The 568612-nt window shown below is 42.7% G+C and overlaps 20 protein-coding genes, 2 long non-coding RNA genes and 2 other non-coding genes across 62 annotated transcripts; 13 read left to right on the forward strand and 11 right to left on the reverse strand.

Annotated features, from left to right (window-relative positions):
- The first annotated feature begins 1235 nt into the window (after positions 1–1235).
- SMURF2 (SMAD specific E3 ubiquitin protein ligase 2) lies at positions 1236–61963 on the forward strand. Its single transcript, XM_059485592.1, has 19 exons — positions 1236–1463; positions 28848–28886; positions 30410–30518; positions 37482–37615; positions 37786–37851; positions 41441–41525; positions 42789–42872; positions 44804–45006; positions 45178–45262; positions 47224–47382; positions 51119–51329; positions 52785–52888; positions 53759–53873; positions 54282–54460; positions 54898–55035; positions 55389–55509; positions 56791–56992; positions 57932–58007; positions 58282–61963. The coding sequence occupies exons 1-19, from the start codon at positions 1412–1414 to the stop codon at positions 58379–58381; spliced, it is 2262 nt and encodes a 753-aa protein (XP_059341575.1). The 5' UTR covers positions 1236–1411; the 3' UTR covers positions 58382–61963.
- A 269-nt stretch (positions 61964–62232) lies between these two features.
- On the reverse strand, positions 62233–79312 carry CEP95 (centrosomal protein 95). 3 transcript variants are annotated; one of them, XM_059485589.1, is made up of 23 exons: positions 78943–79312; positions 77439–77567; positions 76357–76464; positions 75376–75486; positions 74310–74418; positions 73721–73830; positions 72815–72919; positions 72154–72344; positions 71641–71710; positions 70940–71028; positions 69746–69864; positions 69296–69431; positions 69009–69123; positions 68481–68644; positions 68109–68201; positions 67568–67718; positions 66298–66458; positions 65815–65889; positions 65226–65378; positions 64089–64235; positions 63928–63999; positions 63674–63855; positions 62233–63572 (listed from the first exon to the last, which is right to left on the reverse strand). In XM_059485589.1, the coding sequence occupies exons 1-22, from the start codon at positions 79217–79219 to the stop codon at positions 63679–63681; spliced, it is 2862 nt and encodes a 953-aa protein (XP_059341572.1). In that variant the 5' UTR covers positions 79220–79312; the 3' UTR covers positions 62233–63572; positions 63674–63678. The 3 variants fall into 3 exon arrangements, with proteins under 3 accessions (XP_059341572.1, XP_059341574.1, XP_059341573.1); XM_059485591.1 differs by having other exon boundaries at positions 62233–63855; positions 69296–69380; positions 70940–70983; XM_059485590.1 differs by having other exon boundaries at positions 62233–63855; positions 69296–69380.
- Positions 71665–76495, forward strand: LOC132081725 (uncharacterized). The gene is made up of 3 exons (XR_009419730.1): positions 71665–71693; positions 74864–75040; positions 76186–76495. It is a non-coding gene; the product is annotated as an uncharacterized LOC132081725 (long non-coding RNA).
- A 3041-nt stretch (positions 79313–82353) lies between the features above and the next one.
- Positions 82354–89704, forward strand: DDX5 (DEAD-box helicase 5). Of its 2 annotated transcripts, none has more exons than XM_059485805.1 (13): positions 82354–82536; positions 83913–84078; positions 84226–84322; positions 84407–84540; positions 84663–84728; positions 85143–85284; positions 85362–85522; positions 85670–85842; positions 86028–86138; positions 86327–86388; positions 86468–86527; positions 87782–88006; positions 88540–89704. In XM_059485805.1, exons 1-13 carry the CDS (start codon positions 82505–82507, stop codon positions 88923–88925), a joined length of 1815 nt encoding a protein of 604 aa, XP_059341788.1. In that variant the 5' UTR covers positions 82354–82504; the 3' UTR covers positions 88926–89704. The 2 variants fall into 2 exon arrangements, with proteins under 2 accessions (XP_059341788.1, XP_059341789.1); XM_059485806.1 differs by having other exon boundaries at positions 82374–82512.
- A 2193-nt stretch (positions 89705–91897) lies between these two features.
- On the forward strand, positions 91898–97819 carry POLG2 (DNA polymerase gamma 2, accessory subunit). Its single transcript, XM_059485986.1, has 8 exons — positions 91898–92399; positions 92781–92928; positions 93063–93168; positions 93565–93738; positions 94717–94857; positions 95675–95755; positions 96332–96432; positions 97303–97819. Exons 1-8 carry the CDS (start codon positions 91898–91900, stop codon positions 97466–97468), a joined length of 1419 nt encoding a protein of 472 aa, XP_059341969.1. The 3' UTR covers positions 97469–97819.
- On the reverse strand, positions 97487–103321 carry MILR1 (mast cell immunoglobulin like receptor 1). 9 transcript variants are annotated; one of them, XM_059485990.1, is made up of 9 exons: positions 103258–103321; positions 103121–103165; positions 102020–102307; positions 101493–101777; positions 100880–100996; positions 100359–100448; positions 99452–99514; positions 99064–99123; positions 97487–97619 (listed from the first exon to the last, which is right to left on the reverse strand). In XM_059485990.1, the coding sequence occupies exons 1-8, from the start codon at positions 103289–103291 to the stop codon at positions 99071–99073; spliced, it is 975 nt and encodes a 324-aa protein (XP_059341973.1). In that variant the 5' UTR covers positions 103292–103321; the 3' UTR covers positions 97487–97619; positions 99064–99070. The 9 variants fall into 9 exon arrangements, with proteins under 9 accessions (XP_059341973.1, XP_059341978.1, XP_059341976.1 ...); XM_059485993.1 differs by having other exon boundaries at positions 97531–97716; positions 99064–99120; positions 100880–100993; XM_059485992.1 differs by having other exon boundaries at positions 97531–97716; positions 99064–99120.
- An 8069-nt stretch (positions 103322–111390) lies between these two features.
- On the forward strand, positions 111391–142815 carry PECAM1 (platelet and endothelial cell adhesion molecule 1). 8 transcript variants are annotated; one of them, XM_059486083.1, is made up of 16 exons: positions 111391–111678; positions 111824–111850; positions 112964–113266; positions 113951–114250; positions 114365–114634; positions 115010–115270; positions 116208–116489; positions 118324–118605; positions 119029–119121; positions 119989–120016; positions 123483–123553; positions 124210–124266; positions 125511–125579; positions 129825–129881; positions 136701–136723; positions 141277–142815. In XM_059486083.1, exons 1-16 carry the CDS (start codon positions 111645–111647, stop codon positions 141307–141309), a joined length of 2190 nt encoding a protein of 729 aa, XP_059342066.1. In that variant the 5' UTR covers positions 111391–111644; the 3' UTR covers positions 141310–142815. The 8 variants fall into 8 exon arrangements, with proteins under 8 accessions (XP_059342066.1, XP_059342064.1, XP_059342065.1 ...); XM_059486081.1 differs by having other exon boundaries at positions 111392–111678; positions 119029–119136; XM_059486082.1 differs by having other exon boundaries at positions 111393–111678; positions 119029–119136; positions 141280–142815.
- An 888-nt stretch (positions 142816–143703) lies between these two features.
- Positions 143704–155287, forward strand: LOC132082044 (uncharacterized). 2 transcript variants are annotated; one of them, XR_009419764.1, is made up of 5 exons: positions 143704–143808; positions 145895–150720; positions 154117–154366; positions 154450–154490; positions 154974–155287. It is a non-coding gene; the product is annotated as an uncharacterized LOC132082044 (long non-coding RNA). The 2 variants fall into 2 exon arrangements; XR_009419763.1 differs by lacking the exon at positions 154974–155287 and having other exon boundaries at positions 154450–154682.
- An 877-nt stretch (positions 155288–156164) lies between these two features.
- Positions 156165–202416, forward strand: TEX2 (testis expressed 2). Of its 2 annotated transcripts, XM_059485629.1 has the most exons (12): positions 156165–156313; positions 174356–176010; positions 182610–182810; positions 184435–184762; positions 185910–186157; positions 187466–187615; positions 188977–189076; positions 192640–192772; positions 196384–196506; positions 198748–198957; positions 199484–199604; positions 200408–202416. In XM_059485629.1, exons 2-12 carry the CDS (start codon positions 174382–174384, stop codon positions 200528–200530), a joined length of 3366 nt encoding a protein of 1121 aa, XP_059341612.1. In that variant the 5' UTR covers positions 156165–156313; positions 174356–174381; the 3' UTR covers positions 200531–202416. The 2 variants fall into 2 exon arrangements, with proteins under 2 accessions (XP_059341612.1, XP_059341613.1); XM_059485630.1 differs by lacking the exon at positions 198748–198957.
- Positions 202417–203177: 761 nt separating this feature from the next.
- LOC132082079 (small nucleolar RNA SNORA76) lies at positions 203178–203307 on the reverse strand. The gene has a single exon (XR_009419770.1). It is a non-coding gene; the product is annotated as a small nucleolar RNA SNORA76 (small nucleolar RNA).
- Positions 203308–203474: 167 nt separating this feature from the next.
- LOC132082077 (small nucleolar RNA SNORD104) lies at positions 203475–203540 on the reverse strand. The gene has a single exon (XR_009419768.1). It is a non-coding gene; the product is annotated as a small nucleolar RNA SNORD104 (small nucleolar RNA).
- Positions 203541–205453: 1913 nt separating this feature from the next.
- Positions 205454–237796, forward strand: ERN1 (endoplasmic reticulum to nucleus signaling 1). Its single transcript, XM_059485524.1, has 22 exons — positions 205454–205550; positions 214648–214759; positions 223154–223187; positions 224128–224200; positions 224874–224946; positions 226051–226173; positions 226782–226883; positions 227307–227568; positions 228162–228240; positions 228951–229113; positions 229939–230057; positions 230382–230573; positions 231156–231411; positions 232089–232179; positions 232488–232677; positions 233169–233268; positions 233709–233908; positions 234143–234290; positions 234736–234863; positions 235417–235540; positions 235766–235833; positions 236043–237796. Exons 1-22 carry the CDS (start codon positions 205476–205478, stop codon positions 236247–236249), a joined length of 2919 nt encoding a protein of 972 aa, XP_059341507.1. The 5' UTR covers positions 205454–205475; the 3' UTR covers positions 236250–237796.
- A 674-nt stretch (positions 237797–238470) lies between these two features.
- LOC132081678 (sterile alpha motif domain-containing protein 9-like) lies at positions 238471–247566 on the forward strand. Of its 3 annotated transcripts, none has more exons than XM_059485521.1 (4): positions 238574–238626; positions 240551–240705; positions 241164–241208; positions 241697–247566. In XM_059485521.1, exons 3-4 carry the CDS (start codon positions 241205–241207, stop codon positions 246358–246360), a joined length of 4668 nt encoding a protein of 1555 aa, XP_059341504.1. In that variant the 5' UTR covers positions 238574–238626; positions 240551–240705; positions 241164–241204; the 3' UTR covers positions 246361–247566. The 3 variants fall into 3 exon arrangements, with proteins under 3 accessions (XP_059341506.1, XP_059341504.1, XP_059341505.1); XM_059485522.1 differs by lacking the exon at positions 238574–238626 and adding an exon at positions 239422–239614; XM_059485523.1 differs by lacking the exon at positions 240551–240705 and having other exon boundaries at positions 238471–238626.
- Positions 247567–249183: 1617 nt separating this feature from the next.
- Positions 249184–270445, reverse strand: ZNF207 (zinc finger protein 207). Of its 11 annotated transcripts, XR_009419717.1 has the most exons (15): positions 270258–270445; positions 268707–268833; positions 268141–268279; positions 267436–267603; positions 266690–266765; positions 266147–266194; positions 264241–264341; positions 263049–263209; positions 262174–262266; positions 260719–260961; positions 259929–260091; positions 259590–259773; positions 259289–259368; positions 255125–255179; positions 249184–251743 (listed from the first exon to the last, which is right to left on the reverse strand). XR_009419717.1 is itself a non-coding variant. In XM_059485550.1 (13 exons), the coding sequence occupies exons 1-12, from the start codon at positions 270296–270298 to the stop codon at positions 259613–259615; spliced, it is 1521 nt and encodes a 506-aa protein (XP_059341533.1). In that variant the 5' UTR covers positions 270299–270445; the 3' UTR covers positions 259025–259368; positions 259590–259612. The 11 variants fall into 11 exon arrangements, 9 of the variants coding, with proteins under 9 accessions (XP_059341533.1, XP_059341534.1, XP_059341532.1 ...); XR_009419718.1 differs by having other exon boundaries at positions 249184–255179; XM_059485550.1 differs by lacking the exons at positions 249184–251743; positions 255125–255179 and having other exon boundaries at positions 259025–259368.
- Positions 270446–271774: 1329 nt separating this feature from the next.
- C19H17orf75 (chromosome 19 C17orf75 homolog) lies at positions 271775–278204 on the forward strand. The gene is made up of 10 exons (XM_059485668.1): positions 271775–271960; positions 272208–272288; positions 272902–273027; positions 273453–273593; positions 273792–273849; positions 274510–274629; positions 275272–275336; positions 275454–275590; positions 276131–276234; positions 276848–278204. Exons 1-10 carry the CDS (start codon positions 271833–271835, stop codon positions 277055–277057), a joined length of 1170 nt encoding a protein of 389 aa, XP_059341651.1. The 5' UTR covers positions 271775–271832; the 3' UTR covers positions 277058–278204.
- A 4600-nt stretch (positions 278205–282804) lies between these two features.
- Positions 282805–340521, reverse strand: RHBDL3 (rhomboid like 3). Of its 2 annotated transcripts, XM_059485669.1 has the most exons (10): positions 340402–340521; positions 336971–336994; positions 318410–318493; positions 303948–304106; positions 295887–296111; positions 294698–294846; positions 290324–290436; positions 288107–288207; positions 285543–285603; positions 282805–284832 (listed from the first exon to the last, which is right to left on the reverse strand). In XM_059485669.1, the coding sequence occupies exons 1-10, from the start codon at positions 340519–340521 to the stop codon at positions 284561–284563; spliced, it is 1308 nt and encodes a 435-aa protein (XP_059341652.1). In that variant the 3' UTR covers positions 282805–284560. The 2 variants fall into 2 exon arrangements, with proteins under 2 accessions (XP_059341652.1, XP_059341654.1); XM_059485671.1 differs by lacking the exon at positions 318410–318493.
- Positions 340522–345264: 4743 nt separating this feature from the next.
- On the reverse strand, positions 345265–370288 carry RHOT1 (ras homolog family member T1). 3 transcript variants are annotated; one of them, XM_059485622.1, is made up of 21 exons: positions 370139–370288; positions 366528–366586; positions 364608–364689; positions 364371–364414; positions 363544–363597; positions 363140–363192; positions 362487–362595; positions 361795–361896; positions 360309–360407; positions 359774–359882; positions 359078–359198; positions 358297–358381; positions 357795–357940; positions 357068–357168; positions 356725–356855; positions 356295–356378; positions 355434–355553; positions 354891–355093; positions 353400–353522; positions 347874–348017; positions 345265–346420 (listed from the first exon to the last, which is right to left on the reverse strand). In XM_059485622.1, the coding sequence occupies exons 1-21, from the start codon at positions 370173–370175 to the stop codon at positions 346303–346305; spliced, it is 2124 nt and encodes a 707-aa protein (XP_059341605.1). In that variant the 5' UTR covers positions 370176–370288; the 3' UTR covers positions 345265–346302. The 3 variants fall into 3 exon arrangements, with proteins under 3 accessions (XP_059341605.1, XP_059341606.1, XP_059341607.1); XM_059485623.1 differs by lacking the exon at positions 347874–348017; XM_059485624.1 differs by lacking the exons at positions 347874–348017; positions 353400–353522.
- An 875-nt stretch (positions 370289–371163) lies between these two features.
- On the reverse strand, positions 371164–377336 carry RNF135 (ring finger protein 135). The gene is made up of 7 exons (XM_059485812.1): positions 377004–377336; positions 375960–376046; positions 375250–375420; positions 373868–374027; positions 373345–373446; positions 371569–372558; positions 371164–371532 (listed from the first exon to the last, which is right to left on the reverse strand). Exons 1-6 carry the CDS (start codon positions 377334–377336, stop codon positions 372023–372025), a joined length of 1389 nt encoding a protein of 462 aa, XP_059341795.1. The 3' UTR covers positions 371164–371532; positions 371569–372022.
- A 1229-nt stretch (positions 377337–378565) lies between these two features.
- On the reverse strand, positions 378566–385812 carry ADAP2 (ArfGAP with dual PH domains 2). Its single transcript, XM_059485799.1, has 10 exons — positions 385722–385812; positions 384467–384597; positions 383696–383787; positions 383488–383573; positions 383041–383150; positions 382266–382412; positions 381465–381548; positions 380993–381055; positions 379696–379773; positions 378566–379134 (listed from the first exon to the last, which is right to left on the reverse strand). Exons 1-10 carry the CDS (start codon positions 385810–385812, stop codon positions 378925–378927), a joined length of 1092 nt encoding a protein of 363 aa, XP_059341782.1. The 3' UTR covers positions 378566–378924.
- Positions 385813–388122: 2310 nt separating this feature from the next.
- Positions 388123–403653, reverse strand: ATAD5 (ATPase family AAA domain containing 5). 3 transcript variants are annotated; one of them, XM_059485716.1, is made up of 24 exons: positions 403528–403653; positions 402407–402668; positions 400888–402271; positions 400457–400544; positions 399631–399795; positions 399310–399448; positions 398760–398844; positions 398111–398292; positions 397525–397682; positions 397101–397254; positions 396584–396877; positions 396317–396413; positions 395711–395793; positions 395476–395621; positions 395199–395349; positions 394577–394747; positions 394281–394396; positions 394104–394197; positions 393811–393875; positions 392706–392886; positions 391836–392023; positions 390721–391553; positions 389506–389670; positions 388123–389315 (listed from the first exon to the last, which is right to left on the reverse strand). In XM_059485716.1, the coding sequence occupies exons 1-24, from the start codon at positions 403597–403599 to the stop codon at positions 389237–389239; spliced, it is 5352 nt and encodes a 1783-aa protein (XP_059341699.1). In that variant the 5' UTR covers positions 403600–403653; the 3' UTR covers positions 388123–389236. The 3 variants fall into 3 exon arrangements, with proteins under 3 accessions (XP_059341699.1, XP_059341698.1, XP_059341697.1); XM_059485715.1 differs by having other exon boundaries at positions 399715–399795; positions 400888–402668; XM_059485714.1 differs by having other exon boundaries at positions 400888–402668.
- Positions 403654–404144: 491 nt separating this feature from the next.
- On the forward strand, positions 404145–419028 carry CRLF3 (cytokine receptor like factor 3). The gene is made up of 8 exons (XM_059485932.1): positions 404145–404307; positions 406731–406938; positions 408680–408767; positions 409226–409403; positions 410433–410655; positions 411907–412039; positions 415009–415121; positions 415974–419028. The coding sequence occupies exons 1-8, from the start codon at positions 404176–404178 to the stop codon at positions 416225–416227; spliced, it is 1329 nt and encodes a 442-aa protein (XP_059341915.1). The 5' UTR covers positions 404145–404175; the 3' UTR covers positions 416228–419028.
- Positions 419029–421846: 2818 nt separating this feature from the next.
- On the reverse strand, positions 421847–445722 carry SUZ12 (SUZ12 polycomb repressive complex 2 subunit). Of its 2 annotated transcripts, XR_009419758.1 has the most exons (17): positions 445408–445722; positions 442606–442652; positions 442452–442516; positions 437653–437721; positions 436046–436095; positions 434712–434797; positions 433114–433345; positions 432254–432356; positions 430846–430951; positions 429944–430121; positions 427689–427780; positions 427093–427236; positions 426316–426473; positions 425578–425776; positions 425007–425086; positions 423323–424685; positions 421847–423213 (listed from the first exon to the last, which is right to left on the reverse strand). XR_009419758.1 is itself a non-coding variant. In XM_059485997.1 (16 exons), the coding sequence occupies exons 1-16, from the start codon at positions 445709–445711 to the stop codon at positions 424340–424342; spliced, it is 2259 nt and encodes a 752-aa protein (XP_059341980.1). In that variant the 5' UTR covers positions 445712–445722; the 3' UTR covers positions 421847–424339. The 2 variants fall into 2 exon arrangements, 1 of the variants encoding a protein (XP_059341980.1); XM_059485997.1 differs by having other exon boundaries at positions 421847–424685.
- An 11482-nt stretch (positions 445723–457204) lies between these two features.
- On the forward strand, positions 457205–467818 carry UTP6 (UTP6 small subunit processome component). Its single transcript, XM_059485778.1, has 19 exons — positions 457205–457359; positions 457457–457541; positions 458205–458246; positions 458331–458423; positions 458564–458611; positions 459394–459457; positions 459883–460001; positions 460483–460560; positions 460983–461064; positions 462052–462133; positions 462755–462936; positions 463567–463646; positions 464365–464442; positions 464587–464766; positions 465581–465661; positions 466382–466491; positions 466576–466642; positions 466923–466995; positions 467550–467818. The coding sequence occupies exons 1-19, from the start codon at positions 457268–457270 to the stop codon at positions 467705–467707; spliced, it is 1794 nt and encodes a 597-aa protein (XP_059341761.1). The 5' UTR covers positions 457205–457267; the 3' UTR covers positions 467708–467818.
- Positions 467819–469851: 2033 nt separating this feature from the next.
- COPRS (coordinator of PRMT5 and differentiation stimulator) lies at positions 469852–473322 on the forward strand. Its single transcript, XM_059485515.1, has 3 exons — positions 469852–469935; positions 470447–470698; positions 472654–473322. The coding sequence occupies exons 1-3, from the start codon at positions 469911–469913 to the stop codon at positions 472821–472823; spliced, it is 447 nt and encodes a 148-aa protein (XP_059341498.1). The 5' UTR covers positions 469852–469910; the 3' UTR covers positions 472824–473322.
- Positions 473323–568612: the final 95290 nt, after the last annotated feature.

Below are 568612 nucleotides of genomic sequence, written 5' to 3' on the forward strand. Positions count from 1 at the left end.
GCTTAAACTTCTAAAGTAACATTGACTGTGGAAACGTTTGTAGCTTTTCTGGGAGCTTTTCTCATCCTTGAGGCCCCTCTGGCCCTGCAGAAAGCTGCCCATGACTTTGATGGAGCTCTCCTCATGGGAAGTGTGTTGCAGAGCTGGGAAAACTCTGGAAAAGGTCACCTTTCCCACAGGGTGGGAGTTAAATTAGGCAACATGGCATGGATGCAAGGCTTTTTATTATTATTATTATTCTGCGCATGGCAGTTCACAGAAGCCAACTGCTGATTTCTACACAGTGCAGATAAGAACCAAACTGGTCCAAAGTTTAACAGTTTCCAGGGCTGGTCTGTCACACCCTGGCCATGGAGAATACTGTCATGGATCGGCAGCACTCCTGCGTGGGACCACCCATTTCAGCCTGCCTCGGAATTCTCCTGCCATGTCTTTTCCCATTTGTACCCTCGGTTTTCCTGTCCCAACTCCCCACACAACCTCTCTGCCACCCTCTCCTCCCCACCTTGGCCATTCACCCACATTTTTCCTGATCCCCAGCTCTCCCAGGCCACAGCCATTCTCCACATCCTTCCCAGTCCCCTACTCCCTCTCAGACATGGCTATTACCCACTACCCACATTCTTCCCGATCTCCACTTCTCCTCAGGACACGGCCATTCCCCCCATCCTTCACAGGGTACAGCCGTTCCCCCAAACCTTCCCAGTCCCCTACTTCCCCTCAGACACGGCCATTACCCACATTCTTCCTCATCTCCAGTTCTCCCAGGCCACGGCCATTCCCCCCATCCTTCACAGGACACGGCCAGTCCCCCGATCCCTCCCGACCCCCAGCCCCCTCAGGACACGGCCATTCCCCCAATCCTTCCCAGGACACGGCCAATCCTCCATCCTTCCCCAGCCCTCCCAGGACACGGCCATTCCTCCCATCCTTCCCCATCCCCAGCCCTCCCAAGACACGGCCATTCCCCCATCCTTCCCCAGCCCTCCCAGGACACGGCCATTCCTCCCTGGCCGGCAGCTCCCGGCCTCCGCCGCCACCTGACGCCGTTCCCCCCCCAGGCTGACCCGAGGCGGGGCGCGGAGGGCGGGCAGGGCCTCCCCGGGGCAGGAGGGAGGGACGGAGGGAGAGCAGAGAAGCCGAGCTCGCCGCCAGCCCGTCCGTCCGTGCGGCTCCGTCCCGGCTTTGTTGTGCTCGGGCCCGGGGGCGGGGAAGCGGAGGGAAGCGGGGAAGGCTCCGCTCCTCCTCCGCGGCCCCGGCCCCGCTCATGGCGACGCTGGGCACATCCGGGCCTCTCCTCCTTCTCCTCCTCCTTCGGCGGCCGCCGCTGCCCTGAGCGCCCGGCTCGGCTCCATTCGCGCCTCCCCCGAGCCCTTGGCGGAGCAGCGGCGGGGGAGCCCCGGCCGGGGCCATGTCCAACCCGGGGGCCCGGCGGAACGGGCCCGTCAAGCTGCGGCTGACAGGTGAGGCTGGGCCGGGGGCGCGGGGCCAGCGCGGCCGGGGGGCGGGAGCGGCTCCTCCGGGTGTCGTTGAGGTTGAACCTGGGGCCGAAGCGGCCCCTGAGGCCTCGCAGGGAAGGGGAGGACGAGGTTTCCCTGCACTCGGTTTTCCTCCGCTCGGTTCCCCTCGGCCCCGGCTCGGCGTGTCCGGGCTCCGCCGCCCGCCCGGCCCGGGGCCCGCAGCCGCCTGGGCGAACTTCAGCCACCGCACCCCAACTTTGCCGTTTATTTTCCTTTCGTTTCCTCGGTGTAAACTCGAAAGAAACTGCCACACTCTTTGTTTTGATCTCTTTGTTTGTTTATTGTTGTTGTTTTGTCGGGGTTCTGAAGCGATTTCCTCAGCTAAGACTGTTGGGCACTGGAGAGGCTCCCAGGGCAGTGGTCAGAGCCCCAAGGCTGGCAGGGCTCCGGGAGCCTTTGGTCCCATTCTCAGGGACAGGGAGGGATTTTGGGGTGTCCTGTGCAGGGCCAGGAGCTGGACCCGATCATCCTGGTGGGTCCCTTCCAACTCAGCATATTCTGTGTTTCTATGATTGTTCAGTTCTTGGGTGAAGTGCCTTGTCCTGCCCTCCTCCAGACCACTTGACCTCTGGTATTTTAAAATACCATTAAAACGGTTCACCTGCATGCTGGGAAGAAAAAGAATCTGGTCTTAAATACTTAAAATTATGCCCTTTTCCATATAAAATCCCAGATAAACAGGTTTAGAGGAAAAAATACTAGAAATTCTGCTGGAGCTTTCTTTAAAAAAATTCAGGACACTTGGATCTAGCTCTTTTCTTCAAAGTATTGTTAAGTTCTACAGCACATAAATGATACTGTGTGTCCTGAAGCATCAGTACACGAAGGTAAGCAATTACAGGAGTATAGATTTTCACTGTAAATATCCATCTTTATATAGTCTAGCTAAGCAGCCTGCAAAAGAAATATTTTTTAAAATATTAAGAGTTGTTATATTTACCTTAGGTGTGTGAGCAATATCTCCAGTTTAATGCCTAATAAAGAGAGGTGTTTTCATACTGATTTTTCCAAGTATGTTATTTTCACAGGAATAGTAAAATGTATCTGCTTATGTTTTACTTTGGAATTACTCAGACTAGATTTGTAATCTAGTTTACATGGAGATTTGTGAGTGTCTCTATATTACACTTGGAAATAAAACTCCTAAAATGAGCATAGCTGCTGCTGCATGGAACAGTGCTGCCTTGTTTTTACCGAGTGTTTTGTAGCTTTCTCCTCAGGTTATTGCTTTAATACTTTCTTTCCCTGAGCAGTGAGTGCTCAGACTTGCTTATCTTTGAAACATTACAAATGGTCTGTAGCCTTATTTAAAAGCATGGAAAATACTGTCTGGAGAGTTGTCTTTCTCACCTCTGTGTTTTGTGTTCGAATTCGTTTCATATTTTATTTTTATTGAGGATTAAGCGTATATGGAAACTGTGTCTGTGACAATCTCGGTGTGTTGAGGGGAGTGTGATTGTGACCAGAAGCAGGCTGTGCTTTTACTCACTGTGGCCAGCCCCCAAATGCAGCAGGTACAACCCCAAGGAATGGTTTTGGGTGTTCTTGGAATCTTGTATTTTAGGAAGGGAATGTGCAGAGCATGGGATGAAGGCAAAATTGTCTTTTTAGGACTGTTCCAGGGTTAGCAGCTCTGGCAGGCACTGAGGAGCAGTTCTGTTATTGGAAGCTTATAGGAAACGTTGGCCTGTGTCTCCAGCTGAGCAGCTTGAGGTATTTTCTCTTTAGCTAATGGGAAGCTGTTTCACGTAGGGTCATTTGTTGTAAGGAAGCTTTACATGTTTAAGGAAAACAATGAATTTTATTAATTCAGCTGACATGTTGTCATTTCTTGCCTAGGAATAGTTTTAAGTGATCTGTGTGGTTTTGATTACCCTTTTTGATTGGAAAAGCAGTTGGAGGGCTCTTGAGTTCTAAAACTGTTTGGAATTAAAAGAATCTGTATATCCAGTGTTTTTAAAAGTTTATTCTCAAACTGACAAATGCTATTTAATCTTAATTTTCTTTGGCTCTATGAAACTAGCAGTCTTCTGTTTGGCTTGAATGTTTATGGGATTAATTCTGCAATCATTGTTCAACGCTTATCTTTTCTGTTCAGTATCTCTAAATTAGATGGTATAGATTAAAAAATGGATTTCAAGAACTGGATTCAATTAGCAGTTTTTCAGGACATAAACATTAAAGGTTTAGATGGAAAACATTGTTTTGACTGACTGGATAAATGACAGGGTAATGTTTGATGTGAGTCCAAGAACTGATCTGGAGCTAGTGCCCAACTTCTCAGTCCATCTTGAGGAGCCAAATAAAATATTTAACCTAGGCCTCATTTTGCAAAAAAGGTTGACTCTTTGTTGAGACCTTAAGAAAGTTCTGAGAAATGTTTGGCATACCTTTACACTAAGTGTTTAACAGTTTATTTAGGTCTGGGTTCCACAACAGAGACAGGCCACAGCGGTGGCATACTTCTAGTAAGTTTTTATTTAGTTTACAGTGCATCTGTGTGATACTTTTCTTACAAAAGGTTATTCTTTTGCAAAGGTTTGGCTGTTTGTTGCAAATATCACTTGAGTGTTTAGTGATACCTATGTTGATACAGTTCACATAATCCTGGGTTTAAAAAAAATCTCTGGATAATTGTTAAAATCTGAGGGTCATGGCTTCTGATGATGCTTCTAGCAGGAGGTGTAAATCCTTGTTTCTGATTAAAATATAGGCAGTGTAATTTAAATTAGCTAAAGTCTAGAATTGCACTAGTCTTCTGCAAAATTTATCTTAGCAGCTTGTAATAACAATGTCCAAGGAAGTGTAAGGAAAGCTTCTTTGACTCTCACATATTTACCAGCATTTGATCTGGTCCTATCCTGAGTACATTAAAATTCTACAAAAGCTGCAAGTGCAATCATCCTCTTCCATTCCTAGTGTGATTTTTCTCAGTGTTGTGTTGAATGTGTGGATTTGTAAATACACTACACTGTCAGTCAGAACATGCTGATTTTGTGCACCCCATTGTTGAATTGTGTTGATCTTTTATTCTTCAGAAAACTGAGAAATTACCATTGTTTTCAGTAAATATTTTATATCCTACTATGTGAATTTTCTAATGTTAAAATAGCCACATGTGGCTGCTTTCACTTAGGAGATCAATGACAGCTCTCTGAAGCCTATAAGGTGTTTTTATCAAGGAGATACTTTCCAAAATCAGTTTGAAGTCCTCAAAACTCTGTGAGCATTTGAATAAAGGTTCAGTGCAGAAGTTTATTTAGTTCATGTTTTGCAGGTAGTGTTTGTCTCTGAATTATTAACAAGTAAGGACACTTCCATAGCCACAAAACCCAGTTACACTGGGCTGGAAAAAGTGGTGATAAATATCCCATGGTAAAACTGGAATGAGCTGGAAGAGTTTTGCTGGTACAGAATCAGACGTAGGCCTGAAGAGTTGTTGGATTTGTTTTTCCTCCTTCTTACTGCTTCCAGCTTTCCTGCAGGGTTTGCTGATTAGAGAAATAAAAGCACTGGGTGTTGTGTTGTGGAAAATGGATCAGCATCTCATGTGCTGCCCCTCTCTCTTCTCTCTTGCTGCTTTACTGTCCATTCAGCCCTCCCAGTACAAAGGTGGGACTGCACTGGGAACTTTCAGTGTTGGAGGAGAAAGTGCTGCTGTTTTACCAGACCATGGAAACTCTGGTTGTAATGCTAATGATATTTCTTGCAAAACATCCTTTATTTATAAAAAGCCAGAATATTCCTGAGCTTTGTAAAACAATGTGGAATGTTCACATCAGGTTTTTGTAGTGCATAAATCAAAGTTTTAAATTAATCCAGTTGAGACAGTGCTTTACCTGAATCCTCAATTTTCCAGCAGTGGTGGTGGAAGCAGGACTGTACTTTATGGATTTGAGAGCTTCACTGTGGGACATCTGATCAATCAATTGATAAAGGAGCTCCCTATATTTGTATTGTACTTTATCATTGATCAGTGCATTGATAGAGGAGCTCCCTGTATTTGTATGTAGCAAGGCAGTGGTTTCATAGTTGACTGAAATTGTAGTGCCATTTTAGGTCAGTTTAGAATCTGAGTGCTTTTCTTTTTTCTCTTTGTAGTCCCTGGCTTCACTTTCTGGGCCCTCCCTTGTGTTGACTCCAGCAACTGTGTAGCTCTGGGATAAGCTGAAAGCTAATCCTACCAGGAAAAAAAATGGTTTTTGTATTGAAGAGGAGGGATACAGAGAAGGAGCTGCAAAGAGGGCAGGGCTGCCTCTCCCACCAGCAACCTGTAGTTAGATAGGCTTTGGTCAGCAATAAAACAATGGGGTTCCTTCATGGAGGGTATATTTGACTTAAGTACTGGTTTTTGTAAGCCATGTGTCATTAAGAAATCCCAATCAATAAATTACATAGTCGGTGGATTAAGCTGGTGCAGTCATAACAAAGTCAATAGACATGTGTCTGATCAGATGTGCAGGGACTGATGGCTGCTTGGCCCTCAGTATTTTCATCAAAGTATGAAGTGTGTGTGTAAATATATCCTTTCTTCTATACACAGTGTACAGTTATAGATATTTATATACATATAAATCAGTTGTGGATCATACAGATGCCAAAGAATTGTAATAAACAACTGAGCAGCTGTATGGAGCAGTTTCAGCTGTTTGTTTCTATGAATTCAGCTTGTACGACAAAGTTTTATTCATCTGGGTATAAAATTATATGTCTGTGTTCAAGAGTACATAATGGGGTATCATGGCAAGGAAAACAAAGATCAGAAGGGATTTGGGGGAGGAAATTGCAGTAGGGAAACAGTTACAGGGAGGGTTCAGTTAAAAGATTGCAATTCAGTTAAAATCCCACTATTCACCTGTGGCTGTACAGTCAGCACAGCATCACAAAGAAGCTGGCAGGGATTTACATGTGTAGGAGACATTGGGAAATGTGCAGGCAGTCCTAATGGTAATGTTTAAAAAAATTAAAGCTATCACCGGGAAAAACAATAAAAGTAATCCTGGGCGTGGAATATTAGCAAGTAATATTTAGAATTTTAGTTTTCAGTGAAGTTTGAAGAGTTTACACTGTACTGTAATGTCTGTCTGTGTGGCTGTACAAAGCTGAGAATCTCATCTAGTGGTGACAAATTATTTTCTGTTTTCTTTGTTAATCACAATGAAAAATCTGATCAGGCCCCAGATGAAAACATTTTGTCTTTGTGTCTTTAAGGTGAATGGGTAGATCCCTGAAAGAAGACAGCTTTTAGGGTTTTGTTCTGGTTTATCTCATGGCCTTTGAAGTGCTTCCTTGCTTTGCCATCTTACTTGGAATGACATCTCACCCCTGGGCCAGACCTTCCTTGCAGCCTTTAGAAGAGGGTGGACGATTTCTTTGGGTGTCTTCCCTGCTCTCCTCACAACAGTGACGTGAGCTGGCTTCTGACTTGGCTGAGAGGCACGAGTGCATTCCTGCCCTGGCTGTTGTGTGCCTGCTTTAATGTATAAAATGTAAATGCCCATCACACGTGCAGGGCTGAGATCATCCCATGACTCCTGAGAGCTGGGAGGATTCGCCTCAGTGCTGGAGCTGCTGTGTGTGCCTGCTGTCAGCAAAGCACATCCCTGTTTGGGGAACAGGATCAGGATCTTGAGGGACATTTGTCAGTAATATATTCAAGGAAGCAAATTGTTGATTTTTTCTTACTACTTCATCTTTGAGTACTTCCAGTGAAAGCATAAATAAGATTGCTTGTAACTTGGAAGAAGTCTTTGTTGATAACAAAGCTCAGGACAAAACTGGCTGAGCATTATCATCTGAGGTTAAGGGTGAGACTGATACAGGATAGAGAATAGACAAGCTGAAGATCATAAAAAGGATAAACCAAGTAAAGCTGGGATTTAGATCCACTATCTTTTGACATTCTGCCCATGAACATTGTTTCTTTTGAGTTTAAATCCACAGCAAAGATGGTTCTGTTTTGGGCCTTCTGAGACTGTGCACTTGGGGTGATTTGTGTTCAGTTATTGCTCATGTGCCGTATTTGTGTGCACTATTGTAGTGAGAGTCCCTACAAAATCTGTGTGTTGGATAAGTGGGTCCTAGTTATTCCAAATGAGCCACAGCTGTGAAGTCCTTAGTTGGGCAGCAGCTGTGGCTTGCAAAGATAACTGGGATAAAAGGGGGTGGGTTGAGAGCCCAGGAGGAGCCCCTGTGAAGCTATGAGGAACTGCACAGCAGAGAAGAGCTACGTGGTAGAAAACCAGCTAGAAGGTATGGACTTGAAGTAACAAGAGAATGGGACTCTAGAAATATGAAATACAATAAGATAACAACAACACACTATCAGCTGTACTTTAGCATCCTGCAGACTCTTGGGAATTGCTTTTTTTCCACTTCAAAATACTTTTTCTTGCTATTGCTTAGGCAGATCAGACCAGAGGGCTGATATCCCCAGAAATGAGTAACTCATACTGCTTTTGATGAAGTGTTATTCACATTTACAAAATTCTGAAAGTGAAAGAAAAAGTAGCAGTATGTGAGTTTCTGTGGCTGTATCCTGTTGGTGATTTTGTGGAGTGACTCTTGGCCAGTGCATATTTAACCCAAGTTACAAGACTTGTTTTCTTGGAGAAAGGGAGAGTCACTCCATGGCTGTGGGATTGTCAGTGGAACAGCTTCAGTGCTTCCTTTCTGTAAAAATTCATTTGAGTTGTTTCAAATATGCTGAGAATGTCCAGGCTGTGTAATTTACAGGTCACAGTAAAACTGTGTACCCACATTGTGCCACTGATGCTTAAATCAGCATGTGTGATGCCATCCTGCCACAAACACAGCAGTGACAATGCCATAGCAAAGCTTTCCAACCCACAGCACCAGTTTTGGGGATGCACATGTCCCTCTGCTCCATCCTGTGCTGTCAGATGGGTGAGCTGAGGAATATATCCACATTATGTCCATCTCTTGGCATCCCCCTGTTTCTCTGGCTGTAGAGGACTGTGGTGGGTTGATGTGTAAATGAGTGCTGGCTCCAGGCAGGTTCACAGACCAGCAGGCTCTTGGTGGCATTTTCATTCTGCCTTGACCCAGATTTTAACATTACTGATGGAGTTAAATGGAGTAATAACTAATTATATCTGTCATGATGTTTCTATTTAACATGCTAACCATTTGATTTGGAGTTTATATATAGATGCATACATAAATTCAATTATAGATGCAGTTGTGCTTGTATTTAACTGGAGGTGGAATCTGTGTTGGCAATATTTGGAGGCATTTTCTGAACTTGGGTCAACCTAAAGATTTCTTTCTAATACAGACAAAGACTGGGCTGTACACTTCTAAAATTATGTATGATAAAGCTCCTGCTTTGTGCATATCGTAGTACATGAGGAAAGTAGATGGAGAGTACTTAGTAATTTGTTGTTCACCTTAATAAAAGGCAATCTAATAATAAATGCAGGTATTTTTTTAGGCAAAAAATGTAAAATGTACAAAAATTAATTTTATTACTGGTGAGGTAGGAAAGATGTAGCTGGGTTAGATGTTTATGGACATGGCTAGTTAAAAAAATTTTAAATAAAAATCCTTAAGCGTGCAAAGGAACCAAACATGTCTGAATAAAATTCATAGAATTACATTCATGCTTAACTGCCTGGGATTAGAAATTCATGGCATTTATTTTACCAAGCATTTGGCTATCCTTATGGCAAATAGTCCTTCAATTTGACTCTTAACAGAAAATGTTCACCTTCTTCTGAAATTATTTATTTATAATATGTATAAATATTTATTTTCAGAGAAGAAGTTCTTCCCATTATTTTCCCTGGTGGATTATAAAATAGTTTATAGCTCTGTATAGAAGACTGTGCAGGACTAGATGAGTAATAGCATTGTGCTTAGTTGTAGTAATATTTAGGTGTCCTCTTTTGTTTAGCAGCAGAGTAAGTTCTTCTGTCTTAATTTGTAAAGGGTGGTATGATATAAGAAATTTCAAAGGATAGAGCTGGTGAAGGTGGTGCCATGCAGAGGCAGAAGGGGTCATTTGTGGAGGTGAAACAGGACAGAGTGGGGTACAGTTGTTCAAGAGGTGACAAAGGGGTGTGAAGGGACTCTGAGTTTCCCAGGTTTTGTGTCACTTTATAGTGGAAGCAGAAAACAAATGTGGGTTCCTGTGCTTGGGCTAAAATGTAAAGAAATGTACAGGAGTCCAGCTCTGAGCCAGGCTGTAATGATTCAATGATTGCACTGCCAGTGTGGAAATCTGAAGATACTGAGCATTTCTCTTCACCCTGATAATACAAATACATGTATTTTAAAGGAAACAAAATACCCATTGCTCATTGAAATAGATGTGAAGCACCTCATCCTCACATCTTCTGGAGAGCACTTGCTCAGCAGTACTAATTAAAAATGATGCCTTCTTTAAGCCTGAGTGCACTGTGTATGGCACAGAAATTGCCCACACTTAAAGAAGGGCATAATGCATGAAAAAGCAGAAATTTTCTAGGGCTTTTATTTAGGGAATTGTAGTAGAAAGTTCTAAAATGCTTTATACTGATTTTGCAGAAGGTTTTTGCTAATTGAAGCTTGTGAAGAATGGTAACAAAATTTTGTGCCATCTTTCATAATTTCCAGTGGGTTGTATATGTGGCATTTCTAAATGTCTGACTAGCAATTCTGGATGCTTGGTGAAGCACAGGGTGCTGGTGAACAGTCTTCAAATGTATATATGTGATATAGAGAGATATATATGTCTCTCACATAGTTATAATAAACTCTTGGTCAGAGATGTTGGAATGGGGAAAAACTGCTGTTGTCTTCTGTTCAAGCTTATTAATGCTGCTGCACAGGAAAAGTGCCCTTGGTTTCTTACAGAAGCAAATGCTGTCTGTAAATTCCAGGTGCTATGCAATAATTCCAATTTGCCTCAATAGTTGGATATCAGCTTTTTGTTTAAAAGTTAAAGGTTTTAAATCTTTGTGATTGTACTAATGTGAGGGGACAAGATTTATGCTGAAGTTATGCTGTCATGTAACCCTGTGGCCCTTTTGTGAACATCCTTCATGTTTGGGATTTCTTCTTAAGAGCTGGGTTGAAAGATGATTTAAAATGTTGGCTTCTGCTTTCTTCTGCAGCAGGAAAAGAGAAGGCCTTTAAGGAAAAAATGACTTAGAGTAATTTTCAGTAGTACGTGCGTCGTGCCTGGCTTGTCATAAAATATTTGTGAAGTCTTCTCTCCCTTCCTCAAGCAGTTCCCACAGTTCACAATGTTCTCTCAGTAGCTGTTATGAGGGGGGTAAAAGGAGGTTAAAACTTCTGTAGTCTCATCTACCAGGATAGACAGTAAAGTTCTTGGTTCCCCTCCCAAACAGCAAGAGGTTATTCTGCCTGGGGGAGGTCCTATGTATTTATATTTGTCTGTGTCTCACTTGCTTCTGTGGCCAGAGGATCATGAAGAAATTTCTGTTCATTTGTGAGATGTGAATGTGGCATTGTGAATACGTGCCTCGGATTTCCTCATTACAATATTTATCATTTTTCCTGAAAGTTCCTTTCCTCTGGTGAATTGTTCATCCTGTAGAATCAGTCAGCTATTTCCTGTGTATCAGCATAATGTAACTTCATCTACACTGGGCAGGACTTTGGACCCATTCAAAAGCTTTCTATTTTTCATAAGTTTATTGGAATTTAGTAACCTCATTGTCCACATTTCAACAGTTCTTTGCAGTGTGGTCCATGTCTGGAGATGCACTTGTCCTGCTCCCACCCTTGTCATTGCAGGACAGGAAAATTGTCCCTGGTCACCCTGACCCTTGGATTGCTCCTTGTCCCTTCAGCACTGTGGGGACTGGGAGCTCTGGGGCCCACACTTGCTTCTACTTTGTGTCATTTGAACATGGAATTGCTTTGTCTGTCTGAACATCTTGGCCTTTTACTTCCATCAGTGGAATTTATAACTCTGGCTGAACTTGGAATACCAAGCTGGAACTAACAATGCCAGCTGCAGTCAGCCCTTGCCATTATCAGCACTGCTCAGTGCTGCTAGCTAACACGGACATTTGTCATGCTGAGGAGCTACATCAGACCACATTTATTTTGGGAAGATTCTGCTAAACTTCAACCAGTTTCAAAAAGGATTAAAAGATTAAAAATACATTGCACATCATGTAGAAAAGCTTTGTTCTTGTGAATGCTTTATTCTGGGGCAGAGGCTCTGTCACACAGGGACACGGTGATGGCAGGTGGGGCTGGATCAGCCAGGTAAGGCTTGGGCAGCTTTAGTGAGGAGCTGGGCTCTGTCTCCTAAAGCTGAGCTCAGTGAGCTCCTGGGGTGGACAGAGGCACTGCCTGGAATGCACAGGGCACAAAAGCTGCATGAGGGAGGAGGGAGAAGGGAGTGACCTGAACAAGGAGCTGTCTGGGTAAATGGGAGGATTTTGGAGTCTGATTTTGAGGCTGGGGATCTGTTGGTACCTGGGCTCTAGTGCTGCAGCTCTGGATGTGACACAGGGTCACAGAGGGAGCCCAGAGTCTGTTCCAGCCCTTTCAACACTTGGCTTTCTGTCCAGGGAATGCTGTTTGTGCCCATGTGATGTTCTGCTGGTGATCTGTTCTATTGGGAAGAAGGGGTCATCTACAGCAGGGGGGCTTTATAAGAGCTCAAGATGCATAACATGCAAAGAATATGAGTGGTTACATTTGGAAAGAGGCCAGAAGTTTAAAAAACAAACAGGAAAAAACACCCACTCCAAAATTTCTCCCATCTGTTCCTTTGCTTCACATGTCCACCACCTTGATCCTATATAGAAGAAACGGAATGAAGGGCTGGCTTCTGAGTGGCCATGATTCAGAACATAATTCTAAAAAGCCTTGCAGATAAGATCAGGGTTACTCCTTATGTGTAGAACAAAAGGAATTCTTCAGCTTTTAGCAAACTTGAGACTTATTTTTTAAAAGACCCTTGATTGTGAGAATATCTTGGTCACTTCATTAATGCTGATATTTTCTTACTTTAAAAGGGTCAGAAATCTTGCTGTTAATTATAACTGAATTATGTAGTTTTTAAGTTTCCTTGGCTCATTTATGTGCTGTATTTTCACAAGAGTTCTGGAGTTACAATTAATGCAACTCCAGAAGTTACAAGTTTTCAGAGAAGTGTTATCTGCTGCTGAGGAGTTCATAGTATGAAAGATTTGAACTTTTTTAGTTAGAGTCAATGTTAATATGTTAAATATCAAGCAGACAGAGAAGCTATGAGCTATGGCAGTCGTCATTTGTACACTGGGATGGATCTTGCATTCTTTGTGAATATTTCTGTATAGAAGAGGGCAATTTAATTTACAGCTTAATTTTAAATTTAATTTTACGGTTTATCCCCACTGGATTTGCACCAGAGCATCTTCCAGTGCCAGGGGCTTGATTTAGTGCCCTGTGCTCTGTTTGCACTGAGTTGCCAGTGTTGTGAACCACTTTGACTCACACCACTTTTGTGTGTATGAAACACACACAAAGGAGCCTGCAAAAGAGTTTGAGCAGTGCAGGAACAAACCAGAAATCACCTGTTCTGGGCAGGTGTATCTCCAGCAAGAGACAGGCAGATGTGCAGGTTGAAGCTAGACAGAGAGAGAAGTTATGGGTGCATTCAGGTGGGTGGTTATTTTCTTTTAGAAAACTAAAAATGAACAAACTGATAAAATGTGAAACTGCAAGGTTTCATTTTAAGTAAACTGAGTATTGTCTAACTATGAAGAAAAATGAAGTTTTCAGACTGTTTTCATATTGTACAGTTATTTGTTGATGCATAACAGTGGTTCACTTTTCCCCCAATGTTTGACACTAGTCTGAAACAAACTCTGCTCCTGTGGGACTTCTTTGCCTAAATCTGTTCATTTTCACACCTCTTTGTGCTTTGGACAGTTATAAAGTTATTAAATGCATGATTTTGTTCAGCTGATCCCTTTTATCATGATTTCAGGTCAGTCATAGCCTTGTCTGCTTCCTAGGGGGATGTTCAGGATATGTTTGGTTTTTAGGTGTACACTACATGCATCACTTTCTGCTGAAATAAATATCTATTTATCAGCTTATTAGGAGAATAGTTATGTTTGAGAGTTGGGATGTGTCTTTGTTCTAAGACTATGAAATCCCTAAAAAACAGAGAACCATTTACATCAGATATGGTGTTAACTGCATTTCATAAAATTACCTTTTTCCAGCAAGATGTTTTGTTATTTGCACACATGTGCACATTTAGTGGTTTGTTTTTATTCTGAGGGCATGCTTTCTTAATTGTATTTGGCTAGAGGTTTTTTTACGTTTTAATTGAAGTATTTACAATATAGTTATTTTTGTTATAGTGACCCATTTTATTGTTTCAGAAATGAATGAATCATATATTCTAGGTTATTTTTTCCTGGCAAATATTTTTCTTTAATAGTTCCTCAGGGCTAGCTTAAGTTGTACAGATGAATAATACTTGAAATGCAGTATCTGATTCATCATGTCAAATGTTACAAAGAAAAACCTTTATATATATACACAGGTACATGTATATAAACCTATATATATATAAACCTATGTGTATATATATATATCTATATATATAGGTGTATATATATAAAAACCTATATATACTGTATAATCTATAGTGTATATACATAAAATATATACACTATAGATTATATATTATATATATTATATTTATTTAATATATTATATAATATATATTTTAATATATATATATATACAGATACAGGTGTTTTGACTTGCAAGAACATCAGCTTTACATGGGACTAGACTGGTTGTGTAGCTATTGCAAGGTAATGGAGTAATTATGTTTCTTGAGTCTGTTGTTTGCTCTACTTCACCTCCATTTCCTAAAATCCCAAGATTTTGTTCTCTTTCCCAGGTTTCTCTGCTGGCAGAGCAGCTGAGCTCCCAGACTGTGATCCCTTGGCAGGTTCAGGGTGTTTGCAGTGGTGTTGGATGGATTTTGTCATGAGAGAAGGGTCAGAGGGGATTCTCTGCTATGCTCCAAGGCAAATGAAATTTCATTTTGGTGACAGGTACAGCAGAAGGAAACCACAGGGTGGTGTGGAAGCTGCTCATGGTAAATGGTCTTTGGGTGTTGAATCACAGTTTCTGTCTGGCCTTTCAAGTCAGTCCCAGGTGGAAGAGTCCAGGTGCATTTCCTTGACTGCTCAGCATGAATTCAGCAGCCAGATTTAATGATAGAGATGAGTAAGTGGCTCCACAGCCCCCTGAGACAGCAACATCAATACTCAGTGTTTTTTGTTAGCTGAATGTGCATTCTCTATACTGAGGTTTAAAACATTTAGAAGAGTATCAAAAGAGCATCTACTCTGTGGGCATGTGTTGCTGTGAGCGCTCTGTGTGAAACCTGTACAGACCAGGGCTGCATTTTGTGTGTCTGTATAACTGATTTATGTCATCTGGAATGTAAAGGATTAAGTTCTGGTAGATTTTGTTTAGGCATAACAATATCATACACAAATTGTTTTTCCATATGTTTCACTGTAGGGAAGTTAAAAAAAAAAAAAAAAAAAAAACCAAAAAAACCACCAAACCACAAAAAACACCCAAAACAGCAAAACCCACCCAACTCTCCCTGGTTTTCTCTGTTGCCCCTACCCTGAGCTTCTGTCCACACAAATATTTATAAACAGCAAGTAATGCACTGTCTTTTGCATGCACAAAGCTCTGGGGGAAATGGGGAAATGTTTCAGAATGTGTAAGGCGTTGAAAACTTTGTTTTGCTCTGATTTATCTTTCAAGAAGTTGTGGAGTCCTGCCTAAAAAACTAGAATACACTCCCTGTGAGCTTATGTTACCTTTGTGTAAAACAATCAAACCTGTACTGCTGGAACTCAGAAATTCATGGGCAGAATGACTAGAACAGTAAAAATGACTTTTAAAAGTGATTATTGGATCAACTGGTATGAGCCCAGCTGCTGAGGATAAATTGATTTTGCTATTGCTTTAAATCTGTGATGTGTTGGTATTTTGGCAGAGTAAGAAAAACAAGGATATTAGAAAGTAATTTAGTGCCCGGGATTAGTGAGCAGCGCTGTGTTTCTGTGGCCGGGGCTGCTGGAGATGTGTCTGATAAACAGGACGAGGTCTAGTCTGACAGCTGGCAACAATAGCCTGTGCTCAAAGTCAGGTGTACCAAATTAGCAAATCTATTACAAGGCTACAGGAGAAATCTCACAGAAGACAAGCCTTGTAGGCAGAAGTGCTGCCAAATGGGAAATGATTCATCGTCTCTGAATGGGATGAGCACTGAGCAGAAGCAGTTTAAACCTCAGACTGCTTTGGCTCATAAACCACCAAATATGTGATTAACACTTTATCTTCTCCAAGCCCGGGGTTTTTATTGTCTCCTGAAGAACACTCTGTATTCAGGAGCAAAATCTGTGAGACTCATTTGTTTCTTCTAATCTCTCTTTTGGAACTTTGAATGTGTTTAGGTATTTTTTTTTATTTTTAGCTAAAGGACAAAATGTTTGTGTGTATCCTAAAAAGCATTCCTGTCCTGTGACCCTCCAGCAACAGCACCTTTTAGTGAGCACCAGGAGTGCAGGCACAGCTCCCTGAAATTATTTACTGCAGTTTATTTGCTTTTATTTAGTGAAAATACATGATTAGCTGGAGATGTAGTTTAATGTAGGACATTATCGATCACTGCATTTTGATTTTTAGTATTTTAAAAACTTGCATCACTTTAACATTTACAGTGCCATTCATAGTCTAAAATGCTGAAAGATGAACAGGAAATACATTTATGAATTTTAAAATTAGTTAATGCAGAAAGGAGGTACAGTTTACAAAGTTGGATGAAGCAATGTAAAAGGGAAAAAGCCTGTGCCCTCTTTGTCTCCTTCGAACTGATCAGGTATTTATAATTAATTTATTATTATAATATCTTATTTATTATATACAATTATAAATTGTCATATTGGCTCCAAGATACAGAAATTATAGAGAAACTAAAGGAATTAGGTAATTGGAAGGTGTTTAGTATTAAATAATTGAGATGTCAGAAGATGGTTGTGAGAGGAAATAACATTGTACTTGGAAAGTTAATATATTTGTTTAGCAAATAATTCTGTTTGGGTGCCCTGGGATAGCACTCAATTAGCAGCTGAGATGTCCAAGGAGCAGTGTGGTCAGGAAATGCATGTAAAGATTCCTCTGGGAAACTTGGTCTGCTCTTACCTTGCTTGTGCAGCCAGGTAAGAAATGGGAGAAATCAGAAGTTGTTCAGTGTAACACTTTGTGAGCAGAACTGCAGGAGGTTCAGGGTTCTGGAGTGAAAGGCTGCAGGGAAATGAGGCTTTTCCATTCCTGTGTCCCCTCAGAATCCCCATCATGTCCCTTAACTGGTGTGAGGTCCTTGGAAATACTTGGATGCCATTCTGCCTTCTGTAATGACATGTTCTTGAACTTGTTGGGGATATTTTCCTGGGTTTTTATCCATTTGCTGAACTGCTAGGAGTGTTGATGCACAAGGTTACACTTTTTGCATTCATGTAGTCACCTTACACTCTTTTCAGTCTCAGCTCCTCCCCATTATCTTTCTTAATCTTCACTCTACCCTGCTTAATGTCTTTTACTCTGTGTTCTTCTTTCTCAAAAAAATTCTTGTACTTTTACTTCTTGAGCATTGCATCTTCCCAAAAGGTTTCTGAAGATGTAGTTGAAATGGCATGGCAATAGATCCTTTATTTCCATGCACTGGTGAGCTATTTCATCTGAATCTCTTGGTGTTCTGTTTCTTTAAATTCCCTTTTATATTATTTCTTACAGTATTATGTAAATTGTACTGATTTGAGTAAATAATTTAAGCAACTTGTATAAAACCAAAGTAAAACAAAACCAAGGCTTTCCTGTAAGTTGCTTTACTTCAATAAAAATAAATAAGATTGCTCATTCAGTTAGCTCATCTCTCTTCAACAGCAGCAGCTTCTTAAACTGTTTGGATTTGTTCTGTAGGACACATCTGTTTAAACAGAGGAACCAAACTGAATCTGTCCATACTAAAGGACTGCAATAACTTATTCAGTTTATTCAGCTATAGGCTAATGATGTAATAATCTCCTGGACATGAGGCTTCATGGGTGTGGGGGGGGATAAGACTGGACTGAGCTACAGGAGAGTTTTGATGATGTTTGAATGGTGACATTGTCTTGCTTTTCCATGTGTGCAAGAGTTTTCCTGATTTAGATGATGTTGCATTTCTGCAGGTACAGACAGAATTCCATCATCAGAGGCATGACCAGGTAAAGGTGTGTGTGTAGTCCCCACACCTTCCTGCTGACCTTGCTGTATTTTTGGCAGAAACCAAACTGACAAGATCCAAAGAGAAAGAGGCAAGTTGCAGAGCTGAAAGCTTTCCACTAAAACAAATTTTCCAAAAAAAAGGTGAATATAAGGATATTGTGCTTGAATATTCCAACTGTACTAAATAAGAAAGAGGCAGGATCTACATATTATGAAGGAGACAGAAAGTCTGAAGTTGTGGATATTGATGATAATGCAGGAGGATGTAAGAGTACATTACTCATCTGTATTGCCCCATATAATGTCAGTACATAGGTGTAGTAATACAACAAAATTGTGCTGAACAAGGAGTTTGGATTAAGGGCAGATGCTTAATTAATGATTTTTGCTAGTGATAGTATCAAAATCATGACCCTCTTGAACTCTTTAACATTATTTTAAGAGGATTATTTTTTGTAAATACTTAAACATATATTGGAAATGCCAGAATTCTTTTTTTCTCCCTAATAAAAGTTGTTGCCCGAGCTTTTCTCATGAGTTAGGAATTATTTCTTAAAAAGCATCTGACAATCCTTTTGGTAGTACTGATAAAATCAATATGTCCAGCATTTTGCTGGAGTGGCATGGGAATTACTTGTGAAGGGTAAATGATGTTTGTCGTTTTGGGGTCTTTCTTTTCTTTTTTTTTTTTTTTTTTTTTTCCTGGTTCTTTTCCTTTCTCCTCTTCCCAGCAAAGCCCCAGCAGTAGTGGTGTTCCCCAGGGACCATGTCTGCAGCAGAGACAGAGTTTGGAGATTTCCTGTTGAAATCCCACGTGTGGCCACGTCCTGACAGCGCTGGCAGGGACCCACAATCCCTGACCCCAGGAACCTGACTTAGCTGCAGGTGCCTCTTGTCTGAGCCCTTTTTAAAATTCAGGGCATTTTTGTCCACTTGGTAATTAGATCATGGATTTCTTTTGTTGTTGCCTCTACTACAGCTCATTCAGAGGGTGGAGAGTTTTACTGCAGTGAAACAAATCCAAGGCTCTGCTCCTTGCTGGCAGGTTTGTCCCCAGCACAGTGCAAGAAATACATCAGGCAGAGCTATCATTTATTTCTCCCATTAAATTTTTCCTTCATTTATTTCTCCCATTAAATTTTCCCCTCCACTCCTGTTCCTATCAAAACAAACTGGGAAATAGATGGGTGAATTTCCATGGTACTTTTTTTATTTATCCATCAGAGGAATGATCCTGTAGTCCCTTAAGTATTTTACAAGTTGATAATTTTAGGTTAATTGCTTCTGTTTGGGTTAAAAACTAACATATATAAAGTATGTTATTTTATTATAAAGCAGTCTTTAAGGACTGAGGTAAGATTTTTAGCACAATTTTAAGAGTTTGAGGTAAGAGTGACCCCCTTTTCTTTGCTTGAGCTCTTAAAAACTATTTTTTTCCAATACGTATTTACTTCACTCACACTTGGATATAAAAATCACCTCTGCAGTTTGAGATTAGTTAATTCTGGTAATGATACTCTAAAGATTTTTTTATGGACTATTTTTTTAATATTGCAGGAAGGTAAGAAATAATTGAGACGTAAGAGCAAAGTTGCAGGATTCTTTCTTCTTTTTAATGGATTTCTATTTCCCACCCTGATATTGTTTACTGGAATGTGATTTTATACTTGTCACCGATATGAGAAACAGAAAGAATAACTTTGAAATTTGTCTGAAAATTGATCTTTGCTGGCTTTTTCCTTTAAAGCATTCTAATGGCTCTTAATTTAAAGCTGTGTTGTTCCCCCCACCCCAGGTGACAGCACAGTTTTGAGTCTCTGTAAGTGGTGTCTGTCCCACAGCTCCATGGTACAGTGGTGGTTGGTTTTTCAGATGTTGAAAAATGGGTGAAATGGGATGATTAGGCCATTTTGGAGGAGGGTGGAGAAGAGAAATGGAATTTATAGTGTATGAAAGTTGTGCATTGGAAACATCCTGGCTGGTCTGAGAGGCTCCATCCACCCTGAACCAGGAAATGCAGATATTCCCAATAGCCTTTGTTTTCTTTAAGTTTCCCACGTGTTACTTCTGCTTCCTTCTCACTGAGCTGTGGCTGAAGCCCTCATTTACACAGAGCCCTTATGAGCATGGTTTATTTGTATCATTCACCTTTAATTTACACATTTGGTATCTAGCTAAAAAAAAAAGGCAAACCAAACCCAATTACTTACTGAACTTAACCTGAATGAATGTGAATCTCCATGAAAGAGACTTATAAAGCTTTCTGGTAGGGTTTGCAGTGCCTAGGGAGGGCTGTTATCTTCACTGCAGAAGTGGCAGCATGATTTCTTTCCTTTACCCCTTGAGAGGCGTATCAAACACAGTGCACACATGAATAGGGTGGGTGACGTGTGTGGCAGCGAGCCCATCGCTCCGTGAGCTGGGAAACGGGAATGCAGGAGCTGCACCGAGGAGGAATTCAATGGGCTGGGGGGTTTGTGGTTTGTTTTACTCTTGGCTTGGAGTGGAGTGAGGGAGGAGAAGTGGAAAAGGAAGCCTTTTGTTTACAGTGGAACAATGCTGTGAAGTAGACATCGTGATGTAAAAACAGGAGTCTAAACATGGCAAATCTGGGCAGGCCCCATCTGGCCATGGCCACGAGTCGCTGCTGCAGTCTGGAGTCGCTTCGTGTCGTCCTTCCCTTGTGGGAATTTCAAACAGCCTTGGAGACTCTCTCCCAGAATTTTATTATTGCATGAGATGAATGATTTATTGGTGTAACTGTTTCTATCCAGTGATGCATTGCATCTTTGTTCTCTCTGATAAATGTGTGATGCTTTCATGTGGAGTTTTAAACTCCATGAGTTACATTATGTGCAAGTTATATGGGTCTGGAATTCTAAATTGAGTCACAGCACAGGCAATTCTTGTGGAGAACTTAGAGTGAGTCAGTTGAACAGAAAATGGACTGGTTTTGTGTTAAGTTCTGGCATCTTTTGCAGTAGTTTAAATTACATTGCATTATTAGGTCATTTGTCACTTCCAGATATGCATATTGCTGATTATTGTGGGTTTGTTTGTTTAGTCCCACGGAAAAATTCTGAGTTGTTGAGACACAGGTTTCTAACTGACAATGCTTGTAATGTATGTGATCCTTGGAAATGGGTTTCACTTTACATGTAGTGTATTAAGGATTTAACATCTGGCTTGTGTTGAACTTACAGAAATGTGTTTATGGGAAAATTTAGAATTATAACAATTAGTAAAAGAAATTCTTGTTAAAAGTGCTTTTCTAGTACCATGTTTATACTAATGCATATTTTAATGGAGTTTATTTTAAAGCACTTATTTAAGTGTTTGGATATCAGTCTAGCAGTGATGCTTTTATATGTCACTCAGAATATTTTTCTGCAACCTGACATGTTAGTATTAAATAGCACTTTAAAAATCCATTAATACTTCTGAATTATTCTAATGCCTATTCTTAGTAAGAGTTAGAATTAGTACATGATTCTAAGTTTGCATTCAATTTAAACGAGATTTATAAGTTTGTAAGAGAATTAGAAATTAATTTCCTACCAGTGGAAGCTGTAGGTGTGCTGGGAGGCAGCTGTGCCTGTTGAGGATGCCTCCATCCCTTCCCAGCTGCCCTGGCTCCCATCAGGAGCAGAAGGGATTGTGTGATGCAGCTCCTAATTCCCACCAGGAGAGGATTCCTAGGTGCAGCAGCCCGGGGATGGCGTTTGGGATGTACCTGGCTGTTTGTCCTGCTGCAGAGCTGGGATCCAGAGCTGGGGGAGAGTGGTTGCCTTGGCTGTCGTTGAGCAGAGTGTGGCTGAAATCAGCATCAGCCTGTCCCGTGTCCTTGGGTGAACTGGGCTCCCATGTGCTGGCACCTGCAGCTCTGTGTGCTGCCTCCACCAGGCCCTGCAGAGGGTGGAGTTTGGAGTATTGATTTAGGTGATGCTGAATTTTACAATTGGGGAAAATAATGATCCTACCATTCTCTCTGTGTGTACGTGTTTCGTACTGACTCTGGTTTAGAACTCATTGGGTTATTCTGAATTTCTGTTGCTTTGTGGGACCCAGAAGGAACAGCCTGGAGTAAGTAAAACAGAGCAGCCTGGAAGTAATTGTGTGTGTACTTAGGAGAGAAGTGCTTTTTGTGTTTTAGTTCTGCAGTTTTGAGTGTGCTTTGGGAAATGGAAAAGCTGGATGTTTAAGGAGATGACTGTGTCTCTAAAAACCTGAAGGGTGTTAACTGGTTATGTTGGTATACTGGTGGCAAAATTAATTTTGTTTTTAATAAAATAAATTTCTGCAGCTGCCAAACAGAGGCAGGAGGAAAAAAATATATGTCTGCATTGAAATGAAAACATTGGGGTAGCATTTTGTTGTATGGGGTGCACTTCCCCAGCACAACTGCAGCAAGGGCAGCTTGGCTGATCCTCCCAGCTCTGCAGCCTTGTGCCTGTGGCACTTCCTTTGCTGCAGGTTTGCACATGGCGTGACCGCAGGGTCAGTCTGTGCAGCTCTAGGAGCCAGCACTGAACTAATCTGTCTCCCCAGAAGTTAATTTTCTGTTAAGCCTCTTCAGCTTCTTGCTCTACCTTGGATCCCTGTGCTGGACCTGCTTTGGGGGAGGAACAGCTGCAGCCCCCTGCACTGCTGGGTGCAACCTGAAACCTTCCAGCGTGCTCCAGTCTGCTTGGAATAATGGTCAGCTGCTGTGTTCTGACCCATTTCATGCTGCAAGACCTTCACTCCAAACCCCTGTGCACCTGTAAAATACAGTATTTGCTAGGTTTACCTGCCTTTGTGTGTCCCCTCTTGACAGCAATCCATTGCAACCTTCAAAAATGCAGGAATTTCATTAAGCAAAAGTAAACTCTCAGTTTTACGGTCATGTTCTGTCACATTTTGTTCATTTGCAGAAAAAGCACCTTTCAAAGGAAATGGAACCTTAAAAAAAAACTCCTCAGAGTGATTAACTGTAAAATAAAACTTCATGTGAATAGTTAGGGTAAACAATTTTGTTTCAAAACCTTAATTGAGGTAGTTATTACCTCAACAGCTGTATTTGCAAAATCCATACGGCATTATTTACAGCTCTTTGCTCAATAAATAGTTGAAGACCTCCTGTTTTATATTTTCCCATGTGGGAATTCAGGCAGGTCCAAGGAGGGAATGCAAGCAGAAAAATATAAGTTTCTTGTGAGCGTGCCAACAATGGAAGAAACCAGTAGGAATTTGTTTAAAAATGTTTAAAGTATTGAGCCATCCTGCTGGAACCTGCGTACCGTGTGCTGTCTGCCTGTCACAAATGGCTTTTCTAAAAGAAATAAGTGAATTTGCAAAGAGTTTTGTACATTGCGGAGAAAAGTACATCATGTCAGCCTTAGGTTCAAACACCCGAGCAATTCCTGGGTCCCAGGGGCAGCCGTGAAGGCGAGGAGGGGCGTGAGTGTGGCTTCATTTGCCTTCCTCCCTCTCCCTCCCCCAAGCAGGCTCATTCCAATCAGCAGTGTAATTGGAATGCAACCACAGTCTGGAGGAGGAAGGGGAATTTTTGGCAAGGAGAGGCAGAGCAGTTGGGAGCTTTATTCAGATTAAAGCATAGACGACCATTCATTATCAGTACAACACACATTAGCAACAGCACAGCATTGTGTTTCTACAGCTGGGACTTATTTCAGTGATTGTATTGCCCCACATAGAACATGCAAACAACTGGGATCTGATCACAAAACCCAGCGCTAATGGCTTTCAGTAAAAGATGGTGTTTCTGTAGGGGAAGAAGGATGAAGAAAGATCTTCAAAATGAGCCATTGTGGTAAAAATTGATAGGCAGCCTGTCACTCTCCCGTGTGTTACATATGTTCTTGAACAAGTGTTTTTCTGGGAGAAAACCCCTCAGGGAAGGAAAAAACCAACAGGAATGATAATGTTAAAACTGTTGGTTGGATTCAGAAGGCTGAACTTGTTCTTCTGTGGTGATGACACGTGGAAAGCCAGAAGATTAGAAAACATAATCTTAGCTTTGGAGTGAGTGCTTTCCTCCCCCTAACCTCAGGGCTGTCTGTTGACACAGCGTGGCTTCTTAGGGATGGATGTTTGGCATGGGCTGGGGGTTCTGCTGAGCCATGTGTGGACTTCAGTGTGTTGATTGTGTGTTTCCTTGTGCAGCAGTGTGCTCACTTCCATGGACATTCATGATTGGTTTTATTTTCTTACCTGTCTTCCGTAATCTTTCTTTGATAATACTGGTGTGTCTCAAATATACACATTTAAAAACCACTTACTTAAGATGGCTTAAGCAATATTATTTTTACATAGGAATTTTAAGACTAATATATCTGTAAAATGAGTGTCTACAGCTGTAGCCCTGAGGTGTTTGTACCTCACCCTGCTGGGTACAACCACACTTAAACCTTGTCATTTGTCATAAATAAAGAGGCGCATTATAACAGATAACTGAGCGCTACAAACATGCAGGTAATGCAACAATAAAACCTACCAGTGAAGTAAAGTAGTGGTGTTCCTGATTTGCAGGTGAATGTGGTGAACAAATTGACTACAAACAGTTTGATACAGACTGGAAATACCCACCAGGGTTGAATACACAGCCCTTAAATGTCCGGGTTCCTTGAATTCACATAGCACTTTCTTTCCCTCTAATGTTGCTTCCTCAGCACTCATTCTGGTGTTACCCGGCCTTTGGAGGGGAATAGATCATTGAGGACTCTGAGCTCATGTCTGAGAGGCGGTGATTCTGTGAAATCTCATAGATCTTTATCACTTTTTACTTGTTTTCAATGCAAGCTTCCTGCATTGGAGCTCCCTTTCCACTTGGGCTTCATGTTCTTCTTCCTTCTGCGGAGACCTCTTGTTACTGATAAACTTATTATTCTGAAATAAACAGACTTTTTAATACTCATAAAAAACAATGGTAATGTATAACATAGGTTACCTTCCCTAACAACAGCCTGATGTCATTAAAAGTTGGATTTTTCTGTAAAAATGGTTCCAAAGTTAGCAGCAGTTGCAACAAGAGTTCTTCAGTAACTAGCAAAAAGAATAAACAGAGTTCAGAAAATGAGAGGGAAATATTTATCTTTCTATAAAATTGACCTTTTCAATAGTCATAGTTCCTTTCAGTTTTTATGTGAGTTGAACCAATTATTCGCCCCCTCTATAATTGCATGTAAATTTTAATAGCTAACACAGATTACAGGGGTTTGGGGATACTAAATATTTTGCATTTACTCTTAATAGTTAAATTATTTTTCAGTAAACCATTCTTTGTCAGTCACAGGAGTAATAAATAAGAAAAAGGAAATTGGCAGATGTGATTCACTTAATTCCTATTTTTGAATATTTGTGGACTGTGTAGCAAAGCTGTCATAGAAGGAGACTGGGTAGCTCATAACATAATGCTTTTTTCATGTTTCTGTGAGCAAACCTGAGTAGCATATGTTAGAATGAGATCATAAAGCATGATAAAAAAATATTTAATGTATGTATACTATGTAAAATTGATGTACTGTTTGTCTTGGCACATATATATTGGAATATTAATGTTCTCTTCTGTAGACTACCCAGGAAGTCTGTAATAAACAGAAACATAGCTATCCATTGACTCACTGATACTCTGTAATGAATACTTTGTCTACACATGTGTGCTAGAAGCCATTAATGTCATTTGATGGTGCACTTATGGTACAACACACCCCCTGCTCTTTTTCAGTGTATCCAGCCATTGGTTCACATTCTAGTTCCAGTGCAATTTTAAATAGCTTAACGTCTTGTTTCAAAAGAATTGTAACAAAAAGTGCCTTAAAACGAGCACATCCAAATAATAAATAACCTCCTGCAGTGCCCCTGTGCCTCCAGAGGATCCTTTAGTGGTGGGGCTGTGTGGATCTGAGCGTTGGGTCCAGAATCATCAAGGGAAAGAAACCTCCCTTTAGTTCTTTCTGGTTTTGAATCTTTAGCTTAAATTGAGCTTGGGATAGAGCACTCAAAGATAATGAAATCCCGTGAGTTTAGTGGGAGTCATTGCCTGGATAAAGAGGAGACCCTGGCAGTGACCTGGAGCAGATCCTGAGCTGCTGAACCAGGGAGAGCCTGGTGGGAGAGGCTCTGTGTGAATGCCCAGGGAAAATCTCAGCCACAGCCCTCAGTCAACCATGAAACATAAATCCATAGGAAACCAAACTTCCTTAGCTTTTATTCTCAAGGAACTATTAATCAGCTGGTTATCAGAATATTCAGGACAGGTTTTAATACAGTGTTGAAACTGTTAGAAAAGTGGAACAGAAACTCTGGTACTTTTCCCACCAGTGGGAAAGGTTTTGTACAAAAAAAGTCCTGAGATAGATGAGAGTGGAAGAAGATTGTTTCACTTTGAGTTGAGCTGGTGCTCGTGGGACCTGGGCTTTTTTACCTAGAAATACCTGGCAGAGAGGGGGCTGTTAGTGGAAGCTTTCTCAGCATCTCTCCTGTTTTGTTAACCTGACAAAGCCACAGTGGGTTGACATCTGACTTGCCTTAAATGTGGTTACTAGAGAGGGAAAAATTGAGCCAAAAATATTAGTTTGTTCACTCATGGCTGATTGTTGGGGAAGCAGTTATTAGTCTGTGTGCTCTGTGTGTGCCCAATCTTATAAAAATGAGACTTCAGTTAAATTGCATTGGCAGGCTTGCTTTCTTTTTGAAAAGAAGTGTTTGTAATTAGTTAATATTACAATTTCTGTCACAAGAATAATTGAACCTCTTGTGTCTTGGACATGATACAGTTTCAGGAGCACCCTGTGTGACTGTGCTGTAGATGAATTTTGACCTAAATATTGGATTTTAAGCCCTCAGCTTCACTTGACACTTTCCATTACTTGAAATGGGTAAAACTGTGACAATAATTGTATATTTTTTTAGATATTTTAGAAAGTTGCCATCTATTTTACTTTGAGCTTTTCACCACTAGATGAAAGGTGGCTGGTGAGCAATAACCTGCTGCAGTTCTTGGGCAGATGATGTCTCTTGTGTTATCATTCATCTGAGGATATTCTTGGTGTAATAAATCCTTAAGGAGCAGCAAAAGCAGTTTTTCTATTACCTCTTCTTTTTTGGATGCCTTTAGGTTGTTCTCAAAGTTCTGGATAGAGCAAATTTTAGATTGTTGGGTGTGTGGAAGCCTTTGATAACTGTGGGTTTTTTATTACACCATCCAAAGAACTTTATTTGATTTGTGGAGCAGTGATGTGACAGTCTCTTTCCTATATGTACTTGAGGGCTGAGTATCAAATACCTGAAACATTTCACTCTGTATTGGTATTTTGTTACTCTTGACTGTTCAGAGTGAAATTATTGGGTGAAAATCCCTAAAATGGAGCTCTGCTTTAGGACTACCAGTATGTCTTTGAATTGAGAGAAATTATGTTTATTATTTTTATCAAAATTCAAAAAACCCAGAAGCTACCAACCTGGAACCAGGCACTTCTTTTTCAGGGTAAAAGTGTTGTTAGCAGCCCCTTGTATCAAACTACTGTGCTGAAATTTTCCTGGGAACTTTGATGTCCCTTTCCTGTGGAATAGGTCAGTGTGAAGGAGTTGTCCTGTGCCTCCCTGCAGCCTCTGATGGGCATTTCCTTGTGTTTTATGGAGGACCAAAACTCCTCAGACCTGGGCAGAGCTGTAGCCAGATTTTACAGTGCTGAATTCCAGTGGAAAGCAGCTTCATTAAAATCAGCATCTTTATGAATGTAAAAATTGGGAAAAGATGAATTCCAGTTTAGACTGTCCAGGGTGGTGCTCCTCTGCCCTGGCTGTGGAGATCTCCGTGGGAGCGCTCATGGGTTGCCTCTGCCTGCTTTTGTTCAGGCAGGAATTGGGGGTCAGGAGCCTTGCAGGATCAGTGGGAGGCTGTTCTGGGGGGGAAAGGATGGCCCATGGTGTTTGGTTTGAGGTGGTGCCTCTGGGATGTGATTATTGGATGCACTTTTCTGTCTTTGCATTTCCTGGCAGTAATAAATATTGGCGATCTCATAGGAAAAATATCCAAGGGAATCATATAGAGAGGAATCTCTTGCAGCATCAGGTTCCAACCAAATAACTCTTCCCACTCCCCCTTCTTTTTTTTTTTTTTTTTAATACTAGCTGTGGGAATTCATGCTTTTGCTCAATCCCCAAGAATCCTTTTGTGTTATCAGTAAATATTTTAATGTTTCATGGGGGAATCTAATATTTCCTGCTTACTAAACCTGTGATTATAGATAAGCATAGTAGTTGAGCAGTGGTGCAGTTTGTGAAGAGAAGTCTTCTTTGTGTACCTTGGCACCTTTATATGAAATTTGTCCCCCTTGACCTTTTATTTATTTATTTGTTTATTTAAATTTATTCTCATAGGATATTGTTTTCCCCTGGGTGTTTTTAGTTGACAAATGCAAATGGTTCCTTCCTTTTAATTTAAACAAACAAACAAAAAAAGCCTGAAACAATTATCAGCTGCTACAAATAAAAGATATCTTTGGAACCATCAAAACTCTGGCTTTAGAAGTTAGTGTGCTCCACCCAAATGCTTTTCAGGTAAAACCTTTTATTTGTTAAGGATGCAGGATAGCAGCAAAGCCTTGGCTGCCTGATGTTCTACTTTTTATGATCAAGGCAGCTTTTGCTGGGCTGTAGAACTGAGCATGAGCCCCTGCTTGTGTCCCAGCATTAATTATGGTGAACGGGCCAGGAGTGCTCCAGGTCCCTCTCTGGTGAACTCACAGTTGGCAAAATCTTGAGAGGGGGAAAAAAAGCCACGTGAAACTATTGCCTGAGGAAAGCAGGACCATCTCACTTCCACTGTTATCTGCCTCCAGGTGCATGGCTAAAAGGTGACACTTCTAGCTCAGCTTTCAAGAATTAATTCACATGACAATATAAATAGTGAAGCAGCACAATTCATTTATGTTTGTTTTATTTTAAGCAAGATTTTCTGAAGTGCTGGTCAGGTAAAATAACGTTTTTTAAAAGTTGGCAATCAGTAACTTAATTTTTGTATTTCTGTTCTTCTTGCAGTACTGTGTGCAAAAAACTTGGTGAAAAAGGACTTTTTCCGTAAGTACATTTATACATTTATTTATAGATGGAATAAATATTATGCAAGTTCTATAGTCCAGCGTTTGCATATGATCATTATATTAAGATATTTGCAGTAAGGGGCTGAAGGCTTTGATGTTTTATTTCAGGGCTTCTGTTTTTGTCTTAGGTGGCACTCAGCACAGAATCATAATAATAATTAAAACACTGACACACTCTGTCTGTTTTTATGGGAGTGGGAAACAAATTTACCCACTCAGGCAAATTACATGTTTTTCAAATTTAGTGCCATATATTTATTAAGTCGTTTTTCACCCAAGAACCTTTTGTCTAGCAAACAGATGAGCTCCTTAATTATTAATAACCACCTCATAACACCGACGTACTCTGAAATTATATTTTAATTAATTTTAATAATGTTTTGAAAGAAGTGCTAAGAAGTAGATGAAGAAGGCAGAAAGGAATGCTGTTGCCTGTGTCCTGCATGCACAGATCACCTGCCTGCCACCTCCCACCTGGGAGCAGGAGGAGTTAGGCAGAGCAGACCTGAGCTTTGGAAAGAAATAGAAGAGGCAGTAAATTGAGATACTTCTAAAACATTGCTGATATTTGAATTTCTGTATTGATTACAAGTTCTTGGGTGTGTAACAGTTTGAAACCCCCCTCAGGATGTGCAATGTGTGATGCTGCAGCACTGATGTCCCAAGGTCCCACTCCCTTGTCCCCATGTGCTTTCTGTGACGCCTGTCCTGAGCCCTCTGCTGCCTGAGCAGCTCTGCCTGAGGCACCTGAAATGCAGCTGGGACAAAATTGCACATGACAAAATCAGCAGATGTGGTGAATGTTCCCCACCTTGGTTCCTCCAGCTGGCTCACAGCACTGATGAGGGGAGAAGAGCAGGACCTGGGGGGTCAGGGGTGGGACCATCCCTTGGGTCAGTTCAGCAGGAGGTGCTGGTCATCGTGGGCTGCTCTGCTCTCCCAGCCCTGGATCTGGAGTTCAGCACCATCTTTACACTGAGTTTTGGTGTTCAGTGTTCCTTAGGTACTGAGCTGGCAGCAAACGGAGCACAAAGCCAGCAGTACACCAAGTGTACACCAAATTTAGTACACCTAAAAGCAAAAACAACCTGTTAGGGACAATTCTCTGTTACACCAATATCAGCCAAAATTGTGATTTGATCTTAAACATATAAAGAATATAATAAGTCTGTTTTCTCAGTATACAAAGCCTTTGGCTTCTTTGTATACTGATAATTTACTCAAATTTAAATTAGGAAGATTAAGGTGTTTGGATTGTTTTTCCCCCCAATGTGTTTGACTACACAACTTTTTCTTAGTCCATATCAGTGAAATAAATTGCTAATATATCCATTTCCTCTGCTTAATACATCGTGTTATTCCCATTCATTAAGTAGGGGTCTTATTTATGAATAAAAGGCAAATTAATCTTCAAATGAAAGATTAAATAACTGAACAATGATAAAGGACTTCAAAGCATCCTGATCCACTTAGTAGCTTTTTTTCTTTTCCTCCTTGTAGGACTTCCTGATCCCTTTGCTAAGGTTGTGGTGGATGGATCTGGCCAATGCCATTCTACAGATACTGTGAAGAATACACTTGATCCCAAATGGAATCAGCATTATGACCTGTAGGTGGTAACAGTGATAACCAAAGGTTTGAAGTGAAATCCTCTAAATTACACAGACAATGTCAGATATTCTTTATCCTGTCCTATGTATGGCTTGGAAAGTATCCCAGAGTTTATTAGTTTGAGTGAAAAGTCCACCTAGCAAAATTCCACTTTCTCATTTACCTCAAAATTTAAACACTGCACTTGTTTTTCTGGTGCTGATGTCTGCAGCATGCTTACATGGACTACAGTGTTGTTTATTGTGGTATTTTCATGTTAAAATGAAGCAATAATACATAGTATTTCTCTCAAACTGCTCTTCTCTTGATGCAATTTTTGTTGGTTGTGGTGCTACAGTATCTTTTTTTCTGTGTACCTTTTGTTCAGTTTTCTCTCCTTTCTGTCATTTTCTGTCCCAAATGTTGTTCTCACTCTCAATTATTGTTATCATCACTTGAGCACCTTTTGGTGCTTCTGAGCAGTAGAATCAGTATGGCACATATATGTCATGGTTTTCTCTTTTTCTAAAGTAAAGAATATTTCTGTACAATATAAGTTATTAAAGCTTTGATTTTTATGTAGGTCTCTGTGCATGCTTTATTTTCCTTGTCTTTTATTCTTCATCTTTTTCCTTGGGATGGAAGGTGGGGAAGAGAAATGAACCATTTTGCATCATTGTATTCACCTGTTCTGATCTCTGATTTTTTCCCCATGGCTCCATTCTTTGTCCTGTATTATTAGAAACTGTTTGAGCATATTTATGTTAAATTTGGCCATCACCAAACCTGCAGCAAATTGGTGTTGGTACACAGGCAATTTCTTGTCCCTCTTTTTCCCAGTGAAGAGAAGCAGCTTGGTGGGTCTCACAGCAGAATATGAAAGGCCTGGTTTAAAGTCATGTCTTGATCTCCTCCTTATTTTAATATCCAAGAATAAATGTGTGAAGTCCTTGTTCATAATGTGTTGGTGCAGGATACAGAACATTTTCTTCTCTGCCTAAAAAAGCATCATGGCAGTTTAGTGAAATAATAATATTATGGTTTTATTATCCAAACCCAGTTCAAGCTTAGATTCTGCATGTGAGATTGTAATTCATATTCATTAGAGAAATGGATGCAAAACAAGTTTTAAGTTCATGTGTAGCAAATGGCTCTCTTTTCAATTGAAAGAATTCTAAGTTAACTTGGTTTTTTGATGGTACTAAACCTATCAAAAAATTGATTTATACAGAATGGAGGTTTCAGACCTTTCCATGTCCTCTCCAAGGATCAGAGTGGAGCTAAGGAGAAATCCCTGAAACCAAGCAGAGACTTTGATTGTTTTTTAGTTAGGTGTGTCTGTTAATGAGCATTAATGCTCAGCTTTCCAGGGATGGAAGGTGGGAAGTGCTGAGTGAAAATCCTCCTGTAATGGAAGGGAGGAGGGAGGGCATGGTTTGGCACTGTGAATTCTGTGTGTCAGGATTCTCTGTGGAAGTCACTGTTCCCTGTGGCTGCCCCAGTTCTGGCCAGTCTGGAGTGCTGTGGGACTGGAGTTGTCTGGAGTGGCTGTCAGGGAAGCTCAGGGCTCCCTGGGCTGATGATTTGATTCCCTTCTGGAGAAAAGAAGCAGAGGACGTGGGAAATGAGGGAGGATGTTATGTTGATATGCAACAAGAGTAATGGAAAAAAACTGTAAAATCTGCAGAAAAAATTCCTTTCTGGTTGTAGCTATTAAGGAAGGATGATGAGAAGGTATTTTTAGGTTGTTTTATAGAACAAGCCATGGTTGTATCTGGATGCTGTATTGTCTTTCCAAGGCTGTGATTGTAATTCACAACATATTACAAAAAGAAGAGAGAAAAGGGGGGTTCTGGCAGAAAGTTTTGCTTGAGCAAATTTGAAGCATCTCTTGCTGAATTGTCCAATGGAATTTAGACCTGTGTGAAGTACTTTTTGTGGGCGGTGGTTTGTTTTTCTCTTCTTCAGAAAACTTCCCTTAAAAATTTTTATTTTGTTGAATTAGTGTATTCTTTTCAATATAAAATCTTGTCCTCTAGGAAAAACGACTTTGCTTGATTCTGGCTGTTGAATTCCCTGATGACAGGAGTGTATCCAGTATTTCTAATCCAAAGTAAAATTCAGTTTAGTGTCAGGCCTTGTTATTAGAAAATAATCCTTTCCCTCTCCAAATTTTCTTCATAATAATTTAACCCCCTTTTTAGTGTCAACTGTTATTCCTTACTCTAGGGAAATATATTTCCATTTATAAACAGTCACATTATCTTCACTTCCTATGTAAAACAGCAGTAAAAGATTAAATCTCTTTGGTACAACAACTCACTGCCTGGCTGTTATTGCCAGGTAATTTTTTACTGTATAAAATACTCAGTGTCAGGTCTCAGCTTTTCATCTGCACCAGATATTAAGATAATTTTTTCATGTACCATATGGTGGCAAATGCAAATGGCACAGTCAGATGGAGCTGTTGTAATATATTCATGCAGTAATGTCTGAATTAAGTTGTTAATTCCAAGAGAATTTTGTGGCTTGCTAACCTGATTCAGCACAAGTGGATATTCTGTTGTATAAGAATTTTTAGAGGGACTTCTGCAGTGATCTAAAGAGCAAAAAGGGGTTGGCTTCCGCCTTATGTGGTTCTTAATTCAGCTGTTAGTGTGAAAAGGAAGTGGTTGAATTAGCTGCTTGGATTCTTCAGCCTGGATGGTGGGTGTGTGTGTAGAGAGGGGGAATCTGGGAGACTTTCCAGAAAGAAATTGCCAAATAGTTGCTGTCTGGATGTAGTTTAATGTCAGTAAAATACCATGCTTGCCCAGGATGTATTCCCCTTCCTTATTTTCAGTCTTGTTTGTGTTTCCCCTATTGTTCAGGCCTTTCCTCAGAGCTTTTGAATAACCAGCCTTGACACATTTACAGCCTTCTTGCATTCAGAACTAAACTACCTAAACCAGCAGTTCAGGAACTTAATCCCCTTTTTCTCTTCCTTCCCCTTTTTCCCTCCTGTGGTAGCCAGACCTGTCCCACATTGTCCTGCCCAGCCTCTCCAGCAGCCCCTGCCCCTAAGGCACAGCAGGTCCCATCCCCTTTCCCTCTGAAAGGTGTTTGTACCATCACCTCCACCAAAACCTGCTCTGGGCCCAGCTTCAGTCTGTGCCCCTCAGGTCCTCACCCCCCGGCTCCTCTTCTCCTTTGGGATCTCTCTCCAATGGAACCTCATGCAACTCCCCAAAACAACTTCTCCTCTTCCCAAAATCTCCTCACTGCAGCTTTTGCTGCTCTCTGGTGCCTCCATATCCTCAGGCTGCTGCGCTGCCCTGGCAGAATCACTTTTCTCCCCCAATCCTTTGACTCTATTTTGTTTAGTTAATGCTAAGGGTGCTGGATTTTTCTCAGGGAGAGAAGGCAGCAGCTCTGCCTGGTGCTGCTTTAGACAATCCCATCCTAGATGAGCTCCTAAAGAGCCATCAAACAGCTCTGGGCACCTCCTTTTCCTTCTCCTCGTGGGGCTTGAGGCCCTTTGGATGAAGTTGATGCCCTTTGCAGCAGGCAGTGAGTGCCACATGTCCCTGCCCCATCCCTGCCCCATTCCTTCTCCATTCCTGCCCCATCCCTGCCCCATTCCTTCTCCATTCCTGCCCCAGCCACAGCCCTGGCAGGTCCTGGGGACCATCCCAGAGGCTCAGACACCCTTCAGTTGCTGCACAGAAGGGAAATTCCAGGAAGGAAATGAATGAAGATGGGAGAAAAATATTGGGGTGCTGTTTTTCATTCTGTCTCTTCACACCTTCTTCTCCCCAGTGTGAAAACAGTTGGTAGCTCAAAGCTGAGATTATATTAGAAAAAAAGTCAGAAATGGGAAAATGGAGAAAAAAAATCTAAGTAATTAATCCAGGTCGTAAAAACAGTATGTGTGACAGCATGGATTAGAAATAGGGAATTCCTGGCTCCCAAACCTGAGCTCATACGTCGTGGTGCTGCATTTTTCTCTCTTTCTGGAGGGAGTATGTCTGGCTTGTGATCAGGAAGAGGTGTGTTTTTTCAGGAATATATTTTTCCACTTTCTTCATTTCACATTTCTCAGTGAGGTGAACTCTTCAGGGAAAGTGTATGTAATGCCATGGGGATGAAAAGTCACTCAATTCCAAACCTTCCTCAGTGCTAGACAAAATAACAATTGTCCCCGTGTTCTAAATTTTTATTTAAATAATTTAGAGGTTTCTACTAAGGCATTAATTTGATGGCTTTTTCTTAGAAGTGGAAGTGCTAAGAGTAGGGAAATTTAAATTTCTGAACATGCAGTTCTTAACCAAAGTCTTAATTGTAAATGTTCAGATAATATGAAAGTCAACAAAATGTCTATGCAATTGAGTTTCTATGTTTCCACTTCATTAATACTAATCTCATTATCTCTGTTGAAGTCCTGAAGCTGTGGAATAGATATTGCTGATAGGATAGAGGAAAAAAAGAAGTATAAGCTCCAAGAACTTTAATTACAAGGAGGAAGAGAGAATTATCCCACAAAATGGGGAGGTTCTGGTTTTTTGTTTCTGGTTTGGTTTGTTGCACTTTATTTTTTGGAACATACTTTTTAAATAAAAAAATAAAATTTCTAGCTCAGGCTTTTATGTTGGAACCTTATTGCCAGATGATGTAAAACAAATGTAACTTATCCACCAAATGAATTGGAAATGTCAGCTCATCCTAATGTCACTCTCTAAATACAACCATGGGTTTTTATGCCTGAAATGATGCAGAGATGTAGATGAAACATTTTGCTGTAAAGCCAGCTAGATGTTACTTAATATTTATTTTCTTCCTTTATCAAAAATTAGACATTTTTATTTGGAAAAATGCAGCTTGTCTTGCTTATTTCCTTTTAAAGTGTGAACCAACCCAGGTTTTTGGGTGCAAAAATCAAGAGTAGATTATAGCAGAATGTGAAGTTCCCACCTGCTTGGTGTGGATGGTGACTGTTCATCCCAACCCTGAGAACCTCACCCTGAAACATTACAGGAATTCTTGGAAACTGTCTTGTGTATTCAGCTGTTCTACATATTATTCAAACTGTTCTGTTATGAAATTGTGTTTAACCATATACCTTTGACTTTTTTAAAGCAACAAGGAAAACTGGAAAATTCAAGACAGGTCATGATAAGTCTTTATTTTTAAGTGCACCTAAATTGTTCTCATAAGAATTTATTTTAAGTACATAAAGCATTGTAGACTGCAGCTGTGCACGTGATTACCCATCTTCATCTCTTTTCTTTATGCAAAATTGGCATTGTCAAGGTTGTAAGGCCAAAAATCTGACCTATATTACACAATCAGTTTACTATTAAAAAAACTTGGGGGCTTTTTAATGTGAAGTTTGGGTTTGTTTTTGTGTAAATGTGCAGTGGTTACTTTTAACCATGAGGTTTTTCTGTCTTCTACTTCTTGGGTTAGTTGCTGAGTGCACATGGGAAAAAGAAGTTATACAAGTTCTGCTTTTTGAAAAAGGAAGAATGGGAGAAGTGTTAACCTGATCACAGCTGTAATTTTAAGCCATGCCAGTTAGTTCAATTATTTGGTTTGCCAACCTTGACAGTATCATTTCTATCTTTATGAAAATATTAAGATGTTTAAAAGCCAGTAAAGCCACAGTCAATGGGGAGATGTATTTAGACATTGGTTGATCAGTTTTCATTCAAAAACAAATAAAAAAGAAGCACTTGGAACTAAACTAAGGCCAGAATTTGTGGTCTGGGAAGAGAGAACTACAAGCAATTTTTGGGATCTAAGCCATAGTTACAAATTCATTTCCCTCAACTTGAAACAGCCGTAATAATTCAGTATTGGCAATCACTGATTTATCTTGAGTGTTTTGAAACTGTCCTCTGAACGTTTTGAAAACAAAAACAAGCTCACAAAGCAATTGCAAAGAGCAAAGCTTCAGACAAAAAAAGCAGAAGTAAAGCAAACTGCAGTGTGCAGGTTTCCCAAGGCAGTGCACACAGATCCAGGTTTATTTCTGTGGGAATGCTGTGAGGAGAGTCCTGGGCAGGAGGGGAAGGTGGCACATCCCAGCCCAGCCCCTGTGGCCTGGCTGTGTGGCTGTAAAGTGTCAGGAGTGTCCCAGCCATCCCTTACTGAGGGTAAATCAGCCCCCTGGGCTGGGGGAGCTGCAGCTGGGGGATGCCTTGGCCTGGCAGTGCTGCCTGCTGGGGCTCCCCGCACTCCCCGGGGCTCCCCGCACTCCCCGGGGCTCCCCGCGTTCCCGGGGCTCCCCGCACTCCCCGGGGCTCCCCGCGTTCCCGGGGCTCCCCGCGTTCCCTGGGGGCTCCCCGCACTCCCCGGGGCTCCCCGCACTCCCCGGGGCTCCCCGCGTTCCCTGGGGGCTCCCCGTGTTCCCCGGGGCTCCCCGCGTTCCCTGGGGGCTCCCCGCGTTCCCTGGGGGCTCCCCGCGTTCCCTGGGGGCTCCCCGCGTTCCCCGGGGCTCCCCGCACTCCTGGGGCTCCCCGCATCACTGGGACTTGCAGGAGCAGCCCCAGAGAGCTCCTGGCTCCTGCCCTGCACTGGGGCTGCTGTCCCTGCTCCTGCTGTCCCCAGACACTGCTGGGGTGCCACAGCATTGTCCCCTTGGGGCAGGCTGGGCTGGGGCATGGGGCTAAGCATGTTTGGGGTTGCTCGGAGAGCTGGGGTGGAGGGCCAGTCCTCAGCCTGCTGGTGTTGTTGTTGGAACAGATTTCAGTTCCCATGAGTGCCCCCTCCCAAATCAGATTTTCAGAGCAGTTTGTATTCAAGTGAGCTCCTCCATGAGACATGCTCCCATTGAACTCCAGTGTACATCTTACCTGCAGGTGACTTGCTCTCTCTTGCCATTACAGTGTGTGTTAAATTTTTAATGAGGTGGTGATCTTTCTTCCCCCAAGGTGGTTTCTGATGCATCATCAAAGTGTTCAGTGAGTGGCACTGACAGTGCTGTTTGTTCCACGTTTTTCAGATACATTGGGAAGTCGGATTCAATAACGATCAGCGTGTGGAACCACAAGAAAATTCACAAAAAGCAGGGAGCTGGTTTTCTGGGCTGTGTCAGGCTTCTCTCAAACGCCATCAACCGCCTTAAAGACACTGGTTGTAAGTAAGCTAAGGACAGGTTTCTTCTCTTTCAGCCCAAGCTTGCATGTACAGCCTTTTGAAAAATGACACTTAATTGGGTTTTTGCTAGCTTTTATAAAGCTTTTATATTCCAGGTGGTTTGTGATGGTGTTTTGTTTTGTTTTTGATTTTGTGCCCTCATTTTGTAGATCAGAGATTGGATCTCTGCAAGCTTGGGCCAAATGACAACGATACTGTTAGAGGACAGATAGTAGGTGAGTAAAGGTTTTTATCTTCAAGTTCTCTTTTTATCTTTAGTTTCTATGGTAGCTATAGAAATAACTCTTCTAGATGTCAGTTTTCTATATTATTTCTATATACATATTAAAATAATATTCTGTTTTCTATATATTTCTATATATAATGGCTCCTGTCTACTGGCAGAGCTATTTGGACCTCAGGCTAGAATTATAGAAGTAGAGAATTAAACCCCCCCCCCCCAAAAAAAAACAAAACCAAAAAAACCCAAACCAAAATGCTCAAACCACCTAAAAAAAGCCTCAAACCACAATATTATAATAAATGTTGGGGCAAATAAGACCATAGGTAATAAAAAAAAAATTAGAAAGTTTTTAATTTCACTGTAAAGATGATGGCAGTTTGTGTCTGAACTCTCTGTGAAAAACTGACTATAAAATTGGCCAGAGCTCCAGCAAGGCTGTGCTTCCTTTAGGTTTTGGGGAAAACCTAAAAAACATCTTGCTTATAAGCAAGTAAAATTGCTGTCTGGGATGACTTGATCAATTAATTTTGTGTTTTCATGGCTTATTAACAAGTCTGTCAACAACCTCAATAACTGTGCTTTGTCGTTCTGTGAACTCATGAACTTTAAATAACTTCAGAATTAAAAAGAAGCTGGGAAATTAAAAAGCAAGTATCCACAAAAAAGCTTCATAAATACTCTATTTTTAGTGTATTCTCAGTTCTTTGGTCCCTTCTCAGTTCTCAGCATTTCTAATAGGTCATTTAAATCAAAAGTTGGTCAGGATAAGGAAGTTCTTTATTTATACAACAAGATGTTAATGAGAATATTTGGACATGAGGGAAAGTGAATTTCTATGTTCAATTCTTAGTTGAAATTCTATCCAAACAGCACTTCTGTCAGCCAGGGAACACCTCTGAAATATTAGTCAGCAAATAAGTGTGTTTGTTTGCCTCCCTCTGTTGAATCACACCTGTGGCTTTACCTCTTGGTGTTGCTTTAATCATCTCTGTCTGATCTGCAAGTGCTTGCATTAAGATCAGAGTGTGATGGCACAGGGGAGTGAAATGATGGTGGAAATGTGGATTTGTAAGTGCATTGCTGACCCTTCAGGCTGTTCCCAATTAAATTTTCCACATGAGCTTGCGCAGAGGATGAATCAGTCACTTCTCTGGGGTGTGTTTGCTGTGGGTTTGGTTTGCTTGCTGGCTTTGCTCCCCTGAGCATCCCTGTGTGTGCAGCTTTGTTTGGGGGTGCCCTTGGAGGGGAGGCTGAGCTGGGAGCAGGGGAGAGCAGCCTCAGGGTGTGCTGAGAGCTCAGAGCAGGGACTGTGCTCCCATGCTGCCCTCCAGAGTATGAACTCACATCCTGGTCAGCATGCTGGGGACTGCTGCCATTCATTAAAGGGGAAAAACCAACCCAGAAACCCCTCCCCAGAGCAGAAAGGTCTGGGAGGCCTGTGGCAAATCCATTTCAGAGAGAACTGGTCAGGGAGCAGTAGTCAGAGCTATCAGCAGTGTGGGCACAGGCTGCACTGCCAGGCTGCTTCAGCTGGTGTGCCAAAGCAGCTCTGCCTCTCCTGGGGTGCTGCTGGGGCTGCCCCTGACACCAGGAGCTGTTTGTGCACTGAACCTACAGAAAAGCACCTTGTCAGGTTACAGCAGAGACCCAGAGCAAATCTATGTTCTGTTTTCTGGTGATATCATCAGAAAGGTCAAGTTTACTCAGTCATGGTTCTGTTTTAATTTAATGCATCCTTGGTAAGATTCCAGAGACTCCTGTCTTTTTTTATTTAAGTTGTCATTATTAATCTTCTTATATTTTAATCTTTCTTCACTAATGCAACTTTATTGAGTGGATGAATGAGCCTCAGTAAAACTAGATAATTCCACTGCAGTAGTTAGATGATAGAGAAATCTGGATTAAAAATAAGTAAAAGACAGAATAAATATACTCTCAGTTCTTCCAATTATAAACTCTCTTAAATTAAGAGACCATGCAATATTGCAAACCAATATTAAAATGTAATTGATGCCTTCAGCAGATGATAATCTTACAAATCAAGTGCACAGTGGGTATGCCTTGGTACAGGGACCAAGGAGAACTTGATCTTGAATCCCTGGGTTCTCTTCAAAGACAGGAAGAAAAGGGGGCATTTTCAGCAATGGATCCAGGGGCATGAGAACTGTGTCTTAATCTTGCAGCTCTTCTGTGCCATTCTTTTATTTCTGATGTGGCAGTGCAGAAAAAATAAGCCCTTACTTATTACAAAATGAAGCCGTGCACAAATTTTGCTCCTCACGTAGGCAAAGGGGAGGCACTTGCCTTTGTTTTTGTTAATTCCTGTCTCTTTTTGCTTGCCAAACCTTGCCTACCTGCACTGGTGTGAACTTGAAGTGTGTGGGGTTGTGGCAGAGTAAATACATCATGTGAGATCCTGATTTGGTTGAATTTAAAGGTGTCTTTCCCTCTGAAGTTGTTCTGTAATGTTAGAGTTCATGGACCATGAGGGGTTAATGTGGTTAGGAATGCAGCAGGTACTCCAGAGCTCCCTGGGTTGGTCTGTTGAGTTCTAAGCTTCAAAACATGTTGTTGTTGAAAATTTGGGGTCTCAGGCAAAATCTGTCAGTTGTGCTCCAGCTTTTCAAACTTTCTGATCTTTACAAAAGTTTGGTTGCATCCAGGTTAAAATCATTTCACTGCTTATAAATAGGACTTGAAGACAGTTGTCCAGAGGTATGTTAATGCCACCTCATGAAATGTGGGCCACAGCACGTATTTAGGTTTTTAAGCAATTGTTTTATTGTTAAAGGCATAACAAAACATCAAAAAAACACCCCAACCCCACAGGAACACAAGTGTCATAAATTATCAGATTGGACACTTTCAAACTGTGATATTGGGAACAAAAGCAGCCTAAAAAAAAATCTTTGTTTTCATAATTGCGGTACAAAAGCTTCAGGCATAAATACCCATTATAGTGAATCATGTAAAAAAAAAATTAAAAGTGAAGCAGTTTCGGTGAGGGCAGGCAAGGGCTTTTCAGGCTGCTTTGAGTTGCATTTGACTTCTTACTATTGGTGTTAGAAAGTAGCCAATAAACCAAATCTAAAAGTGCTTCTAGCAGTTACATTTTGCCTGGTTTTGTGTTTGTGTGTCTGTGTGTGTGTTGGAACCCATGGGTGCACAAAATATGCGAGAAGGAGTCAAAGCCAGGGAGGAATTCCTTATTTTAGCTCTTCCTGTTCAGAGTTCTGCTGTTGGCCTGTCCCAGCCGTGTGTGAGGTGGCACCCACTGCCACCAGCTGAGTGCCACAGTCCATCTCAACACACAAAATTAATTGCAGTTTCACAGTTCACTTCCTTTTCTGCCTTAACATGTACTCATATTCCTTAAGCTAACTTTTTTGGAAGTAAGATGTAGAGAATTCCATGTATGAAAACCAAGTTCCTTTGCAAACATCTTTGATTTGTGAGAAGGAAAAAAATATCCTGAATCTGTCTCAGCTTAGTCCTCCAGGTTGTACCAATTCTCTTTCAAATGTAACCACAATTTGCATTCAGATGCCACATCTTTAATAACTCTTTTATTATCCTAATAGTCAGTCTTCAGTCCAGAGACCGAATAGGCACAGGAGGACAAGTTGTGGACTGCAGTCGCTTGTTCGATAACGATTTACCAGACGGGTAAGCTGACATCCCTGTGATGTAAACACAAATGCAGCTCATGCAACAGACTTCTGTGATAGTGAGACAGTTTGCAAATAAAGTATTTTAAATCTTGCATTCAGAGTTCTGCAGCTCTGCCTTCAGAACAGGAGCTGAGCCAGCTGGGGTGCACAGAGCAGTTGATAGTTTGGCTGTTGTCTTATCTCCACTTGGAAAAGGGGGGGTGACATACGTAAAGAAATGCTTTGAAAAGTAACTTGTCCAAGAAAACACATATTTCAGATTAAATCACAGCCAGCAAAGTGCCTTATGCATGCAGTAGTTTTGTAGCAAGGAAGTGACCACACTGCCTGGCTGCCCTTCTGCAGCACCATGCAGAGGTGTAGATCCACTGTGATAAACATGGATAACTTCTTCATGCACCTCTTAGGGAAGAAAACGTGACTGGGAAAGGTAATGCAGCCCAAGTTCTTGCTGTATTTACCTTCCAAAAGTAGGGTTTAGGATTCTTGTTTGTCCCTGTGAGAGTCAATGACATCATTATCACCTAGAACAGTTTTGCAAACACAGGAAAATACTCTGGTTTAGGTTCTGGTGCTGTCAGCAACTTCTTCAGAGCAAACACAGACTTTCTGAATGTGATTCTTGGCAGGTAAAGACAGGAGAAAATGAGTTTTCAGAGGATGAATTTTGAAATGCAAATTATCATCCTGGTCTGTAACAGCATTCTTTTGTTAATTTGAAGTCAAGATAAGTCAAAACCATTTCTGAAAATGCTTCTAAATTTTCACTTCAGAATGTTCCTTGCATAAATATTGCTCACTTAATTGTGTAACTTCAAAGTTTGCTGTACAGCCTCGTGCATTTCAGTGTGCAAATTTAGTGATAATTCAAAAGTCACATTATTTGAAGCTGACTTTTTAATGAAGGAAAGCAGTGCATGAAGATGCTATGAAAGCATTTTTTGGAGTCAGTGGTCAAAAGAAGTTAAATGCATTATTAAACATGTTTCCAAGAAGTTCCTTTATGTGGCTATTTGGATTTAATTAGAATTCAAGTCATTATTGAATATGAAGGTGTGATACTGTTAATGATGTGCCTGGTTCAAGGGAAGAATATGTTCAACCATTCAGAGTTGAACTCTCAGTTTTTTCCTGTCACCTCACTCAGCTAACATGATTCATAGCAGTGTAAGTCTTCCTGAGCTGGGCATTTCTGTTGGAAACATTCTGTGCCCTGGTTTCCTAGAAATGCCCCTCAGTGCCTTTGTGTGCCCTGCAGGTGGGAGGAGCGCAGGACTGCTTCTGGAAGGATCCAGTATCTAAACCACATCACAAGGACAACGCAGTGGGAGCGACCCACACGGTGAGGAGTTCCTGGGATGCTGTGGGAGGATGAGTTTGGTTATTGAGCAGTTCCAAGGGGCTCTCACAGGGGGATTGGGTTGCTCATTCCTCTGCTCAGTCACTCTGCACAAGCTGAATGCTTTCTTTTTCAGCATCCTTTTCCTTCAGTCTGCCTAATGTTTAACTCAGAAGATCATTCTGACTGCTTTTATCCCTGCCCTAGTTGTAATATCTTTGCTTTCTTGCAGAGATGCTGTGGTAGAGCTCTGTAAATACAGAGATTACATTTTGCAGATATCTTAAAGGGGGGAAGAAGTGAGACCATGAGTAGCTGTCAGACCTTGCTCTGTGACCATGTAACCCAGAACAGCTACAGCTGATGGCTGCAGAGTGTGTTTGGAAATCATTGTGATCACTTTTTCTGATCACTGTAAATGTGTGTTGTGAAACTGTTCCTCAAGCCACTTTTGCTGTTGCCTGTGCTGCAGGCAGTGTCATTGCATTTTTATCAGAATCCTCTGTAGATTGTCTGTGCCTGCAGATGTTCTCTTCCATTCTCAATATCATTCTGGTCTCTGCATGGATATATTTGATTTTAAATAATCTGGACTGTTAACACTGTCAGCTCTGATACATGTTTGCAGTTTTGGATTGAAAGGACTGAACAGCTTTTTGTTTTCCTATTTCTGGTATATTGTATATTCTGGTATATTGAAATACCCATTCTAAACTCTAGACACGGTAGAAAAACAAATGCAAAATGTATCATTTGTATTGGGGATTTCTTGTGACCTTGTAAATCCCCCTTTAACCCATTTAAAATCCTTTTGAAAGCAGCATTGAGATACAAAATCACACTGCTCTTGTGAGCAACTGCTTTTATTCTTGCTTAGCCCTTTTTCATCATCCTGGCCTAATAACATTCCATAAAAGTTAGAAGGAATAACAAGGCCTGATCACTTCCTCAGCCACACGAAGGCAAGGTGAGAAAGTTTGGAGGTTATCGGAGCAAGACAGCCCCAGTGGCAGGGAGAAATGATGAGGAGGACTCCATCTTATCAGAAGGCTAATTACTACTTATCCATCTTATCAGAAGGCTAATTAATTACTTTATTATATTATTCTATACTCTATTACACTATATTACATCTAAAGTGAGTCTGCCAAGCACTCAACTCAAACTTCACAGTCTCGTGACTGTCAGCCCACAGTCCCCACACACACACCGGGATTCAATTGGCCAGTGAATCAAAACACTCACACCAGAATCCAATTATCAGTTCCCTTCAGGTAAACAATCTTTCATGATGCATTCCACTTGAGAACAACACAGAAGCAGTAAATGAGATAAGAATTGTTTTTTCTTTGTCTGAGAACGCGAAACCCAGAAATATTCTTGGAAGAATTGTGCCTTGCTTTTCTCTGTGAAGAGCAATGTGGTGACAGGAGGTGAGGAGGTTCCTGGTTCCTCTGGTGAGCGTGGACCAGGAGCTTCCTGCTCCAGTTGAGGTGTCCCCAGAGCTCGGGGTGCAGCTGCTCCGCCCCAGGTGTGCTGTGTGACCCTCATGGCCACCACACTGAGTTTCCCCGCTGTCCCCAGGCCAGCATCAGAGTACTCGAGCCCGGTGAGCACGGGCCTGGTTCCTCTGGTGAGCACGGACCTGCTCCAGTTGAGGTGTCCTGCTGGGCAGGTCACTGGGGTGTCCCCAGAGCTCAGGGTGCAGCTGCTCCCCCACAGGTGACCCTCATGGCCACCACACTGAGGTTGTCCCTCTGTCCCCAGGCCAGCATCAGAGTACTCGAGCCCGGTGAGCACAGGCCTGGTTCCTCTGGTGAGCACAGACCTGCTCCGGTTGAGGTGTCCTACTGGGCCCGGGGTGCAGCTGCTCCCCCCCAGGTGTGCTGTGTGACCCTCATGGCACCACACTGAGTTTTCCCCTCTGTCCCCAGGCCAGCATCGGAGTACTCGAGCCCGGGCAGGCCCCTGAGCTGCCTGGTGGATGAGAACACTCCCATCGGCGGCACCAACGGCGCGTCCTGCGGGCAGGCGGCGGATCCGCGGCTGGCCGAGAGGAGGGTGCGCTCGCAGAGGCACAGGAACTACATGAGCAGGACACACCTGCACACCCCTCCCGACCTGCCTGAGGGATATGGTATGGAAATCACACGGGGTCACTCGTGGGGCGCTCAAGAAACAGGGAAAATGGGTTGTGTCTTCTCATGTGGGAGGTATTTGCATTCCTTGGTTGAAGGAAATTGGTCTTTGTGAGTCTCCATGCTTCATTTTTTGTTCTTGTATTTATTAATTTGTCTTGATTTCACAGAGCAAAGGACAACTCAGCAAGGTCAGGTCTATTTTCTGCATACTCAAACTGGTGTCAGCACGTGGCACGATCCAAGAGTACCTAGGTAAGAAATTATGGAAGTACCCTTAATATTTCAAATCAAAATCACTTAAGCAGTGCTCTCCTCAAAGTTTTCTCTGGCTAATATTTCTGATTCTTGGCCCCTAATACATTATTTTAACATGTCATTCATCAAAATGAATTAGTCTGTCTGCTTCAAGTTGGTATTGTAATGAAAAAATGGAAAACTGGGAAATAAATTACAGTAGTGTTTTGGAAACAGGAACAGTTCACTGATTCTAGATTTTGCATATGATTTAGAGCCAAGTCCAGATTTTAGTACTCTGCAAAATAATGAAACAAAGAGTAGAATCTGAACACTTCCAAAAGAAGTGCCATCAAGGTACTTTGGTGAAAAGTGGGTTGAATTGAAACAGTCAAACTGCTTTTCCTGTTGCAATTATCTTAACACTTGGAAAACAACAAATCCTAAGTATTTTAAATTCCATATCCTTATTTACACAATATACATGTACATACTGTTCATGAAAGTACACATGATTATTGCTGATGTGTTTGAAAGGAAAGGATGATAGTGGAAATTATCGATAGCTTCTGATTGTCCTTTAAATAACCAAGAAATCCTGTTGTAAATGATAATAAATCCTCTTGTAAACACTTGCCTCCTAAAGTCAGGAATGGTGGTGTGAGATTTGCGTGGTTTGAAATTGGCAGCTTTGAAATGGAGTTTTGTCACTGTTTTTCTGTTGGAAGGTTGTACCTTGCTTTGATGCAGGTTTGATGCACTGCCTGAAGAGCTGAGGCTGCAGTTAGTGGGAAGTCAGTCACTTGTGTATTATGCAAAAACAGGCTCTAAAAAAAAAATAATATGAAGATCTAATCCTTAAGTTTGGGGTGTGATAGTTCTGCGTGCAGTCTAACTCAGCACTGCCCTGAGGTGTGGCAGCACAAACAGCAGGAGTGTCTCTGAGAACAAGAATTGTTTGCATGAGGATAGAATTTATGTCATTTCTGAGGAATATTGTATTTTTGAGGCTAATAGCCACAGCCATGTATCCAGCACAAGTAATCCCTGCAGTCCAGCAACAGTGTGTTCGTGGGGAATAGCAGCAGCAGTTCCATCCCAGAGCTTGTTTCCATGTTTCCATCAGTGGCTCCTTGAGTCTCTGGAATCCCTGCAGACTGCACCTTTTAAGGCATTCTGTCCCTTGGCTCTTTCCTCCCTCAGCTCCCATGATTTTGGGAGAGCTGAACACCTTTGGGAAGAGCTGCACTGGACAGTGTGAGGGGTCTGAGGTGTGAATTGCATCCATGAATAATCAGTGTGTATTTTTGGAGACCAGCGTTTGTTTTCAGTGAGGCTCTGGAATGAATTTACATCTTCCTAATTTCAGCAGAATTTTTCTTGAGACCTATTGAGCCACCTCTGCATTGCTCAGGGCAGAGCTGAGTCATTGTTCATCTACTTGATTTGAAATAGTTAGAGAGAGAGCTGTTTGCTTCCCACAGGCTCCTGGGGTTCTGGGGCAAAGCAGCCAGTGCCATGCACATCCCATGTGTAATTCTTCATGGAAAGTCTAACTCTTCAGAAATACAGTTTTGTTTTGTATGAGTTTCTAAAGTGTGATTCACAGCTCCTTACGTGACTAATGTTGTTTTAAAAAATGTTTTCTGTCAGAATTGGTGCAGAACTGCAATTCCATTTTGACAAATATGGCAATGGTCTTTATTTTTGTTTGAAGCCTTTATTAATTTAACAGCTGAAGTTAGTTTGCAGAATGAGGGCTATTTGATAAGAATTTTTTCCCCACGGCATGTGTTCTGGGGTGTGTGTTTTTGCTGTGGTGGGCTCGTACCTTGGGAGCAGAGATTCCAGCTGAACAGATCAGGTTTCTGAGACAATACATTTTCTCAGACTTCATGGAATTGTTCTGTTACATTTACGCTTGTTTGGCTCGGAGGCCAATTGCTGAGGTATTTTTCATTTTATATTTGTTTTCACAGGGATCTTAGCAACATCAATTGTGAAGAGCTTGGTCCGCTGCCTCCTGGATGGGAGATCCGAAATACAGCGACGGGCAGGGTTTATTTTGTTGACCATAACAACAGAACGACGCAGTTCACGGACCCGCGGCTCTCTGCAAACCTGCACTTGGTCCTGAAGTGAGTCTGGAGCCTGCTGTGGGTCGGGATGTGCTCTGCCATTCCCGGAGCCTTTAAGGAGTAATTCTTTGACACATCACCAACTTACCCTGTTTCACGGCAAAGATGAGCTTGAAAAGAGCCTGCAGGAGCGTTTAGGCAGGAATGTGGCTGTTGTGATGCACAGGGGGAGGGAAGCAAATGCTGTCTGCTGGCCCATAGATTTTTTTTTTTTTTCCTAACAGCAAGAGAGACACTTTGTTTTCGTTGTACTTCGTTCTATTTTCAGCTATGAAGGACTTGTTTTAAAATAAGTTGTGTGTGAGCCAGTGGTGTCAAATACTGATGAGTTAGGAAGGGGTGCACAAGTGCCCAGCTATTCTCCTGGAGTAAAGGAGAAATAACTCGGCTCCTGCCTTCAGTTTTAGAGTAGCACTAGTTGATATGTTCTCAAAACAAGGCCCCAATAATTTAACTCCGTTGTTTTACAAAAAGGATAAAATAGGAACCGCATTTTTTCTGCCTTCGTGTTTTGATATCATAATTTCATCTCACAGTTTTAAAAAGAAAAGGAGAGACTTAAAAGAATTCTGGCTCGTGTTTTATCCCCTAGGCACTCATTACACACTGGGGATTTTCTACTAAAAATGGAAACCAAACAGCAAACAAGTATTTCCTTTTTTCTCTCATTTTTTCCTCTCAGACGGCTTGTATGAGGTACTTGGGAGTTTGATTCTATTGTTTCTCCTGCTAATACCTTTTAATAATCTTGGGAAACACCTGTAAAGTATTGAGTAGGTGTTAAGTGGAAGAAACAATGAAGAGTTGGTTGGATGGAAAGCCAGGCAGCCCTGGGTGAGGAGTCAGTAGGAGGAATAGTCCTGAGAGGAAGTGAATCATTGGGAAGAAAAGCTGAAGGAAAGAATAATGGGAACAAGCACGAAAAGACAAAGCTGAGGAATGGAAAGTCATATCCAGGAGACAGCATGTTTTTAATGCATTACACTAAAGCTGTCTAGCCTCTACCCAATATACACTTGAAATCACACCCCAAGAGGGAAAGGAGCCTAAATACAGAAAATATGTTAGAGAAATCATCGGTTTTATATGTGTATGTTACAGGACTTCAGTAAGCTGCCATCATCCAGAAACTTCGAGTGTTGTTTATTATTTAGTTTAAAACAAATCACTACTCCTTTTAGCTGAATTGAAATTGGTAGTTTGAAAATAAAATTATCTTGAAAAATATCAGCAGTGAAGGAGCATGTTCATGTTTGAAACACAGAAAAGTTCCTAAAATCAATTCAGATTCAGTTATTTTACTTCAAGAAAAACTTCAGACCCTCACAGCTACAGCAGTGCAGTCCTGAAGCTGTAGAAAGCTCAGTGAACTGGGTGTATTTGACAAGCTGGCCTCCTCAGGTGGGTTTGTTTTGAAATGGCAGAAGGGGCACAGTAGCCAGTTCTGGATTGTGGAGGACAGATAACAGAGCTACCTTTGTTAGCTGGAAAATCCAATTTGACTTTTAATTTCCAGAATCACAGAACCATTTAGCATTTATTTGAACTTAGAGTTCTCCTACAGTGTGCTGAAGTGCCTCATTTGTCCATCTGTCTTTCATTAGGAAAGGATTTCAGAAACTCACCCAACAGTGTCATCAGCAAAGTCTGCTGCCTGATAAATCATTTTTGGTGTTTATTCTGTTATTACACCAAACAGGATGTGTGAAAGTTTCCCCTGCCTTGAGCCCACCTCCTTATTTGTTCTTTAAAAAACAAACAAACAAAAAAAGTAGTTTGCCTTAGGCCTGTCATTTTGTAAATTATCTGAGAAATAAGTTTAGACTTCATGTGGGATGGGTGTGATAGAGTTATAGGCTCAAATGAGAAAGAATTCACTCTCAGTGATACTTTTTCTATTGATCTGAGTAAAGCCATTTGTTCTTCCAGTTATGACATTGTAAGTTATGAAAATAATCAGACTTGTTACCCAGTTCTGTTCTAAGAGATTGACCAAGAGTTTGTGATAATTTTGATAAGTAATAGCACCTGAAAAGTATTTAGTTGTATCCTTCAAGCACTGTATGGAATCAAGCACGGTCACTCAGCTGTGAAAACAAACTGAGAAATGAGATTTAATGACCTCAAACACTGCAGGTTCTTTAGCTAATAGTGCACTGATCATTTTTAGTCAAATCTGGAAGATGGCATTTTATTTTTCTCCTCCTAGTACTTCCTTATTTTGGGAAGCACTGTGTGGTGAAAAAGTAATGATTTCATTTGATGCTAAAATCATGCTTTTTTCAGACATTACATTTCCTTTAAGAATGACCCTGTCTAACTTTGTGCTTTGGGGAACTTTTTACCCTTAAATGTGGTATGGAGGGGTGCTCACTTTAATATATAAATATGGCCTTTTCTGGTAGTCCTATACAAGGAATATTTTCACTTAATCCTCCTTATGGAATTAGAAATTCCAGACTATAGAATAAGAATTTAGTCTTAATTTGTGTATCAAGTAAATACAGTTTAAATGAGATCCATATTTAAAACTAATCACAAGTGAAAATTGCCATGCATGTGGCACAAATGACATAGAGCCACAGAACCAGAGCCAGTGTGTGTCTAAATTATTACAATGATTTGTATTTTTCTGGATGTCCCTGTGGAAAACTCTGGAGGTGAATTTTGGTTGGCCAGGAGAGTTTTCTACTAGGCCTTGTCTCAAAACAGACATTGACATGTAAATTTCATTTAAATTCTAAAATACATTAAATTTTAAAATTATAATAAATTTATTATAATTTAGAAATTTAAAATTTAATTTCTGAAATGAAATTATAAAATACATTAAAACTGTGTTTGGTTCCATCTATTTAAAAAACAAGAAGAACTAGCTTTCCACTGGAAAACATTCTAAATTGTAATGTTTCTTATTTATCCAGTAAATGTAGGGTATTCTCATGTGCTCCACAGAGAGATGATATTCTTAGGCTTTAAAAATACAGTTTTTATCCTGTGTTGCTTGGGAATGCCATACTAAAAAGCTATAAAAATATCCACTCACTGTGTACAAGAAACGACCCAGAGAGAACATCTCTGCAACATGATCCATTTACTTTTCCTAGTAAGAAGTCAGATTTACCAAATCTCTTTGAATTGCTAGTAAAAATCCTTGTTTATCTGTGCCAATTAGTTCCATGTGAACTCCCACATTCCTGTGGTCCAGACCAGGCCAGGTACAAGGGACAAGGTCCTTGCCAAGCTGCCAGTACAAACATCTTTTTGTAAGCTTGCTCTTTTCCAGACAAGCCATTTAAAACAGACTATGGTATTGACTGGAGATTAGAGGCAGAGTGTTTGGCAGATCCCTGAATTTTAAAATGGAGGAAGGGAAAACACACAAAGGAAATATGGAAACGGTCTCTGAGAAATTCAGTGTCAGCAGCTTAGTAGTGAAATTGTATGGATAATACCTTATTGTATGTGCTGTAACCTTTTGCATACTTTGTAGAGTAGCACTAATAGAAATAACAAGCCCTAAAACCACCTGATAGTTGCCAAGAAAGACAGAGCCATATGTCTTTAGTCAGGATAAAATCGCTCTGAATTTATTCTTTACTGGCCCCAGACGTTTTCAGCGTAATCACAGTAATAATCACAATAAATTGGAAGCAGTTTAGGTAGAATGCCTGCAGGTTTCAGGAGGGAGCAGGGGCTGGATGAAGGGTGTCTGAGGCTGCTGTGTGTGTTGCAGCCGGCAGAACCAGCTGAAGGACCAGCAGCAGCAGCAGCAGCAGCAGGTGGTGTCCCTGTGCCAGCTCCCGGACGAGGCCGAGTGCCTGACGGTGCCGCGCTACAAGCGGGACCTGGTGCAGAAGCTGAAGATCCTGAGGCAGGAGCTGTCCCAGCAGCAGCCCCAGGCTGGCCACTGTCGGATCGAGGTCTCCAGGGAGGAGATTTTTGAGGTAACTCGAGATTTTGACCCGTTTTATAACAAGGGGGTTGTTTGTAGCTGTGTAAAGGAGTTGTTCACTTAGATGGAACCTCGGGGGCTGCAGTTAAAACTGGGATTGTACCGTGGTGAGGAGGAGCCATTCCAGGGGGATGCCAGCACTGACATGTAATTGACATAGATGTCTCTACCTAAATCAAGGCAAACTTTCTCTGTGGCTGGAGATGTGCAGCCCTTGTCAGGGACTGGGGAAGGAGTCTGAGCACTTCATGTGTCTTACAGTCCTGTCTCCCTCCTTCCGTGTATTTGAGAAGCTGATGAGTGTTTTAGAGGGGATGTTAAAAATTCAGCTCTATTATTAGTGATCTTTGATACAGTGTATCTTAAGTAAAACTACTACTGAAAAGGATTCCTCTTCAGAGTTTGGATTTCTTATCATTGATCTGAATTCTCTCTCCACAATCAGACCAGTTTTACAACTGTCTGGGCTTCTGAATGGCCAGAGATGCCCACAGTGGCGTCTCTGCATTCTGTTTTGGGATGTGATTCAGCAGAATCATTCTGTTGACTTGACTAAACACATTTATAATTCATTGGCCTTTTCTGGAGAACAGTTTGTCCTTTTGAGGACTTTCACCCATCCCACCCATCCCTGTTGCAGTTTTACCCCACCCACAAACTTGATCTCCCCACTGTGTTGTCACAGTTTTTCCCAGCCAAGAAAGATTTGTGTTGGTCTTCCCTATGGAGAGTCAGATCACTTTGTAAGCAACTTAAAGAAGAAGGGAGGGAAGGCTACAGAATTACGATGTTCTTGTTCAGCCCAGTGTGTTGGGTCCCCACACACCCACCTGCCTCCTCTGTCCTGTAGAGGCAGAGCTTGGGGCTGGTACTGGACATAAATAGGAACCAGACTTTTCTTTTTTTCTCTAATTCCTTTGCATTTGTTCTCCCTTTCAACTTGCTTTCTGTGTTTTTTTGGTGAACACTTACTGACAGAGGAATAATCCTGTGGTTTTACTGGGATGGCATTGCTGATTCCATTCTTCAGGTGCTTCTTGGAGGCTGGCACATGTGTTTTACCCAAAGTACAAACTCCACTCTTGGCTTTTCAGGCTGCAAAAACTAGGAGCTCTTATGGAAAACTAAAGGAGTTAACTTATAAAAAAATTGTATCAGTAATGTGAGAATGAGGGACAATGTTCTGATCACTGCTCACCCCTGGAAATTTAATGGGAGGTGGTTCTTCTCAGCTTCTCATCAGTTTATTTGACAAGTGTTGTCACATTTGGAGAAAATGAAGAAACAATCTGTGATTTGAGCAACTGATGAAGATCAGGAAAATAATGTCCCCTTTAAGAGTGTTCCCTTTGGACTCAAGTCTGAAACTCCCTTCATTTCCAATACCCAGCAGCAGCTTTTTCTCTGTAAACAGCAGTTAATAAAGGGAAGTGTTGTGTGTTTACAGGAATCCTACCGGCAAGTCATGAAGATGAGGCCAAAAGACCTGTGGAAACGATTGATGATAAAATTCCGTGGGGAGGAGGGCCTTGATTATGGAGGTGTGGCCAGGTAAACAGTGGCTCCTCTGTCCTTCCCCTGTGCTTTGAATCCTCAACCAGCCCATCTTCTTTTGTATTATTCTCATTTGTTTTTATTTCAGTAACAGATTAAATGTCAGAAGAACATAAGGCTCTAGGTAGCATTGTAAAAGAAAAAAATGCTTCAAAAAAAAGAACTAATTTCTTGAAAATAAAATGCAAATTACTCATCATGTCAAATATCTGTCATATGTGAGAGGTTTTGGTATCTATAGAAATTAACATATTTTTCTTTGGTTAGTGAAGTTTGGGTATCTGAGAATATATACCACTAAATACTTGTCTTTATGCACAATTTTAACCAAAAAATATGCTTAATTGCAAACTGTCACTGCTGTTTGAAGCAAAATGTTGCCACCAGCAGTTGGTGGGCAACTTCAGTCTGTCAATAGTCTGAGGTTACTTTTCTCTTATAAAAAAATGACATGCCCAATTGTCAGACCATTATTTACTGATTTGTGAACACATAATTAAAACTTGAACTAAATATATCCATTACCTTAAAGATTATTTATATCAAGAGCTTTGATTCCAACATCCCTCTATTTAAGTGAATACATAATGTCTTGTCTTAGTGTGTAATGGATATAGGAGAATCACAGTCAGAAACTCTCTTGGAGATGAGTAATCTGAAGGAAAATCTTGGACAGCTGTCAGGTGTTGTGTGGTTACTGAGCTAGTAAAAATAATTCTGATTTCAGCCATATCTCAGCATGTTCAGAGATAACTTCCTTCACATTTATGTTTAATAGTAAAATTTTAAAAACCAGACTTTTGGAATGATTCTCAGTGTCACAATGCATTTGTCTCTAGAGTTCCAATAAAAGATTTTGTTTTCCAGGGAGTGGCTGTACCTGCTGTCCCATGAGATGCTGAATCCATACTATGGGCTCTTCCAGTACTCCCGGGATGACATTTACACGCTGCAGATCAACCCCGACTCCGCCGTCAACCCGGTAGGGCTGGTGCCAGTGCTGTAAATCTGGCATTTCTGAGAAACCAAACACACACCTGGGCAGGGCTCAACACTCAGGAGCCAAATTCTTACAATTGCTACTGCTGGACACTGAATTTGTACAATTATATGATGGTTTCTTTTTAGCGCTGATCAGACTTTGCAAACGTGTTCTTAATTTTCTGTCAGATGTCAATTTATGATTCCTTTGGGAGAAATTCAGTTTGATTATTACTTGTAAGACTCCTGGACTGGAAGTAAAATACTCAGTGTGCCATGAAACAAAACAAAACCTCTGCACAGGGTTTGGGCTTGGGGTTTTCTTCTTTTCTGGGTGTTGAAATTTTCTCTCATGCTCAGCAGTGGGGGTGTCACTCAGCAGCATGGCCTTGTCTCTGCTCTGTTCCAGGAACACTTGTCCTATTTCCACTTTGTGGGCAGGATCATGGGGATGGCTGTGTTCCACGGGCACTACATTGACGGCGGCTTCACGTTGCCTTTCTACAAGCAGCTGCTTGGGAAGCCAATTACTTTGGATGACATGGAACTGGTGGACCCTGATCTCCACAACAGCTTAGTCTGGATACTGTATGTACTCTGTAGGGTACCTCAGGATGTTAGAATGCTGGCTCTGTTATGTGATAATGGTCCTAAATCCTGGAAATGAGGTGTATTTTGATCTCCTTCTCAGGCAGATTTAAGAACTATCTCTCACACAATTCAGCTTCTTTAAGGCTAAAAATGCTCAAGCTACTCAAATTTTAGGGGGGAGGTGTGTGGAGTTAATATTAATTTATTAATTTTACCTATTATTAACAGTAACAGATTATTAAAATATAACATGGAAACTTTGATAAAGATTTTAAAATGCAACATAGTAAAACTGTATGTTCACCTTCTACATCCAGGCAGGGCTTCGAAATGCCATTGAAAAACGAAATTGTGCTTCTGTCATGTAGAACATGGCTGTAATATATTTGCAGAATTTGTTTTCCCTCAGTCATTTGCTGCTTTCTTTGCACCAGTGAGAACGACATCACCGGGGTCCTGGACCACACGTTCTGTGTGGAGCACAACGCCTACGGGGAGATCATCCAGCACGAGCTGAAACCCAACGGCAAAAGCATCCCCGTGACCGAGGAGAACAAAAAGGAATATGTCAGGTACATCAGGAGCTTTTCCCAGACTGTTTTTCGATTTTCTACAGTGGGGAAGATCTGTTAATGAAGGCCATTACTGAAACAGTCTCCTCTGCCTGACAAAAGTGCAACTCTTAATTAGTTTATCTTGGTAGTAGAAGAGTTCTTGTTAAAATTGCTGTGTGAGAAGTGATGTAGGAATGCTGGATTTACTTCAACAGTTACACTGTTGAATTGTCAGTGTTGTGCTGTGGGGTTGTGCAGTGCTCGGCTGTAATCCTGTCAGTGGGGCCGTGGTTTGGGGCTGGATAAATGGAATTGCAGCTCTATTGCCTTTGAATACATCCTCCACAAACCCAATTTGCACTTGCTCACAGGCTTTATGTGAACTGGCGGTTTTTGCGAGGAATTGAAGCTCAGTTTCTGGCGCTCCAGAAGGGATTTAATGAAGTAATCCCACAACATCTGCTGAAGACATTTGATGAGAAGGAGCTGGAGGTCAGTGCAGCAGTGTTGTGCTGTGTGCTGAGGCTCTCAGAGCTGCAGGAACACGGGGCTGTCCTGGTGTGCTCTCGCCTGGGATGGGGCAGGGCAAGGGCTGAGCAGCTCAGGGGGACCATGGCTGTGTGTGTGCCTCCCATCAGAGCTGTGGCCGTGTCCTGGAGGTGACAGCTCACAGCAACTGCACAAGTGGCTCCCCTGCAGCTCAAACCCCTCTGAGCCTGCTGAGGACCTGCAGTGACCTCGGGCTGTTCTCTGCTCCATCAGAGTCCTGGTGCAGAGCTCTCCCAGGGCAGTTTCCTCATGTGCAGTTCAATGCTGCCAGCAGAAGAAGCTGTCAGCCCTTAATGCACTGCCCTGAATGGTGTCAGGCACCTGGGGTTTGCAGAGCTCAGTTCTGCCAGACTCCATTGGTCCTGTAAATCCAGCAGAAGGAAAGGTGCTGTCACAAACAAGTGTGCTACAGAATGTCAGGATCAGCGTCCAAACAATATTCTCTGAAGGCAAATCCACAGATCCCAAGCTTGTTTTAAACTGAAATGGAATTGCAGTCTGTGGAGTTGAGGGGTTTGCCATGTAAAATGGCCACAGGTAAATTATTCACATGTGTTTGTGATCCCTGGGCTGGAATGTGGTGATTGCTCCTCCTTTATCCCAAATATTCTCACTCCCAGCACTGAGCCAGCCAAGCTGCTGCTAACCCTGAGCCATTTTGCAAGTGTAGAATAAGAAAGGGGAAGGTCCAGTGTTCTTAGTCATAAAAATGTCTTCAGAATTATGATCACATCCTCCCTGAACTGAACCCGATCCATTGTGGATCTCCCTTCAGGAGCACTGAAAGCTCAGTGGCAGTGTCAGCTCTGTCCTTTGTGTGGTGTCACAGGAACAAGGTTCCTTCTGGGGCTCCAGGGCTGGACCAGCCAAACTGCACCCTGGGCCATGTTCCTAAAGAAATCCTGAGGTCAAATGTGAATTATTCCTGCTCTGTCACACAGGGGTACAGTCTGTGCTTCTGTTTAACTGGTCAAGGCCCTCTTGTCTAAGCGTGAAATGGTTTGGGTTCTTTTTAATTTGAATTGAGACCATTTGAAAAATGGTTTGTGTACAGAGGTAGAATTAAAAAAACAAGAAATTTATATTTCTGCATTGCTTAAGATGAGGGAGGAGTTACAATTTGCCTTTGGTATAAAATCTGTCCATTTTTCACTATCATTTCTTCATAATTTGGCTCCAAACCAAGTGATGAAATAATATAATAAATCTATTTTAAATTTACAGCTCATCATTTGTGGACTGGGAAAAATCGATGTGAACGACTGGAAGGCAAACACGAGGTTAAAACACTGCACCCCCGACAGCAACATCGTCAAGTGGTTCTGGAAGGCTGTGGAGCTCTTCGACGAGGAGAGGAGGGCGCGGCTGCTGCAGTTCGTGACCGGCTCCTCGCGGGTGCCTCTGCAGGGCTTCAAGGCGCTGCAAGGTAACGCCGGCTGTGCTGGAGCTGGGGTGGGGCTGCAGCTGCCCTGCGACTTCTGAGAGCCATTTCAATGTCTGATTGCAATCAGTAGCTCTTTTCTGTGTGTTTGTGTGGTACCTTCTTAAGCAGGTGCAAATGGCTCTTTGATTTCATTTCTTCACTTCCTTCTCTGGCAGGAGGTTCTGATCAGCTCAGATCTCAAAGGGGTTCCAGAATCCAGGGTTTTAATTCCTACTTTTACAAGCCCTCATCAGTTGTACAGCTCTTTTAGACTGAAATGCAGTAACACAACTCAAGCTCAGACTTTTATTTAACAGCAGAGTCCCCATGAGAAACGCTGACCCTCTGAATTGTATTTTTAATGGCTGCTCAGACCGGGATTCCAGTTTTGCTCAGGTTGGGACATTTGTAGCTTCTTCTGTCCTTTGTGGCATCTTCAGTGCAGACCAAGTCTAAGCAATGGCTGTGCTGCAGTCTTTTTTCTTTAGCAGAGACATTAAAGAGATTTCTAGTAGTCAGATTAATTTAATAAAATTATAAGGAATTGACATAGTGACACTGTTGGATTTCAGTGGAATTGGCCACTCTTCAAGAACAGTTATAAAACAGGGACAGGTACAGTTTTGTTCTGTAGGAGGGCTGAGAGAAGATAAATTAAAAACTGTTGGAATTATGCAGTACACTGAGTGAAAAAGCTGATTTATTCTTCCTTATCAGTGCTTTTTCCCTTACCTTTCCTTTAAATAACTGCAGGGCTGTCTGGGTGGGCAAGGAGGGGTCTGTCCCACAACCACTGGGACTTTGCAGTTTTTTCCTGCCTGTTTATGATTTCATCTTCCTTGGTGCAGAGCTTCTCTTTGTATTTAGTTGCTCTCTTGTTGCAGTGCACCAAAGACATTTCATGTTATTCCTCACAGTAACAGATCTGCTCTGGGTTTTCAGGTGCTGCAGGCCCACGACTCTTCACAATACACCAGATCGATGCCAGCACTAATAATTTGCCTAAAGCTCATACCTGGTAAGGCTTTCTCAGTTCTCTCTTGTGATCTGTAGCTTAAAGACCAATCTGCTGTCAGAGCATTTGGAACAGTCTCACTTCTTTTGTCTTTTGTGACACAATCAAAGCTGTCCCTTAGAGGTGTGAGATCTGGAGATGGCTTTTGTTTCATGGAGCTGGGTGGCCTCATTCTTTAATCAAGCCTTGCTGGCAGCATCTGCAGCTCGGTGAGGTGAGGCAGAGCTGGCAGTGGTGGCTGCAGAGCTGAAACCTCTGTGCTTGTGCTTCCCCCCAGCTTCAACAGGATCGACATTCCTGCCTACGAGAGCTACGAGAAGCTCTACGAGAAGCTGCTCACGGCCATCGAGGAGACCTGTGGCTTTGCTGTGGAATGACCCTGCCAGCCTCTCCCAGACTCTATTTATACTCCTGTCAGCCAGAAAGCCCTTCCTTCCCTCAGCCAAGACTCAAGAAATGCTTGAAATACAGGAAACTTTCCCTTTTCTACACTAGGACATTGGGAGGGAAAGGACAACTTTTGGATTTTTTTTTTTAATTTTTAAAATTTTTTATTTCAAGAAAATAGGTTCTGTGGTTCCTGCCATAGGATCATTCAGCTGCTATTAAAAACTAATATCTTGAACATACAGAATGCTGACTTTTCCTACATTTCAACAGTTAAGCAGTATTCTATACTTAAAGACTACTACTATTTTTGTAAGAGGTAATCTATTATATTTGCCTACCTGATTTCTATTCTCAGATACCAAGACACAACTTCAGCAGTCGGTACAAGTCACGTTTCAGCCTGTTTTAAATGTATGATACTGAACAGCATCTATACCTGCTATTTTTGGAAAAAAAATATTTTGGATTATTCTAACTTTGCATAAAATTGGCTGAAAGAATCATTAATCTTTTTAATGAAAGCCACTTACATGTTAACTGCATTTTCTTATAGTAAACCATGATATTCTGCAATGTAAATTCCAGGTAAATGTTGCCACAGGGGCTTTTTTTATATTTTTCAAGCAGGAATTCCGGATATGATGTTTTGGGGTCCTATTTATATCACTTGTCAGATTCCTCCAGCAGAATTTCTAGTGAGTGACACAGACTATTTGGTACAGTCCTTGTGTTTACACGTGGAATAACCTTTTCTTAATGAACAGTAGATGTTTTGATTTTTTTTTTTTAAACAGCATTTTTCTAACAAGTCTGTCAAGAGTACTTTTTGTTGCTTTTGACCTTAAATTGAAACACTGCATTTTTCAGCTGTTGAAGCACTGATGGGCTTTGCCAGCAGAAGCCTGTCAGCAGTTTGTTCCAGAATCCATCCTGTCCAGTCAACCAAAGTTCGTTTGAATGCAGCCAAATCATATTCTGTATTTGTTGATGCTAAAGATTTATCAGGTAAAACATGTTGTAATCTCTGTCCAGCTGCTCATGACACTTGGGTTTAAGTTACAGCTAAGGAAAAATGGTGTATTGACTGAAATATGTGTAATGTGCTTTGGAAATGAGGTTGTAAGAGCACATAATTTATTGATTGTAGGGATGGAAGTAAGTATATATATGATTTATAGCATGGGTTGATCTCTTCGAAGGGGAATAAAATGCACTACCAGTAGAGGGAACTGAACTTTGATGTTAGTTTGGAAATTCTCAGTTGAGATCTGTCTGATCTGCTCTTGGTGTGTGGATAAATCAGGCTGCTTCAGAGACAGCGCCCTTCTCCTCTCAGCCACGAGAATATTTGGAAGGAGTAGCAGTTTTTTTCCAATCAGTGTTGTGTTTTTGTAACTTAGGTTACAATTAATCATCAAATCTGCACTATTTTTTCACTGCCAATGAGAAGAAAGTCAAAGGTATTGAAAATGCTAAAGGGATGGGATGTAAGCAGCTGTTCCATGTTTGCAGTGGCAGTCACAGTGAACCAGCTATTTACTGTCTGTTCTGTGCAGCTTAAACTAAATCTTGTTCTGCCAAGTCTGACTGCCACAGTGAGTAAACTACTACTGGATGTTGTGTGTTAGAGTAGTGGGCAAGGGACTACTTTTATAGAATTGTGGTGAGAATCTGGTGAGCCAAAGCCACATGTTGGTTTGATTATTTCTGTTGTACAGCTGTTGCTGGCAGCTTTGTTCCAAGGGACTTTGCTTCCCTTTCTGGGCTGGCTGCAGGATGAGGCTACTGAGGGATGGAAACAGAAAGCCAAGAGACTTGCTGGTGCTGGGACAGCCAGGCTGGAAACACAGCAGAGCCTTTTCTTTTCATTTCTCCTTTCCTTTCCTTCCCTTTCTTTTCTCCTTTTCCCCTTCTGCTTTCCTTTTCCTTTTCCCTTTCTTTTCAGTGGCCTCCTGCACTCCTGTTGAGGGGCTGCTGTTTGTGCATCCCTGCAGGGCTGCCCAGGTCCCTCTGGCAGCAGTAACTCAGCCCCTGTGCAGCTCTGGGGAGCCCAGCAGGTTCCTGCCCTGACTTTGTCACCCCAGCCCTGCCCGAGCTCTGCTCAGCCCCTGCCAGCTCTGGGGGTCAGTGGCTGCTGCAGGCTTTTTACAGACAGGTCCTTGTGTCATGGAACTGACAGAAGTGATTTTTTAAGGGTTTGGGTTTTTGTTTTATCCCCTGTGTTTGCCCAGCCTGTGGCCACAGCCTCCCTGGGCATGGAACATGGCAAATAGGAAATTTGGTGGGTTTATTGAATGCATGGTTATGGTCACCTTGCTGTCACAAAAGCACCTTTGGGGAGGGAGGAGATGAGCTCTGCAGAACAGAGAGCTGAGATCAGCTGATAATTACATTCATTTTCACAGCAGCCTTAGCAGTACATCTGTTTTTCTACTAAACATTTTGGTATGGCATTGAGAATTTTTTTAACTGCTACAGATATTGTAAATTTAATATATTATAGGCAAAACTAGACAAATCTGCATTGAACTTTCCATAGCTGACAGATGAGGATGAGTATACCAAGTATTTTGAGTGCCTTTCTACCTTCATAAAGACTGAGAGCTTTAACTAAAGCACCTCATCACCCAGTCAGATGTTTATCTGAAAGTGGTAAAGGGTTGATTCCTTTCCAAAATTTTGTTTCAAGAACACGTCAGCTACTTTCTCCTCAAAAAGGTGCTAAGCCTAATATTGCATTTTAACCTTGGACTTTCACCCCATGATTAATGTGAATATTTATTTCAATGTGTCCCTCTTACTGGGTTTTACTTTATCCAGTCTTTGGTTGTTTTAGAGAGATGTCACATCATGGTTTTATGCTGTTGCTTTTCATTATGAATGTTTAATTATGAACAGTGACTTTTGTAGATTTCAAATATACAGTTCACAGTTGAGTTTCAGAGGATTTAATTTCTCGGTGTAAAGAGTTTTGTAATGGTGCTTTGTACAGTATGTATTCTAATTTTTTTTTTTTTTGCACATAGGTTCAGTTTCCCTAAACTGATTTATTTGTACCAAATTTTTGTGTTGTACTAAAGTCCAGAGCACACAAGCTGTTTTGAAATTCCTGTTCCACAACACTACATGTGTACTGAACTCCTGGTGTGTTTAAAAGGCTGCATTGATGGAAGTTCAAGCTCTGCTCCTGTCACAGCACCATCCTCCAGCTCGATGTAGCATCTTTTTAAACAGCACCACACACTTAACAGGTGCCATTTGTTGTACTTTACACTATGTAGTAGGTTCCTGGCTCTGCACATCCTCAGTTGTCTGTAGTTGTAATTAGTTTATACAAGTGTAATTACTCCTCCACAAACTGACAGTTCTTAGTTTATCATTTCCATTGTATTTATTACAGAGTGTTTTAGCATTGGTATCATTGTATTTTCACCCAGCTGTTACATGAGCTTTAACAAAAAAAAAATCTGTATAAAATGGTTTTTAAGTACTTAATGTATGTACCCATGCAGAAGTTGAGCAATAAATTGTATGCTGTTTGCACTGTCACAGCATCAATGGTTTTAAAAGTTTGAAGTTTTTCTTAATTAAATCTTTAAAATGTAACGATGTCATTTTTAAGTAACTTGACTTTGTTTCAGGAGAAAATACTTGAAACTTGGTGACTTCTAGGTGCTGTTACCTGCAGTGAGGATGTGCTGAATGTTCTGCTCAAGCACAGCAGCTCTGACTCTGGCTCAGGTACTGCCTTGGCTTGGCAAGGGCTTTATCTCAGCACTGGTGAACAGATGAACAGACTGCTCTCAAAACTCAGCAAAGCTACACCATCCTCCTGGAGGGAAATAAAGGCAAATTTGGTAAAGATTTGATAAAATTCATCAACTTAGGTGATAAATATTGTCCCTTAAAGGCTTCAAGTTAGCCAGGCTTACAGCAACTCCCTGAAAAGGTTTGGACAGGTCAGGGTTTTGTGTTTCTGGTCTGCATTTTTGCAGTGAGGTGTCTCATGCTGTAACAGCTGGCTGCTTTGTTTAATCTGTAAAAGAAGATCCTTCAGATGTTGGGGGCTTTTTTTCCTGTTTAGCTCTTTTTTCAGTGAATGAGTGTGAATGCTCTGTGGTGTCAGTTCCATCAGAGACACCCCCTCATGGCAACCTTTAAATATTGTGTGTACAGTGCAGTTAAATCCAGTATTTCTGTATCACTTCTCTCACAGCAATTTTAAGCAAGAACTATTCTACTAGCAAGATAAACTAATTAGAGTTGCACTTTTGTCAGACAGGCTATATCAGTAATGAACTTCATTAATATCAGCTTGGTTTTATGTAATTGTTCTCAGTTCAAGCCCTCATCCCTCTGTGCTGGCACCTCCCCAGTGTTTGGCTGCTGAGACCTGGATTTCCTGCTGGCCCTGCACTGTTTATAGCTGCAAGATGCTACAGGAGTGCAGGGCCTGCTGGCAGCTCCTGCTCTCCTGGAAGCAGAAATTACAGCCTGAAGTAAGGTCAAAGCTGACTGGTGAAATATTTAATCATTCTTTAGTTCTGGTTCTGTCAGGGTGAAGATGGAGTAACCAGGCTGCACCTGTGAGTGTGGGCTGTCCATAGCTCCTTCCCAGGGTTCACCTCTTGCAGAAGCTGAGCATGCACAGCTTTAGAAGATTGTTTTGTGTTTCAAATTCCTTTTTTCCAGTACATTTGTGGGATAGGAAGAGTATTTTCTATGCCTTTGTATTTTATCAAGCCAGCAACACCAACCCTGTGAATACAACTGAAGCAGGAGTGGAAGAAGTCTTCCCTTGCTTGATGTATTTAAATTCCCAGTTACTTATGTCAGGTTTATTGCAGGAATTCTCTAACTTGGCATTTCACAGGAAACCTGAACCTCTGATGTTCTTTCAAAGATCTTCTTGTGCTTTGTGAGCTTTCCAATCCATGATTTCTGGCTAATGGTGTCAGACTGGCTTAGCAGCAACAGCCCCAGCACAGATGCAGAGGAGCCTCAGCATCCAACTGTTCCACCAGGAAAACTTCACTAAAGCACTCTGACTTCATCCCAGCTTCCTCTGGTAGAGCCCAACATCACCCCAGCCTTGCCAGGAAGGTAAAAAGCAGTTCAGAAATTTTATTGGTCATCATAAAAGTGCTGTGGAGATCCCAGACCCCAGCAGCTCCACTCCTGACAAGTCAAAATGACACAACAGATATTTTAGAGGAATAAAACAGCCTCACACCCAAAGACTGATCATCTTAGCCAGGAAGGACTGCAGTGACATTTACCCAAGTCAAAAGAAGTGGCTCTGGCTGTACTGGAAGGAAGCCATCTGAAGTCTGGATCTCAGTCTGTCTGCCTCCAGTTCTTGAAAAAAGGTGTCATCATCATTGTGCATGATTGCTGCTTGCAGTTGCTGTATTTCCTTCTCCATCTTTGATCTCACCTCGCTTTTTGATTTTTGTAGCATCTAAAGAAAATACTGACATTAGCCACAGCAGGTAGAAAGAAAAGGCAATTGGAAAAAATTAAGAGTACTTACTTGTGCTTGTGCCTTCTCTCTGGCTTGGATTTGTTGGAATTCTTGAGATAGAGCTTCTGCTAGCATGGAAAACTAAACACAACCCATGTGTGAGTTGAACTAATTAAAGAAAGACTTCTAAGTGGAAAAATATGATCTGCCTGGTCCAGATGAAGCTTTACCTGATCTCTGTAGTAGTTCTCCAGGGACTCCAGCTCAGCCTGGTGCTCCCTCCATTGCTCATCACGCTTCTCCCGAGCATAAACTCTCAGCTCCCTCAGCCTTTGCTTCTGGATTTCTAAGCCTTCTTCAAATAAGTTTTTAAATATCTGCCAGCAATTAAAAAAAGCAAACCTGAAACTTTCCCAGGAACCTGTAAGTACATTTACATTTCTCAGCTGCTTTAGCTCCTGATGGAATGGTGTTTACATGAGGATTGCCCATGAAAAAGCACAATTATGTACCTAGAAATGGTGGTGCAGATACAGCTGAGCTGGATTTGTATTACTCATTCAGCTGAAATTTTGATAGATAAAATAATTTTTCATGTCAGTTTAGTCAGATGACCCAAATGTGCAAGCCAGGGCCTTTGAACATGCACTGTGATTTACAACCCACCCTGTACTCTGCAGCCTGACTTCAGGACCTTCATCCAGGTTTCCAGCAGCAGGAAATCCAGCCTGGACTCAGGCTTTCCATTCCTCCACAAGAACTCTTACCAGCTGCAGCTCACAGCTGCAGGCAAACAGTTCTCAAATCCTTACCAGGGGTTTATGCAGTAAACTTCTGATCTTTTATTTTGAAAGGTGACAACTGTGTATCTGTCCTTGCAGAGTTGTAATAACTCTTTGCTTTCCCTCACTCTGATGTCCAGCCCTAATTAGATCATATCAGTCCCAAAGTCCACTTTGTTTTACAAACACAACCAAATAACAAGGCTGCCTGTTTGATCAGTTCCCTTAACTGAAGATTTAGATTGTTTTCTTTGGATGGTGACTGTAGGAACAACTTCTTAATCCTACTGTTTCTGAAAACTCATTTCCCCAATTTCTCATGTTACCAGCCCTGTTTTTCCACACTGATACTTCACCCTTTCTCTGCTCTTAGCCCCATAAATCATCCTTTCTTGTTTCACAGTGGTTTGCCCTGCACTGGATCCACATTTCCAGAGCAGGAACCATTTCTGTGACCTTGACTGCTCAGCCACTTCATCCTGGCTCTGTGCTTTGGTGAAGCATTGAACGACCCGACCTCAACCTCAGCGCTGGGGTCCTGACAGGGCAGAATTCCACCCTGCAGGGCAGGGATCTCGTGCTCACCCTCTCCTCGCGTGTCCTGGCCCGCAGCAGCTTGGCCCGGAGCTGCACCCGGTAATCCTCGTAGTATTTCCTGGCCCGCGCCGCCTGCTGCCGCCTCTCGGTCACCTTGTTCTGAGCCCACCTCTGCCGCTGGATGCGCTGCTTCATTTCTTGCTAGAGGGAAAGCAGCAGCTGTCAGAGCACCCACAGATATACCCTGCAGGCAAAGCTTTGTTCATCAGTGCTAATTAGGGTCCTTCACTAAGGACCCGCTCCACAGCCCAGCTTTGCAGTTAAGGTAAAGCCTTAGTCAGCACTGAGTAGTGAAGTCGTGTCACTGTCACAGGAGCTGCAACACGACCTCAAGTTTCTCCTCCTTGCACTTTTTTACCTCTTAGAGCAACACCGCAGTGTAATAATAATAATTTTCCATTCCCATGACCCCAGGAGCTGCACAACAAACAGATTATGTGGCATTTTGAGACCGCAGCTACTCAAAAAGCATAAAGTTGTCACAAGACAAAAAGCCATTTTCATGATGAGGGAATATGCATTTTAGCTCCATGTGAAATGTCTGCATTATGTAACAAATAGTCTTCAGAGAACATACCAGTCTCTTGCTGTGATCTTGATCTCTCTTGATAATTGCAGCAAGCAGCTCATGTTTCTTCAAGGCTTGTTCAACCTGGAGGTTTAAAAAAAGCTCATTACTTGCATCGTGCTGCAGGACAAGCTGTCCTATGGAGCAGATTTAAATATTGCCCTCTGCTATGTTTTGGGGTTTGGGTTGTTACCTTGTATAAGTTAATCAACTTTTGCATCTCATAACTCACTTTTAAACTAAAAGACCGTTCAGAACTAGCAGTGAAAACTACAAAATGCTTTTAAAGCAGCAATAGCAACCCTAGGCAGTACTCAAGAAACCATTATCAGAGAAGGACCACAAGATTCAAGTGGCTGATGAAAAGTGTGTAAATCTGTACATCCCTATTTAACCAAGCTCCCAGAACATCCTCCCACACTGCTGTGGGTGTGCAGGAGCCCTGTCAGGCCATCTCTGCTGCATTCAGCAGGTAAGAATGACAACACTCACTTCATTCTGCAGTTTTGGTCTAGGTCTGGCAGAGGGTGCCTTGAGGTGCTCAGTCTGTGCAAGCTGCTGGTGCCACATTTTATCCAGAGTACGGGAGGAAATGTGCAGGTGGGGAAACTCCTCCAGGAGCTGCAGGAGGAGGTCATTGTCTCTTATTGTCACTGTAAGATAAAGAAAGAGGTAAGCAATAAATTCCTGGAGAATACATTTAGTTGTAAATTCATCCAGACAGTGTCAGCATAAGTCAAGAAATATTTTACATTGAACACTGTATAAAACCACCATGCTGCTGTTACCATGTCAAGCTAAACCCAGCAGGACTTCTCATCCTGCCAGTACAGCAGCAGAGAAAGCAATCCCAGTCTTTTGTTGTTTTCTCTGAAGAATTGATTTTATAGCTCAGATGCCATTTCCCTACCCCTACCACATCCAGCTAAGACAGGTATCCCCCTTCTTTCTTCATGTGTTGTGACCATCACTAATCAGTGATTGCTTTCTCTCTCTCTCTGGTTGCAGCAACTTAAAATAAAGCCAGCACAGCCGTGGCAATGACAGATCCAGGTCAAGTAAACAGGTGCAAAATAAACTGGTTTGCAACCACCTCATTCCCATCCATTACATCTTTGATCTTTCTGGCAGGAAAAGATGATGGGGAGATGAAACAAAAGGGTATTTACCAAAGGCCTTCAAAAACTGGAATAAAAATAACCAGTGTAGCTGAGCAACATTCAGGTACGTAGGAGATTATCTGGTGATCTTATCCATAGGCATGCACAGTGCTGGTAACCAAAACTGGGCCTGGGATTTGCAGCTTGGCTTTCCTGGAGCATCACCTGCTCAGCAGAACCAGGGCAGCATTAACACCACACAGGCAGGGTCCTGACAGATCCTGCTCAGTGACCTGAACATGGCTCAGCTCCAGCCACAGGCCCAATTTAAAATCTGATACATGCTCAGAAAAATAACAAAAGGAGAGCTCAGACTGCAGTGGAATAAGCACAGGAGTAGCAGCAATGGAAAAAAGCCCTGAACATAATCCAAGGGATTTTAAGGAAGTAGTAAATGGGTCACAATTTGATTGTGCACTGATGGTTTACATTTATGTAAAGCATTATCTCCCCTAACAAAAATCCAGACATACAGAGGTCAGAAGAAGGGAAAATGCTACAGCTGACTGGTATATGTTGGACTGGTGCCTTTATTCCTGGAGTTCAACACATGCTTTCAAAAGATGCCAGTTTTCCACCAAGTACAGTTTTGCAGTTCTTACTTGGAGCTGCTTGCTTTGGCTTCCTGATCCCTCGTTTTGGAATCCGCTGGCTGTGTTTGGGATACTGAGGTGTGGTTTTTCTAGAATAAACTTTCACTGGCTGAGACACTTTTGGAGGTTCTTGAAAGACATTTTCTTTGTGCTCTTGTTCCTTAGGAGCAGATGTAAAACAGATGGAGAACAGGTATGAGAAGGGAAACACTGACAGAACACAGTTTGGCCATCAGAACTTAAACATCTTTCAGACATTAGAATGAGAACTTGGACATCTTGCATTGGATTCTCCAGAAGGCCAGAATTTACAAAATACAGGTCAGGGTTCAAATAAAGGTTAAATCTCATCATTGCATAACCTCAGCTCTTCTGCAGCACTTAACATTGGTAAGTGACTACTTCAGTTGTACAGTGTTCTAACTGTGACACTGGAAGTCAAGGAGGTCTTGTTCCCTAAAGTGTCTGGACAGACCATCTAGACAAATTTAAAAAGAAAAAAATCAACCAAACAAAACACAACCAGCAATCCCAACAGTGCATCACTTACCATTTCCTTGGCAGCTTCTCTGAGCTTGGAAATTCTTTGCCTCTCCCTCGCTTCAAAAATTCTCAGCTCATTTTCATAAGCTTTACTGACCAGCTAAAAACAAAAATAAAAGGACTTGTCAGAGGAAATACTCACTCCATACAGCCACCTTGTTAACTTGGTTGCTGCATGGGTCAAAGTAGCTTCTTCCACTTTAGACTCTTTTTAACAAAATTTGGGGTTTAAGTCTCTTCCTCAGCAGGCTACAGATAAACAGCATATGATTGCTAGAGGAGACCAGATGCTCCCATTACATAAAAGTTCTGGTTTTGTGGGTTTATTATAACTGTTGGTAAGAACTACCACAAGGTCCAGTCCAAAAATAAAAATTACCTTTGCTTTTCTTGTTCTTTCATCCCTTTCCTCCTGCAGGTGGCTGAGGATTGTCTTTATCTGGCCTGTCCCTCTGCCCCTCTGTTTTTGTTCCTGGTGCTGAGACAAGGGAGAGGCTGGAGAGAGGGATCTTGGCCTGCCTGGGTACCTTGGACATGGTGTGTCTGTAGGGAAGAGCATTCACTGAGTATCAAATTGAGATAAAAAACCCAGTGAAGTGTATTGTGAGACTCTCATTTCAGAACCATGTCCTGTGAGCTTGTATTCTGTCTCTCCCCCCACCTGCTATACATGTTTTTACTGCAGCTGTGTTTCACTTGTATTTTTTACCATGTTTTTTTAAGTGTTAAACATAAACTTGTTGCAATTTTGTTACTGCAGCTCAGGTTTGGATCAAAGAAATGAACTAGCAATAGAAATAAAATAGAAAGGAGCTAGCAATACAAAACTCAGTAACTAACTGTAATTCAGTGTAGCAGCTTTCTTTTGTATTTGTTTCCATCCCAATAGTGGCACAAGGATTGTCACCTCTCCCAGCTGTCCTTCGGCCATAGTCCATGGCACTGTCACTGTGGTGGGACAGGCTGTCCTCATCTGGCAGCTCCCCTCCTCTTGTGTGCTCACCCAAAGCTCTCTTCAGCATCTAAGGGACAGAGGGTTTTTGTTCAATAGACAGTTCTAGAGTTGAATGAACTAAAGGCAGGTGTTAGTTGCAGATTTCCTTTTCATCCACATTGCACTGATATTCAGAATTCTCTCCACTGGCATTACCAAAGCTGCATTGCTCAGCTGAACAAAGAGGAGACTGCACTTACCAAATCCAGTTCCTTCAGCCTGCGAGACAGATTTTCTGATGCTTCATGGAACTCCTGCTCCTTGGTCACCTTCTCCTTGGTTGTTCTGTGGGAAAGTGAATCTTCAACTGAATCTGGGGTGGAATTTTCATATTTGCTAAAGCAGAAAGCAGACAGATTTAATTTTTCTTCTAAAAACTTGACAATGAGCATTAGCTCACACAATTCCAGCTCACTTTTTGCCTAAGCATGTTTTTATAGGATTAAGTAAAGCAGAATGTGTAAATGCCTATAACATATTTAACAAAATGAGTATATGTCAGGAGAAACAGGAAATCTTTCTGTGAGAATTATTCTTTCACTGTCACACAGCCAAGGAAAGAGAGATCTCATTTGAAAAGGGAGGAGGGGGCTGGCTGGCCATGGAAATCAAAGTTCCAAAGTGGTTCAGTACCAAAAATCTGAATTTACCTTGTTGTTCTAGGCCAGTGCTGAGATTCGGGTCTTGGGGTTTGTGTTACTTGTTCAGTCACTTGTGAGAGCTTTTCCTCAGAAGAGGCAGATATAGAAGACTCAGATACAAGAGGCACCTAGGAAAATGAGTAAAGGAAGGTTTTATAGATCCTGTGAGTAGAGATGCTGTAATAAAATCATCCCAAACCCTGTGAGTATAGATATATAAAAATATTTCTATTTCCAGGCTCCTGACTGCAGACAGTGTGCATTAGAGAATGAATGTTTAAAGAAATGGACTAGCAAAATATGGAAGATCAGTTCACAGCTAAACCATGGAAGCAGAACAGGGTTAGGTTAAGGTAATGAGTATCTCCACGTTGCACCTCATCAGCCTGGGACTGGTGCCAGGCAGTGGAAATAAACTGAATTTCCCTCAGTACAGACTGAGCTGCAGTTCAGCTCCTGTTCCTGTGCCATTCAGCTGCACTGGTTCAGTTCTGCCTGGTAACCTCTCCATTCCAACTGGAGGAATTGGGGCTTGGCATGGACATCCTGGGAAATGCACCAATGGAAAATGAGTTTCAGAGACAATGTAGAAGTAAAAGCTGTTTAAACTATTGGAACAAGCAAAGTCTGTGAGTACCTCTTGTGGTTGCAGAAGGCAAAATTGTGTTTCCAGAGAAAGAAACTTCCTTTACAGACACATTTCTATGGGCACAGATTGGTAAGTGCTGATCAGTTTGTGGGTTTTGCATTATTCAGTTTTTGAAAAGTAAAGGACAATGCAAGAAAATATAAGAAGATAATATAATAAGCAGTTAATGGATCTTTAAAAATTAGTAAATCTAAGTTTTAATGGCAAAAACCCCAAAAATTCTTACTAATTTAGAATGCTGATACACTTCAGAGAAAGGACATGACTGTACTCCTGTGCTTTGTACATTTTTGATTAAAAAAGCAAGATAACCAGTAACTGGTTGGTTGTGATAAATAGAACTCTGTGGGTGCTGGCTCTGTACATTCTGGAGCAAACAGCTCCAGGAAGAACTGACATGACTCACAGACTGCACATAATCCCAGTCTAACAACACTGCATCACTGATTGCATATTATTGAAATAAGTCCAGAAGTGCCACAAGATAACAGACAAATTAAGCAGAAATCAAAAACTACTGATTGAAATTCCAAAAATTAAGATGTAACATGTACCTTTGTCACATTGTCCTTGGCATCACCTCCCAGCATTTCTCCCACTGCAGAAGCAGATGACAGGTAAGTGTGAGTTAATGGCACTGTGCCTGTTAATGTGGGCAACAAGGAAAAAAAGATGTGAGCCAGGGCCTGTGGATCCAAATTATTCAGAGAATAGAATGACAAAGCAACTGTGGTTACCCAGTTGTGACATTCATTTTGGTAATTTCTCCCGTCTTCAATGTTCAGTGTCATGGGAATGCTATGGAAACTAAAAAAGGTAAGCAGTGTTTCCAAGGCAACAGAGAAAATGAGTACTGAAAAAAATAGCTTCTAAACCTTTTTTACAATAGCAGTTAATGGCTTTTTTTTAGAATTGAAACTGCCTTGTTTGGTCCATGTTTCTCTGCTCAGAATAAGCTCAGCCATGGGACTTATCTGCTGGAAGAGGTTTCTGTGGTACAGACCCATCTTAAGGGGATTAACTAAGAAAGGAGTTGAATTGGGGACATGGATTACGTTTTTCCAGTAGAGGGAACAGATTAGAAGTAACCTATTTTTGTTTCTCTGTAAAGCAGAGATAGAAATATGAACTTGTGGCTGAATTTAAAAAAATGCACTAGCAGATTCAAAACAATGTTTTTTGTGGTGCCAGTAAAAATAAATGCAACATTATAACACTTAAGAGTTACCCTAGAGGATGCAAAATTTTCTCTCACCAGGGATTTTTCTGGATAGAGGAAGACCATCAGAAACATCAGGAAATTTTTGGGTAAGTGACTTTTCAATCTGAAATAAAAAGCAAGATGTGTTCTATAAATTCACAGGAGAGTGCTGACAGGAAGCTCATACATCAGGTCTGTCTGCAAATGGAAATCAATGCTGATTTTATAGATAGATAAAAATCACTATAATTATTTTGTTTACTGTACTGTAAACTCTGGCACTGACTGTGAAGATGTGTATGTATATATATATAAATTTTTATATATATATATGTGTATATTTATAAAATAAACACATCCCTCAAACTAAATTCCTCTCTGGACACTTAGTGAAGAATGAATCTACAATCCAGAATTCCTGGAACTGAAATAAACTCTGACACATTCAAAAGTGTTCTTCAGGGAGCATCTACTCCCATTCTGCAAGTAAACTAGGAGGTTTTCAAATGAAAGCAGTATTGGTTACTAAAAGAAAATGAAATAATCAAAGGGAAGGTTTTTCCTTACAGCAGGAATGTTCAGTGCCTCTCTGCAAGGCAGGGCTGCTGCTCTGTGTGAGCTGTGGGGATCTCTCCAGGCTGGATCTGAGGGCTGGAACGGGGGCAGCAGAGGAATTGCCTGCTGGATGGGCTCCCCCAGTTTGGTAGCACTGACACCCAAACTCCCCTGCTGAGGTTCAGGAACAGCCTCCATCCCTCCTGAAGAGGCAAACACAGACAACTGCAGTGTTATCTGGGAAAGCAGAGCAGTTTTGTGCATTGTACATAACAAAGAGAAGAGTCTGCATAGCAAATGTGAGCTGCCACCTTTGTTGGGTTGCACAGGACAGTGCTGTAACATTTTTCAGCCTTGAGAAAATGATTTTAAATGTGAAGATCTTCCACAAAGACTTTTTAGTGTTTTGAACCACAAAAGAAAAGAATACAAACCACAATACAAATTAAAAACAGCCCAGCTGAAGCCAAATCCTAGCTAAGCAGAAATACCCCAGATAATGGAAGTTTGCCCACTCTGAGAAACTAAAATATTGCTTTTCTGAAAGAATTTATTTTAAAACATGACTAAAGTGTTTCCATTCATGACTAAAGCTCTTCTTCACACTACCCTAGTTCCCTACACCCCTAAATCAGAATCAGGTGGATGAGCTGTCAGAAGAATCAATACTCACCATCTTCCCTTTCATTTTCAGTCCCCCTTTCACTTTCTGAGAACTGTCTGGGCAATGCTATAAGAGCCTCTGTGCTTTCAGATTCTTCTACCTCCGTGTCCTTTCCTGCTAGACAGAGCACAGGCATTGAAATTCTAGAAATGGATGCTTAAAAAATTAAATTAAGATCTATAAAGCACCTTGCTATGAACTGTTGAGAGGGACAATTTTAATGTCTGCTCATTGCTTGGTGTCAGCAATCCATACTAAGCTCAGAATAGGTCTGTTAAATTCTTATTTGTAACTCCAGTCAATGAAATGTTCACAATTCATAATATTTCTTCATGCCTCTACTTGAGGAGATGAATCATCAATAAGAACAGGAAGAATTGGAATATTCTTCTAAAAAATATGAAATACGAATGAGCTCCATTTAAGTCATTTGTACACTACTCCTTTTAGAGCCACCCATGAAGTTTTGAAGGGGCACACACTCCTGAGAAATCTTCTTTAAGAATGAACTTAATAATTTTTACAGTCTTAAATAATACATGTTACACTGCAACAAATGAAACAAAGTCTTCAGAATTCTCCTATTCTATTGAACAAGATAAAATGCCTTTGTAGAACTGAATTAGAACTCAAACAACAAACCTTTATCCAAATAAAACAGTGCAAGAGTCAGGAAAAATAATGCCTGGAATATTTACTTCCAGAAATTTTAACTTCAGCAAGATGTATTTGCTTATTGTGGGTTGTCTGGGGGTTTTTAAACAAGGATTTAAAACAGTATTTAAATCCTTTTTAACAAGGATTTAAAACTGAAAGAAGTAACTTTTTAAAAGGAAACAAAAAAGAAAAAACACAAAAAAACTCTAGGAGTCTAACTAGAGAAAAGTCTGAAAATTTTTTCTCACCCAAACTCACCTTCCCCTCTCTTGGAAAATGAATAAGCAGTATCTCCAAGTTTAATTAATTCACTGGTAGATCCTGAGCCATCTGTATCACAAGTTAGAATAAAATATTCTGACTGGGACCTAGGGGGGAACACAAAGCCATCAAATATTTCCTCTCTCAGCCTCTGCCCGTGCAGCCCACGAGATGGAGCTGCCGAGAGCCGCGCAGGAACGGCCCTGCTGCCACACAGCGAACCAGAGCAGGAGTCACATAAATTCAGCTTAAAACCAGAGCAGGAGTCACATAAATTCAGCTTAAAACCAGAGCAGGAGTAACATAAACTGAGCTGAAAACCAGGGCAGGAGCCACAACCACCACAAACTGAACTCAGCTGAACAAATCAATCTTCCCTTAAGTAAACTTAAGGGAAACAAAAGCAGCAACTCCTCAAGGGCAAAAGAAGCCCCAGATGTAATTTTAGCCCAATCAGAGGAGTCACCTCACATTCCTTTTGGCATATGCAATCAGTAGGTGTCTATACTATTAAAAAACCTACTAATTTGTCTATAGATACACAGTCAATCACTGTGTTTAAGCAGATATTCAGAATTGTTCTTACCTTTCAGCTGATGAGAGTAGTGTGTGTTCTGTAAGTTGATCAGCAGTGCTTTCCAGCTGCTCTTGAGGTGCAATTTGAATTTCATCACTGGACAGCACATTTATCTCAGCTGCTCATAAACAAGAGGTAATTATTTTCAGGAAAGCTACTTCTACCAATAAACTAACAGGTAGTACTTCCAATATAATCAGAACAGTTTATGTGTAATATCAACACTGTAGTGTTTTATCTAAAATGATGACATGTGATGTTCCACATGAACGGGGGGGGAAGTGAGGCAACTTCTATGGTAAATTTTGAAAAATTATACTATTACCATATATCCCCTTGCTGAAAATATTAATAAACCTTTCTTCTTCCTCAAAAGAATTAAACTGTGCACTTATAGCTAGAAAATTTGAGCCACTAACCCCCAGTGGGTAACAAGACTGGCAGTTTGAGGGAAGGGCAGAGCAGCAGAGGCACTGAACATTCCCCCTGTCCCCTTTGCTCTGTCCACTCTGGAGCAGGTCAGGAGGAATTCAAGCACCAAATGCTCTCTCCCCTTGTCACAGGGTGCAACAGCCAGTGGTGACAGCTGTAACCAGCTCTGAGACAGACCAGCACTGCCTGCAGTAAGATGCCTCTGCAGGGCTGAGCAGATTCTCCTCCCATTTTCCTCAAAACAACCCCTGCTATGGACCTGTCCCAGGACCCTCTTCCTGGAAAGGCTGCTGACCCCTTCTCTCCTGGTAAGTAAAAGGGATATTTGCTCATTCTTCCAATTAAAGCCAACATTCACCTCCTTGAATCCTAAATCATCTACTTATAGGTTGAAAAGCAACTAATAAAAGATGAATTGTCTAGAGTAGGTTTCTCAGAAAGATTATGTAAGTTTGGGGGGAAATTATCTATTTTATTATTGTTTATGAAAATGAGGAATGCAAATATTCAGCTTCATCCCTGAAATTTTCCTCCCCTGAGGTCAGTTTTGTCTTTCTCTTCTCTCCATTGTCAAGGTTATAAGTAACCAAAAAACCCAAATAAATCTTTGCTACATTGGAAACACTTTGGGTTTACATCTCACCTCCAGTCTGAGAAGATGTTTCACTGACTTCTCTAAGATACTCCAGCAAACCATCAAATATTTCAAGGAGGTTTTTGATAGATTCCCTGTCTCCTTTCACAATGTTCTCACCTTAAGAGAAGGTAATGACACATATTAATAATTAGTACTTCACAGAAGAAATATTCTCAAAAGTAGGAATTTTCTGTAGAAGAGTGCTTGGAAATTCTTGTAAAGGTGTCAGCTCAGAAGACACCTTAAGGTCACTTATTTATGACTATGTAGGTAAGCCTAAAGTATATTTTAAGTGTTCTAAATTTGCATCTTTTCAGTTCTAATAAGTTTATTGATGCAGTAACTGCTGACACACTCACAAAATAAATATTCTGAGATATTTTCAGGGACAATTGGTATTTAATATCTTTCTTATACATAAAAATAGCACATGACAGCAGTCTATGGAGTAGCAGCAGGATTTTGCAAACACCAGCCACTGTATACAGGCACCAAGTCAGATAATTCTTATCAAGCAGTTTTCATTCTTTGCTGTGTGAGACCATACACAGGAATACTCAGGGAAAGCCATAATCTATGTTCAGATAAAAAACACAGTTCAACTCTTTACTCCCCAACTCTTAAAAATATATGAACAAGTTTGAAACTCCAGGGTCATGTCTTAAAATCCAGTATCCAAGTGTACATTATGATGCACAGTGTCCAAGCCTGAGCCAGTAGCAGATTTCAGGTAACACTGTGGCAGTCAGATGAAGCATGGCTGGATATTAAAGTTAACATTTCTTACTCTTATTTATTCTCTGCTTGCTGTTTCAGTGTATAACCTGATGTCCAAGGCAGTGGGTCAATGTTCTGGTGACATCCATACCATAAGAAGAGATGCCATGCAAGTCTGAGAGCAAGCTGTGTAACACCTGGTTCCTAAAGTGTTTAAATCAAACCACACAAATATTCAACTGCATTTGTCTCATTAAACCAAGTACTTACCTGTGATGTGAGATAAGCTGACCTGCAAATAATCCAATGCCAGGGAATCTATTACTGCTTGTACATTATGTGCATCATCCTCTTGGCTTCTGGGAGTAGCAATGAAATCTATTTAATATAAAGAATAGATTTTAGACTATTTAAATGGATAGCTTGTTGCAAGTACCTTAACAATGAAACTGCTTTAATTTCTGCTTACAAGCAGAAATACAAGTATTTTTCAGTACCTTGTGTGCTTGATGAAAAGCCCAAGTGTCATATATGGTCCTAAAAACCTTTTATAAATATTGAGCACAAACTTGTAATACCCCTTGGAAGATGTGAGGTTTTATCAGGATTAAATTCAAGCACAGATTACTCAAGCATTTCTCCTCCTCCACTCCCAGCACACACACCTAGTTCAGACCATCAAACTGGAATTGCAGTTTGTGTTAGGGCTTCTTCTTTCCCTGTCACACACTGATTGCACTGCAATGTACTCTGCTGAATTGGGAACAGCATTATTTTTAGTTCTGTGCTTACATTTAACAAGACTTCTACCTTCAATAGGTGCCAGTTACCTCAGTGCTCTTAAAACCTTCTGCAATCAGTAGTCTGACACTTCCTACACATAACAGTTTATAAACAAAGCAAATGCATAATTGTACAGACTTTGCTTAGTGGTTGTCACTGGAGCCCAGTGGAGCTGGGTTAAAGCAGGGTTAAATCACAGCTCAGCTTTACAGACTCTAAGTATGAAGCATTTTATGAGAGCAGACTTCAGTGTTAACACTGCTGTAAGATAAAATAAGCCAGTTCACACCCTTCAAAAGTACTATGCCCACAGACAGCTTTCAAGGCCTCATTTACAGTAGTTTTGTTGTGGCTATCCTCATAGCTGCCATTCATAGCAGTCCAAAGTTAAAATAAAATTGGCCAACACCACTTAAATCTTCTTAAAGAATTACAATCTTCTATTTTTGTCTTTGGAAGGATGCAAATACTTTAAATCCCTACATCTGTAGGAAGTACTACAAGTTTCAATTTTATTTAACTACACAGAGACAAAAATAAAAACCAGATTTAGCAGTTATCATTCCTACCTGGTACTTTTTCTCCTAAGATTGACTCATAAAGACGAACAAACAGGTCAGCCCCACATTCTGAGAGATGCTTTATGTGCTGGTTTATGTGACAGGTCCTACAAAGATCATTGGCAACATCAACCCAATCTGTTCAGAAGAAAAACATAAATGTCAGAACTGAAAAACACAGAAATAATGATGTGGTTATTTACAGTGAAAGGTAACCACTGTGTCTATAACTCCACCAGAGGTGGTCAAACACAGCAGGCTGACCCATCCATCCAAAATATTAAACATTGTTCAAGTGCAATCATAGCCCAACTGGACTTGGGAGGTGAAAAGCACCTAAGTACCACAGGCTGGGCAGGTTAATTTTTTTGGCTAGGCAGGTTATTTTTTTTTTTCTATGTAATGAAAAACAAATTTGAATCTGGGCACATAGCCAGGAACTCTAAACCTTCAAGACTCTAAGAAGCCAAGCTTTGGTACACTATTTATCAATGATCAGAAATGACAGGTTCTTTTTTGGAAAATATGAACTTCTCTGACAAACCCAGGTTCTCTAATAGTCTCAGGCAATGTCATCAGTGCCAATGTAAATACTCCTCATGAAAAGTAAATTATACTGTAATTAATTATTAAGGATTAGCAGAATACAGAGGTGGTCCCACCAAGTGCTCTGTTGAGCACAATGAGATTGTGATTGTCCTCAAGCTTTGAGACTTGAGATCCATGTGCTTTGAAGGACACGTATTTTAACAAGCATTAAGAACTTTAATTTATGGGAGATGGCATAAGTCCCCTTTGGAAACAAAAAGCACAGAATTACTAAACAGAAACTAATTTGTAGAGTTTTCAGCCTTCTGTACACAGGAGTGTTACTTTTTCATCCCTCTGCTCCTCTTTCAGTTCCAGGTATCACTTTAAGTTTCAGATGCATGAAAGGTTAAAGCAGCATCTCCTACATTTCAGGCTGATGTCTTGGAACACTTGATTGCTGTTTATCTGCAGCTTTATTAAGTTAAAAGTGTCACGAGGAAAGGAACAAAGACAAAAGAGGGGAAGGAAGAGGTTACCACAAAGAGCTTAAAAAGCCGTAACACAAAAAAACGACAGCTTTATAAATGAATAAACATGAGCTGTATGGATGAGCTTTATAAATTAATAAATAACGAGCTGAATAAAACTGTGCCAGCGATGCGAGCAGCGGGGAGGGGTGATGAGCGAGAAGGAAGCTCTCCGGCTCTGCGGGCGCCGGGCCGGCCGCTGCTCCGGAACCCCGGGAGCGGGCTGGGCCCCACCTCAGCACGGCCCCTCAGGGCTGGGCCCCACCTCAGCACGGCCCCTCAGGGCTGGGCCCCACCTCAGCACGGCCCCTCAGGGCTGGGCCCCACCTCAGCACGGCCCCTCAGGGCTGGGCCCCACCTCAGCACGGCCCCTCAGGGCTGGGCCCCACCTCAGCACGGCCCCTCAGGGCCGAGCCCCGCGAGCCGCGCTCGGAGCCCCCCGGGCCCGGCCCTACCTGCGCCCTCAGCGCTGCCCATGGCGGCACCAACGCTCGGGCCGCCCCCGCCATTTAAACGGCGGCCTGCGCGCCCATTGGGCAGGCGCTGCAGGAAGGGGCGGGGCCGCGCGCGCAGCGGTGTCCGGTGCTGTCGGTCATGGCCGGTGTTACGGGAGCGGAGCGGGGCGGGGCCGATCCCCCCTGTAAGGGGATTGGGAACGGGCCCGTGTTTGGGCTGGGAGCGGGGAGCAGAGAAAGAGCCCGTGCCGCAAAGCCGAGCCGCAGACCCGGTCATGTGGCATTCCCCGCCGCTCCCCGGTCACGTGGCGGGTGGCCCCGGTGCGGCCCCGCCGTTCCCCGCCCGAGCGCTCCGGTTCCGCCCGGCCGGTGCCGCCACCGGCGCAGGGCCCCGCGGGCCGAGACTCCCGGGCAGCACAGGCCAGAACCGGGGCGTTCCGGCCGCCGAGCGCGGCTGGCAGCGTAAAATGGCGGCGGGGGAGGGGGGGTTTGTCCGTGAGGCTCCGCCTTGGTCACCTGAACGGGAGGCGGGGGTGGCGCTGCCTCGGTAACGCGGGTGGGGACAGCGCCGGCCTGGGGCGGGGGAAAATTCTAGTGCTTGACCTTGCAGGTTGACCCGGGACGTTTGCTGGCCGGTACGTCCATTACCTGGGGTTGGTGTTCATTGCCGCGATACAGGTTTGACAGGCAATCCGAAGGCATTTCTGCATGAAATGAGAGCTAAAACCTTTATTAAAAATAAGATCTATAAATGAAAGTCACTGTATTAGCTGCTGGCATGCAATTTATTGGACAGGTTGGATGGTGAAAGTCTGTTATTTCCTTTCTGAGCAACAGAATTCCATGCTCCTTAGAAATTCTGGGTTTTCCATGCTGAAAGCAAAAATGGTGCCCTTTGTCATGAAACTCCTTGAGCTCAACAAAAGCAGATGAGGTTCCAATTTTACCCAGCAATTAAACCTCAGTGCTGTGAGCTCCAGCAGCCCACGGGCGTTATTTGTAGATCCAAATCCAAGTGCACACAGCACCTCAGAACACAAAAGAGCTTTTGTTGTGTGTAAGCAAACACAGATCAGTGCTATCGAAACTAAACTAAACACGAATTTCAGTTTGCTACATACGCAGCTCCGCAACGGTGTGTTGATTTGTTTCCATATGTTGGCTATAATTAAGAGAACACGGGAAAATCAACGATGTTTAACTTAGGAGGGTGGAACAGAAAAATGAGGAAGTTTTTTTACAAAGGAAATTGAAAGGAGTTCCTTGCAGATTTAACTGCGTGTAGACAAGGCAGGGGCTGTGTTTTTGTTTAGTCTTTTCAGTTCATTAAAACCTTGGAAAGATTAAACAGCACAGTAACAGGAGCCACACAGTTATACACAAACACAATCAAATTAATCTGTGTTAAGATAAATGCAATAGAACAAGAAAATTTATTTTTACAGTCTTTGCAAAAATCTTTTTCAAACTTATCAGGAACAGGAAGCCTGTAGGGTCAGAGGGTGGAGAGTGTTAATAGGGGTGTTTGGGGACAAAAATCTTTCACAAGCCATATTAAATAAGTAACTCTACACTGAAAAAAAACCTGGGGAGATTCCTCTACTAGAAATTTGCTGGGATAGTATTAACAAAACCAGTCAAGTTGGAGTGCTATTGAAATAAAAAATTAATTACAACAAAAATGGTTGAGCAAGGTGGAATTCCAAATTGCTGAGGGTCGAACAGCTGTGGCTATTCAAAAACAAAATAATCCTGACTTAGGTGTTACTTTTGAGGACAATATCATGCAGACCTCTAGTCTTTGCCAACCTTGCTCTATTCTTAGCAACAATTTTTTAAAAGGCCAGAAAATAATACAGAACAGATCAAAACCATCTTTATATTTTCATTATGTAGATCTGTATGGGGTCGAGATCTTAAATGCTGTGAATTTCTTCACACTAAATTTAAAAAAAGGCAAGGAAAATTATAAGCATGGAATTGCTTTAAAAGGAGAAAAAAATACACTGCAGCTTTGGTTTATTATAAAGGTATATTAGAAGGTATTAAAGTCCACAAACAGTATAAATAAACAGAAAGTTATTATTCACGATTTCTACTAACTCATTGTTTTATGCCCCTTGTTGTTATCCAACAATATGGTGAAAATGAAAGTAAATGTGCTTCAGGTTGCATACACGGAAACTGTAAAACACATTGTCATGCTATTTTACAAGCTAAGGGCATAAATAGAACCAAAATGTAAAGAAATGGCCATCAAATACAGTTATTTTTGTCCCAGAAAAGCCTTAAAGCACAGATTGCTAGAAGGTGGGAGGATATAAACGGGAAGTGTTGTTACGGCACTTCTTCCTTATGTTGTTTTCATTTCTTCCCTCTCTGCCTGCAGCAGGTGGCTGCACAGGGATGTTTGTGCTTAAAACTTCAACTCTTGTGTGTGTAAAGCCTCAGGGTGCCGGACACTGGCCCGGCAAAGGTGGTGGATGAGCAGCAGGGTCCCCTTGGGGTGTTGAGTGTTTTTATCCCGTGCCTTTTGGTGGGTGAGCAGCGGGTCCCCTTGGGGTGTTGAGTGTTTTTATCCCGTGCCTTTTGGTGGGTGAGCAGCAGGGTCCCCTTGGGGTGTTGAGTGTTTTTATCCCGTGCCTTTTCAGCGCTGCCGCACCTCGGGTGACCTTTGACTCAGGTTACTGGCCCTGGTATGGAATCCAAAAAGATAACACTGGTAACTTTACGGACATTTGTTTATAAATATTTCTGTTTACATATATGTTTATGCACATTTTAAAAGGCAATGAGTAACAGCAAAAAAGAACTCGCCTGAGGAAGTCTGACGTTATTTTGGGTCCAGCTCTCCAGGATCCGCACATCTGGCTCCTCCCGAGAGCGAAAGTTACAGGTGGCCATGGGGCCAATCTACCGCGAAGTGTCAGTTATTAGCTAAAATGTTTATTAGTTAAAAGCCTGGGCTCATCTCGACCTATTTCAGGAGGATTTTCACAAACAGATCTGTGAGAACTGGGGGACTGCACTGCGGACATCAGGGTCCGGCTCTGCCCTGCCGAAAGTGCTGAGGACCTGAGCTGCGTTCTGAAGACGCCAGGCAGCCGAAAGGCTACACTTATTGAGGCTGAAGAGAGAATTCTCCATTTCCATTTCCGACCCCCTCAGGCCGGGGTGCCCTCAGCGAGAACGAGGCTCCCGCCCGCGGCGGCTCCGCGCAGGCGCGCGCAGGGGGTGGGGGTGGGGGGGGCTCTCTCTGCGGGGGGGGGGGCACTTCCGGCCGCGAGCTCAAAGCCGGTCAGCCGGGCGAGCCGCGGCCACGCCCACGCGGAAGGAGGCGGGGCCTCGGGCCTGCTCAGGCCGCTTACATAACGGCGGGGGTGGGGCCCGCGCGTGCGTCACGCGCCGGCTCCCGGCAGCCCCCGCTGCCCCGTATATAACCGGCGTCCGCGCGGCCGCGCGCCCACAGTGAGCGGCCCCCGCCAACGGCGCTGGATCTTGTTCAGCCCTTCGCCACCCGCTCTAAGTGACCGGAGTCGCATCGCCCACCGCCACCATCGCCATGCCCGGGTATTCCAGCGACAGGGATAGAGGGTGAGTCCGGGGGCACGGCCGGCGCCAGCCGCCGCCAGCGTCCGGACTCTGAGCCTGCCCGTGGGGCTCTCGGGGTTGTTTTTCAGACGTTTTAAGATGGCGGCGGGGCGGGGGTTGGGCCCTGAGCCCTTCCCTCAGCGCTCCCGCCGCGAGGGGTGGCCGTGGGATGGTGTTGGGCTTTTTTAGGCTACCGATTGTGGACGACTGTCGGTTCCTTCGCCTCAGAGCACCCCCGGCGGGTGTGCTACCTCTGAGAAAAGCGCGGAGGAATTTTAATTTTTTTTTTAATTTTTTTTTTCTGTTGGGAAGAAAGAGACTCGCCCCAACCCCCTGGGGACGCCCCCCCCCCAGCACAGACGGTCCCTGCAGAGCCCGGTTCCCCCCGCTGAGAGCGGCGGGCGGGCTGGAGGTTTGTGGGTCAGTGGGTTGGCAGTGCCGAAGCCTTGGGGAGCTCTCGGCAGGGCGGTTCCCTCCCCTCCCTTCCCCCTCCCAAGGCTCGGGCTGTGGCCGGCAGGAGCCGGCCGGCTCCGCTTTGTGTTGTGTAAGCGGATGTTAATGGCCGGCCCCGCCATGCGGTGGCTGAGGGGAATCAAAATGCCGGCTATGCTGCTGCTGCTGCCTTTGTTCCTGCTCCTCCTCCCCCCGCCCAGCCCAGGCTCTAAAATGGCAGCGGCTGGAAAATGTGGCGTAGACAGAAATGAGAGACAAAGGAAACAGCGCTGGCAGGAAGCAGCGGCCGCTCGGGAAGCGCTGTGTTGTGCCGGGAAGGATCGCTCGCAGTGCTCGCCCGGCCGAAATCGGGAAGTGATCGGGGCGGGGGAGGGAGCCCCGCGCTCGGATCCAGCGCGGCACCGAGCCGCGCCTCGGGGCTTTCCAGATCAGCCTTCTCCGAACGGAGGGACCGAACCTGAAATGCTAATAACGGGCATGGCCTCGTAAAACACCGTTGTTAAAAGATGTTTGCAAAAGAAATGGGTACATGCAAAAGAACGGTTTACGGGAAAGTTATCTCAAGGTTTCGTAACCGCCCCTGCCCCCTTTCAGCAATAGGAGTGTCACTGGGACGGGAAACCATTTTGATCACAGGGTAGTACCAAGATTTTAGTACTTGTTGTAACTTGCTGTTTGATTGCATTGTATGGAAATTGGAAATACACATTATCTTAGCTTGTGAGTAAGAATTGTGGCCAAGCAGATGGTGGCATCTGCAGCTTAAAGTATGATTTTTAAAGTTCTAGTGTATGAAGCTTCAGTAGGTAGAGTTTATACAACTGAATTGTAAAGTAATGGGTGGACTGCAGAGACGGTGGTGAAGTTGTTCAGGAAGAGGACCAAAATGTTTCTCTTGCATTCTATGATGTGTCCTTTTTGTCTAGGTTTGGAGCTCCTCGTTTTGGAGGAAGTAGAGCTGGACCTCTCTCTGGGAAGAAATTTGGAAACCCTGGGGAGAAACTTACAAAAAAGAAATGGAACTTGGATGAGCTGCCCAAATTTGAGAAGAATTTCTACCAAGAGCATCCGGATGTAGTGAGACGTACTGCGGTATGTACCTGATCTGGCTCGAGCAAAAGTAAACAGAAAGTGCAGACATGTTGAGGGTCATGGGGCCCAGCAGGCACAGATGGGGTAACTTAAAAAACAGCTTCAGTGTCAGAGCTTATTTCCAATAACTGGTGTTTTGTTTTGCAGCAAGAAGTTGAGCAGTACAGAGCGAGCAAAGAGGTCACAGTTAGGGGCCATAACTGTCCAAAACCAATTATCAACTTTTATGAAGCAAACTTCCCTGGTAAGTGAAGACCAGTTTACTGATTGTTCTTCAGACTGGATTGGGGCGACATCTGAATCTATATGTTTAAATTTTTTCTTCAAGCAAATGTTATGGAAGTAATTCAGAGGCAGAACTTCACTGAACCAACTGCTATTCAAGCACAAGGTTGGCCTGTTGCATTGAGTGGATTGGATATGGTTGGAGTGGCACAGACTGGCTCAGGGAAAACACTCTCGGTAAGTTTTGGTTATAGCCTGAAATACTGCTGGATTTCAGCAGTGATAGTATGGTGTAGCCTAGTGCAGGGTGAACACTTCAAGGAAGAGGTTGTAATGAGATTTTTCTTTCTTCCAAACAGTACTTACTGCCTGCCATTGTACATATAAATCATCAGCCATTCCTGGAGCGAGGAGATGGACCTATTGTGAGTATTCCTAAATGAAAAGGGGATTTTCATTTCTTAGGACTGTATTTTACAGCCTAAGTTGGCCATGCTCATAAGAGTGCATAGCTGCATTCTGTTTCTCTATGGGAATAAAGTGGTGGCTTGGGGTAGTTTCCCAAGCAGATTCTATTAACTGATTGGATTGTCCCGAAAATAGTACAGAACAGGGCTTGATTTTGGGTTATATTTTGGAAATTGCTATCCCTGGAAGCCAGTGACTTTCTGGTATCTCTCATGTGTTCGATGGTAGTTAAGATGCCAGGTAACCTGGTTTGCTGGTTTGGCTACTTAAATCTACTTCAGTCAATCTGGCACTGAACTTCACACTCAGAATTAGTCTCAGACTAGGATCTTCAGTGGGTATTGAACTAAAATTGGGCATCCTATTTGCAGTGTCTTGTGTTGGCACCGACCCGTGAACTGGCCCAGCAAGTGCAGCAGGTAGCTGCAGAGTACAGCAGAGCGTGTCGTTTGAAGTCCACGTGTATTTATGGAGGTGCTCCAAAGGGACCACAGATCCGTGACCTGGAAAGAGGTATGGATCAGCCTCGGTGCATCTCTGTCTGGGGCAATGTGGAAACTGCTTCAGCTGATGGGACTGCTTGGTTTTAGGTGTGGAAATCTGCATTGCAACACCTGGAAGACTTATAGACTTCCTAGAAGCTGGGAAGACCAATCTCAGGAGGTGTACTTACCTTGTCCTTGATGAAGCTGACAGGATGCTTGACATGGGATTTGAACCTCAGATCAGAAAAATTGTGGATCAGATTAGAGTGAGTATAAATGGTTTATGCATTTATCACTATAGCAGATATAAACTGCTGCCACTACCCTTGTTAAAGTGAGGGCAGTGCAAGCCTGGGTAGTTTTGGTTGGGCATTTATCTTAACCCTGTACTGATCTTTCATTGATCTTTATAGCCTGACAGGCAGACTCTGATGTGGAGTGCCACATGGCCTAAGGAAGTGAGGCAGCTGGCTGAAGATTTCCTGAAAGAATATGTGCACATCAACATTGGTGCACTAGAACTGAGTGCAAACCACAACATTCTTCAGATTGTGGATGTGTGTCATGATGTAGAGAAAGATGACAAGTAAGTAGGCCTTGGGGGCAAAGCATTCTGTGTTTTCTGTCAGTTTTACTTTATGAACTGTGGAATAAATGCCTTATTTTGATGGCTCTTTGACATCAGTCTGAGACAACTTAAAGACAAGAAATCAGTTTAAACTTGTACAGTAGAAAGCAGTCTAAGCTCTAACCATAATCTCTTAAAAACAGGCTTATTCGTTTGATGGAAGAAATCATGAGCGAGAAAGAAAACAAAACAATTGTTTTTGTGGAAACCAAAAGGCGTTGTGATGATCTTACCAGAAAAATGAGGAGAGATGGGTGAGTAGCAGCTGGGACTTCACTGAGCAATAGTCTTGTGTGTGCTCTTGACACCACAGTTAAAAATGAAAACTGTCAGGGACAGCAGCTGTCAGCTACAGTACCCAGACCAGAATGTGCCTGTATCCCAGTCTTTAATGAAACCACCAGAGGAGTATTCTTGGGTCAGTGAAGTTCTGTGTTTTCAGGTGGCCAGCGATGGGGATCCACGGTGATAAAAGTCAGCAGGAGCGGGACTGGGTTCTAAATGGTGAGTGCTTCAGCAGTTTCTGCAAGCATCTGATGAGTGCTGCTCAGGGAAAAAAACTGATTCACTTCTTGTGTTACAGAATTCAAACATGGAAAAGCACCAATCCTGATTGCTACAGATGTTGCATCCAGAGGTCTAGGTTAGTAAAAACTCGTAATGCCAGTTGCCCAAAGCTTTTAAAGAAAGTCTATTGCTTTCTTTAACCTCTGCATTTTTCTAAGTTTTCTTCACATAAAGGTGCAGTCTTTGTGGCAAGGCCTAGGCATGACAATCGGAGGACTCGAGGGGGATGGAGGACTAGTGGAAATGATCGGCTGGCTGCTTCCAGTCAAATAGAGAGGTGAAAGCTGAAAGCATTGTGTGCCAGTAATCTTCAAAAGGCAAAGATCATCCTTTAAACAACTACCCCCATAAACTGTTCTCTCATGAAATAAGCAGTTTCATTCACAGTTCACTTTGCCCTGGTATTTCTCTTCTCTCCATGCTTTGCATGATTTGCCATGGTGCAGTACTGTTAGTTTTGTGCATACTGTCTGCTGTGATCTGTGGGTCTTTCAATTTCAGTGAGTTTTTGAAATGTTGAAGAACATAATTTTAAACTTCAATGTTCTATGAAATTTTTTTCAACCATGAAATGGAGAGAGCAGCTTTAAAATGTACTAAGCCTTGTACAAATTGGTGAGTACTGGCACATGAAATCTGAGAATAAAAGTCCACCTCTCACTTTAACAAGTGGGGCAGGAAAGCAATGGCTTTTCAATGCCTTTGAAAGTCGAAGTTCCTCCACCTATACATAGTCGTCATGTCGAGACCTGCCAGAGAGAGACCCATTCTCAAGTGAACCCTGGCTTCTTGGAAGCGCTTGCCTAGACAAGACACAGTGCATAAAAACAACTTGGTGACTTTGGGGGGACAGGTATGTTTTTCTTGCAGCTGCAGTTCAAAGGTCTTGGCAAGACGAGCAGTGTGGCCCCTTTTTTTTGAGCTTCTAATGAGTGTGTATGTGAAGGACCTTGTATGTTTTTACTCTAAGGTCCTCAAATGAGCACATGAAGAGGCTGCTGTGAGCTTTAGTGGCCCTACTGCAAGAAGCTTTCAGATGTCACTTGATGATTTGTAAAGGGGACACTTGAGTTGGGAATGCCAAGCAAATGCACACTCCTTTATGGTAAGGTTTTGGATCACAGGGTGGGTGATGAGAACCGGGATCAGACGGAGTGTGCGTAACTTTTTCTCTTCCACTATGCTCTTGCAGAAATGGATGATTCTAACACTGTTCTTTGCAGCCATTATTCCCTTTAAAATACTCTTGTCTAATGTTTATCTTCGATTTGGCTGTTGTGGTGTGCAAAACTTTGTACCTCGCTTTTTGCCACACTGCAACACTTTACAGATGTGGAAGATGTGAAATTTGTCATCAATTATGACTACCCTAACTCCTCAGAGGACTATATCCACCGAATTGGACGAACTGCCCGCAGTACCAAAACAGGCACAGCATACACATTCTTTACTCCTAACAATATTAAGCAAGTAAATGACCTCATCTCTGTGCTTCGGGAGGCTAATCAAGCCATCAACCCCAAATTGCTCCAGCTGGTTGAAGACAGAGGTTCAGGTAAGGGCTGTTCTTTATCTTGGTGCATGGCTTTCCTCTCAGAACAAAATGGAAACTTCAGATTCCACCTTCAGACTCTTTTCAAAGTAAATGTGGAAGGTGGTTTAGTTACCAGTTACTGTGAGCTCAGAAGGTATTTATTAATGCAAAAGCCAGAAAACAGCACCCGGGTGCTCCCAGCCTATGCTGTGGTGTGCCTGTGGCTAGGGCAGGCCAAAGAACTACTTCTTACGTGTCCTGAGATAAAATACTCATGGACTCAGTTTTGTGGCTTTGTCTCCTATGGCTTAGAAAGAGAGATGGACCCAAGTGTCCTGCTGGCAAGGTAAAAGTCACTTTTTGCCTTGATGCCATAACTTGTGTTATGGGGGAGAGTGTATGACTCCTCAAAAGTAAGACAGCTTTATCTAACTGGAGTCCAGCAAGCACCTGGAAAGCTTTCATAGGAGGTTTGAATTGTTGGGACATGAAATAAATGCTGCTTAACTGAACTGAAGTTATAATACACATAACTGTCTTGTCTTTTTCACTAGGTCGTTCCCGAGGTGACCGACGTGACAGATACTCTGCGGGCAAAAGGGGTGGATTTAGTAGTTTTAGAGAGAGGGAGAACTTTGAGAGAACCTATGGGGCGCTAGGCAAGAGAGACTTCGGAGCAAAAACCCAAAACGGGGCCTACAGCGCCCAGAGTTTCAGCAATGGAACTCCCTTTGGGAATGGCTTTGCAGCCGCAGGCATGCAGGCCGGCTTCAGGGCCGGCGGTAACCCCACAGGAGCGTACCAGAACGGCTACGAGCAGCAGTACGGCAGTAACATTGCCAACATGCACAATGGCATGAACCAGCAGCAGTACGCCTACCCTGCCACTGGTGCTGCTCCTATGATAGGTTACCCCATGCCCACAAGTTATTCTCAATAACTTAGTGTATTTAAATGTCTCAGTTTTTCATAATTGCTCTTTATATTGTGTGTTATCAAAACAGGATAGTTATTTAAGAAATGGGAAATGCAGAAATGACTGCAGTGCAGCAGTAATTATGGTGCACTTTTTCGCTATTTAAGTTGAATATTTCTCTACATTCCTGAAACAATTTTTAGTTTTTTGTACTAGAAAATGCAGACAGTGTTTTCAAAGTAAATGTACAGTGATTTGAAATACAGTAACAGAAGGCAGTGCATGGCCTTCCAATAAAGATATTTGAAGACCGATTTTTCTTTCAGATGACAATTTTCTCAACATGTGCACAACTTTACATTAATGAAAAATGTCAAATGTTTTTATATTAAATTCTAGAAAGGTTTCTCAACTGTGTCTGATTAAACATTTAAGCTTATACAAATACCAGCCTTGCCTTGATTGGGCTAGATTGCTTAGCATGGCAGGCTCTGCTTCGACGGGGAAGAAAATTAAAGCTGGCTTCTAAGAAAGTATTGGAAGCCGTGTTCTTCCTTGTCTCACTAGCGTAGGGCCAGTTCTTGGAAAAGATCAAAACTCTGTAGTGGTGTTGCTAACAAGCTGCTACGAGCGTAGGAAGCTTCTGCAGCACCGTAACCGTCGCCTTCACACGAGCATATGTGCAGACCAGGCTTGAGTGTTGTGTACCCACAGCTGCCAGGCGTTGTGAGTTAGCATGCAGGCTTCTGAGCTTCAGAGAAACGGGAAGATCTTAGTATTAAAACTTTCAAGTTATACTTAAACTGGTATTGAGCAGTCATTTCTTTATGGAGGTGGTGGGAGGGAAGTGGGCTGTTGATCCATGACAATGCCTCATGGATTTTTTATTTTTAAATAACTTTTAATATGTGCAAATGACTCTCTAATCTCAAAGCACTGCCCATGCTGAGTAAAGGACCAGCATAATTCTTCATCCTGGGGTTAAAGTGCTTAATACTTTGTAGCATGGTGTACTTAAATTCCAGTTAATACTAATTTTCAGTTCCTCCTTCTTGTTTATCAGTAACAGTGATGAGTTTTAAGTTCAACAACATTTAATGTGTATAAGGTTGAATCCACAAGATTCTTTTTATGTTATTTTGAACCCGAGTTAACTTTGTTTTGCACTTAGATCTGTTTGCTTAGTCTGTGCTCAGTCCTTGATTACTTGTCCTTGTTTCCCTCTGATGTTCCCTCAGCTTGTGATGTTCTCTAATGCAGCCTAATCTGCCTCTTAAATTTCCTCCTTTTCTCTGAAGTTCTGTCACTTGACAGTGTTTTGTGATCCTTCATCCTGCTTTGAGAACTCCAGCTGGAGGCTTGGAACTATCCCACTGCAGTCTAAAACTGCAGGTGGCAATGTGTTTTGGTTTGGGGTTTTTTTTGAGGGGAGAGTAGGGGTGGGGTTTTTTCTCATTTATTTGTTTTGGAACACTGCTCAGTGTCACCAGGGGTGAAAAACAAGGAAGTAGATTATTTATCACTGAAGTATGACTTAATGCCCAAGTTTCCATGTCAGCGGCCTGAAACAAAATGCATTGAAAAGCTGGTTTTGTGAAGTTGGGTTTTAGTATTAAAAAAGTCACATTTCTAGCTTGTGCATTAAAATTGAGATATGAGAGTCTTTAACAGTGCGGTAAAATCTAAACCGCAGAAAGAGGTTTCCTCCGTGCATTTTATCACTCTTTCCAAACGACCCTTTGTGTGGGGCAGTGTTTCCTGAGGGGGAAAATACAACATTTGCACATATAAAATAATGGTAAGAAACGAGCTCTAAGCAGCTTTGACATTGCTGCCGGTGCTTTTCTGGCAGGATCGAGCTCATGGCAAATCTGCCTTGGACCTAAACTTGCCTGCAGTTCCTGTTGAGGCGGCGGTGGCAGCTCCTGCCGCTGACCCAGTGCCCCACTAAGGCGGCTGTCAGCGCCGGGCCCGGCGGAGGGGGCTGCACCTGCGCGGGGCTTATCCCAGCCCGAGCCCTCCGCGCCGCGGAATGGCTCCTGCCGCAGCCCCGCCTCCCTCCCGGCCCCGCCGCCAGCTTGGGCCGCAGCCGCGATGGAAATTTCCACAGCGCTGCCGGCGCCGAGCCCAGGGCCGCGGGGAGCCGGGGCCTCGCCCGCGCACTTGGCAGCGGCCCCGCGGTGCCGCCTCCGCCCGAGCTCTGCCTGCTGCCTTGATGTGCCCCGGCCATGCCGCTGCCCCGCGGTGGCTCCAGAGGGGCTTTTCCCGGGAATGTGCCCGTGCAGCTGCGGCGTGTTCGGCTGACAGCGAGGGCCGGGTCTGTGCCATTGTCCCGCTCCCAGCTCCCAGTCCGCGGTGCTGGCGAGCTCTGGCCGTCCATGTCCTACAGGCCAGGCGTGACCCCGGCACGTGCGGCCCTGCTGCCGATGTTGGGAGCTCTGGAGGCCAGTTTGGTTTATAAAACAAACATTGTTTATTCTGCGCAGGGCTCAAGGTTGATTACACCTAGCAAGCACACCAAGGGGTAAAAAGTTACATGTTTTTTACAATGAAGATACACAACCCCCCCTACCTAAAGCACATTCTCCGCCTACCCAGTGTATGCTTATTTGTGTGATGTGATCTTACCCAATGCTTGAAACGAGTTCTTTTATTAAGCAACTTCTATTGTAGAAGTTACCTAACAGCTTTAGTTATGTTTACAAACGGTGAGAAAATTCAGCTCCAAGACGCCAATTCCTTTAGCAGAAATTATTTGCCGGCATCGTTACGGTTACAAAAGGTGAGAAGATTGAACCTGGGGACAGAAAATTCACCTCGGACGGTCCCTGACCTTCGGCCCGCGATGGTTCCACTGCGCACGCGCGGCCGCCATGTAGCCTCCCCTCCTTCCCGCGCGGGGTGCTGCGCGTGCGCAGTGGCTGCCCCGACCCCCCCCCCCCCCCCCCTTAACTTGCCCCCCCCCGCTTCCAGCCCCGCCGTGAGGGAGCGGCAAAATGGCGCTGGGCTCTCGCCAAGGCTGCCGCTGGTGCGGCCGCGCCGCCCTGGGACAGCCGAGGCGGTGGCGAGTCCCGGAGCCGGCCGGGTGCTCGGCGCGGCCGTACTCGGAGGGCGGCGGTGCTTCCGAGGCGGCGGGTGGGGCGGAGCTGCTGGAGGTGTGCTGGCGGCGGCTTTTCCTACGGGGCGGCTCGGGGCCGCTGCCCTGGAGCGCTTACCTGAGCGGCCGCCACCCCGGCTTCGGGCCGCTGGGCGCGGCGCTGCGCGCTAACCTGGCGGCGCAGTGGTGGGACTCGGCGCTGCCCGTGCGGGAGCAGGTGTTCCCCGTGGATGCCCCGCTCCACGGCCCGCCCGGCGCTCTGCGGGACGCGCAGGGGCTGCGGCTGCTGCACCCGGAGACGCTGCGCGAAGCCCTCCAGGGCTGTGGGCAGAGCCCTGGCGGCCCGGGCCTGGATGAAGTCCTGGGGGCCGCGGGGCTGCTGCGGGAGAGCCTCCTGCCCGGTAGGTCCCGGGCGGCTCCGCTCAGCCTCCACCCTGAGCACGAGTTTCCTGCTTGGAGCGAAGCAGCTGCATGTAAGGGATTTTCCCAGCTGCCTTGGTGCGGTGGGAATGTTCCTTCTGTGCGTGCTTTTCAAGGATCTGACCGGTACAGGTGGGCAGCAGATACGCTCCCAGCAATTCGGGGAAAAGCACATTAAAATCAACGTGTCCAGAGGAACCAGCTCGCTGAGCCCATGTCTGTAAAGCATCAATGCTAGTAAAGATAGTGGGACTGCATGTACAAACAGCACGTGTATAATATGTGCTTAGTTTGTTCTTGGTAGAGTTAAAACATCAGAAACTTTCCCATGGCCACTAAAATCAGGGCTTTGTCTTTTGTAGGTGTTCTGGCACAATATGTCAGCTGCTTAGAGCTGGTGAACAAAAGACTGCCCTGTGGCCTTGCTCAGATTGGAGTGTGCTTTCATTCTGTTCCAGAAAGTGAACATTCTGTTTCAGGAAATGAACAACACAACAAAAACCTGACAAGGTAGAGTAATAGAGCAGTTAATCCCTTATCATACCTAAGTCGTTTCACTTCTGGATTATTTTTGAGTGCTGTTTCTTGCTTTTCCCCTGTTATTTCCCAAGGTGTTAACTTGCTGCCCTTGCTGTTGTTTAAAGAATAGGCGAGAGGACCACGTCTCTGCTTGCCTGGTTTAGTTCTCCCAGAACTGCAGGACAGTGGCTCGATTACTGGCTACGCCAGAGGCTCCAGTGGTGGAGAAAGGTAACAGCAGCAAATCCACGGGGAATCTTGGCCTGCTCCTTTATGCCTTGGGGGGGAATAGTCACCTCACCCTGGTTGGTTTTATGGCCTTACATTACTGGCCTATTCTAGGTGCATTTCTGGTGGAAATTGAGAAGCTATGGAAGTTGATGAAAAACCTGATAACTAGTTTGTAATGTGACTTACAGAAAGGCAAATGTTTTGTGTTTGTCAGTGATATGAGATGAAAATGCCATAAAACAACCAAGAGATTTGGGTTTTAACTAATAAAAACCTTTCGCTGAAAATCGGAAAACGGTACTAAAACAACCCAGACTTCATTTTGCATTGCAGACTTGGTTTTTGTAGTTACTGTGGGATTTGCAGTAGTGATCACATCTTGTTACTTACTTTCAGTTTGCTGTCGGCCCCTCTAACTTCAGCAGCAGTGACTTTCAGGATGAAGAAGGCAGAAGAGGATTTAAGTTACATTATAGCTTTCCCTGGGGGACAGAAACAATAGAAACGTTGAAGAACCTTGGTGATACTGAACTGTTACAGCTGTATCCAGGAGAGAGATCGAAATTACTTGTAAGCTTTACTGTATTAAAATTTTCCCTGATAAAGAAGGTAATGTGTGAGGGAAATGGTTTCTTTGCTGATCCACTTGCTTAGCATGTGGCTGGCCTTTTATTCATTTGCTGCAAGAACAGTACAGCTGACACTCTGCAATCAAGCCATCATTTTCAAAGCTGATAAAATAGTGTTTGGTACTTTTTTTTTTTTTTGCAAGGAATTCTTCAAAATTAGAAATGAGCCCTATTGACAGACAGCTGTTGTCAGTGGCATAGCTTTTAACTGTATCTGTGAGTAAATGGAAACAAAAGCTCAGACTGTGTTCTGCACTGTTCAGTTTGCATCCAAAAGAGCCTGTAAATGTGAGCTTTCTTGCTGTAGCTTGTTCACTTTCATGTATGTAGAAGTTTTTATAAATTAATGGGTTATAAAAATAGCTTTATAGAAAAGGGAGGGTTGGACCAGAGGGAAATGTCTCCACTGAATATATTGAAGAGGAACAAACCTAATAAATGGCAATGTTTGGAGTTAGGCTGAACAGATAAAACCAGAATAACTTTGTATTTTACTAGAAAATTGCAGCATTCTCCTCATGACAATCCTGTCTTTCCTGCTTTTGCAGTTTATTTCTACACAACTAGGTTACATAGGGATTTCTCAGAATGTGGAGACTCGTGGTCATTTGGAACTAATCTACATACCTCCAAAATAAAATGCAGAGTTTCAAGTGTATTTGCCATAGATTTAAATTTATGATCAAAGTGGCAGAGCAAGAAATGAATCCCATCCTGCCCTGACCTGCTTTCCCCACTGTTACAGCTTTACCTGGTTACTGATACATTACTGAGATTGCTGGTAATGTTTTAAATAAATGTCTATATTTTAAATGAAATAACAGTGCTTGAGCTCAGTGTCTCATTAGACATTTAAAGCAAACAAAAAGCTTTTGGGGACAATCTTTGATGTTTTCCTGTGTGGGTTTTTTCTCTTCAGGGCCGAGATGGAAGGAGGAATGTCATCCCTCATGTTCTGTGTGTGAATGGGAATCTGGACCGAGGAGTGTTAGCTTATCTCTTTGATTCTCTACAGGTGGTTGAGAATCCATTAACAGCAAAGAAAAATTCTCAGAGAAAGGTAAATTTGTGTAAAATAAGTAAGAAAATAAGTACAGCCCCCTTAGACAATGTGGTAAATTCAAGCATGGCAATGTTTCCTTTTCCACGTGGCCATCCTGATCCCTTCCCAATGGGTGCAGACTCAACCCTCTCACTGGCAGCACCAGCTGGCCCCTTGGCACAGCCCCTGTGCTCCCTGACACCCACATAAGCATTTTTGCTCATTCTGAGGTCCCCTTTTCCTGTTTTACCCTCCTCTCTGATCAGTAGGTAGGATCTTGCCATGCAAGTGATGGAGTTAAGAGAAATTGGAATGTAGCTGCAGATTGTGGGAAAGAGCAATTTGTCTTTTCCAGCAGCATTTAAAAGTGGCTGAGCAGAGTAGAGAAAGTGTGTCCCAGGTGTAATGGGACATCTCCCCCATCATTCTCCCCACTTTTCCCCTGTTTTCTGGAGTTGGAGTCAGGCTGTCAGTGCTGTTGCCCAGGCAGATGTTTGGGCTTTAAGAACAGGCAGTAAACTGGGTGGGAGCTGCCTGCTGAACTGGCTCTCACCACTCTGGCTCCATTCAAGATGATGGAACCCTGCTGAAAAATCTTCATCTCTTTTCTGGAGCTCAGTCAAAATAGAGTAATTTCTGCTATGTGAATGTAGCTGGGCTGTGTGCTCATTGCATAAACCACAGTTTGCTTCTAATTCAAGATTTTGTGCTGTAAGAAAATTTTTGTATGTTTAGAACCTTAATTTAATTTTTAAAAATTTTCTATTTCCTACTTCTGTTTAGAATTGCATAATAAATACATTTAGTAATCTGTTGTTTTTTTAAAATTTATTAGGTACTTAAGCTTCATCCTTGCTTAGCACCCCTTAAAGTGGCCTTGGATGTAGGAAAAGGTCCAACAACAGAGCTGAGGCAGGTATGTTGTAAGAGATTGTTTTAATTTTGAGCATTGACTCTCCATGTAATGTGTTACAAGTCAGACACTGTTTATGTTGAGGAAAATCGTGCTGCTGCTTTGACTGCTGGGGATTGCTGCTTTTGCAGAGTTCATGGTGCTGCTACTCTGCAGCTTGTGGGTCACAGCCAGAGGAATTCACTGCAGGCAGTTCCTTGTGTGGACAAATTGTCTTTGGTACAATACAGCTGATGCTTGATGCAAAATTAAGGAAAATTAATAACACCATCCCTCTCAGCTTAATCTGTCACAATTATCTTAACACCTGAGTTGCACATTCAGAAGGATTTTTTAAAAGTTGATTTAAGTCAGTCATGAAGTCCCTGTGGAAGGGAGGAAACTTCCACTGGCATGTTTTCAAACAGTAGTGGAGACAGAACTGCCAGGCTGCTTTCTGATTTGAGATTATTTCAGCCAGCAAATAAACACCAGCTAGGAATGTTAATACCATACTTGTTAAGAGTTTTAATGGTTTCTTTGTGTAGAGTCTTAGCCCTCAAAGTCTGTCCTTTAACTATTGTTTTTAAATGAACACAGGTTTGTCAAGGATTGTTCAATGAGCTGACAGAAAATGGAATTTCTGTATGGCCAGGTTATCTGGAAACTGTGCACGTGTCTCTGGAACATCTTTATACAAAGTAAGGACAAACAGTAAATTAAATTGTGAAGGTCAAAGATAACTTTCTGTAGACTACTGTAAATATTCCTTTTTTCAGTAGGAAGTCATTGAGTGCAGTTACTGACTGAAGGTGTGGATCCTGAACTACAGACTTGGATTCAAGTAGTTTTATTATGAAAAGCATATATCAGCTAATTTTTACAATTAATTGAAGTACAAGCCTTTCACATGTTACTGTTATTTCTCTGTAACTGTGAAAGCCTTTTAAAAACTCTCATGTAGAAAACAAATTTCTTCAGATGAATTGTAGGCTTGCAGAACTGGTTCCCACCCTCACCCCCATTTTTGCACCTGGTCTGCTTCTGTATTTCATTCTTAAGCACTCTTTCAGACAACCCACTGTGTTGAATTTGACAGTTCCTCCAAGTCTGGAACCACTGCCATTTAGTGATGTGATGGAAGTGTTTGTGGACATAAAAACAGCTGTTCCATTTGGGGCTTTGTTGTGATTTGTTGATCAGGAGTAGATGTGGGGCATATGGCTCCTCATGTCAAAGCATCCTGAGCATAGTGATGAGTGGTTTTTTCTGAGAGAAAAGAAATGCAACCTCTTGTTCATGTGCAATAAAACAAAGAGAAATTCTGCTTGTAGAAAAATACTCTTTTAATAGGTTACTAAATAAAATTCTTTTTATATAATAAAGTAGCTGAGTAATTTGAAGACATAATCAGGAAAGCAAGGACTGGCAACAAGAAAACTGGAATGTCACACCAGACTTAGTGCAATACAGCAAAACTAAACATGTACAGTTTATGGTCATTTGTATGTAAGTTATCTGATTTTTTCCATGCACCAAAAGCAGTAACAGGTGGGTTCTTCTCTCTGCAGGTATGATGAGATGAGCATTCCCTTCATGGTCTTGATAAGTGATGGCACTCTAGAGAATGGAGTGGTCCAGCTGAGAAGCAGAGACACCACCATGAAGGAAATGATGCACATTTCCAGGCTGAAGGACTTTCTAACTAAGTATGTTACATCAGCCAAAAATGTGTAAACTCAAACTTGTTGAATAGAAGGATTTGCTTAGACATCTTTGCCTGAATTGGTTTCAGCATTGTCATGGACTTGGTGGTTTCTCTGCAAACAGTTCTGTGAAAACTTGGTGGTGCATCTGTTTTCTTTCACATCTGGGTCTTCCAGGTTGTCTTGGAAAAAGGGAAGAGAAAAACTTGTCCCTTGTTAGCAAGGCTGACCATATTCTTGTTCATGTCTTTGGTTTTAATATCATGACAGTGCTCCATCCTAAATTAAAAATTCAGCTTTCCTCAAATTTCAAAATTGTGATCTTTGCTGGAAAATGGTATTTTATATTAAAGACTTCCAAATCTTAAATATTTTAATAACATCAGTATCTTCTCTCTGTATTTTGTTCTTTTATAATTTTTATGTTGGGTGTCAGCAAAGTCTCCCAGTGCTGCCTGGACCACCACCAATGTTTGATGGAATGGCAGGAAAAGATTTATTATTAACGGCTATCTTTGTACTGTTTGTAGGAATGTGTCACATGGCTTCAGTTCTTAAACATGTAAGCTACTTCATCTTGCACTTGATAAACATAAAAAAATCAGAAATATATTACCAAGAGTAACAGAGTAACAGATTTAAATTTTTTTAACCAGTATTTTCTGTGGACAAAATATCTGCGTGTACAAAATGGTGGAAAAAGACTAATGTATGATTGCATTTTTCCTGTACCTAAGCACAGTGGTTAAAATCAGATACAAGAGTTTGCAGAGATACAGAACTCAGTGTTTCTGATCTTCTCTAGATTCCCAGTGCCTGTACAGTTTGTTCAGTCCCTGTGTAAAGTGCAGCAAGGCCCATGGCCTCTGATAGTCATCAGTCATGAAACACAGGAACTTGCCTTAAAATCTTCTTCTACTAACATGGTGCTCACTTAACTATAAATGAGTTATTTGTAACAGCAGTAATAATTGCAGTATAGAGTATTTATGCTACATGTAATCAATGTTAGCATAATGTGACTTCTTGCTGAACTTATGGAATTCTAAATAAGCTGCTATGGAATGGTATTAAAGCAACCCAGCAACATCTTAGAAACAGCTGGTAGCAGGATGCAGAATTTATTTTTAAATCAGCTGTCCCCAAATTAATTTTAGCAACCTATCCCTGAGAGCTGAAATACTGAAGTACTGTTGAACTGAGAAATTGCCATCCTTGCAGGTACATAGAGGCCAAATACAGATCCTCTAGTGCCTGAGGGATGCTTTTTTCTTTTTTTTGTTAAACTAGACAAAAGCCTTTTGATTGTCTTATGTCTGCAAACAATCCAGTTTCTACTTTAGCAGAATTGTTAAATGGTCACAAACTTAAATCTGTGTGAAAGCTTTACATTCTAAGTAATTCTAAGTTTTACCTGTTTGCTTTTTCTCATAAATTGAAATCTTTAGATATTATGGCTCAGAGATTTTGCTTCAAAAGTGAGCTACACTGTCTGTTTACAAACTGATCAGGCCAGGAAATTGGTATCTAAATATCATCTCTTTGTATGCAGCTTGCTGGAACTTTTGAGGGCTGAAAAATTTAAAAGTATGTGATTAAGTTAATCAGAAAAAATGATAATCATACCTGGCACTCAGTCTCTGATGAGGACCTTTGAATAGACTGTAGCACATGGGCTCTTCCCTGCTAAAAGCCAGAATAACATAATGCATAGTTGCTTTCTTGGTACAGATACACAGAATTAACATCACATCAGCAATGTGGTTGCTAATGACATCTGTGTGGTTTCCTAGGGAGGCTGTTGAATTTGCCTTAGGATGGTTTGTTGGCGTTTTTCCTTCTTCTTCCCCACCCCTCCTCAAAACAGTTTTAAAGCTATTTTAGTTTTTCCATAGTAACTAAGCAATTTCATAAGCAATTGCAAGTATTTAAGCCCTGCCTCCACCCAGCAAAGTCCCCTCAAAACATATTTGTGTGCATCAGATATTCCAATATTACAGCTTGAGATTTTCACCTTTTTCCTCTTCTCTTCTAATAACAGAGAAGTTGATGTATTCTTCTTCTGGTCTAACAGGCTCTGGATTAAAGATGATGAACAGCAATTAACTCAATTACAAACAACTTGAATCAGACATTTTTTCTGAAACAAAATGTTTCAGAAACATTTTGAAACACAGCAGTGAGATTCCATACTGAATATAAATCATGGAGTATCCATGGGCCTTATCAGAGCTCTTCTCACTGTCCTTGCAGGCTGAGACCTGGCACAAGCAGCAGCCCAGCACTGAGCTGACCCAGCAGGGCAGGGAGAGCTCTACCCACTGCATGAACAGGAAGGCAGGTTTGTTTGGAGGCAGTTTCTCCATTTGGATATTTAGAAATTGGAAACAATGCCTTTGCTATTGGTTTGTTTGGGGGGTTCTTATTCCCCTTGGAAAGAGGCATTCACATTCAAGGCAAAGGTAGAAATGTGCAAGTTCAGAGCATTGTGGCTGTCAGGTAATGTCTTCATTATTGTTTGCTTTCTGCAATTCAGTTCTAAAATGTCTTAACATAAGTCAGTTGCTTTGTTGTCACTTCATAATTTGTTTGAATTTATTTTGAATCTTGCCAAACTTAAAAAGGATTGAATAAATAACTAAAGTACTGAACAATTTTGAACAGAATGCTGAGCTATGCAAGTTTGATTTTGCTACAGTTTCATATAGCTCACTATTGTTTGTTAGTAAATGGCCATTACACCTTTTTATTAAAACCTCAGTTCATTTAACCAGCTGCAGTTTTGGCTGTGTGGCTGTCAGATGATGCCAGATATGGGTTTGGAGGGATTTCAGATAATGCCTCTGCCAGGAGGGTCAGTAGGTGTCCCCTTCCAGTACCTGAACAAACCTGTCTGACTGCAGGGGGTGACAGGAACTTACCAATCTCTGAGTATATGACTTCATTTTCACACTCCTCTGCATTCACTCTTGAAATAAGGCCAGTTGAGGGCCTGGAAGACTTAAATTTTTCTGCAAATTGTAGAAGCAAAAGGTTTGTTATGTGTGTGTATTTATATATATTTCTTAGAAATAAACAGTTTCAATGTATTTTTTAATATTTGGAGATCTCAGGTAATATTGTTTTCACAATCAAAACTTATTCTTTAACCAAGGGCATCTTAATAATTTCCCTTTCCAGTGAGGTCAAATTCCTTCCAGTGTTTTTGTGTGTTACCTTAGCTGTTGCTTTGCCTCCCCCACCCCAGATCTTCCATCTAAAACACAGCTCAGAGATTTGGCCTTGTCAAAGTCTTGTTAAGCTGCTGGTGCTGCTTCAAGGAGATTCAACAACATGATAAAATACCAGGAGCTACTCTACTGAAAACGTGATCTTTACACACTGAAATATATTGACAACATAAATGACTTTGGAAAAAGAAACAGACATTCAAATAACTCACTTGCTTTATACAAAGGAATTAGGAAAAATGGAATTGCCAGAGCAAATCCTATTATAAGGAGTAGCAGGATCAGCCCAAGAGAAATTATCAGGGGCTGAGAATGGCTTCTCTCTTCTGCTAAAAAGAAGAAAAAAAGGGTGTTTATGCAATGAAGTGTTGTTTCATATTTTAAGTATTTTCTGTAAATTGAAATCAAGACTTGACATTTCTTTCAGCTTTTAGATTAACTGGGGTTACTGTAACTGTTCATGAGAGTTCCAAGGGCTCTGTGCCCCAGCAGAAGGAGAGCAGCTTGCTGGAGCCAGTTAAGCTCTTTCATGAGAGCAGAGAGAAAAATGAAGCCAGACTCTCTCCAAGGTGGACCAGGGGTCTCTTGTAAAAGTGAGTCTTCTACAGACATCCCCCATTGTCCCTTCAAACTTCTATCTAGGATGCATGGAATTCTATGGTTTTGCATTAATTTTAAAACCTCAATGTTTTTAATTTAAAAAATTGTATTTTGAACATCACATTGCAGGATCAAAATATCTGGCTAAGCAGTTGCATAGTTACAACATTCTGAATTTTGTGTGATCCCAGTTTGTGAGCAGTAGTAACCTCTTTTCATTCATACCTGCTAATGTAAAGTTGAAAGCGTTGCTGTATTTTGTAATATTGGGAAAACTGTTATTAGCTTTGCATTTATAGGTTCCAAAGTCACTAAGGGAATTGATAAATAGAAAAATCACAGCTGCTTTCCTCTTCTGCATTGTCTTTTGGGGAGAAATGTTTTGTGTTCCTTTGAAGAATAGATAGGTGATGGGAAGGGATCCGTTCTCCGAGAAGCAGGACAGGGTCACGTTCTGGCCTTTCTTTGCCTGAGAGGTGGGGGAGCTCAGCACTGGCTTGGAGATTGGCTCTGTAGAAAGAAAACTGAAAAGTCTGAATCACAGAGTACAGGACAAGCTCCAGGCAAGGCTTGAAGTGACAACACTGGCAAAAGAGCTGGGCATGGAGGATGGAGGGGTCGTGAGCCAGGTAGGAGAGCACTGCCAGCTCTGAGGTAAGAACAGCAGCAAAGTTCAGCTCCTCAGTCAAGAGAAGAGATGGCTGTGTGCCCCTGCAATAACCAGGGCTGGGAGGGGGTACAGCAAGACGTACCTAAGAGGGTGAAGGTGAGGCTGTTGCTGTATTTTCCACCACTGGAGTTGTTATACTCAGCTTTGCACTTGTATTCCCCCACATCGCTGGCAGAGCTGATGGTCAGGGTGAACAGGGCAGGGCTCAAGTCTGACCTGTTAAAAACAGATACCTGCTGGTTGTGCTTGAACAGTGTGTATCTGACAGGTGGATAGCCAGGCTCAGAGAGGCAGGAGAGGGTCACATTCTGCTTCATCACCACATTCAAAGTCCCCTGAACCAGTTCCAGCTTGGGATTGGACACCATCTCTGGAAAGAAAAAACTTCTGAGTGAGTTGACTGCACTTATGACCCAGATTTGTCCCAAAATATGTTGACAACCAAGCTATGATTATTTGTGTTAAAATGACCCATTATACTTTTTCTACCTCTGCTATCAGGCAACTCAATAACTTTTCAAAATCAGAATGCAGCTTCAAACATGATGAACAGTCCCTGTGTTCATGCAAAAGAGGCACAGCCACACAAATCCCACAGATGTGTTCAGATGACCCAACAACAATACTTTTGAACTACAGCAGCAATTAAAATTATAGAAGTATAAAAGATTAAATCAAATATTATGGAGCATTAATTGTAGGAGAAAGTCACCTTATAAATTAGTTGGGAGGTAGCATGTGAACCTGAAAGCAAAAGCAGTATTTTATTTGTGGCTGTCTAATAACAGACAGAACTAACCTTGTGTAAGTAGATTGAACATATGAATAGTGGCAGTAGGGGCCTTGATGGTCTCTCAAATTTGTTTCCTTTCATGATTTTATACAAATGAATTTGCAATAAAAACCTGTCTTTCCGTAGAAAAGGGTACTGAACTAGTCATGACTAAATTATAACATTTCCATGGGGGAAAAAATGTTCTAACAAGTTAAAGCAATTTTGACTTTAAATACAGGTCAGCAAAGAGATGGTTAACTTTGTATAGAAATTTTAAACTGACTCACTGAACAGAGGCAAAAGATTTAATTTGGCATGAAATTTTTTGACATTTTTAAATTCCTCCCCCATTTTTTTTTGCTAACAGTCAATCTCAGCACATACCTCAAAATCAACAAGAGAACCTACCTTTGCCATTTGCAGTTGTTTTCTGTATCTGTTGAGACATGTGAGCTAAGAGAAGAAAAAGAAAAGCTTTCAGACAAGAAACAATGGCTCTGCTTGAGAAAGGTTTGTAATATGAAAGAAATATGTCCTTAGCTTACAGTAGGAAAACAGTAGAATTGTCAGAAAAAACATTTTCTGGATACTGGGCAAGAGAGCTGGTGCAGTTACATGGCAGAGATCTTTCTTCTGAAGGAGGTGGAGGAGTGGCTCTAGGGCTTGAGGAAGTTCTAAATACGGAAACTGTGCTGATCACTGCTGATCTTTACTCATGTTTCTGTGGAGAAATTTGTCCTATTTCACATACATTGACCTATGGCAGGCAGAGGGTGGGCAGAGAGAGGAGCAGTGGGGTGGGGAGCTGCAGTTTGGGACACAGACAGATGTGTCCAGCTGTCCTGAGCCATGGCTGAGGTGAGCAGCAGTTTGGGACACAGGCAGGTGTTGTGCAGCAGTTTGGGGCTCAGGCAGATGTTGTGTCCATCTGTCCTGAGCCATGGCAGCAGTTTGGGGCTCAGGCAGATGTTGTGTCCTACTCTCCTGAGCCATGGCTGAGGTGAGCAGCAGTTTGGGACACAGATGTGCAGCAGTTTGGGGCTCAGGCAGATGTTGTGTCCTGCTCTCCTGAGCCATGGCTGAGGTGAGCAGCAGTTTCTCCCCTGAGTTTTGTGGCAGAGCCACCCTGTCCTGCAGTTCAGAACCAGGGACTCACTGAGGGGGGAAAAGGCCTCAAGAGCATCGAGTTCAGCCATTCCCCCAGCACTGCCAGGGCAACACTAAACCCTGTCCCCATTTAAAGACATCTCCATGTCTTTAAATCCCTCCAGCTGACTCCACCACTTCTCAGGGCAACTTGAACCCCTGTCGAACCTTTTCCATGGAGAAATTTTTCCTAATATTCAATCTAAACCTCCTCCAGTGCAACTTGAGGCTGATTCCTCCTGTCCTATCTCTTGCTGCTTGGGAGGAAAGACCAACTCCCACCTCTCTCATTTTGGGTAGTTTTTCCAGCACTGTTCTGGGAAAGGAATGAATGAGATCACTGATCCATATCAAAGAGACACATATTTGCTAGAGATAGGGCAAGTGATAATATAGCTGAGCCTAAGGATGTATGTGGCGCTGGGTATGTTTTTAGCAGCAATATAATTTTTAAAAAACAGTATAAAAAAGTCTAAAATCTATCAGAGTTTTAAGATGTTAATAAGTATTTATAGCTAGCCAGCTTGTTAAGAAAATACTTCAGTTGAGCTTCAAATATTAAGCTATAAGGAAGTGAAATCTTGTACTAGAGAGTACAAATCTCATAAAGAATTTGAGTTCAACACTACTGCATAAACAAACCTGATGACTAATTTGATGAAGTAATCAGTAATACAAAGCTACATAATGACAGGCTTGGCAAGCAGATGTTTTTTACTCTGGGTGAAGTAAATGTCAGCTATGCATGGGCAATGCCTTCTGCAGCACTCCAGGCCCTGATGTACAATTGGTTACACAGAAAATGACTTAATAGCAATCCTTGTCTTATTTCTTATTTCTTTCTTTGCACTTTCTGAAGGCAACAAAGCAAGCCCTGCAGCCCTTCCCTGTCATAGAGGATCCCTGCCCCATCCTTGGCTGTTGCAGCATTGCAAAATTTCCTCACAGAACGTTGTGTGCACTTCCTTCCTCCTTGTTTTTAAAATTTTGCTGGAGGTTTACTTGTTTGGGTTTGTTTTCTTTTAAAATTTCTTTTAAGACAGTCTCCACCCTCCTCTCTCTGAAATGTTTCTGATGTGGAAACGCTGTCAGCAAACCCCAAGAACGGAACATCTTTTCCCAGCTGGCAGGAAGCACGTGTGAAAGTGCAGCTGTCGAGGGAGGATGGGGCTGTTTGTGCACTTTGCTGTTGTGGGAGCCTGATCTTGTCAGAAACCTCCACAAACAGCCCTCAGGAGCCCTGGCTGCTGGAGCTCACCTGCAACCCAAGGCTTTTTCTAAGAAGCTGTGGGTAAAGGAACTGTGAATTTAGCCGTACCTTGTAAAAAATAAAAGTTTAGGCATCACCAGAATCTCATGTCCAGCAGCTTTCATGGTGTGCAGGGAAGACAAGTGCTGGTCCAAAGCCCCGGTTTCTGTTTGGAGGTGAGGTTTGCTTCCATCTGGATTGTTTTTCAGGCAGAGCTGGCTATTGCCTTTGGACTAAGAGGATGTTGGTTCTTTCAGCATATGTACAGAGTTTTATAGCAGCAGTAAGGTACTGTCTGAGCTTGGAGTTCCCTTTTTATTAGATTTGCAAATTTCCTGCCTGGAATTAATGTGGTTGTACATGCAAAGAGAACTGAATAAACTCAACAAAGAATAATGAGCAGAACATTGCAGAACGGAACAGAAATCATCCAGCCAAAACAAGTAAGTTAAAACATCAGAAAGGGAAATATGGATCACAAAACAAGTAAGTTAAAGCATCAGAAAAGGGAAGTATGTATCACTTGGTGCTGTGACAATATTCTGCCTCAAGGCAGCAGGTGGAAGGGAATAAACCAAACTGAGCTCTCATTCACAAGGTCAGTTCTTTAACTTGGGATGGATTTCTGTAGTAAAAACTTTGTTCTGTCACGGGCTTCTAAGGAAATTTGTGTGTTTCAGCAGTTCTAAGAATTATTATAAATAGTTATTCCCAGTCCCAGTTTTTCATCCCAAGAGGTCCTGCAGTGTGGAGGAGCATCTGCTGCAGTGGATGTCTGCAGAAGGTTTGCCAGAAATCACATGGACTGACAGTTATGTCTGGTGATGGATTAAATCAAGGCTTCTGTTTTGTCTGCAAAAAGGTTTTGCTTCTACAGGCAGGTTACTCAATGCTGGATTTTCACACTCCTACTCAAAAAGGCTGTGGGGGCAAGTCTGCTGTTTGTTTCAAGTTTGATTGTGAGAGAATTGTTTTTCTGGAGGACAAAAAAGAGAAAAGGAAAGGATCTCTTTTCTATGCATATTTAAGGTAGCTTTAAATTTATTCTGGTTGTGAAAGAGAATTTTGACATAGTGAATGCTTTTCAATTGACTGCAGATTGCAAAGAACATGTCAGCCGGTGATAGGAACTTTTGGGTACCCAATTTAATAAAGCTAGCAGCTCCCAAATCCCCCAGAGATGAAATATTTTTGAATGGTATGTCTGTCCTCCAAATCATCTCCCAACAAAGGAAAAAGAAAGAAAAAAAAAAAAGATGAAAGACCAAAAACTGGGGTTAGTAATGCATTTCTCTTGGGATAGATTCAAACATCCCTGCGTGAAAAGTATTCCAGACAAATGTTTTCAGGAATTGCTGTAAGAGTGCAGGATAGAGTGCTCTGTTAGCTTAATCACTCAGTTTACTTACAGGTGTAATTTTAACTTTTTTCTGGTTCCTAACCTCTGATAAAAGTTAAACTTTCCCCCCTGCTCCCCCACAATACCTAACAGATTTAATGAAAAAATGTTTAAAATGGAACACATATTCCAGGACTGACTATTATCAGTCATATATCTGTTTTTCAGCCTTTTTCAAGCCTCTCTTGGTGTACTCTGAGGTGTATCTGAGGAGTATCTGCCCCTCTTGCAGTCATCCATCAGTTCTATGAGGAGCAGCAATGGCTGGCTGTGTGTGGGCACCTGCAGCAGATCAGGAGCAAATCAATTCTGCCTCTTGCTTTGCACAGGCTGCTGAAAGATCTTCTGTCAACTTGGATCAGCTCATTGAGTCACCACCAGCTGAATTTTACTGATGAAACTGATGTGGAATAATGCTTGTGGAATCATCAAGCAATATTAAAATAATGGTAAGAGAAAGAAAAATATTTCCAGGATTAATTCTCTCTACAGCCTGAAGTTACTGACCTGTCCTCTGTCAGTGCTGATTCTCTGATGGATATTGCTGCAGAGCTTGAGGCTTTTTTCCAGCTGCATCTGGAAATGCTGGAGTTGAGCAAATGCTGGTCCATTGCCAGTGAAGGGCAGTGTGTGACAGTGACAGGGTGTGATGTGTGCTTCTGAACTGAGGAACTTGCTCATCCAGTACTGGACAGCAGCTAAAAATGTCCTTGAGGAGCTGAATCAGTCCCACACAACTGGCACAGAGACAGTTCCAGGTGTTCTCACAGACCATGATCACATTTTTGTGACGGTGTTCACTGGGGTCCAAGGATGAGGGAAGAGATGAGAGTCTGACTCCATGTTTCAGAAGGCTTGATTTATTATTTTATGGTACATATTATATTTAAACTATACTAAAAGAATAGAAGAAGGATTTCAGCACAAGGCTGGCTAAGAATAGAAAAAGAAAGAATGATAACAAAAGCTTCTGTCTCAGACAGAGTCCAAGCCAGCTGACTGTGATTGGCCATTAATTAGCAACAACTCTATAGACCAATCCCAGATGCACCTGTTGCATTCCACAGCAGCAGATAATTATTGTTTACATTTTATTCCTAAGGCCTCTCAGCTTCTCAGGAGGAAAAGTCCTAAGGAAAGGATTTTTCATAAAAGATGTCTGTGACACATTGTAATCACCAATTGATCTCGCATCTCTGAAAGAAGGAATTTCTCTTATTTGTCTGAAAGAATTTCTAAGTGTGCTGTGTGAAACACAAGACAGATTTCCAGTGCTCTTTCCAGTGTTGCACTGTACCAGTGAGGAAGCAGAAAACCAAATAGTAATAATTGGCTCCTGCTGTAGTAAAAGTAGAATTTCCAGGGTGAAAACCTCAGTGATATTCTGTCATTATCAGCCTTCTGGTTCCTTTAATTGTTTTTCCAGGCTTAATTTATGTTGCCATTTGGAGGAGGTGTTGGATATCAGTCATCCAATGTTTAATTGAGAAAGGGGGCAGTGAGGGAAGCCCAGTGTGCTTCACTGTCTTGCTCATCTCCCAGCAGATGGTGCCATTGTGAAATGTAATTTATACCCAGACAAACTGGGCAATTCAGAGTTTTTGTAAATTCTAATTTGTGGAACTTCCACACTTCTCAAAAAAAGGCAATGTTAATTTCTTTAATGTTCTTGTAAGTATTCAAGTCCATGGAGAAAAATTAATTTTTTATTCTTCTCTAGGGAGGTATAAAGAGATGCTTTTAAAACAAAAATAATTGATGCAAATGTCCCACTTTCAAGAGAAGAAAATATGCCCTGAAAATGTGTGTACAAAGAATTTGTTTCATTCCCAGCTCACCAGGGATTTTCTAGTCTTGTGAAAACAGCAGTGTTGTTATAGTTCTATTATCTGTGAGTATACTGAAACAGAATTGATAAGTAAGCAAAACAAGTCACAGCTGTAAGAAATCAAAGCAGTTAAACAATTATATGTGTCGGGAATTGAGGGATTAGAAATCAGAGCTGTTCTTGATTTAGTTACTGGAGAACTTGCGTTGACTTCAGTGTAGATGTACATCAGTTTCTGAAATTAAAAACTTTATAAAATAAAATTTAGAAAAATCCTAAACATTTGTAGATAGACCTCTATAGCAGTCAAGGGTATTTAAAAACAATGAACCTACACATGAAATTATGTGGATTCTCCAAGATCAGTGACAAGATTTCTGAGCCCAAAAATGTTTCATTAATAAATCAGCCAGTTAGAACAGGAAGGTGACACACAAAAAGCTTTCATCTTTTCTGAAGAAAGTGAAAGTGCCATCAGGAATGGGCATTTGGGACCAGGGGACCAAGTCTGGGGGCCCCAGAAGTTTGGCTGAATTGGTGAGATGTGGGATGGCCGTGCTGGAGGTCGGTGCTGTGGCTGCTCTCTGCTGTGAGCACATGGAAACAAAACAGCTGCACAGTGCTGGGAGCTCTGAGCTGCCTTTCCTGTTGTAAGGGACTGCCTAAAACCACTCTGTTTGCAGAGGGAAAAAAATGAAAATCTTATTCAGCATTTTCCCCTTAGTTAGGGAAATAGGCTTTGCCTCTCATTACTGCAGAGCTCTGTTCAGTTGCCAGAGCTGGTGGCTCTTAGGAAATGTCACATGTGAGCAAGTAGCAGAGGATCCAGCCAGCAGAAACAGGGATTGTGAATTCCCAGATGAGTTATAGTGTGTAAGGGTCCAACTCATTGGCAGTAGATTAAATGGGATGATTCCCATGGGTTTCAAAGGGCATTCAGTCAGGTTATAATGGCTATTCTGGCTGCTTCAGGAGGTGTGTTGCATTTCTGAGGTCAATCCTGCTTTTCCCACAGATATAATAGGGATTGAATAGAGTTTTTTATATGATGTGAATTAGACTAAATTTGGTCTTATGTAATTCAGAAAATGTATCTTGAGAGATGGCATTAAAATGGCTGTCAGGAAAATGTGCATGTGTGTTTCTGGCACAGGTATTTTAAGCTTGCATCATTTAGGTCAATGTGGTTTCCAGTTTAAGCGTGGAAGATGGTATCAAAATGTTCTTGTGTGTTTGAAATGTTTTCCTCTCAAGTTTCATGTTATTTTGGCCTAAATTCCTGCAATAGAATTTAATTCTTGGGTTTTGGTCAATAGCAGCTTGGTTTTCCTCTCCAAGACGCCTTGAGGCTTGTCAGGAACATGACAATTTAATCAGCCTGGAGGATCTTGTGAAATGGACTTTACCTGGGAGTGACATCTGGCAACAGTCTCTGGTTTTGGAATAATTGAACCTTAATCCTGAGCCATTTCATCCTAAAGCTGGCCTTTCCACGTGAACCTGGCTCTGACCTGAGCCCTGCTGGCCCTTCTGAAGGATGTTGGCCCACCCTCACCCTCCTTCCCCCTCTGGGGCTCACAGGAACCTTTGTCCCCCCGTGGGAAAGACTGTTGTGGTTTTGCTGGGCTTTTCATGTCCTGCTGAATTCTTCTACAGGGAAAAGGGGAAGGGGAAAATCTCCTTCCTTCCTACTTTTTTGTTACCAATAGCAAAAGTTGATTTACCTTTGTTCTCCACCTGCCACGTGTCCTCCTACTCTTTTCCTTTACCTGTCCCGGGGGACCATGGCTGGCAGCTGGCCAAGCCACCAGGCTTTTGTTGGTGGTTGTTTCAAACAGCCTGGACTGAGCAGGACAAACAGCAGTGCTCGTTACCAGCTCAGTCCTAATTGCTGTGACTATTGTGCCATTCTGTAAAACAGCCAGAGGTTCTTGCAGCCCTTACATTGTTAAATAGATGAGCGTTTTCCTTCTGTTTCCTTTTGTAAAATTCCGCGCTGATGTGGGTAATACCATCATTGACGTAGACTTAAAGCTTTAAAATAGTGTTTGGGGGGAAAACTACAGCTTTCATTCACCCCAGGAGGAAAGAAAGGGATTTCATATGAACAGTGAGGCTTATGAGAACTGTCTGTCTCATTTATGGACTTCTGTGTTCAGTAATTTTGTATTGTTTTATGCAGTGTTTTAACAAGCCTGGAAAATGTTGCTGGAATTAAAGGAAAGCATTGGCTCTGTCCACAAGGGAAAAAACAAAGAGATTAAGAGCTGAGCACTCAGTTTTCAAGAATAACTAAATCACAGTTTGGGGAGTTCTGGGTCACACAATGTGAGAAACTTTCTGAAGGGCTTGGTTTAAACTCACTTTGTCCAGCCTGTAGGCTTCAGTCAGTATCAGGCCTGGAGGGAATGGCTTAATGTGACTTAAAAGTAGGCTGATATACTGAGAGGAATATCCTGGACAATGGGAAAGAATTCTGTTTCACATTGTGCCAGTGCTGCTGCAGATTTCTGCTGAGAATTGCAACTGCATCCAATTCTTTCCTGAGGGGTTTAGGGTTTGTGATTGTGTGTCCATTGTGCTATCCTAACTGCATAAAATAAAATCTGGTGCAGATCCAGGTTTTTGATATATGATGGTAGTATGAGAGATCCACCTGTCAATATTCTAGTCTCACACAACAGTACCTCTGCTTTTTGAGATAATTTGAATTTATTGTGTAAACTACAGTAAAGGTGTTCTTTGCCACAGCAAAAATGGAGGACCTAGAAATGGAGGTAAAGGGGGAAAATGAGTAATTATGTACATCTATTCTCTGAAAGAGTCTCCTGTTAGGATGAAGGGAAGTATTTGCTCAAGTATCTGCTGAGGTCAAGTAGCAAAGGTAATTTCTGTTCCTAAATGGTTAATAGTGACTTAAAAATACCCATATTGACAGGAACTGCAGGATAATGTCATTGGAACGTCTTGTTTTTTTAATACACCTTAAGAAATTAAACAAAGCAAATGCGTTTGGTAGCGCCCTCAGGAAAAGTCCAGTCACTTCCTGCCCAGTAATCTGCCTGGGAGCAGCAGATACATTCTCATTGTTTGCCATTTCCAGTTTCCAGTAATGGGAACGATTACTTGATCCAGCCAGTTTCTGCTGAAGATCGGGGAAAACGTACAAATTTTAATGGCAAATTTTTATCTGTTTCCATAAAACGACAAGGGAAAAAAGCAAAACGTGGTTTTGGTACCTGGAGGCATCACCTCTGATAATGAATATTGTTTTATTTTGGAATTAAAGTGTCTGCTCTTCAGGAACGAGATGTATCTTGCTCTTCTGGTGATTTTCTTGCAGTGTAAGTTTGATAACTGAGTCTCTGGGTGGGTACAAGTGTTGCTGCTTTGTCTGGGGTTGGTTGAGGCTTTTTACAGTTTTGCATCACCGTGTCTCAATCTGTAAGCTTTGAAAATAACATTTCTTCTCTTTTTTCTTTTCCCCAGGTTCAGAACTTTACACTCAGGGGAAAGGTAGGGAATGGTAGATTTTTATTGTTTTGTTGGGGGTTTTTATGTAGAAATTTAATATAACTAATTTAACTAATTCCTCAGTTGCTGTGCATCCATAACAGAGTTTATTTGGATTTGCTCTACAGTAGCTCAGTATGAAATTTGGCTATATGAAAAAAAAGGTCTTACTTGGTGGTGCTTCTTGGTATAGTGCTTAAATCAGAGATGTGCTACTTATACCTTAATAAAGGTGAAATCTTTCCTAAAGTAATTTGCTTTATTGAGCCACAAAACAGGTGGCAGAGAAAATGAGCATTTTGTTTTGATATATGAGAATCCTTCTCATGCCCACGAGGAAGAAGGAAGGATAAAATTATGGAATAGAAATTAAGGGCACTGTGTCCTGATCTTGCAAAAGAATTGATGATGGCTGAGCAGAGTTCAGAAATTGTGTTCTGAAAAGAACATGTTTACTGTTTATCTTATCATGCTGCTGGCTCCCAGAACATACATTCTGCATGCTTCCTTTTTCCCATCACCTGGGAGAAATGTTTGCTCCTTGCTGTCATGTGGTTTATTCACATGCAAAGAAATTCACAGCTTTTCACTGATTTTATGGCCAAGACTCTCTCTAGCAAGGACTCATTATAAATAGCTGGGAAGTGTGCAGGACAAGGGACTTCTTTAGATGCAGGAAAGTTTTTCTATTTGAATAGCAATTTCTAATACAAATCCTGACCAGAATAGATATAGAAGTGTAAGTTCTAAAGAAGAGAAAGTGAATTAACTTATACATCTTCCTCTATACTTGTTTCTCAAGATGTGAGAACATAAATATCAATTATACCAGGAGCCTAACAGTTGTAACATTTAAGCTACAAATTCTTTTTCTTGCTGTGGTTATGAAGCCAGAATATATTTCTATGCACACACATTTCTATACATATATGCATACTTATATAAATAATACCATGAGCTTTATTTCTAAAAGCACTTATCAGTTTAAATGACAATATTTCTATCAAATGAAATGTAAATTAAAAAATTAATTTTTGTAATTTAAATGTGGCAGCTTGAGATAACTGTGTTGTATTGGACTAATTTAAAATAAAAATATTTTTTTCTTTTTTGTAGTCTATGAAGTTTTTACTTTCAACGGAGTTAAAATCAAGGTTGAACCATCTGACAAAGTGAAGAATGGAGCTCCAATGTCAATCATCTGCCATGCTGATATTAGCAAAAATACTGATTTCCAGCTGAAGCACAATTTCACATTTTTTAAGGATGGGAAGCTTGTGTTTATGACCATATCAGACAAAGAAGATGCACGGTATGAAATACCTGTGGCCAAGTCTGCAGATACAGGAGACTATGAATGTAGGGTGAAAGCAGGTGACAAGTTGGTTATCAGTAAGCCCATCTATGTTTGGGTTGCAGGTGAGTGTTCTGTCAGACATGGCAGATGAGGTACAGAGAGAGAACAACCTTACAGGGAAGGAATAATAGTCAGTGCTTAAACAAGGTATCTTGCAAAGTGTGTTTTATCCTTGACATCACAGTATTTGATGAGGGTTTGGTACTAATCCCCCATGTTAAGGCACAGAAATCAGCTCAGGACCCCAAGGCTCCAGGCCAGATCAGTGCTAGTCAGGAGCACAGTCTGTATGCTGAGCCTCTGTTCCCTAGGCTAGAGAAAGAATTATTTGTGAAAGTTGTGCCCACCCCAATAACTGTGATGAGGGGTGGGCAGATTCCTGGAAATGCTGAAATAACCTACAGGGGTGCTCAGGGTGTGAGAGCCAGCACCAAAGCCACCATCAGCCATGGGCCACTTTTGCAGACAATGTTGTCTCAGTCTTGTTTTTCATCTCTTATGAGAACGGAGGCCCCCTCCATCCATACACTCTCTATACGTGTTCTTGACTGGAGGTGATGTTTTCTCCCTGGAAAAGCATCTTGGACAGAATTTGTCAGCACTGAGTAGTTATGGGGTCATCTTTTGGTTCTTGCAAACTATTTGCATCTGTTAATGAGTATAAATCATTCCCACAGTCATCAGAGGTACTGTTTATTTCAGGATTATGCAAAGTTCTGTTTCTTTTCTTTGTTTCCTGTTGTAAGGAATGACCAAACCAATCCTGACTGCTGACAAAAAAGAAGTTTCAGAGGGTGAAATTGTGAAATTACGCTGTGAGCTGCCAGAAGAAGTACCTCCTTTAGAGTTCTATTTCCGCAAGATAAAGACAAATTCAGAGCCTATAGCAAAACGTGTAGCTGAGCAAAACCAAAATTTTTCTGAAATGGAATATTATGTTGAAGCAGGAGATAATATTTTACAATTTGATTGCTTTGGCAAGAGACAAGTAAAATCTGGATGGGAGAGCTCCCAACACAGCAACAAAACACTTGTTACAGTCAAGGGTAAGTTGTTTCAGCTTTTCTTTTTACATTTCTTTGCTAGCGATTGATAAAAATTGGGTCACATATTTACATGTATATCAATCTATCTGTATGTTTATATCTATTCTCTTGCAGAACCATTTAGAAAGCCCACTCTGATCACCACACCCTCCAATAACCTTACAGAAGGAGACATTATAGAATTTCAGTGCTCAACCGTGGCAGCTGAAATGCGTGGCATTGAAATCATCTTCCAGAAAAACAGAACAATACTGAACAGTGTACGAGATAAGAAATTGCTGAAATACTCTACATTAGCTACTCAAGAGGACAGTGGTGAATACCTGTGTAAGGTGGAGCAAGGAGCAGTGTCTAAAACCACCAAACTGAATGTCTTTGTGTCAGGTAAAACCTCTGTTCATCTTAGATTTTATTCAAAGTATTAATATTTAAATTTGGCAGAACTCAGGATCCAAGTGTAACCTCCAGATCCAAGTGTAAATTTTCTGTAAGTTGAAGACTAGTTAGATTTTAGTTTCTGATTTTTGCCCACCTATACTTCCTAATTAAAATAATATCCTCAAACAACCTGTGAAAAGTAGTTTCAAGCAAATGCTAAGTTTCTGTTTTCCCTGAAAATACAATAATATTAAAATAACACAATTTTTTGGTCCCAAATTATAAACTATCAGTATGTCCTTCATTCTGTATACTTTGAGATAAGTAGTCGTATTCTTCCAGGCTCATTTTGAATGAATCACCTCTCTTTTTATCTTGCAGAATTATTTCCCAGGCCAACACTATCTGCTTCTATGACTCAGTTGGATGAAAATAAAGATTTAATTTTGAACTGCAGCATTAATGGTTCACGGAGAGCCAACTTCTCTATCCTACGGAAAAGTTCCAGTGGAGACATCCTGTTGAAAAAATCTAGAATCTTAGCAATTAAAGTTAATGTGAATGATACTGGATCTTACACCTGCAAAGCTGAAGTAAAAGGAATAATCAAGGAGAGCAAACCTGTAAGGATAAGTGTTTATGGTGAGTTGACACAGAACCACCAGGGTGGGGGAAGGAGCTAAAGCAGAAGCTTTTAAATAAGGACATCAGTTTACAGAATCAGTCTCTGGTCCATGAACTAGCAGGGTGTGTTGGTTCTTACAACATGAATTTCTGTGGGATGTGCTTTAGCTGCAGAGGATTTGGTGTATTGTGATATAATCCAGTCATACTTTCCAGGGCTGGCCCTCAGAGAAGGGAGTTGGAGTGGCTTCCTGCTGGTCCCTGGGTTCTGCTGGGGACCAGATAAACTCCCATTCACTACCATTTGCAGGAGCCAGGAATGTTCTGCAAAACTTTCACTCTGATCTGAAGCTCTGTCAGTGCCTGCCTTGAATCCCTGCACCTGCCCCTCCAGGCAGAAAGCCAGGAGAGCCAGAGCTCATCTGGTTGGCTCTACTCTAGAAAAGCCAAGGGTTTATTGGTTTATTAAGCACAGCCCCCTCCCCAGCTCACCAGCTGTGAGTACTCCAGTGCCCTTCCCTCTCATGGAGCAGGCACAGGGGTTCTCCAGTCTGTCCAAGGCATGAACTGCATTGTTCACTGTGCTCCTCTGAGGAGGAGCTGTGCAATCTCCCTCAGGTCATACATGGAGCACACTTGTTCCTTGGGTCAGAACTGCTTTTGGAGTTGGATGATCCACAGCTGAGTCACTGATCCTTTCCTTGTTTTGCTTAATATTGTCCCTCTATGCTGCTTTATTCAAAGTCACATATGTTCTATTATCTTTGCTATTGATTTGTTCAAATCCCCCCATTTCCATTGGGGGAAATGAGGATTTCAATGAGGCAGAGCTTCCCAATATAGACTGTGTCTGCAAAGCAGCTAAATATTATATATTTATGTTTTATAAAAAATAATATTTTGTCTTTTGGCCTAATGCAGTGTAATTTGCAACAATTTTTTATTCACCTTTTAGCTCCAGTCTCCAAGCCAACTCTTTCTGTTGTCAGTGGCTCACCAGAGGTGGTATTAGGGAAGCCTCTACAATTAATCTGTCATTCAGTGATGGGAACACCACCAATAACATTCACATTCTACAAAGGGGATGAAATTAAGAAAAATGTAACTAATGACACATATGCTACATTCCTGGATGAAGATATTGGACTAAATGACAATGGAGGGTACAAATGTGATGCTAGAAACAATCACTCCAGTGGTGTGAAAACTAGCAATATTCTAAATGTCACAGTGATAGGTAAGTCTGTTTAATTCTTCTTCTTGTTGTCTAATGTAATATTTAGATTTTTGAAACTGTAGCAGCAAGTGGTGGACTAAGAAAAATGGATGTGAAATGTTTACAAGTTCTTGCTCACTTGAGGTAAAATATTTGCCTATCACAGCACAGTAGTCCAGGACCAGAGTAGAAGTCAATTCGTGATCTTTGAAAAAGAAGAGCTAATTTCTCTCTACCAAGGAGTTTTCAGCTTTGCATCCTGGTTTAAACCCAAATTGTGTTGGTCTTAATAAGATAAACTTGTAGTTAATAGGCTGTTTTCTGAGTTTTGACCCTGAGTTATGTATGACTGGAACAGATAAATGCAGAATTGTTGCATTTCTTTTGAGTCTGTTGGATTATTGCACACTCTCCATTTGCTTTTTAATACAGTATTTGCATTCACACAGACTACAGCACCTTAGGACTCACCTTAAATTCATCAGTTCCACTGTTTACTAACAGTAGAGAGAAGCTCAATGATAAAATTCTGAAGAGTTTTATCTAGGGAGATTTAAAGTCAAGGTATTTTGAAATAACAAGGTACAAATAAACACAATGCATAATTTTGGTCCATTAACAAGTGGGAATTTCTTTGCTGGAACTGGTGTATCCCAGGTGTCAGAGCTGTGGTTTGGGATATATTGTGACTCTGTTTAGAAGTTCTCAAGAGAAGGTCATTGTTTGGAGCCTTGTTAGCTCTTGCACAGTCCATCACTGGTGAGGTGGTGACTTCAGATTCTCTGTATTCTGTCCTTTCTGTCTGTAGCAGATCTGGAAAAGGACTTATGTTTTCCAGAGCAATTCTCTCTGTCAGGGGCTCAGTCATAGTAACCCATGTCTTATATCTAAATCCACTTCCTAATACAAATACAGCTTCCATGACCACCATCTTTTCATGTCAAATCTGGTTTCCTTCCTCTGCTTCTGTACCAGTGTTGCCTTAATGATTCCTTCTTTATATCTGCCTTGTGTTATCCATAGCTCTTCCCCAAACACATTTCTAATATTTCCAGAGAACTTTTCTTTTGGAATTTTAGCAAAACACACTTCATATCCCAAACATTTTGCAAAGCTGCTGACATTCTACATGTCTTGCATCACAAAATGTGTGTCCATTTTCTCCCCCTGTAAATAACAAAGGCTGAAGCTCATCTGCTCCTAGGCTAGTTCTGTGTGTGCTCATATGCTTCATTTGTAAACCAGCAGACTTAAAACTATGGTTTGGCTATGCATATTCTCACAACTTCTTCAAATGCAAACTAACTTCTGTCCTTGTGTTTGCTGTATTCTGTAACCACTGAAATTTGGGATTTGCTTTTGGACAACTCGGTTTGTTATCTCCTGACACCCTCTATTGTATATTAAAAGTTACAAGAACACTCTTACCACAGAGTTAGCATAAACCAGCATAACTCTACATAACTCTGAAAGCAGAACTACATAAATTGCACCATAACTATTTAAACAATGGAACTGCTGAGTGTATTATTTCTGGAAACGAAATCATTTGTAGGCTGGGGCCAGAGGGGCATCCAAAGGATTTTAAGGAAAGAGACTGACTGACCTCTCTGGAATGGATATAATTTTTTCCTGTGTCTGCTTTGTTTCTTTATCATGCCCTCTCTATTTCTGGGTCTATAAAAATATTTACTAGAGGATGCTGTCTGGCAGAGACTGTTCAGAAAGATTAATACTGTGCATTCAGTCTCTGTTTAACTAAGCATTAAAGCAAGCATTTCTATAATACAATATTTTGTATCAAAGTTATTTCTAATAGTGCTAATATTTGTTTTCTTTGTGCCTTCCTCTGTAGTACCAATCAGGGGTGCCAGTTTGGGCAGTGTTCCGTATGGAGAAGTAGAAGTTGGCAGTGATACTGCTTTCCTCTGCTCTGTGGAGGAAGGATCTTGGCCAATTCACTTCAAGTTTTTTAAAAAAACTGATCATGAAGAACTTCTACATGAAGCAAGGGAATATTCAGACAGAACCATATGGCACAAGAAAACAATGAAGAGGAGGGACACAGGGACCTATTATTGCATGGCCTCGAACCGAGCCAGCGTGGACGTGAGGAGCCGTCCAATAACCATCAGTGGTGAGCTCATTAATGATAAACTGCCAATTCTGTCACCTTTACAGGTGATTTGAGATGTTCCTCAATGTAACTCCCTTACTGGAGTGGTTAATGCCACCTTACTGGTGGTTTTTGTTCCAGAAGTTAAACAGAGAGATGTCTTTATAAACAGAGATTGTCCAGTTTACATGGAAAAATTAAGGGGGTGCCCAAAAGCCAAAGGAGCAAGATGCAAGCTAAAACCAAGCTGTTGATCACAAGCTTGAGCTTTTGGTCAACAAAGGAGAGGCTCACTAGAGAACTTGGCACACAAGCCTCTTCCAAGATCTTCCCCAGTGTGTAAGAAGGCTGATATGTAGTAAAATGAAAGGTCAGGAACTACAGAATTTGGTAGTGTTGACCTGTCACTAACTACTCTCTTAAACATGTTTTTCTTATTTGCAGTCATCTTAGCAGCTTGGCAGAAAGGAGTCATTGCTGCATTTGTCCTGACAGCCATGGCAGGAGCAGGAGCAGTCGCTTTGTGGTGGTTTTTGTGTAAGAAGAAAAAGGGTAATGATGTCCCCCCTCTCTTTGTTTTGGGACAAATGTATCACATTTGAACTTGCATTTGTCTCAGCAGCAAAGGCTTGTGGGGGTGAGGCTTCAGAGATGACTAAACACAATTAAAAGAATCTACTGAAAATGCTAGGTGACTCAAATTAGGCTGCAAATGTGCTGAAGCTTTCCAAGCATATTGGGCAAAACATGTAACTAATAGTGGTGGGCAGCCCTAGGGAAGCAAAGGTTATAAAATAGGCCAGAATTACACTGTCCCCATGCAGTCCTAGGTCTGAAATTCAGCCTCAGGCAATGTAGAGGCAGACTGGGCCTGAGGAGGTTTCTGATCCCTTACAGAGGTATAAAAATTTGATTTGGGGTCCCAACTCAGGTGTAATTGATCTACCTCTGTAGTCCTCATGAAGGAAACTTAGACTATTAATTTATGGGATTAGGTCTTTTCTTCCAGTCTGTAATACAATTTCATTGAGGGATTTGTCTTTTATTGTTAAGGTATTTTTTTTAGGTCTTGTTATTACAGAAAATAAGTAAATCTGATTTATCCTGTGATATCCTGTACATAGCAGATTATTTGGGAAAATTTGGAGAATTTCAACGTCCCAGATTGTTTAAATTGGCTTGGTTAAAATCTGGGGTTTGGGATCTGGGGTTTTCTATGAAAGAGAGATTTAAGGGACCTGGGAGATAAACAAGCTATAAGACATGAGGTAATTAATTTTGTGATAGCCAGGAGAAGCTACTCTGACAGGAGTAGACAATCACTATATTTTTGGGTTTAATTTTTACTTTTAAATTCTTTACTTGTGCAACCTATTAATAGAAGTTTTGTTTTTCTCTGTCAAGCTAAAGGACCATCCATGGAGATGTCTGGGTAAGATGCCTCCCTGTCTGGGTTTCAGCTGGGATAGAGTTAATTTCCCTCTTAGTAGCTGGTACAGTGCTGTGTTTTGCATTTAGTGTGAGAATGCTGTTGATAACACTGCTGTTTAGCTAAGTAGTGCTTACACTGAGTCAAGGACTTTTTGGTTTCCCATGCTCTGCCAGTGAGCAGGGGCACAAGAAGCCACAGGATGGTGGCCTGGACAGTTGACCCAAACTGTCAAAGGGATCTTCCACACCAGAGTGTCACTGCCAGTAGAGAAACTGGGGGGGAATTGTCTGGGAGGCACTGGTCAGTGCTCAGGGCTGGGCTGGGCATCAGTCAGCAGGTGCTGAGCAATTGTATTGAGCATCACTTGTTTTTCCTGAGTTTTACTCCTCTCTCTCTCTCCTTCTATTATTATTATTACTACTACTATTATTACTATTACTATTTTTATTATTATTATATTTTACTTTATTTCAATCATTAAACTGTTCTTATCTCAACTGTTCTTACCTGGGTTTTACCTTTTTCCAATCCTTCTCCTTGTCCCAGTGGGGGTGGGGTGGGTGAGGAGGGTGCTTAGTTACCAGCTGGGTTAAACCACAACAGCTCCTATGGCACCCAACGTGGGACTCAAAGTTAACAACAGATCTGGCCAGTGCATGTTGAAACAAGTTTGTTACAAGCATTCCTTGTGGTTTAATAACAACTGGTCACCGTGTTGATATGTTTGCTCTCAAACAAATTTGTGTTCTCCAACACGTTGCTTGCACTACTGCCCCCTGTTGTGTTTGTTCCCTTCGGGGCAGGGCTCAGGGTGTTGTTTTAACTCACCTGGTCGGGTCTCAGCACTGCCATCACCTGTGCGTGGGGAGACACCTGTTGGGAATTATTCACAATTACATCTTTTACCCGACTCCTCGGACAGCCAGCTTATGGAGGAGAGACATCTTCCCACAGCCTCCCTTTCTTCTCCAGAGCATTTGAGAATTAGGAAAATTTTGATTACACTTGGGATGTTGGAACCAGCATGGTCCTATTGGTAGGAAGCAGCAAGTGGCTGAATGTGGTTCAGTTCTTGTTTAGGGTCAAAAAATTATTTGCAGCTACTCCAACCCCCTGAACAGGCACAGTGGGCACTCAAACTCCAGTAACCACAGACACTGTGATTGTTCACCCCAGGGGTGGGTGATGCAGCTGAACCAGAGGACCAAGCCCTGTCTGTAGCAGTTGCCCCTTAAAAAAGGAAGAGAAATGCCCAGGAAAGATGGCTTGTTTAGTAAAGAAGGACAAAGCAGGGTCATAACAAGAACAGGAGGAAGAGGCAGAACAAGAAGCACCCGATCCCTATCCCTGAGTGAGCTGCAGGATATGCAAAAGAATTTCAGCCATCATCCAGGTGAGCCCATTATCACCTGGATGCTCAGATGCTGGGATAATGGGGCTGCTGGTGTGGAATTAGGGAGTAGAGAAGCCAAGCAGCTGTGAGCATTTTCTAGGGAAGGGTGAATTGACAAGGTGATTGGAAGAGTAACACAAGTCAGCCTCTGGAAGCAGCTCTTGTCAAGGAAAGGTATTTCTTCAAGGAGGATGTTCTGTTTCACCCAGGGAAGTGGACCATAATGGAGAGAGTACTCAGTACAGCAGGGAACTGGCCATGCTTAGAGGTAGATAATTTATTATGACCCAAACAACACATGGTCACTCACAGATCCAGATGAAGCCTGACGTGCACACACCAAGTATCAGAAGTGTGTACACCAGAGTGCACCATCATCATCCAACAGCTCACTGCCAGTGCTGTCTGGAGACATAAACAGGCACCAGTGGTGGAGGCAGGGGCTCCCCAACTCTTGCAGTACACAGAAAGATCTTTTCCTCCCTTGTCCCTGCTGTGGAGAAACCAGTTGAGCAGCTGAAAGAGGATCTGGATTGCACTTCCCATGTGCAGAGTCTGGAATCTCAGCTGGTAACAGAAAGTGTTATTTGGTCAAGGGAGGATATTGAGGGCACACACCAGGGGAGACCCTGGCTTTTTCTTCAGAGACAACATGAGGAAGTGGGATAGAAATTCTACTTCAGGCCTAGGAAGGAATTGCAAGGAAGAACAATCACAAGAGGGGTTCTCCCAGGAAAGCTGCTGCTGCAGTCTGCAGTGGGCAGTTCCTCAGAGAGAGTGGAAGGGCTGATCTTATTCCTGATCCTATGGAAAGGAATTCAGCTCCCTTTTCACAAGAAGCAAGTTGCATAAACCTATGAGCAAGACTAGAGGGGCTCTGCCTGCAGCCTTGTGGAAGAGAGGGACATCCTTGCTCACTGGGCTGTGTGGATCACGTGGGCCATCACGTCAGCCCCCCAGGAGTATAAGGCTGCAGCAGACACGGGTGCACAGTGTACCCTGATGTTATCAGGCTGTGAAGGGACAGAAACCACTTCTGTTTCTGGAGGGGGATCCCAAGAGCTGACTGCTGGAGGCTGAAATCAGCCTGACTGGGAATCAGAAGCCCCCACTGGGACGAGCCCAGAGGTTCCCTGGGCATAGACTATCTCAGGAGTGAGTACTTCAAGGAGCCAGAAGAATCCTGGAGGGCTTTCAGTGTAGCAGCCTTGGAGATGGAGGAAATGAAGCAGCTGCCTGGTCCCACCCCTTGGAAGACCTTTCTGTTGCAGGGTTACTGAAGGTTGAATAAAGCAGGTGCTGGTCACTGTCACAGCACAGCCCCAGCAGCAAAACCGCGCCGAGCCTGGGACTGCTGGAGGTGCTGCTCGCTGCTCAGGGCATCCCCTGCTTTCCTTGGGCTTTCTCTCTCTCTCTCTCTCTCTCTCTCTCTCTCTTTTTCATTGCTATTATTATTATTATTATTAACTTTATTTGAATTATTAAACTGTTCTTACCTGAATCCATGGGGTTTATCCTTTCCCAATCCTCCTCCCCATCCCTCTGTGGCAGGGCAGGGCAGTGAGTGAGTGGCTGTGTGATGTTTAGCTGCCATCTGGGGTTAAACCAAATGTGCTTTATGATTGTCATGCAATATTTCTGTGTATAAAGGGCTGTAAGCCTTGCTTCACGTGAATATAGCTTGTTACAGCACACACCTGCAAACAATAGATGGTTGTGCTTCATGTTCCACCTGCTAACACAACAACAGGATGAGGAAATACTCTAAAAATAGAAAAAAAGCCAGATAAGTGAAATACAAGAATGTCAGGTCTGTATCTGAATGCATTTAAATATGGAATAAAATTGAAAATACAGAGGTCATAAAGAAGAATAATGCAATAGGGAACATTTTTGACCTTAAAGTTTCCTTGTGTTTCTCCTAAAGCAAAGGCAAAATTTTCATCGGTTTCAGTGATTAAGAATATGTGGTAGCCAGCATAGACAGTGACTGATCTTTGCACAGAATCATGTTCTTGGTTTTATTGATTGGTTTTGGATAATTATATCAAATTTTATTGGTTTGTTTTTCAGTTCTGCCTTGGCTCCAAGCTTGGCAAGTGAAAAACTAACAAGACCGCCCAGTGATGGAAACTACTATTCAGGTAGGTAATTTTGCTAGGAAACTGTTAGTAAATTGGTTTAATTAAACATCTATTTAAAGTTTTGGACTTCATAGTTATTGTTTGGATGGGGCCCAATGTTTTGGGAATACAGAGGGATACCAATAACATTGTCCAAGGTATCTTCTGTCGTTTTGTCTTTGTACAGTTTTTATGAGCACGTCTTACACAGATTGGTTTATAAGTCTGACACTTCTCCCAGGCAATCAATTGACAATATCACAGATGGAGAAACCATGGTGAAAGAAAATTACTTTCTGCTTTTGACACAGCTGCAAGAAAATTATTTCAGAGAGGAAATTTGAGCTGTGGCACATGGCCCTGTGATGTGACCACAGTTATAGGGATGTTAATTTGCCTGGGCACCTTTCATTGCAGGACCTCAGTGCACTTGGCAATGGCAGGTGGATGTGATGTTTAGAGCATCTGACATAGATAAAGTTACCTCTTGTGTGTTTGTTAGCTGATTATTTAAAAAGCCACATTCTTCCCACCTGAATGTCTTAGTGGGAATCTAAAAGTAGAATGTGTTATATAGAAATACAGATAATGACAGTAGGAATTGCAGCTGTGTAATTCATTTATTTCATTGGTTACAATAAATACTTGTCAGCTCAACTTTGGCTTTCATATTTTAGGATCAGGTTACATTGAAGATAATGAAAACCACATGAAATCAACAGATGAGAGTAAAGGTAATTCCATACCTAAACAATAGATTTTTAAATTATCTTATAATTGAAAGTCTTGATGTTCTAATGGCAGTAGTGAGTAGTAATGTTTGGGCCATCCCTTCTTTCCCATGTCCAAAATGACACCAATAGGACCCTTTTATCAATTGCCTTATGCAGTGTAATTAGCTGTGCTGGATCCCAGGCCATCTAATGATGAGCAGTATAAAAATACAACTTATACTCAAAATATTAAGTTCTATATAACAAATATTCTGATTTGTTTAAAAAACCAAGTTTTTCTACAGTTTTCTGCTTCTTTTACTTCTCTGTAATTTCTTCACTTCTCTGGATCTTGAAATATCTAAGAATTAAATCTAAAAATAACCTGAATATCTAAATAAAATAATCTGCCAAATCTGTTCTGCAGGATTTCAGTGTGAATGAATGCTGTGGTTCCTTCCAGCTCTTACAGAAATGTGGTAGAAAACCATCCCCACCCCACTCTAAAAATAGAGTAGAAAGCAGCAGCTGTTTCTGTGTCTGCTGTACCCAGGTAGCCAGTTCCTGTCAGCCCTGGTCCTATAAGTCAGATGTCAGATCATTGCCAGGCTTGCTGAGGGTGTTGTGGCACAGAAGCATTTTGAGGAGGAAAGTGGGTTCCATTCTAAATGTTTTATGTGGGGCTTGGAGAAAGCTTAGGAGGAAAGTGCTGAAATGGGCAAATTGGCAAAGCAGAAATTTGGAGAATGAGAGGTGATGAGGGAGGCCATGAAAGACATAAAGATGGCTTGAAATGTGGGGAAAGTGCAGAATGGGAAATGTCCTGCCATAGCAGCCACAGAAAACAAGAAAGTAATGGCAGGGAGAGGAAGGGAAGAGCAGCTGGAGCAGAAACATGGGAGAAGCTCTATTTTGTGTTGTGCCACTTTTGAAGGTGTTACATTGCAAGTAACAGTTTTAGGCACAATTTGCATGTCCCACAGCTTCAGAAATCTGCCTTTAGTTGGTCTTCTGCCCTTTGGAGTGGGATGGCCCTGAGGAATGGGCTGGCTGGCCTTACAACTTAGCAGAGTAACTCCCATGTTCCATCAGCAGGGCCTGGTCCTGCACTATCACAGTCACCTGGGATTTGTCCAATAATTTCAGAAAATAAATAAATCTGATTTATCCTGTGATATCCTGTACATAGCAGCAGGATCATGCCCACAGCTCAAACAAAGCATGCAGTCCTACAAAGAAACATCTTCTTGATATTTTTGGGGCAGGACCTGACCTTGAGAGTGCTGAGGTGGATTACACTGAAGTTGAAGTCTCCACGCTTGATCCTCACAGAGGTAATGAACTCTCCAGCCTCTATGGGTTATTTTTGGGAGCAGCTCTGGGGCTGTTGCTGCTCCCTCACACTGGCCTGGTTTGGCACCTGGGGAGGCCAGGGCTGTGCTTTGTGTGCTGCCAGTCTCCTGCCAGGAGTGCTTCTGAACCTGGCTGATGCTGTGGCTCCTGTGCTGCTGTTCCTGCAGCTCTTCCCCTGGGATCATTCCCATTTACAGGAGGGCTGTGTGGAGCAAGGCTCCCAGCTGGAGCTGTGGCAGCCTGCTGTGAAATATCCATGTTAAAGAGACCAAATTCACTGAGAGCAACTTGAGGTTGCCACAGGGTAAGGTAATGGGGAGAACAGAAACCAGTGGAATTTCCTCCTTTGTAAAGGAACTGGTTGAAGGGTCAAAGCTGTAATTCACTTGTGATAGAGAAGGGAGACCAGTGTTGATTTAGTCTGGAGAGGCCTGGAGACCATCCTGGGTTTTGTGGCACCTTGAACAGAGAAATGAGATATTGATGCCCAGATAACTTTGTCCTCCTCCCTGCAGTAACCAGACCTCAGAGCATGGGGCTGAGGTACGTGTCTGCAGCCTTGAAGGAGAAATAGCCATGGAAATTTATGCCCACTTCAATCATTCTGTGTCATCTGGAGAACTCCAATGCCATTATGGCCTTGTGTTGAAAGCTGCTAAACCTTTCAGAAATTTGCAAAGGGCTCCAAGTTGGTTAAAGTGAATAAACCCTGCAGGAGAAGTTTATGTTCTGCTCTTGCTTCTTTGCTTCAGCTGAATGAGAGGCAGACTGAGAAAGAAATGGATAAATTTCCTCCTTCCTGGTAGGAAGGACTAGTCACTTATTGCAGAGACCAAAGACATGATTGTTTAGCTGGTGGCACAGATGTTTGGGCAAGAGTGCTCACTCTTCAGGCTTGGCAGCCAAGCCCTCCTGGAACAGCCAGTCCTCCTGTGCTTTGTGTTTTCACTTCCTGCTATCATTCATCACAGAGTCTCTCTTCCCTGTGTTTGAAGCAGGCTATTTACCCACCCCTGCTCAATTCTGCCTTGAAGGACCAGAGTTGTTGTACTCTTCTTCAGAATAGGGCTCATAATTGTTCCAACTGTTTCTGAGTGTGCACTACAATTCTACAATGGTGTAGAACAGTAATGTATCATAGTGCATGATTTAATTTAAAAGCCCTATTAAATTCAAGATCAACACCTATAAAAACAGCATTTTCATCCATTCTTCCTATATAACACTATTCCTGTATATCAGACTAAGCAATAAGGTATTATCTATGCTCTGTAGATAGAACCCCATTAAACCACAGAATAATGTTTACCATAGTTTGTAAATGAGATCAGATGATTTTAATTGAGTGCTGCCTCATGCTACAGACCTATGCATGGCACACAACACTGATAGATTCTGTAATTCTGAGCTGTGCTGGAGTGTACAGAGATATGAGCAGTCCCCTGATCGATTTCCTTTGTTGCCCCAGGACACAGTGGAGTGCTTTGGTTATGGAAATGGAAACTGCACTGAAAGTATTTAATGTGTTCCTCCCTGAGAGCATCCTGAGGATGCTGCTTAAATACAGTTAAATAGAAGAAGTTGTATGAAACCAAGTTATCTCTTGAGCTCTGCACTGCCTATCACAATGAAAACAGGATGAGATTTATTCTTGGGAAAAGAGAAGCAAAGCCAAGTTCCTTAATATTCCTGTATAATAATCATGTACACCCAGAGAGAGAATTTGGCCACAGGGCTGCTGCTGATACTTCTGTTACCTTGATGTTATTGTAAGGTTTTGTTCCCAGTCATAATATTCTTTCCTGTCTGTGTGTGGGTATGACCAGCCCTTCCTAGGGAACAGAACTTTCAGATTATCACCTTGCTCCAAATCCCTTTTCCCTCTTCTGATTCCTCCTGTTTTCTGAAGGAAGACAAAGCAAATCACATTTACCTTTTCTCTGGGCACGCATTGTTCATCCAGCAGCTACACAGAGTCTGACTCCTTCTGCCTTTTGAGGAACTGCAGATTTCTTTGATCTCTCTGGCCTAACCTCAATTTAATTTGTCTTTCCCATCATTTGTTCCTCCTGCCACTGTTGTCAATGTCAATAGTAATGTTCTCAGGAGCAGGAGAGTCATATTTTATGTACTGTGAAAGGCTACTGCAATAAATGCTGCAGTATCTAAGCTGTAGCAGTTGCCTTTTTGTCACTTCTGGGAATTGGGATTGATTGAATGTCACTTCAAACAAAGTTGAAATTATTGTAGAAGGATGAACACCTTGTCTTTATCAGTAAATAATTACTTACATTTGAAAACACTGTTTTACCCTGTTTTTCAAGTAATGTCTAAGCTATCTGTTAATTGCTGGAATACTTTTATCTGGAGTTATTAAATTCAATACTTACTAAGTTTGTATGCTTGACAAAAATACAGTGCTTGTCTTTTCTAAAGCTTAGTTGAGAAAAAAAGATGGCAAGGTGATTTAAACCCTTTATTGGGAATCTGAGCAAAACCAAAAGCAGGGGCTAAAGTCAGATCAGGAAATATCCCTGAAGTGACAAGGCAGAAACTGCTAATCATGGCTGAGTAAGAATGTTCTCCTTATTTTACTTTTATATCTGGTAAATTATCTGCAGGGTGGCAACATTATAAAATTAGTGGGAACAAAATGTCAAATCATCCAAGTAATTTCTCCTGGTGCATTTTTTCAGTGCTAGGATGACTTTTGGAAGGTTGACAAAGGAAATAACATGGGCAGTGGCATTATACCACAATATAATGAAATGGGTATGATAAAAATAAAAAAGCAAACTAAGGAAATGCCTCAAACCAAGTCTTTGCACAGAGTCAATTGGAGTAATTTTAGGATTGTTACCTGCTAAAAAAGAGTCCTAAACAAAATGAGCTACCTTTGATTAAAATTCCAAGAAGATTAATTCTTACTTCAGTGGAAACTGAATTGATCATTTAAACAGTAGTCTGTAAGCATTTGAAATATGCCTTGAGATCTTAAAATTATTTTGCAAAGCAAGTTCATGCCAAAGCTGCAAGGTTGAAAGCTGTGATTAGACACTTGGGGAAATGTAGCTGCTATTGTTTAAATTAATAGCAGTTTTGCAACTCCATTCTGATGTGTTAGCTCACAGCATTTAAAGGATGCTGAACAGAATTTAAAACCAAAAAATTAATGGAATTAGCTTTGGCAAATCAGAATGTGGTGCCAGAGACACTTGGGTTCTTCAGGGCAATGCAGAACAGTAAGTCCTGACTCTGAGTCTGCAAATCATTATGTCTGAATTCTTTAAATGTTGGGGATTTTTAATAGCTAAAGCACAGGATTCTGTATCCAGAAATTTAATTTTTTTTTTTTTTTTTTTTTTTTTTTTTTTTGCAAAGAGGCGACAACAATTAATTTTTTTAAAATTTAACTTTAATTAGAAACATTTAGTTCTTGGTTTGTTGAAAGTCCACAGAAGAAAGTGATTTTCAATGCACAGTTTTGGAGCACTTTGATTGTCCAGGGATTTTTAAACTACAGCCATACAATAAATCCAGGAGATTGTTCTATTCTCCTACTGACCAGAAGTTTATGCTGACCACAGAGAAAATGATTCTTGCTATTTTCAGGCCTCTCTGTCAAAAGGAGACCTTTCCCAGATGAATGGAAGCTGTGCAGTGTGAAGTCTGCAAATATTCTTCTGAGACATTTCCCAAAGCGCAGCAATTTAATTTTTTTTTTTTTGCCATTAAGATTTAATCAGGCTGGTTGCCAAAAGGCTTTATGTTAGTCTTCCAAGTGATAGATCTCCTCAGGGCTAGGATCCCTAAATCCTTAGAACAAATTGAAGAAGCTCTTCAAAGTGATCCAGAGAAACCATTCTCCAGTGGTAGATGTCTCTGTGAAATTAAAGCAGTATTGGTTCAAGTTCAGAAGAAGATTAGGAGGATGTTGAAGTCAAATTTAGAAAGGGAAGCAGATTTTCATCATCAATTTTACATAGAAGGAGACATCCTTCTCTCAGACCCTTACAGGCTGGGTTTGGGGAGGGGGTTGTGCTTACTTTTCACACAGACTCCACAGGCTCATTGCTGCTTATGTAGCTGCTTCTCCTGAAAGTAAAAAGTGTGTTCTGTTTGTTTAAGGAGCTTTTCATAAGGCAAACAAAACAAAAAACAAACAAAAAGAAAAAAAGAAAACAATAAAAGAAAATATATTGATTCTGTGCCAATACATTTTCCAGCTCCTGAACAGAAGGGGACTGAAACAGTTTATAGTGAAATCAGAAAAACTAATAATGGTAAGTAAGCTAGTGAAAAATTAAACACTTTAAGGAAACGTGTGTGTAGAGGTTAGGGATAAATTTGTGACTGAATATTTTATAAGATAATATTTAGACTGAATATTTAGAATATAATTGCCATAATAAAGAAGAGCTGCAAGTCACATTGGATAGGAACATACCAAAGTGCAGCTACAAAATCACAGAAGTTGATAAAATGCATGACATCTTCATGGCTCCTTGTAAATCAATGGTATTAATATTTGTAATATCTACTTCATCAGCCCATTTGTGCTGGATCTGCTGAATATTTAGGCCATACATCTGGATCTGAATCAAGATCCCTGTTAGGGATCTGGATTCTAGGTCCTGTTATCTCAAACTGCTCAAGAGAAACATTTGTCTCTGAACTGACCATGTTTGTCACATGCTATAAAATATTCCATTTGCTTTGGGTGTAACTCCAGCAAATATCTATAAAGGCCCCAACAGCAGCCTCTCCAAGCCTTTACAGCAATGTGATCATTTCAGCAGCTCCTCTAACACAGACCTGTGTGTGGGCAGTGGCAGCTTGCTGGCAATTACTGTCTGTAAATGTTCTGGCACTAATCAGTTCAGAGACAGTGCCTTAAAAGATTATTTTACTTCATTATTTATTTCATCATAGATTGTCAAAGTCTGAATTGGAAAGGATTTCCTCTCCTCTCTTGTGTTAGGAAGTCTAGATTTGTAAATATTAGGGTTGCAAGCCATTCATATTTTGTCCCCATTCAGGCTTTATTGTGTGCCATTTTTAATTTTTGGTTGTGCTTTAAGTTTCTATTTTTTCTATAAGGCATTTCCCACCTCTGACACAGTATATCTCTGGGGAATCTTTTATTGTGAGGGTCTCCATGTACTTTAGAAAACATTACTTAATTTTTCCTTGTTAGGACTTACATGGCAATTTTTATCTCCATTTTACAGCTGAATAAACAGAGAGATTAGGTCATGCATTAAGGCAAAGTGTTTAGAGAGTGACAACAGTGGCAAAGGAATTTCAGAATCCTTGGTGCTGTGCCTGTGTGGTGTACTCATTTTTCACAGCCTTGCAGTGAAAATCAGAATATCTTTCACACTTAAGAGTGTGGCCAGACACATCATGCAGAACCACCAAGAGAAAAAACTCAGTTTATTTTAGGGCTGAGCCCCAAGGCCACAAATGTTCTGAAATGTTCTCCAGTGAGTGTGAACTGGACCTATCAAAAGCTGCAGAAGCTGCTGTGTTACCCCCACCTGCTCTGCCCAGGTGTGAGGGTGACTCTCACACCACTCACCAGCCCTGCTTTTTTGTGGCACATAACAGAGGGTGCAAACTCCAGGTTGGTACAGCAGAGCTGAAATTCAAAGATCATTTAAAAGACTGTAATACCATAAAGTGGGAACTCGGTAAAATGGGATATGATTGAAATTCTGAGCTGAATTAAGCAGAGGTTCTGCAAACACCCCTTAATCTTGCAGTCCACTTGCTCTTTTAGGCATAACATTCTACAGCTTCAGTTATTCTTGGAAACACAGTGCCAGTTTATTGTTTCAATCACGTCTGTTTTTCCTGACTGATACACAGGAAAAGTGTTTCAATTAGATAAGCAGTGCATCACCCAGCAGTGCAGTGCTAGCTTACAGTTAATGTAACACTACCTTGGATTTTTCATAGGCTGTGTGATTGTGAGGTGGTAAAGTGTAAATGCAGTGGAGGATCCCTATGAAATATTCTATTTTAATATCTATTAATATAAGCATATTAAATGATGCAAATTGTGACAGATGTTGAACATGACTAGTGGGTGCAGAAGTTGATTTACCATTCTATTCTTTGATATTTTTGAGCAAAAGCCCAGGAGTACAAGCAGCTTCAGGAAGGCAATGATTCAGACAAACGTGTCCTTGGGGAAATCACATGAGTTTAGGAATTGGTGTCAACTACACAGTTTGACATATTTAACCCCTGAGACCTATGTAACATTTTATTATTATTTGTTTGTAGATAACTATTGTGGTTTAATTAGAATTGAATGCTTCATAAGCAATTTTGTCTTACGAAGGGGTTTCTGTGCATTCCATAAATTGTGTGCACTAGAGAGGAAGCTGAAGGACACTCAGTATTTGTTATGTCTGACAAGTTCTTTGTGCCTGAGCTAAAACATTTTTGCTCTTCATTCTTCTAACAACTCTCACTGCTACCCCCAGTAAGGCAGATGCCATAGCAGGAACCAACTCCTGTATTTTGAGTTCTGTAGCTGTTGCTATAGAGTTTTGTTGTTATTGAGTTCTGTAGCTGTTGCTTGCTCTTATCCAAAATCTGCACCAGGAGCCCATAGTGCTGATAATGCTCTGATCTTTCCCAGGCCTTTGGCAGTGTGCTGAGCATCTGTCATTATGATTTTTCTTTTTATTTTCCTGGTGCTGGCTATGCTTTCTCCTGCTTCTGCCATCTGAGTGCCTCCACCACACTGTGGATAAGACTCCCCATCCTCCCTGCTGTGCTGTTTTCCTCCTTCTGAGTGCCAGGACTCAGGAGGTGGTTTTACATTTACATAGACAGGAACAAACTTTCAAATGCACATTTAACTCCCAGAAGACTTGCAGGTGGTTGACTACAGTTAACTCATTTGCAGTGGGAAAAGCAGGTGATTTGTGAAATTCCATTCTAGTCAGGTATGTTTTGATTGAAAGTCAAATAACGTCAGTCTCTGGTTGGTTGGATGCTGGATTTCCTCTGCTGTAATGAGAGTTTAAGGAGGATGCTGCTCACTTTGCTCTGTTAGCAACTGTGAGATAAGAAGTTGTCCTTGCATTGTTATTGAAAGATTAGTTGAATTCAGAAGCACATTTGGTGTTCAGGATGTTTACATGGGCATTGTTTTTAAGCCTTTTCTAGAGCAATGGGCTTACTTTAGTATTTTACATAAAATACCAAAAACTTCAAGCCTCAGCTTTAAATCAGACGTTACATCCAAATGGCAGTTTGGGGAATGGTCAGTGAGTGCCATTCAGGTCAGTAACAGCTTTGTGTAAAAGTCCTTCAGGCTCACCAGGGTGAACTGATTTCCTTAAAATTTTGCTTTCTCTGGTTGCTCTGTGAAAAGGCCAAAGCATGTTGTGAGCCAGGAATACCCAGCCCAGTTCCAAAGTTGCTGCTTTTTGTTCAGAAAGAAGTGATATGGTCTAAAACTTCAGCAAAACAGGCAATTGTCCAAATCCCCAGGCTGCCAGGAGCGATAAAATGGCTCTGACCCTGCTGCCTCCTGTAGCTGTGCTGGATCCAGGCTGGCAGCTCTTCCTGAGGGAGCCTCAGGATGTCTCACACCAGTTCAGCTGCCTGGGTGGAGGCTCTTTCAGGCATGATTTATTTCCATCACACCTTTCATCTTCCCAAGGGGCAGCAGGGGCAGGAAGCCCAAGCATCTCCATGCTGGTTCTTTATCTCAGCTCCAGCCCTTCCCTCAGTGTTGATCCCAGGTTTTGGGATTGCACAGGCTTGCAATCAGGCTCCTGTTCGTGTTGCTGAGGAGAATTGCAGCCAACTCCAGCTCACAGATTTCCTCACGTTTTTCCAGGACACTTCCTGTGGAAGATGATGTTATTGGTACAGTCTTTCTCCCTCAGTGAACTCTGTCTTTGCTGTGTGTCAGACCCAAAGCTCACAGAAGCCAGTGATAAGCTTTGCACTGATTTTATGTGCACTGGACTGAGCTCACTGTGGCTTATTGCAAGATAACAATTCCCAATTTCTTATAGGAAAGTGGAAATCCAGCAAACAAAATGCAGAACCAGCCTTTATGCTGCTAAGTCTGGAAAAATGAGTTGGTCACTTTGGAAGCAATTGCAGCACTGAGACAGGAAATTCTAAGAGTCCTACAGCAACCAACAATGTACTATGGAAAAATAAATATAGCCCAGTGGAAAGAGGCATGAGAAATCCCCTTTGCATTCACAGGGTTGGAACAAATCTATTTGAAATCAGCTCTAGCAATCAGGAAATCTGCTCAAATACTTTCCTGCTACTGAGCCTCGGGCTTAACACCTACATCTTAGCCAGAATAATTTCCCACTGGATCCTTTTCCAGCATAGGAAGAACTCACAGGGTCTGGGGATTCATTGTGCTCCTCAGAACTCAGGTGTTAGGGGCACATGATAGTTGCAGGCAGTCCAGAGCCAGGCAAATAACTTGTCCTCTCTCCAGTATAAAAATTCTTTGGATCTTTGGGCTTCTAGACATATTCTAGACTCATGCCTGGATCTGTGAGACATTGATTCCAGAGCCAAATGCTTACAACAGCTTCAGCCAAAAATCAGGCAAAGCCAGATGGTTTCAGTGAGGCACAAATATGCAGGGAGCTTCTGACCTTGCTTGAACCTGCAGAGCAGAGCTGCATTACGTGCATGCCCCGTGTCAGAGCTGTTCCCAAGCTGCCTGCCAAGATTCCCTGATGGAAGCTACTGCTCCAGTAAAGGTCTTGGCAGAACTTTGTGTGTGTCTGCAGCTCAGCACCTTTGGTTCAAGGTCTGACATCTTGGCTTCCACCAGGGCTGGAGGTGCCTTGGAGGTGGATTGATAATTGCAGCTGTTTAGGCACATATTCTCCTCTCCATAACCTCTAGCAGCAAGAAATGGAAGAGCAGGTGGGGCTGACAGTGTCTTAAACTCCTGCTATATTCACTTCTTTGTAAAAATGTGTTCTTTGAATTTAAAATCGCATCAGCTAGAAGCAGTACCAAGAGTTTAGATCCATCAGAAGTCCGTAAAACCACCTACCTTTTTTAGACTTGGGAATATTTTAGAAATCACCAGTATCAGACCTTCAGCTCTGATTCCTTTCACAAAACATGGAGCTTTTTCTGTGTGTCTAGAATCCAGCATTTCTCAATTCCCCAGTTTTGGCAGTAAGGGAAAGCAAGGTGTTATGAAAAATCTGTCAGTTCTACAGTAAAACTCGTAAAAAAGTAAAACCACCTCTTTTTTATTATTTATTTTTTAAAACAAAAATGAAATAAAAAAGATTGTGAAAAGATTGACATGGTAAAGAATCAGCAAAAGCACTGTGTCACCGTGCCTTTATTAGTGGCTGCCCTGAGTGGTACCTGTAGAAATCAGCCAGGCTCCCACAGCACTTCCCTGACACAGAGTGTGACATTTCCTGGCAGGGCTGTGACACTCAGCTAGAAAGCCCCAGAGTCTGGAAGTGGGTGACAGGTAACAAGGAGGCAGGATCACTGGCACTGTGACCTCCAAGCCCTGGGTAGCCAACATCCCGTTGTTTGAAGTCTGGAATTTACACAAAATTTCTCATTTCCTCCTTCCTGTGAGAACAATACATTGTGACAGAGACTAAATGACAGCTTGTTAATGCTCATTTCATAGACCTTATGTATGGTTTTGTCCACTTAAAGCCAAGCTTTGATGTAGCATTGGCTCAGCAGTGGTTTTGTTCAATTCTGTTGGCTTTCAGGACACAAAAATGCTTTTGTGTGTGTTCCATGTAACTTCTTTTGTTTCCTAATGTCTAGTCGTATGTGGATCAATCTTGCCAAACACTGAGATCAATTTTGTACTGAATTTGAGTTCATGCACTGCTGTGAGGTGCTGTAGTTACCTGAGTTTTTAATCCTTTACTTAGGCTAAAAGTTCTGGGTGGAAAACTCCAAATGTACCATGTCAGAGACCTTCACCTGTACTCAGTTTCCTTTTACTTCTGCTGGCTGACAAGGGAGTTTCTAAAAGACTTTTATTGGAGTCTAATAGTGGTATAGTGCTCTGCATAATGTCCCTTTATTTAGTGATTTCAGGGAACTTCTCAAAATTTGCATAAGTGTTCTGTCTATGGAAGACTGATTTTTAAATTTGCATTTAAAAAATACATAATTATAAAAAAACATAGATTGAGAAACTAACTTTCATTTACATAAAAAGCACAGGGAAGATTAACCCAAGGCCCAGTTCAACCCCTTTTGTTGAACATTTCATGAATTTCCTTCACACAGCCTCTCTCCAGTGAATCTGATATATTTTGCAAGAAAATACCCTTCAAGATTCAGCACTTACTTTTGTCACATGTGAAATATCTCAACAGAACATACAGATGAGCACTCTTAACCCTTGAAATCCTCTCCTAAAACTGGAGTTACTTTGAGAGGGGAAAGAAATAGTTATGTTTTGGTATTTGAATGTATTCTGTGAAATTTCTGAGTAGCTAAATCCACTTTTTTTTTAAATAAGTGTATGATCCAGTCTTAAAGTTCACTGACCCTAAAAGGAAAGAGCTTGCTGGCCCTCAGGTTTTTCATTGGGAACAAGGAACTTTTTATTAATAAAATGTCAGGTGTCTTTGCTGTTATTTCAACAAAGATGTTATATATAACAAAGATGTTATTTTTGCCCTGAAAATTATATCCTCGACTGGAATTCTGCAATACATTATTTTCCTGGCAAGGAACTGGATTAGGAAGTAAAATGCTGATGAGAACTTGCCTCTAAAAGGAAGACTCTCTTGTCCAGTAACAGATTGTGCCCTCACTAGAGAATTCTACTCTAGCACATGATCAGGGGAGCTGCCAAACAGGTCCTGCTCAGTGTGGGCTTTGAAATGTCTGTCTCATCCCTGCACTTGGATTAAACTAGAACTTGCATACTGCTCAAAGCCCAGAGCTTTAACCTTAGCTGTAGGTAGGAATTTTACATCATTGCAAAGTGAACAAAAGGGTTGAAGTACCTATACCTGCATTTTCTGGAACATAAAACTGGTCACTCTGCAAGGTGCCATTTCATAATTTATACATTGTATTTTATTTTGCAGATTCTATGGAAAACAGGCATTCTGTAAGTATATATTTTATGCAATCAGTTAAATACAGAGACATGTTGAGGTGATTGTGCATCTGGTGAGATGGTGCTCAAGGGTTGATGTGGTTTATTTGTTGCTGGGATCTTTGCAGGACAGATATGGGACAATCCCTTTGTATTTAGTTTCATGGATCAGACTTTCAATCCTCTGTTTGTAGAATGGTTTTAGGAGTCTGTGGAAGGGACTGGAGTTTGGGGGTGCTGGTGCACAGATAACATCTCCCAGGAGATCATTGTCACCTGCACAGCTTTGGGTCTGTGCCACCAACGCTGGCAGGGTGGCATGAGGTGAGGGATGGCTCCAGATGAACACTGCTCACCTGTAAATGCATCACTGGGGACAGAGCTGCTGCTGCAGTGCCCTCTGTCATCCCCAGTGGCTGTGGCAGTGCCAGGAATGTGCTCACACAGCCCCTGGGACTGGGATGCCCAGAGAGGTGAGCTCCCTCCTCAGGTGTGCACAGGGATGGGTTCAGCCCAACTTGCAGAATTCCCTTCTGTTCACTCTCTGGGGCTGTTTCCTCCTGGGTTTTGGTAGAGCAGGTAGGATGACTCCAAGGGCTGTTAGTAAACTGAGACCTTGTAAGAAGTTTTGAAGGCAAACAGTTTTTATTGCAGAGCACAAAGCTGGGTCATAGCTGGGTCACAGAAGTGGGACTAATACCATCCATATAGATGGAGGATCTCAGCTAAAAATGTGGAGTTTTGTCAATGTTCTGTGGGTGGTGAACAGCTTCATAGTGCTAAGAAGCCAGTGGCAAAATATGGAATTTTTTTAAATAGAAGAAATCTGTTGAATGAGCTGTTCCTCTGCCCTCAGGAGATCTGAGAAGCAGGGAACTCACATTTCAGGAGTACTTTTATGAATGTTAGATATGCTATCAAACCCAACTCAGACTAAGCAGACAGTTGCTTTTTGCCACCCACTTTGTGACTTTGGAGCTTGTACTTAAGAAGAAAAAAAGGAGAGACTCATAAATAAGAATCACAATAGCCCAGTCTACGTCAGCTCATGGCATCCATTTGAGTTTTGAAAGGCTCCATCAGCACTCCCCTCCCCATGGGACACACAGGCAGCCCATTGTATTATTTACAGACACTGGCAGTGCACTGAAGGTCACAGATTGTGTTACAATAAACAGACTCATATTAACACAGGCCAGCAGGGTTTATAGTGTCATTGTCTCTCTTAGTTAAAAGATCTGTTTTTATTCTTTGCTCTCAGTTTTCTAAAAATACGTTGAGCTGAACCCTCCCCTGGGTTATACCAGGCATTCCTTGGAGAGTCATGCAGAAGAAAGTTTGTCCCTGTCCAACACAAAAGAAAAAATGGTCAAGGGTGGCTGTGACAGACATGAAGTGTAAGCTCAGGGAGGAGGTTTTGTCTTCTTTTTTCCACAGCCTACATAATTTCTAATGGACACAAAGATGTTTTTTTGTTTTCCTGTGGCCAAAAGTGAGTAAAATATGGAAGTATAAGAAAAAGTCAGTGCAAATAAAAACTGACCACCCTGTGTGAATCACTTTCATAATTAATTTGGCTATTAAAGCTTGCTAAACCAGGCAATCCGTGAAGTAATGTCAGATTGAAGGAAGAAAAGTGTCAGCTGAGGGCAGTGTTTTCTTTGTGCTTCTTTTATTGCTCTCATGTTAGCAGTAGAAGGGTAATAAAAGTAGTTATTCTGTAAAACTAATCTCATTTTCAGAAACACCCCAGAGCAAAGTCAGTTTTATAACACTTGTACATCTTGCTTGAGTTTTCCTAGAAGCTGCCTGATTCAGTTAATGTCTGAGACATTGTCCCTCCTTAGCTGTACTGTTCATGTATTAACATAGAAACTATTCCTTTTTTTTCATTATTAGTGCTTTAAAGGGCATAGCGAAAGAACAGAGCCTTTTCTTCTGCTTCTTAAATTCCCACTTCTGTTCCCAATAAAGCCTGTGACAAAAGCAGCACCTCTCTCTCCAAATAAGTGACCGAAAATTTCTTCATTTTCCATTCCCTCTACTTGTCTCTCAACACTTTACAGGCCACACAGATGAACACAGAAGAGGCAGGGAGCTGCTAAGGTGCTTTTTAACATAATTTTGTTGCAACTGTTTTTTTTTTTTCAGTAGCTCATTTTCACACATGCTTAACTGTGATGTATCTCAGAGGTTTGGTCCAAATGAGGAGCTGTTGATCCTACTCATGAAAAGGAAAATGCTCCTTATAAAGTGATCAAGTGGCTTAAACTTCCTCCCCAGCTGTTCTGCTTCTTGATAGCCAAATGAAGGGTTTGGCTCTGAGGTGAAGTTGCATTTGATCTGCTGCTCCCTCATTTGTGAGTGGAAGGGGCCTTCAGGATCTGGACTGCTCAGCTGGCACCTGAATCCCAGGGAATGCCACAAGAAAACTTACAGAATTCAACTCTTTTTAGGAATTAATAGATGTTCCAGAGGTGTGAGACAAAGGAGTACAGCACAGAGGAGTATTTTGCTAAGAGCTCTGTTTTCAGGGAGGATATGCAGCCTTTTTATTTCAGTAATGGTGGTGGAGACTCATCAGATCCGAATGTCCTTTTAACTCCCTAAATTCCAATAATGTGCATTCCACTGCTCAGATAAAGTCTGTTAGCATTCAGTTCTGCATCATTGCTCTTCCAGATGCCTCGGGCATACCAGAAAACTGCTTTGTGGAGATGGAAGATGTAGCAAATCATTTTAATGGTTGCTAGTCCTGCTTTTGTGCATTTGCCCCTATGTAGTTTCTGTCAGAATAAATATAATCCAGCAGGGAAAATTAGGAACTTTGTTTCTTCACTGAGAGACCATGACAAAATTGAGTTCAGACTTTTAGTAAACACTGTGTACTGACACAGGTGCATTGAAAGGGTTTATATTATGTCAATAGAGGTGATGCATTTAGAAAAATAATTAGTCCAAGTTTGAGTTTCTTGAACTATATAAAGGCTCAGTTGCAGTACAGGTTGTGACTGATTTGCAGTCCAGAGTACCTTGAACCTGAATGTCTTGGATTTTTAGGTCATTTTGAAAGGAACCTGAAGTTTTATGTCAGAGGTTGCTTCCCTCCATCTCCTCTGTTTCAGAAATTTGTATCTTAAATGCAATCCATAGGAAGTATTTGCAAAAGAAATGAATTACTTAGAGAGGAACTGGGAGGAGGTTTCCTTCCTGAAATCAGAGCTGGCAATCTTTCTAAGTTATTTAATGGTCCCAGTTTCTGAAAACATATTGAAGGAAATATCTTGACAATGAGATAGCCACTTCGCCAAACACTAATTGGTATTGTGTCAAATTTACCTCAGCAGTACATTCTGACTTCACATCTCCTCCTCTCCTGCTCCCTCCTGGATGTGTTTGTGTATTTGTTTGTTGGGTTCTGTCCTAGGGGTTCAGGAGCACTGGCAGTACATGAGGACATTGTGTACTTTTAGTGCCTATTTGTCCAAGCTCAGCATGTGCCCTCTGAGACAGAAACCTGTACAATTTACATCTCTCTGCAGGAATTCCTAGGTGTTATTCAGTGACTTTCTCATGTTACTCAAGTGATCCCAAAAGTATTTTCTCAGTGTTAAAGGAATTTCCATTGCCAGCTCCAAGGGGGACCTGGCCTGTGTTTAACTGTGCACATTAACATGGCACAATGGTTTCAGACAGGAAGGGAAGATGAAGGATGTGTCCAGTTAAAATTGGGGAGGGGATTTCAGGCAGTCAGGATATGAAAAACAAGGTGATACTCTGAAATAAACACTGAATTATAAACCAGGAATTCCTCTGACTCATGGGGCAAATCCTTTGGGGGTAAGTCCACAAAAGGAACGAGGCGCCTCGGTGCTGACAGACTGAGCTGAGGTTAGAGGCCACCACGTACCCTGAGCAGAGACTGTTGGAGGGAGACTTTGGCAACCAACACCAGGAAAGACTTGACAGCTGTGAATCCCCAGTGGACAGAATGATTTCTGTCATATATTGTGAAAACAATGAAGTTTGGGCTCTCTCTGTGCCCTTTCCCACTGGCTGGAGCAGAGGGCTGCTCTGTGTGCCCTCTGTGCCTGCCAGTGCCAGGCTTTTCCCTGGAGATCTCCCCTGGCACGGCTCTTGCAGGAACACAGTGTACAGAATTCAGGTGCTGCATTGTTCCCTGTGAGACACCACCCTTAGGGAAAGGTTTTAATTCCCCTGGACTGACACTGTGGTCTGACTGTGGCTCCTACTAAATGAGGGATCTGACCTCCAGGTGTGTTTAGTGCCAGCAGTTCTCTTAAAAATCCAACTTTTATCAGTAAGCACCCACTTACAGATGTTGGTGATTAACAGTTTTGGGGTCTAGCTTGTAATTGTTACTCTAAATCTCCCACTGTCTTACTTCTTTCTCTCTCATGAAGATAATACCAATGTCTCCCCAGAGAACAGTGAGGTTTTATTAGCTCACTGTGGAGGGTTCTAAGGGATATGTGACAGGACAGAGGGTAGGGGCACAGCTATACTCACACTTTGTTTTTTTTCTCTTTTGCTCTTTTTGCCAGCAGAGAATATATGGGCATCCTGATGCTACCTAGTGCAGTCACCTCAAAGATCAGCTGGGAGAAGAAAACAACATAAGATGGAAGATGTTGCAAGTGTTCCAAAGGCTTTGCAGCAGTTATTTATGAGTTTGCCAGACTCATCTTTTCAAAGTTTATTTCCTTAGGAGGAACAATAGAGATGTTCCTAAAGCATTTAATGGAAAAAAATTACAAATAAAAATTCTCATAGGAAAGTGGCTCTAGAAACCACTGACCCAGGTTCTCATCTGTAATTTCTCCTGCTAATGCAATTTTGCCTTTTTTGCCTCCAGTTCATCATGCTCTAAGGAAACAAAGGGGGAGCTACAGCTGAAGAAGTAGATTTCTACAATGCAGCAACTACTGTGATACCAGTAGGACATAGAAATATCTAGGCTTGCTTTAAACTTGCTAAGTTGGTTATCAGTGCCCCCACTGTGGCAGAACAGAGCTCAGCACAGCCTGGCCAGCCATGGATGTCCCTTGGCATGGCCTTGCAGCTCGTGCTGAGCTCCCTGTGCTGCAGCAGCTGGACTGCTACCAGGCTTGGAGCCAGCTCAGTTACAACCCACAGGGACGTGACACTGCAGGGAGCTCTGGGCTCCCTAAAAACTTGAATAACTGTTCAGAGATTCACACTTTGCCCAGTGCTTCTGTCAGAGGCACAAACAGCCTTTATTCTTCGCTAAATTGCTTTTCCCCTTTAAAAGTTCTGATGCTTGTTGGTTTATTTGATGTGATGGTTCTTCAAGAAATGATTGGCCATCACAGCTATTTTGGATGATTCTATGATAAGTTTTCATTGAGTGGATATAAAACACCCAGGTCAGTGAGTTTGTACCGGAAAATCCTATTATGTACAATCCTAATTCCTCTGATTTTATGAGACGTCTGAAGTTGTACTTGTGTCCAGTTTGTCCAGTATGGAATTCCATAACAATCCTTTTTCTCTATAGCATGATAAACCACTAACACTGATCTAGTTTGGACACAGATGTAATCCTGCAGCCCATGTTTATCTCAGCTGCATTAATTTAAAAAAGAACAAAACAAAAGAGAAAAAATACTGCCTCCAACCCCTTAACCAGACAGCCTTGGATATTGCAGTTGCTCTCTTTTTCTTACTGCAAATTAAATTCCTACAACATCTGGGCCACAGGTAAGAAGGTTCTCATTTTAATTAGAAAATAGTAAAAAAGAGGCCATGGGTTTGTATATAGATATATAATTATTGCTTTAAGCACTGCATCAAAGGTGCAAAACCAGCAAGAAACACAAAAATAGGAGGATATAAACCTCCATTCCAAATGTTTAAAATTTCAAGCTCCAGTTACTGATTAATATTTCTAATTTATTGTTCCCTGTGCAAATGTTGTTTGTATCATGAGCCTGTCATGACTGACTGACTTCATAGCTCTCTTCTGTTGACAAATGTTCTTTCAGCATCCCGTGAGTGTCCATGCAAATGCGTTAGTGTAAGAAATGTGAAAAGGTATTTTAATAAAGAAAACTCTGAATTGACCTTTGCACTGGATCTTGCACATTCATGTTGCAATGAATGCCTGTGAAGTTTTTTATTTGTGATGAGCCACAGGTGCATTGTATGGATTGGCATTTGGAAGATGCCCTTTCTGCACAGATTCCAGGCTCTTGGATCTGGAGTCAGGAACCCATTTAACAGCAGGTAAATGCACTAAAGGGCTTTAAGAACTGAGTGGGGGGAGTGCTTGCATTCACAGAAATCTTTTACTAAATTACAAAGGTAAAAGTTCCACCACAAACCCTTCCCAGCCTTTGGCAAAGCTTGGGAAAAGTGGAGTTTGGAAAGCCTCAGAATATCATCTGGGCATGATGGAGCAGCAGTGGAAGAATTCATTGCTCTCTTTCAGCTTGTCTCTTGCCTGGAATAATCCTAAATTGTTTTGGATTTGGTTATCTAGTACAGGTTGTTTGCCCTACTGAAACGTGTGAACTGTCCATTTCTCAGAGTGCTGTGCGCTGCTTTGAGCTCTTCTGTTTTGTCTTGCAGATAACAAAAACATTTCAGAGCATGGGACAATAATCACCAGTGAAGAGCGAGGTAAGTGGGCCCATGAGTAAACACCTACACAAGGAGTCCTGAAATGAGCATGATTCCATTGGAAATATTTGGGAAATAAGTATTGAATCTGTTACCAAACAAATGAAAACTCAGAGCTCAAAATACATTATTGAAAACAACAAAAAAATACATATAACTAAATATATGTATTGTAAATATATGTATGGCAGGGATCTCTGTCTTGTATTACCCTGATCCTAGTTGCTGTAAATGGGCTGCAGCTGTGATGTCCTCGATTGGGCAGCAGCTGTAGCCCATGGAGGTAGCTGGGATAAAAGGGGGTGAGGCATTCAGAGAGGGCCAGAGAGGAGCCTCCAGCAGAGAGAGATAACAACGACGCTGCTGTGAAGATTACAGCAGAAGGAGATTTTTGTATTGTCACCAAGTTAAGCTCAGCAAACAGAAAATGAGGTGTGTTGGTAAATATTTACTTTTTGAGCAGAGTAAGGGATGGCACAAACCAGGTCCCTGGTGTCATTCCTTGTTGGTGCACTCCCATCAGGTGGCACAACCCGGGTCCCTGGTGCCATTCCCTATCCGGGCAGTTCCCCCATACCCTGCTTGCACCCGGCCTGTTCGGGATGAGCCTCACCCACCCCAGTGGGGAGCTGTGGATCATTTTCCCATTGCCGAGCAGAGGCTTTCGAGGTGCCGCACAGAAACGCCTGAACCGAGGCCTCTCCTCTGTCCACGGTTACTTTCCTTTTCCATTCGCAGCCAAGCAGCACCGAGAGTTTCCCGGTGTAACGCCAGTTTCTTTGTATAACGTGAGTTTCCCGGTGTAACGGGAGTTCCTTGTATAACGCCGAGTTTAACGCGCATTTCTCTGTGTAGCGCTTGTTTCCCTGTGTAACGGGCGTTCCCCAGTGTAACGCAGGCGTACCGGGAGTTTCCCGGTGTAACGGGCGTTCCCCAGTGTAACGCAGGTGTAACGGGAGTTCCCGGTGTAACGGGCGTTCCCCAGTGTAACGCAGGCGTACCGGGAGTTCCCGGTGTAACGGGCGTTTCCCGGTGTACCGCGGGTATAACGGGAGTTCCCGGTGTACCGCGGGTTTATCGCGCGCTCGGTGCGCGGCCGCGGTCGCTCCGCGGGGCCGGGCGGTGCCGGAGCCGGGCGGTGCCGGGGCTCCCCCTCGTGGGCTGCGGGGGCACTGCAGGGGCAGCCGGGCTGGGCCCGTCCCGGCCGGGAATGGAACCGGGAATTTCTGTTCCCACAGCGCCCGCCCGGCTCCGCCCGACCGCCGCCACTCCTAAAGGACACGGTGCTAAATGCAGCCTAAACCTGCCCACCGTGCGTTCTTCCCCTCTCCCGCAGGGCAGTGAATTGTTTGTGAATGCTGGGGCACTGCTTTGAGCGGTTCCTGATAAATCTCAGCGTTTATTTACTTTTCTGCTGTGTTCCACCTGCTGCTCTGTGAGCTTGGTTCGGTTCAAGCTCTTTGTGCTACATCACTGAGCCCAGCTTTTGGGGAGGTGACACTGCCAAACTGAGTACAGCCCATGTCGTGCAAGGAGAGGGCAGGCACTGGGAAATGTAACAAAGTTTGAGAAAAACAGATGTATCAAATGGAAAAACCCCCCACCAATTAAATTGAACTCAATTCAGTATCAGTACAGATTTAAAATGCTAGCACATTTTGTTGTTTAGAATTTCAAGGCCTTTCTGAATAGGTGAAAGCAGAATAAACATCACTTCTGCAGTTGTTTGGGAGGTAATAAGCAATTTGACATATCTAAGGAATCACAAAAAGTGGGGCTTATTGCCTTCATGCTATGAAATGTTCCACTGTAAATCACAAGTGCTCCCATTAGAGAGCTGAGCAGTTGTGGGAATGTCACTTGCATGGGAGGTTTCAGCTAAATGGGAGCATTTATTTATATAGGTAATTTATTTTTTCACCAGCCACAAACATGATGAGTGGAAAGGCTGAAAAAAATCCTCAGCACTGCAGAAAATAATCACTGTAGTTAAATTCTAAATGTAATAGCAAAAGAAATCACAGTTTCCTTGGGGAAGGAGTCACTGCAAAGTCTGATGGCAGAACAGCAGCATGAAGCTGAAATGAAAGATTGGGCACAAAGCAGCAAAGGGCAAAGCTGTCACTCCTAAGGCTCTCAGGCTCTGCCCCCATCAGCCTGGATTTGGACTGCATGTAAAGCTCTAATGGTGATTGTTAGAAATGGACCTCACACTGCTTGGACCACATTCCCATGGTTAAGAGGAATTCAGATCCAACAGGTATTGTTTGAGAAGAAATTCCACAACTAAACTGTTAGTCATAGTAAAGATGGATTCTGCCTCTGAAATGAATAGATTAGCAATATATTTCTGTGTAAGAGTGGGAGATGAAATCAGGGTCTCCTCTGGGGCAATGATAAAAAATGCAACAATTTTTTCACTGAACAAAAATCAGAAGTGATCAGTGTGACAGTTCACTGTCCTCTGGTTACTGCCCTGATTTTTCTGTAGTTGTCTTTTTGTTTTAATGTTTTACTCAGGAGATAAAAAGATCTCAGCATGAAGGCTCAGTACAGTGAAGAAAGAAAATAAGAAGATGAAAGCAAAGACAGAGAGGAATGAGCAGGGCTGGTGAAGAGAAATCCTCCTGACTGTGAAAGGTTTGGAAGAAACAACCCATCAGTCCAGTTTCCTCAACAGCTCCACCCTCCATGGAGTTGGTGCTGTGACAGAACCAGCACTGTAGAGGTGGCTTGTCCCCAACATTCCTGTGTTTATCATTGTCAGTGACCATAGGAGAAGCAGAAAATAAGTATGTTAACAAAAAGCCCAGCTGCAGGTAAAGGCAGCACTGACCCAGGTTTCTGCTCCTGGGTGGGGATGTGGAAGGGGTTTCTGCTCCTGTGTGATGCACCAGCCTGGGCTTCCAAAGAAAACATCCCATTGCACTGCATTCAGCTGGCATGATCCAAGCCCTGCTGAGTGCTTGCAGAGGAGCTGTGCCTGCTGAAATCACCTGTTCCCACAAAGCCCTGTCAGCTCTTCACAGGGAGAGCTTGGCTTTAAATCCTGTGCTCTGCCTTGTTGTTTATTCCTTGTTTAACTACATGCAGGGCCAAGTCTCCACTGTGACTGACACAATTCCACTTTGCAAATCAATGAGACAGCAGCACAAGGGCAGAAGAGTCTTTCCTGAGAGCTTGTGTTGCTCAGAGCCCTGAGTGAGTGCAGTCCTCATGGAATTAACCTGATGCAAACTCCTGAGCTCCCTGGGGCTCTCCCAGCCTGTCCCACTGTGGGACGTTCTGCAGTGGCTCAAGCTCCAACCAGCTTAGGAAACTCTGCCTTGTGTGGGGGGAAGTGTTTACAAGGCAGTGATAAGGAGGGCTGCTGGTCTGTCCCAGGAGCAGAGGGGACAGAGAAGTTGACAAAGACAGGACAGAGATGAGAGCTTTGTCTTAAGTGGGCCAAATCATGGTATTACTGCAAGGGGTGAACTTGGCATCCCTTCTTGGCTGTGAGAGTGTAATAGGAGAAAAAATTGTCAAGTCTATTAAGATATGGTCAGAGTGTAAGTCAATTAATGAAAATTACAGCCATACAGGTTATTAAATTAACATGAGATTGTCAATAGGAGATATAGATTGCTTTTGAAAATTTTAAAATTATTTAAAGCATGATGAAAATCTCTCAGTCTCCTATAATGCAAAGCTTAGGTTTGATTTTATTACTGAGGTTTTAGAAATATTTTTGCTTCAACTTCATGCTGATTAAAGGAACAGGAGTTTTGAAGAGCATTCTCATTAGGAATGCTGAGAGCTGCAGTGGCTGTTAGGAGGCAGAAGCTCAGGGGTGGCTGGAGGTGAGCTGTGATTCTCAGTGTGATCCATGGCAGAGCTGGGAGCACAGAAAGCCCAGGGTGAATGCAGTCCTTGCACACAAGTGATGGATCACATTTCTGGCACTGCCTCAGGGCTGCAAGAACCACTCTAAATGGGCTTACAGCACACATTGGCACTGTTGAAAAACTGGTTCTACCTGGGAATGCTGAGTCTGGAACAGCCTCCAGATGATCTGTTCACCCTGGCCGGGAGTCAGGGACCTTCAGGCAGCAGAGAGGGGAAATTTGCAGCCTCTGAAGAGAGATTCACATTCCTGCCAGGAGCTGGGGACCAGTTGATCTGTGCAGAATCCTTCTGGTATGTTCAGCATGACTGAAGGTATCAGCTGGCTCAGACCTGGAGGCTCAGAACATTGTGTGCACTGCAGAAATCCAGTTTAGTCATGGCTGGAGGGAGGCAAGGGCTGGTCTGTTAGAAACAACCTGACACACACCTGTGCTTTGTCAAACAAGAAACACTGAATGGGGTGTTGTAACTATCATTTCCTTTTCCTTTTTTTTCTTGAAGCTAATCTTTTCCCACTGAGTTGCTTCCTTTCTGACTGTTCCAGAATGAATCACACAGCCCTACATGTCTATCTGTATTCCCAAGGGGATGGTGGAAAGCAAACCTGACTAATGTCCCCTGCAAGGAGAAAATGATAATTGATGCTTTTTAATTACAAGTTTCCTGTGTTATGGTCTAGTTTTTCAGCTTCTAATCATTAAGAGTATAATAGAGACTTAAGTAAATTGTTGCTTTTGCCTCTTTTGTAGCATATGTAGGTCAGATTTTCATGCATAAGAGTTATTATCTCTGACACACTAATGAGTGCACTGACTGCTGACAAAAGTCACATCTGTGTTTTCTTCATTGCATACAAACGTGGAGAGGGCTGTGTGCTCCTCATTGCTGTGTCTTCTAGAGTAATTTCACTGGTCCAAAATCACTTGGTGCTTTTCACAAAGCACAAATCACCTGCTTTGTCCTTCTGTCAGTGAAAGAGGAGGCTGAGGGCAGAGGAGTGTCAGCATCATGTTCCCAGCACATGTCCCCTTCATGCATCCCTGGCTTTTCAAGATCTCTGCCTTTGCAGTCAAAGGGATGAAGTTGCTGCCTTTCCATGAGGAAATGAATGGAGCTTTTAAGTCCTGTCTTTGACCAAAGCACTCAAAAGGTTTTATGCCCAGTAGATTGTTTCTAATAGCAGGGAAAATTGATCACTCGGGTACTTTGATGCAGCCCTTTTATTAACAAAGAAAGTACAAAACTCTGTTTCCTCTAAAATCAGAGGAACCAGACAATATTCCCTTTCTCTGCATGCAATTTCAATCATTTTAGCCAGCACTTATCCAGAAGCACTTTTTTATTCTCAAGGTCATTCTTGTAGGGCTCATCTGGTTCTGCCTGGTTTGCAGAGAAGGCTGCTCCTGCAGGACCTGGGGGCTCCCTGTCACCCCAAGCACTGCCCTCCTCCCTCCATCTCCCAAACCTGCATTTTCCAGCTGGAGAAACCTTGAATGCACCAGCTTCCCCTCCAGATTTGCCCTTTTGCCTTCTTAGGATGGCTGCTCCTCTTTCAGCTGCCTGCTTGTGTATCAGAACTTGGTTGTTTCTTATGTAAAAGAATATCCAGTGAAAGGCAACATTAAACCTGTTTGGGCCTGGTAAGCTTTTGCCTGACTCTGTGTAAATTGGGGTTACACAGGCAGTGTGTGGCATTGTGCTGATGAAGAGTAAGATCTTTGCACTCTTATTGTCAGTGACAAGGAGCAGGAATAAGTGATGGAACTGGGGCAAGATGAGGTTCTCACTGCCCAAGTGTTTTTACTCCATACTCCCCTTCCAATAGAGAGAAATACCCCTTTGACCAACCAGCAGGATGCATTGCTAATAGCCATTTGGATTTCTCTGCATTCCTTGCCCTGTTTATCATATTTAACCTTGGATTTATTTGTAGAGAACTGCTCAGAGAGTCTTGTTTAACAGAGGAAGAAACCGGAAGAAAGCCTGGGCATGGTGTGTTTTCTTGCAATATTGCCCTGGACAGTTTCCAATCTGTTAATGGATGAACACTGACATCTAAACCATCCCCAGGGGAGGTTCAAGATCCATCTGACTTCAGTAAGAGATTCCTAAATAGCTGTAACAAGCCTATACTTCAAGAGAAATAAATTTTGCTATTTTTGAAACATGCAGGTTTTGGAAGGCTTTGAATATCAAGATTAATTCTCTGTCTAAATGCAGTGGAAGGCAGCATGGACTGGTGATTCTTACTCAAATCTGGAGAGTTTTAATATTGTCTGGAATCTGGATTTGATGTTCTAAAAGCTTTGATGTGTTTAGTTTACTTTTTATTCCAGGGCAGACTCTGCATGTACATATCAGATTCCTTAGTATATCTCACTGGATTTTTGTGCAAAACATACTACATTATCTATCAGCACTTGAAATTTTGACTCAGGAATTATTGCTGGATAGACTACTGAGCAATATTTAATTGAAAGATTTAATGGCACTCTGAGAAAACCCCAAGGTCGCGTGGAGCCAGATGCTGTTTGCAGAAATGGCAATAGGGGATGGCTGCAGGAGCTGGACAGAAGAGTCAGGGCACCTGGGCAGGTTTGGAGACTGGATTATGCATCAGGTCATGAAAATTACACAGGGAAGGTGAGCAGAATATTCTCAGTGCCTCACAAGAGCATGTCTGCGCTAAGAGGCTGCTCTGCTCTCCCATCCTGCCACTGAGAGTCCTGTTTGGAACCTGTCCCTTTTCATTGCCTATAACAGATCTCCTAAGGACAGGTTCCTTATTTAGCCACCTGAATGATTGTCACAGTGGGATGTTATTCAATAAATCTGTGCTGAGATCTTCCTCCTAAGTGCTAAAGGAGGATGTGAAGTCCCGAACAAGAATCCAGTTGTGAAGGCACTGAGAGCTTTTGACTTTGGAGGCTGGGTCAAGATCTGTTGGAGAAATGTGCCAGGATGGAGCTGCCACTGGTGGCTGGCTGTAGGGAGAGCAGGGAAGGATTGAATCTGGCTGTGGTAATTTTGTGTGACTGGACAGGCACTGAATGCTCTGTCAGAGGCAGTTCTTTAACCTGGGAAAACACCAATCCTGTGTTTGCTTTCAAAGCTGGGCTCTTGTTTGTTCCAGGGTGTGACTGCATCTTCATGTTCTCATTGTTTTAGCCCAGCCTACCCCAAAGCCCAGGTGGACAAAGATGTGCAGATATGGGCCATGAGGATGCTCAGTGGAAGGTTCCAAGTTACTGTCAGAGACAGCACTTCCTCACACCTCCCTGAAGTTCATGTAAATGAAGGTTCTAGCAGCTTTCAGGTTTGAAATGACAGTCTAGAACTGCACAACAGCCTAAATTATATCAGCCTTATGAAAACAATGCACACTGTTTACACCTTCAGAACAGGAAAATGACCCTGAGCACCTATGCCTGTTCTCCATCTCAGCTGGAAAAACCAAGGTCAGTGTTTTATCCCTCTTCTGTAACTAAGAGTTCACTCCATGCTGCCATTTCTGATTCCATTTCAGCAGGCATACATTCAGCTCTGGGTTGGGTGTTAATGCTCTCAGAACAAAAACACCTAAGCAAGATGTGGCTGTTTTTATGATAGTGATGTTTTGATCTCATGCCAGCACAATCGAGGAACAATTCCCATTAAGTCTATTGATGTGAGTCTTTCCTTGAAGGGGACACTCAGGGAACCTGAACTGAATTATATTTTAAAGTAGATTTGTTTAATTCTATTAAGACCTATGCAGATATTCATATTAGAATTAAGTGGCATTAATCTGATTTAGTGTACTTTACTTGGAAAATGAAGAAAGCTAAATCAAATGAAGGCCACTTTGAGTAACAAAACTCACTCGTGTAACTTTCAAGTCACAGGTGTTATTAATTCAGATGAATTTCTCTGACTTTCCCTGTGAAAACAAGGGGCAATAAAATCACCAGAGACAGCCAGACCATATGTTCTCCTTCTGCCCCCAAAAAACCATTATGGACCTCCTGACAGTTGGTTTGACTTGTGGCTCTAAAGGCTGCTGTTCATTTCTAGTCTTTAGTCAATGTTCTTTTCCCTTAACTAACCATTTAAATTAGGCCCATCAGTGCAGAGCCACAGCATCTGTCCAGGCAGGAGCAGGAGGTGCTGCTGCCTGGTGTTAATGCTCCTGTGCACGTGGAAAACTTGCAGTGTATGTGGCTGATTTAAACAAGTATCTTCAGCTGTTCTGTAATGTCAGAACTAAATTTACTTGTAGATTTAAAATAGGTGAATGATTTGGCAGCTGAAAGGTCAGGACATACTGTTTATTTTGTGCTTTGCTTGTCCTGATTACCAGAAAATGGTGTGTAGCACCTGACATTATTGCCAAGGCCTTGTGGTGCAATACTTGCACAAACTGCAGCTTCAGTGCCTCAGTGTCCCCCAGCCTTCCCCCAGCTTTGGATTTTGCCACAGTTGCACTCTGGAGCACTCCAGTGTCAGCCACAATATCCTCCCTCACCAAGGTCTCTGTGGAGGGAGGAGTATTGACTTCTCACCATGTGCAGATCAGATTTCAGGCTTTTAGAGTTTTGTACATTTGCCAGGTACACTGAAACACAGACACCAGCTCCCACAACCTTGCTGTGACTTTGGCAGCAGGCACGTGGCAGTTCTGGGTGGCCAGGGACCTGTCCCTTCCCCTGTGATGCGTGGCATCCCTGCAGGTGTGCCCTGGCCATTTCCCCAGTCTGGATTCGGTGTCAGGGAGAGACAAACCCATGGGAGAACCATCCAGAATGTTTTGTAGGTCTGAGAGAAACCAGTGCAGATTCCCAGCACTGAAACTGCCTGACCCAGGCTGCCTTGCAAGCACCTTCCCTGGGAGCTGCTCTGCCTCTGGGAGTCACCTTGGCAGCACCAGCACACCCTGGCAGGCTCTGCTCACCTGCCTGGCCTTGCTTTGGCCTGTCCTGTGACTCCACCTGAGCTCCTGGCAGCACCAGAGGCTGTGCTGGACATGTGTGATGGTGTTCACAGGGGTCTGAGGATGAGGGAAGAGACGAGGATCTGACTCCATGTTTCAGAAGGCTTGATTTATTATTTTATGATATATTGAAACTATACTAAAAGAATAGAAGAAAGAATTTCATCAGAAGGCTGGCTAAGAATAGAAAAAGAAAGAATGATAACAAAGGTTTGTGGCTCGGACAAAGAGTCCAAGCCAGCTGACTGTGACTGGCCATTAATTAGAAACATCCACATGAGACCAATCACAGATGCACCTGTTGCATTCCATGGCAGCAGATAATCATTGTTTACATTTTGTTCTTGAAGCCTTTCAGCTTCTCAAGAGGAAAAATCCTAAAGAAAGGATTTTTCATAAAACATGTCTGTGACAGACATGGGTGCAAGCTGGAACCTCCTCTGGCTCTGGCAGTGTCTTCTCTGAGTGCAAGGACTTGATGTGAGCAGCTGCATAGAGCTGTTCCTCCACAGATACCTGGGAGTCTAGAAGCCTTAAATAAATAAAAAGGGAAATAGCAAGATCACAAAGGCAAGCAAGGACTAAAATCCTGTAATTTTTAATGTTGTTTCTCTCCACCATTCCTTTGGATATTTTATTTTGCAGCTGGATTTGAGACCTGCCTGCTTTTGTAATTGAGGAGTTATGAATGCTCTGGTCTAGCTGACAAGGTGATGATCAGTCAAAGGTTGGACTCAATAATCTTGGATGTCTTTTCCAACCTTAATGATGCTGTGATCTACCCTCAGCTCAGCTTTAAAAATGAAGCAGCAATTAAAAAAACCCCAAACCCTAGAATAATGTGCTTTAGCACAGGAAGCAACAAGAGCTCAGAATTTCTGCAGTTCCCAGGGGCATTTTAGAAACAGAGTAGCAGATTTGGAGTGGGGAGGCTCACTGGGGATGGCATATCCAGGCTGTGCCCCTTTGTGCCAGCAAGGAGCCAGGCCCAGGGGCTGGGATCAGTGGGGAGAAGGGAAGGGCCGGAGGACAGGATGGGCAGTTTGCAAGGTAGACAACTCAGATCCAAAGACAGCAGCAAAGCCACTGGCAGAGAAAGAATTTGGGAGGTGCTGAGAACACTCTCACTCATTTGACAAGCAGAAGATGGGCCCACAAGAGCTGTGGAAGGAATGTGGCTCTCAGAAAGCTCATACTGCCCTCCACACCCAAATTAGAGCCAGCTGAAGCACTGGGGAGCCCCAGCATTGCCAGTCCTTGTTGGGCTCTGTGCACACCGGCTGGGCTGGAGCCTTGTTTGGGTTTTCCGTGCTAAACTTCTTTCCATTGTGTTTGATGTTGCACTGGTAACAACCAAACAAACCAACAGTAAAGCTGCTCTCACACACACCCCTGTGTTTGCCAAGATTCACATGTTCAGGCTCAGCTGCTGCCTCATTCCTCTTAAAGCTTCTCAGCACAAAATTGTAAGCAGGGCTGTCCTGCAGCTCTTGGGTCTTCCCCAGGATCTGATGGCAACGGGATTTGTGAAAACCATGTGGAGCCCCAAAGCTCTTGTAATGTTCTTTTCTCACAAAAGCAGAGGCTTTAAACTGCCCTGAGCTGTGAAATTCTGGTGGGGGCATTAGAGAAATGAACTGAGCTTCACATAAGTTCTGGGGGAGAAATATTACCTGTTATTTTACTGCTTTTAAAGGTTTTTAACTGTCTCCCTCACATATTCCAAAAGATTAAAGTAATTCTTTTCAAAAGCAGCTCCTGACTGTAGATACCTGTTTCTAGACTCTGCAGGCTGCTGCTTCTCAGAATGACTGTATACTTATACATGGGATACTGAAATATTAAAAATAAATAAGCATTACTTTATTCTCTTGTCGTTTTGTAGGATAGGTGGAAGGTAAATAATCCAACAAAAGGATTTACTCTTACAGCACTGAGTGATTCAACTATTCTGAGATTTTCCTTCTGCCCCCCTTCCACCTGACTGGGACTTGCCTTTAGAAGAGGATTCCCATGAAGCCCAGACTGTGGTACCCTGGTCAGACACAGCTTGTGCCCAGTTTTTCCCACTGGCTGCCTCCAGCCTTTGCTCAGCATGTACCATGCTATGGAAGAAGCTGAGGACCTAACTCCAGGTGCGCAAATATTTATCTTGAGGTCAGGAGTTTCAGTCCACGTGTTGCTGTCTACTAAAATTGTTTCCTCTCTCTTGCCCTAGGTACATGCAAAGAGAGGGCAGAAAAAGCTTCAGAGATTCCAGTGAGTTGATTGTAGTTTAATACAGCCAAAACCAACCTGTGAGCCACAGCTTCAGCTGTAGGCTCTGTCCTGCAGGGGAAACCTGTTGTTAAGGAAACAACCATTATCTTATCTGCAGATTCTGGAAACATTAACATCAGCTTTGTATAAGGATTCAAAGGTCTTCCTATACACAAGGACAACAGTTAACAGAAAGTGAGATGAATACATGTGTATCTGTATTTCAAATAGGATGTGGTCTTTTTCATTAAAAAAATTAAGACTAAATTGAGGTTCTGCAGTGACACTCACACAGTGCAGTCTTTTGCTGGGTTCCTTCAGTTCCTTCAGCTGTGACCCTTCAGACTGCTGAGTTTAGTGCTTGGACATCCAACAGCTTGAAGGCTCTGACCATCCATTTGGTGAGCTCAGGCCATTCCTCACTGAAGCAGATTTGGCAGGTGCTGGCTGCTCTCAGTAACTCTGGTTTTCCATTTCATGCAGGAATCCTGCTTTTAAAAACAGAACTCAGAGATGCCTGTGAATAATTCACTTCCACAAGCACTGAAGTATTGCTGCCATTTAATGAGAGAAGCAGTCTGAGTGCTGCCTGCACCTACTTCTGACCTAGACTGCAACCCCTCCATGTGCCATGTGTATAATGCCTGGTGCAACAGCACCCCTGACCTCAGCACAGCTGCAGGTAACATAGGAAAGTGTTTGAAAATTAATAATTTATATTTAACTCTTTGCAATGGATAGTTTGGAATAATTTGAATTCTGCTCACACATCTCACTAAATGTTGGTTAGTAAATAAATTTTGTCCCATCACCTCATAAAGTATCATAAATTTAAAGGCTGGTATGACATAAAGAGTCTGAAAGATCTTGCAGGAGTCTTTATGTTTTAATTCAAACTGAATTTATTAAAGAGAAGATAATTGGCACAGCCAAATTAACCCAAGGGTTGACTAAAGAAACCTGGGCCAGCATCAGCCTGACCCGATGTAATGCTGTAATGTCATCATTAACTGCCTTCAAAGGCAAGAGCAATTAAGTAAAGGGTAAAAGCAGTAGAAAGGCTGTAATTTGTTGCATAAGACCATTATTGAGAAAACAACCTTTTGACACAGAGAATTAATTTTTTTCTCTGTCTGCTGCAAATTGGGAAATATGAAGGGTAAATAAAATGACCTCTGCCAGGGCAGGTTTCCCGGGATAAGTGCCTGCTCGGTGAGGGAGCCGATAATTTTTGGCCATTTCTGCAATGTTTAGATCCCAACCAGCTCCTTTCTCTGTGCCTGGTCGCGCACACGCTTCCTGCCGCAGCCGCTGCCCCGCACCGAGCCTGACACAAACCCGCACCGAGCGCCGCGTTCCCGGAGCCGGCGGATTACCGGGGCGGCCCGCTCGGGGCGCGGGAGGCCCGGCACGCCCGGGAGCGGCCACAGCTCCGCACCCGCGCCGGCCGCGGGCCCGAGCGGCTCCTCGCCCCGGGGGCCGTTCCGAGCGTCACCACCACCGGCCGCTGGAACACCGGCTGCGCCCGAGGGACGGACAGGGCCGCTCCGGCTGCCAGGGGTGCCCCGGTCCCTGTTCCCTTGTCCCTGTCCCCCTGTCCCCGTCCTCGTCCCCGCCCCCGCCCGCCCCGCTCCGTCCCGCCCTGTCCCGCCCCTCGGGCCGGCGCTGCGGCGGCTCGGGCAGGCCCGTCCCCCCGCGGGGCCCGGATTGGCGGCGCCGCCGCCTCCCCGCCGCTGCCGCCGCCCGGCGCGGGCAGGAGCGGCCAGTGCCATGAGCCGGGGCTGAGGCGAGGGGCCGGGGCAGTGCCGAGAGCCGCGGCTGAGGTGAGGGGCTGGGGCAGAGCCGAGAGCCGCGGCTGAGGGGAGGGGGCCGGGCAGTGCCGTGAGGGCGGCCGGCAGCGCCCGCCGGTCCCCGCGGGCTGCGGGCAGGGAGGAGCGCTGGGGCCGAGGGCGGCGGTCGGGCCGGGCCGCGGGCGGCCCCCGGGGCCGGGCAGGGCGGATGGCGGCCGGGGCAGAGCCGGGAGCCCGCGGGGAGCGGGGCCGGGCCGGTGCGGGCTGGGCGGGATGGAGCCGCCGCTGCTCGGCGCGGGAGCGGCGTTTGCCGAGCCGGGGCTGCCGCTGGGCAGGAGCTGCCGGAGTACGAGCGACACCTTAAAAACAAACGACAGAGGAGGCGGTAGCGGTCGCTCCTGCTGAAACCGAGGGAGAATTTTTCAGTTGGCTTTTGCCACCAAAGGCGAGAGGTTTCCTGTCTACTAAAATTGTTTCCTCTCTCTTGCCCTTGCTGTTGGCTCCTTGGTTTCTGCTTCTCTTGTAATTTTCAGTGTCATCTTCATTGCAGTTCAGGGACTAAACCCGTATACTATGTCTCTTCAGCGTGTGCTAAAGTTCCTCCTGAATGTTTGTGCTGAACTTCTTGGTGATTTGTGTCTGTCAGCAAATGTCTTGAGGAGCTCCTGATCATAATTTTGGGAAATGAAGTATACAGCGGAGGTTAATTTAAACTTTTGTATGCCACTTAAGTATTATAGCCAGAAGATAAATTAGTGTAAGTCTTCAGTGCTGTGAGATTATCTTCTGTTAAGATGCTTTGTCATACTCCTCTTTCAAGATGATATTGCCTGTGCAACTCAGGAAGAATAAGGGGTTACAGTTTCAGGGGTGTATATTTTTACAAGAAGATGTTGTCGTTTTAGTGCTGAAATAACTTAATATTCCTAAATTGAATAAAATTCAGGCAGCGTGAGTACTCTGGTTTGATTTTCTTGGAACTGAAAATGTGCTAAAATGAGAGGTAAAAGGACTTTACCTTAAGCGTAAAATGATAAACTAGTGACTTGGGATGTTAAAATTGACTTTTAAAGACTCTGACGTGATGCTGTTTTATGATTTATGAGAGGTTACTACTCTGACTTCAGAGCTGATCCAGCAAGGTGCTGTGTTGTGGGTGGCACATTAATTATGCTCCAGGTAGGCGCTGAGGCTTGAGGTGGTGTTTCCAAAGCAGTGCAGGTGCTTTCTCCTTTGAGTGAAAGACCAAGAAGTTGATTCTGTGCTCAGAGGTGTCACACTGGAGTTTGCTGGGGTGTGATACAGCCTGGGAGTTGTACTGGCAAGCTGAACACTTCTCTTGTGAACAGCACTTCTGGTCCATGCAAAGAGCTTATTGAAATGACCTATTTAAGGAAAAAAAATTGAATAAAATCCAAAGTTAAAACTTGAAGAAGGACATGGCCTAATAATGTGTATTAATTACATACTTCTTTTTGTGTGATAACAACTCTTAAGACTTCCAGCTTTTAATACCAAATACTTAGTTGTTTCTAACTAAAGAACTCCTAATCCAACTGTTTTTCAAAGTAAAGAATGTGGAGCAGGAAGCCTGGACATAATGGGTAATACCAGTAATTTCTGTGTTGTGGTAGGTGTGTAAACAAAGTAATGGGAGATAATGAAACTTACTTAGCAAAAAGGCTAATATAACTGAAATACATTTAAAATCATGGAGCTGGAGGACTGAGGATGCATTGTGGCATTCAAAGAGCTTTTTAGCTGATCCATTTGGGGACTGTGCTGCTCTACCCCACCTTCTGTGCCAACTCAGCCAATTCCCTGTGATGAAATCAGAGGGTTTCTCCTGTAGCACACCAGAGTTCCATTGTGTGGGGGAAGGTGACCAGTCACAGGCATGGCAGTGGCCATAAGTAAGGACATGTTCCCCTGTCCTGCTCTCCAGGACTGAGCTTTAGCAGTTTCTGCCTGTGAGATGAACAAATTGTGGTGCTGAGTGTGCAGAGTGTAACTGACACCTGCCCAGGAGCTGAGGAAAATGAAAGCTGTTTATTAGGATAAACTGGGTTCCAAAAGAATGGAGGGGAGGGTAAGTAAATTCTGGTCAAATTCTGGTCTTAAACAGAGTCTTGGAGCTTGGAAAAGTCCCTCAAATCTCTGGATTTTTATTATTTTTCTTTGGTAAGCTAGAAATTGTGGTATCAGATGTCCACAGTAGTAATGCTAATTCAGTGTCCTCTAAAACATTTATCCATGAATAAAGGCCTCATGTTCTAGAAACCCTTACTGCCCTAAATGAAACAATCAGATGACAATGTATGCTGGAAAATGAGAGCATAATGTAGGCTTAGAGATTAGAGAAAAAAAGATAAGAGTTAATACTGTGAGCTGTCATGAGTGTGTACTTTGTATTAGAAGAGATGTATTCAGAGTAGAAACCAATTCTGGAAGTGCACAAGGGTTCCACATGTGCCTGATAAAGGGCATGGACATTTTAAAGTAATGCAAAGTGAACACTTGAAAGGATGTCTTGTGCTTTCAAGGTGGAGGAGGGTGGAACATTGAGCTACTGAGAGAACAATATCATATCAGACCTGTTGATACAAAAAAAAAATGTGTACCACTCCTTATTGTAGAGGATTGTGCTACATGGTTCAGATTCACAAAGTAAAGGGTATGTTTTGGGGGGGTTTGTACTGCAGGTGGTGGAATTAATCATCTCTGCTGGACAAAAATCCCAATTACTGTGTCATGAAAATATATGATCAGCTGTTCTTGACAGAATTGTGAATTATCTCTTCTTGGAGGTCAGCTTCTATAAAGCTTCTGTTAACATGGCAAGCACAGAAATTTGAAGGCAGAAAGTTGATAATAATTGATCAAAATCCCATTTCCAGCTCAAGACAACAAGACCTGAAGGTGTGCATTGGCTGGGAGGGTTTATCCTCCCCCAGCAGCCTCAGCCCCTGTCCCTCAGAGCACTGTGAGGGATGAGGGTTGAGCTCCTGCAGAGATAGCACTGAAGGAGTGTTCTCTTCAGAAGAGCTGTAAGTGAATGGATTTGCTTGGATTTGGGCCAAGCTTTGTGTATCACAGGTCCTAAAGTATTTACATACTTGACAAATGGAATTTTAAGTCTTTAAAGGTGATTTTTATGTTCTTTCACACAAGTCCTCACTGGAGTTTTGCACTGGAGGCTGCCTTATGTTAAATTGGTTTCATGAGTTTGAGTCTGTACGGAGGAAAATCTGCTCTCCTTGGTCAGTAACAATGCAAGCAGTGTAGTGCAGGACTCCCAGTCAGACCAGTTCAGTAATGCAGAATCTGCCTCTTTCGTCATTTCCTTTAATGGACTCCTTGATGACCATTATCTCTGAAAAATAAAACCCAAGTGTCTTGAGTTGGAACTGCTCAACTGAAGCATCTGAGAGGCTTTGCTTGAAGATTTCCTGTGTTAGCCACAGCCAGTCTTGCTTCTGTTGGAAATGGTGAGAGAAAGGAGGCAGAGGAGCAAGTTTTGATGGTGGAGTAGGTCAGAGTGTCTGAGGTGTCTGCAGTGTGCAATAATCCCTCTAAGTTTTGCTGATGTTTTTATTTCCTGCTTCCCCCTCTGGGAGGAGAGGAGTTCCAGGGTGTTGTGTTACTTACCAGTCATATTTATTCTCTGGGCACTGTTGAAGACAATTGTTAGTGTCTTTGGAGGGACATGAGAATATATTGATAAAACAGGGTTTATTCTCTGATCTTGCCTGTCTGCTCCTCAAAACTTCTACTTCTCTGTTCATTGTCATTCCTATTTGTGTTAACTCTCTCCTCTCCAGACGGTAAGGTGTGTTACTGTGCTGTGCAAAGTCCAGATCAATACCCAGTGCAGTTGGGGTTCTAAAAGGGAAGAGGACTGATGGACAATGGATAACAGGAGATCAATAAACATGGTAAACACTGGTGTTTCCCCATAAAGGCCAGGAGGGCAGCAGAAATGAATTGTTGTGTGAACCAGGCTTTAATATTCATTACCCTGTGTCTCAGTGGTTTATAAAGTGTTGTGGCCTCTGACCCTGCTGGTGTTGGATGACAGGAATATTGCAGGAGAGTGTCCCTTAGTGCTGTGATTGTGTTGTTGTCCTGCAGGATTATCCTGGACCTGTGAGAAGATGGGATGCTCAAGCTTAGAACAGAATCTCTTTCAAGAGTATGAAAATAGTTATTCAGGCATTGGAGTGCTCTTTTAAAGGATCTCTTTAGTCTAAAAAATTGCTATATTTGGTTTTATTAGTGGGAATAGAAGACAGAGCTACAAGACTTTAGATCTTACTCTGGATTTCATGTGTTTTATTTAAATTACACTTCAGTTGTAAAATAGGACTGCAAAATTATAAGCACAAAGGTATGGACTCCTTTGATACTGGGAATTTCAAAGCAGATGGCAGAGGAGTGAAATGTGAATGTGACCTGTCATGAGTGGCAGTAAAGTACTGATCTGAAATTAAAAAGAGAGATGTAAAAAACATTCTATTTCCCTGGAGGTCAGGATTAAGGCTGAGAAAAGAAAACTGTTTTTATGAGCCCAGACAGGCTGGAAGAATGAGGGTTCTGTGTGGGGAAGGAGCTGGTGGTGCTCACACGGCTGTGTTGTGGAGCTCGGGTAGGAAATGTCACCAAACATGTGACATGGAGAGGCAGTGGAGGCTGCCGGGGTTGTGCTCGCTGTGTCCTGCCTGTGACTGCAGCCTGTCCTGCTCCCTGTGCTCTGCAGCCCCCCGGTACCCAGAGCCTGCCTGGGCTCTGCCAGGGATCCATCCCAAGGATGATCCTGGCAGGGCCAGAGCATTGCAGAGCAGCGTTCCCACAGCCCTGCCTGCTCTCACCTCCCACTGCTGCTTCCCATCTCCCTGCCCCACCGTGGCCAGGCAAGGTGGAGATTCTCTCTGGGTGCTTTCCAAGCCAGGCATTGCCATTCTGCTTGCTTAATATGTATCCATCATCCCTGTTGCCTGGAGTGGCTTCACTTCTTTCTTTGTACTCTTGTGTAATACTTGGGGTTGGTCACATAAATAAATGTACTTTGGTGGGAAATGAAAGTGATCTGTACAACTCTTGACTTGTTTGCAGCTGCTGTGACGTTTGATAAGGCTTATCTTTGTAGGACCTCCTCAGTAGCATTTCTTTTTGTCTAATCATTTCCACACTTCTTCCTTTTCAACTTAACTTGAAGTATTAAACAAAGGAATTAGGAGAAGTGGAAAGAACTAAGGGGGAGATAATCCTGAATGTCTGTCAACTCAGAAGCGTGCTGGTTAATAAATGCTCTGCCAGGTTTTGAATAAATCTTCTGGGCAGTGCATGACTTTACAAAAGTATTTTTATAGAAAAGAAAAAAGTTACTCTTCTGTTTATATGTTATTTTTAGCAAGTAGAAGGAGATGTGGATGGAGAATGGACCAGCTGTGCATACAAACTTTCTCCTATTTTGTAATTCCCTTTATTCCCTTGTATCATTCCCTTTTTGACAACAGGTTGAGTGTTCCCAGAAACCTTAACACTGCTGAGAGATTTCAGGCAAGCTGAAAGCAGTGCCTGACAGTTTCAGAAAACTCTGTGAGTGTCTGAAAATGTGCATTAAGAGGTGTGTTATATTTGAAAGTGTAAACATTCCGTTGTGTGGCTCTCTGTTTTGTCATGCAGCTTTGAGATGTGGATTGGCAATGGTTTTGGAGCATTAAACAGATTTTATGAACCTTTGTTTTTCTGATGAGTTGGGCCAACTTTCCAGTTTTACTTTTAAATCCTGTCTGCATCCCAGCTATCATTCTTTCTTCCACATTAAATCTTCACAACTGAAATGATAAAAATGAGTAAATACTGGTCCTAGCCCATGAATGGCTTTGCTTTCTCAGGATGTATTTTTTTAATCTGCTTCTTCCATCCAGCTGCCCTAAGCAGTGCATGTACCAGTGAAGATACCATGGGCTGACTGCTTTGCAAACATCTTTGTGGTCAGAAATGGGTGAGGTGTGAACAGTGGCTCCTGGAACCTCCTCCTCCATAACCCCAACCAGATCAGTGCTGGCTTGTGTGGTCTGTTCAGATCTCGGGCTGCTGGAGAAGGGATTGTTGTTGGCAGAACGCTTCTGATCCTTCCTGGAGCTGGGAGAGCTTTGGAGGGGGTGTGGAGGCTGTTCCTCATTTTCAGAGAGGAGCTCGTGGTGAGGAATGGAGGTGAGAGATTTCCACCCCATGTGTGCATTTCCACTTGCACGGCTCAGTTCAGTTTCCCCAGAAGAGTGACCAGTGCTGTCTGAAGCCTTGGTTGTGCAGAGCATGGCAGAGGCAGCTCTGCAGGGATGGAGCAGCTTCCTCACCCTTCACTCCTCACTATTTTGTCACCTTATCCTGGAAGACAGCCTGAGCTGCCGCTCCTGCTTGGCTTCTCAGCCCTGACCTCTGTGAGCAATTAAAAGCCTGGTGTACACACCCACACCGTGAGTGTGTGCTGTGCACACCCACAAACCTGCTCATGGTGCTTGGAATTCAGAGCTTGGCTCTCTTTGGTAAACAAATGCCTGGTGGATGAATGCAGCATGGATATAGGAACATTGCCCTATGCCTGAAATTAGACTTGCCTGCATAATTCTGTAATTGGACAAGGCAGGATATGGCTCAAAGACACTTATTTCCCTTTGCCCTTTTGAATCCTTCTGCTGGCTTTTGCTGTTCTTTTATCTCCCAGCAAATCAAGACCTTAAAATTGATGACCTAAAATTAATTTCCTTGAAGGTGCTTTAATGACACTTCCCACATAGAGGGGAGTGCATTCACCCTTAACTGGTTTTTAGCTGGTTGAGACTATAGAAATTATTTCTAAATGCAGTAGTAGAAACTTTGATGGTGTTGAAGGCATTTCCTGGACAAATTGCACTGATAGACCTGTTTCTTGAATAAAAAATACAGGACAAGAAAGGGAAGACTTTAGCTCTTTTTTACAAAGTAACCCCAAAGGAGAATGACAACAGAGAGTTTGCATTAATACAGCTTGAATGTAAAGTAGAAATGGAGTTTTTAAAAATTCATTAAAATTTTTTTAAGCTGTTCATTTTGCACTGTGAATTCAGCAGGTAACTAGTGAATTTTGGTGTGTATTGCTACAAGACACCCACCTGCTGACTTTTTTACTTTTCAGCTTGTGGAGTTGTCATGAAATTCCTGCAGACAGCTCTGCTGATTAATGTTCTCAGAAGTGAGATCTGGGTGTGTATTTTACAGCTCCCTGTGTAGCTGGTCAAAATTTAGTATGCGCCTCTCTGAAATAGAGTTTTGGAGGAGTGATTTCATTTACAGAAGTCCCATTGCACTGGTCTGCCTTCCAGTAAGTTAAGGACCTGTGTCTGTGTGCCATGACTGAATTATACCATAGAGGTGCAAAGGTAGAGAAAAAATGAGTAATGGGTGAGAACACTTCTCAATGAGTGCTGAAAAGTTCAGAAAACCTTTAATGAACTTAAACATTTTAAGGAAAATTTTATTTTTCTTTAATTTCAGGCTGGTGGCCTGGTTCACCCAAGGAATGACCAATGGGGTAGATCCATGCTGCTGAAAAAAGACAAGACGAGAGCTCTGTTTATGTTTTTCCCAATCTTGTTTTTTTTGGTTTTTCTTTTTTGAGTACTCACATGAGGAATGATCCTTCCAGGCTTGTTATCAGTACCACATTTTGAGAGAGAAAAACAGAGTGGGAAGGATCCCCATATGCCCAAGGACCTCACTTTACCCTCTCAGTGTACTGACTTCCTTTCTCCTTTGGAGCAGTACATGCCTTTACATTCCTGTGAAATGATCATTTAAATGAAGAATGCCAGCAAAACTGGGGTACTTTTTTCATCTATCTCCCATGGTTTCTTAGCAATTAGGCATAAAAAAAAAATATGTTGTGGGAGGTGCTCATCATTTTCTGACTCAGTTGGTTTCAATGGGAGTCAGGCCTGTAAGGCAGCTGTTAAGGTCAGGCAGTCTGTAATTGACCTGTCAGATGTTGCAATTAAAGTGTATTGCAGCTGTTAGAAATAGGAGTTACCTCCATTGCTCCTGAAAAAAAGCAAAAAGCAACCCAAAACCAAACCACCAGAAAGCTTTAATATATTTCACTGATTCATTGAGTACTGCCCTCCTCTGTGTGTAATGCAAGAAACAGAGGGGAATGCAGATAGAGCTGCTGCTTTTGATTTCAGTGCTGTTTGTGGCAAGGCCTCTTTCATGTTCTGAATTACAGAGTCCAGGGAAAATTCTTGCCAATGTCTGTCAGTCAATAAGTTTACACCTTGAAATGCTCAGAGTTAGAAATACTGTGGGAAATCTAAGAAAATGTATTTACATGGAAACACACGTGGGAATGCTTTTGCCACAGTCTGTTTTTTGCCTTAATGCTTTTGTGGATTTTGTGAAATAGTAGAATGTACTGTAATGGAATAACTAGGAATTGTATAGTTGCTTCAGCCCTGTGCACTTGAGTGAGTGCTTTTGTGTCCATCTCATAGCCCAGTGTTTTTAATCATAAAATACTTAAGCCACTCTTTAATTCCAAGTTAGTCATTGAGGGGTTTGCAATGTTTGTAACAGTTGCAAGGCTCTAGAAGCTTTTGACAGCTCCCCTGAGCCTTTATGTCCTGACAGTCAGCTGGGAAGCTGGGGAGCTCTGAGTTGTCTGTCCTCATGTTTTTATTGAGCCTCACTTAATATCTGTGCTCATTGAGGGTCTACAGTGGTTTTATGTTGTGTGTTTGCTTGGGTTTTTGGCTTTTTTAAAATAAGCAAAATGCTTTGTCCTTAGCATGGTGAAAATTCAGGTCGTTTGGGGCCATCTGGGTTCCATTTCAGTGTCTTGGATGTTGTCCTGTGCTTATCACTGTCCTCCAGCTGGAAAGCCACAGTGGTGCTGAACTTTTACATTTTAGTTTCTAGGTATCTGAGCTGAACATAAATCTGAATGAGTGTTGCCTTAAGCAGTGAGAGAAACGTCTGGTACTCGCCAATTCCAAATGTGACATTTTATTTTCTGGCTATTTTTAGGACAAGGATTCTTTAGAGTTTGTTTTTTTAAGCTTCTATGGATCTTTCTATGAATTAGAAGTTCAAGTATTTTGTGCACTGAAGCTGTCATCAGTAGTTTATGATCTCTGCACAGTTCTTGCTAGAATATGTGTGATTCTGGAGCTGCATTAATGTGGTTCTCAGTCTTTGCTGTTGCTGCTTTAAGGTGTTAGTAACTCTTTATGATCTTATTCCATAATCTGTGTGAACACTGCTCTTCAATCAGGTAAATTAGAGCAAAATTTTTCTAACCCTCCTAATAATACTGAAACTAAAATAACTAATAACTAAAATAGCATTATTACCTGCACAGGGCATTCAGAGAAGTCAGGAATTCTAGTCCATTTTCTTCCAAAATTAGATCACAAAGAGCTTTTCTGTTCTTGTGGTGCTAACTGTTTCTTTTGCAGTTTCCAGGTAGGAGGAAATGCTGATAATTCCTTTCTCCATTAATTTTTTCATGGAATCCAGTGACAGGAGAGACCATTGGATGGCCTGGAGTGATTGGCAGGACTGCATCTCTTAGGTGCTGGGAGCAATTATTTTAAAGAAACTTTGCAGAGAGGTTTGACTTTTGGGTTGAATTACTTTTGTCCCACCTAACTCAAACTTGATGGCAACTCTTAAAAAACTTGCATGTTTTGAAGTCCTGTTTATTGGCCTTTTCCAAACCTTTCCTGTCCTTTGAACTTTCTGGGGAGTATGCCTGCAGAAGCTTCTGGGAAATCCTGATCTGTCATAAATGCATTTTCTGCATTTGTCAGACACTTTCCCTTGGGCAGATGAGATTCAAAGAGGTGAACAACTGTAATCCATGTGCCTCTAACAGCAGTTCCCTGTGTTAAAATTGGCAGCTTGCTCTGTATCTTTAGGTGCCTTAAGAGAATTAATTTTCATGTGTTAAGTACAACTGCCTTTCTAGTTAGGTGTGAATGCTTTATTTGTGTTAAATGTAGCCCTCCTCCCTTCCTCAGACAATTTCAGCTTTCTGAAAATAGCCTTGCTTTGGTTTGTTGCTCTTGTTTTGGTTTGTGCCAGCTGCCTGCTCTGCACATCTTTGCCTGGTTTTTTTAATTGTTTATTTTATTTGAGGAGTTATTACCTTGCTTCTTAGGGATGTGCTAGGTCTGAAACTAAATACTTCTAAGTATTAAAAGCTTGAGTACTATTTAATAACAGCAGAGAATGTCCCCTTCTATAATTTTGAAAACATCTCTGAGACCTGAGGAAACCATGATTGTCTACTGTGTTTTGTCCTGTCAGCTTAAAAAGCCACGAGGCACCTTGCATGCTAATCCTCTGCAGAACATGAAATTAAAATGAAGGCTGTACATAAGAAATATGAAATTTGATTGATCGTTAAAAATCCCCTGATAAAAAAAAAAGTCTTTTGATACCTGTGGGTAAATCTGTAGATTCCATTTCTTTTTTACTAATCTCTCATAACTACATTTGACATGGGGACCTAGAGGTTGAGTTACTAATTGGTGCTGCTCCTCTGTGTATCTGAGTTCAGCCTGATGTGGACAAACCTGTTTATTTTTAAAACCTTTTCATATGAAGGTGTGTGATGGTTGTTTTGCCTTGGCAGGTACTGTGACCAGTGCTGTCATTTTTTTGTTAAGGAAATGAATATAAATGTAAGAAGAAGTCTTTGAATGCTCACTTGCTACCTGTAGGCAGTTCTACCTATTGATGTACATTTGCACTGGGAAAAAAGAACCTGCCAGACAATTCTGATAAGCCCTTTTAAATTTAGGATTCAGGGCACCTTCTTGTACTTAATTTTGGAAACATGCTTTTCTCTAAGTCACTCGGTCAGAATTTCCCCCAAAGATTTCATAGTGACCTTTAATTTAATCAGAGATGTGGGCAGAGTTTTCAGCTGTGGATAAATCCACAGAGGTTTTAGATAATCTTTTATCAGATTAATGAGGAGGTGATTTTTTTTTTTCACCGAGATAAGAGAGCAAGTTACAATTCTGCGCAGTTTAACCTCACCATTTACCATTTCCACTGGGTGTTATTTTTTACATGTAAACTTTTGATGCTTTATTATTACAGAAATCCAACATGTTCTGTTGAGATGCAGAACTTATGCAGAAGATTCTGATGTAGACTCTCCTCCCTTTTGGAAGACAGCAAATGCAGCAGTTACGTATTTATTGCTCAGAACTGTAAGACCATTGTTGGGTTTTAGAACCCAGCAGTCTGAGGAAAGTGGGAAAAGCTGGCTTGAGGCTGGCTCTGAGTTTGCCCTTGTTTTAAAGTGTCTATTTCTGAATGCCTTGCTGCAGAAATTTCAGATCTAGGTCTGTAAACTTGTCTTTTTCTGGGGCATTTCTCTTCTCACTTGTGGCCAAATTAGTTTTTTAGGTAATTTTGATGCCAGCAACTAGCTACCTGGAAAAACCACATATTTTAACATATTTTTAAGGACATCAATATATGTTATAGGAAATGACTAAAACCCTAAAATCTGTGATGGAGGGTGAGGGAGGGGATATGGTGCTGGTTTGTTACAATTTTATTTTGTTCTGGAAACTAATGAAAGGTCCCTTTGAACTGTTCAATGTGGAGTGTTTTGGAAGGAAAAAGTGCTACCTGTTGTTTGCAATTACAAATGATAAACAAGAATATAGTTCATAGGAGGAGAACATGTGAATGGAGAAAGTATTATGTATGTACTAGAATTTTTATTCATTCTTATTGTGCCAACTGGGAGTAAATGTTCTTTAATATAATTATACTCTGGTGCAGTTTGAATCTGTTCCAAAGAGCAGAGCCTTGCCTAAAAATTTCTTTTATTTCTTCTGTTAGGGAAAGTGTTGGATTTCTTAAAAATGCTGCTTCACTTCAGCCTTCAGAAAATCATTAAAAAAGAAGAAATTAGATTTTTCTGAGTTTCTGGAGAACCTTTACTGCTTAGCTTTTTGTGTTTGTTAAAATGGGGCTGTAGTGCAGCTTTTAAAGGTTTTAGTAAGTGGTGTGTACTGGAAGGAGAATAGGAAATAATAATAATAATTCTTTTATCAGTAAAGGCAGAGGAACTAATGTGGTAGCTGACCTTTCTTAGGTCTCTGGGGAAAATGTTAATATAGAATACACTCACTTAGCTAACATTAAACAATTTTTGCTTGATTATTTTTGAAGTGTTGTAAAGACAAGCTTGGGTACCTCAGCAGCAGCAACAAAATTCCAGTAATTTTGTCTGCAGCAAAATTCCAGTAGTTTTGAAGACTCTTATTTGCCATTGCAATTTTACTTGACTTTTCTGTCCTGGACTTAAATTGACTCTTACTTATCTCTTTGATAGGTTTATAATTTTCATTAGATGTATAATCTCATTGACAAGACTTTAAAATTTTGCCTAGGATTCTCTTTTTAAGTATACCTAAGCATGCTTAAATGAAGATTGTTTAACTTAAATTTTTCTGAACTTAAAAGCATTTGCACAAAAATGTTTGGGTTTTTAAAAATGATGCTCAGAGAGCTCCTGCTGGAGATGTTTGAGCTCTCACCCAGCATGGTTGTGCTGACCTGGGTTTCTCTGTCAGGGGTGTATGTTGTGATCCATGGTGGCATCGTCACTTCTGGCCATGATCTGGGATTGGCTTCTGCTCAATGCATTTAAAACACAGTCCTTTAATAATAGTTGATGTTGATATCAACTTTTTCATTTCTGCCCTTGGATTTAAAACAGGTTTTGTTGCTTTTGTTTTTTCCCTTTTTCCCCCACCGGTATATCTCAAATCCATGAACTTGGAAAGGGAAGGAAACTTCCTTCTTTCCTTCTTGTTCCTGATGGAAACTGAGCTCTAAAGCCTGATCTCCAGGCTGGGTAACTGGATCCCTGACAGGAAGGTTTCACAGGGCTATTGTGTGATAGTAATTACCAACCCTGGCTCTGTAGTTCATTTAAAAGTAATGACTAGTGGATGTAAAAGGAACAATAGATGTTAACTATGGAATACATTAACTCATGGAGATGCCAGGGGAATTTAATTGATCATAATTAGAAATTTGAATGGGGATAGGAAAGAACGTTGAATTTTGCATTTTGTATCCCTTCATTTTTTTGTCCTTTATGATATAGATCTGCTGAATGAGATGAAGTGCATGTGACAGATAATGTCCCAGCAGCTGTGCTCTCTGCTTCAGGGAGGGCATTCTGGGCTAAATGGGAATTGGCTTTACTTCTGTGGCAAAGCAGTACTTTTCACTAATATTGTGCTTTGTTTTGAAGGACCTGAAATGAAGACTTCTTGCTCTCAACAGAGAATTGTGTCTGATGCTGAGAGCTCTGTTACTTATTTTAATTAAGTACAAAAAATTGCAGCAGTTCTCCCACATATCTAAGTGTTGGAAGGCAGATACTGCTTGAATCTCTAGTAAATCAAACAGAATCTAGAATTTCTGGGAGCAAATACGAATTTCAGATCATATTGCCTTGTGTAGGTGTTCTCTGTCTGAGAGAGATTTAATGTGCTGCTGGCCTGGTTTGGAACAGGGCTGTAATGTGTTAGTGGAGTCCTTTTTCTGTTAAAATAAAATCTCTCACTCCATAAGGAGGCTGCAGAGATTGTCTAAAATAAATATACTGCTGCTTCTTCCTGCCAAATGAGGGATGGATTTAGAGTATGAAGGTTTGAGTCTGACCCTTGAAAATTACTATCATGTAGCCCAAAATGACAAAAAAGGCCCCATGAATCCTAAAGAACAACTGGGTGTTTTTCCCAGTCTGCCAGACTGGGAAATGAGTGATGGCCCAGAAGGGTTACTGGGGAAAGCAGAGGAATAACCAGTGAGAAACATTCCCTGTGAGCAGCTGTGGCAATCTGCGTGAAGTTGAATTATCAGGAGCGAAATTCGTTGTTTCCTTAACATCATTTAGGACTTGTTCTTCTGGTGCAGCTGACAGATACAGGGGAAAGCATTGCAGTGCTGTTTGGTAACCTGTGAGGCTTTTCCTTTACTTAGGAGGAAAGGAATTTCTGTTTTGTGGAAAACACATTTTTTGGTCTGTGTTTAGTAGCAACAAAAATGCAAGTGTTGAACCTTGTTGCACATTTTTCTGAAAGCATTTTGTTAGTACACTGCACTGTGTACCCTTTCCCCCTCATGAAGATGTTGTAATAAGTAAAGCAATGTCATTGGAGTAGTTGGCTACTGCAAAACATGTGAATTTAATTACCCAATCCAGCCTGTTTCTCCAACTAAATGATTATGACTAAGTGTGGTATATGCAACATTGACCTTCTAAGTTAGTTCCTAGTTTGCTGCTTTGTTGTTTCAATCGATTTTCTGCATTGTTCATATGAAAAGAATTGTTTTGCTGTATAAAGTTGTTGAGATAATTGTCTGAGGCTCTGGATGGGCTGTGTGTTCTCTCAGGGCTGTGAGCAGGTGCTTTCTGGGGCACAGCTGAAGGGTGGGGTGTGTTTGTCCTGCAGGAGAAGGGAACAGGAGGGTGTCTGTGGGCAGAAGGACACATTGCTGGGTGCTCGGCTCTTCCTGTGGGCTCCCAGTTAGTCATTCCTGGGAAGCAGCACAGCTACTGCAGTGACACTCAGAAGAGTGTCATGGCCTAACCCACACCTGAGCTCTCCCTCGGTGTCCCTGTTTGTCACCAGGTGCATCACAGCGTGGTGGGGACAGAGCCATCCTCAGCTCCAGCCCTGCTGCCTCCCTGCTCACAGGAAAGGGCTGGGGGAGGAATGTTGTCTGTCCCAGGAGCTGCACTCCCTGTTTGCCTGGCTCAGTGCTTCCTGTTGTTGGAGCTTTGGAAGCAATGCCTGTAGGTGAGGATTATCAACTGCTCTTCTGTGGGAGATGGGCATGCAGTGCCTTGAGGTCAGAAGTGGAAATGGCAGCAGTTGGTTGGCAGCTATCTCATTCCACCCTGCAACAGCATTCAAAATTCAAACCTCTGGGGGAAAGGAATTATTTTCTGAGCAGCCTTCTTCCCTTCCGGGTAAAAGTTCATGTTTTGAATCATTTGAAGCCTGAGGATGTGAGACTGTTACTCAGATCTGCCTGCCACATAAATAAAACTGGTACCTTGCATCTTCAGAATCAACAGAAAAACCTTGAAGAGGCAGCCAGAGAATGGGGAACAGTGTGGCCTTCAAAAGAAGGACCAGTGAAAACCTGTGTTTGTGCAAGTACCAATAAAATCTGCAAACAATCAGTTTGGAATTGTGCCACTTCAGATAGTGAGGCTGGAACATCAGGTCTTCAAACAGCTGGGAGAGGAGCTGAGGAGTAGGGGAAGGAAATGAGTGAGGAAAATATAGCCAGAAATGAGTAAGAAATAAATCTGTTTAAATGATATAAGAGTTAAAAATGTATAGTTCAAGAGCTTGATGAAATAGCTTTATCAAAACCTAACAACTACAGAAAGAGCTGTCAAGGAAAAACTTCTTAGCATCTCGTTTGGGAAGAAAAAACAAAACAAAAGCCCAGATCCTCCACAGTAAAAGAGAGATTGTGTTCAGGAATGGATTGAAAACATGCTCTTTTATATGACGTAATTTGTGGTGCAGTAACGTGCTTGAGGTAGGCAAATACTGGTTAATCAAGAATTTCCTTCCTTTCTCTGTTAAGTTAATCATGATGTTAGGAAAATCTTGCTTGTTCAGTAAGCGGTAAAATCTCTTTTCAGTACATTTGGTGTGTGCAAGTGGAGTTCATCTGTTTCAGGTCATTAGCACTGCATTAGCACAGCATGGCAACTGGTGTTTAAACACCAGCTAATTAATGTTCAGTGTAAACACAGTGTGCTAAAGAGCTATCCAAACCCTTGAAGTTCTAGCTGAAACAAAATGCCACACTGAAAATGCTATTGGGGGATGGGAGGAATTGCTAATCTTTTTTCTCCTGCTTTCCTAGATTATTGATAAATTATTAAGCCTGAACAGCAGAAGGGAAAGGGTCAAATTGATGCCAACAGCATTGTGTGCAAGGGGGATTTTGTCACTGTATTTGTGGGGTTTTGATGTTAGTTTGTTTTTTCCTTCCTTGGTGTATAGTGTTGTGATGGCTCAGTGACCTGGAAAATGTGTAGGGTTTTTGTACTTTCAAATTTTGATGTGTTCATTTTGCAGTTTCACAACTGGGCCACAATATTCAACATGTGTGATAGCTGATGGCCCAGCACTGTGGAAATGAGGTTGGACACCTGTCTTGTCCAGTAGTATTTTTTTCCCCTCTCCAAAATAAATTTGGGTGTGTTTGTCCAGAAAATCTGGTATTTTGCAGTCTGACCTATGTGAAACAGAGCCATGTCTGTGGTGGACAACAGGCAGAAGCATGGATTCTGTCTGCTGCTGGTTCCCAGGTGTGCTCATCCAACAGGGAAATGAGACACTAAATTTCCTACCAACCTTAGCACTCACCAAATTATACACACAGGTGACTGATAAGTGTACCTGTAAACCTCAGGTAACTGAGAGTTCTTAATATTTGGGTAAATAACTACTTGTTCTACAGATGCAGTAAGAAAGGGAACAACCTACTGAGCCCCAGGTGGGCTGGAGGCACAGCTCCATCACTGAAAGGAGTTCTCTGTTAATGCTGGTGAATGGGTCAGATGGGTTTTGGGGAGGACAGAAGAAAACTGTTCCACGGTAAAAGCTGAAGTCAGAAGTGATCTTTTAGAAAGAATCTTTGTCTCCTAAGCAGTCATCAGAGCAAGGGTGAGATGTCAAGTGAAAGCTTGGCCAGGGTCTGAATGTTTCTTTTGGTTGTTTGAACCCAAACTGGCTCCTGGTCATATGCAGCAGAAATGAGACTTAAAACAACAAACAACCAAACCCTGAAAATGGAATTTCTGAGGGCTTTGCACGAAGCAGGTTAACATCCAGCCCCTTTTGTACAGCCTGCTGGGGAAGTTCACAAATGCTGGAAGAAGCAAGGAATTGTGAGCAATTTAGGAGCCATAAAATGGACAACTGTAGTGTGTAGGAAGTTGTGGACAGATACTTGCTCTGAATAAGCTGCGTAGCAAAGATCTGCTGGTTTAAAATGTTTAACCCAGCTTAGTTTAGTGACAGGTTAAAAATGTTTACATGAGCAGCTCTGCTAGGAAGCAGAAAGGGCTACAACCTTCAGCAGGATGATGATGCCGAGCAGGTGGCACCGGCTTGCTGGATAATACAATCTGATATCACAACTGTTCGTGAAGTGCAATTTCTTCACCACCACACAATCATTCTTCTGAACTGCTCTTTAAACGTCAGCAAAGGCCTCGCATTAATTCAGCCTGACAGTTTGATTACAGCATTTTAACAGCTTCTGAAAAATAATTCAGTTACTGAAGTGGTAAACTCGCTGTCTTGGCGGTGGAGATAAAGTGCTGCCTCCCAGCTGGAGAGCAGAGCTAATCCTGTAATTCCTGGTCCATCTCTGTGCATGGTCACCACTGCTTTGGTTTAATTGCATGCTATTTCCTCTCCATGTAAATATTTGCTAAAATCGCTTTCATGGGTCAATAAAATGCTTAAATAATATGCCCCCCACACTATGACCTTTACATATTTATGACCTTGCTTTGAGTTTCAAATTTGCTTTATTTATTAGGTATAAAGCATTAAGTATTGCATGTAGAAGGGACTGAGAGTTAGGAGTGAAATATTTCAGTGTGTTGGGGTGGAATGGGGCTCTGGAACTCAGAGGTACATCTGGCAGGGAAAATAGAAAGGTGGTGCTTCAGAGATGAACTGTAATTTCAGGACGCTTGAGGATAATTTTAACAGCCTGGTATGTTTTAATATTGCCATTTTGTGGTATGTGGAAATATCTTATGTAGCACACAGCAACTTAGATCTGCAATTTTCAGCATAGGCTTCTCCTGCTTCTTGTTTTATTTTTTGGTGTAAGTTGATTTGGGATTTTTTCCTATGTTAAATTGTGTTTGACTTAATGCTTGAAAATAAGGGTATTTGAAGCAGGGGAAAATGCATTTAATGTGGTTTTATGTTTTCTTGCCAGACTCTGACACATCTGTGGAACCTGCAATGACAAGTCGGAACAGTAGCCATGCAGACAAAACTGGTGAAATGTCCTCAAAGCAGTCAACACCAAAAGTGCAGGTCCAACGATCTGTCTCCCGAGAAACCATCACAATTCATTTCTCTGCATTTGGGAAGGAGGAAGAAGAGGAGGAAGAGGAGTTTAAAGAGTTTCTTGATGAGGAACTAGATGACCAAAGCATTGTAACAGCACTTGAAGCCAAGGAAGACCTCTGCTTTGAGCATAGCGGCCATGACCTTTTTGGTCCAGCTACCTCGCTTAACATGGCCAACTCTGCATCACCGCTGTCCTCGTCGCCTGCAGTTCTGCCAGCTGCAGAAACTGTGAAGCTCTTGGACTCTACTTCCCCATCCCAAATACTCAGTGCAGTGCCACCGGTCCTGTCTCCGTCGTCACACTCATGTCACACGTTTGGCTCATCAGGTGCACCAGCACCACCTGTGGAACAGAAATCCAGTCTGTCTTCCCCATCCTCATCCCCCTCCAGGTCAGTTGCCTGCTCTAGTGGCTCATCCACAGTTTCTAGTTCAAAGCCTTTTAAGGGGTTGGTCAAGTCCTTTTCGACAGAAGTGGAACCAAAAGAACCCACCCCACCGATGCGACACAGACACTTAATGAAAACCTTGGTGAAATCTCTGTCTACAGACACTTCTAAACAGGAGTCTGAAGCTGTGTCTTACAGGCCACCTGACTCAAAACTGAACTTGCATCTGTTCAAACAGTTCACTCAACCTCGAGCTACAGGTGGTGATTCTAAAACTGCCCCCTCCTCTCCATTAACATCCCCCTCCGACACGCGTTCCTTTTTTAAAGTACCTGAAATGGAGGCTAAAATTGAAGATACGAAACGACGCCTTTCTGAGGTAATCTATGAGCCTCTGCAGCTGCTCAGCAAAATAATGGGTGATGAAAGTAGTAGCCACAGGCCCAAAGCCTTATCTTCAAGTGCTTCAGAACTCTCAAACCTTTCCAGTTTGAATGGCCATTTGGAAAGCAATAACAACTACAGCATTAAGGAAGAGGAGTGTGATTCTGAAGGGGATTTCTCTGGGGGTGACTTTAACTTGAATAAGAGTGATCATTCAAGATGGGCAGAAGAACATGCAAAAGAGGTAGAGACCAAAAGCTCTCAGTCTGCAAGCACAAAGGATGTGGGGTCAAAACCTTCACTTGTACTTGAAAAATGTTTGTTGTCTGCACTAGTGAGCAGGGAGGATGAGGAGTTTTGTGAACTGTATTCTGAAGACTTTTTCTTGCTAGAGGAAGAAAGCAAAACTGATAAACCTGCTGAAAATGTGGTGGAGCCTGAGATGACTGAGGAAACTGTTACTATGCTCAGTAGTGAAGATGAAAATAATCTGGATGTGCAACAGTCTGAAATACCAGTGAAAACTTTATACTTATTAATACTGTTAGTCTATGCTTACCTTATTATCCCTCTCCCTGGCTATTTAAGTGGACTTTTACTTGGAATGGCCCTTGGATTTATGGTAGCTGTCTGTGTGATTTGGCTTCTTATTCCACGTACTCATGAGTATCTCAAGTTGCATAAAAGCATGAAAAAGCGATGGAATACAGGAGCTCTGGACATCAAAGAACCTGAAATACTGAAGGTGAGGTCCTGGCATTTTGTGTGTGTGTGTCTGTGTGCATTATTTTGGGTAGAAGGAGTAAACTAGATTTATCCTGAGGGTGTAAATGAGCTGAAATGTCCCCACTTGTAAATAGGTTTTTAGGGTCAACTCATTTTGGCAGGGGCACAAATGGTTTAGTATCCAAGAATATGTAAGACTTTGGTGTCTTTAGGGATTAGTAGAAAATGGAATTTCTTCAAAGGGCAAATGGCTTTGCTGGTAGATTTGAAACGATCCAACTGGAATACGGAGAGCAAGCAGTGTCAAAGTTTAGTGTGTAAGATAATATTTGTGCTTGAAGCTGGGTCTTGGGAGATGTATTTTGTTTCTGGGATATTTTGTCTAGGCAGCAATTTGTTTGTCTGGTCTGTTCATAAGCAGAGACAAAAGCATTGTGTTCAAGTAGAGCACAGAGTTGGAGAGCATATGGGTCCTCCTCAAACATGAGCTAATTGAAAAGGGAGGAGGAATTACAGTTCAGCAAAATGTGTCTGAGAGCTGGGTTTTGAATGAAAGTTTGTCCTACCTGCTCTCTGCCCTACCCCTGTTGTTGTTGAGATGTTGCAAATTTGCTGTCACTTTGTGTGTCCCTTTGCTGCCTGTCCAGCTGTGATCCACCCAACCCCTCTGTCCTTCCGTGCCTCTGGTCCCTGTCCTGCCCTCCTCATCTCCATCTGTGATGAATTCCAATAATATTTTCCCAATTGCAGAATTCCAAGCAATAAAACATCTGCTGGTTTCTGATGTGCAGCAGAAGCATTTCTGAGTGCTGGTGGTGTAACCTTCACTTGATATCACATACTGATCAGAGTGTTTGTGGAGGCATTTTTTGTATTTGTGTAAATATTCAATTGAGCTTTTTGAAGGTGCATCCCCAATTGTAACAGCAGAAAGGTTTCATGAATTTAAATTCAGATGGGTATATACTGTAGAATCTATAATGTATTGATGGCTAATTTCATGTGTCTTTAGGTAACTGAAAAGTTAGAAAAAGTTAGAAAAACAGAATATAAAACTCTACTTTTGTTGCATAAACAGTGGTAATTGCATGTCTCGCCCTTATTCTATCCTGGTGTTCCTTTTTTGGTGAATGAGATGAGTTGTGGTTATTATTTGCTGTAGTGAATTCAGACTGAACACTCCTGTCTGCCCAATTGAATTGCCTGCTACTCCCACGGACAAATTGTTACAAACTCTCATTTCAGTCCTTGTTATTTGGAGCCAAGACCCTTCCTTGATACTTGACAGCTGCTAGAGATCCTGGTGTTCATCATTGGCTGGTGTTAGGCTGTCTCTGAGATGTCAGCTTTTGCTCAAAAACCTTTAAACTATATTTTAATGCTTTTATTGAGGATTTACATCTTATGAAAATGGCTGTAGGCAAGAAATGAACAGTGCAGAGAAGTCTGCATAAATGTAGATTAATGGTTTTTATGACCTGATGAGTATTTCTTGTGCTCATAACACACAAAGTAATTGTCTTTAATATGTAAATGCTTCAGGAGTTTACAAACCAGCTCAATGCCCATATTGTAGTGGAATGTAATATAATATGATTTAGCAGATTGCAAGTTATTATTCCCACTTCAGACAACTATCTTTTGTTTGCATCTGTCAAAATTAGTACTGGACAGCTTAGATCCTCTGAAAAGGATCTGGAAAGGCAGCTAAAGACTTAATCTGTAACAAAACTCAGGGGAATATAGGAAAATCAAACTTGATGCTCTTGCATAAAGATGTCTTCAGAACTTGTTGGTCTGGTATTCTGGCCTGGACTGCTGTTGTGCAGTTGTGATAAATGCTCTGAGTAAAATGCCTTCATGTGGGGCTCACAGAGTTGGGATTCTGCCAAATTGCTGTCAAGTTATTTTTGTACAACTATGTGTCCATTGTCCATTCTCCCCCATGTAAACGTTGTTTGAGAAGTTTGCATTTCCTAGGTTTCAAAAACTAGTGCAAAATTCCCCTCAGCAATTGCTGAAATACTTGAACAGATTATTGTCTCCCACAAAACTGTTCTTGGCAGTGGGGAAAAAGTAAATAATTCTTGTGCTGGTAAGTGTGTGTCTCTATAGGTGTCTGTACTTACTTCAGTCACTTGTCCTTGGTACTGGGGGAAAACATCCCCCCAACCAGAAAATGCACAAACCCTCTGCATCTTCATTGCATGATTTGTATCTGCTTATTCCCTTAATTTTCAGTTCTCTGGCTTCCTTCTTATCTTTTTCTTTTTTTTTTTTTTTCCCTGCCCACATTTTTTCCTTCTTTAATCCATTAGTCTTTTGTAACTACCTTCTTGGCCTTTCAGCTCTGCATTCTCTTGTGTCATGCTGATTGACACAAAAGGTTTTAAGTAACAGCTAAAATGGAAATTATATATTTACCCTTTCCATTAGAAAGAACTTTCTGGAGAACACAGTGGCAGTGCCTGCTGGAGAAATTGGAGGCTTTGAGCCACAGTGTACAGAAAGAGAAGCTTTTTATCAGCGTGCTATTCCTGAACACCATCCAAGGGATTTCATGGTTGATAGTGGCCTCTGGCAGACAAATGTTTCTTCCAGTTAAGGTGATGGTTGCTTCTCCTACCTCAGACATTTTTGTGCCTTTGGATTCCCTGTGAAAGAAGCTGAAAAAATGCATTATATTTTTCCCTCATTTATGAAGCAAAATACTATTGAAGTGTTATAAAATAGTGGTAATAAAAAGGGTAGTAATACAATTGCATGATTTCAGTGATCAACAGTCTTGAAAAAAATTTGGTGCTAAAGCATTTGATGATATAATTTAATAATAATGGCTGTTAACTAGTTAATATCACTAAGAAACTTTAGGGACAGTTTTAATCCAGATTTGGGCTTGTATTGTGAAAGTGGCATTTGCTGATTCTTTTATTTATGTATTTGAAAGTATCATAAGTAATTATTTTAATTGATTTTTACCCACAGGCCAGGTTTGTGCCCCCAGCCCTCTGGGTCCTTCATAAGGATCTTTTGCAGTTCTTCCTTTCCTCCCCTCTCAGGTTATTTTGTAACACACCTGAGACCTTAAATAAGTAACACTAAAAAGTTGGTACCTACAAAGCCTTTTACATGAATTATTCTGTTGAACTGCAGTTTGAATAAAATATTTGGAGCCTGGAGTCAGGAAGGAGGAAAGTTAAGCTGAGGGGGTTTTTAAAGCTGTTTTTGCCCTGTCCCATGAGCTGAGTGTTCCTGGGGCTGGAGCAGTGGCAGCAGCTGTGGATTGGAGCTGTGACCTGAGCTGGGAGAGCCGTGGTGCCCAGCCCAGGGAGCAGCTCCATGGCCAGGCACGTTCTGCTTTCAGCTGGGAGCGTGGAGCAACTGCTGACCTTTAGAAATGGGGATCACAGGATCAGTGTCAATGGCCAGCAGCTGCACAGTGGCATATGACTAAGGTCATTGTCCTCCCAGAATTACAAAATTTCTTATTTTAACAACTTTGCTAGAACAGACAAGACCTATCCTACAGTCACTCCTCTCCTACACAAGGAAATCCATTGTTGCTTCAGTAGTTTGGGAGAATTTATCTGTTGCTAGCAAGTTATGGTAACACAATTTCTCTGTTTGGGTGCATTGCAAAACGGTTTCCGTGGGCTGTGAATCTTTTGTTCCAATTTGGTTTTGCAAAAAGAGAGGCGGAGGTAATTCTGCTGAAATTGTTCTTAAAGTGCAGGAACTTTGGAATGACTCTAGGGGCTTCTTGGATAAACTTCTCAGTGTTTTTTAAGCTAGGTGAAACAACTTACAGAACTGAAGATCACTGAAGTGAGAAGGCAGGTGGTGTTGTTACCTCCTTTAACACTGTTAGGTAAAATTCCTGCAGCTGCCACAGATTATCAGATTCATTAATAGAGCAAAGAATCACCATTTAGTGAAGCATTAACATTTTACTGTCAGCCATGCAGTGTATCTCTGTAACCAAATAACATGAAAGTCAAGTGCGAAGAAGAAACTTCATCCTTAGAAATTAGAAAACTAAAGTTTTGTGTACAAGGAGGGATTGCAGTAATGTTCTGTCTCTTTCATCCTGACTGTTGTCTGAAAATAAAACCCCAAATAATCAAACCTGAGCTTGGTTCTCCAGTTGCTGGTAACCTGGTGGTTGTGCTGTGTTTGCACCTCTGTTGGGTTGTGGGTGAGCAGGGTGTGAGAATTGTGTGTTTGGCAGACTGTACAGCTAATCAGTTGGTTTGAACTGGAAGGCCTGGGCACATGGAAGGGATCAGAAAAGCAGGAGGAATTTTTACTGACTTTGGCACAGGGAAGTCAAGATTTTGATGGGTAAATCGCTCCTTGTTTTCATCACAGTTCCATCTCCAGCAGGCCGTTAAAGGAATGTCAGGTGCAGTGTGACCTTCCTTCCTGGGTACCACATGTACCCATAAGTTTCAAACCTTTCTACTGAAAATAGAAATCTTATTAGACTTAGAGAAAGGGCTCATGTGACTGAGCTTCCTATAATGACCAACTCTCCAAGCAGCCCTTTGCTCTGTGCCAGCTGGGGTGGTGTTGGCTGAATGGCCCTCCAGGAGAAGACAGGAAACTTCTGAGGCGGCAAATTCCCATCTGTGCATTTGCCTGGCTGCAGGCTCCAGACTTTGTCTGAGCTAGAAATAGCTTGGAGATCTGATGGGGGCAGGTGGGAGTTGCTCCAGAGATCTGTGGGCCATATGGATACTCCAGTTCCTGCACACGGTGGCTTTGGGCAGCTCATGTGATGTTCTTGTGCTTCACTAAGTCCAGCTGGAGTTCCTGGCTGAAAATTAATTGCTGTCTGCTCAAAGATGTCTTGGCTAAATAATTTCTAGGAAGGAGATGGGATGTGCCTCAAACCTACGTCATCCCTGCTGTGCAGTTTGATGGCTTTTATAGAAAACTCTTCCTTGTGCATTGGATTTCCTATAGGGGAGTTGTGCATAACCCACTGTAAGAAAAAAAACAACCATAAAGCTTCTTCAAAGAGTATGTCCTGGTATAGACATTTCTATTAATAAAAGACATAATCTGCTTTGGAGCTGAGCAAAGATGAATGACTTAATCTTTCCTGAACATAAAAGAAATGCTAATTTATCTAGTTTTTTCAGGGTTTGTAGTGGAAATGGAGCTAGATGTTGGAGTAAGCAAAACAGATATCACTGTTACTATGGCACCTAAGAAAGTGTATGCTGTCTACTGTGGGAAATTATGTGGCACAGAAACCAAAGAAAATTAGCATTAAAGTAAATTTTACATTTCTGTGTGTGGGTGGAAACTTCTTTAATAAGTTGAAATCTTGCAGTAATTTTTGGGATGTTTTGCATAAGGTAGTTATGACTTTTTGTTTTGAGAAATACTGGGGTGCTCATTCAGCTCTCCCCACTTCCCCCCTCTGAAATCACACAGGTGTTTATAAAGTTGCCATTTGACTTTCTGCTCCCCTTCCCTTTCTGTTGACATTGATGAATATTGAGTACACTGAATTCAAGGTTCTGATGTGCAGATAAAAACAATGATCAAAGAATGTTGCATGGCAGGTTAAGAGAAGGAAAACAACTCCTTGAATGAGTATTCTGCCTACCTTCTACCCCATTTATCATCTCTACTTCTGTAATCAGATACTGGAGAAGAGAAGCAACATCACCCCCATGGTCAGAGTCAGCACTTAGAGGCTTGTTACAGCAGGACTGGCTGGTTTGTTTTGTGTTTCTTTTACAGCACAGAAAGTAATTGAATTTAATCCACATATATGACTCCTGTGTTGTAGCTGAGCAGTTACACAACATGCTAAATGATCTCAAACAGTGATGGTGCATGAAAGCAAACTCCATTGTGGTCTTCCAGTGAGTCCTTAATTGTGTTGATTACAATGTCAGTGCTGTCTGTGAGCACACAGGCTGTTTGCTCTGGGTGATTAAAGTGTCTGAGCTTGCTGGGAGCAGAGGGACTGCTCAGCCCTCCTGCCCTGTGCCTCTTCCTTGCTGTCATTACATTGCAAGGGTTCCCTATTGCTGGAGTTTTGTACCTCCTTTATGTTTCTCGTAGGCAGCTCCTCTAGGCACTGACTCTTCCTTCTTCTCACAGCAGCCAACTGACTCCAGTTCCCTTTCACCATCCAAGCCACTCTTTTATAACACTCTTCTTCTTATTGGCTATAGCTGTGGCCTGTTAAAGTCAGGCCTGCTCCTTAGATCTAATAAATGGGTCAGCTGCAACTCCTTAGGGGTAAGATGACTTTCTATACTACCTTTAATTTCTTATATTGCATCCCCCCACCCTTCCTGGCATCCTGCATCTGCAGATCCCACTGTGGCTCCTGGGGAGGAGGTGAGAGCACCCTGTGCTACATAAACAAAGTGACTGAGTCAGAAAGAGCACCTGGTGTGTTTGAGATCTCATCCTCACCTCCTGCTCTGTTGGTTTGGTGCTACCTCGTTCAGGGCATTTATTGCCTCGTTCTGTTTGTCCACTGAGTGAAATAACTTTGGCAAAAGCTTGGATAATAATTTAAAGTTTTTAGGTACGTGCTGTGCTTGGTTTTCCAGCAGCTTAAAAGCCTGTTAACAGTGTCTTCTTCTCTAGGGATGGATGAATGAAATTTATAATTACGATCCAGAAACATACCATGCTACATTGACTCACTCTGTCTATGTGCGACTCGAAGGCAGCACCCTACGACTTTCAAAACCCAATAAAAATATTTCTAGAAGAGCTGTGTACAATGAGCCAAAGCCTGAAGTCACATATGTCAGTCAAAAAATTTATGAACTAACAGACAGCAAGGTGAGTGTCTTACTTATATCTGATTTTAACAAAGAACACTTTGCAAATTCTTTTTAACTCTGAATTTTGTTTTTTCACTTGTCTATTTTCACGTTCTGTCATTATTTAAACAAAACTGCTGTCATGACTAACTTGCAAAATATTGTGCTGGGGAGGAAGATTGAGCAGGATTTGGGAGAAAGTACATATTTACACAATAAGGGAAAGGCATGAGTTTCCTGTGGCAGTTGAGAGCAGTTAACTCATGGGGGCTCTGAGACTTGTTCCCAATGCATGAGGTGACTGTTCTGAAGGTTACACCAAAATGCCTCATCTTTGGTGGTTGTCTCTACCCCAAGGCAGCTGAGACAACATTTGTATTTCACTCAAAGAGGGAATGTACATCATATGTGAAGGAGGACAGTGAGAGGTGTCTGGAATGTGACCTGCTCTAGGTACCCCCAGTCCAGGGAAGGAGATGGGCTTTTTGCAGTTGGAAGAGTGCATTAACAGTAATGCTAGGACAGTTTTCCTACATGTTGTTTGCCTCTCTCAAATATATCAAGAGTTGCTGTATGAAGTTGATTCCATTGACATTGTTTTAAATAATACATCAATACCTAATTATTAAGGGAATGGATTTTTTTAATGTGCTGCATCAATCGAGGGCTTTGGCAGCACAGATGTAGGAGGCAACCACCCTTCACTTGACTGGAAGTGAGAGGGAGAGAGGGACCAAGGCAACAGTGAGGAAAACCTCCCTGCTTTGCTCTGGGAAAGGAGTGTGCTGGCAGCTCTGCCTTCCATTAAAGGAAGACAGTGAAAAAGATAAAGAAAAAATTAGATTCCTGCCTTTTGCAGATTTGTTTTCCCATCATGAAGACAAGCAAAGCTGTCATGTGGGAGCACTTGACTGATGGTGGTTCCCCATGGTATCTTAGAAAATTTCCAGTACTTCCCCCCACCCAGCCCCAGTTGATTACACAAGGCCCAAGTGCCCTGACTGTAACAAAAAAAAGATGCCTGTTCTTCAAGGTACTTGCCCACAGGTTTTGGAGAACACTGCTGAGTATAGACCACCACATAAGATTTTGTAACTCTTTTTTTTAAAACCACTCCTCTAATCACTTGCATTGTCTTAATTTGATATAAATATACTGAGTTTAGAATATAATTATTTGCAAATCAGTCTTATAGCTTGGCTCTTATGTATTTGATGTGGCTGTCACCAACTTCAAACACTCAATTTCATAAGGTGGGCATGAAAAGTTGTGTTCAAAACTCAGTTTGGACTCAGATTATTTTATCTTGTTATCTATTTATCTCCCCATGCTCCCAGAAATAAGTTCTTGGGTTTTCTATTTTTTCTGCAAATCCATGAGAATAAGATCATCTAAATGAAAACAGTTTCTAATCCACATGGTATAATCTGCTTAAATGGCCTTTGTTTTAATTCCAAGGCTTGGCTCACCAAAGACTTAGTGATAGCAGTGGGTTGGACATACAGCAATTTTGAGTCAGTTAAACTGGCAGATCCGGTGTAGGATCTTTATCTCTTGCATTCCTGTGTTCTTTACTTGAGTATAGAAACATAGAGGATACAAGTGAAAAATAAATTCATTTAACCCTTTCATGTATCCTTCAGATTTCCCTGGTTCCTAAGAGCCTGGCACGGAAACGCATTTGGAATAAGAAATACCCAATTTGCATTGAACTGGCCAAACAGGAGGACTTCATGGCCAAGGCCCAGACTGAGAAGGAGACTGCAGAGGAGAAACCTGCTGAGAAAGTGGACTTGAACATTGAGGAATCCAAGAAGCCTCAGGATGGAGTGAAGCCCACTTGCCAAAAGGATCAAGTGCTTTACCTCTTTGGAAGGACAGGGAGGGAGAAGGAGGAGTGGTTCAGAAGGTTCCTTCTTGCATCAAAGCTCAAGTCTGAAGTAAAGAAGCCACCCAGTGGGAGCAAGCCAGGTACTCAGATTTTGTAGTCTTGTAGAAGTCTGTAAAAAGAAACAAACCAAAGTTATGTTTTGGTGGTGCCACAGTGATCTTTACAAGCAAAATAAAAATAATACCGAAGATACTCTTCTCCTTACCTTGGCCTCTCATTGCCACCTTAGCCCCACCTTTTTCCCTCTTGGCTCTATGCTTTCAAATATTTTTACTGTTTTCAGACTGTTTTATATAAATACACTGTTTTTCAATTACTGTAATAACTCCTGTCATATTTTTAAGGAGGAATTGTTCAGTCTCTTCTTTTTCTGCATCTTGGAGCTGATGTCAATATTTGCAGTATTAGACTCAGTTCTCTCATTACCTGTTTTTCCTCCTCCATCCTTCCTTCCACTCTAGTCTCCTGTAAAGGATAGGGTTTTGTCATGGGTTAGTGGCACAAGAAAACACATTTCTCTGTTTGAATGAAAGGTCCTGCATGAATATATATATGAATATGTATGTATATATATATCTGATCCAACAAACATTAGTCTATAGTATTGATCAGTTGTTTGGACTATTAATTTAAACCCATCCTTTGATACAATTTTGAACCTGAATGACTCATGCTTTTCTGCCTTTATTCTCTGAGAAGCTTTTTAAAAATTAGTTAACATTATTGTTTCTGGCACATAACTTCTTGAAATGCAAATGCAAAATTAATAGCTAAATAAAATTCCAATAGTTACATGCTTTTCACAGTCCTTCTAATTGTAACAGTCTATAATTAGATTAGTAAAAAAAAAAACTTTAGTCATAGGTGCATTTCAATCACCTGACTGTTATTTTAGGCATTCTCCAGCAGAGTTGTTGGGAATTTTGCCATGTGTTATACATATGTGAGTGTCCATATTTAAATATGCTATTGATCAGCTGACTCCTCCAGTCCCACACCCTGCTGAGTGCTGAATCATAGCAAATACTGACTAATTTGGGTTTAGGACCACCTAAACACACAGCAGTAGAATTTACTTTTAGCCTTTAAAATAAGAAAGCACCATGCTGGTCTTTTTTCAGGAGAAATCTGTGGAATAAACACATTCCTTCAAATGTTGATGGTACACTGTGGGATTTGGCTGTCAGGTTGTTCTCTGTTGAGCAGGTATTATTCCTCTGTATTTAGGGGTGCTGCCAGCACACAGCAGAGCTGACAGTCAGTCTGGAGTTCTCACACACAGCCGGAGCAGCAGCAAGGGAAGCACAGAAGAAGTCACAATCCTTCTAAAGCACAAGGACCTGGCTGGCAGCATGAGGCAGAAAATGCTTCTGGACTACAATATTTATATGGCAAAGTGTATTCCACAAGAAAAGAAAAGCCCTTCAGGTAGTCCAGTCGTCAGTGCAGACAGCAGCCCTACAGCTGTGAAAAAGGTAATACTTGTGCTCCAAAGGAACAGTGGACAGCTTCTGTAGCTCTTACTAATCCTTTGATCTCCTGGACTGCATTTGAGTCACTCTCAGTAAACACAGCCTTAACACTAAGTACAACACTCATAAAAAACATACCTTTAATGTTAAGCATGACCACTTTTTATTTAAAATAGTGGTAATTCATATCATGCATCTTTGTTTCCCCTTTCATACAACCAGAAAAGGGAGTAGGAGGCCATGGTGTAATGTATGAATAAACACATCTTGTGTTCCCCCAGAAAAACGTATTTTTGCCCCCAACCACTCCTGAAGCTGTGATGGATTTGCTGCTGAAGCTGGCACGTGTCAGAGCCTTTCTATAAATAGCTGAGCAGTGCTGGCAGGGAACCTGCGTCACAGCAGAGGCTCCTCGCCCTGGCACAGCCTGGCTGCAGCCCCTGTGAGCTGTGGCTGCCAAGAGATGATGTTCAGAACTGCAGCATCTACCTGCCTGTCTTAGAAAGTGCTGCCTTTCTGCTAGCTTCAGGAGTTCTGCCTGGAAAATGTCAGGTGGTGAATTCTTCTGTCGGTGCAGGCAATTAATATGTTGTGTTTCCCTCATGAAAGCTTCCTGTTTTTCTGTGGTAGTGTGTGTACACACCCAAAATTATTTCAGCTGCCTTGGCTTTTGTGTGTGCAGTCAGTGAAGCATTGAATGTATAATATTTCCAGGTGTTTCGAGATGGTTCTCAAGGAAACCAAGACAGAATTCTCTTGGACTGTAAACAAACCTTTAATGCAGCAGAGGGGACAGTATAGTTCCCTGAATCCTATATGCAAGCAGTGGAAGGAGGAGTGTGATTCCTTGTTCTGTGTTTATCATCTATTTGTGGTGTTTCTGAATTGGATTTAAGGATGTAAGGTTGGGTCTTGCTTTCCAATTTTTTGATAAAACTAAGGAAGAGTACCTGTTCTTTCAGATCTTACTGGCAAGAGAGAGTGTCTCTTACTGCAAACACAGTTTATAAGTCTGCCCACTCTGGGTTTATCTGCTTTTTCTGCCAGAGGTTAAATTACACACAACTTTCTCATTTCATTGCCAGAGGTCAATCTATATCTGTGTGGTCTCATTCCCTCTGCTGCATGTCAGGATGATGACAGGCTCGTGGCAGCCCAGCTGATGCATTTGTAAAGCTGCTCCCTGTGCTGAGCTTTTGGTGTTCTGGGTTGACCCAGGCTCTTAACACTGAACTTCCCATATAAATCAGGCCTTTTCTTTCCTTATTTTATAGAATTTATAGAGCTGAATAACCTGCTCTGTATTTTCAGTTGCCAGATGCCAATGTGGAAGCTGAAGAAGAAGAACAGGAGGCCTGGGTGAATGCTCTGCTTGGAAGAATATTTTGGGATTTTTTAGGAGAGAAGTATTGGTCTGATCTAGTGTCAAAGAAGATCCAAATGAAACTTAGCAAAATAAAGGTACCTGATCTGGAGACTTGCATACACAATCCTTTGAAGGAAGTGAAACACACAGTCTTTGAGTTTTAAAATAGTACAAGAAAGACTTACTTCACACTATATGTAAAAGACAATAAATGTGCTACAGAATGGCTGTTCAGTTTCTGATGCATGTTAACTTTGCTGCTTCTGTTTAAAATGAGCTACAGCTGGATTAGCTATTTGTATCTGTCAAATTTTTATGTAAAAATTAAAGTATTATTGTATTTACATTAGGGATGGATAGAACTGCATATAAATGAGGAAATCTGCTTTGGGAAATAATAGATTGCTTTTAAGGTGGAGGCCATCATGGAGCCACATCTGTAGTGTGTTCCTGTTAACTTCAGACATAAACTACTTGCAGGAGGTCAGTGGGAGCAGTAGTTATGGAAAAAGCTCTGTGGGGTGGCAGGACACAGCTTCCATCAGCTGCACCATCTCAAGGGGGAAGGGGGAGTGATGCTTTTGAGTGACTGCTCAGTCTTCCCCTTGCCTTCTGTAACCCTCTGAACAGCAGCAGTTCCCCACAGCCTTCAGCTCCTGGTGTCTGGGGAGGAGTTTGCCTGTTCCTCAAGGCAAAGGAAGTTGTTGTCTTGCTTACAAAAGCTCAGACATTTAGCTGCCAGCCCCAGCTGTGAGATAGTGCTGCCTTTGCTGTGGGAAATCACCAGTAGCCTAAACGTGCCCTGTCTGCTTCCACAATTTGACAGCAGGGTACTCAGACATCTCGCTGGGAACTTTGTAAGTGGAAGGACTGGAAGTGGGGACTGGGTGTATTTTTTGATGTGTTAAGCAATGTCTATTCACAGGAGATACGTTTTCTGTCAATTAGAAGAATAAGACACCTGAATCATGATTTCTGGGCCTCTATTTTACTAAAATTATGATACAGATTTAAAAGGTAATGTTCTATGAAAGAGTTTGCCAAAGATAAAAGAAGCTGAGATCTTGATAAAACATCAGTGATAAAATATATTACTGAAGTTAAGATCCAAAGAAATCTTTGATTTTTATTCATAGTGAAATAGGATTTACACTTCATTCTTGAGCTTTTTGTATAGTTTGACTAAAAAGCGTGCTGATAGTTTAAGGTCAGCATCTAAACTTCAGCATAATTTAAAAAACAAATTCAGATGCCCAATCTGTCCCTAAAAATTCTTCGCAACTGGCAACTGTGAAATTCTAGAATAGTAAGAATTTTGTGTAATTATATTTGTGTTCTTTCACTGGTGACACTTCAGCTCAGTCCATTCCTTAAGTTTAATGAGCTTTCTTCTCTCAAGAGACTGATGTCTAGTTCCATAACATGTATTTGATTTTTGAATATTCTGTCCTTTTAGCTGCCCTACTTCATGAATGAGCTGACTCTGACTGAGCTTGACATGGGGATAGCAGTGCCCAAGATCCTTCAAGCCTTCAAACCTTCTATTGATCACAGAGGTAAAATACAAAAATAACAGGTGTTGGTATTGCCTTTGTATCTGAGAACAGAATGTTGATCTTTTTATCTTGTGTATGTTTTAGGTACGTGTAATAAGAGCTTATTCTGAGACACTCATGGGTCTTTATCTCAGGCTTGGTGTAAATGTAATTCTGTAAATATGGAATTGTGATCGTGTCTTTCCATAGGAAATATTTACTGAACTAAACTAAAATTTGCATGCAACAGAGATGCAGACACTTATCTGATATTGTCAGGCACTGCAGAGAGCAAAGCACATCTCCTTGGGACAGATCTGGTTCTGACCATAGGAGAAAACAGGTTTGTGTCTCCAAGAGAATCTGCCCTGTTCTGAAAGTAGAGATTCAGAAAATATAATTGTAATCACTTGGAAATCAAGAATAATATTGTTTTGAAAATAAGCTTCAAAATACAGGATCATTTTATGTTCTTAATATTAAATACAGCTTTTTTTAAAGCTGGATGACTTTTATACTGCTGCTGTATGAACTAGAACTGTTTGTTTTCTATTCCTTCTGGCTTGCATATGGTCACATATTTGAGGATGCTTGTGTCACTTAAGTAGTCTTGAAAAAAGTAAAAACTTGGAATAATGCTTTTTAGCTTCAAAAGCATTTATTCTACATATTCAGAAGAGCTAGATGCCATTTAAGATGTAGTCAGAACAGTTTGTAATTTTAAATTGTTAAAGGAGAAATCAGAGTTTCTCCTCTCAACGTGGAGAAATTTCTAATTGGCCTAAAGGGAAATATTTCCTTGGAAGACCTAGTGTGGTGTCACCTGACCTTTGCAAGAATACCAGATGCATGGACTTTAGGAGGAGATTGAGAAACTTTAATACTAAAACTTGGTGCCACTCAAATCACTGACTAAAAGCATGAGGACAGTAAGTGCTGACCTTTCCCTCATAAATCTGAGCAAAGCAGACTTTGGGGAAATATTAAAATCTTCTTGGGCATACATTAGTTAATGCTGCCTGTTGTATCCAAATGCTGTTGTTTGCCCTTATCAACTTGAGCCTTGCAACCCCTTGGGGAAAAGCCTTATCTATAAAACACTGGTACTTTGCTCTCAACTTTTCCAGAGATTATTTTCCACTGAACTTTATAAACAAAGCGTGTTTGAAAAGAGCAAACTGTTTGGTTGTCATGAGGAACAAAATCTGTCTTTTTACGAGAAATAAGAGTTGAATAGGTGGAATAAGCTGGAGTGCAGTCAGTATTTGGGGAACTAAAGCATCTTATGCTTCCTCTGTGGGACAGCAGGTTCTCCCAGTACTTGGGAGGTCCTCCAGTGTTCCCCATTAAGTGGTTGCACCATTGGTAGAAGTTTTATTTGGGGTAACAGAACAAAGGAAAACTTTAAAAAATCTTTATGTGTGTGTGGCTTGTGGAATGGTTTCATAGTTTCTTTTTAATCAGGGTTCTTGACAGTGTGTTTTCCTTTGCCTTGATTTAAACATTTTTTTGAATTCTTTTCTCTGTTCTCATAACTTCAGTTGTAACCAAGGAATGTAGTTCTAAGTCATGAGATGGGATTTAGGAGCTGAACACTTGGCTTCAATTAATTGCTGAAACAGCAATGGGATTAATTAGTTCCTTTAGTTTCTTGTTCAGTTCAACTGTGACAAGCAAACATTTATGGTAGGATTTCTAATCCTTTTAACTTCTTCCATACTGTTGAATGTGTACATAGGTGTGAGCTCTTAGGGTTTTAAAGAGCTTGCAATGAGTAATTACTGGAATAACTTTTTATACTTAAAAGGACATAAACAAGGGGATGATAATTGGAAATGCTTGTTTTCATAAGAATAAATGTGTATTTCTTGGTAAGTTACCTATGGGTAAATGACTTGGTTTATTGGGAAATGTGGGGAAAAAACTCTGTAGTTTCAGGGCAGTATCCAAAATGAATGCTTCTCAGTTTTTGGGGTTTTTTAGTAAGTGTTTGAGGCAGTCGTTGGGGGTAGCCCTTTGTGAGGCTTTAAAGTGCAATTACTAATTTTAATGTGCTTTGTTTCATCAATGCTTCTTTTTACCAGTGCTTGATTACAAAGAAAATACATTTTTTTGTTTTATGCCTTCTCTAATGAGCTAAATTTGTTAATGGACAATGTTAGAAAAAAAGTCTTGTTTCTGTTAATGCAGTCCTGCTTGGGTGACAGCATATGTGTGGCTTTTACTGTAATTCTGTCAAGGCTAGGGAACCAGAAAACAGAATAAAATGTACCATCTGCCCAGTTCTTCCCTCTCTCTCCCTCCCTTTTTCCCTCTGGAAAAAGTGTATGAACATTTTCTGGTCAGAAGGAATTTTCCCTCCCAGTAATGGCATCCTTTGCTTAATTTAATCTACTGTTAAAACTATATTGATGATTGAGTTCTGCTGACTCATTGATTGTCCAAAAAGTCTGTTAAGCTGTTTTCATGGTTTTTATGATCTTACTGATACCTTTCTTCTGTAAAGAGAAAAAAACCACCCTTATAAACTTGTGTTTGCGTTCCTGTGTTTGGTTTTTAGAACAGTGTTAGAAAAACTGGGATGGAAAAGAGTTATTTGGGTTAGTAAAGCACCAGCTTGCCTTAATCCTGCTTCCAGCATGCAACCTCACAGGGTGCCAGGGACCAGGTCTTTGGGAGCTGCCTGTGTTTCTGTTACCACATGTGAGTGGGATTGTGATAAGGATATGTTTCTGCAGAAAAGAAAACAATAGTTCTTGAACTGATAAAGTGTGACTTTTCTAGAACAATAAAACACAAAGGGTAGTTACCATTTGTCCTGGTTTCAGTTTTATTCACCATTAATTGCTTCCAAATAAGTAAATAAAAGTGGAATGGGTCAGTGGTGGATGTGCCAGGTACTGGTGAGGGAATGTTTTGCGCAGCTGCAATATCTGAAAAAGGAAGAAGTATAATCTGTGTTTATTGGCATCTGTTTTCTAACCTTCTGCTGCTTTGGTGCAGGGTGTCACTTGAAAGGCTTGAGCTAATGTTAAAGTATTCCCAAAAAAATTCTTTTGGAGATTGTAAAAAGCAAATAGTTTGCACAGACAATAGGATTTAACTTAATATTGCATGTCTAGAATTGTGTAGGTAATGACCCTGTTTGCACTGAATCATAAAATAGTGCCTGTAGCTCAGTTACTGAGGGAACCTTGTCACAGATCTTCAATAAACCACTGGCAAAACAAGGGGCAGCAGAGAGAGAAGCAAATGTTGCTCTGGGATTTCAAGTTGTGCTTCATTTGGACAGCGTCAGTGATGCAGAGGAGCGTCCCCATTACTGCTTGGCTTGGAGCAATGCTGTAAATAGTTTTGAAGTGAATCCCTGATGGTATTCTATTTCCTTTATCTCATTTCACATCTCTTAAGCAGTTTAGGTGTGTGTAAATCACAGGGTTTTTTTTAGACCATTAGCTATACTCACCACTCTCTTTCAGTGTGGCTTGGGTTTATATCTGGCTTTGTTCCATGAGCTTAATGTGATCAGAAAGGTTGCTTTGTGATTGCCCTTCAAGTGACATCTTTTCTGTTGTTTATTTTAGGACTTTGGGTTGATTTGGAAATGTCCTACAATGGATCTTTTCTAATGACCCTGGAGACCAAGATGAACTTGACCAAACTTGGGAAAGAGCCGCTTGGGGAGGCATTGAAGGTTGGCGAGATCGGCCGGGAAGGGTAAGGGATGGCAAAGGTGCTTTCATTGTGAAAATCTGGCATTTTCCTTGGGTATCTGCAGTAGATTGAAAGGAGTTTTGGGGATGTTTCATACAAGTGGGTGTGGAATGTGGCTTTTCTGTGTAACTTTATTGTTTGGTCACACTATTGATAATAATTTTAATAAAAGGCTTCTGTAGTATAATTATTATATATATATATATTTCAGTTGGGTTTTAGAATGTCCTATGACTAAAATTTAGTTTTGTCTTATGCTTGATTTAGGATTTAGTCAGATAAAACTCTAGTACTGGAGATAAACGCATGCAGAAATAGGTGTAACAGGGTACTGCAGCATGGTGCAGCTGCAGCTGGAAACCATGGAGTAGTAAACAATGTGCAAGATAAACAAGCTCTAATTGTTATGTAAAGACCTTTTCAAAAGCTTTATTGCATTGTGGGAGTAATCACATCAATGCTTTAGTCTGGATTTTTCCTCATAGCCACCTTCTGTTTGCCTGCTGTGCCTAAGTTAAATGCCTTATGTAGATGAATTAATTAGCAGACACCATACAGTAACTTACCTCCTTTGTATTTGTGTTTTCCCTCTCAATTTGGCCATGTTTGAATGTCATCCATTGTCCATTTTTATTAACCTAGTGAGTGGCACCCATCAAATACCCATCTCTGGATGGATCCACTCCCAGCTCTGATGTCCAATTTTTTTTGGTGCTGTATTCTCTTTGTACCTAAATCTGCAGGCCCTGAACAGTAGGTGGTCTCTGATTTAATGTACAACCACTGCCTACAAATCAAGAAAATAGTCTCTAAACCTGGCCATTTGTTTAGCTATGAACAAAATTGTATGGTCTTTCACAATTAAGATACTAGATGCTTTGTATACTTATGTCATAGCTCTGGCCATTTATTCTGAGATAGCTTGAAGTAATACTCACAGCAGCACTATATTTCAGTGCAAGCATGACAGGAAAATAAATGTGAAAAAAGCTAATGGCTGAATGATCTCATACACTGGTAGAAATTCAGAGGATTTTAAACTGACCTAGATTCTCATTGTCACTGCTTGAAATAAATATTTCTGAATTTACATCACTATAACTGGTAGGTGTGAATTTTTCAAAATCTGTTTAATCCTGCCTGCCCAAGAAAATAGGGGATAGAGGAGGAAATGTCTATACAAATCAAATACTTGCTTTTCTTCCCCACCCCTTCTGGATTTTCTTTGTGTATTTTCATATCTGTTCAGTGCAGGAACAGCCTCAGAAATAATTAGTGAACACTCTGATTCATATTTAAAAATCAGGTTGCTGCTGGCTGAGCTATAGGCGCCCAGCAAGGCAGATTTAAGTGCCTGTAGCCAAGCAACCAGTTACTTGAAGGTATCAGCATTGACTGCATTGCTCCCTGCACAGGGCTGGGATGTTTCAAAGCTCAGGGCCAGCTAGCAGTTTTACATAAAGAACAATCTAATGTATTCTAGTTTGGATAAAGGCTATTTTGTTGCTTGTTTTTTTCCCCTGTTTTTCCTTAAAATGGATATTAAATAAATTAAGGACTGAAAAGTATAGATCAGTTTGATTCTCATCTCTGCCTTCCAATGTGTTAGTTAATTTTAATTCTACTGGCTTTTTAAATTATCAGTTGACAATTGCTGTGACAAATCAAATTACTCTGCGTGTGTTTGCATCCATGGTCACATTGTCAGTAAGTGATGTGTGCTGGTTGCTGAGCTCATTTCTGGCCCTTATGAGCTCAGAACAAACCATCTCTTGAGAAGCAGTAACCACAAAGTGGTGTGAGAAAGGCACCTACTCATCCAGAGAGAGGAGGGGGGCACAGCTCTGGGGTGTAACTGTCTGTGGCTGTTGTCACTGGAAAGGAAGACAAATGGGTCACTGTTGCACTGGCTGTTTGAAATAGAAGTGAAGTGTGCTGAGACAGTCTGGTAATGCTGTCTTGCATGCCCTCTCAGGAAAATGCTGCTCTCAGAAAGAATAAGAAACTATTTAATTGCCAGTTTTATAAAAGTAATACATTACAGATGCTGCTAAACAGGAGTTGAGCAAAAGCAGGCAGGTTAACCCAAAGGTACTGCACCTTCTTAACCCATCAGTCCTTTTGGCTTTGTTGAAACACATAAAAACAAACTGACAAATGCCAATTCATAAAATATTGTGCAATCTTTACAGGAACAATACAGTAGCTCCAAAGTGATTTTTTTCTGCCAATGTTTGTGTCATATAAATGGTCCATTGTATACAGAGCTCCCCTGAAATCTCACTCAAGCTTATTTATTGTTGCTTTGTTTAATGCGAGGAAATCCTGTGGTCTGAGCCACTTGGTGCTTGAGGCACTTCAGAGGAACCCTTCAACTAGGAAATAAAACTCCTTGTTTATAAGAAGGTGACACTTTTGAAAGACCTGAGGATGCCCTGAGCATTTGAGCTGGATGCTGAAGTGCACAGGAAAGAGAAGTGAGGTCACACCCTGGTGGAAAACGTGCAGTTTGAATCTGACCTAAAAAGGTGAATTTCTGTGAGGAGCAGCTCCAGCCCTGCTATTTGGGCCAGTGACAGGAGCACCCAGCACCCTCATGTCCTCAGGGAGGTGGCTCACTTAGGTTTGCTCCTTCACTGCTCTGCAGGTACAAAATGCTGCTCTGGATAGGAAGAGGTTTGCAATTGTGATTCCACAGCCTGGGTAGGAAACACTTCAGTGTGGACAGGTCCTGGGATTATTGCTCCAGTGGGGAAGGAGTCTTGTGCACTGTGAGCTGCAGTGACTGTCCCTTTACATTAGGACTTCATGCAGCAACCACCAGTTTGTTCTGTGTACAGAATAACAGGCAGTGGCCTCAGTCCATGCCCTGTCTGAGGTTATTAATGCTTCAAATACATTTCCAAGAACACACACACACAAAGAAAGAAGGCACAGCTATAAAGTGTACTCTGAACATGCTGTAGAGTATTATATTCCTGGGTATAGTCCCTAGGGCTCGAGCCATATGCTTTTGAAGGCTGTGTTGTGTAACTGTTTCAAGCTCTTGCATTCAGTAAAGATCTGCTAATTCTGAAGTGTATGCACTGTATCCTTCTCTCGTTTAAATCCGTTTAAAAGATTTGAAATTGTTCTTGTGACTATGTACATAAAATCTTCCACAGTTCAAGTCTAGGAATTAGTCACTACTGTGTGGTATTGTGTACCCAAGGGCAGCACTTGTTTATTACTTCACTTTTTTCCCCGTGACATTGAAACAAAATGATCTGTCCAATCCTTGTTCTGATCAACTCATGAAAAACCATGAGCAACAACAGAGATGCTTCCAAATGTATTTTGAATAATCTCCACATGTGATTTGAGTATGTAGAATAGCCACCCCCATGCCAGCCTCTTTCATGAAGGATTATGTTCCACTGGGAGAAACAGATTTCTGTTTTGAAAGCTGGTTCTGCCAGACTGGCTTCAGAGTGGTTTTGGTTTTGTTCTTTTTAGATAGCATTAATAGTGGAGGGGAGGGGACAGTTCAGAAACCTGTAATGTCAGCCAAAGCTGTACAGGATGAATATCTATTTAAGGATATTACATTTGACCTGGAAATTGCCTTGTTTCAGTTTCAGGCCAAGGGCATATTGTCTTGCAGACAGCGATGAGGAATCCTCCAGTGCCGGCTCTTCGGAGGAGGATGATGCTCCTGAGCTGGCAGGAGAGAAGCAGCTGACCCCAGGAGGAGAAGGGTGAGCTGTTTGTTAATCCTTCCCTCCTCCCACACCTGATGGCTGGTGCCAGTGCTGTGATGCTCTCTGTGCCCCAGAATGCAGAGTGTGAGGTGTCCAAGCAGTGAAGCAGCCCCAGCCGCCCATTGCCAGGGCAGAGGGCAGCAGAGGAGCCCTGATCACCCCACTCTGCAGGGACCTCTCCCAGCTGCCCTGGGCACCTCCCTCCCATCCCTCCTCTGCTGGATTGCTGGGAGGCCAGAGAAGCTCTGGGGACCTTCCCCAGCGTGTTCTACCTGGTAGCAGAGCCAAGAACAGGATTTTGTGTGAAACCTTGAAACCCTCTCTATGCAGTATTACCCCTGTGCTTATCCTGCTGATCCCGTATTGCTGGCATTCTGTCAGACACATTTTATGAAAAATCCTTTCTTTAGCCTCAAAAACAATGTAAACAATAATTTTCTGCTGCTGTGTTATGCAACAGGTGCATCAGTGATTGGTCTCATGTTGTTTCTAATTAATGGCCAATCACAGTCAGCTGGCTCAGACTCTCTGTCCGAGACACAAACCTTTGTTATTCATTCCTTTTCTATTCTTAGCCAGCCTTCTGATGAAATCTTTTCTTCTATTCTTTTAGTATAGTTTTAATATAATATATATCATAAAATAATAAATCAAGCCTTCTGAAACATGGAGTCAGATCCTCGTCTCTTCCCTCATCCTTAGATCCCTACAAACACCGTCACATCATTCCATTTTCTTTTCCTTAAGAAAACAACTGTTACTCAAGCCTGTTTTTCTTGATCAGTTTTTTTTTTTTCCTTGAAGATTTCATGTGTCTGGGCTGTGCAATACTGCCCTCTGATGCTCTGCATGGATTTCAAAGAAAATTTCCCAACATCAGTGGTGCCACATCATTCCTTGTTTTGGCTGCGACTCTGATTTTTTGCTTTCTGCATCTGATTGCAATTATGCCATGCAATGAGAAAGCTGAATGTCTGAGCCCAGAATGTCTGAGACAGTCACAATGTTTTCTATGTCTGAACATATCCAAGTGATTTTTACAGTGAATATACCAGCAGACTCATGACTTATTCAAAATGTTCCAGAGAATTTTAGTATTTTACTCCTGAACACTTCTGAAAATTGTGTGAAGAGTTGTTTGAATTACTGCAATTGATATTTTTTTAACTGCATTTCATATCTTAAAATTCATAGATCATATAAAGAAGTCTTTATCAAGACGACAAAGAGAGAGAATGAAGAATCTTAATGTAAAATACTGAAAAAAATTTCTTACACCTATTAAAAATCTGCATTGCTACCACTATAGAAAGTGGTGGGAGAATAACTTCTTTCTCTGGGTAAAGATACAGCTAGTATGAAATACATTTTCTTTTTTTTTTTTTTTTTATTTCACTGAACAGTTTTTTGTCTTATGTTGTGCTAAGAACAAAACTGTAAAAGTTTGTGTAAGAATAATTTTATTTTTTTCCCTGGATAAATGATGTCATTTCCTTAGGAAGGTTATCTCTGCTATGTAACACCAAGAGCCACAATTAGACGTGATATAGTGTGTGGAAAATACCAAATGTGCTATTTTTGGAGTGTGTATTTCCAACATGAGATAGGGGTAAGAAAAAACATATTCAGCCCTTAAAGCATCTGTTTGAAAAGCCAGGAATGCTGTCTGACACAATTGCCAGGAAAAACCCACTTTCTGCAGACACAGTTAACCATTTTTGGAATATCATTCCACCCACTGCCAGAACTGTTTTCCTCTTCTTTTTCAGCATACTTATACTTGTAAATGCTACAGTACCTTGAAATGAAAACATTTTTCTTCAGCATACACAGTTAAATAATTGGACACAATTGTTGGGCCTTCTATGCTGATGATTTGTGCACATCTTGGTGTATCAGGGTCTCTAAAATATTTTTTGAATGGTAGTAAAGTTGTCACTTCTCATGCCATCCTGCTGGCATTAATGATCTAAGTGTATTTGCAGTTTTCAAACTTGTTGTGTTTCCAATGCCATCTGGGAAGGAGTGTTCAGGCTGAACAGAGTTTCTGCCAGACACCTGTAGCTGACAGAATACAGCTGCTGGGTGCTGGCCCTGGGATGAACTGCTTGGCCACATATCTGTTCAGAATTTTTGTATCAAAAAAACTTTAATGATTTAATAGAAGATCCATGTCTGTCTTAGCAAATAGGTTTAAGAAAATTATCTTGATGTCCTTTTTCTATTCTCTATCTAAAGGTATGTTGGAGGACATCGGACAAGTAAAATCATGAGAATTGTGGATAAAATTACGAAGTCAAAATACTTTCAGAAAGCAACAGAGACTGAGTTTATTAAGAAAAAAATTGAAGAGGTCTCCAATACTCCATTGCTGCTAACAGTTGAAGTACAGGAGTGCAGAGGAACACTAGTGATTAACATTCCACCTCCACCCACTGACAGAATATGGTAAGAGGAGCTCAGAGCAGAGCTGGGCAATGTTTCAGGTGTGCTATGTGAGGGGTTGCAGCTAAGAAAAAAAGTAAAGCCTGGCTCAAGTGTGTCACCCTCATTTTTTAAGATTTTCTAAGCCTTCTGATGCTGACATTCTTGTAGTGAACTTTCTCACACACTTCCTGTAAATAACTCATTGTTTTGCATTCCTTTATGGAGGAGGAGAAAGCTGATGGACTGTTGGTTTGTCCAGTGTCATTGGAGAGGTGGCACTGTCACCCTCCAATCCACTGTTACTTTTGGAGAACTGTAAATGCTGGAGTCAGAAAATAAACTTCCCTTTTATCTTCATCTTGAGAGGAGCAGTGTGCACTTGTGTTCTTTCGTGTCCTGTAGCGACACAAGTGGGTTCTGGGCAAGGAGCAGTACAGATTGGTTGTAACTGAGGTAGGAACTGTTACTAAGAGCTCATTGTTACAGGTTTAAGTACTTACTTTGTTGGGGTGTCTGTAGTAAATCCTGCTCTGTGTTCTCTCCCCAGGTACGGCTTCCGAAGGCCTCCCTACCTGGAGTTAAAAGCGCGGCCAAAACTTGGTGAGAGAGAAGTGACTCTGGTTCATGTAACAGACTGGATAGCAAGGAAACTGGAACAGGAGTTCCAGGTGTGTTTCCTCTACATTCCCCTTTCATTGATGGTAGTTTTGGACTGTTTAATTTTCACATGTCCTCTATTTCATTTATAACTAGTCATGTACTTCACTGCTCCCAGCCAGTGGGATGGATGTTGAGAGCTCAGCTGAAACTGATTGCTGGGATGGTCTCAAGACTCGTGTAGATCTGGGTGGAAATCTGTTTTAGAGATGAAAATAACATTTCTTTGAAATAGGTACCATGGTAAAATTTGCTATACTCAAATAAGAACATGATCCTACATGTTCTTAATGATAGGGGCCCAAATTTTTGCCTTAAATTAAGAATAGATAAGACACTACTTCCTCTTACTGCTTCCTTTAAAGTAATTTTTTAAAAAATCATGTTGACCATAGTGCAAAAAGGAAGAAGCCCTCTCCAAATACATGTAGGATAAGAATAGTGACCAGCTAGATTCTGGACCCAACCTGTACAATCAACCAGAAATCAAAATCAGTTATTTTACTAAAAGTACGTTTTGAAAGTATATGGATGGGTAAGAGCTGAGAAAGCAATTAGGAAAAGTTGGTGATGTTTCCTGTAGTGCCATTTTAATTAAATTAAATATGCAGAGATATTAATATTTCTGAGTTTCATTTACAACTGTAACACAACAAAATGGTTTCAGTTAATGGCCACTGCACTGACTCAAACCATGCTGAGCTTGAGAACCTTTTCTCTGTAAATGTGTTGCATTTTCTAAACTAAAATTGGAAAAATAAGGTTTCAAGTGACATGTGTAATGTAACTTCATTTCATTGCATCTTTTTCCCAGAAAATCTTTGTCATGCCAAACATGGATGATGTCTATATTCCTTTAATGCACTCAGCCATGGATCCCCGCTCCTCCACGTGCCCTCCTCAAGACCTGAGCACGGAGGCCTCTGATCAACCATGACATGTGAAGACTCTTGCAGTTTACAGTATTATAAAAGTTACTCTCATGGTTTTATAAACTGTGCTGTAGTTCTTGTCCTTAACTTGTGCCACTCTCCCCCCTCCCAAGGACTGCCTTTCCCCGTTCCTGTGTGCTCACTTGCCTGGTTATTGTTCCCGTGTACTTCAGCTACATGAAGTTCCATTCCATTAAGCTGATTTATTTTTGTACTGGCTGCCATCAGGATTTTAACTGGGAGGCTGAGGTGACCTGTTCTTTGTGGGGAGGGAGGAGGAACTCAAATGTAACAGATCAAGGAGCTTGTTGATGCACCTTTTGTTCAGCTTGTTTTCACGCTATGTTAATGTGCATTAAAGCATTGAAAAGTTGTTTGGCAGCAAAGGAACTGCGTGCCAAATGGAAAAAATCCTAAATAAGGAATGAATTTATAAAACTGGAAGAATATTTTTCTTTCTCAGGCAGTTGGAGGTGTAGAATGAACTGTTTTTTGTTCTTTCACTTCTGCAGTCAATAGCTTGTGTCAAGCAATCGAAATATGAAATGCTTTCAGGATAAAAGAATGTAAATTGGATGTATAGGTAATATTGTGATTCAATGTGCTGTATACACATTACTTTTTTCATACAGAACTTGTGCTTTTTTGGGGAAGCAATTAGCCATAAAACACACAATTATCAGTGAAGGTGGGACTGTCAGATTTTTGTAAATGAGGAAAAATAATTGGTAAAGCCATGAGACCAAACCATAGCAAGCCGCCTTATAGTGAGGTACAATCACCTTGGTTCCTGATTAATTCTGAATGTTTCTAGACATGAGCACACACACCAAGTGTCAACACTGCACATCTCCAGTAGTGACCTAACTGTGCATAGAGCCTCTTGCTGTGATGAAACACCCAGTTCTTTCTGACAGGAGTTTGTTGCTGTGAGTCTTTTCCATTGCACTGTGTTTACACCCAGGGCATGGGCCCAGATCCTCAGTTACAGCCCCAGACACAGCAGCACCTGCTGCTTGTGCAAGCAGCTGTGGCTGACAGATGTTGACCCCCATGCATTGGTTCCTTGGACTTTATGGCATAGGAATTGAAGCATTGCAGTTGTTTGAGCTGATCATGATTAAAGGCTCTTTCTGCTAATTAGTGGCCAAAACTAAAGGGGAAGGGGGAACTGCCTTTTATTTGTCAGGTGTAATGAATCAAGGCTAAATGTATGCAGTAAATTCAAGGTTTGAACACTACATATCCACTCCTTAATACTTCATATTTTTCTGATACTCAGTGTTGCCAACTATTCATGGCTGTCAGAAAACGTTTTATTAGTTTACAAAGAAGGTGAGTTTTGGCTCTCCTTTTATAACATGTTTTCTTTTTTTTTTCCAAGTAATTTTTTAAGAAATTTTTTGTATGTTGTGTTGTCACATTTGATGTAAATCAAAATTTCCATGTATAACTTGATGATTTGCCATCTCTAAATGAAGCTATTATATTGAAGGTTTTTTAAGCAGCACCTTGCCTGAAACAAAAGCATTTAATATATTTAAAATTAATTCTATATTTGAACACCTATTTTGGTTACCTTTAATTGAAATATTAGTAGTTATATTTGTTACCTGAACTCCTCCTTGACCATTCCAGGCTGTGTATATTCTGGGGTTGCTGATTTTTGTAGGCATTATTTGCCTTTCATGAAGTCTGCATGTCTTGTACGCAGGTCTTTTATATGAGTTAATTTCTATGTGCAATAACTAAAGTCAAAGGACTAGATGCACTAATGCGTAAACAGATTTAGAATTATTACACAAGATTGTCATACTGCACTTCATAAACTGTGGGTAACTACAATCTGCTTGCTTTGTTTTATTAAATAAATTTATCCCATGTCAAACAATTCAGTAAATTTCATTTCTACATTATTCAGCTACTATCTAGTCCAAGTTGTTTTAAAAACTTCATTAGAAAGCCAGCTTCCTAATATGAGTGTGCCCTTTGTTTTGCAGACTTATACTGCTAAGTTCACCACAGCAGCTAGTATTTATATGAGGAATATGCTTTAAGAATGTTTGCATACCTGGTAAAACTGTGAAAGGGTTACCAGCACTTACAGAACAGAGCTGCCGTGCATCCACTTCTGCCAGCTTTAAGAGCCCCTGGGAGCTCAATGATCCCTTACAGTCAGCCTAGACTCTGCCCTATTCCTGTATGTGTAGTCCTGTGTGGTTACAGATCTTTTGTACCGACACAAGATGCTGTACCTCCCCCTACTGGCATGTGTTAAAAGAATACCGCCCTTGAGAAGCTGCAGCTCAGTCACGGCAGTTTTTTAAGGTGTTTTGCACCACGTGCACAATGGCCCCCGGCCCTGGATGCATTTCTCCTGCCTCCAAGCTGGTCCACCCGGCAGCTCTACTCCTGAAACAGATCGGCAGGAATCCCAGGACTTTTGTTCCTTTTTACAACCTAACCCTGAACTACTGATGTAAAACTACAGCCGCCGCCCCGGCGGGTTCAGTGGCACTGCGCCGCCATAGTGCCGCGGCTCTGCCTGGGCCTGGCACCGCCCTCCGGCCGGAACGGGCTCCCCTTGCAGGATCCGCAGGCCCCGCGCCCTCCGCCGCTGTGTCCCCGCGAGGGTGACACGCACTCGCAAACAAATGTCACTTGCTTTTAAAAGCACCGCCCGGGTCAGGCCGAGCAGCGCCAGTTATGAACAAGCGCTTCGCTGTAGCACCGCTGCTTGGCCGGCGGCGCCAGGCGGGCACCGCCGGGTCAAAGGCAGTGCGGCACGCGCGGAAGAACCAGCCGGACACGCTCTGGGTGACAAAAGCTTTATTTACCGCCGCTCCCGGCCGCCGGTCGCTGCACAGGACCTGCAAAACACCGAGAGTAAAGGGGACGTTATTGATGCCCTACACCACGGCCGCCCCGCAGGGTGGACGCAGCCGGGGCGCTCAGAAGTAGTTTTGCTTCACGTATGTCAGCAGTCTAACACGTGTCAAGAGACATCATCGCGGCCCGGCCTCACGCCCGCCCGCCCGCCCGCCCCGCCCCGCCCGCCCGCCCCGCTCCGCTCCTGCCACCGCGCTCACCTCGCTGGCTACGGCGAGTGAAAGACCCAGAATCCGCCGCGCTCATTTTTATACAGAGGCTAGCCCCGCCCTCCTTGCCTTGCCCAATAGGATTGGAATCCAGGGTCACGTGCTGATGTGGTTGCTGCGCGCGCGAGCGTGGGCGGAGCCGCGTGAAGGCAGCGGGCGGGGCGGCCCAGGGAGGTCAAGTGCGGGGTCTGAGGGGCCCCGGTGGTTTCGTGTTGCTCCCCGCCGTGTGAGGCAGCTTTTCGCCTTTTCGGGAACAGTAGTACTCTTTCTAGTTTGTTCTAGCGCTTTGTTGCTGTGAAGAAATAAGGCTCAGTATTAAAAATATAAAAGGTGAGGCTTCACTCAGATCTGCTCCGGCGGAACAGGTGCTGAGGTGGGTCCTGAGGGGAGCAGCTGGGGGGCTGAGGGTGCTCACCAACACCCGACTCCCCTCCTACCTCAGCTGGTTTTATTTTTTTTTATCTCCTGTGAGGCCATGGGAGACACTAGTGTGAAATAACTCCAGCTTGGATCTGGCACACTACAGCATTTATACAGCAACTGGTAAATTCCTCCTCTAATGTAGCAGGGTGCTGCTGCCATGGCACACACAGTGTGTTTAGGGGTTTGCTTGTTCTCACATGGCACAAATTCTTAAAAGCCAAGGCCCCATAAAGAAACGCATTGGAGAACTGGAATCACAGTGTGGTTTGTAGCTCCAGTATATTTTTATGTATTCAGACTTACAGGTCAGGTTGTCATTTGGACAAGGCTCTGAGGCACTGGGATTGCTGGGGTGTCCTGAGCAGGAGTTGAACTTGATGATCCTCAGTCCCTTCTAGGCAGGATATTCTGTGATTCTGGGTGATTATTACATCTCCTGCCCACTATCAAAGGCAGCTCACTGTGGGAGCTCGTGTGTGCATATGGCATGCCCAGAACTCCGTGTGCCCTGCAGCTCCATTAGTGATATCACCATTAAAAAGCAAACAACATGTACAAGGACAAAGTGGCTTTGTTATATAAATAGGTGGCTGAACACTGGGCCTTTGCCAGGCACTCTAAATTTACTCTCTTCTGTTTGAAGCTTCTTCCATCTGGTTCAATACTTTTTGTGTTTTATTTTTATCTGTTCAGAGAAGCCTGGACCAGTGTTTTGGTTCAAAGGGGCATGTAGGGGCTTCTTTTTTGGCATTTATTGAAGGCCTTGCAAGGCCCAGAGTTAACTATGTCTGTCAAAGGCAGGAGCTATGCCAAATACATTTGGCATGATCTGTTCTGAAAATACAAAATCCGTAGGAAGACAAGAATCACAGAGTCATCAAGGTTGGAATAGACATTTAAGATCATCAGGTCCAACTGTCTACCCAGCATTGCCACTGTAGCCCCCAAACCATTAAGTATCACTCAGTGGCAGATCCAGATGCCTCAAACACCTCCAGGTACGGTGACTCCATCATCTCCCTTGGGCACCCAGTTATTCCGGGCAGGGTGGTGCCGGGGGAGGGAGGCGACTGACTCGTGCTGCCTAGATTTAGATATTTTTTTACAAAAACAAAGCAGCAGTAGCCACCGCACCTCGCGGTTCCCCATGGGCTGCCAGCCGGGCGGCGGGTCGGTCGGGGCTCACACGAACGGGAAGGCTCCGGCAGCAGCGCGAAGCCGCGGAACATCTCTGGCCGCTCCCGGGCCCCGGGCCTGCGGCTGCCCGGGCGGTCCCTGAGCGCGGTGCCCGGCGCGGCCCGTCCGCCCGCGGCTGACGTGCGTGTCCCGGCCGGGCGGTCCCTGAGCCCGCCCCGCCCGCCGCGGGGAGCGCCGGACGCGCCGCTCCGGAGGCAGCGCCGTGCGGGGGGAGCGGCCCCGCGGTGCAGCCATGGAGCCGCTCCGCCGCCTCCTCCTCAGCCTGGCCGCGCTGCTGCTGCTGCTGCTGCTCCCGCCGAGGCTCGCGGTAAGCCCGGGCCCGCTGGGCCGGAGAACGGCAGGGGCAGCCGGGGCGCGGGGAGGGCCGCGGGAGGGAGCTGGGGGGGTCCCGCCGGGGTTAGCGAGGGTTTGCCGGGGGTGCCCGCAGCCCGGCGGTGCCCGCAGAGCCAGCACACCGCCTGCCCACCGTCGCTAACGCCGTGTGCCCCTGTGTGCGCAGGCAGCCCTGGGGGTTGCAGCCCCACAGCCTGTCCCAGCCCAACAGCCCTGTACCTGCAGCTGAGCCCCACCTGGCATGTAACCTGGACGTGTATCTCATAATCCTCGCAATATGAAAATACAGTTAATTTCCCAGGAGACAGTTGTAAAAAGTAGCACAGAAAAACTTTTGAAGCAGTAGTACAAAGAAACTTTTGTAAACTGAAACTATGTAGATGTGTCGGGAGCCAGTGAGACATGCTAGAAAGTCTGCTGTCCCTTAATCAGTATGGGGGTTTGGTTTTTTTTCTGGAAAAAAACCCCACACATTGTATTGACATGTATTGATAACCAAATACATGTGTTTGCCTACATACCTTCTATACTGTCTTGGCATTTTGATCATTCTGTTTCCAGGGTAAATACTGCAATGTGCATTAATGTACATGTGGTTGGTTGGGATCCAAATCCACAGTTTTAAATTCAAAGGTGGAAGACAAAGTGCACGAGTCACTGCCCTGCGAAACCTCTTAAGAAATAACCAGGTTGCTTATAAGGTTATTGCAATAGGTGGAGCAATAAAAGTGCATGGAATAGGGAAACTCATGCAAAGCAGATGGAATGCTGAGCAGATTATTTTTACAGAGGTAATAATTTTAAACAGTGTACTTTACAGTGGGTGCTGTCTGCTGTGTGTGTACTGAGATGAAGAGCTAACTTCAAAAATTTCCTTCTGAAAGGTGTGCTTGCTAGCAGGTTCTGCAGATCAGGAGACAATGAAAAGGCCATCTGGCATTCAGTTTCCATTATAGTCACGTGTAGCACAAGAAAGCTTTAGGTTATGTTCTTTGATGGATTGTTCATTGTTACCTGAAAAAGCTGCTGTAATATATGGGGTTCTAGTTCAGGTTTAGCAAAGCTGAAGGTTTGTTTTTCACCTGTGATACAATAACTCCACTCCCCTTCTTTAGAAGTAAAGTAAACACATTAGCAGTTAAGCTGGCAACATACCTAGTCTTGTTAGTTTTTTAGGAAACTGGAAAAAATTAAATACAGGCTGTCAACAAAAATTACTTTACAATCTTTATTGTAGAGTGCTAATGTGTTTGTCTTAGACTGGACTGTAAGGTTGGACTGAGGTCTTTTCAGGGTGCTCACAGGGTGGGTTTCAGATTTTGCAAGGAAAATAGTGATTCGCAACTCACTGAGTTTTAAAAACAGTCCTGAATAAAAACATTAAGAAATATTTTTAAATACCTAAAATATTTTTGAAATCAACAGATTATTGCTAAATTCTATATAATTTTACTTGCATAATCACAAAAGACTGGACTCATGTCCTGGTAAAATTCAGCCCATCTTTTCTCTAGATTTCCCTTTTCCCTTGGTCTCCCTGCTCTGCCATCTCACCTCAGATCAGTGTCCGAGTTCTCCATTTCTGTTCCTTTTCTTGGCTCTTACCTTGGTCTTTTTCTGCAAGCTGTAGATCCTCACCATGACTTCCAAGTTGAAATCTCTTCTGTAGTACAGTTGCTTTTCAGAATTAGTTTTCATTCCTAGTCATGAACTTAGTCCCAGTCATCTCACCTGTAAATAACCCATTTAACTGTGGAGGTTTATTTAAAACTATTCATGTCACTTGAATAATGAACTCCCATGAGAAAGACTGGCATACAATTTTGGTGTTGAGGTAACTTGAAAACATGAGGTTGCCTAAAGATTTTGCAGATTGTTTTTTCTGTAGATTTCTTTTAAGAGTAGTGGTGGTGATCTGCTGTTTTGTAAATTCTTTGACTGATAAATGTACTCTTTGTTACCCAATATCTCATCTCTAATTTTTTTTTTAGTTTGTATAAATTCATACAATGTCTTCCTTTCCTGACTGTTCTTTACAGACAGGAAAATGCTGTTTCTTGCTGTTTGGGTACACAGTTTACAGCTCTTGGAACTGCCCTCCAATGAATGGGAGCACATTAAAAAGGTGAAATCTCAATAGAGCAATGAGAAATGCAGTAGAGCTGTCAGTAAATTACAGTCGCCATCAATATTACACAGTAATGATTTACAGCTCTCTTTAGAGTGAAAAATCCCTTGTTTTTTTGAGCCCTGGGATGTTCCAAACCGTGTTTGTTTGTGGAGTCAGTGCAGCTGAAGAATACCAAGCTCTCTGGGATTAAAGTGGCATTTGGAGCACGGCTCTGTCCCCTCCTGCAGCCAGTGGGACGGGTTCAGTGCTGGGTTACCCTGTGCAGGCAGCACCTGACATGGAAAAACCCCAGCCTCAGCCAGGTGCTGTTTCTTCTGCTGTGTTCTTTATCTCAGCATGAGGTGTTTGGCCAGAGAGCTGATAGGTGTGAAAACCCATGTGAGACAGCAGAAGGTTTCCAGAGGACATATTCAAGCACTGAGTTAATCAATACTTTTTATTTGAGTTGCAGATCTCCTTAGTTGCTCAAAAATAGTGTAATAGGGTTAAGAGGTTTGTTTGATGGAGGAGGAAAATGTAAATTTGTCTTGCACACCTGAATTATCATGGACAACTCTGTCCTGGAGTATAATTTCACATGTTTATAACTCTGCTGTCATTTGGGCTGTGGGTGTTCTTGTGTCTGTTGAAATACATTTGGGTTTTACACAGAGAATCAAAGGTGAAGCTCAGCTGGAGAGACCACCCCAAGGTGAGTCCAGGCAGGGAACAGGAGTGGATCTCCTGCACTGCTCAGTTTTTCCATTGCATGGAGGGTGGGTGTATGAATGAGAACTCACTGAACTGGGTTACAGCGTGATGAGAAATGCCTAACAAAGACATGGTAGGATTCAGTTTAAGATTGAAAGATCTGAGGATTTGATTTCACTTTCTAAAGAAGATAAAACATATTTTTGTCAACTCTCTTTCATATCTTAGCTTCATTATTAGTTATACTGGAAAACTCCCCCCTGTAGTTGACTGAATTTTACAAAGACTTTCTTCATGGCCTGGTTTTATCATGCCCAGGGAGCCTTAGCCTGTAGCCTGGCAGTGTAATGAGATAGCTGTCAAAAGCAGGGTAATGATTCACAGGCTGTCTGTGATGAATATGCCAAGTGCTTGCAGTGTGTGCTAATGTCTAAAAATATTTTGCTTTGGGTCCTTATTGGTTTACCAGCTGTGCTTCCAGTAGCATCAGTTATGGTATAGGCCTTTTGTTGTTGTGAGGACAGTGTCTGCTGCTGTCAGTGCTGAAGCTGGTTTTTAAGAGTTTTGGAGTAAAATGGGAGTGCACAGCCTGATGTTTATGAGGCTGAGTATGGAGTGAGGAATATCATGGATTTTTTTCCTTGAGTGACAATTTGTATCTTGTCAACATTTTGGTTTGGTAAGCCAGGCATTATCAAAGACATTAGAGGGCTGGTATAGTTAGCACATCATCCATCATTTATCATCCATCAGCCCAACACATTAAGTTTGGTGCATATGTATTCCTACTTGACTCAGAAAAGAAAATTATTTCCCTGCTAAGACATGGCACAGTTTTATTTACTCATGAGCACACAATTATCTCTATGAAATCAGTTCTTGAAATCAGCACACCCTGTCACCCATCTGGGGTCCCTGGAAAGTGTTTTCCTGTTCTTTATTCATACTTGAAGAACCTCTTGTGGTATCACCCCCACAGCAAAATGTATTTCTGGGTTGCAGAGCTGTGACCTCAAGGAACTCAGTGGTCTGGTTTTCTGTCTGCTTCCCCACTGACTTCAGTGCAACTTGTGCCTTCCTGGTGACCTTCATTTCAAAAATGGTGATTTTAAGCTGATGAATTAATAGAAAAAATTAATGCCATGGGAATCTGTTTTCTTCTAACACAAAAAAAAAAAAAAATTAAGGCATAGCTTTGCTAACCCTTAGAAAAATCTGAGCTATTGGGGTGAAGGAAGATGTTATCACCCTTGACACTGAACTGCACCACACACACACCAGAACTTGTTCTGCAGCTTTCACTGACCTTCCCTTGACTGCCAGGTCCTTCAGAATTGTTTTGAGTAATTTTGTTACTTGGATTTCTAAAACATTTTAACTAAAGATATGGTAGATCTAGACTGAGGGGAAGATTCTTATGGGAGACTTAACTAGTATATATAAAGTTAATTTCTTTTTCTATTAGATAGTATATTTCTATTCTAGCTTTAAAATGCTGGTTTCTTCTTAGTCACAAATTTTAGGCTGTTACAGATTATTAGCAGTCAGCTTTAAAACTTTTGTCAAATTTGAATCCAATGGGACCTTGAAATTTTGTCTTTTGAATTATTAAAATTAATTCTAAAGCAGTCCCCATGTAATTTCAAATTATTGTAAATTGTTAACCTTATATAGCTGTTGATGTGGAAGATTGTTATGAGTACAGACTGCCAGGGCAGTAGAAGCTCTTACTGAATTCCAAAGAGGGTAGGTGTTAAAATAGATGCAGCAATTTCAGATGAAATTAAAGAAGGAACAAAGCCAGGTTTTCCTTCCGTCTCATTTTCTTTGTTCACTAAATTAAGTTCTTTTTGCTTAGTTGCTTCATGTCCTGACATATTTTTTTTGGAGTCAGTTGATGTATCTTCCTAGAAATAGGATTGCAATATGAAATAAAAGTCTCTTAAGAATTTGCATTGCATCACAACAGTTGGGACCTCACACTTGCAGGGAGGGAGGACAGGATCTGTGTTACCAGTTATCATAGAGTCTGTCTCAGGACTCAGATTGTGATGTCTTTTTGTGGTGGAGAAAGCTCTTACATACTTCATAGAAAAATGAAAACAAGTGTGTCTTGTACATACAGTTTTTTATAATTTTGGTTATTTTTCATTGCAATGCTTATCCCAGGCTTTAATTAATCCATTTATCAATTAATTACAAAGCTTTGTGTTCAAAATCAAATCTATTCAATATTTGCAACTTTGATACTTCAGTCTCTAGCCACTGATAAAAGTCACTAATAAAACCGAGAGAAAGTATTTTTAATTTTTCTGTCTGGATGAAACACAAGTAATTATTTAAATAATCTGTTCAATTTTCTACCACTTGATAAAATTTCAAAGAATAAAGCCTTGTTTCCATATTATTATACTTACTCCCTAGCCTTCTCCAAGTGATTACTGTAGATACTGAGCAAAATAAATGAGCAATATTGCATAGCAAAATCTACAGAGTCATTGGGTTGTTTTAAATTTAGGTCAGATGCTTCATCAGGGTCAGTGTGCTACTGAGCTGGGTAATGTCAACTGCATGGTATCATGTGCTTTGAAAATTATGAGTGAATGGCTGATTTTAATAATGGCATTTTATGTATTTCATCTGTGTTCAAATACAAATTTAGAAGTAAGGGAAGAGCTAATGAAATGTGCCCTATATTCAGTCTTTCCCCCAAAGGAGATGTTATCTCCAACACACAGGGCTGCAGTGACCACATCAATGTGACTTTGATAGCTGAATAGAAGAAAGCCCTTCAGAAGAAGTGAAACTGAAACACAGACCTGAGCTGCTGGGGGGAAGGAAGGGCTTTGAGGGAGAACATCAGAAAAGCTGTGTATTTTACAGGGAAATGATGCACAAATGTGGCAGCATCTCCTTGGCACAGGAACCCCAGAGCTGCAGTGCTGGTTTCTCTCCCAGGGAGCAGAACTGGGCCCAGAGCAGGTGGGTTCCCTGGCTGGAGACACCTGATGGCTCTTCCAGGGTGCTGTTCCTGTGGTGCCTGTGAATGCCACAAGTCCTTCCATCCCAGGAAGGTTCACATCTCCCTGTTAACCATGCCAGACACCTGTTAACCATCCCCTAAGTCCTTCCACCCCAGGAAGGTTCACCTGTCTCTGTTAACCACACCAGACACCTGTTAACCATGCCCCAGGTCCTTCCCACCCAGGAAGGTTCACCTCTCCCTGTTAACCACACCAGACACCATGGGATGTAGCTGGAATTGGTGCTTCTCCCCTCCCACACCAAGGGTCCTACACTGAAAAGCTCAGAAAGAGCTGTTGGGGTTTCATGATCTTGGTCATATCTGAGAACTGTGGAACTGTTTAGGCAACAGCCAGGTGTTCATTTGGTTTTCCACTGAAACTTGCAGGAGCCCTTCTTCAGCTACAGTTTTCTTTCTCTGTTGTTCAGTTTGTGACTGGAGGGAAGTACAGAAATGTTTTCCTGCTCTGAGTGCAGTGTGCCAAGGAACCCTTTGCATGTTTGCACTTTCTGTTTGGTCCCAAGTCCTAGGAACCTGCTGAAACACCAACAATCTGGAAGACAATACTGGTTGCTGATGTTTTGATCAGAGTTTCAGAGCTCACATTTAATTCCTTAATTTCTGTATCCTTGATGTCCCAATAAATAAATATTCAAATGTTAATTATGAAAGTGTTAAATCTACAATCTACAACAAATAATGTTCTATACACTGTGTATTCCTGGTATGTGATACCCAACCATACTCATGGGGGTATTTTACAGGCAAATGTTTTGTGAAAACGTTACATGTATTTATTTCTTAATCAGAAGACAGGAAGACAACATGGTTTATGAAGAATATACTGATTCTGTAAGATAAGATAAAGATAAGACTTATACAGAGAATAAGAAGTAGCCTAGAAAAACAATCTTACCCTGTATATGCAGACAATGTTGTGGATTTGCTGTATGTTGTATTTTAGTTGCAACTAAACTTCAACACTAGTCATTACCTTCTGGGTGTCAAATTCCCACCTGCAATTTAAAGGAACTCGAATAGTTTTAATTTCCTGTCTTTAACAGTTGTATTTTCTTGCTCAATTTACTGTTTCACTCTAGGTGCAGTTTCACTGTGTTCACTAAACTGAGCCTCACAATCAGATGGTTTTCAGCCCTGAAGGGTTGTGAGAGTGGAGTGTGGGCTGTGTCTTCCCCCCCTCACTGCAGAATCAGTGAATCTGGGTTGTTAAATGCAGATTTAAGGAAGACTGGACTAATATGGTTAATCAACTACACCATCCTAAGTGTAGTTTTGTGTACAAAAATATCTAGGGGACAAAATTTTCATTAATTACTTTGATACAGTGGCTACAATAGTTTAACAAAAGTAATAATACAGATGACTGAGTTCTCCTAATTTTACAACAGAGCCCCTCTGCTCTTACACCCAGTCAGGTTGTTAGGCTGGAAAGGTGCTGTGGGTTCAGTTCTGATCAGTAACATCTTGAGGTGCTTTTTTATGGGGCAACTGTTATGCATTGTCCCTTTTGAACAAACACTGCAGAGTTTAATCCCAGATGTAAATATTTTATCTAAGTGAAGATGGCTGTGCAGCCTGCATAATTTAACAATGTCATGTAAAGAATATTATATTTACGTGTTAGATACTTCTCCCATTTTTTCTGACCCTCCAGCAATTATTTCTGATCCGTGGTTGCTATACTGTTGACTTGTACTTCCATTTTTTTCTGCACTATTTTACAATGGTGTGCTCCAGCTGATTATGGCTGGAAAGAACCATGTACAATATTTATAGGTGCAACCTGAGTGTTGGCTAGTTAGCACTGTGTTATATTATCCTTTTAGCTCTGTGCTTTGCCTGAAAGTATAATGCCTTAGTTGGATTGCACTAAAATGTATAGCTGCTCAAAGAAAGTTATTCCTTGTATTTTAATTTGGCAATTAGGTGTTTTGCTTTGCAGTAATTTTTACATGACCAGTAATTGTTTTTTACAATAAGTCATTGAAGACATTAATTATGTAAAATGAATACATTTTCATGTTGTGTGGTAGGTTAAGAACTATATTTAACTGTGAAACTTTGAAACGTGGCAGGTGTCACACAGATGAGCAATGCAGATACAGCCTGCAAATGAAAAGTTACTTGAGCAAAAACTTGAGCCCTGGAAAACAAAAATGGGTCAATCTTAGGATGTCTGGGATCATCTTTAGGCAGGAAGAAAAGAGCAGGCGTTAAATTAACATGCTTGTTCTGCTTTGTGTGATGGAACACCTTGGACTTAGTTCCCACAATAACTGCATAGTTCTGAGTCATTGGTGTTTGTGTGATGCCCTTTAATAAAGTTCCTTTTTCTGCAAGGGCCAAGCTCAAAACCTGCTTGGGCTGGAGGAAGGACAGTGGCACCAAACTGCTCCCCAGGGCAGAATGAATTGGATTGGGAAATGGAGGTTTGAGCCCTGCAGCCAGCTGCTTGCTCAGAGATCACTGTGCATGTGCTCATCCTTATGTCACATGCCTTAGCAGTGTTCTTTACTCTGTACTGCAGAAGGACAATATTGGGAGACATGAGGTGTAAAACCACAATTAAGAGATTTACCAGTATGGATCTGCTCCAGCCTTTAAACTGCATCTCTCCTGAGTATTTTGCCCTTGCTCAGAGCAGCTGTCAGTGCTTGCAGCTCCATCTGTCAGCCACAGGAGACTTTATTGGTCATTGTTCAGTTGTATTTATCCAGGTTCCACCCAGCCAATGTCTCTTCATTTCTAGGGGACTGAACCTGGCAGAGGATGTTCTGTGTGCCTGGGAGGAGAGGGAGGAGAATGCCTTTGACATTGACATGTGGCTTCTCTGAGCTGCTCTGAACTTCCCCACTCTTCACAACTTACTGCATGGTCCCTTTGTCAGTCCTTCCCTAGATCAGCCCTGCCTCTGCTCTCTCCTAACTCTAGTGCAAGAAGATTTGATATCACATTGAAAATGGAGGTGGAGTTAAAGCATATCCCAGTCTGTTTCTAAAGGAACTTAGCACAGTGACATCTGCAGTGTTAATAGCAAATTAACCAAACCAAACCAAAAATCACTGAATTTTCTTCCAGGGGCAAGAAAATTGTTCAGTCTGTGCATTTAAAAAAAGAGATATTCTAGCCCATGTACTGTCTGACAGTTATGAGTAAACTCTGTAGTAAATAATCATACTCATCATATTGGTTTTTCTTTTCCAGAACAGCAGCTCAGTAACTGTGCCAGAAACACTGTTGTTTGTTTCAACCCTGGATGGAAGTTTGCATGCTGTCAGCAAGAGGACAGGAGCAATCAAGTGGACTTTAAAAGAAGGTGAGCAGGAGGTGTCCTGATGGCCTCTACTCAATTGCAGAAATAACAGGCAAAATAATTGGCAATTCCAGCTCTTGTAAAATCTGGTAAATACTTTCTTTTCTTTTTTAATTTTGTTCTTGTTCCAGAATTAAACTACAGTTTTTCTAGATTCATGTTCATCTTCATAATTTCACTTGTAGGTATTTTCCAGGTTTATGTGAGGGGGTTTTTTAGGTTTTGGGGGGTTTTGTTTGCTTGTTTGTTTCCTCTGGATGTTTAAGGTGTGGGGGTATAATTGGTAGGTGTCATGTTTTATGGGAATGACTGCAATATAAGCAAGCACAGAACAGAATAGATGTGTCAGCTTGTGGAACTGATGGCAGAGGGATTGCAGGATTCTGTCTCTGGAATACCCTGCATTCTCTGGTGCAGTGCAAACCTCAGGGATTTTTCTATAACAGATGTTTAGGAACACACAGTTTTTTAAAATAAAAGAACTGAACTTGTATAAAGGAATTTAACATTGTTCAGTGACTGGAAGTGATTTTGTAATTTTAATTACTGAGCAGAGCTAGTTCTGTCTTGATGAAAAAATTAGTATTTGTAAACAAAATTAGCAAATTTGTTTAGTGGGACTCTGATTATGTATGGCAGTGGTGATAGTAGCACCTTCACCTCTGGAAATAAATTAGAGGGTCAAGTGGAAGGAGTCAGTGACAGCATCATTCTGGCCTGTGCTTTTAAACCTGCCAGTTTAGAAGGTGAGCTGAAGTGCTGGGGAATGGATTGTGCCTATCTGGTGTCTGCAGCACCCACCAGTTGTTTTCTGTGTGAAGCCATTTGTATTTGAAAGCAGATCTATCAGACAAAAAGTTAACTTTTTAAATGAGGAAAGAAGGTTTTTGTATCTCTTAGAGTAAAAGGGGCCAAGCCAAGTATTTTCTTGAAGGATCTTGGTCTTCTCCCATCTCCTGTTTAAGTTTAGACCCCTCCTTTTCCTGAGCAGCCCTGCCTAAAAGCAGGTTGTCAGCTTCCCAATTTAGTGCTGCTGTAGGCTAAGGAAAACTTGCTGCTCTCTTTGTCATTCCAGTGACACAAACATACCCTGCCTAGTGCCAGTCTGGAAGGGTATCACAACTGGCATTGCTTTGCAGCCACACTTAGTAAGTGGCAAGAGGTTTTTTGAAGAAGAAATGAACACCCTTTGGTAACAAAAATGATCTTGACCAGAGTGTGTTGCTCAAGGAACTTCCCTTGTTTAAAAAAGAATTGTTGCAAAACTCTTGTTGGTTCTGTAGAACTGCCAGACTGGATAATCTAGTTTTATGGAACTTCTTGTTTCCTCTCTGCTGCTGACTTCTGCATCTTATGTACATAAATTGTGCTCACTCAATTTTTGCAAAGCACTTAGTGCTCCTTATTTTATTTCTGTGTAATAGGGCAACACACAGGGATCAATGAAAGAAGAATTAGTGGCAGGTATCAGTGTTCCAAGATGCCTCCTGAGTTAACTGAGTTAAGTGGATGTGGAACAAGGGCCTGTACATAGAAATTGGTGACTGAATTTGTAATGGGAGGGGGTTTATTTATTTTTGCAAATCTGTGTTTGTTGGTGGTCACCCTGTGGGTGGGAGGCCCAACAGACAAGACAGTGTTGGAAACAAATGAAAGCCCATTCAGCTTTCTGTGCTGAACCCCTGGAGAGACCTAATAGTGCAGAATTCATTATTAATATTAGTGAATAAACACAGGAGTTGGGTGCACTGTCTGTCAGCAACATGGTGCTGTAGCAGAGAGTGCCTGGCAGGAAGCTGCCTGCACTGCAAGCAGGGCTCTTGCAGGTGCCATTTTACCCTGATTACAGCAGATAAACCATGTATTGTAGCTCAGGTGCTTTGAGAAGGTGTGGAGGTCACCTGGAGCACTGCAGTGGCACTCACCAGGAAAGGAACATTTTATTACTGCACTTGAGCAGCAAGGTATTTAACAAAGGGCAATTCAAGTACATTTTATTTTCATTAGGGAAAAAAAAACCAAGGCCATGTTCATTATCAGGCAGTGCTTAAACAAACATGAATATCTTGCTATGTGTGGCTTGTTTTCATTTAGCACTGAAGCTTATCTTAGGTGTGTGGAGTAAATGAGCCAATGATTATCACCACAATAACATGTTTGGGTTTCCTTCCTTCATGCAGTGCTGGCAAGAAAGGCAGTCAGAATAGTTGTGCAGCCCATAAAGCAGGCAAAAATTAGGTCAGTTAGGAATAGGGCTTTCCACTGTCAGAAATAAGCTGTGTCTCTGCAGTTATATGTGATGAGACTGTGGACTTGTTGAGGGTGCTTAAAATCTTCATTTCCTGTTGGCTTCAATGGGTCTTGTTCTCTGGCAGCTCTCAGGATTTTTCAGTGAGCAGGTAGCTGATGCTGCTCATTTCCTGGGCCTTGGAAAGCTGGCAAATGGTTGGAAAGTTCAAAGAAAAATCCATATTCCTCCTCCCCTGTAATTTCTGAGAGGCACCTTTGCTTGTGCTGTGACCCCACACAAAGAGCTGGTGTTGAAGGCTGTGGCTCACATTTCACAGCACATTTCACATTTCTCTTGGTGCCACTCCTGATCAGTACAAGGAGCTGTCAGCCCTGAGTGACAGTGGGACAGGCTCCCATAGGCCCCCACATTTTCTGCACTTGCCACTAGCAAGTTACTTAGTCAGCATCCTCAGGTTCCTTAGGATGAAACCTCTTTCCCAAAACTGATGGCAATAAAACAACATCTGTCATTTCCTGCAGACCTCTTTGAAAGATACAGAGGTGCAGCACTTCAGATTTGTGTTTATGTGCAAGTGGACAGAGATGGTCATGATGGTCATGAGAAGCTGCTGGCAAGGCAGAATCTGGAGAAAGCTTTCCTCCTTCCTGTCAGATTTAATTTCACAGTTCTGATTTCAGTGTGAGCTTTAAGAGTGTGATTTTAAGATTGTGCTGTTCCCTCACATCTTTGTAAAACTCACCTTGTATGTCTCTGTTAACTCAAGATCTTGGTTTTTGAGCACAATATTGAATTTGAGATGCTAAGGCTGCAGTGCTGCAAGCTGTACTTTTGGGTAGGCTGTTCCTCTGCTCTCTCTGTCCTCTTGTATTGTTCAAAGGCATCCTTTTTTCTTTTTTTTCATTCACCAGCTCCTTAAAAGCTTTCCCTTAAGAACTAATTCAAAGTATTTTGCCAGAAGAACATTTAATATATGCAGATTTGGATGCTCATTTAGAGCCAGTAGAAATTTTGTTTGTTGTGATCTTCAGTTCTTTGTAGCAGTCAAAAAATGATGGTCCACAATCAGTTTAAAAGGTTTTGATTTCCAGCACCTCACTCATAACCTATAGATTTTAGAGGATGCTTATGATAACACAAAGGTATAAAGGTTCTATTTATGGGATCCAGTATACAGATTTTAAAGGGCAAGTCTGAGGTCTGTAGGTCCTGCTTTAGTAACATTGGTTTTTCCCACACAAGAAATAATATCTTTGTGCATAGCTGTATATTAATAAGGATTGTCAAAACAAAACAGTTGTAGAACAATAGTGTTTTCAACAAATTCCAGAGCTCAGTTTGTGTCTCCAGCCTCATTTGCAGTCCCTGCAGCAGCAGATGAGGGTGGGTTTCAATTGGCCCGTTAGCCCAAACCTTGTGGTAGGGCCTCAGGGCAGGAAACCGTTTTTTCCAGCTCATTCCAGTGGGGCAGTGACTGAGTCACCATTTCAGCCTCCCACTTCTCCTTTCCAGTCATTGGCTCTAAGGGCACATTACAGTGATGACAACATGCAACTTTATCTTTAATCTTGTATGTTAAAAATACTCAGAGTTTGGGCAAAGGGCAAATTTATGTTAAATTTTTTTACATTATTTGTGAAATATGGAGAAAAGTGAAATGCATTATATTTAGTGTATGGGTACAGTTTCATAAGGCTTTCCATATATGTATGCAAAGTGTGGGTCAGAACCATCTGAAATGTGTAACACATTTCTGCCCACTCACAAATATATTCTGGCCATGATGCAACCAAAACTGGATTGGGACATCTGCCTGCCAGGTCAAAATGTTCCTTTTGGGGCAGTGGAATAGAGCCAAATAATTGACCAAATTACTGGGCAGACATTATGTTAACGTGTTTCTAATAACTGCTGTACTTGTAAACAAACACTTGGAGTTCTAGAATAAATCCTTATAATGCAGGATCAATCTCCTTTTAATTTTTTTTTCTTAACAAGGTTATTTTACAACTTTTTGCTAGTAGAGGCTGTGTTACCAGTTCAGGAAGCTAAAGCCTGTGTGTGCTGAATGTAGGAATCAGTAACATAATCTGTTTTAGCAGAGGCTGCAGAAAAAAAAAAATTGAAAACCATTGGAAATATCTACAGAAAACTCAGTCTTCTCTCCAGCACTGGAGATATTTACAGGATGGTGTCCTGCTTCCTAACTCACCCCCACCATGCTCCAGAGTCATTTTGACATTTGTTTTCTTAGTCTAGAAAGTGGAAAAAGCTTTCTGTAGGACCTAGCAAGAACTTGGCTTTTCCCTGCTACATGGGATGGAAGCTTGAGGGAGAGGGAGATGCATTTTTCACTTTTATCACATTTTCTGTCCAGCTTTCATTCCAGTACAGAATAGTTGCTGCTTTGGAGCAGATCAGGACTGTAAGAGGGACTTTCCCAGCTACAGGAACTGCAGTCCAGGGAGTTTTGAAAGCAGTGACGTGGTGCAGTCCCAGCATGTCAACACTTGAGTGGGGAGCAGCAGGAGAGGAGAGGAGAGCAGGACTCAGAGCTCTGACTTTTGCAAGAGCTTTTTCTGTTTGACCCCTTGTGCAGCAAAGGTGCCTTCAGTCACAAGAGGGCTCACTCTTTTACTGCTCTGTGTTCAAGCATGTGAAAACTATTGTAAGAACTGGCAGCAATTAATTGAACTTGAGATTCTCTTTTTATCTCAGAGCAAGTTCTTATTTCAAAACAAACTTTGAAATAGAGGTTGGAACAGGTCCCAAACCACATGAAAGTGAATGTGAAGAGTTTATTGTCTGTCTTCAAAGGATCTCTGCAGAGCCACAACCTGGATTCAAGATCATGAAAGTGTTAAGAAAATGAGAAAATTTACATCACCTCAGTAACTAAAAATGTAGAAAAATGGCTTTCCACAGCCTGTCTTTTCAGGTGGATGGTGCTAGTAGTGACAGGAGCATTCCTTTCACTTTAGAAAACTCACTCATCCATCCTTGTGAAGAGCCTCATGTGTGGAAATGAATCAGAAATCCATAAATGATTTCTAACAATTCACACACAACACTTCAGTGTGCAGGAAGCCATCAGAATAATCAGTGTTTTGGCTCATGTGCCACTAAGTATTAAAAAAATTCTTGCTGCTTGTCATAAATTCTTAATCTGTTCTATCTACCACTTTTTTATCTTTGCTCATAAATCAAGTTCCAGTTACTAAGAAATCAAGTAAAAGCAAGATTTTTTCATTTCTGATGAAGAACATGATGCTGAAGACATAGTACTAAAGAGAAGTTCAAGGATTTTCATGACAATGTTTCTGTACACACTGAATAGCTTGGGATTTGCCATAAGAATCCTTCATGTCATCTGATAGGCAGCAGTGCTTCAAAAAAACACTGCAAAACATAGAGACATTCATGAGACTTCTGGCATTGTTTATTAAAGTGTAGAAGACATTTATTGATGACATTGGAAACTGCTTTAAGTGACATTTTCCCAACAGCTTTCAGAAACACAAGCTGAGGGATAAAAGCTCAATGCAAGTAATCCTTGCACATAGATATGTGTGTGTGTGTCCTTTCACTGTTGTGGGACTGTGTGGTCAATAAAACCATGCAAACGTTCTCAGATCTTTAACTGGAGCAGAGGGGAGTGCTTTATTTTGGTTGATAAAATTTTCTAAGACTGGGCAATCTATTTAAGTAAAACCAAGCTATTAGCCCAAAAGTGTTTTGCTGTATGATTACTCTCCACTGTGTATTTTCAGGAGAGAGAAGGAGCTCTAGGGAAAGCATTACTAACCAGGCTCTCCTGCAAATGTCAAGGACAAACCAGGATCAGTTGCTAGAAGACATAATCTACCTTTGAAATTTCCTGTAATTGTTCACATTTTCCTGAGCAGTGTTTGAAAAGCCCCTGAAATACTGAGAGATTTGAGGCAATCCCAGTCTGTGCTGGTCTGTGAGGTGTCCTGCCACTAACAGTGCAGTTAGCAAAGTTGGAGATTGATTCAGATTGTAGTAGTTTTACACTGTAATTTCATCTAACAGCTTCACACCACCATTTAATTCAGAGAAGAAACAGTCCTCTAATTAAAATTAAAAGTTTCTGAAGATTATTCTGACAATAAACTATTTATGTTAGTTAGTCTTATCTTTAGCCCAGGTTGACTAGAAAGTGATTTTATAGAACATCTGCATTGTTAAAAATGAAACAATAAATATGCAGTCACTTCAAAAAAGTTGTGCAGCTTTGTTACTCCCAGTGATCACTTGAGGGCATTTTTAGGAATAGGAAAGAGTTGCCCCAGTGCTGCTGGTGAAGCTGCTGCTGTCTCACATGAGGCACTGGCACCACAGGTGAGAGTTTCTTTTCTTACCATGTGAGACACTCTCTGTGTAATCAGTTCTTCAAGAGACTTACAAAGTTTATTTGGCTTTTGCCTTTAGCAATGCTTGTAGCATTTGCATTAAGTCTTACTTAACTGAGCCAGGTGTTGCTTGTTCTGAGCCAGGTGTCACTTGTTCTGATTCATGATGCTGTTTCTTTCACAAAACTGAGCATTCCCTTCCCATGAAGCATTTGTGATTACAAAATCTCTTGCCTTTGGTTTTTAATGTCTCTCTTCTTTTAGGTCATTTCACCCAGATTTAGGGATACCCTGAGTCCATAAACTTGGTCTCAGTTTGCCTTTAGTAGTTCAACCCAGCAGCTCAGCTCAAGTCAATCCACTGTCTATGATGGGCAAAAATTGCTTTTACCTTGCTTTTCCCTAGGGATGGGGAGCTGGTGATGTAAATCACCATGTGTTATATTAGATATTATAAAGCTTGTGGAATACTTGAAGCAAACACTGAGAAATAATTGACACATAATCAATGAGAGGGGCGTCCCCCCCAACATATCCTGAAACCAATTTCTTCACACAAGGGATGGAAATGAATTGCTTGATGTAGTTAATGCAATAGAAGGTCTGACTAAGCAGCCTGGTCTGTAGAGACAGGTACAGAAGATGAGTCACTAAGCTCCTTTGTTTCAATGTTAATTATTCTTATGGCCTTTGATGTGTGTTTGGGTTCTCATTGAATTAAATGGAGTTTATTTTGACACTTTTGGGAGTGTGTCCTGGAACATTTTTTAGGCTTGAAGAGAAAAAAATTACATGTAGTTATGTACTGAACAAAGCTGCTCTGAGAGTGTTTACTGTTGTAAGAAGAAATCAATGAAATAAAGGTAACTGTACTGTTATCCCTCATATCCTGTTTTCTTTCTGTCTCTGGCATTAATGTTCTTCTTTGTGTGGCTGCTGCTTTCAGCTGTGTTGCAGCCAGAGATCTGCTTGGGTAGGGGGTTATCATTTTTTAATCCATGTAAAACCAGGTCATCCTTGCAGGCCATTGCCATCAAACCCAGCTCTGCTGTGGTGCCCTGCAGAGTGGTACAGACTCTGTAAGCCCTGGGTACTGAGCCCTGAATTTCCTGTTCTTGTCTTGCTTAGCTCTGCAGATACCCCAGTACACTCAGGCTGCCCAGAACCTGTGCCAGTTTCCCAGCCAAAGGCTGTCAAAACATCAGTGTTTTTGTTCTCATTTCCTTCCTGTTGCATCATGATGTTTGCAGGGAGACAGAGGAGGTGAAAAACAATGTTTGCTTGGTCATTTGTCATCCTCTTACTCAGACTCATTCCAGTGGAGTTTGATTTTCCCTCTGGAAGTGGAGATACTTAAAGGATTGCATCCTCTTGCCTTCTGAGGTATTTTCTGCCAGTATACCATTAAAAAGCACATGTTTGTCTTGGAAATTGTAGAGCATGTCTTGTAAATCAGGGTACTTGTGTGGTGCTGGCATCAGGAGTGAAAATCCTGTGATTCAGGATTTTGTAAGCTCTCAGTAATTTTGAGGTATTTGGTGTTGGTAAAACTGAACTAAGGACTTCAGAAGACTTTCCCAAGTGCTTTGTAGTTTCCCATTTTGTGAACCAAGTTCCAGGAACAAGAGGAGGCTGCTGAGAGTTTACTTTCAAACTGTGCATCAGCCTTTCTAGAAGGAGAAAGGTGTTGCAGGCCTGACTTGATCCTGTATCTGGTGGCTTCAAGGGATTGAATTGCTACTAATTAGACTTTTTCTTTTTCTCTGCATGCAGATCCTGTACTCCAGGTGCCAATCCATGTGGAAGAGTAAGTCTGTTTCCTTTATCTCATTTACAGCTTGTTCAATTTTCACTGACAACTTAAAATTTGGTTTAATTTTAACCAAACCCATCTGTGTTCCAGACAAGCTGCACACCTTGCAGAAGGCCATTTAAGGTGGCATGGGGAACAGATGAAAGGTTAGAATTAGCTACATACAATAGCTGAGAAGAAACATCCTGTGTGCAGCCTGTTCTCTGGAGCCCTTGCTGGGTTTGGACATCAGAGCTGTGAACTGTGCCAGGGGTGGCAGGTGGGGAGTGACAGAGCCAGGACTGATTCTGGGTTCTGTACTGAGCCCCTCAAACAGAGACTAAACCCAGTGAAACACAGGAAACTACAACCACCACCACAACCAGAATCTGCAAATGACATCCTCGAGCTGTGAATTCAGATTGCTCCCTGCAGCAACCTCACATTTAGCTAGAAAATCTGGGACTTGAACTTTGTCTCTGAAGTCAGTGCTGACATCCTTTCTTTTTTTGATCACAGAACTATAGATATTAGGGTCAGAGTTTGTTTGGGGGTCTTTGTGTACTTTGGGTGTAGGGATCTCAATTTTACTTAATTTTATAAACTCTTTCATTGTTTCCTGCCTTCCTTATGCTCTCTGGTTTTCTTTATTTATTTAGGCTATTTCTTAATCTGTGTCATTTTAAGAGCTTGTAGATTAAGTTTAAAAGCTTTCACCTGAGCCATTGCCTGCCACATTTGGATCTTTGTGCATTCAAATACATTAGTGGTCTTATGTTTAATCAGTTCTGAAACTTCCTTATATTTTTTAATTTTCACAGTTAATAAATTAAACTTCAAAAAATTCAATGTCAGATGAACTTCTCTGTAAAGCCAGCAGTGACCACAGTTTATTTCCTGCTCTCTGAGAATCACAGTACATTTTTATCATTTATAATTGCTGTTTAAATCCTAGGCCAGCATTTCTTCCAGACCCAAATGATGGCAGTTTGTACACACTTGGTGGCAAGAACAGTGAAGGCTTGACTGTAAGTATATTTTAAAATTCTTTCCTAAATAAATACCCCAGTCAACCTCATGGCTTTGCAGAAGGAAAACATTCTTTTACTTTGTTAGAGCAGAATGTGCCACCTTGTCATTGCCAGGAAGTGATTTCTACTTGAAAATATCAACACCACTTCTTGTCCCCATGTACGAATTTTCTGTAACTCACTAAAATAATGATAACTACAAATAAAATTTATGGTTTGTTATCCAAATTCTGAATAATCTCAGTGTGATTTGATGGGAAGGCATATCCAAAATAACATCAATTAGATGTGTCACTCTCTCCAAACACATTTCTAAAACCATCTGCCAGAAGCAAGATTAATAAATGCTCTGTGCTAACCCCTTTAGCAGATCTTTATAGGATTTAGTAAGCAAACAAAAATGCTGAACCTTTCAAATCACTTACCAATCCATGTAGGCCACAGCTACTGCTTAATGCTTGACTTTTATTTTTAAACTTTGTGGTGATACTCAAATAAAATGTTTGGCTTCCTACGAGAATTTTTTCCTCAGCTGCTATGATTTCCCTTAGGAACTTGGGCATTGTTAAATATTTTAGTATTTACTCTGGCTGAATTCTCAGGTATTATAATAATAGAAATAACCAATAAAATGTTTGTTTGTTTGTTTGTTTGTTTGTTTTTCCCCTAGAAACTTCCATTTACAATTCCAGAGCTGGTGCAGGCATCTCCCTGTCGCAGTTCTGATGGGATCCTGTACATGGGTGAGCTCAAATTTTATCTCTTTTAGATTGCAACATGTTCAGCAACTACAAAATGTAGAGACTCCCCAACAGACTGAAGGAAATAGGCCTAATTTTGGGTATTAATTATGATTTTTCATTAATCTTTCTGATAACAGAAAATCTGATTAATATAGAATGCAGTTCCTCTGTGATGATTAAAACCAACTGGTTTTCCTGAAGGAGTAAATACCTTTTCTTAGCAGTGAGATGCTTGTATGGGGATTTTTTATTTCTTGAGATGCAGTCTCTCAACAAAATATGACTTCTACTTAAAATCTTCTTATGATTATAAATGTCATTGACTGTCTGATAATTAGGATAAAATTAGCAATCCCATTGCACCACAGTTAGACATCCTCCATTGTCTGACATACAGTCAGTTCATTTATAGTACAAATAATAAATTGCTCACTGTCCTGACTCATTCTAACTGCAGATGGATTTGGGAGGAGAAAAGGAGAAGAAAGGACAGTTATTACTTATCACAACAGTAAAATATGTGAAGATCAGAGTGAGCATAGTTTCTAAATCTCCTGAAGGGCCAATGCTCCTTCTGGTTCTCCACTTCAAGTCTTGGAGAGAGAAAATGAGAGAAAAATGTTTATTTGAACTTCCAAACACAACATACATGTATTAACTTCAAAGAAATTATTAAGGCCATGGCTCACTTAGTCTTGAGTGGGATGTTTGGATTACAATCCTTAAGAAATTTGTAAGATGTAGACCCTCACTTTTTTTTTTCCACCTCCTGTCTTTCACTATGAGCACTTCAGTCTCCTCATCTGAGAGCTCCTGGGATCTCACTGCACTCAGAGTTCTGTTAGATTTTATGTGTCAAAAAATCATTCAGCCAATAGTACTTACTCTTCTAAATATTGTATTTGGGTTTGGGGTTTGTGGGTTTGGGATTGGCCAGTAGTGCTAAATTACAAACCTAAGCCTGACTGTGAAAAACTGTTTTATTAAAAATGCTTTATTTGTGCTAAGTCCATGAGTCTACTAAAGAAAAAAGAAGACTGAAAAGCTGAATGAAAGTGCAGTTTTTCCAGCTGAATAGTAATGTGACTTCAATTATGATTTCAGGTAAAAAGCAGGATATTTGGTACGTGGTTGACCTCATGACTGGGGAGAAACAGCAGACCTTGACTTCCTCTTTTGCAGAAAGTCTTTGCCCATCAACATCCCTCCTATATCTTGGGAGAACAGGTCATATGCTTTTTTTTACTGTAGTTTAAAAGAAAATTCTGATTTCTAAAGTTTAGGCTCATGACAAATGACCCTGTGGTCAGTTCAGGTTTTCAAGTTCATTTCTTGGAAAAACTTCTGTGAATTACGATTTTAGACTGTACACAGAACAATTATTAACTTTAGCAGCAGAGAGATAATGTTTTTTAAACTTTGGCAGTAGGTCCATTATTCTTTTTGTTGACAAGGTGGCATTTGTATTGTAATTAATGGTGTATTCCACTGCCAGCTGTGAACTGTTTGTTCTGTAACATACAGCTTTTAAAAAACTGTTTAAAGAAGATGGAAATAGAGCAGATCCACTGACATCACAAGTGCAGTGTGCTAAATGCCTGGTAAAGTCACACCAACACCATGGAGGTGCTGACTAGAAACAGGAATAAATGTTACAGACTTGTTCTTTAACCTCTCTATCAATGTGTCCCTTTACATGGGATAGTGTTGGGACAAAAGGAAATGCTGACAGCAGTGAGTGCTGTGTGGTGTTTGAGGAGTGTCTCAGATTTGAAAAGATTGATTCTATTCTCTCATAGGTTTTTTTGCTTCACAGACTGTATATCTTTTAACAGAGTACACAATCACAATGTATGACACCAAAAAGAAGGAGCTGCGATGGAATGCCACCTACTTTGATTATGCAGCTACTTTGCCTGATGAAGACATAAAATACAGTAAGAATTTAATTGCTGTCCCCCTGCTGCAATGGAGTTTTGTATATGAGCAAAAATATTCTGATTTTTTTTTGTGTGGTGCATGTACTTCTGCCCATTTTTATCCATCACATACTGCAATATCTAAAGCCTGTTAGGTAGCTTCAGGTAAATTGAGTTCAGCAGGGTGCAGCTCTTGAAGGTGTGATTCCTTAAAATCAGTGAGAAATGGCAGGAGAGGCAGCAACTCTGAACTCTGGTGCACAACCTGCTTGCAGTGCTCTTGAATGGCAGCTGGACTTGTGTGTGCCCAGTTCTGGCCGAGGCTTTGCTGCTCAGCTGCTGTGCAGTGAGAGGTGTGGTGGTGACTGCACTCCAGAGCTGTTCCTGTGCATTGGTAAAGCCACAGAATCCAGGGCAGCTCCACACGTTTGTGCATTGCAGAAATGTCCCACTTTGTGTCCAACGGGGACGGGCTGGTGGTGACCGTGGACAGCGAGTCCGGGGACGTGCTGTGGATCCAGAATTACGCGTCCCCCGTGGTGGCCTTCTACATCTGGCAGCGAGAGGGGCTGAGGAAGGTCCTGCACACCAACGTGGGCATCGAGACCCTGCGCTACCTGACCTTCATGTCCGGGGAGGTTGGACACATCACCAAGTGGAAATATCCCTTCCCTAAGGAAACAGAGACCAAGAGCAAACTAACGTGAGCCTGAGATTCTGCTCTTCTCACTGCCCATTTGACAGCTTTGTCAGTAAACACAGCAGTTAAGGGTTGTGCTACAAGCTGCAACATGGGGAAAAGAATGCATGAAAGCATTTCTAGTTCTCCAGGTGTTCTTTTATATAATATTTGATCTTTCAGTCTGAAAGGTCAGAGACCAAACCAAAAACTTATAAACTTAGGAGTGTATATTCTTAAGTTTTATCAGATTTCTGTGTTGAATAGTTTCTCACAATGAGGAGAATTGGTTTTCCTAATGTGAAGCCTTTCACACTATAAAAATGGTGCACAGCATTTTGGCAAATGCCATTTATTGAAAAATGCAGAAATAGGACACGAGTTATGTCAAATGAGTGATGGTGCTGTGAATAATGAACTGACAATGCTTTCATAATTAAAAAAAGCTTCATAGTACAGCACTACTTCAAATAATTTTATAGATCAAGGCTTTTCAAGATACAAATACTGATTTGGGAAGCTCCTGCATTGGTTCTGCAGGGTTGTGCTGCCCAGGTTTTAGCTGAGATGTTAACACATCCATTTGCCTGCTGCTAACAGTGCCTGTGTTTCTGCAGCCCAACCCTGTACGTGGGGAAATACTCCACGAGTTTGTACGCGTCGCCCTCCATGGTGCACGAGGGAGTCACTGTCGTGGTGAGTGGGGAGCTGCCGGGTGGGAAAGTGCCTTTCTGAAATGAGTGCTTTCCTGGCCTGGGAAGAAAACTTGAAATGGAATTGTGCATAAAATTATATTAAATTAAAATAGAAAATCAAACACTGAAGACTGAACAACTACAGCAATTTGAGGGTTTGGAGATTTTTATCAACAAATGCATAGAAAATTAAGTATTTCCTGAAACAATTAACAACCATAGAATACATGACCATACTTCCAGGATGGTTTCCAATGCTGCAAAGCAGTAACTGCAGCTCCCCAGGAACTGTGCCAGGCAGGCTCAGCAGGAGCAGACCTGAGGTTACTGCTATTGTTGGTGCTTTGTGGTTCATCTTAAAATTGCTGGTTTGTTCATCAAAGTAACTCCCCACAGACAGGAAACTGCTTCATAGTTCTGTTTTGCTCGTTGTGGCTGCCAGGTAGGCAATACAGATCCTGCTTAAGTGTAGGAGAAAACAAAAAAAGAGTAATAATCTCATCTCCCAGGCAGCATGTCCTGAAAAGGTCCAATGTCCAAGGCTGTGGCAGCAGCTGCTGAGGGCGTAATGGCCTTGTTTACTCACAGTGACTTTGCTGCCAGTAATCTTTGCTTGCCCACCCGTTTTGACCTCCAGATTTTAAATTTAGTTGCCTATTTAAATATTCTAAGGTCACAGTAACAGTAGCAGTAACATGGATCTCTCTGCAGCCCCGTGGCAGCGCCATTCCCTTGCTGGAGGGCCCAAAGACAGAAGGAGTCACCATTGAGGACAACGGCGAGTGCGTGATCACGCCCAGCACCGATGTCAAGTTTTCGGGCAGGCTGAAGGAAAAGCACAAGCTCAACTATTGGAATGACTGGCTGCTGATAGGTGTGGGAGGCCCTGCCTGGCCATAATTACTGAATTCTAGGAATAGTGTCTAATTTATCTTCATTTACATATAAAATAATGTGTTATATATCCACCTGCCTTCTGTTTTTCCCAAGGCTCCTGCCTTATTCTGTGACGAGGTGAAGTGCTCCATGTGTGGAAAGTGATTTATTGCTTATTTGCCCCCTCCCTCGGAGAGGGGTACAGTAATTCATTATTTACTGTAAATACTGTATTTGGGTCCATTTGGATTTTTTATTGTGCATGTTGTTACCTTAATTCTCATCATATGGATCAGACAGTCATGTTTTCTCCATTTTGTAAATGGATTAAAACACAGAGGCTGAAGATGTTTATTTATTGTCAGCCTGTCCTGTGTGCCCCAAGTCTCTGAATTTTGGAATTGACCTTTCAGTGCATTTATAATTTTGCTTCAAAAATGAGTAACTGTCTGAGGTTCAGTTTTAAGTGATGACTGGTGATAATTGAGTGATGTATGTGACAGGAGCTCTGGGGCAGGGACAGTGTGCAACTTTCAGTTTTTTAAAGTGCCATCTTTCTCTTCCCATGATCCCTTTCCTTGCTAATACCCTCTGTCCTGCATGTCAGGCAGTTCCCTGAAGCAGTTCATGTTCCCCTGCAGCTCTCAGTGACCTCTGCCCTCCATTTTCCCTCTCCTTTCTCTTTCCTGCTCTATACACGAGCATCATGTTTTGCGATGTTCTCACTCTTCAGCAAAGATAATGTTTTTTTATTGCTGCCATCAAGGATATCTTTCCTAAAAAAGGACAACTTTCTGTTTCAACAAATGTGTTTTATTTAAAGGGCACCATGAAACACCATTGTCTGCCCCCACAAAGATCCTGGAGAAATTCCCAAGCAACTTACCAAAGAGGCCTGAAAATGTGATTCCAGCTGACTCTGAGAAAGCCACTATTGAAGAGGTTTGTGATGAGAATAATTCTCTTACTGCATGAGAGAAGAATATAAAGGAGTGGAAGTTGGGGAAGGATGCAGGAGGAAAATGCATGGAATTACTTCACAGTTTTTGTGTTAGATGTTCATGTACTTAGCACATAGAATCACTGGTATGAGGAAGTGTCATTCCTTGTTTCAGAATTAAGGCTTTCTGCTGCATTGATTCCCCACATGCAAACTTTGACCTTGGTAGGTTTAGAAGTGACTAAAAATGATGCAGCAGAAAGGCTGGCTAGGAATGCCTCATTGCCCACAGAGATACTGAGCTAACAGAGCTTTCTCTGCCTCAGGTCATTGACATTGTTGAAGGTTCCTCAACAGAGGGGCCTCCAGCTGCTCCAAAGGAGATGGAGGAGGCTCCTGCTCGGCCCATCCTGCGGCCAGAGGCTCCAGTGGACTCCATGCTGAAGGACATGGCCACCATCATCCTCAGCACTTTCCTGCTTGTGGGCTGGGTGGCTTTTATCATCACCTACCCAATGGTAATGCTGACCTGGCTTGTTGTGCTTTTGAGTGTTGGGGGCATCAGGAATGTTGTAGAGCCCAGAAATGATACAGGAGTTAGTGACACACTCCGGGGATATTTCCCTCTTCACAGATGTGCACTGGGGAGCAAAGGCACAAGTTTGACTTCACAGGGATTTCTCTGGCCAGATGTGCCAGCTCTAGAGAGGTTTTCTTTTCCATCCACCAGTTGTGGTTCTTGTAGGTATTACTCTTTTTGGACATGGTCACAGCACTATTGGCTTTGCTCCTCTCTTCCTCACCTGAAACCACCATCAGGTTTTGCAGGTTGTGAATCAAAGCCTTTATCCTTCTGTGGTTTAAAGACTCCTGGTCAACCTAGAAACAGCTTTTTTAAACCAAGCCATGTGATTTCTCATCTTGGCAATGGAAGTCCAGAATGAAATAGAAATTGTGAGTGAACGTTCCCCAGGCTGTGTGGTTGGCAGGGACAGGGCAGGAGAGTTTGGCTCCCACCTTTTAGGAGTGGCTCCCCAGAAGCTGTAGAGTCCCCTTGCGTGACCTGAGTGCCAAAGCTTCACTGAGGTCCTTTCTCACAGAGTGTCCACCAGCAGCAGCAGAGGCAGCACCAGCTGGAAGAGAAGATCCAGCTCTTGCAGCAGCAGAAGCTGCCCTTTGGTGCTCCCGGTGAGCTCCCACCTGAGGCAGATTTCCTGGACACGTCGTACGGCCGGACGGAGAGCTCAGCTGCCAGCACCCCAAACCTGTCCCCCCGAGCTTCAAACCACTCTGCCTACTCCAACATCTCCACATCTGATGTTGGGAGCTGCCTCTCCACTGAGCAAGAAGAGGGAGGTAAAGTTGACTCAGTGTGGTTTATTTTGTTTCTATTCCCCAGTCTGTGTGATGGTACAGTAGAACAGTTATTGATGATACTTCATAGCTCAGCAAGATCAAAAGAACCATTCAGGCTGGGCCCTGCACTCAGCAGGATTGTTGCTTTACAATAACAGCCAGTTGTGGACTTGTGCTGCCCAGGGCAGTGTGTTCCTGTCACTTGCAGCCATTCCAGGGAGATACTCATTTAAATAAAAACATGTATTATGATTAACTGGACTCAAGAAATGGGGATTAGGCAGCACAACCTTCCTGCCTGGTCTTCCTGTGCACTCATTTTCCCTTCAAAGGCTACTAAACCCACTTCCATGACTGTCAGCCAGCATTTCCTAAATTCAACCTCAACTTTTAGAAAGAGTTTGGCTGCTGAGTACCACTCATTTCTCACAGCCATGAGCCATAAGGTGTGTGTAAATGTGTTTTGATTCTTGATCTTGGCTCATTGGGTCACCACACACTATTTGCCTACTCAGAGTAAATACCAACATGGACATGTTCATTTCCTTTGATCATATGTGTGTTAAATTTGCCCATGAGCTAAAAGACTTTTACAGACTGGCCCCAAGGTCTGTGCAGTTGTAAGAGGCTGCCTTGCCCCATCCTAAACCAGTGCTTGTTTTTCTTTTCTTGTTCAGATGAAGAAGCAAACCGAGTGATTGTTGGCAAGATTTCGTTTAACCCTAAAGATGTACTGGGACATGGTGCTGAAGGGACAATTGTTTACAGGTAGAAAAGAATGTGTGCATTAAACAGACCAATGTTGTGTTTGAATAGGTCCTTTTAATTTGTTTTTTTATAAAAGCCCTCACATCTACTATGAACAGAAATGAAACTTTTTGCATGTGTCAGGAATATTTTCATGCATTGTCTTCACCAGCAAAAACTACTTTCCTTCCCTACTGGCCAAGTGTTCCCGTTTCCAGCACAGGAATTGCTTTCATTGGCCTCTACAATGGCTCCTGTTGTCAGGTTTTCTGTACATGCTGTGGCTCCAGAGTGTGAATTGTTGTTGTGCCTTCCCTCCCTGGCTGCAGGGGCTCCTTTGACAACCGTGACGTGGCGGTGAAGAGGATTCTCCCCGAGTGCTTCAGCTTCGCAGACCGGGAGGTGCAGCTGCTGCGCGAGTCCGACGAGCACCCGAACGTGATCCGCTACTTCTGCACGGAGCGGGACCGGCAGTTCCAGTACATCGCCATCGAGCTCTGCGCCGCCACCCTGCAGGAGGTGACCAGGGCCGGGCAGCATCTGCTCCCTGCAAGGCCTTCACTTCCCTTGGCCTTCAGCTGCTGAAGTGCCTGTCACAGGGGATGTCCCATTTACTCCCACTGTCACCTCTGTGACAATTCCAGGCTCCTAGAACAGGGATGTTTCCAAACCTGTAGAAAGACATCCCTATCCCTGGACTGATTTATGGAGAAAAGCTGTTGTCCTTTGATTTTTAACTTCTTGTGAAGGACTCCCTTCTAGTCATCCTCCCCCTCCTACCATGCAGACTTTGGAGACTGTTCTTCTTTCTGGAGCACAGTGCTATACAGAATTCGAGCTCTGAATGAGACTTTAGAGATCATCACCTTCAGCCAAAAAAAAGCTCTTTGCTGTGTGTTACCAGCTAGCAAAATTTATCCATTTATCTTTTAGTGGTGATGTGCATGGATTTATTATTTATGCAGCTTCTAAGCAGTGCTGTGGCTAACTCTCCTGGTTCTCTGTTGCAGTATGTTGAGCAGAAGGCCTTCAGCCACCATGGCTTACAACCCATCACTCTCCTGCAGCAGACAACATCTGGGCTGGCTTACCTGCACTCCCTGAATATTGGTAAGAATGCCTCCCCTTTCAGGACTGGATGGAGAACTGCATTTTCTTAGCTGTAAAGTTAACTGGTCTGGTACTGTTCATCTGGCCTATTGGAAGGTGGCCCTGCCTTTAGCAGGGGAGTTGGAATGAGATGAACCTTGGATCCCTTTGGACCCAAACCATTCTGCGGTTCTATTATTTGACACTGGCCTTGTCCCTGCAACATTCTGCAGCCCTGGAGTACTAAAGCAAGTCCTTACTGTTGCTGCAAGGTGCTAAAGTTTTTAGATAGGGATCATATAGAACGTGGTGGAAAAAAAAAAAAAGAAATTACCAATGAAAATCACTTGAAGTTATGGCTTCGGTTTCATGAATGGTCGTTCAGCCTTGTGAAAGGTTCACTTAAAAATTTACAAAGATTGCTGGGACTGCCTGAGTGGACAAGTGGGTGTTTGTAACAGTCCACAGGGACCTGAAGCCCCACAACATCCTCATCTCGATGCCCAACGCTCACGGGAAAGTCAAGGCCATGATTTCAGACTTTGGGCTGTGCAAGAAGCTGGCAGTGGGCAGGCACAGCTTCAGCCGCCGCTCGGGCGTGCCAGGCACTGAGGGCTGGATCGCCCCAGAGATGCTGAGTGAAGACTGCAAAGAGAACCCTGTAAGTCCCTGCAAAGAGAACCCTGTAAGTGCTCACCCTTCCCAGGCTGCCCAGCACCAGGCCAGACCCTAAAAGAGGCAGCACCTGGTGCCTGAGCCTCCAGGCTGCCTTGCAGCTCAAATCTGTGAGTCAGGAAATTTCCTTTTGCTCTCAGATGCAAAATAACCACCCTGTGAGAATCAGAGCTTCCAGGGGGGAAAGATGTCAGTGCTAGTGAAGGCTGTCTCTTTGCAGACATACACCGTGGACATCTTTTCAGCTGGCTGTGTCTTCTATTACGTGGTGTCTGAAGGTGGCCATCCTTTTGGCAAGTCCCTGCAGCGGCAAGCCAACATCCTGCTGGGAGCATACAGCCTGGAGGCTCTGGAGGCAGGGAGGCACGGTAAGAACTGCACTGCAGGGATCACTGAGGGCCCAGCTGCTGAACACCAGCACCAGTGACAGCACCAAGGCCCACAGGGACTCCCAGCCTGGCAGAGAGGAAAGTACTGGCTGTACTCCTCAGGTCCTCCTGAAGTAAAGGGCCTACAGTTCTTGGAGTTAGTGCCCCAGGGCAACTCTGTAGTCTTGACTGTGAAGTTATTTCCTGTATTTAAAGAAAGAGAGAGCTGAACTTTGATATTCTTAGTCTTTGATAGTCTTTCTGTTGGTTGTCCAGCACATCTGTGAGGGCAGCACTTGGACTAGCAGGACAGGAGGAAGTAGAGACCATAATGAATTTCTGAAGTACAAAATATTATAAAATTACAAAACTTTACTTTTTACTACAGCTTAAGAACATAGAGAAAATAAAAGAAGTAAATTTCCTTGCACATTCTTCCTTGCAGAAGACATTGTTGCTCGTGATTTAATAGAGCAGATGATAAACATGGACCCTCAGAAACGGCCATCTGCCAGCTGTGTGCTCAAACACCCCTTCTTTTGGAGTCTAGAAAAACAGCTCCAGTTCTTTCAGGTTTGTGATGACCTTTTCTCTCCTGTCGGTTCTCAGAGCTTTTTCAGGTCTTGAATTCAGTCTCTGTTTTGTGCCTGAGGTCACAGAATCCTCAGCCTTACTGAGAGGAGTGAGGCAGCCCACTTGTAAAACATGGCTGGAGCTCCTTAGCAAAAGGCTGAGTCTCACAGCAGATCTGTCAGAGGGGCCAGAGCTGATGGTACCAAGGTCAGTTGGTGGGAGAAGCAGCACCCACAGCTGCAGTACCCACAGAGAACATGGCCAGGAGGGTTTTCAAGAACAAGAGTGAACAAGCACTGAATCCTGATGTGGGGTGGGAAATGGCTGAGGGCTTGAGATCCTTTCCAGCCTTATCTTCTCCTCTGTGCTGTGTGTGTGAAGAGGGTGAAACAAATAATCTCAGAAACTTCTGTATCCTATTCCCAAGTGCTGTCATGGAGTAGAATTCTAACTTTACTACTAGGACGGGCTGTAATGGGCCAGAAGCAGCAATTTAAGAATACTGGGAAAAACTTGGAAATAAAACTAGAAATAATCTGAATGTCTCTTCCAGGATGTTAGTGACCGGATAGAGAAAGAATCTTTAGACGGTCCAATAGTCAAGCAGTTGGAAAGAGGTGGAAGAGAAGTGGTGAAAATGGACTGGAGAGAGCACATCACTGTTCCTCTTCAGACAGGTAAGGGACAGCACTTTGACAGTTTGCTGTTTGCTGGGACAGGAAAGTAAGGCTAACACTGTCTCAGTTCTGGCACATCACTGTTACTTGCCAGTAAAGTGTTTCTTCAAATGGAAGTACGTGTTTATGTACTGAAACACACCTACAAGGATCTGTGGCTGCAGGCAAACACCCCAGCACCTAAAACTGCATCACAACACACAAAACAATTTGTTTCTCTTGCAGATCTTCGAAAATTCAGATCCTATAAAGGTGGCTCTGTCCGTGACCTTCTGAGGGCAATGAGAAATAAGGTAAAGGAGTCTTTTCCTCATGCACTCTGGGTTCCTGTCTCTGGCTGCTGTTGTTGCCAGCCTGTATCAGACCCTGATTTAGGTACTGGGCTCCTTTACAAGAGCCCAGTAGGAGGTTACTGTGTCCAGGAACGCCAGCACTCTGTTTACAAGAGGCTTCTGAGCAAAGCCTCTGACTGAGCTTTTCCCTCTTCTGTTTTCCTCCACAGAAGCACCATTACAGGGAGCTGCCTCCCGAAGTGCAGGAGACCCTGGGCTCCATCCCAGATGATTTTGTGTGTTACTTCACAACTCGTTTCCCTCGCCTGCTCCTGCACACATACCGTGCTATGCACATCTGCTGCCAGGAAAGACTCTTCCAGCATTACTATGCTGAGGACTCTGCAGAGCTGAGCCTTACAGGAGACACGGTTTGAGAGGAGAGGGATGGAGCTTTCTTCTCTGGGACCAACATTCCAAGCACAGGCCTACCCTTAGCAGGGAAAAGTGGGATCAAAGAGCTGAATTCTCTCTCTCTGAAGAAACCAAGCTTCCAAAAAGTGCCTTGTACCTGTGGCTGTGCTGGATCAGGACATGGTGGAGCTCAGGGCGCAAGTGGAAAGCGATGAACCCTGGCGATGGAGTTACTGACAGTTTTCAAGACTGGAAATGAAGAGCAAAAGCTGGACATAACCATCACTCAATATCCCTGTACTGTACATGATTTTGTAATGGATGAGTTTTACTACAAAAAAAAAAAATCAAATTCAGTGATTGAAACCATATAATTACTTGGGACTGGGATGTGCAAAAGGAGCCCTTTGGTTGCAGCAAATTATCTGAACCTGCCATTGCACTGCTGCCACATTAGGCACCAGTGATTGTAAAGGGAATCATCCATGATTATCCTAAAAATGGTATGAAAGTACCATTTCTGTTTAACCAGTACTACTCTGGAAACTTAGTCCCTTATACTTGAGCAGAAACAGTTTTAAAAAATACTGACTTGAAACATCAATTCAAGGTTTTCCTACTCTTGTTGTTTAATATGAAGCAGAACAGGTTCAGTATTTGCAGAACAGGTTGAACAATCCTCAGCTTAACTCCCAGTATGAGAACAGATCTGCTGAAGTACCTGCAGCAAATAGCAGTGGCAGCTGGGAGCTGCCTGTGACTCATCAACTGCAAATGTCCCTCAAGGGCTAAGGAAGGGCCCCAGCCACAGAGCCAGGGGTGAGATGAGTCCTGGGAAAAAGAGCTAAACAGGAGCCAAGAGCTGCTGAGAGCAGTGAAATCAGGGCAGTGTTTAAGGGGTGCCACAGAACCCCATTTCCTGTGTGTGTGGGCTGGTTATTCCATCCATGGGAGCCTGTGTGCTTAAAGTTGCAGTATTTCTTTACACTGGCCCTGAAGCTGTGGCAAAGTGTCACGTGTGTGCTAGGATGAAGAAATGCTGAATTCTAATGTAACTGGGGTGTTCTTTTACAATATATTTATTTAATGTATTTATATTTATTTAATTTTTACTACAAAGTGGTATCAAATCCACGTGGTACAAGTATGAAGCATGCCAAATCAGTCTTAATCAGTTTTGTCTTTATATTTAATCATCAGCTAACAACTGGAAAAGGAAAGTGATACTGCATCTTTCAATGGAAATAATTAAAGGAGAAATTACAAAGTGACAGTTTGTATGACTGTGCCATTGTGTCTTAAATAAATTATTGCTAGTAATATCCCATGGATGATGGGGTAAGTACAGCTATTTTTCTGGAGATACTTTACAGGATGTTTTTTTCCTACTTTTACAATGTGTGAGAGCAATTGACCTAAGATGCCAAACTGTGCAGGTTACATGTTCTAAAGCTTGAAAAAATAACGGTAATTTTACCTACCAAGATTCAAAGCCTATTTCATATTTTTGTATTTCTCATGTAAAGGTCTTTTATAAATCTACTAAATAAAGACTCGGATTAAAACCCCACAGCTTTGAGTGCCATTGTGTGGCCAGGGAACCCGGCAGGCCTGGAGCTGGCAGAGCTGAGCAGGGAAGGGGAGAGGGGAGCCTGCTCAAACCATCTCTGCCTGCTGGGCCAGCAGCGGCTGCAGGAGTTGTTCAGGCCGGGGGAGCCTCCCTGAGGCACAAGAGCCTCGTTGGTTTCTCTGACAGACCCCAGGCACCAGCCCCCCCCAGCCTGGTGCCTGAGGCAGGTGCACAGCTGAGATAAAATGGCAGCTCTTGGTGCTGCTGCGTGATAAAGAAATACCCACAAATAAATCGTTTTGGTGAAACTGAGCTGGTGACTGATGACGTGCTTTACAGGAAACAGAAAGCCACCGAGACAGTTCTGCTGCAGCCCAGCCTTCCTGGGCCCAGAAGCCTCTCCCAGCCTCTCCACTACTTGGTGGGGGCGCCTGGAGTGAGTAGGTGGCTCATATAGAGGGCAGTGAGATGGATCTGAAAGTTTAAAATACAAAACAAAGAAGAAATATATTCCACATTATATTTTTGGACATATACCTCTGACACCTTTTTTCGGTGAGGCTGAAGCGATTGGATTTGTATCAGCAGCAGCACTGCTGTGAAGTGGGTGGAGACTTGAACCACGAATATTTGTCTAAAGCGGTTTCCTCTTTTACTTCCGGAATAATTTTCAAGAGACGCGCGGGAGCCGCAGAGCACCCACAGTGCCCAGACTGCTGCCCGTGCCGAGCCTGGCACCAGAGGTCTTGGAGCACCTTCCCTCTCTCCCTTCCTCGTCTGGAAACCTTTCCCTGCGGGCAGACCGCGCTGGGGACACTCGGCTCTGCAAGGTAAGCTCTCCGAGCGCTGCTCATTCTCAGCAGGGCGGGTTGCTGTACTGGGGCCGGGTTTAACCAAAAGTGAGCCTGTGCCTCCACGGCCGCCCACCCAGCTCTGTGCCCCGGCCACCCCACGGGGCTGGGAGCAGCTCGGGGAGGCGGCAGCGGGGATCAGACAGCTCTGCCCGCACCCGCTCCGTGCCCCCCGTGCAGCCCGGGGTACCCCGAGCCCCTGGAGCACAACCCCCGAGTGCTCCCCAGAGCCCCTGGAGCACAACCCCCGAGTGCTCCGCTCCCAGATCCAGGAGGCATCAGGGACCCGCGGGCCCCCTCCAGCCGTGCTGCCCCAGCCTTGCCCAGCTCTGCTCAGCCTCCGTTCCAGTTTCGATTCCCCGGCACGGCTCTCTGTTCTGAAGCGCTTTCCTGACGTCAGCTGTCACCGCGGGCTGGGGCAGAGAGACAAGGGCGGGACGGGATTCCACAGTACAAGCCCAGCCCTGGGAGGTGGCCAAAGGCACTGAAAGATCACTATTTCAGGGACATTTTTAGCCGCCTTTATCGAGGAAGGCTGCACCAAGTGTCAGTGGAAATCCATCTCCCACCACTTTCATAACCAGCCTGGTTACACTTACTCTGAGGGATGCCTTACAGCTACAGCACATCAGGGCAGTCCCGTAACAGGCTCCCCTCTCAGAGCCTCCTGCTCACACCAGAGCTCCAGCCATGTTTGTGCCTCAGCCAAGGCTTGCACAGGGCTGACCGATGCAGAAAGGGTCAATGTGCACTCGTTGGCTTTCTCCCGGGGCGGTATCTCCCCGGACCACCCCTTCTGCTGAACCCACCTCCTGCCAAGGTTTTCTCCTTTCCCCAGTCACCACCATTACACCTGCAGATATTGTGGAGACCTCGACCAGCTGGACAGCTCCTTTGACACTGTTTTAGCACCACGAGCTGCAGGGGTGCCGCTGGCTGAAGCACAGAGCTGAGTCTCCTCACTACAGTAAGAGAAGCAACAGCAGCACTAGCACAGTGCACTTTTCCCTGTGTCCCAGTGACCGGGCTGTGGTTACTGCTGAATGTCACACTGAGCAGGGGTATTGAACCTGTGATTAACAGATATGATTCTTGCTACAAAATTGTAACTATATCAATATTTTAGAAAATAATTGTTATAAAATAAAGAGGAAAAGTATATGTGATTAGTGTTACAAAGCAAATGTGTCCCTTTGCACATGTTATTTGTGAAAAACAGGATATAGGCTGTAGTACTGACATAAACAAGATCCCAAAACAGAATTGGCCTTAGGCAAACAAAGCTGGGACAATTCCCAAAGCAGAATTGGCCGTGGGATGGGCAAAGTTGGGACAATTTCAGATACAGAATCTATAGTAGTGGTTTTATCTATGAAATGATAATACTTATTTGGAATAAAAAATTTACTTACATAACACAAAGCTTAATGTCCATGTGCAACCTGTAAGGTTATTCAGGGGACAGCAAGGAAGACAGCGAGCCTTCCTCCGAAAAGACCAGAGCCAGGAGACCCCCTAACAACAAATGGAGCATGAGCTGTGCAGTATAGTGACATAGATTTCAATATTTGAAAATAGGAGGAGATTTACAGGAAAATACTGATGAATATGTACTAGCATGCAGTAGATAAGTTGGGTTTGGATTCCTTTGTTTCATACGTGAGGCACGGTGAGAAACCGTCCCCATACCCTGGTCAGTTTTGCTTATGCTTTATACAAACCTTAATCATACTTAATTAATCACTGCCAAATTTCTGTATATGCTTGATTATGTTTAATATACTTGATTGTATTCATTTATATAAAATTGCTGCTCAGTTAAAATTGCTGCTAAATTCAATTTTGTTGTTTATAAGATCAGACATATAGAACTTCATTCATAACAAACCCATTCCTCCTGCAGTACAGAACAGGCTGTCTGTGCTGCCACCCATCCTGAACCCCTGGAATGGAGACTGGGCACAGGAAGGATGGCACGACTCAGGGGAGGACACCCCACTAAACAGAAAACCTTCTGCTGAGTTGGGCAGTGAATCAAACTGCTTCTTGGAAATTTTGGTAAGCAGCAGAACAAATGTGGGACAAGAGAAGAAGCAGGGGAGAAGTGTACCCGTGAAAAAAGAGCAGGGGAAAAAGCAAGTGTGAAGGAACTCAAGGCAGGGAAAATGAGATAAAGCAATAAAAAGTTAAGAGACAGAACCTGGGGGATGCAGTGGTGAGGGGCCTCCTTTTCTCCAGGATGTAACAGAAAGAATTGTTGGGCTCAGCTGTCAGCACAAACCTCTACAGCAACCTCCTGCTTCTGTCACCACCACGTGTGTCAGAGGCAGGAGCAGCTGCCTTCACACAGGCACACAGCAGCAGCACAGCTGGCAAGAACAGGCCTTTAGAGGTACAGAAATTACCTTGGGCAAAAAGTTGGGGAGGAAGTTGGGAAAACAGAACACCAAAGTTGGCTTGAACTATCACAGGAGGGTGAACTGTAAATCTGAAGACTTACTTTTTCCCCCTTCTAGGGTTTTGTTCATTAACAGCAGGATTTCCTTCACCAAAGACAATGGGTATGTATTGCTTTCAGATAATTTCTACTTTGTATGTAGCTATTTGCTTTAATATCTGCATTTGAAGGATTTCTCTCTAGTGGGGAACTAATCAGTACTCCTATCATCTTAGGGTGTACATTGATGCTATCTTTATTTAGGATAAAATAATCAGACTCAAGTGGTAAATGATCTACCCAAACCTGTCCAGGTTAGGGAATCCAGCCCTGTCAATTCCCATAAACCTTATTATGCCCTGCAAAAAATATTTTATTTCCTCAACTCCCTTTGAGGATCATTTCCTAGTTTCCTTCCTAGTTTCCTGCTTTGCTGATTTACTGGTCTTGCACCATTTAGAACTGCTTCTGATTACGGTTATGGATACTTTATCATCAGAAGTGACATATTTAAGACCTGCTCTCTCACTGCGACTGGTAGAAAGAATTGAACATTCAGTGTGGCCAAACAAACATTAGTTTGTATTAGTAATACATGATTTTAATGTCTAGATTACAAAACATTACCTGTGAGAGAATGGGTTGAGAACCACGTCAAATGCTGGCTGGAATCTACCGGAATCAAGAAGGAGTATGTAGATAAACTCCATGCAGAAGAAGTGACAGGTCCAGCATTAATGGAACTGGATGAGTCTTTCCTCAAAGACATAGGAATGAAGAAAGGCCAAATCCAGATCTTAATCCACAAGAGAAATGAACTTTTGCGGCTGCAGGACAACGCACAGCAAGCTGAGGACTCCAGCAGCAAAACACACGACAGAAGGGATGCACAAACAGCCCCAGCCAGAGCCAGCAATGCCCCTGCTCAGGGCACGGTGAGTGAAGGCAGCTCTGGTGCTGTGGGTACCACCAGCAACGAGAGCACAGCTCCTGCTTCTGGCAAGAAGCCAAAAAGCAGCAAGAAATCCCAGCTTCCAAGTGCTGCTGAAGTTTTAGAGGTCAGAAACTATCGGCCATTTAGAAGTCAAGACACCGACTTCAGATACGTGAAGGACACGGTTCTTCCTCCAGAATCAGGAGTCAGTGATTTAATCATTCCTTGCCATGAATACAAATCCTGTGACACTGCTGCAGAACTGAACAAACAACAGCTGCAATCAAAATTTGCCTCTGAAGTGATACGATTTGCTTCAGCCTGCATGAACATTCGAACAAATGGCACCATCCATTTTGGTGTCATGGACAGTGTGGAGAACAAGGGCTGGAAACATGGACAGATCGTCGGCATAAAGGTCAAAAAACGAGAAGACTTTGTTGATGCTCTGGATTATAATATAGAAAAGTGCTTTTGCAATAATTTACAAGAAATTGCAAGGAAATGTATTCATCCACCTGTGTTTGTTGAAGTGATTTCAAAAGACTCTCAAGAACAAAGATTTGTAGTGGAGGTTGACATTGAACCAACATTCAGCTTGGTAAAGAACAATTGCTTTGAAGTTTATTTGCCAAAATACAACGAAAGCAGTCAGAAGGTGATCCTGACCAAAGAACCAGCTCTCTACCAGCGACTGGGAGCGAAGTCTGAGCCTGTGCAGCGCAGCAAACTCACTGCTTTCATTCAAGCCATGCCAGACAGGGATGCTCAAAGAGAAAGAGCTGAGCTCTCCAGCGCACAAGTACCTACAGAAATACCTCAAGATTTAGGAAGAAAGTTATCAATTCTATTAAATGATGGCAAAAGCTACATGGATGATTCCCTACGGTACATCCTTGTCACAAACAGATGTGAACAGGATAATCTGAACCACATCGACTTTTTAATGCACTTGAACATTTTCTGTGTCTTTGACTTTGATGAACATTCTAATGTGTCAGGGCTGTACAGCAAATACAAAGAGCACCATGAAACAAGTTCTTATTTCTTACAGGATTTTTTCAAAGAAATTAAGACTGATAATTCTCCCTCTCAGAAGCTGTTTGATCAGACCAGCTGGATATTCTGCAATGGGCGCAGTGACTTCCTTGGGGATGAGAAAGCTTGTGATGAAAATACATGGATTAGAACAAAAAAGAAATACCTGAAGAAAGTAATTACTTGTATCTGCGAGGAAATTCTGCCAGAGGGCTCTTTCATTGTGCTTTTTCTATTGCTGTCACCAGTGCAGAAACCACTTGTGGACACTTTTCAGGAATTCTATACAGAGATGAATGGCATGGAGTACATCATCTGCATCGCAGAGTCCAGAGACAATTACAGGAAGTGGGCTAATCTAGCTCAGGAATCCTGCAGCATTGAGACCCTGGAACAACGCAGTGTTGTGGGTATGAAGCTCAGTCACGTAGATGCCACCATCCAGTCAATGCTGCCTTCTACAGCCCAACCCAGACACCTGCCAGCTTCCACTGGAGGCCTGTGTACACTTCCCTTGCGGGAAGAAGAGAAATTGTGTTCCCTAGAAATCCTTTGTACTGATCAATGTGATGATATCAAATTAAATCTTTGGACTGAAAAACAAAAACAAGAAATAGAACAAGATTTTTACCGTGGGAGAAAAATCACATGGGAGAACTTGTGGCTTGCTGATAATAAACACTGTGGGGACATCATTGAACGTAGCGCATGTGCAGAGGCAAGCAAACTGCTGGATGGCATTTTACGAGGAGGTGGACACAATTATTCTGTGGCTAAACTAAAGATATTTCACCATCCTGGGAGTGGAGGAAGCACAATAGCACGGCAAGTTCTATGGAAAAACAGAAAGCGTTTTAGATGTGCTGTTATCAAGACCTCCTATCCACCCTTAACTGTTTGTAACCATGTGCTCGCCCTTAGAGATTATGAAGAAAAGGAAATAATTCACTGCTTTCCTGTGCTGCTCCTGATCGAAGATTATGATGATGAGTACCTGGAGGACCTACAGAGTGAGTTAATAGAGGCTGCAGCAGCCAGGAAAATGAATACCTCCAGGCCTTACTTCATCCTCCTATGCTGCAGACGATACAATGACCCTGAAAGGCACTGCAAGGCTTCACCACTGGACACAGTTGCTGTCACTCACAAACTGACAGATTTAGAGAAAGAGCAGTTTAACACCAAACTTGAAAATCTGCAGCAGAAATATGATAAACCGGAATTCATACTTACATTTGTGCTGATGTGTAAGGAGTTCAGTAAAACATATGTGTCAGACATGGTAGAGCACATCCTGCAAGGCATCGACCTTTCCTCTCGTGACACCTGCTTGATGCGTTACATTGCTCTGCTCAACTGCTATGTACCAAACTCATACCTTTCACTGTCACACTGTGAGGCTTTTCTGGGCCTGGGGGCATATACAGAGAGTACAGCAAGAGCATACGATTTCAAGCATCACTTGAGTGAACAAGCAAGAATGATTTTCATTGAGCTAAGGGAAAGCATCACTTATATTTCAACTATTCGGATAATACACTGCCTGGTTGCAAAAGAAATTCTGCATCAACTTTCAGGGAATCAATCACTAAGTCAAATTGCAACAAATCTTCTTCAGGAAAAGACACTCTTTGAAAACAGATTTGGACGAGAAGAATTCAGAAAGTTTATCAGACATCTGTTTATTCGACGTGATAAAAGAAGCAGGGGGGACAATACTGACACTCTCTTCTCCCCATTCATTGAACAAGTCTGTGAAACTGAAGACTGTGAAAAAGCCATTGCTGTTTTAAAAGCTGCGTATGAACTCCTTGGAAAAGATCCTTTTTTTGCCCAGCAGCTTGCCAGACTAAATTACAGCAATGAAAAATTTGAAGATGCTAAATACTGGGCAAATGTTGCAAAATCACATTTGCCAACTGATTCTTTTATTTTGGATACAGAAGGTCAAGTCTACAGGAGATGGTTTGGTTTCACTGTGGATAAAATGACAGAGGAAGATACTCCTGAAAGGATCACTGAGAAGATACTGCTTGCTCTTGAAGCTATGAAATGCTTCAGGGCTGCACAACAGGCAGCAAAGGAAGAACGTGAAAGTATGAACAACGCTGGCTATTTTGGAGAAGTAGAAGTAGGTTGTCGCCTTCTTCGATTTTTGTCCACACTGCCTGTATTCCACACAGGTCCAGAGAGGGAACATACTGAGCTTGTGAAATATCTCACCACAGATTACATTCCTGAAGACATAAAAAGACCATGGGGAAGGCTTCATTCCCGCTTGAAAGGCTTGCGCCAGAACCTGTACAATGCTCTGGAATGGATTTCAGAAGAACTAAGTTACTTCCAAACAGATAAAAACCAGGAGAAGGATGATGAAAATGATGATAAGGAAGAACAAATTCATAATCCCAGAAAATGGCTGAGAAAGCAAGCAGCTGTGTACGCTAAATTCTTCATCTCAGCATCACTTCTAGATGACAGCAACAATGGTCCTGACACTCAGCTCATGAGACAAATGAGTATTTATGGGAGTGGTGGAGGAAATGTCACCAATATCCTGTCTTTCTTAACAGATAAGAAAGAGAACAGGTCAGCTGAAAAGCTAGAAAGGATCCTTAGTTTCTATCCAGAAAACCCACTGAGGAACAGGTTGGAGGACAGTGATTTGATCAATTTCATTTTGTGCCACATCACATTAGCCTGCTTAGCACCAGGATCAGCCAAACTCCTTCCACTGCCAACTCTGCGTGAGCTCAGTCTAAGATTCTTCAAAGGAAAGAGACAATTTCCAGCAAGTGCCTATTTTTTGCTCACCTTGCTGTACTGGCCAGATGAGGCATTAGACAAAGAGCCTAATCCCATTAATGATGAAATTTTAACTTCAGCTCTTCAAACCTTGAAACGCTTATATGACATCAAAGTGAAAGATGTTCCTACCAGAAAGAAAAGAATTTACACCCATTTTTTTCTGGGAAAGGGTTATGGCTTAAGTAAGATAGTGGACAAAACTAAAATTGACAAATTGATGGTGGGGTCCTTAGACGAGAGAAGAATGAAGTGGCTGCATGGAACCGTATGGAATGTTCCCAAAATTCGTGACAACCTCAAAAGAGTTTCTGGCTGGTCCAAGGACAGAAATTTATTTATACGAGGTCATGGGAAGGAACTCCAGATCTTGCCACTCCATCGTGAATCAGTGCCTGCTGGAAGTGAAAATGTGACCTTTTATTTAGGCTTTTCATTTAATGGTCTTGTTGCTTTCAACATTGAGGTTGAAAATGATCCAGCCATCAAAAGAACCTAAGGTATGTAGTACAGTACTGTATGCACTGTGCTCTTAGAGGGTACAGCACTGGAAGGGTCCAGTCTCACATTTAAAACTAAAAGTGGACTGTTCTGGGTAACCACCAGGCAACATTAGAATTAACAACCATAATACTGACCAAATAACTCAAAAAAATTTAAACTATTAATAGAGTGAACTTAGAGCCAAGCTATTGATTGTTCTGGAGTTACAGAAAGCAAGATTTCAAACCAAAGACCCAAAGACAACAATTGATCTGGTTTTTCTTACCCCACAGACTAGCACTTCAAGTTAATCTCTGCGTAGTCTTGTAGTCTTGATCAGTAAAAGACTTTGTCCAGTGCTGTTGTCATCTTATTGCAGAAGTTCCATACCTTCTTGTTGATTTCTCCAGGGCAGCTCCTCACAGCACTGACTCCTTCTTCCAAGTACAGCCAACAACTCCAGGTCTCTCCTCAACCAGCTAAGCCACTCTTTTGTAGCACTCTTCTTACTGGACACAGCTGTGGCCTATTAAGGGCAGGCCTGTTCCTTTTGGTGATTAGTACAGCTGCAACTCCTCAGGGGTGAGGTTACCTTCTGCAGTATTTTCTTACATTCTATCCCCCCCCCACAGTGTAACTAAATTTTTCTTCCTGAATCAGCAACAGAAAAATGAACTCAGACCACATACCATGTTGACATGTGCCATGTATGAAATACCTACCAACTGCAAAGCCAGTGTCAGTATGGAAGCAGTGTTAAAGCTGACTTCACAACCAGACTGGTAAAAAACAGGCCCCAAATTCTGCATAATCCTACACTGCTTCTCTGTGTAAATAGTACCTTACTGGACAATATCTATATCTGGGCTGGGGTGGGAGATATGTGAGCAGAGTCATGGGTGGCATAAAAGATCAGTTGTAAGCACTGTTATGTGTACATAGTCAAACAATTCCTGCACTTGGTGAAATTATTTTGCATATCAGCCAAGGAATACCACAGAATACAGAACTGAAATTTGTCTAGAGCATACATCCATGATTTTAAAAATGCAAAGGAGGTTTTCAGTGCTGTGTCTGCAACCATGATGCCATATTCTGCTTCTAATAACAAAAATGTGTGTTCTTGGAATTTCCCATTGTTTGATATAGGATATTGTGACTAAAATTGCCAAAACCCTGTCATATAACTTGTTTTAATCGAATAAATATCTTTTATGAAGTACTACCATTTCTATGTGAGCTTGATTACCCTACCTGAGGATGTATTTCCAACAGTAGCTAGGTATGATTTGCTTTTCCAACTGCAGCAAGGATCTGGGCAGAGCCAAAAACTGCAGAATGAACTGCAAGCCATGGTGAATTTAGAAGGAAGAAGATGGAAGATTATTGTCTAATCCAAGCCTTCACATTCTGGCTTCAGGAAGGAGAAACAACTGCCAGAAGGAAGAAAGCTGGAGAGGGCAGAGAAATTCCCCTCTGCTCCCCAGCCCTGATGCAGGGACAGGAGTATGTTGGAGAAGGTAACTGGGCAAAGGCAGCTTCCCCAAGTCTAGCCTGGGGCATTAGGATGGCTTCAACCCAGAGCAGAAACTTGGTATGTAAACTTACTGAAAAGCAAAGCATTGACATACACAACCTGCTCAAATACTGTGGAGAAACACAGACTTTGTTTTTGAAAAGGAACTGTTACCATTATGAAAAATTACAGCCAGCTTGGCCAGGAGGGTCTGTCTTGGAATTAATTTGCTTACTGCCTGCCCACACCCAACTCGATCCTGCAGACAGCAGTGCTTTGCCCTGTAGCTCACACTACTGCACAAGCTTGAGTCTTTGAGGTATAAACAGGGCGCATGCTCCTCATATATGCCTACTTTCACCTTTTAAGAAATTAAAAGTTTAGATTTAAACTCTTTATTCTCCCAGCCCCACAGAAAACAACAGCAACAACAAAACAAACAAAACAAAACTAAACACTCCCAAAACAACAGCAACAAAAAGAAGTTTTAGAGAAAAAGTGTAAACTCACATATAACTCTTGGGGTCCCACACTGCAAGAACAACCAGCTGAGGCTCACAGTGTGACAAGTACAGACCCACCCTTTCTATTTCCTACCAGTCATGTTCACACTGGGAGGGCTTTAACCTGCCAGGCAACCACAACTGGCTCTTAGCACAAAGCAGCTCCCAAATGCCTCTCAGATTTCCTGGAGCTGGAAGGGCCAGAGGACAAATGCCTGTTAGGAACTTCTGCACAGCAGCAGTGATCCCTTGAAGGGTCCTCTACTGCACCTCCTCCTTGTCACACACTGCCAATGCAAAATGCCTTCAACTGGTCCATGCCATAGCATAAAAATATTTATTTATCTTCCCTTTACCAGCTCTCAGAAACTAACCCATGAGTGAACAGTGGTAGCTAAATAAGCCCCACCAGCCTAGCACAGTAATCCATTCTCACCCCATACACAGGAGGTGCCATTTCCCAAGCTACCTCATCTCTCTGCTCAAAAAGGATTTAGAACAGAGCACCTCCCAGCATGCCCATGCCACCAACTTTTATGAAAACACTGTTAGAAATTTTTACTTTATATTCTTCTAATTTCAATAGCTTTTTACAGTCTGCTTAGCAGCACGACAGCGGATCAACAGCAAAAGGAAGTTACAGGTCAAGAAGTTAGGATTTACTTGTTTGTGTCCACTTTAAATCACAACTCACACAAATGAGTCTCTGCAGCTTACAGAGAATCAAAAAGCTGGTACCAAGTTATTCTCACCATAACATCTGTTGCAATAATAATTTAAATAGGTATTCAAGAGGAGAAAAGAAAAATACACACAAACAGTGGTTCACTTCTGTTTAATCAGACACTGTTACAAAATGTCACACATTGCAGATGGCTGTGTGTGCAATGACCCATTCCTCAAGAACAGTTCAAGAGAGGGTTCCCAGTGGATGCAAATCATGTCAACTTCACATTTTCTTTTAATCTTCTTTGTAAAGTGAATGCTATAAAATTAAGCTTGTTATTGTTACTATTATTTGCATGCATTAAAGTGATGCACATACTTACCAGTCTCTCACTTTCTTGAATTAAATTCCACACCAGTATTTTGCCACCACCTGTCTTTTGAAAAAGATCAGTAATCCCAGCCCTTTCATCCCACTTAACACAAAAGCAGTATCAGTTAAGTTACAGAAAAAAGCCCTTCACAAGACACTAACTTCTGTGGCCATACTGCTACCGAGAGGGGACACTTCACTCAGGTGCTTCAAGGTCCTTTATGAAGGTACTAAAACCAGCTTGGAGTTTGCTCATTTTGAGTTTGCTGCATGGTGACCAGAAACTCAAAAAGGGCAACTGGGAGTCAGCAAAGAGTGGAAGGAAAAAGTGGGAAATGACAACCCAAATACACAGTACCAGAACTGTGAGGGAAGACTGCTAACCACTTCACAATGGACAGATGCTCTAGTGGTGTGTCAGAAGTTGAGATACAATTTAACACTGTTTACCTGGTAATCAAAGTTCAGATTTCCAGTCTTGTTTTGGTCCTATCTCAAAAGAAAATAAACTTTATTCTCCCAAAAAGTACCACAAGTAACTGCCTTTTAAAGTGTCACAAAGAGATGTCTTTCTACCAGAGTTCTACTACCATCTGTCCTGGAGAAATGCACTTTTTTTTTTTTGTTAAGACCCTATGGAACACACTCTGCCCCTTTAGTTATCCCCACTGACTGCCAGACCAGTGTACAAGTAGTGCAGGTCTGCATGCAGCCACTGCCAAAACCAGGACTTGATAAAGTAATTGAGCAGCCAACAGCATTTACTCACTCCAACTTCATACTGAACACTGCATTAATGCTAGCATCAGCTAGGGTCAACCACAGGTGGTGTAAGAAATACAGACACATTCTGTTAACAGGGTTAACCTCAGAACACGTATCCTTTTTATTCCTGCATACCTGCAATTAAGATTAAGCACAGAGAGATAAAGCTAATTTGTAAATATTAATGTATATTGTATATAATTAATGACTCCCCCTTTTCCCCCTTCTAGGAAGAAAAACCTATGCAACATTAGTCAGAAATTTGTCTGCAGCTCATTTTGAAGATAAAGCAATTTAGTGTAAATTACCAAGAACTGATGTAGAGAAGATAACAGGCAATGGGCTGCAAGAGTAACTATCCTAAAATGTGGGAAGCTACAATTGCCTTGAAACTGTGCATGTTTTTATGATGAATTCTGCAGCACTGTTTAAGATTTTGGAACCCTAAACCAAGAATTCTGCTGGAAGTGGCAAGTCACTCATAAACCCACTCTTAGACTCTTCAGATGAGCTGGCAAAACTCAAGTGTCTGTTCAGCTACCACATAACTGTGACCTTCCCAGTGCTAAGTAATTACCCACCAGTGATGACAAAAGCCCCTCAAATTCAGAGTGGGACATCATGGCCTCAAAAGTGAATTAAAGCACAGTCTTACAGCCCATTCAGCTGTGGATCTCTGCTTCATGCTTACAGCACAGAAAAGGTTTTCATCTCTTCTACTGGTACGCAGAGATGAAATATACAAAGTCTAAATAGAAATAAATGTGTGCAGCCATTCCAGAGAAAGCTGCATCTTTTGTTCATTCACAAAGAATCTTTCCTATTTTAAGGTATAAAACATTCCACACAATAGAAATAAAATACCAGAATTTCTGGGAAGATGGAATAGGCCAGAATTAAAATAGAGGCAGAGCAGTAACTCTGATGTAAGATAAAACAGCTGGACAAAACCATGTTTGTAGGCAGCCTCTGAAGTGCTGAAATGAACCAACAAAAGTAATTTAAAAAGCACAGAAGAAAAAGCTCCTGGCTTACCAGCCTAACAAAGTAAGAATCTGTGGGTAAGAAAGGGTAATTAGCAATAGCTAAAGAAAACTGAAAGATTACAAACTGATATGGATTCTTAGAAACAGAAATGCTTAATCCCCAACACAACAAACACAGGATCCTGCAGGTTTGCTGGTAAAAAAACAGCCTCAGCAATAACTGGCATGTTACCACATGATTTTGACTTCAGATTTTCACATTCTTCAGTAACATCAAAGGCTGCTTGTCAAGATTCTGTATTAAATTTTCCTTAAAGGTGCTTGCAGATATTTTTACCTGTCCACAAGCATAGTTAAATCCATTATAGATTTTCCAAAAAAGTCTACTCTGTTCACTCACTACTGGAATCAGTAGTAGTAACAATTGCATTTCAGAGATCAAAATTCCCCTCAGGTATTTAAGTGGTATCATTTGAACAAATTATTTCAAATAGGAACATCAGGTACTTACAGATTAAACTAACCTGTACTGGCAGTTCTGTGGAATTTTTCTTCTCTACCAGTAAGTAGCAAATGCTGAAATTCTGCTGCTAGTTAACAGAAACACAAATTGTATTAAACCAAGGTGTTTTACCCATAATTTAGCTTTTTATTAAAAAAAAAAAAAAAAAAGCTGCCAAACTTCAATTACTGCAATTTGTTGCTTAAGAAAAGCATGTGAAGTAAAGGCAACTATAAAACTACTTTCAGTTTGCCCTTGTGATTTTTCATACATAACCCATAAGTTTAACCAGGTCACCAGCTGCCTACTAAAAACAAAGGAAATTACAATACTTACATCATCAGGTTCCTTCATTAAAGTCCTAAAGTGTGTTTTCTCACTCTGGACTTTACAAGTGAAAGAGAAAAATGTATTTTTTCCCACTTAAGTTTATGAGAAAGAAGCTAGAGAATTCAGTGCAAGTAACTAAGTGAAAATAAGAGAAAAGAAAAAAGCTCTCCATGACATCTTTGTCTCAAAGCATTACATAACTTCCTAAGTTGGAAAATGGTGAAATAGTTGCTTTTGGTTGTACTGCATTCATTTCAGGTAATTAAAATTACTGTTAGCAAAACCCAATTCTACATAGTGGCTACTAAGAGCAGGAGAAGCTGAAATGCTACAACCCATGCCCCCTTTCTGAATATGGTAGAGATTTAAGACAAAATTTAAGTGAAAGAAAGTTTAAGATGTCAGAAGTTGGAAGCTTGTATAAGGCAGCTAGCTGTCAGAGACACGCTTTAACTGCTAACAAGAGAATCTTTAACAAAGCTTTCAGGCTCTCAATGCCATGTGCTTCTCTGCTTTCAGTTAAGATGATATTGGCATTAAAATTCTACTATTTCCTCAAAACTTTTTTACTTCTTTATATCCTCAAGAAAGAAAAACCTTAAGATAAGTAAGTTCAAGACAGTATTTCTGCAGAAGTCAAATTCACTGCCATTAAAACAGCAGTGCTGCTGGCTGTCCTTACTGCAAGAAAGCCCACAAGAATTTAGGTGGTTTTGTAAACTTGTTCAGAAGGTACAAGGGCCTCATTATTCACACAGTGTCCAGGTATTTAAGTACCAAACCTGACAATTATTCATACCAGGGACAGTCAAAACTGACTCAGCAGGATGCCAGGATATGTCTGGCTGCCAGAGCAGCAGGCTCCAGGGCTCAGCCCCTCAGCCACACCTTCCCAAGAGTGCAGTAAAACTGCATTTCCTTCAACAGAGCCTTACTGGGAATCTGTGCTCTGGCAAGCAAGACTGCACTAAGTTGCTGTTTACAGTGTGCCAGAAACCTCTCCCCAAGTGTTTTTCAGAACTTCAGAAAGAACTTTTATATACATTACACTTTACAAACACTTTGATTCCTCTTGATCCCTTAAATGGCTGTCCCAAAACTCTTCTTTCCTCTGAACTACTTCCAACTTAGCCCAACCATGACAGACAGAAGAGCAGTCACAGGTAGCTGCATTCTTACAGAACCCATTTTGATTGCAACCATACAGATTTTTTTTAAATTCTCCATGTGTGGTATGTACTTCATTTACCACATTTCCAAGTTACTTTTCTTGTTTAATAGATCAGGTGCAAATTTACCCAATTCAGCAGAGCATCAGTAACCCCTGCTCCTTAAAAAAAGTTATGTGCCCCTACTTAAGCTTAAAAAAACCTGAATTCCAAGACCTCATTTTGTTAATATCTATAAAAGTCACATTACTGAAATACTGTTACCTTTGTAAAGAAATTTCACTAACAGCAAGATGTCCAACTTTGTGAAACACAAACTGCTGCAATGAGAGCTGAAATACTGGAATATAACTAAGAACACACTTCATCCCTCAAAATAAAGAGGCATTTCAAAATTGCCTATTTTTTATTTTAAGACTCTAAGAGATTCAGATACTTTAAGCAAGAAGTACAAAGCCCCACAATGTATTATTTTGAGTTAAACAGTTTCCTTAGACATTCTAGGGAAAAAAATAACTAAGCCAAATGGCCCTATAAATTAAGCAAGTGAAAGAAGTACTAGTTGCAGTAGTTTATCTTGAACAGTTGTTCTCATCTTCACTGTTATCAGGGGGAGCACCACAATGAGAATTAGCAAAGCAAGACCATGCTCAATAACCATTCTGAAACAGCTAACATGGACATGTAAATTTTCCAGTCAGACAAGGATTTGGGGGGGGGGCTTCTACAGGAAAAATGCAAAGGGCAGAGTACAAACAAAGAAGGGTACAACAGCAATGTGCAATCCACTCTAAGTGAATTACAACTCTATCCTTGAATTAAAATTACTTGAAATCCCATTAGGGGTCAGTATTAAACAAAATCTTGAAGAAACAAACAACTATGTTCATAAAAAAGCCTCACCACAAACTTAAAAAATATTTCAAAAACTTAAAAAAATAGTCAAACCAGACTCCCACATTTGTTTATTTACTATTTCACTGCTGTTTTGTATTCTACAAAACCAGCTGTTCTGAAGCTTTCCTTAAGCAACCTCAAGCATTCACAAACAATGGATGTGCAACAGAATCAGCACCTTTTTCTTCACTAAGGGTAGAAATTTTTGCTAGTCCCTGCGTGAAAGAAGGAACATCAAATAAAGCTAATTCTGAATATGCAACAGAATCTCACAAGGTTTAAAAGAAAGTTTTTCAACTCTTACTATTGTTGCAAGAGTCAAAACATTTTCAAATTTGACGTATTTGAGATGGAGGAAGAAGTTCTCCCTGAACTGAGGAAAGAGAGACTGAGGAAAAGGTTCTCCCTGAACCTGGCAAGCTGAAAAATCTGCAGCTTTGATTTCTCACTCTTCTATTCTGTGTTACCAACGAGGATCTGATCTCTATTTCTTCACAGGGCTCTACATTAATATTTGTTGAGGTGCAGCTCACAAACACAGCATTATTAACACCTTAACCTTCTTCAAAGAAACTGTATTGTGTAATTTGGGCTACAAATTATTGTAGCAATTAACTTACTAGTTCAAATCTATTTTAAGCTTTTCAACAGATACACATCCTCAGAAGAGAAAACATTAATAATTGGTATTTACATGCCACTAATTCAGAGACTACACAAAATGAACACTACCAAACCCAAAACCAAACACAGCACAAAGGCAATGCAGGGAAGATGGGGATGGGGAGTCTTAAGGACCACCTGAGCAGCCTTGAAGGAAATGCATTCCATTAAGAGAAAAGGTACCCACACATCTTAAAACAGGTTCCCCCCCCCTTAAGACTCTTAAAAACACAGTGATAATAAAAAGAGAAATATTAATATAGAGCCCATCTACCAAAAGAGAATAAAAAACCTAAATTAAAATAAATTTAGGGGCCTTCACCAAACTTGCTGCAAGTTTGGGGACATAAATATCCAACAGCCATAAAGCTGTGAAAGCCCCCAGAATGAATAAAATAAATCCCACTTGCCTCAGACTGAACAGGGCAACACTGAGACTCTGCCTCAGCCTGTCCTATGGCAGGGCTATAGGAAGAAGAAAAATTTGAATTTTAGAAAAAACATGACCCAATTAAGTGAAAGACATGCATTAAAAATTAACAAAATTCCACTGATCAAGCAAACAAAAGAAAATTACTGCTATAGCACCTCTTTTGTTAGGTCCAAACAATATTTTTTGTTGCTGGTAGTGATTTCTGAATTGGACAGCTTGTTTTGCTTTGTATCTTGATCAATGGAACATCAGTTGTCCTGGGGCATTTCTCCCATAACTGATTGTATTTGTTGTACTAGTTCATGGAAAGTTGAGTAAAAGATTCCACCAGCCACTGAAAATGTTCACCCTTGTCTTGGTGTTCATGTAGAAACTAGACCAGTACAATTATTAAGACATTTACTAAGAAGTGTCATCAGTTACCATTTTAAATTGTGGCCCCAGCTCATGGATGGTTTATCAGTCTCAATTTAAATGAAGGTCATAACGACCTTCTTGCTGTTCATAAAACTGAAGTAATCTTGGTATTTTTGTTCTCATTTTGTATCCAAAATTATTTGATTCCTATAAAGTAACTGCAGGTTATCTATGCCATTCAATTTCATCCAGTTTTAAGACAGTAAGTTAACCAGTTCTGTGTCAGTACTGCTCAAGAGCTCCTCAGACTAAAATCCTGGCAGAAACCACAGAAGGCAGATGCAGCTGAATGTGTTTCTAGAAGCTTGTTTACATTGTCCCATGCATGCACAGAGCGAGGAATAGTTATCCACTGTTATTAGATAAACAGCCCAGCCTCAAATTTATTATCAGCACCTAAAATATCATCTGTGGGGGAGAAAAAGTAATCCACAGGTTTCAGAAGAAATTTTCAGCCTACATATGCCAGCTAAGTAGTATTTTATTTAAAATAACTTTGCCAATGGCAGAAGGCTATTCAAATGGCTGTATGGTAGAGTTACACAAAGACTTCTAAAAATCTAATCCAGGCTTTTTCAAGGTTCTCTCATGCCAGTCTCTATCCATTTTGCCCTAAAGATCAGATGCTTACTATAATATTGAGACCATGCATAAAATAACTGAGAACCTTCTACAGAATCCTAGACACAATAAATTCTGGCATGCTTTCTGTTAAATCTATTTTCCCACCTGTGTCTGAAATTTTCTTGTAGCCTAATCCTTTGTATTCAACATTTGCATTATATTGCAATTTCAAGGCTGGTCGAAATGCACTTGCAAGTGTGAATTTTAATGCAAGATCTGCCGTGGCAGATTTAGGCAATAACTGAAAAACAAAGCTTGTGCCCATGTAATTACATCACCAGGGTCCTGCAACAGCCCCACAAGATATGCTTTTCTGTAATCATAAAGGCCTCTGCAATCTCCTTCCAAGAAAGGATTAACTAAAGCAAAAGCCTGTTTTCATGGCTGCATTACATCAGGGATTTTGCTGGCAGAGCTATGTTGATTACACTTGGTACTGTAAACCAAGTCTTTGTCTTTATACAAGCAACTATTACATTCAAAGTAGTTTTACTGTTTTGGGGTAAATGCACCATAAATCCAACTCTCTGAACATCAAGAAGCAGTATCCAAAGAAATGCAGGCAGGGACCAACAGACAATGCAGGCACTGAAACATTTGCCTGTTTACAGAAGAATCACACAGGAGACAAAAAGTAACTGAAGACTGAAGGCAGCCACATCACAGCTCTTATTGCACAGCAATGACAGGAGCAGGAAATGAAGTATCCACGTGAAAATCACAGAAAAATTGTTCACCTGCTTGTATGCAGTACCAATGAAATACACGTGGAAGTATCTACTCAAGGGGTTTTCGTAACATCACTACTAAGGAAAGATTATTCTTAAAATGCATTCAAGCTTGAAGTCTATGCAGTATTAGCTACAAAATGGTACCATTATCACAATGTGACATTCACTGTTTAAAAGAGTGAAACTTAACTAATACAACTTGCAGAATATGCCAAGTTAACAGTGCATGCAATAAGGTTTTATCCCAGGAAAAGTGGGGGTCTGGAAGCAACATATGGAAAATTACAAAAAGACACCAGAGGGAGAAGGAAATTACTTGACTGGGGCAGAAGGGCAAAGCATCCTTAAAGCAGCAGTATGATCTTCAGAGAAAAGTGAGAACTTTTATAGTTTTACAAGCAGTAGTTAATATCACTTCATAATGTACACATTTTATGTGTAATATTATAAAAAGGACAAATATAAGACATCATAAAAATCTCTTCAGTATTTTGTAATGATCCTAATTAGGTAAACAGAAGAAAATCAGAGTATAAAAGTGCTGCCCCAGCAAAACAAGTTTTATCTGTTAGACTTGTGTCTAAAGCAAGATGAAGAGCTAACAAAAGAATTGACATCAAGGCCCACTCAGAACATTTGCAAGCCAAATACTGCACATCTGACAGGTGATCAGCAGATACCAGTGATCAGAGAGGACTGCTTCTCAACAGAGGCTTGGACTTATGGTCTTAAAACTGAACACTTCAGAAAAAGGTGCCCGGCAATTCTTAATGGTTAAACCAAGGCCATTCAGCTGCTACTAGATTGCACTGGATGCTCTAGTGCTTTTGAGACATTCTGTGACCACAGTTTAGAAGCTGAGACAATGCAGCATTTTAGCTGTACTGTTATTTTTGTACTTTTAAGAGACAGTACAGAATAGAGCCACATGAAGGGCTTTAGTGCAGCTACAAAACCCCAAGACTTCCAAGAAACAGTGCCATAATGCTCAGTATCAAAATTAAGTGAAAAACTTCCACCATCTACAAAAACTATGAATATAATGACACAAAAATGCTAATGATCCTTCTACCCCACCCTAAAGAAGAGATATCCCTATTAATTAAACTGCAGATAAGGCTTGAGGCTGGAACATGTATTTAAAGTTGACCTGCAAATGAAAAATTCAGCTCTCTTTTTTCCCTGTTGAGAAGAAGTCAGAGAGGCTCTCACTTCCCTCCCCTCCAAAAAGTCTCCCTCTACATTCTCATCAGAGGTATAACACAGGAACACATGATGCCAGACTTAATTACAACCTTAAGAGGAACTTGTCACTCTACTCTTATAAACAGAGAAATTACTAATTCATAGAGGGAAGATGCCTCTTTGATAAAAGGTCTCTTACTCCAGAAACTTTCACTGAATGGCTCAAGAAAACTTAGACAACATCTGATCATAGCACACAACAGATGGTTACAGATGGTTCACCTTTCAGAGACTGCCAAAACATGAAATTCTGAACATTTAAAGTAAAAACACAGCATATCACACATTACTCTTGCCTGCTTTGCCTCTTCTGTGCACTAAGAGGGTTAAGCTATTATTTCTCTTTTGCAGGTCAACTTCAATACATTAACTGGAAGTCACTCACCCATGTGCCATGCACCTAAGCTTCTAGAAATCTTCACCTAAAGGATCCTAAAATTCATCTCCACTTGCACATTAAAAAGCATCATTTGCAAAGTGAACTAATGGGACACACCCTGGCACTAGGATATATCTCAGAGCACTTTCACATCCTACAAGCAAGTGCCAGGACTAGAAATCATTTAAAATTTATTGAGGACAAGAAAGCACAAGAAAAGAAACATATGCATTAAGAGAAGTTACAACCAAGAGTTAGGATGTGCCTCCTGCAGCCTCAATTTTGAGGAGTCAGTTAATAAGTGTACAGGTCTTTGTCTACTCAGATGTACAGCTAAGGAGTGACTTTTTAGAACAAGGAATTCAGACTTTATCAAAACAGCACCAATAACTGTGTTCATTACACCAATGGCTACCACAGCATGCATCTGTACAAACCTTTCAGGCAGTTGTCCACAGCTGGTCATGAATAAAAAGGCATATAAATTTTTCTCCTCTTTTATTACAATGAAGTTTATAACAGTACAGAAAAGTCACATGACCTTAGTGGGTCAGTTTACTTAAACCCTGGAACAGGAGGAACTCTGAATACATTAAATATTGTTACAAGTTCAGACTTTAATGTACAAGTAGTTGGGAACAGTTACAGCCCTCACCAAACTATGTTGGGGACATAAGTCCAACAGCACTTGAAGTGCTGTGAAGGCATCATTTCACAAATAGCAACGTAACATTACAGAACTTGCCTTTAAGGTGGTATGTTCATGTAATTCCAGCGCCTTCACAATTTAACGAACCATATTTACTATACTTCACTTCTAAAAACCTAGATGAAACATGAAAAAGAAGCCATACAGTATAAATTGCAACATCAGGAAAAGTTCCTGTTATTATTCCAAATAATTTTCCCTTGTAAAATAAAATGTCCAACAGCTCCTTGCATGTGGGAAGATACTTATTTTTTTTTAAGAGTCACAATGAAGCCTTAATTGACGGAAGCTCGGCTATATTAACAGCACAAGATGAGAAAAGGTTTAATCTCCAAACCTATTAGAGCGTGAGTAGGAGCATCAGTAGCGGCCACCTTGCGACATTACGGGCGGTCTCATTCCCATGGGAGGGCGAGGAGGTCCACTCTGGTACGGGGGCACCATCGGAGGTCCCTGACCGTATGGAGGCATTGCCCCAGGAAGGTATCCTGGCATGCCCTGGTGATGAGCACCATACTGACCTATAAACAGAATAGTTCAGATGCAAAGAAAAATTTTTAAATTTTTTTTTTAAATAGTGAGAAGTGTATTTTGTGAAAAGTTTCACCCCTCCCTGCTAGCATAGGCAACTTCACGAATCTTTCCAAAAATAGGAAGCTGGGAAACATATGATTACCATGAGGTGGCATGGGAGGTCTCATTCCTTGTTGCTGTGGAGGAATTCCTGGCTGTGGTGGCATCATACCTCCAATTGGTCCAACGGGTGGATTACCCAGGGCAGCCTGGCCTGGTCGAGGAAGATTGCGCTGGTATTTGGGCAACTGTGCCCTTCTCTCTTCCTAAAAGCAGGAGAGACAATCAACACATCGTGTTAGAACTCACCAAAAGCAAACAGAGGTGCAAAAAAGCAGATTACTAAACTATTTTAACTACCTTACAAATTCAAAGACTACTAGTAACATTACCCAGCAGCAGTAGGATTTGCCCCCCTTTCTGCAGACTTTCTTCCTTAATACAGACCAATTTGAGTATTCTGCATGGAACTCAAATCCTCCCTTTCCCCCAACTGAATAAAGCCTTTTTCTCTTAAAAACACAAACCTAAAGATCTCTGAACTGTAATTAATGTTCATTTGTTTTATCCATAAATTCCGTATTTCTAACTGCTGTAATAGCACCAAAACATATTCAAACTGTTCAGTCTTTTGTTCTACACAAAAGTCCAAATGCAGTAGAAGTCCAAATTGTATTTTGGATTGAGAAATTTCCCACCACCACCAAAGCTAAGGCTTAGACTGCAGCACTGCCAATATGCCAATCATAACTCAGTTACATTTTTTCTGCATGGTCTGCACTCTCACCATTACTAAAATACACATAATGCAGAGCACAGATGAAATTCCATTCACCCTGCCATATCATCACAAATCGCATTTTTCAGTAAGACAATGAAAACATGTTACTTACCAGTGATATATCCTCATCTGGATGGATCAACTTACTGGTTGCACTGGTTGTTGTGAGGGTAGCAGGCTTACTTGTGATAGATGTAGCTGGTTTAGCTGCAGTGCTGTTTGTTGTGCTAGTGGTTGAGGCTGTAGACTGTGTGTAAGCCGGGAATGTTGGTTTGGGGGGTTCCGTTGTTGTCGCAGGTGTAGAATTCAAAGGTTTGAAATCAGTACCAACTGGCCCTGGCACAGCTGCTGCAGCCTGTGAAACACACAGACAGGTCAGTGTTTATTTCTCAAATAAAGTTTTCATTCAAGAAAACTTAAATGATGACTGTTAGACCTCTGAAACGTTCCAGTGAGATATATGATTATACAAGCTTGACAAAAGTAAAGTTCAGCCTTTTGCATACTAGAGCAACTGAAACCAAGACAAAATAAACCCCAGTATGTACACATATACACACACACACAGGAAAGTCTAAAATCTGCAGGTCAAAAGCCACCACAACAAAGGAACAACAAAGAAAAAAACACCCTATACTTTATCTCAAACACCAAATTTGGCAAATATGTAAATCTTTCCTGAATCACTATTTTTAGGAGCCTCTAAGCATAGATTTATTATCAGTCTTTCACTAAATTAACATATTTCAGCAACCATTAGTTTAGAGTACAGCTCAAAGTGCTAGTATTCATTAAAATTAGGTATTTAAGAAATATTTTAATCAAATATTTAAGAAAGCTCTATTGTGTCAGGGCTTTAAGTGCTCTCTCTATAAACACAATGTAGTATTTTCACAAAGTACTATGTCTATCCACAGAACTTTAATCTTATTTGTAAATGAAGAATCAATGGAAGCAGGTAAGAGGTCCACTAGAGATTCCAACATTTCACGTCTCCTACTCCTTTGTTACAAACACCCAGTAAAAGTCTGTTTTGCAAAGCTGTATCTGAAGACACAGCAATCTCCAAAGCAAACCCTAGTTATGAGGGAATTATTTTGTTTCTAGTCACTGGATATTTACAACTATCTGAACCTCTCAATCAAAAAAAAAAAAAAAAAAAAAAAAAAAAAAAAAAAAAAAAAACCATTTTGCACATAACGCAAATTTAAAATCCCCTACATTATGATGTAACATATTAAACAGCATAAACTAAAAAGCCTTCACCATGCATCAAGCTAACCACTGCCCACTAAAATGCATTTAACTGCTTTCATGCTCTTTTAACCCTTTAGAACCAGGATGTTACATTTCATTCTTTCACACTAAGAAAAATTGAGCACTTTGACATGCTTATTTCTGGGAAGATGCAACTCATAATCAAGGACTCTGTAGTTTTACCAGCTAAACATAATCAGGAATATAATAAAAATTATCTGAAGATGTTTAGTCAATTTTAGATTTTACAGAATGGCCCAAAGGGTTAAGTTGCAAAGCAATTTGTTTTAAACTGTGACTTCCTGCGTACTTGTGCTGTGCTAGGAAACAGAGCGTTAGAAGATGCTGAGAGACTTTCTGAATTGGAGGAAGCTGCACTTGAGCTTGTGACAGGTGTCCCCATCTGTAGCATAAAAGAAAGGAAACAGTGAAAAGTCTCCAAACAAATGGGTGGAAAGTATCCACATGAAAGGATTTCTTATACTAAGCCCTTTCTTATGAAAGGACTGTATTTTTGTAAACATGTATCGTCCCCGCAGAAGCCCAAAATGCAAACAGTAAATTACAAAGGCCTCTGTAACATACTTGAAAGCAAGTAAGAACTCCAGGGCCCATAAAAAAGTGCATTCAAAGGGAAGAGGTCACAAGCCACTATCAATTCCCCACTTCCCCCCACAAAACACTGAAATTAACTTTTCACTACACTGACTTACTCCTAAACTTTTTGAAGTAAAAAACCTCCTATCTCAGGCAATGTTTAACCAGTTTAACAAGAACAAATTCGTCCGTTTATCAGTAGAGAGCCCATTATGAGCGAGAACAAGTCATGCAAAGATTTTTAACTTGGAAAGGTAGAGTTCTATGCAATCAGACTCCTGTAGCTAACACAGCTTTTCACCCACCCAAAGTTCCCTTAACAACCACACAATTAAAGGCCTTTAAAAGTGTTTCGCCTACTCCTTTCTTCCCCACTCCTTACAGAACTTCTGTCTGGTTTCAGAGCTGCTTAAAGACAAACAAAAGAATATTTTAAAATTCATTCAAGCACTACACTGAATTAAACATCAACCCAAGCAAAAACCTGAACCAGTCATTTCTTAGACCTCCTCAATAATAAATAGGCACTATTGACACAGTGGCAATTTGAAGAACATGACAAAGATTCCAGGCTCTGGGATACCTTACCTGCCCTGCGCTTGGGAACAGTGGTTTGGTAACTGGAGGCTGTGGAGTTGGTGCTGTTGCAGCAGGAGCTGGAGGCCGGTTCAGAATGCCCGGGGCTGTAACAGGCTGTGCTTGTGTCATTGGAGGCATGCCAGGCCGAGGCCCAACAGGAGGGGGCATCCCTACAAACCACAAACAACGGGCGGCGGATCAGGCTCCAGGAAGCACCAATATTCCTTTAGACAGTCCCGCTCCCATGTTCCTTAGAACAAAGATTCCCACTACAAGATGTATTTTTAAGGCAACAGTAAAATAAAACATGACAAAGGGTAATGCCAGCAGTCAACAGTCAATGGCTATGCACAGGCAGTAACCTCTAACACTTCAGAACAATGCTGGATTAAGTTGATTTTTACTAAAGCTGCAATAATGAAGTTTATGCTCTCAATAAACCAATACAATTCATGCAGTAACTGTTTCTGCCACACTGCAGGTATGCTGCCAAGAGCACGGATGATACTGTTACAAAATCTGAGAGACTGAATTGCTTCTGAACAGTATCAGAAGTGCGAGCGAGCCACTGCCAGCTTTACTGGGGTCAGCAGCAAAGTGGACTGGGACATCTCACAGTGTCACCACAACACCTGCACTTGGTGTGTGTGGAGCTCGAGGAGAGGGACAGTGGCAAGTTAACAGCTCCCATGGGTTCCATCAAGCAAACCAGTTACTGGTCAGATGGAACACCCAGGGAACCCAGGGCTACCTAAGAGCTGCACAAGCCCAACAAACATCTTTTCTAGCTATGGTAAGAGACCAAAACGTCAGTTAAGTTTCTTCACACTGCAGGCTCATTAGCTGGGTAACTATTCCACTCAGCTATTCCCCACTTTGCACATTTTAAGTCATTACTATTTTCCAACCGCAGCCACAAACATTAATTGAAAAAAAAAGGGATGAAGAGAGACCAAGGCAACACAACAGTGTGAGAAAATGCAATAAATCAAAGAAACAGTATTTTGTTTTTTACTTTAATAATGGTATAAAAGTAAAATAATTATTTATAATCAGAAGCTATGAATCAACCACCTCTGCACACAGTGGCTTCTGTGGCAGTCCAACCACATGAAGGTGGTGGGTGGTGGCATAAGTCTGTATATTCATTACATAAATTCTAAATCTTAGCAGAAAGAAATAAATATAATTAAACTCTCACCATAGTACGAGTTCGACAACCCTGACCTACCTGGTGGCATACCAGGCATAAGAGGTGGGATTCCTGGCCCAGGAGGCATCATTCCACCCATTGGCATCATCCTATTGAAAAGAAAAATGAGCACCGGTATGAACACACATAATCAAGTTTTAAGACAATTGGCACATCCCTGTATTAGACAAAAAATAATGGTAAATAATTTCAAGAAGCTCTCAAGAGAGGGAATTCCAAACCAGCTCCACAAGAATAAAACCAAAACATAACCCAGCACCCAAAACCCCAAACACTTATTTGAACTTAAATTTCTCAAGATCTCACTGTCTCTAATATGAGATTTCCAGAACTAGTGTCTCTTGAAATCTCTGTCAAGACTACAAGCTGCAGCTGAGTGTTCCAAGAACCTGATCTCAGTACATTCATGGAGTGTGAATGTAGGAAAACCAGCTAGCTCCAATCACACCACAATCACTGGATATCTGCTACTACTCCTCTCTGACACTGACTGGCAGATAACCCAGAGCTGCAGAACTATCCAAAAAACATTGACAAAAGCAGAGCAGAGATCGCAGGGCAAGAAAGCTTCCAGAATTTCAATTACAGAAAACAATCCATATACTAATGAGAAAGTGGGATTTTGGTTTTTTAATATGAGACATCCTCATTGTAACATATTTTTTCTCCACATTAAAAAGAAACCATTTGGTTTCTCTTCCTAAATGAATATGTTTGAGCCCTTTACAGGGAACAAACAAGTGTAGCTTAATTTTACTTAATTTTTTGCAGACATTAAAAAACGGATTAGGGAAACAAAATAAAAGAATGTTTATTACTTTAGTGAGCAAGATCAGCTGATCTGCAGCACTCCAGTACAGACCAAAATCCCACTAAGAAGCAGTTTCTGTTTGTATGACAATTAAGACACCTTCACCACTGCTGTTTTCAGATCAAATGCCATGAACAAGTGAGCATTCTTTCTGGCAAGTCTGATTTCTGCTCTCAACTCATCTATCACTGCAGAGGCAGCAATGACTGGGAACACAGACCCATTGTCCCTTTTTTGGTTGGAGAAGGCAAAGTCAGTCTTGCCACCCAGCAGACACCAAAACAAGTGCTGGGTGCTCACTGCCTGCTGCTCCAGAATGACTTCTGAGAAACTGCACATAGTGCTAGAACTGGTGTCACACCAACACCAAAGTTGCTTTGTCTCTCCTAATTTTTTGGTCATTGTTAAACAAAATTTAATCAGGTTAAGAAAGCAAAACTTTACATTAGACAAAAGCATAATGCAACATCATCCTCTCCCCTCAAAATGAAATGCAGTGAAATTTTGGCAAATTAATTTGTCTTTTTACAGGTGACATAACATACACCTGAAGTTAACAGGGAATTTAATGAGGACTAAGTGTCTGACAACCTGATTAAATTCTGTTGAGTTTCCACCCAGAAAAGCTAAATTTCTGATCAGCATCCACACCATGTTTGACTATGATGTGATTTTTCAATTCAAAGGCTGTTAAATCAATATTTATGTCTCAGAAGTCAAGGAGCTTTCCCCTCAGTTAACTTGAAAGTTTAGATTAAACTGAGTTCCTGCAGAATGTCCTGCAGTGTGAAGGATCAAGCACATGGAGCTGCTCAAGCTCTGGTTCAAGAGAGGCTTTAAGTCTCTAAGGGTCTGCTTGGTTTATATTTTGTAGAATGCATTTCACATACAGTTTTGTAATATTCATTTAGATAAAACATAAAACCTTCACATATTATACAGTAACAAAACCTAACTAGACACCTTCCCCAAATTCTTAGGCAATATTCAAAGGTTTTCAGTAAAATAATTTCTAGCTTATCAAAAACATGACATAAAATGGCATAATGAATGTACCTAGAATTACATTAATGAGATGCTTACATGTTTCCACCACAAAATGACTGCATGTATTTTCTCTGTTGATGTAATCTGTGAAAATTTATGACAAAATCAAAAATCTAACTGTGAATTTCCAAACACATTGTGATAGGGTATGGTGTCAACCCCGTAACAAGCATAAAAACCAACATCTTTTGCCCAAAACACAAGAAAAATATAAACAACCCAGTACTTTTTTCCCTGTTATGTTGATGACTGATAACCAGATGCACAACATATGTGCAATACACAAGGGAATAGTGGCTCACAGAAGGCTCTAAACCAACACAACAAAATTTTGTATTAATATATTACTACTTAATAAGTATTAAGTCAGGAGAAAGACAAGATACTTTATGCATAAACCCAGCTTGGCCATATTTAACGTGTTGGTTTACAGCCATCCAGTTCTTTGGCTAGTCTTAAATATTTAAGTTACAGAGTTCACAATTCCCTGTTGTACATTCTTTTAATTAGCTTTACTTTTTCTATGAGTTTAAAATGCACAGTATGAACATGTAATATTAAGTCTTTCTTGCTACTCACCCAGGTGGCATTCCAGGCATAACTGGAGGCATTCCAGGCATCATAGGTGGAACACCTGCCATTAATGGGGGTATACCTTAAAAGAAAAATAAATTGTCAACAACTCTGATAACATACAGTAGCAAGCAAGTGTCATCTGATAAGTTTACACTGGATAAATGCTTTACAGCAAGTTCTAAAAAACTGGGTTCTGAAATAATACTGCTTACAAACAGTGCAATATAAGCACTATCTGCAAATTTGACTTTGATCGATTGTCCTCAGCCCTGCAAGACTGTGAATTTCCTTAGGGGTCTCCAAAGAAGACATCTTACTACAAGAGAGCATCCTTCACTCACTGATCAAACTCTTTCCTCACTGCACCTGTGGCCTGTATACACAGGTACAGAACGGCCTGTTCTGTGTTAGAAGTCTCCAGATGCACAGCAGCTCTGCCCTGTTTACAAACCCTGGGATAAACAGTATGAACAAGTATCACTGCTAGACTTCTGTTTGAAGCACTAACCTGCCTTACAACCACAACCTTCAATCTACATGCCAGCATCAGGTATCTGAATCTAGTCCACCAAGGAAGATGTGCTCATGCACAGAGGAGGGAAGAAAATGAACAAACTGCTCGTGTGCACCTCCCAGAACTATTCTGTGACTCCAGTGATAAAAGGGCAGATTAGCACTCAAGCATACAGGCAGCAATTCGTGTTTCTGTGAGGTTTTCAGCAATGACCTACCAGAACACACCCACTCACCTGGAGGCATCCCTGGTGCACCTGGCACAGGAGGCAAACCTGGCTGTGCCATTGGGGGAATGTACCCCTGCTGTGGCTGAACTTGCTGGGGTTGAAATGAAGTTGAAGCTGCAGATTCATCATCTTCATACTCATCAGAATCATCCTGTTGTTTCTTTTTCTGGCTCTCTGCAGACAGTACAACGCATACAGTCAAACTGAACACAAATTATATTCCATAAAATTAACTAACAGCAAAATTCAAACTTTGCCAGTGCTCAAAAAGCCACAGAAATACAAAGAAAGAATGCTGTGTGAGCCCACCTGCAGCCACAAATTAAGGGAAGGAACGTGACTCACACTGAACATACAGAGGGATCTGCCCTTGTATCAATATCATGCTGTCCTGCATAAACCAAAGCAGTTCAACCAAAGGCTTGAACAGCAAAGAAACTGAAGCATTTGGGAATCACCAGGACAGTTTTACCTCTAGCCTTTCCTCCCCTTACCCTCACAAACAAATGACCATGTCCATATTCGTTAGGTAATTGTTGTAGCTGCTCTGGCAACAGCTACTTCTGAACAGGAAAGGAAAAATCCCTCCCACGTGGCTGGCAAATGCCTGGAGCTGCTGTCAGAGAAGGAATTAAATCCCACTCTCACTGAGTGCCACAGCTGAGTAAGGAACACACCAGGGAAATGACAACCAGCCACATTCCACCTTACCCTGAGTTTTTTGTTCAAGTAACCTCCTCCGTTCCTCCATGTCTTTTTCTGGAATGCCTTCCATTCCATAGATTTCCAGTTCAATGTCTGTTCTTCCGGGAATAGCATTTGGAACAGCATCTATTGTTTCTTTATGTACCTAAAGAAAAAAAAGCCAAATAAAACCTGCTGACCACATTTCAGGGTAAATTCTCTGTGCTCTTCAGGCAGTTTGAAGACAGAAAAGGAACACCCTTAATGGGACTAATCTCTCTGGCCAAGCATTTTCTTGATCTGTGCCTCCTAATCTCTGGTAACTACCATTACCCCTAAAACCAGCTTACATTAACTTAGAAAAACTGAGACAGCACAATTCCTTCACTCCTACAAAACACTCCTGAGCAAGATCTCTGCTGCACAGTGGCCATTTGACTGCTGACACAGCAGGACTCCTGTGCTGCAAAGAGGCCATTGCTGTCTTTTTCTCCCCCGTTTTACAGACTCTGGAAGCCCCTAACCCCCATCTTCAGGACATTTAAATTTCAGATTCTGTAAAGAAAAGCTCATGTAAATCTAAAACTCCTTACCTGCATGCAGTGTATAGCTAAACCAGGTCCTGTATACAGTTTCTTATGACATATATGGCATTTAAAGTGCTTTGCTTTTTGATGCTGTATAAGGATTTTCTCATCATCAAAGTCCCTATTACAGTACCTATTGAAGACTGTTAAGGAAACATTTAATACTGGAAGTGACCTTTTAGATAGGACTAAGGTAATGAGCATCAGTGTGATTTTTCTGAAGCAAAAGAAAGGCACAAGAAGCATCTCTGAGCATTCAAAGGGTGACAAATATTTAATGGATGTCTGAAAACAAACACCCTCATCCAGTCCAGCACACCCCTCTTTACACAGGTACAGAAGTGGGAAGGTGTCTGCACACAATCAGAATCATCATCTGATTCCATATTGCTTGGCTCGTGGTTTTCAAGTCCTACCTATTTTTCTCTTCAGGGGTGTGAATGCTGCTACAGCATTAAAGGAGAAACAGGCTTGAAATCACCAAAAGGGAAATTACGCAAATCACTCAGAAATGCCTCTTTAATCAATCACCAGTAATGAACAATCATAAAAGAGAACAAAGGTTTTAGTTTAAAATTCCCTTCCTCTTCCAGTTATCCAGCTATCAGTTTTTATGACACAGCATAATTTGCTGCAGTAAATGAAGAATTCTTCGCTTTTAAAAAGAAATATTTTAAGCAAAGAACTGTTTGGACGTCTACGTAACACCAGAGGCAAACTGCATTTCCTTTCTGTGGGCCAGCATTGATATTTCAGCAAACATTCCACACATTTCCCTAGGTGAGAAAAATACACATTATCTATTTATTATTAAGAAAATGTTAACATTGCTAACACACTATGTCTCTTGCTTCCACCAAAACGTGAAATAATGTCTAAAACAATCACAGATGCCTCCCAAGACAAAATGGTAAAATACCTCGGAGCACCTTTTAAGCTTATTTATTAAACAATTCTAGAGAACAGAAACGTAAGAGAGAGGGTAGATTTATAATCACTCCAAAAGTGAGTACATTCTGAAGGAGCGCTCAAATAAAAATTCACCAGTATTTCTAGATACTGAACAATTAAACCTGATCATGATGCAGCAATTATAAACTGAAAGCTCCCCCCGTCACGAAGAAAAAAAAAAAAGCTTTAAAAATTCTCTTTTAACCACATCCCACCTCATTCCGTGAATAAACGTATTTATCAGTAGCAGGATTTTCTCCCTTTAACATTCTCCCTCACAAGGGATAAAGACAATTCTCCATTTCCCGCTGCCCCGGCTTTAAGGATCGGGCGGGAGGCCGCGGCCTCGGCGAGAGCGACAGGAGCGGGCCGGAGGCCGTGAGGGGGGTGGGGAGCACAGGAAGGCCACGGACTGAGCCCCATCCCGAGGAGCACAGGGCTGGAACAGGGCCAAGCACCGCCACAAACTGTAAGAAGCGTGCGGAGAAGGGCTGAGCCCCATCTCGGTACGAGACGGAACGGGACCGAGCCCCGACCGCGCCAGGCCGCGCTACTACCTCCCCCACCCAGCTCTCTGCATCCGCCGCGTCCCACACAGAAGGATACCAGCACCAAGGCTTCAGCTGCTTCTTCTTCTTACGGCCCATGGCGGCGTCACCCCGACCTACAAGGCAAGAGAGCCGAGCGTTCCCTCAGAACGGCAGCGACCGCGCGGCCGCCCCGGACCGAGCGAGAGGCACAAAATGGCGGCTGAGCTCCCTCAGGCGCCGCTGCGGCCTCCGAACTCCCAGAACGCACCGCGCCAGCAGGGCGGGCGGCGCCCACGTGACGCGCTCGCGGTCGCCCCCGCCGGGTTGTCCCGTGACGCCTCACGGCGCCGCCGCCATTTTGCCCAGTCGGGGCTGTAACGGCTCTGCCTGCGGCCCCTGAGCGTGTCACGGGAACAGTCACGGAGTGGTTTGGGCTGGGAGGGTCCTTAAAGCCCATCTTGCTCCACCTCTCTGCCATGGGCAGAGACACCTTCCACTAGACCCGGTTGCTCAAAGCCCTGTCCAACCTGACCTTGAACACTTCCAGAGATGGAGCAGCCACAGCTTCTCTGGACAGCCTGTTCAGGGCCTTAGCGCTCTCAGAGCAACGAGTTTCCTCCTAATCTAAACTGTTGTTTGTCTTCGTGTTTCATGTCACAGAGAAACTGTGTTTTCCCCATTAAATGTTACTGGGCAGGAAGCTGGCTGCTCTGTGCAGTGTTCTGGTACTGGCTGTGCCTGTGTTGCTGGGTGCGAGCACACAATAAAACCAACTTAAATGTGTTCAGCCATCAGTTACCTGTATCTGGATGGGGGATGGTCCCTCTGTTACAGTGACAATCCATCAGGGTGTGTGTCTGTGTTACCCCCATGGCTCTCCAGCTCACTTACAGGTCCACCAGGTGCTTAGAAGAGAATCACAGAATCATTGAGGGTGGAAAAGACCTGTAAGATCATCAAGTCCAGCCATTGGCCACGTCCAGCCCTTGGCAGTGGTCCAGTGCAGCTGGGGGTCACAGCTACTCCCTGCGGGGCTTGTCTGCAAAAGGAGATTGTGGAGTCTCCGTCTCTGGAGACGTTCCAAGCCCACCTGGATGTGTTCCCGCGTCACCTGCTCCAGGTGACCCTGCCTTGGCAGGGGAGTTGGACTGGATGATCTCCCTTCCAACCCCAACGATTCTGTGATAGTGATTCCGTAACTACCCGGTAGCCACAAGGCCGGGTTAACAAACGTGCTGTTTTAACACGGAAAAGGTATTTCAGAAGCAGAACTTTTTAAAAGCAGACAGCATGGCTGATCCTACCAAATCCCCTTCTAATCCAAACCATTCTATAATTCTAAATGTGATTTGAGTAGATCCTGCCGTTAAGTCAGTGACCGGTTTTGAAGGATTACTTGTACTGACAGAGGCACTGCGGCGCCTGTATTGCATTTTCCTGTACATTACACAAACGGAGGAGCGGCGGCAGCCGGAGCGGTTTCAGCACGGCTCGGTACCGCCCCCGGTGGGGTGAGGACACGGCCCGTGCGCTCCGAAGGCTCCTCCCAGCTCCGGGCCCCGGGGCGGGTTCACGGCACGGCCGGCGGGGCGGGGCGGGGCGGTAGCGGGGCCCGGTGGCTCCCCGCGGCACAGGCGGGGCCGGGGCCGCGATGCTGCCGGCGCTGCCGGACGGCGATGAGCGGGAGCTGGAGAGCAGCGAGGAGGGCGGCGGCGCGGGCGAGGAGCGGCGGCCGGAGCGGCACGGCTGCACCTACCACGGCCTCTATGGCTACCGCAGGTGAGGCGCCGGGTTCCCCCGCGGGGAGGCCGTGCCCAGGCCTTGGCCGTTCCCAGCTCCCTGAATTCCCTTTATTTTTTTTCCCCCTTCTGTTTCTCCCCGGTGAGACTCTTTCCCTCCCACAATGCACGGATTCCCTACTCCTGCTTTTATACGCCCTCGGGCCGTGCCTTTTCCCTGCTGCAGCCGCTGTTCCCTGTTGCGTGTCACGGCTGTAAACTCACTCCGGCAATCCCTCGGGTTCCAGGTCCTCACAGCCGGGAGCCGCCGCCGGGGATGGCAGTGCCGGCGGCACCGTGGCGCACACACCCTCCACCGAGGACTTCAGGTAAAGCCGAGCCGCAGAGCAGCACAGTCGCGGGAATACCCCGGTTTGAAGTCTTTGCCGTATTGCTGTCAGATCACTGTTAGGTCCTCTGCACTCCTTTCAAAACACAACCTCCCTCTGAAAGCATTCTGGAGTCCCCATGGCACTTCTTTTGGAATACCTAGGGAATGGACACACATACAGAGCTCAAGTAATGTATTAAACAGAAACTATCATCCTTGAGTTTGAACTTTTTTTTTTTCCTACTAGTACTTGATATTGCTGTATTGACTTAGTTTTTCATGTAGGTAACATACAACAAGAATTTATTAATTTTCAAAAGACATCTTTCCATAAACTCTGTATTACAGTTGGGGAAATGTAGGAACAAAGAGGGCAGTGTTTTGTCTTTAGCTGCTGGGAAGGTCAGCATGAGCTGACACCACATCTCCAGACTCCTGGTCAGTGGGCAAACCACTGACTGCTCATGATGGGCCAAAAGTCACAGAGCTGCCTTAGCTGCCACCAGAGAGATATCGCAGGGAGTCCCTGCTAGAGGCAGGTTCTGCACATCCTGAGAGACACTAAACAACAACATTTGCCTTTGGGTAACGATTTCCTCTGGTTTTTAAAGCCTCTCCTTGCTGGACACCAACCTGCCCGCCGAAGCGGAGACGGAGTTGCGCAGTTTCATCGCTAAGCGCCTTACTAAAGGAGCGCTCTTTGAAGGAATGGGGAATGTAGCATCAGTGGGGCTGAGGTAAAACTTTGGCATTATTGGTGAATGAGAGCTGTAAGGAACATTGGCACATCTTGCCTGCCTGCTGCTGCACTTAGTTTAATCCTGATTCCATGTTCCCAGTCTGTTGTTGTTGTTAATAATAGCCTTACACAAAGACACTTTCCTTTTTTAAGTAACTTTGAGAAAAGTACTGTTTTAAATAATTTACTGTGTGAATACTTTAAAAATACTTCAGATGTTTATGATTACTTCCTTTTAAACAACTCTTATCACACAGAAGAAAAAAGAGAAGGTCTAAGAGCTGCACCTATGGCTGCACCTACCACTGCCATTGGAGCCAACAGTGCTACCTGTTAAAATTACCTCAGAAATAATGTCTGCTTTTTGCACTCATTTATTGTGATGTATCTGGAAGAAAGTAATTTTTTTTCCTTTTCTCATAGCATACCAGAAGGTAAAGTTGGGTGTTACTACTGTAGTTTCCAACAAGAAAGTCTTCTGGAAATGGCAACGTTGGAATCAGACATTAATGCTCCAGAATATGTGGTTTGTTTCTTAGGTGGCTCAGAGAAAGGTCTGGAACTATATCCTTACCTTGAACTTTCTTTGCCTGTATGGAGAGGGGCACGATGTATAAATTATCTTGTCATTTTGTCTGTTTCTACTTGAAATCACTTGTTTGTGCACACCTTTCAGTAACTGCAAAAGTCAGTAACAGCCATATACTGAAAGGAAAAAATACAAGTCTTAACTGATGCATCTTATTTTCCTTAAGAAGATACTTTCAGACTAGAGCTGGACAAATACATTCAAAATCTGAAGATAAATCTTGATTTGGAGGTAAGACCTAACTTTTTTTTGTAAGTGGTGAAAATTAGTATTTATGCAGGTTAATTGCTAAAACCATCTGGAAGATCTACTCTATAGAGACAAAACAGGTGTTTCAAGTACCAGTATGAAACACAGGGAGAGATGCTTGACTCACTGTAGTACAATGAATGTCTAAGGTGCTATCAGCCACACAAGTCAAAATAAAAAAAGGAAGGGGGGACCTTTTTGTGTCAGTCATAAATCTCTTAAAGGTCATTTACCGTTAAATCTGGAGAGAAGAGTAACCAATAAAAGCTAATGGTCTATAAGGAACTTATCAATGTCCACCTCAGTTCTTACCAGTTCTGAATGTTAAGAAAGGACATTTGTGGGTTTCTTGTCACAATTTTCTAGTGGAAGTTCTGCATTTTAAGTCTTTTTTGTCATCCCATCTGCTGTTGCATGGTTTTCTTTCAATATATAGCATAATATTACAGTTCTGGCTGTTTCTTAAAATGCAGAGCCTTTCATTGCTGATAAATCTCAAACTCATTATTTTAGTTCACTGTGGTTTGAGATTAAGAAGGTTCCAACATCCAATTATCTGAGACTGAGTAGATTATCAATAGACTTCTACTGATGTAGAAATCTGATTTTTAGTTAAAGTTTTAATGCTTCAATGTGTTACAGCAAAAAAACTTGGAGGCCTGTGTTAGCCCATACCTGAGGAGCTGGTTTGAGGATGCCATCTGCCCTATCCAGAGGGTTGTGCAGCTCTTCCAGGACAAGCTTGCCTCTCTGCTACATGCTGTAAGTGTATTTAAAACTGGCTAGCTAAAAAAAGCTAAAAAACATTCAGAAGGCATCTCAGTGACTCCAAATATTTAAAATATTTCTTTCATTTGCTTTCCCAGCAGGAGGAAATTAAAAACCCTAATTTTTTTGTTCTTTTTGTTGGTTTTTTTTGTTTGTTTGTTTTTTAAATTCAGAGCAAGCATTTTCCCCTGCTTATTACTAAAGAAGCACATAACAATTCCTTCTGTCACTTAAAAAAAAATACTTAATGGTGTCCACACTGAAATTAGAGTAGGAAAATCAGAAATAGCATGAGCAGTCTGTCCATGCCATAATTGTCTGAATGAAAAGGGATGTTATATTGTGTATGTGTCTTGTGTAATTCACTGGAAACAGAAAAGAGACTAATCTTAACTCTAGTCCCTGAGTTTGAGGAGGTTCTGGGTGGAATAGCTAACAGAGTATAACTGCTGAATTTCTTCTGAGTGCAGAACCAGCTGTAATGGCAATAATAGAGAGTACAGCCTTGACAAGAGCAATTTTTAAAGTACCACATTACATATTAATTGCTCATAACTGCAGTATAGCTACAAAAGTTACTGAAATTGCATCCATCTTTTTCCTTTTTTTTCCTCTTTGTTTCTTTTTTTGTTTAAGGCTCTGAGTTACACTCCTGTAGAAGTCAAAAATGCAGATGAAAGAACAGAAAAGGACATCAGCAGGTAAAGATACTTAGAGCCCAAGGAACCTTTGAGTAACTTGGCTACTGTGTCTGACGGTCCCCTCAGTGTGCAGGAGCTGGAAAGGAGCAAGCAGTTGACAAGAACTTTCTGTGTCAGGTTCCTGGCAGCTGCCAGTCTCCAAGGACTTGTCCAGGAAGGCACAATGACTTCTCTGTGCATTGCCATGACAGAGGAACAGCACAAGTCCATGGTTATAGACTGTAGTGGACCTCAGCCCCAGCTGCATAATGCAGGTGAGATTACAGCAGGGAACCCTTCCTGTTGCTCCCTTGGATCCATCAGCTGCTGAGAGCTGTGACTTTAGAGGCAGTTGAGGATATTCAGATCATAGGCCCAGAAACTTTAGGTTCTGTTTTCCTATGAGGTACCAGAGTAGTTTGTTACACCAGACACACTGGAATTCTGGGTTGAAAATGCTTGGCAATAAAATCCACAGTACATTTAGTTTGTGGACCGTGAAAGTATGACTTGTACTTCAGGGAAGTATGACTTGTAATTCAGGGAATCTGCAGAACTTTTTTCCTGTTGCGGTTTTGACAAATGTTGGGAAAAGGGATTCACCAATCAGAACACAGTCTTGTGCAATCACTGTCACTGTGTTTGCTTTTCTTTTCCACGTGTATTGGTTTTCCTTCAGACTCATCTCCTGGCCCAGGTATATTGCTATCACTTGTTAGGTGGGAGTGATTAAACCAGGTGAGTACAGCTGTATATTTATGTGGAACTCATTTGCTTTTTCTCATCTCTTCTCTGTGTTCCTGCACATTTAACAGGAAGCAACAGATTCTGTGAGGACTGGATGCAAGCTTTTGTGAATGGTGCTGAAGGTGGAAATCCATTTCTCTTCCGGCAGATTTTGGAAAACTTTAAATTGAAGGTACCTGTTCATATATGTTAAAGACTTGAAGAAGATATTTGGGTTACTATGGGAGCAAATACTACATGCAAAATATTATTTTTCGCTGAATAAAAGTTTTAGGTTATTATTATGTCTATATGTCTGTTAACTGACTAACTCTGAAGCTTAATTTGAGGGCTGGCTTACTGTAGTTGACAAGAACAGCTGTAAAGTAGTGTCAGAGTTTCTTCAGTGAATGCTCCAAAGGTGTTTTCTCAAATTTAAAGTAAGACCCGCCTTCATTGTTACTGTTGTTTTCTTCAAATATCATTAATCTGGGACTTGCACACACAGTCTCATGTAACTGGTAACAGGGGTTCAGTAGCTAACAACTCTTAGGTGAGCTGCCATAATAGAATTCATGCTACAAGTTGGATACATCACATTGTGTCCACACATTTTGCATCATTACAGTTCCAGCTATAATATGCATCCAAGACAATATTCAATTCTTACAGTACTCTTAAGCAGTAATACAAAATTTCTGTTGGAAATGCTTTTGCTTGTTCTGCTATTTATCCTTTATTTTCCACAATAGTGTGTTTTTATGCGATGTAGGAGGATAAGCAAATGCTCTGTTACTCTTTGCCAGGCTATCCAGGACATTAACAACCTGAAGAGGTTTATCCGCCAGGCTGAAATGAACCACTACGCCCTGTTCAAGTGCTACCTGTTCCTAAAGAACTGTGGCAGTGGAGACATCCTGCTGAAGATTGTGAAAGTAGAACATGCAGAAATGCCAGAGGCCAGGAACGTAGTGACCGTCCTGGAGGAATTCATGAGAGAAACATCAGTGGCTTAAAATTATCTTATGTATAAATCATTAATTTCTTCTGTGCAGTGCAGCTATTGCTGGATTTTTAATTTATATTTAAAAGTATTGCCCAAGTCAAATCTTAGCTGTAGTTTCACCTGCCTTTTCTTGGCTTTAGACAAAGCACTATGAGCTTTTTTAATGTGTACATATCAGATAATACTGAAACTCCTGCAGAGTTTTCAGATTCTCCAACTGACTTGCTCCTGTTCTGAGGAAATCATGACATTTGATTTTTATAGTCATTGCAAAACCAAACCTAAATCCCTTACCTGGCAAGCATGTCACTGTTCTAAATAATTTAAATATCTTTAAAATAATTTAGATCTGGCTGCTTTGTTTTTATAAAGAAGTGCAAACATCTGGATAGATCTAGATAATGAATTAATCATTTTAGTTTAGAAATGAGAATCTAGGTACCAAGTCTGTGTCTGGTTTCTGCTTTCAAACTGCTGGTTTGTTCTGCTGCCACTGGATAAACAAGTTGGTAGCTGTATGAAGACTGAGCCATTGCAGTGGTCAGTTTGTATGTGCCTGTATGTGTGCATACACACACACAACAGGTACCTGAAATTCCCAGGCTATTTGATGTATCCTCTTCTTCCTTAGGCTGAGATGTGATCAAGACCTTCTTTGTATGTTCTTATATTACAGTTTTGCATAACTGTAAATAATGCTATGTTTTTCAGTCATGAAGAAACTAAAGAGTTTCTTCTTTAACATTTAATATTAAGACTTTTTCAGAATTTGAAATAAATGAACTTCCCAAATTAATTACTCAGACTTTAAAACATTTCAGTGTATCAGCAATGGATTCTTACCCATATCATGGGACACAGGCAGCAGAATACCTGAAGGAAATCTTTGGCTACAGCTGGAATAAAAACTTATGAAGTCTCTGAGTAACCTCATAAAGAGAGCAATTTCTGCAAACCTGTTACAAGCAGAATTCCCTGTTTGTTCCCTTTGTAGCAGAGGGTGTTTGAACTCCCCTGAAACAGTGTCTGTAACTAACGTGGTTCAGTGTCACTTGTGCTGGTGCTCTGTACTGTGAGGGCAGGAGTTGCTGCTTTCCTGTGACACCACATGTTGAACCTATAATAAGGCTGACAATAAAACACGTTGAAATCCTCAACAGTGCACCTGTAAATTGTCAGTGACTGTGGTCCTTGATGTCTCCTGCTGAAATCCATTTATCCCTCAATGCAGAGGAGCTGCAAGTGTGGCATTAACAGCCATGGTGGCATATAATGTATTGGAGAGGAAAAGTAGGGTGAAAGAAAACAAACCCCTCATTCAGTGATTTGCAGGAGCTCTGAGAATAAACAAGTGTTTTCCTTCATGAGTAAGTACAGCAGCAGCACTCAATAAAACATGTCACCTTTTGTTGCTCCTGTACATTCTAAAAAATTTGGAGCATTGGTTGTTGAGTTTGCTGGCTGATCAGGGCACAAGAAAGAGCTCAGTGCTTAAAAAAGTAAGTTGGATGTGAAGAATAGGTAGCAAGAAAATGTATGGTGCTAGTAGGCTGAAACACTTTTTGTATTAATTGACAAAAGCTGACAAAACCCACCTTACCTTCATGCTGAAAGTCCTCAGCTAATGAATAGAGTGATTTGAGTGTCTCAGAAAGTTTCGTTCAGTGCAGAGAACTGACAGCAAGAGCTGAGTCGCACACATGGTAGCAGGGATCTGCCTCCCTTTGGAGTAGCACATCTGACAGGAATTGCTCCTACATACATCTTCATTCCTACAAATTACACTTTAACCTAGTGTTTCCCAACAGAAACACAAGGTACTTTTCAAAATAAGCCTCTGCCTTCCACACTGGTAGAAGGATTTTTACTTTAGTCAGTTGGGGGTTTACTTTTTTCTGGAGACGTTGTTTCCACTCTTGATTTGATATGAGTGTCGGCTCAGATTTGAAAACACTCAGTAGAGCCTGATGTTAAAAGAGCACAACTCTCCTCCCCAGTAAAAGAAATTTAATCAAATGTAAAAAAATGTAGAAAAATTTACTCAAATGTTGTCAACTTCCCTGCAGTTCTGAGGTCACGGCAGTGAAGGGCAGCTGCCAAAAGGTGGGACAACACCAGAATTTCCATACATGTCCCAAGCCAGTTCTGCATCCTCATTAGATCTTGTGGAGAAATGAAGCTGCAGTTCACTCTCCCCTTTATCTGTTAAACACATAAAAATAAGTTACCAATGTCATTATTAGAAGATTACATGGCAGAGCTCCAAACCAAGGGCTCTTTTGTTGAAAACTATGTTAACTGTAGACAAACTTACAAAATTTTCCTTGAAAGTTCTTTCTTGGTTTTTTTTTTTAGTTTGTGATATAGAACAACTCAATTTTATTTAAAAAAATAAATAAAAGAGAAATTAAACAGAAAACAAAGAAAACCACAAAAAATTTAATGGATTCTGCGCTCAAATAATATTGTCACAACAAAAATATACAGAATGTACACAATACAAAAATATTTGGAAACATACAATAGCATCTTACCTTGCAAATATCATTTTGCTTTACTAGCCCTTTACAGGGAAAGTACCATTTATTCAGTATTTTAAGGCAGAAAATTATGTAGTTTAGTGCTTTGTGTTTCACACTTGGATGTGTTGTTAGCATTACTAGTGTAAGCAGAAGAAAAGCTGCATAAATCTGGCTTTATTTGCAAACTGAATAGACACTGTGGGAGTCAGGAGAGAGTCAGTGACAACGTGTCTATCAAGCTTGCTGAAAACAAGGTACTTTAGCTACTTGAATCATAGGGAATATTTTGTGCTTTGTGCTGTAAATACCCTGAAACGCAAATTTTCTGTACTCCTACTGGCATATTAGAAAGCTTTTTCCAATTAAAAGCCAATGATTAATGGTCACATTAAAATACATTTGCCTTTAAATAAGCTTGGTTTCTGTCTTAGGTGTGATTCTTTAATATGGAACTGCAAAATACACTGCACTCCTTTATAACAAGCTCTTGGCATCAGTGATCAGAGAAGGAATCTTTGAGTTCTACCACACAAAGCACTGCAGAGGAGCAGGGGAGCAGCAATATTCAGAGGTGCTGGCCTGGGCTCTCCAGTCCCAGCTTGCCCCAGAGGTGGCTCGTGCTGAACTGCCATGTCCCCATTCTCCAGTTCCACTTGGGGCAAAGCCAATGGGTGGGATGGGTGTTCCAGAGCAATTGGGCTGAGCTTGAATCTTTGTGAACAGACTTTGAGCTCTTCACTCACTGAAGGATGTGTGAAAGTCCTACCCACCATCTTGTGAGACTAAATATTGGCAGAGAACAGCAGCTGCCTTGTGAGGTCAGCTGTCATGTCAGTACCAGCTCTAACATATCAGATGCCATCCTCCAGAGCACAGTTCAAACTGAAAGGGCCCAATCTGCTCCATAACACATGGCCAGTATAATCCATCAGAAGCAGCAAGGTGTTGGGATACCGAATCCCTGAGCTTTATTTCTAGTAACAATTTCTCTAGCTTCCCCCTTCCCCGTTGATAACATACCTCCTACTGCCAAAGGAGCAAGTAGTGAAAAAGCACAATATGCCACGTAAGTGCTAAGATTCCTCATCAACCGACAAGGAAACAGTGACACAAGATGTTGTTTTAAAAACTCAGCAAAAGTAAATTCATCAGCATTTTTATGACTACTACACCTCACTCAGAGATTGTGTCTGGAAACCTCCTCTCCCATCACTGCATCACAACTCTCTCCCTCCTCTGGCCTGTGTTATTACCGCTGTGTGTAACACTAATCTTTACCTGTCTGGGAATAACAGGTGCCACTGCAGTCGCCGTGCACTTCGATCTGCCTGCTTCTCCCTCCTCTCCCTGCTCCTCCCGGCTGCGGGAGCGCCCTGTCCGGCCGGTGGCGGTGGCGGTGCCGGTGCGGCGCTGCTGCCCGCAGCCGGCAGGGGTCCCCGGCAGCCCCGGCTGCTCCCCCGCTCCTCATCCTCATCCTCACCGACCGACCGAGCTCTGCGGCAATCAACTCACCGCACGGGAAATCCACCCCCGCTTCTTTCCTTTCCTCCCCCACGTGTTGTGTCCTCGCTCAAGGGCACAGCGTAAAATAACTTGCTCCGAGGTGCTCTGCTCAAACCTGTACACTGGTGACAGTCCTTGCCTTCTGCTCCAGCACTGCACAGTCATAAGCTTCAATAGATTCATGGTTTATCTCACTGATAGAAAATCCTTGCAGTAGCTGAAAAACCACAACAAATCACTGAAACCAGTCCCTCAGTGGATGCTCCTCCAGGAACATGCTGCTGACTGTGACAAGTTGGAACCACAAATGAGCAGGATGGAGAATATTACATCTCCAACAGCAGCCAGCAGCTTCAAGGACATCTGGAGGTAACAGAAAAGCCTGGTTGCTGTTAGCTCTGTGGTGCTGCAGCACTGTGGCACTCCTGGGTGCCTTAGAAGAGAACATAACTGGAATTTACGATACTCTGTAAAAACATAGCAAGTTTTCACACTGTAATTTTAATGATTTAAAAAAATAAATTTAAAAGCTTAAGCACTTTATGCTGCCTCTGGCTCCATGGGCTGATTGATTCTTAGCAGACAACAGGCTCTGTGCACAAACTGCTCCATGTATGGGAGGAGATTTCAGCTCAATGAACAGGAATGTGAGAGGGTTTCATTCTTTCACCTACCATAAATCTAACACTGCCTTAAAGTCTGGCCTTTCTGATCCCAGGGTTGTTTGTAAACTTGCTCAGGCAGGGTATGGGGACACAGAATGAAGTCAGGAAGATGAACAACAGTTTAAAAGATTAAGTCATAAGATCAAATTCAGAGTTGTTTTCAACCAGTTCATGTAAACTACACTCACCTATGGAAAAAGGACCAAGGAAGGCTGTCTGCATTACTCTGTTCAGCTCCCTCCCACTCCTGAGCTGAGTAAAGACATTTTGGCCATGATCAAGCTGTTCAAGAAACTGGTGATCTTGAGCTTTTATCTTGCTACTTCACCTCAGAGCACACACTGGCAGCAGGAAAGGCATGGAAGCCTTTACTGGTAAGAAACTCATGGGCAATAAGTAGCTTTCAGCTGAGAAACCAAAAATAAAAGTCACTTGGTGCACATTGCACTCTGGTAAATTATAGGCAAAATAATCTGGGCTTTTTTGCAATTGAAATTTTCTAACAAAATTTTAAAAGCTTTCCTAAGATTTCAGGAGAACTCCCATTCCTGGTCACCTCTGTTTTCAAGGCATCTGTAATGAGAAAGGCTTAGCAATAGGTGAGGGAAGGAATGTCCTCCTTACTTGATAACCATGTCAGAACCCTCCTTGCTCCTACTCTCCTTCCTGCCTGCTCCCAGGGGGATCCACAGCTACAGCACTCACTGGGCCAGCACCTGCAACAATCCATGGAACCCTTGTGACTGCTGGGATCTGGACCCAAACTGCAGAGGTAAAATGGCTCAGGGAACCAATCTCTTCTCCAAAATGATCAGAGCTCTGGCCCTTATCCCTTCCTCTTGGTCCTCACTGAGGGCCTATGAGCAATGTACTGGCCATGCAGAACAAGAAAAGTGCAATCGCCCTCAGAAATCCCATTTCTGTGCACAAAGGCGCCAAAAATTGTTTCTTTTGCAGGTAAGGCTTATTCCAAGCTCCAAATGCAGTTATTTTCTATCCCCTCCTTCTGAGGCAACAGAAGTTTTATGAGTGCATCTGGTAGAAGAAGACTTCACCCCTCAGCCCAGAGTTACTTTTCCATAAGAGGCAAAGAAGGGGGCAGCTGATAAGCACTTGTGGGTGTCCCCTCTAGAAGGACAGGCTCCTACTAGCTTGTGGTATCATCTGGCAGCATGGAGAGCATAGCTGAGAGAATAAAGCCCACAACACAGAGACATTTTTCTACAGAGCAAACACAACTGCTATGGTGCCCGTGGGATGTGCTGTGAAAGACTCTGGTGGCTGTGCCTGGGCACCAGCAGGAAATAGGAAAAAGGAAGAGAGGAGCTTGTCTGGAGAGACTATTATGGCTGCTTTGTCCGGACCATTGGATAGGTGGGTAAAGGGCAGAGAAAAGGAGGGCACCCACAGTCCTGGACTGTAATTTGGCAGCTCTCTGAAGTGACAAGCAAAATAAGCACCTTACAGAGAAGAGTACCTATAAGCTCTGCTTGTGCTACAGATGTCCCCATGTGATCCCTAAGTCTGTGCAGGCACCTGTGTGAACTGTGCCACAGCCCACTCACAGATTGCCTGAACTGGGCTGGACCAACATTACAGAAAAAGGCATCACTCAACTAACTCTTGTCTGGGGCTCCTGAACATCCATTGCCTCAGGAGAAGGCATCCTCAACATTTTAGAAATCATATTAAAACCAGTTTTATCCATTTCACAATGATCACTGTAGCAAATAACACCCTATCCACTTCATTGGGAAACCAGTGCTACATACAAAGTGATTTAACTCCACTGCCTTCAGTGGACTTGGCCCCAAATGGATTGTATGGCTGTAAAGACTGGATAGTTTCCACCCTGGGCTGCTGGAGGTGATCATGGTCCCATTTTCCTAGTAAGAACCTGCTGGAAGAGTTGAGATCCTTGCTAGGAGCTCACTGCAGGACAGGTGTTAGGTCAGTGTGGTCGGAAAAATAATGAGAAGAAAACAGCACCTGATTGTCATCTGATAAAACCACAAATGAACATTTGCACTCCTTTTCTTCATCCCTCAAAAAAACCCCAAAAAAACCCCAAAAAACCCAACAATCCAGCCACACCCTCTAGCCACAGCAGGCTGTGGAAGGGGGAATAATTAATGAAAATCAAGTGAAACATGCACAGGAAAAGTCACTTCTGGCTGGGTATCCACAACACTCTAAGATTCCCAATGTTTATAGTGCAATTTCATTTGACCTGTGGTTGAAGACCAGTCTCCATCACTTTGTGTGATCAAGTTCTGCCGATTCCTTTGAAAGTTGTGCAAGACAAGTTTCAGCAGAGACTAAAATACCTTAGGAACCATTCAAGTAATTAGACAGTGGCACTGGTATGGCTGAACAATCAGATGTGTCCAAAGAAACCAGACTCAAGCTGCCTTGTGAGTACCATTTGAGTCTCTAATTAGTAAATGTCTGATCTTTTTCCCTTTTGGTGTTCAGTAACATAGAGGAAATTCACTGAACAATTGGCCACAATTCCAGCACTGACCTGGAAAATACAAATATCTCATAGAAAACATTGATGTGTGATAACAACCCAAGCAGTCAGTGCCCAGGTGCAGGGCAGAAACTGCAGGGCATGGCCAGCCAGAGTTACAGAACCTGCTGGATTTGTGAACAAACTGATCAGCCCATTCTTTCATGAGATCTTTAAGCACCTCCTCCAGCACACTCATGTGTTCAGAAGAATCATCCTCCCAAGTTAAATACAAAAATAGATCCTCCATCTTCATTCATTTAACACAGCTGACAGATGACTTCTGCTCTCCAGTTTTCGGTCCCATGTTTTCAAGGAGGGGGAGGTAGCTTTAGATCCAACAGACTGTAGGCAAAAATATTCCAGAAGATGGCAAACAAGACAAAAATGACGTAAATAGAAAGGAAGATCCACCATAAAGTCTGATCCTGGAGTCTCTGCTCATAGTTCCTCAGGATGATAACACCAAGGGTGATTCCAACCATGACCCCTCCCAGGTGGGCCATGAAGCTGGGGTGGGGGCAGGGGGGGTAAGCAGAGGGGTGGAATCGCAGCCACACGGCTCTTCCAAATTCAAAGCTCACTGGAACAAAGAATAAAAAATTAGTTAATTGTCTAGGTTTATCCTTCTTAAGTCCATGTTGTGGGCAGCACTGCATCCCTGAGGAGACAGAGAGGGAGAAATTGCCTTGTATGGTGAGCACAGGGAAGCTGTGGCTATGTCAGGGCTGTGGCACACATGAGGTCTCTCCAGTGGCTGGAAAGTGGTCTGGGTTTGTGAGAGTGTAGATAGGTTGGGGAATATTCACCTTCTGAAATTTATGCCAAAAGCATACCAAAAATGAATTAGAATTTGAAGACAGTTGTCTGTGATGAACACACAGCTTAGTTTCCCTTATTGTGCCCCCCTGAGGATAGGGCTGGAAGAGAATTCACCAGGGTGGGTATAATGCTGCTGCCACCCCAGACAGGACGTGCTCTAGGAAACCCAAGTATTATCATTATGAAAGCATTGCATGTTTGAGACTGCAGAGAGAAGATGTTTAAGCTCCTTCACAAACATCACAGGCTACAGATGCTGGCCAATGACAAATCCTTGTTTACAAAGGCTTGTGTTGAAAGCCACAATCTGCAGTGGAGAGCAATGTGGTTCCTGCTGCCAGAAGGTCCAGCTGCAAGTTCCTACCAAAACTGCTGCAAAGTCAAAACCCTCTGAATCAGCATGAAGTATTATGACAAGGACAAACAAAACAGGACTGGCTGCACGTGTGCCAAGCACTGTGTGGTACTTACTACAGATCAAGGCAACAGCCATGCGCAGCAGTTTGAATTGGCACTTCATTCCTGACCAGTTCTGGAAAAGAGACAAGGAAAACAAAGTAATGCTGCACACAAACCTGAAGGGATAATACACTTAAATCTGTCACTTGTCAGGCAACTTCTCAGTGTATTCAAGACCTACTGTGCTTTTCCAATGCTACCTTCTGTGCCTCAGGCTCCCTGAAATTCTGCAGCTCAGATCTTTGGCAGAGCACAGAGAAATAATAAAGACTTCAATAAAAGCATGTCAAGGAAACAGTGCCATAAGAAAGCCTGGACTTAGTCTCCTCTGTCTTGAGGCTTGGTTATTAATCAATATAGTGGAATAAAAATCTCTGAATGATAATCAGAAATAATAGAGAAATATTAAAAGTTCTCCTTTTCCACTTGCACATAATTTTAAAGCAGGAAAAGAGATCATGTTTTGAGAAATTCAGATGTATGACAACATTATTATTATTTTATCATTACTATTATGTGACTAAATGAAAATTTGCCTATTGAAGGCAGACTGAGATACCAAGATAATAATGTTTCTTGTGAAAAGCTCCCTATTTGTCACACTGAAGAAATAAAAAGAATGCTTGTAAACTCCTCAGACTATCTCTAAGGACACCTGGGATGGCAAAAAATGCAACCTCCACAAAATAAGTAACTGATTTTCTCTCTCCACAGAGAGATCTAACCCAGTCAGAAAGCTCTGAGCTCATGCTGATTAATACTGTGCTGCCTCTTTCACTTTTAATTTCCATGTAGCTGCTTTGAATCCCTCCCCTCACTCTTTTCCTTGGGGTGACATGCTTTATTGCTTCCCCCTGTTGGTTATTTTATGTATTTCATTCCAATAATATTTCTTTTTCCAAGCAGGAATGTTTCCATTTCCTTTGGTTACCAGGAGGGAACAGAAGATTCCAGAGACCCTCCCTGCCACAGTCCCTGCTGTCCCCAGCTGTGCCAGACTGAGCTTTGCAGCAAACAGCCAGCAATGCCTTTCAGTGTGCAGGAGCATTGCATCTGGATAACAAGTGAGCACAGGGAGACAAGGGGGGGGAAAGGAAAGCAAAAACATCCCTCCACCAGAACTGGAAAGGCAGCAAAAATAATTTCAGATGAGAAGAGAGGCAGTGGAAAATGGAGAAATAAAGATGCTAAGGTAGCAGTCGCTAAATAGATTTGGCAGAGGCCAATGAGAAGTGAAATGACAGATCACTTTGTGATGTTCTAAGAAGTCAGGGAAGGTAACTGCTGAAAACTCTTCACACATCTCTGGAAGAGCCTGTTCCTCTAAAGCAGACTAAAATTTCCTCCAATGTCCCCCTCTAACCCTGTGAATTGTGGTGTTAAAAACCCAGAGTCTGCGTTACCACCCTGAGAGACACAGGAAGCTCCCTCCTGCTGTCCTTGGCACAGTGCAAGGAACACAAATCACACTGGGAAGAACTGAATGTAGGGGTGCAATTCCCCAGCAGAAACCCTGTGCTATAGGGGTAGCCCCTCTCCTCCCCTCCTGACCTCTCTGCCAGCCACTCAATGTCTCATTTGGACAGCAGCCTCAGCTCACTCATGCTCTGAAAAGCTTGAAGAGGGTGAAGCAGAGCAATTCTGCTCCGGATATCCCTCACTTCCCAGCTGTTACAAAGCTGTCTGCAGCAGCACCACTGTGGGTCACAGCTGAGCCTGCTGTCTTTGCTGCAGACAAGCATCAAGCACAAGGTTTTCTTTTAGGCTTGGCTCCACCACCACTACATACACATCTCCCAGCACCCACATAACAGATCTGCTGTCTCTACTGCAGCCACCTCACATTATCTTCCCACTCTGACCCAGGGGAGGAGCATTATCCTCATTTTTATGGTTATTCTGCTCTGATATTGCTGGTACAGGACACACATGAATCTTCTATCAGCAAAGCCTTTTATGCCCTGTGTCAGCTGAGGAGTCCCCAGGGCAGCTGTGCTGGGCTTTGCCACCACCTAGCTGAGGGCTGGAGATGAACTCCTGTTTCCAAACTGAGAAGAATGACAATGCTGGTGTTTGCTCACCTTTGTAAAGTATTTCATGAGGTGAAACAGCAAAGGGATGCATCATTAGATCACCCAGGGTTCATCTTCAGTCTGGGTTTTACAAATGGAGATAAGGAATATTCTGCAAATGAATCCACTGAATGCTAAACTTCCTTAGATACTCATTAAAATTACATAGCAGATGCAGACAGAAACAGGTCTGCCACTTCTGCACAGCCAGTCTGCTTTTCCAACATTTGTCAGCCATTGCATGGAGAGTTGATAGCCTGGAGAACACTGATAAATCTTGTATTACCAACATCTTTAGGTTGTCCTGGCAAACTGTCAGCTATCAGGATACCAAGCCACCAAGTGCAAGGTAATATTTCCATTCCAGAACCACACCACTGAGACAAAGACTCTTATCTGGGGCAAGCTCTGAATGACCAACAGCTGGGTCAGGCCTTACTTCCAGCCCCTTTGGGCCACCAGACGTGGCTCACTCTGAGGTCAGACAGTCACTCTGGTACTCACCATCACAATATTGGCCAGGTGAGCAGAGACAAGAGCATACACACCTCCAGAGGAGCCCACCACCGGCGCCCTCATGTCAGCCACTGACACTGCCAGGGACCCTGGGGGAAACAACAAGGCTTTGTGACAATTGTCCACCAAATAAACACACCCTCTCCTACCCTACCTCCCTGCTATGGCCTGCTTGTGCTAATTGCTGCAGGTCAGGAATGCAGAAGGAGAAGGAGGGGGAAATGGATTGACTCATGAAGCCAAATCAGTCCTGTCAAGGCCGTGACTGATTGATTCCTCTGCACCTACTTTAAAAGCAGCCAAGCAAGGCAGCAATGTGTCTTTAAACTTGTCCTGCAAAAAGGCATTTATTCCCTGATTGAAGGAACAAGGGAGCAGGAAACAGACAAACGCCTGTGTTTGGTTCTCACCTGAAGATAAAAAAGAAGTAGCTCCCGTGTTGGCAAGAAAAATATTAGCACAGGGAGAAGGAGCTGGGGACTTGTAACTTAGCACAGACCTCTGATCAAAGCACAGCCTATTACCTGTAAAACTTCAGAGTAAAACTAGTCCAAAATAACCTGGATGGAGGCACTAGGCACATGACAGCAAAATGACAGGTCAAGTACATAAAGGCACCACTAATGACAATACAGCCAAACACAGACATTGCTTCTTCTTATCCCAGTTGGAGGCTTGGATCTGCTCAAAGCTCCTTTCATTGCTGACTTTAAGAATAATTTAAGTGATAGAGGGAAAGGCAGATTTGCTGTCACAAGGAAGGGATAATGAAGATCTTTGTGACTATTGGGAATGGGAAAAAGACATATTGGCAAATCTTGAGAGAGCCCTTGGAATCTAATGAATCTAATGAACTTCTTTGCTAATTGCCCATCTGATTCCAGGTCAAGAAAGTGCTGAGCTTCCACCAGCCAACTCTGCTGATAGCTCCCTCCTTCCTTGTATGGCCCTGAGAGTTCTCAGCTCTTACACACTGTCATTAAGGAAAAAGTTAATGAGAAATAGAGGAAGGAGTAATAAGAACTTGCAGTTAAGTCCTCAGACACTGCACTGAGTGCCTCAATTTCCATTCTTAATGTGTCTTCTTAGTACAGCCAGACAAATGAGAAAGAACCATAAAAGTTGTGGCCCAACTACATTTTACTACATTTTGTCTATTCCTGATTATTTAGCAGCTGAGTTATCTTTATATTGCCTCAGCATGAATATACCCATTTTCCTCTCTCTTGGCACTTGACAAAGAATAAAGGATGTTTCATAACTGGCTAAGATATCAGTGAAGCCCTAGGGTTTGGTAGGTGTATCTGTGTAGAAAAGCTTTATATGGGAAGTTGCAAATTGGGCACCACTTTTGTTAGTGTTTGTTAAAATAATAGCCAGGGGACAGTGGAGCTGCTCTGCTAACTCCTTTCTCTGCATTAAATACCATTGATGTTTGTACCATGCCTCATCCAGTGTCCTAGTCCAATTATTCTTTCCACAGACTGTCTCCTGGAATGCAGAATTTATTAGTACCCAGTGCAGCCCATTCTGCAAAGGGTTTATCTGCTTATTATGGAAAAAGTAATTATGTGGCTGGAAAAAACCAAACAAACACTATAAATCTTGAACAAAGGTAGTCAATCACTGAGTTCCACTGTAAAGCTCTTGGTTGTTTTCACACCCTCCTTCTGTTTCAACTAGATTTTGATCTATTGACAGCTTCCATCACCTCCAAACTGCTGGAAATTCCAAACATAAATAAAAGCAATTCAGCACAAACTAAAAATAAATCAGACCCCATGGCTTAATAATGAAATGAATTTTCCAGATTTCTGTGCACTGCTCACAATCTACAACCAAATACTTCTTGCTTACTTAGGCTGCAGAAAGGTGACAGACAGGACAAAAGGAGGAAGAACTGCCACAGGACCAGCATGACTCCACATTCAGGAAGATCATCTAAAGCAAGGCTGTTTTAAAATAACAGACAGTTGGTGCATTTTTAGCAGGCCTCCTAAACACAGAGTCTATGGCTGCATAGAAATAGATGTCAAGTTGTACCATATTTTCTATGTCCAGCTCTGCAAAGGATTTCAATGCACAGAAGATCAGTGAATGTTCCTCTCCTAATCCCAAATATCACAAAACATTTCTCCAACTCAAAAGCCAGCACAGACCATTTTCACTGCTCCTCCACCTGGGGCATGCAGAGGTGTCACCTACCTGCCACAACTCCTGCAACGTACACAAAACTGATCCTCGCAGCTCCGTGCACCATTTCCAGAGGAACCCCAACCAAGAGCTGAAGGACAACATTGAGCCCAAGGTGTTCTATCCTGCAGCAAGGAAAAACAACAGTTGTCCTCTTTTCCAACTCTTCATCTCCTTTCTCTACCACTGAGAAAATCAAATAGCACCTGATTCACATAAATAGACTAACACTGGGCAAAACAGTGATTCCAGAAAAAATCAGACCCAGAGCTGCAATGTTTCTTCCCTCCTTGCTGCTTTTATCTTTTCCATATCCACGCAGGTCCTTTCAGCTAAAGACCTTGTGTATTTGGTTCTTAGTTAGACATTTTTTTCCTTTTTCTTTGCTCGAAAAAGTTCAATGACTTGTCAAAAAAAAAAAAAAAAGGCAGCAAGATGGCAGCAGAGCCCGGAACAGAAGCCAGAAATTTGACCTGCCCTTCTCTTCTCCTCTCCTAATGATTTCACTTTTCCCTGCACACATCACACTGCCATGATGGGGAGTGGTTGTTAAGAATGAGGTGGATGTAGAAGTTCCAGGAGAACTGCCAATTCCTGGTGCTGTAATGCTGCTTTACAGCATGGGTGTCTGACCCTCACGCTTTTCTGCTGTGCCTACTTCAGTGGTCAGAATGGGAAGCAGAGGGCATTTTGATGTCTGCTGAGGTGCCCAGCTGTACTCACTGAGGCTCTCTCTTCACCCACCCTTGTTCCCATTACAGCCAATAGCAAAACTCCAAATCTCCTGTTGAACACACAGGAGAAAGTTGGGCTGAGGGAACCCCAGCAAGCCCCACTACCAACAGTGCAGGACCACTTGCAGCCTGCAAGCAGAGTGTGACAGCTCAGATGTGTATATTGGGTAGAGACTCCAGGGCAGCAGAGCTCCCCTGAGCTGAATCAACAGCTTCAACTCAAGTTCTCTGTTGCTTTAATCAATACTACCTAACAAACCTGACCTGCCACTTTTCAAAGCTCTATACAGACATTCATCTGTAGGGTCCTCCAGTGAGCTGACACCAGCACCAGGCCCTGAGCAGGATCCTCAACTCTCTGCTAGTGTCTGAGATTTACCCTGGGCTCACAGGACTGTGATCTCACTGAATGGTGACATCCCACTGGAGCCAAGGCTATCCTGCTCTTTGTATGAAGAGAACCTGCTTACAAAATAGATGGATCTAAATAACACAGTGGTACCCTTAATGCAGAAGGCCAGCATCTTTTGGGGAAAAGAGAGCAAAGTACCTCATGTCTTGAAAATATACATCCTATTTTATACAAGAGAAGGGTTGCTCACAGGCAGGCACTAGCAAACTTTGGATTAAGTTATATGCATTTCCACTGTTTTGATCTTTTTCATGTTACCATAGCAATTTCCCATATACAGCAGAGAAAAACACTGATGGTGAGATTCAGTAATGACAGAACAGTCTCATAAATGAGAATGTAAAGTTGGACTGCAAAAAAAGTGCTAGAAATGATACTGCAGAGAACAATCCTCTCCTGATATCTTAATAAGTTTGCTTCCATTGAATTTCTCTCCAAAGATGAATTTCCCTCCTGCACAATGCACTCAGCACTGCAATTTTTCATCATGGGAACCTGCTGCATGTAACTGAGTTCCTTCATTACCTTCCTCAAACCTTCTGAAGCCACTGGGCATGGTCAGCACTCGCTCTGATCCCACATGCTCACAGAACACCGGGAATTAAATTAGGAACAACCAGCAAAGGTCAAACTGAGATCACTGGGATGAGTCCAAACATCCAAGTGCCCTTTCACAGGGGGGAGGGAAGAAGCTTTGGCTGGCACACAGTCAGCATCATGAGGTGGCACCTGACATTTCCACACAAAGCACTGGGTCTTATTTTTCAAAGGAAGCTTTTGTAAGAGCTCAGCAAAGTTTATCCTGGACTCTGAAGTGACTGCTCTGATTCACAGCTGTTCTTAAAAGACTTCCCAGGAGCAATCCCATTCACTTCTCTTCCCCATCATGCTAAGAGCTTTGAAGGCACCAGAGTCAATAAGTACCCATAAAATATAATTACCCTTTGCCAGTGCTGAATGTGTCATTCTTGAAATGACAATTTCATTGATTTATTAAGGACTTTCTCCTTCCCTGGGACCAAACAAATGGGACTGAGCATCAATGCAAGTCATTAGTTATGGCAGTGATACAAATGTGTGGGCTTCAGATTATCAATGTCTGCTTTCCATGAAAACAGAAGGGCAGAATTTACAACTTTGCCTTTTCAGCCCTTGACAAAGCTCCCTCCATCAGAACCAACACACAGCCTGCACATTTTTGGAATCTTTCTAGAGGCACAGCCAGCCAAGCCTTAGCAACTGCTGCCTTCTCAAACACCTTCCAGCTGCCACTTGCTCTTCAAAAAAAGACAGAGTGCACTAAATTAGGAGCAGTCCACATTACCATTTAAAAGTCTCAGCTGGAAGCAGGGTAACAATAGACCCATGGCATTGTGTTATCCTCTCATTTGAAAATTGAGAGGAGAATGATGGGCGCCCACTAAAAGACAATATTACCTTTCCAAGATTTATCTGTTTTCCTCACAAGAAAGGAGCTTAATTCAGAGAACTTAGAAATAAAGGAACATTTAGCTTAACTCCAGATACTGCAGATAAATCACAAGGTTTATTGTTCCAGTGGGACTCTCCATTGTTTTAAAGGCTGTGTAGCTAAAGGACTTGGAATCCATCATGATGAGTCCCCTGCTCACCACCTTCCATTGCTCCACTCTGAGTCAGCCAGAGGTGAAATAAACCTGAGGGATTTTTGGCCACTGAGTGTGAAGAATGCCAGGGAAGTGCCTGCTACAAGGGTGACCTGCCACAGGTTAGAAAACCATGCCACAGAAAGGCATTCAATGCTGGGAAATTGTCCTTGTGCAGGTGTTTCTCCTCCAATGTATCCTAGAGCAATCTGAAGTTATAGAAGGGATATGGCAAAACACCACCACCATCAAAAGAAAGCCCAAATACAAATTAACTAACATTAGTTAAAATCAAGTTTTTCTTTCTTTTACAAACCCAGTTTTCCCCATTTTTTTAGTGATGGAAATTTTCATTTCTCATTTCATGTAACCAGCCTCATGTCTAAGCCCAGCAGTCCCCCTTGCAGGATGAAATCTGTGTAATATGGGCTCTTTGGAGGGATTCAGCATGCAGAGGACAGAAGTTGCCACATTCAGAAGTTTCTTCTAAAAGCTTTTTCCTACTCTTCCCTTGGGTGGAGTCTGTTTTTATCCAGGGATCTGGGGCACATCTTGTGCTCCAGGGCAATTACACACCAAGGAAGTTATTCCATGGCAGGGAAGAGACATCAGCATGTCTTCCATCAGAGATGTGGAAAAAAGGCAAAGATCAGCTTGATCTTTCTGGCCTTTCATAGAAGAACATTGAGTGATGGAAATATAGGCTTTCCATTTAAGAACAAAGGGTCCTTATGCAGTTTCAAGCTCTACACTACCGCTGAAAGGCTTTCTGCTGTCATTTTTCAATGACAGAATTAAAGAAAATTGCAATTATCTGCCAGGAATGTGTGAAGATAATGATCTGAGAAACTCTTCAGAGGGGGTAGAATGTTTTGTACAGGGATGAACTTTCCAGTGACACTTACTCATCACCATGGCATCACAAACATCACACAAGTCTATTTAAATTTTGTGAGGACTAGGACAGCTGAGAAGAAGAGTTAGAATCCCCACACCTTGTATATTCTTCCCAAGTCTGCTACATACCTCCATGGGATGAAGGAGGATTCATTTTATTGTGCACCTTCATTTTGCATGGACACCATTCTGTGTCCATCTGGTCACTCAAGACTGTCAGCTTTTCAGGAACACTGAGTTTGCTCAGTGTGTACAAAATGGGAGTTCAGGCTTGACACAGCCTTCTAGGCATTAGCTCAGTCCCTACAGAAGGGACCAACATTACTGAGTGATGACAGGTCCCAGGCACAGGAATTTAACTGACTTTTCCAACACCCTGTATTTTTAAATACCAGTCCAGCATCTTTGCAGACTTGTGCTACCACCTGCACAGCTCCTTTACTGGAACACTGGGCTTTGACCTGGTTTTAGGAAGTGCACAGTAAGAAGAAAGTGTGGTCCCAACATTGCTGGGGAGGAGAGCAGCATCTGTTGAGTTCCTTTTATTGCCTTTTCCCTTCAGAGAGTTGTGAAGGTTTGCACCTCATTGCCCACCAGCCCACAACATCTTCAGATTTTTACACACAATTTATAATTGAGTTTTTAAAATTTAATTCTGAGCTGATTCTGTCACTTCCTCTATCTCTCTGGGGAAGCTGAACTGTTTGTAAGTACTCACCCTGCATGCATGAATATGTAGGTTAGATACCTCCAAGCCTGGGCCCGAAGCTGGGGATGGTACAGCAATGCATTCTTCAGGTACAAGGGGTGGCTGACTTGCAGCACAAATCTATCTAAGACCACTCCATTGTAAAGAAAAAAGGCAACCTAGAAGAGCAGAGAGATTCATTGGTTACCAATGCCTTTTCTCACCAACAAGTACCTTTTAGCTAAAATAATGGAGAAAAAGTAATATATAAAAAACTTTTCTCCCATTTGACAGCTTCACACAGCATGAAATTCCCTGTTTTGAGGAACCTGCAACACATTGATATAACTGCATTTGTAACACACCAGCCCCTGAGTCAGAGGAACCTGCTCCCAGTCAGCACCCTACTATCAGTGTCATATCCTACTCTGTACTTACTTGAGCACATTACTCAGCAAATGTGCAAAGATCTCATTTGGGCAACACATGAGCAGGTCAGAATATTTAACCCAAAGGTTCTCCCCCCTCCTTTTTCTCTCCACTCACAAACAGAAGTAGCTGTACAGACATTTCTAATTCCATTGACTTATCCTTCTCTCTAGAACTGTCCTGTTTTCACTTCTCAAACAGTTTTGCTCTCATTTCCCAAACTGTGTAATCCCATATACAAATTGTTCCAGTGACAGGATCACAGTCCCCACTTAAACACACACACTCCAACAGGCAACCAAAATGGCCACTGGCTTCATGTCTGTCCTTGTCCAGGTCTGAACGAGTCCCTCTCTGTGGTGGTGTTCACAGGGGTCTTAGGATGAGGGAAGAGATGAAAATGTTGACTTCATGTTTCAGAAGGCTTGATTTATTATTTTATAATATATATTAAAACTATACTAAAAGAATAGAAGAAAGGATTTCATCAGAAGGCTGGCTAAGAATAGAAAAAGAATGATAACAAAGGCTGAGACAGTCGGGACAGCTGGACGGTGATTGGCTATTAATTAGAAACAACGACATGAGACTAATCACAGATTTACTTGTTGCATTCTACAGCAGCAGATAACCATTGTTTACATTTTGTTCCTGAGGCCTCTCAGCTTCTCAGGAGAAAAAATCCTAAGGAAAGGATTTTTCAGAAAATACCATGGCTACACCTCTCCAACCCTGACTGTGTCCCAGCAGGGCCCTGGGCAGTGTGGGGAGCTCCCAGGGAGGTACTTGCCTCCACGATGGTGATGGTGATCATGAACCAGGGCGGGGGGCAGCAGGTGTAGCTGTCGTAGTACCACTTGCGGTCGATCTCCCGCGGGAGCGTCTCGTAGGCCACGTGCCGGATCAGCCTCTGCGAGAGGCTCAGCCCCGTCTCCTCCAGCAGGGCCTTGCTGCACAGCCTCCTGTTCCCCTGCAGGATGGCCTGGCGGAAACTGTTGGACCTCTTGTTGCTCATCTGGGTAAAAGGGAAGAGAAGAAACCATGAGTACAGGCCTGGCACAGCCATCAGGGAGAATAGTGCCAGTTTAGCAGCACCAGATCCAGGCAGGGAGGAAAGCCACCACCAGGCTGAGCTTTAGGAACCAAGACTTGGGACAATGACAGGGTGACCTACTTGGGGTGCAAGGAAAACGAGTACCACAGTTTACCATTATAATGTCCATAAATGAGGTCAGGGCAGAAATCTGGCAAGGCAGAGCAGAGGCAGCTGATGCACCTGGCTGAGCTCTATGGCCCATTCTCCAGCCTTCCATGGACTGTCTTCACCATCAGTTATCACAATCCATATTCCTGTGTCCTCCTTCCCTCTGCTCCCCCTGCTCTCTCAAACTTCCCTGCAGTCTCGGGGCAGGAAATTTCGTAAATGTAAGAGCAGGCAATCTCAGAGCACATCTAACCCTTGGGGCAGGAGTTAGCTCTGGGCAAAGAAAATTATCTCTTTGTGTAAAACAAAACTGCCTGAGCAACAGCAACAAACAACAAATTAATCGCCTGTACAAGCTGTCTTAGCTCCTGTAAGCTTGCAAGCCTTTACAAGGCTTCTTTTATAAGTTATCCTCAGTGGGGGCAGGCTCTGAGACGGCACAGGCTTACAGCTAATTTGTATATGCATTATCACCTCACATGCATAGATTTAGCTATCTTTCTGAGCATACACTTTACCAGTTTGGATGCATAATTAAAGCAATTGCATTTGCAAATTAGGCAGATGGAATCTTTTGCTTAGCCTTCTGGGGGTGGAGGAACAAACCAGGTCTGAAAGAGCTTGCTCCAAGATTTGTATAATTGTTAATTAGCCCTGATGTCAAACAAACCTGCTGCATTAGAGCCGCTGTCTGTACTGGCTGAATGTTTGGCAGGGAGCTCCAAAGGCTCACTGTGTACACAGGCTGCTGCAGGGGGATCTTCCACTGAGCAAACATGACAGCCTGGTCCTTCTGAGAGAGCTGCTAACTGCTCTCAAAGTACATCCAGCCTCCCAGAACCAAGCAAGACAAGACACTCAGCAGCAGTTGTCTTGGATCATGCTGGTTTCAGCTGATATCCCAAAGGCAGCAAAGCCCAGAGCTTGTGCTCTCAGTGCCCAGGCACTCAGGGAATTGCTCCAAGCTGGACCAAGCTGCTTAAACACAGTAATCACTGCAGGGAGCCTCCTCCTGTTAATCACTGGGAGAAGGCAAGGGGCCATCTGAGGTGATGGCACTGCGACCTGCTCTGCCCATCCCTCCTTAGCCTTCATTTGTAGCCTGTCCCTCCAACACAGAAGAGCACTGACCTCCAATTGATGTTCTTATACTTTTAAACTGAGGAAAAATGTATTGCTGTTGTTCTCTTAGAGTTGTTTCAGTGAGGAGATGTTTTACCCTAACAACTCTCCCCATTGTGGTATTTCTCCTTTGCTCTCTCTTTCCTTTGTTGATTTAGAAAACACTTGTAAAAGAACTTTTCTTGTAAAAAAAGCAGAAAAACAAAGAAGAAAAAAATGTCCACACAGTCTCTCTCTCAGTCTTCTCATGTCTATCATCCAAAGATCTGTATCTAAAACTGGGGAAGATGAGGGGGGAAAATTGTTGAAATTGTTGTGGTCCTCTGTTGCATTAAGGAAGCCTGTTCATACTGAAAGATAATATTTTCATAGAGAAATATCCAACAGGTACAAGGCTTTCTTTAGCATGTGTGAGATGCCTTTTGCTAGGTAAAAGATGTACCTCTGTTTCAAAGATACTTTTAGCCACCTAATGATCTCTCTGTGTCCACAGAAGAAAGCTTAATCCCAGTTTAGTTCAGAACAGCCTTTTAGAGATGTTCTGCATGTGCTCCCTCACAAAGTTCATTCTTTCTCTCTGGCTTTGCCCCCCTTATGGACAAGAATAAATTCAAACTGAAACTATAAAATTGCCTGAAGATGCCAGACAGTTGACTGGAGCTGCTGATCTGCTTATTCCAATTACAGTGATAAATGGGATTTCCTGCCTACCACAAAACAGTCAGTGCTTTTCCCTGTTGCAGCACTTCAGTGGAAAAGATAATAATTTCCAGAGTCAAGGAAAATCATCATTTCAGCATCAAGAAGGGCTGGCCACCCTCAGTAGACGATCACCTCATCAGTGCAGAGATTGCCAAGGGAGATGGGCAGGAAACTCCAAAGGCTGCTAAGTCCATGGTTAGGATCATATCAAAGATTTCTTTGCATCTGTTGAGCAGAGGATCCTAAGGGAGGCACCCTGAACTCCTCTATTACTGTTACAAGGGATGGTTCAGTTCAGTCACCTGAACTCAGCACAGCCCCATCAGCCCAGTGTCCTCTCTGCAATAATGCTTGTGCTGCCCATGGAGCCCAGAAAACAGCCAGGGCACTGCAAATTCATCACCATGACATTTCTGAAGATTCTCCTCAATATAACAAAACAAAACAGGGAAAGGTCTTCTTAGATTTAAAAGGAAAATATTGCAGGATCACTGTAGATGACCAAAGCCTCCACTGGCTCTTTTGAGGAGGTAGGAAACTTGTCTACTGTTCAGCAGAAAGCTCTGCCTTCCTTCTTCCAGAGAGGAAGATAAATCACAGGACCTTGCACACCCTACACAGAAGCTAACATGGAAGGGACATGAAAATATTTGCCAGACGCTCTTTAGAGCAAAGGATATGGAGAGAAGGTCCAGGTTCCCTCTACATGCTGCAGTCTTGGCGTGGTTTTACCCCTCAGTGAAGCAGGGACACAGTGTCAGGAGTGTGTCAGACATGCTGAAAAGCCCCCACAATCCCTCAAGATGTCGATGAGTGGATGCACTGAGCCCTTGTTGAAATCAGACCTCTCAGGAAGGAGGCATCCTGCTGGTCCCCACCTGCACACATTGCCAGGGCACCAAGGAGGAGGTGATCTCCAAAGAGACAGCACAGCTGACTGCCAGGGCTCACACACAGCAATCCTGGCCCCACTCACATGGCCTTTGGAACAAGCTAGGAGGAGATGGGCATGAGGAGAGACAGAGGATTAAGTCAGTATTGCTGCTCTCACCAATTCTTGATGAGAAGTCTATTTTGTTCCTCAGACTGACTTTGGAAGACTCAAATCTTCCCAAACAGAATCTCGCATATGGTCACAATTTGCTGACTGGATTTTGGAATTACATAAAATTGGTATTTATATTATATTATATATAATATTGTAATTTACCATAATATGGTAATTACATAATATTGGTATTAATATTGGTATTTATTGGTATTATTGGTATAATATTTAATATTTAAGTATTTAATCATCAGCTGAAAGAACACTAGCCCCATTGTTGGCCTGCACATTATCATGGCTCCAGGAGCCCAGGGCAGCCCACCCCACTTCTCTTCATGCAATCAATCTAGGACTTCTTTAATGAGTGTGATATTAAAGCTGCAAGCAGATGGGTACAGCAAACAGTATGTGGAGAGAGAAGATAGCAGTGGGGAACAACACATTCCTTTAGCCCTTCCTGCCTGCAAAATGGTGTTCTGCAGAGAGAAAGAAATTTCCCTTGCAGAAGAGCCAGGCTGAGCTGACTGGTACCCAGGTGGTGCCATCTCTGCCCTTTGGCATCACCCTACCAAAACAAACCATGGCTTAGGGCTGGACCTCTGCTCAAGGGCTGGGTCTGATACCTCTGTGCAAACAGAAGATTTTCTCCTACTTAGATCTGAACCTGTCTTCAACACTGAAAACGTTAACATTTAGGATGTCAAGAGTAGAACAGTGACAAACTTTGATGAAGTACAAAGCCCTGCTTTTGTTTAGCACACATGGCACTCAAAAATTACTCAGGGATAATCTGCAACTTGCAAAGGCATCCCCACTGGCAGACCAATTTCTCTGTCTTCCTTGGATATCTGTAGTACTGTGGCTACCTCAGATAATCAATAGCCAAGGCATGTAGTATTTCCCCCATCTCCAGTTTCAGGGCTTGTGTGGGGCACAGCACCCTTTTTATGGTTTTATTCAGCCTCCCTTAGAAGGTTTGGAAAACATGGATTTCTGCTGATTACGTATTGGCATCTTTGAGACTGGTTTTGAGCTATTTTTAAACACATGCAGCTCTGTGACAGGCAATGCATTCAGCTCTCCAGCTCTGATCCTCCAAGACACAGAACATTAAATCAGAAGTTAGCACAAGCTTTTTGAAAGCCTCTGCCAGCTCCAGTTTTATAACCCACTTTACTTACAAATGCAACCTCTCCAATCAATTTTGCTTTCAAGATTCACATTTATTTCCTTCCCTCTGCCCACACTTCTACAAAATGCTAATGTGGGTAGAGACAGCTTTCCCCAAAATGCATATCTCAGCATTAAGTTCATCTGTCACAGATGTTCACATCCTCTGAGCCAACCTGGTAGCACTTTCCCAAATAGTATCAAAGGGAAAAAAACCTGAATCCCAAATACCAACATTCTGATCTGGTTTGACCAAGCAGGGGTTTACTCAAGGGATTCAGAGAAAGAGGCAGGAGAGACAAAATAAATTATCCCTGCTCAAGGTTTTGCCTGATTCCTATTAAATGTGCCAGGCTTAGGCCTTCCAGCACTTCCAGTAGAAAAGGTAAAACACTTTCAAAATGCAAGGTTACTTGAAAGAACATTGCTTGCAGGACAAGACTATACATTGTGGTTCAAATAACATTGCTACACAGTGCTTCAAAAATGTGCCTTGCTCACACTAAAAATGAGGTAGAATTAGCCTGTCCCTAGAAGCCAGCAAGGCCAGGGAAATCACAGCAGGTAGTGATTCTTGATCTGGAAAATAAAGGATGTGCATTTAATTAGTTATCATATTTTGCTTATTATTGAGATATTACATCAACTTCAAGTTACTACAAAGCCACAGCTAAACATTTCTGCTGGAAGCAGCAGTGTTTTGTTTTTCCCAAGTCACATGAACTCTGTCTTAGAGCTCACTACTTACTGCAAGCTTTATTACAGCTCACGGGATATTATGTGAAGTAACAGCAACTGCTGTTCAGCAAGAATCCCAGCAAATGATATCTCAAGTATAATTAACTCCTGGCTTGTCTCTTCTCTGAAAGTAGCAAAGTTAGTTAAACACCTTGGTTCTCTATCTCCTCTTGTGGCCCATGCTGCTCACAGCCAGAATTTTCTCTGTGCATCTCTTTTTACAATGCTGCAAAGCAACCAGAGAGCACAGATGCACAAGATGTCTCCACTTGTACAGGAAACACTTTTGTTACTCTGCACTGTCTCAGACACAGCAGAAGAAATCCCATCTGAAACTCCTTTCTGCCATTACTACAAACCACAGTGCAGAAACAGAAATGGATATGATTGCAGCATTGTGTTTTACAACTACATGAGCTGAATTTCACACACACAGAGGAGAAGTAATTTCCAATGAGCTGCCTATCTGATCTTTTTGAGCCTTTTCTGATTGCAGATCACACCAGGAGTTTTCATCTTCCTTGAATTTATTCATTTCTCAATTTATTTCCTGAGTGCTTTCTGGGGTCTAGTCTCGTATTTTAAAACTTTCAATTTCATAAATTTAAGTTGTTTTGCTGAGAGCAGGCATACGTGTGGATGTTGCTATTAAGGTGAGAAGTCCTATAATTACATTTTTGATGTATCTAGGAGTTCACAAAACATTTTGGACATCAGAGGATAACATAGCTTTGCTCAATAGCAGTCCTTTAGCTGGGGATCACAGTGCCTGAGAGAGCAGGCAGAGATCTTGGTGCTCAGAATGATGCTGGAGAAAAGGAAAATCATACATACAGAGAGCCTTGCTTGTAAAGCCTCTGGTTTAGTAAAAGGTCAGCCTTTGCATCCCCACACCCAGCAACATCATGTTTGGCAGCAGATCAGTTCTTGCTAAGCTACTGAAACAGACAAATTAACCTGAGCATAAAGCAGGGAGGGCTAATGATCATCAAGCACAAATATGCACCTAAACACCACCACACCGAGGGTTGACAGCTAGGAGGTGAAGGAAATCCCTAATTTCACAGTGATTCTGCATCAAATGTGCTGCTTCTTTCCATCAGGAAGTTCAAAAGAAAGTTCAGGAGCCCTAAAAAAAGTTTGGATGCTGGAAATCAATAGAAACTAGAGGAGAAGTGAGAAAAGAGATGTCATTTGTAAGTAGTTTAATGTTTTGGCATTTGCATTGCCTATTGATTAGAAAGTGCAAAAAATGCAGACAAGGATAGAGGGGCTGGTGACAGGAAAATCAATGGCTTTTTTATAGGAGTCGCTCAATAGTAGTGAAGGAAATTTGCTGTTTTGCAAAAACCACATCAGCTGGGTGTGAGCTGGCACAGCCCCCTGTTCCCAAAGGGGGAGAATGTCCAAGCATTTCAGCTCCCACCTACCTCTCATTAGTGTGTGCTGCTCCTGAGCCCTGTGGAGCAAGGAGAGAGAAAAAAGCCCAGTTCTATTCCTGAGCCTGTTGCCAATGTGTTGGCTTGGCCCTAGGCCATCATTTCTGTAAAAGAAATTCGATGATGCCTCTTCCTGCTACCTAAGGGTTGTGCAGCCCAATTAGTGAATGCTTGAACACTACTTTGAATATCCCCAACTGTGGAACAAGCAGCTGTTACTATAAATACTCTGCTGAGCACTGAGGACCACACTGTTTGTTATGCTGGAGCTGAGGAAAACCTCACACTGTGTAATCTGTTTAAGAGTTGCAGCATTTATTCTACTGTGTACCTAGACACAGGCAAGGGGCTTACAAGACTGCCTGATACAGCAGGTTTGTGTCATTCCAATAAAGTCACTTCACCTTGACACTGCCCACAGCCTGATGGAGGTCATGACCTGGGTCCTTGACAGCTGGGCCATGTTATCACAACTCTCTGATTAATGTGAAAACAGGACCTATGCAGGACTCTTTCTAAACCAAGAACATGTGCTTGAGTGACCATGACAAATAAAGGGATCAAATCCCACATTGTCTGCAGAACACACAGAGATACAAATTACTGTACTCAGCAACAAGGACACATCCAGCTTCCCACAGAAACCTCAGAGATGTCACCAACTCCCATTCATCTTTGACTTTGTCACCCAGGCTTATATTAATATTGCATTAAATCTGGGATTCAGGTGTTCAATGACAGAGTAAGAACAAGGCAAAGCCTCTGAATGGCCAGTGTCCAAGATACATTGCAAACAACATTTCTAAGCCATCCTGGGCACCTGACAACACATGTCTGCAATTGTGTTGACTCAACAAACTGCCTTGACAAGAAACAGAGCGATCCCTTCACTAATTGACTCATTAGTAGAGATAGAGAGGCATCCAGATCATGACTCATGCACTCTGAAACATCTCACCTGGCATAAAATGAACGTGACCTAGAAACAACTTATCCCTGTTGCTGTTGATGCCTACAGCAGTGCAATATGACTCCACCCAGCATGTCAACACAAAGTTATCTACACATTTTTGTCTGGAAGTGGTGAAATCTCTAGATAAAACAGGAGACATCCAGACTGACAGACCTCTGCTTGCAAACAAATGGCTCATTACAGCAGCTAGCAAATGATACTGAGAGCAAAAACTTCCAAAGTAGCAGCAGCCATTGCTTCATGATATTACTACAGTTCCCACAGTTCCTTCCCATGCAAATTTCTTTCCCTGGAAAAATCAGAAGCAATTTGACTCTTGCTGAAGCAAGTCCACACAGAATATGATGCAGCAAAGACTGGTGTTAATAAAGGGAGGGAAAGAGACACTGTGCCTCAACAGCCCATGTTTCAAGCAGAGCCCAGGACTGACAGGCCCTGGCAGCCAGAGCACTCACCAGGTTGACAAAGTCCTGGTAGCAGATCCTCCCCTCAGAGTTGCTGTCTGCCAGGGCCAGCAGCACCTCCAGCTTGTGGGGGTCCAGCTCCGAGCCGTGCCTCTGGAGGAGGGAGCGGAACTTCTCCGTGCTGATGTAGCCAGTGTTGTCAGGATCAAACTGGGACAGGAGGGGAGAGAGCCACAATTAACAACCCCATGTTACACACAACTCTGTCCTCCTATGCATTCATCACCCACTGCAAACCCACAGGGACCCAGAGGCTGCTCTAGGCTTTGGTGACACTGCCCTGCTGCAGAGAGGGGTGAGTCCAGTCATCATCCACCCAAGCTTCAACTAAATCAGCTCCCTTCACCTTCCTGCCCTCTGCATCATCATTTCTCTTGTCTATTTTTTATATCTCTTTCTAGCTGGAACATCAAGCAAACCAGAGAGACAGTTTGTGAGATAAAATGCACTGGAAACAGTTTTACTCCACTATTTCCTAACACAATTGCACAACAGGAATGTGCCACCCCTCCTCAAGCCCCTTCCATGCTCAGTGTTTCTGACAGTCACCTTTCCAGATCATCTCTACAGATGCCTTCACTATGGTAAGTGCTTTCACTGCTGAAGAGCTATTTTAAGACAGTTGGGAAAGAAAATCTTTGGACAGGAAGCAAAGCAGATGAACACCGTGTCAAACTAAAAGTGAAAAAGCAGCCACATGCCATTTTGAGAATGCAAACCAGAGTCATTAGAAGGAAAGTCCCAGGTGAGACCTGGAGTGAATCCCACTCTGACCCAAAACATCACTGTTTTCCCTGAGCCTAAGTGGCTAATCTAGACATGCCACTGATGAAAAGAGACACCTTTACAAGGCTGCCCAAACCAATGACTGCTCCAGTGGCCTCTAGGGCACTCTGTGAGGGGCTGCCAGCTCACAGGGCACAGCCTCAGCGCTGACAAAGGCAGTGCTGGCACCACACCAAACACCTTTCTGATGATCTTGGAACACAAGTGGCTGCAAGCTGCCAGAGCAGTCTGTACTAGCCCTGGTGCAGTCTGATCTCTACCAGTTCTCTGTTGCTGGGAGATTTTGCCTTTGATTTCCCAAACTTGGCCGTGAGGACCCTGGTGCTCGCAGGCCTCCTTTTGTAGATAATGATATCAAGCTTGTTGGCTGGATTGAATGGCTGTCAGGGGGCAGGGTGGTCAGGAGGGAGTCTGTTCATGGAAACATTTGGGACATAATAGGCCTTGGCAGAGCCAGAAATGTCCTATCAATCCTCACTCTTTCCTAATGGAGAACAAAAGTTGAACAGGCGCTGGGCCTTCGATCAGACACAGTGGAGGGAAGTGCCTTGGCAAGGGAGGGGTAGGAAGGAGGATGTGGCAGAGGATGCAGCCTGCCAGCAGCAGGGCTGGCTCGGCTCTGCAGTGAGCAGAACAGCTATAAAACAGAGCAGCCTCAGGCATGGCTGCTTGTTCAGAGGCTGTAGTGCCCATGTGTGAGGATCTGGCTCTATCTCTTCTGGCCCGAACCCCTTTGTCCCGCTCTGCTCTCCCCAGCTGCTTGGCTGAGGAGGAGCTGTCTAACCTGAGGAGAGCAGGTCACAGCTCCTTGCTGGAGTAGGACTTTGGTCAAAGCAGCAGCCCCTCTGTGAAGAAGCTGCTGGGGATTACACAAAACAAAATAAACCAAGTGACCTGTGGACAGTCAGAGCTGGGCACTCTCCTGTTCTCTGCCAAAGGTTGTCCTGCCCTTGTGAGGTGGCCTGGATGTGCCTCCCTGACAGATGGCACCCAGAGCCAAAGGTGGATTTCATCAGCTGTTTACTGTTAAACAAAGGCTTAATATTAATCCCTGGAGAAGTTTAGCTCCTCTGCTCTGTCCCACTCTGATGCTTTGAGTTAACAGATCAAGCTCTAAAACCAGCCCCAAAAGTCAGGGCTTCTGCACTCAGGCTCAGCTCTGGTGAGTTTGGGCTCTTGCTGTGACTCTCAGGCCAGCCTGTTTGTGGTGCACAATCCCAGCCACACATACCCAGGAAATAAAGTATTATTAGCACAATACCTGGGATGACCTTTCTCAAGGGGAGTTTGTAGGAGCTGTGAGATGAGTCATTCAGTGAATGGATCTAAGACCTGCAGCCCCATGGATACTGCTCTGTTCATCCCCATTTCTCAAAAACATTTGACCTAACCAACATCTTACCTAACCGCACCACTTTAACTGTGTCTTGATATTAAAATATCAGAACCTAGCTTGTCTAGGATAAAACCATTTGCTCCTTGAAGGCTTAAGTACCTCTCTACTTTGAGGGCCAGGGTCAGCACCCAATGTGTGGGACTCTCCCCATGCTGTGTGGTCACTGACTTTGCAGGAAGACCAAGGGCTGCAGCCCCAGGGAACATGGCTATTCCTTCAAAGGGCAGATGAGATACAGAGCTGCAGCACACAGGCCTCCAGAGAACAAAAGAGCTGCTGAGACCACAAAACACTTTTCCCAGATTTTGTTCTGCTTTCAAGCCTTCCAAAAAGAAGCATTTTGTAACCAAGAACAGAAATTACACAACAGCTTCAGAGCTTCAACCCAGCCCACAAGGACACACTAATGACTTCAGGCTCACTAGTGCTGGAGCTGATGCATCCTCTCACTCAGGATGTTGCTGTGACTGGCTGCTGCCTTCCAAAGGCACAGCTGAAGCTGTAGCTGTCTGGTGGCTACAAGTGAATCTGCTTCTTTCTCACACCAATAGGCACCAGCACTCCTCCTTCAGCTCACTGAAGTCTTGCTGTTTGCTCCACAAAAGTCAAAGCAGTGGCAGAAGGTGGATGGTGTTTTCTGTAATGTAATTTGACTATCGAGTCTCTTCTCCTCTTTCATGTTATTATATATAATTATTTTTGGCACCATGTTAATGATAATAATTAGAAATAAGTGTGAAGTAAAACAGTGGATCTGAACAATGTGAGAGTAAGAGATGAACAATGAACAACTGGCATCTGAACTCAAATACCTCAGAGCAGGGCCAGAGCACAGGCTCTGCAACCTGGAGCAGAATGTTTTACTGTCAACCTCAACTGTAAAGAAGTCCTCTTATTTATGTTACAACAAATTTTTAATTGTGCAACATTTCTCTATAAAAAGAATGTAAAAATTTCATCTGTCACCACTCAAAATCCACACCAATACTTCAGACTGCTTCAAACCCTGTTTCTGATATCACAGCTATCCACAAAAATCAAGGGGTTGAGCAGGTCCTGCATATCCTATGTCCCTACACAAGGCAAATCACAGAATCACAGAATGTGCTGAGTTAGAATAGACCCATTAGGATCATTGAGTCCTCCATGCTCCATCCAGCTCCTGCCCCTATGCAGGACAGCCAAGAATCCCATCATGTGCCCGGGAGTGTTGTCCAAACATTTCCTGAACTCAGACAGGCTTGGTGCTGTGACCACAGCTGTGGGGAGCCTCTTCCAGTGCACAACCCCCTTAGATATTCAACCTAGACCTCTCCCTCCTCAGCTCTAGCTGTTTCCTTGGCTCCTGTCGCTGGTCATAAGAGCAAAGAGATCAGAACCTGCCCCTCATGCAGATGTTGAAGACCACAGTGAGGTCTCTCCCCAGGCTCCTCCAGGCCAAACAAACCAAGACACCTCAGCTGCTCCTCACACGGCTTCCCCTCAAGACCCTGCATCATCCTCATGGCCCCCTTTGGACACTTTTTAACAGTTTCATGTCTTTTTCATAATATCATGCCCAAAACTACACACAGCAGTCCAGGTGACGCTGCACCAGCGCAAAAACATGTGACAGCAGACTCAAAACACTCAGCTCCATCAATTATAAAAGAGAAAACTGACCTTTGCAAGCTGCTTCATGCATTTATCCATGACAATCTCCTCCAGGGCCAATTGTCCCCCAAGCCCAGCCGAGCACCAGGGTCTCACCCGAGGCCAGGCAGTGCCCGCAGGCAGCAGCAGGGCCGTGCTGAGCCTGCTGCAGCCCCACGGGGAGCAAAGCTCCCCCAGCACAGGCACCACAGAGCCTTCCCTCAGCACAGCTCCTTCTGCCTGTGCAGGATCTCGGGCAGGCAAGTGATCAGGGATGAGGACGCCATGTGCCCCCCCTCGTGCCCCCAGACAATGGGACACTAACGGCAATTTCATGCAAGGTTTCATCCGCATTTCAATGACAATCACCCTTAACTCCCCTGATCCTCAACCCGGCTCTTAAGCAAAAATGTAAATATGTTAATGACCGTAGCAGCCATCTGACCCAGGTTCTTAATTCCCTGGCCCAAAACAATCTGTTTTTCTCCTGTTTCTTCCTTATATTAGAGAAGACACACCACAAACTAAAGGTCTCCCAGCAAAACTACAAGACAAAAGTAAGGTGAGGGGACCTCACAAAATGTGATGAAAATAGAAAATTCAGTTGAGGAAGGAAAATGAAATCTCAAATTGTTCCTCTTCTTTAATTAAAGACACATCAGCCACGGTTGAGTGAGCAAGTAGGGTGGAGGCTGGTGCTGCAGACAGACAATGAGTATCTTGGGAAAACTGAGACATTTCAGAGTGCAGCCAGCTGCTCCTCTCCCCATGGCAAACAGCCCTCAGGGCCATGGGGGCAGCTGGACAGTCAACAGCTGAACTGGGCACAACAGCAGGATCCTTGGCTGGCTTTAGGATTGCAGGAACAGTTTGCTACCACCCATACTTTCCTCATTGAAGGGCTTTGTCTCAACATCACCAAAGCCACAGTTGTCTTTCCAGTGGGCAAGGCTCCAAGCAACTTCATCTAAGTTGGAAATCAGCCTTGAGTTAAACCAGTTCCTTGAAATCTGAGTCATTCTAAGGTCCAGTGGTGTCTTCACTTTTGGCCTGGCAGTGTCAGGCCTCCTGGCACTGACCCCAGCTCTGCTCCAGACTAGGAGATTCTGCAAAGAAATTGCCCTGAGCTTCAGCTTCTCCTCCCTATTTTATAGAAATGACAACTCCTGATTCATTTCCCACCAGAAAGGAGCTCTCAATAGTTGGCCTGTTTCTTATTTACATGTAGGTCCTTTTCCACTGGAAAGTGGAAATTGCATGCAACATCTTTTCATCTTCAAGGATTTCAGAAACCACTCTGAGCTTTGCTGGATGGAACTCAGGTGGCACAGTCTCTGCAGTCTAGGAATACTTAATGATCCTGCTCTCTCTTCCAAAGGAGAGAAGTGAATGTGAGAAATCCTGATCCAACAGAGAGGAAGGGCAGTCAGAGGTAAATGCATATCCCACCACCCTGAAATCCAGCTTCCCACCATTTAAAGTCATCTCATCTGAGTTGCCTGAGCACACATGGTAAACCATTAGTGCTGGCTCCAGTGACGCACACCCGCCTCCCCTGTAAATAATGAATTTACTCACCACTGCCCAGACAATATAAAGTGATTAAGGGCTGTCCAGCAGTACTTTTAGGGCATGTTAGATTGCTTTGACCTGAGGTGAACCCAAGGGCTGGAAACATCACCCAGATCTCGAAAGCCAGATTGCTTTTAAGCACAGAGCATAGTCCCTCACCAAGCAGTGTTCCCAGAAACACCTGCTCCTCAGGAAAGATGCAGTGAGAGCACAGGGCTGCCCAGCTCAGCTCTCAGCTAGGCCAGGAGGCATCCCAGAGAAGAGGGCCTGTCACCTGGATTTGGGTGTCTCTGCATGTAGCACATGGCAAAGTGGAGATAGAGGGGGCTGGTATAAGATTCTCTTTTCCCTGAACAGCAGAATAGCCTGAAAGACCAGGTTCATGAGCTAGTTGGCCAATCTATACAGGCATTTCTGTTCTAATTTATTTCTCCTACTGTCTTAGGCATAAAGACAAGAAAGGGACCTACATTACTACCATCTGTTGTTACCTTCTGCAGAAGCACTTCATCTAAACAGACAGTAGAAGCACAGATTCAACAAGAATGAGAGAATCAAAAGATTCTCTCAGGAGTGTGCCACTACTCAGTTCTGAGGCAGACTGGAAAGAGCCAGATTTGATTTTTGGTTTTGCCAGGATTGCTGGAGTGAGCCCACAGACTTGTGTGGTGTTGTGACCTCTCCATCTACAGGGCACAGGCACCACACCTGTGTTTGTGTGATCCAGCACAGTGAGGGCTGGGCAGAGCTCAGAGTGTGGCTGGATGATGGCTGCAATGACAAAGGGCAATGGCCAAGCCACCAGGCCAAGCAGCACAGGGACACTGTGAACAGAGATGGCCTTCTGGGGAGGTTTCAGGTGCAGAAAACGATCAGACTTCCCAAAGCCAGTGACAGCTGGACACCACACTGAACTTCTTGACTCTACAGAGCTCTGCATGACCTGGTCCATAACCACCATAGGCCAAGGAAATCCTACACTTGGAGACCCCAGTAATTTCTGACCCAGAGCTTGCAGGGGAAGCCTATCATGCTCAGCCACATACCCAAATTCATGTTTCTGTCTCCATGCTCATTTTTAACACAACTCTCTTCCTTATCCATCCTCTGCCTGTGGGTTTCTTGCTGCAAGTCCTTGCTAAGACAGGACAGAGCTGAGAGGTGCTCACAGGACCAATGAGTGAGTTTTCAGTCCTTGGCCACCTCGACATCCCACCACTCTGAGCAACCCCCCTGCCTCTCTCCAAATCAGCCTCCTGGCAGAATACTTCCTGAAACAAGTCTCTAGTCTCAGCTGGGGAATTAGAGACAGTGTTCAAGCCACCCAGAACTAAATTATTCAAAATACACCACTGTGCTGGCTTTGAAACCAGAGCCGCTCCCCAGAAAGAAGCCAGGGTAAATAAAAGCTCCATTACCAGCATCACTGACAGGGAAGGAGATGCAGCACTGAAAGTGAGGGAGATAATTACATGATTAACGAGACAGTATGGGTGGCAGGAGATGCCCTCCATTACGCCACAAGGCCTAATGCAAAGAGACATGTTTATAGACTGAGCCCTCTCCAGCTCTGCTTCTTCCTGTTTTATTATTTATGGCAGTGCATTAAGGCTACTGGAAAGAAGCTGAGACATTCTAAAAAGTCACAGGTGAGGTTTTTTTAGGTGAAAATATTCTTTTTAATCTTGATCCAGCACTGACCATGCTGCACGTTCCTACATGGGCAGTTGTCTCAGCTGCAGTAACAGCCTGGGCAGGCAGTGACCCAGACAGGTGAGTCACGTATCCAACAGCACCAGCCCAGGCTCTGGTGCTCTCTCTCATTCCTGAGATTGTGGACAAGATGAAGCCAACAAGAGACCACCTAGTGATTGGTGTGACCAAACTCACATGAACAGTTAAAATACTTTCTTAAATCCTGAGGCAAGGGGTTTATAACTTTGCAGAACTGCTTGTCAGCACTGGCCCCAACATTCTTAATGTACGAATGCCCAATTTCTTGCTCTCCCTTTTGAATTCCTCCAGTTTTTAGGCCTCCACAATCTCCTGAAGCAATGAGTTCTGAAGTCTAGATAAAATAAACTCCACTTTTCATCAGATGGTGTAAGGCATTAAATATCAAAAGCTGAAAACAGCAATATCCTTGGTATCATAAGGCACGTGATATTCTCATTCACCACCACATAATTATTGTTTAGGTGGTTTTAGACATGTCTGACTGGAAAATCTCAAAATTCTCTATTAATATTAATTAAATCTCTCAGGGCTTCTACATGATGAGGGAATGTAATATGTAAGTTACTTCATTCAGATCCAAAATGCAACACACTCTGTGTGAGATGCTGCATTGATTTGCATTACATAACTCACCAGAAGACATAAGCATGCACACAACTGGGAGACAGACAGGCTCTAATCACTACTGCTACAAAAAAAAGCTAAAAAAGAAAAACCCAAAGCAAATCAGAAACTGACTCACAACAGTGAGAAGAACTGTTCAGGGGGGGCTGTATTTCACACCAAGCTCCTGCAGTCGATCCCTGCTTACCCCTGGGTCAGCTAATGATACATAAGATTTCTGTAAAATTCACTGCTATAGATACTGTCTCCTGTCACAGCTGCATCTATGCTAGTACAGTCTAGCATATGAGTCTGTGAGTCTTCTCATTCAAAACAGGTTTTTGGTCTGATATTATCTGGAAAAAGTTGCATAGGTGATATCAGTGTGTAAGAGTCAGGGGAGTCGAACTGTTTCTGGTTTTTATGTGGACAAAAGCCCAATGAATTATCTCTATCACATGATGATGATGATGATGATGCACTTTCTGTCCCAGCAGTAACTCTGGAGAATGTTACACAGCAGCTGCTAAAGTTAGTTTTGAATCAGCAGGTCAAGGTAACTTTCATCCAAAAGGTTTTAAAAAGTCATTACAAATACTGATTTTCTGCAAGTCTGGGAACACTGGAAGAACATCAAGATCTGCTTGCTCCCGTTCTTCCAGTTTTGAATCAGCAGTACAGCCCTTCCAACCATGGCTCCAAAACTCCTGTGCAATCACAGTGACAGGCACACACCCTGCTCCCTGAACTGCCCAGCAAGAATTTAATGGCATACAGCAGGTCCTGATGGTCTAACAGCAACCCAGAGCAAAGGAACAAATGACACTTGAAGGAGGACTGGTCTAACATCAGTCAGAACAGGCCATAGAAAACAGATTATGTCCAGCTGATATTATCTGGATGAGAACACAAACTGGGCACAGATCATAAGCCAAAGTCACTGGTATGACTGATTTCTGCAGGGCATCTGACATCACCAGGCAGCCCTGAGTCTGAGGATTTACTGTGACACAAACTCAGACTGTCACACATTCAACATGCTGAAATCTGTCTATTTGACAGGTCTCAAAAATAAATCTAAGCCAGAGAGCCACCATCAGGTGGCAATGCCACTAATGGGGTCCCAGGAGAATTCATTCTTCCTCCTACAGAATTCTCATTAGTGACTTTGGAGCAAACTAAGGAAAAGTCTGTTATCATGCTCACAGATGAGTTAAAGCAGCAACTTACTAAGTGTGAGCAAGGTCTTCTGGTAAATCTGGGCACTTGCAAACAATATATTTTACAGTAAAAATAAACAGTAAGCCATCTGGCCAGGAGCCAAGAATGCCAGCCAGTGCACAGGGTGGGGAATGCCATCAGCAGCAGCCATTCCCAGCAGGGGAAAAAAACCCTTGCTTGTTATAGACAGTGCTCTCAAGGTAACACTGCCTGCAAAAAGGGAAATGTGACCTGCAGGTTTGTAAATGAGGTGACATTACCTCTTTGGCACTTTTTACTGGTACAGTCTGGCTGCACTGACAGGCTCAATTCATTACCTTATGAAAGGGAAGGTTAAGCAATGACTTGATCACTCTCCACAGGAACAGATATTTGTCAGTACAGGCATCTCCACCAAGACAAAGGTATAATCACATCTAGGGGCTGGAACTCAAACTGGACAGCCTTAGATCAGCCTAGGTTGATTGTTTTTATTATTAACAAAAGAAATGTCTCACTAACTTCACCAGAAGTTTTACAATTAAATTGCAAGTTCTCCTAGGAGATGAGGTATGGTTGAGGTCAAGCAGAAGATCACTCAGAAAACCTTCTTGCCTACATTAGGAGAGACTAGATGATCCCAACAGTTCTCTTCTGACCTGACAGCAAGTTAGGAGGGTTCAGAAAAGCTCAAGCTAAACAGATGAATTTAAAACTCCAGCTAACAAGTGCCATAGCCCACATGCAGCCAAAATGACCCACCTGTACTGGAATTCAAACCACACTCCTGGTTACAGCAACAGCCATGGAGCAAAACTCCTGCTAAATGGACTGGGAAAGGTATTGAACTGTTGGTATCACAACTGGCTTTGCTCAGTCATGGGGACTAGAAGCTATCAAAGAAACTCTGCTTTCCAAGTGAAACTGGAGCAGAAGTTTAAGTCAGCCTTGTGAAGAGGAGACAGAGCCATCACATGATTCCTTGAAAGGTCTTGTAGGCACTGGCACTACACTGCAACGACATAACCAGCTCAGAGGTACTGCAGACAGGCTGGTTCCAAATGCAGCCTGGAGCTGGGAGCATTCATTATTGTCTAACTTCTACCATTTAAATGCTTGAGAGCAAGAAATCCTGACTTGCATCTTTCCAGGGTGATCACAGGAGTTACAGCTCCAGGAAGGAGCCAGACTGCTGGAAGTTGTGGTGGTTTGAATTGTTTCTTAGGTGATCTATCCAAATCATTCCTGGATGACACCCGGACTGCAGGTTCCCTGCATTGATCTGCAATAGTCGTTTCTGCAGTGTTTGCACTTCACCAGTGTCTGCTATGTCAAATGTGCTTTGGTTTAAGGGTAGAAGAGATTTGTCCAAGTGCCAAAGTTGCAAAACCACAAATCAAGAAAATCAAGCTGCATTTTGGATTCCTATATGCTCTTACTGGATACAAGGGACAGTGTTTCCAGGGTTCTCTCTGCCACAAGTTTTCAAACAGAAAGAAAATGTGTCTGACATTTTAAATCAAATCATGACTAAATAAACTCCACAGCAGAAATGCAACTAACTTCACAGGAAGAAGTGCTGTTTGTGCTGGGTTCCCAGTCCAAGCTTTGCTGCCTGCAGGTGACAAGATTCAGGGCTGGCCTGGGGTTAATGTGCCCTGCCAGGTTCAATGTCTCTGTGGGGCACAAGCACAATGAACGGGGAATCTCTTTTACACACTCACCAGCCTGACAACAAACCACAGCAGGTTTGAAATCCCACTTTGAGGCAGTTATCAGGGAAAAGGGTCCTTCTCAGAGAACTGACAAGTCCTCCCAGAGCCTGGCCCTGCCAGGCTGAGTCAGGGGCTCCTTTTAGCCTCATGAGACACAGTGGATGCTCCTTTCACAGCCTCCCACACAACAGAGAGCTGTCCTGTCAGTCGAACCTGCAGACACTCACAGAGCCCCTCTGCTTGCCTGTCTGCACCTCATTTCTGTCTCCTTTACTGAGCTGATCAGATTTCCCACAGGCACAGGGAGCACACAAGCTTTCAGAGTACCTGCTTCCTCCAAGCCTATCCACTCTTCCCAGGCTCTAATATTCCCCTTTTATTTGACCAGACTGACTTGAATGCAGTTTACCCATTCAAAGCTGAAGCCCCCCATGGGCACCCACAGGACAGCAGACCTCCCACTTTGTTTTCCTGCCACACTGCAGCAGAGATGTGCTCCTTCAATACCATGGGGTGATGTCTGCACACTGCTGGCACTGTGGGAGCTGCAGGGGACCAGGTGCTCAGCAAACTGAGAAATCTTTGGCAAGGCTGTGGTCCATATTTCCTGTGTCTGCATCACAAGCACAGGGTCATGGCTGCATTGAGACCCACAAACAACAAGGCCGGGCTAATACAATTCATAAGCTCTGCTTCCTGGGGAACACTTAAAACACATATTGGAGAGCAGAGATGGCTTGATAAAACTGATACAGCCTCCAAATAGACGATTTAAAAGAAAAAAGCAGAGAAGACACAGGCAACAACCATAATTACAGAGCCAATAATTAAGAAAATTCATGTTACGTTCCTCAGGAATGAGGAAATCAAACCAACCTCCCAAGGAGTCACCTGAGAGCTGCAACTGCTGCAAACAAAGGGGAAACAAGCCAGGAGGGAGAGACAGAAAGACCAGACTGAACAGGAAGGTTAGGAAATTGTAATACTTTTCCTGTTCATGCATCATGATGCATCTCCAGGAAGTGGAGGTAAAAGAAATCTTCTCACCTGCAGGGTAAATAGAGAGACAAATCCACCCAAAAGAGTCCCACCAGGTTTCCACTGAGGATTAATTTGCTCATCAGCTGGGGCCAACTTCTAGAAGAGCATCCTCACAGAGCACACTGCAGACTGCTGAGCTTTGGATGGCCACAGAGAAGGGAGTGCAAAGACACAAAAAGAGGACTGTGGAAGGGGCAGGAGGAGAGGGCAGCCCAGCCTGGGTGAGGGGAAGCCCAGATGAATGAGGAAAGGAAAGCAGGGAGGTGAATGAGCAAGAGGTGATGAATGGTAGGGAGGGCATGGAACTTTTACACAGGGCAGAGAGCAAAGACAGAGCTTGAATGGGGGAGACTGAAAGATGCCGCCTGAATGGAAGGGGAAAGAGGGAGGAGAAATGAGGCAAGAAGAGAGCTGAGCAGCACAAAGTGGAATAGTGCAGACAGAACAGCTTCCCACATGGACTTGACAAGGCCTTAGAGAGACAGACAAGCAGCACAGCATGAACTTTAATCCAGGAGCAGAAAAGCTGCCTGGAGCAGACAGTGCTACCATCGTCTGTCCCTGAATAATCCCTCCACCACTGGGCACCTCCCTTGCTCCCAGCCAACAAATTCTCATGAACCCAGAGCAAATCAAACAGCAGCCACCAAAGGTCAGACTGCCCCCATCAAAGGGAGCTGTAGCAAAACTGAACCAGTGACGTGGAAACGGCCGATAGGATAAAGCACCAGGATAATTACAAGCAGCAGCCCAAGAGATGCAAGTGTAACACTGCTCCAAGGGCAGGACAAATGCAGTTTATATGCAGAATATTATGTTTATCAGCAGTGTTATCTGCAGGGCTTGTCTCCCACTTACACTGCAAGGATAAAGTTTTTCCAAACAAAACTTTTCCAAGCAAAGAGATTTCCTGAGATTTCAGTCATGCCAAGACTTTCCTGAGAATTTGCCTTAAATTTGAATACTGATTGTTTGAATACTGATTGTTTAGAAGTTCCTTCAGATTCTAAAATTTCAAAGCACTGGACATTGCCATTTTCAAAATGTTTCCTTAAAAAATGTCATTTACATTCCTATTTAGAGTGCCCAGATGGTTCAGCTCAAATCAAATTAAATATTTTGCTTGAAAAGGAAAAAGCACTGATTCCCCCAGCCTTTTGGTGAATTTCAAACAAAACTCCCTGTATTATTATTCATCCAACTCCTCCCTTTGCACAGCTGGGGAAAACAAAGCATTTTAAAAGGGCACATCTTATTACTTGAACCTCACTGGCAGAGCTGAAAACTGGGTGCCCTCCTCTCCTCTTTGGGTGGCCAATGTCTCTGTTTTCCTCCCAGGTCCATCAGTCACCACTGTGTGAATATGTGCCAAAGTTATTTTCCCAAAGCAAAGCAAAAGACACAGTGACTCAGCTTAAAAGAGATAGTGTAAGTACCTAAATCACAGTATTTCACTTCATATTTGTTAGGAACAATGATTTAAAAGCTAATTCAGTGTCTGGAGCACATGTTTTTCTTGCTTATAAATAGACCCCACTAACACATAAGCTAAAATGAGAGGTCATAGAAATGCAGAAGGTAGGACACTCCCTGCAAAAATAAACACAATGGAAAGAACCCAAATTTAAATGTAAGACTTGACCCTACTTTGCCTTTTGAACACATCAGGGAAGTCAAACATACAAACTAGCTTTTAATGGGTTGCTAGAGGAACCATGAGGGCCCATCTGTGCCCCAGCTTGAGACTCCGTTCTGCTTCTTCCTTTTTTGATGTTCCTTGCACCTAGCAAACATAACAATACCAATGTGGGTAATTTCAGGCAAAAAATGTGAGTCCTGGAGTCAGAGCACAAGCAGCATCTCATCTGAGAAAACACATAAGGATTTCTTTCCCTGCTCCATGTCCTGCCACAGAAAGAACAAAGGAATTCCTGAGAAATCTGGGCTGGATCATCAATCCCTCAGAGAGATCCAAAAATGTAAGGACAGAGACTTGGGATCTGGCTGTTAGCAGTCAGGTCTCTAGGACATAGTACATTTTGAAATGACAATTTGTGCTCTTTACAATTCACAGTGGTATCACTTCATAAGGAGTTCCACTTTTGAACTGGGAAACAGGCAAAGTAATTTACCCAAGTAATTACCAAAGTAATTTGCAGAGACAAAGTAACTCACTCAAGGATGCAAGAGGCTTAAAATGCTACTGTAGCTGAGATGAGGTGCCTGTGCTCCAGCCACCTCCATGACACACTCCTGTATTGTCACCTAGTAACTAACTAATAAAATTTTTTAATTGCCAAATACTGGAGGTGGGACTTTGAAGGACAGGGTAAGATGGAGTAAAGGTCAAAGCATCTCCACAAAGCACACTAAGCTTGGTGATATCCACAAGCAACAAGGGAAGATGTCCAAGAGCAAGGGTCTCTCCTGAAAGCAGCAGGGAGATGAAGACATGGATGTGGGTCTGTGCAGGCACACACACAGCAGGGCAGGGGGACAGAAAAGCTGCTCTGCCAAAGCTCACAAGCTGGAACACTGCAGCTTCACAGGCCAGGTGAGCCCATGAGGAACCATTACTGCAAACAGAAGAGTTTTGGGTTTCCATCTGCCAGCCTGGGCACAGGGAGATCATGTTACACGTGGCACTGGGGGGAAGGGAGAGAAAATATGATTCATTCTCAATCCAATGAGAGGAGTGAGAGCTGTGCAGCTGCTGCAGTGCAAGCACGTCCTACCAGCACTAGCTATTGCTTTGGGTCAAGAGATCATACCATTTCAGCCTGCTTCCTGACTTCTGCTCCATCCCAGCTGCTTTTCTCTTGCTTTAGTGCCTGCCTGCAGGAACAGCTACCTTTCTGAAAAAAATTCAAACACAAGGAGGAGAGGTTACATGTGCCTGAGGGAAGTGACAAACACAGCAGGCCACTGCTTAGTCTAGAAGCATTCGAGCAGGGTCAACACCTACTGACAAAAAAATAGATAAATACACACATACACACCACACAGGGGAAGGATTTCCTTGTATGGGACAGCCAGACACTCAGGCATGCTTGGGGTACCTGGAATCTGCATCTTTGGGAAGCTGGCAGCTCTTACATCTGAATCAGACACAGTCAGGGACTTGCAGTGCCTGAGATCTGACAAGTTATCCTCCTTCCAGGAAGGGCTGCTGTACACCCACGCTGCTGGGGACCACAACAGCCCCCTCTCCCCATCCCACTCAGCCTGGGGATTCCAGTTCTTTCCTGCTTCCCAATGACAGTGTCCCATATCAGACAGCCAAGTCAGTGCCACTGCCACAGGCTGGTCGATCTTCTTATGCAAATGAAATGAGGGTAATTGGGACAGTTACAATGAGTCCCTGACAATGTTTGCCTTTGTGCACACCAGTGGTAAATATAGACTGAGCTGCTTTCTAAGGATGGGGTGAGGGGAGAGCTGCACCCAGGGACAGCAGCTCAGCTTCTCACAGGGATGATGAGGAAGTAAGTGCTGCTTAAACACAAGAATACTCTCAAAAATGTCAACCTGATAGCAAGGAAAGAGGCAGATGCTGCAAGTAAAATCACTGCCTGTAAGTCTTAGAAATACTCAGGGAGCACAGCCACTGTGGCAAGTCTGTGGAGCTGTCCCCTGAATTCCAACCCTCATTCCACAGACAGAAGGATTGCATTCATCCCACTAAGGATCTCGGCCCACAGAGTCAGAGCTCTACAACTGGACATGGCACAAACAGCCCAGCTGGAGCAATTGCTGGCAGTCTCCAGGCTGCAGGAGCACAGTGGCTGGTCAGGCTCAGTCACTCCTGCACTGAGAGCTTTGCCCCATGAATCTCATAATACAAGCTCTACCTTTGTTGTAGCCCTCCAGGGCCCATTGCTGCAGCAGTGGAAGAAATCTAAACAAAAAGCAATGCCCCCCTGAAATCCTGTCATGCAAACAAGACTCTTCCCACCCATTGCCAAGAGGCCTGAATGGAAAGGGACTGAACAGCCCCCACCCAGCCCTGCCTGGTGGTCTCTTTGTCTCGTGACCTTCCCCACACAAACACAACCCCACAACAATCAGACAGCCAACACAATGTGCCAGCGCCGGCTTTCCCAGCCCTTCAAGGCAAGCTGGGGAGGGGAGGGGGAGCTGGGGAGAGCTGAAAGGAGCTGGGGGCGACTAACAGACAGCATGGGCAAGGAAATACCAAGCAGTGCTTTAATTTCTACTTGTACAGTCCCATGAACCGGGATAAAAATTGTTTTATAAAGAAAGATACAAAAGAATTTTTTTCATCTCAAATGGCTTAAAAGAGACATGGGAATACCAACCAGTGAGATTTTCATAGAAAAATAAACAAATAAACCCAAAAATGCTTCTAAACACTGTGAGCATCTCTTAACATCCCCTTCAAGAAGCCAACAAAATTGAGCCCAAAATTGGTGCAAACTCTGCTGGTTTTACTTGGCTATCTTTATGATTTAGAGTCTGAGATGAATTAGATATGAAGGTTTCCCTCTAGACTGGGAGAGGACATTTTTGCAGCTGCTCTAGCTGTAGAAAGCATCAACACACATGGAAACCCTTCCTGGTGTGATGGCTTCAAAGCACAGAAAGTTTCTGCCAGTCTGTCCTGAACATGGAAAATAGAGTCACCACTGTGCTACTGCCAGCCAGCAGCAACTGCACCTCCAGGCCCAGGCTGCCCTTGCAAGGTAACTTTTGCTTACTGCAGGACATATTTCACCTTTGGGAAAGAGCAACAAGGGTTTCCAAGGGCTTCCCAGGAGCTGACTAGGAGACCAGCCAGGTAAGGGGAAACTCCTCACCTCCTGAAATGCCATGGAATACTTCCATGTTCCCTGTGCAGACACAGGGAAAAATACAGACTATACGGGAAAGCAAACCTGATGAAACAAAATGAAATATAATCTCTCAGAGCCTGGATTCAGTGAGCTTAGCAGGGCCCTCAGCTAGGCTTCAGGCACTGGAATTGTATACCAAGTACCTTTCCAGGGAAAGGAGGCCACGCTCTTGCCACAAACTGAGATCTGTGTCCCATGAAACCCTGGCAGCTGAGGCAGCAGCAGAAAGCAAAGCTATGGGAAAGCACTTGTGTGATTTACAGACACATTAACCACCTGGGGACCATGACATGGTAAGCAATGACATCTCAGCTCCCCCTGCCAGCACTCCCACTACTCTGTTAGTGTTATCACTGCCTTGATTAAAGCTCTGTGATCACACAGTGGTCTGCACCTGACCAGGGATGGTGCAGCTGATGTAAACAGACAGAAAGTCTCCTCGAAGGCCATGTGCAGCAGCTGGGTGCAGGAAGCCTCTCCCAAACCCTGACCAGACCATGTCTGGCCTGATGTGCTGGTCAGAGGTCATGGAGCTGCACCTGACCCTTGCCCATGTCCAGAACTGGAGTAACTGGCAGAGCAGCAGCACCAAGCATGCACACACCTGGCACACTTCCCACAGCAAGGATGCTGCCTCCTGCCAATCCACTCCAGCCTTAATCCTGCATGGAAAGATCCCATCAGCACTGTGCTAAGAGGCAATCTCTCAGGCCAGACATTAACAATTAGTGATAGCAAAGATGATGAGGAAGGGACAGATGGAGAACAGATACAACCAGGCTCTGCTTATCACACTGACTTGGAGGAGCTGGGCAGGAGATATAGACAGGATTTTTAGTTTTGGTTAGCCCTCAGTAAAGTACTACACATCAGCATGCTTGGACCAGCTAGAAAGCAAGACCATGGCCATCACCCTCTACTCTCAGCATTTCTTTGCTAGAAAATCTCACTGCATAGAAAAATGTTCATTGTAGCAAGTAAGGAAGTACAACAGACTAGTTGCTTTGCTCAGATTAATTCCTGTCCTATTTTATTGCATGAAAAAATTAATTATACTATACCTTAGTCTTATTATGTCAATTACAATTATATTGCCATTTTAATTCACCAGTATTCCTTGCTCCAGTTCTCAACTCTAGAGAGTTTGGAGGCAGCTAAAGTAAAAATTGTTTCAGAAACTGCTACCTGGTGTCACCAGAAGAAGCAAGTCCTGGCGAGCAGCTTCTCCATTCACTCTTCCCTTCCCAGGCCTTGTGGTCCTGGTCTCAGACAAGCTGAAGTGAGAATCCCTCCTACACCAAGGAAAAGGAACATTCTAGAGAACTTTAATCTGCAGTGGGGGCTGATGGGGAAGGGGGGAAATTTCCTGAGGTCATTTTCAGCCCTCCACATTTCATAGTTCCTTCCCCCTTGAGCCTCATGAGCTGTGTGCAGGGCTGTGAGCTCAGGCAGCTCAAGCCAGAGCTCAGCTCAGGGGCACCAGAGCTCAGTGGCACCAGAGCCCAGGGGCACCAGAGCCCAGTGGCACCAGAGCTCAGGGACACCAGAGCTCAGGGACACCAGAGCTCAGGGACACAGATGTGGTGGTTACACTGACCTGTCCACAGTGCAATGCTGCCTTCTACAGCCCCAAGGAGTGACTGGTACCCAAAGCTGCCAAATACCTTCAGCTGCCACTGAATTAATGGACTTGAGACAAATATGAAACTACTCATGAGAATCTTATCTGGGAGACCAAGTCTCCAGCAGAAAAGCAGCTGAGGTTTGCCTACATACTCGCTGATGTCCTTCAAGGAAACACAGCAGGTTTCTTACAAGTTGAAAGATGTGTTCACACTAACCCAGAGCAGGCTGCAGATCCCTGCAATCACAACTAGCCAGTTTCAGAGCCAAGACATCATAACCAGGCACCCCTGCTTGCCTCTGGGGGAGTTTTCTTCAAATACCACAACGAAAGAAAGAAATGTCACGGAGGTGCCACCCACAGCCTCAGCCACTCCACACTGGTGCTTCACCCTGGTTCTACTCCTGCTGCCCACACAGCAAATCTGCCTCTTTCAATGGCCTTCTCAGAAACACAGCAAACCAGGGCCCTTTTCTCACCCTGCAAAACTGAGACACTGTTCAGTCTAAGCCTGGCACACATCCCTTGAGAACAGAGCAGGCAGAGGTGGATGCAGTACCCACAGAGCAGCACATCATGACAGCAGTGACACTTTCCACAGCCAAACTCTGCTGTGCTGAAATCACCAGGATCTGGAGGGGTGGTGCCCAAGGAAGACACAAGTAAAAGATTTTTTGTCTGACATGAAAGATGCTGGCTGGTAGCAAGGCTTGGATCCAGCACTTCACCTTAGAAAATATTAAAATAAATCACAAAAGCCTCAGGGGAAGTGTTCATTTGAGCCTGTATATTCCTTTCACCTTGGCACAACTTTATGGTGCATATCACAATATTCTCCCTGCATAGTTGTTAATGTCCCTTCAGCCCAGGCTTGTGGAAGTGATGAAAAACTGAAGTATTTGCCTCACAGTGCTAAAGGGAAAAACAAGAAGCACCAATGTTTTCAGAATGTAACTCTGCAATATCTGAGGGATCATCACCACCTCATGTGTTTGTAAAATGCAATTTATCACACAAATGCTCTGCCATGGAAGGGACGTACAGCTTCCTTTAATGAAACCCTCAGCAAAATAAATTTAATATTTCAATGCCTGCATACTAAAAGAAACATTGTAAAATTAAAATCAGTGGAAGTCCTTACCCTTCTGAAACCAGCAATGAAATTAGCATGGGGCCCAAAGGAAGCACGGGAGGCCCCTTCCAAGAGGCCAGGATTTAATTTTGTGTTTAAAACCCCACAGTGGCAGATCTGTACTTATTTTAATGACCCACCAAATCTTTTTAGTCCTCTGTATCCCTCAACAAAAGCCTAATAATGAAATATTATCTACTAAAACTTGGCTTTTCCTGAAAAATAATATCTGAGCAGATCTCCAAAGACAGCTATTTCTATGGACACCATCAATTTTTACTTCAGTGTTTTGTTTTCAGATATCATTGCATTTCCCACTTTCACAGCTTCCTTGGAATAATATTTGATACAGAAAAAGTTGAAGTGATACTCACAGACAACAGAACAGCCAGCCCTCAGAAACCACAGAGCCTCTCCATTTGTATTGCTTTTTGTAACAAATACAGCCAGAGCCACAGAATTACAAGAGATCCTCAGGAGACTTAAAAATTCAAGCAAACCATTGCCATTACAACATTAAATGCATTCATTTTATGAGCATCAAATTCCACCTATTAACAGATCAGTCATCCTCTGCAGCTACCAATTTACATATCCAGCCTGTGAGCTGCTGAGGGGCCAGTGGACACAAAATACATGAATGCATTAAATCTGAGAAAGGAAACCAATGTCCATTATACCTCACCTTAATGATCATGTTTTCTCGAGGAGCAGCAGCAGAGCCCATGCCTGACAACCACACACCCTGCAAGGGCACCCCAGGTGCCAAGAAGCACCGAACCCTCTGCTGTGAGACTGTGACTGCCCTGCAAGCAGTGCTCACAAATTAATTACATTCAAGCCCTGTACAAAGAAGGAATTCCTTGGAGCCACCTTCTTACCAAGTCACTGAAACCCTTGCTATTGTACATGGACTAAATTCAAAGGCCTGAACCTCGCTGTGGAAGACAGTTTATCTGAATAGACATTAAAATCCTGGAACACTTTGTCAGGCTTTTGCCAAGCCAGGCAGTATTACCAGCTTTAATGTAACTTTTGATCTTGAAACAGGCAGTTTGTTGCTGGTACATCTATTATTGCTCCTGGAACGGAAGCGTGGCCTGATACAACACCTGCAATTCACTCTTTGTGCACAGCTATCCAGAAAGAGATGTGAGTGTCTCAGCAGCCTGTACCCCTCCATCACCTCTCCAGCCCAACCCAGCACCAACTACGCCTATGGCAAGGAGAGAGGCTCCTATTTTAAGCTTCTTGAAAAGGGAACTGGGTGCTGCAGGCAGAAGAACAGACAAAGGGGGGAGTACTCCCCTAAACTGGTTCTCCATTTTTTCAGTTCAGCACCACACAGATAGACAACACCTTGAGGAATTAGGGGCAATTCCACAATCAAATGAATTCAATTCCTTTTTCAGGTCTGCAGCAGGCAGTTCCCCACTGTAACAGAATATGATTACTGATCTCCTTATTCCATTTTCCCATCTATGAAACTAAATGAACTGATACTGGAGAATGAGCTTTGAAGTCCTGGAAGAGGAAGGGCTATTGCAGTGCTGAATAAGGCAAATTCCCTCCAACCCACAGCCACTGTGGTGATACATGCAAAAACCCTGAGGTGCAGAAGAATCGGGCTCTAAAGGAAACTAAAAAGCTCAGACAAAAGATGAAAGAAACTGAACATGGAAAGTTAATACTGCTTTGAACATTTGCTGAGCAGAAATCCTTCCCAAAAGTGACAGAACTGTGGTTACCAATCAGGGACTCTGGGTTCAGGCTGTCAGGCAAAGCCCACACCTCCCAGGAGATCTGACTGCAGGGCTTACACAAAGCCATCTCACAGGCACCAGCTACAGCAGTGCCTTAGAAAGGAAGGGCAGGAGCTGTTAGCTGAGCAGTGGGGAAGAAGCAAACACTGCTTATTTATTCACAGGTCTTGCTACTCAAACTTGTTGCTTCCATCAGATGTCACAGTGATAAGTACCTGTTTAAGAAAAAATCAGGAACAAGAGCAAAACCAACCCCCTGCAGCTAATCCAATTAAGACACAGCATAAAGTTGTAGAGGTTAATCAGATCTGAGCCACTGGGTCTATCTCTGCTGCTGTTTAGTGACATGTCTGGTGAGCAGAAACACCAATGACCCAGCCAGCCCCAGGAGACAACTGCTGCTCCTCCCTTTTCTGCTCCATCAGGCAGAAGAGTGGAGCACACTGCAGGGCAGCCCCTGGGGGAGCTGCTGGGCTCAGAGCTGGCTGTGCCCCTCAGCCTTATCAGGTGCCAGGATGCTGTGACCCATGGACTGTGCTAGACACCCCTTGCAGCAAGGACCAGGGCTGTGCCTACCCCGTGCTGCAAGCTGGAAACCAGGCTGGAAATGTACTCAGCAAGGAAAAGTTCTGCCATACAAGTGCAGGGAACTCCTCCAACCTTGTGTTTCATTAGCTGTGACTCTGTGTGTAAAAAGGCTGCAGCAGGGCAGGTGAGGGCTGTCCCAGTTCAAGGGGCACCAGCACAGAAACCACCTGGACTGTCACACACAGCCCCCCCCAGCACTGGGAGCCAGGAAAAAGCTGAGCTGAGCTTTGCACTGAAGCAGCTCCACCACTGTGTGTTCAGTGCTGATGTGGGAATGTTGCTCCTGTCACATCCAAGGTTTCCTGCCTACTGCCTGGCCTGAAGACCTGTCCTAAAGCTACCTTGCAAAACTGGGCACTCTGCTTTTCCCCAACTCCAGCCCTCCTGTACAGTCATGCTCTGCCTCTCTCCCTCCTCTTCCCTGTAGAGCACAAAGCCAGAGGCCTCAGCCCTTATTGCTGTGACCAGCATCTGCACCCTGGGAACAACTTGCTATCCCATCAGCACATCCCAGGTGCAGGACACTCTCAGCATGGAAGGATGGACCTGCTCTGGAGAGTGAGCTCTCCTCTGGCCCATCAGGCAGGGCTCAGGCACAGAAGGCACATTCACTGGGCAGAGGAGGAAACATTTCTGCATGCATTTCTTCTGGGCAGGCACTGCACTTGGACCAGAAATTCATCTTCTCTCCTGGACAATACATGCCAGCCCTTCAGGAAGACAGGTGGAGCAGGCACTCCAGTGGGATGACAGAACTGTAGTGACAGCTAGAAGGTGATGAAATGTTTGTAAGCACCATTCTGACAGCGATGCCAATCTCTCTGGTTGCCAGAAATATTGATTCAGGCAAATGATTCCTAATCCAGTGACTGTCATCTTCCCCCCTGGCAGAGAACTGGATCTTTTGATACCACTCTGCCATACAAGACTTTTGTTTGTCTCCTCTGATTAATTGTTCCTCCGTCTTGGTAAATTCTTTAATATGAGGACAGTGACTGCCACTGTTTTTCAGTTTCTAAAAGGAACTAAAACATGTATCCCCCAAAATCAGAACTTCTGCCTTTCCTGAAGGAAGTTTTATTCTTCCTTTATAGACATGAAGCTTTATAGCAATAATCCATGAAACCTGTCAGGAGAAAAACTACATTTTCATACTCTGGACTCAAAACACAGAACATTTCAGAATATTGCTTAAATGAAATAAAAATAGCTTATATTAAAAATAGCTCCCCTTTTCACTGTCTGCCAGATCTGGGAGGAAGGTGAAAATACACAGGGATTTGATTTGATGTGTGAAAAACAGAATTCTATAGCAGTGAGTACGTGCACACATTTCTTTTAGGTTAATAATAGCTCTGCAATAATACTAAGCTTTGTGGAGAAAACTAAAGTTGGGATAGACCCAAGCTGGCTGGTGCTCTGGTACTGAGTACCATGACAACTTGAGCACATCCATCAGAAAGAGCATAAATAATTTTTTAAAATCTTGTCACATCACAGTTTTCCTGCTTTTAGAATACTTTCAAATTCCAAATACCTGCTCCCATATCAGCAATCATGGCAAGCATCTCGGCTAAACTGGTAGATCTTAGGAAAGGATAACAAGAATCAACAGCTTTGAGTCTAACAAGACAGAGTTAAACATCCAGTATTAGGGGCTACTGAGTAATGGAGGAGTGAGGAGAATGAAGGAGAATTACCTCAGTAATCTGATTAAGGGAGAACAGGCAGTCATTGCCTCCCTCTGAATGGTGTCAGATGACAGAGGCTGGATCACCTGTACAGTGCTGGTCAGTGCCTTGGCACTGTGGGGAACACAACACCAGGGCAGCCAGAAACATCTCTGCTCTGATGTCAGCATCACAGCTGGCACACACAGAGCATCCCCACCACGGGAGACAGGTCCTGAGCAGGGCTGGCTCTTTGTCTGCTAACATCAGAAAAATACCTTGGTGTTCCCACTGAGAAAGGGCTCATTCACCTACGTGTGAGGAGCAGAGAATGACCTCAGAAAGACTCCAGTACTCCCACTGCAGAGAGCAGCTCTCCTTGAATGAACTGCAGCAGCTCAGCGTAATTCAGGCTGCTTTAGACTACAAGAAACCACCCAAAGCAGCTCTGTGTCAAACCTCCACCTGCACACCAGCTACATAATTAATAAGGATGAAAGAGAACTTCATCCCAAGCTGGTGTTCAGAGCCTTGGTGATCAGTAAAGCTGGTTATGCTCTGTTCAGCTTTGGAAGCCAGCAAAAGGAACATGGTTCACACACTGCATTACATGCTTGGTCATTAAACACAGGCTTATAAACCCATAAAGTCACTGCTGCTTGCAAGTGTGGAGCATTTTTGCATGATTTTGTTTGTTTTGCAGTAGGCACAAAAGTTAATTAGTTTTCACAGTTTGATTACTCCACATGGTCAGATAACAGTCTGGAGCTTCCAGGCAGCTAGAACTGCATAAGGCCCAGAAAATTCTTACTGTGCTTTCTAGGACTGTTCACTAGGGTCATAAATCAGCAGCTGGCAAATGACTTTCTGGCTCTTCTTGGCCACCAGTACCAACACTAAAAGATCCCATAAATCAATGCAGCAATGGCAGCTCTCAGCTCATGGAGCACAGGGGGAATAAAGATGGAAAACACTGTTTCAGATACATTAAGACAATTATTTGGGAGGAATTTTGGCTATCACTACCCTGGAACAAGCCATCCAGAACACTGGTCTTGTTGAATTTGGTTCATTAAGCCCTAGAAGAGACAACACCAGAATATTTAACATGTCAAAGGCACATCCTGCACACAGCACATATGCACAAGCCCAAACAGTTCCCAGGGTTGGCAAGTCCAAGTGTAATAAAGCAAATACAGCTTAATAAAAATTCTTCAGACACTTTATTCAGGTTGAAAGGAACTTATTCCTCCAGCCATGGTCTCCAAGCACAGGTCAGAGACCAAGGACAGCAGCAGCAGGACTATCTCCCATGCTCTCCACAGCAGTCTCCCCCAAAAGGGCTGCCTAAATGCAAAAATAAACATTTCCCCAAGACCTAAATACTATTGTCAGAGGACATATGAAGGAAAAATATTTATGCCTTGCTTGTTGACAGGGAGGAGAACAACCCAGAAACAGAAATCCAGTGATAGCAGGACTGTGTGCAAAAGCAACTCCTCTATCAGCAACAAAGCAGTAGCTGAGGGAAGAGACAGCAGTTCCAATGGAAGAAGGAACCATAATAAACACTTTGATTTTCCTCCCCAGGGCAAAAGACAAGGCTAAAACCCAACATCATTCCATGGAGGCCACTGCCTGAAGTGAGAAAAAATGCTCAAGTCCTAATTTCCATTATTTCTCAGTGTGAGCATAAATGTGAGAGGAGTGGCAGGAACACAAGCATCTGGCTCTGTCTTAGAGCCAAGGGGCAGAAGTAAAATACCACTTTGGTCTCTAAATTCCTTAGGGCACACCCCATTCTGATACCCACCCCGGCAAAACATAGTTTATTCAGACACAGAAACAATCCAGCACACTTGTCACACTTGTTTTCAAGTGCTTTGCTAAACCAAGCCAGAGCATTCAGGATCTGGTCCTCCAATAGTTTTTGTGACAGTTCCAGTTTTTCACCTTCTATAATATTGATACTTCCTCTGCCAAGAGGCAAACAAGGCCACATCTCACTGGCTGCAGGCTGCCATCAACAAACCCCTCCACTGCCACTGTACATCATAAACAAGTATGCTCCCCAAACCAGGCACTCCTATTCATCACTGGTACCTTTTTGTGGAGGCTCACTGAGGCAGAGATGTTTCCTCAGGGAACACTGCCCTGAAGAAATGTATCAGACCAGAGGTTTGATGATAGTCACAAACAGCTCTGCCTCCAGCTTCTCATTCATCTTTCCCTCATGAACTCAGGAGCTCCAGAGTATTTGCTACTTACAAAGCATGTCAAGTATCAAAGAACATGAAGAACAGTTCCTAGGGGCAAGATTGATCTTGCTTGTTTAACATCAGTTTCATACATCGTTAGTCTTACCAACAACACAGGGTCACTGCAGATACCTGTTCCTAAGCAACAGGAATGGACACTAAGAACTCATAAATTCTCTGTGTCTTGCAAGTGTGGGGTTTTACTTTTAAAGTTGAAAGAATTCAAGGTTCAAGTGAGACTCAGAGGGATCACAAACATTCAGGACTTTCACTACACTTTTCACCAAGAAATATTATCTCTAGTGAACAGAATATTCCCTGTGTCACCCTGAGCAGCCAGATTGGGCTTGATGCCACCACTCAAGAGACTGGGAGAGGGAAAAAAGTGCTACAGCTTGAACAGGCAAACACAACAAGGTTTGAATCACACAAAAATCCAGGGCATTCAGAGATCAGCTTTCCTCAGGAGCCTGTATGTACAGTGGTGCAGGAAAACAGCCCATCAGCTGAATCCCATCAACTTTGTCTCATGGTCTGCTGTTACTTAACTGATTTCAGACCAACATATAGTACAACACCTAGTGAGGAGGCAGAGAGAGATCACAGCTTTCTTGGCTGCTGTCAAACACTCCCACTGCCACATTTAATTTGCAAACGTGCCCCAGTACTTTTGCACTGATTGCAAATACCAGAAAGCAATGGGAACACCATACATCCTACTGTAGAGGAGAAACATTTGTTTTGTCTGGTAGAGAGTAACTTTAAAAGTCCAGTAAATGTTACAGGTGTAAGTGATGATGGTGTAGAAAAGCACCTCCAAACTATTTCCACTGGCTAAGTGGCTGGCTTGCTCCTCTGGAGATGAGATGATCTCTTCCCCTTCTCTGTCATGGCAGCACACAGCCACAGAGCACAATGCACCAGCTGATTTGCAAAACAGCATCAATCCACTCTGTGTTTATGGCTTTTTCTCCCCTTTCTTTCTAAACACGCAGGCTTAAACGTTTTTATTGCTTCAGTGATTTTCTATGTGCAAGACAGGATTTGAGAACAATGCATTAGCAAGGATCTATGTGCCTAAACCCCATCCCACACATCCAGCTGAAACAGCAGAGCAGAGATTCCAAAGCCCCTCAGTGCAGCTGGGATCAGGAAGCAGCAGAGACACACGGCTCTGGACACTCCAATGTGCAGGTTTCTAGGCTCAGACGTGGAAGGTACACAAATGTGTAATGAGTAGGAAGCCTCCTGAAGATTTTTACAAAACTAGAGACATCAAGCTGCCACTAACTCATGAGCTGTGTAAGACTGACTCAGCCTCCATGTGTTTTTTGGTGTGTTTGTTATGACTCCTTGAAACATTTCAGGAGATGCCTGCTTTTACTGGCACAGGCTTAAGAGTGCTGTGTTTGCTATGCTGACAGTATCTGGTTCATACTGATGGCTTCTACTCCCAACTTTTTGCACTAGTCAAAGCCAACAGTCAGTGTACAGGCTGATGGGATTGGAGAGAGGAGTGCCCAAATAGCCAGGGAAAGGAGAAATAGGATAGCTGACCACAAACTTTTCAAGCTGTAGGGAAGGTGTAAAATAAAGAGATCCACATTCAGCGTAAGGGCTGGCTCGTGCTCCATGTGCAGTGATAGAAGATTAGGGAGGAACCTGGGACATTTTTGCTGTTCATCTTGCAAGGGATGGGAAGATCATTAATGATCTCCATGTGGCTTTTTCATGCTAAGCCATCACTCCAAGGTATTTTGGCTAAAAGTCAAATCTGGGTATAAGCCTGGAAGTGCTGGGAGATTGCCATCCACTGTAATAATACTGGGGATGGACAGAGGCTAATCCAGGCATGGTAAAGGACATTATCCTGCAGAGGGAATAGTCACTTGGACATATATTTGCTGCTCAATGCTCAAGTTTCCCTCCTTGACTGAGGGAAGGATAAATTCCCCTCCCCTTTCCCAGGTTGTATTCAAAAAAGCCTCTGGCTGAAGGCAGTGAGGAATTGACAATCTAGAGGGCAACAGCAAACCAATCTTCAGCAAAAACACATCTACCATCCCCTTCTTCCCTTCAAGGCTATCCACAGGGCCATGAATTTGAAGGGATTCTTTTTTTCCCCCCAACCCCATAACCCAAAGTGGAGGAGTCAAAGGGTTAATGCTGTTTGGCAAAGGTCAGCCCAGTTTGGGGAGAGAGGAGAAAGGGAAGCATTGTGGCCACAGACAGCTCGCTGCGACCACAACGCCACTTGAGAAATGTAAAGTGATGGTGCTGCTCAGAGAAAAGCCTGAGAGCCCAGCTTAAACCCCAGGGCTTTATCACTCACAAAAGCCCAGCCCCTCGAGTCATTAATCGTGTGCTCCATGGCTGGGTGCCTCAAAGAGCAGCAGATGACACATGCCCAGCTGCCACTGCCGCCCCTCCTCAAGGTAGCGGGGCAGAGGCAGGTGCACTCCCCGTGCCCTCTGCTCGGGACTAATCTATTCTCCCTCCTTGTCCTCCGCCTTTCATCTCTTCCAGCAGCCCACGCTGACAACTGTAAATGAGATTAGACTTCAAGGCGTGGGGCAGATGCAGAACCCCCTCTGTGCATTGTAAAGAGACCCTTGTAGATTTTAAAATGTCTCTCCCCTTTACAACGCACAGCTTGGCAGAGGGGGAGAAGGGGACACGTTTCCTGTCACACTCTCAGAAGCATCTGATATGGCAGACGAGGCAGACGCTGGTTTGGGGCCTGGATGCTTATCTCTTATCACCATGGACAGTCTTCCCAGCAGCACCTCTGATTCCCCACTGACCTCAGCAGATGAAGTAGAAAGGTGATGACTATTTCCTACTCGCAGTTTCCACAGCCTCCTGTCTGCAGCACCACTCCATTTAAATGGGGACAGATGTCCCAATGAACACTATAAAGGCAGCAATAGTCCAAAATTCAGGCAAGGACTTGAAGGCTACACAAAACCCTGGGCTCAACCCCCCTGGCTATACTGCTGCTATCACTGCCATAATTTCCTATTCTTTATATTACAGTTTGTGCTCCACCTGTTCCCAGTGATCCAACAAACCAGCAGTGAGGCACAAGTTATGAAATCTCAAGGCACAAACCACTGCCTACAGCTCAGTGAGACCTGCCTGGAGAGGTTTTGCAGCCACAGCTGGCAGGGGTTTGCCAGCAACGATAGGCAGGGGAATGTTTCAAAGTGAAGGGTCATGTTTAGCTCAACAGTGCCCCAGTAAATAAACTGGAAATTCTTTTACAGCGTGGGAAATAGCTCTGCCTGCCTGCACTAAAGGCTACCCAGAAAAAAGGGACAGTTAACATAAAAGATCATTAAGTTCAAAATAATTCCCTTCCTCTGTTACCACCAACAATGATAATAGCTGCCCCAATTTTATGGATTGCTCTGCAATTTCAATTGTTCAGGAACCAGCCCTGGATTTAAGGCAGCTGCAAAGTCAGCATCTTTTAAAGCATATTTTAATGTTTTATGAGACCATGGTGGAGCAGGTTCAGCTGCACCCACTGCTGGTAGTGTCAGCAACTGAACTCTTCCTGGCAAGTGCATGTCTGTCTCTACAGCCTTGTTTCTGAGCTCAAGTTTTCCATTAGCTGCCTACACAGACTGGGTAACTTGGCATCTCTCTGCATTCCCCATAAACTCTGTTCATCTGTTGCCATCACACCCACGTACAAGTCTCAGGGAGGAATCTAGGATTTCTAAAGCAGCTGCAACAAAAACACAGCCTGGATTGACAAGCAATAGGATCAAGGTGTTGAAGCAGTAAGGAGGGTCTTTTTAGAGAGTTTTTTGTGTGTCTATTTAAAACAAGTTTGTTGTCATGACTACAAACCAGGGTATGGGTGAGAAGAAGTGAGAACTCCAAGATGAGGGCTGATAATGCTAATTCATCCTCAAAATCTCAACAGCCATGGGGATGGGGAAGCAGAGAAGATGACACAAGCTCCTAGCATCTAACAAGGTTAAAAGCCACCTTCAGAAGGCAGGTCTGTCCCAAGAACACTGATGTCCTATCCAGCCCCTTTCACCCAGCCCAGCCAAGGGCTGGGTAACACCAAGCAGCTGCAGTCATTGCCAAAGCAGGGGCACTGGGGACACGGTGGCAAAGAACTGCACCCAAGGCCCTAGAGAGGATGTAGCAAAGCAGGAACAGCCCCTCAGAACACTCATCTGCAGAATCACTCTCCAAACATCAGACAACTTGGCTTCAGCAAGGACTGGGAGATGTTCTCATGTCTGAGTGCAAGGCAATTAACAAATCTTATTAACACAGAGGAGCATGAAACTGTCAGCAGCTGCTCCTGGGATTGCTGCATTTTCAACTTTACCAGAAGATTAACAAAAAAATGGGGCTTTGGCCACTGAAGAACAAATGAAGAAAACCCCAAGTGATTGCAGAGGGATGGAGAGAGCTTGCTCTGCTCAGAGCTCAGATTCCTCACAGAGACAGCACAGAGCACGCAGCGATGGTGCAGGCACTGCAGAAGGCAGCAGATGCAGAGCTAATGTGTGTGTGGGGGTGGAGGGTGTTTATGAGCACAATAAATAAATGTATGAATCCCTATAAAAGTTCCCATATAAAAGTGAGTTAGAGCTGCCCGAGGGCCATGGCCTTGTAATAAAAACCACATCTTGCAAGCACAGTATGAGGCAGCAGCTGAACTGTAATTGTCTGGCTGCAGCACTGAAGAGCAGTGAGTCTGCCTGTTCCCAAACTCTTGGGTGAAGTGCTGACCCCACTAAATCCAGGAGGAATTTTGGTACTTGCTTCAGTGTAGTCAGGATTTTGTCCTGGGAAGGGCTTCTTTGAACCTCAAAGCATAGGAAGCAGTTCTGGGTCTGAGTTTTTGTCAAATTTAAGTTCCTTTACTTCTTAAATAAATCAGTCTGCAAGTGGCTGAAGATCCTGGCTTGAGATACTGACAGTTCCCAGTGTGACAGATTAGAGCTGGATCAAAACAAATAAAAAATTCCTACAGAAAACATGGTCAGTCACTCCTCTCTCCTAAAATAACCAAGCAAAAAGCACTGCTTTATGGCTGAGCAGCAATTTTTCCATCAAGAAGTTCTGAATTTTTAATTTAAGCTGGGGAGGGGGAGATCATAAAAAAACCAAACCCCATAATTTTTGTATGTCTAAACAGAAAACTTGCTGCTTTTTTTGGTCAGTAAACTGGAATGAAAGTTTTAAAAATACTTCCTAAAAAAAACCCAAACCAAACAAACGACCATTAATAATAATTTCATTCCCCTCTCAAAGGCTGGGGGTGTGTGCACTGACCTCTCCTTCACAGTTTTCTGGGGTGACAGAGTATAACAGCAACAAGCCACTTGCAGACTACCAGCCTGTAAATTCCCAGCTACTCTTAACACTTTCTCCAGAGCCTTCTCTTGCTCTCTTGGGAGGTGGTGAGTGCAGAGGCACACGTGTCTCAGCTCAGGTGGCTCCCAAACCTCAGTCCCAGCCCAGGAGCCACAAATGCCCGTGCACCCTGGGCCACCCATTGCCACTGCAAATGCACACCCAGTCAGGTCCTGACTGCCAGGGAGAGCTGCAACTGTTCCCAGTGCCAACACACAGGCTTTCTCTAGTTATTGAGACTGTCCTCATGTTTCACATGTATGCCAATCAGAGCTAAACAAAGTGCTTCCCTCTCCTCCTAGCACATTGCTGCTGGGAGTAGCAACCTTGTTCCATGACAAACAGCATCTTGCAATTCACTGCAGGACTAATTGCATTGCTTTGCTGATATAATGCTCCAGGAAGACGTCAGCTTTGCCCACAGGCAACAAGGACATCATTGATTTATTCAGGACTTATGTGTAATTGTCACAGGTTGCATTCTCTTTGATAATAAAGTCTTACAGACAAGGTTTAAAATTCAGCTGCAGCCCTAATTGAAACACAGCTAATTACTGAAGGTCTGTCTTTACAGCCTGTTCCATTGTTACTGGGCTAGTGTTCTGTACATCCAACAGTCAAACTCCCTCCCCCTAAAAAGAAAAAAAAAAAAAAAAGGAAAAAATCCCATCTACTATTCATATAAGTCCAATGGGAAATTACAGATTCCTCTCTTTGAGCCTGAGGTAGCTACCAGCCAACAGCCCCATCCCACAAGGACTCAATGACTTCAAAGGATGCTTGTAGAATAAGACTCCAAATTAGGGCCAGCGTTGGAGACAGGAGAATTCAAAGCGGCTGAAACAAACATTCAGCCCAGACCACAAGCAATTTATTGTGCATCAACCTCTTCAGTGGCAGCATCCCCTCTGAGCCCCAGCAGATTCAAACACACCACACAATTTAGGTGTGATCAACAATCATAATACCCAGCTCCCAACTGCCTGCTGACTGTAGCACAGCCAACTTGCTGCAGTCCAGACACGTGGATTAGCAGTTGGTCACGGCTAACCCTGTATAAATGAGCACTCATCAGAACAGGCAGCCCCAGTTAATAGCTGAATGATAACAGGACCCCCAGGGTACCAAGGACATCCTTGTGCAGGCTGCACCACAGCTTTGGCTTTGTAGTGCAGCCAGACACAGAGGCAAGATTATCGCTTCATAAAGCAGGGATGAAATCCCATCCGAACTTTATTGCCAGGATGATGCCAGCGTCAGAGGAAGCTCCCTCACAGAAGGTGACATTTACATGCACACACAACAGCACAAAAGTTTATGACATCAAGAGAGTGCTGCAGTTTAGAAGTGAATCAACCCTAGAAAAATCCCTGTTTATAGCTGCTACACATTTCAACCCGGCAGATGGAAGGGATACCACAAAGCAAACACGTCCATTAAAGCAGCTAAAAACATAATCTACAAACTGGAACCCACAACCCAAAACCTCAGCAGCTACAGTCTGGAGCTTTTCAGTGCTGTGCTGACTTCAGCCAGCTACAGAGCTGTCCCAAGGCTTTTACCTGACACAACCAGAGTCTTTGGTACAGAAGCAGATTCTTTGCTCATCCTGTGCAAGCTTAAAGCAGCAGGTCCTGCCTGGATGATGTAACCCTGCAGAAGTCAGTTTAGCTGCTGGGGAGCCATTTCGAAGAACCTTGTGCTGGTTTTACAGGTCTTAGTCTGCCTGCCTGAGAGAGCAGAAGATCCTTTAATCCCCAAGCAAGGACAGCACAACTGGCAGGAAACAGAGCACCTGCTGCAGCACCTTGGCTCAGCCCCTGGGTCACCAGGGATGGGCTCACTCCTGTCCCGGGCTGCTCTGAAGAGAAACTGAGAAAGGCCCAAAGCAGCCGTGATAATTATGACTTGCACACCAGCATCCTGCATGGGAGCATGCAGCACATTTCTCCTAGGCTGTATTTTAAATGCAGGGGAAAGCCAGTACAGAGGGAATTAACCAGAGGTTAGGCTCTTTGCTCACAAGACAGAGAGAATATATCAGTTGTTCACATACCTGATCAAATAGGGCTTTCCAGTGCTGAGAGGCAGCATAAGGGAGGAAAAAGAGTAAAAAGAAGGTATAAGAGCAATGACATTAACATGCAGTAAACTGTAGAAGTATATTCTAACAGAGAAATAACCAAATGATTTAATGCCATTTCCAACATCCTTCTTCATCCCAGAATCACCTACCCTTCCGGAGGAGGAGGAAGGGGAATCTACCAAACACAGGGAGAACAGTTTTCATTTACAAATCCAAATTTGGATGAACTCAAAACATTCATGTGTTAATTCTGTTTTCTCCCACTATGTCTATTTGCAGGCAAGCAAGGAAAAAAGGGGTTTTTAGTCACAGAGATCAAGAAAGCTCTGTGTATACTGACGGAATGGATGAATTAGCAATGTTTTTCCAGATCACTTTCTGAGATCCTGTGGCCCAACACTGACCCATCAATTCCTTTGCTGGGTTGTCAGAGCCCTGTCTGCTGCCTGCTCCTGAGTCTGGCTTTCTGCAGGCTTTTGATAAGCCATCAGTTCTCTGAGCCTCACATGTCCACATCTGAAAAACAGCTAATTCCTCCTGTGCAAGGTGGGAGGGTGGAAGGCTGGAGAGAGCCCACTGCAAGGATTTACCCCACATCTTCTGTTCTATCAGATCTGCCTTTAAAATGCTGTATAGGAGGAAGCTCCACTTTGATGCTCACAACCATGTGAACACTCCACAAGTCCTTGTCACTTGGAAACAGAAAAAAATAGCTGGAAACTGGCTCAGATTTCTGCTTTGTAGGTGAGACTGATATCAACTCATCTCCCTGCCTCACTGTCCCATGAAACAGAGGAAATTCCTACTGAATTGTTTAAGGCTCTCATCTATCCTGGATTTAGGGGCCAGTTGAGAAGACAGCAACTTCCATGGGGCAGCACTGGGGTAACTACTGGCTTGGGATCCCCAGAAACATTTGAACATTTCCAGGTCCGTTGTTTTCTCATTTACCTTCCCAAAAAAGAAACAAATTGAGTAAAACAACAAATATCAGACCTTTATAAGCAAATCTCCTCACAGTGCTATTAGCAAAGCAGAAATCTGGTTAGAGTCTTATCTAGTCTTAGAAGAACATTTCCTTTCACATGGTAGGCAAATCTAAAGCAGAATTGACTGAAGAGACAGTGGGGCATCAGGCCACTGAATTACTTTTCATTAGTTAAGTTGTTGGCTCCCCTCCTCCCATGTCTCTCTCCATTTATAAGCTCTCATTTATCATCATAAATCAGTCTAGCACTTTAAACAGAACATTTTGGGACTGTCTGAATCCTGGCTTTATGGAATGCTGCTCTGAGAGCTACAATGACATCACAGCTGAGCTGTTACACACTGTCAAGGCTGTGACAGCCAAACCTTCACTGTGTTATATTTTTGTGGTTAATAACATATAAAGAACTGACCTTGTGTCAGTTCTTGCTGGCTAAGCCAGAGAGCTTCCATCAGGCTTTCAGATGTAATAGCAACAACACAAATCAACCCCCAGCTAGGTCTCAGGGGGCACAGAGCAGTTGAAATTTTCAGAGATGATGCTCTGTAGCCTGCTTGTTTCAGCAGGAAATCTTGGCTGAGTAGAAGGAGGGCATTTACACCGCTTCCTGCTTTTCTGACTTGCAGATGATACATGATACCTCAGGCTTCTGTCACATCATCTATTGCCAGGTCTCAGCTTCCCATAACCAGTGCAGCTGCAGGCTTCGGTTTTGTTGATTATAGAAAACAAGGTACAGAGTCAAATAACAATGCAAGTAATGGCAAGACACTGCAAGCTGGATCTGACCCAAGCTCTCCTACCTCAAGGTCAAGCAGGAAGGCAGCAGTGGAACTGGGATGAGAATTTAGACTTCATGAGGGACAGCTCCTGTCCCAGGAGCCCAAACCTGCCAGGCACTCAGCATTTCAGCATCTCCTGGGCCCCCTGGCAGGATTGGATTGCTAATGGCTGCGTTTGTGTAGAGGCTGGAGCAACTCCAAGGGGCTCACATGTATCACAACAGGAAATCTTTCGCCTAGGACCATCCAGACAAGCACAAAATTTGTCAGAGAAGAAAAGGTCACAGTCTGATGTAAGCCAGCAATGGAATTTGGAAACCTGGACTGTAAAAGCTCCAGGAAAGCCACCATTTCCAAGTCATAGCTACACACACTCCTGACTCAGGCATCTCCTCTTAGGACTGTCTGGCAGTGCTGTAGCAGAGGTCAACCTGCATCACACGCTCCCTCCTGACTGCACTGTGCTCAGGAATACAGACTGGGAATGCAGCTCTGGCAAGCAACTGCACTTCCTCCATTGCCCTCTGGGAGGAAAATCCAACAGTAACCGAATTCTAGGTGATTCAGAAGGGCTGGGGGGTGAAACACAGGCTCTGTCCCTAAGCATGCCTGGGCGGCTTCCTCCAGCAGCATCAAAAAGGCTGAGAGAGGGCCGAGGGAATGTGCCGCTGCTGGACGTTCAGCTCCCAAGTGTCCCTTTTGTAGTGGCGCAAGACCCGAGCCAGAGCCCGCTTCAGAAAGACATTTAGTATCCCTGCTCTGTGTCTGACAGGCTGGAACAGACCCTGCACTTACCGCTGCAGACTGAGCAGACACTTTTCAGTCCTCATCCCAGCCAAGTTTGCTGGGAATGAGAGCTGTGAGCAGTCCTGGGATGCACCAGGATCTCTCACGTTCACTCCCTCCCAGACAGGTGCACGGCAGCTCCTGCCTCCGGGTCCGGCAGATGCAGAACGACTGCCCGAGCTCTGCAGGCACTGCCGCCCAGCACGGCAGGAGCAGATCTGGAGTGCGCAGGACCCCTTCGCGTCCTTCTGGGCTGGGTGAGCAGAGAGCGGTGCTAAGTTATCCATCCCTCACGTGCCTTCAGAGCTCGGAGGGTGGAGAGAAGCCATCAGCCCTGCCGAGCCGAGAGAAAACTTACTCGACTGTTTGTCGCTCGGGGGCTGGAAGAGGGAGCAGCTCCCGAGAGCGGGAGCGTTTCACATCTGTCACCCTCAGGGTGGCTGTGACTCTGGAGGAGCTCTCTGTCCCCCGGCAGCCTCTCGAGACAAGGCGTCAGCTCCTCGCCAGGCTCCAGAGTCGCGTCCGTGCGCAGTCCGATGCCCCTGCCCGATCAGCCGCCACCCGCCGGACACGGGCACCCAGCGAACCGGGAGCTGTCCGGGCTGCCGGGGCTGGGAAGGACGGGAGCTGCGGCCCCGGGGACGGAGCCAGCCCGGCGGCTGCTGGAGCCCGCAGACACCCAGCGGCGGGAGGCGCGGAGGGCGGCGGGGACGGCGGCTTTCCCTGGTCCCGCAGGGTCACCGGCCCCGCTCCTGCGCCCATCCCGGGCTTCAGCTATGAATAGCTTGAGCCGATTATCCCGGCCCGGGGGAAAGGGGGGAAGACACCGAGCAAAGGAAACTTACATCCTCTGCGGCCATAGGTAGGACATCTTCGGAGTCCAGCACCTCGATTTCTTCCGCCTCCGAGCTGGCAGCCACAGCAGGGGAAGAGCTGGCGTGAGGCTCCGGCAGCCTGTCTCCCATGCTTGGAAACGGTCCCCCTCCAGCCCCCGCCCCCCCTTCTCCCCAGATCCTTAAAGAAATTAAACCTAGCTGCCGGTTGGCAAACTTTCAAGCGCAGCCGAGCCTGCCTTCATGACTCCCGCAGCCGGGAGGGGAGGAAATCCTCCATGCACGGAACATCCAATTAGCGCGGGCAGCGCCGGCGGGCGGCATCCCCGCGGCCGCGCTCCGGCCGGGGCAGTGACCCCTCCCCGCCTCCCGCCCCTGCGGCCGGGCGGTGCCCCCGGCCCGGGCACGACCGGCGCCTCCCCCGAGCCATCGCCCGGGGACGGGGGTCCGCCCTTCCCGCCGCGGGGGGAGCCCCGGGGGCGCTCGGAGGCAGAGCCCGGAGCTGCGGCACGTCCGAGATGCGGGCTGGGCGGCGGCGGGGGGGCAGCGCCGGGTGGCCCCTGCCCAGGGCCGGCACCGCCTCCCACGGGGCGACCCGCGAGGCTCGGCCGTGATCGGCACCGGCACCGGGCAGCCCCTGCGGCGGGGCCCGGCCCGTTCCTGCCCTGCCCTCCTGCCCGCGGACAGGTGACTAGACGTGCCGGTTCATCGGGGCTCCCTACAGACTTCTCTGTCCTAGAGGCTCACCGTCAGAGGCTGGTGCGGGGGTTTACATCTTTTACCATAATTATTTGTTCCTATATGTCAGGATGGACAACTTAACCATCTGGAGCCTGGATTAGGAACTTGAGGAATGCCTTGACTGCCGGCAAAAATCCAGCAGTTTTAGCTTCTCCCAATCAAGTACAGAAATAGCAGGTTGGCAAGGGGGAAGGGCGAGCAGAGCCAGGCTGATCCACATGGTGCCAGTGCCTCTGCTTTCTGCTAAAAGCCAGACAGAGCACAGTCAGAGCAGAGTCCAGCACCACAGGCTGTGTTTTCTTCATGAAAAGGTCCGGTACCAGATCAGACACACCTCAGCCACGAGTACAGAACCAAGCTGGAAGCCCCTCTTTTCTCTACAACCTGTTTAAAAATCAACCAACCACAAAACCAAAAACAAATCAGCTAGAATACCTCTGGAAAAGGAGCAGGATCTTCCATGCTGCAGTAGCAGGGCACACACAGAGAAGTAAAACCAGAGCCCTTGGACCTGAAGAGAACTTTTCAAGCTCAGGATTCAGGTAGGAAAATGACAACAAAATAAAAGCTCTTCTCAGGTCTTCAGTGCAGCTGACAAAGAGGAGGGCTTCTGTCCCCTTAATGACATCAGTGAAACAGAGCAGACCTTCTGCACATTTAAAGGCAATTCCTGGAGCCATTTCTCCCTGGTCTAGAGCCTGTCCAGCCTGCTCTCCTGAAGCATAAGAGCAGGATACCAAATCCAGCACTTCTGAGAAGCACTAACCCACTTACACCACTCCTGCCAAAATATTCCAGGCACTAAACAGTGATTATACAAACAATCTCTTTTTGATTGAAAAACTAAACCTCATCAAAACTTCAAAACAGATGGATAAGCAAAAATATGCTATGCCAACAGAAAGAAACAGCAGTCATTATGTCTGTAGGGAGGAGGGAAGTGAGTTTTTAGAGTAAAGAGAGAATACATGAGCTGAATTTCAGGGGTAACAGGTTCCATTCAGCTGGGGACTGTATCATCTCTGATTCCAGATGCTAGTGGGAAAATGCCAACTGTGAAGTCTAACAGGAATGCAATCAACAACAGCGAGAACCCCCAGAACTTCTTACCTTAACACCAAACTCCCACTAAATTGAGAAATTGCTGCAAAATTACAAGTTCATTTTTCTTCTCTAAGGACTGTTTTTCACTACGGGTAATGATAGAGTTTGGGTTGTTTTTTTTTTTTTCAGGGAAATATCTCTGCACATTGCACATATGAGCTAGTGCTGTGCTATAATTGCCACAGAAAGGAAATTAACAGTATTCTAATGAGGAGTCTTGTTACAGACAAATTATCATCTTGCAAGTGTGTGAGAGGCTCTTAATTTAGAATGCCATTTCTCCCCACTGCATACCCTGGTGACTCTACCTTGGAAGACAGTAATTGCTAGATAAACTGGGGGGTTGTGGGCCACCCCAGAGCAGATGCAGACAGGAGGGACTTCAGAAGAAATGCAGACAGAAAGGACTTGAGATAATAAACCCCAAGCCGTTTTCACACTCAGTCATATAGGCAACTTTTACATTCCAAATACTGCAACCAAAATGTAGATGCATGGCCTCCCTGCATTGGGGGTGGCTCAAAAGGTCAGCTCATGAATATGCAATAACCCCCCTCAGAGCAGGGACCCAGCCAGCATCTGTTAGCTCAGCCCTCTGGGGCGAACCTGAACACTTTGTGCACCAGTCCTTCCTCCACCCGAAGGAGCCCTAAAGCTACAAAACTTCCCAATTCTTTTCTTGTAGCTTTTACAAAACTTCCCAGTTCTGACAATTGGAACTATGTGGAGAAAGCTACCCAGCTCGATTTCCATACCAGAGCTCAGCCAGCTGGCCAGACTTGGGAGGCAACTTCTGAAGGAAAATGCAAAATTTTGGATCAAAACCCCAGAATGCTGCACACAAACACAACCTTAGGAGGATATTAGATTGCACATACAGAGCTGGGACTGGATCAGACCTCTCAGATTCATTCAGCTAAAAACCTCTAAGGACCACAGATGGTTTGAGACAGGGGCTTAAACTCAAGCCCAAAAGGTAACAGTGGTAAAGGACCCTGAGCATCACACTCCTTGTGCTGGGACAACACAAGTTTACCTTTCAGAACCAATATGAATCAGACTATATGTGCTACCATTTGGCTTCCCCCTGACTCATGGGTACTCTCCCTCTTGAAGTGAAGGAATAGTGGGAAAAAATAAACTCCAATCTCCTCTGTGATTTCTAACTTGTGTTGAAAGACCACCATTATGACCCTCCCTATTCCATGTTGTACTTGGAACTTTCCAAGTGCAGCACTGAAAAAGCACTAGTCTTTCCACCTGCACCCCTCTCTGCCACAGTAACTGTTATTGGTTGCAGCTGGTTCAATTTGTCTTTTTGGTTATTGTTAGGGAAATAATTAAATCTGCCATTAACCCTTTTTTGGGGCAGTTGTCTTAAAAGGGAGCTCTCCTATCAGGTCAGCCTTGTGGTATTTTAAAATGTCTGCTTGTTTTTGCCTGTCACCTGCTGGGATCATAACACAGGTTCATTCCTAAACAAAATAATTGTTTGAAATTGAGACCAATTAGTAATTTAAGGTTAATTTCCAACATAAAATCAAGTCTTGCTTACTATTAATCCTGAACTGACAAGCTTTCAGACAGGAGGTCAAAGCTGAGGCATGAAGGGTGTGTCTCCGAGGAAGATGAATCAAGGTCTTTGTCCTATCAGTGACTTTACACCATGGTCAGGCAATTCATGCATCAGACTGAGCAGGAAGAAATTGAGTCTGGTTGTGGAAAACACAATGAAAGAAGTTATTAGAAAACTGGTGGTGCCAGAAGAAAGAAAACAAATTGCTGTTGAGAGTAAGTGGGCTGGGGTTCTGCTCCTTCTTCCCAGCACTTAATTGCAGTAGCTAACTTTTGGACATTCTTCATTATATAGAACAGAAGAATTTCCCCTCACGGTAACTCATGAGAGGAAGAATTTCCCCTCACGGTGACTCTAACCCTCACAGGATTCATGACGGCTTGGCTGGCGGCACCAGGGCTCCCTCAGGGAGCACCAACGACCCGCCTGGGTGAAGCCACAGCAGAGCTGGATAGCAAGACTTGTACGCTGTTCCCTAAGAAAATTCCGGTCCCCAAACCACTGGGGAAAGCCTGTTTTATATAAGCAGGCGGGGATCCGCTCCGTCCCTCACCTGCGTTGCCCGCCTCGGGCCGTGAGGGTGGCCAGGCAGCGCCTCAGGGCAGGGGCGCTTCCCTCAGGGGGACGGCAGAACCCGCCCCGGCCGGGCCGGGCTGATGAGGCCGGGGCCGCTCGTTCCTCACGGGGACCGCCGCTCCCGCCGGGCCGGGCTGCCGGGGCCGCTCGTTCCTGACGGGGACCGCCGCTCCGGCCGGGCCGGGCTGATGAGGCCGGGGCCGCTCGTTCCTCACGGGGACCGCCGCTCCCGCCGGGCCGGGCTGATGAGGCCGGGGCCGCTCGTTCCTGACGGGGACCGCCGCTCCGGCCGGGCCGGGCTGATGAGGCCGGGGCCGCTCGTTCCTCACGGGGACCGCCGCTCCCGCCGGGCCGGGCTGCCGGGGCCGTTTCCCGCTCCCGCCGGACCCAGCTCAGCGCGGCCCCGTGAGCTCGGCGGCAACGCCCCCTGGCGGCCGGTCCCGGGCGGGCTGGGGTCCCTCTGGGGATTCCCTCGGGAGCATCCCGGGACTCCCCACAGCCCTCCGGGAACGCCGCACTGCTGGAGCCTCTTTAATCAACACGAAAATATTAACTAATTCACTGCCCACAGCTTCCTACACCACCCCACGGAACTACCTGGTCTTTTCTCCCTACTGTCCGTGACAGTAAATTCGAAGTTCATAGTTGACTATTTGCATTTCAGCTTTTAAGTATCATAGAAGGCACTTTGGTCTTCTGATATAAATCAGAAATAAACCTCTAATGGAGGCATGAGAGAAACTGCACTGCCAAGATATGTGACCTCCAACAAGTGCAGGCACCGGCAGCATCTATTTACGTAAAGGAACAAGTTTTGGTAAACTCCACCTTTCAGGGCACAGGAAGGTAATGAAAAAGAAGAAAAAGACAAACACAGACACAGTACACAGTTATTTTATTGAAATACTTGAAAAGGCCAGCAATGGAAAAATAGGTTTGTCATGAGGAATTTAATGTTTGGTTTACTTGATCATTAAAAAAGCTGTGTCTATAGGTAATTCTAGCCCATTACAGAATGCACTGTGATCCATGCAACTAATATACTACAGTAGAATAGGCACTGTGTACTATTGCAGTTTTCTCTTATACACAGCTTTTAATGAGTATGACTGACAGATGTGAGAAATTAAACTGTAACACTTCCAAATTATAACCATTTAGAACATACAAAATTTGCTCGTCTGATTCATGAGGGTTATAAAACACAACATAGTGAAAAATGAAAAACATGGGTTACACACAGTGTATGAAGTTGGTCTGGCAGTTTTCAAAGTTTTACTTTTTTCCTCTTAAAAGAGACCAGACTCTAAATATGTCACTGGTCATGTAAAATACAAAATCATAGGCCAGGACAGCAAAGGTGACTCTTTCCTGAAAGACATGATTAGAGGGGCAAATTTGTTCATCAGTTAAAAATATGAACAAAAATCACAAATTCTGCCTGCTATAGCTTACAGTCCAAAAAGATGAAGTCACTTCAGATGAATGTGAAATAAATAAGCAATCCTTGAGGAAGTATGATCCTTGAGTTGAGTCTACTCTACTGAAAATGAATTTCACCTATACACTAGAATGTCACCATGGTGAACATCTAAGAACAGTATTTTGAATAGGTTTTTGGGAAGCAATGTCTTATTTGCTTTAATATGTACATGTTATTTACAACAAATTCCCTTTTGGCCTTACAAGTTAAGCCATTTTAGCTGGCTGTTAAGATGCAATTCTTTTTTTCCACACATTATGCAATACTGTAGTTGGAGCTATAATTTAAAATAATCTTAAGCATGAATTACAAATATTAATAAAGTAACTCTGCATATATAAATATTTCTAGCAGAATTTAAAGCATTCAGAATGTACATAAAAGTGGTTTTTTATTTATTTATTTGGTAGGGCCAGATGTGCTTCTTCTCAGATCATCGCTGCTTTAGTAGTGCTTTGTACATGGCAAAACCCAAAACTGCAAACACAGTAGCACCAAAACTTGCTCGGAGCCAGAACGTTGAGCTCTTGAGGTCCGCTTGTGTCACATGCCTGAAATTTAACACACATACAGAGCCAGGTTAATTCCATGCCAGGAACTCCAGACAGCTTGTGCTAAACTACTCTGCTTTTGGAAACTCATCACTACACTTGTCACAGGCAAACAGCTCACAGTTCAGCCTTACGAGCACTTTACACTCATTTTGCTTTTCTTAAAGCTCAGGATTTGATCTGCAGCCCTGAGCACATCCGATCTCCCTGAAGTCAGAGTGCTCACACAGCTGAGGAGAAATGCAGGAGCAGATAATTTCTCATGGATATGGAGAGAGCAAGGTGTCTCCTTTGAGAGTACCAGCAAGCATTCAGGAAAGGAAAACAAAAATAGCTACAAATAATTAGTAACTCATAGTGAGAACAACTCTGTCCAGCAAAATCCTTTTTTCTTTCTTTTCTATATGTTGAGTTTAAAATTTCTGCTTTTCCATTAAAAACTTCCCAGTCCTGTTGAATACCTACTTATTCTACCCCCAAAAAAAGTTTACTGACAAGTAGCAAGTAATATTTTTCCAAAAGCTAGAATCAAACCATTTTAAAAATCCCTTTCTTCCCAGTAGTCACAAGAACAGAAGCAGTCATCCAACACCAAGCTGAAAGCTAAGAGAGAGTGCGAGTGAAACAGGCAGTGACAATGGCACCAACAGAAAAAGACAGTATGGAGTGACTGTATGACAGACAAATCCACATCTCACATGACAGTGGAGACAGGCAATGACCCAACTCTCCCAAATATTGCAAGAAGTCTGTGAACATGCTCAGTTAAGCAAGGCTGACCACCCTTAACAGCAGTCTGAAGTATGACAGCTTACCAGAAAGCAGGAGCTACCATTTAAAACAAGTTATCATAAATGCCATAATTCAAAGCACAGGAAGTTCCCAAACAATGGTAAAGTTGATTTTTTTGTTTGTTTGCTTTAGAGATAGAACTTAGAACAGAACTTCACTAGCCTACATGTTTTAGCCTGTGTTAATCGCCATGGGTTACTCAGTGAAGCTGCAGGAGGGTTAAGGAGAGGAGCACAGAGATCCTAAGCACACACAGGAGTTCATAGAGGGAGAACTGCAGAGCTGTAGCTCACAAGCTGTTTAACAGAGCAGGAATTGCTACTTGCTATCAAAACACAAAAAACCAGTTTTGGATATGCTTTAGTAGACTTCTACAGGAGCCATAACAGCCAGATAGTTAATCAGAGTTCTGCCATACCACATGCTGAAGAACAGGCTCTTTGATGCACACACAGTTGCTCTTTAGTCTAAAAAAATCCTGATCTTATTTAAGAATGTCTTGCTGGGTTATAGAACAGACCAAATCCAAGAACTCCTGCAAGCATTAGTTTTTCTACAGCTAGTTTTGACAAAGTCTCTGCAAACTGGATGTCAGGTGGCTTGCTGGGGGGAAGACAGGGAAAAGGCAATGGCAAGGTCATCTGGGTTTGGCTGTTGTTACCTGGCTTCAAGCAAACGTGGACCAAGAGATGACTCCATGAAGATGGAATCTTCTACAGAGTGGACGGCGTGCACCTGCTGCATAATCCTGCTCTCCTCGTCTGCTACCAGCATGGCCCCCACCTCAGCTAGGTAGGCTCTTAACCTTTTCACACACATGCACAGTGCATTCATTGCATGGCTCAACACAGCAACCCTCTCAAATCAAAAAGCCCAGAGAATTCCTGATTTATAGCCACCTAGCCCCTGATCCTTGTGCGGTTGTTAAAAACTTAAGTCTTGGGGAAAACCAGAAACAAATCAAGTTTGTGCTTTTAATAAGCAAAGTGAAATGTATGATTTCATGTAGCTAAATGCCATTGCTTTAAGGACAAAGAAACCTGTTTATGAAACTGGATTTCTCTTCCCACTCCATCTCCACAGCCTCAACTTCCATGTGTCCCACAGGACACTGCAATACCTCTGCACCATATGCACATCAGCCATAAAAATGAGATCCCACTACTGTTGAGAACTCAAAGACTGTATTTTATCACTCCAGTGGTAGTTTGAGGTAATTTCTTAGTAAAAGGATGTGAAATCCTTTTCTTCAGATATGTAAATTAAAAAACTAATCTGTGTCTGTAACATGAATCACTTGTAGGTAACATGATTTACTAGATTACATGACAAGCTCTGTTTGGTAGTACACAGCGCCTGTCCCACTGCTGGATGAGTATTTGTGTAACTAACAAGTCTCCAGTTTAATTTGGTTAATTCAAATGCCCAACTATTTGTACTATTTAAAACCCCATCCCTTTAAATATGTAAATCAATGTTTAAATTGCAAATTAATGCTTTTGCAGTGCCTCATAAAGCACTATCTCTCACATCTAGATTTTCTGATTCCTATCTATAATTTGCCTTGTTTTGCACATGTCCATATTTAATAGTATGCAAGAAACTTGCTGAGCATGCTTCATCCTTCTAAAAACAATTAATATGTTCTCAGCCATGGTAAAATCCTCTTGTAATGTCTAAAGGGAAACTAAATTGGCTTTGATCCCTTTTCTAAGCCTAACAATAGCAGATTCTTTCATTTAAATAAGGAACTAATTCGAGACAGGGACTCATCTCACAACCTCAAGGAAATCTACTCTGAATGTCTCAGCCTGAAAATCCAAAGTTCAAAATGCTTACTGAAAGTCAGAACATTATGGATGTCTAACTGCTTTACAACTTCATAAACATCCAATTTTTCTTCTTTCAATGTTCCTTATGCTGTCATAAAATCCATTTTTACAACTTTAATCTCTAATATTGTTTAGCTGCCATTAAAGGAACAAAAAAAATCTGAGATATTAAAAAAGAATCAATATTTGTTTCTAGCGCAGGTTCTTTGACATGAAGGTGGCTACAATGCACAAAACCCTTTTTCAATAGACACTGAGAAACTCAACCTCATCAAATAATAACTTTCAAACTTAACTTCAGTCTAGTTGTGCTTACGAAACTAATTTTCACCAGTGGTGGAAATTACTACTGCCTTGTTAGTAAGAGAGTAACCCTGAATTAGAAAAAATATTCTCTCCAAGGGTAAAACATCTAAATAGATGTGCACTTACACACACACAGAGTAGTAGTGAGGACTCCATAAATGAAGCTGCATTTGAAACTCTTGCTTATTAACAAGAATGATGTTTCAAACTTTCCAACCAGGCTGCTCTGTGTACTTAATCATACAATTAGTTCCACAAATATATGGAAGTCTAGAAATTTTGCCTTTGGCACAAAATTTGGAGTTTAATGCACATTTTGGAAAGAAAAAGACATGTTTTTATTCAACTTACTCTTAACAGTGAGTCAAGTACCTTGCCACTTGTTGATGAAGATCTTTGAAATCTGGATGGGATTTTTTCCAAGAGACTTTAACAACACACAAGAAGTTTGTCACATGCACTTGCTAAGAAGTTAACTGAGCATGCCTGCCATGGGTACACACAGAAAACTGCTGAGTTACACACTGATGCTGACACTTCTCCCAAGGTCAGCAGCAGAATAATTTCCAGGTCTGGGAAGGTTTATCCTTAAATACAGGACTTCCAAAACATTCCTATAGTAACTTCCAAAGCATTTTAAAAGCACAGTGCTGGGGCCAACAGGCTGCTCACATGGCTACTCACAGCAGAACCCAAAGCAAGACCATGCAGCAGCCTGCTCTGACAAAGGCTCTTAGCATTAATATAAGCAACTGAATTCCAAAAGCATCACATAACCTGCACGAGCTGCTGCAGCTTCCCTTCAGGCACATATTTTCCTAGGTTGCAAACTAAGTCCAGCAGTTAGAATTTTCCCCCATGCATTAGTAATCTAAAATGTGAAAAGCTCCAAATGCATCTTACTATCCACAAAACCTAAAAATGGATGTGGAATGCCAATTCATTACACTTTGTTTAGAAAGAAATCAAAGGACACAGCTTTGGAAATTTCTATGCACTCTGGGGCATCAAACAGCTTAGAGAAGGAGGAAAATAACTTAGCAATTTCTAATGTCCTAATGTCATTTTGGGGATGTCATTTAGCAATGTCCTAATTTGGGGGACACCTAAGTGTAGAGACAGATTTCTGCAATTAGATTTAAAGGCAACATGCAAGTTTTGAAAAGAAACCTGTGTACACTGCACATAGGGAAAGGTAAATTCTGGGCTATACTCTTAAAACTTCACCATTATTACAGGAAAACACAATAATAATTTATTGTCTTAGCTTTAATTGCACAGAAGGAAGGTTGTCACAGAAACCAAAACCTTACTAATAATTCCTGAAACAACCAGGTTTCATGTGGAAGTAGAATTTAATTTCAATTCCACAGTGTTTTAAAAACTTTTAAAGAAAAACATCCTCTGAGAAGTCTCCTTGATGAACACAATTCTCATGCATTTGGATCATCTTATTTTGAAATGAACTTAGTTGACAGAAAAATGCCACTACTGTACAAGCAAAAAGCAACATGGATGATTTGAAACCAAGGGGAAAAAAAAAAGCCAAAAATCCAAGCTCATCATTAAAGGGTTAGAATGAGTGCTTTTGGTAAAACAACGTAGTAAAAAGAGATTAGGTGCCAGCCAGCCAAATTCAAGTGAACACCTAAAGGAAAGAACATATTAAAACTACAGAGATACCACAGGATATTAGCAAGTCTCATACATGCATGTCCAGTGCTTGGAATGCTGTGCCTCCTTCCTCAAAGAACCAACAAATTGTGACCCTGGGCAGTTCAAACCAACACAGCAACCTCCAGGCTGAACCTGCCTTTCTGACAGCCTGCAAGCTTCAGGGAACTCCTGAAATTTGTCCAGAGAAACTGAGGGGAGCATGAGCAGGTTTCTCAGCTGCACAGAGGCAATGTTCTTCCTTTAATTACTACAGGGGGAATATTCAAATGTGAGTTTTTGTTGTGCCTTGGTAACAGTGTTTAGGGGTTACTTAGCAACAAAGGGCACAGGAAGGGGTCCCGTGTGAAACATTTCAGTTTACCTGAAAAGCTCCCACAGCCTAAGGGAATAGAAGGGGATCAGGAGAATAAAGTACTCACTAGAAACCTCCTTCCCCCATCAGCTATCTAACTTTTGTTCAACTAGCTGACTTAATGGTAAGCACTTGTGAAGGCAGAGTAAGAAAATTTATAGAAACTATCTGAATCAGAAAGTCCTTCTTGATCCAAATGCTTTCTAATCACACATCATTGGATGTATGATTTTTATAAGACAAGAAATCCATCTCACCCTCCTGTGCCTACAACTGGGAGCTATTTCCTCTTGTTTAGAGGTATCCCAGTTCTACCACATGTGCTGTTATGCAGCAGTTCATGTGCTGAATGGTAAATAACCTCAGTAAGGTGCTTGGTTAGGGACTTGGTGAGATGAAGTGAGCGTGCTGGAAACCTGGAACAATCCCTAATGACTGAGAGACAAAGGGATTCTAGCAAATAATTCTTTCAGGAGGGAAGGGTCAGTGAGGAATTCTCCTCACCTTGAATATTACAGACTTTTCAGGCAGTAGTGGATTCCTGTTTGTTATAGTCTCCCTAGTGATAAGGTGTGGAATGACAGCATCCCAAACCTCAATATAATATTTCAGTACCCTGAGACCCTGACAGCACTTCAGAGGACTGAAGTTCAATGTCTAATGCAGGACTCAAAAAAACCCATGCAAAAGAGAAACAATCACAACAGCAAATGGAGCAACCTATACCAATTCCAAAAAATGAAGATGTGTTAGAGGAGATTTCAGCCTCAATAATGAAGAGCTGGGATTTTCTAGTAGTGACTGCTCAATGAAGTTTTAGAGTGACAATATGCAGAGATTGCTGTTTCAAGGTATTTCTGTCTATGGGATGACTGCTGTAGAACAGATGCAGCATGAAGAGCCTCCCTCATTCAGTCTTTTCCTAAGCTAATGAGTTTTTCACCCTTGAATTCTCACTCTGTGGTTAACACTTGTATCTTGGATTAAAGTGGTATTTGACAAGGAATATGCTCACTCCTGTAGGTGGGTGTATCCACAGACCTCCTACATGTGTGTCACTTGCATTAAAAGGAGGCAGATACTCTTACATGGAACAGCTACATCTGAAACCTGTAACAAGCAGTAACATCCATGGACCAGCAGCATGTCAGGAAACCTCAACCATGGCCTCCAAATAAACACATTTCCCATCTAAGCCTCCAAGAAGGCCATGGAGGATGGAACCATTGCACTGCAACAGTTGCTTGGTTTGAACTCCCATTTGCTGGGGTGTGATAAGTGCTGAGGTGTTAGTGAATCCTGTGTGTCCAAAACTGCCTGCAGAACAAGCTCTAGCACTGTTTTCAATGCTGAAAACCAGTTATCTCTCTTTACCAATTGTTTTTCCAAAAGTATCTGGAAATGCAAATGTTTAAGCATTTACCACTTACATGTTGCATTTCATTCAGAGAGGAATTGGATGTTTAAACATCTGGATTATTTTTTAAGACAAAATGCCCACTCTTTGTGTAAACCAAGCATAACACACACACACACAGAAATTCTATGAACTCCCAAATATCAAATTGGCAATTATAAACATGTCATATATTACACGATGCTGCTGTAAGTCAAGCTGTGCCTTTATGAAAATACCTGTGTAACTGGGATCTAAAAGGCACTACCTCTAATCAGTACTAAACAAACCTGTAATGTCTCAAGTGAGAAACATTACACAGCTTTGCAGACACTACTTAAGGACTATTAGCAGCTCCCTAAAAACACAGTCCTAATTCCTGCAATCACAAAGAGCCTGAATCAACAACCAAATCGGTAATGTTTCACAAAAATGTCTAAACTAAGCTCAAAAGAACCTCCAAGTTAAACCAAGTTTGATAATTCTATGACAATTATTAAAGTATTGGCCTATTTAGTGGATATGGACTGAAAAACCTGCAGTATATAAGGTTACCAATTGGTATTCCAAAGACACCCTTTATTTTAAAAGCACACCTGGTACCTAGTAAATAAAGTTAAAGACCTGTTAAGAACTGCAGTGAAGAGTTTGTTCTTTACAGATTGCAGCAAGTCTGAGTTGAGGAAGTTCTGACAGATGCAAAATGTGCACCTGTTGCAGGCGCACATACAGCGTAACCGGGCATGGCTGCGAAAACACACAGAAGGACAGGAGTTGAAATCTTGCTCATCAAATCAGGTGCACATTAGGACTGTGCCACAACCAAGAGAGATTTAGGAATAAAAGGTACATTTGAATGAGTAAGGAGAGGAGGGGAAAAAAAATACACTGGGGAAGAAAGGGTACAACTACAGCTGTGCAGAATTTAAAGGTTAGAGGTTCTACGTCTTGGACATTTTGGCATCACCACCATATACAGATCTTAACAGCAAAGCACAAACATGAATGAAAATGTCTGATGAATTTATACAAGTTCCCATAAAAGAGAAGCATTTAAAGGCTTCTGAGTATGTCTGCACAGCAATAGGTAACACCCCTTTTTCAAAGGAAAGGAAGCCACATTTTCTACCACTTCGAATGCACTCTTTACAGGGTGAGCGTTGCCTCTATGTTTCCCACCCTACCAAACACACATGCTTGAAAACTAAGGGAGAAGCAGGAATATTGATATGACAGACATTTGGTCAGTGCTACACTTTAGTGGTTTCCCAGTATTCCAGTGCTACAAAATTAACACAAGAGTAAAATAAAAAAAAAACCCAAACCCAAACCTAAAACTACAGCTTTACAGATGTAATTCAGTAAATTCAGTTTCAAATAATTAAAAATACCCTATTATTTTGGGTGAAAGTGACATTAGTTCTATTTATTTTAAAGCAAATGTCAGCTGTCATACTAGACTCCATCTGCTGTAATATTTATGTAGTTCATCACTATATTAAAAGCTTCACCCACCAAAAAAAAGAGATGCAAAGTGAGTTTAGCAACAGTGAGATGCATAGTGAAGAAGAATCTGAGGTTAAGTATCTTGTACCTGAAGTCCAAAGATGTTTATACAAAAATTCTATTAAAATCATAATATTTATTAGATGAATGACCAGTAGCACATAGTAATAAACACCCTGAAAACAAAAAGTATTTTAAGCAGTGCACTGAGGGAACTGCTGTGCACTAAGGGTCCATTGCAATCAGCTGTCGAGCTACCAGCAACGATTACAGTACAACTCACTCTCAAAAATACCAAGATGTAAAAACTTATGTACTTTTTATATCACCAATATGGACCAAACAGAAGCCTGTTGGCTGGAATTTGCATCATGAGCTGGATGATCTAGGGCATTCTTCAACTTAGCAACAATACCTGAGACCGATTTCTGTGTTGGATCTATGCCTAGCTCCTCAATTTGAAACAGTTTAAAGACCCCACTGAGGCCATTCATGTCTCTCTGTTGCTAAAGCTCGGTGAGGCAGTTCCATCCTGTGGCTAACGATGGCATGCAGTGAGTGCTGCTGTGTGACCATGCACATGGAAAACAGAACAGCTCCAGTACTTACGGATACATGGCCATAGTTGTCAGTTTTACAAAGATATCCTTACTTGGCACATCAGCAGTATTACAAGTAAAGGCTTGGGGTGGAGGCATTTTGTGTTTTCTGCAGAATTCAGCAGGAGAAATACTATATTCCTGTCTAACTTCATGCAAGTCGGACTTGGCAGCTACCACTAAACATGGTATTCTGCTGTCCATGAAGTGCTGCTGCAAATTTAAAGAAAAAGAAGTGAAAGAAACAGTATATGAAAAATTCAACCTGGAACAGGCTGTATTACACTGGTTGCAGCAGCATTAAGATACATTCATGCCACTGAAGTCAGGCATTTCTAGAAGCAGAGTAGTTTACATAGAAAAGCAGATGTTTGCTTTGTATGAGTAACAGAAGTGCACCACTGCTAAGGCATCCTGATAAATAACCAGCACTTAGAAATAAAATGTCTTTTAAGCACTAGAACCAGTGTATAGATCAGGTAACGGATACTGAATATTTAGTCAATGAGAAGAAATATAAATGTAGAGGTTTGTAAATATAAACTCTACAAACCTTAAAAATCCTGGCACAGTACTCAAAGGATTTAGGATTACTGACATCATATACCAGGCAGACAGCATCGCATATGGTCTCAGCATCAGTTAAAAAGTCTGAGTCACTGACATCGTGTAGCTGGAAAAAAGATGGTTGCACAGGGAGGAAAGCTTGTTATTATGCAGTTCAAGGAATTTTGTAACTTGTCTCATAATTTTTATAGCTTATTTTTTTGTATCCTTCAAACTAATGGACTGACAATAGACAGAATCAATGAAAAAGAACAGTAGGAATTTACCATGCAGCCAGCATATGTGAGCTGTTAACATCACATCTGCAGGCAATCACCACCTCAACATAAAAAGTGATATTTACTTTAAAACAAAGGCTTAGACAGCTACAGAAATGGGCATGCATCCTATAGAGGAAAACCACAGAGCAGGATTAGATCTCAGAAAACAGAGATCATATTATCATAAAGAAGAACTAGAATGGAACAAGCCTTAAAGAAGTGATTTCTCCCACTGAATACTAATTTTAGCCATTCTAATCACTCTGTGTGACAGACACTTCTTACTGAATAGGTAGACTGACTTTTGATCATTTATCACATGTTATAATTTGATATGCTGCAGTGTAACCATAAATGGACTAGGTTTTGTACAACTCAGGTCAAGGTTTCAAAAGTAACAGGGGTCTGACCAGGTTCGGCTAAATTATCAACAAAAAAACCCAGAACTTATTTGGGACAGAAAATAATTGGGAGGAATCCACATTAAGAAGAGAGAATTAAAACTAGTTTGTTGTAGAAGGCTCTGAATAATTTACAGAATTTTAACATTAACCAGTCTAAGGCAAACAAGAAAGAGGCAGCCTTACCAGCAAGTACTTTTCCTGTCCATATACATAGACTGTATTAATGGCATAGTAAGATTTGTGTTCTGCACGTATTTGCCTCTGTCTCTGAAAAGGCAGAATTTCATGTTAGACCACAGCAACTTTTCCCTTTAAGTTAGATTTGAACAGCTCATTTGCTCCATTTATTAATAAATTAAAATTATAATTATCTTTGGGTTTTCTTCAAGGAAATGCATAGCTATAATCTATGATGTACAAATCATTATTGCATGCAATAGCCACTACCAGAAGAGAACAAAACCAAAAAAACCCAAACTCTTCCTTACTAATTCTGTATATCCTCAAAGAACTCTGCAAACTGAGTAATAACCATTAAAGCTCTAAGATAATCACTTTTGCTGTCTAATCTTAACTCAAGAGCATATATAGATGAATACTATATGTTTCTTACTATTAGATTTCTTCCAAGAAGAGCCTGAAGAACTCCACTTTTCCCACAGCCTTTCATTCCAACAACGTTGCATCGGAAGACATTTCGCTGAGTCTGTTTTTTCTGGAGGTCTATCTTTTTATCTCTTGTCACTTTTGGAAAAACATAAATATTTTTCACAAGATGTAAACACATGTGAAAACATGAAAATGCACACAAATCAACCTTTCAAAAACATTAAATCAAAGGTTTCACTTGAGCAGAAAGTAAAAGAGAGTAAATGAAAATAGATGAACCATCAAACAATTTGCTCTCTATTATATTTCTAAATTTAAATTTCTGTGTTGTATCAAATTTTTATTACCTGTGATTGCTGATGCTTGAGACTCTTGTTCTGCAAGTATGGAGTACCCCAAATAACCCAGGTACTCCAGGCAACGCTGCACATCCAGGTATGTGGTTAGTCTGGCAGAGGGGACAAAAACAATTTTCAATTGTCACCATCTGGGGTACAAGTTATTTATAGCACTGAAACAATCCTTATCTCCTAACTCCAGACTGACATGATAGAAACATTCCTGGCACTGTGCAGTACTGAAGGACAAAAGTCACTGAATCGATGAGTAAATGGTGGTAACTCTATCAGTCTTACTGGTCACCAGAACTCTACAAAGGCAGTACTTGCAGAGGCCTATCAACCCACACTCTATCTTCTTATCTCCCCAAATAACATTTTTCTCATTTTCTGTATTTTAAACTGGGGAAAAAAAACCCCTCATTATTGAGGACCATTTTTCAAACCATCTCTAAGGGGCAGAACAACAGCAGTAACATTTCAGAAGGGATCATAGAGATTTCCACATTTTGAAGAGAAACTTCTTCATTGTCAGCAGTAAATACTGGCCAAATCCTGAACAGGTTATCACAAGAGTCTGAAGATCAGGCCACTGGATGGATACAAAAACTTGACTGCTTGGATCAATTTTCTACTATAAAACTTCTACTCTTTCCAATAGTCTTTAAGAGGAATCTACAAACACATTATCATACCCAGAGTTCTCAACTACTAAAATGTCCTGTATCACACTTACGTCCACTGCGAGAGAAACCCTTGGTATGTGATCCATCCTCTTTCATTTGTACAAACTGTGTTGTTCACATCAGGTCCCCATGGCATGTAAGGGAAGACTTTGAACAAGTCTTTCAATTCATCAGGAGATAAAGCACAATCTCTATCCTGAAACAAAATATGGTATCAGACATAATTTAATTAATGTCTATTCTAAACTGGCATTTTCTTGCTGTACATTTGCAAGATTCAAGAAATCATGCTTATTTCTTTTTAATCATTGTTCTTTCCTTGTTTTTAATAAGATTAAATGTATGAGCTAGTTAAAAACAATTTGGTAGTACAGCTATAACTGCCAACTCTCCTTGTAGACAATCATAAGCTGCAGGTTAGTACTGACTCTATAGGTTAAGCTGAATAAAATGACATCATGATAAAAACACGTTTTTGTTAGCAAAACTCCTGACAAACCAAGGCTTGTAAACATAAACACACACACACACACACGCAAATTAAATGCTTACCAAATCATGTTTATCAAAAATACTTTGAAGAAACAAGTATGCATGATGATTTAGTTCTGTTGTGCAGTCAGGGGGAATTTTTAGGCTGTTCATTGAAAAAAAACACAGATACAAGAAGCATTAATTGTATATGAAATACAGAATATTAAAACTCAAAATATATACTTTATGAATTATAACATTTAGTATCTGACTTGGCACTTTAATAATTTATCTTCACATAGATCAAAGCACATACTTTTTATTAGGAATTCTAAAATGATGAGTGAGTGCCTTTTGTGATATATAGCTCTACAGTAATCACATTTTTGTTGGTTTGCTTTGCTTTTGTACTTTGAGGTTTGGGGCTTTTTAACTAAAAAATGACGCAATTACATTTTTTAATAGAAGCCACAGAATTGGTCAATCTCTTTTTAATTTGGGGATTTTCAATAGGTCTCAAATGCTATGAAAATACTGACAAGTCTTTTAGAATTTAATAATAATAATAATACAATTAATCACACACAATAATCAACTGCTCAAATTTATGTTCCAGTTTTACACTAAGAATCTCTTCTGCCACCTTTCTTATGAAGAAAGAGAAGAGAACATGATTTGGCACAAGGGAGTTCTTCCTTTGCGTTCAGCCACATGAAGATTTTGGCTGGGTGGCCATTAAGTAAGGGAGGTGCTTGGTGTACCAATGTGTAAATAAACCCAGTGGAATAACCCTCTCCTCCTGGCAGAGCAGGGGCAGCAGAGCCTGACCTCAGGCTCAGGGGGCTGCAGTGGTACCTACGGAGGGAACAGGTACTCTGGTGTGAGCTCTAAGTCGTCGTCGTAGCCAAAGCGACGCAGAACAGTCCAGGTTGTCTCGTGCCTTCCTCGCTGAATGAAAAGTGTGTGCAGAAAAAGAAAACCTAAAAATCAAAAATGGTGAAATCTTAAGGCTCTGAAGTGCTCTACCTGCTACAAGTGTTTTCAATAGAATCAGTATCAGATATGGAAACAAAAAAAGCTCAAAATACACATTAAGATTTTAAACCTCCTGGGTGATAGTACAGCATCATCTACCCAGACTAAACATTCAGAAATCATGGTATTTGTAAAAGTGTTCTCCAAGGAACTGTTTCCTTCAAACAATCCCTTGGTTTTCTGTTGTTGTTTGCTTTTTCCAGTACCAGCATTTTAGAGCTGTATGAAAATAAACCCAGTATTTTCAATAGTTTAAACCAGGAAGCTTTAGCCTGGAGGAGCCTGGAGGGCAGTTTAATGGAAGACTGCTTTGAGTTTTCTTGCATCAAAATAACTGGGTAGGATTTTTGTTTGGCATTTCCCAAGGCTTAAAGAACACCAAGATATCACTGTTTAGCAAGCTCAGTCTCACAGTCTAAAAATCAAGACAGAGATCATATTCCTAAAGACCACCTTTTTCATGTAAGAGTGATTGTCAACTGTATAAAGACACATTTTTTAAGAGTTAAATAAGACTCACCTTTTAATGTCAATCCATTATCTGCAACTCCATCACTCAGGTTTTTCCTGACTACATTCTTCACGTCTTCCAAAGCTTGAGGCGCCAGTGGTGTATTAAAACAAATTCTCTAACACAAAACCCAAAAGCAGCATGTTAGTACCACTGGCTACTGAGCTGGACAAACAGCATGTCCTGTATGAAACACAGCCTTAAAAACTCTGATAAGCTGGTTAAGGACAACAACACAATCTCTTAGTGGAAATAAAGGCATAAAAACTGCATTTGATTTTTAAGTACATTAATAGATTTTTTAAATTTTGGTCTTGAATTCAAACTTGAACAATGGTTAGAAATAAAAATAATTTCATTTCTGTTTGTACAAATCCATTCTTCTATGCTGCACTTGAGACCAAGTATTTAGGCCTGATTCCCTTACAGTTTCACACTTCTTTATTTATTCAAAACCAATAATTTGTTTTCTAGAATTATACAGCATATATATACTATTATATAGCACTTTTAAGCATGGTGGAAAGAATAGCAAGAGAGGTACCTGAAAGAAGTTGAGCTCTGCATCATTGAGAGTACCATCATTATCCTGATCAGAAATTCTAAAAATGCGAGTCAGTGCTTTAATACAGGCAGGTTTCATCTAAGGAATAAAAGGAAGTTCAGTATCTTTCTAGGCTTGAATAGAAAAAGATTACACTGAACGACACCAGGCAGCTCAATCACATGGAAACACACACTAGTCTTCATTTACAGTTTCAGAACAGAGACATTCATTCTCATGTACACAAAAGTAAAGAGCAAGAGGAAATAAAAAATTGATTTAGCAAATTTATATTCATAAATTTAAAACAATTATTCCATATTAAATGTTTTTCTATTCAATGATTAGAAAAATCTCAAGCTCTTCACAAGCTGAAGGTGGCACTACTGTTATTTAAAAAAATAAAATTCAGTTCTCTAAATTCAGTCTTATTGCTAGAGAAAACTTCGAGAAGCAACTAACTAAGTTTTTTTTTCCCCCAAAACATTTTTGATGGGAAAAAAAAAATCACCTTAAATTCCCAGTGCTTTGCAAAACTAAATAGGTCTAGAACTACAGCCAGCTCACTTCAAACATCAAATACTGAAAACCTTCACAGGGCTCATTCATCTACCAGGCAAAGCATGGAGCATATGGACTATCTCTAGGACATAAGAACTGCTAGGATACCTTCCAAGTGAAGGAAAACAGACACTGGCAATGCTCTCCCAACAACTACCATGATGATGGGCTCTTCTCTTCACAGAGGTCACACAGATTGCATAGACATTGGTTTTGGAAAACCAAAAAGATTTCAGCACAACAATTTTATCAGAACATTACTAACTCATATAGATGATTCTGATGGAAGAAATCAAAACAGGGTTATTCTCTGATTCTCTGCTTAACAAAGTATTTAAAGCTGAAGCAACTTTCCTACTTCCCAATACTAAATGGATACAATTAGAGATTCTATTCCTATTTGCCCAGAAAACTTTAAAAAATAAAATACTCCTTCATAATACACTCAGCTAACCACCTGACCCCTAAAAACCAGACTCATCACTTGTTTCTCATCCCTTCTGCCAAAGTTTCCCAAGATTCTCAGGAAAAAAAAATTCTCTTAGACCAGGCCAAGTCTAGAGTGCTTTCCCTGAAATAAATGGAGTTCCTGTGAAGTGTACATCTAAAGGAGAACTGAATTGAAGACACAATTTGGGTCACATTACATTTGGCTCAAAGCCATGAGCAAAGCTTCTCGTTTTACCCAGCAGTTCACACAGGCAACAAAAAACTGTCCTCACTGCTTTGAAGGGAGAGGAAAGACAGGCCAGGTTCATACATCACAAAACAGCCCCACTGGGTCTGGGATGCAATGCCTGACATTCAGGGGTGGGGTGCTGGTAGCAGAACACACTCAGAGATGCAAAATCCACTGAAAAGGAACAAACAGGAAAGTGATTCACTCCCCCCAAATTATATGCTCTGAGAATCTATGGATAAATACCTCTTTCTCCTCTGGGCAATAAAGAGGACCTGTAGGATGCAGAACAGCTTTCTGTGCATAATAAAATAGCTCAGATATATTCTTCAAGTTTTTGGCTGAACACTGAAAGAGAAATCCTCACATTGATGAGCTAGTTTCTTGACTATTTGGCGATTTCTTCTGAAATTTAAGTAAGCATCAATTTTTTAAAGACTTAATCCCCTCCTGTTGGTACAGGGCTGGTTTGGAAAAAAGACATCCAGCCCTTGTACCTGTTCAATTAATTAACAAATGAGGTTTCACTACAATCTGCTGTCATACCAAGAACAGAAATCAAAAAGTGGTATCTGCTTTGGAAAAAAACCAAACCAAAACAAAACAAAAAACTCACAACATATCCACACATTAAATCAATTCTGAATACTTTGCTGACATCTGTCTGGCTTAACATTAAATAGAAAACCCTTGTTAAAGGGAAGCATGTAAGGAGGGAGGAGGCTCTAAATATTAAAATTTGACAGTAACATTTGATTATACAATTGTGTAACCTTCCCTAAAGAAAGATAACATAAAAACTCACTATTATAATTACTCATGCTTGAAATATTTAGTTTGGAAAAAAAACCAGAATCCCTTTTTCTACTATAAAGTTGCCATAAGTGCTTGGCAAGAATGTATTCCCTGTTACTTTAACTTCAGAAAGTCTTGCATACCTCTACACACGTTTCTATCTCTGTATATTGATTCATAATGGGAAGGATCGTTTCCATACTGCTGTACTCCACTAAATCAGATTTGTTTCCAACTAATATAAGAGGAAGCCTAAAAACAAAGAATATTAAGAGCTTTACAGACAGATGGATAAAAATATGTATCTTAATTCAGCATTTTATGTCCCACCAGAAAGCACTGTATTATTTTCATGATGTAATTAAATGCTACTGGAGGCAATGGGCAAAACTAAATGGCAGCAGTTTAAAAAAAGTGTTTTGATATACACTTAGACAGAAATGTACTTCTTGTAGATTCCACAAAACCCACACATTTACATACAATGGTAAGTAATCCCATTGTTATTACCCAAACCAGCATCAGCAGAAAAGCTATACACACCCTAGAGCCAAAGCCAGTTATACCATAGCAAATATAAACACACCTGGTAAAAGCTGCCCATGAAATTCAAAATAAGTAACATTGCTGGCACATGTAACAGACCTACATACTTCAGATCTCCTGCTTCCTGGACTTCTTATACAAACTTTAAGTTTAGTATTTGATTGTCTTAAACAATTAACAGCCTCAACAGTGTTCACTGACACCCATGGATGTGCAGCCCAATTCACACTTCTCATCTTTACTTAAGCACCTGCTGTCTTTGTCTGTCCTTTCATTGATGAGAGGGATCCATCGACTCGTTACCTAAAGTGGGATTAAAAACAGACATGAAAAACACAAATTCAAATTAAGTGTGACTGAACTGTGCACAAGTTTCACTACAATTGCTTCTTTCCCTAAAAGGCACACACTGACCCACAAAGAAGGAAACAAAAATTGGAGCTGATTAATGAGCAACGTTCTCAGACAAGTGAAATGACTAAAAACTCGCATGTGGAAATGGAGCAGAAGCAAACCCACATCTGTTCATTCTCTTAACAACTGATCTCAAACTCCATCTCAGGCATTTCAAATGTCTAATCCAGATTCCAGCTTGACATCAATTAACAGTGCACAAGTTACATCTCAATAATGGGATAAAATGTGTTACTGTACCTTATCAATAGAATTCTTGTTGTTAACAGCATAGACTATACAAATCACATTTGCCTGAAATGAAGAGAAAGGAAAGGCATGGAATTCCTCTGCTCAGAACCCCTGAGCAACACAGACAATTAAAGACCATACAAAACAACATCAGAGTAAACTCACTATAGAACTCTGCTCCTGGCTTGTTTAAGCTACTTGGAGCCTGACCAACAAGATTAAAACAAAGAACTTATATGGTGAGAAGTGCCAAAAAGCCTGTCTTGCAGTGTGACAGTCACAGCTTGTGCCTGCAGAGACCTGTGCCACCAGGAAATCCAAACTGAAGAGTCACAATGTGCAGCCTCCACTGAAGCACCAAACTAAATGCCAGAAATGGAACACAACACCATGACAGACTGTGCAGAAAATGTGCAAAGGTGCTCAGAAAGAACTGAAAATAGGAATCAGAAGGGATGACAAAGTCACCAAGAAGCCTGTGCTATTCATAAATGCATCAGTACCACGTGACAGAAAGAAGCAAAATGGATCTTTTCGGGACAGAATTATTTATACAAAACTGGCTTGCTTATTAAAGGATATTTAGGGTCTGTCCTTTAACTTGGAAGGACAAAGCTTAAGCTCAATTCACCAACACAGTACCAGTACCTACTCTCTGTAAGATTTCTTAAATAGAGGTATCTCTCCTATAGCACAAGTCACAAAACAAAATAGAAAATGCCAAGCAAGAAAGGTTTTTTCCTTCAATTCAAACTGAAGCCCATCTAATGCAGAGAACTTTGAAGGAAAAGACTTTTTTCTAAACCAGTTTCTAGCAAACACTAAAATACACTTACCTGTGATATTTCATGATAAAGCTGCTCATCACTCTGCTCTGCTTCTGCATTTGATAGAAGAAATTATTCATTAATACTAAAATTTTTGCAAACAAAATAAAAACTTCTGAAACTGAACTTGGGTATTTCAGAATGCTCATGAGGCAGCTTTGTCAAAGCTGTCTGCCTGTGCCAGGGGCTGTTGAGGCAGACAAACAATTCCACACCACATCACTGAGGGCACTGAGCAGCCCCTACCTGAGTAATCCACGATGTGGGTTGGCACTCTTTCAGGAGTCACATCAGCTGGAATGGTGATTTCTTCCGCTCGGGGTGGAACCTGGGGTTGAAAGGAACACCAAGAAAGAACATTTCAAGATAATCCAGATGGTGAAAAAAGCCATACACTATAATACAGCTGCCATTTAGTCAGCTTTAAACAGTGCAACTACTATTAGTTGTTCAGGTATTCGAGTATTTTGGGTTTTATTTGTTTGGTTTTCTTTTTTTAAAAGTACTGAAAATTCACTGCTACCTTCTCATTTTTACCTGTCTAGTTACTGCACACAGAACTTCCTGCATGCTTTGCAGAAAAGCAATCCTGTTGAGGATACATTCAATGAATACTTCTATAAAACTCAGGCCCACTCTATCCAATACCTAAACAAGCATGACAGACAAAATACAAATCTCAATTTTTACACAATTGTAACCTGGCAACCTCCTTGCTTCTGACAGTGCTAAACATTAAATCTAGAAAATGCTGTAAAGCAAAACATTATGCTAGAAAAAGTTAATTCTGAAAAATCTGTAAACTCTGATAGCCCTTTTTTCCAAAGAACCCTAATCCATATTTGGGAACAACCAACTTAAACCTAATTTTAATGAAAACCTCCTGCACATCTATTTATTGCCTTTCACCTGTTGACACTGAGCTCCCATGATACTTTACTTTGAGTAAAACAAGGGAAAAAGAAAAGTCAATCACCACAGAATGTCTCTTTGTAAAGTTCAGGCTCTGCTCAGCTCTTCCTCAAGAGTGATTACTGATAACAGCCTGCATTAAACACCATTTCCAGGCCTGAAGTGCCTGTTAGACCCCATAATGTTGCTCTGATCTGCCTGACTGGCCTGAGGAACTGGGCAGGTCTCTTTCAGCAGCTTTTATAGGATGAAGAATTTTTACAAAAGTTTTTTCTGTAATTTCAGGAAGATCTCATGTTACACATAAATTATATTTTCTCTCTACACACAAATTTAATTAAATATTCTCGGTTATACTGCAGGAAGAAGTGAGAAGTGAACAGAGGACTACAGCTCGCTAAGTACAATAACAAACAACTTGCCAAAGGAACTGGATCTCCTTTTTAACTGCAAGGTTAGGAACTAAATTCAATTATGTTAACAAAATTCAGTTATGTTTACACTCCAATCTTGACTCCTGAACTGTGGTAAGCTACTGATTTGCATTAAACTCTGAGCAGAGTAGATTCAAAGAGCAGCACATGATGTCTATTTTAAGACCTGTGATCAGAAGAAATAAACATTCATGTTTATATGTAAAAAGCTTAACTATTTGCAGTAGCTGTGGTTCTTTTTATGGTACAAAGAAAACTGTGTGCTCCTTTTCAAAGGAATAATATGTAGAAGTAGCTTTTTCTGCAGTTTTTACTTCAAGAGTCAATAAAACATTCTTCAAAGACAGAAGTAAAGGCAATGTCTTGCTTAGTCACAAAAAATGGCTAAGTTATACAGTGTGACTTTTAATTCCTCATTCTCTATCATTTTGCATTCTAATTGCTCTTTAAATGCGATACTCCCCCAAAAATAACTGATGGTCCTGCCTCTTTCAGCACCTTCCCATTTCTGTGTCCCTCATATTGAAATGTGCTGACACTTTGGACCAATTCCAGCTCCTTAAAACACCTTCCATTCATCACATATAAAACAATTTGTTTAATTAACAATGTGAAAAGTAAGGAAGGAACTTAGATAAAACTTCAATTTCACATCTTCATGCAGAGATAGATTCAAACCAACCTACATCGCTCTTCCTGAAGTAATCTTTGCCATTTTAAACTTTATTTTGTTTTTAAACTTTACTTTAGAGCAGAGTCTATTAGCTTAGTATATGACAAGATAGAAATAAAACTTAGAAAACAAATAAAAGTGCTCTACCTCTTCTGGGAATTCCTCACTGACAAGGGACATAATTAGTGATGTCTTCCCAACTCTGGCTGCAAAAGCATTAAAAACAGATATTAGATAACTTGTTTTGTTACACTTAACAGTTACACCCTATCTTAAAATGGGAAGATTTAAAAAGCATTTTCCAATTATCCACATTAAAATCTTTTAAGCTATTGTTTAATTATATTAAATATGGACAATCATATTAAATATGGACAACAGCAATTTTCTCATAATTCTTTTATTGCAAAAACTTGGGCTCCATCTCCCACTTTTGTATTTCCTCCAGAAGAGAAGTGAATTCTGCTCTGCCTTACACAGAAAAATTGCCAGATTTAACCTTAACACAGAACACTTAAACAAACAAATAATCAAAACAAACTAGAAATGCTTTAATACAACTTCAGAAATACAAAGATTGCAGACAGAAAAACATGCAGAAATGAACTGTTTTTATAGAATTCTTGAGATGATGATTGCACTTTAGTCCTAAAATCCCAAGGATAAGAGCTGGACAAGAGGACAGGAACCAAGTCTGCAGTAATTTGACTACTTTAAAGTGCAAGAGCTTTAACCCTTTGATACAAATGAGCTGTCCCCCACTAAAAGTGAAAAATACCCCAAACCACCAACCCTTCTAAAGTCACAATTTTCTCAGTCCAAGATGATCATCTCAGCTTCAGTACCCAACACCATTCAGTCAAATAAACAATTTTGTTTACCTGCAAAGTTCAGACTTCTGATATCACAACTTAGCTGTTTGCTTTGACAAGCTCTAATGCAACCATTTAAAACCAAGAGTTGGTAACTTCTCTCAGGGTTCCACTCTCTAACCCCCTCATCTGTGAATTTTCTGGCCCTCTGGAAGCCTTGTAGGACTATTACTGCTTTATTTAGTTTTGAGACATTTCTTGAAACCCAAAATGTTCATATTCAAATATCCCCTGGGAGTGTCTATTTCCAACACCTCTCAAGTCAAGCAAAACTCAGTTTCAGGCTGGATGCAGCAGCCCCTGTGGCAGCAGGGGTGTGTCACCAGGCAGGGCAGCACTCAGAGCCTGTGTCACTGCTCCTGCTGAAACCAACAGAAAATGGCACCAGGGGACAGCAGGTGTGCAGCTGAAATCACTGCAGTTACACATCTCTATTAACTCTACAGAATTCTGAACTGGAAGATGAAGAGGAGTGATTGTGCCACTGGCTGATTCTGAGCAGGAACTGGTGTTACTGAACTGATGATCCAGTCAGAGTACACTCATCTTATCTGGGTCTATTTTTGGTACAGTAACATGTTCTGACATCCAGAAATAAAACCTTCTCTTTAACTTCTGAACAGTAGTTTGTAAAAGAATTACAAAAAGCAAAGAAAAGCTGTGCTAAGGAGGAAGATTTCTGTTTTCCTTACAGACAACAGCTGAAAACTTTTCCCCAGGGGTGCTCCCTGCAGAGCAGCAGGTTGCAGGGGTCCCAACAGCAGTGCAGTCGTGTTTCCATCAAAGATACTCAAAGGAGATAAAACCCAAACTTAAACTGCCAGGCATCCTCCTGCATCAACTCCACCTGAATTTTCATCCTGACAGAATCAAAAGAGCTTCAGAAGCTTTCCTACTTCCACAGGGAAAAAAGATGAGTACTTTCCTTACAGGTAAGTAAAGTTACCAATTAGTGAAAATAGTGAGGTGTGCTTTGCACCTGACCAAGACAGTTCTAACTTCAAATAGTGGCAAAACTGGTTTTGCAGATATAGAAACCTACTTCTCATGACTGAAAAGAGAAGATTATGTATTGCTGATGAGTAAAAGTTCAGTATTTAGAAACTCTTGATACACTTTCTCGTGTCCTTGGGTTTTATGAAAATCCATAGGTTCTAGTGTAGAGATCTGGGTTATTTTGTTGAAATCTAGGTCAACCCTCTGCCTTTCCCAATCTGTTCAGAGTCTTAGAAATAACAGCCTAAACAGCATCAGCTGACTGGGATGAAGGAAAGCAGCACAGCACTTTATGATAATTAAATTGTCCTTTTCCTCACACAGAAGTCTTTTACATCATGCTGCATAACATGCTGAACATATGCTGAAAATTACTGGTGCATATGAGGACTAAACCAACTTAAACCTAAACTGTGCCCCACTGGGAATGGGAAAGGCTGAGTTCTGGAACAGGCTTACAATAAAGAGTTCTTGGCATATTTCAGATTCTGAACCTGTTCTGCTGTTACCATTAAAAAGTTTATATGGTCTGGACTAACTTGTGGTTTCAGATAAATAAATATACATGAGAGACATACACAGAGCAGGACTGGCACTGTAACTTGCAAGTTTTACCAATTTGTAAAACAAATTTGTCCCTCCTCCTCACTAAAGTCAAACAGAAATGTAACATAGCAATGCTCCCAATCTCTGATGTGTGCCATGCAGTACACACTGCTATACTTAAGAAACCTTTAATATTCCCGTTTGGACACACCGTGAACCTTGTTCCCAAAACAAAGTACCTGTTACACCTGTGCTGGAACCACTGCACACAGCCAGCCCAAAACACAGCCTTGCCAAAGACAATGAGGTAAATCAGGCATGTATTCTAAAGAGGAATTAAACTGTGTATTCAAAGGCACCAATTCCCAAACACAGTCATGCAAAACTAACCAAACACAATCTTAATGAGTTAGCTCTTTCTGCACAATGACAGCTCCCTCAAGATTCCTCTCCAGAAGAGTCACAGAGAACCTTTCTATGCAGCACAGACAGAGCCAACCTGCACCATAAAACAACAGCATAAACTGCACTATAAATATATATGGGGCATTCAGTCCTCAGGAAAGCCTTGTTAGCAATACCACATTCTTAGTATAACTAGGTAATCTTACTAATAACCCTTGGTAATTACTCTGTGTTCTTTCCCCTCGAGGAACTTAAGCTCTCTTTGCAAACTAACAGAACCTCTCTGCTATTTATACCGATGAGAAGCTGAGCCTCTGGGAGCCTTGTCAATTATCTGGGTACCTAAGCGTGAACTTCAGGACACAATTTTAAGAACATATGAAAGAATCCAGACCCACAGCACCTCTGGGATGCACCTTCGTGTGTGCTGGTTATCCAAGGTCACACAGAAAGTTAAAAGCAAAAAAAGGGATCTGGACTCTCTGGCCCTGTCCTGGCCACAAACCCGCAACAGCCGACCTAGAACCACTGGGAACACATCAGGCCACTGATCTCCAAAGTCAGTAAACGGGAAACGTGCAAGTGTGATTTTCACGCGGGCAAAAAAGAAAAAAAAATAAATTAAAGAAAAAGAAAACCAAAAGTTTAAATCGGCCGTGGCGAAACACCGGGCACGAATTTCACCCCGGTGTCATCTCCAGGGACGTCCAAGCTGCACAATTCCACCGGGTGCCGGCCGTGCTGGTGCCCGGAGCAGGAGCCGAGGGCTCCAGGCCGCGCTCCGAGCGGTCACGGCGGGCCCGCCCCGACTCCTGCCCGCCCCGCGGGGCCGCCGCTGCCCCGCGCCCCCCGCCCGGGCCGGGCTGAGCCTCGCAGCACCGGGGCGATGTGACAGCCGGCGGCCCCATCCTTCCCCGGCCCTCCTGCCTCGGCACTCACGTTCTCCCACCAGCAGGATCCGCACGTCCTTCTTCATGGCCGCGCTCGCTGCCCCCGGCCCGGGGCCGCTCACATCGGGCGGGGCGGCGGCGGCGGCGCCGCTGCGGCCTGGGCTGCCCGGGCTCCCCTCACGGAACACGGCGGGCGCGCTACGGCGGCTCGCGAGGGACCTGCCGCGAGCGGCGGCTGCGCGGCGGCTGCGCGGGGCGGCGGCCGCCCCTGAGGGCGCGGGCGGGAGGCGGCGGCTCCCCCGGGCCGGCCGCGACCGCAGCGAGCGCTGAGGGACGGCCCGGGGCACCCGGAGCACCCCGGGATGACAGAATCAGTGAGGGTGCAAAAGACTTCCGAGATCATCCTGTCCAACCTATGGCCAACACCACCGTGTCACCCACCCCGCGGCACCGAGAGCCAAGCCCGGTCCTTCCCTACACCCCCAGGGAGGGTGGCTCCAACCCGGGCAGCCCATCCCAAGGCTTAATCACCGACTCAGGAAATTCTTCCCAATGTTCAAATAGTGACACAGAGGGTTCCCATCTGCACTGTGTGCTGTTAGGGTGCTGTTGCTGTGATCCAAACCACAACAAATTGCTGCCCCTGGGCACTACGGCACAACTCATATGTGGAAATTGGGGATATCCAGCGCCTTCATGCTGCAGCTGCTGTTTTTCCAGATAAACTAGCAAAGGACACCTCAACATTAACAAGGCAGTGGCTTCGGCTGTCCCAGGAAAGCCACCCCAGCCTTGGAGACACTGAATGGCACACCCGGGGATCACATAAATGTGCATTTAGGCCATCAGTGTTCAGTGCCAGCAGAGAGCCTCTCTGATGGAGAGCAGCAGTTCTGTCAATCACTTTAAAAGACAAGGAGCTCCATTCCATTAAATGGAATAGTTGAATCCCACATGCTTTATTCACAATAAACTATCTATTTTGTCAATTCTGGAATGCCAGAGTCTTCCTGAGAAAGCTTTTGCTTCTTGGGAATGCTGTTTTCAGTGTGCCTGCATGAAGCAGTGGATCTCTCAAATCAAGCTGTCCATAGGTTTTGTGGGACCTCAGCTGTGGTTCCTTCACAACCCAAAAGCAACTGAGAACCTCTTGCTTTGTCTCAGGCTCACTGGCAAGACCAGATGGTCCTTCCCATGTCAAAGTCCTGTTTGCAGGCCCTTTAAAAGGGCACTAAAGTGACCACATGATTTATTAGCTGGTATAAACATACCCCAACATCTGCTTCCACAAGCATGCCCATGGTCACACCACCACCAGGACAGACAACCCTTTGGCCAGGGCAAGACTAAAATATGGTTCTGGGGAGATGATGTTCTTCTGGGACACCTCCCTGAAGGGTCAGGTCCTCAAATCCAAAGCCTATTTCACAGTTACTGCCTACCCTAAAGGGAAAGATTTTCATACCCAAGATCAGTAACATTCTTACCCTCTGAGCATTCCTTAATCAATCAGATCTGTCTAAAGAAAACTCAATTGACAGAAAGTAATGGCATAATCTGTTCTTCTGTATTTTTTCATATCAATATAGGAAAAATGAGGTCAATGAGAAAGGCTTATCCCCAACATTAGAGCTTCCATAGTCCATTCTTTCTAGGAATATCCTGGGACTACTTAAAGCTGCTTGAGAAACCCATCTGATTCCTACAGGGGGGATTACTGCCTTTAGCACAGGCTGATATTGCTTTAATGAAGTTTGGCTAGACCAGAGCACAGCATGAAGAGAAGCACAGCAGACAGAAGTATCAGTGGCTGATTCCCAGGAAATTCTGGGTAGTTATGCATTCATTCCTTGGTACACTCCTGTGCTAAACACTGAGGCTTTTATAGAAACTCTGCAGTCACTGGCAAAATTGTCCCTGTTCTCAGTAGGCTTCATCTCCTGTTTGGCTGACTTATAGTTAAAGATCCATTTGTTTCTAGAGTGTACAGCCAGAAAGCAGGGTAGAGAGGATCTGAGGTACTGATTTCAAAGGTGTGCAAAAGCATTTCTTTGTCAGCAATGGAGTAAAATGACACAGTCTTCTTCTGTAGCTCCAAGAAAACTCCAACCTTCAGTGGTTTGTCCTTATGCAATAATGTTTCTTGATTCTTATGCCATGCTGACAGCTGTTTTTTAGGACCCAGCCATTCTACACACCAGGAATGCTCAGTTCTTCCCAATTTGTCCCTTTTACCAATCATCGCATGAGCAACTCCAACAGCCCACCCATCACTGTCCTTGGTAATTACTTCCCAGTAGTGGCACCCAGTAGAGAAGCCCTGTGAACACATGACCTGGCTGATGCAGAATCTCTTGGGTGATGGTTGATAACTGGCCAGGTGGCTGGAAACCATCACCCTCCTGTTCTGGGCTGTGAGTGCCAGGCGCTCGTGTACTCTTGTGGGGTCAAAAGTCACATCCTCTGCCCCTGGAAGGCAGAAAGAAAAATATTCTCACAGGCAGGCAACAAGAAGGCAGGTGCATCCCTGCTCCAGAAGAGAAATGAAACCCAATGATCAAACCATAAACCTGAATCAAAGTTCAAAAATCCTCAATCAAGCACTATCAACTGTATCCTGGGCATACTGAAACATGTAACAGGCACAACTGTGTAAATATCCATGACAGACTCATATGCACTCCAATGGAAAGGTGAAAGTACCTTGCATCCTACCAGATGGATTTTATTCCTACCCACAATCTTTTTTTTTTAAAAATTACCTTTCTGTCAATAAAAAATGGGATGCTTACCTTCATAAAGCTTACAGTCATCTGTTCACTGGGACACGTTCTTACTTATTTTATCAGCAAAAACATTTGTTTGCTGTGTTAAGCTACAGCTGTAGTAGAGTGTGTTGACTGCAAAAATGGTCTGTCAAAATGCTGCAGAATTCAAGTAACAACTGCAATAACTACAGCTTAACAGCAAAGAGCAGTGGCTGCCTGAACACCAGCTCAGACTCCACAGGCAGCACAAGCCACCACACAGCTTACACAAAACAGGTTTCTTATCTCTTTTTTATCCTACATCCGCAGTCAGGTACAATGTTACATTATGTGCCAGTAACTGATTCATTCATGGCAACTCCATTGTGTTCCATGGCTCAGTAAACAGCCACATTTCCTGCTGATGTTGGCAGGACAGTTTTCTTCAGCAAACTCAGTCTCAGGGTCACCTGGATGTGTTGAGAGTCCTGCTGGCTGGGATACTTACACTGGGAAAACTGGCTGGAAATGGCTGGTTCAGGACTTTCAGCTGCAGACTCTGGAGGTGATGAGCTGACACTTGGCTCCTGGTCTGAGTCTGGAGGATGCACTAAATACAAAAATGAGTGAAGTGTTAAGGCATTTCTTCAAAATGTACACAGGAAGTATTTAAGCTTCTAAAGGAAAACACACCTTAAATAAACCCAGCTACTTGTTCAAGTGCAAAACAAGGAGCTGCATTTTTTGATTGTATAAATTACAAAGAACATGTAGGCAAACATTTTAACCCAAAATTAACAAAACACTCTATGCTGCTGTGGTCACAGGGGAACTGTCAGAAGAGTGAGATGGGTAAAGCAGTTGGATCATTCTGTGAAGATGAAGCAGTTTCTGTCTTAAAAATTTTTACAGTGTTCTTTAGTATTTGCTGAGTATTGTGTTTCTTGTTTTATCTGCACAAAGTAATTTTTTACTCTATTTGCTAAATCCACTGCCTTTAAGAAAAAGATTTCAAAATAAGGGAAACTCACCTGGTGAGAGATGCTGAGCATAATTCTCCAAGAGTAAAATTTCCAACTTTCTCTTAAGATCTTCCACAGCACTTTTGACAACATTAAGCTTTTCATCAAGTGTAATTTTATTTATTGTCAAAGGTGAGCCTTCGTGCCTCTGCCCCTCACATAAGTCTCTCTAATAATGAAAGAAGGATCAAGGGAAAGATGTAAACAGCAGCAGTTATTTAATCTCACAGATCAGATTATAATATAAAGGCCAAGTGGAAAAAGAGCAGTGATCTCTCCAAGAATCTTACTCTTTGTATCAAAAGTTTCCTTTATAGGACAGTTACCTGAGCAAAACAACCTGAAATCTCATAGAAAACAGTGAAGGATATTCTTATTAAAAAATAAAAAGACTGTGTTTTCCCCAAGAAAACCAAGAATGCAACTAATTTTTCTTTTATAGATATATATCACAACTTCCTTAAGTATTCATATGAATACACGAAGTTGCTCTCTTTACTTCCTTCTTCTTCTTCTTCTTCTAGAACCGAAACCAAAAGTATGAAAATGTCTCAGTGTGAGGAAAGGGTAAAGCTACTTTTCCTAAATTTAGAAATTGTGGAAATCTACATCTGAAGTTGCTCTGTTGGTCTGTGTGTACAGTCTGTAGGAGGAAACAGCCTTTTGGAGGCTGGATTCATCTCCTTTGCAGGAGGATATCTCAGGTAGGCCAGATAACACTGAAAGTACCCATTCCTCCTCACTGCCTGCAACAGGACCCTGGATCAGGTGAATTCCAGTGTGGGCACCTGTGTCTGGGTCCTGGAAGTCTAATTCTGCCTCATGGCACTGCTCCACCCAGTGAGCCCCACTCCAAATTCCTGCTGGCTAACTTGCATCACTTGGCACTGCTGTTTTCAACATCAAACCTGGCTCTGCACAATTTGAAGTGCTTTAACTGCACCTTTTGAGAGCCCTTGACGTGTTTTCCACAAGAAAACAAACATTGAATAACAAAATATTGAATAACTCTGTGAGTTTTTTACCTTGCATACCTTTGTGTAAATACAAATTCTGGAAAATAAAAATATCATGAAAGATCTTAACTTTAGATTTGACTGAGGACTGAATTTCAGCACTGCAGCTCCCACTTCATTCCAGCTCACCAATATCTTCAGAAAAAATCTAGTTCTGAATTCCATTCCCAGCCTGTGCCTCCCTCAGTACTTTTTTTTCCTCTGAATTTCTCAGCCCAAACTCTCCCTGCTGACAGCCAAGTCCATGGATTGGCACCATTGTCTTTATGAGAATGGTGCAGTGGGGACCTCAAAGGTGCTCTGTACATATTCAGCTACCCCAGACAGTGATCTTGAGTTTCTACCCACATTCTGCCACCTCATTTCATCACTTACAGTTTGGGCTTTGATGTCTGTGAGCTGGTGAATAGTCTCTTCAATTTTCTGTTGAGCAGCTTTTTGCTGTTGTTCAATGAACATCAGTGTGTTTCTCTCCTGTCTTTCAACATATTCCTTCATGCAACAGAAATCTTTAATAATCTGGCTTTTGATCTGAGATGTATATTCCTGAAAGGCAGAAAATATGGAGATCATTGTGTGGTTAGGAAAGATGCATGGAATATGAGAATTACTGCCCTATCCAATGTGCTCTTTGACTGACCCCTGCAGACCAGAAAACTTTGTTCAAAGGAATAAAATACATTTGACACTATCCTGCATTACCTGCAATGAGATTTTGGGCATGGTAAGGATCATGAATATTTTATGGCCAGTGGAGTCTGCTTGACAGCTCAGAAAGTTCAATATTCCCTCTTATGATTTGTAATTTGCATCTCAGCATACCAGAAACATTCAGGCTACTCCTGGGATAAGGAGAAAAATGCAACAATCCACAATTCCAGTGGCCTTTGTGCCAGCCAAGACACAAATTAGTGCAGCTGATGCCATATATTCATTCTCATCAGTAAAAACAGAATTGTGACAGAAAGGAAGGAAACAAAAAGGCAGATTCCAGCTCTGAACTGGAAGGCAACCCTGCAGTCAAACACATCTCCAGCCCAGAACAGTGCAAAATTTACTGTAGGTGATGACTGTACAATGTGTACCTTTGTTTTATTGAGGTCTTTCCTCAACAGGTGGATGCTCTCTGCAGTTATTTCTTGTTGCTTGGAGCTCTCCCATATTTCTTCCTCCTTTAAAGTGACACATTGGACTATTTATCTATATAAACCTCAGAGAAAGCATAACTAGGCTAAGCTGCAGGATAATAAAAATTCCCTACATGACTGACATTAGTTAAGCAATGGATTGTTTGAGGAGGTGCCTGAGAGACACAATTCTGAGTAGGAATAATCACAATGAAGTCAACATCAACAATCACCAATTAATTAGGTATTCAACTATAATTGCGAGCTTCGATATGCTCTAAGCTTGACTGAAAAAGATACATATGTGCTAAAATAATGAAGGCCAATATATTTTTCTCATCTCCTCCTCTGGGAGTCGTTTTAAGCAGAGACCTAGATCATGAATCTGTCCCATTTTGTGCCATGAAGCTGGGTGGAGCTGTAGCACTGTCTAATAACGCTATGTATCCTTTCAGCAGCCTCCAATGCAGTGCTGATGCAATAAATAACCCCCAGCACAAAGAAATCACTTACTACTTTTGTGCATCAGCTGAATATGTACAGGAATTAGTTCTTCTAATTGAGCTGTGCAGCTCTCAATGTGTCAGACACCAGCACTCAGCCCCAAACACTGTGAGCCGAACCCATGTGCTCAATGTGTTGCTGTGCCGCGGGATGGAACCCGGGCTGTGCCGTGGGATGGAACCCCGGCCATGGAACCCGGGCTGTGCCGTGGGATGGAACCCCGAGCTGTGCCGTGGGATGGAACCCGGGCTGTGCCGTGGGATGGAACCCCGAGCTGTGCCGTGGGATGGAACCCCGAGCTGTGCCGTGGGATGGAACCCGGACTGTCCCGAGTGCCGCTCTTGCTGTCCCAGAATGCGACGGGCAGGACTCCCTGGTGTCGGGGGATGTCATCCCGGGATGTAACCCCGGGATGTCCCGGGGTGTCGCGGAGGAGCCCCAGGATGTCGAGAGGTGAAGCTCCCGGTGTCGGGGAGCCCGGGCTGCCTCCGGCCGTACCTTCTCCCCACGTCCCCGCCCCGCCGAGCTCAGGCCGTTGCAGGCAGCAGCTCCATGGGCTCCCGGCTCCTCCTGTGCATCCAACTCTTCCTTCAGCTCCCGCGGGATGAAGCTGAGCAGCGCGGCCAGCTCGCGGTTGGGCCGCAGCTGCTGAGGCTCGAAGGGGCTCCGGCAGAGCGGGCAGCGGGCGCTGGGCCGGCCCGCGCAGTAGCAGAGGATGCAGCCCCGGCAGAAGCTGTGGCCGCAGCCCGGGAGCCGCACGGGCTCCGCGAAGAGCTGCAGGCAGCAGGAGCACTGCAGCTCCAGCCCCTCCAGCTCCAGCACGGCGGCCATGGCCGGGCCCGGGGCGGAGCGCAGCGGCCGCGCGGTTTCGATTCCCCCGGGCCCCTCCTCCGGTGCCGAGAACGGCCCGGGCGCGCCGGCTCTGCCGTGCCCAGCTCTGCCCCGCTTTGCTTTGCTCTGCCCCGCTCGGCTCTGCTCTGCCCCGCTCTGCTCTATTCTCCTCTGCCCTTCTCACGTGCCTTGGTCGCACGATTTGGGCTGCCGGTGGAAATGAACTGTGACGCAGAACTCTCTAGAGCCTGGCCTTCGCTTTCATTGACTGTCCAAAAAAGTCCCCGTTATCTGCACTATTTAATTTCCACTGTGAATTTCCCGATTTTGTAATAGCGAGAGTTGCTGACATGGGCAGTCTGGTGACCCAGCCGGGAGAGCAGGGGCACAGCACAGCACAGTGCAGACCTTGTCTGACTGAAGTCCGGGCTACTGGAGGGACCAAACCCTTCTGAGGTCATCCCAAGCTACTCAGGTCATCTCAAAATAACAATTAACAATGAAGACTGGCATTGTGCCTTGTACAACTCAAAAGCTGCTCTCTGTTGATTTCAGGAGCTGCAGGATTAGGCTGTTTAATAGAATTGCTGAACCACCATGTGAGCTAGAACGAATGGGGTTGTGTGGGGCAGAGCCTGGAACACAGGGAAGTTCATGGGAGCATACCAATACATAAAACTGCTGCACATTACTCGGAGCTGGACAAGGAGCTGGCTGAGAAAGGCAGAATGATGAACCAATTCAATTCCTTTGCACTATTGGGCGAGTGGGGCTGGGGGAGAAAGAAGAATTAGTGTCACTAATTCCTGCAAATATTGGCACTTCTCATTTCTGTAAAAAAAGAACTATTTAAAGTATCTCAAGACTAGCTGGCAATTGTCAGCAGAAGGTGGAAGCCTCACCAGAAACTTGGTCTGCAAGACTTCCTCTTGATTTGCAAAATAAGGCTATCTGTAAAGAAGAATTAAATGTGTGAATTACTTGCTGCTTGGTAGAACCAGATCTCAGACTTTGTCTTGAGGCATGGAACACTCAGTGCTCTGTGTCAGCCAGGGCAATCTCCATCAGCTCCTGCACAGTGGTACCTGATGAGAAGGCTCCCCTCCAACACCGAACATCAGTCCTCATTCATGGAGTGTTTGTGAGCAAGTCGCTAAAGAAAATACTTTTAAAACTTGCTTCTGCCTTTCAATATTCACTTTAATCAAGCTCATTAAGCTTCATCTGTTCCTGGGTGAGCCAGATCAATGTATGTTCTTCCTTTACTCTTGACACATTCACTGAGGCACCGTGTGGGGTTGTGCTTTGGAAAAAAATCATTGGATGTTGGATTTGCCACTCACATAATAGCCAAACAGTAGAGACTGCTGAAAGCAAGGAGCTAGAAGAATCCGTGTGATTCCATTACAGGACTGGGTCCATTACAGTATCCTCCACACCTTAAACTTGGCTTGTTTTTTTATTGTGCCAGAAATGTAGTGCTGTAAGAAACATTTATCCCACTCTGCTGAAAACAACCCTGTTCCTGTGTGGCCAGAGGCTGCAGCTAGATGGAATGTAGCTGCCTGCCTGCTCCTCCCTGTGGACATCAGAGCTGGGTGATGACTCCATTCAAGGCATCCATCCACTCCTTCTGCTGCCTGTCATTGTCACAGATAAACACAAACTCTCTCACTGGCGTGACCAGAGTGATCACTGGCTTCTTCTTCTTCACCCAGACTTTCTGGGGCAAATCATCTCGTACTTCATATCCCTCATCCTTCCTTCCAATGGAAACCTGGCCCTGTGCAAATGCATCCTGGGAAGAAGGAGGCAGAAAACAGCCATTAGCCAGCAGAGAGTGGAGCTCCAGCAGACACTGCCCTGTCCTTGACATGGGACAGGATGTGGAGATGCGTGGGGGGGAACCGATGACACAGACTGGTGACACCAGCAGGGAACACACAAAGGGCATTTTGCACTCACAGGCATTCTAAGGAGGAGAAGGCAGGGTCCCACCCTCACAGAGCTGGTTGGTGGGTGTTCAGAAGGGACAGGAAAGGACATTCCCATGGCTAAAGCAGGACATTGGGGCTGTCAGCTGGAATATTGCTCATCTTGGCTAAGGTTACAGGCACAGAGGCACTAGGGCTGGGGGAGAGGGGACATGAACCACAGGCAGCAGTTACTTTTAAAAGATCTTTCTCACAGCCACTGTACAGGCCAGAGTTCCCAACCAGCTCAGCTTCAGAGACATCCTTTGGCAAGGGAGATGGGCTCTCGAGGCTGGGCCTGCTCCAGTCTGGCAGAGCCACTGGAAAAGGTGGATGAGAACAGACCCTTCCTCCCCACCTGCTTCATGAAAGAACACTCCTCTTACCAGTGGATTTTTAAAGTACAGCAGGTTCCTTTCCTGAGAATCCAAGCAGAACCAGCGTACCTTAAAGGCCTCCTTCTGCTGCAAGGAAATGGTAGAAATTCTTTAAAGACCCAAGTCTCAAAGCAGACTTTGGTCTATTCAAATCCCAGGACCACTTAAATGACTTGGAGCTGGAGGTTCAGTTTCCTTCATCCCTGCAACTGATAACAGGACTGCTGTGTGCAGCCCTCAGCCCTCTCCTCTCCCTGGGCTCAAAATACAGATTTACATTTAATAACAATCCTTTGGACAGGGAAGTAATCAAATTAACAGGATTAAGGAAGTTGCATGAAATGGATTGAAAGCACTGCAGAGAACAACCCCTGAGTGGTGATAGTGAAAAGAGTGAGCAATCAATTTCAACAATCTGATCAGGGAGGTTGTCCCTGGAATTTTGGGTGTACAATATTAGTTGGGTTTTTTTAGGTGCCAATTCCATCAGCTACACTTACCTGACCACTCCTGAGCTATTAATTGCTCCAGACTGAACGGAAGAGGCCTCTTCTAGGACTCAACTCAGTTTAAGCAGAATTTAGGCCTCAGTAGAAAAACACAAATCTTTCATCCTCTGTGCAAATACCTGCAGAAGAGGTGTTGGGACACTGGCACCAAAGCTGGGCCAAACCCCATCATATTCAGTATCAGCACTGCACTGCTGAACTTTATAATAGGACCTGGCTCATGGTTCACTCAGAGGAGAGCAAGGCAAGAAGTGGCTGTGTTCAAACAAGACCTCAGATCTTTATCTCCTCCTTCAGCAGTGCCCAAAACCCTGCTCTTCTGTTCCAAGAGTACTGGCCCAAACACTTCCCACAATAAAACAAACCAAACTATTGGCTTCACTGTAGAGAAATTTGCTCAAATGACACTTTGCTGCTCTAAGTGGATGTGACTTAAGTGCAATGGACTCTTAAGTGAAACAGAGAAATGGGGGAGGTCAGCACATCATGTTCTGCTGTAGCAGGAGCTGCAGCTAGCAGATATAACAATCCCTGTGGTGTTGTGTAATAGCACTTTGCGTGTCCATTGACAGCTAATCCACCTTGCTTATTCTTCAAGGATTCTTCTTCCCAATCTTATTTTCCACACAAAATAAAACATGGTCCCAAAGAACATGACAGGTTTGAATATGGTTTCTTTTATCAACCCAGGAAGCAGAGAGTCACTGAGCAAATAATTTACAAGTCAGGATCATTGAACTACCAAATATTCTCTATCTGGAATGATCCTGTTTGTGTAATGCCAAATGTGCACTTACTTTTGGTCCTGTTTTCTCCATATATCCTTCTTTGACAAAACTTCTTGTGATCCTGGGTATGAGCTAGGAGAACACAAACACAAAAAAAGTCTGTGTCTGTCCCAGCCAAAACCAGGACAGGCTGTCTCATTCAAGATTGCATTTCTGCTCTGTTTTTGTGAAAGTTAATCACCATCAATTGCGGCTTTGGGGTCTGGGATTTTTTTGGCTGCTTGGTAAAGGGAAGTAAGAAGGAACATAGCATTTTTTTCTTACAGATTACACTGTGTAAGAATCACATGGAGACTTTAAGGCCTTAAATGTCAACCAAGTTTTGGCATGTTATTCAGTGTGGCTTTTTCTTCTACCTCTTCTGTCCATTCCCTGGACCCAAGTGCTGCTTTTTAAGCACCTGACTCTGTCAGAAGAAGTGAGAAAATGTCTTCCCATGCTATATTTGGCTAGACTGCTTCAAGCCCTGTTGAGTTCTCACCTCAGGCTCAGGGAGATTTGGGAAGGTTGTTCTGAGATAATGGTAACGTGCTGCCCGAATGGCATTGAACCAGTCAACAATCTCCTGGGGAAACAGCAAACACAAACATCAACAAGAAGAGTAAGAGCACTGCTTCTCCAAAATGCCTTTCTCCTTCCTTGTGACCTCTTTGTAAAGAGGTACTTTCTCCCCAAGGGGCAGAGAGGGTCAGTGATTTGCCCCAGACACCTGAAAAACATTGACCCTTGAAAATAATTTAAGAATGCCCCTCCTGGGAGGTCCAAGACATTCTCAGCATGGACAGTCACCCAAGTCTGTATACACAGGCTTTTTCAGTTGATTCAGTTATGGGTTGTTTAGAAACCTCTGCCTGGAAAGACACAAGAACTCTGGTGAAGGAAGAAACAGAAGTCTAACAATATCTATAGGGATACTTTTTAAAATTATCATTGTTGGCTTGGAAATAATGTAGAACAATATTCTTTATGCGTGCCAAGAATTTACCATGAAATTGTAAGAAAAACCCACATAAAACCATGAGGCAGTTACCTTACAGAGATTTACATCCATGTACCACTTCAGACTATCCAAAGGGTGAGGTTGAATATATGCCCCAACAGAAAAGGAGCAGGATGCTACAGTTAGATGCTACAGTTAGGAGTATCAAATTCTGCAACTTGCTATATTCTACAAGTCTTAGTGATCCCAACTAAAACCAGATCTTGCAGACACAGTAACTCTTCCAAAATACAGATCCAACATCTAAGCATCTGCTTACTCCAGAATCTCCATTATATTCACCTTTCCACTTTCGTGATAGACAAAAAGGTTCCTTGTTTGACCATCTGTGATGTATGTGATCTGCAGCCCATGATTGTGTCCTATTTTCTCCACCTGGAACATTGCATTCAGAGTCTCAACGCTGATAACGGCTTTTGGAACTTTGGACTGTGAAATGAAAAGCATCACTTTATTAAAGTGTTCTCAGGGAATGTACTGCAGGACAGATCAGCTGCATGAGACCAAACCCCTACTGAGAAGAAAGCAGATGTCCTAAAATATCTGAATATTGCATATACTGAAACATAAAGCCTTAACTATATGCAACATAAAACCACTTAGATTCCTCCACAAATGCTGGATCACTACTGAGGAGGGCTGGGTGTGCACTGCATCCTCCCAGTCAGAGAACAGTTAGCTCCAGTGTCTCACAGAAAGGAGTCATGACAGAACCCTGCTGCAGGAGCAGATGAGAGGATATTTTGGTAATGGAAGAGGTAACAACTGCCAGCAGATCTCTTCTTTGTTTTCCTATTCAACTGCCAGTACCCATTTCCTTTGTTCACTAAGAAGGAGGAGGCTGCAAGGCTGAGATAAGGGAAGAGAAAAAGAACTAAATCCAAAATTGCCCAATATACCACATATATTAAGGGAGAAACTTGTCCACTCCTCTAAGCACAGGCTGGCCACAAAACTAGAAACAAAGCTACTTGTGCTGGGTTTTGCCCACAAAGAGCAAGGTCTGAGGGTGGGTGTAGACCTGCTACCTATGGCCAGCTCTGGCTGAAGAACTCACTTCTTTGGTGTAGTACTTCATCAGCCCTTCCTTTGCTGACAGGAGAAACTGCCTCTTCTGGAACTGTCTGCGTCCCTTCCCAAGCTTCCAGAGGCATCCTTCACGGCTGCCTGCAGAGCAGACAGGAAAGTGTCAGACAAGGGTGGCACAAGGGCAGGACTATTTAGCTAAGGTGATATGGCACAGTTTCAAGTCTCTTCTCCATCTGAGAATTTTCCCCTCATGAAAAAATAAGTGGAAGAAATAGAGAACTGTAAGACCTGAATATACCCTTGCACTTGTGTAAGTGCCTTTTCTTAGGAGTTTCTTCTCAAAGCTAGACTCAAAGCAGTGACTGCACATTCAGCAGTTCAAATGTGACAAGCCAACCTTAGAGATCTCCAAAGCTGCCAACAGAACATTGTGCTGTTGGCCTTGAGACTGAGACCTCCCTGACAATCCTTTTACCTGCAGAACAGGGATCATGGCAGACTCCAGTGTCAAGAAATTCCCCACGCTCATATTTAGCTCTAATCCACTGCTGTCTTAAAACCCTGAAAGAGGAAAACATGGATAAAGCTGATCTGTCTCTACTCTAGCTTCAGCAGCCAGCCAGGGAGACCTGAAAGGGAAGCAAATGCAAAGGTCTGCAGCAGTGAAGACACCATCAACTTACATGCAGTCATGAGACTTGGGGATGTAATAGTATGGAGGGACCTTTGCCTCATATTTAGCTTTGGCCCAGAGATTTCCGTGATTCCTCATAAACTGAAATACAAAATTAATTACAGTTAGGTGTGCCACTGCAAATCAACACCAAGTCATAAACACAGAATGTGACTTGTATCAAAGGGTGTGATGCACTTTTTTCTGAGTCTTGCCATAACTCTCAGTGTGTATTTACATACATTTATCAATTCACTTTGGCATTATAGTTTGCTGGTTTTAGGTGGATGCATCTTTGTCAGTATTTACAGTTGTGAACCATTTGTGAAGAAATACAAACTGTGGTTGTTCATGAAAAGAACAAAAGAAAAATAGGAGAACATTTATATATTATCTCCCCATTCCTTCATCTCCTCCCAGATATTAACTGTGATTGTATTATTAACACAATTCAACCAAATGCTGAGAGGCTGAACCAAAATTTAAGAAGGGTATGTTTCTTAATTGAACATACTGCCAGGAAATATCTGTGGGTTTCTAAGCCACAGGAAGAAGTTTCTGTGTATACAAAAATACACACCACAGACTGTAAGGAACATGGTCACCTAGCAGTGACCTATCAGTGTAATTTGATCGAGCAGGTCATAAAAATCCCCCTAAAGTAACCCATGCATTAACACGGCTCTGTTGCACTGTCCATGGTGGATGGCACAGGAAGGGTCCCTTCCACATGGCAGGGAAGGTTATGAAATGTGGAGAATTATTACTTTTTCCTCTATACCTCTATTAAATTGCTCTCCCAGAAGTCAAGCCGAAGGGATTTGACTCTGCTGATTTCAGGAAGATTGCGATGAATTCCAGAGCAATTCAAACAAATGAATATTCCAAGTTTGTAAGAAGCCCACTCTGGATCTAGATAAAAACACAAACAATCAATTAATACACAGGAAAAGGCACATCCACTGGCAAGGATGAAAACCCACATCTGATGCACAGTCCAGGCTTCACACCTAGTAAACACCTCGAATCCCACCCCACTGTTTATGGCTGTCACTTCACTGTGTTCAGGGGAACAATACTGGCTTTCCCCAGGGAACGATGTGGCCCCTGCACTTGTACATTCTTTAACTGCCTATTTGCTTTAAAATTAAGGTGACTGTGCAGGCAGGTGAGTGGTGATGGAAAAGCTCAGCTAATTATTATTTCTGCACGAAAAGCTGCTGTTGCTGAACTAACAGTGGCAGGAAGGCGCCGACAGTGCGCACTGTGGAGAGTACAACGGAGTACAACCCCGACAGCGCGGGCTCTGTCCGTGCCCGCGAAAGCTCCGGCTCTTGCTGCTGCTACATCCCCTGCCGCAGCTTTGACAGGCGCATCCGTACAGGCACTGAGGGTTCTGGCAGGACCATTTCCTTGGATTGCGCCACCGCCCACTTCTCCCTATCACGCTGAACAGAAGCAACTTGACGCCTCCTTCAGCTGCCGCTGGCTCCCGCCGGACCCACCCGAACGGGCACCGGCGCCAGCACGGCGCGGGGGCTCCGCCGGGTTTTCCGCGCTTTTCCTGCCCCATTCCCCGAGCTGAAAATCACCCCACGCACCCTCCTGCTCCTGCAGCCTCGTGCCCTGTCCACAAATAACCTGGGGAAGCGCCGGGTGCTGAGGTCGTTTCCCGCTCCCTTGCTGCGGTTCCCCGGCCCCGCGAGGCTCCCGAGCGCCGCGTCCCGGAGCGGGCAGCGCCGCGTCCCGGAGCGGGCAGCGCCGCGTCCCGGAGCGGGCAGCGCCGCGGGACCGGAGCGGGCAGCGCCGCGGGACCGGAGCGGGCAGCGCCGCGGGACCGGAGCGGGCAGCGCCGCGGGACCGGCCGCAGCCGCCTGCGGGACACGGAGCGAGCACGGAGCGAGCGGCCCCAGCTGCGGACCGGGCCGGCCGGCGCCCACACGGCGCCACGGCCCGAGGGGGCGGTCGGCCCTCGTCACGGCCGCCGTCTCTGCTCTCTGGGAACCGAGGGGCGCTGCCCGGCGGAGCCGCCTCACCTGGGTCCCCGCAGTCGGCGCAGCGATCGTTACCGGTCCCGGCCGCCCTCTGCAGCTCCAGCAGCAGCGCCTTGTTGTGGTCGTAGTCCATCGCCCGCGGTGCCCGGCGCGGAGGCTGCGGGAGGCTCGGCCCAGCCGGCAAATGAGGAACCGGAGCGGCCCGGGACGCCCCGTCCCCTCCCGTGTCCCCGGGCGCCCCCTCCCGCCGGCGGCTCGGGGAGTGCGGCCCCCCCGGCCCGGCCCGGGGGCACCTGCCCACTGTCCCTGCCCCTGTCCCGGTCCCCCGGCACCTGCCCACTGTCCCTGCCCCTGTGCCGGCCCGGTCCCGGTCCCCCGCAGCTTTTCCTCAGAGTCGCAAGTTCTGCGCTGACATCCATTGCTAAGGGGCCCGTGTCCAGCAGGGCTCGTCCGCGCCCTCCAGGTTTGCCTCAGCCCCAGCTCTCTGTAAAAGTTTACAAAGCTTGCTGGGGAACAGAAGGGCAGCATCGACCGAAAAAGCCCCGGTACCGCCGGGGCAGGCGAGTCCCGCTCTCCCAGCGCAGCTCTGGGGGAGCTCGGTGACACCAAGCAGGGCCAGAAAAACTCTGCCCACGCATCTCAACACAGAGACAATACAGCATTTCAACCCTACTGAAAATGTTCCTCTTCCATGATAAAGCAAATGCCAAAAAGTCGTGCCTTAATATTCTGTTTATCTAAGACAAGAGAAAAGACAAAGAGAAAAATTCGAGACAAAGATTTTCAAGATGGTCAATTAATTCAGAAAAAGATTGAGGTATTTAAATATTTTCCTAGTTTCAGGTTAAATTGAATTTGCATTGCTATGGTGCAGTAGTATACACAATGCTTCTTTACTGAAGGTTATCTAAAATCTTGTAAAAACACTGTAATTTTGTAGATGACTAAACACTAGACTAGACATGTATTAACAGTTCCAAGTACTGAAACCTTTTTTCCATCTTCTAGGCACTAAACAGCATTATGCCTTTTATTTATTTGTAACTATTGTGAAGTTATGAAATACACAGCAGCAGAATATCTGAAAAAGCTGTTCAGCTACTCACATAGAATCTCTTTTCAGCATTCTCCCTCTAGAACTGTTGCATACTGGAATGTAAACGTGGATTTAATTTTCCCCAGGTAATCTTGCAAGCCATACCAAAGCTTTTTGCTAGCTTAATTTTTGTAGTGTCCTTACAAATCCTGTGGAATAAAAGGAACATTTTGTATGACATTTGGGGAGTGGTTATTTACATATATATATTTCACAAAGCCTTAAGATTGTCTTGCTCTTGAATGGGTCCTTCCCTCCTCCAACTTCTATTCTGCAGTAGCATTAACACAGTCTAAGCCTTTGAATCAGTCTTGCAACCATAACTGCTTTTTTCTATATTATTCATGGGATGGTAGAATAATGTCACCTAATTTACATTCTGGAAAGCAATATTGGAATGACAGTAAAGAGGAAAAAAAAGCTTGAAACTTGGTTGAGATTTCCCCAAGAAGAACAAAGTTGTTGGCTTTGGTTCAAAGTTGCTGTATACCTACTAATAACTGTGCTTGAATGAGAGAGTCATTGTGAAACTCCAGGGTTGTTTTTACTTCTGATTTCAAGACACAGAAGTTAGCTGGAGGGGCAGTACATAAAGGACTAACCAGGTCCCAAACTATTGCAGGAAAATGTTTTGCATCAAAAGTAGGCAAATTTCACAGTACTGGAATGGAGCTTGTGAAACATTTCCTTCTAAGCAGAGTTAGTCAAAACCAGCCCCAGGTCCCTCTTCCTCAAGCCCATCCCTCCTGGAAACTTGCTTTATTCTAGCTTACAAAAGATGCTCACACCTGATGCATAAAAATCCAAAGGTGCTAATTTATCAGAACTCAAATTATCACACATGGATTATCCTTCATTCAGAGCTTGAGGTGATTTCATGTGGTAAATATCTGATCAAGAAGGGAAATACCTGAATTCCACCTTACCTTGTGGACACCACAGCAGATTCTGTAAACAACTTTTAAGGCAGTTATTAAAACCAGAGCTGACTTCAAAAGAAGGTAAATTGTCTCTCACTGCTTTCTAACTTGGGTCTTTCAAATTATCCCTGAATTTCCAAAAATACTACTGCTTTATAGGACTTGTTTCTAGTTTATGCAGGTCCTCACTGTAATCTAGTTAGACTGATAGTGCCCTTAGAAAGCAGTGAACAGATACACTTTTAGTTTATTATTTTAAAAAAATTTAAAATGTTATTTATTTTTACAAATCATACAGGAGAAGCATAGACTGTTGATACAAAAAATCAAGCCATGAAGATTTTAACAGCCACCACTGTTTTTTTGATAATTCTGGACAATGGAAAGAGTAAACTATAAAGATGATCTACAATGCAGAAGCTTAAAATAATTTACTGTTTCCATAAATATTTCTAATTCCTGAACATCTTTAACACATGGAAAATGTAAGATGAGACCAGAACCAGGAAATGCCTTCCTTGTTTTTACAGAGACACTGAGGTAAGTGGAGCACCACTGCATGGCAGCAGTCTGACTCAGTTTGAGGAACAGGAACAGTCCAACTGCAAAGAAAAGGCAGAAAAGTACATGGCTGAACTAATTCCAGTTTTAAAATACTTTAAAAATATGTTTCAGGACTTTTACCTTTCATGCAACAGAAACATTGAGATTGTAGCAAAGTCTCACAAATTTATTGTCGCATAAAAATGGATTCAATTACAAATAATCAGGCTGAAGTCTTGTCAAATACAAAAAAAGAAGCTTAAGAATGGAACACAATATACAAGACTAGAAGTAGTTAAATATTCCTGTACCCAAAGCAGCACTGGGATAATTGTTATTTACAAAATCTTGCCTAAATCTCTTGAGACCACGTTGAGCTACAGTAATAATTTCTCCACCTTTTTAGGAGATTAACATGCAGATCTGACAGCTGTGAACAATGAAAGGAATGTATACAGATATATGTACATTGAGGCACAGTGCTTTGTAAGGACTTTGCTCCCTGTGGTCAAAGTGAAGAGCTGCTTTCAGTCATTTAGACTCTGGAGGATTTGTTGCACCCTCTCTGTGCCCCCTCCCACCTGAAGTTATTTACCACTTTAACCTGAAATTCAGAAACAAACTTGTTTGAACAAACAGTCTCCTCAGAAAACAGCAACGTTGCTGTGGAAGTTGGGACAGTTGGTTGTTACAAAAGGACAAAGGACTTCTTGCTATGTGATCCACAAATTGGAGAGAAAGAGAGCAACAAGTCCCCACTGAATAGTTTTGCATTTAATATTATGAATGCCCTCACTGGACAAGCACCAAACAAACCCACATTTCAGCTGTGGAGAGCAGTATAATGACAATAGATATATACATTATTTTAAATAATTATAAAAATTTAATATACAAATGGCTCTGAATATACAATAATGTGGTAATTAAAAAAACCCCGAACAATCTATGGTGAGAATACCACCATTAGGCACAAAGTATTTCTGGAGTTGGCAATTTTAAGGGAAGTCCAAAGACAGACCATTTATCGTTTGTCTGGGTATTTCAAGATGAATCCCTTCAAGATAATGCAAGAACCTATTAAAAAAAAGTAAAAAAGATTGATAAAGGAACAAAGTTATTTCCAAATATAAGGCAACACATTTATTATTTTGAGAGAAAAATGTCCACCTTCCTTGCCTAGAATTATTTGACAAAATATTTTACTAAAATCCTTAACTACCTTCTACAATGAAATGTAGCAAGATTTAGGAAAACTCAAACTTACCTTCTTTTAGTCTTCCCTTGCTCTTTAAGCTTCTCAGACCTACAGATACTGCGGAGAGCGGGGAGGTATTCGAGGGTACTGGCTTGCTTATTGCCCAGGTTTAAAGGACTTCTGGAAAATACAGTTTTGATGACAGCCAGCCTCTTCTGTGCTTTTTTGTGAGTGCTAAAACAGAGAACGAAGCTTTATTGTTTCTTATTCAAGAATGCACAATGATGATTTCATTTCTTTAGGATCAAAGCCCCTGGTTTAAAACTCCTTTAATTGGTATCCAGAAGTGCATCCCAATGGATCAGATGTCTGCAGCTTCTAATTGTGTGCTGCTCACACAGCATCACAAAGCTGCACCTGGACAGAAACATCAAGGCCAGCAGTTTGTTTAGCCAAAGCTCTTGTCTTAATCAGGAGTCTGACCTGGTGAGCTCTTCAGTCTAGAAATGGATGTGAGGTTCAGTACAACCACAACTGAAAGCATCTGTGGTCTTCAAAAATAAATATTCTGGTATTTGTCAGTGTCAGGTCCAGTGTCTAACCCATGACAAACTTGGTCCCAGGATGCATGGTCAGATCCATTCTGCCATTGCTCCTCTGGGTACTGATTTACAGAAGAAAGGCTCTAAGCCATCTTCCTGCTCAGACCCCTGAATGAGCTTTAAATACCCATTGTGCCAATTTTACCTGTGATGACTTGCTTGTGTTAAAAACAATGTTTCATGGACATACTTGATAGTATGCCTTGGGCTTTTACAATGTATTAAAGGTTATTCTTTGTTAGCCTAAGTTACTACAAAGAATTTACTTTGGATTCTGTTAGGTCTTCATCAAGCAACACACTTAACTTGAGTTCAGTATGAGCAGGTGACATTTGGTAGTTGCAGAATCCCATCTGTCTTGAAAAAGCCATTCCTTTAGGGTTCTGTTATTCTTTTGGGGGTGGTGCTGCTGTTTGCCCATTTTTTAAATAACTGGACTAAGGCCAGCATTCCTTAACAACGTTAGAGTCAGGCTGTTCAAGAAACATCACTTTTTGCAGATTGACAAGAAGTTAATTTAAGGTTGTAAAAGCACAATGAACAATACATCGCTGTGTTTTCAGGCACAGTGTCATAGTGGTATGAATGTGTATACATCAAATCTGAAACAGTCCTGCACCCTGGGAAATGCTCCGCTTGACAAATAACTGCATTACACTCCAAAATATTAACAAAGTCTTACCTTGAATCAGCTGCCTGACTGAAGGATATGCAGTTCCTTGTGTCTGAGAGAGGCAGAGTAAGTCCCTTCAGCTGATCACTTTCAGGTGTTTTACTGGTAGTTGAAAAGGATTCCAAACTTTGTGAAATATTAACAGAACTTTTAGTGAAGCTGAGTGCTTCAATAGCTGCCTTTATTTCACTACAGCTCTGGGAACTCCACCAATCAGTATTTTCTATACTGAACTCATCACAAAGACCATTTCTGATTTTGGCATTTGTCCAATGAAAATCTTCACTTTTAGAAAACTCCAGTGGTTCCCTGGTGGTAGTGTTTACACAGCAATCCAGGAAGGACATGTTTTCCACAAACTCAGTCAGTGAATTCAGACACTGAAAAACAACTGCAGACCTTCTTTCATTTACTGAGGTTTTAGTTTTAACTTCTTTTTGCTCTTTATGCACCAACAATTTTGATTCCTTTTTACTCACTTCGACACATGATTTAGGACTGTCTGATGGCAAAGTTATGAATTCAGCTGAATAGTTCAGCTCAGAATCAAATAAGTCACTATCATCCAATATCTCAAGCCTTTTCTGAGCCTTTGTCTTTTTAGACCTTTTTCCAGGGCTACTCTTCCTAGAGCAAGAACTGTTAGTAGATCTGTCTTTTGAGGAAACTGCAGTAGTCCTTTCAAGTATAGCCTTTGAGGCTTCAGACTGGTTTGACAGAACTTGCATTGGTAAGGGAAGAATAAGTTCAAGATTGCTAAATACAAAATCCACATGCTTCATCTGGAATTCTGTGAGAAGTTGCATCAATTTATTCCATTCCTCCATAGTTGTGATTTTGTGCTGTAAAATAATAACATGAAAGCTTTATCAGCATATTAAAATTAATTTATTTTAAATAAAATGTTATTATAGAAAATCGCACACTCCTGGCTTTGTGCTTATGAAGTGAGGGACTGTTTTGCCTGTAGACCACCCCAGTTCAGATTGTACCTAACCACAGAATTCTCTAATTTCTACAACAAAGCTTTTCAGAGATTTGCTTCTAAGATGATGCCATTCCTGGTGATGGTTACACTCAATTGTTTGGCAATCAAAGTATTACCAAGTCAGTTACAAAAATACCTTTAAAAATGTAAACAAATCTTCTGAAGGCAAGAGGATGTTCTTAAGGCCAAGCAACGTCTCTACACAGCCTGTATCACATTTTGGAAACTCCTGAAGATGAGAATCATCAGCTTGAGAAAAATCCACCTTGGAATCCTTAGACTTTGCAGGATGAATGATATTATCTGCCTTCCTTCTCTCCTCTCCTGCACAGAGATAACAAGATTTACTTGAAAAGGATAACTCCATGATTAAATTGGTTTTCCACCTCTTTGCCTCAATTCCTGGCACAAGGGATGCTGTGTCACCTTTTCCTGTGGTGCTGGAGGAACAGAGCAGCTGAGATAAGACATCCCCATGCCCACATCACTGCTGTCAGTGTTACCAACCTGCTCTCCTGCTTCCCAAGCAACCTTTGAAGGAGGCTGTGTCTCACTTGTCTCTCCCTGCCACTCCCTCACACCCCTAAACTCCTCCTGAATCCTTTGGGATCAAGTTCCTACCCTTGCCTGCTTGCCAGCTGTGCCACTTTTATCCCTTTTTCAGCTCTGCTTCTTCTAGGTGGATTGCCTACCAGCTATATGGATAAAGAACTGCAAACTGAGGAAAATCACTACTGATTCCCTTCTTTGCCTGGTTTTGCTACGCACAACATGAAAGGATGATAGTAAGTACCATAATGAGAGGCAATAAACCCCTCAAAATTAAGTTCCTTATGCATTAATACAAGGCTTTGAAGTAGCTAAAAATAGCAGAAGCATTCCCCTCCAAATTTAGGAGTCTTACAAGAAGTTACCATTTATTCATACATGTCTAAGAATGCTTCTATTTAGTCAAATTCATATGAATAGATAGATATTTTTTAAAGATGAAATTAAAACAACATACCATGAGGTGCCAAATGCTTCTCTTTCAAGCATCCACCTCCACTTCTAGCCCAGAACTGTAAGTACAAGACACTTTGTCTGATATCACAGTTGTTTGTGGTCAGGAGAGCAGCCAGGTCCTTCACATCTGTCCGCAGGTTCTCAGCCAGGCACAGAGCTTGGAGGTAGCTCACAGAGTTTATCTAAACAAGAGTCACACACAGACCACTGAAACAACTCCTGAATCACACTGCAGGAAGTCACACAAGAGCAAATTATTCTATTTATGCTTGTAATACATTTTGCCTTTTAATACAGAAGATTGATTTATTAAATTAGATTACAGTTAGATTAAAACCTGTAAGGAAAAGCAAGCTACCCAATGTATGCAGCCTATGTTGGAGAATGAAGTTCAATTTAGAAATAATTAAAAACAAACACACAAACCTATTCTGCTTATGGTCCTGAGGCTACCTACACCTTGCTTCTTATCACCAGTGATCAGCTTTTACTGAACTATATTCATTTTGAAGGTTTTTCTTGCATTCTTTCTTTTAACTCTGTTGCCTAGAAGTACAACAGGTTTTCTGTTTCACATTAAGAAATTTCCCCTTCTCAATAATTAAGTCCTTCAGATTCTCATTTATTTAGGTTTTTCACCTAATACATAGCTGTAAATAAAACTATTTGCTACACAGAACACTAGTGTTTGTATTAAAGGAATAACCCATAATACTTCTAAAATAACTGCTTCATTAAAAACTGCATAGTTTTTAATGAATGAACCAGTACTGGCATAATCAACCTTCAGATCAGAGCTATCAGATATTTATCTAAATACATTCTACAAACTAAATTAATTGATTAAATGATGTTCTTATTGTAATTCTCAGTACTACTAAATTGTTTGGAAAATAAATCTTCCATGCCAGTAAAACAGCTCCTACATGAAAAGATAAATACATCCTACACACCCTTACATAAACCCCAAAAACGTGTCTGTCTCTGATCAAACAAGTATGTTACAACAGAAATATATAAACCTACCCCAACATTTAAATTTCAAACTGAAATCAGCTGATAATTACTTGCTAAGGGTGTACCTGCATTTCCAGACAGAAACTTACCAAGGAAGGGGTTTTAAAGTTGATCTCTTCAAAATAGCCATCAAACATTAAACTGAATGTTGGATCTATAAAGAGAAATCAGTGAACTGTCACGACATTATGTCAAACCTAGTTATTTTCTTTATCAATTAGAGCAGCCAGTACCTTTATTCAAACTCAAATACTTGCTTTACAGTCTCCACTCATTTAATTTTGCATTTAGGAGCAGTATTCAACTATCACCATTTACAGCCTCTAATTAGAAGTGGCTCTTCTGTCTGTAAAGCCTAATTACTGTCACAAGCACCACTCACCATTGGTGGTAAGAATCACAGGTCTCTTTGCAGTTGCCATGAATGTCTTTATTGCACTTAGAAATCCTGCATCTTCATCAAATATTATATCCACCTACAGAAACAAACATAGCATCAACAGCTTGAGCAGCAGTTACAAGCTGTGAACAGTCACAGAACATTTCATGTGAATTTTACCTCTTCAAAAAGAATGAGAGAAGTTGCACTTTTCCTGTTGTGTTCTCCTCCTCCTTCTTTGTTTATTGATGTAATTTGAGTATCTTTCTTTACTTCCAGTGAACTCTGAGTATTTCCTGCAGATGGATGAAGAATTGAGCAGGAAGGAGGAGTGAAACCATTAATGCTTTCCAGATATTCAAAAATCCCTCATGTATCAAATGCTTAGAGAATCTGTTCTTTTCTCCACACAGCTCCATACATGGTGGAGCATTTCCACCTCCAAAGGTAATTCATTATTAAAAAGGAATACCTACCTCCAGTTTTCTCTTCAGATGTTGCTTCTCCATCAGCATCTTTACGTTTGGCAGAAATTTTGAAGTAGTTTGCAAGTGTTTTAGAGGGCAAGTTTCGTTTTAATCCTGCTCCTTTGGGTGACAGTGGTGGTTTTCTTGGAGAAATGACTTTCTTTGGAGAATACATTTTTTCTGCAAGGTATGTTTTATATTAAACTTCATCTGGAGATATAATGTCAAACTGATATTTCTCAGACAAATTTAAAGTAAAACCCATTTTTTATCTATGGTAAATACAGGTTTACTGTGCTGAGTTTTTGCTTGTTTTCCTTTTCTCTTGTTATAGCTTTCTGTTAAACTTTCTATTCAAACGCCACAGCACTTGCCCCACCCACTGCAGAAATAACGTAACCAAGAGTCAGTATTTTAATAAAGTCATTATTTCATTTGGTCTGTAGTTGTGTTAACCAACAGACCAGTTCTTACTATTATGGCCAGGTAAGCTAAATCTGCTCTTTCTAAAAACAACTGATATCTAAAATTTGTTTTGGGAATTCAGTCTTTAACAAACTTCTCCCCTCTGTAAAACCCATCCTATAATTCAGACCAAACAAAGAACCCCAGATAAGAACACAACACTTACTTGGTGACTTGGTAGTGCCACAACTGTTAAAAAAGCAAGGCTTGTGTGCATTCACACCTTTTTTGTCCACTTGATGAGACTGAGTAGCTTCTTTCAGCTGAGACAAAATCTGTCTCCCACTACGCTGGCAAGAGGCATTGACTTCAAATATCTGCAATGGTATTTAATTTACAAAAAGAAAGAAAATTAAATTGTAAATATCTTGCATTACAAATGCTTTTGTATCATGAGCTATAAATAAGAAAAATGCACTGAGGAAAGAAAGAACTCCACAAACCTTAAACCCAAGCTCCTGAGCACAGGCATACACTGCAGCAGTTTTCCCCACTCCTGGTGGGCCAGTTATCAGAACTGTATTGCAAAGCGTTGTTTCTTCCTCAAGATCAGATTTACTATCTTTAAAGTCAAGGCTGCTTAAAGAATCTGTACAATTAATAAAAAGAAAATAAAAGATTACTGTTATTTTTTGCCAACTTTCAACAAAAGAGAAGCTATATTAATTCTATCAGTACCTTCTAGCTCTTTGTCCTCCTTTTCCCTTTTCTGATTTCGTTTTTCTTCCAAATCAGCTCTCTTTTTCCACTCTTTTAACCAACTATAAAGGAAAGAATGAAAACAAGAATAAAAATTGCTGGTGAATTAAGTGAACCAAATTAAGATGGAACATAAATCTAGGGGACATCAGCCACTTGTTACCCCACAGAAATCTATCAAGTCCTTTCAGATAAAAGCAAAGAAACGTTCAGGATTTGTTTCTTTTGTAGAAAAAGTTTCCTTTTTCATTCTACATTCTGTGAGCTGACCAGTATAAAAACAAGTCATTTGGTGAACTATTTATTCACTCATAATTCAGTGCTGTTTTGTCAGATGGATCTTTCAATTCTGTGTAAGAGCCACACCAGTGACTTAAGCACACACAGAAAATTTAACTGAAAGCACGATGTGTTAGGTGGAATTTAGTGCTGAATTCCTGTGAAAAGCAGACAGTACAGCAAGGTCATGATGAGGATGCTTGTAGGGAAGTACAGACAAGGACTGCTCTCTCAGTACTTGAGCATTATCAAGTAACATGAAGTTTTGAGTTATTTTAGGAATGGATCGATGTTCCAACTTCTGACCTGTGTAGCCTTTCAATTTCTTTCTGGTTCCCTACAAGTTCACTGGAATCTTGAGGCTGATATTTTTCTGTCCAGAGCATGTCTTCCTTTTCCACACCTACAGAAAAAATATTGTCCATTTTTAAAGTTCTTCATGCAACAGACTTGATCACATCTAGCAAAGTATCAGGACTAGATTTGATTTTTGCATGTCACTGGAAAGCTGACATAGATCACACATACCCTTCCTCAATGGAAAGATTAAAATGAGACAGGAAATGCACTTACCTGAAAGTGCACTTGGATCTGATAAACAACCACTGCCTTCTGTCACACTATCTGGTTTCTGGGTCTTGTTTTTTCCCAAGTGTGTGGCTTGTCCTGTCTCTGCCTGTTTTTCTCCAGATATGGGAGGAATAAGGCTCCTGGAAACTCTTGATTTCATCTCAGTCTCTGTACCTTCCAGTTGCTTTCTTCTTTTTGATCTGCGATCTTCTGTTTCTTTCCTTTTCCTCTTTGTTTCCTTCCAATTGTCAGGATGTTTCTCAGTTACCTCAAGATTTGCAGCGCCATCTCTGCTTTCTAAGAAAAAAAAATGGCTTCAATTTAGAATTTCAGGCCATGTCCACTACTACTGTACATTTGCTTAAGCTATATTTGAAGAATTTGTTCAAAACAATCTAAAATGTGAGGATCAATGTATTTCCAACAGCATTATTCCTTCAGTTATATATTTTTAAATTTTCAGCTGTTTTTTAATGCCAGAGAAAGTGAGGGTGGTTTTCTCTCAACATAGATTCCTAACCTTGTGTGCTGTTTTCCAAAGCCAACTGCTGTGTTTGCTTTTTCAGGAACCTGGAGTAGTATTTTCTCACTGGAAACTGAGGATTAGAAGCCACAATCTCATCTAGCAAATCCTTCTTGAATGCATCAGGAAAAGCTGGTCGGTGGCCTGAAAGCTGGAACACACACACAAATTACTCAAAAACTTTACACAGAATGCTTTGCATAATTTACACTGGAAATATCTTGTTAAATTCAGAGATTAACAGAAACTAATGAGAACTGTCTAATGGTAAGATGCAAAATGGATAACTCACACACAAGGAAATAAAAAAAAAAAAAAAAAAAACAACAAATTACAGGACTGAAACTAATTCAAACAACAGAATTTATTAAAAACATAACTCCAAACAAATAACAAAACAATTTGAATTTTAAGTACTCACCACAGGTGCAGAACAATTTCCAGTTTGTTTTGAATTCACAGTGGAAAATTCACCAAGTGAGAGAGTGATTTTTGTGATGTTGGTGACCTCAGTACTCAGTTCCCTCAGCTTAGTTAATAGAGGACATGATGGTGATTTCAATTTCCACATTGGAGAACCTACAAAAGAACCCCCAGCAAAAACAAAACAAGAGTTAAGGAAAAGAAATGGGCTGGTCTTCTATCTTTTGTAAAGTCTTTTGCATTTGTCAGAAGGAAATGGTTTCTACCCAAATCAGTCCAACACAATCTTTATTCTCCAAATTGGAACTTAACAGACCAACTTTTTTGACTAAATATTAAGAATTTTGCATCCTTACCCATGCACGTATAGTCTACTTTAGCATCAATTTAATTTGTAAATTTTGTATTCAAAAACATCTCAGTGGAAGCTTCAAGTTTTGTTCTCTCACTCAGACACAAAAAAAGAGGAAACTCCCACCTACTATTCCAGTCCTAAGCTGTTCAAATTTTTTCTTTTCTGCACAAATTCCTCAGAAATTATTATGTACATTTGAACAAAACCCAAAAGCTTAACACAAGCTTACAGTCATCCTTCTGCTGCACATGGACAACAGTCTTAAAACAGGAGCTTGCAAGGGAGTATGCTTCCATTGCTGCTGCCTTCTTTGCAATCTGCCTTTTCAGAGACTCTGGCAATCCACTCCTCAGGAATTCACGTTTTGCTCTGAATGGATCACCATCCTGAGAATTTTCAGATGCATCTTGGCTTTAATGAAAACAGAAAAGAAAAAAAAAGAAAAGAATATAGAATTAGTAGAACTTCCAGCTATGCAAGGCTGAATTTAATCACATTCTCTTCCAAATGAGTTGAAAATGGTCTATCAAAACTGCTGAAATTAATTTTAATGAGGTTAGTTTGAAATTAATTCTGTGTTAAAAATTTTAACCTAAAAAAAGTTCTTTTTGGTTTTGTGTTTTTATATGCAATTTGGGATTTCTTTTTAATCAGTCACCAACTACATTTCCAGACATCCAATATGGTTCTAAAATGGTTGAGGAATTCTCCAAGAAACCCTAAAATTTTGCAAGTGGATTAAAATATTAATGAGTATAAAAGTAACAAATATTTATGGCACGTTTCAGTGATGTATTTAAATCTGTAAAATGAAAGAATGTTAAAATAACCTTGGAACGTATTTTGATTTTTAAGCAACTGCACTCTTGAAAACTGACCTGCTTTCATCAAAGATCACAATTGGTTCACCTGCAGAGTTTGGAGCATTTCTGCCTAGGCAGGAAGGTGGACATCCCAGTTTCCCTTTAAAAAGGTAAAAAACCTATTATTAGATTAGCACTGATACAAGATTCTAACCTTGCTTCTGTGTTCACTACCTGTATGTTCCATTTAACGTCATCAGGGAATCTCCTTTTCTTAAGGGAAAGTTGAGTATTTTAACAAAACTCATTTGTTTCTCATTCTTAAGCTTTGTTTCTAATTATTTCCTCAGTATAGATGCTATTTTCTAACATTGGGGAAAAAAAGGAGACACAACAATACATGGTATATGTTGACAATTTTTCAAATAAACAGTTTTCCTGAATGAAGAAAGAGCAAAACAAATTCATATAAAAAGGGAAGGTATATATTGGAATATTATGCATATATAAGATAAATCAGATATTTAATATACTGCAAAGGCAGCTCTATGAAATAAAGTTACAATAGTCAATAATAAAAAATATTTCTGTTATAAAAAATAAAGACATTCAGTGTGTTTATTACCATTGGAATTCTTTGCAGCCTTCAAGGTTTTAGGCTTCTTCCCCAAAACATCATTTAAGCTCCGAAGTTTCTTTTCCTTCACACTCTGCTCTGTAGTAGTGACACTGTCCACGTTTGAACCCAGAATTATCACTGATTCCTAGAGGGAAAGCAAATCAAGTAAGAAAGGAAACCCAGCTTCTCCTCCTTTATTAACAATACACTGCAGATATCTACCTTAGCTTGCAAACATTTCTTGTGAAGAACCCAAGTAGGAATCATTTGTGTTGCTTATATCAATAACAAATATATAAAAATATCCCCCCCAAAGTACATCCTTACATCACTTTCTTCCAATTTCTTCTTCTCAGCCAGAGCTCGCTGGCGAGACGAGCGCCTCACAGGAGCTGCTGAGTCTTCACTCACTTTGGATCTGTTCTGCTGGATGGCCTTTGCTTTTTCAATCAGCTGCTTTGCTTTAGATCTGTTCTTAGAAGTGGAGTTTATCTGTTAACAAAGAACAAAAAAACTGAAATAGCAATTAATAGCACTCTTCACTAAGTACTTTGCATACAAATAGAATTTTTCACTTTCATAGAAATAGGTAATCGTTGCAAAATTTCATTGGTTTAAAAAGAAAATGAAATAATTGAAAGAACAAGCAAACCAAGATGATATCACAGTTCTCCAAAGGGAGTGAAAGCCCTGCAAGATCCCCAGTTTTTTCATGGAACTGATATGGGCAGTGACATTCCTGAGTCTCAGCTGTTCTGCTGTGTCCAAACACCACCACAAATCACCGAGTCATTTAGGCTGGAAAAGACCTCTGAGATCATCAAGTCCAACCTCTGGCTAATCATTACCTTGTCAAATAAACCATGGCACTAAATGCCACATCATTTCTGTATCCCATCCTGAGAACCTGCAGCTCAGGAGCATGCTATTTTATGGAATTTTTCTGTCATGAAAGGTGGATTTTTACTAATAAAACATGTTTTAAGATCTAAGGTACAAGAAACTATCTGAAATTTCATCATAAATCAGAGTATATTCCCTTTCCATAGGGCAGCTGGGAAGTGTCATATTGTATGACACAATACTGAATACACCATAAATATACCCATACAGGAAATGACAAAATACTGACACCGATAGTTACATAAATTACCTTTGAGTTTTTGGAGTGAGACTCTTCACTTTTCACTGCTTCAGCTTTATTTGATTTTGTAGCTGCTCTGATACGTGTAAACCTCATTCTAATTGGGGAAAAAGGCATTATGAAATTATTACTGGATAATGAAGGGAAATGTTACTCTGAATTTAATTTTCAAAAGCCTTTAAAAATACAGTGCTGTAAACAGAAGCAATCCCCCAAGTGGTGGATAAGGTCTTTTTGTTGTTTGGTTGGGGTTTTTTTGGATGTCTTAGTGCAAACACATTTACAGTCAGCTTTGATTCCTCTCTATTTTTACCCACTATGATCAGTATCTATGCAACTTTGATAATATTGATATTATAAATTAATTATTTATGTCTTATTTTTAAATACTTGCATACAATTAATGGGCAAAAAGGCAGAATATACTTTAAAAGGTTTACCTTATTGGGCTGCTGCCATCAAAGGGCACAGTAATCACCTCAGCTCTGTACATGTTGCTTTTCTTGCAGGATTGTCTGTGTCCTTTTGGGGTGGAAGTCTCTAATGGGCAGGCACTTAATTCATCTGCAGAACAGACACTTCTGGCCTTGGGCTTTTTAGGTGTAACATTTGTTGATGTTTTGGTTTTCTGTTGCCTTAAACTCCTCCTTAACTCATTCCCTTCTGGACTTGATAAAATTATTACATCTAAGGTGTTTTCCACGGTAACAACATTAGCACCCGAATCCTCTTCTCCAATATAATTGCTGGTGTTTGAGACATCAGTTTCCTTAGTTTCTGAAGCCTTCTTTCTTCTGTTTCCTTCTTTCTGAACCTTGTTAGATTTTCTGGGTTTAGCTCTATTGCTTTTAGGTTTAGAATGTGTACATTTGTCCACCAAATCTTCTGGTATCCTGCTTTCTAATCCCTTATTTGCAGGAACAACATCTTCAGATCCCTCTTTTTCTTTTGAGGGCTTGGCAGCACTGTGCTTTTGTTTTCCAGGTGCCTTTTTAACTCCACTTTTTGTCACATCTGCTGTTGGCTGTCTAAAAGCTTTCATGAACTGATGCTTCTCTTCCTGGGTACATTTTGGCCTCAGAGAATCTGCCCCTCCAGTCTCCAGTACAGCCAGCTCCAATTCTTCCTCCTCAATAACGACGTTGGATTTTCTTTTCTGAGTCACCTGTTCAGTCTGCTCACTGTCCAAGAGGGCTGGGCTGCTCTCTCTTTTCCCTACATGTCCCTTCTGCTTCAAAAAAATGGAAGCTATTTTCCTAGAGCCTTTCTGCTCCTTATTTGAGGGAGGTAGTCTGGGGGGAATGGAATGAACTTGTGCAAGCACAGTCACTGTTCTGAGTGGCAGCTGCTGGGATTCCTCACACTTTTCTGGGTCACCAACACCATCACTTTTGTCCATTTTATTTGCAGCACCAGAAGTGTCAATTGCTGGCTTTGTGTCTTCTTCAACATTATTTTCTCCCTGACTTCTCAAGAAGTCCTCAAAGGATACTGTTATTATACAATTATTTACCTGGGATGTCCCATCATCCATATGAACCTCAAAACTGGAATCACCAATAACAGCATCACATTCTGCTACTCTATTTGTCTTCTCCTCAGTTTCCTTTTTATATGTTTCATTAATCTGGTTTTCTGATAAAGAGCTTTCAGACAAACCAGTATTTACTTTGTGCTTCCTTTTCCTTGATTTTTTTATCCTATTTTTTGATCCATTTGTTTCACAACCAAAGTTTTTTGTATTTTTCCTGGAGGGGATAACATTTGGGCAGTTCTCTCTTTGATCACTATCTTCTGCTAATTCTTCTGCACATTTTTTGTCCACTAGAGTACAAGAAGCAATAAAGTCATTACTGTCTTGTTGCAGTCCTGTAGTTACTCTGCTGTCACCACTACTAATTTCTATTTCAAGGTCATTCTCAGATTCTTTCATTTCTTTTGGCATATTACTTAAATTACCTTTCTTCCCTTTTCTCTTCCGCTTTAAAGATGGCTTGAAAGATGATTTACACTCTTTTTCATCAGTGTCCAACAGTGTTTCATTTTCTCCAGCTCCTACTGGGAATGCAGCATTCTCAGTTGCAGATGTCTTTTTAAAATAATCCAAGATATTGTTGGATTTTGGTGATGACAATGCTTTGTCCACAGGTTTTGCTAGTGGTGAAAAATACCTTGTGATGGTTTCTGCAGAAGCATCTTCCTCTCGCCGCTTCTTGCATGGCTGTAAAAGGTACAACACCAATCTTAGTTTTAAAAAACTTAAGATGACTTATATAGAACTTTTTCAGAAGATAAATATTAATGTTTATGTGTTCAGAGTGGGAATGCATGAACTAAATCTCCATGTTTTCAAGGGCCATCTAAGCCTGAAATACTCTGCCCTTTCAGATAAAAAAAAATCCTGTTCTGAAGCCTTGAGATGGTCAAAACTGAACGGGATCACAGGGTCTTCAGAACAGCTCTGCAGATATTTCCTAATACTGGAAGTCTGAGAGTCTGGGTCAATTTCAATGATCAACCTTGAGATGTTCCCCAGAGCATCTGTGGAGTATTTAAGAGAGAATTCCAACATCCCTTATAAAGGTCTGACCCTACCGTAAACATCTGACATAGCTTAGGAAGACAGTGCACCTTTAAGAGTATTTAAAGAAAATGAACACAAGAGAATTCTTATATAATGATTCAAACCATGAAAGAACATTTACTTCTACAGCTCCAAGAAAGACTTTGGCTCATAAAGACTTTTATAACTCCCGGTTTACCAGAAACTGAACTCCTCGGAAATGAAACCCTCCGAAGCGGAAAACGCCTCTTCCCAAAGCCCCTCGAACGCGTTCAATGACAGCCGGGCCCGCGGGGCCGCGCCGAGCGTCAGCAGCGCCCGGGAGCCCGGGCCGGGGGCGGGCGGCCCCTCACAGCTCCGGGCGGCCCCTCACAGCTCCCGGTACACCGGACGGGCCGTGCCAGGGCGGGACGGCAAAGGGGAGAACGCCAAAGGGGGCCGAACGCCAAAGGGGCGCCCCCGCCAGCCGCAACCCCTCTCTCCGGCCTCACAGCGCGACCCCGGCCCGCGTCCCCACCTGAACGTCGCCGTCGTTCCCGGGGAGGACGGGAGAGGCGGCCGCCGCGGCCACGGCGACCCTGCCCACCATGCCCCGGCTGCTGAGGGCGCGGAGCCCTCCCGGCTCGCTCGGGGCGGGGGGAGCGCGGAGCCCTCGGCCCCGGGCGCTGCCTCAGGGGCGGGGGGCGCGCGCGGCCGCCATGGCCCCGATAGCGCCGCCTGACGGGCGCGCGCGCCGGGCGGGCGGTAAAAGCGCGCGCGGGACCAGATTCGGATCCTCCGCGCGGAAAACGGGGGGCGGGGCCTCGGCTCGCTCCCACGTGACCCGCGCCCGCTGACCAATAGCCGCCCGTTGTCTCGGTCACGTGACACGAACGAACCGACGCGCGCTCGCCCCGCCCCTTTTCTGCCGAGGCCGCGCCCCCTTCTGCTCCCTCTCCCGCCTTCGCCGCTGTCAGTCGGGTTTTCGCGCCTCGGCCGTGACGTCACGCAGTTAGCGCGTGCCCTGCCCGCCGCTGACGTCACGATTCGCTGACGTCACCAGCCGCCGGTCCGTGCCCCGGGGCCGCCTCCCGCTCCCGCCGCGCTTCCCGCCCCGCCCCGCGGATGCGCGGCCCTTCCGGGGCCGAGGTCCGCCCGCCCCGCCCCGCTGCCGCCGCGGCTGCCCATGGAGGCCGCCGCCGCCGAGGCCGAGGTGCGGCTCCTCTTGCAGGAGGCTCGGGAGAGCATCGAGGCGGCGCGGAGCTACCGGCGGGAGCTGCAGCAGCGGCTGCGGGGGCTGCACCAAGCGCGAGAGCAGGTGAGGAAATAGGACGGGACGGGACCGGGGTCTCCGGAGCTGCCCCGGGAGGAGCGGCCGGAGCCCTTCCCGGGCTGTGCCTGCCCGGTGCCCGCAGGCGGGCCCGCTGGGGGCGGCGGGCACCGGGGACCCCGCTGGGGGCGGCGGGCCCTGGCCGCTCCTCTCCCGGTGTTTGTCCGTGGTTCCTGTCCGCCGGGAGAGCTGGGATGGGGCTCAGGTGTGGGCAGGATGGCGGAGGGGGAGCCCCGGGGGTGATGAGAGCCCCGGGACCGGCGCGGGTGCCGGAGATGGAGCGTGTGGGAACGGCAGATGTGCGACGTGTCCGAGGAAAAGGATGCGAGCTGAAGTCTCTGACTGAGCTGGGCTTCGTTGTCTGGGAGCAGAGGGAGCTTTCCCAGGCACGAATAAATATCTTGCAGAAATACGCTTCCAAAGTAGCCGGGGTGCTAGGTCTGATTTAATGGGGGGTGCTATGCCCATGTTCACACGGGATGCCTGCCCGGGCAGCCGCTCCCTGGCCGGGATGCTCCGGGCTGCTGTCCCCATGCTCCGCGGGGCCCGGGTCACGTACCCGCGGGTCGGGCGGGACGCTCCGGCATTCCCGGGCAGCCGGTTTGGCTGGAGCCGGGCAGGGCTCCCGGGGGACCGTGAGCCACCCGCGGGAGATGCAGGAGCAGATAGGAGGGACAGAGAGCCGCAGTGCCGGGCCGGCTCCTCTGCCCTGGCAGCCTCTCAGCACACGGAGTTTGCAGGCTGGAAGTGATGCCTTGCTGTCTTAGATTCAGCTCTGCGAGGGGTAAATAAAAACCCAAACAAAACCAAACTTAGGGAGTGTTTCCGTGGGGACCTCTTGGTTTTTCTGAAGTGGATCACGTTAGTGCAGAAACCTGCTGTGGATCTGCTGGGTGAGTGTCCTGCTCCCAGAGCGTGTGGGTGATCATTGGACATTTAATTAGGCAGCGCTGGAACCACAGACTACTTAAGAAAATGAATTGTTCATGGCTGTCTTTCATCCAAACCTTGTCATCTCAGTGTTGCTGGGCAGTGAGAGGCAGCCCATGTGCCTTTGTGCAGTGAGTGTGTAGTTAGCTCACCTTTCCTTTTGCTCTTGGGGGCAATTCCCCTGCTGTGTGCATGTTTCTGTTTTCTGTCTTTCCATCTTCTTGCTGTTTTGTGCACATCCAAGAGTTCTCTGTGTTCCCAAGGTGCTGAGTGTGCTAGTCTGGGGTTTGTGTAGTGGCAGCTTTGTTATTTGAGGGCTGGTTGGCTGATGTGATGGGACTGGATCACTCACGTTGCTTCCTTTTCCTTTGGACCAATGGGATGTGATTTTCTGCAAACTTCACAGAGCTCTGTGTGTTCAGGGACTTGCATTTCCTCTTTTGCATGATGAGCAGTATCTAATTCTGTGGCTGAGCTGCTGAATTTGTATCTGCCTCTAATGGAGGTAAAATGCTTGGAGAAGTGAGTGTTCTGTCTTCCTTTGCCCCACCCCTTCACAAAGCTAAATACTTCCTTTTTTTCCTCAAGCATTGAACTTACAAGAAAAGGGAAACAGAGCTGTGTGGCAGCTGCAGACCTTCATGAGTATTTGGTGAAGAGGAAATTTATTTTACCTAACCAGAGAACTTCCTGTGTTGGTTGTCTGTACTTCTAAAGATCTAGAAATTAAGTGTAAGGCTGTCAGCGTGCTGCAGCGTTTCCTTGTGTGCGTGACTTAGAAAAGTTGTTCACAGGGAGATGTTTACTTCTGAGTTTTGCATCTTTAGCTCAGGGATATTCAAGTGTGTTTTCTTCCCCAAAAGCCAGATTCAGCAAGTTTGCAGACATCTTAATGAGCACTTGTAGAACCTTCTGTGGTCGGGTTCTTCCGGAATCAAAGCAGACGTGCTGTTCACCCTGTCCGGTCACCAAGGGTTTGAACAAAATTGAAAAGAAAGCAGTTTTATGAGGATTTTTAAAATCCAATGAAGTGATAGCACTTGGAAAAGTGCTCCTAGATAGTTTTCCAAAAGTCTGATAGGGTTTTGTTTGCAAGGATTACCAGAGGATGGCAGAGTGTTTTTTAAACAGGATTATGGCAGTGGGGTTTTTTTGAGGGGCAGCAGGGAGGAGATCTACAGAGCATTTGGATTTTTCTGACAAGAAAGATTCCTTGATTGAAGCACCCATAACCCACGTTGTATTTTGCTTAGCTAATATGCTCTTCCCCTCATCCAGGCTGGTTTCTTTGCCTCCCTTCCTGCTGTACATGTACTAAAAATGACTTCACTAATTTGTTAACTGCCAGTGGTGATTTTTTAAAGCAGACTCCACTTGCAGCTTTTCTCCAGCAAGTGTGGGTGAGATGCTTCAGAAAAATAAAAGATGTGCATGGCCTTTGCCTTTATCCTGAATCCTTCTTTCCTGTTACCTGCACTCAGATCAAAGATAGTGCTACATCCACCAGAGATGTGCTTGAGCAGCATTTCAGCGATTTGAAGGGGACCCTGAAGAAGCTGCTGGACGAGCGGCTGACGTCGCTGCTGCAGGAGGTGGATGTCATCGAGCAGGAGAGCATCAAGCCCCTGGACGAGTGCCAGAAGCTGATTGAGCACGGGGTCAGCACGGCCGATGATCTGCTCCGGGAAGGTGAGGCACGACCTGGTGCTGGGTCTGAGCTCTGCCTTCCACTGTGGCTCTGTCAAAAGTCTGCATATTCCCATTATTATTATTGTGCTTGGCTCATTTTGGACTTGTCTCAAACTAAATGTTAAGAATTGGGTAGGTGTAGTGAAGAGCTGATCATTATTATCTCCTACAAATCTGTATTTCAGCATTTCGCTCCAATCCTGGGGTGTACATGTCTCAGTGTAGCCTCTCCTGGAGGGCAGGAAGGGTAGGAAGTACCTATTTGAGAGTTGTTTCACTGCAGAGACATTCTCTGCCCCTCCAGGGTAGACAGAAAAGTGTGTCAGGGTACTTTGGAATAAAATACATTGTGGGTGCCGCTATAGCAAAGAGTCTGTTTTGGTGAAGTAAATTATGTCTGTCTTGCTGAAATAGCAGCTGAGATAAACACATTGTCCTGCTGAGTGTGATTATGTTATTGTTGGTGGGGAACACGAGGAATCAAATGGCCATTGTATGGGGAGAATTTCTCTAAAAAGTCTGAAGATAAGGCAAAAATGGACATGTGGAATATTACTGTAAGGGCCAGACTGTACCCTGCTGATGCTAAATACCTCGGCAGAAAGGAATGTCACTCTTGCCTGTTTTCCCCAGGCTGGAGAACTACTGGGAGCATGTCTGAGCCGTGAGTGTGTTGGCAGTTTCCTTGCATTGTTCTCATGTCTCAACTTTAACTTTCTTTCAGCATGAGCTCAGTTCTGGGAGCTGAGCTGTGTCCCAGGGGTGGGAAAGCTCCCAGTTCCTCCTCAGCCCTGAGCTTTGTGCTGGCTGGGGAGCTCAGTGCCTCCTGCTCACAGGAGCAGTGTTTAAGGATTAATTTGGGGTTTTTCCTACCACCACACTCTAGCCCAGCTGGTGTTCACCTTGATTTCATTTAAAGTCTCAGGTTGCTGACTCAGAGTGGTGGCAGGGACTGATGAGGAGCTGGCTTGCTGCAGTTCCCATTCCCCTGAGTGCTCTGAGCATCACCAGGGCTGTGGGCAGGACCAGCACAGGCTGAGGTACAGAGGAGTTAAACATCCATGGTTATTAAATCTCCTGCTGCCAATTATGACGTGTGCTTTCCTTCAGAGATTTGTAACGTGTGTAATCCTCCACTTGGAAAAGGACTGAGCTGGCTGAAGTTGTAAATTACCCTAAAGTCAGCAGACAGGAGACTGGAGCATATGTCTGTAAGATGAAGTGTGGGATGCTACTTTATATGGAAAGCTTAGGAAAATATTTGTGTTTATCTCCACACTTTATTGCAGGGATTAGATGATTCCATTCATTGTGACAATGATTGTGATTGTAGCAAACAGAACAATGATTGACATTATCTCTTGCTTTTAAGTGCCTGCTTTTTAATTTTCTGATCAGTGAATGTGCTTTGCTTTTTTCTTCATTTAAAGCTAGTGGAGAAAGGGATTAATAATCCTGGTTTTTTTGTCATCTGACCCCAGTTCTGCTTCTGTCTGAGACCTGAGGCAAATTATTACATCTGTTATGGGTGTGTCTACAGGTAGCTTTCAGAGCTTCAAAAGTTGCTAGATAGGCTTTATATTGTTACCTGTAATTGCATCTTCTAGCTAAGACTAGCAAAAGTGCTGAGAGTGCTTCACATTTAATTGGTTTTTCATGTCAGAACTGGTTATTCTTTGAAGCAAAGAATGCCTTCTCTGGATCTTGTCTCATTAGAAATATTTTTACTGTTTGGTTACAGGAGAGAGTGCAGTCGATGGAGATGTGGGACAACAGAATGAGAAACTTTGCAACTTTACAAAAAAAGCTTTACACATTCAGCTAGATAGGTAAGACACCAACATTCTGAGGTGGTCTGAGGCAGTGGCACATGTGTCCTTCTTTTTGGGGATCTTTTCTCCTTTGAAACAGAAGCTTTCTGCTCCATTGCCTCAAAAGTTCATTTGATGTGCTGCTGTCCTGCTTGTTTCACAGACACCCTTTGGGGCTGGCACTCACAGAATGGAGGGGATTTTCACCCTCCATATGTTCTGTGGGAATAGAGGGTGTTTATTTGTGAAGGATGAAGCCACTCCCTGTAGAACAGCCTGTGTTTCAGAGTATTTGCTGACAAACAGTGTGGTTAGGGCTGAAACACAATGTTTGCTGAGTCTTTTAAGTTTGGAGTGCACGTGCCAATTTCTGCAGCTGTTCTCTCTTTGCAAATCTGCACAGATTCAAGTGTATGGATGAAATTTGAATTTGAGGAAGCTGGCCTCTCTCATTACAGCAAACTTTCCCTTCTCAGCTTACCAGAAGTGCCTTCCTTGGTTGATGTGCCTTGTTTATCTGCCCAGCTGGATGACTGCCTCCTTACTATATTGAAAAATCAAATATTCAGGCATGGAACTGTGGCATCCCGCCCACCTGTGCAGCTGGAGGAGTTTGTGGAAAAACCTGGAGGTATTTTAGTCCGATGGTGTAAGGTAGGTGAAATATCCTGTGTGAAATTCCTGTAGACTTGAGGTTTTTTTCTAAAAAAAAACAAAACATACAATGCACTTTCTTCCACTGCCTTCCAAGGACTAGTTCACTTCAGTGTGGAGTTAAAAACTTAAGAAGAGGTTTTTATGGTGATGGTGTCATTTAAAGACAAGGCAGTGCAGTGATGGTGTGTGGCTGGTGCTGGGTTTGTTTCTGCCTCTCTTGCTTTGCAGACCCAGGAGCAGGCTGGACCTGCTCTGTTACACTTTTACCCCTAAACACCTTTGTGTTACTAGGGAGATGCAGTGGGTAGAAAAAGAAAATATTATTATATTAGCTAGGCCAGTAGCCTTTCTCTTCAACACACAAAATCTATTTTTGAGTAAACCACTGTGGTCTGATGTGGTTTAGTTGTTGTTGGACAGCTCTGTGCTCCTTGGCAGCATCAAACAAACCTTTGTTGTTCTAGCAGCAGCCACTCACTGCTGGCCACCCTTCAGTTGTGAAGGATGTGCACTCAGGTTGTTAAAGTTGTTAGGCACTGCTCTCAGGTGGGGCCTAATTTTCTGTGCTGTACAGGAGTTCCCTGGATTTGGTTATGCCTGGGGGATAATGGAGGGGTTTTTTTGAGGGGGTGTGTGTGTAAATATCTTTTGACTCAGAGATATCAAAGAACTGGAAATCATTCCCTGGAACAGTTTATGAAGGACAGCACTAATTTTCCCTTGCTGTTAAAAACTGGCACAGAATTTCTTCTGCAAAGTTGTTCTCAGCTTTTGGCTGAAGGATCTTTTTATATCTCTGCTAGAATGAACAGCCTTCTGTTAAATGTTTCTTCTTCTGTAGATATTTTCTAACTGTAATAAGATAATTCTGATACATCTGTTGGTTCAGACACTGATGTTACTTTCTGCAAGGCTCATTTTCTGCTCTGAAGCACCTTGTGAGTGATCACCTCAGTGCTGTCCCGTGCCCCGCCGAGGGGAGGGACTGCCAGAGGCTCCTGTGTGACTCGGTGACCGTTTCTGCAGGTGGATGAGGATTTCTCAGCACAGGATTACCGGCTGCAGTTCCGCAAGAGCCCGGGCAGCCCCTTTGAGGACGTGTACGTGGGCTCGGAGCCCGAGTTCCTGGTGCTGCACATGGACCCCCACGTGGATTACCAGTTCCGCGTGTGCGCGCGCGGGGACGGGCGCCAGGAGTGGAGCCCCTGGAGCGTGGCCCAGACCGGCCGCACCACGCTGGTGCCCCACGGTACGTCCTGAGCTGTCCCTCTGTCCCTCGGTACGTCCTGAGCTGTCCCTCTGTCCCACGGTACGTCCTGAGCTGTCCCTCTGTCCCTCGGTACGTCCTGAGCTGTCCCTCTGTCCCACTCTGCATTCCTGGCTTCCCTGGCCCAGGGACGCTCAGTGAGCCTTTGCCAGGTGGCTTGCTGCTTCCTTAGCCTTAGAAAGCATGTGAGCCAGGAGGAAAGCATTATTTTTTCTTCTCCCTCACCACAACATAAGGATTCTTGATGACCTACAGTGTTGGGAAAGATGAAACAGGAAAGCCTTATAAATATGATTGTCTGGCAAAAGATTTTGAGAATATAGAAACTATAAGTGAGATTGAAATGAAAGCAAGCTTTGAGATCCCTCAGTTACTGAACAACTGGAAAGCAACGGTGTGGCCAGCTGAAGGTGATCCCCTTTTGATGGAACAACACCCTCTGCTTGCAGACAGGCCCAAGGGTCAGAGCAGACCCTACAGCTTGGCAGAAGGGCCCAAAGAGGAGTTTTTAGGGTTTAAAATGTAACACAGTATGGTAATGCAATGATTCTTATAGGCTGTATGTAAATGCTATATAGGATTTGTATCTTGTACTAGATTGGTTAGTGGAGAATCAGAATATGCAGCGCAGAAGAAGATTTATTGTACTGTAATGGGAACCTTGCACTTCTTACACTTTTGCTCTCTTACCCCTTTTACTCTCTTTCCCTCTCATCCTCTCCACCCCTCTCACCCTGCTCTGAGCTGTGTCTGGCAGCTCCCAGCAGGGCCCTGCACCCAGGCCCTTTGCAATAAACCCCAAGTTCCAGACCTGGCTGCAGAGATCTCTCATCTCTGTCCATCCCCACCGTCCGACCCCTGACGTTCCTACACTACAGCTCATAACAAGCTCTTATCTTGGAGAGAGGAAAATTTAAATTTTCTCTTTACTTACAAATTCCTAAGTGCAGTGGGTAATGAAGGCTTTCCTTTTCTTACAATAAGACTTGGCAGGGATTGCAGCAAAGAGTAAACTCCTGCTGAACTCTGAGCTGGAGAATACTTTTTGTAATTGCAATTTATTTGAAAAACAAATCTCTCCATAAGAAAAAGGCAAAACCAGCCCCTGTTTTTAACATAGCTTAAGCTGCATGAGGTGCACTGAGTAGACATTGGGACTGGCTAGATTTGGCACAGACAGTACCAAGTTGAGGTTCACAATTTTCTTGCTTTTTTTGTTTGTTCTCTTTGAAGAATGGACAGCTGGTCTGGAGGGTTACAGCTTGAGCAGCCGAAGAAACATAGCGCTCCGGAATGATTCTCAGTCCTGTGGTGTGCTCTACTCCAAAGCTCCCACTTATTTCTGTGGGCAGACTTTAACATTCAGGCAAGTCCTTTTTGGGTGGCTGGTGCATCCCCTGTGAGCTGTCACATCTGAGTTGTGTGTGAACCTGAGGCACGTTTGAGTTGTAAATCAGCTCAGCTCCAGTCCAGGTAGTGCCTCTCTGTGACATCTGACCTTCCTTTAGTTCTGCTTTCTGGCTTTGTAGGAAAACACCTGATGTTTTTGTAGGACCTGCACTTATATAAAAGTGAGTGAACTCCTGAGGAATGGTAAAATATAGCTCATGCTGAGCAGATCTGTGGAATGTTGAACTTCCTGATGTTTTGTAGCAGCTGTTACTGGCTGAAGTCTGTGGAGCTTTGCCTCTAGCTCCTTTTAACCTTGGGTCAGGGGTGCTTTCCTTCCCAGACTAATCACTGGCTCTGAAGCCTTTGACATGAAAACACTGATGTGCTGTAGGGATGACAGTCTGGCAGCAATGCCTTTGACATGTGAGATAATTAGTGCTGGTCAGACAACTGCTTGAAACTGGCACTAGAAGATCCAGAGTGGGGAAGGGATCTTGTGAATTTCAAACTTTCCATATGACACAGAACATGATTAAAAACCTTGGCAGCTTTGCTGCCTGTCATCCTATCCCTGAGATGATGCTGTTTAACAGGGTATGAGGAATGTTCTTGTGGATATGTCAGTTGTGATTACGGACCTCAGAGACTCTGAAGCTTTGTTTAATCTTTTCCCTGGTTAAATAAAACTACTTGCTGTACAGCAGGCAGCCCCCACAGGCAATTGAAAAGGGCTGTTCATGATACTTTCATGACTTATTCCATGGTGTTTCATTTATCCCTTCCTGATAATGGATTATGTTAACTTTAGATGGCTGTAGTGTGAGGATGTATTCAGTTGCCCTGTCTGAGATGGATAAAAATATCTAAAGCTTTCATTTGAAATCTGTTGCTAGATTTAACTTCTCTTGGCTCAGCAATGCCTGTGAAATTAAAGGCAGAACCTTGAGGTTTCCCTTGGTTCTCTCTCAGTCCAGTGCTTTTTATCTTTTTTATTGGTAGCATATGAAAATGTTTTGCTTCACATTTTGGTTATGGACTTCTCTCCAAGTCCATAACCATCCTGATTGTTTCAGGATGGCAGAGCTCAAACAAACACGTGTCCACAAGAACTATCGTGACACGAATCTTGAGATTGGAGACCTCAAAAATTGGTTTTGTTCTTCTTCCAAGGTCCAAGAGTAGCTTCTTGTTTGGAAGTGTGAGAGATTTTCTTGGGCTGGGAGATGCAGTACTTGGTGCTTGACTTCCTCCAGCTGTTGGAACACAAGTTGTTATTCTCAAGCAGCTCTGTGTTCTCTGAGTTCAGGACCCAGGCACAGCTTGTCAGTGAGCAGTAAAGTTGTGATAAACACAGTGCTTTGTGTCTACATTTAAAGATAAACTGTGGCAGTTGTCCTGAGGTGAAGCATTTGGCCAAGCTGTAGGAAAACATCTCTGCTTTAGGTCAAGTCTCCTCCTGTTGCCTTGCAGCCTCCAGGGAGCTGCCCTGGGAAGGGAACATCTCTCCACAGTGAGATCTCCTCCATCTCCCTAAAGCTTCCTTTGCTGAGGGCAGGCACACAGTGATTTGGGCTGACCCTGCAGGTGCCCTGTGCTGCTCACACTCTGTCAGGAGCCCAGCAGAGCTCTGCTGAGGCAGTGCCTGTGGTGCCCATGGATGGACCATGGTTGGAGCTCTCTGTGCTCTGGGGCAAATGGAAACTGGGGGGGGTTCACCAGGCCCAGTGTCTGGGCTGCAGTGACAGGGACAAGGTTTTGCTGTGCAGCATTTTTGTTGTGCACCAAAAGGAATTTGAAATCTCCTTTAGGGTTGCTTTGGGAAAGATGGTGGATCCCTTCCAAAGTAAAAGCTTCTTGGAGATTCAAGTAATCGTTTTTCCTTTGCTTTACAGCGCAGGGCTATTGCTCTCTTAGTGCCATTCCCAGGGGGCTGAAAACCTAATGGAGTGCAAAAGTAAAACATGGTTCCAATTTTATCTTTGCCTCTAAAGATTTAACCCCTTGTGTGCCAGTCCACTGTCCCCTTTAATTGCTGTTTCCTGAAAGTTCTGCTAAAGTTTTCCTTTGTTTGCCAACAACCAAAGATCAGCCTATTCTCTCTCTCAAGCTGCAATGAAAATAACAACTGCTTTAATATCTATAAAAGACCTGAGTCACTCAGGCTCTCTGTAAAGTAGGATTTAGCACCTTTGAGAGGTGGCAGTACAGGAGAAGGGATTTAAGTCCAGAACAGCCCTTCAGTGTATGAGCTGTGCAGCCTCACTCCTCTGCTGGGGCCCACAGGGAAAACTGAGTGCCTGGTCATTTGCACAACTTGTTTGCATTTTCTTCAGAGATTCTTTCCCCAGACTAAAACTCTAAGTACAGCTGAGCAGAGGCCAGACATGTAAATGCTCCTCTAGGCATTGCTTGGTTTGCACCAGGCTGATGTATTACAAAAGCCCAAACCAAATACACCCCCAAAGCAACACCCCATCCTCATCCCATTACAGCAGAATATGCCAGGGTCCAAAAAACCTATTTCAGTCATGCTTATTAAATCCCTGCTGAAGCTACAGCTGTCTTGCCATAATACATGATGCTGACCAGTAGTGTGGTATAGCTGATGGTCCAGCTGAGCAAATTGAATGCTTCAGACAACTGGAAATCATTTTGAAAGGTCATTTCTAAGCTGTGACAGTGGAGAATTTATTAAATAGCACTGGAAGTTTGCAGGAAGCAAAGGTTTCTTTCATATTTTGTACAGATTAATAGAGTATTGCTCAGTGGAGCTCTTGGAAAAGCTGGTGGGAATTTTGTCATTCACCAGGGATCTCCACAAAAGTTTGGGTGAATTTGTTGAGAGCCCTGGAGCACAGTACAGGGGTCTGGAGTGACTGTCTGGATTTCATGGTATGTTTTGATTTAAAGCTTCAGGTTTGGATTTAACCTTTTGTTTGTTAGGATTGAGACTGTGGGGCAGCCGGACCGGCGGGACAGCCTGGGCGTGTGCGCGGAGCAGCGCAACGGCGACGAGTCCCTGCAGCGGGACCAGGCCGTGTGCGTCAGCACCAACGGTGAGTCTGGGCCACAGAGCCACACTAACACCTGCTGGGAGGAGAATTTAAACATCAGAGAGCCCAACCCAGCCCCAACACCTCAGCTAAACCCTGGCACCCAGTGCCACATCCAGTCCCCTTTTAAACACATCCAGGGGTGGTGACTCCACCACCTCCCTGGGCAGACCGTTCCAGAACTTTGTCACCCTTCCTGTAAAAAACTTTTTCCTAATATCTAACCCATATTTCCCTTGGCACAGCTTGAGACTGTGTCCTCTGGTTCTGTCAGTGCTGCCTGGAGAAAAAGCCCAGCCCCCCCTGAGCACAGGCAGCTTTCAGAAGCTGTGAGAGTGATAAGGTCTTCCCTGAGTCTCCTTTTCTCCAGGCTGAACACCCTCAGCTCCCTCAGTTGTTCCTCACAGGGTTTTTGTGTTCCCAGCCCCTCTCCAGCCTCATTGCCCTCCTCTGGAAGTGTGTGAGCATCTCAACATCCTCCCCAAACTGAGGGGCCAGGACTGGACACAGCACTCAAGGTGTGCCCTCACCAGTGCCCAGTACAGGGGAAGGGTGACCTCCCTACTCCTGCTGGCCACACTATTCCCGATCCAGGCAGGAATTTTCCTTCCCAAAACCCACAGCCCCTGGCTCTTTAGATCCCTACGTGACACATGAGCAACTTTCATGTATGTGCTGCTTGTGCAGTTAAAAATCCTTGGTGAGATCACAGATCTCTTCCTGCTAGCAGTTATTGCAGCCTGTTCCATGTGACAAGAGAAATGTAGCAGAGTTACTTCCCTGTTTGCCTGCAAAAAATAGAGAGATGTATGTACAGAAAATGAGAAATATTGTTAGATCTGCTAACTGTTTCAGGGGCAGTATTTGTAAATGGAAAAGAGATGACAAACCAGCTGCCTGCTGTTACTTCTGGCTCCACTGTGACATTTGACATGGAAGTTGTGCAGTTTGGACCCTGCAGCAACGAGGGAGGAAACTTCAAACTTCGAGTAACCATCAGCTCTAACAACAGAGAAGTGGTCTTTGACTGGGTACTTGATCAGTGCTGTGGCTCTTTGTATTTTGGATGTTCATTTTCATACCCAGGCTGGAAGGTTTTGGTCTTTTAGCTGTGAGTAAAGGGATTTTTTTATTCTTGCTGTAAAGTTAAAAGCTGAGTTTCCAGCTGTTTGACAACAATCTGGTAACAAACCCCTGTCTTTATAGTACTTGAACTCCACTATATTGTATTTCATACTGGATTCATTTAAACAATAATTGTGAAACATTGGATTTGTTACTCCAGAAAAGCTAGAAACAAGCATTTGTAGGCAAATTAATTTAAGCAGTCCATCATACCTTTCCCTTTTTTCCTCTAGACTTGATTTTTGTCAGTATTTCGTTGTACTCGTCTCAGGGTACGCGCATTGTGTAGAATTAACTTTGCTTAAAGCTGCTGCTCTGTGAAATGAGTGTTTTAGGGGTGGTAATGGACCAAAGTTGTATTTCTGCCACTCAGAGCACAGTATTTAGAGCAGTGAGGTCCTGCTGTGCTTCCTTGTGCAGATGCTGCCTTAGGGGTCTGTGTGGGCAGCGGGGCTGCCCGTGGCTGCCTCCTCATGCATGGTACTGTTATCCCTCTGCAGCAGGGACTCTGAGCCAGCCTGGGCTCACAGGGAGCCAGCCTGTTCCTGTCTCACCTAAGTGCCTTATTTCCATGCTTCTTGAGCTGTATTCTGTGTTGTCACTTGGAATGTGTTTTCTGTAGTAGCTGCATGGTGATGCTGATGTTGACCATGCACGGCTGCCTCAAGCAGACCAAGCCAGAGCAGGATGTGATCCTGAGCCTCCCTGAATGTCTGCCCTGGTTACAATTCACACAGAGCCTGTGTCTGAGCAAGTCTCAGTGATTTGGTACCTGAGGTCACCCTGCGGATTGGCAGCTGTGATTCCTCAGAGCCCTCCTAACACTCAGAGACAACCTTCTCTTACTGTGTGCCAACACAGGTGATGTTGTGATGTGCAGGATTCCTGGCAATCCCAAATTCTGCCTGGGGACACTGGACTGCATAGGCTTAGTCTCAAAGAGAACCTGTTCAGTGCAGGTGCATGGCCCAAGCACTGCAGACTGACTGCAGCTGCTGCTGCTCCACCTGGAGTGAGGGAGATGGGCTTTGGGTGGGCTTCAGGCAGGCCCTGCCTGCACAGATTTAACCTGGGGCAGTCAGAATTGAAGAGATGGTGGTAATTAGGGTGTCTCCTCCATAGAGTAAGATGAGATAAATAATAGTGTGAATTAAATTACTTGGAATTCAGAAGTTATGTAGTTACACATTTTTCCTCTAAGGAGTAACTAAGATGGATAGGCTCAGTCTCAAAGAGAGCCCATTCCTGGTCAAAAGATTGCAATGCTACTGGATTTAAGGAATATTTAAAAGTAACATTCACTGATGGGCTTACCTCAAGTTCAGTTAAAATTAAATATATTTTATCATGTTAGAGTAGCACTATTTTTATAAAGCCTAGACAATCATACTGCCTTTCCTTCAGTGGCAATGTGCTACATTAGCCCTCTATGCTACCATAATAAGCTTAAAGCATAAAGGCTTATTTTACAATTAATTAACATTGCCCATACTCACACTGTCAGTACAAAAATATCAGCCACCCTGCCTGAATTGTTCCCCATGAAGCTGTAGCAGGGGTACAAGAATTTCAGACAAGGAGAATGGCTTTTGGTATTTATACCATTTACAGGAGAAAAAAATGTGTGCATTTAGATGAGTGCAAAGAACCTGCACAAGGCAGAGTTGGGGTGGAATGGGCAGGAAGACAATGAAGTGAGGAAGACTGAGCTGCTGCACGTCAGATCATTCACTGTTAGCCACAAAGGGCCTGCAGAACTCCTGCCTTTTCAAGCTTCACTAGTTCAGTGTTAGGGAAAAAGAGAATACTGCATATCCTGTGCTTTCAATATTCAATTCTCCTGTGCAGAGTGTTTTCAGTACCTTTACATAAAGGTTCAGTAGATGAAAGTGTCAGTCCTGCTCAGAGGGCTGGACAGGCGCTCCAGACAGCAGCTGACTTAGATCTTGCTCCATGTAGTAGTGCTGGCAGTTCTACTTACACACTTCAGGTATCAGGTACTAGTTGTAACTTAGTACTTCTACCATATGGAAAGTAAAATTGTGAATATCCACACTCCTGAGGTACCAATGGGTCAGGTACCTTTTCATCTGCTCTTGGAGGGGTTGCTCAGACTATAGATTCTTCAGGATATTTACTTACATATTAGAAAATAAAGCTTAAACCTTGAATTCAGGTACTTCCAGAGGTGGCATTGCCGTGTCAGGTTGTTCAGAATATTCATAAAAGCAGCTGAAGATCACTGTGAAGGGCCATGAGAGGCCCCTACTGCTGCCTGGAGAGCTGGGGAGGGCATGAGAAGTTTTTCTGCCTTCAGGCTTTAGCTGTGTGTTGAACGAGGGCAGTTTGCCAATGGTTCTTTTGTTACTATGGTGGTTTTGTTTTTTATTTGAACTTGGCACAAGCCTCGCTGTCCAAATTGCCAATGAGGTACTTTCAGCCACCTCTTGGAGCTGCACCTTGTGAACAGAGGAGGAGTGAAGAGTCTCAGGGCAAGAGACCCAAGCACCAAAGGAACAAAGGATGCAAAGAGGCGGAAGAGGCTTGAACTGAAAGGCGTAAATTCTGTTCTTCCGCAGCAGAGGTCAGCTGGGTGGAAATCTTGACACTTCCTTTACAATTTGCACCTCTAGCTCTTGGAGCCCTGCAAGCAACAGAGTGTTAATGGCTTATGAAACCCAATCCTGAAAGTTGTTTTCCTAAGCTAGTACATTAACTTACCTCAACTAAGACTTATGTGTCAAGAGAAATTTGAATTTTTTTAAATAAAAGTTTTATCCCTCAACTGTGTATGGTCTAGAAAATTATTTATTGAGGCATAAAGCTGAGCACCACAGCATTCTAACAAGATAAGAATATGTCTTCTAGAGCATTGCTGCCATCTTTAAGAGCTTCTCCTCATTTATTTAATCTGTCCCTCAGAAGTCCCAATTTATTTCCAACTTTCCCACCTATGCACTTACCTTTATGTCCAAATTTTAACTGACATCTCTGTAAAAAATCTTTTTCCCTTTTAATACAATTTGTTACAGCATCTGAGCTACCTCCCTCAATATTCCATCCCAGCTGATTTGTCTCTGTCTCCATTTTACTGTTCCCATCTCTTACTGGAGCATTCCGTGGTGCAGCTCTTACATATCTGTAGTTTTTGGCCAGCAGCAGAGGGATTTAATCACCTACAAATAAAGTCCCTGTTGGACTAACACACAGCTTTACTTCATTCCCTTAGTCCTGCTTTATCTGGAGCCTGTTCCAGTTCTTTGGTCTCTTTTAAAGGAAAAACAGCTTGTGAAACCAGTAAGTGAAGTTGCTGACTTGGCAGCTTTCTCTCATAAATACTCCATTCACATGAGGTTTCTTCATGACAAGATGCCAAGTGTTTCTCCTCCAGAGCTGCAGCTTCTCTCTCAAATTGAACAGCCTAAAAACTGCAGGTCAGAGTCAGGGAAGGACTTACATATTCCAAAACCTTTGTTTTCTTGGATGTGAAACCACAGTCAGATTTGTAACTGGGAACAGCTCCACTCACTGAAGATGGCACCAGACTTCTGTGAATTAAGAAATATTTAACTTGGAATAACACTGTCAAAATTGCCCTCACAGAATGCCTCCTGTATTCCCTGTATATTAGAGGTAAAACTAAATTTTTGGTTTGGGGGATTGTAAGGATTGGGGAAGCCGTGGCGGGGCGGCCTCGTCAGTGGGAGCTGATCCCGGGGGGCGGCGGGAGGCGGCTGCGGGGAGGAGCCGCTGGGGGCCGGGCGGGCAGGGCCGGCGCTGACGGGAGGCGGGGCTGGAGCGCCGCGGTACCGGCACGGGCGGGCTGGGCGGGCTGGGGCGCCCCGCTCCCAGCGCAAGCGGCGCTGTGCCGGGACCGGGGAATTGAGCTGAAACGCCGGCAGGGATGGGGTCAGGCCTGAGCGTCTGCCCTGCCACAGGGGGCGTAGGCAGCTCGGGGTGTGCTGAACCCCGGGGGGAAGCCGGCGCGGCCGTGCCAGGCGTGCTCGGCACCGCAGATCCAGGAGCCACGGGGGACTGCACAGATGCAGCAGCGACGGGACTTGGGACGCAGCCGAGGCTGTGTCGGCAAAGGGGACGAGGGGGACTTGGGGAGGCGGGAGGAGCGGCCGCACTCGCGGGTAGCGAAGGGGAAGCGGTGGCCTCGGCAGGGGTAGGGAGGGGGGCCACGGGGACGCTGCTGGGCTTGTAGAGGCAGAATGGAGGGGCGGGACCGCGATAATGGCCAAACTGGGGGCGGGAACCGCCGGAGCCGGGACAGCAGGGACCAACGGGACGGCAAAGGGGGGTGGCAGGGCCGATGGGATGGGCCGGGAGGATGGGTGTCGGGACCGCGAGGGGGCGGCAGGGGCGAGCAGGACTGCAGGTAACAGAGCCGTGGGGTCCGACGGAGGGGTGGGGGGCTTGTCCCACTGGAGACTCACAGCGGCAAGGGGCGGACTCGCAGCAGGGGCGGAGCTCGGCAGGGCGGCTTCTGCGGGCATCCCCCGTGCAGCAAAGAGCTCCAGCAGCGCCCTGCAAGCTGGGACCAGCTCCATGGCAGCCAGTCCCAGCAGGAGATACTATTAAAGTGCTTTATTCAAACTGTGTCCAAAAAGTCTCTGGTAAAGACGGCTGAACGGTCAGCACTGGGGAATTCAATAAAGTCCAGTCTAAGAAGTTTTTAAACTCCCGTTTCAGTAACTGACTTGGCATGGAACTGAAAAAAGGCTTTAGTTGATTATAGAGATCTCTGTTACGGGCAGAGTGAGTGTGTCCCACTATTAGACCAGTGTGTCGCATTCCTCGATGTGGCAGAAGCAGTGTCCTCAATAAGGGCATTACGGCTCCCCATTTTACAGATGTAGCGCTTTACAACAGTCTTTACGACAGTCGCACTTTACCGCAGTCTTTACGATAGTCTTTACGACAATCGCGCTTTACACCTTTAACGACAGTCGTGCTTTACAGCACCTTTTACGACGGTCGCGCTTTACGGCCGGTTTTGCTTGGAACAACACTGTCAAAATTGCCCTGACAGAATGCCTCCTGTATTCCCAGAGGTAAAACTAAATTTCTGGTCTGGCGGATTGTAAGGATTGGGAGTTTTGTTTTGTTGATCAGATAAATAATCAGAACACTTCAAATCATGGGCAACTGCTTCATCCCAGGCAGTGAATTTTTACCCCACCCCTAAAATTCAAGGTCTACATTCAAAACACACTCCAAGCAATGTAACTGAAGGTTAACAATTCATCTACCACTTTTGAATATAGTGTTTAATGCACTGAATTCAAAATTCAAATCATACTAGGTTCCAGGTTGGGGTTCACAAACCTGTTGTGATCACCAAGTACCAAACATCATTAAAACCTGCCAGGAGCACATTGAAGGCCAGATCAGGAGAACCCAGACAAGATTAAAGACAAGAACACACTGCCCAACTGCAGCCTGAGGTCCAGTTTGTAGAGCCCAGCTGGCACAACCTGCATCTCAGGATCTGAATCCTAACATGGAACAAGGTTTCCAGTGTGTGCCATTCCACAGTCAGTTCCTGACTTGTCCCACAGTACCTGGAGCATCCATCCTCTGCAGTCCCAGAGAAATGGGATTTAAACTGATACTTATTTAAACTTTACTCCATTTAAGCCAAATACTCTGTAAAATTTCTGAAAAATTAACCACTTACATGTAAAAACAACACAAATCTTCATTCTGTAACTGACAACACAGATAATGTTTCATTTGCACTCTAAAAATTACAGTTCTGTACAGTAAAGCACAACTTAAAACCCTTCTCAGGTATTCAAGTCCTACCCAAGAAAGGAGAATGAAAATTATTATAATCCGGCTAAAGCCCTGGAGATTTATGGAGATACCTTAAATAGAACTGTAACAATTTGACAAAGCAGAGCACATCCAAATTTTGAGCCATGCAGAAGGGAGTTCACAGAGGTGCTGCTTGAGGTGTCTGCACATGGAATGACTGGACACCCATCATGGCAGATTTTGTATTACTGAACTTCTTGTACAAAAGCTGATTTCAAATAAAACATTTAATGAAAAACAATGGTTCATTTAAACAGCTGAACTTGTTTTGAGGGTTTTTTGGGGGGGTTGGGTATCTTTTGTTTTTACATCTACTGTACCGTTCAAATTCTTTTTAACCAGCTTACATGGCATCTCCAAAGGTACAAATAGAAAATGCATCTTTATAAATAGAAAACAAGGGGATTTTTTCAGCTTTTATTATAAATTGACATGACATACAAAGTTTACTTGACAGAAGTAATTTCATTACTATTTTTGGGGGGATCACCAACTTTTTGTGCAAACAATGCTAGCCTTCTTTTAAGCATTAAGAGCATAACTGCTTAAGAAATGACATAAGCAATAATTCTAGAACTACATCTCCCCTAAAATAATCTATTTTTTACATATGTGCACAGCTTTAGCAAATTAAAGCCAGAGAGAAATGCATGATGTACTATCCAGAGGCATAATTAGAGTTTGCTAAAACTCAAGAGAGCTGGCAATTCAAGGAGTTTGTAATGAAAAGCTGCAGTTTCCCTCTTTCCTATTTTGTACACAAAATCAGTGACTAAGAACTTAATACTGGATGACAAATCACATCCACACCATTAGTTAAATAGTCTCACAGTTAAACACATCTTAAGGACCATCAAAATCAGTATTTACATTTTATAAATTTCTGAAGACACCATTAGAAAGCTTATATACCCCTTCAACAAATAGGGAACTGCATTTCATGGTGATGGAATGAAATAAAAAACAAAAAATACCTGTATTTACAGCAGCATTGTTCCTTTATAAATAAAGAATATGAAAAATGAAATATTTTAAGGATAATAAAAAATTGAGGTGATGTCACTCAACCACAGTGCTTGCTGGAATAAAACCCTTCGGTGCTGATACTGTACCAGTAGTGAAACCACTTTCCATTGGAAAAAATCTGTAAACGTATGCATAAAATGTGTTAACAGCAGTGCAAAACTGCTCAAATATAGTTTAGTCAGCATCTTAGTATCTGTATTGAATACAATACATCACAGAATACTTACATAAGAAGTGCAACACATTTTCTGGTCCAATTTTACAGTGCATTTTTCCCTCAAGAGTGGCATCTCGAAAGCCAAAGATAAGCCCAGGGCCTGGCCTTGCAGTCTGTGCTGAGGCGAGAACTTTGCGGGCAGTTGGCGGCGCAGCGCCTGCAGACGGACACGAGGCTCCAGCCTTAGCATGGCACCCAGGGTGGGTGACCCCAGGCACAGGGGGCTGCACCCAAACCCTCTCTGTAGCTGTGTAGATGTGTAATAAAAATATAAAGGAGCTAAATGTTCAAGTTTAAAATGGTACACTGGGCGATCAATACATCAGAATTATCCACGAAACCCAAACTGCTGGTTAAACCTCAAAAAGCCAAGGTGGTACTTCACTGTGTCTGGAACGTGAAAAGCCAAGATCTTTCCAAACAGGCACGAGACAAAGGAAGTGCTAAGTTTGCCAACTCTGATAATTTTTAGTGTAAAAAAAATTGATTGGTAATTTATGATCAATTGATAAATGATTTCAAATACAAGGATCAAGGTTAAACTGTAAATAGTCAGACGTTATTTTCACAAAAAGCTAACTGGAGAATTTCTAAATAAGAAAAGCAGAAACTGTATCCCAATCCCCTTTCCCTAATGTTTCACAAATTCATGGTAGGAAAAACAGCCAGATACAGATGCAAAAATCTTAATATAAAAAACGGTTTTACATATACTTAAATTATGTAAATTCCATAAAGTTCTTAAGACACTAATTACTAAAATTACAAAAAGATTTTTATATTGCTCTTCATGCTCAAACTCTTAGAATATTGTCATTACATCACCAAAACCAATATACATGTAGTACTTGCATAAGTAACTGAATAAAAACCCTGTTTAAACAATATCCTTGTTGAAATCATTTATTTCCATCCAGCAGTGCCTGTTTGGAATCTCTGTATTTCTGTGTGTAATTCTTTATAGAGCTCATGCACCCTAGAACGTCACTTCAATGCTTGTCCGTTGAATGACAATTGACTTTTGACTTCAGAGCTTCTGCTTCTTGCTCTGTTTCGTGACACCTGAGATGCTTTCCACCTCTGAAATCCTCTCTCTCATGGTATTTTCACTGTATCCATTTGCTGTCCCACTTTGTTCCTCGGAAGATTCCTCGTCCGTCGGGGACGCCGATTCTCCTTTCTCCAACTTCTGCTGCATCTCTCGGAGCCTGGCCACAGCTTTGTCTATGGACATGATGCTGATGAGGTTAAAGTCATGCATGCTGACCAGGTGGAGCATAAAGTTTCGACACAAGTTCTTCTTAATGATTTTTTGTCCATAATTTTCAACAAATAGCATACAGGCATGATTCATTTGATTGTCAGCAATAAACCTGTCAAATAAGAAAGCCATCATTATGCAAGCAGAACGCTTTCAAAAACAAAGATACTGTACAACATGATTTATCAATATAACTGCAGAGAGCAGCTATTACACAGTCCAGTATTTTTTCTTTTCAAAGCCCAAATGCTACTAGGCACAACTTCTTTAAAAGCCTAAACTCTCAAAAACTTATTACAAATTATCCTTTAATGACCCTTTCCTAAACAGCTGAGCCAATTGAATTTTAAGTATTTAGTGAATTACAATGCAAAATGATCAACCAAATCTATACTATAATTTATTTGTATCAAAACTAAGCACAGTAACATACCCGTGCTTCATAACATGAAGATTCCATAATTTCATCACTTCTTTCTCTCCTTCGTTCACATCAGAAAATTCTTCAATTTGCTGGAGATTGGGAGGAAGGATAGGAAAAGAAACAAACACATCCATCAGAACTGTGTATCTGCTGCCAAGTAGTGAGAGCATACCCAAAATTCAACTTACACACAAAAATATATGTAGACAATTCAGGCTCTGCAGTCAAATAAGTTAGAAAAATGTCATTTGATGTAGAGACTTTTGATGATAAACAATATTCTTATTACATACAGCCCAAACTGTGTGCTCCTGGTTCCAGCATCTCCTCTTTGAAGGAGAAAAGTAGCCACAAACAATGAAAACTTGTTCAAACACAAGGGGACTGAACTAACACTGCAAACTGAATGCATACTTGAAAAAACAAACTTTGATTCCAGGAATTTCCATCAACAGCAGTTCAGCAAAATTTTCTGCTCCCAAAATGCAGGATTTTCACAACTGTTCCCTAAAAGAACTGCAGATCATCTTTTAAAAACCCCAATCTGCTTAAAACAACTTTGTACAAAGGGAATAATTACAGTAATGGTTTTCTCCCTCAGCCATTCCGGGTCCTTCTCGTCCTCACTGTCCACCTCCATCTCCTGGGGGCGCAGGGGCAGGCAGGTGTCGCTGTGGAAGTAGAGGCGGTTGTGGCCGCTGCTGTACGTGCGCTGCTGCTCCACCTCGCCGTCCTCCGACTCCAGGAACTCCGACATGCTCGCTTTCGTGCGCTTGGGCCTGCAAGGGAGAGCTCACTGCTGTCACCAGCACATCACAGAGGCAAATATTGACAACTGCCACTGATTACACAAGAGCTCTGGATCCAACCCTCCAACGTCACCTTTTGGGGAAGAAAAGTTTTAGGGTAAGGCAGTTAAAGAGAGCTACATTGTTATGAATGGATATCTCAATTGGAAAGATGTAGAAAAATTATGGGTGATGTTATCCTCCTTCAGTTACATTTTATTTAGTCTTAACAGTGAAATCTAGCACTGTGTATGTCCACCTGCAGATTCACAAATCCCCAGGTATCAGAAATCTGGTTTATAGGCCAAAAGATTCTTTACAGAAAGAGTTGTTGGGCATTGGAATGGGCTGCCCAGGAAAGTGGTGGAGTCACCAGACCTGGAGGTGTTTAAAAAAGACTGGATATGGCACTCAGTGCCAAGGATTAGTTGCTAAGGTGGTGTTAGGTCATAGGTTGGACTTGATCTCCAAGGTCTTTTCCAGCTTAGTTGATTCTGTGACCCACACAGAGCTTGTTTGCCAGCTCCTACCTGCACACCAGGATGTGAGTGATGGGAGTCCTCTTGACGGGCCCGTTGCGGCTGAAGGCGAAGCCGGGCTGGCGATGGATGTCCTGCGGGTTGCCGGCGTAGGAGCCATCGTAGCACTCATTGATGGACACATCTATCCGAGCACCTTTTGGATGATACTGCAGCACAGATCAAATACTCAGCAGACAGTAATGACAATGCATCAAGAGGTTTAAACAAGTGACCTTTAAATTCTGAATACCTTAAATATCAATTCTCAATAACCTGATACGGCAGTAAGTTTCCTTTCACAACACCCAAATAATTTTTAACCTCTAGAAGCAAATTACACTAAAGCTTCCTTGCGCTGTACCATTTTACTGTTTTGTATAAAACCACTCAAAACTAATTATAAAATTAAGTAAAGTATCAGCAAAAGACTGCTAGTAAGAACATTTCTAGATTTCCTAGAGCTTCAAGAGACTTCCAACCAAATACAATTACATTGCTTTCCACATCAAAGAACACATTGATGCAAAAACAGTAGCTACATTTAGAATACATTTAGAATAGCTACATTTAGAATGCCTCCAGTGGTCAGCATTATTTAATATATATATATTGAAACAAAGACAGTATTTCCCCTCCACGTAACACACAAACATTCACAGAAAGCAGCTTCTAACCTGTAGGTACAGCCCTACAACTTCCTAAGCTGGAAACAGAATCCCTGCCTTTGTAGCATCTGTGACAGACTGTACAGAGTTTTATAGTGCCGAACTACCAAATGTTACTTACAACATAATTAAAGATAAATCTGCTGTGGCAGAGTTTAAGATGTTTGAGTAAACTGTAGAGTTTCCGACAGTTCAGTGTGCACCAGGGGCAGTGCAAGTCATCGCGGGCCTCGGTCTGCTGCCTCGTGTTATTGTTGTAAAGGAACTGGTGCAAACAAAGAACAGGCAGAGCAAAATTAGCACCAAATGGGTTTCATTAATTAACTTCCAACCCCCAAAACCAAGCTGGATGTTGTTACAGGAGACCTCCACAGCAGTAGTTAGATTTTGGGAACACTATATGAGCTCAGTGTACTGAAACAATGGTATGTCAAGAATTTTGTTTCCCATTGGAGACCCACCTGTCCCCCTCCAGAAGTCTAACAAGGAATGCCCTTGATCTTTCAGAACATCAGATGTGTCCCCAAGAAGATTAGTTTTCTAGAATACCTCCATAAAGAGGAGTCTGTGGAATGGCTTTCAGTCTGTGAATCTGAGACTCTTTAAGGCATCCACAAAAAGGGCAAATGGAAATTTCCACCCAGCTCCCAAGCAAACATTTTAATCCCACACAATATTTCAATTCTAGTTTTTCCCTTTAATGATTATTTCTAATACCTGGTAAAATATTCGCAACTTCTGTCGAGGTTCATTTAAAACATCTCTCTCTTTTCTTGTCTGAAGGTCTGTAGGCAAAGATTCTTTCACAGCTGAAAAAAACCCACATATAGACACACGTTTCTTTGGTGCACAGGAACAGACAAACATTGTTTCTTACCCAACTATGGAAGTCCTGAGAAGGGCACTGTTGCTGAAGGAAACAGGATACTTGAATGTCCTTGGACATAAGTAGCTCCTACCAGCAACAAGGAAGTCTGGATGCTCAGTTTCCTTCACAAACCTACAGGCAAACCCACTTCCAACACAAGATTATCCCACGAGCTGAAGAATCATTCAGAGAACTTAAAAATGCTCAGGTAAAAAGCAACATTTTTCTTACTCCATTTCAGCAGAGAATTCTTTATGTATGGCTAAAAGCTGGGACATAAAAGCCATCCCTGCTTTCATATTGCTGCATTCAAACACATCACTTAAATTCAATTTCAGAAGTTCCACAAGTCTCTTAACAGGCAGCAGAAATATAAGTAAACACACAAAATATTTAACTGAAACTTTAACCCTTGAACACTGTTTGCATGTGTAATGGCACTGCTTAGTTGCTTCTGAGTCTCTTCCATACACTTTAATCTATAACAGTATTTGATTTCACACAGTTACTGAGAAACCCCACAGAACTAAGCAGGTTTATAAATCTGCCCTCAAGAGAAACCAAGCAATGACCTTACTTGCTTCTGAATGGTGATAAAGAAGGGAAAACAAGGCTCAGCTCTACTGACCTAACTTTTAGAAGATGCACTTATTTTATATTTAATATTTTGGAGAAGAAAGGAAATTTTATTTTCTGTCTGTATGAAAGAGAGGAAGCCTGACACTTTAGCCTGCACCACATCAGAGAAATCCCAATTCCATGGCTCAGTTACTTTCAGAACTTTGTAATTACAACAAAGTTAAAGCTGCCATATTTAGAAAGTCTTTGATGTCTTTATTTCACTGGTCTGCCTTGGGAAATATGCCAAAGTAAAATGACAACACCAAATTTATGTCCCATTGGGAAAGATGAACTGGATCTTGATCAGAATATCTGACAGAAGTTTTGTACAGTTTTCACTCTCATGGTATTCAGACACTGCAAACAGCACAACCATAACAAATACCCTACAATGCTGCACATTACACTACAATACATTTGTGCATAAGAGTTGGCTGTACTATTTTGGAAGGTTGCTCTGGCTGTTATTTTATCAATTTACTGGAACATTTAGCTTTTCTGATGGAAGAAAAAAATGGGTTCCTGGTTACACTGGCAATGCAGTCTTGCCATGTTCCTACTGCCTCTACATTTGTTACAGTAAACTACCACACACCTTCTGGAGTTGGTCAACTCAACTCTCATTTCTTTTGCAAGTCTGAGCATAAAACCTGCCTAACAAATTACAATACAGGTCTCCAAGAAACTCTAAAATACAAGGAAGCCTAGTACAAGGAAGTAAAGAGAAATCCACAGTCTAGGTGTATTCGTAGGTGTTGAAACAACAGGAGCAACCTGCTGTTCTCTGTACAAGTTTTCCAGATGTCCTTGAGCTTCACTTGCCAACACAAGGTTGTAATACAAAGTCACAAACAACTGGGTGTGAGACAAAATAAAGATGGCATCTAAGCCAATTTTCCTTCTAGTTTCTATACTGAGCATGAAGCCATCCTTGGAATATCCCTCTGGCCAGTCTGTCCCAGCTGTGTCTCCTTCCAGCCCCTTGTGTCATCTGGCCTCTTTGATAGTGGGGTGGTGTGAGAAGCTGCAAAGTCCTTGACTTAGTCTAAACACTGCTTAGCAACAACTAAAGCATCAGTGTTATCAACATTATTCTCATCCTAAATCCAAAACACAGCACTAAAGCAGCCGCTGAGAAGAAAATTAATTCTATTCCACCTGAAAGTAGGGCACCTATAAACCCAGAAACTTACAGAACACTGATTGGAGTAGGGCAAACCAGACAATCTCAGAAATCCTAGTGATGGATTTTCCCCAATGTATTTCACAGCAGGCTTTATGAGCATTGTATACAATCACTTCAATATTGTCCTTATGTATAGCTTTTAACCTTAACAAAATGACAAAATATGGGATACAACAAAGCCCACTTAGTTTTGCTTTTTCCTGCTGAGAACAACCTGAAGCAGCTGCACCAGTGAGCCCTAAGCACACAAGGGGTTGAGCAGATGATTATTCAGTAGCAAAACCAAAGTTTGCTTACCTATAGTCTGAGTAGGTTTAACAGAATTGGGCTTGTTTTCTTGAGGGAGGCTCTCAGAATTTCGTGTTGCAAGAGGTTTAGCTATAGGAGCTGTAGACTTATCATTTGTGTCTCCTGTCCAACGAAGAGTAAACTGAAGTGTAGGTCCCTGAGAAAATGTTTCAAATGGAGGCAACCTCTGCAGAGGGGGGGGAAGTAAAAAAACACAGCAGAATTAAGTGTCTTCATAAAAACAATCAGGAGAATATATTCACAGAACATAAACTATGTAATTTATGTAATTTATTTATTGCAGGTAGAGGCTGATCAGGATAGTTGAGCTTATAACTGTACTTTTACTATATAATTTGGATCATCTCTGCTTTTTTCATAATTATATGATCATGTTGAGACACAAATACTTTGCAACCATCTGGAATCTTCATGTTCTTCTCTGCAATCACTTACAACTCACACTCTCCCAGGACATGTGAGCATGACTGTGTAAGTACACACAATCACTGCATCACTGAGTGTTGATTCACCTCAGTTAACAACTTCTCTCTGCTCAACCCTTCCTCCTACACTCATACACCCTCTTCTTTTCACCACTACATTTTATCAGCTTTCTCTTATGTACATAAGATCACACCTGTCTGGGTTCCTCTTTCTTCCCATTAAATATTCTGATGTTTGCTCCTTTTAGATACATCTAACTTGTTAGAATAGCATTCAAACTGCCTGATTTTCTAGGTCAGGAATTCAGAAGTCTCAGCTGCCATACTTACAGTAGTTGACATCTGCTTGTATTAATGATTCAGTGTAGCCAAAGCTATCTAAATTGAGAGCTAAATTAAAATATATGTCCATACATTCCCAAAGGAATTATTTCCTGGCTTCTTGGCCACTAAAACAATCCATACCTTCCCATCCAGAATCGTTTCCCATGTTGCTCTTTTCTTGCTAATGGGACACTCTTCCATTTCCTGCATGGCCACTTCATATTCCCCATCCAGAAGTTGCAAGCGTCTGTCAAGACAAAATATGGATTATGTGTAAAAAGGCTCTTCTATTGTTTGTCTATTAAAATACACTATTTCACAGGAATTAAATTTCCATGAATCTAAAGACATATTTTCAGGTAAATTTTTTGACTAGGTCTAAATCTTAGGCAAACATCATCCATAACAAAGAAAAATGTTAAAGACTAAACCAAAAATATATACATTTTATGCATGACTTGGTTCTGCTGCAAATCAGTCTCATTTATACAACAGCATGTCTGAGAATGTCCTTGCTTATCATCACTACAAAACCATCTAATGGTTCATATGTTGCTAAGCATATTGAAGTTATCCAGTGGAATTAAGTAATAGAAAAGAACAAAATACTGTCAAGACTTCCAAGATACAGATTAGAAAAGGACATTTCTCCAAAATTCTTCTCAAAATATACTTCTAAAACCCTATTTGGATAAACAACCATTTTGTCAGAATTAGTTGGAGTTTTTCTTCAAGCTCCATTTTTGTAAATACCTACCTCTGCCTGAGACCTGCATTTTCCATGGAAAGAACCCTTATTTTCATGTACTGTATTTTGCCTGTTGGCACTATGATCCTTTGCAGCACAAACAACCAAAATGTCTACCCAGGAAATGGTCTGGTCCTTATCTTTTTAACTGGATCTAGAGTGCTCTAAGCTATTGACACGTGAGCTCACCACACTCCACCTTCCTTGAAATACATTAAGTAGTATCATGATAATAAATAATTAAACTACATGACAGAGTAGGCCTGTTATAATTTTAACTACTTGTTTGACTGTCCTCTAGTAATGGGAACTGATGTCTTCTGTAGCTGTCAGCAGAATGAGACCTGTGACTACACCAGCAACACTCTGGGCATGGGAAAAATTATGGCACTCAACAAAGTGTCAGCAGCAAGGGTATTTCAGAGATGTTTTCTTTGTTTAACTGTTTAATTATGCTGTCACTGATCTTGAACAGAACCAGAGAATTTAGGTCAAAAACTGGCAAGGAAAAGACAAACAGATGCAAACTGCCAGGACAATATTCAAGTTCACAGATGGGAATTATTTACAGTAGTCACTGAATAGGTCTCAGTATAAAATGTGTTATGAAACCTGTAGGGTTTTTTTTAAAAAAACATAAGCATAACTTCTTATTGTAAATAACAACTAAAATGCAGCCAAAGACAATATACACTGTAACAAGGAAGATACTAAGCTTATTATCAAATTTCTAATATTATGATGATTAAAAATTATTAATAGAATGATTAATAGAAGCTACATTTGTTTTTACAATATTACCTGTTTTTATCAAATACAGTCATTTGTGCTACAAATGTCTTTTCCCCATCTTCACGATTTGAAGAATTTCTTTTTCTTCTAGCTGGAAGCTCCTCATTGACATCTGCACATAAGAAATATGGTATTCAATCATTACATAAGCACAGACTCAAAAGATCCAACAGTCTCTATGCACTCACAAATATAACTGGCTATTGATTGTGCCATACAATAGAGAAGGACAATGCAATAAAAGACCACTTAGCTTAACAGTAATCATATTTTAGGTGTGCTCTCGTATATTTATAATTTCATTGTATTATTCTGTCAGCACAAGAATTTGGGATCTGATCTTCCTCTTCTTGTGGCTATAAAATAGTGAGAAATAAAGTTTTTCATTCTACATGTACTCTCCAAGCTGCAACATTTGTGTTGTAACACTTCTCAACAAGATTAAGAAAATAACTTTTAAAAATTTATTACTGAGGTATTTTTCTATTGGCTCGTCATTTAGTTTTGCTAAGAAACACTGACAGCACCCTCAGTGAGTCAGGAGTGACCAGTGTTGGTGGAGGAATGAGGACAGTCTCAGTGACCACAGGGCCCTCTTGCACTGTTCAATTCCAGCAGTGCTGCCTCCCACCTTCAGCACCACGTCAGTAACAAGTGGTGTTAAATTTACACAAAACCAGAAGCACAATTTCCAGCTAGCAGCTGACTTTCAGCCCCATCTCAGAAGAGACTGCAAACAAATAAAAGCTCAATCACTCAGTTACTACTGGCCCTTGTTAGTGTGACCCACACTGCTCATCCAGTCACCTCCACACGTGCCCACAAATAAACCCTCAGATTTAAAAAGCAGATTTCAAGGCTGAACTTACCAATGTTTTCATTCGTTTCACCGTTGATCAGTCCATTAAATTCTCTCCTTCCTGGGCGAGTGACTCTGAATAACAATGAGTAAGACTTCACCATATGGCTGTTGCTTGGTTCAAACTCATTACTGGAAACTGCAAGTGATGGGAAGTTGCCTGGTTTTATTTGGCTGAGGTCTGGGTTTAAAGGCACCTGCTTTTTACCTGTAGGAACCTGTCTTATTGGACAACTGACATCCTGCAGCAAAACAACAAAGAAAAGGTTCAGGTTTTTAGATTTCAAAGTAAAGACATTAAGTATTTAAATTGATGCCATTTCTAAACTGCATTTGGTCTGCCAACTTTTGAAAATAAGCCTCATAATAAGTCTTGTAACAGATATAAATAAAAAAAACCTGGAACAATCCCAGATTTTAAATGCAAACCCGGATATTTTTAAGTGCAAATAAAACTGGCATTCTATATCCCTTTCTGGCAGCAGACATCTTTCTCTATGTGAATAAAATAACATTAACATGAGGCACTTAAAAAGATTGTAGAACAGTCATTAATACTAATTTAATTCTGTTTACCTGAAGAAATTAAATGCTTTGGTTATATATATATTTTTTCAAAGGCTTTCTATCTTCTCCTTGCAATATTTCAAAGTGCATTTTGTGCTATCTGTGAGATAAAGAACCACTTACCTAGGATTTATTATATTCAATTACCTCTCAAAGAGATCATTGAACATTGTGTAGAGTTGGGAAAACAAGACAAGATGGCCTAAATATGAAATTTGCAGGAAAACATTTGGAATAACCATTAGCACCTCCTGATCTCACTACATTTATTCATACTACAATAATTAACAGAATTGGATAGAAACAGTATTAATTCTTAAAAACCAAATCAGCCTAGCATTAGGAAAGAACACAGAACACACAGCTCTGACTGCAAATCTTTCCCTTTCTAGTTAAACCTAAAGCATTACTGACCCTCCCATATTCCTGTAGTTGGGGAAATAATTTGCCAACTGATGTGAAATAAGTACAGCTAAAACGGCAAGCAAGTTCAAAGACGCTTTAAAAATAAATATAAAATTGCTTATGATTCATGGCAGCTAAAATCTGCAATAATTGAAATAAAGTAAAAAACACAGGTACAGAAAAAGCAAGGAAAGAGAGGTGTTGGCAGATGACTGAGGAATTTGAAACAATTACAGTTTGTTCCTTTTCACTCCTAAACTCTGAAAGGCACAGGCTACTTTATGATTTTGTGATTGCCTGGTTTCCTTAAGCCTCTGGACATCACAAGAGAATGAAAACTTTAATGATGTGACACACAAAAACTGAGGTAAAACCAGAAGTGGCTGAAATACACGAGTGGATGTGATGTACAGGCTGAATTCAATCAACAGACCTGAATGGTTTTTGAAACTCATTCCTCATAAAGCAGTGCAAAATCCAATAGAAAACAAGTTGAATACATAAGTTCTTAAATTTAAAGGCTAATTTCAACAGAAGCATCACAATAGGCAGTGTTGCTCAGATATTCTAGAAGCAGCTAAACATTTTGCTTTAATGTTTATTAATTATATTAATAATTTGTCAGATCATTTTTACCTTTCGTTTCTTGTGGCAAACTTTCACCAGCAGTACTTCCAGAGTTACAGAATTTTGTTCATTCTCTGAGTTTTGTGATGGCTTATCTAAACAGAAAAGTATTTTAAGCTCTGAAAAAGTGAAGATCTATTCAATGATATAAATCCATCTGTAATTAGTTTTTAACCACAGGCACATCCCAGGTACAAAGACCTCTAACCACATTCTTAGTTTCAACTCTCCCCAAACTTACTACAAATTTCCACTTGAGAATATATCCTAATTATTTTCATATTGGCTGATTTAATGGCATAACTGATCTCTAAAATTTAAAACAGCAAGCTTGTTACCTTTTTATAACAGAGAAAAATGTTATGGGTAGATTTAAGGACAGTTACAATATGCTAATTACAGAGGAGCTGAATTATTTTTCCCAGTTTTTTTTTTTTTCTTTACAGCTTGCAAACCTAAAATTTGGGCTTAAAATCTAGAGGCTATCAGGTAGGAAAACAAGAAAATTACACCACCCCCCCTTATATATCATGTAAGGCTAAATAAATGCACAATAGCTGTTAAAGGACTCTCAAACTTGGAAAAAAAGTCTTAGAAAATAAGACTTTGTTTCAGAGACTGCACAATAAATTTCCTAGAGCCTGGAATCTTCAAGGCAGCTGCTGCCAGTGGTGTGATCAGCAATGGCAACCAAAAATCTAGGAATTTCATCTTATTTTAATGGAAAAACAGTTTTTACTCTCAGAGCAACAGAACTCTTCATTCTGGTCAAGGAAATCCAATATTCTGATATTGAGAGGCAAATCCTTATGTGCTTGAAGGACACCATGGAATGACCTCAAGTCACTAAAATATGATTTTCGTGGCTTTCATAATCATTGGCATGGCTTTCCTTCATTTCTAGACTCAACTTGACAATTTTTTTTCTTACAATTCTACTTTAAAGTAGAAGCCACTGAATCTTCCAACTATTTGAGGGCTGTGGTGTTTTTTAAAGCTACTTCAAACACCAAAGACACACTCCCAGAAAAATCACATTCTTTTGGAAAGAATCACTTTCCTCAAGGTCCATTTCCGTTTGAATGGGTGATGGCTTGAAGGATTTCTCAAAATCACTGTTTTGACTAAAACCCTGAAGGCTTATCTTCTTAACATCACAATTACACCACAGCACTTCTAAAGCACTACTGAATTAGAACTAATGAGACAGGCTGAACAAGTCAATTAAAACCTGCATCCAAACAGCAGAGAGTAAAAACATTCAAATATTCCCCTCACAGATCTCCACTAATTTCAGAGGTGTTATACAAATTAACAGTGGAATGAATAATTGGCAAACATACCATTTTTATGGAAGAACCCAGTAAATGTAAGTTGCAAATGAGCAGACAAGCTAAACAGGAGGGGATAAAAAAGGAAATGTTAGAACAAATAAGTGTTTTCTTCTCACAGCAACCACTTCACTGATGCTCAGTACAGAACTCTAATGATTCAGTCCATCCTCTTAACTTGGAAACTGCCTGGATACAGCAATTGCACTTGATGCAGAACTGAACACCAGTTTTCTCTTTACAGACTTATTCTGTGTACTCCATGACTTGATACATTAAATAAAAATAAAATAAACACTACAGCAGAAGAACATTGCCTGAAGACAGGAGATCCTGCCTTCACAGGCAGGCAAACACATCTGTTGGAAAGTCATCAGCAACAGAGCTCAGCTTTGGTGGAAATTTTCTAGAATTTCACCCTGAACCACAGTCTTGGTGTAAATTAAAAGAAAACCAAACCAACAAGTATTTTACGCACAGTAATGAGAATTTTGCAAGGGGGAACCTGAACCTTTAGAAATAAGGCTATCAGTTTAATCGGGTCCAAATCACTCATAGCACGTGCAATCAAAATAACAACTGCACCTGGTTTGTTCCACAGCCTAGACTGTTCTGCTGACCATAGACACATCTTATTTCAAATTGTAAAATTCAGGGCATATTTCTGTTGAAATAGGTATTCATAAATCTAGATTAAAAACAGTCCCAAAATCACTTCGTATTTCTGAAGGACACATTGAAAAAAACATAATCTGTCCCACTGCCCCACCAGACAAAACTTTGTGCACCTTCACTTCTCAGGCAGATACAATCTGACACTCCACACTTATTTTTAAACACAAACATTCCCAAGAGCTCTGAGATGACCAGCAAAAGTGCCCAACAGCACAAGCATTCAAAGGACTCTATCAACACCAACTTGCGTCATTCATCCATGTTACTTTTCCACATTAAAAAACATTTTTTACAGTTTTGAAAGCACAAAAACCAACACACACAAATCAATACTCTATGTTGTTTCAACAAAGCAACTAAACACAATATATAGAGAAAAATACAATTAAGAAAAACAATATATAGTAAATCCATAAAACCTCTTAGAACACAACATTTCTAAGTTTGTTTCAGACTACATAGTCTGTATATAGCACAGCTGCCTCTGAAGTAGTCCAGTAATTTGCAAACACTGTGGGAAAAGAACAGGTTAAAAATAGGAAGTGTACAACAACATAAACTACAAGCAATAACACTTTGTATTTTCCCAAATCCACCTCCTTTTTACTTTTAATTCCAACACACAGAGATTACTTATTGACATAACTGACTCTCTTAAAAAAACAAAGTTAAGGCAAATACCTATTTGAGGTTTCTATACACATTTTAAGAGATGCCACAACAAATACTGAAAGTTTATCCCAGTACTGCTTTTCTCCAAGTTAAATGACCAGCATACAGACACACATTTTAAGATTCTGGAAGCAACATTTCCAGCAGCAACTACCTTGCTTCGAGTAATGACTCTTTATCACTTGCACTTTATCAGTCAAAAGGACTTCTATTCACAGCCCGTGCATGTACTCATTTGTACCCACACACATAAATACACAGCAGGACAGTACCTGTGAGATTCTTGTTCTCCCTTCATTTTCTCTACTTTTGATAACATGTCATCTACTTTAAATGTTTTCCTGTGAGGAAAAAGCAAAAAGAATAGTTTTACACAGCCACTATACCCACAGCTTATAGAAGAAAATTCAAACTGAGCTTTCACTTGATTTTCCATGTAAACTGTCTATATATATATATATATATATATACACACACACACCATTTTAGCCTTCTCTTCAGAAAACACCCTTTAGACACATATATACTTTTGTAGACCTAGTATCATGCCTGCGCTATAAGGGACACAGCTGCTTCTCAAGTAGTATCAAAAATACAAGGAATTAAACCCAGAGCTTGCAACAGTAATCCTACTGCTCTAAGAAGTTTCATTTAACAGCAACATATTGAAATCCTTACAAAGAACATGTTTAACCACATTTCAACTTTGTCAAAGACAATCTTCCTGTTTTACTGACACTTACACATACCAGGAATTGACATGTCAGCCCCTCAGTCATTTCTATTTCAATCTTGAGCATAATAATGAAAATCACTCAAAACCTTACAGGACAAAAGAGTTAAAAGCCTAATTAAAACCCCAAAGCCTTATTTCTCCATACATCTCTATTAAATGGACACAATGCAAAGAGCAATGAATTTGGAAGCAACCTTTGGAACCCACTCAGAGGAAACAGGGCACAATGACAACCAATGACAACAATGTCAAAGAGAATAATCACTTCAAATCTTTCCTCTCTGTAATTCTGACATCAGTCTGCTCCTGCTCATATGTTCAGCCTGTTCTACCATACATACAATTTCATGTTCATTGCTAAATAAAGCTCACTGATGAGCAGAAGTTATTCAGCATGTTACAGAACAGTCTCTCCATTTTTCATTAAAGGCAAGTTAACATTTGGATCTAGATGCCCACAGAATTGCACTTGACTACAGTGACAACACAGGAGTTGTCACTTTCCTGTACATTTATACCTTAGAAAAATGGAGTAAGAAGAACATAAACCATTGCCAAACACTGGATTTCTTGCACAGGGAACAACACCATGCTCTGGGGAAGCGGGAAGCATTTGTCTACCAGAAATACCCTGACTGAAGAAACACTGATGTCACTCTGTCTGCAGTCAGCACGTAATGCTGGAGAATGATTGAGTTACACATCACATGGGGACCAAACAGCAACACTGGGCAACAAAAACTACAGGGCTGCACTCATAACAAGGAGAAAAACAATTATGATTTGTGTAGTAAACAATCACTGATTCAAAGCTCTACTCAGCCCAAGAGTCACACATATGAGACTGAAGAACCGACTCACCTACACTAAAACGTGGGATTGTTAAAATGAACACTGCAGTGCTCAACTTTAACAAGAGATGTTAAGAACAGAGCAATTTATTAAAAGTTTCATAGTCTAAGGTAAAAATGTCTCTGGGTGCACTTTGCTGCAGCTCATCAAAATCAGCCACTGTTCTGCAGAACAGCAAGTTGAGAGGGCTTTTTCCAGCCTGAGGAATTGCTTAAAACAGATTTAGACCAAAGGTATGTCATGAGCAGAATACGAGCCAAAAACCAGCTAAGAGACAAACATGATCCCAGAATGGGGGAAAGTTAACAATATTTCATAAAATACACTAACATCTGACCCAACTTGTATTTAGTATGTGACCATTATTGATCCAAAAAGAACAGTGGCACAGCCTAAATCCAGACTCAGGTTAGTCAAAACAAGAGAGCCTTCCTAAAAAAAAAGAAATCTTTCCAAGAAACTAAAAATAGCAACTAGTAAAAAATTTTTGCCTTTGAAGTTAACTTGTAAGAGCAGAAATTCCTTTAAAATAAATTACTATTTATGTTCCCATGCTCCCATGCAAAACAGACAAAATCAAGTTTTTATAATAACCATCCCTCACGCTCAGGATTTTCAAGACAGCATTCACTTGTGTAACAAGTATGTGCATCTTGTGCATTCCTTTCTCCACCCACTCTTACTCCAGACAAGAAAAGTAATAATTAGCAAAGTATTAAAGTCACATCATAGCATGCCATTATTTTGCCAATAAATAATATAATTATTCCTTTATCCAAATACTGTATGTGAAGCAATTTTACTAACAATTACTAACTTCTTTCCAACATCATAATTTGGCCTAATAATACACTAACACCTGAAGACATACCCAGAGACACAGTCTATTAGCTGACCAAAGCCCATCACCTCTCCAACAAGCAGCAACTTCAACACCTTTTTAGCCCAGGCTGACACATGCCCATTAACAAGTCCCTATGACCATTTTCCTATGCTCTAAGCATTCTAGGTGTTCTAAACACTTTCTCAGTATTAAACATGTGGAGCAATATCAATAGATCATTTCCTGGTTAAAATGCAGTTTTAGTTCCCTACCTCCAAGTGATAAATTTGTCTGGCATTTTTCTCAGACTATCATAGAGCTGGAGGTAAAAGATGCGGAGTCACAGTTACTATTCTTTAAGGAAGGTCTATTAAATTCAGAGATTAGTTCTTTATAGTTTACTTATGATACTGTTTACTGAAATGGAAATCAAAATTATCAGGAATTCAACAATGGCAACATTTAGGAGCTCTAGGGGAATAAATTTATATATATGTATAGTTCACAAAAGCAGGCAAACGGTGATGCAGTTCCAGAAAAGACTTCTTTGCAAAGAGAACTCTACTAACACTTCCACTGTTCTGAAACCAAAACACGGATTTTTCTTAATATAAACCTCAGGATGATCTTCTATAGTTCAGATACTTTTTTTCTTTAAAGTCCCCTTTTCACCAAAACAACGAGATCATAGACCTTAACTACTTGTGTTGAATGAAGAAGAGTGATTCAGGTCCTGAGCATATCTGTAAGTATTTGCCAGCACAGATCAGCAAACAAGGATCCTGCTAATCCCCTCAGGAAGCCCAGTTAACACTGTTTCACCATTCTCTAAGTCAAAACTACCTTTAAATTACAACTTCTGTGGTTTTAAGTGGGCTGAAAGAGAATGGCCACAGTACTGAGTGAGCATGGAAAGGGCAGAGGGAACCCAGGGGGAACACACCTCACAGTTACTTTCTGTCATTTTCACTTTCAACTATGCTCACTCACTCCTGTTGCATTACTGTGTTTTTACAAAGAAAACATACTCACACTTTTTATTTAATCTTAAAATTAATTACAAGCATGATTTCAATTAGTCAGCATTGACAGAACTATTGAAAGAAACAATCTGTTGTTAGAACACCTCTCAACTAAACTCAGAGTTCTAAAATAAAGTGTTGAGGGAACTGGTACAAATTAGTCTGTTTCAAACAGAAATCGAGCATTACCTGTGCAGCTGAATCAACTGGAATTTGGAACAGTGGATAACAGTGCACAGGCAAAGAACTGTCTCTTGCTTCCCAGCAAGTATAGCAGATATCCAACAGAACATTTTCAGCTAACATACACATTTCAATCAATAATTAATCTAAGTTATAAGCAAGAACTTCCTGTAGCACAATTCTAGTTAGAAAAACCAAACAAAATTAAACCACAAAAAACAAAACAGCCTGAAAATAATTTCTTAACATTTTGTTCTGACTCACTTTAAAATAAGCAAAAAATTTGTTTTGATAACTTTTTAAAGAAAAAGCAAGCTGCAACTTCAAGTTTAAAAAAAATCAAATCTGATCATTCCTCTCCTAAGTGCCTGAAGTTGTATGTCATGGATTCAGTTTTAAGAAAAAGTTATATTGTGGCATTAAAACTTATAGCAGGAACATTAAACAATATCCAAGAGATCCAATAATGCCATAAACAGTTCCTTTAATTAAAAATATGTAAATTCTATTGATCAATAGATCATGCAAATATTACCTCCCTTAGATATAAATATGAAGTATAAATTAGAGTTGTCTGCACTATCACAATTTGTTGCATATTTGTTGTATTTAAGTCCCACAGCAACTGTTTCTAAGCAATAAGAACTTTGGTGCTAAAATATTTTAGACTAAATGTTCAGGTTACAAAAGAATTCTAAACTCCAACAAAGGATTTTCAGTGAAGGGGAAGTAACTGGAAGGGCCTTGTGATTCTGCTAATAAATAATGTACACTGCACTTGTCCCTCTGCAGTGTTTCTGTGTTTTCAGCCCCACTGACAGGCAGCTGCAGCACCTCACATGACAGGAATGATTATTTTGCAATATCAGAACTGAACCTCATCTCTCAGGTGCATCCAGCTCAAAGCAACCTCTTCAAAGTATTTGCTGGAGTTCTTCTAAAATACTATAAACAGACCTGCTTTATTTTCCAGCTTTTAAAATAACTACAGAAATAATTACTGGATTCTTTCAAAATTAACAAAGCCAATAGTTTTGTATTTGAGTTTTGATTTTTGCAAAAGAACTGGTTAGGTTACAGTTTAAAATACAATGTTTCATATGATTGTGATTATGCACCATTGATTACACGAGCTGGGACGCAATACAGTTTTGTTTGGGTTTTTTTTTTAAGAAGTTCTCCTCCAAAATAGAAAACAAACACGGGAGAATTAGTTACGGTTCTGCAGATAGCTCTCCACATTTGAATACTCCCAGTATCCACAGAAGTCACATGGACAAAGCTACACATACACTTAACATTGCAAAAAACCTCTTAGGTCTCAGAAATCAACTGTACCCTGAAGTATGCATTTTAAAGTTCTTCAAAAAGAAAACAGGATGTTACCCTCCACTGCTTTTTGGACTTCTGCTACTTGGTGAACATTTTAGGATTACTTTACAAAAACAATTTTACCTTTTGATATTTGTTCGGGAGTTTCTGTGAGACATGTAAGTGAGAGTTCTGTGCAAAAATATTGGCTGCAGGGGAAAAAAATAGAAAATGGTTATGCTTTAATTAAAGTTTTCCACAAGTGCAAAGTAAAGGAGTGATAAAACCAATTACTCACTGCTATTAGATTCCGGGTACGGAGAAATCTGTATATCTGGGTTGGTTCTAAGAAAAAGGAACACAGGTTACCCAATGCAACTTACACCTCCAGAAATAGCCTTAGAATGACAAAAAGTATCTTAGTGTGGCAATTACTTTGAAACAATTATCACAAAAGCCATTAAGCGAAGCATCACAATGTCCAAATAACTCCAAGTTATCACATTCAAGGTTACTTCACCAACCCTACAACACAAAGCAATTTCTTGTTTAAGGTGCCACAAATCAGGGGTCACAACTCAACTCTGCTCTGCTTTCCACAAAATGGGTTTCTTACAGACTTTGAATGATTAAGGGGCAGAAAAACACCTCAATGTATCACAACCTATGGTCATATAGGTAAGTTTTCCTCATGAAGTCAATGAACACATCTGCTACGATACCAAAAGAGCACAATAAATTTACACAGCCAGATAATTTGGATTCTGATTGCTTTAAACTTCTGGCAAGTACCAAGGTCACTTGCAGCACGTCCTGAAACAAGAACAGGGACTGGCAGTTGACTGTGATCCATTATGGATCATTCTAAGGTGGGAAATTAATGCTGGCTTTAGTAGAGCAACTACTGTTTTCAGTGCAAAAGGAGAGAACATAATTCAGCTGTTCATAAAATGGACACTAAAGCACAGCATCATCTCACACAGGTCTGAGAACCAACATCCAAAGGATCAACACTTGCCTACAGCCAAGAGAAGGACCTTCAGATTACTTTTAACCAATTAAATCAGGACAAGAAGGGTTTTGTCTGATCAGGTTATTTCTAACAAGAATTCCAAACTAAACTGAAATACTCCCTTATCTGAACTGAAATAAAAGCCAATGTCACAAAGTAACATCAGCAAAAAGCTTATAAATGACTTAATACACATCAAGTGCAGAGAAAAAAGAGAATAGACGATGTACTGATGGCCATGCTAAGGCTGGTAACTCTGCCTCCATGTCCCACATAAAGAAAACAAAGCTTATTTCTAAAGAAACATAAAATTTTCTTTTCATACGACTGCAAAACATTTATTTCAAATAGCTGGAAACCTTATTGTGTGGAATTCTGTAATTAGAAGTAGAAAAGGACAGTTTTTAATATCCTTTATCCCTTTTTAAAGATATGATTCAGCCTTATTTCTACAGTTATGAATGTAAGACCCTATAGAACACATAATTAAAGAGATGTTATTACTGTTGGAGAAGAAACTCTTAAAATGACCACAGTATTTCCTTTTAGAAGCCTGAAGAAAGCCAGCGAAAATCTGCTTAATGCAAATTATCACAATAACATCCGTATTTTTTCAAATCAAGATAAAAGAAAGTAATTAAGATATGTGCACTTTGCCACAAAGTGAAAATACAGAGCATTCACAACTTTGAAAAGACATCCCATGTTTTTCAGTCTCAAAAAGCCCATGACATAATTATATTTTCTTAATGTATGAAAACATTAAGTCACGTTCACAAGGGTGGAATTTAATTTAAAGGCAACACATTGCTGCTTCAACATTAATTTTCCCAAGTGGAAAAATTCTGAAACACTCTCTTCAACCTGCAGAGAGACATATGTCTCACAAGTCTGTATTACTCAGCAAAAGCTTAAAATAAAGCTTTTATCTTTTCATAGCATATGACCTTGAAAAGGGACAAAAACAGTCAGGAAGAATGCAATTCAGTACTACACGTGTTAGGATTTCTTTGATCCAGTGTTTACTTACTGCAGTTTTCCCATGATATTTGCACACGGGGTTAACATATTATGTATATCTGTATGTACAGCTACACTGTAGCTTCCTCCTGATCCCCACCTGCTCAGCTCCGCGCTTCCCTTGTCTGACACACTCAGGCACGACCAGAAGAATTTTTTCCACCTCGGGCACTGAGAAAAAGCTCTTACAACTCAAGTCTGTGACTTGACCCATTTGCAGCACAGAATACAGAGCGCCTTTACAAGGGCTGGGCCATGCTTTATTCCACACTACACCAAAAACTCCAACACTGTCACCGAGTACAGCAAGCGTGAGCATTGACAGCACCAATCCCAAAACAGGATCGTGTCTTCAAGTAGGGCCTTAAAAATTCCCTTCAAATCCTGGCAGCTGCACAGAAATCTTTTAGTGCAATTTAAGTTTCCTGGTCCACTGTGCTTTTAAACCAGATTTCCACAAATAACTTTCTAGCGAATTCGGGGGGACTCTCCACCCATGTGGTGCTCCCACAAGGGGAATGCCTGGGTCGCAAAGGTCGATTTCCAACGCGAAACCTCGACTACGTGAAAATTATTGCCAAACAAAGAAAAACCAAGTACAGGGAACTCTTAATCGCGTCCTGCCCCTGAAAGGGGCTCGAACGGCGGAGGCCAGAGAGGAAAGGGCCCCCTCGCCCCTCAGTGCCCAGAGCCTCCAGGGGCTGCGGGAGGAGGGAAGGGAGCCAGCCGCCCCGAAAGCCTGATGGGAAGCGCTGTGAGAACCAAGTTCATCGCTGGGCGCGGGCACACGCACACAGACACACACACACACACCCTCGCCCTCCGCCGCGGGCCCCGGGCGCCTCTCGCCGCCCTCCCGCACACCGGCCCCGCTCCCCGCGCTTCCGCCCGGGACCCGCCGGCCCCCGCCTCCCCCGGCCCCGCTCCCTCCCTCCATCCCCCGGCCGTGTTTACCCCCGGAAGCCCCTGCTCCCCACAGCCCTCCCCTCCTCCTCCCGCCCTTTCCGCGGCGGCTCGGGCCGGTCCCGCCGGCTCGGCCCCCACTTCCTCCGGCGACCCGGTGCTCACTCTCAAAGGCCTGAAGAAAGAGGTCGTGGTCGGCCTGGATCTGCTCCATCTTCGGCTTCTTCACGGGGGGCAGCGCCGCTGCCGCCGCCGCCGCTGCCGAGGAGGCCGAGGAGCCGCCCGAGTACCCGCTGCCTCCTCCGCCGCCGCCGCCGCCCGCGGCACCGCCGGATTTGCCACCGGGAGCCGCCGCCGCGGCGGAGCCCCCGAACCCGCCGCCTCCTCCGCCGCCACCTCCTCCTCCGGCGGCGCCGCCAGCGGAGCCCGAGCTGGGCCCCGCTCCTCCACCGTGCTTCTGAGGAGCCATAGGGGTGGCCCCGGGAGGGCCCCGGCGGGACGGAGAGCGAGCGGGGCGGGCAGGGCCGGCCGGGGCGGGTGCGTGAGGCGGGGGGGGGACGCGCCGCGCTCCAACTCCGCCAAGTCTCCTCCGCCCCGCTCCCCTCAGCGCCGCGGCCGCCGAGCCCGACCGCCGCCGCGCGCCCGCCCCCCGCGCGCGCCCATTGGCTGCGGGGATGGCGCCGCGCCGTCCCATTGGCCGGCGCCGGCCCCGCCCCCGCGTGACGCGCGGATGGTTCTGGAAGCGTTTGGTTGGTCCGCGCTCTCGGCGCGCGCCCCCCCCACCCCCCGCCTTTGAACTGAATTCGCGGGAAAGCGGCGCTCGCGCTCCGGCGCGGGGCATGATGGGTACGGGGGGGCCCTGCTGGCCTGAGGGGCCGCTCGCCGGACCCCGCCCTCGCACCCCGCCGGCGGCGCTGCCCGGGCTGCTCCCAGCCCCGGGGCTGCCCCGAGCCTCAGAGCTGCCCCGGCCCCCGCACTGCCCCGGCCCCCGCCTCTCCGTACCGCCCCCCCGGCTCTGCGTGTACCCCCGGCCTCTCCATGCCACCTCCCGCTGCCCCCGCGGCCGCACAGGTGGATGATGCCCCTCATGCCTGAGGGACCGCTCCGCTGTCCACAGAGCTCAGGAGGTAAATTTGTCCAAATGGAAGCTCAGGTATAAATCGGTGTCGGTTTTGCAGTGGAAATGGCCATACTGTGTCGGCCATGAGCTCCTGCTGCTATCTCTTTATTTAGCTTTAACCTTAGCTAACTGTGAGGGTCCCTCGGAGGAAGGCACAAGAAGTTGCCCATCGGCGCAGGGAAACTTGAATTCTGAGGTAAAATGTCTCCGGGTTCATCAGACCTTCCTCCATCCCCGGCCCCGCCGCTGTGGCCGGAGCGCCGAGAGCCGCGGCGGGGTCGGGGCAGCGTCTCCGTGAGAAACGCCGGGGGAGCTCCGGCCGTGGGGAAATTCAGCAGCCGCTCCATTTAATCACCTCCTTATCAGCACTGGCAGCTCATACACAAAAGGCTTCGGCAGCCGTTCCGTTCTGTTTGCTTTCCTTTGCAAAACTTCTCCGGGGTAGTTGTACAGGGTAGGGTAAGAATGGTCTATGTGTGAAATACAGCCTTGAATTCTGATACCAGATCCAACTGCTGGCACCCCATCGTCTCAGTTTATCTTCTAATTTCTAGCATTAAGAGAAATTAACTTAATGATAGATATTAAGAGGAAAACCATATATCAAAGTCAGTGATGCAGTGCCTTATATTATCAATAAAGGGAGATTATAAAGTAATTGTTGCCCATGTCTTAATAAGGGACCCTCATCTGTCCCTTATTAACCTGATCATGTTTAAAGAAAATATATGTGTATACACCCAAAACATTCAAATAACCAAGTCTTTGTTGATTACTATCCCCCTCTTTTTGCTTTTTCTGCTATACCATTTATCTCTCATGTTTGCTCTGGAAAGATGTTCCCGTATCTTTTTTCCCTCCTCCTTCCCTCATCAGGCATTGATGTTTTACTTGCAAGCTTTTCAGTATTTTGCTTCAGCCTTAATTTTCTTACATTTTTATAAATTCATTGTTGTCACCACTTTATCTACATTGTGTTTTCTTCCTCTGAACAATACTGTTAAATATTTTATCCTGCTTATAATTGTCTCTACTTAGTATTCCAGCTTCTTTATCTTCTATTTCCTACTCAATTTCTCTACAGCCATTTGCTGTAACTGAGTATTTCATTTCATGCCAGTCTCTCACTCCTGGCAGCAGCACTGTTTGATGCACTGCACATTTTTGAGGACCTCATGTGTAATTTCTTTGCTCTTAATACCTGGGACTTCCTGGTGATGCTTCTGATGTGTGGTGTTTGGGAGGCTGCACTCAGGCTAGAGACCACAGTATCCCAAATTATGGGTATCTTTAGGTGATCAGAGGCTGAGCTTGAGGCTGGTGACACCTGTTACAAATGACACAATTTATCAATAAATATGTGTGAGAAAGGCTCCTCAATGTTGCACAACTGCAATTCAGTCCTTGGAAGTTGTTTATTGCCTGATTTATTCAACTGCTTCCAAGCCTCTGTTGCTTCTGGTGGGTCATCCTTCTAAATTTCAGAAGAAGACAGAGGGCAACTTTCCAAGCAGGAGTTAGAGATAATTCAGCAATTAATCTCTGGCATTGAGTTGGATTTGCTTGTGAACGGAGGGACCAGGGCTGTGACTCCTGCCTTGAGGGAGACATCACAGGGCAGCAGCACATCTGAGTCTGAGCCCTCTGGAAAGGTAGGACTGGCTGCCAACAGGAGCACTTTGGTAGCTTGAACCTGTTTTCCTTAGTTGGAAAAGAGTCTCTTCCTTTTTAAACTTATTTAGATTTCCTGCCATGGGCTGTTCATAAGTCCTTAAGGAGCACAAAGTATTTATGAGGTACAGTCCTCAAAAACTCTGAAATGTCATTCCCCATCCCTGCAAGTGTTCAAGGCCAGGCTGGATGAGGCTTGGAGCAACCTGGTCTAGTGGAAGGTGTCCCTGCCCATGGCACAAGTTGAAAGGAAATGATCTTCAAGGTCCTTTCCAACCAAACCATTCTGTGATTCTATGTTTCATTCTATATTTGGAGCTTCACACAATGGATGGCTAGAAAGAGCACAAGTCAAGCATATTTACAAGTAATTTTTATTTATTTTGCACAATTAGGAGCAAGAAAAAGAAATAATTTCCTTTTAGAAAGATGGAAATCATAATTTCTTCAGAAGAAATGCACTGTGGTGTGAGACTGTTATATCCTTGACCTGCCTGGTAATATAGACCCCTATAGATTTTACAGATGCATTTATTAAAACCCAAAACATTAAAGCCTGTTTGCTAAAACATTTTGCTCGTGTACATCTACATCAGATAACAGAAAGTTTGCCATATGTAGCAGATGACACTGAAAATGTGTTTTCTAATAGTCTAAAAAAGATGCAGTGCAATAGAGTGTGCCTGCCAGAAATTGATATAAACAGGTTAAATTAAAACAGTAGAAGATGATGATACTGTATCTTTGTGCCATAAAGATAAAAAGTACCCTAACAGAATGTGGGAGGGGAAAGGCAGTTTAATGAGTGTAAGATGATAAATGGAAGAAACAAACAATTGCAAACCAAGAGTGCTGTTGGAACAAAACCCTGAAACGAAAGCAGAAGTAGGTGGCAGAGGTGCTTTCATGCTGTGTCAGATTTTCAGTCTTGAGATGGTCAATCCATTCTTGTTTTCACATGCTGTTAGTGGGATTTGCATTTGATATCCAAAAGATCAGATTTGTTTCCTGCAGATTGAAAGCATATGTTACTTGTAAATCTCTCTTTCCTATGGTTTTTTTCAGTCTGTGCATGCCCAGCATTCCTGTCATCTTTAATGGAAAAACTGCTGTGATTTTTCCCCCTTCACATATATATGTAAAAGAACATGCATATTTTATAGCACTTTATGGATTTTTGTTTCCTTTCATAGTTACATGATTTTGTTGGTTGTCTGTAGTGCCCCTATGGCCACACTACTTCACTTCCAACTTCCAGTCCTCCAAATTACTGTGTCTCAGCATAAGAATATTCACAGAGATTTTTTTTAAGATAAATAAATACTTGTGTATTTAGAACTCAGTCTAAATGAAAGTTCTATCAGTATTTTTACACTGCTTTCCTCACATCTTTAAACTTAGATCTATAGAGATTGTTAAATCTGTATAGACACTTTTATATACACATCTAAACATAGGTCTATATAGATTGTTAGTACCTAACTAAATACTACTACATATCAGTTTGTCTTCTGGGAAATTAATATTGCATGTAACTTGGGAACAAAACAGTGCTTATGAGCTAAATATATAAACTTTTGGTCAGTCTTCATCAAGGATTGGTTCCAGATTTGTACCATACTGAAAGGCAGGGTCAATGTTTATTAGGGAACATTGTTATTCCCCACTGGTAAGGCACTGGAGTTGGGTGTTCAGAGTGTAACAAATCCTCAGTGACTGTTCTGGGTACCTCTGTTTCTTAATTTTGGCCTTGAGCTAATGAGCAGACTCAGTGGGATTCAAGGGCATTGAGTATGGAAAAGACTTTGATACCCCACTTCTCTGGTTAAATCCAAACCTGGCTTCTTGATGTTTTCATGCACCCAGGTTCTCCTTCTCACACCCTGTCCCCAAACACAGGTTTTCCATGGGAGAAGTGAGGACACACAAATGCTCCAGAACCAAGACAAATAAAACCACCTCATGCACAGATGGGAAGGTCCCATCTGTGTCACTGTACTCCAAAAGCAGACCAATTTCAGTGGCACCCTTTCTTTCATTTACACAAATAAACTTCCCTGGGTGCTCAGTTAACTTCACCTGCAATAGTTATTAATTCATGTTTCAGTTCACATTTTTTATTTTCAGTCTGATCTGATGTAGACCAACAGTAATTGGCCACAGAACTTGTTAGATAAGCTACTCTTCCCTACCTACTTGGAAAACAAAAGTCAACACCCACTAAGTGTTTTCCCAGACTGTTGTAAACAGAGGCTACATAATATTGCACCTGGAGAAAGGGAGTAGTTCCAACTTTCTGGATAACAGCATGAGAGCAGTTCCAGCTGCCTGAGTAACAGCATGAGAGCAGTAACAGCACAGGAGCAGCTCCAGCTCCCTGAGTCACAGCACAGGAGCAGTAACAGCACAGGAGCAGCTCCAGCTCCCTGAGTCACAGCACAGGAGTGGGTGCAGTACTGGGTGTATTTGGGATGGCAGGATTGTGCTGCTGTTGGGGTGGAAGTTCTCAGTTTCAGTCTGGTTTTTCTGCATATTAGTGTACAGTGCTGCTCTGGTTTAATAAGCAGGGATCTCAGCAAAGAGAAAATGAACTTTGCTGTAAGGGAAGCACTATGGAGCACAGCAAAAGGGAAGAGTTGGGATCCCACAGGAACCCAAGTGTAGCCATGAATGTCCCGTGTGTGTGAGAGGTTGACAGAGCAGCCACGTGTGATTCTCATCCACGGGTTTGGCTGGGGACTGCTTTTGTACAGAGCTGCTCAAATGTATTCCAGGAGCACAGCACTCAAGGAACTTGGTCCTCAGGGAATTTAATGCACCCACAATGCCCAGCTTTCAGCCAGCAGGTTGCTCGTGTGTCTTGAGTTATTGCAGGGAGTGAAAAGTGAATGCACAGGATGTTTTGCACCAGGGAGTCACCTGCCTTCTGCTTTCACATGGTGAACAGTCAGTGAGAATTAGTAGTCAGAATTGCTTAGGACTTATTTCTTAGAGTTCTCTTAGTGATGTTTTGCTGTATTTTTCATGACTCTTCTACACTGAAATTTTTTCCTGATTTTCAGTTAATGATTTATTTTTGCCTGGTGGCTTTTTAGCAGTAGTGTTTGTCATTAGAATCGAGATAGTGAACTAAAACTACTTGTTTCAAAAGCATTGTGAAAAGCCTGGGCCCAATAAAATTATTTGCTCTAGAAAGGTAGGACATCTCTTAAGATGATTAAAATGTAAAACCAGAAATATAGTAACTACACAGAAAAAATCCATGCCAAATCTTGAAATTTAAATAGTTAACACATGGAAATGAACTAGGAATCATTCTAGTTCATGCTGTAATTTCAGAGATGCAGTTTGTGTAACACACAAAACTGTCAAAAAATGATTCTAAGTGAACTTTCAGTATTTGTGTTCTCTTAATTGAGTCCCGGAAACTGTGAAAGATACGGCAACTGAAACACTTCAGATGCAAACTTAATGATTAAACTCAGAAATGCAGAGATCAAAGAGAAACTGCTGGGAAGATCTGAGAATTAAGTCAGTTACAGATGTAAATAGAAGTTTCTGAACAAAAGGTCTGTTGACAGTGCAAGAATGAAATCTTCAATCACTCAAAAAGAAAAATATTGGAGGATCAAAGAACATGTCAATAGACAGTAAAATAAAACCTCAACTGAATTAGTTAGCTAATTAATTTCAGCTTTAAGTGAGGGATAAGATTTAACAGGGACCAATTCTTTCTTTTGTGGCTAAACCAAGTACAGATTAATAAAGTGAGAATTTGGAATTTTATCACCATCAGTTACTTAAAGGATAAGATCAGGGCAGAAACTGTGTTCCCAGTGTTTACCAGTTAGCACAGATACACAAAATTCACACATGGGAAAACTTATCTAAATGTTTCATAGGAGAGTTATCAGCCGTTTCATATGCCAGAAGTTGCTTCACAACACTTTTATAAGAGTTTATCTTGTTTTTGGAATGCTGCTTGGGAGGATATGATTCTGCACACTATAATCTGAATTATCCATACTCCAGAAGAAGTGTTTGTCATTAGAATCGAGTTTTACTGGTTGTTGTCATGACTGTGTTCAAAGTACTTTTACCATTCTAAAACCATCTCTATAGAAGGATGTGAGAAACACAGTAGGAGGCAAATTGTGACCAATCCTAATTCCAGTTTTTGGAAGGAGAAATAAATCTGTATGTGGTATGATGGATGCTTTTTGTTGAACCAGTACAATCGATGCTCTCACCAACATGCTTGCATTTAAAAGATAGGAGGTTTTGCTCTGAGGAAGTTTTATCTTATCCAAAATTGCTACTTATGACAGAGGTCACCCAAGGCCATGCCACAATTTCACCCACCCTTCGAAACTCAGACAGGTTAGTGAGGTAAATTAAGCTTAGCATGACTCTGCTCTCCAGACCTCTGGCAACAGACAAGAAATAAATTAAATTAAAGATAACTAAGCAATATATTTTGTGGTGTTGACATTTTGGTGGTAGGCAGGGGAGATGACTGATACAGTTTCAAATGGTTGAAATGTGACTGGCATTCCACTGGGTTATGAACTGGCAATGATGGCTGACCAGTTGTAACTGCCCTGCTGCACTTAGACAGACTGTCAGCTACTCACCAACCAGCCAAATGACAAAATCAAATTAAAAGGCACACTCAGAGCCACTACTGGAGCAAGCCCCTGGAGACCCTGAATAAGCAGATGGATCTTATACTGAGTGCCAGATGTGAATTGGCAAGGAAACAATTCCAGAGGCATCATTCCCCTTCACTGGAAATTCCCTGTGTGTAGATGTTCAGATCTTGGGGCAAAACAGAATGCCTCAAAATGAGTAGGAGGAAAAATCTGATTCATAAAAATTCAAGTTCAGAGCCAACGCAGAGAAGAAAGTAAAGGTTTTGCCTTTTAAGAGAGATGATATGCAAAGTATCAGATAATAGTTCTGTTAAGGCATTAAATGAAAGCATTTATATTTGTTGGTTTGGGGTTTTTTTACCACTTAGAGCTGAAAAAAGAGAAGAGTGAGTGAATGAAGTTCCTGGAGGGATTCAGATCTAAAGTAGCAGGGTCAGTGCCAGCAAGCTGCAAGAGTAAAGCAATGCATTGACAAAGACCAGCATTTTTCTATCAGAATGGAATAAAATAACATCTGTCTAGGACATGCACCAGGATTAATCCTGGTATGGAACAGTCCAACTGCCCAACTGCAAAGTCTTAAATCTAAATTTTTAGCTGTCAGAGTGGAATTGCAGTGATGAAACCACTATTTATTCAGATTGACTGTTGATTTTGGCAGGGGTGAAACCAAATAATCATGTAAATTATTTTAATTACAAAACTAAGGAAGTTAATGTAGTCCAAAATTTGGGTTAGTCTATTTTTGAGAGTAAATTCCAAACTGTTTTATTAACAGATGTGCTCATATATCTTTAAATCGAAGTCCCACATGCTCAGTAAATGCTTTGAGGGCTTTGTTAAAAATATATCCCTAAGGGATGAACCACTGGCTCAACTGAATTCAGTGGAAACTTCTCAATTATTTTCATGAGGTCATAACATTACTCTCATTGTTTAAAAGGCATTTTCATAAAGTACATGTTAATTGTAAAATACTTTACATCTGGGGGCATCTTCTAAAAAGCTGTAATTGTTTCTGCACTCAGGTGGTAAAATAGCAGAAATGTAAAAGATAGATATAAATCAATTTGTAATTTAAATATTTATCTTATGCACCTTAACCATTAAATGTTTTAATATAGACAACACTTACAGGAAAACCAGTGTGATTATTCCTCATTCACAATGTATCCCTTGCTTGCTGACATAATCTATAAATATTAAGCTGTGACAGCTTGCCAGAACTTCTCCATAAGGACCTACTGATGGAGTTTTTCTAAAGAGATTTTATAAAAGCAGCAATCTGTGGGACCCTGCAGTTGGCAGCTGCAGCAGTTGTTTCTCCAGTTTTCCCAATAAGATTTGTTGAAACTCTCTGTATCGCAACGTCTTTATTGGTAATAGATCCCTCCTTAATTTGCACTGATGCATTTGGAATGTCAGCTTCCAAAACAAGGCACATGGGAGGCATTTAAAGTAGATTTTATGAAAGGGAAATGAACAAAGAGCATGTCAGGTTCCATTTTGATTTGCATGACAAATCCAGCATGCAGTGTTCTGGTGGGTCGGGCTGGGCTTGCCTGCCACTCACGGCGTTTGTCACTTTGCTATGAGCACTTTTGACAGTCTGTTATGTTAATTGTTCTAAGGATTGTTTTGCTGGGGGAAGAAAAGGAAAGGCATTTTTATTTTTGTACTTGTTCCATCTACAGGAAAGGAGGGATATCTGAGGGAACAAAAAATGTTTTCAATTGTGTTTTGATCAATTTTTTTTTTTGTAAATAATCCTGCGAGGTCATCAACGAAGTTCAGTATTTTAAATCTTATTGTTACTCACTCTGTGGTTTTGAGTGGGAAGTACCAGGCCCCTAAACTAGAAACTTGGGGAGTCTATTGTTTTGGTGCACACCATTCTTTGATCCTTTGAGTCCCACAGTGATGGGTCCTGCAGAGTGGTTTGTGCTGTGCCTATGTGCTTCTATGGGATGATATTGTGGTGCTTTGACAAGTGCTAGCAAGAAATTTAATGCCCTCTGGGGCCTTGCTGGACACCCATTGTTATCAGTGTGTGGGGAACTCTCAGACCTGTTGGTAGATCTGTGCATGGGGCTGAATTCTCCTGGAGGCACATTCAAGGTGGAGGTTGCTGTGGCCCCTGAGGGTGCACACACTTCTCCATCACCTACATCAGAACAGTTATGGATGGTTTGGTGAGTTTCAAAGTTCCTGACCTACTTCAGGTGGCAGAACACTGGGGGTTGATCAGAAAGCAGTTTTTACAGACTGACAGAACAATCAAACAAAGTTTTGGAAGACTCTGTTGTTTATGTTGCTATCTCACCAAAATCAGTTACTGCTGATTTTCAGCCGAAGAAGAGCTGAATGGTTGAAGAGAGAGGAGAGCAAGAAGATAGAAATAGAATTTTCCAGAGGTTTTCAGGTATTTCCCTTTTCAATTCATGGCATTTCCCTTTTCAATTAATATCTCCTATGCTGCAATGTAGCGCTGTCATTTACATGTTGGGATCTACATGCACCATGACAGATTAGCTCTAAGTACAGAATGCTTTTTAGTATAAAATCATGCATTCAGATGCAAAAATACTCTAATGAAGTTAAATAATCCAGCAGTAATTCCAATCACACTCTTGCTCAGCAATTCAGTGTGCTAATGTTACTTTTGATGCCCACTGCTATTCTCCTTAAGGGCTATTTTAGTAAAATCTGTGGACTTGCACAAGAATCAGCTTGAGCTGGTGCATCTCAAAATATCAAACCCAATATAATTAACAAGTTACTGGTGATTATGAATAACACTCTTCCACCACCACTGAGGACTGCTGTGCTACTTTACTGAAAGCTGAACCCAGTGGGAGGTGAACTCACTCAGCTTGAGGTCCCAAGGGACTGAGGGCTTTGGCTCTGCAGTGGGGATGGCTGTGCTGGGAGGGCTGTGCCAATCCCCCTCCAGCTGTGGGGGACATTCAGGGCAGGACCAGGGAGTCTCCAAGGAGGACAGGCTCCATCAGGAATTGCCGTTGTCCTTGTGGGGTGGGTGAGGGGTCCCTTGGCATGAGGCAGCTGCAATCCAGAGCTGCCTGGGCCACCAACTTCTGCATGCAGCACCAGTCTGTACTGCTCGGTCTTGTGATGGATGGTGCCTCTCCATTTCCTGGCAGCTTTTCTGTTTGAGTACTTCTGGGAAAATCATGTCACTATTTCCTGTCAGAATGAAAAGTTGCTACACATGTCCCACTAAGAATTTGTTTTTTCCTAATTGGTCCCAAAATTGAAAAAAGCCACCACAAATCCAAAGCACAGCAGGTGAAAAAATTACTGCTGTTGTTGATAGTTCTAGTCTTACCTGTGTTTTTAACAAAAGTCGATTGCTCAGGCAACACCTGTTAAAAACTTTGACTGTAAAGGGAAAAATCACTCTTTTTTTTTTTTTTTTTTTTTTGGCTGTTATGTACTAATTCTGTACCAGAAGACCTCTTTCCTTTAGTCTGCTGCCTCTTCCCCTTGTACTTGTTTTTTCAGAGACAAACACCTGCTTTTTCCCCAGGAGGCAGCGATGGCTGTGACAGGGTAGGTTTGGAGGTGGGGTTGGTTCTGTGGCTGACCAGCTCAATGGCAGCAGTGACAAGTCAAAGCTAAGCAGCAGATACTGCTGTGGATAATATGCATTTAAGCAATTCTCACAATAAATTCATCTCACATCTCAATTTTTATTTTCTGGAACATCCCTAATTTCAGAAACAAAAATTTACTCTTGCCTGGTTTTATTGTTAATTTTCTCAGAATCATAGACCCATGGAATGTTCTGGGTTGGAAGGGGCCTTAAAGATCATCTAGTTCCAACCATCTGCCATGGGCAGGGACACTGTCCCCTACACCGTGTCTAACCTGACCTTGAACACTTCCAGGAATGGGGAATCCACAAGTTCTCTGGGCAACCTGTGCCAGTACCTCACCACCCTCACAGTAAACGATTTTTTCTCAAAAATTTGGAAGGTGGGAAGAACGAAGGTGCCGTGTGAGAGACAAAGACCCTTTTTTCCTGGAGGAATCCCACCAAGAAGCGAAGTGCTGAAGCAGTTCCAGGCTGATGTTCCACCACCGAGCCTGCCCAATGCCATCGTGTTTAGCTGGTGCCAAGAGGATGATGCCGCTACTCTTTTCGGTGATGTCCAGCGACAGGATGAGGAGCAACGGCCATAAACTAAAACACAAGAAGTTCCAGCTCAACGCGAGGAAGAATTTCTTTCCGTGGAGTGTGGCAGAGCACTGAACAGCTGCCCAGGGAGATCGTGGTGTCTCCCTCTCTGGAGGCATTCCAAAGCCACCTGCGTGTCCCCTGCTGCAGGTGACGCTGCCTAGGCAGGGAGGTCGGGCTGGGCGATCTCCAGAGCTCCCGTCCATCCCGACCGAGCCCGCGGAGGCGCTGCGGTGCTGGCCCCGCCAGCCGGGCAGGGGGCGGCAGAGGGCGCGGCGGCCGCGGAAGCGGCGCGGGCAGCGGGCGGAAACCGCGCCGGGCTGTGCCGTGCCGGGCTGTGCCGCGCCGGGCTGGGCCGGGCCGGACACACGGAGCCCCGCGGCCATGGCGGAGCGCATCGAGCAGCGGCTGGAGGATCGCATCCCGGAGCTCGAGCAGCTGGAGCGGGTCGGGCTCTTCACGCACAAGGAGATCCGGTGAGCGGGGCCGGGACCGGGACCGGGCCCGGGCGGGCGGGGGAGCGCACGTGGTGCGGCCGGGAGCGCTCCGGGCGCTGATCTCCGGTTCCCGCAGGGCTGTCCTGCGGAAAGCCTCGGCTCTGGAGTACAAAATCCAGCGGAGAGCGCTGCGGAAGGAGGATTTCATTAATTACATCCAGGTAGGCTTCACCGAGCGGCAGAGCGGGGCAGTTCTCGGTGCAGACCCAGCTCAGTTAGACCCGGGTTTTGTAGGGACTCATGCTGGAAAAAGGGCAGAAAACGGAGCCCCCTCCTCAGCTGGTCCCTGGTGCTCCTGGTCCCTGGTGCTCCCCTGTGAGCGGCTGCTGGCACCAGGATATGAAGCGTGGCCAGGAGTTGGTGCTGGAGTTTGGGGTCAGCCTTCTCCAGTGTTGAGACCTTTTCCTGTAGTTTCTTGTCTCTCCAGGGATGTAGAGCCCCCGGTTCCCTGATGTGCTGTGTAAAGCGGGAATGTGTTCCCTGATGTGTGTAGTTAAGGGGAATTAGTAAGTTCAGTAATAGGAAGCGGTTCCTGAAAGGATGCTCGGGCACTGAACAGGCTTCACAGGGAATGGTCTTGGCTGGAGCCTGACAGAGCTCAGGGAGTGTTTGGGCAATGCTTTAAGGCACAAGGTGGGATTGTTGGGCTGCCCTGTGCAGTGAATGTGGAATTGTAGTGACCCAGCCACAAATTACTGCTTATGTTTTCCTGACTGTAATGTTTTTTGTTCACCTGATATCTATAACAAACTTGATGTAGTTTTTTTTGCCTTGCTGTTATGGGCCTCCACATTTGCTGTTAAATGGTTTTCTTTCCATTCTAGTATGAAGTTAATCTGCTGGAACTGATCAAGAAAAGGAGAGCAGTAAGTTTTTCAGCTGTTAAAGAGTGCGAAATACTTCATGCCAAATCTTCCATTGCAATACAATTAGTATTTTTTTCCTCCTAGCGCATTGGATATTCGTTTAAGAAGGATGAAATTGAGCACTCTATTCTGCATAGAGTCCACAGCCTCTTCAACCGAGCTACAGGGAAATGGAAAGTAAGTTTATTTGTACTGAGATTTGGAATTCTTTTTTTCCTGTATGCCAGGTCATTGTACCAAGGGTGTGTTGTTGGTCAGTGTACAAGTGATCCTGTACATTGTGAGGTTGATTCTCTTCTTCTTTTGATTTCCAACAGGATGATGTCCAGCTCTGGCTTTCCCATGTTGCATTTTGCAAGCAATGGGTGAGTTTTCAAATCCTGATCTTACCTAGCTTGAGGCTATTCACATATCTGAAACTTGATTTCAGATAGGGGTACAAACTTTACTGCTACATGCTGTAATACTGAAATAATTTTTATAGTGTTGTTGGAGCTGCTTGGGATTTTCACTGATGTATGCAAGTGTACAGTTTGCCTGAGAGTGAATTAGTATGAAATTTGATGCTTGCAAGGGCAAAAGTGAGGCTGAATGCATTAAATCTGGAATACCAGTTGGTTTGTGAGAACCATAATATTGGTTATACCTTCTCTGGAGGGAGTGATTCACTTGTCTGTGAATTGTGATTTTGCTCCAAATATTTATTGTAGTGACTGTGCTGAAAAGCCCAATTCTGTCAGTTTTATACTTGATAAAATTACCTGTGCAAGGCTTCACATTATTACCAGCATTCAGGTGTTGTCATTTCTGTACTGAAGAAGGTTACTTTGCATGGTGGTGAAGGTGGCCAAAGGAAAATAGAATCTCAGAAGAGGGGAGTGAAACCATGGGTTTGGGACTTGGGCAACATTTGTGTTGGCTGTGTCGTTCAGAATTTTGAGTAAGCCATGCTACTCTGATGTGGTGACATTTAAATGCTGGTCACTAGTGAGTAAATATGACAAACTTTCTGCTGTAGGTAAAGTAGCAGAGAAGCATCTTTTTCTGAGCAATTGTACTACAGCTTGTGACCTTTCCTACTGAAACTCTGGTGCTGGGGGTTCAGTTCAGTGCCAGAGGGGGTGAAACAAAACTGCTTCTTTTACAGAATGCAAAACATCAACTCAGTAAGGTGTTTTCTACCATGTTGGCCATTCATTCCAATAAACCAGGTAAATAACACAATGGTGAGTGCTGCATAAATGCCTCAGCAGAGATTGTCTGGTGTTGGTTTAAGTTCTTGTAGATCTCAGTTCAAGCTGTTGGGCTGAAGTTCCTACTCTCTGCTCTTTGCCTTGCTGCAGAGAAGGGCTCTGACAGGGCTGGTGCTGGGCAGTCAAAGGGCTGTGAAATAGGTCAGAATGACCAATTCCCAGGTGCACTGGGGACTCAGTAGGTGTAGAAACAAGAGATGTCAATTGCTCATGACAGCCTTTTGGCTTTTGAAGGCATCATTAGATCTGTAGCTAAACCAGATTATTAAACTTCCTGGATCTGCCTGTCTGCTTTACAGTTTTACTGGGAGATAATCAGTCTTATTCTGGGGCTGAGCTCATGTTGAGAGGTTAAATAACTTTATTTGTGTCACCTGTTGCAGCACTGTGGATTATGGCAGCAAAGTGGGAAATGGAGACACGACTGTCATCAGAAAGTGCCAGGCACTTGTTCCTTCGTGCTCTGCGCTTCCATCCTGAGTGCCCCAAACTTTATCAAGAAGTGAGTTCCTGTTTTTCTTCTGAGACGACCTACTTGTTCAATCAGAGCAAAATCAATTCAGCATGTTTCCCAGATCTGTCTGGAGAAAATTGTTTTTCTATCAGCAGGAAAATGTCAAAAATATTAAAAAAAACAACCCCAAAATTCCTTTCTAAGGTACTGTTAAGCTCTGCTAGGATGTAGTTGTCAGGCTCAGTCTGGCATCCCCAATCTTTATTGAGGACCTTGGTTTTCTTTGGGGGCAAGTTAAGGTTTAAAGAAGGACTAAAAAATATCATTGCTACCTATTGAAAATTTCTGGGCAAATACACAGGGCAGATAGTGGTAGGTGCACAAACCTTCAAAAACCAAGGCTCTGGGACATGTGTGGGATGTGTCAAAGTCTTGATTTGTATCTCCCCAGAGCTTTTTTTACCCTGTTTGTGGACTTAGATTTTTGTGATTTATCCCCAGTAATTTCATTTTGTTGTCACTCTTGCAGTATTTCAGAATGGAGCTTATGCATGCTGAAAAACAGAGGAAGGAGAAGAAGGAATTTGAACAAGCAAAGATGGACCTGGTAGGTCAGCTAAACTTACTTAAGAGATATTGTCTGCTTGTGTATTACATGTTGAAATTCACAGGTTTGGATTAATGGTTTATTTGACAATGGCTTAGAGAAAGTTTTTGTCCATGTCCTGCACCTGTGTGGAGCTTTTCAAGTATTTGCTGATGCTCAGCTCCAATACTTCATACATTATTTTTTCTTTGCATTTTTAGAATCTTTTATTACATTCCCTAGTATGAAAATTAACAGTAACTTCTGGAAAGTAATAGTCAAGCTTCCTGCCTCATTTCTTTATAGTTGACTTGTACAAATTACATAAAAATAGACTTGCATGAAGAAAAACCTTAATATCTTCTGATTTTTCTTTCCCTGTTTGCAAAAATGTTAGCTGAGAAAGGACAATAATTTCTTCAATGATGTGCTTGATATTTCAGGGGGAGTTCAATTACTCTGAAGAAATTCTCAATGGGGAGATGGCTCGCATAGTCTACAGGGATGCATCTCAGAAAATTAAAGGTGAATGAACATTTCTTGTACTTATTCATTAAGAAAATTGTAACCTTTAACTCAGTCCTGCAGTAGGCAATGCTGATAGACTTGGCTTCAGTGAGATCTTTTTTTTCAAATGCACAATTTTTTTTCAGTAGAACCTATTAACTGCCAGATATAAATTAATGGTAGTTCTGATTGCATGTCTTTCCTGCAGGCTGACATCTCTTCCAGCACAGCAGCTTTCAGGCTGAAGAGGCCTAGTGCTGGGTTACAGCCTCAAACTTGATTGTTTAACAAAAGAAAACTGAAGGGCAATTCAGAGTTACACACTTTTTTTTACTTTGCTGAACATTAGATCACAACTAATCAGCTACCATGAGTGGCAAAAAAGTAAGAATTCAGACTAATAATAAACCAGGCTAAATTTGAAATTAAGCAGGCTTGGTAAAATAAGCCATTTTATTGAGAGAATTGGGTAAAATAACTGCAAGCTAGTAGCAGATATCTTTGCTCGTGATAGATGGGGATATTTTGGAAGAATTGGGCAAAATACAATAACGAACATTAAAAATTAGTGGGGAAAAAGAACATGAGAAAATTTCAGAAAGAGTTGGTTTAATTTAATTTTCTGTAGAAATACTGGAAAAAAATAGGCATATAAATTATTTGTAAGCACCTAAAAATAGTAAGGTGGGTAATGGCTGGTGGGCATTCACAATGGTCTGATTATGTCCAGTCGTGTCACTTGGCATTTTCAAAGGTAAGTTGTGGAGAGATGCAAGATGGACACAATTCATCGACATCTGTTTTGTGCAGCTTTGGAGAGATCTGTCCTGAGTGTGGAGCATTTAGGGTTTTTATGGCAGGGTCAAGGGAGGGAGTAGAGGAGATGCTGATTAAATTTGTATGTGGAACCAAGCTACAGAAATGCAAAGTGCAATTGATGTAATATCTTGAGGAATTCTTCAGCAAATACTCCACTTGATAGTTTTATCTTCTCCTGAAATGCAGGTGTTGAGTTCCAGCTGGCTGTCCTCTCTATTGCAAAGCTCTTTGATTTTACCCAAGATTTGCAAAAAGAAATCCTTGAAAGGTGAGTTGGGGCTTTGTGTTGTATTTTTATTTTAATTTGGTTTGGTTTTTTAGAAACACATTCTCATTAAGTTATAACTGTAACTTATAGTGCATTGACTGGAGTTTCAGAAGTAAAGGCCGTTCCTCTAGGGAAATAGTGTTAAGGCTTATGTGAAATCCTTTAAGAAAAACAAAAGCATGATCTTTAGAAGAGGATGTATGTATGTATGTAATTTCAGAAAGGACTTTTAAAATCTGCTAGGAACATTTAGGTAAAATACAGTTTTCACTGAATAATTAGTGCACTCAGTTTCTGTAAATTCATTGCAGGAATTGGATTTTCCTACTGTACTTTGGTGGGGTTTTTGCATCTTTTGTTTCTCTGGTTGTTCCTCTCAAAAGAAGGATCTCTCTTGACAGCTCCCTGTCTATTTCATGTTATTTCTGAAGAATATCCATATTAAATAATATTTTTAAAAGCTAATATTTTGTCTTTCTCTTGTGGAAGGGAAAAATATTTTTCTTCTGGCATTTGGTTACTTGCAATTAACTGCATTTCTCTAGCAGTCTAACAACCCTCCTAAGCATACCTACAGTAGGGACTGGTGGCTGTGGGCTGTTACAAACATGTTGTATTCAGTTTGCAGGCCAGGCATGCTGATGATCCCCTGACATGGGACTACATGGCCCGCAGGGAGCTGGAGCTGGGCTCCCTGCAGCCCACAGAGAGTTCCACAAAGCAGAAAAAGGTCTCAGAAATGGCCCAGAGAGAGGAACGGTGCTGTGCAGTCTTTGATGAAGCTGTGGGAGCAGTCCCAACAGGTGAAATGTTCTGCCTGCATTTTAACATTTGCTTCTCAGCCTATAAAAGCCTTGAAGGTGATGGCAGGCTCTACCATACCTAAGGGAAGGCAAGCAGTTCTTAGATGCTACCTCTTGGGATCTATTTTATGTATTATTTGGGTTATTTTCCAATGTATTTATGCTCTTGGAGGAGCTGCTTAACTGAACATGTGTCTGCTGCTGGTCAGCTGTGAGTAAGAAATGGTTTTGGGTTGCCAGGGGAGTGTATATCCAGCTTCAGCCTCTGGTGTTGTTCTTGTGGAGGAGGCTGTCAAGGGACTATCTGTGGAGTGGTCTCAAACTTGCTGCTGTACAGCCTTAAAAGCCATAGAATAGTTGGGTTGGAAGAGATCTTTAAAAGTCTCAGCTGATCTAAGAACTTGATGCTCTTTACCAAGAGTTACTGCCTCCATCTTGGACTGGGGAGTAATTTTAAAGTGTAATGTTATAAATCTAGGGCTTCTCTTTATTTTAAAATACAACATTTTAAAATAAAGTTGGCATTAACACTTTGTATCACATTTTGTATCTTTATATTTCTTAAAGACAAATATTTGTTGTTATTCTTGTGATTCTGTGAAGTGTGATATTATGCCTTTGCTTCTACAGAGGACATGTGGAAATGCTACATCACTTTTTGTTTAGAGAGGTACAACAGAAAAACCAACAGTGAAGAATTAAAGCAAAAGGTAAAATTTATTAGGAAATAATTCTAACAAATCAGCCCTATTTTTATTGAGTTTTGTAATAGCTCAGACAAGAAGCATATAGATCTTGACATTTTATAAAAAATACTTACCTGTGGCCATCATTAAAAATAACCTAATCTCCATCTGGGGGGATCACTTTTACTGCCAGGCTTACAGGTGGCCTGCCTGGACATGATTAACCTAGACCTGATTAACCAGCCTTGTCAGTAAAGTACAGTGACCTCTTTGGATAAAAGCTAAGACTGCAGACTTGTTAATCATGGAATCATGGAATGGTTTGGATTGAAGGGGATCCTAAAAATTCACTGACAGGTCCTTCAAGAAGAGGATGAATTAAAATGACTCTTGCAAATAAGTCTGAGCAAAGTTTGGTGCTGGCACATGGGTAATTTAATTATGAATCTCTGCTTAGATGTGACTCAGTGAATTAATTAATTCTCCTGTGCACCATGGTTCCCTAGTATTACACTAAAAAAACAATGCAGTGTTGTTCTTTGCTCCTTAAGGAAGAGAAGTAAATGCTCAGATTTCCACTTTGTCTTGGAATGTTTGTAGGTACCTAGAGCATTAGACACATAATGTGTAATTAGATTTTCACTGACATGATACACAATCCAGTGGGCCTCTTGGAATGCTGGAATCTGGTATATATAGGAATAATGCTTGTTTTCTTATTATTCTTCTCTGTTGGTTTTAGAGGCTGGAGAGGACACTGAGTGTGTTCAGCAAAGCCCATGAGTCCAATTTGCTGTCAGAAGCTCTGTACAAGCAGTGGGTAAGAACTGACACAGAACAAACAGATGCTGAGGCTTTCCTGCATTATTTGTGTGCCTGCCTTTGCCGTTTCGAGTAGACACAAAGATGAACAATATTGGTTCAAAGCCCTGTTTTTAACAAAGCTGTATCTGCTGGGTTTTAGCTGCAGCTCTTACTGGACTCCAGCCTCTCTGAGAAGGCTGTGGAGGTGGCAGAAGCTGCAACCAGGCACTTCAGCCAGTCCGTGGAAACGTGGCAGATGAGGCTGCAGGTGCTGATCCAGCTGAAGAGGGATGATGTGACCCAGTGTTTTGAAGAAGCCATTAAACATGTGAAATCGAAGGTCTGTGCTGGTTTAATGTGGTTTAGTGGACTTACATGCATTAGTCTTGGGCCAGAAACCCCTGATGATTGGTTATTTTGTGGTGGTTTTTTTTTGCTTTGTTTTTTTTTCTTTGTTTTTATTGGTTTGGCTTGTGGTTTTGTGGGTTTTTTTTGGGGTTGGTTTGTGGTTTTTTGTTTGTTGTTGTTTTTGTTTTGTTTACAAGGCATTTAAAGCCCCTAACCATTTTTAAGGTCAGAAATAAGAAGCTTACATTTCACATGCAAATTGCATTCCCAAGTATTAGGAAATTGTCAATTCACTTAAAATTCACATGTTTAAAATCTGAATGCTTACAGTTGACATTTTACATATTGTCCTAGCAGTGAGCTGGTGTTTGTGTCTTAATGGAAAATGTGTTTCCTTTTCTTCACTGTCTGATACACCTGTGTGGTATTTCAAGCCTTGAATTAGCTGTGTACTCTCCTGCTCTGTTCATTTCAAACCCGGAGCACAATGAGTGAGGGAACAGGAAGGTTTCTTTCCTTTTTGTTCTTTGAAGTCACCTCTGTGTGCTGCAGTGCTCAGTGCTGCAGAACTTGGTTCTTATCCCTGGCAGCACAGCTGTCCAGCTAAGGATGATTTATCCTTTAAGTGAGGAGGGAAATGAGAAGTGATTTCAATGTGCAGTTCAAAGTTGTCTTTCCAAGAGCTGTGTCCAAAGGGAATTTTTTATGGCAGGTAGTACAGAACCTGATGGCCATGTTGCTGTCTGTTTCTGTAAATCAGAGTCACTTGATTGTTTCAGCCATTTGATTGTTTGCTGACCTTGTAGGGCACTTTGCCATTGTGGACCCTCTGGGTGGAATGGAGTGAGGGCACAAACAGCAAGGAGAACACAGAAGCTCTCTACCAGGTACTTGGCTAATCAGAATCTACTTTTATGTCTGTGTCAGTAAAATGAACAGTGTGTGTGTATGGAACATGCAACAAATGCTTTATACTGAAGTTCCTTCATGGATGTGTGGATATCAAAGAATTTCAAACCAAACTATGTGCATTAAAAAAAAACAGTTGGACATAGATTTATAGGCACAAATGTCATTCCCACGTTCTGAGGCATATGGATGTTTGTAAGCACAGCTAATGTTGGACTCCTACTTTGTGGTCTAGAACATTTGCTCTGTTTTCAGAGCTTATCTGAGCATGGAAAAGAGAATTTTTTAATTTGTGTGAAAACATCAGTCTTGTTACAGAAAAGTCAAAATCAGAATGAGGACTTCAATCTCACTATGGATTTCCTCAGTAGTGTAGGGCAAAACATTTTCTCTTTGCCTGGCATGTTGGTTGTGGTTTTTTCCTCTCTAATTTAGCACATAAAACACATATTTCAGGTGGGAGCTTGAATTCAGCTGTTGGTAGAGTATTGTGAAACCCTCTGCATGAAGGGGTTTAAGGAAATGCCAGTTCCAGCTATATGGAATACTGGAGGAGAAATGTGTTTTAGACTTAGGAGATCTCCATTGTGTCAGATGCCTAACTAGGGAGAAGCACTAATTGAGCCATTTAGTTGTAAGCTATGTGATAGGTTTATTTTTTGTTTATTTTGTTGGTTATTTTCCTTTTAAACTTGCAGAGATCCTTGCATGCCACAACACCTGCTGAATCTGTGACTATGAAGGAAATGTATCTTGACTGGACCTACAGAAGTAGTGGTTATAAGAAAGTTAAAAGACTCTTTACCAGGTAAAAAAAAATTACCTTCAAACCTGGTTATTCTAAGGTATATGTTAAAAGTCCTTAAGTCTAAAGTGACTTATTTTATTTCAGCCTGTGTGAAAATCGTCCATTTTCACTTGACTTCTTCAGGAAGATGATCCAAATAGAAAAGGAGCAAGTAAGTTGTTGACTGTCCAATTAATGTTTTGTATTTGTAAAATGCAGTTCTAACTTGGGATTTAAATGGGAAGCAGAGTAGTGGTGTTAGTCTGTGATCAGTTCATGTTTGTCCTCTGCAGTTGATTCACTGGATGTGATACAAACCCAAGTTCCATGGTAACTAATCTTCAGCAGTGTGTGTGTAATTGCCATGACTCTCTTCCTTTGTCAGAATCTAATCATGCTGCAGATTCACTTCTGCACAAAATAAGTGGCCTTTTAATACCTTCCTTTTTTAGGAATCCTGCAAAATGCTTCATCTGAGAGAATACTATGAACGTGCCTTGAGGGAGTTTGGTTCAACTAATACTGGTAAGGGGGATTCTGGTTTTTATTATTTATTCATTCGTTCACTGCTGCCTCTTTTATTTCCATCCATTTTAAAAGGTATCTGTTTGTTCTGCCCTTGTGCTTGTTGTCATGCAGAGTGGAGCTCATTTCTTCTATGCCATCAAGAGCAGGACACTGCAGGGACCCTCCACTGTCAGCCCAGGGTCATTGGCACTGGGGTGGCTTCAGCACAATTAGGAGCAAATCACTGGCTGGCATAAGAGATGTGGATCACTTTTAATTTGGATTTATGAACAGTGTGGAGCTATATATTTATAATCAAGTTTTCTGTAATATTCATTTGAAGAAAGCACACAGCTCAGTTATTTTTGTGTTATTTCTACAGACATTACTGTTCTAGCTGGGAATAGAACCCAGGGTGCTCCTCAAGGTGCAAAGGAGATTGTAGTCACAAATTAAACCTTACTGCATTAATATTAAAGACACTTAGAAAAAGAGTTTCTAGTTAGGCTTTCTATGTTTGTTAAGTAATATCTAGTTAAAATCTAACCAGAACTTTAATTTTTCTTTTAAAGACCTCTGGCTGGATTATATCAAGGAGGAGCTAAGTCATCCCCAAGGCAAACCAGAAAACTGTGGGAGCATTCACTGGCGAGCTATGAAGATGTTGCAGGGAGACCTGGTGGAAGATTTTGTTTCTAAATACACTTTATTGCAAACTGGACATTTATGAAAAACTATACATAGTTGTAACATGACTGTGCATTTTTAAACTTCTTTGTACAAAGGCAAATATGTTCCTGGACTTTATTAAAGTTTACCTTTACATTTTATGTGACAAAAACGAATGAGAGTGATGAGAGTGATGAAGGGTAGAGGGGAGCTGAGATCTGTTAGCAATGTCCTTGAGGTGAGAGTGCAAAACTCTGATCTACACTTCAGCTTTCTGTCCACCATGCCTAAAAAACATGTAATGTTTTTTGAAAGAGTGCTGTCCTTGGCTGTTTACAGAGCCACAAACCTGAGAAATCAACATAAATGCTATCCTTGGACCAGAGAAATGAAGGGAAAGTACAAGAACAGGAAGCAAGTGTTCCTTTGTGCAGTTTCCTGGTGACTGAAGAGTGACATAATGATAAGACAGGGAAATATTTCTTGATTTTGCACTCAAGTAGAAATTGCAGCTTCTCTCAAGCAATGCATTTTCTAGTAAATTAACTAGCTGGGAATAGAGTTTGGAGCAGCAGCCTGGTAGGATTCCTACTTCTGAGACCAGATCTGAAGTACATCCTGTTTTGTGTGGCCATCTCCTACATCCCCACTAGTTCTCTGCCACCTCATTGTCTGACATTGAGATTTCCTTACTGATAATCTCTTATACCCTCCCTGCCCCTTATGCTGTTACTCCCTCTCCTGAACCACTTCTTACTTCATCAATTGCTCAACTAAAAGTTTTAAGTGCAAAGTTTGGAGTTTTTAAAGTCCAACAAAGCTGGTAAGTCCATCATTTCAGAAAGTGGGCCCTTTTCCATCAGCTGTTCTGGTTCCTCACAGAACTTTGCCGTTCTCCCCATGGATACACATTCCCTGCAAGCACACGTGCTTGATACCTGCACTGCTGTTCAGCCATGGGCCTTCCTGTCTCTCCATGTTCTGAGCATGCTGCTACCACGAGGCCGGAAGGAAATCGTTATCTTTCGGCCGGGGGAAAACTCCACCCAGCCATGAGAGGTATTGATACTTTATTTACAACTTCAAGAGCGAAAAGGTGCTTTCTCAGAGCTCTCCTGCCTGTGTTTGTCTCAATAACGCGGTGATGTTGGGTCATGGTTGCACTCGATGATCTCGGAGGTCTTTCCAGCCGAATTGCGTCTGTGATTCCGAAGCTGTGCACGGTGGGCTCCGCAGCCAGGGCGCTCTGGGTGGTGGCGGCGTTGCGGGCACCGAGGCCGGAGCGGGAGCAGTCGCACCGTCCCTGCCGGCCGCACCCCGGATCCGCTCCCTGTCCCTCGGGCACAGCCGCGGGCCCACCCGGCTGACGCTGCCCAGGGGCGGCGAGGGGCGGCGAGGGGCGGCGAGGGGCGGGCGGGGCCGGGCGGTCAATGGTGCCCCCAGGCCGGGCCGTGGGCTCGGCTCCGAAGGTTTGGGGGGGGTCCAGGGGAGCGCGGGGCGGGCAGCGGAGGCGGCGGGGCCGCCGTGAGGGCTCGCCCGGAGTCCGCGCCCTGCCCGTGGCCACCGACGGCGGCCCCTGCGGGCCCCGGCTCCCCGCGCCCACCGCCGGCGCCTCCTTGTTCCTCTGTAAGTGCGAAGAGAACTCTCTGTCCCATTCGCTGTGCGCCCCTCAGAGCAGCTGAGGGTTTCCTCCTGCTCTCCACCCATCTTGGTCCAGCCCCTCAGGGCTGTTGGAGGGTCCTGCTCGGCGCGTGGGCTCCCACAGAGAGGTTGGTTACGTGTTAATAATTTTCCCATTCCTTGTGTCTTAATTCCCTCTGGTGCTTTCACTCTGTGCTCCGAAGGTTCGGGGGTCCCGGGGGGCGCGGGGCGGGCAGCGGAGGCGGCGGGGCCGCCGTGAGGGCTCTCCCGGATCCGCGCCCTGCCCGTGGCCACCGGCGGCCAGCGCTCCCAAAGGGGCGCGGTTTGGGTCGGGGTTGTGAGGGGATGGAATGTTCTGGGATGGTGTTAGTGCTAGGGGTGACCGATGGCAGCAGCAGAATTAGCTACAGCTCTGCAGATTTGCCTTCTGAAGTGAATGCCTATTTGTTGTTGAACCTCTGATTCATCAAGGGAACAAATGGAGACGCTCGGGAACACGTGGGGTAGCAGTTTCATGAGCAATCAGAGCTGCTGCTGCATTCTTTAAAAATGTCTCATAGGTGATGGCTGCTGCCTCTGAGGCTGCAAACTCTGAGGGAAAACAGCTTCCTAATAAGACAGATATGATGATCTGGAAGTCCAGAAAAGGTAGGACAAAGCAAAGTAGGTCGCAAATATTGGAACTTGTGCACTACTTGAGAAATCTGCTCAAAGCCTTTTGGTGTTGCATGGGAAAGGCCTCGTTACTAACTGCACTAAATTATTTCTGTGTAGATATTTGTGTATGCCTAGATACATGAGTAATTAATCAATATGACTTTTTTTTTTAAACCAGAACTTTTTTTAAAAATACCTACAGGTGAATGTGGTGAAACAAGACTGCTGTGTCCTTTGCCCTAGTTTACAGAGTTATTTTCCAACAAGAAAATCCTGATTTGCGCTGGTGCTGTGGTACAAGGCTATGTCTGCTCTTCCCAAGAATCTGAAATGTGAAGCAGCCCTGTAGTGAAATTACATATGTAGGAAACTGCATGTATTACAATAAGATTAGTAGTCACAAAGTGTATTTCTGTACCTCTCTGAATTACTGTGTGCTGAACAGTTAATTGTTCTTGTCGAATTTCTGAGTGTACCTGTTGGTGCTTTCTACTGATTTTAGAATGTTTGCTGCGGAATATTTCAAATGTTCCTGATGGCAACTCTGAAGAAAGTGAATCTGCTTCTACCTCCCCCAATGAAGGTGATGTCAGTGGCTGTACTGATGAGGGCTGGTGCAATATATATGCTGACCTTGATGTGTGGGATAGTGAAGTTTCCAATGTACCCGAGTCTTCAGGGCAGCAAGATACATCTGAGCATGAGGTGGAGGACTGGGATAAAGAATTGGAGGAGTCTGCATCTGGTCCTTATGGTGAGTACACTTGTGCTTCTTTTGAGTTTTAGATAGTTGGAGGTAGGTGCTTTGCAGGAGAATGTGTTTAAGTAACTCCATGTTCTATTTTGGGAAGCAATTTCTTGTGTTGACCTCCTGGATGTGTAATGCACAATTTTGTTGTCAAATACAGGATTTAAAGGTGATGTTGTTGATTTCACATGAAACTCTTGCTTGAGCAATTGAATTCTTAGGGAGTGGCATGGTAAAGAGGTGAACTCCATGTTTGTGTTGAGTTTCTCTGGTGAAGCAGGTTTTCACTGGTGTATCTTTGCTATTCTGAAGCAGAAGAGAAAGGTACATGGTGTGCAAGAACTAACTTTTTTGTGTAAAAATTCTTCAAGAAAATTCAAGACTGTTCATTATAATGTCTCTCTAGAGCGTGGAGTTGTTTGGATCAGTGCTCTTACTCTCTGAGTATGGTTTGTTGTGTTTACTGTAGTTTTTTTGAGTGGAGTTTTTGTTTGTTTGGTTTTGTTGAAGCTTGTTCCTCCTAAGTGGTTGTGCATATGATCAGTCCCATGGACAGAAGTGGCAACAAATAGGAGTGAGTGCCACTCACACCTTTGAAGTTGAATTATACCTTCAGTTTGTAACTTGTTTTTAGGGTGACTCACATGTTAAAAGCATCTCAGCTTTCCATTGGCCAGGCTGGTTCTTAGCACAGAATGGGTGGTTGGAGTTTAGCCAGCAGTGACTGATAACCTGCTGTGTCTTTGTTGATGTAGAGTAGTACCATTTCCATTTTCTTCTCATTAATTGTATCTTTTTGTAATTAATATTATTTTCTTTCCTTAGGAAATATGTTCATTTTATTCTCAAAATTAAAATAAACTTTTGGATTTAAATTCCATTGTTCGGTAGCAGAAGAAAGTGAGAAAGGCTGAAAAAACTTTCTGTAAAACCATTCTGATTTTAAAATGGAAATACAGTATTGGTTTTTCACAGTGGGTAATCTGAGAAAAAGACTGTTCTCTTTTTGGAGGTTTTCCCTCACTTCCATTCTAAGCTTTCATTTTAATCTCTTATATGCTCAAATTTATGGAACGTTTTGAGTTTTTTACTGGAACTGTTCCTCTTTCCCCCTTTATTTAACTTGTTCATCCCACCCGTAGCTCTTTAAATCCTCACAAACTAAGGCAGCTGTGATTATTGGATTCAGGTCCTTCTGAAGGATACTGAGTCCAAGTGTTTGAGTTGTTAACTGCCACAAATACAAAAATGTGCTTGATTGGTCACTTCAAGGCTTTTTAAGTGTCCTAAGCTCTTGCTGTGATGGCTCCTTTGGCAGTGCTGCTGGAAGGCTGCTGACATGTGGGATATTGTGTTGGGTCCTCTGCTCCTCCATGCTCTGGGCTTTTTCTTTGCTCAGAGTCTCCTGACTAGAAATCTTTATGCTTCTGTTAAAACACTTTGCCCTATTTTTGTGCTAGATTGGTTAAATAGAGGCCCATTAGGCTTAATTCTAGCCTAGTGGAAATGTTGTTCCAAGCTTTTCCAGGACCCCACCCTCCCATTCTGTCCAGTGACCCAGTTCTTAGAGAGTTGCAGGACTCCTCATTGGGATGGTGTTATGAAAGCAGCAGCAAGGGGAAGGCAAATAAAAGTAATAGTTTCATGAGCCTTTTATTCCCAGGGAAGATGTGAAAGAACTGCCTGTCTTGTAAGAGCTGGTGCCTGGTACATGTCCAGGTACCTCAGTGAGCTTTCTGGAAAACTGTTTTTTTTGTGTGACATGAACCTTCCTTAAAACGAAGACATTGCCAAATTCAGTTTTCTGTTTGCCTTTTTGTAAGGTCTAATTGATGAGTGCTGGCAGATCAAATTGAAATAGTGAACTGGAAGGTGCCATAGATCTCCATAATAACCTGCTGCACTATTCCAATACTTTCCTGAGTACCTCCCATGGTTTAAACCTTTTATTTTGTCTTTAGATGCTGACGATCTCTCCGGCGGAAGCTTTGAGGAAAATAATATTTTCGGCTCATATGTGTGGAAGGAGGATTGGTTTTACAACCCGAGCTGTCACCACACACCTTGCCTTGTGTTTCCACCACGAGTTAGAACAGTTGAGAAGGGCCAGTTTGATGATGCTGATGAATGAGGTTGAGTCTGGTCAGAAGTAAGTTTGGTTTCTGTGTTGGATTATGTTCTTCAGCTGTGCCAAGTCCCTTGGCTTTTTTGCAGAGTTGGGCCTGAGGCCAGAAATGTGACACCTTCTCCAGAGTTTTGCTCAGGCTGTTTCTGAGCTGTTCATAAACTGCCCACCCTTGCTCTGGATACAAGAGTGCAGGTGCTGGGTGTAAGGAGTCAGTGCATTTCTGGAGCTTTTGTTTGTATTATATAGATCTATGTTGCTAATTAATTGCTTGAGGAGAAGTATTTAATTTCTAAACTTCAGCTTGTTTGCCAGGCTTCTGTCCGTTTTGACATGCTGATCCCTGTGTTTTTGTGCTACTTTTAGTTTTGTTTTCTTTACATTTGATGCTGTCAGATTGGTTTGGATGCCTTAGAAACTCTTCCTCCTTCCAGCTTGTCTGTTGTATTTCCATATGATTCTAAAGTCCATTTGTGATTCTCATGCTGGTGTTTAACAAAATCAGCTGTGGCAAATACAGAACAAGTTGTTTGTGTTTATTTTTATGTATTTCAGCATAAAGGAATTACAAATACACGATAACATTTTTCAAATACATGTGTTGATATACAGGGAAGGCATGTTCCATCCAGCAGGAATGCTGGGTGCCTAAGGCTGCCTCCCAACAAAGATTTCTCCACATCAGACCTTCTTGTGTTTGAGCATGTTACCCTAGAGTCCCACAGTTGTCTTTATTGCATTCTCATGCAACATCAGATGTGTAATGACAAAGAAAACATCTCTGCTTATATATATATATATACATATATATTTCAGCATATCATCTCAGTGTCCTGCAGACAGTAGTGAATTAAGGTTCCTGATGCTGTTCTGCTGTTTGTGATGTGGCAAATGAGGAGATGGGAACACAAAATACCTGCACAGAGTCCCTAAGAGAAGAGGTGGAACTAGAACCATCTCCTCCTCACCTTTGCTCTGGAGTTAAAGGAGGTGTTCTCAAAGGAAGTACAGAAAGGGATTGAGTGGCTGCTCACCTGAGTAACAATAACTTTCAACATGCTCGTGTTTCATTGAACACTTTTATATCAAAAACATTTTCATGGCTTTGTGTTTAGACACTGACTGAACTGAAGCACCGTACAATGGGGTTTTATTTTGTTTCCTTTTTCCTTTTTTACTAATCATCCACTGTATGAGATCAAAATAATTCATGCACTAGGTTAGAAGGAAGAAGTGAATGACACAGTGATATTTCCTTAATATTTTCCTAGAGAGTACAGAAGAGCAAGAGCTTGTGAGACAAGAGCTTTTCTTTGGGTACCTTTCAATTCCTGGTTATGTTTTGGTACCTAACAGTCAAAGCAGAGTGGAAACATAGTGTTGAGGTTGCAAAAAAGAGGGCCTGGTCTTTCATTCCCATATGATGGAGTTATCTAGGGATTAATATTTCCATCAAAATTTCCTCAGTCATGCCAATAACTGGCTCATCATCTCAAGTGAAAAAGTTGATTTGCAATTATAAGTGCAGTTTTCATAAGGATAAATTGAGTGCAGATTACTGTTGAAGTAACGATACACCAATAATTACAATAATTGTAAAAATTCCTGTGGAAACTCCCAGGTTCTTTTGTGAGCCTGTTTATCCTGTTCAGGCCTGGCTGGGGATGACAAGGCCCAAGGCTTCCCTGCAGAGGGCAGCAGAAAATTGTCTGCTCTGTGTGCACTCGGCAGTGTGGGCTCCCCGGGCTGGTTTTCCAGCGCTGATAGCAATTAGATCAGAGTTCTGCATTGCCCTGTTGTTCCCCAGTGAGGCTGATTCATGGCCCTGATTAGTTTCTCATTTTTTTTTTATTTCACTCTGAAGTTATACTTACTGGACTGAAAAATTTCTCCCATGGCTGAGTGAAGAACATCACTTGACTTCAGGCTTAATATATATTTTTTTTTAGTATGCTTGTGGGAGATATCCCACCGTATTCAATAAAGATGAAACTAATAGAATTCTGTGGAAGCAAACCCATCTTTTGTAGAATTGTTTTATAAGGATAACCAAAAAGTTTTATAACACTGATTAGGATGATTTTTCTTCCTGTACAGTTCCAAAATTCCATCATTCCTGAATCTTCAAGCCATTTTCCATGCACTTTATAAATCACAGTGATTTTTTATCCTCTATCTTTAATTGCAATCAGTCTTGTCTTTCTCAAAGGTCTTACTTGAGGAGAAATTGTATTGAATGGCTGCCTTGCTAAGCTGTTTGTATTTAAATGACTGTAAACTTTCAAGATTTGTTTTCAGATTCCATTTAAGGTTAAAACTGACACCACCCCCTACAGCTCTGGAGAGGCAGGACTTGGCAGCAGAGGTGCACTGTTCTCTCCAGGGATATGTTGGCAAATACAACTTTGTTCAACTTAGCCCTGCTTGTTAGGGCAGGGGCTTGACATAAAGCCTGATTTGAACACTCAGACTTCAGGGGGATTAGAAAACCAGATGCAGGCTTCTCAGAAAGCATCTGCCTGGGAGGATTTGAAGCCAAGCTCACGGATTCCAGTGTTTCTGCACTACAGAGTGTTTCAAATTCCATTGTGAGTCTTGCACCAAGCTTGTTTTGTGTTGACACAAGCATGTCATTCTAGGCAAGAATACTTGCAACTAAAAGCAACATAAGGTAACAGATGAGCCAACAGTTCACACCAACAGTCAACCCTTCAACTTGCTCAAATTATTAGGGGGAACAAAGTGCCCGTTACAGGACCAAGATCATAAATCTTGGATGAACACAAGAAACACAATGGCAGTACATCAGTTGGAAAACTTGGACGTGTCAGAGATTGCTCAGTTAAATGCTCATACATCTTTAACAAGATTTCCCCTTTCTGTTCCCACAGTGTAAGGTACCATTCAAATAACTGAGTCCCTGCTACAGGTTAATAGGTTTGCTGGGTTTATGGTGTGGGGGTGGCTCAGGAGTGTGGCATAATACAGTGGCTCATGACAACAGGGTACAACTTTAAAGCTGCCCTTGCTTTTCTTCTCATTACCTCACTTTGTAGGTAAAGATAATGACACCAGCCAGTAAAGTACTTCAAATTGGCTGAGGAAGAGTTTTGTCTAAACGGTGATGTACTAAGAAATGAAAACAAAACAGTTTTGCATTTTCTTTGAACAGCCAGCAAAGAAATGAAAACTTGTTTTGGGTGCATCTGTTGTTTCCTTTGAGACCTACAGGGAGTGATTTGCAAGAGGAAATAATTGTAGGAAATGTGTTCATATTTCCTGTTGATAAGGTAAAGCACTTAATTCATACATCAGATTGAGATGTTTCTTGCTTTTATATAACCACAAAATCCAGCCCATTTCAGTGTCTTTTAAAGACACTGCTGCTTCACTTGTTGTTTTGTCCCATCTTTTAAGTGATCTGCTTTCACTTTTAAACTGAGAGAACGCTTCCACTGTTGGGGGGCCTATGTGAATAATTTCACAGACTAAAGGAAAATGCTGATGGCAGCAGCTCATCCTGACCATCTGTTGCATCCAAGGACACCAGTGTAAATCCCTTTATAACAAAGGTCATTTTGTGAAGCTGGGTGAGTCTTCATAGGCATGGAGAAGGAACTTGTGATACTTTGCCCTCTGTGGTTCTGTGTTACACAGACATCGGAAGTTTGAGTATTAGAGGATAAATTGGTGGTGGAGTTGTTAGTCCTGGAGTACCAGCTGCTCATAGCACAGCTTCCTAGCTTGGCAGGAGAAACTGGAACCTACCAAAAAAAGCAGCAAAGCACACAATCCCAGTAATTGGGTTTAGTGATGAAACCACTTCCTTTAAACATTTGGAGTAGATCTTCAGCTGGTACAAACTTTGGCAGCTCAGGCAGAACCTCTCTCCCTGTATGTGCCCCTATGCAATGCCTGTGTCATCCCTCAATGAAAGCTCATGTTCAGTGTTTCATTTTTGCTTTGTTCTTAATATAGTGGGCTTTCTTTATGTTACTTTTAGCTCTCTTGATCTTTACTGAGAAAAACTCATGAATGTGGTTCAATGGCTGCATTTATTTCCTAGCAGGTTGTATCAGGTGGGGTTTTATTCACATTGATGATAGCTAGTTTCAGGACATGTAGATCAAATCAGCCTTGGAAAGTTTACTTCTATGATTTAGCAAGTCTTGATTCTTTGGCCTGAATTCTTTTAATCAAATAAAGATGTTTTCTGATGTGCTTGCAGCTTCTACATTTGAGACCTGGAAACTCTTTTCATTGTAGGATGCAGGAATTTAAGAATGAATGAATGAGTTGTATACATAAATTGTATGTATTTGTGAGCCTGAGATCTCAGTGTATTGTTTTATTTCCCTCAAAGGGAAATAGTGCTCAGTCCTCCTGGAGCTATTGGTCCTTAGTAAGACACACATTGAGCAACACATTTTCTGTGACATCTGGGGTAGCAGAGGATGCCAAGTTCTCATTGTGCTGCTTTGCAATTTTAATCAGTGTAGCTACTGTGGACTCTTAGTCCAATATTAAACAAGTTATTTAGTATTTTTACATCTACCTCAGGATTTACTCCAAAACATTCCTTTTCTCACTGAGGAATTCCTTCATTTGTTTAACCCATTCTGGAAAACATGAAAATTATTTGACCTCAGATAAAGTAATATAATTTCACTTCTAATCTTCATCCAGACACCAGAGTAAATATGCCACATTGTAATATAGTTCTGGCTGGCTACAGTTGGTTGGGAATTGGGTAACTCCCTGTCCCATGTTACCTGCCCAAGTGTTTCTGGGGAAGTAAATAGGTGTGACTGTGAGATTAAAAACAGGACCTATACCCCACAGCAGACAGTACAATCTCCACCTATGCAACTACAGATGCAGATAGCAAGGAAAGTCTTAGCTGAGCAGCTCTTCACAGTGTTGCTGACAATAGTATGGTAGAATTAGAATAGCAAGGCCAGAGGAGAAACTGACAGTTCCACCAGAAGCATGGGCAACAAATTAAAATAATTTGGTATAGGAATCTCAATTGCTGCATTCTCCTTAGAGAAGAACATGTAAGGGGAGTTTGCAAATTCTGTTTCAACTGTAGTTAACTCCTTAAATCACAAACTGAAGCAGGACAAGTAATCTGAAATGAATGCACAAAGGTGGAGTGTGCAAGTAGCCACATGCTGAGTCAGCAATCTTGTCTACTGTCCTTACTGGATTTGCTGGAATACCAGACCCCCCTCTGTTCTCAGTGTTATTTTTATCAGTACCTTCAGTTCCATGTTCTTCAAACAGGTCATTATTTTCCAGGTCTGAAACACCTTTTACCTTCTGTTTTGTTTAGTTGAAGCTTATCTGCATCATTCAGGCTTGATTTGTTTAATTGGGCCTCCAACTCTGCAGCTTGCCAGACGTCTGGTCTTTTTAGTGGGATTGGTCAGACAATATCAAGACAGATAAATATTTCTCAGGTTGAGACTGCCTGTCTGCTAGATAAGAACTACATTTAGTTCTATTATCTGCACTTGTGTTAGTAAGTGGGTTAGGTTTAATTTGGTCCTTTGGAGAGAAGTGAGTGAACTGTTCTTCAGACAGATCTGGGCTTTGGTGTAAGGACAAGCTTTGTGATGTGGTCTGTGAAGTGCCTTGTAGCCCTGCAGGAATACTTGGTGTGGCCGGTTCCTGACAGCAATTTGGAACGCTAACTTTAATGATTGTGCTTCTAATTATGTACAGAGGTGAATTCTCAGATGAAAGAATGGGGAGTTTCATCATCTGTCCCATTAAGAGCAGCAGGGTTTCTGTTGTGCAGGGGAGTAAATGCCTAAAGCTGGCACCTGATGGTTGCAGCAAGGGGAGGGTTTCTCAGGCTGCACAAGGCACCTTCCATCCCTCCACAGCATGCAAATCTATTAAAGGGTGTCTTGACTTCTTAAATGAGCCATGTCTTTGGCATGGGTTGCATTACTCTCATGTACCTTTAATGTCATTTTTCTGCCCCCCAACAAGGGAGTAGATGTGAGCATTTGTCCAGCATGTGACTGTGTTAGAGGACTGGAAATTGGTGACACCCAGTCTTTGTGATCCTGACTGCCTCCAGACAAAAGGGCAAAGTTCAGTGTCCTGCTAATGGACTTAACTGTTCCATGATTGAGACTCAGGTATTTGGGAAATGGCCTCGTTTGCTACACATCCTGTCAAGTTTGGGTTAGTTATTCCCATTCAGCTTACCTAGGTATTGGATATTGCTAAGGCTTTAATGCCAGCTTCCACCACAGTTCAGTGCTGCAGGATTAGCAATAGGATTTCTCTGGTTTCAGGGCTTATCTCTGTGGTTTGTGTTTCACTTTCTGCTTGAATTTTCCATTTTGGAAGGATTCTTTCAAATTTTTTAATGCAATTTTGTACCTATTGTCTGCCTCTACCTGGGGTTAAATTTAGCTTTTGTTTCCGCCTGTAGTACAAAGAGCCAGCAACTGGTGCCAGGTAAAGGAGAGGAAAATGTTCTCTGTTATGGCAGTGTCCACCTTGTGTAACAGCCTGAGGAGTGAGTGTGGGAGGAGGCTGCAGTGAGGCAAATATGGAGAACACAGGGTGCAGTAAATCTGCTCATTTGTACAATGGGAGTGTGCTGCAAGTTTCATTTGATTGCTTCCTCTTTAATTGGAGCCTAGCGTAATTGAGCTGAGAGCTTTCCCTTCTCTAGTTCAGAGTGTCATGTGCCTTTTTTCTCTTTATTTGCTGTTTTGCCTTAGACATGACACTGATGTGAGAGGAATATTTATTTTTAGCTCTTCTTCCCATGATTAATCCGTGCAGGTTCTGCTTGACAGTTCAATGCTATTTTAATGATGTAGCCAGCAGCTGTTTTCTCCATGTCTTATCAAATATCCTCCATGTTCTAACATAACATAATAACAAAGAAGTTTCTTTATTTTTGGCTGGTTTGAATTTCCACCCAGGGGATCTCATTGCATCTTTTCATGGGGACTGCAATCTAGGAATAGGTACTTGTAGGTAGATTCTGCTTTAAACAAGTAAGTATGATTGAGGATTTAATACCCATTTTATATGGATTCTGTTGTTGCACTTAGGATAGCAGGGCTAATATTTTTTAACAGCTCAGTAGTTTTAACTGTTGTCTTGTTGCTTTGGTAAAATAATGAGTATACCAATCTGCTTTGCCATCAGATGCTGTAGGGATTATTTAATTAGACTAATTTCTGTTTTCATTAACACTTCTATTAATTGTGTTTTAATGCTACTGTTTACAGATTCTTATTTTGGGATGTTGTTTTCTACATATTTTCTCTCATCCTTTTTGTTGCCTGTTTGCCATCACAAAATTGATACTATAGCAATTGTCTGCTTTTACAGGAGATCTCTCATCTGACAAAATGTGGTACCTGCAGTACTGGCAGTGGTGTCCTCTCATCTCCACGGTCCCTCCCAGAGCAGGGTAGCCTGAACTAGAACTCTACTAGAAAATTAGGACAGAATCCTCTGAATTATGGCAGTGTTGGCATGTCTTGAGAGACCAGAACTGTGATAATGGCACAAATCCCAAATTCCTTATGACTTCGTGTTTTCCGTGCTGATTTTAAGATCTGTCAGAGATATGGTTTTTGGTGGAGTCTGTCATGTTTAAGAGTTATCATAATTATCCTGAAAAAGTTCTGGATTTGTGAAATAGTTCCTTGCTTTCAAGCTTTTTGCAGTCAGCAGTATACAACAGAGGATTGCAGTTTATTCTTAGGCCTGGAAACTTATTCTCCTACCTAAGTGCTTAATCAAATTCACTCATAGTACATAGCATGTTTTTCTTGCCTAGCAGTCTTATGTTCAGCAGTGAATTTAAGAAAGCCTTTTGCAGGTGGATCTCATTCTGATATAACATTCTACCATAGCTCAGTGCCAGGTTTATTCATTAACTTTCTATCCATAGAGTTGTATACTTTTAAAGTAACTTGGATATTTAACAGGATGACAAAGTGTTTCAGCTACTCTTGACTACTTATGAGTTAGTCACTACAGAACATTGCCTGCTCTGTCTTCTAAAAAATTGAACATTGGCAAACATTTCAGCTGGTTTATTAAAAAAATGAAATTGTCAAGGACAATGGCAGCAGAAGTAGAAACCATGTAGCAATTTTTTTTTTGTCAAGGCTGATACAATTATTATATTTGGAAGAGAAGGATGTTGTAAAGCACCTGAGAGGCCACTACTAGTAAATGTGAATAACTTCATGTATTGAAAAGCATGGGTCTGCTGGACAAAATGGTTTGAATGCCAGTCTGCAATTTGATAAATTAAATATCTATGAAAATGTATATTGAAAATTACAGTGTTGCTATGGTTACCAAAGCTTTCTTGGTTCCAGGACTGCAGTGCATTTCACTTCAAAGAAGAATCCCTTTCCCCCCACTTCTTTAAGTAAAATCAAATAGAACTTTCAGAAGTGCTTTTAATTTGTATGCATTAATTGGTGAAACTTGCTGCCACAAAGAATCAAAACCCCAGAAATATAGCTGTCTCCAAAACATATACTTCTATTTCACAGCATCTTTGAATTAAATCTCATAAAATTGTATTCTTTGGTTCTGAACTGTAGAGCAGAAGTGACCATCCTTTGGCTGGCAACCCACTGAGTGTGCATAAAACTCTAACAAATGCTATTGTGGGTGTCCTGTGTGTGTTTGTATCCGTGGCTGATGCCCAGTTGTTCCTCAAATTGGTTTTTCACTTTTGAATATTTTTGCTGTAATGTGCTCCTCTGAGTAGTAAATGAGAAAGGTTGAGGAGGAATGACTTTTATGGTCAAGCTCTGCCATTATTGTTCCATTAAGGCTCGTTTCCTCTGAAGCTGCAGGTGCTGCCACCATGTCATTGTGGCCAGTTCCTGAGTTTTTGGAAAATACAACCTGTTACTTGTAACGTGGAGAGATAAGCCCCATGGTGAGATCCTGTTAGACAATACCTGTGCAGCTTTCCTTGTAGAACTCAGAAAATTATATTATTAAATAATACTAGCAAGGTTGTAAAAACAATACAGAGTGAAGCAGATCAAGGAATTTTTGCTCTTTTGTCCTGGAATCTGCCCCTCACCAGCAGCACATCTGCCCAGCAAATGTCAAAGATCAAGTGTTTCTGACACTGCTTACTTCTGTCAGGGATTGTTCCCTTTTTCTGGAGCACAAAAGAGCCTGTGTTGAGGCATTTCCCATCGTGCCCTCTATGGTTGTAATGTAAAGTTGACTCTCTTCCTGTGGCCATACATTTTCTGCATATTATCAGACATTTTTTATCCCATGTGGAGCTTCTGCTTATGGTTTTAACATGTACATTAGTGTCTGTGTAAATAAGTAATGGAGGAGAGCTACATGCTGAATTAAGTCTCTTTGCTTTAGAGCTGCAAGGCTTTGTCCCTCAGGAAAACAATCTGTCAGGAGACATGAAAGCACTCAGATGTCTGCTGTGAGTGCACATCTGGCCAAGGCACAGCATTCCTGGTGGCACTGTTTCCTATGGCATTCCTGGTGGCACTGTTTCCCATGGCATTCCTGGTGGCACTGTTTCCCATGGCATTCCTGGTGGCACTATTCCCATGGCATTCCTGGTGGCACTATTCCCATGGCATTCCTGGTGGCACTATTTCCCGTGGCATTCCTGGTGGCACTGTTTCCCATGGCATTCCTGGTGGCACTATTCCCATGGCATTCCTGGTGGCACTATTCCCATGGCATTCCTGGTGGCACTATTTCCTATGGCATTCCTGGTGGCACTATTCCCATGGCATTCCTGGTGGCACTGTTTCCTGTGGCATTCCTGGTGGCACTGTTTCCCTTGGCATTCCTGGTGGCACTATTCCCATGGCATTCTTGGTGGCACTATTCCCATTCCCTTCCCTGCTGCCCTCTCAGGTGTGGCTGATCCAGCTGGAGCAGAGTGCAGTGATGCCTTTCACCCTGCTGCATCCACAGAGGAGGAGGAGGAGGAGGGTGAGGGTCTCTAATGCAGCACTCATGGCCTGAATTGTTGACTTGAGCAGGCTCTAGGAGTGCCTGAAGTGAAGGTGAAAACCACGAGGTGAGGTGACACCAGCTGTGACTGCTGGTGCAGCTCTGACAGGTAAATAAAATCCTCCAGCCCTTATATCCAAGTTCTTGGTTCTTTCAGGGTGGTTACTGTACCAATCTTCCCAAGGTTTATTGTACCTGGTTTAGGTCTTTGCTCTCCTTAGGTCCATCTGCTCTCTAAGAGTTGAAGTTGTGTGCTCTTGAGTTGGAGTAAGAAAAACCCATATAATTTTGTACACAGAGAGGAAAGGGATTAAATTTTGGAATTACCACAGTAGCCATATCCTCTTTTTCATATTGAAATGGGAACTACTTATGTAAATTCTACAAACAATTTTGAAAATAGCCAAAAGCCCTCACAGATCTGCAACATGCACTCCAGATAGATTGTTGTGAAAACAAAATGCTTCCCGTAATATGCACCTTTGCAAGTACATACTTGGGTCCATTCAGGGCATATTTCTGAAAGGGCTTGTTCACCAACGCCAGTGTGTTCAAAAGTTCAATTTTCTGGCACTTTTGAATCTGTTCCCTGAACACATTCTGAGGGTTGGAAACATCATGTGGTTTGTATAAATAAAAACACCAAATTGCCTGGGGTGCATCTGTGCCCCTTGCTGTGCAGGCTGGCTGGTTCTCTGCCATCAGCCTGACATTTTCAATCAAGTTTTTAATGGACTCCTGGGGCTCCCCCAGTTTCTGTTCAAGCAGAATCTGGCACCAGTCTCCCCAAGACCATAGCAATGAAAACCTTTATTTTAGCTTTTGATTGTACAGAAATTTAGTGACAGTAGGAAAGAAATAAACTGGTTGGATGAGTGCCAGAATAGCAGGAAAGAGCTGTCTTTAGAAAAAATTCATAACCTACATTTTATTTTGTCAAATTAGGCAGTGCAAAGTATAGGGCAATCATAGATCAGACTTCTCTGTAATCTTTTCCAGATTTTGACAGATTGACAGTTTTAATTAAGAGTGTTTTGTTTAATTCGTTTTGCCTTTTCACCTGAGAGTGTACACAGGCCTGTGCAGGTTTGGACTGCAATTCTGCAGGGGTTTTTTTTAAATATAATTGTTGGTCATTAAAAAAGATTGAACTAAATGTTATGAAGGCTTTTAATTTTCATCCCTGTTCAGGAAGTTCCCAGATCCCCTCTTATGCTTACATAAGTTATTTTAAACAGTTTTTTTGTTTTTCAAAACTTCTCGTTGTAAAGGAAGAATGAACCATAAAACCATAACTGTTGCCATTTTTCAGTAATTATGGGCACCTCAGTTCTCTGTGAAGGCAGCCATTGTGATGTCTCTCAGGTTTGTGACAGCAACTGTTGTAACTGAGAAAGGCTGAAGTCCTGTGATCTGTGTGGAATAGATGTTGGGATTTTATATTGAGAAAGGTATAAATTAATTAATACCTCTGTATCCTTCTGGGAGTTACAATTATTATTCCTCCATACAGTAGGTGGAGACAAAGACCTCATGAATTTTATCATGTCTCCTCACACTGATTTTATTAGCTATGCTTGGGCTCTCCTGATTTTTGGGTTATTGAGTCCCTTTACAAAAATAACAACTATCAGACAATTTTGTTCTAAAGGTTGTTAATTTATGTTCATATTAATTCTGTAATTACTTTTCTGGCTATTGCAGTTCTATTGGTTCTTTCAAATATGAGAGGTGATTTGGAGATTGATCTGTGAAACCTTTCTGTTTGAGTTCAGATCTGTCTTAGGCCCAAAAATTCAGAGGTCAAAGCACACCCAGGACAGACTTCAAGTTTGAACATATCTTGAAAATCCCAGTGGTGTGGGAGTTGGAATTCTGTGCAGACTGGAAGGTTGAGGTGTGGTCTGCCTCTGTTTATAAAGTGAATTTATATGTGTGTGTATGTTTATATAAATCCAGTGCCTGTTTAGAGGTGGGTGTTTATGTGCTTACAGCATCTGTGGCTGCACACAGAATGTGGCCTTGGCATCCTGCCTCTGCCTCAGTTTACCTGAAAACTTACAATGCAGTTTGGAGTAGTGAGAACAAATGGGGTGTAATACATAAAGTAGAAGAGGTGCTTTTATTCACTTTTCAGAGGCATGGTGGAGTCTGCAAATTTCTCAAATCAATTGGTTGATTATTTCAAGTCATCTGTAGACACATTTTTATTTTGATCTTTTCCTTAATATCACACTAGGCTGTTGATCCTCTATAAAAGAGGAAGTCTCTGCCATATGCATCATGCTGTGTGTGACTGAAATAGCCATGCCAGAGAAGGATTTCCATTAGTGTGACAGTTCAGGGTAGGTGCCCATTATTTTGGATACCAGGCAGGTTGCCTTAGGAGAGATGGTTTTGTCAAATCTGTTCTTTGTGCTCAGCCAAGACTACAATACGACAGAGCCCTGTGATTTCAGCAGATCATGGTATGAATCCCTCTTTCATTGATCTCAGACTGGTCTGATCAAAGTTTTTGTGGTTCTTAAAACAGAGAACCACAGAGAACAACCTAGTGAGGTGTGTTTGTGACATCGTAGATTCAATAATGAAAAGTGGAATTTTATCCAGTAAGGAGGATAGAAGAGAAGAGAGGAGCCAGCATGTCAGTGTAACATCAGACACCTGAACTCAGGGGGCATTTAAGCAAACCTTTAAGAAGGGATTTTTTGCTGCCTCAAAAAATTTGGGAAGGGTTGTTACAAAGTACCTCTGTTCCTTGTCCACCAGTGAGGGGAGAAGGTTTGTCTTCTGAAAAGGAATACCTGGGATTAAGTTTAAATAGGAGAATGAGTTGTTGTCTGTTCACTTCCTCATTATGCCAAGTAACTTTGTGTGTATGGGACAATTAATTTCACTGGAATCCTGACAACATCTCCCTCTCATATGGAAGAGTTGTGCACCTCTGATTTTTCACTCGTGGGCAGTGTATGCTACAGAAAGTCAAAATTGAGGTTATTATTAAATACAGTTCAAATGAAGAGGCAAGGAGCAGAGAAGTTTTCCAAAATTAAGACAACACACAGTTTGGGGGTAACTGATAAAGATGTGCAGAGTCAGTGCCTGCCACAGTATCATGTCTCTTCTGGTGAGGTGGGTGTTTTACAGGGCATCTCTTTGAATAAATCAAAATGTCCTTCTGTAAACATCAGTGGGAAGCTGAAAATGACATACAGGTGGGTGGATCTTGCCTCTAGTGATGCACAGAGCCTGTCTTTCCAGTGTCATTCAAGTATAGGCAGAAAGTCTAAACATCCTAACATTGCTTTAACTCTCAAGGACATTCAGCTCTTCAAATGCAACATGGTATTTTCCAGTTTTGACCTACTGAGCTAATTGCAAGGATTGAACAGAAACACTGACTTGAAGTAGAGATGATGATGATAGAGAGGGAATGTGCAGTCAATGTTACTGCTTGGTACAAGAGGTACTTCTGTTGGTCTCAGAGTTATGATTCATCAGAGTTTCTTTTACGCTCCCTTACTCTAAGAGTGTGATTTAATTTAAAATGTCCAGATCTATATAATAAACACATTAGATCATTAACAGACATAAACTGTTATATTCCTGAGGTTTGTAGCACTGTTCACTGTAAATCCAGCACAATGCATCTTCAGCTAGGAGTGCTGCCAGCCCTGAGGGCTCTGGAGGAACTGTGCTTTTGATGTGTCCATCTGAACTTTGCTAGGCTGAAGAAATAAGATTTTTACTAGGGCAGAACCAGATGGGGGTGGTCAAACTAAGGGTTCATTCTCTGGCTGTATCTACCTCCTCCTTCTCTTTGAGCAGCAGATGCTAATAAAAGATGAGCTCTCTAAGTGAGCTTGTGTAGGAGTGCCCAGGTCTGTGCTGCTCTGGGCTGGGGCAGTGCAGAGGATGTCCCACGGAGCAGGGATGTCTGCAGCTTTTGGACTGAACATGTGAGACCACAGCTTCCTCCCCTCCTCTGAGGACTCCATTGTTTGCTGAGTCTTCCCTTCTGTCTTAACAGAAATCACAACTAAAGAAATAATGTTTTATTTAAATTACATTCTTATCTATGTTAGATATTCCACACAAAAATGTAGAAATGGATCAGTATAAATGCCATCCAATTTACTGGTTTTCAGTAGATGAGTTTCCTTTATTTTCCTCTACAAGTGCCTGTAGATAATTTATACATGGTATTATTCATATTCTCTATCAATTGCAAGGTTAATTGATGAGGAAGAAAAAAAACCCAGCAAGTTAGTCTGTTTGGTTATCTCCACACTTGTTTAAAAATGCCCTTGGAAGTGGAAGGATTATGAATGTTGTGCTGTCTCTTAGTTTGATTTTTAAGTTCGTGGCATGTGGATAATCGATGGTGGGCTTGAAAAATGCAGCTGCCATAGCTACCGACATTCAGCACTAATGGTTGGGGCACAGAGGTAGAAAAGTTCTAAACACAGAGGTAAGACACTGGCATGGACAGAGCTTTTCATTCCAGAGTACAGCTTAATGTTTGTTTTGGCTTTGCTGTTCCTGTTGGCTTACATCTATAGGATGCAGACTGCTCTGTGAAAGGAAGAATGAAGTGTCAAAAGTGGCTGGAGGGAGATTTCTTTGAAAGTTATTGAATTTGTGAGTCAGTAAGTTAAGTGGGCAAATGCAGTGTTAACTTGGAAGGAAGTAAATTTCATTTGAGCATGTTATTTTGTTCACAGAGGGCCAAATCCTGAGAGATACTAAGGATTAAGTGTTTTTGATAAAATATTCTTTTGTAAATTCAACTTCAAGTTGCCATGGGTTCTCTTCTCCAGATATGCATAAGATTTGGATCTGTCAGTGACAACTAGTTTTGCTCAAATTATTTATCAAACTGCTTTGTAATGTCTGACTCAAATGCACGTAACACTTGCCTAAAAAAATGTGTTTGGGGAATGAAAGACTTTGCTTGAGGTCTCTGCTATTAAATCTGTGCCGAGGGGCAGGGAGAGGCTGTGAGTTTTTTGGCGAAGTTAATAAAATGTGTGGATTAGTGAAGTGCTGATTAGTGAGGTTCTATTGTCAACAGAAACATTCCTGCCTTAGCTGAAACCCAGATGGAAAGCTGCCCGCCTCGACTGCAGAAAATGGTTTATGTTGCTGCTTTCCTGGAGTATGTTGCTGAGGTTGCAGCAGAGTGAATCTTACTGATGTCTTGAAGTGTAATTAACTCTGTTGTTCGATGTAAATATTTGAATACTCTTCATTTGGTCTCCACAGGGGCCTGTGTAAAACAATTTTTGCCAAAGAGCTCAAAGGCCAGTAGGAATGTGTGTGCATTAATAAACTTCTCTTTGTCCTGGACTTGATCCAGAGCTTATAGAGGGCACATAGGATGAGATCTTCCCATCTCATGTATTTACAGTAGAGCTCAGAGTGCTTGATCAAGGCTTCATTGTGCTGTCATTGTGCCCAGGGTTTAGTTTAGATATGAAACTGCAGGACGTGGACACAACAGGCAGAGAGACTCAGGCTACTGGAAGGGCTGGGGGAGAAACGAATAGAATTTATGAGAAAAATAGTGAACTCTGTTAACTTTATATGTTACATAAAAATTGTGTCTTTTTTAAGGTGCAGAACTTCCATTTTGGTCCCAAGCATTAGCTTAAATGCTCAGAATGATGCTTAAAAGGTCAAAACAATACTCACAGGGAAATTCAGTTATATTTCCACGCAATCATTATTTTTTTGAGGGGTACAAAAATGTGCCTTCTGCAGAAAGTTTTGTCCATTTTTAAAAAATAAAATCCTTATTTTTGAGATCTGAAGTACTTCTTTCAGAAACAGAGTGTGCTTCCTTTGTGAAATGTCAAATTGCTTCCGAGATATTACATGTTATATTCTCCATATCTGAACTCCCCGGAATACCTATTTTTGTGCAGTCTCCCATTTCTGCAGACTCTGGTCCTGCAATCTTAAGCAAGAAAAGCTATGGCAGGGTAAGAATGCAGCCATTCAGCAGCAGATGCTCAGCTTCCATGGGCCCAGCCTACAACTCCCCTAAGATCCACAGTGTTTCCAAATGAAAATATATCTTCTGCCAAATGGGATTTTTTTGTTTGTTGGCATTTTGAATTTTCACCAGAAATGCCTTCCTGTTTATCTCTTATGAGCTGTGCTTCTGAGCAGCTCTCCTCAGTTTCTGCAACAGTGAAGACAAGCAGGATTCTGCAGTAATTGCACAGCAGGGAAAGCAGCATTGCTCGAACAGTGCTGGAAAATAAGGATCAAATTTTCATTTTATTCCTGCCTTGATCTGGTAATGTTCTTGGTAATTCCGTTATTCTATGTTAATTTCTACCCTGCTGTAAAATATGCTATAAAATTGACACTTATCTCCTATGGATGTTGCCCATTTTATTTTCTGTAAAGTACTTTGAGGTCTTTGGATCTTGAATCACCGATTGTTCCTGTTAATGGGATTGTCCAGCTTGTTCTTCAGATCACTGTCAAAACTTCAGGCAAAGATAAGCCACACTTACGAGATGTTAGAAATAGCTTATGAATTAGCTTCTTGTTCTCCAAAGATGTAAATAAACACCAGGATCAAAGAGGAGTGTTGTAATGATGGCAACACCTTTGCTGTAGCTCCTGGTCCTGAATCCCTGGCTTCTTCTGAAGTGAGATCCATAGGAAACAGTTGTCTCAGCCTGGCTCCTGCTGTGTGTGTGGGTGATGTTCAGTGTGAAGATGTGATTTTTTTCTTTATTGCCCTGCAGAAGTCAAGGGAGCAGGACAAGCTGGGGGAGGTGGCAGGAGCTGCAGCAAAGCAGCAGTGCAGCTGCATTTCCTCTCCAGGGAATGCAGTGCTCAGGTGTTGGTCAGTGCTGCACCTGCCTGGGAGCTTGCATGGGTGACATCTGGACATGGAAATGCCCCACTCAAAGCATATTAAAAAATAAAAGGCCAGAAATTGGAAAAGAGGGCAGAGGGAGGCTTTGTTGAATGAGTGGTGGCTGTTTGGTGCAGTAACAAACACCTCTGCCATCTCATTCTGAGGTGGATGCCAGGTACACCACGTGCTCTTGAGTTGCATAACAATACACCCAGCTCATTAATGATTTATTTTGAAGCTATGTTCCTTCGCTCATAACACCTCTGGTGTGAGAGAGCTTGCTTAGCTTGCTGCCCGAACTTTGAGACAGATAAATTGAAGACTTGCAGACAGAGGCCTTAAACACACACCTGGGATGGTGCCTGTTTTCTTTAAACTTGTTTGTCTTGAGATTATGGAGGTGGGAGTGGATTTGGATTTTATTTTGTTTGATATTTTTTTATGTTAAGTAATATCTCCAGGGTTAGTTCTGTCCAGGATTAGAACTTCAGCTGGCATAAATTGTTACAACCCATTGTGTACTATCACATTGTGCTGAAAAATCTGTTTAAGTTAAAATCTGAGCATGTACCTGGAATACTTCACAAGAAATAGTTGACTAATCTTCATTGCTGAAAATTATCATTGTACTTCCTGGGATCTGCATGAACCCTTGGCATATCTATTTAAAAATCTCAGAGAGAGGAGCTGCTGAGTATAGTTTCTCTGGGGGTTATGAAGTCCCTGTGTGGATCTTTTGAACAGAACTGCGTCATTACATTTATTGTATCACACCCTGCTGCTTAGGGAACTGTAGGTAGATAACTGAGGCACAGGGAAACCAGGTAATCTTTGTGAAATTTATTTTATGTCTTATTTCAGAACATTCACACCAAAGAAGAGATCAACTAAAAATATTTTGCATATTAGGACAGAACAGTCCATCTGCCTTTCTTCTAACACAGCCTTCAATCTACTTCTCTTGGTCCTCTCCTCTCCTCATCTTGTACATTTTCCTCTTGCAAAGCCTAGGAAATGCAAGAATTTACCTGGTGCTTTCAGTGCTACATATTCCTTGTGATATTGCTGTAAATGGGTTTGGTTTTTCATATTATTATTTTCCATCAGCTTCCTGTGTCTTGTGTCTGCTTCCAGCTTTAGGGGAGGGAGCAGTCACAGCTGCCTTTAGGTGATCTGGCTGGGAGGTGCTGCATGATTGAGGAAGGCACTTCTGGCAAAGCTGGGGCTGTGGCAGCTGGCCAAGGTCACTTCTTAATGCAGTGCTGCTTTTAAACTTAAAATTCCTCCTGCTCTGGTGGCTGCACTGGCCACCAGGCTGACCCTGGAGGATGCAGCCAAAATTCAGCAGTGCTGGGGGAAAGCCTGGAGTGCTCCACACGCTGGGGACACCTTCAGCCATTCACTGCACTTTCCTCTGGACTCTTATTCCTATCTTCCTTTCTTTTCTGTTTTTATCTCTGTTATGTGACCTGCAAACATTTGGAATTGATACACTCATACAGCCTTTATGGAGAACCTTTCCTGTGACTGAAACTTGGGGATTAATTTATTGCCATGAAAGGAGAAATAACACTGGAGTTCTGCAGGGAGTGGTGCTGGGAGGGTGATGGTGGAGCTGCTCAGACAAATATTGCCCCTTTCATCCCTGCATTGCCTGATATGGGGCAACACAAAGCCCAACATTACCTTAATCCATCTACAGCTGTACTCTTGGGACAGTGGTCACTTTTTGACTGTGGGAATCTGCCCATTTTCTGACCAATCTGCACATTTTCTCCTGAAAATGAATAACACAAAGACATTGGTGAATGTGCAGCTGCATAGGTGGAATGTGCACATCACTGCCTGAGGAGCTCAAGGGAAAGCTATTTGGTACTGAGTGTTGCTTTTCTATGTGCTAATAAAATAGAGTATTCAGGACACTCTGCAACTTGCAGTGTGATTTGATTCTGAATTGTGTGGAAGACTGTCCGTACCACCCCAGCAATCTGCCAGGATATTAAAGTAAATTTAAATTTAATGTATTTTTTAAGCTCCTTTGCTCAGCTAAATGATGCAAAGGGGCTGTTTTGAATTTTGCAGCTCTTATGAAGTGGTAATTTTTCCTTTTCTTATGAAATTGCATTTTCTGAATCTGCATGAAAAATGGCAGAGGAGCTGCACACAGATCAGCTTGTGCTGGCAAACTATTTTTCCTCTCAAATGACATTTTCTAGGCTATTTCTGCAAGGATGTGAATCTTTTTTCAATCTTACTGGTCTGACAGCAGCTTCATCAGAGTTAAGTCTTAATCTGTGTTTTTGACTGGTGAAAACTTGCTCCTTGCTTTGATTAAAGGACTGTTGCCATTTTCTCTTTGACATGCACTTACTGTCATGTCAGGAAAATGGAAACCCACTGAAGGCTGTGCCCTGTGCTTGAGGGCTCTGCAGTAACGATCCACCCATTCATAAGCAGAGAGCTCGGGGAGGTTGTGGAGCCTCTCGTGCTCCTGCTGGTGCTCAGGTGTGCTCTGACCCAGCTGCTGGTGGTGCAGAGCTGCCACAGATGGGTCTCAACCTCTGAGAGGAGTTTTTTCATCCTGTATTTCCCACCTATAGTTTCAATACTTTGAGATATGCTTTGGAGAGAGATTTCTGAGGAATACCTAGGATAACCAGTTAGCTGATGTTCCTGTTTTCAGCCTGCTTCACATAATGCAAATGGTACTCTCCATCTTCTCAGGGGGATGAAACATTTGTTTTAAATCACCTGAACTCATGTTCCAAGTTATCTCTCTATTCAGGCTAAACTCCACCTTCTTACTTCCACCTCTTTCTAATTGATTTTGCAGTTACAGCTATGTATTGTTCACCCTCACATCCTGCTGTAAGCTGCTGTGAAACTCAACTTTGTAGGAGGCTGCAATTCAGCTTTTCAGGTACTGCATAGTTTTATGAAATGCTTTGGCTTGGTGCAGCTGTGTAAACTAGGATTTTTTGCCTCTGCATCTTAACAGAGTTTCTTTATTTATTGCTAATTCTGGGCACGTTACATAAATATACTCCTGCTTTTAGTGAGATGTGGACTGTGGATCTCAGATTGACATAGTTTTTTCTTCTGGCCCCTCAAAGTCCTGTAGTTTTGTAAACAACTCAATTTCAGTCTGAACTTCTCTGTAAAATGCAAATAAATGAAACCAGTTTCCCACCTGGTTTTGTTTATGATGTTTGTTGAAATTCCCAGGAGGTGGGAATAGCTGGTCAGAAAAACACTATCCGGTGTCCCAGTTTATCCATTAAAATAGATTTTTTCTTTAATTTTTACTTTTTTTTTTCCTCCTTGGGGTCATGGGGGGAAAGGGAAAGCTGATGAGAGAGAGAAAGATTCACTGTGGCTGACAGGGAAGAGGTTTACTTCTCTTCCATGACAGCTCACATTTTCCTCTGTGTTCTTCCAAGACTGTGTTCAAAGTTCTTCTATTTTGGACTAATCAAGATTTGGTAGCTGGAGCAGAGCTCACCCATCATGTAAGATGCCAAATGCTTTCAAATTCATTGATCTCAGTGGAACATGAGGGAGCTCAGCCATCAGCACGAGCCTTTCAGTTCTTAAACATTTTCAGGCTTTCAGATGGGCTGTTAATCTTGGCTCTGGCAGAGCATCCAAGGACGTCAGCAGTGTGTGATATGTCCCAAAAAGTGCAACTTCTAGGAATCCTTTTTTTTAATGTGTGGAGCACGTCAGGGCTCAAATTCTGTTTGCATTTAGTCTAACAACGTCTCAAAATGTGTTATTTAGAGCACATTTCAAAAAAAAAAAGGTTTTGTTAGCATCCAGTCAGTGTCTGGGCTAATGTGATTACCTTAAACGAAAATACAGCTGAACTCTCAGATGTATAGGAATTCAGTACTCTTTATAGGGAATATTTGTTTTGAAATAAACAAAATGAAAGCTTAGAGCAAAATCTCCCTCTTTACAGTTTGTACCTTAATTTAGTCTGGTTTCATGTAAAAACCTGCAGTCCTTGTCAGTCTACCTGAATTTTAAAAAGTTTCAGTACATTTTGTGTGAGAAGGTAGCAGGGACTTGAGTGTCCTTCAGTTGTTTGTTAAACCTGAGAGCAACAGAGCTTATGGATCCTGGGCAGTATCTGACCCTGTGATAGCAAAGGGAGTGTGACAGGGCACGTCCACAGGGAGGCTGTTTTTCAAAGCAGCAGACTGCAATGTCAAACTTGTAAGGGTTAAAACGAGGTGATAACAATGACAATTGTGTTTTTCTGTGCACTGCACGTTCGCAGTCCACGTGAAGCAAATTTGGCTGTTGTGATGTGCTGCTTACTAAGAAGTGTGGCTGCTCTGCAATTACTTATCTTCAGGCTTGTGCCAAGGATTAACCCATGGGTTAAGGCCAAAGGGCCCTGGTCTGCTGCCCATTAAAGTCAGCAGAGAGCCTTGCATCAGCTTCAGCAGCTCCTGGATCAGAGCTGAGATTCATGCTCTGAATGCAGCTCTTTGGCTGTCTTGGTCTTTCAGTGTGACCTGGAAGAATATCACTTTCTCTCACTTCAGTTGACTTTGAGCAAAGCTGTTACTCTCTCTGTGCCTCACCAAAAGAAGGAGGCTTATAAAATCATTAGTATTTCAAAAGCACTCATCCTGGAGAGGGAGGGGGCTGTAGGAGCAGAGCAGTAAATCCTTCTCTATTGGAGCTGTCCAAATATTATTGTGTGTATTGAAAGAAAGCTCTTAACTGAAGGTTGGTGTTCAGAAGCCAGTCCATCCCAGGAGTCATCACAGCATGGCTGATCTTCTGCTGTAAACCTGGAATGTCAGTTGACTTGGTGTGCTTTCACACAAGCACAAGTGTTGAACTTCTGTTTTCTAGTTTAACTATTTGTGTCACTGGAGAAACAGATTTGACTGTTTTATGGATATTCTAATCCCTCTTTTTAAATGGTGCTGTGTTTTGTTCAAGGTAGATCTAGAATACAGAACTCTGGAAAGCTTTATTGAGATTTAAAATAGATGCTTCATCCTAGTCCCTGTCAAAGTCCACATTTATCAGCCAAAGTGAAAACACGTTTTTTGTGCAGTGATACAAAGCTATATGTACATAGATATCCATAACTGGAGCCATTAAAATTTACATTGACTTGATTCAGAAAATGTTAAAGATGTGCAGATTTTTTAAAATCACATCCTATTGGTCTTTTGTTCATGCCCTTCTCTGTTTAAGTCTTTTCAAGTTAATATTCTTCTATAGGAAGATCTTATTCACAGTCATTGCAACATGGATTTTTGTTTCAGTTTCGCAGCTGCAAATTCAAAGCAGAAATTAATTGAAAAATACAGTAGGATGATGTGAATTTCCTTCTACCAAATATATGTATCTTTTCATTTGAAGTCTGTGCAGAGCTGTATATCTTCTACAGAATGAAAGCAAAGTAGAAATCTTCAGGCTTTTTGGGCAAATTTTGGAATAATTTATTTCATGTCACAGTTTGGCATTTCAGGCTTGGAGCAGCTGCATTTCTAGCAGCTTCCACTGGTTAAGCCTCTAACATATTTAAAATTTGTATTATTTTCAAAATCATTGTTAAATGATCCAGTCCTGTTCTGCTCTGAATGATTTGCATATACTTGTAAGAGAATATTTTAGAAGAGTTGTCTGTTTGGAGCAGCTTCATATTAGCATGCTTATGTAAGGAAAGGGGGAAAGACCCTCCTTCCCTTTGAAATTCTACAGGCTTATTTCTGCAATTGGCCTTGTGGCCAAATGCATTTTGGGCCTCAGCTGTTGCCTGCTGCAGATCAGGGCTCTAAAGATCTCATGATCTTTGGAGGAGGAGAACATCTGGCAAGGCCAGCTTATTTACTGGGAGCATTACTCCACAAAACAAGATCACTCTGCCAGAAAGGCTCTGTAGGCAACTGCTTCAGTTCCTGCAACAGCATCGAAGGGTCCCCAAACACCCTCTGGTGGCTTGTTTGCCACTACACTGGCTTGTGTGTGCCCATGGGCTTCCTAACTGAAATGCTCTGGCACTCCTTTGAGGTTTTGCATCACTAAATCATAGAAATCTGCTCAAGAGGGTCAAAATTCCTAAAAAAACCCCACCCAAACCCTTAAAAACCTCCACCAAAACAGCACTGCCAATGAAATCTCAAATGAGAGAAATATTTGGCCTGCTGGATATGTAGAAACCAATTCTCACACAAGCATGAACAAGACAGGCTGCAGTACTGAGTGCTGCATTTAACCAGATGTTTGACCTGTGGTCTGTGCATGGAAACATTCAAGCATGTGAGTAAGTTATCATTTTGCACTGGGACCACTTAAACCTGAATTTTCCAATGACAAAGTGAAGAATACTTCTTTTAAGTTGCAGCACAGTAATGGGAGTTAGGATTTATAAGCCCTGCCAAATTCAATAAGCTTGTGTTATAGCCTTTTAAAATTGTTATATCGAACGCAGCTTATAAAGAGCCATCTTCCTTCTATTGTTTCATAATTTATTCAGTGTTTTCTTAACTGGCCCATCAGCAGAACAGTAAAAATGCCACTGAGTAAACTTTGTTTAATGGTGACCAATTTTTGTCTATGTTACAATAATGTCTGTGGGAAGGAACAATTACCTGGTGATTTGCTGTCAAAGCGGTAAGTGCATTTTATTTCCAGTTCATTTAGAAGGGACATCACTTTCAAGCTTTCCCTTGTTCTCTTTGTGGGGTTGTTTCATCTTGTGCACATTTGGGTTTTTTGCTATGCACACTAGGAAGTACTGGGTTAGTCCTGGCTCCAGGATTGATAAATAGAGCCTCTGCTGTACTCTGGGCATCATCAGTACAGGTCAGACTCATTGCTCAGATGTTTACTGAAACCCCCCAAAACAGAACAGCCCCCCAGTGTTAGCTGCTAATGCTATTTTTCATTTAGATTTGCTGTGTGAATCAACATCCATTGCTGTTTGTTTAGTTGCTCTTCCATTTTCAGTTGCAGCACAGACACCCAAAGACGTGGTCTGTGTTCTTTTCATACCTGTCCAAGGTGTTAGGGATGGAAGTGTTTGTGAGTTTTTGGCTACTGCATATTGCATTTAGCATTATTATAATGTAAGAAAGCAGTTAGAAATGTTCTTGGTGACATTTCTCAAATGTGTCACAGTTCTTCCTTTTAGTGATTGCTAGTTAGTCCCCAGCGTGTTTGCTAGGATAGGAGTATTCCAAGGGACTCTCAGGATCACTTGTGAAATCTGAAAATCTTCAGTTTGGAGAGGAGCAGCACACAGAGAGACTGCCCAGCATCACACACGGAGAAGGAAGCTGAAGGTTCAAATACATTAACAGAAAACAGTTCTCAGCTTTGTAGGAGGGCTTGTGTCTGGGTTTGGGGCAGCACCCACGTGTCCCCAGGCTGTGGGTATCTGTAAGCAACATAAAACTCCTTGATGTGTATCCCCTGGTCCAAGATGTTCTTCCTGTGCTGTTTGCAGAGCTTTCATCCTCAGAAATGCCTCCCAATTTCAATGCTCCTATTGTACATGGAAAGGATGAATAGCTAAATTGACCCCAGGGATTCAAGGTGTTTCCAGTCTGAAGATTAGGCTGCTAAACAGTCCTGGGTTATGAATAGCCTCAAATCTTTCCTTCAGGCTCTACAAGAAGAGTTGAGGTGTAATCAGTGTCATCTGCTCCATATATCACATTACTGTTCTTGGAGGCCAGAATTCTGTTTGAAAAACCATATTTGGAATTTATAAATTGTCCTGTGCTCTTCTCCAGCCGTTAACCACCATAGGATTAAACAGCTACCATTATTTAGGCAGCATGATGTTTATAAAGAATTGCTTCCTTAGAGCCCACCTGCTGCCTTCAGTACTTCGAAAGCACAGTCAGTTAAATCTCAAAATCTGTGTTTTGGTAGATGATGGAGATTTAAATATAAGGTTTAAAATTACCCGGCTTCAAATAGCTACCTAGAGAGGCAGTGTCTAGAGTCTGGACTGTTACTGAATTACTCTGTGTCTTAGGTTGCAAATGCAAGATGTGGCTGGGGGTGTGTATTCTATTGCCATCTGTTAGAACCAGTTATCTTCTGTTAATGGGCCACCTGTTAAAACCAGGTGGAGCAGTTTTCTTTATCTCTTCTACAACCCATCCTCCCTCTGGGGAGATACCTTCTGTTAATGGGCCATTGAGTGAAACTGCATAACTGGTAAAATTACATCATCCCATTGGGAGCTGCTCTGCCCAGAGCGAGGAACCAAGAATTCCTGCCTGGATATAATCTGACATTTGGGACACCAGGCCCATCTACACCACCACTGGACCTTCAGAAGAAACCTACACCCTTTCTATGGGAAGATTATTTCAACAGAACCACACCTGTCACTGCAGGAGGCCTGCAGCCACCATTTAATGGGACTGTGCCACCACCCTGACCCACAGGGTGTCAGGTCATATTCTGACTCTGTCAGTGTTGTTTTGGATTAATGCATTTTTATTTTTCTTAATAAAAAGCTGTTATTCCTACTCCCATATCTTTGCCTAAAAGCCCCTTAATTTCAAACTTAAAATAATTCAGAGGCAAGGGGTTTACATTTTCCATTTCAAGAGAAGCTCCTGCCTTCCTTAGCAGACACCTGTCTTTTCAAACCAAGACTCTCTAGGTCGTTTAATCAGCAAGGGAGCCCCTAAACTGAAAGGCTGGTGAGAGTGAAGCCTGACACTAGATGGATAGTGATGTAAGAAAGCTTTGTGAGCAACTCCCAGAGGAGTCTGATGAGTAAGGGAAAGAAAACCAAAGTTGCCTTGTAGGATAGAGAAGCAGTGTTTTTCCTCTTGGTTTTGTTTTTTGATGAGTTTATTTTCCATATACAGCTTTTGAATGCCTCCAGACCAGATCTTTTGGTGCTATAAATCAACATAGTTCTCTTGGTTTCGATAGGGTTATGTTGATTTACTCCAGCTGAGGATCTGCCCTGTGAGTCTGTTCTCCTACTGCTGGAGTTAGCAAATTCAAGCCCACATTTTGAGTACTTCATGCAAGAAATTTATCATAACAATGATGTGTGCAAAGTATGTGTGAACATTTTTCCACAGGCAGTTCTCAAAACCCCTGCTTCTGCTATCCCCATTTGATGCTGACCCTGTCTCTTCTCTCAGTTGTGCAGGTTTTACACTGGAGTAAGTCCACTGACTTCACTGGGTTTGCTCCTGGTTAACAATTGTCTGTGAAAGTAATGTTAAATCAGGACTCTAATGCTAAACCTTCTGTCTCCACGTAAAGTGTTGTTTCCCCAAGGGTCCTAGTTTTGGAATTTTTATCCCTCTCCATTTAATGTAGTAATGAGTAGTGAGTGATAACTCTTGTCTAACACCTACTGAAGAAGAATGTCTCACAGTGTCTTCTGTGGATATTGGCTCAAGCTCAGATTTCTTCAGGAGTAGTTTAACATTGCCTGTTACTGACTTCATCTGTCTCTGTGTGGTGTCTTGTCCATTGGCTGGGACACTGTGGGCTTGGAGGGGAGAGGGGCTTGCTTAAACACTACTAATTCTTTTTTATGGCATCCTGAACCATCATGCTCACAAGGCACAGGGTGCTGTATCTAACAGCTGGTACATGGGAAAGCAAGGTGCCATCCCTCCTGCTGGCCTGAGGTTAGCAGGGACCATCTCAGCAGCATCAGGGACCTGAGGAAAACCTGGCTGAGAGTATCACACTGATCCCAGAGCACTGCACCTCAGTGTCAGTGCAAACTGCTTCTTAATTTCCTCCACCCTTCCCTATTTCTCTTTAATTCCCAGCATAGTGGTTGGCAGCTCTGGTCTGCTTTTCCAGAACAGTGGCAGAGGTGTGAGGTGAGCAGCTTTCCATTCGTTCCACGGAGCATGTAGGTGCTTTCCCTGCAGCACTCAGAGCTACAGGTGCTTTCCTGCTGTAGTTCTGTATTTCAGGAGGTGATAGGGTAACTCACTTGTGGTCACTTGAATTCTGTGCACTCTTTTGCCCTCTCCTCAGTGCTCCATTGCTGCAGCTACTGAACAAGAATGTGCTCAGCCTGGAGACAGCCCCTTTGTGCACCCATGTTCTCACCAGAGTGTGCAGGATCACAGCTCCAGGTGTTCAGCACAGATGTTCTCAGTCATGAAGGCACAACAGGGAGAGGACCAGTGAATGGCCATTATGTGGGTGTGTTAAGGAAAGGCAAAGAGCCTTTGAGAGCACAGTGGAGATTGGCCCTTCAAGGGGAGTATGTGAGCAAAGGAAGGCTCTTCCTCCACCTGTTCTTGCATGACACAGGCCAGGGACCCTCAGGGAGTCTGGAGATCCTTTTGTGTGCTGTATTTTACTTCTGCTTTCTCTATAGCAAAGCCTGAGAAGGTTACCTCACCTCATTTGCCAGCCCTAGCTCTGTGAGGTGCTGATTCCTGGGCAGCTGCCTTTCAAGTAGAAGAGAAATCTCTGTTCAGATAAAATGGACCCTTATGGCCTGGCAGGTGGGAAGTGCCAAAAACGAAAACTGGAGTTGCCAAATAAATATTTTGCTTCCTTGAAATGCTCCATGTTGGAGTATTAGGTGCAGCTCTGAAACCTGAGGTATTTTAAACTGACATGGTTTAATATAAACTTTCCTGCTGTGCATTTGCATGTGTGCATGGATTAGCAGAGCACGCAGTGTGTGTTTGCACACACAACTGCTCTGGCCAGCTGTTTGGGCCTGCACACTGCCAGCTATATTGATTGATTTAATTCTTCTGTTGGCTGCTGAGTAATGTGTGCCAAATGCAGAACTTGGATCTGCTCTATGAAAATAATATAAACAAATGTAACAGCCCTATAAAAAGGACATTCTTCTCTTTTGGCTGGAGGAAGATTCATGCTTTGTATTTGTGCACTGGCCTGCGTGGTGTCTTTCATTTTATTTTCTTGTCTGGGTTGGAATTGCTGAATCTGATAATGTGAATAAATAGGTTAATTTTTTTATTCTATGTGGAGTAAAAAATGGTAAAATCTTTAAGTCAAAAGAGATATGACATGTTATTTGTAAGGATGAGAAGCAGTGTACATATGGTTTGTAGTTTGAGTCTTCTCCATTCCATCAGTGACAGGAGTAATATGAGCTGAAATCACTGTGGTTACTGAGACCTCCATTTAGCCTCTGATTGCTTTAAAGTAGCAACATGCACACCTAATAAAGAATTAAAATAAATATTTCAGGTATGTTAGATCATGGTTTTGAATATTTGTATATGCAAGTATTGATAATTTCATCTTTATGCAGACAAGTATCAGTCACTTCGTTGCTATTAAAGCAAAGATAAATTGCATTTCCTGAAATCCTGTTTGCTGTGTGTCATCTTAACTGGGGGAGCTCTGTACTTGTCCTTTAGTCCTTACTAAAACCTTATGATTGTGCTTAAGAAGAATCCTCACACCATTGTGTAAATAGTTTTTTCTTCCTCTCCTGGGTAATTGCTCTTCCTGCCATCTCATTGCCACCTCAGTCATATGGTTTTGGAATTTCCTAGTCCTGGCTATGGGACTGCAGCTGCAGTTTATAGAGCTCAACTGAATTTTCTTTTGCAGTTCTCCCCTAAGAACCACATTGTGTATTTGTTTCTCCAGCTGTCTGACATCTATGTAAAGAGACAAGCTTTGTTTCCTCTGACCAAAGCTGTCTGAAGCTGTGTAAGGTACTGAATATTTGGTACTGAAGTTACAGAATCTTAGCATTATGTAAAAATGTGCTTGTGTCGTAGTGTGAGGTGTGAGAGCAGCCCTGCCCTCCCGCGGCTGGCAGGAGAACTCAGCTCTGCTGATGCTGGGAATGTTTGTAATCAAGAGTTTGCTTTATGGGGCAGGAGAATCTGAATCCTGGTTTTCTCTGATGTTGAACACTTCTTCACTGCAGCATAAAACCTCAGAACAACCCTGTGGTTTGCTGGAGCCTGTTCCTTTCCTGAGTCTTGCTCCCATTTTCTTTTTTCCCTTCCCTGTGTCCCCTGAGGGGGGGACATGGTGCCTGGTCCCACCCAGCCAGCCTTTCCTGCTGCAAAGCAGTTTCTCAGAGCTGGTGGCATATTGAACATTGTTTAGAGGAGGTGATGTTGCAACCTATGGATGTGTGTCACTGTTCAGGTGTGCTGAATTTGCAATGCTATGTACCAGTGTGTCAGAGCAGACTTGTGTGTGATCACAGCATATTGATAGGATTTATTTTCAATTCTAATCGGCCACTTAACCAAGTCATTTTAACTTATCTCCCCCTGCCCTTGTTTTCCTGGGGTGAGTTGGACTTGCTTTATTTCTTTACTTCTCTTCCATTCCTCACAACTTTTTGAGAGAGATCAAGGAAACTTGGAATAAATCTTTTATTCCTGGGAGGAAAACCATGATTGAAATTAACATTAGATGATGTCCTAGCCGAGGTGAGTAGAACCATCCAACTTCATGGTGCTGCTGCCGGTGTCCAAAGGGTGAGGAAAAGAGGGGAGGATTCATTGAGGAGGGATGTATGATTTTTTTTTTCCATCTTCCTGCCAAGCTTCCTCCAGAAGAGCCAAGACTGCTGACATGAGCAGAAGCTTGACCTGCAGGCAGCGGTGCCAAGTAATGCCGGCAATGTGTTTTACACAAGGGTGTGCTAACCTCGGCATTTTTCCCCAGCTACATCATTCCCACAAAAACAACTCTCTCTCCTCTCAGATGGAGACCGCAGCAGAGAGCTTGGTTTGCAAGCTCTGATTTGATCAAACACTCCCAGCTGAAGAAAAAATGGAATTGCAGCTTTGCAGCTTTAAAACGTTTCCTTTGGAGCAGCATAAATCAGGAGCGCGCACTCTTCCTGCTCGGAGGTGCTCGAGCTGCGTGTGATAAATTTTTCATGGCAGGAAGAACGCGCTGTGTCAGTGTGTCATTAGATTTGATAATTTGCAGATCAGACCCAGCAAAAATATTTATTGCCTGGATTTACTTGTCATGAAATTGCCTTAAAATATGGGTGGAAGAAACATCAAGTAAAGCAAAAAAATAAAAGGAAAATGCATTATTGGATTAACAGAATAAAAAGTCTTTGGGAATCGCTATTTTATAACCTTTATTTATGTAGGTAGATTCAATTTCTTTTAAATGAGTTTATACATAAATCAATGATCTGTATACCTTGACCCAGAAGGATGCTCTCAGGAATTCCTTCTCAATAACACTGGAAATGAATGACTTTGGAGAGGAGAAGATTGTTGATGTTGGCAGTATCTTTTCTCATTATGCTGGTGGCTTTTTGTGGGACTGTATTGAAGTACAGGTTTTAACAGGGAATATATTTTTGAATTTGATAAGATTTTGTAATAAACTCCCAATATGAATATGAGATTCTACAATAATTAGGATTAAAATTAGGAGAGCCATAAATCCTAATTAAAAAAACTTTTTAGTGGCTTTTCTTTCTTTTTTGAATTGGGTATCTGTATTTTTATTCATATTTAATTTAGAAAACTCCTATTATAGAAGTAACTGCCAAAACTTTATTCAGGATATTCCAAAAGACCCATTTATTTTTAGCTTTAAATCCAGCTCAGAAGGTGAGCTATATTAGAGATGCTATACATGGGAAATTTGAACATCTCATATTTAAATTAAAGGTCTCACTCTCCTAACTTCTCCCTCTTCTACCACTATTTTGTTTGAAACAACAGTGAACTATTTATTTCAGCAGAAATGCTAAACCAAATTAATTGCTGATATAAAACAGAGTTGGGGAACTTCAAAATGGTAAAGCTCTGTCATTTGATCTTGTCTCTCTGTAGATACCACAGACTTTTTAAAATGTGAGTTGGGCAGTGAGGTCCCGGAGAGGCTGGTGAAGTGCTAAGATCCCACATGAAGTTGGTACTAGAGCAAAGAATAAACCAATGCATATGTTTCTCCTCTCCAGCCCACTGTGATGCTTACAAAGTAATTATTGAACTCTGCAGTTTCTTCAGCTAAGGGAAGTCTCATAGACCTTTCCAAGCAGAGAAATGCCTCACAGAGCTGCAGCAGGGATTGTTTTCCCCTTTTTATGCACTTCAAGAAGTGAGGGGCTTAATCTCTCATTCCTGACTTTGGATTTTACTCCTGAGGTTGGGTGGCTCATCAGGAGTGAGGCCAAAGCCCCAGGGACTCAGTGACAGTGCAGAGGAGCCCTGAGTTCTCACTGGGCATTTCTCATAAGCCTCCCTGCAAATCTGCAGAGGAACAGCAGGGTGGGAGGGTGGTTCCCTGTGAGCTCAGTCTTTCAGCCCTGGCAATCCAAGTTCTTGTTCCTGCAAGAACGGAGCTGCCAACTACCAGGACTTGTATTCTGAAAACTGTCCTGTGGAGTGTTTGCACATCTCTGCATCCTTTCTGGTTGAGCTGTGGGTTGTTCAGGTGCTTTGTCTGTGTGTCTCAACTATTGTGCTGAAGTCAATCCCCATGTTGTTTTCCTGAAAGCTTTGCAGAATGCAGTTGGCAAATCTGCATTACCTGCTTTTCTTGTTTGCTGGTTTTTGTGCCTCCCCCTTCTTCCATCCATGTTAAGCCATTCACAAAGTATTATTCATTAGCAGCTTGAGCATCTCCATCCTGAGGAAAAAAAGAAAAAGCTTCTAGTGAGCCAGAACTTACTCATCCTGTCCTTTTTTTCTGCCTTCTAAGAAAAATGTATATGGTCTAATCATAATTCCCCAGTGACCATAAGCTGGGTCTAGCTGTGGTAATCAGAGCCTTATCCTGGGGCCGCCTGTCAGAGGGGGTTGTTAGCACAATTGATGCAGCAGACATCAGTCTCAGCTGAACTCTGCCTGTACCTTGTGAAGGAAAGTGAGCATTCATTTGTATACGTAACTTGGGAACAGGAGAGAATCCACAATTCTGTTGCCATCCTCCTTAATGAGCTATTATGATATTTCATTAAAATAACATGCACACTTTGACTTGTCACATCGCTGCGCAAGGCACTGCTTCTGGAGCAGGAGGAGAAATTGCTTCAATGCTGCTGCAGTTCATTGGGCTGTGCCTGAGGAGCATGTGGGGATAAATTAGTGAGGGGCAGAAAAATATATTTTACTTGTATAATTAGGACCTTTTAAAATTTAAATATATAAAAAAACCTGTCCCCTTATCTTCAGAGAGATATTTTTGTGTTGCTTTTGAAAACAACTTGTATTTCTAACTCTTCTACAAAGGATATGCTTCTGGGACTACAGAATTTCCAACCAATATCAAGCTCTTGAATCAAACACTTAGAGGCCATCATGAGGTTGAAAAGCACACAAACAAACTATTGTTAAAATTTGCTGATGCTGCTGGCACTGCCAAGGGGGCATCTTGTTGTTTTTTGCTTGTGTGGTTTAAAGTAATGAGAAAATTCAGAATGAGACAAATTAGAAGGCAGATCTTGTGAAAGGACCAGGCCTTCCCCACTGCCACTGAGCAGTGTTCAGACAAAGTGTGCACAAAGGGGCCTGTTGCTGGATGGGCCAGTGTGTTCTAAACACTTGGTATCAGCAGTAAGGGAATAGAAGGATTATATTAGTGGAGATGAGAGGGGGAGAGGAAAAAAGATAATTTTGAAAAAATTGGAGTCCCACAGCCATATTCATGATTTAAAGTCCCAATTGTATATGCATAAATTACTTTTTGTCAATAAATTATCACTACACTCAGCTTGTTCATATCAGAATGAATTGGAAAGTGCATCTTCCTGTGCAGCCAAGTAATTTTTTCCTCCTCTAAATATATTACACTGTTTAGATGAGTCTACAGTTTTGTGAACAGTGTGTGTATCAATATAAAATGAATCACCCTCACACATTCTTCTCAGGCCTTTATTTAATGCATCCTTTGCTCAGCTTTTGAAATATAAGAATATATCTTTGCCTTCTTGGTGAAAGTCTGGTATGCAAAGAGTCCTTTGTACTGTATCAATAAAATAGCTCAAACATCTGTCTAAAGCCTTCAGTAGATCAGAAACTCAGGTGTTGGAAGCATCAGATTTCCATATTTGAAGACCATTAAACTCTTTTCTGTAATAAAAACAGAAGGGTGAAGAAGCAAGTCATGCTTGTTGTCTTCTTGGACAGGGCATCTGGGCAGAGCAATACCAAGAACTTCCAGCCTGTGTTTACAGCACTGGGCTTTATCTGTGTTTTTCCTTGCAAGGGGGGAGGAAGAAGGGCATGGACATGATGAGGAATTATCCATGTCACTCACAACAGATCAGGAGCTGGGCAGTGTTGAATCTTTGTATCTGGGCATTAAAATGGACATTCATCCCAGGGACTGGGCTGTCCTGTGTGCACTGCCTGTGGAGCTGCATTAAACTCCTTAGGAAACAATTTTCTTTAATTTTTTTTCAAGGACTTTATTGTGTTTGCTTCTAAGCCAGAGCTGCTTACGTCCTGCTGAGGTGTTCTGTGTACTTGAAAATATATTGAATCTGAAGTTGTGTGCATGGCTCACATACCTTTTTGACTCCTTTTCCTTGTTTTTGTTTTCAGTGTTGTATTTTTCCAGCCTGTCTGATTTTAGTCCCCTGTTCCTACCATAACACGCATGGTGTATGTTTTGGGCAGAACAACCTGATTATTTCAAGCTCCAGTCTGGTTTCCTTTTTTTGTCCTTTTAAACCATGTTACTGGAGACTGGTAGCCATGGTAACCCCCTTATCTATGTTGAGAAATAAATACTAAAAATTGCTTTTTTTACTATTTATATATAAAAATGTAGAAGCAAATAAAACCTGCAGTATATGACTCACTTAATATTTTCAATTCTCCACCACTTCTGTGAAATGTGGAAACAAATAATCTGAGGAAATAAAAACAAACTTAAGCAACAAATTAATAAACACATTTTTCTCCTGTTCAAGGGGTTTCACTGGCAATGTGCACAGGAGGAGTTCAGCTGCATTCATCTCCTGTTAGTTTATGTACCCCAAAGAGATGAGAGTGACTCTCCAGAGAGCCTCAGCTGGGACTGGACCCGAGTGACAGAGAACTCCAAAAAGAGCCAGATCTGAGTAAAGGTTTGGACTGAACATTGCTGGTTTTAATTTCTTTTTTAATCAGACTTTGTTCCAAAAAAGGCCTGTGTTTTTCCTACCTCTGGGTCAACTTTTTGTTTTAGAATAAGCTGAGAAATGCACCTGCTCTCAGTTAAAAGTGAGCCTTTCCAAGATGGAACTGCTGCAGGTGTAAAATCTTTAATTACTGCACCTTGGTATCTTGAGACTAGTGCATGATTCAGTGATTCCTCGTAAAGCAAATCAATGTTTTCATTTCAATTCCCACCTAGAATAACCTGCAAATTGCTTCAAAAATGTTTTCTTCACGTTCATTAGGGTGCACTTGGCTGCAAATACGTCTCTAATTTTAACTGCCTGGCTGCCACTGACTTACATTAAAGACAATGTGACATCAATTCCACATACTCTGAAGACCACTGGGATCAGATACTAGGAAAGTGATTCAAACTGTCTCAAGTAGTATCTCATCCAAGATCTTCATTTGCTTTCCAGCAACTGGGCTCCAGCTGTTGCTAAACTCATCTGTGTAAATGATATTTCTAGCATATCTCTTTAGGCAAATTCATTCCTCATTTCTTCACCTACCTCACTGGGGGTGCAGAAGCTTTTGTTGGGAGAAACCTAATGGTATAATTGCTGAAAAAGACATACATGGTTTTTACCACATTTCTCTGTGCCTCAGTGTTTAATGAGTTTGCTCTTTCAATTCATCAGTATTTTCCATGAGAAAACTGGGAAGCAGAAGTTTTCATTGATGACATCTGAATGGCTGGAATTGGCAGTGCTGTATTTTAAATTCAAATAATCTGCTGTTTCACTTTACACATGTGATTTTGTTTCTCGTTTTGGATTGGATGAGGGTAACTCTAGGATTTCAGTGAAAATGCTTTTGTGTGTGAATTCTTTGCATATATGCCAACATATGATTAATATGCTCTTGTTTACAACATTCCTACTTACAACATTATTTGCTAGAACTGTCACATATTGCAAATACAAAAGAACCCTGTGGACTCAGTAGGAAGAAAATTATTTTAAAGTGTTTCTATTCACAGAAATATTTGTTTTGGACTAGCTCTATTTCAGACTTCTTCTATTTTCTGTCTGTGATACTGTGTGCATTTATTTTCCAGCAGAGCCCCTCCTCCACGTGCTGTTCCATTGCTCACTGTCTCTCCTTCTGTGTCTCTGATTCACTAATAAACTATTTTTGATTCTTCTCCCCTGCCTGAATTTCAACTCTTGCTGAGTTGTTGCAGCTTTGCCCTCTCCCTGCAGCATGTGTTACTGAGCACTGATTCTGGCATGATTATTTTATTTTTCCTCTTTAATAGTTCACATTGTTCTGAATGGCAGAGCAGCTCTGAAACTCGCTCTGACCATCCCTGTTCTGACAGGCACTGCTCCAAACCAGGGACTCTGGCATCCAAATGGGACAATTTCTAGGCGTGATGTTGAAGGTTAAATTAGGAGCATCTGTTACTCCAGAAATGGGCTGCCCATATATAGTCTGGGCTGATTAGCCAAAGGGGATTTAAGAACTTGTGGAATTGCCTGGGAATTGAAAGGAAAGGCAGCAGTGTTCATGTATGTGCACAAACACACACACCTTTGCAAATATGTGAATTTAATCAGTCAGGTCCTTTACTTTTTTTTTTTTTGCCAGTCCTCTATAAAGGGAGAAGTGAGCTGTGGAAAAGTAACTATTGGCTTTTGTACTATTTTAATAATTATCTGCTGTTTCAAAGAGATTTCTGTATGACAGCATTAAGGGCTTTGCAGCAATATGGATTTGATTTTCAGAACAGTGTTAGGAGACCTGTTTCCCAGACTGGGCTGCTTCAGATCCTGCATTTTGGCAGCAGAGCTCAGGAGCACAACTCAAGCACTGCCCCAGAACCCAGGCCCTTGCTGTCCACTTTGCTCAGTCTGTACATGACCTTGGCCTTTAAAAACTTCCTCTTCAGCTCAAGGTGCTGCTGTTTGGTTTAAACTTCTTCCTTTGGGAAAAGGGGAGCTTACATTTCTTTGCAGGGATTTCTGATGTGAATGAGAGCTCAGATGAGATGCAGAAGGCTCAGCACTGCTCACAGCAGTTTCAAGTGTGTTAGAAACTGTGCAAAGAGAGGAAAATTTACTGCCACTCTGTAGAAGTTTCTTTGGCAGTTCTGGAAAAATCTTTCCTCTTCCTGAGCAGCACCTCAAGTCTGTTCTCCCGGGCTCGAAGGGCAAAGATGGAAATTCTTGTTTAAATCTCTCACATTTCTGACGAGTACCTTGTCCCTGATATGTGCTATTTCATGCCCTTATGTGGAATCTGCCTGTCACCGATGCTGACGGATGCAGGATAAAGTGCATTTTCCTTTGGCTCTGCCAAGTGCAAATGCAGCAGCAGGCTCAGCTAGAGAAGCCAACAGCAGATTCTGTGCAGAGCCAGGATTGTTGCAGAGAGCTTTTCTTTCTTAGAATTTCCAATTTAAAGGGCACGTGTGCAGCTGCCTTGATGGGCTGGTGGGGATGTGGTACTGGGCAGCAGTTTGGTGTGAGGTGGATGTGCTGAGCCCTCTCCTGCTGTCCACTTGGGGTTATCAAATCTAGGGTAATTGTTTAAATCATCTCTATTGTAAATTGAACTAGGAATTTTTAGTTTCCAAGCTCAGTGCCTCTGCACTCACATCTGACATCAGGGCTCAGAGGTTTTCGCTGCAGCTGCTAATCCATGCTACTGAATAACAGGTGACTTTATGTAGCAGATATGTTACAAGATCTGAGCTCAGTGGATGGGAATGAAGAGCCAGAAAAGGTTTCTTATGTCTCAGTACTTTCCATAACAAGCCAAGTGGCAAGTGGCCACAGCCATATTTGAGCACCCGTTACAGATCATGTACCTCAGCATTCAGTTTGCTGAGAGAGTTAGTGGTGCTGAAGTTCACAGTATAATATTTCCAGGGAGTAGATACACATGGGAATTAGGCCAGTAGATACTGCCTTTCCATTTCTAGATCTAAATCATTAGTAGGTGTTCATTTACTTCTGCAGTCATCTTGAACTGGATGCAAACACAGGCACATACAGCAGGGCACCACAGTTGGGTTATTTCTTCCCTTGAAACAATATTTTTCCTGTTTACAGCCTCAAGATTGCAGATAGAAGGATTCATCCAGTATTGAATTTCCAGGCCATATTCAGCCTTTATCTTGTTTTGAAGTGCTATGGGAAAAATAATCCATGTTTCTGTGAGCTGCTTTTCATGTATGCAGTTGAAAATGCTGGGTGCCAAGAATGTGAAGGATCCAAACCTACAGTCACTAACTAGGTCACTCCTGAAATGCTGTCTCATGTTTGGGGTTTTGACTTTTCTTTTCTTCAGTGAAGCTGCAGAAAGTAAGGGCTGGGTAAGAGATAGCAACACAAAAGTTGATCTATATATTCTCTGTGCAGCTATTCCTCATTCTCAGTGTCTGGAAAATAGCAGATCCCAAATGGGACAATCTAACAAGAACCTTCCAGCTGTGAAGCAGTCCATTTTAACAAGTAGATTATTGAACTGGGAAGTAGTAAGAAAAGCCAGATTCTAAATCCTAATTAATCACTGATAGTGGCTACATGAGAATTCATCAGATGCTTTTGGCAACTGCTGATGATTCTACATGCTTATACAAAATTGCTGACGTTGATGATAGAGATATCTGAGGTATCTGCCTTTATGGTCCCTTGGTTGCAAGCTCTGACTGTATTTAGAAACCTGCTTGCTTCCTTACTTAGTCCTTCTAGTTGTACAAAAAACTTGTGTGCTTCCATGGGCTGACAATTCCAGTGGTTTAATGGATGGACAAACAGTGGTTCTGAGAGATGAGGGCTGCAAACCCATTGCAGGGTATCCCTGTCCTAATGCTGTTGGGGAAACTAAGGCACATCCAGGCCCTCCTTACAGCCATCACCTCATTCTAAACACTTCTCTGCCAAGGGTTTAGGATAAAAGGCTCTGAAGGATGTGTGCTATGAGTTTTAAATGCAATAACTGAGCCTTATTGGCATGAAGCTGAGATCAGGGATTGAGGGAGATCGGGGCTAGTGCAGCAGGGAAGGTCTGTAGGGCTTACTCATTGTGTTGTGAAAAGATCCCAGTTTTACTCCAACATGAGGCAAAGAGATTCCAGGAGCTGAGTCAGAAGTTTGTCAGGTGGCCTTGTCATGGCAGGGTTGGTCAGAGGCTTTGTGATCATCACCAAAGGATGCTCTGCAACTGCATCTTCAGAGCTCACATCCACAGTCATGACCTGCTGTTTCCAGGCAGAACAGGTGGTCCTGTGGCTCTGACTGAGTAGAACAACCTTGAAATTCTGCAATGAATGAAAAGATTGTGTGTCAGAGACTTGGTCATTGCTCTCTGCTATTCCTTTGGAGAAAAACCACATTTCTGAAATGGATTTCAGCTTGGTCCATTCCAACTCAAATCAATCACATTTAATTATCTGCCCGGGGCACAGGGTATCCATCATACTCTGATAAATTCAAAGAACATGCAAATTGTATCATCTTTTGTCATCAGTACTGTCTGTTCTTGGCATTCATGCTATGAGGCTAGACTGTAGATATGTTGATTAGCAGATACGCTGATCAGTCATGAAAATTCATTTCCAAAATGAATTTGTATTTGGAATGAGCATGGGCTTTTTCTACCTCAGGCAAAGGAGCCTGAATTCTTGATTACACATAATTATTTATACTCATATTTAGGCCATTTTACATACCCCCAAGGTGGTGTAAACTGGTAAGAGTTTAAATATGAGGTTAGATGTGAACTGTTGAAGCATTTCACTTTTTGGGTGCTTGGAGCAGGGGGAGGCAGAATGGGAGTTGTCTTTCTTTTTAATTGTCTCTATGTATGAGCTGGTTGAGATGTCCTCTGCTGTTTTATTTTCTCTTTGGAGGTCTGGATTTATCTTAATCAGAAGCAGCCCAATTGGTGCCCTGAAGTTTTTTCTAGAAAGTGCAATTTTCAGCAGTTGTGGTTAAGGAACATGTTTTGAGGAGTGGCTACTCTCCCCATTTTGAACTGAATGGGAGCTCTGTTATTTTCCAAAAGACAGATTATGGCCTGTGCTTGAAATCCCAAGATGAGACTGCTTTGTGTCTCAGCTTGTGTTGCTGGAATACCCCTGCTCCACTTTTATTTCAGTACATTGTGGGGAGGCACCTTTCCATTCTCCAGTGGTACTGTCATATGGAAGGTTAAGGGGTCCTTTTGCTATGGGCTTTCAAAAGTCCTTGCGACACCAGTCACTTGGCATTCAAAGGAAATTTTTGCAATGGTTAGACATGCCAGATCCAGCTTGCGTCAGCCAAAATTGTTGCCTGGTGTTTTCACAACAAAATGGGCTGCCCAAAGTTCAGTGTCTGCCATTGAAATACCTTGAGACTCCTCAGAGGTCGGTGTTCTATCAAGTCTCAGTTTTTCCATGTAAACCCAGACAGGTTTTGGTTTCCCTGTGCTAAAGCCAGGCTTATACTCTGACTTTTTCTCCACTTGTGAAATTCACCAAGACCAGTGTTTTAAACTGCATCTTGAAAAAAAAAAACAAATGAAAGTCCCCAAGGGGTTGTTTTTCTACCTTGTCCAAATTTGCAGGATTTTATCTTGTATGTGAGAGATCTGTTTCGTAACACATGTCTAGGAACCTCTCTTTCCAGAAAACCCTCTTGGAGAGTTCTTGAATCTATTTCCAGCTGTCAGTCACTCTGAGGAGGGGCCAGACTTTCCCTGCAATCTGTAAGTGCATTTATTATAGAGACCAGTGTTTAAGGACATGTTGGCAACCTGGAAACATGCTGAGGTTCCAGACTTGACAGCAGGCCCACTACAGGTGGGCCCAGCTGCTCTTTTGTGTTTAACTCTTTGCCTGGATTACTCTACCTCATGGTCAGTCTGGTCAGTCCCTGCCTGTTTGTGCACTTGATTCCCAAAGCATTCCAGCTCCAGCCCTGTGACTGTTGGGGAGCAGTGAAACCTGTTTGGGCTCTGTAGAGGCAGAAGAATCTGGCTGTGTGGTACATACTGGTGATAAGGACCTATTCTCCAATATTCTGTATTATTCTTTCCCTTTTTAACAGATTAGTGTTCATTTGATCTTCCTTTGGGTGTGTGTTGTCCTCTTTTAATTGCAGTTTTTTGAGTATTCATACCCCTTTGCTTAGCTCCTAAGTTTTCCTAATAAGTTCCTGATGCGTGCCAAGATAATGAAGATGATTAATGAAATTGTTACACTCCCAGATTCTTGTTCTAACTCGCTGTCTTTAAGTGGTTTCAAACTTGGATTTGTCTGCAGTGTTACCTGCAGCACACTCCAGCTGAAGCCACAGAAGCAGAAAAGTGGGAATGTTCAGAGACTGTCATGCAAGAAACCCACTGGAAACAGGCAAGTGCTTGGTGGTTCAGTCAGGAGTTTTACAGAATCCCACAGGGAGGTCACACAGGTACCAGCAGCTCACTTTCACATTTGCCAAAGGCATGTTCCTTCTGTGCCAGGCTGCAATTATCCCACATGCCATAAAACAGGACTGGCAAAGGTGGTGAAGGAATCCCAGCTCCACACACAGTGGTTCCAGGGGAGTGACCAGATCTCATAATCTCGGTTGTACTGCTTGTTTTCCTAAGCACTTTTACTCTTCCTCCCAGACTAAAATACAGCAGTTAAGTTCATTAAAAACACTTTAAGTTATAAACAGTCACCGTTTTTCATTTCCTATGCAAACAGCACTGATCTGATAAGTGTGTTTCCTTTCCCAGAGCTGTGAATATTTCTTTGTAGAAGAAAGTGTGCTCTGATAAAAGCGGGTTTAGTAAAGCCTCAGAGTGTGATTCTCTTCCCTCCAACAAGTATTTTGCTTCTCACTGATGTTTTCTTTTCTAAAGACTTGCCCTGTACAGAGAGTTTCAGATGTGGAAAGAAAAACTCTGTTCACAATGCCTTATGGAGGCATTTGATATAATACCCACTATGTGCCTTGAAAAGCAATAAACAGTACTGGTACATTGGCCAGATAATATATATACTAAGAAACACATCCAGTTTACTTCAAGCAGCTTTGTTGAAAAAGGTATGTCAGTGTAAAGCAGATTTATCTTTTTCTGGAAATTTGCATGGTTTGCAGTGAGGTTTTAAAATCCTGCCCGTGTTAGAGATGGTTTTGGTTTCTTCTTGGGATCATTGTTCAGGATCTGAAACAGAGTGGGATGGTAGAGCTGGGAACCATCAGTTGCACTCCTGCCTTTCCTCTGTGAGCTGTGTTTTGCATTATTTCAAGCTTGTGTGGATCCTTCCTTGAGAAAAGCAAATACTCAGCAAAGAGGACGGGGCACACAGCAGCTGGGAATGGCTGTGCCCAACTGCTGACAGCCCTGGGAGCTTGTCCATGTTCATGGCTGTGACATGGAATATCCTGTGTCCCTCTGCCCAGCCAGCCTTGCAGCTTTACCTGCCTGGAGGCAGGTGCTGAGCCTTTTCCTTGCTTTATTCCTTGGCTGATGCTTTGAGAACAGCCCAAGTGCACTGGAAGAACAAATCCTAATGTCTCAGAGAAAAGCTTGACATATTCCAGCCCCATACAAGCTTTTATTCTGTACTGTTCAGTGACCCCACTTGTTATCTGCTTTGTAACAGACCTGGAGAAGAGTCCAGGCATTCAAACTGAAGGAGATTTATGGTTCATGCAGTCTGTAGCTCCCAAATGTGTAGAGATTCATTTGCCAACAAGGATGTGCTGTGTTGCTGCTTCATCCAGAGCTGATCTGGGGCCAAACACACCCCTAGAAACACCTGGTATATGAATGGTAAAAGAAAAAAAAAATTATTACTTTCTTAAAACAAGAGCAGAAATAACCTTGTCTGGAACAGAAAACATGCCCTGTAGAGCTAAATGCTACTTTTATTTTTAACTCTGGAATGTTTGGAGTGTCTGTTTGAAAACGAAATAACCTCATCATGGTTTATGGACACATTTTACACACATGCATCATCTCTCTACAAACAAATCAGTTGTTATGATAAGGAGAGAATTTAACAGATACAGCCAAGACATCTTTCAAGAAATAGCTCTGAAGAGAAGTACAAACTCTTGAAAGTGATCTGAAGTGTAGAAAACCTCTGTTGAGTTCCCTTCTATTCCACAGCTTTCTTCTGTGACTTTTGGTGAGTTAATTAATTTCCTGATGCCTCCCTTTAATATCTGTAAAATTGCTGTGAAAGTTTTTTTCACCCTGCAGCATATCATGGGGATCAGTGCACCCAGAGTGTATTGCAAGGCAGAGTGGGGCTTAGATGCTGTGGAAATGGGGGCCAGGCAAGTGCTCAGGGCCACAGGAGGAGCTCCCTGTGTGTGATGTGAATGAGGCTGGTTTGTCCTGTCAGGGAGCAGCAGTGGGGGCTCTCCAGCTGCACACAGGGAGTTGAGTTGAATCTCTGCTTCCAGGACGTGTTATTTCTCAACCACTGAGTCTGCACATTAAGTCTACATGGAACAGGGTATCCTCTTGCCTAATTGCAAAACTCTGCTTGAAAATCAATCAAGACAGCAGGCTCCTAAATCATCCTGCTGATCTTCTTGCAACATCCTTTTTTTCCTGTTTCATGTGGAAACTCACCGACACTCTAAGAATTAATGCCAGCAATTTGTGAACCATTTAGTTATGTCAAGATTATCCATGTCTGTAAAACTAGCCTGCAATTCATTAGCTGGGTCAAGTATATTTAATGATGCTTTGTATCACTGATGACATCACATCCTAGCCTAATTATATGTGCTTTTCTTAATTTTGATTTTTTTTCCCCTCGCTAATATTGCTCTGTCCAAAAGATGCTGTTGCTAGCTCACAGTACTATTGGCAAGATTCCCCTGAAAAACCTCCCATGCAGGCAGAGAAGACAAAAGGAGAAAGCTGTGTTATGAAAAAGGTGCAGGGTGGCTGTTCAGGGCTTTTCATAGAGCTCATGTTTATGTTAAAGCACTATGGGCAGAGAGATTCTGCTGAAACCTGTAAATCCAGGCTTTCACAGGTGGTCAGGTCCTTACCTCCCCTTGGGGATTTAACCACAGACTGTTGATGGTCTCCTTCAGTGCCTACTCTGATAGGTTAAATTTCAGCAGTAACAGCAGGGATCTCAGCACATGAAGAAATGTTCAATATCTATGGATTTTACTTTTGAAGTGAAAAAGCTCTTAGGTTTCTTGTAGAAATGTAAAACTTTTTGTTTCAATGGCCAGAGTATGTTCAGACAGTGAGAAGGGTCCCTGGTTTTGGACAGAGAGGTGTAAATGAAATCTGAATCTGAAAGATTCTGGTAATTTTGTCCTTTGGGGCTGGATGGGGGAGCTCCATCTGATGAGGTTAATGACTTCACCTAGCAAAGAGGATTGGTTTGAAAGCAGAGCAGGAGCCTCAGTAAATCTTGTTCGGTCAATTGTCCTTAGAGCACGTGCTGTGCCTCTCCAAATGCCTCTGCACAAACCCACCAATTTTTCAGCCATATAGTCTTCTTTTGCCTCAGAATCTAATAATATATTTATTAGTTAACAGCCTGGGGACTTAGGAGACCAAGACCCATTTTCAGAGGAATTCTTCAGGCCAGATTTGCCAGGACATACTCTCTGTGCCTCCATTTGCTGTTGGTTGGATATGACCCAGTGAGATGCCTTACAGACATGAATCATTAGACATTGACTTTTTAAAAGTACAGCTTAGAGTGTCTGGACCTTAGGAACAAAATTTTTATTGTCTTTTACTGAGATGGTGTTTCTAAGAACAGGGGTGAGTCACTTTCAGAGATGTGCCAGCACTGTGATTGTGTGGGATACACCTTTGAACACATCCAGACTGCTCACGTTGACCGTGACCCTGCTCGGCTGGCCATGGGCAAATGCTAAATGTGTTTTTGTTGGGTTTGAGCATGAGTCTCTAGTGAGTTATCTGCCTCTCATCTCTCTAGACACTGGATATGCAGTGAAATGAAGGAATACATCCAGTCCTGGGCAAAGGAGAGCTTGGGCATGCAGTGGAGGAGAGAAGTGCTTGAAGTTAATGGCAAGGCTTTTACAGTTATGGGACAGTTGTGGCTGGGAATGATACATAACAATGATGCCTGTTTATGCCCACATTTGCTGTTTTCTAGGTAGTAAGGACTTGTTGCTGTCCTTCCATGGTAATTTTCTGAATAAAATGCTGAAAGGTCTGAATTTGTAGTGCTTTTTTTCAGTTACATCAAGAAATTATTGGTTCTGGTAAATAATAAATAATCCTGCTTTTGTGAGTTTGGTTTCTAGCTGGGTAGAAATGGGCTTCCTCTTCCCTTACAGGCAATCCTGCATTTGCCATTCTTCTGCAAGGGCTTGGATCACCAGTGCTCTGCTGAGTGTTTTTAGGAACAGCCTCCCCTTCCTGGCTGTGGCAAGGTCCCCCAGGCAGGGGGCTCTGGCTGGCCCTTCTCTGCATCCAACTGTACCTAAGTGCAAAGATGATGAAAATATTATGTTTTAGGGCTGCCTAGGCTTTGCTTTCTCTCTCCTGTGGCAGACAGCTCCAGCTCAGACTTACTGCAGGGCAAGATTCAAAAGCCTTAGAGATTTCTGACCCTGTGTCCAAGGCCAGGAAACTGTAGTTGAGCCAAAACCATTGGCACCACGGCTGAGAGTTAATTAAATGCATTCATTCCTGTAGTACATTTTTATTGGCATGAGCCAGGCTTAATACATACCACCTTGTTTTTCTCTGTGCCTGAACAAGGAAAGTTGTGCAAGTTGGACTTATCAGTGATTAAGAGACCTAAGCAGGTTGGACTGATAAGATCATGGATTTTATGACCACTCTGCCATTTTATCATCTTATCTGAGCTCCTGTGCAGGACAGGTTGTAGAGCTTCATCCTTTATTCTTCTTAAGTCAATGCATTTTGTTAGAGTGAGATTTGTCTCTAGAGGCTAACAGTCATTACTCTCTGGATTTGAGTTCTCATGGGCATGTTGCGGAATCACAAGCAGCTGGCTCAGAGCTTCTAAGGCAACTTCTGTTCCTGGTTCCAGATGTGATATTCCTGACACTTCTGTAAAATACGTGCAGAATTAAAGAAATTAAAAGTACCCATGAATTGTCCTGGAGTCAGTCCCTTGGGATGCACTCCTTGCACATGGATTGCTTCCTTCCAAGAGCACATCTCCAGCCTCATCTCCTCAGCCATCTCTCCCTCCACATTTCTCAAATGCTTACAGCTGCTTTTTCTTGAGTATGTCAGAGATGAGATCCTGAGGGTTCTTCTGTTGGGCTTGGAGCATTTGAAGTTTTTTACCAGTTTCACAGCTGGCTAGGCACAGGCTGTGCCCAGAGGCATCACTGCAGAGGCATCACTGCAGCCCCAGCTACCAAAACCTGCCCAGTGCAGCACTCGGGATGAATGTTGGGGTGCTGATGCACAAACTGACTGTGGCTTGTTCATGGAATATTTGGGTTCTCAAGCATAAATTGCATGGGCATTCATGCATGGGCTGATTGGGTGCTCATGTATAAAACACATCCCTCAGTTGTTTGGCTGCTCATGCATGAAGTGTTGGAGTGCTCAAGCATGACCTGAGGGGCCATTCAAGCATGCACTGATTAGGCACTTGTGTACCACTAGCTGGGTGCTCATGCATGTACCAGCTGGGCAGCCATGCACAAACCAATCACATGCTCATCATTAATTAACTGTGCCCTTATGAGCAAATTAATTGGCTGCTTGTGCACAGACTGATTAGGTACTTGTGTGTGTGTGTGTGTACTAATTGGACACTCCTGCATTAATTGGGTGCTCATGCATAAACTGCTGGATCATTCCTGCATAAACTTTCTGGGTGGTATATGGGTGAAGCAATTTTGCACTCATGTGTGCCCCAGTGGGGTCCTCACGTGTATTGTTTTGGCCCTTGTGCATGAGCTAATTGAGTGCTCTTGTGTAAAAACCATAAACCCTGCAATTGATGCCCAATACTCCCATTCCTGTGCCTTCCAAAACCTTTAGCACTTTGGGTGGTTTGGAATTGAGTTTGAATTGTGCAATCTAGGCCTAGAGCTGAGTTGGGACAGTAATTAGAAACAGATGGCACAAAAGAAGAGCTGCCTCACTTGCAGAGATTAACGACTATCAGTTATGTGTTCTGTGCCATCCTAGAACGTCCTCCCAGCTCACTTAGCTGCTGTTCCTCTCCTTGCTCTTTGTACACACCAGATTCCCTTTGTTCCAGATCACTCCACCGTTCTCCCCAAGCCTATTTCTTCCCTTCATAGCCTGTAGTCTTAGAGTTCATGTTCATTGCTTTCTTTACAAAGGGCAGCTTTATGCTAAACTGTACCTTTTCTTTCATGTCCTTGGGTCTTTCTCAGGTCGTGTGTGTGGGTGTCCTTCTGTGCTGGCTGAAAATTGCTTCTTTTAATCCTGAGACTGATGTTCAGGTGCTCCCCCAGTAAGCCTTATTTCCTGAAGAAATACTGATTATATTACAAAGGGAAGGAGCACCTTGAGATGAAACAAACCTGCACCTTTTTTAGCATGAAGTGTCTGTCAACAACCAAAATTGGTGCTTGAGTGAGATGATTTCTTTAAGATCTCCTCATGACCTACCTTAAGGCTCCCACCACAGCTAAGAAGAAACTGAAAAACTGCTTGCAGTACAAATTGTTGTGGTAAATATGTACCAAATATATCATGTAAGTACATATGTGAAACACATGCCTATGGCTCAGGCTGCCATCACCAGATGTCCCTATTCCATCCACACCCATCCCTCCATCCTTTGGTGTTGCTCTAGGGTGGGATGCTCTTCTGGAAGAGCCAGCAAGCAGCAAAAGAGTTGCTGTTCTCTTAATTTCTCCAATTAGATTCAGTACTTGTGATAGAGAGCTCCCCAAGAAACAGGCAGTTGTGCTTGAGGATTTTTTGCAGGCTCTTTGTGATAATTTCTCTTTGAAGACTAAGAGTTGTAGTGTAACCAAAATCAATATATACTTAAAAAAATCCCAACCAACCACTCCCCCTCTGCAGATGTGATGGCACCACTTTCTTGTCTAAAGAGAAACTGATTTGTGGATGAGCTGCAAGGGGCAGCTGGTTTGTCCAGTTCCTCATCTGGGCCAGGGGTGTGAACATGCAGGTTGGTTCCCTGCACCATCACAAAACTCCATTTCTGGTGCTGGATACAAGCTTTTGTTTCTAGGAACTGTAATTCAGAATTTGTAACTATACAGATCTGCAGTGCCTGCTGAAGTCAGTAGGTAGGTTTTTGTGTAGAAAATGTTGAAGAAATCAGCTTTGTGGGTGGCATTCATCCAACTTCGTGTTTTATTGGTCTTAAACAAGCAGCACTACCCTGTTGGTCGCTATTGCATGTTTCCAAGAGGCTGATATTGTGGTTTTGAGGTTTCAGGCAGGAGCTTGACTGGAAATCAGGCACAAATAAGATACAGCAGCTGTCTACAGCCTCTTGTTCTGTGCTCATGGGGTGCAATTTTAGCAGTCCAGACCTACAGTGCAGCAACACAAACAAGTAAGTAATAGACCAGCTCCACTCAGGACTTTCCACTCTAGAAACACAAAGGTTGGATGTGTCACACTGGATGCCAACTGGAACATAACACTGTTCAGCAACTGGGAGAGCCCTGCCACTGTCCCTGGAGCCCGGTGTGACTTTCTGGGGCTGCTGGGGGCTCCATACTCTGCTGGCTGAGAGGGGCAAACTGCAAGGAGATCCTGGCTGCTGTGGTTGCACAAGGTGGACCCTCCTCTGCCCTGTGTCAGAGATCTTCCTCTCCCTTTGCTTCCTCACTCTTGCCAGCTGCTTTGGGAAAACCAGTGTCTGTGTGGGCCTGGCCACTTTTCACAGCACCACATTCTTCTGCCAGATTCAATGGACAGATAACCATGGCCCCTTCATCTCTGGGATTATCCCTGCAAAAATCAAAACTCTGATGGTCCCTAAGGCAGAGCCTTGTTATGGTTCATCCTTGGGATGGATGCTGCACTGCACATGACTTATGTGAACACATGACTTATGCTGCACTGCACATGACTTATGTGAACAAGCCTGAGTAAAGATGTGTTAGGATAAAGGGGTTTTTGGGTTTTTTTTTTCCCCTCCCTGGAATTTTTTGGGTCTTTCCAGGCTTTTGCAGTGATTAATTGTTAAACTTCTGGCAAGCATGTTGTCTTCTTGAGTTTATGCAGGTATAAAACAAATGTGCAGACACCTATTTATCTGATGAACAAACTCCCCCTGGAGCAGAATTTTGGCTTCTGTTTCTGGCTTTGCCATTGATCACTGTAACACATTAATGGACCGGACCTCAGTTAACTGTTGATAAATGGGAGATAAAAGTATTCATTCCCTAGCAGGTGCATTGGGAATTAATTACTAGTTTTAAAGCATTCTTAAGAATCCTCAGTATGAGATAGGTTACCCTGGGAAATGGTGTGATCCATGCTGGTCTTTTGATGCATTTCCCAAATCTGGTCTGGGCTCTGTACTGGGGAAAGGGCTGTTGGAGCTACAGTTTGCAGGTGGCAGATGGCTTCCCTCTGTCTCCTGCATTAGGTGCTGTCTGCTTCTCCTGCCGTCATTCATGGCATTGTATGGTGGGCAAAATCCATCCCAGATAGATCTGAGCTCAAGTAGGGCCCCCAGTTGTCACCCCAGTATAAATGATCCCCCACACTGCCCCTGTGTGCTCTGCAGGGCTGCAGCCTCCGTGTCCGCCAGGTTGCTGCCGGCTAATCAGAGAGGGAGTTGGTAAGAAAATCCAGGGCTGTCTCCATCTGGTAAACAGAAAACATGGAGCAGCCCTTCCCACAGTTTGTTGCTCCCTGTTCAGATAATTCATTTCCACGCTATTAAAATGCAAATGTAATCCCCACCCTTTAAACTAATTAATGTTAAAACTCTTTCTCCAACCACTGTGTAGTCTAAATGAAAGCTGGGACTGAGTAAGCCAAGGATGGAAATGAAAGCTTTACCTGGTGCTCCACTCAGTGCTGCATTCCTGAGGTGTTTTATCTGATCCTGTACAATTGCCACAGGCCTTTTGGGGCTGCATTCTGCTCTTCTTTGTGCTGAGCTGCCTGGGAGAAGCTGCCTGAGCAGAGGTGATGGCTTTCACTAGTGTAGGACTGGTGCAAGTGAGGAGAGAGTTGGACCCAGTGCCTCCTTCCTGGCAGGAATGAACTGCTCCAGTTGGAGAGAAATCTGAATTGCTGCCGAATCAGTTAGGCCATCTTTAATCAAATGCTCCTCTCCCCAGCCTTGACATGTGATTTTTATCTTATTCTCTGTTAACAGTATTTAGTTATATTAATGGCTTTCCTGGCATGAGCCAACATGGTTTTTGACCTATTTGATTTTGGTAATTCCTTCTCTTACATGAAGAATGGCCCCACCATATTTGCAAATCAGAACCAGTTTTGCCCCAAGTTTGTTCAGTGAGAAGAACAAGTTACCCACACAGGCACCTGCCTGTGGTTTCTTCACTGCTGGCCCTGCCATCAGGGGTGCCACCAAGCCTCTGCTGACTTACAGCAGGAGAAAACTCTGAAAGCCTTGTCCAGGGACCTGCTGGCTGTTCCCAAGATGATATTTCAGTAATGCCCTGTACATATGCCTCACTGCCAGAGGGAAATAAAGGGCACAAATGATGGAGGCTCCAGTTCCTTCTTCCCTGCTGAGCACTGGGACAGTGATCGTCTTCATTTGGAGCAAAGTGTAAAGCTACAAGCCAGACCAGGACAAGTTATTACTCAGCACAAATAATGTGTCCATCTGTGTTTATAGATAGGAATTTAACAAGAAGCTAAACCAGTTAAGATCACTGGAGCTGTCCCCTGGCTGCCTGAGGAGTGAGGGTGATGCTGTGGGGGAGCAAATGCTCCTGGGATATTGGACAGGAGTGAGGGAAAGCAACAGAAACCAGGAGTGAAAGCAGACACTTTGTGCAGCTGGTCCTACTTCATGCAGAGTTGTTTTGTGCCATGTACTTTCTTGTGCTTTATTCAGTTTAATTTTAAACATCTCACTTGATGGGACTTTCATGGTTTCCCTTGGGAACTCGTTCCTAAGCCTGCCCTAAATTTCCCTTCATCCTTATCTTAGATCTCCCCTTTTTAAAGCACACTAATGAAGTGAAATACTCCTTCCCCTTTTCTCTGTGTTTCTTATGATATTAAAATATATTCCTCCACACCTGGGTTGGCAGGGAGGAATTTAAATTCATTCTGCAGCTATGCTGGAGCACTCAAGAAACGCTTAACTCCATGGGAAAGGGTTTTAATAAACCCCCTGCAACTGTAGCCAGGGGTAGACTCAGAGCTTGTCTTTCTAGGGCTCATCTTTCAGTCTTTCAGAGTATCCTGGGCCATCATAGAACAGTAGGAAAATATATATTCTCCAGGATTTTCGAGTATCCCAGGAGCATTTGGAGCAGAGGAGCTTTCTGCCAGGCCTGTGTGTCACTAGAGCAGGGGCAGATAGGGTTTCACATCCAACCAGCACAGGGAACCTCCAGAAATGGAGCTTAGAAAACAGCCTGCCAGTGGGTATTAACCTCTTCTAATCAACACTGCTAGATGTTAAGTTTATTTTACTAAAACTGCACAGAAAAAGGGAAGGGTTTTTTTTCTGGCTTTCTAGGCTACACTAAAAAACCTGAAAAAGGAAATCATGGCAATTGATTGTAACCAAAGTATTTTTTTTCCTGAGCATTATTAATAAATTAATAAACAAAATGTTTTCTCTGGAAGCTTTTTTGATCTTGTAATTTTATTTAATAAAAATGAACTTAATATTGACCTGGATATTTTGAACTGAAATATTGGAATAGGTAATTTTCTGGATTGTGTTTTCTTCCACTCTTTAAATCTTCTTTGCCAGTATTCATGGAAACATTATGCCTAATATTTCAGAATGGCCTGACCAGATTTCAAAAAAGAAGCCATATAACTTTTTTTTGTCCATCTCTGAAATTTAAAATTGAGGTTCTTCCTTTTTTGCATAAAGAACCCAAGGGAATGTTGATTTGAAGTTTGAATTTATGCATTTTTCTTTCAAAATATCTTGGAGTGGAGGGGAAAAAATGTAGGGAATAAAAAAGAACAAAGGCTCGCTGCAGAAATGAGCATGATGACAGTGCAGTGAGGCAGTTTATGACCAGAATTGTTCAAACAGCTGGAGATTGTATTACACTGTTTATCATGTTTAAATCCATGTCAAAATGACATATATTGTGGAAGTTTTTGTGTGAGATTGGGAACTAGGTATTATGTGAAAAAGTTAACCATATGTTATAATATTCTTCTGGGGACAAGAAATCTAGCTGAGACTAAAGGGAAGAGTGAGTTCACCCGAGAAGTCGTGTCCTCCTGGGACAGGTGGGATGGTGTGGGCTGCATGCAAAACACTTGGGTGGTTTGCAGAGCTCCATGAGTCTTATAATTAATTTTACTTCCCCCCCCCCCCCCCCCCCCCCCCCACTTTTTATCTCTTTATAAATATCACTGTGTTTGAGGTGTTCTTCCTCCCTAATTGTCTAATGGGCAACGGAGCTGGGGGAGAATCAGTTCCTTCCCTTTGACATTTTCTCCCATCTGTGATGGAGCAGGAATGTACCTGGGGCTGCTCCCTGGCAGTCACATGTCTCCTTTCTGTTTTCCCTACTCAGAGAGACTTATTCTTGTCATCACATTTTGCTTGTGAACACTCTCAAAATTTGCAAGTCAGCAGAAGGCTGGGGCATGGCAGCGCTCCCTTGGCCTACTGGACAGATTGAATTTCACCCACTAAATATGTTTCAAACAGCAAGAATTCAAGCAGCTCACAATTTCTATGGTCATTTGTGCTAATGAAGTTTGACAGGCTGAATGTTAATGGAAAGTAAACAGGAGAGGGGGTGCTAACAAGGTCATAAAGAAGCTCACATTTAAATTGAATTGAAATGAATATACGAAGGCTCATGGGAAATAGTTCCTCGCTCTCCTCTAGGCTGTAGTGCAGCATGTGGTAGCAATGGGCAGTTTGTGAGTGGCTGAGTAAAAGAAAGCTATAGCTATTCTGCAAGCACCAATTATATCTAGCTAAATGAAGAAAACTGACTCTAGAAAGGAGGGAAGCAGGAAAGGATGTTTTTTACAGGAGCTCATCAGTCACAGCAGCTCACTCTTGCCCTCTTGTTGCTGTGAGTCCCAGCTAACCACACTTATGTCTCCAGTGTGATTCCCATTGATTTTAAAGACATAAGCCTGTAGGGAAGCACTGATTTGGGGTCAGACTTTACCAGATGTGAATACTCTCAAGTCCTCTTAAATCCAATTTTGAAGGCAGGATTGCTTTGCTTCTTGCAGGAGGGGCCTCAGTGCAGACCAAGCTGGTTAGCAAATCCTTTAAAAAGTCTTTTACTACTGCCATGGTGAATCTTTTAATTTGTTCTATTTTAAATAATGGCTGACTACAGACAAATGAGTTCCTCACATTCTCTCTCGTGCGTGCATGCAGGGAGTATGTCATAGCCGAGGAATTGGGCTGACTTATCCAAAGCCGTTGGCTCTTTCTTTCAGGCGTGCTTTCCTAATTCCAGATGGATAAGAAAACAGTGGTGTGCAAGGAACCATCCCCCTCCATCTCCTCCTCCCAACTTTGACATAGTTGTGTTTATTGCCTGCAACTATGGGAGTTTCAATATCCCTGCAAAGTTCTGTCTGAGGAGAGCCGGCAAACTGAACATTATTGGTGCAAAACCCTCTGTAACCATCAGATGCTTTTCCATGACTCAAAAACATTTCAGGCTCTTTTGTAATAAATGTAAATGGCAAACCAGAGGTCAGGGATGGTCTCAAGGGCAAAGGCTGGTGTCTAATCTTTATTTTCTCTTTATGAGCTGCTGTAACAACTTTGAACGTATGAAAGAAATCAGCAGAAATGTGAGACAAGGCAATCTTATTAGGAAACTGGTACATAGCTTCTCAGACTTGTTCCTTGACCTCCTTTGAAACAGCCATGGGGCTAGAATCCTCAGATGGTGCAAAAGCATAAATGGAGCTGTGAATTACTGTAGCAGGGGTTTAGTGTTTCTGTTCAATGATAACTTTTCTTCCCCCACCCAGAGGTTTCAGCCGTTTTAGTCTTGATTTTAATATAATGGTTCTCTTAACATATTTTTCAAATTACTCGGGAGATGACAAATAGTTTGAGCTTAGCACTTGTGGATATGTTCAGGAAATGGAGCCAGTTTATAAGATGAAGGGTTTGGTCTTGCAGTGATCTTTAAGGCTGATCCTCCAAAGTGTCCTTAGGAATCTGGGGGCAATCTTGGGTTGGACTCTTCGTTGACATTTACATTTACAAAAAGCAGGGCTTTTGCCAGTTAAAGATTATTTGATACTATTTGCAAGAGGGGAGATAGTAGTGCCAATTTATTAGACTGAATGCTCAAGGTTTTTTAATTAATTTGCATATTTCAATAATGTTCTGTACATATGCATGACTTTTTGGCTTGACAACCAAAACGTGAATTCCTTTGTGTCCAAAAGGATGTTCCATTTGCCACTCCACCCCACATAAAATGTTTCACTTTTGGGCTGTTGGATTTGGGGCAGAAGAACCAAGATTTGCAAAGCTGCCCAAGGAGGAGGAAATGCTGGCATTTGCTCTGTACAGTCCTGGGGTAGAGGCTGGGATCCAATCTGGGAGTCCCAAGTTTGATCCCCTTCTATTTAAGAGGTGTTCTAATCCTCCCCTAGGAGACTTGAAAGCCCTTTTAGGGTGGGGGATTCACTTAGGCTCTCCCCAGTGCCCCATGCTGGGCCATGAAGGGAAAGGACTGCATCCCATGCCAGCCAGGAATGAGTGCTGTCCTCAGTCCCCTCTGCCAGCCAGAACTGGGCAGCAGATTCATCCTGCAGCCAGATATTGTTTCCCAGCAAACAAATAATTTCCCAGCAAGTCTGCTGTGTCCCAGAAAGAGATTTCATCCCTTTCTTGCTGAGGCACTGCATGCCTGCTGCACTTGATGTTAAGTTTCCCAAACCATCCCATGCTGTTCAACCACATTAAATATTGTGCTGAAGCTAATTAAGATGACAGTCTGGGAATGTTTTTATTAACTTTGCTTGCTGAATTTCCTTCCCCCGAGATCCTGACTCTTGTAAATAACTTTCAAAAGCTGATTCAGAATCTTTTACCACGTTCATGTTGGTGTTAGGCTGGAGGTTGACAATGGGCTTAATGCTTGTGTTAGTGTAAAGGAAGAGTGGACATCTGAATGCTTAGACTAGTTTGATATAGAGGGATGTGCCTGACACGCCTGCAGAGCAGTTCCTTAAGGATGAGAAAATGGAATGTCTGACATTTAGTTCTCCTTCAGCTGAGTGTCAGTGCAACAGGCATTTCTGACAGTGCCCAGGCAGTGCCACAGAGTGCCAGCAGGGCTGGGCAGGTCCTGCACTCCTCAGCTCTGCTCAGTCCCTGTCAAAGGCAGAGGAGCCTCAATGTGTGGGGCAGTGAGTGGTGCAAACCAGGGCCAGTTTTTTGATGTGATGGTTTCTGACTTGGAATTTTCATTTTTTGGGTTCTTAATATTTTACATGTAAAAATTCAATTAAGGAAAAATGCACTTCTGTCAGGCCTTAGGCTGCAGGTCTGAGAATTGAAAAATCTGAACTGTTTCATAAATACGTCTCAGGGACCTTTAGCTCCCTTCAGGCTGGTTCCTGTGTCAGGAATAAAAGTCACTGTAGCCCTTAAATCTGATGAAATTCTTCTGTTGCTTCTGTGTGAGGAAGTGGTAGAAGTTGTGGAATGTGGTCAGCCTGTAAAAGCTGTTTCAGTTGTTGATGAAGGGCCAGTCCTCATGAAATCATTGAGACATTTTTCCATTGGGATGATAAATGGTCAAGTCCTAGAAAAAAATATCCTATACTTTAAAAAATACCCTCTGAGCATCAGAGTGAATAGAGGTGAGGGCAGAATGTTGTGTATGCTGCAAATCTCCTGTGAGGGCACAAAGGAGACAAACACATTGGGGTACTAGTGAGGGATAGGAAAGGGGATCTAAATATGACATAGAAAGTCCATTTATTTCCTGGTAACCCCAGACATATTAAGGACTGGCACGTACAGCTGACACATAAACAAACTGTGCTCTCTCTTCTAGAAAATATGTGATCAGGGTTGCTCATTGTCAGTCGTGCAGGCAAAAAAATAATAAACACAGATGTATATTGGAGAGGGGTGGAAATGCTCTGAATTCTCCCAGCCAAAATCCAGGCATTGAGAGCAGCTTAAGAAGGATTCTCCCTGGGGTCATTGGTGGTGGCAGAGCATTGTCTGTGCTCCTCTTACTTGAGGACTTGAGGAAATTTGGAAGAGGACCTGGCATGGTCTTTGCTTCAGACATGGGCTTTTCTGTCCCCTAAATGTTACCAATTTGTTTTCCTCTCTACTCTCATCTCTTTTGGGCTGTTGTAGCAGAGAGGATGTTGATGCCATGAACTGCTGGCTCTATTTTTCTGCCTTTTACCCTGGTATAATTTGAGCAGGGAGCTGGTCTGGGAGCATCACTGCTCTGAGTCTGCATGGCTATTGAGGAAAATTATTGAGTGTAAATTTAGATTTTGTTAATACTGGATGTGAAATAATTATTTTTGAAGTGACAAGAGGATACTAACCATGAATTACTTCATTAGGCAGCAGTTTTAAGAGAACTCAAACCACCACTCAAAGATGTCCAGTAAAGAATGACCCAATTAGCAAGCCCTGCTGTCTGCCTCCTACCCATCACTGGGACGTGTTAGGATTTTTCAAGTTAAACTGTTAATGTGAGCTTTTAACTGTGTGTTGTTCCAATAGTAGAGGTCCCTGACACAAATTAGATCCCATTTTGTTTATGTTTTTTCCTGAAATGGGGGTCAGCTGTGCAGGAGAGCCATAAACACTTTTGCTTCAAGCACATTGTCTAGCCTTATTGTCTGTAAAATCCCAAAAGGCAGAGATTTGTTTTGTTTAATTATTTTGTTTGCAGTGGAAGAATCTTGCCTTGGCTGTGCTCAGCTAAGTCCAAAACCTCGAGAAAAAGAAAGTTTCTCTAATATAGACAGTTGGATGTGCATAATAAGTCTGATACTTCCCATCAGGGAATTTCCACCTGTATTTTGAGATCCAAAATAAAATTCCCTGCACACTGGTATTTTTTGTTTTATGTCAATGTCCAGAATTTCTCAACACGTTCACTATTCCCATGTGCTGTATAAACAATAGGGAAAGATTTGGCCCAAGCAAGTGTACAATCTAAATAGAAGACAAACTGGGAAAAGTTAAGCATTTTTTTTTGTGAGGTTTTTCAAGACCCACATCTAGTTGTAACTATAGAAATATTTAATTTTATTATTGTTTATCCTACAAAAATTGTAGGATCACTTCTCAGGATCTTATCGTGAGTACTGCCTTAATTAGTGCTATTTGGAAAGTCCCAGCACCTAGAGTTAAGATGTTGCATAAGTCTCAGCTTTTATGTAAAAAACCCCGGCGAGTTTCTTATCTTTGTGATTTTCAAGGGAGCTTCGGGGATTGAGATTTTGAAAAAGCTCACAAATTTCTGATCTTTAAGAAGTCTGACTCATGAATTTTTTCATCTCTAGTGTTAGAAATATTGGTAAAATGCTGGTGAGAGAAACAGAGCCGAACACAGGGCTCACAAATCCTTGTTGCTTAATGGGATAATCATTGTTGTGCCGCAGAGTTTATTTTGCCCAGAGCCCTGCAGAAATGGAAGTCTCCGGTTTCAAACCTGTCCAGAAGTGAAGTAAATAAAGCAGTGTTTCAGTTCAGTTGCTCTGGTTCCTCAAGTCCTTGCTGCCTTGCAGGTAGAGAAGGTGGGACCCCTTGGAGGAGCAGGTTCTGTGTGGGACTCCTTGGAGGAACGGGCTCTGTGTTTGGGAATCTGCCGAGTGCCAAGCCCAGGGTGTGTGGAGCTCCTGAGCATGGAGTGGGACAGAAAAGTGAGCAGAGGGTCAGACCGGGCTGATCCTGGGCAGGAGCGGGACAGCAGAGGGTCAGATCAGGCTGGTCCTCGGCATGAATTGGGGCAGCAGAAGGTCAGACCGGGCTGATCCTGCCTCTCCGGCCGCCCCATCCCACGCTCCGCCGCCCCTCAGCCCTGTGGGAGCTCCTGACCCCGGCCTGGACGGGAAGCTGGCGGACGGCTCGCTGCAAGGTGTTGAGGGGAAAATAGATTAGCCTGAGACAGAGCGAGTCTCAGAGCTGTCATGGTGCTTTAAAAAATAAAGCTTGAGGTAAACAAAACAACACGCCTGCTTCCACGCAGTCTGTGGGATCCTGCCGCCAGCCTTTCCAACCGGCTCAGGAATTCCACCTATTTCCGACCCCAGTTCCTCTCTGCCTCCCAGTGTTGCCCGGGGCTGCCCCGGTGTCCAGACACACGGTGAGCATTCACTGCTGCTGGGCCCGAGGTGAGCGTTCACTGCTGCTGGGCCCGAGGTGAGCATTCACTCCTGGGGCCCGAGGTGAGCATTCACTCCTTCTGAGGGCTGAGGTGAGCATTCACTCCTGGGGCCCGAGGTGAGCATTCACTCCTGGGGCCCGAGGTGAGCATTCACTCCTGGGGCCCGAGGTGAGCATTCACTCCTGCTGAGGGCCGAGGTGAGCATTCACTCCTGGGGCCCGAGGTGAGCATTCACTCCTGCTGAGGGCCGAGGTGAGCATTCACTCCTGGGGCCCGAGGTGAGCATTCACTCCTGGGGCCCGAGGTGAGCATTCACTCCTGGGGCCCGAGGTGAGCATTCACTCCTGCTGAGGGCCGGGGCTCAGGGCAGGGCTCGGCCTGGGCTCTGTCCCCGGCACAGCAGCGGACGGACCAAGACATGGCTGCCAGGCCCTGGCCTCAGGCCTGGTCGTGGCTCCTTGGCTTTTGCACCACAGGTTTTGTAGTTCAGGGCTTTATTTCAACTGTGTTAAACACTAGATCATTTAATACTTCTGCTGAGGTAACTGGATGGGTTTTGTCTCTTTTGTTGTTGCTGCTGCTGAGACAGTGCTCTGCTGTAGCTGGGCAATAGGAACAGCTGCACAAGACTGAGGAAGTTCAGCAAAAACATCACAAAGGAAAATGCCAAAGCAACAGGGAGCTCAGGTATGATCACATCACTGCTTAGTTAGAGACTTGCAAGCATGATCATTCCCAACAAAATCCTTTATAGTTTACTTTGTGAATGAGGCGGTAATTGGCACCCCTGACATGAGCTGTGTGAGGCGCTGCTGCCCTGCCTGCCCGTCTCAGAGTTACTGCAAAAGGAATGAGCATTTTCTGCCCTCCACTCCGATTTTCTAATTCTTTTATTAACTGGATTTTACTCAAGTCACATGAAATTGAAGCTGTCCTGCCACTCACCTCCCATGTCAGCCCTCCAAATGGTGTGCTTGATGCGTACTTAATATTTTTCTTGTTTCTTGTTCAAAGGATGAATTTCACCCTGTGTGGCACACCATGGGGAACAAAAACCAGCCCCCAAGCCTAAGCCCTTCCTCCAGGCTTTCTGGTTTTGTTTCCTGTAGCCGTGCTCTACCTGTTGCAGGAGAGCATGCTAGCCACAGCTCAATTCCTTGCATGGAGGAGAAGCAATTTCTGCCAGAAGAACTTTAAAAATAGCATCCTCCTTAATCCCTGCTCTGATTTCCACCATGAGTGACCATTAGGCATGAAAATGCCAGTAAATTTTATTGGCAGTAAAAAATTGCACATATTATTTGAAAACCAAAAAAGAGGCAAGAAAAATGTTATGGAACCATTAAAAGCTTCATGAGGAATCCTCTTGTCATGTTTGCCCTGGGAGTTTCAGCTGCTCTGATATGAGTACTGTCTTACTGAATGCCTTGCATGACTTTTTATAGAAGATGAAGCAATTGCTTCTGGAAGAGTTATTCCTAGAGTCTCTTAAAATATTGTCATTTTGATGACAGCAGCAATTCAGTAATCATTTTGCCTTAAAATGGTCATATGAAACAATAAAACTTTCTTGTGGGATCTGAACATATAATTATTAATTGCAAGTTCTCTGACATTAGCCAGGGTTATGTTTAAATATAAATTTTATATCTCTAAGACCAACACTATAAATTGCATTGGTTTGAGAACTTGATGCAATTTGATAACATTTTTGAAGGAGGGTTGATACATTTCTTGTCTGAAACTCTTTTTCCTTCATTCTTTCCTGTCTTGTTTCCTAAGTGGGTTTTGGAATTTTGAAAGCATAACAAGCAGAACGAAAGAGTTGGTTTTTTTGGGGGAAAGATTTTAACTGAGAAAAGGTCTTTTATCTAAAATTTAAACATCACATTTTTCTTCTAAACTGCATGTCTTTGGGGTGGGTTTTTTTGGGTTTTTGGGGGTTTCTTTTGGGTTTTTTTGTTGTTTTTTTTTTCTACTGTAGTTTAATTTTTCATTTAAAGTCTTGTAAAAGGCTATGGATATTTGCCTTTGTAGGGAAATATGATGAACATTTTAACATATTGTATAAATTAAAAAGAAGCAAAGAAAAACTTAAAAATCCATCCATTTCATACACAGCAACTTTGACCATTTTTGATGAACTAGACTTAGGTTTTTGTTCATCCTGATTGTAATACTGCCTGAAGAAGAAAAAGAAATATTGGAACATAAAATGTACATCAAAGCTCTCCTTGATTAGTTGGTGTGGCTCCAAAAAGAATTAAAATACTTCTAATTTCTCTTTAATTAGTTCACATAAGGCATAGTTACTATGAAAATTAATGAATCAGACTGACACCTGCTGTATTGGCACAGCCAAATTCCTTCTTGATCTTGAAACTTTGCTCCACTCATGTGTCACCTGCCCATGTAACCAGATAGGTCACTCAATACATCATGTTATGCTGTGATGAATCATGAGATGATTCAAAGATCTATTTTTTTAAGTGTGTTTAATAGAGGGAAGGAGCAGAAACTCAATTTGATGTCTGTTTTCCACTCATTTGCTACAAATTGATGGGAATTCCACTTTCTCCCACTGGATTTTCTCTTTCAGTGCTGACCTGAGTCCCGTGTGGGTGATTCTGATGTTCAGTGTCACACCCAGTGATGCAGCAATGGTTTACATGGGGCAGCTTTCATTGGTTTTAGTGGAGCTGAGATGAAAATTGAAGGATTCCTTTGATTCCTTTGAATTTCTTCATCCTGGGAGCAAAGCTAGGATGATGAAAACTGGTTGGTATTTGCAGGTGGGCCACTCACCCCACATTGAGAACCTTGTTAGGGAGCAGAACTACCATCCTCATCCTGAATACCTCTATTTTATAGCAGCCCACATCAATTTTCCTTTGCATTTCCTGAGTGATCGCTTTTTGTCTGATGTGAAGACAACTGTCTAGACATCCCTTTACAAAAAAAAAAAGAAAAAAATATTTCTATCCTGCAGTCTGAGAGAGGCAGAGCACAAGTGCAGGTAAATATAGGGCATGTGAGATTGATTTGGTGCCATAGCTGGGAAGGTAAGCACTTGCACTCGACTCCCAAAGAGCTGCAGCCCTGCTGCAGTGTTCTGCACAGCTTTTACATCTCACTCCTACTTACCTGCTCACTGTTGGTGGGACCAGAGTATTCCATTTCCCCAAGAGCCTTAATGGTTTGTTTGTTCATAAACAGGCAGTGGTTCCTGGGAGGGCTGCAATTTTTTTGTTGGTTTGGTTTTGTTTTGTTCTCATATGAAAGTACCCTGTCATCCCAGTGTCCTGCTATTCACTGCAGTTGGCTTAAGGGGAAAATAGAGACATACTGAGCTGGCTGAGTGCCTCAGTATTGACAGTGTGCTTGTGTATTTGCAGTGCTTAGTGTTTTCCCTAAAAACTTTATTCCATTATCTTCTGTCTTCACATTTCTTCTGATCCTAGGGGACATTGTACTAACTTTCATATCCAGGTGCTTCTTCTGTCCCTGGAACTTAATGTACAAGTGGATATTCCTGGTTTCTCTCATGCAGCCCTTCAGTGCCCAGAGTTTATCCTTCTGGGTCTCCATCTTCTCTGGAATACTCTGCAGCACAGCAAGGGCAAGAACCTTACAGGCAGCTTTTCCCTCTTGTTTCGGACTGAATCAAAACAGCCTCAATGTAATGTTCAGACAGAATATTAAAAGAACAGTAAAAAGGGCATCTCATGGCTGCAAAGAGTCTCCTTTGGCTTCTACACTTCTTCTGTAGCTTATCAGTCTTGATAATGGGACCTACCAGCTGCAACCTTTCCATAGCAGAGGAGGCTGCAGCACCACCCATGTGCTGAAGCAGGACCTGCTGAACTCCTGCAGGAGATTCCTCACCCTGGTCCCAGTCCCTCGGGGAGCTCCTGCTCTGGTGCCAGCCTGGGGCGGGGTGGATGGCCCAGCAGAACTGGGGCTCCCTCACTGCCTCTGGTAAAATTCCTCTGTGACCACAGTATGGATTAGTGTGCATTGCTGAAATTGCTAGGGGACATCAGAAAAAAAAATAAAATGAATTGGTTTGTGTTGATACATGACAGAGCTGTGGCTGTTTCCTGGCTGTATGGCACCACTCACACCAGAGCAAGGGTTGCACTGTGCTCAGCAGCTGCTTGAATTTTGGTGGTGGCCCACTTCCCTCTCCAAAGTGAAGCTGATTTGTGCTAAGAGTCACTGTGCTATTGTGTTTTGAGGCAGTTTTCACTCCAAAAAGAGGGCTGAGTGGGTAGAGGTGAAGGTAGGTCAGTGTTCCAGGTGGGAGCTGCACAGGGTGAGCAGCTCAGCCAAGCAGGAGTTCTGCCACAATATCAGGGAGTTCACCCAGATCTCACAAATGTCCTGCCTGCTGGCATGCTCCCAACCATCCTTCCTCTCTATTGCAATTTCAGTTCCCAAGTTCTCTACAGTTCTCTTAAATGAGTTTCATTTGGAGACTTTGACTTTCAGCAAGGGGATCCATGTGAGGCATGCAGGTATTTCAGCATGGAAATATTTTGTTCTTCATTATTTCACTGCAAATCCACTATTTTCTTCAAATGGATGTTATTTTTTTTAAATGAACTCCAAATACACATGTTCTTGAGTATTTTAGGTAGGTAAAAGAGAGAGTCTGTTGACTTTAATGACAATCGTCTAAAATTGAATAACTCTGCATGAAAATATCCACTGTTGACTTATTTTGAAGACACCTTTGAAGAGCAGTTTTTTGAATATATTCTTCTGGCTTCAATAGGTCTTGGATTGATACCTGAATAATCTGCTTTCCAACTGAAGCAGATCCAGCCTTTTTAAAAACAGCAAGAGGATTTTTTGCATCAAATGCACAGTCAGAGAGTGAAATCACTGTTTATCTATTGCTTTGCATGGTTCCTCAAGGCAGCAGCTTTGAGAAAGATGAGTAAGATAGAATCAGTGTTTAGATTAACATAAAACATTTGCTGGAATTGCAGGTAATTTGAAGGTACTACAGGAAAAATTGTATATAAAAAAGTTTGAATGAATAATTGTTACCATTAGAGGGACTTGGGTGCTTCTTATAGGTAATTCTAAGCTCCTTTCCCATTAATGGTAATTTGCCAGGAAAGAAAGGTACATTACATAAATATTTCAAAGTAACCTGGACAGCAATTTGAAGATATTAAGCTTTCAACTTGACAGCCCCAAGCACCTTGATTCATCTTAACATCCTGTAAGGTCTTAAATGTAAACAAGCACTTTACTTGAACGGGGCTGACTTCAGGACCAAAATGAGCCTCATTACACAGGGCTGAATGAATATTAGGGAACAATCAATTTTTCCTCAAGCACGTTAATTATCTCAACTGGAAGAAGCACAATAGGAGTGGACATGTGAAGTAAACCAGAGTCATTTTTCTAAACAAACCCTGGATCTGCAGTCTGCACACAGCAAACCTGTATCTCATCTGCTCTAATCTCTGCACAGCTCTGTTTGGGTTGGACTCTGTTTCCCTGGGAAGGGGATAGGTGCTAAAGAGAAGACAGGTAGTGACTGCAGAGAACCAAACTTCCCTTAAAAAAAGCTTGCAGTGTTCATGATTCCACTTCTGGGGAACATACAGGATGAAAAGGGTGGGGTTTTGTTGGTTAGAGAAACCCCTTGAAAGTATGGAATTTGTTGGTTATTAATGGATTTTAGTTCTAGGACTATGCTAAATTAACTGTAGCACATGAGTGAAGGTGGAAGGGCTGTGTTCAGCCGTTGGAGGAAGGCAGGCAGTCCCAGAGAAACAAATCTGGCAGTAATGAGGGTTCTGGGTTTGCCTGGGCTCAGAGATGGTTTGCTGCTCATTCTCTTGACACTGCAGCTCAGAAATTAGAAAAAAATTCAAGGTGCAGCTCTGTGTTTAACAGATGCCAATCAGAGAGTCCCTCCCACTCCCAGCACTTTTCTTCTTTCTCTCCTGTCTGTCTTCCTGCCTCTGCGCCAGGTACACTTTTAAGGTCAGCTTTGCCTTGGACTTCCTACTTTTATTTTAAAGCCCCCAGTACAAGGGAGTTCTGTCTGTCTAAGTTCCTGTGAAGTGTTGAATTTCTCTCTCTGTGATTGTAGGGGAGGGGGTTGTTTCATTTTGGTTGGGATTTTTTTGTTTATTTTTTAGGTTTTTGTTGCTTTGGTTTTGATGTGGCAAAAAGAGAAGTGACTTCTCTTAATTCTCTGTGGTGTGTGAGCCTGTGGGAGGAAAGGCACAGTGCTTCCAGTCACACTGAGACTCATTTGCCAATCTGCTCGAGAGAGTTAGAGCCAAGAATACAGGGATTTGATTCCTAGCTGGGTTTAATGGACAGCAACTGGAGTTGTGAGCTGTTGTGGTATCTTAGACCTTGTCATTAGTTTGGAGCCTCTTTTTGAACATCTAGTTGACAAACATTAGAGGATTTCTAAAACAGGGGTCGCAGTGATTTGTGGTCATTAAAGATTATTCTCCTTGCAGTAATCCCTGGGATTGATGTATAAACTGTGTATAAACAAATACCAAAAGACTGTCTCTGTCTTGAAGAATTTACAATCTAAATAGAAAAAAAAAAAGGCAAACAAAGGATTATGATCACCAGGGCTGGGTGGAGCTAAGAACAAATCCCAGATCTCCTGCACTGCCTTTGCAACATGTCTCTTCTTGTTCACTCAGATCATCTGGATTTTTTTTAGCTCCCAGTAAATGGAATTTCATGCCAGAGGTCTGGCACAGTTCCAGGCTGGTCAGCTCTGGGTGTTTACACTGTCATTGAAGGAGGGTTTCCTGAGCAAGCAGAGGTTACAGCCACCAAGTCCTGAGGGCACAAACCAGCATTGCTGAGGCCTCCCAGCTCCTGGCCAGGAGTCTCTCTGTCCTTGCTTTGTGACCAGGCTGTTACACAGGCAGTGGAGCTGCTTCCAGGCTCAGTTTGACTCACCTCTGGCTGGCACAATGCAGCAATTAGGACACCACACAGGTGCTTTTACATTGTCCTTCCCACTTTCCAGGCTACGTGGGAGAACTGTGCTTTGGGCTGTAGGAACCCACCAGTGTCATTTATGCCCTGTGTTTCCTGGAGTGGGCTCATATCTTCTGTTTCCCAGGCTAAACTATAAGAAGATATTGCTGTTTGATGTTGTGTGTTGTTCAGCTCAGAAGTGGCTGTGTCACTCCTGGGCACAGTGGGCCTGTGGAGAGGCTGGCTGCCACTTGGACTGGGTATGAGTCAGTGGCTTTGGGGGTTATAAAATACTGAGGGTGGGCTGTGACATTACACTGTGATTATTCCTGAACACACAAACATTCTCCAGTCCATCATTATGGGAAAAAGGGCTGTGGGAAGCTGTCCCCTTCCTGAGGCAGTGCCATGGGACTGGCACTGGTGTCTCCCACGCTGAGCAAAGGCTTGGGCATCCCTTGCTGAGTCAGTCAGTCCTGTTGGCTCAGCTCTGGCACTGGCTGTTAAGAGGGAATGAATGTGGCAGAAAGCACAGGAGGAGGGCAGAGAGAGGAGTTTGCCTTCTGAGCAAAGGTTGTGTGGGATACAGCAGAAAAATCTGTATTTCTTGCACCTCTTCATGCGGGTAGAGTTGCTGTGGTAGAGTTTGACCTAGAGATGGTCCTCAGTCCATCTTTTAAATTTGTTGTAGGACAGGTGCAAGAGTTAATAGCTACCTAATTTGGTGATGTTGAGCTCACTGGTTAGTGTCTGTAAAATGTTGGAGGAAGGCTAGGTGGTACTCTTGAGCTGGATTTTGCCAATAATTACCCAAGAGGAAAAGTGCTGTGAAAATCAGTAGAGGCACTTGCTCTTCTGAGCCAGGTACTCTTCCACATTCTGGGAGGTGGCAGAAGGTGCTCTGTTGGTCCTCAGGCTGCAGAATCAGGAAAACACTTAAGCAAACTATTTATTTGAGGCATGGGTGTGTTACTGCCATTCAGGATTTGTGTTTGCTTTGCTGAGTAGGGACAAACTGCACTGCTTGATCTGCTGACCAGAGCAGCTTCTTAAGTCATGATGCCTTCTCTAGATAAGCTCTAAGTGCATTTGATGAAAGGCTTTTCTATCTCAGGCTAGAGCATCTTGTGCCATCAGTGTAACCAGCATTTTTATGCCGTAACTCAAGGGATGTCACAGCAGCAAATAACATAGTCCAGAGCACAAATTTATTGGAAGCCAAACTGCGAATTTCTAGGAAATTGTTGTTTGTCACAGAGGTACATAATGTTATAAAAAATAAAATACGTAGCTGATCTATATGTTTTGCTCTTAGTTCTCTTGGCTCAGGAAGTTTGGGAGCTGTCTCTCCATGTACTGAATCTCTGTGTATTCTGCATGTGCACAATGTTCTGTAGGCTCATCTGGTCCCTGCTGTCACCATTCCCAAACACTGCTGTTGTGGTGTGGTGGGTACAGTCCCACAGACACACCAGTCTGATTTCCTGTGAAAAGCAACAGAGATTGATGATAATGGGATGAAGGAATCTAACTGCTCTAATTATGCACTTGTGTGTACTCAAGTTGTTCTTAAAGAGAAGAAAATTTCAGTGTAAGAGAGTATACTTGAAAGACTGAACTTCTCAACCCGGCATCAGGAGGGATAAGCTGTATTTAAACAATATGTTTAAATAAAGTCTGAATTGATACTGATTCATTCCAGATGAGACTTTGGGATCTGTCAGATGTGTGGGCTTGCTGTGCTGTGCTCTAAACTTTAATCAGAAGTAGTCACCCTCTGTACTAAACCAGGTATCTGCAGGGCTTGGACACATGACTGTGACAAGCAGTAATGTCCCTGGCCCTGGGTCCTTACCAGCTTTAGTGACCTGGGTGTTGGCTTGGAAACAATTCCTCTGGCTGGTGTGTGGGGGCAGAGATCACTGAGCCACCTCACAGGGCACCTTCCCAGGGCTGATACAGCATTTTGCAAGTCTTATAACCATGCCTTAGTTCCTCACTGGGAGGTGAGGGTACCAGTTTCCCACTGAATGTCAGATTGGGAGATGCTGCACAGATGCAATATTACATTTCTTTGTACTTGTTGGACTATCCAGTGTAAATTTTGTTCCTCATTTCAGTATATGCTTTTGTAAGACTTCATCTCTCCAATTAGTACATTTTTTTTTAGTTTATGTTCACAGCATGATATTGATATTTAGTGATGTCTGGGTTTGGGTTTTTTTTTGGTGTTTCTTAAAAGACCTGGCAGGAGGACAAGTGTATTCTTCTCCTTGGCTCCCCATGATACCTTCAAATACCCAGCACAAGGTTCTTAAGTCCATGCTTATACCTTCATTATACAGGGTGGCATTTAAACACAGTGCAATCTAAACATGTTTCTGAGTACTTATGGGAATAAAGTTATTTTCTCAAATTGGGAGAATAATTTTGTAGAGGTTATTGAGCAGAGCTTCACTTCTTTTGTCACTGGGAGTATGGACATGTTCTAATTTCAATCCCTACCTCAGCTAAGTCAGTGGGTAGAATTACTCACCAATAGCAGCCTGACAGAAGGGATGCAGAGAACTCCCCAGTCCTGAGAGCTCCCTGAGTTCTGCACCTCAATTTACTCGAGCTGTGGTTTCTCTTTAGCTGTTATTTGGTGGGGAAGCTGAACCTCTGCCTTGAGTTTCCCCCCTGCACATGGCATTGGTTGGTCACTGATCCACAGTGCCAGCTGCAGATGCTCCAGGAGAGGTTCCCTTCCTTTGTCAGTGTGATCCCTTCTCTGGTTTCCTCCATGGAGTCACACAAAGGGGCCACATGTGTCTGTATATATCTATATATGTACGTGTATGTATATATCTATATATGTGTGTGTATGTATATATATGTATGTGTATATATATATATATATATATATATATATATATATATATATATGCACACATACATCAGATTCTGTTCTGATGCTCAGAGTTGCCAAGCAAAACTTCTGAGGAAGAGGTGACCAGGTGCACACTGAGCCTTTCAGCAAAGGAAGCCAAAGTCATCTCCAGTTGTAAGTTTTTAATTGCTCTCTGCACAGTTCACTGGTTTCAAGGCCTGTAGGGACCCCTGTGATTCTTTTGCCTGAACACCTGCATGTTACAGCCTGTGGCATTTCAGTGTTTTCTGCATTACAGACATTAAGAAGTGGCTGAACTGGAACATGCCTCTGAGATCGCCATCCAGTCTCAATTTAAGCTTTTAGCAAAGAAAGGACCTCATAGAGTTAGAAGGAAATTAATTTCTGATATTCCAGGTAGGCACAGAACCCTGGGAGTGCTTCAGCTTTTGAGACTTCACGTGGGGCCCCAGCACCCATGTCCCACAGCTTGCATATACAGTCATGAATTAGTGTGAAGAGCTTCTGTGTTATTTCATCTCTCAATACTTCTTGATTCAGTTTGTAGTCGCTGAGCTTTTTAATGTCTTTCTCTACTTGACCAAGGTAGCAGATTAAGACATAATTTTGAGTCCCTTGTTGGTGGAAGCTTCCAACATCATTCCAGCCTGGGGATGACCAGCTCAGCTTGTGGGATGTAGAGACCTGTGGGTTTTGTGTGTCTGGGTTGGAAGGTGCTGCTTTTCATTCCCATTGTCAAACTTACAGGCAGTGTCCATGTAAACTTCTTTCCTGGTTCTTTCAGATTTGGTTTCATTGTCCTTCCTCTTCATTTGGCATCATTCCCAAAAAGCTTATTTGCCATCTGCACCAGCTGAGAAACTTTTAAAATAAAATCTTGTCTGTCCTTGCTGTTGAGTAAATTGTTGAGGATTGGTGCTGTCTGCCCCCAAACTTTGTTCCTGTAATGAGGCTCTCAGGTAATGCCAGCATTAGCATGGGCTTTCATTTGACTGCTTTTTAAGGCTTTTTGTTTTCTCATGTAAGGCTTTGTATTCTTGCAATGCTCATAAAAGTTTTAGTCATTTCCACCATCCCAGGCTCCATAGGTTTCCACACTCCAATAATATCTTCTGAAGCACCAAACCCAACCTTCCCTGGCAGTTTTGCATTTTTATTTCACTGCATTTTCTGCACCTTTTACCATTTTTTTCTTTGTGTGTATCTGCCCTAGATCAGGGGCCTGGGTAAATGATAAAAAAATACCTGTACTGATTTTTGCTTCCATTTTGTCCAGTTGCTTGCATTGGCAAGATGAGTTCTGAGCCTGCCAGGTATCAAGAGCTCTGCCTGGATCCTGTGTGACCTGTGTGCATTCAGAGCTGTGTGAGGCTCTCAGTGCTGAAATGAGTGGAGACTCCCACTGGTTTTGTTGAGCACTGGATCAACATTTAATCTTTGGCAAACACTTTATTTCTAAACAATTTAAGATACTTTGATTTAAAAAAAGAGAGGTGTGGCAGGTGGAGCACCTCTAATGGACATATGGGAATGTCATTACTCACTCTTGTATTCATTTTCTGTCATGTGTGGTGGGTGGGTAGAATTAACAACAAACAGGAGACTGGTTTTAGGTGTGTGCACTATGAGCACTTGTGATAGATGAGTTAGGAACTGTGGAAATCTTGAAATTATGGTGAATAGCAAGCCCCTGATTTTATTGAGGTCCAGAGCTTGGGGATCTGTGGTCTCAGGGAGCCCCAGGGAGGACCAAGCCCACCTGCTGTGGATGTACTGGCAGCAGCACGAGTTTATGAAGGCATGAAAGGCAGAATAACAGAGTGCATGTGCTACCACAGGTCCCCAGTCAAGCTGTCTGACTGAAATGACCTTCCATGCTAGCTGGGAAAAGAGATCTGTGCCATAAATTTTTGTCTGTGTGTGTTTACAAAAGCACCGATTCCCTCTTGTAATTGTGAATTCATCCCTGTGCTTTCCTGGAATACATTTATTTTCTTCTGTGTTTGTGTGTGCTGTAAGAAAGACCTTGGCTTACAGGGACAAGCAGAAGAGTTATTGCTTCTGCAGAAATATGAGACCTTTCAGGGTACCACAACCTGTGACAGCCTTGTGAATGCCAGGATTTATATTGTGCTTCCCAACAAATGCAAGGATGATATAGAGAAGTTTGCAAAAGGAAAATTGTTGAAAGTGACTCTCAAACTTAAGAAAATCTTGTGTTTTCACGAAGAGAAAACTCATCTCAGTGTCTTCATTTCTGGAGTGCTCCTAGGGCAAATCCTGAGGCTGTGATACCTCTGAGGTAAGTGCTGTTTGGGAGATGCCAGCCTGGTGTGCCCATCTCTCAGAGCGCCAATTCAATCCCCAGTAATTACAACAAAAGGCCTTGTGAAATCTCTGGTTTCCTGCTTTCCTTTGCAAGCTAAGCAACCTGCCTTGCCTCCAGACCTTCAAACAGTGTGTGGACCTGTGCTGAATATGTAATGCTCTTCTGATCCTTTGATCTTGCAGCACACTGCAAACCTCCAAGCCTCAACAAGCCCTGCTGAAAGTGCTCATATTCCTACCTTTGCAGCTTTGGAAACTGAGGCACAGGGTTTGCCTGCCCTGTATCTACACAGCAGTCAATGGCAAGCTGAGGAGTTCCAGTGACCTCATGCATGGAACCAGGATTTCAGAGGAAATCCTTTGATTCCCAATACTGAAGTTTTTTCTTTTGCTGCCTCTGTCCCTGTCATTGGAATATAATGTTACCCTCCTTACCTCTTGCACCACTTGCCTTTATTCCATTTTAAAGCAGTAGGTGTTGCAAAGCAGATTTATTACAGCTTCTAGTGTAGAAGTAGCTGTGGAGTGTGGGGTAGGAGGTGCTGCTCCTCTCCTTTCTTCCTCCTGCAGCACTGTAGCCACCCTCCTCGGCAGGTGCTTGGTCCTTGGTGTAATTTCATGAAGGAAACAGGGAATTCCTCATAACTGAACAAAACACCCATGTGAAATATGGATAAACAAGAGGATACATTTTTTATTACTCCTTCCCAACTTCTGAAGTGCCATCCTCTGCTTGAACTCAAGTTGTGCCTGCGTGGCTCTGTCCGTGCCCAGTTGGCAGGAGCTCTGCAGTGCTGTACTTTGGATCAGGACAGGGATAAGGCACTTGTGTGGTTGGAGGAGAATTTGTCACATATCTGTTGTGGTGTGGTATTGTATTTCAGTGTGTTGTGGCTGGGTGTGTAACATGAGCCAGCGGAGTAACCTGAAAGCAGAGCTGTGCTAAAATAGCCCCTGCCTCTGTGTGCTGTGGTGGCTGCTCACATGAGGCAGGATTATGTGTGCACCCCTGGCAAGGGATGCAGAGAGAGAGCTTTGACAGGATTAGCACATGGTTTTAGCAGCCCTCAGGAAACATGAGCAAAGGCTGGTTGGGATTTTGCCCTCCCTGTGCAGAGGGTCTCGTGCACTGAGGGGCTTTGGGAAGGTGCAGGGGAAGGGTGGTAATGGGGCTCAGTGCTGCAGCAGCCTTGGCAGCCCCTGCGTTTGTGTGCTTGTGTCACACACTGCTGCCAGATGCCCCCACTCCTCTCCTGGTCTTGTGTGGCACTTCTGCCACATGCTCTGAGCACTGCCTTTTCCTCCAGAAGAGGAGAAAGACTGTTTTTCCAAAACTTCACCAAAAACCCTTCCAGAGACCGCTTTGCTCTTTTTCTCTCCTTTTCTCTCTTTTTCCTCTCTTTTTCTCTTTTCTTTTTTTTCCTCTTCTTTCTTTCTTTCTTTCTTTCTTTCTTTCTTTCTTTCTTTCTTTCTTTCTTTCTTTCTTTCTTTCTTTCTTTCTTTCTTTCTTTCTTTCTTTCTTTCTTTCTTTCTTTCTTTCTTTCTTTCTTTCTTTCTTTCTTTCTTTCTTTCTTTCTTTCTTTCTTTCTTTCTTTCTTTCTTTCTTTCTTTCTTTCTTTCTTTCTTTCTTTTCTTTTTTTCTTTCTTTTTCTTTCTTTCTCTCTTTCTTTCTCTCTTTTTTTCTCTCTTTCTCTCTTTCTTTCTTCCTGATGTCCTGTAGAAAGAACTGCAGCATGTCACCCAGTTCCCATGAGTAGGCAGTGATGCTGGTGGGTGAGCAGGGGTCACTGAGGACTTTCAGAGCCTTCTCTTTGCAATGAAGACATTTTCATAGGGCTGGATCTGGAGGTTGTGCTGAATCTCTGTTGTATAATATTGACTGGTTGATCATTAATGAAATGGCAAGGGCAGCTTTGATCAAAATTAATACATATTCACTGCACAGCTTGGAAATCCTGCTTCAGGTGATGGTACAGAAGGGCTTCCATATTATTAGATATGAATCTAGAGTTTACAAGAATGTAACTGCAGGAACTATGGATGCTGAAGACTTTTAAAGGGGGAGGCAGAGGGCTCAGTGGTTAACTGCTGCTTTTCATGGGATAGGGGGGGAAGAGGGCAGTGAGCATTGGGGAGTGTCTCCATTGGGGTGAACCCCAAGGTATACAGCTTAGGACAGGGAAGAGGATGTAAAAAATGTATTTGAAGATACTCCTTCTTTTCCTCACCCTTTGCCCTCACATCAGACAGCTCCAGAAACAAGTTTGGTTTAGATGGGGTAAGGGTTTCAATTTTTGGAAATGGCCTCATAATTTGGTTCTGTGCCTTTATTATGATAGGTTTAAGAAACCACTCCAAGTTCCACATAGACACTTGTGATGAAATGGCCTGTCTCATTGCCTGATCTACTAAAAAATGCACTTTCATCCTCAGATCATAATTGTACAGGTTTGCAAACAAAAGGGTAAAAAATGGACTCTAACTCTGTGATACATTTTTAAAGACAGGACCAAACAATTCCTTTTTGAATGTAACAAACAAATTATTTCTCTAACATAAAGGCACCACGAGATAGGAGAAAGCTTTTGACTGCAGAAGAGCCCATTGAATGTGGAATGCTGGAGAAGGGGAAGGTGGGTTGGCAGGCAGCAGTCCAGCAGCTGGTGGGAAAGGTGCATAAAAGCAGAGAAACAACAGAAGATAAATGGAAATTTTCTGAAGTATCTGGTAATGGTTTCTTCTTCAAAGCACACAACCCACAGAGCAGCTTTAAATAGTTACCGTCCTATTTGCCAAAATTACATTAAAGTAGGATTTTGAAGAAGTGGAGGCATATAGGTTGGTTGATGGCTTTTAAACCAGAAAGCTGAGAACATGGAGAATGTCTGTGCAGCAGATTCATAGACTGGGTATGTCTAGAGAATGGTTCTGAGGCCAAGAAATTACAAATCTATTTTATAAATTGTGCTGGAATCAGTTGAGTATGTGTAGACCTTCTAAGGGAGGAAGACACTTGAGTTTTCTTCTCATTGCCTAAAGTATGGAGCATCTTCTGCAAACTGTTGTTTTGGGGTTGTTTGTCACCAGCTGAGCATTAAATTCTGTTCCCAGCTTGGCAGCAAAGGTGCTTTTGTAAGAGTTTCTGTGCCTCTTCTTGGCTTTGTGCCTCCTGCCACACCTTATGTGGGGATTCTGATTGTAAATTCATCAGGCCAGGGATTACCTCTTCCTGGGGGAATTATTTGCAGCATGGAGTTCACTCTGCAGTGGAGTTAACCCTTCACTGTGTGTCAGAATTGACAGAGGGGTGTCTCATACATGACAATGCCACGTTGCCCTATGGAGGACAGCCACCCCTACAAAGGCACCCTCCAAACCCACAGCTTTTCTGTGTGGGTGAGAACACAACTCAGGTTGTTCACTGAGTTAACTCAGTGCTGGAAACAAGTCCCAGGTAACTGGGCAGCCCCCAGCACATTGCATCTCCTATCTGAGGCCACTGGACATGCTTGGAATGAAAGTAGTGTTAATTTGAAGCTGTCCTCAGTTTTCATGTCCCCTAAAGAGTGATGCTCATTACCAAACAAACTGTTCATCTCCCTCAGTCTCCTGTACCAGGATGTATAGAACAGTCCCATATTCTCTGAACTGAGCTGAAATTGTGTTGGTATGTTCTGATACATGTTTTGTGGTAGGAGTAGGGTAAATTCCTCTGATTGTGCCCTTCAGTAGACACAGCTCTGTTTATTTTTTAAGCTGGCACAGAAATACAGGATAAGCTGAGCTGACCACAAGTCATTAAATGTTATGACTTGAATTGAATGCTGAACAATATTGTTAAAGCATAAAGGGAAACTCTGGAATAAATTAACAGGTCGTATAATATCTTGTGTTTCCCAGAAATGCAACAGCAGCCACCCATCTCTCTTCAACTACTTTCTCAGCTAAAGGTGAAATATTTCTGCTCCAACTCAAGGCATCCAGGATCAGAGATTTATGTTTGAGCTGGTCAGAGCTGCAGCCATTCTCCCTTTGCAGCTGACATGGAGAAATGGGAACCTCTAGAAGGTTGTTCAGCTTATCCTCAGGCAGATATCTATGGTGGATCAGAAGATTTGCTCTCAGAAAGTGCCTTTTTGTCTCCACTGAAAGAGTTCCTGTGACCACCATCTCCTCCCAGGTATGTGCAGTTACAGCTTCACTGAATTCACTGTTCACATTTGCACAGTTCTGCATTGCTGTGACAGGAGCAGGATGGGGCTGGTCACCATCTTCTTGCACTGCTGGAATATTTGAGAGGAAAAGTGTATTAGGTGCTTAGGGATTCTGTTTGCCATTGTTGGAGGGGAGGGTTCATGCTGCACACAATGGATCTGATTCATCCATAATTTATTTTGTAAATTTTCCTTCTGTGAGGAATTCTGTTCTTAGGAGAATTCCTGTTGTGCACTGGTGGAAGGGAGACAGCTGTGTTGTCATCAGGGCACATTTCCTCATCTTTCCTCTCTAAGAGGCTTCAGCAGATCTGAGAAAAAATCGTTGTTGTCCTTGTTCCCAAGGGTGATGGTGAGGTCTGGCTCCACAATGATGTGCAAAATCTCCAGGGCTGCCAGAGCTGGCACTGGGGCTGAGCTCAGCCCAGGGTAAAATCCAGGTGAAAAGTGGAGCCAGCAGCCCTGACTGCTCTGTGTGATAAATGCTCTTCAAAATAGCCAATGACCCTGCCCTGGAAAGCAAAGCCTTCTTCTGGAGCTGGACTTGGGCCATGGACATGTCTTCTTTAGTTGCTCCAGGTCTTTGAGCTGGCTTAGAGAAAGATTTTGCACTTGTGTTCTGAAGCAATTGCTTCACATTTGTATTTCAACTGTTTCTAGGAAGGCAGCAGACAAACTGTGTTGAAACTGAAGCTTTTTTTTTTCTCTGGATCCAGTCTGCTACAAATTTACATTCATATGTGTAATTCCAGGAACTTTGATTGGAAGGCTGAGGCTCATTGGAGTAGGAACTTCCAGGATTAGACCCTAAAAATATATCTTCTTTTACCAAATAATACATATTACTGCCTAAAATAGCATAGTTCTAAAGCAGTGGCTGGCATCCAAAGCTTGACATCCATATTTCTGTTGCCAAGATATTTTCCCACTAAAAGTGAATTAAAAACATAAAAATCAATGTCTATTTAGACTGTTCATTATTTTTGCTCGGTTAAGTATAAACAATTTGTCAACACATAACAGACACTTGGGGAAGACATTTCCTTGCAGTAATACAAATCTGAAATTCTCCTGGCTGCTTCCTAACCTGGCACTCACAGCCTTGGATCCAGCTGCACAGCTCAGAAGTTTTGAAACTAGCCTCTGAGCTGGGCTTTGGGTAAAGTTTCTCAGCAGTATATAATTATTCCCATTATACCTGTTGTCAATGATTCATTGACCGCTGAGACATACATACAAGCTATTTTTCTCTTTATGACTTTTTGGAGGGATGATTCACTGGTTAGAAGTGTACATTATCATATGACTAAAGAAGGAAAAAAGAGACAAATGGAGTGAAGTGCCACTGAGATTTTCCATATTAAAACAAAAAAGAGTTTGGTCAATAAAATAGTGATGTTTCTCCCACATAAAGTCAGCAAACATCTGTAAAGCTTCAGAACAGCCAGAATCCTCCAGCTTTCCTTTGGTTTTACACTTCTGCAATGCAATACACCAAAATCAGCAGAGTAAAACAAGTAAACCCCTGGGAAAAGACAAGGGTATATCAGCTTTTTTACTGAATGGCTTGGCCATTCTCTACTCAGGTGTTGGTCCTTCCTTGTTCCACATTAACCCAAATCACTGATGCCAGAAGAGAGCTCTTTCCTAGCAGTGGCACAGGGAGAACAGGATAGGTTGTTCAACATAGCTGTGGTGTCAGGGATGCTCACAGCACATCTGTTCTGCTGGACTGGGCTACAGGAGAGGGGACAAATCCTGGTCATTGCCTCCAGCTGAATGACATCACTCCTGGGAAATGGTGGGGCAGCTCTTGGAAATAAATTTGTTTCACATCAGTGGCTGGTGAAAACCCAAAGCAGTCGCAGGACTACCTTGACATCAGTAGCTTGGAGTGCATTTTGTAACCCACAGGTTGACATGAGGATGGGGAGCAAGGACCTTGGAAGGTGCTGACTGAGAGACAGAAAAAGCCCTTTTCCCCTGTGAAAAGTGGTCAGCAGAGTGAGATGGTCTGTTGAGCAGCAGGGAAAATAGATTTATGTGTCACTGCTAGCTTCTGCGAACAAGCCAAAGCGTTCTGGCACAAAACACATGATATTTATTCACAGAAATGTGGAATTAATTGCTATCATCCAGATTTTTTTAATGGGAACACATTTTGGGTTTTGGTTACAATAGTCCTGAGCCTCAGTCATTGTCAGGAGAGGGACTGCCCTGCCGTGTGGAGCCCGACAGGAAACAGTGGAGGTCCAGGGAGGGAATTCCATGGAAATGTCCAGCCCACAGCAGCCTTTGAATGAGGGGAGTTCACTTACATCTTTGTGGAAGTCACATTTATGACCTAATACAAAGGTCTATTTACTTTAGCTTGTTACCAAGAAAATAACCTCACAGGTGTTTTACTGATTTCACTGGCTGTTATATTTAGTTGATTTTCTTCTATGGCCTTTCTTTTAAAAGCAAAGGAGGTGCATTCTCACCTCTCCTCCTCTCTGTCTATATCTATCTTCATGGCTGACCTGACATCTTGAAATTAAATCACAGGTTTTCTTTGTCTTAGATTCAGATTTTTCTTGGTGGATCTCCCAGGCTCTTGCCAAACACCATCTCCAGCCATCTGAGGTTTTGTATCTTCTCCTTCCCTTGCCACACTGTGACCCAAATTGCAGTTTGCACCAGGGCATTCCTTTCTCATCAGAGCCACCAAATGTCCTCCTCTTACACCTCTGCTTGTGTTTGACTTTCCTCTTTGCTTGGACCACAGCTCTGCTCTGGGCTGGACCAGCACTCCTTTAGCATAGAAATTGCAAGTACCAGTTCCTTCAGCCTGTGGGGGAAGAGCCAGGGAAGAGAAAAGGGGCATGAGAAGGAGTGAATGCTGATGGAATTTGGAAGGCAGGCTGAGCTGAGACAGCAGAGAGTTCTCAGTTACTCAGTTTGACAGACACTTCCTCTGGGTTAGCAGGAAATATTTCTGCTGTCACCTGAACTGGAATTTGGGTTTTTCTCAGTGTTTGTTCACGCTGTTGTACACCACCAGTGTGAATTGTAGTTACTCCTAGATATCCCCTATCCACTGTCCCCATGGAAATCAACTACTGGGGATGCTGAGCTGGGCTCACTGTGGCATATCCACATGTACTGCCTGCAACAGGTCTGCCCGTATTTATCTGTGATCTGTACTCAGCAGCAACACTAAACTTCTGTATTTCATATTCTTATTGTCCACTTGAGGATATAATTTACCTGTGTTTTGCACTCTTCAGAGTTTGGCTGGATCTGGGCTATCTGCTCTCTCCATTTCCTCCGTTAGTGGGGAATTGACTCTGTTCAGAATCTTCAGACACACACAGAAGAAAGAGATTTTTATCTACTGAGACAGAGATCACAGATATATGAACTATGTTAGGGGTGAGCAGGTCATTCTGATGCAATTTCATGGAAACATGCAATTACATTTATAGGCACAGTTGAGTAAGGTAATTTGGAGCACAGCTGGCCAGTAGCGGGGATTTTCTCCCCTCTAGTCATTGCCATGGACCCACGGGCTGGAGGAAAGCCCAGGTTGAAAGGGTCACTCACAGGCCAATAAAGGAATATCTGTTGGCTGGGAACACCAGCCTTAACAGTTTCAAAAACATGTTTTTCTTCATCTTCTTGAAAGACAAGATTACACTTAGTCATCACTTATATGGTTGGACTCTTATGATCTTACAATTGCAAACCTTTTCCTTTCTTCCTCCTCCTCCTCCTCCTCCTCCCCCCTCTCTCCCTCTTTTTTCTTTTTTTTTTTTTTTCTGTTTCTGTAGAACCATTTATTAAACATATGTTTTATTCCTGCCTGGGGATTTCCACTCAGTTTTCTGTGGTTGATATCCCAACGCCTGAAGTATTCTCAGAGTACGGCTGGGGAGATCTTAGTCAATGCAGCAGGAAAGGAGTCATGCCTGTTCCCTTGCATTAAATAGGTGGGTCAGATTTCCAGCTGGTGTAAATTATCATGGCCATAGATCTGTACAGATGGTGGTTGCAGCTTCTCTGGGAGACTGGAGGAGTAAAGCTTTGCTAACAGTGGTGCTGAGGGAGGTATTCAGTCTTTGTGAGGCTGTGTCCACATTGCCAGAGCAGTCTCTGGGTTGGATCAGTTGGAAAGGACAGTGCTGCAGTGCCTTGTCCAGTCAAGTAAGTGCTGTACGAAAGTTTATGACAGATCTGGATTTGTTTTGCCATATTTTCCAAATCTTTTCCAGCATCTCCTAGGGCTTTGACTCTTGCCTGCAGTACCACTAAACTTTCTCGGTGCTGCAGCAAATTAGTGAGTCTGAGTAAAGCTGTCCTACATACCTAAATGACGCCTTTGTTTCTGGAGAATTTCCGTTCATTTATCTCAGTGATCCACTTTCCTACATCCCTTTCCAGGCAGAAAACCTGTCAGCTTCTCTGTTTCCCTGGTGAGATACTGCTACACAAGTCATTGCTTTGCCTTCTCACCCCAAACTCATTGTTTAAACCCGTCTTCATTAGACAGTATTATTATTGCATGTGTTGTTGCATCTGGAAGGCTTAAAACTCAGACACATAAAACAGAGCAAAACAATTTGTTCTGCCCCAGTGATCTTCTTGGTTGCTAGAGATCTCTTCAGCAACTTCCAGCTCCATTTACTCACCAATTAAACCAAATCCTTGTCATTTAATAGCTCTATGTAAATACTTACTTGGAATAAGTTTTGCTATCTGATGTTATACTGTGATGTACAATTTTAATTGATACAGCTAAAATGTATCCAAACTTTGAATGATTTTCTTGTGACACGTGCTGTGCTAGGATATTCAAATTGCTGTTGTATAATGATGACTAATTCCTTAACTAAAGTCCATCAGTAAATCTCAGCTTTTTATCTTACTCTTTTGAAGTATAAAAATACCATTATTTCATCTCCATAATACTGTTTATGTTTTATCTCAGCTCAGTTCTACTGCACAATTATCTACCAGCATCTGTAGCATCATTTTTTCTTGTATATTTACTGAGTCTTAAGTGATGCAATTGAATTATCACCTTATGGCTTACCTGGTGCCTATGTCCTCAGCACAGGCCTAGTGTAACCTTGAGGAAGGATTTCTGGTGGGGAAAGTCTGTCTTCTAGGACTTCACTGCTCAAGATCTATGAACTTGTAACTAATTTCTGTTTGGTCTGAGGTGCTGTGCTCTCTTGAAGAAATTGTAACCTGAAGGGATGTATTTTGGGTAAGAGTAGAGGCTAGCAGGCAGCTGCTCTTGGAATTGCTCGAGAGGCACCTGGCAATGCAGGGGGAGGCACATCTCTGAGCACTGTGCTCTGCTTTGTTCCTGGTGCTGTTCCTCCAGTCCCAGGCGTGTGTGCTTGGCTGTGCCCTTGCCTTGGCCTACACATGAGAGGTTGGACATTCCTGGAGAGGGGAAAGGCTGCACCCTCATTGCCCTGTACAAGGACCGTGCCACTTCCCTTGTTCAGTCATGGGTCTGATTTTGGCTGGAGCAATCCCTGTGCAGGTTATGCCTGTGGTGAACTGGTGGGCACACTTTGATTTTGCCTTCCTTCAGCCCTTCACCAGGAAGAGTAGGAAGGGGAGAAGGTGGCCAGCAAACTGGATTATCTGCTTTAAGCTTGTTCTTTGGAGTAAGCCTCATATTTGGCTTTGGTTTTTCATGAGACAGACTTGTCTTTTTTTTCACTTTTTAAATTTATGGTTTGGTATATGGGAGTGTGGCTTCTCCTCTGTGTTGTAGAAGCCTCTTCTTGTTGTGTCTCTGGCCTGTCCTGTGCTCTGTGATTTTCAGGTCCAAGATGCTCATTAAAGAGGTCCATTAGGAAAGCCAAAGTGAACCTCTGAAAGGGTGTATTCAATCAGTCTTTTTGCACTTTGCACCACAGCAGGTGAATCCGTTAAGACTGCTTTCTTTCATTTCACTGGGATTAATTATAGAGTGAGAAGATAGATACATTTTATGGCAGTGAAGAGCAAAATCTTTGCTTTTAAATTCCCCAGTTTCACAGTCTGCAGGGAGAGATCCTTTAGGAGAGACAGTGCCTAATCCAGCTTTCCTGTGTGCATCAATTAAAACTTCTAAGCTGGCGTCTGAAACTTTGAGTGTTACTCAGTAAACAGAGCTGTGCTGAATGAAAGCCCTAGGCTAGAGCAGGCTCTGCTCAACAAGGCTGGCACCCCAGGCTCCTCCTGGAAAGGACAGCTCACCCCGCTGAGCCATGGCTTGGACACTGTCAGAAAGTGGAAAGACAATAGAAGTAAGGTGCTCTTAAGAAGTTATTCATAATATGTAGTGTATAATATATCAAAAAGAACTAAAACACTGTAGCTGTTTCACCAAATCAGGTCATGCCTGAATGGTGTCTCCAGTGTCACCACGGGCTGCCACACAGGGTAGTACAGGCTGTATAATTGGCATTGGTGTGAAACAGTGGGGTCCAGAGCAGAGAGGATGAGGTTAATAGGGATGGGGTAATGGTATCCAAGAGTAACTTAGGAAATAAACAGACAAATTGTTAAAGCAAACTTCAGCAGCATGTGGCAATGGTTAGGGTGCTTGCAGAAGCCATCACAAAGTCTGGTTGCTGTGATGTATGTGAGCAGGACATTGTTCAGTGCTGCCTTGCTTTCCATGTCCCTCAATCCCTAAATTTTTTAATGCCTTTATTCTTCATCTGAAAAGTGAGGATCCAGTATCACCTTTAGGAGGATGTGGATTGTCTTAAATTATGAATGTCTGCAAAGCTCTTTGAAATCTTTGCATGGCTCTTGTTTCAGCAGTATAATGTATTATCTACACTATCATTGCTGTGCTTGTTCAGGAAGGGTACAATGGTTTTTATTTGCAACTGCAGTCCCAGCTGAACTCTGCAGTTGGATGCTGAGGGATAGGTGTTCCATTAAAACTGCATGTGGAGAACCCAGCTGCCTCTAAATATGAGAGTTGCAGGAGTAATGAGAAAGAAGGCTGCAGGACAGAGATAGATAAGTGCTAGCTGCAGCTTTTGCTTTATTTTTCCCTTTTTCCTCGTCATTAATCTGGCCAACTAGAAATAAAAATTTATGCCTGTATCTATTAGAGAAGCATAGCTGGAATGTAAGATTTATTGGCACCAACATGCAGGACCAATTTCAGAAAGAGCTCTGGGAATAAACTCATGTGTTGGGGTTTACCTGACTCTGAACTCTTCCTCTACAAGAACTAATGAGCAGAACTATGCCAATTGATCATTGACTTTTACCCTTCTATGCCACCTTTAGTAAAAATTCTTAGGTCCTCTTTAGGTTTGGCACTTGATACCAAAGCAACTATGGGGTGGGACTTTTAATATTCTGTTTACAGCTGGACTAGAGACATGCTCTGGTTAATTCCAAGCCTTGCAAAGTCAATGAGAGCTTCAGAAAGACCCAGGTGTGAGTGGTGACTCTACTCTACTGGCATGGCTATGGCTGAGTTTTCCTGTGCTGTGCTCACACCAATTCTGTGAATGCTCTCAGGCTATTCAGACAGGATGGTGGAGTCAAAATTATTCAAAATGAGGAGTGGCAGGAATTAGCTGGTTTTCAGGAGCCACTGCACACATGTTGCATTGTGAACTCCTATTCCAAAGTGGCATTGAACATTCTGATGTTATGAAAATGTGATCTGTAGTGATGTACAATGATTTAACAGGGTTGTGAATGGAGGTGGTTTTTCTACCTGGCAAAAAGCTGGTAAACAATGTCCAAAGTTTCTTGCTCCCCACAGACCTGAGTTGCAGCCAGCAGGGCTCAGTTCTGTGTGTGAAGAACCTTGGAGGCCAGACCCCTTCTTCCCTTAAACCTCCAGGATGCCCAGGAAGTCCCAACGTGGAAGTCATTAGGAATGGATCATTAGATGAACTATGACTGTGTCTGAGGTAGTCAGCTTGGCACTGGCTTCTAATTGATGCACAGCTGAGGTTTAATGCAGCTTCAAGAGATCAATGGGTAATGATGCTTTTCCACTTCATTCCAAGGAATGTTTCTTCTGCCCCTCCTGTTCCCCTGCCTCTTTTAGCTCTGGTTAGCTACAATGGAGAAAATTCACTCACAGAGCCTCTTCTTTCTTGCAGTAGTGTGATTGGTTGCCCAAGGAAGGGCAACTCAGTCTGGTTTTCAAAGCATTTTTGTTGGATTGAACTGACTTAAAGTTTAATAGGATACGTACAGTGTTACACAGAATGCAGCTCTCGTGCTATGCACTGAAGATTTACAATTATTTTAATTTGACCCAAATGAAAATGTTATGAGCAAAGTTATTTTGCAGACATCTCTTCTGGATGGTTATTTGATTCCTTACACTTCATATGGAAGATTTAACTTGAGGTTTGGCTGCTCTATTAATGTGTCCAAATATATTTTGGGGTTTGGTTTTTCAAAGCAGACCTCCTCAGCTTTTGCAGGTGCAGATTTTTGTCCTTGCAACTAACTTTGCCTTCAAAGGGATGTTGGATGTTGGGAGGGGTAAAGTGGGACTCACTGCAGCACAAGGAGTGGCACAACATGGTGGGCACCCAGAACTGGGAAGCAGTGGGGAGAGTCTAAAATATTCCTGCAAGTCTCTTTTCAGGGATGGGAAGAATCAGGCCAGCTGTGTTTTCTGGATGGAGGCTGCAGTATCAGGCACTGCAGACACTTCTCGTGCTTTATTCTGGTGTGACCAATGTGCTGACATGGCCTGACCTGTGTGCTGGAAACCCAAGTCTTCAAGGCCTGGGGTACCCTGGGGCTGGTACTGAGAAATGCTGCCCTGGTATCACAGGTACTTGGCAGCAAAGGCTGTTAAAGCACCTTTTTGTTCATGGAGAGAAATCCTTGCTGCTTGGTGTCCTCCTCCCCTGAGTGCTTCTGTGAAGGCTGACCCAAATGGCCCCTGGAAGGCAAATCCTGAGGCTGTTCAGTGCAGGTGTCATGAAGAAGGGGCGTTGTGTCCTTGGCAGCTCAGCACTGGCATTCTGTGCCCCTGCATGGATGGTCCTAAAGTTAGTTCTGGTGCTGTAAGACACTGCAGAGGAAGAAATTCCCAGCAGAGAGTTTCTGTGTATTTGATTTGTATTTGGTGTTTGTTGGACCTCGTGTGGAATGTCTGGGGGATTGTTTCAGCTGCCACTTCTGCAGAGAGGGAAAATTTCTAGTAGACAAATGGGAGACACTTGTCCTGTCTTCATTCTGATGTTAATTGGGAGTTTGGAGTGAGTCACTACAATTCAGCCACATACTTGCTTGGATGTGCCTGCTTTTCTGTCTCAGTCACACCAATGCTCAGGATTAGCACTGGAGATGGAAAAAAACTAAAGAAGAGATGATCCCAGGACTTGAAGCTGGACTGGCCAGGGTCTGGATCCTACTGGCCTGAGGGGGAGCCTGACCTTGGCACAACAAGCTGTGGCTGGCCTGGTATGGGTCAAAGCTGTAGGACTCAAAGTCAGAGCAAGGGAAGAGGAGAAAGCCTGGAGCAGACAGAGAAGCTCTTAAGTTTCTTTGGTAATTTCCAGAACTGTTATTGCTTCCAAGTGCTCCTGCCTTGCTCCTCTCCATCACAGGTGTCCCGAGGCCTGGGGGTGCTGACAGCCTGACCCACATCACCCCTACTGCTGCCAGACTTGACAGGGGGGTTTAGTGGTTCCAAGGGAACAGGAGATGGGGAGCATTGTGTGACCATTGGCTCCCACACTGACGCTTTTCAAATGCCTCACCTTAATAGAGGAGACCTTTTGTGAACTGCAACAGTGTTTGTCTTTAACAGGCTCATCTGCTAAAGCCCCTCCTGGAAATGGTCTCTCTTCATATTTTAGATTCCAGCATCCTTTTTTTTGGAAATTAACAACCACATGGAGATGGTCTGATTGCACAGAGCCTTGTTGAGCTAGAGTCAACATTTCCTTAACCTCTTATTAAGCCTATCATAAAGGTATGCTTTTTGAGGTTGTATTATTAGCATGATGTGTTTGGCTTCATGTCCAAAGAAAGTGCTCCAAAGATACTAACACACACTGAATTGAAGGAAAGAATGAAGATGATTACATGAAGCCCAAGAATTTTAAGTCTGTTAAAACTTTAGCTAGAAAACCTTGGTTGTTGAACCATCTGCTTTTAATCTTCCTATTGCTATGCAGTCTTCTGGGGACTTGGGCTTGGCAACAGATTTCCAAATCACTAAATTAATCTTGTCAGGTTCAGGAAGCACCAGAAAACCCTTGGGAGGTAGATTCTGCACTCAGTTACACCTGTGTGAAGTCACCACCCTCAGCTAACACAGTGACACCACGTTTTCTCTGTAGGATTGTGTGGTCAAATATCTGGACATGCTGATCTGCAAACTGAAATTTGGCTGGATTACTTGTCTAAAGTCTCTTATGGATAAGTGACCGTGAAATATTCAAAACAATCTGCATCATCGTCAAGCAGTCTCAAATATCCATGTGGATATTGAAAAATAAATTGCTCAGCAGCATTGCAAGTCTTTTTACAGCAATACTTTTTTGGTTGAGCCATTGGTTTATGTGTGCAGGAGATGTTCTCCCTGCAGCCCTGTTCTGTCAGCAAGGGCTGTCAATATGTGCGTGGCCTTATCAAAGCAGGCTTAGCAAAGATGTTAAACACAGAGTCTCTCTATTAAAAAAATACCCAAAAGTTAAACCTGCTCTAAGTTCCTTATATTTGGATGGTGAGCAGAGCTGGAAACTGGCTTTAGACACCTGTCAGCTCAAGGAAATAACCATGTAGAAACTCTAATTTCTTAATGTGCATGTCCAACAGCATGACAAGTGCTCAGCAAACAATGCACTGGAGACGGCTGTTGCTGCCTGCAGGTTTTGCTGGTCTCTCACTGCAGCAGAAAGTGCCACCTCTGCATTCCTGGCTTCTCCTTCAAAGGCTGCAGCTTAGCAGATGACACTGAGCAATGGGAGGAAGTGGTGGTGAAGGTCTGGGGAGCCCTTGTGCCCAAGCTTGGCTGGGGCAGCAGTGGGAGCTCCTGGCACAGGGGCTCTGCAGCTGCCTCTGCTCCTAAGGAGCCACCTGGCAGCTCCAGCAACAGCTGGGGGATTTTATTAGGAGTTGTGTTTTCTGAAGCCCCACTCTGTGCCTGTGCTTTGATTTGCTGCAGAGAACCTCCTCAGAACATTTTCAGACTCCCTGTGTCTCATTAGGTGTAAAAGACCTGCACATCTCCCTTGTGATGGGAATGTTCTGCACATCTCCTTGCTGGAAATCTCCTGCACATCTCCCTGGTGATGGGAATGTTCTGCACATCTCCCTGCTGGAAATCTCCTGCACATCTCTCTCATGCTGGGAATCCCCTGATGCTTTCTGGAAAGGCTGCTCCTGCGCAGTTGGGTCCCTTTGGAGCTTTGCCCTGGAGTAGCTGTGGTGGAGCCTCAGCAGCACAAAGTGGGAAGCAGTATTCCCACATTGTTTTTCTCATTTAATTCTCAGGGAAAAGCCTCCAATTTTTCAAAAATTCCTGTTAGTCTCACTTGTGAAATCTGACGTACGGCCTAAAAATAGATTTTGGTGAGAGCTGAGAGCATCGACAGCGAACTGACTGCAGGAGCAGAGGTTGGCAAGCATACACTGCTCAACATTTCCAAAACTAATTTTCCACATCAAGTCTCCTCTTCCTTTTCCCTGTGCTATTTAAACAGAAATGTAAAAAGAAACTGTTAAGGAAACCCACATATGTAATTGTTACGGGAGGCAGAAAGTTTTGTGGCTGAGAAACAGGAGAAGAGCCAGATGATCCTGTTACTTCTCCTGCCACAGACTTGCGTGACCTTGGCAGGCCAGGCCGGCGTTTCCCAGAGCGTTGACTCATGTTGGCTGCTGCTCCCCTGGACACTGGGAGTGGGACAGCTCGGCCGGGTGCTTTCAGAAGTGTTGAGCAGTCAGATTTCCACTAGGCTGCTCAAAATGAGAAAATGCAGTTTTCAGCCCTGCTCCTGAACTTCCTTTCTGTTCCTCTGAAGCAATGAAGGAGGCCTGCTCTGAGAGGGCAGCAGGGCACTGACCATGGAGATGTGATCACTCAAACCAGCTGAGTGTTTGTCCTTGTTGTTCCACATTTCCTCATCTGCAGTATATTCAGTCCTGAAGAGTCAACAGTGAGTTCCTGTATTAAAAAAAGCCCTGTGCCCCAAGGAGTTGGGGAATGATAAGGCCCCAGGACTGTACAGTCCCCCATTATACTCCTGCTTCTCCAGAGAGTTGGATTTCTCAAGTGCAATTTGTGGTCTGGTGTTTGGGGCTAATTTTTATGTGAATAAGTGAGTCTGGTGAGGGACAATCAGGGATCTCTTCTGGGTGAAATCAAGCAATGAAACCATCATTCCCTAGAAGGAAAAAGAAGAAGTTGTTTTTATCTTGCACCTTCCCAATATATGAGGGAAGGCTTTGAAGTACAAAAATAGTTGCTCTATTATACACATATTGTAGGATGTTTACCACTGGAGACTGATGCCTAAACAATGAATTTCCAAGCCACTCAATGTGATCCAACTTTATTCTAAACAGTCATAAAAAAACCCCTGATTATAACAAATGAAACTCTGCTATTTGTTTTCTTTTCACAGTTGGAGATTCTGTACACACAGAGAAGTTGCTTAGAGTCTGAAAGTGTTTATCCTGCCAAAAATAAATGTTCTAAAAATGATCACTTAGCATTTTCTGCATCTCTGCATATTTGTTTACCATGAAGAATCTGCTTACAGAGCTTATATTGTATTTTTTTTTACATTTCAACTTCAGTGAAGGAAAATTGAGCATGCTTCTTACCAACACCCATTTCCACTTAAAGTCATGAAACTGTGTTTTAACTATTTTTGTGGGGGCTGTGGTTACTCCAGAGAAGTTTATTTAGCAACCAAAGGTGATTCTAAGAGCCAAATTTTCAAAGCAGCATTCTAAATACAGCATAGTGTTTGAAATGGCTTCTGTTTCTGTGTGTGAAAACTTCTGTTTCTGTGAGTGAGAGTTTGTAAACTTGCAGGTTTTCATGAATACAGATGGTTTTGTATCCAGTATTAGTAAATTTAGAAATAATAATATTAGCCCATTGAACAAAATTCACATTACGAGAGCAGTACATGTATCAGAGCAGCCTTTTTCCAGGAAACTGCAGGAGGACATTGCTGGGGGAGATTGCAAATTCTAGATGTTCTCAGCCCCACCTGTGGTTTCTCCTCCCCTACAAATACTGGTTTGTTTGTGGGTTTGCATATTAACAGAGAATCTTTACTGTTGTATTTGAATGTTTTCAGAATTAATGAATTGAGCCTCCTGTGAAGTTTTATCACCACTTTACAGAGAGGGAGACTGGGAAAGAGTGAAGTAACTTTCCTGAAGTCTAATAAGATGTCTGGTGAGCTTTGGAAGATGTACAGCTCTTCATCCTTAGGAGGTGGCAGCATTTTTTACCCTGTGCCCACCATGGCTCTGCCATCTTTGAGGGTGCAGCAGTTTATTGACCCTATTGCTCTGGGCTTAGTGATGGTCTCTTGGGGAGCTTCTGCAGTTCTTCCACTCCATATGTTAAAAGTTTGTTTTGTTCCCTTTCAGACCTGTAGAAGCCACTCAATGAATTGCTAATGTGCAGTGGGAGGAAAAAACCTCCAGAAGCTTTGCAAGTGCAGATCACAGTGCACATGGAAAAGCAGAAGCGTGGTCTCCCCTTTGGCAAGGGGCTTGGAAACCTGGCTGTCTGCCTGAGGCTTATTTGGTGCTTGGGAATCCTTTCCCATCTCACTCAGCTGAGCAGGAAGAGTGGAGGGCAGGAGATTCCTCAGCAGGGGCAGAGGAGCCCCTTGTGGTGCTGCACCCTGCAAGTGAGAGATGTGAGCAGGGCGTGGCTGGCCTCATGCACACCTGCCAGGGCCAGCATCTGCTCTCCCATGAGGAGTTTGCATGCTGCAGTGCTCCGCTCAGTCAGTGGGAGATGGTTTTGCCTTGAAGTGTAACCCTCTTGCTGTGAGTCCTGTGTGGAGCAGGCAGGTGAATGAGCTCTCACAGGTTACTCCTTCCTGCAGCTACTCCTCTCTGATTCCATGTGCAGGCTCTTACCCCTCTCTTTGGGCCAGGCTGCCCTGAATCACATCTCAAGTACCATGGGGGCACACACGCATTTAGGACTTGTTTTGGTGCTGGTAAATCTGCCCATGAAGCTGAGGAGCATCACCCTGCCATGTGTGAGGGGGGCTGTGCACCAAAAGGTGCCTGTTCTGGGAGCACAAACATCCCCCAGGCAGTGGGAGCTGTCTCCTGATGCAGAGGCTCATCACTGCTACTCTGGGGTTTTCTTAAAGTCATTTTAAAATAGTTGGATAGTTTTCAATCTACTTTGCATAAAGCTCAAAGAACTCTTCTTTCTTCTCTCTGCTGATTGCAGATGAATATAGAATGCATCCCTTAGCACAGAGAGAGAATGATGAGGCTATTTCTTCTCTTGCCAGCTTGGTGCTAGGCAATGGGATTTCAGAAATCACCCAAACTGCTGCTGCCAAGCCCAGATTACATGGAGAAGAACCTGTTTTCCCCTCTGCCCAGTCTGTACAGATGCTGCCATTCAGAGAGATGTGAATCAGGATGCTTTATGTGCTGGCTTAGTGTCCTGTTCTTAGTTACTCTATTTAGTTGTTGGTTAAAACAGTGTTTAAATGGGCATGAGCAGTGAGCACTGACACTGTTAGAATAGAAAAGCAGGTAGGAACACTTGAACATCTGTTTTGCTCTGTTCTGCTTGTCTGCCTTGTGGTGGAGGGAGCCTCTGGACCCCTTTTCAGGTAAAGGCACTGTTGGTGTCAGTAACGAGCTGTGGGTGGATGAGGATGTCCCATGGTGACAATGCCCATAGTTACTGCTACCAACATGTGCCCGTGTGTTGTGGACACAAGTGCTCAGCAGTGTTGCCTTTTGCCTTTCTGAGTGCTCCAGGACATTCATTCACCTCTGAGGACACTGTTACTCCTGCCACAATGAGTTTTAAGGACATTTTGACTGAACTGCTTGGAAAGGGTTTGGTGTCTTTCCAGCTGAGCAGGTTGATCTCTCTTGCTGTGACTCTCTAGCATGAGACAAGGGTCTCCCTTTTCAAACAGAACATGTGCTGGGCATGCTGGTTGGTGGCAGATACATAATTTTATTTTTTAGCTTGTCTATCTATGTTTTTATTATTAAGCCAGTGTCATTCCACCCACAATATAGAGGACATGATGATCAACCATAAAGGTGAGGAGAGGCTCTCTGTGTTTGCAGTGAGTAGCAGCCTGACAGCTGAACTCTTTACTGTGCCACTGTCAGATATTCCTGTCTCCATGGAAGGGTGTAGTGAGGTGAAGTGCTTTTGTTATCATGGCACTGACTGAGTGGAGCTCATCTAAATAGATGTCACTTGCCACTTACCATGAGTGACAGTTGATATGTCATAGCTCACACAGACACCTGGAATTGGAGCCTTCAGCATTTCTTCTGGCACAGTTGTTTCCCAGCCTTTCTCTAGGCCACTGGTCCTGCATTACCTGTGGCTTGGCATGAGGGGTGACTTAATTCAGGATGTTCTCATCTGCTGTCACTGTAACTCATCTCCTGGCACCATGAGTTTGAATCCAGGCCTCACATGGAGGCCATTTCCCCTCCTGGAGCAGGGATGTTCCTTGCAGAGTGGATTCCATGGCAGTTCCATGACCTCAGGAGCCAGCTCTGCATTCGCACTGCCAGGCTGGGAATAGTTGGCATTGAGCAAAAATTGCTATTGTGTCAAGGATTTGGCCTGGCTCCCTACATGATGAAAAATAGGCACAGAGCCCAGACAGCATAATGCACTTGGTTTCTTGCTGTTTTTACCTGCCAGATCTGGAGCAGAATAAGCAGTTATGGCTGATGTCACTCTTTTTTAGGTTCTTATTTATTTTTATAGGCATCTGACTAGCTAGATTAGTGAGATCTAAACTCATCGTACGTAACTCAATGCAAATATGTCACATGGCTGTTTTGACATGTCAGGTTCAGGGAGAAAAGTACACCCTGACCTGCTTGCCTTATAAAATGCCTGTGGTCTAATTGAAGAGCTCATAACTTTTTTCAGTAACTAGTTGAGATTTTTCTGTTTCCACTGCAAAGCAGCTTTTCACAGAATCACAGAATCACAGAAGTTCAAGACTGGAAGAGACCTATAAGATCATCAAGTCCAGTCGATGTTCTAACTGTTCAACTAGATCATGGCAGCAAGTGCCACATCCAGTCTTTTTTTGAATTCTTCAAGGTCTTTCCCAGGTTTTTTCACCATTCAGCTAAAATGAACAACACAAACATACCCAAAACTTGCTTTTAATGCAGTCCTGGAATCAGTAATGAAGGCAGGATGGGATCCACATCCCATTTTGTGATAAAAGAAGGATTTCCCAGTGCTGGAAATACAATAAATTGCCCACATATCGATAAATGTTGACCTCACATACATCCTGTGTGACACCTTGCCATTTCTTAGGGTAAGAAATATTCCATGTTCCAGCCACAGAAGACAAATCCCACAGCAGTTGTTGCTTCCTAGAACCCAGCTCTCTTCCCTTTGACCACAGAGGCAGAGCTCAGCTGTGCCCTCCTCCAGCACAGCTCAATTGTGCTTGAACTCCAACAGGCAAAAAGTTATTTTGGCCTGGAAAGCTCTGTGTTCAAGGCAAGGCTGCTTGTGCAGGGCTGTTTCCCTGCTGGCCCCCTCCTCCCTTCCAAGGAAAACAGCAGAGCTGGGCTAGCAGCTCCCTGGGGCTGCAGTGGCACCAGGGTGGCAGAGCTGGATGACATGGGATCAGTCCCTTTGGTGCTCAGTTCTGCAGCTCTGCAGCCCAGATCCTGAAAGCAGATCCTTGAAGAGAAAGCTCTGAGCTCATGCAGATCAGCTTGCAGGACTGAGCCTGGAGAACCACAGTAATTAATAACAACTTGGCAAGGCTGTCCTGGATTTCAATAGGAGTTTTGCACTAGAGCAGGATGAGAATACAGCATTAAAATAAGGCAGACAGTTCACAGCAGGCTGAGGAGAGAGGCCAAAATCAACAGGATAAAACTCTCCTCTTACAAAAACTGCCCTAAACCTTTTTGTCCACACACAGGGCCTTAATTCAAGGCTTGTTGAAATCAATGGGGAAAAAAACTCATTAATTTCAATGGGTTTGAATTAGCTTGAACCCCAGTTCTGGCCAGAGGACAAGTATTTATAAGCTGGCCATGGATGAATTTAAGTTGGAAACTAGAGACAGTCTCCAAGTACAGAGCAGAGGGGTTCTGGAGCCACCTTCAGCACAAGGGAAGGTGGCAGAAATGTCTTAATAATCATTAAGCTGGAGCTTGACTGACCTAAAAAGGAGAGTGTGTAATGTGGTGGGGATGTGATGGCAGTGCAGAGGTCTCTGGTCCCTTCCCACACCAGCCAGGCCAGGGGGTACTGACCTGTCACATTCCTTCTTTTCCTGTAACTGCAGTTCACAAACCCCTATTTTAGGCAACTTCTACTTTATACTTAGCTTCATTTCAAGGAGATGATCTATCTCCAGATTATTGAGTGTTGGGATTATTTAGCATCAAATGCTCCTGACAGGCTTCACACAAACACCACACTGTCCCAGCTAACTTGGCCTTCCTGTTATCGTACTGACAACAGGATTTCCAGTCATGCTACTTTTTCTGTTACAGAACTTGTGCTTGAAATATCTTTTTCTGAAACCTCTTGTGTTTTAGCTGAGCTCTCATTCCCTCCCCAACACATGCTCCTGTGAATTCCCAAAAGCCACAATGACAAGAACTTCTAATGCTTGAACCTTGATGTTTGGTGTTTCTCAGATTTTGTGACTGTGCCTCATAAACAGCTTTGATGTGGGTTGGCATCTTCCCTGCTCTCCCAGATTGTCATCTTCTTCCTCAAAGTTTCTGCCTCTTTGCTGTGTTTTACTTTGCTTTGTAGTGCCATGAAGTTGGATGGGGATTCACAGGATCAGCAAACCCCCAGCTCCCATCCCTGCAAAGAAGGATGCTCAGTTCTGGCATCTGAAGGGGGCAGAGTTTACAGCCTGAGTAGTGTTTGTGAGCATCTAGAATAGAGAAAATCCATTTCCTAGAGGTTAGTGTGGTTAGTAGGAACCACATCATTAGGTCTTTTAAGGAGCTGTGTATTGTTGGATGTTATCATGAGGCTGTAACTCTGCTCTGCTCTGAGATCCCTGTCACTGCCTGGCTCATGTACAAAGTGTAGTATTAGACCTTTAATTAACATGATGTTATATAAAATATATGTGATTTGAATAGCATGCAGTCCTCACTACTGAAATTAATCAGACTCTAAATAAAATTAAACCTATTTTTTGGCTATCAAGGTTAGCCCACTTTAATGGAATAATGATAAATTACTTACTGTAAATATGCTGTAGTACTGAGCATAGCTGAACATAGCTGAACAATTTTGATTTCCCTTAAAATCCTTTACAAAGCAGTACTGTCAGATATTTAATTTATTTTTATTACAAAATTTAACTAGTACTTTTCCAGTGTCTCTTTCCACATAATAAAAAACCCAAAAAACCCCCAAATTTAAGACACTGATAGTTTTTCACAGATAGATAGTATTTCTTTTTAAAAAATCAAATCACAAGTCAAAAAATGACACTTCTCAGTGGATGTGAAGTAGAAAATTATTTCAAAGTTAAAACAAAATTATTATTAGTGCAGAGTGTATTGCCAACAGTTAATGAACCATTTTTAAACAAGATTGTTAAAATAAAGGTTCTGACAGAGAATTTAGCAAAATCAATAACCCAGCTAGAAATGGTGTTAAGTTTCATAAGTTATATTTTGATGCTAATGACATGGTAAAACCCCCCTTATCTCACCTAATTTAATCATTCCTTGTGTCAGATTGAGAGCTACATTGAGATTGAATACAGAGCAGTTTAACCTGGAGGATTAAAGCCTGTAAAATTACTCCAGGTTTGCACCAAAGCAAATCAGAGCAGAATCTTGCTCTATTTTTATTCTTCCAGAACCAAAACACAAACGTGAGTGCTCTGAAAACCTTCATGATACAGATTTGTTTTTCTGAGCAACTGTGAAATGAACTGACTTAGAGCTTGTGCCAAATTTGGCTAAACTCCTGCCAAGTCTAGTGTGCTGATTTGTGTGGCAACATTGGCAAGCAAAGTGAAGGTTTACATTGCCTGGGAGGTTACACATGGATCCAGGACTGGGAAGTGGTTCCAAATCCCTTACACAGGGATACAGGACTGGGAAGTGGTTCCAATTCCCTTACACATGGATACAGCACTGGGAAGTGGTGCTAATTCCCTTACACATGGATCCAGGACTGGGAGGTGGTTCCAAATCCCTTACACATGGATCCAGGACTGGGAAGTGGTGCTAATTCCCTTACACATGGATGCAGGACTGGGAAGTTGTTTTGTTCCAATTCCCTTACACATGGATACAGGACTGGGAAGTTGTTTTGTTCCAAATCCCTCCTGTTCTGCTCGGTGACCACAGCCAGGCTGAGGGAATGGCTGTTCTTTAATGAGCTGGTAGTGAAAGGCTCGGGCTGAGATTTAAAAGCCATTTTCAGGGCATACAGGGTGGTGTGGCCTTTTATCAGCCCTGCTGTGCCGTGTCAGGACCCGGGGTGGTGTGGGAATGGGGCTGTTTGTTTTGGGGTAAGTACAGGCACAGCTATTTCCTGCGCATTCCAGGGATGAGGAGTCGCTTTGCCAATTCACTCTTGACATATTTACAGGCAGAGAAGCCACCTTTGGACCAGTTTTTGCAAACATTGTGTTCCATTATGAAAATGTTCCCAAGGCTGAGGGTGAGGAGTCTGGCTCAGAATATCTCCTGGCCCAGACAGTGTGGGCCAGTGTCTGATCTCAGCTGTGCTGGGGAACGTCTGAAGGAATTCCATTAACTTTTCTGCATGTGCTTTCGATAGGCAGTGGAGCTGAGGTTAGAGCCTGATCTTCAGTCTTCAAGAGGTCCAGAGTGGACTAAATTGCTGAATTTTTATTTTCTCTGTTTTCTAAGCAGGAAATAGTCCCAAAGCGCCCTTTTATGGGCCTTGCTTTCTCAACTGTGAGAGTCTGGAAACTGTAAGGACATCCACTGGTATCCAAATTCCACAATTAATAATGCATTCCCAGAGTGGAGGGGAATTGCTGTGGTTGCCAACAAGGGCTGGTGATTCTGCATGTCAAAAGCAGTATTGAAGAGCTCTCTGAAGGCAGCTCCAGCACCATCAGGGCCATGAATAATGAATAAAATGGATGTGCAGTTCTGATATCAGCCAAGCTTTTAAGTCCATTCTTAAATCCTGGCACCTAAAGCTTATGTACATATTGCTTTACTAAACAGAGCTGGCTATCTGAGCTTAGGCTTGACTTAGGTGAAATCATGCTGTACAAAAAAGCAAACAAATGCAAATGGAGCAGTGAGTGATGTTTTCATGATGCTCTGAAGGTGATGGGAAAATTCCCACTGCCCTTCAGTGACCCTTAAACAAAGCAGAATTGCTGCATGGGTATAGAAGAGGAGATGAGAAGACAAAAATCTATTTGGGAAATGGTGACACTGGTGTCATGGTCTGGCCACCTCAGTGCTGAAATGGAGGTTTTTCACTTTGCTACCAAAATCTATTTGCACTTGAGCTGAGGGGTGTCTCTGCAAAATTCCACTCTGGAGTAAATTTTTATGACCAAATTCTAATCTCTTGGGAAAGGACAGTGTAAGAGGGTTGCTAAACTTCTCACATGGGCCCGAATACAGGCTCCATTGCTGTGCTGGAAAAGGCCAGCCTGTGTTAAACATAGCTGGGAGTAGGCAGTGCAGATGTGACAATGATGGGATGTTTAGGTTGCATTTTGCAACAGGTCGATTTCCTGGCACTGGAGCTTGGCAGCCTAGTTTGCAAAATTACTGAGGTGGATTCTGCTTGCTCTTACCCGTCCTTGGCCACTGTTGGAAAATGAGAGGTGTCACCACAGGGCAGCTGGCCTGTTCTCTTCTGTTTCATCAGGTGTAAATGCCTGTTCTCCAGTGACAAACCTTGTTAATAACAAGTAAGATACAGTAAAATGGTGAAACTATGGTGATTTAATAATAGAAAATATATCTGAAAGAGAGCCTGGTGGGTCAGCTAGTCCATGTGTGTGCCTGGTGTGCTGGGCAGGGAAGAGCTGCTGCTGAGCCCCTCAGAGCCTGCTGCCTCCCAACTGCAGCAGAACCACCAGCCAGGTGATTTTTGTGCTGGACAGGTAGGGGTGTCTCGAGTCTTCCAGTTATCCCTGTTTGTGATAAATTTTTCCAAAACATATCTACTACTGAAATCATTGGATGTTTGCCACTTTGTGATGAACCAAAATGGGTCCAGAGAGGGTTTGTCCTGGAAAAGGAAGGGTTTTAAAGCAGACCTCAGCCAAAGCCTGTGGAAATTGTGGAGTTTGTTGTGGTTTGGCTGAAGCCTTCTCACAGGACAGCACTGGCAGGTCTATCCTTGCTGTGCAAGGGTTAGGTGCCTTCTGTGGGCTTTGCTGTCAGTTGTGGTCAAGGCTGGGATTCAGGAGCGTCTTTCATCCCCGTTGGAAATGCACAAACAATGCAGGCCCTGCTGGGGGCAGAGGAGCTGCTGCTGAGACAGAGCCTGCCTGGCTCTCGGGGGAGGCACGGGCAGCCCAACCTGCCCTGTCACAACAACCTGTCCTGTCACAACAGCCTGTCCTGTCACAACAACCTGTCCTGTCACAACAACCTGCCCTGTCACAACAACCTGCCCTGTCACAACAATCTGCCCTGTCACAACAACCTGCCCTGTCACACAGCATCCTACCCTGTCACAACAACCTGCCCTGTCACAACAACCTGCCCTGTCCC

This window comes from Ammospiza nelsoni, chromosome 19 (genome assembly GCF_027579445.1).
Source record: "Ammospiza nelsoni isolate bAmmNel1 chromosome 19, bAmmNel1.pri, whole genome shotgun sequence".
Classification (NCBI taxonomy): Eukaryota; Metazoa; Chordata; class Aves; order Passeriformes; family Passerellidae; genus Ammospiza; species Ammospiza nelsoni.

Excerpts from the sequence above, each read along its gene's own strand:
- SMURF2 (XM_059485592.1), top strand. The coding sequence starts at position 1,412 with ATGTCCAACCCGGGGGCCCGGCGGAACGGGCCCGTCAAGCTGCGGCTG. Across the intron at positions 28,887-30,409 it reads GGTGAAAAAGGACTTTTTCC|GACTTCCTGATCCCTTTGCT; the intron begins GTAAGTACATTT and ends TCCTCCTTGTAG. Across the intron at positions 56,993-57,931 it reads GGGCTTCAAGGCGCTGCAAG|GTGCTGCAGGCCCACGACTC; the intron begins GTAACGCCGGCT and ends CTGGGTTTTCAG.
- CEP95 (XM_059485589.1), bottom strand. The coding sequence starts at position 79,219 with ATGACCGGGTCTGCGGCTCGGCTTTGCGGCACGGGCTCTTTCTCTGCT. Across the intron at positions 74,419-75,375 it reads AACATCTTCTCAGACTGGAG|CTGAGATAAATGTGCTGTCC; the intron begins GTGAGATGTAAA and ends GTTTATGAGCAG. Across the intron at positions 64,236-65,225 it reads CCAGGACACGCGAGGAGAGG|ATATTTAAAAACTTATTTGA; the intron begins GTGAGCACGAGA and ends AATTGCTGGCAG.
- DDX5 (XM_059485805.1), top strand. The coding sequence starts at position 82,505 with ATGCCCGGGTATTCCAGCGACAGGGATAGAGG. Across the intron at positions 85,523-85,669 it reads AAATTGTGGATCAGATTAGA|CCTGACAGGCAGACTCTGAT; the intron begins GTGAGTATAAAT and ends TGATCTTTATAG. Across the intron at positions 86,139-86,326 it reads AGAAAAATGAGGAGAGATGG|GTGGCCAGCGATGGGGATCC; the intron begins GTGAGTAGCAGC and ends CTGTGTTTTCAG.
- POLG2 (XM_059485986.1), top strand. The coding sequence starts at position 91,898 with ATGGCGCTGGGCTCTCGCCAAGGCTGCCGCTGGTGCGGCCGCGCCGCC. Across the intron at positions 93,739-94,716 it reads GAGAGAGATCGAAATTACTT|GGCCGAGATGGAAGGAGGAA; the intron begins GTAAGCTTTACT and ends TTTTCTCTTCAG. Across the intron at positions 96,433-97,302 it reads CTGGAACATCTTTATACAAA|GTATGATGAGATGAGCATTC; the intron begins GTAAGGACAAAC and ends TTCTCTCTGCAG.
- MILR1 (XM_059485990.1), bottom strand. The coding sequence starts at position 103,291 with ATGTTTTTTCTGACAATTCTACTGTTTTCCTACT. Across the intron at positions 103,166-103,257 it reads AATTCTACTGTTTTCCTACT|CTCACATGTCTCAACAGATA; the intron begins GTAAGCTAAGGA and ends TTCTTCTCTTAG. Across the intron at positions 101,778-102,019 it reads CCTCACCTTCACCCTCTTAG|AGCCAATCTCCAAGCCAGTG; the intron begins GTACGTCTTGCT and ends TTCTTTCTACAG.
- PECAM1 (XM_059486081.1), top strand. The coding sequence starts at position 111,645 with ATGTATCTTGCTCTTCTGGTGATTTTCTTGCAGT. Across the intron at positions 120,017-123,482 it reads CCATCCATGGAGATGTCTGG|TTCTGCCTTGGCTCCAAGCT; the intron begins GTAAGATGCCTC and ends TTTGTTTTTCAG. Across the intron at positions 125,580-129,824 it reads CACGCTTGATCCTCACAGAG|CTCCTGAACAGAAGGGGACT; the intron begins GTAATGAACTCT and ends TACATTTTCCAG.
- TEX2 (XM_059485629.1), top strand. The coding sequence starts at position 174,382 with ATGACAAGTCGGAACAGTAGCCATGCAGACAAAACTGGTGAAATGTCC. Across the intron at positions 182,811-184,434 it reads ATGAACTAACAGACAGCAAG|ATTTCCCTGGTTCCTAAGAG; the intron begins GTGAGTGTCTTA and ends TGTATCCTTCAG. Across the intron at positions 192,773-196,383 it reads GGCGAGATCGGCCGGGAAGG|TTTCAGGCCAAGGGCATATT; the intron begins GTAAGGGATGGC and ends GCCTTGTTTCAG.
- ERN1 (XM_059485524.1), top strand. The coding sequence starts at position 205,476 with ATGGAGCCGCTCCGCCGCCTCCTCCTCAGCCTGGCCGCGCTGCTGCTG. Across the intron at positions 223,188-224,127 it reads GTGCCAATCCATGTGGAAGA|GCCAGCATTTCTTCCAGACC; the intron begins GTAAGTCTGTTT and ends TTTAAATCCTAG. Across the intron at positions 224,947-226,050 it reads TGATGGGATCCTGTACATGG|GTAAAAAGCAGGATATTTGG; the intron begins GTGAGCTCAAAT and ends TTATGATTTCAG.
- ZNF207 (XM_059485550.1), bottom strand. The coding sequence starts at position 270,298 with ATGGGCCGTAAGAAGAAGAAGCAGCTGAAGCCTTGGTGCTG. Across the intron at positions 266,766-267,435 it reads TGCACCAGGGATGCCTCCAG|GTATACCCCCATTAATGGCA; the intron begins GTGAGTGGGTGT and ends TTTTCTTTTAAG. Across the intron at positions 263,210-264,240 it reads GTTGTCGAACTCGTACTATG|GGATGCCCCCTCCTGTTGGG; the intron begins GTGAGAGTTTAA and ends TGTGGTTTGTAG.
- C19H17orf75 (XM_059485668.1), top strand. The coding sequence starts at position 271,833 with ATGCTGCCGGCGCTGCCGGACGGCGATGAGCGGGAGCTGGAGAGCAGC. Across the intron at positions 273,850-274,509 it reads AGATAAATCTTGATTTGGAG|CAAAAAAACTTGGAGGCCTG; the intron begins GTAAGACCTAAC and ends AATGTGTTACAG. Across the intron at positions 275,337-275,453 it reads ACAGAAAAGGACATCAGCAG|GTTCCTGGCAGCTGCCAGTC; the intron begins GTAAAGATACTT and ends TTTCTGTGTCAG.
- RHBDL3 (XM_059485669.1), bottom strand. The coding sequence starts at position 340,521 with ATGGGAGACAGGCTGCCGGAGCCTCACGCCAGCTCTTCCCCTGCTGTG. Across the intron at positions 318,494-336,970 it reads GGAAAGCCCTATTTGATCAG|AAAGGTAGCTGTTCCTGCAG; the intron begins GTATGTGAACAA and ends AATTTTTTTCAG. Across the intron at positions 294,847-295,886 it reads TCACCATCACCATCGTGGAG|GTTGCCTTTTTTCTTTACAA; the intron begins GCAAGTACCTCC and ends CTGCTCTTCTAG.
- RHOT1 (XM_059485622.1), bottom strand. The coding sequence starts at position 370,175 with ATGAAGAAGGACGTGCGGATCCTGCTGGTGGGAGAAC. Across the intron at positions 363,598-364,370 it reads TTTATCATGAAATATCACAG|GCAAATGTGATTTGTATAGT; the intron begins GTAAGTGTATTT and ends TCTTCATTTCAG. Across the intron at positions 358,382-359,077 it reads CCAGAGTACCTGTTCCCTCC|CCTAAAAATTCCCCCTGACT; the intron begins GTAGGTACCACT and ends TTCAATGAACAG.
- RNF135 (XM_059485812.1), bottom strand. The coding sequence starts at position 377,336 with ATGGCCGCCGTGCTGGAGCTGGAGGGGCTGGAGCTGCAGTGCTCCTGC. Across the intron at positions 375,421-375,959 it reads AAGACCTCAATAAAACAAAG|GAATATACATCTCAGATCAA; the intron begins GTACACATTGTA and ends TCTGCCTTTCAG. Across the intron at positions 372,559-373,344 it reads TTCCAGCCAGTTTTCCCAGT|GGGCAGAGGATGTGACTTTT; the intron begins GTAAGTATCCCA and ends TCTGCCTTCCAG.
- ADAP2 (XM_059485799.1), bottom strand. The coding sequence starts at position 385,812 with ATGGACTACGACCACAACAAGGCGCTGCTGCTGGAGCTGCAGAGGGCG. Across the intron at positions 384,598-385,721 it reads CGCCGACTGCGGGGACCCAG|ATCCAGAGTGGGCTTCTTAC; the intron begins GTGAGGCGGCTC and ends GTTTTTATCTAG. Across the intron at positions 382,413-383,040 it reads TGAAGTACTACACCAAAGAA|TCCAAAGTTCCAAAAGCCGT; the intron begins GTGAGTTCTTCA and ends TTCATTTCACAG.
- ATAD5 (XM_059485714.1), bottom strand. The coding sequence starts at position 403,599 with ATGGTGGGCAGGGTCGCCGTGGCCGCGGCGGCCGCCTCTCCCGTCCTC. Across the intron at positions 402,669-403,527 it reads GGAACGACGGCGACGTTCAG|CCATGCAAGAAGCGGCGAGA; the intron begins GTGGGGACGCGG and ends TACCTTTTACAG. Across the intron at positions 393,876-394,103 it reads TGTGATTCTTACCACCAATG|ATCCAACATTCAGTTTAATG; the intron begins GTGAGTGGTGCT and ends TTCTCTTTATAG.
- CRLF3 (XM_059485932.1), top strand. The coding sequence starts at position 404,176 with ATGGAGGCCGCCGCCGCCGAGGCCGAGGTGCGGCTCCTCTTGCAGGAG. Across the intron at positions 408,768-409,225 it reads TTACACATTCAGCTAGATAG|CTTACCAGAAGTGCCTTCCT; the intron begins GTAAGACACCAA and ends TTCCCTTCTCAG. Across the intron at positions 409,404-410,432 it reads TTTTAGTCCGATGGTGTAAG|GTGGATGAGGATTTCTCAGC; the intron begins GTAGGTGAAATA and ends CCGTTTCTGCAG.
- SUZ12 (XM_059485997.1), bottom strand. The coding sequence starts at position 445,711 with ATGGCTCCTCAGAAGCACGGTGGAGGAGCGGGGCCCAGCTCGGGCTCC. Across the intron at positions 433,346-434,711 it reads TTTGCCACAAGAAACGAAAG|GATGTCAGTTGTCCAATAAG; the intron begins GTAAAAATGATC and ends GTTTTGCTGCAG. Across the intron at positions 430,122-430,845 it reads AAACGATTCTGGATGGGAAG|AGGTTGCCTCCATTTGAAAC; the intron begins GTATGGATTGTT and ends CCCCCTCTGCAG.
- UTP6 (XM_059485778.1), top strand. The coding sequence starts at position 457,268 with ATGGCGGAGCGCATCGAGCAGCGGCTGGAGGATCGCATCCCGGAGCTC. Across the intron at positions 464,767-465,580 it reads TTAAACATGTGAAATCGAAG|GGCACTTTGCCATTGTGGAC; the intron begins GTCTGTGCTGGT and ends CTGACCTTGTAG. Across the intron at positions 466,492-466,575 it reads GTTAAAAGACTCTTTACCAG|CCTGTGTGAAAATCGTCCAT; the intron begins GTAAAAAAAAAT and ends ATTTTATTTCAG.
- COPRS (XM_059485515.1), top strand. The coding sequence starts at position 469,911 with ATGATGATCTGGAAGTCCAGAAAAG. Across the intron at positions 469,936-470,446 it reads GATCTGGAAGTCCAGAAAAG|AATGTTTGCTGCGGAATATT; the intron begins GTAGGACAAAGC and ends TACTGATTTTAG. Across the intron at positions 470,699-472,653 it reads GTCTGCATCTGGTCCTTATG|ATGCTGACGATCTCTCCGGC; the intron begins GTGAGTACACTT and ends TTTTGTCTTTAG.